General features: G+C 45.7%; 2 protein-coding genes across 11 annotated transcripts; one reads left to right on the plus strand and one right to left on the minus strand.

The window, feature by feature from the left end:
• The first annotated feature begins 43,850 nt into the window (after window positions 1-43,850).
• Window positions 43,851-393,157, plus strand: CCDC88A (coiled-coil domain containing 88A). Of its 10 annotated transcripts, XM_050952002.1 has the most exons (34): window positions 44,007-44,153; window positions 44,679-44,984; window positions 45,083-45,183; window positions 126,972-127,080; window positions 141,114-141,183; window positions 150,517-150,575; window positions 177,242-177,325; window positions 183,178-183,318; window positions 196,499-196,668; window positions 236,528-236,609; window positions 246,939-247,097; window positions 257,995-258,141; window positions 260,142-260,286; window positions 275,507-275,691; window positions 284,719-284,856; window positions 285,507-286,577; window positions 287,307-287,434; window positions 315,209-315,350; window positions 317,066-317,242; window positions 318,295-318,456; window positions 327,501-327,778; window positions 328,032-328,175; window positions 329,576-329,762; window positions 340,195-340,340; window positions 341,027-341,119; window positions 341,351-341,565; window positions 359,803-359,886; window positions 360,846-361,049; window positions 361,370-361,441; window positions 362,594-362,674; window positions 370,363-370,631; window positions 380,369-380,858; window positions 391,456-391,555; window positions 392,128-393,157. In XM_050952002.1, the coding sequence occupies exons 2-33, from the start codon at window positions 44,922-44,924 to the stop codon at window positions 391,518-391,520; spliced, it is 5,661 nt and encodes a 1,886-aa protein (XP_050807959.1). In that variant the 5' UTR covers window positions 44,007-44,153; window positions 44,679-44,921; the 3' UTR covers window positions 391,521-391,555; window positions 392,128-393,157. The 10 variants fall into 10 exon arrangements, with proteins under 10 accessions (XP_050807952.1, XP_050807959.1, XP_050807960.1 ...); XM_050951995.1 differs by lacking the exons at window positions 44,007-44,153; window positions 391,456-391,555; window positions 392,128-393,157 and adding an exon at window positions 43,851-43,987 and having other exon boundaries at window positions 380,369-382,296; XM_050952003.1 differs by lacking the exons at window positions 370,363-370,631; window positions 380,369-380,858.
• Window positions 393,158-403,556: 10,399 nt separating this feature from the next.
• On the minus strand, window positions 403,557-415,648 carry LOC127049571 (prolyl-tRNA synthetase associated domain-containing protein 1-like). Its single transcript, XM_050950487.1, is given in 5 exon segments — window positions 403,557-403,589; window positions 403,591-403,669; window positions 403,671-403,960; window positions 412,972-413,081; window positions 415,630-415,648. Coding segments are annotated over 5 exon segments (531 nt in total).
• Between the last annotated feature and the right edge of the window lie 43,110 nt (window positions 415,649-458,758).

Here is a 458,758-nt window from a genome sequence, read left to right on the forward strand (position 1 = left end):
GGGCGGGTTTGGAATGGCTATGAGCAACTCATCTCGAAGAACAACAGTTACAAAACTGAGTAACCATCTTTTCTTCTTCGAGTGCTTGCTCATATCAATTCCAATTAGGTGACTCCCAAGCCTTATCTAGGTGGTAGGGTCAGAGTGAAGTACCGTGGATTGTACGCTCACCCTACCAAATGCTGCATTGTCTCTGGCCTGTCTAACGATGGCACAGTGTGAGGCAAACGTATGCACTGAAGACCAAGCAGCAGCTCTGCAGATCTCTTGGATTGGCACCTGGGCCAGGAAGTCTGCCGACGAGGCCTGAGGCCTCGTGGAGTGAGCGGTGAGATGAGGGGTTGGGCCCCTGGCCAGATCATAGCAAGCATGAATACATGACGTAATCCAAGAAGAGATCTGCTGGGAGGAGACTGGAAGACCCTTCATCCGGTCTGCTACTGTGATGAAGAGCTGTGTTGTTTTCCGGAATGGCTTTGTACATTTAAAGTAGAACGTAAGAGCCCTACGAACATTGAGGGACTGAAGCCGTTGTTCCTGACTATTGGCGTGAGGTTCTGGGTAGAAAACTGGGAGGAAGGTGTCCTGGTTGATATGAAAAGTCGATACAACCTTGGGAAGAAAGGCACGGTGAGGTCGTAGCTGCACCTTATCTTCATGGAAGATTGTGTAAGGTGGTTCCGATGTAAGAGCCTTGAGCTCAGAGACAAGCCTTGCTGAACTGATAGCCACGAGGAAAGTGGTTTTCCAAGAGAGGTACAAAAGAGAACATGTGGCCAAGGCTCAAATGGAGATGTCATAAGTCTGGAGAGGACCAGGGTAAGGTCCCACGTGGGTACAGACTGTTGTACCTGCACATATAGATGGTCCAGGCCCTTGAGGAACCTATCAACCATGGGGTTGGCAAATGGGCCATTTGCTCCTGCGTGGAAAGCTGAGATGGCCACCAAGTGAACTCTGATGGATGATATCACCAGACCTTGCTGTTTCAGGTTCAGGAGATAGTCCAGAATGAGAGGCACGGACGCTTAGAGGGGAAGCATGTCATGGTGAAAGCACCAGCATGAGAATTGCCTCCATTTAGCTATATTCCAGAGGGGTAGCCATGTTAGTCTGGATCTGTAAAAGCAGCATCTGATGAAGTGGGTATTCACCCACGAAAGCTCATGCTCCAAAACGTCTGTTAGCTATATACGTAGCCTGAAGGTTTCCTGCTGCCCAACAGGACCTGTTGCACCAATCGAGAACAGAGGAGTTCAGAGTGGCTCCGCCATGCAGCATCCATGCTGTGAGGTGGAGGGACCACAGGTCGGGGTAACAAAGGTGGCCACAATCCTGCATGATCAGGTCCAGAAAGAGAGGCAGCGGAATCGGGGCATTCACCGAGATCTCCAACAGAGTGGTGTACCGATGCTATCTAAGCCATGCTGAGACCACCAGAATCAGTCGTGATTTGTCCCTGCACACCTTGAGCAGGACCTTGTGTACAAGGGGAAATGGCAGGAAGGCATAGAACAATCGGCTCGTCCATGAGTGTAGGAAGGCATCTGTGAAAGAGCCTGGGGAGCAACCCTGGAGGGAGAAAAATGCCTGGCACTTCCGATTGGTGCATGAGGCAAACAGGTTGACCTGGGGAAACTCCCACTTTAGGAAGATGGATGGAGCGGCCACTTGTGGGTATGGAAGTATCCTCTAAGGCGGTCCGCCAACGTGTTCTGGACCCCTGGGAGAAAAAGGCGCCACCAGGTGAATGGAGTTGGCTATGCAGAATTCCCACAGTTGAATGGCCTCCTGACAGAGGGGGGAGGAATGAGCCCCCCCCTTGCTTGTTGATGTAGAACATGGTGTATGTGAGGACCGTCACACAACAACCGTGCAGCCGCTCTTGAAAGGCTTGACAAGCTAGATGTACTGCCCTCGGTTCCCGTACGTTGATGTGGAGAGAGAGTTCGAATGGGGCCCACAGACCCTGTGTCTGAGTGTCCCAGATATGGGTGCCCCATCCCAGGGCTGATGCATCCGTAACAAAGGACAAGGAGGGCTGAGGGATGTGGAAGGGAACTCCTTCGCATACCGCCCCTGGGTCTAGCCACCAGTGGAGTGTGGTCAGAACCCTCTCCAGGACGGTGACCACCAGGTTCAGGCTGTCTCAACCTGGGCAATAGACTGATGCCAGCCAGGCTTGAAGTGGAAAGAGCCTTAGTCTGGCATGCCTGGTGACAGATGTGCAGGAAGCCATGTGTCCTAGAAGACTCAAGCATGTTCTTGCCATCGAGCTTGGGAAGCTCTGAAGGGTCTGGATGAGGCCCGACAAAGCTTGGAAACAAGCCTCCGGCAGGAGGGCTTGAGCACGCATGGAGTCCAGGACCACCCCAATGAATTCAATCGTCTGGGTCAGTTCTAGCATCGACTTTGCCATGTTGAGAAGGAGGCCTAATTGACCAAACGCGTCTGTGACCAACTGAATGTGGGACTGCACCTGCTCTTTGGTGCGCCCTTGGATGAGCCAGTCATCGAGATATGGGTATACCTGAATTCGTCAACGACAGAGAAAGTCTGCCACTACTGCCATACATTTGATGAACACCCAGGGGGACGTAGAAAGGACCGTAAACTGCATGGATCGCTATGTGGAAATACACCTCCTTCATGTTGAGGGTGGCATACCAGTCTCCAGGATCCAGGGAAGGTATAATGGTGCCCAAGGAGACCATGCGGAACTTCGACTTTACCATGAATTTGTTGAGTCCCCGCAGGTCCAGGATAGGCCAAAGCCCGCCTTTTGCCTTGGGGATTAGGAAGTAACAGGAGTAAACCTCCCTGCCCCTTAGTTCCCTTGGAACCTCCTTGATCACCCCCATGGCAAGGAGGGACTGCACCTCCCGGATAAAGAGTTGCTCGTGAGTGGGGTTCCTGAAGAGGGACGGGAAGGGAGGGTGGGAGGATGAAAATTAGAGAGAATATCCCCTTTCCACCATGCGAAGAACTTAACAGTTTGTGGTTATGAGGGATCAGGCACGGTGGAAATGGGATAAATGATTCAAGAATGGGGTAGGATCCTGAGTGAGGTCCGTCTTCAGGTGTCCCTTCAAAAGTTTTGTTTGGGACTCGCTGAGGACTTGAAAGGACCTTGGGCCTTGCTAGATCGCTGATTGGAGGGTTTTCTCTTGCCACTGCACCCCCATCTCCTGTAGAAGTCCTGTCTCAGCTGAGGAGGAGGGTTGGAGCATTGAGGCTGCAGTTTAAATGATTTCCGCGGGATAGATGGTGTGTGCATATCCAGCGAACACATTATAGCCATAGAGTCTTTGAGGCTTTGAAGCCTCAAGTCTGTCTTGTTTGAGAACAGGCCGACTCCATCAAAGGGGAGATCCTGCAAAGTTTGCTGAAGCTCTGGTAGTAGACTAGAAGCTTGCAGCCAAGAAATGCACCTCATTGCTATCCCTGAGGAGAGGGTCCGAGTGGCAGAGTCCGTGGTGTCCAATGAGGCCTGTAAAGTGGTTCGTGCGACCATTTTGCCCTCTTGAACAGACTCCCAAACTCTTCTCTGGACTCTGGAGGAACCAGTTCCTTGAACTTCATCATGGACTTCCAAGAGTTAAAATTGTGTTGGCTCAGGAGAGCCTGCTGGTTCGCAATCCGGAGTTGGAGCTCCCCTGAGGAGTAGACTTTGCACCCAAATAAATCGAGGCACTTGGCCTCTTTCGATTTGGGTGCCGAGACTTGCTGACCATGACGCTTCTTCTCATTCACTGAGGCCACCACCTGTGAACAGGGCTGTGGGTGAGTGTACAGATAGCCATATCCCTTGGAGGGGACGAAATACTTCTGCTCCACCCCCTTAGCAGTTGGGGGAATAGAAGTGGGTGTTTGCCAGATTGTACTAGCCATGGTTTGAATGGTCCGGATAAGTGGTAAGGCCACCCTGGAAGGAGCCTCTGTGGACAAAATATCAACCACAGGGTCCTCCACCTCGACTACCTCCTCTGCTTGCAGGTTCATATTCTGCGCCACTCTTCGCAAGAGTTCCTGGTGGGCATGGAGGTTTACTGTTGGGGGGACCCAATATAGCGGTCCCTGCCTCAGCCTCATTGGGCGAAGATGAGGAGGATGCCACAGAAAGTAAAGAATCATACTGGGCCGCTTGCTGAGCTGTGTCCCTCTGCCCTGGTCCTATGACCTCAGTGTCCTGGCCAGGAGCTGGCGCCTGTGAGGACAATACCACCATCTCCATGCCTCTGGGAGCAGGACAGCTGGCAGAGGCCTCAGGCACTCGTGGCTCAAATGGGGCCGAGCGAGAAGCCCCAGAGGGAGCACCTTGGGCCTGGAGGTATGCCCAGGGTGTCCAAAAGGGCCACTGGGTGGACCCTTGAGCGGGGCCTTGTTCTTGCGCCTGCCAGTGATCCGCCCCTGAGCCCAGGTGACCATGATCCAAGTGGTGGCAGTCTGAGAAGCATGACCCTGCTTCAGACCCTGATGAGTGAGAGGTGGAACGTGATGGCCACGGTGGTGCCGAGTGGGTCTGTGCCAAGTCGCGTCGACGAGACAAAGTTGATTGGTACCATGAAGCTGGAAATTGGTGCCGAGATGGAGAAGAACGGTCCCACAACACTGGGGAACAGGGTCTGGACCTAGATTGGTGTCAGGACCTGGACCAGCATTTGGATCTGGACCTGGGTCTCGAAGACAATGACCGGTGTCGGGACTGGGATCTACTCCTGGATGGCGACCCACAGACAGAGCAGTGTCAAGACTGGTGCCAGGAGTCAGAGCAGTGCCATGAGTACGACTGGTGCCACGATGGAGAGCGGTGCAGGGACTGCGAACGCCATCGGGAGCGGGAACAGTGCCAAAAGTGTGAATGGTGCCGAGAGCGGGAACAATGCCGCAGCTCAACCGACAGTGTCAGCGGGTGAATAAGAGCTGGTTTCCCCCTGGATGGTGCCACATGGATAGGTGGCGGTGCCTTGGTCTGTTGGGGGGATGACAATACAGTCATGGCAATCAGATCCCTTGCCGCTGCAAACGTATCTGGTGTAGATGGCAACTGGACCTCAACCACGCTGTGAGACAGGGAGACCAGTCTCACCGGACTCAACGGCTCCATCCTTGGTGCTGGAGTCAACAGTGCTGAAGCCATTACCTGTGTCCCCAGGCTTTCTGCTAGGGGACAAGTTTCTACAGGCGGATCCAGAAGGGGTGGAGGTGGGCTAGCTTTTTCCAGCTTCTGGTGCCGCTTCGGGCCAGGCGAGTGAGAGCGGTGCGAGACTGCAGAAATTGGTTGCGTTGCTAGGGAACGTCGGTGCCACGGCTCTCTATCAGAGTCCAAACACGGTACCGTTCCTGTACCTGAAGCCAGGGTGCTGCGTACCGAAGTGCTCGGCACCAGGTCTTGCCAGGCCGCTGGAGGCTGAGGACTAAGAGCCACTTCCATAAGGAGCTGTCTCAAACGTAGTCCGGGGGTGAAAGCTCTTGCAAATCCTGCACTTCTCTGCCTGGTGAGAATCCCTCAGGCAAGAGTTGTGGAGGCTGCTTGTTGGCATGGGTTTGGAACAGGATCCACAGGATTTAAAGCCCGGAGTTTTGGGCATGAGCCCAATCAAATACGGGAAGGAGGGAAAGCCCCTTCTCCCCCACTAATACAAACTACTATACTATAACTAGAACTACACTATTAAAATCTATAACAATACTATAACAACAAACTATTAATAAACTGTAGGGAAAATGCTAGGGAGAGTGGAAAGTAGCAAAGCCAAGCTCCACAGTTCCAACGACCATCACAGGCAGTAAGAAGGAACTGAGGGGCCGCTAGGTCAGCCAGGGTATATGTCCAGAGCCATGAAAATGCCACTCCAGGGGGCTCCACAGTCGTCCACCTGGTGTTGCTAGGGTAAAAATTATCCGACAACATGCACAAGGTGCTCGCACACCTAATTGGAATCGATATGAGCAAGCACTCAAAGAAGAATAACTGTTACTGGAACTTAAATAGTATAACCAGCTGCAAGTCAGCAACAAACCCTTAATTATTAAGGTTGTTCTTTCCAAGAACACAAGAATGACCATACTGTGTCAGACCAATGGTCCATCCCTTGTTGTACAGTCCCAGAATCTGGCAGTCAGACGTTTAGGGACACCCAGAGCATGGGGTTGCATCTCTAACCATTTTGGCTAAAAGCCATTGATGTACCTATCTTCCATGAACTTATCTTAATTATTTTTTTAATCAAATTATACTTTTGGCCTTCACAACATCCCCAGGCAACAAACTCCACAGGTTGACTGTGCGTTGTGTGAAGTACTTCCTTATGTTTGTTTTAAATTTGCTGTCTATTAGTTTCATTGGGTGACCCCTGGTTTGTGTGTTGTGTGAAAGGATAAATAACACTTCCCTATTCACTTTCTTTACATCATTTGTGATTAAATAGACTTCTATCATGTCCCCCTTAGTCGTTTCCTTTCTAAACTGAAGAATCCTAGTCTTTTTAATTTCTCCTCATATGGAAGCCATTCTATACCCCCGTCATATTTGTTGCCTACCTCAGTACCTTTTCCAATTCTAATATATCTTCTTTGTGGTTGGGCAACCAGAACTTCACACAGTATTCAAAGAAGCCTTATTGAGAGTGCAGGAACAAACCATCCTGATGTGCAGAAAGAATAGCAAATATGGCAGGCAACCAGCTTGGCTTAACAGTGAAATCTTCAGCGAGCTTAAACTCAAATAGGAAGCTTACAAGAAGTGGAAATTCAGACAGATGACTAAGGAAGAGTATAAAAATATTGCTCAAGCATGCAGGGGTGTAATCAGGGAGGACAGGGCACAACTGGAGTTGCAGCTAGCAAGGGAAGTGAAGGGTAACAAGAAGGGTTTCTACAGGTATGATAGCAAGAAGAAGGTCAGGGAAAGTGTGGGACCCTGACTGGGGGCAGCAAGCTAGTGTCACGTGATGTGGAAAAAGCTGAGGTACTCAATGCTTTTTTTTGCCTCGGTCTTCACAGACAAAGTCAGCTCCCAGACTGCTGCACTGGACAACACAGTATGGGGAGGAGGTGAGCAGCCCTCAAGTGGTGAAACAGGTTAAGGACTATTTAGAAAAGCTAGACATGCACAAGTCCCTGGGTCCGGATCTAATGCATCCAAGGGTGCTGAGGGAGTTGGCTGATGTGATTGCAGAGCCATTGGCCATTATCTTTGAAAATTCATGGTGATTGAGTGAGGTCCCGGATGATCGGAAAAAGGCAAATATAGTGCCCATATTTTAAAAAGGGAAGAAAGAAAACCTAGGAAACTACAGACTGGTCAACCTCACTTCAGTCCCTGGTAAAATCATGGAGCAGGTCCTCAAGGAATCCATTTTGAAGCACTTAGAGGAGCGAAAGGTGATCAGGAACAGTCAACATGGATTCACCAAGGACAAGTCATGCCTGGCCAACCTGATTGCCTTCTATGATGAGATACCTGGCTCTGTGGATATGGGGAAAGCAGTGGATGTGATATATCTTGACTTTAGCAAAGCTTTTGATATGGTCTCCCACAGTATTCTTGTCAGAAAGTTAAAGAAGTATGGATTGGATGAACGGACTATAAGGTAGATAGAAAGCTGGCTAAATTGTCGGGCTCAACAGGTAGTGATCAACAGCTTGATGTCTAGTTGGCAGCCGGTATCATTTGGAGTGCCCGAGTGGTCAGTACTAGGGCTGGTTTTGTTCAACATCTTTATTAATGGTCTTAGAATTTCAGATTTTACATAGAGATATTTTTCTACTAAGAAGTTTCATATTTAAAATGATGATTTAGTTGGTGTTGGTCGTGCTTTGAGCAGGGGATTGGACTGGATTACCACCTGAGGTCTGTGACAGGTCAGGCCAGATGGCTACAGGAGAGTGATCCAATTGGGATCCAGGAAGTGGGCAGGCAGAAGTTCACTCACTGCTAAAGGACCTCGCCACAGCCTAAGGGGAGGATCCACAGGACCTGGAAGCCAAGTGATTCCGGGGGTACAGGAGAGTGGTAGAAGGCAGATATATTAGTCCCAGATTAAGCAGGTCCCTTTTCCCTGGGTAAGATAGCAAGGCAGTTCCAGAACAAGCAGGAACTTGCTGGAACCAATTAAGGTAGGCAGGCTAATTAGAACATCTGGAGCAAATTAAGAAGCTCCTAGAATCCATTAGGACAGACTGGCTAATCAGGGCACCTGGGTTTAAAAAGGACCTCACCTCAGTCAGTGAGGTGTGCGTGTGAGGAGTTGGGAGCAAGAGACACAAGAAGCTGAGAGTGGTAAGGTGTACTGCTGGAGGACTATGAAGTACAAGCATTACAGACATCAGGAGGAAGGTCCTGTGGTGAGGATAAAGAAGGAGTTGGGAGGAGGCCATGGGGAAGTAGCCCAGGGAATTGTAACTGTCACACAGCTATTACAAGAGACACTGTACACAGTTGCAATCCACAGGGCCCTGGGCTGGAAGGAGTAGAGGCTGGGCCCAGGTTCCCCACATCTGCCTCAACTCCCTATTTGAGACCAGAGGAGGTGACCTGGACTGTGGGTCCCAGCAGAGGGGAAGGTTCCCTGGCCTATTCCTCGACCCACTAGATGGGTCAGCAGAGACTACAGGGATTGTTCTCCTCCCTTTTCCCATGCTGGCTAGTGATGAGGTTAGCTGAGTGAACAGCAGGTTTGAGCCACTAGCAAAAGTGGCCAAACTGAGGGCTGCTGTGAATCTCTGAGGCAAGCAAATCCGCCAATAAGCACAGGATCCACCAAGCCAGAGGAGGAACTTTGTCACAGTTCTCTTCCAGCATTAATGTTCTATGATTCTATGTATGGGGATACCATGGATTTACATAATAGCATTATGATACTTTGTCTTATTATTTATCCCTTTCCTAATGTTTCCTAACATTGTTAGCTTTTTTGTCTGCCACTGCACATTGAGTAGGTGCTTTCAGAGAACTATTCATGATGACTCCAAGATCTCTTTCTTGAATGGTAACAGCTAATTTAATACTCATCATTTTGTATGTATACTTGGAATTGTTTCCAACGTGCATTACTTTGAACTTATCAACACTGAATTTCACCTGCCATTTTGTTACCCAGTCACCCAGTTTTGTGAGATCCCTTTGTAACTCTTAGTTAAGGCCAAAGCTGACTATAATCTTGATTAATTTAGTATTCTCTGCAAATGCTCACTGTTTACCCTCTTTTCCAGATCATTTATGAATATGTTGAACAGCACTGGTCCCAGTACGGATCCTTGGGGTACCCTGACATCTACCTCTTTCCACTATGAAAACTGACCATTTAATTTTCCATTTATTTCCTATCTTTTAACCAATTACTGATTCATGAAAGGACCTTCCCTCTTATCCCATGACTGCCTAATTTGGTTAAGAGTCTTTTTGGTGTGGTCAAAGGCTTTTTGGAAGGCTAAGTACACTACTATTAACTGGCTCACCATTGTCCACATGCTTGTTGACACACTCAGAGAACTCTAATAGATTGGTTAGGCATTATTTCACTTTACAAAAACTAGACTGACTATTCCCCACATATTATGTTTATCTATGTGTCTGATAATTCTGTTCTTTACTATAGTTGCAGCCAATTAGCCTGGTACTGAAGTTAGGCTTACCAGCCTGTAACTGCCAGGATCACCTCTGGAGCCCTTTTTAAAAAATCAGGGTTATATTAGCTATCCTCCAGTCATCTATAGGGCCCTACCAAATCCGTGGTCCATTATGGTCAATTTTATGGTCACAGGATTTTAAAAATAGGCAATTTCACGATTTCAGATATTTACATCTGAAATTTCACAGTGTTGTAACTGTGAGAGTTTCAACCCAAAAGAGGGTCAGAAAGCTGTTGTAGGGGGCTTATGAGATTGCCACACTCATTTCTGTGTTGCCTTCAGAGCTGAGCTTAGAAGGTGGCACCTGTGGGGCTTCCTGAAGCCAGGGGAGGTACCCACAATTGGGTCTGATCTCCCCCCAAAAGCAGCTATGCAGGGAAAGTGGAAGTTCTGTCCCTCCCGAGCCCGGCTGGGACTAGCAGCTGGAGCCTGGTGCACAGTAGGACTCCCTGGCTAAGACACCCCCAGCCCTTCCCCTCCAATAGCTAGATTTCACAGGGGAGGTCTGATTTCACAGTCCACGATACGTTTTTCATGGCCATGAATTTGGTAGGGCCCTAGTCATGTGATATAGAGGTTTATTTAAGTGATCTCTACAGAGATACAGACTTAAAATGGTTGAAGCCATCTCATTTTAAGGTAGACTGTTAAATGTGACTGTTTTATATAAAGCTATGAAGAATATTAATACATTAAGAAATTGACTATGGTTAGTAGCTTCTGCAACCCACAGAACATTAAAATCTGAAGAGCTATTGTATTATTTGAATTCAGCAATGTAACCTTTGCTAAAAAGCCCTGTGAAACATGGTTTTCCCTTAATTTATTTATTTTTTTGGTTAATATTATTGTGCATTTACCACCAGCGTGACCTAACGTACTTTCTTAAAATATAGTTTAAAATTTATAGTTATACAGTATTTAAAATTAATAAAATAAGTAAAAAATAAATAACCCCTTTCGCTGCCAAACATAAGAATTTAAGATTACCAGCCTGGAGTCAGAACCTAACTACATGGAGACAGGAAATCTAATCATGTTTAGAAAAATAATTAAAAAAATAAAAATAAAACCTTTTACCATTTTTTAGAGGACTGCTTGCAAGTTTTATAACAAGAAATAGAAAATTAGTGGCATGTGAAATGGTGTAGAATAGATTCACGGTGCAGGCATCTAACTATAAATCCAAAACTGTGAAGAACCTTAAAATTCTTCCAAAGTCAGTCTTTTTATTCTCAGTCATTTCCATCCTCTTCTATTCCCTGAGGTCATGATGAATCTTTAAGACACGTTTTGGAAGCACTGCAGAACACACACACACACTTACTTCATTGTAGCATGATCTCCTTAGAAGAAAAAGTCATATTTTGTATTTTCTACACAAATATGCGGTAAGGATCGCCTCATGGACAAGATGGAAAAACATTTAGACGATGTGGAAAGGAACATACAGAAAAACAGCTGTTGAAATGACAGTGGTTAAGAAAACTCAGACAAAGTGAACAGTGATATATGACTGTAGGGTTGAAGCCTAAAAAAATCATCTGCGAGGGAAAAATAATTTAATATAGTGGAGGGAATGGAAAACCATGATTCAATAAGTTTTGCTAAATTAATTATCCTATCACTGCTGAATCTGAATAAAAAAGGTGAAAGAAGCATGAGCCTGAAAGCCTAAAAAATGAGATCTACAGGAATTGAGGACCCCTTCATTGCTGGGGAGAAAAACGATTGACTATTTTTGAAATTCTTTTATTGTTGCATAAACAATAAAGTATCATTAATATAGCAAGAGAAAAATAAAATTGTGACTTGAACACAACGTTTACATAATATAATGTAGTCACACTATAGACCAGGGATTGGCAACCTTTGGCATGCGATCTGCCAGGGTAAACACCCTGGCAGGTCAGGCCGGTGTGTTTACCTGCCGCATCCGCAGGTTCAGCTGATTGTGGGTCCCTTTGGCCGAAGTTTGCCACTCTAGGCTAATGGGGGCTGTGGGAAGCTGGGCAGGCTGAGGGATGTGCTGGCCGCCGCTTCCTGCAGCCCCCATTGGCCTGGAGCAGCGAACTGCTTTCTAATATCCTTCTTTCTAATATTATAGGCTTAGCTTGCATTTTTGTTTATTTACTAGGTAATCTGCTTATAACTTAAAAACTATCTTTTGTAATTAATAAACCTGTTATGTTTTAAATTAAACCCAATGTGCCTTTAAGTGAAAGGTGAGGACAAATCTCACCTTGGTTTAACACAGGTTCATTGTATTTCCTCTTCACATTGAGGGAGGGGCAAACTCTATGAGAGCTTATGCCATACTGTTCCCTGTGCACCGGAAGATGCTATAATTTTGGGTTTATGCTCCAGAGGAGGTTCATGCCTGGGGAGCTGAGAGTCACTTTGGCTGTAACCTTTTTACTGTTGGTTCATGCAGTGTCTGGTCAGAAAGCCTACATGTAACTGCAGCTGGGTGTGTCCTTACCTATGGCTAGGGTGGGGTAGAGAGATTATGGGTCTGGGTGCAGTGGGAGAGCTTTGAGCTGAGTGAGGAACAATATGGGGGGGAAAAAGCATGGGACTGGATGTGTGGCAGCAGAAGAGGGTGTGTGGGGCTGGGTGCAGGGCAGGGAAGAAAGAACTCTGAGCCCCCTCCTTTGGAAAATTCTGGTGGCATCTTGTCTGGGACAAACAATTGGACAAATGACTTTGATACAATTAGAAATAAAAACAAAATGGAAGATCCTGAGGCAGAGAAATCAAAGAACTAGGATGGTTTGAACAGTGTTTGAACTCTTATTATTTATGTTCTTATAACTTTATATATATTTTTTATTACTATTGTTGGTATAACCATGTCCATGTATAGGAATAATGCATCAAAGTAATCCAGAAACATATCCTTTCTGATTGTGCTGAGGGTTATTTAATGAACTTTAGTGGATACTAGAAGTCCATATGGAGAGCATCTATTGAAGACAAATTTTGTATGCAGAGACTACAGAATCAGTCTTAGGCTTATCATTATTACTGATATTTATTACACTTCTGAGCTTTAGACAGCTGAAAACAATAAGCTTCATCTAAGCCCTCTGAAGTTGATGGGAGACTTTCTGTTGACTTTTGTGGACATTGGATCAGGGCTTAGGGCACAAAACTTTCTACTTTCTTCTCAGTTCCCCAACTAGCTGGACAGAAAGATGTTATCTGCTCTGAATTGGTTTAGGAAACAAAAAGCTTAACAATTACAAGCCACTCAAGATGAACATAAAGGGATACATCCTGCCCTGTGCGGTAGTGTAAGACAAATATAACGAAAAGTACTCCCTTTAAAGGCAGGCCCAAGGTCCAGTTCAGCCCTGTTCCAAATTCCAACCAATAGCAATAAGACATTCTGAGAGTTATAGTTCCCAAAGGAATATGAGAACTGTAGGCTGGTAACAAAGCAGCAAGCTGGAAAGAGATATAGTAAAAAAGTTGCTTGCTTTCCTCAGTATAGGAAGGAGCCCTGAGTACAAAAGAAGTGAGGGGGATGACTGCTTCTGAGTATAAGGCCCAAGGCTGGAGCTCACAGCAGAGAGGAAAGGGGAAGAGATCTCTCCTACATCTCTGAGGGACCATCAGGAGATATGCCTGACATAGACATGTGAAAGAGGATCTATGATCCAGAAACAAGACTGGGTAACCCTGCAGCCAATAGGAAAATGTTGTATGGAGCCTGGGAAAGCACTGTGCCTGGGGAACATGAAGAACTGTGATGCTTTTTGTTTGGCTGATTAGTTGGTTTGGACTTTTCATTATCCTGCAAGGGTTGAACTTTTATTTTTGGCTGACAGAGAAGTTTGAATGCAGTAGAGATGAAAGCCAGCTCATACAACACCCTCTGTATGTGTCATGTCTCCAGCTGATTGAGGTCTGTGGATCCAAGGATATAAGAACATTAAAATGGCCATACTAGGTCAGACCAATGGTCCATGTAGCTCAGTATCCTGTCATCTGACACTGGCCGATGTCAGATGCTTCAGAGAGAATGAACAGAACAGGGCAATTATTGAGTGATCCACCCCTTGTTGTTAGGGTTTCCAGTTTTGGTTGGATGTATTCCTGGAGGTTTTATCACATGACATAATCTTTAATTCCTAAAGACTCCAGGACAAGCCTGGAGGGTTGGCAACCATACAGAGTCACAGGATCTAGCAGTCAGAAGCTTAGGGAAGTGGTTCTCAACCTATTTAGCATTGTGGGCCACATCCAATACTACCTGTATGGCCCTGAGGATGTCACATGGGCTGCAGCTGTGTGCTGATTGGGCCGCAAGCAGCCCATGGGCCACAGGTTGAGAACCACTGGCTTAGTACACTTTAATTCATCTCCCTGACCCATTACAAGAAAAACTGCCCAAATTGGCAAGAATTCTTTGACAGAAGACATACAAAGGAATGCCTCTTCTCTGCCTCACTCTGCTGGCCAGGGTAGGATTTAGTGCAAAAGCTGTTGTCCTAGAAAACTACTTTTATTAATGTATTGTTTTGATGATTACAATTATTTTTCTATTTATGAGCAAATAATGAATAAAAGGATATTAAGATAAATATTAGCAGCCAGTGTTGTAGTTTAACTAGAATCATAAAAAGGACAGGACTAAAGCAATATTAGATAGTTTGAATTAAAAGACCAAAGTAGTAAGTTTTACTTAAAACTTATTTGTGAGGCATTATTTGTCTTCATAATAACATAGTTGACATTCTTAGTAATCTAAACCTATTTAAACACCTTTTAAAAATAATCTGTAGTTATATTTAACTAGCAAGAGAGAAATCCCACTATTTAATCTTGGTCAGATCAGCAGACTTTCTACAATGACATCACATAGTTTCCTGCCAAGGAAAACTGAAACACTTGTGGCAACAGGCTGACTGAAAAGAAATGGAACAAATTTACTTATGTCTTTTCAGGTTAAATGCAAATTTAGATTTAAAATTTCCACACATTGTTTTACAGGTTAGGTAGCACACACACACACAATTATTATACTTAGTATTAGTTAATACTTAGAATTTATGTAGTGCTTTCATTCACACATTCCAGAGTCTCAAAGTATTTTGAAAAAAGTAGGTAAACATCATTATTCCCATTATTTAGAGACAGGAAAACTCAGAGGTAGATTAACTTGCCTAAGGTCACACAGCAACTCAGTGACAAAGTCAGAACTTGAACCCTGGTCTCTTGCCCCACTCCTGTGTCATATCCTCTAGACTACCCTGCTTCCCCTTGAATTAATTTTAAAATGTCAATTTACACCTTCTCAAAATTCATGTTGTCATAGTTTATTGTAGACAGAGTTCACTGTTACAAAATAAAGAATTAGAGTCAATATTAGAGAATATTGGAGATGTGTTTCATTCTATTATACTTTAGTTCAGAAGCTAAAGGATTCAGTGTCCACATGGACTAAATCAGAGTCATATGGCTTGATGAATACCAGTTAGCAAGCTATGTCTGGAAACAAAAAGTATAGGTTGTTGTTGGAACCAATATTCTATCCTGTATCAAAGTTTAATGCATTTGTTTAGAGACAGTAGTGCAGAAAAACAATTTTGGAGCTGCAGATAGCAACACAGACATCTTTGTGTGTCCCGCGTCTTTCCCTTCTCCTCTCACTGTCCTCAGGTCTCCCTCTGCTCGTTACAGCTTGACATAGGCAGTCAGATGCCAGTAGTAATTAACAACGTTTAGGGGTTGAAAGCTGCCCCTCTGTGCCCAACCCCTCTTGTCCACTAAAAATATTCTCCCCATGCCACTGTCTCATTCATCATTTTTTCCTGAAACTACTCTGATATTAGGATCAAACCTTACAGTTTCTACTCATGCAACACCCCCTTGAAGTCAGTGGACTTTTGCCAAGTTAGAACAGAGGGATATGCAGAGAAGAAATCTCTGAGAATATTTTGTGGAATTTCTCCTAAGTTATTCAGTTGTCATGGAGGTTTTGCGCCATCTACAGGAAGCCAGATCATCCTCAATAACTCTGGACCCCCAGTATATTGCCTCTGGTTGTCCATAGGGTCCTACTGTGAAGGGAAAATTTAACTTGGTTATCTATGCAGGGCCAGTGAGATGACAACAATGTGCATGTTTCCCTGTCCTCACCCTACCCAATGTGGACCAGAATAGTCTACAGGCCACTCTCCTTCCAAGAGTCAGGGCCAGATTAGGCATTCTTCTTTGAGTGCTTAGAATCATAGAATATCAGGGTTGGAAGGGACCTCAGGAGGTCATCTAGTCCAACCCCCTGCTCAAAGCCAATTCCCAACTAAATCATCCCAGCCAGGGCTTTGTCAAGCCTTACCTTAAAAACCTCAAAGGAAGGAGATTCCACCACTTCCCTAGGTAACCCATTCCAGTGCTTCAGCACTCTCCGAATGAAAAAGTTTTTCCTAATATCCAACCTAAGCCTCCCTCACTGCAACTTGAGACTATCACTCCTCATTTTGTCATCAGGTACCACTGAGAACAGTCTAGATCCATGATCACATTGATTCCAATCAGGTGCGCGCACGCTGCGTGCACAGTCGTCAGAACATTTTTCCTTAGCAGCTCCCGTTGGGTCGGCTATGGAGCCCTTTGGAGTGGCACCTTCATGGCGCTCAATATATGACCCTGCTGACCTGACCCCCCCTTCATTTCCTTCTTACTGTCCATGACGGTCATTGGAACAGCACTTTCTCAGCAAGGACTTTCCTTAGCTTTTTTTCCCTAGTTAGTCTAGTTTACGTAGTAGATAGTTTAGGTAGTAAGGTTTGGGAGCGGGATCTCTCCTCAATCCCTAATCCATCCTCGGGCTCCGGGACATGCTGCAAGCCCAGGGTTTTAAGCCCTGCGTTGCTAGCAACAAGCCTGTGCCCATTAGTGACCCCCATGACTCCTGCTTGAAGTGTCTAGGGGAGGCACACCAGACTGAGGGGTACAAAATTTGCAGGGCTTTTCATCCAGGAACCAAAAAGGAGCGAGATTTCCGCCTCAAGCAATTTCTCATGGAATCCGCTCTGCATCCCCAGGCTGCTGCGGACCGCCAGGACCTGGCACCAAGCACATATGAATGGAGTGCTCCGGCATCAGTACGTGACATAGTGCTGAGGAAGGATTCTAGTACAAGAGACCCTTAGTACCGGCATTCCCCTGCACCACAGCCAGGAGCAGTGGCCCGGCACCACTTGACTTTGCCGGTGCCACACAAGCGGCATAGGAAGACTGAAAGGGGGTGCTCACTGGCTCCAAAAGCCATGGGACTGTTAGGGTATGCACAGGCGCACCCCAGAATGGACTCGGCACCAAAACAGCATCAGTCGGTGCTGTTGACTTTGGTGCTCCAGGGGGGACTGTTGAGTCTGGCAAACAGCAACTCTCCACAAAAGCAGTGCCAAGTGGAGGAGTTAGAACCACCCCGGACACTTTTGAAGCCATCAGAGACTTAACCAAAATGACAGCCTCACAGCCCCTGGTTGTGAGGGACAAGCCTCTGGTACCGTCTAAAGGCAAGCTGGCTATGATGCGGTGCTTTCCATCCCCAGCTTGGAACCACTCCCAGTCATGCTTGCCATGGCACCACTCCCAGGCATTGAGCTCCATAAGAGCATCTCTGGCACTGGCATGATGCTCCCCCTCTCTGGCACTGAGGGCGGACCGGCACCAATCCCCAGCTCTGAGAGAGATAAGACACCAACACATGGCACCGGTCCCTCATCCTCAATTGCCAGCACCGGATACTTGGCACCGGTCTCCAACGCTGGATTCCTGCACCAGTCTCCAGCAAGGTCGACTTGGCACCAGTTCCCCACCTCATTGGCTTGACGCGGGTCTCCCGCGCATGGCCCTTTGGTGCTGCCTTGGCCATTGTGATCAGGATCCACTTCCTCAAACTCTGGCAGTGACTCATTCTTTCTGGCACAGTTGGCACAGGTCTGAGAGGCAGCGAAGAGAAGTGCAGTTGACCTGGCAGCTGCAGTGGCAGCCCACAGTGAAGTGGCTCTTTTGGATTCCCTGGACTTACCATCGGGCCCAGGGCTCCCTTTCACGGGGTTCACAGTTGGTTACCTCAGAACACTGACCACCTGATGCTACCAGGGTCAGGCCTACACCTCAGGAATCCGAGACCACCCTTACCCTGCCACCCCCTCAGGCTCAGGCCACTGCCGAGGTGACTCTGGCACAGGACCAGCTATAGGGGCAGGCTATAGCCACCTCGGCTATAGCTGCCACAGAGGCAGGCATTGACCAAGAGCAGGTCAGGGAGCCGGAGGGACAGGATGACCTGGTACCTCCTCTGACCACCTTGTCTTCATCCCCTGATGAGGGTGTTGCACGGGCTTCAGCTTCGGGCCCTCCTCTGGCTGACCTTCTGAGGCGGATTGCTCACAACAGGGGGTTGCAAGCAGAGGAAGTTGTTGAGGCTAAGGACCCCATGGTGGACATTCTTACTCCTGAAGGTCCATCGCAGGTAGCTCTGCCATTAATCAAGACAATTCAGATCAGCATCAAGACTCTGTGGCAGACCCTGGCCTCAATTCCACCAACCGCCAGGGGTGTGGAACACAAATACTTTGTCCCTTCCAAGGGCTACAAATATCTGTTCTTCTTCGAGTGGTTGTTCACATCAATTCCAACAGGTATGTGTGCGCCACGTGCATGATCATCAGAAACTTTTTCCCTTAGCCCTTTCGTCTAGGGAACCCCTTGGAGTGGCGCCCTCATGGCACTCAATATATGACTATGCCAACCCAACCCCCCATTCAGTTCCTTCTTACCATCCATGGTGACGTTGGAACTGCATTTTGCTTGCTTGCAAGTGTTCCCTTAGCCTATTACCTAGTCCTACCCAGTTTCTTGTTTAAGTAGTTAGTGTATTGCTGTTTATAGTTAGTATAGAAATTGGTGAGTGGAATCATTCCTATCCCCTTACCCTGCCTTGGACTTCGTGGCATGCCTCAAGCCCAAGGGTTTAAGTCTTGCGGTGTATGCTGAAAGCCTATGCCTAATAGAAATCCCATGACTCGTGCCTGAGGTGTCTAGGGTAGGTGCATCAGTCTGAGCGCTGCAAGATTTGTAAGGCTTTCAAGCCTAGAACTAGAAAGGAGCATGACTTCTGTTTAAAACAATTACTGATGGAGGCCGCACTCTGTCCAGCGGCACCTGACTGCCAAGGCCCGGTCCACAAATTGATGCCAAGGAAGGACTCTGGTGTGAGACACCCTTGGCACTGAAAATCCCTGGCACTGCACCGTGTCTCTGGTGCACAAGTGCCATAAGAAGCTGAACAGAGGGCACTCTCCTCAGAGAGCTGCGAGACCATCAGTGGAGGCATTGCTGCTTCAGAGGAAAGACTCAGCTCCCAAGCAGCAAGAGCTTGTGCCGTTGACTCTGGTACCCCAGACAGCACCGTTGAGCCTGGCACTTAGTGATTCTCCAGCAGGGCAGTGCCTGGTGGAGGCGTTGGAGCCTCCCTAGACCCCAGACACTTTTGAGGCTGCTAAGGAGCTCATTGAAATAACTGCACCTCAGCCCCCAGCCGTTAGATAGAAACTTCCGTCACTGCCTAGATGGGTGCTGTCTAGAAGCAAGCCCACAATTATGAGGCTGTCCTTGTTGTTGGACTGGCACAATTCCCAGCACCATTCCAGGTCTCCATCGCCACGACACTCCCCGGCACCGGCCTCGGTACAAGATCGCACGGCACTGGGAGCATGACGATCTATGTCTCCTCCACCGAGGGGTTGGCACCGATTTAGAATACCCTCACAGGGCCAGCACCAACACCGGGCACTGGAGCACAGCAGCCGTTCCCCAGCACCAGACACTGGTCTCAGTCAGGGAACAGCCGGCACCGATCCTTGACGTGATCATTGTAGCACCAATTCCCTGACCTCCTCTTCACAGCACTGACTGCCGGAGCAGAGGTTCAGTACCACTGTGGTCATCGCCCTTGCGATCTTCAGACTCGGAAGCCAACTCACATTACTCAAGGTGCAGTAGACATAGGTCTGGTAAGCACCAAAGAGAAGTACAAGCGGCCTGGCAGCCTCAGCAGCCACCCTTCTGGACCCCACGGGGCTTACCATAAGGTCCAGGGTACCCATTCAAGGGCTTCTAGGTCGGTAGCCTCGAGATGTCACCCTTCCCAGTCACAGATGGATAGACCTGTCCCTTGGGTTATGGAAGTGGCCCTCTCTAGATTGCCCCCTCATACTACAGAAGAGTCAGTGGAACTGGCTCCAGAATCACCCATAGCCCAGGGCACATCCGACCGGGACGGATCAATGGAGAAGTCCAGTGCAACTCAGGCATAAAGACCCCTGTACCCTCACTTGCTTTTTCATCATCCTCACCTGATGAGGTGGTGGCAGGAGTGTCAGCTTCAGGTCCTTTGCCCATTGACCACAGGGCACATCAGGACCTGCTCCGACACATTGCCCGTAACATGGGTCTACAGACAGAGGAAGTATCCAAGTTGGAGGACCCAGCGGTGGACATTATCACCCCAGAAGGTCCTTCCAGAATGGTGTTTCCTATAATAAAGACTATTCAAAATAACAAACAACCCTGTGGCAGACTCCAGCTGCTATTCTACCCACTGCCAGAAGAGTGGAAAGGAAATACTTTGTCCTCTCTAAGGGATGAGAGTTTTTATTCTACCACCCACACTGTTGCTCCTTGGTGGTCTCGGCAGTCAATGAAAAGGAGAGCTGGGGCAACAGGTGCCAGCACCCAAGGCTAAGGAGGCCAAACATATGGACCTCTTTGGCAGGAAAGCATATGCCGCGGGGGGGCCTATAGTTGAGGATAGACAACCAGCAGGCCAACAGACCAGTCAGCTTAACTTCTGTACCTAGAAAGATAATGGAGCAACTAATTAAGAAATCAATTTGCAAACACCTAAAAGATAATGAGGTGATAAGTAACAGTCAGCATGGATTTGTCAAGAACAAATTGTGTCAAACCAACCTGATAGCTTTCTTTGACAGGGTAACAAGCTTTGTGGATGCGGGGAAGTGGTAGATGTGGTATATTGAAGGGCCAAAATCCATTAATGTGTCTACAGTTTCTGTTAAGAACTTTTCATATACAGGGGCGGCTCTAGACATTTTGCCGCCCCAAGCATGGAGGGTCCGCTGAAGCCGCGGGACCAGTGGACCCTCCACAGGCAAGCCACCAAAGGCACCCTGCCTGCCACCCTAGCGACAACTGGCAGAGCGCCCTCCCTGGCTTGCCGCCCCAGGCACGCACTTGGAGCACTGGTGCCTGGAGCCACCCCTGTTCATATAGGCCCGGAGTCCACAGCTTGGTCTGAGGCATGAGGGCTAGCTAACAAAGAACAATACTTGGCTAAGAGAAAGCTGGGGTAGACAGACAACCTTGTGTGTTTCAATTCAATGAGCAGAGTCAGCATAACTCCAGATGGTGAGCTGTAATTGGGTGTCTTTATTGTGAGTTACAGACACACGAAGTGCTGAGAAGGGCCTCAAAGTTAACTCCCTGGTGCAGGGAGAAAATACAATACCCCTCAGATGCCAGACAGAGTTCAGGGAGAGGCCTAACATGATTGACATGAATTATGACATCCTCCCCTCACAGATGTATGCCAATCCCAATTCACAGAAATGCCAGGGTAAAACTATAAACTGTTGTTGTTGTTGTTAAACACGAATTACTGCTTTTTTGCTTTAAATCTCCAGGAATGTACCTGTTGGTCAACCAGGAGAGCTGCTACCTCATTCCCCTGGATCCCAAAATTGGGATTTAACCTACATACTTTAATAGAAATAGTTTGAGGGTAATTACCTGCATATTAGCAATATGTTAATCTGAGCCATGGGTGGATCCATTATGTAATCTTTTAGGCCAGTGGCTTATTGTGCTTATCGTGTCTTGCTGCTAGAACCTATCCAGGGTCTTGGGACCTCCCATCCTGTCACTTCTCTCTGCTCAATAAGCACCCTATATAATCTATTGTAATCAATTGTTTTGCAGTGTCTCTGAGCCTAATAAGCAAAGTGACACTCCACCAGTGCTGTGCGTAATAAACCCTTGTGCTTGACTCTACACAGTGTCCATTTCTGTTCCTTCACATATCTAGACTTTAAGGCTTTTGATACTGTCTCGCATGACCTTCTCATAAACAAACTAGGGAAATACAATCTAGCTACTAAAAAGATGGATGCATAACTGGTTGGAAAATCGTTCCCAGAGAGTAGTTATCAGTGGTTCACAGTCATGCTGGAAGGGCATAATGAGTGGGGTCCTGCAGGGATCAGTTCTGGTTCTGTTCAATATCTTCATCAAAGATTTAGATAATGGCATAGAGAGTACATTTATAAAGTTTATGGATGATACCAAGCTGGGAGGGGTTGCAAGTGCTTTGGAAGATAGGATTAAAATTCAAAATGATCTTGAGAAATGGTATGAAGTAAATAGTATGAAAGTCAATAAGGACAAATGCAAAGTACTCCACTTAGGAAGGAACAATCAGTTGCACACATACAAAATGGGAAATGACTGCTTAGGAAGGAGTACTGTGGAAAGGGATCTGGGGGTGGATCATAAGGTAAATATGAGTCAACAGCGTAACGCTGTTGCAAAAAAAAGCTAACATCATTCTGGGATGTATTAGCAAGAGTATTGTAAGCAAGACACGGGAAGTAGTTATTCTGCTCCACTCTGCGCTGATTAGGCTTCAACTGGAGTATTGTGTCCACTTCTGGGCATCACATTTCAGGAAAGATGTGGACAAATTGGAGAAAGTCCAGAGAAGAGCAACAAAAATGATTAAAGGTCTAGAAAACATGACCTATGAAGGAAGATTGAAAAAATTTGGGTTTGTTTAGTCTGGAGAAGAGAAGACTGAAAGGGGACATGATAAAAGTTTTCAAGTACATAAAAGGTTGTTACAAGGAAGAGAGAGAAAAATTGTTCTTCTTAACCTCTGAGGATAGGACAAGAAGCAATGGGCTTAAATTGCAGCAAGAGAGGTTTAGGTTGGATATTAGGAAAAACTGTCGAAGTGGTTAAGCACTGGAATAAATTGCTTAGCGAGGTTGTGGAACCTCCATCATTACAGATTTTTAAGAGCAGGTTGAACAAACACCTGTCTAGTGTGGCAGAGCTCTGACCTTGCTCCCATGGGTCCTGCGCTTCTAGGCGGTTTATGCTAGCCTCAGTGGCTCACTGTGACCCTCCACGTAGCCCTTCTCTCTCTAGGGCCAGGGTTACAGTCTACTGAGCCCTTTTCTTTATAGGCCTGCAAGGAGGTTGGTGAGAGAACTCCCATAGTCTCTGTTCAGCCTCCTGTCCTGACAGGGGCCTGACTTCCCCTCCCAGGAGATGTTCTTGTAGTGGTGGGTTGGGCAGAACCCGGGCCCGCCCTCTACTCCGGGTTCTGGCCCAGGGACCCTAATGGTAGCAGTTGTTGGCAGCCAACCTTTCACTGCCAGAGTTGCTACATTTCCAAGGCCACTTCCCCCCAGCTCTCCTGCTTCTCCCTTCTTCACCTTAGGGCTCCTTTAACAATGGTCTGAGGGCATCTTCAGTAACCAGTCCTTCAGCCACACTTCCTCGCCCCAGCTCCTCTCTGTCTGACTGAAGTGAACCCTTTTTATAGTATCAGCAGGGCCTTAATTAGAGTCAGGTGGTCACATTAACTGAATGGCCTCACCTGACTCTTTGCAGGTTAATTAGAGTCAGATGTTCTCATTAGCCTGGAGCAGCCCCTGCTCTGGTCAGTCAGGGAACAGAAAACTGTTAACCCAGTGGCCAGTATATCTGCCTTCTGCTATACCCAACTGGCCTTGGTCTATCACACTAGATAATACTTAGTCCTGCCTTGAGTGCAGGGGACTGGACTAGATGACCTCTCAAGGTGCCTTCTAGTTCTCTGATTTTAACCCACCCTCAGGCGAAGGGTAGAGCCCGACCAAGCCATAATTGGGATCCAAACAAGGGTTTTGAAGGGATGCCTGAGGACCAGATCCTTCCCCCTGGTTTCTGAACCATCTATCCCACTTCTACTCTGCGTGGTCCCATATAACATCGGACCACTGGGTTCTTCGCACAGTAGAAGTGGGATATTCACTCCAACTCTGCTCCTCCTCACCCCCCTTCCCCATCTCTCTTCAGGGACCCTTCTCACGAGCAACTCCTTATCCAAGAGGTGCAATCGCTTCTCGCCATAGGGGCAATGGAGGAAGTTCCTCAGGAGTTAAGGGGCAAGGGAGTCTATTCCTGTTATTTCCTAATCCCCAAGGCAAAGGGGGGGTCTCGGACCCATTTTAGACCTGCGAGGACTCAATCAGCTCATGGTAAAGTTGGAGTTCCGCATGGTCTCCTTGAGCACGATTATCCCTTTCCTGGATCCGGGGGATTGGTACACCATCCTTGAAATGAAAGACATGTACTTTCATATAGCCATTTGGCCAGCCCACAGATGTTTCCTGAGGCTTGTTGTCAATCGCAAAACACTATCAGTTCATGGTGCTCCCATTCAGTTTATCAATGGCCCCCCGTGTGTTCATCAAGTGCATGTCAGTGGTTGCGTTTTTTCTCCATAAGAGCAAGGTACAGGTGTATCCTTCCCTCAAAAACTGACTGCTGTGGGGGGGCTCCAGGGAGCAGGAGGAGTCCCACGTCTGGTTAGTCAGAGATACCTTCCAGAGACTGGCTTCAGAGTAGCAGCCATGTTAGTCTGTATCCGCAAAAAGAACAGGAGTACTTGTGACACCTTAGAGACTAACAAATTTATTTCCGCATAAGCTTTCGTGGGCTACAGCTCGCTTCTTCGGATGCATAGAATGGACCAGACAGACAGGAGATATTTATACATACAGAGTACATGAAAAGGTGAAAGAATGCATACCAACAGGATAGCTCATCTCAATTGATTAGACTCTTCCTGTTGGTACGCATACTTCCACCTTTTCATGTACTCTATATGTATAAATATCTCCTGTCTGTCTGGTCCATTCTATGCATCCGAAGAAGCGAGCTGTAGCCCACGAAAGCTTATGCGGAAATAAATTTGTTAGTCTCTAAGGTGCCACAAGTACTCCTGCTCTTCTTCCAGAGACTAGCACTCCTCCTCAATGTGGACAAGTCGACGCTGTCACCGACCCAACGAATGTAATTCATTGGGGTGGTGCTGGACTCGGTTCAGGCAAGCACGATACTACCAAAGTCCAGATTTCAAGCACTGACAGGCATCAGACTCTCAGGCGATACCTCATCATAACCACAGGGATAGGCCTCAGTCTCGGTGGACACATGGTGGCATGCACCTAAGTGGTCAGGCATGCCAGGCTAAGGCTCGGACCACTCCAGGCATGGCTCACCTCAACTTATCACCCAGGTCAAGACACTTTTGACTCGGTAGTAACAGTGCCGAGGCGAGTCATAGATACCCTATATGCTGGTGGCTGAACCCTCACATGGTTCACAAATAAGTCCCATTCAGCACTCCTCAACTGTCCATGACCTTAGTAATGGACGCATTAGACCTGAGTTGGGGGGCCCACTTAGGAGACCTACAGACACAGGGCCAGTGGTCGCAGTCTGAGATCTCACTCCACATCAATATGAAGGTGCTTAGAGCAGTGAGACTAGCCTTCCATCCCTCCAGACCAGAATACAAGCTCTGCGCGTGGCGGTGCTGACCGACAACACCACTGCCATGTTTTACATAAAGAAACAGGGCAGAGCCTGCTCCTCCCCTCTCTTTCAGGAAGCTCTCCGGCTGTGGGATTTTTGTATAGCCCACTCCATTCACCTGGAGGTGTCTTACCTCCCTGGAGTACGGAACAAACTTGCAGAACACCTCAGCAGGTAGTTTTGCAATCATGAGTGGCCCATCCATCCGGACGTCATACATTTCATCTTCCAAATGTGGGTGTTTCCCCGGGTAGACCTATTTGCCACCAGGAGCAACAGGAAGTTTCCAACGTTTTGCTCCTTCCAAAAGCACAGTCTGGGCTCTATCTTGGATATGTTCATGCTACCCTGGAGAGACTGTCTACTGTATGCCTTCCCTCAGATACCACTCGTCCAAAAGGTGCTGCTCAAGATCTGCAGGGACAAGGTGGAGGTAATTCTGCTGGCCCCTACGTGGCCGTGCCAACATTGGTACACCATACTTCTAGAGCTGTCAATGGACACCCCAATCCCACTGCCGCTCTACCCCGATCTGCTCACACAGGACCATGGTCACCTCCTTCACCCAGACCTCCAGTCCCTCCATCTCATGTCTTGGAAGCTTCATGGTTAATCCCAACAGAGCTCCAACACACACAATCAGTGATGGAGGTGCTGTCTGATAGCAGGAACCCTTCCACCTGAGCCACTTACCTAGCTAAGTGGAAAAGGTTCTCATGCTAGCGTGAGCAGAGTCACGTACCTCCACTTCAGGCATCTATACTGTTCATCCTTGTGTATCTACTGCATCTGAAGCAGAAAGGTTTGGCGGGATCATCCATCAGAGTATACCTCGTGGTCATCTCAGGCCTTGGCTACACTGGAGAGTTGCAGCGCTGGTGGTGGCTTTACAGCGCTGCAACTTACTCACCGTCCACACTTGCAAGGCACATACAGCGATGTATCTCCCTGGATACAGCGCTGGCTGTACACCTCCTCTGCCTAGGGAATAACGACTGCAGCACTGGTGATGCAGCGCTGCTCCACCAGTGTGGCCACCAAAAGCGCTGTTATTGGCCTCTAGACGTATTCGGAGGTATCCCAGAATGCCTGCTCAGCCACTCCGCTCATCAGTTCAAACTCTACTGCCTTGGCCTCAGGTGACCCGCCCTTTAAATGCCACGGGAATTTTAAAAATCCCCTTCCTGTTTGCTCAGCCAGGTGTGGAGTGCAATCAGTGAATCTTTCCAGGTGATCATGCCTCCACGCGCCAAACGAGCCCCAGCATGGAGCAATGGTGAGTTGCTGGACCTCATCAGTGTTTGGGGGGAGGAAGCTGTGCAGAAACAGCTGCGCTCCAGCCGTAGGAATTACGATACCTATGGGCAGATATCAAGGGCCATGCTGGAAAGGGGCCATGACCGGGACGCGGTGCAGTGCAGGATTAAAGTGAAGGAGCTGTGGAGTGCCTATTGCAAAGCCCGCGAGGGAAACTGCCACTCTGGTGCTGCCCCCACGACCTGCCGTTTTTACAAAGAGCTGGACGCGATACTTGGGGGTGACCCCACCGCCAATCAGAGGACCACGATGGACACTTCAGAGCGGGGGGGGAGTAGGTGGAGGCGGAGAAGGGGGGGGGAGGAGGAAACCGAGAGTGAGGGTACTGGGGTGGGGGGAGACACCCCGGAGTCCCAGGAGGCATGCGGCCAGGAGCTCTTCTCAAGCCAGGAGGAAGGCAGCCAGTCGCAGCAGCCGATACTTGGTGAAGGACAAGCAGAGGAGCGGATTCCCAATAAGCGGCTTTTATTTTCAGGATGGAAATGTTTTGGGAGAGGAGGGAGGGTTAGGCTGCATGCATGCATGCCTAGATGTGGAATAGCCCATTGATATGGTCTATCATGTCACGGTAATCGGCCTTGGTAAGCTCTTCAAAAGTTTCAGCAAGAGCGTGGGCAATGCACTTCCGCAAGTTTATAGGGAGAGCCACTGTGGTCCTTGTCCCAGTCAGGCTAACGCATCTGCGCCACTGTGCCGTGAGGGGTGGGGGGACCATTGCTGCACACAGGGAAGCTGCATAGGGGCCAGGATGGAATCCGCATTGCTGTAGAAGACCCTCCCGCTCACCCCAGGTAACCTGCAGCAGCGAGATATCTTTCAGGATTAACTCCTGTGGAAAATGTTGGGAGAGTGTTCACTGTAGGGGCTCCCTGCAGCAGTTCGCTTTCCTCAACGCACAGAAACCCCTGCACAGCCCTGAAGCAATCAGTCCCCCTTACTCATCATTTCGGGGCTCCTGTGGGTTATGTGCACTCTCTTTGGTATGGGAAAATTATGCTAAAGTGAAGACTGTAAACTCCTTCACTGTCTAGGAATAACTGTCTGAGATATAAACAATGCTGTCTCTGTTAACTGGTGCCTTTTTTTCCTTTCCAGAAGCGACCTTGAGTTCTCAGCTGCCCGTGTTATCAGCAGCTCAAAGACTGCAAAACCTGCGGAAGAAGCCGCGAAAAAGCAAAGACGACCTGCTGCAAACAGTTATGGATCACTCTGCCAGAGAGAATAAAAAACTGCAGGACTGGAGGGAAAGGGAAAGCAGGATCCACCAGAGAAACGCAGCGACCAGGAAGAAAAGCACAAAGCAGCTGATAAGCATCCTGGCGTGCCAAGCGGACTCTATCCAGGCACTCGTAGTCATGCAGGCAGAGCACTACCACACCACTACCCCCCGTCCCAAAGCTCTTTCCCTTGTGCCCCAATGTCAGCTCCAAACCCCCTTCCCCAGTATCCAGGTTCTTACCTCCACCAGCTGCCTCCAACACCTTTACGTTCACCAACCAGCCCTGAGAACTACGACCCTTACCCTCTGCACTCAACCCCCATCATCATGCAGTATAGGCATCCTGAAGTGCAGCAGTCATTGCACAGCACTCCAGACAGGACATATTCAAACCTGTGACTGTACAGTTCCCCACCCCACCCCCCTGCCCTTTTAGGTTCCCAAAATGTTGTGTGTCTGTCAAGAAAGTTATTTTCTTTTCAATAAATGAATTCCTGGCTTTGAAAACAGTCTTTAGTAATGCAGAAAGTCAAAGATACCTTAGCCCAAGAAAGAAACAGGCTCTGCAAATCAGCTTAGGAAAAACAGATTCCTACTAACATTGTAACCACTGCACTTCACTCCTATGCAAGGCACCAAACATTACTGTTGGTTTTCAGCCTCAAATTCCTCCCTCAAGGCATCCCTGATCCTTGAATCCCTGTGCTGGGCCTCTCTAGTAGCCCTGCTCTCTGGCTGTGCAAATTCAGCCTCAGAAGTCCATGCCTGACTGAATGTTTCACCCTTGCCTTCACAAATATTATGGAGAGTACAGCACGCGGATATAACCGCAGGGATGCTGCTTTCCCCCAAGTCTAGCTTCCCATACAGAGATCGCCAGCGCCTTTTTAAATGGCCAAAAGCACACTCCACAGTCATTTGCCACTGGCTCAGCCTGTAGTTTAACCGGTCCTGGCTCCTGTCAAGTTACCCTGTATACGGTTTCAGGAGCCAAGGCAGTAAGGGGTAAGCGGGGTCTCCAAGGATCACAATGGGCATTTTGACATCCCCTACTGTGATCTTCCGGTCTGGGAAAAAAGTCCCTGCCTGCAGCTTCCTGAACAGGCCAGCATTCCGAAAGATGCATGCATCATGCACCTTTCCAGGCCAGCCTGTGTTAATGTCAATGAAACGCCCACGGTGATCCACAAGCGCCTGGAGAACCATAGAGAAATACTCCTTGCGCTTAACATACTCGGATGCTAGGTGGGATGGTGCCAAAATAGGAATATGCGTCCCATCTATCGCCCCTCTACAGTTAGGGAAACCCATTTGTGCAAAGCCATCCACAATGTTCTGCACGTTCCCCAGAGTCATGGTTCTTCTTAGGAGGATGCGATTAATGGCCCTGCAAACTTGCATCAAAACGACTCCAACGGTCGACTTTCTCACTCCAAACTGGTTCCCAACCGATCGGTTGTCAGCTTCCAGATTGCAATAGCCACCCGCTTCTCCACCATCAGGGCAGCTCTCAATCGTGTGTTCTTGTGCCGCAGGGTGGGGGCGAGCTCAGCACACAGTCCCATGAAAGTGGTTTTTCTCATCTGAAAGTTCTGCAGCCACTGCTCGTCATCCCAGACTTCCATGACGATGTGATCCCACTACTCAGTGCTTGTTTCCCAAGCCCAAAAGCAGCGTTCTACGGTGCTGAGCATTTCCGTGAAAGCCACAAGCAATGTCATGTCGTACATGTCAGGCGACTCGCAATCATCGTCGGACTCCTCATCACTTTGGAGCTTAAGGAATAGTTCAACTGCCAAACGTGATGTGCTGGCGACACTCATCAGCAAAGTCCTCAGCAGTTCGGGCTCCATTTCCCACAGAAATCACGCTGCACAGAAACTGTTGGGAGAGTCACAATGGCGCCAAACGTGGACTGAAAAACAGGGACTGCTAGGATGCAAAGCGATGCATCCCAGGGCGTTGGGACAGGAAGCAGAATGATCCGCACCCTTCCGTCCCCTTCCCACAACCCACGGCATCAAAATGGGACGAGGTGCTCTGTGGGATAGCTGCCCATAATGCACCACTCCCAACAGCACTGCAAATGCTGCAAATGTGGCCACACTGGAGCACTGGTAGCTGTCAGTGTGGCCACACTCCAGCACTGTCCCTGCACAGCTGTACGAAGACAGCTGTAACTCCCAGCGCTGCAGACCTCCAAGTGTAGCCAAGGCCTCAGTGTCCCACCTGGGAGAGTTGGGGCGCTTGGTATTCGCCAGCCCTATGGTGGGCCATTTCCTGAAAGGCATGGAAAGGCTATACCCACAGTCCTGACCGCTGGTACCTGCTTGGGAACTCAATCTGGTCCTCTCTAGGCTAATGGGGACCCTGTTCAAACTCTGGCTACATGCTCCCTTAGGTATTTCTCATGGAAGGTGGCATTCCTGGTTGCCATCACATCAGCCAGGAGGGTGTCAGAGTTAAAAGTGTTAACCTCTGACCCCCCTGCCCCAGTCTTCCATAAGGACAAAGTACAACTCAGGCTGCACCTAACCTTCCTGCCCAAGATGGTATCCCAATTCCACACTGGACAGGACATTTTTCTACCAGTCTTCTATCTCAAGCTACATGCTAATGCACAGGAGCAGAGGCTTCACTCACTAGATGTACAGGGAGTGCTGGCATTCTACACTGAGCCCACAAAGCCTTTCAGGAAGTTGAACCAACTGTTTGTAGCAGTGGCAGACCAGATGAAGGGCTTCTGATCTCTTCACAACGCATTTCTTCCTGGGTCACAGACTGCATCAGTACCTGCTACGACCCAGCCCCAGCTATTACAGTCCACTTGACACGAGCTCAAGCCTTGTCTGCCACTTTCCTGGCCCAGGTGCCCATCCAAGAGATCTGCAAAGTGGCAACCTGGTCTTCAGTGCACGTTTACCACCCACTATGCCATCACCCAGCATGCTAGAGTGTACGCAGCTTTTGGCATGGCGGTTCTCCAATCAGTGATTCCTTAACTCCGACCCAACCCCTGGGGGAGAGCTTAGGAGTCACCTGATTGAAATCAATATGAACAAGCGCTCAAAGAAGAAAAGAAGGTTACTCACCTTCTTGTAACTGTTGTCCTTCAAGATGTGTTGTTCACATCCATTCCAATACCCACCCTCCTTCCCCTTGGTCGGAGTAGCTGGCAAGAAGGAACTTAAGGGCGGTCAGGTTGGCAGGGTCATATACTGAGCGCCATGAGGGTGCCACTCCAGGGGGCTCCCTAGCTGACCCGACGGGAGTAACTAAGGGAAAAATTTCTGATGACTGTGCATGCAGTGCGTGCACATCTGATTGGAATGGACGTGAACAACATATATTGAAGAACAACAGTTACAAGAAGGTGAGTAACCATCTTTTCTCATACCCGCAGCCATGCTCTCTGGTCGTGTCGGTGGTTAACAAGAAAGAGCAACAGGGACAACAAGAGCTGACCCCCAAATCTAAGGAGACAAAAAGGATGGACCTTTTTGGTAGGAAAATCTTTGCCGTTGGGGGCCTTCAGCTGAGGATAGCTAACCAGCAAACTATCCTCAGTAGATATAACTTCAACTCATGGGCCTCCTTGATGAAGTTTAGAGCTGATCCCTGCGGACTGTAGGGCTGAATTCTCTGATGTTGTTGAGGAAGTGAAGACGGTGGCGCAGACCTCGCTGAAGGCATCCCTAGAGTCTGCAGACTCGGCCACCCGTACCCTCTCCTCAGGCATAGCCATGAGGAGGACATCATGGCTTCAGGCATCTGGACTACCACTGGAACTGCAGCAAACCCTGCAAGACCTTCCCTTTGAGGGCTTGGGGCTGTTCTCTGAGCAGACAAACTCCAGGCTGCACAGCTTGAAAGACTCCAGGGCTACCATGAAGTCATTGGGAATGCACATGCCAGCAACCCAATGTAAGCACTTCAAGCCCCAACCATAACAACAGCGCCCATATCCTCTTCGACCGAGGCAGGATTTCTATAGACGAAGGGGCAGGAATGGCAGGCGCAAACTTTCCAACACCTCTTTTGGGCAAGGCCAAGGCCAGTCCAAATCTTCATCAGGCTCTGAACAGGACTTTTGAAGGAGCGCCTGAGGATGGTGCACCTGTCTCTCCACCATATCCCTACCCATGTTTTCTGAACTGTCTGTCCCACTTCTACCGTTCTTGGTCCCAAATAACATTGGACCACTAGGTTCTTTGCACGGTAGAAGGGGGATATCCTCTCCAATTCTGCTCCTCCCCTTCCTCTCACCCCTCTTCCACATCCATCTTCAGGGACCCTTCTTAGGAGCAACTCCTTATCCAGGAAGTGCAGTCGCTCCTTGCCATAGCCATTCAGTGTATGCAGAAGATGCCTGCAGTTTGCAGTCAACCACAAACACGATCAGTTTATGGTCCTCCTCTTTGGTCTGTCAAGAGCCCCCTAAGTGTTCACCAAGTGCATGTTGGTCGTAGAAGCCTTCCTCCTCCGGAGGTAGGTGCACTTATATCCATAGTTAGATAACTGGCTACTCAGGGGGTGTACCAGGGAGCAGGTGGAATCTCAGTTCTGCTTAGTCAGATCCACTTTTGAGAGATTGGGACTCCTCCTCAACATGAACAAGTCAACCTTATCACTGATCCAAAGAATATAATTCATTGGAGCACTGCTCAACTCGCTACAGGCAAGGGTGTTCCTGCCAGAGACCCAATTCCAAGCCATGATAGGCATTATCCAAAGCCTCAGGTGGTACCTGACCACTACTGCAAGGGAATGCCTGAGTCTCTTTGGCCACATGGCAGCCTGGACTTCCGTGGTTCAGCATGCCAGACTGAGGCTCAGGCCCCTTTGAGCATGGCTTGCGTTGGTATACCGCTTGGGACGCATGGGGCGGGGAGTTATATGGGTCCTTGGTGCCCAGGCTCCAGCAGTATTCAGGGCCTGGGGGTCAGCCTTCACCAATGTTTGAGGCCGGGTCTCTTCCCTGGCCCTGCTTGCTGCCTCCATGCACCTCCCCCATGTGTCCCCTCGCCCCCACATGCTGCCCCTGCACACCTCTCCCAGGTCCTGGAGCATCCTGCCTCAAGCTGATGGCTGCCCCCTGCAGCTCTGCTCCACTTTGCTGGCTCCTGGCATCAACTGCCGCCACTGGGTCCTAGTGCCCCCCATCTACTAGTGCCAGAGCAGACTGCCCTTCTGCCTCAGACCCTTCCCTTTTCTGGCAGGACCCTCCACCAGCACAGGAGGCCCTCCACCTGCAGTCACCACTTCTGCCCCATGCTGGGCAAGGGGCAGCCCCACCCCCCAGTGAGGCTACAATGAGGGGCACCAGCAGGGGAGGAGGCAGATATGTGATGGCAACCACCCCAGCACCCACCACAGAGGAGGCGAGGGGGCTTCCTGGACCTGAGAGGGGCCCTAGGAGCATGTCCAGTGACAGTGGTGCGAGCTCGCTGCTGCTGGTGGGGAGAGGGCTGGGGGGAGTCCTCCTCTCTGGCTCCAGCCCTGGTTCAACCTTCCTGCACCCCAAATTCCTCATCCGGAACTCCACCCCACCCCAGAGCTCACACTCCCAGCCACAGCCCTCATCTCCCCTCACCCTAACCCTCTGCCCCAGCCCTGAGCCCCCTCCTACATTGTGAACCCCAAGCCCCACCCCTGCACCCCAACCCTCTGCCTGAGCCCCACCCACAGCTCATCACCAGTCCCACCCCAGAGCCCTCACATTTTTACATTATTTTAAATATATATATCAGCTTACAAGGCAGGTGTGGGAGGGGAGGGACTTGGACTTGTTTTAGGCACCACCAAAAATTATACAAACCTGCCACCCCGGGGGATGCAACAGCCTGGATTCGGTAGTGATGATGTCAGGACACATACTCAAGTCCCTACATTGGTGGGTCAACCCTCAGATGTTATGCAAAGGTAGTTTCTTCAATAGCCCACAGCCGTCCTTGTCCCTAGTAACGGATGCGTCAGCTCTGGGCTGGGGGGTGCATCTGGGAGATCTCCGAACAAAGGGCATGTGGTCATAGGATGCGCCTTCCCTCCATATTAATATCAGGGATCTCAGAGCAGTATGACTAGCATGCCAAACTTTCCGGTCCCGGCTGCAAGGCCAGTGCATGATAGTGATGATGGACAACACCACTGCTATGTTTTACATCAACAAGCAGGGTGGAGCCCGTTCCTCCCTGCTATGTTGGGAGGCCCTCCAGCTATGGGAGTTCTGCATAGCCCACTCCATTTACCTGGAGATGTCCTATCTCCCAGGAGTGCAGAACAAAATAGTGGATCACCTCAGCAGATTGTTCTGCTACCATGAGTGGTCCATCCGTCCGATGTCCTTCACTCTATCTTTCAGAGGTGGGGGTTTCCCCAGGTCAATCTCTTTCCCACCCAGAGCAACAGAATGTGCCCAATGTTCTGCTCTTTACAGAAACACAGCCCAGGTTCAATAAAAAACGCATTCCTGCTACCCTGTGGAGACTGACTCATGTATGCCTTGTCACCGGTTCCATTCATGCACAAGATGCTGCTCAAGATCCGCAGAGATAAAGCAGAGGTAATTTTGCTGGCCCCAGCATGGCCCTGTCAACACTGGTACAGCACACTTCTGGAGCTGTCAGTAGACACCCTGATTGTGTTATCACTCATCCCCAATCTCATCACTCATGACCACGGTCGCCTTCACCACCTAGACCTTCAGTCCCTCCATCTCATGGCCTGGAAGCTTCATGGTTAAACACCATGGAGCTCCTGTGCTCAGAACCAGTAAGGGAGATTCTACTCGGCAGCAGGAAACCATCCATCAGGGCCACTTACCTAGCCCAGTGGAAGAGGTTCACTTGCTGGTATGCCCAGCGACACACACGCCTCCACTCCAGGCATTTATACTACCCATCCTGGAGTACCTTTTGCACCTCAACCAACAAGGCCTGGCAGCGTCATGCATCAAGGTACACCTCGCAGTCATCTTGGCCTTCCATCCAGGAGCGTCTGGGCATTCTCTGTTTGCTAATCCTATGGTAGGACCTTTCCTTAAGGGCTTGGAACAGCTACATCCACAGGTTAGACAGCCTATTTCTGCACAGGACCTTAACCTGGTCTTCTCCAGACTAATGGGGCCCCATTCAAACCATTGACAACTTGCTCCCTTATCTGTCGTGGAAGGTAGCCCTCTTGGTTGCCATCATATCGGCTAGGAGGGTATCGGAGTTAAAGGCCCTTACCTCCAATCCTCCATATACAATCTACCACATAGACAAGGTGCAATTAAGACCTCACCCAGTCTTTCTTCCTAAGGTAGTGTCACAATTCCATACTAGCCAAGACATTTTTCTACCGTCTTTTATCATAAGCTTCACAACAATACCCAAGAGCACAGGCTACACTCATTGGGTGTTCAGTGGGTGCTAGCATTCTACATTGAGCGCACACAGCTGTTCAGGAAGTTGAAGCAACTATTCGTGGCGGTGGCTGACTGGATGAAAGTGCTCCTGGTTTCATCTCAAAGAATATCTTCCTGGATTACAGCCTGCATCCGCACTCATTACGAGCTGGCCAAGGTCCCAGCTCTGGCTATTAAGGCAATTTCTACAAGGGCATAAGCCTCATCAGTAGCATTTCTGGTCCAAGTACTGATACAAGAGATCTGCAGGGCAGCAACATGGTCATTAGTGCATACATTTACCTCTTACTGAGCTATCATTCAACATGCCAGAGATGATACAGCGTTCGGTAGAGCGGAGCTCCAATCAGCTATTCCTTAACTCCGATACCACCTCCAGGGTGGAGCTTGGGAGTCAGCTGATTGGAATCGACGTGAACAAGCATTCAAAGAAGAAACGGTTACTCACCTTCTCATAACTGATTTCAGAGTAGCAGCCGTGTTAGTCTGTATCTGCAAAAAGAACAGGAGTACTTGTGGCACCTTAGAAACTAACAAATTTATTTCTTCGAGATGTGTAGTTTGCGTCCATTCCAATACCACCCTACTTCCCCTCTGTTGCACTAGCCAGCAAGAAGGAACTGAAGGAAGGTCGGGTCGGCAGGGTCATATATTGAGCACCATGAAGGTACCACTCCAGGGGGCTCCACAGCTGACCCAACGGGAGCTGCTAAGGGAAAAATTTCTGATGACCATGCATGCAGTGCGTGCACACCTGATTGGAATGGACATGAACGACACATCTGTAAGAACAACAGTTACGAGAAGGTGAGTAACCATTTCATCTGGAGCCTTGGGCACATCACAATATGGTCATACCCCTGTAGCCCTGCCTCTCACTTCAAGTACTAGTGGCATAAAAGACCCCCTCCACTTCTTCCAGAGAAGCCAGAACAGTGGCACTGGGGGCCATCTCCTGAACAGGAGAGGCAAGGAGAGCAGCAACAGGAGTTTCCTTTGCCCCTCTTCCCCCAAAAGACAGTGGATGTAGCAGAGAGGCCCCTGTGGTGCTTTCTGCATCAGTCAGGGTGTATCTGCTTGGGTGGGTGGAGTGGAATTCTCCTTCTCGTAACACCCCCCGCCCCCAGTTGGGGTGATATTGGCAGGGATTCCCAAACCAGTGCATTTTGACATTAAAATGATGAATGGGGCTGTTCACACATCTCATAGCTATTGTTTCAGGCTCTCTGCAGACTCAAGCAGACATCACCACATTAATTATGCCCAGGTCACATTTTCAACCTTTTCTTTGCAACTATGAGAGCTAGATTTTTTTTAAATGAAAGATCAGATTCCAATTAAACTGTATTATCTGAGGAGCTGGGGTCTTTGTTGCAGACTGATCATGTCTATACCTTCATTCTCCCCTCCCAAGGGTCCTCCATACAGTTCTAAGGAGGATGACACAGAGGTGGTTTATACTTGGCTCATTACAGGGAGGGGGCAATTCACATGCATAGTCTCCATTGTGAGATCACAATTCAGCCCTGAGTAAAAATAGAAGGATTTGGAACTTTGCACACATAGACTGGTAAAGGCAATATGCTATACCAGGGGTCGACAACCTTTCAGAAGTGGTGTGCCGAGTCTTCATTTATTCACTCTAAATTTAAGGTTTCGCATGCCAGTAATACATTTTAATACATTTTAATGTTTTTTTAAGGTGGTCTGTCTCTACAAGTCTATATATTATATAACTAAACTAGTGTTTTATTGTAAAATAAGCAAGGTTCTCAAAATATTTAAGAAGCTTCATTTAAAATTAAATTAAAATATTGATCTTAAGCCGCTGGCCTGCTCAGCCCGCTGCTGGTCTGGGGTTCTGTTCACCTAGGCTGGCAGCGGGCTGAGCGGGGCCTGTGGCCAGGACCCCAGCTGGGAAGGGTCCGGCAGCCAGAACCCCAGACCAGCAGCAGGCTGTAAGGGGCCGACAGCCAGGACCCCAGACTGACAGTGGGCTGAGCCGCTCAGTCCACTGCCACTCAGGGGTTCCATCCGCCGGCTCCTGCTAGCCGGGATCCTGGCTGCCGGACCCGCTCACCCCGCTGTCAGTCTGGGGTCCCGGCCCTGCCCACATACAGTGGGTACCTACCTTCTCCCTGGTTCTGACCCATTCTCTTCCTCTCTCTGCACTGAGCTGAGGGTGGGAGTGCACTGAAGTCAGGGCTGGGGGTGAAGTGTCTCGCCAGGAGCTAGAATGAAGGAGGGGACTCAGGGTTGGGGCAGGAGGTTTGGGTGTGAGGGCTGTTACCTGGGAAGCTCCCATTTGGTGTGAGGGGTGCACGTGGGAATGAGTGGGGGTGTGTGCAGGAGCTCCCGTTTGGTGCTCAGGGTGGGGGTGGGGATGTGTGAGGTGCACGGGATGTGGGGGAGCTGGGGATGTGGGCAGTGCAAGAGTCAGGGCAGAGGGCTAAGGGCATGTGAGGGAGTGCAGGTGTCAGGGTGGGGGGGGGCTGGGTATGTGTGGGGGTGCCAGAGTCAGGGCTGGGGTCGTGGGGGGGGGTGAAGGAGTCAACAGAGGGCTGGGTGCATATGGGGAAGGTACAGGGCTCAGGGCAGGGGCCTGGGGTGTGTGTGGGTGCAAGGCTCACGGCAGAGGGCTGGGTATGTGTGTGTGTGTGGTGGTGTCAAGGCTCAGGACAGAGGGCTGGGTGACTGCCCCCCTTAGAACCCCCAACCCCCCCACTCCTTGTCCCCTGACTACCCCCCTAGGACCCTACCCCCTACCTGTCCTCTGACTGCCCCGACCCTTAACCACACCCCCGCACCCAGGCAGACCCCCCGCCCGACTTCCATATATATCCAACCGCTCCCCGCCCCCTGATAGGACCCCCAGAACTCTGGACCCATACAACCCCCACCAGCTCCTTGTCCCCTGGCTGCCCCCCCCAGGACCCTCCTTGCTCCCTGTCCCCTGACTCCTATCCACCCCCCATGCCCTAACAGACCCCGGGACTCCCATGGCCCATTCACCCCCCCTGCTCCCTGACTGCCCCCTCCAGAGACCCCCCCCCGGGATCCCATGCCCCTATCCAACCCTGCTTCCTGTCCCCTGACCGCCCCTACCCCTTGTCCAACCCCCCTCCCGCCCCTTACCCCTTACCTCGCTCATCCGGAGCCCTGCCGCTGTGTGCACAGCATTCTGATGGGTGGGCCTGCACGCGCGGTGGCGGGGCTCCGGATGAGCGAGGAGTGTCTTTCCCTCCCTGCAAAGCCAAACATTGCCCCGCGGGAGCGCGCAGCCCCGGCCCCCAGAGCGCTGCGCGCGCGGCGGCAGGACTCCAGGGGAAGGGAGGGAAGTCAGGGAAGGGGCCGGCGGCTTGCTGCGCTTGGCCGGACGCTCCAGCCCGGGAGTGCGGACCCTGCGGCTTGCCGCACTAGCAGGATTTTTAATGGCTCACTGGAGTCCCGGCAGGACCCAGCATGCCATTAAAAATCGGCTTGTGTGCCGTCTTTGGCACCTGTGCCATAGGTTGCTGACCCTGGTGCTATACTGTCCCTAGGGGCTAGCTGAACCAGGGCAGAAATTTACTCTGAAGTGCCAGTCCTGGTTCTAATGAATGTATTCTTTATAAGAGGGCAGACTGGGGTCCCGCTGAGATGATGGGTGCCTATGTTTATATAATGCTCTCTCTAGAAGCTTCCTAATATGTGCCTCAAACTCACTAATGTTCTTATGGCTCAGAAATTCTCTTCTATAACAAATGTATTTACACAACAACACTACATTTTAAATAAAAAGGTTAATCCTTAAAGCTGTTCTTTCAGCAATAGTAGGTCACATACTGTATTAAGTACTAACAGATCTGTTTTAGACAATATAAATCTGAAAGAACAGGATTTTTCCTTCCTCTGTCTGCATATAGATAGATTATTGAATGAACTATTTCATACAAATACAAAATACTCTTGATAATGTTTGGCTCTGGAATATTTAAAAGAGTTAATATCAATAATCCTTAAAGCTATTTTAAAATATCCAAATGTCTCTATATTTTACAAGTAAAATAATGCTTTAAACGTTTTCCTACTTAGTTTAACTGAAAAACAACCCCCCCACCACCAATGAAATTTCCTATTCCATGGAGAAGACGGGAAAATAAACTAAATCCTACCCTGTAGGAGACCAGTAGGAACTAATGTAATTAAGGCAGATTTTGAAATTCTGAGTAGAATGGATCTTTGCTGGTAAGTATAATTTTGTTCATTTTTTTTTTAAGTGATGTCTACGATTTCATCCAAAGTAGCAGACCACGCTGCAGGAGGACTTTAGAGTGTTGCTGACAGCCACTTGCCATGTATGTAGAATGTTTGCATATGTCCTCAGCTTTTCTTTTTAATTTAAAATTTTTAGAAGGTTGTGGAAGGTTTTTTAGAACCGGAGAGGAGTGGGAGGAATGTTAGTTTAAAAAGGAAAAAATAGTACGAAACTGATCCTGCACACTCTCACTTACATAAGTAGCAATCTGCAGAATTTATGCCCCTTGATAAAAGTTTTTAACAACTGATTTTTGTATAAATTAAACCTAACAAATGATAAAAACTGAAATTGCAAAGATCTCAAAAAGTTAAATTAAAAAAATAAAGCCAAGAACAGTTCAATCAAAAAGAGATTGAATTCCAAACCGATGTCTCAGAACTTTCAGAGTTCTAACTACCTGATCCTGTGCCAAGTGAAATCACTGGCAAAACTTCCATTTACTTCAAGAGTGCAGGATGAAGCCCTTAATATCTGGCCCCATAAATCTAACTTGTACATCCATGAAGCTGGTACCAACACTTTTCACCATAAGGTAACATGGTGAAAATAAGGTACGTATGAAGAGGCAGGTTGTTAATTCTACTTTATGTGAATGGAGGGTCCCTGAACTGGTATATGGTGGAGGGGAAAGATTGCAGAAGAATGGTGGAAAAGTGTCAGCTCCACAACTCTACTCTGCCCCTAACCAGACAGAAGCCTCTCCCACTGCATGTTACCTGAGACTGGGCTCCATGAATAAGTAGATACCAAATTAAGAAGAACAGTAGATAAGCTAAAAAATAATTATAAGAGATACAAGTAAGTGGGCTTCGTATGCCTTATAATTATTTTTCCCCTACCTAATGTAACAGTGGATATACTCATCCGTAAAAACATACACTCCTGGTATGAATTCTGCTAACTCTTTGACCCACTGATATTGTGTGGCAACAAGTTCAAAAGGCCGTGTTATGTTTTTTTTAAAAATTCCTTCTAGCAGTTTTAAATTTATTGCCTTTTAATTTCGTTAAATGTCCTTTTTTTTACTGTTTTGAGGGTAAATAGGAGCATCTAACCGAACTTGATACTATTTACTATTTTATATACCCCTCACATGTCCCTTCTTCATCTTTTCTCTAAATTAAACAGTTCCTACTATTTTGTCCTCACATGGAAATATTGCCATATCTGAAATTATTTTAATCAGCTTTCTTTGCACCCTCTCTAATTCTGCTATATAGCTTTGAAATGGGGTGATCAGATTGGAGCACAAATTATTTATACAGAACCATAGGTATAAAACTATGAAGTAAATAAAGTTTTGACTCTTGTCCAAAAGGATGCCAGAGTATACTTAGGCAAACAGTGAGAAGAGCATCCCATGGATCCTGGGCAGAGAAAGTACCTTCCATCATTCCTACATCATGTATAGAGGTGAACAGCAATTCCAACCACATTACGTCTGATGCAGCAGGATGTAGAGCACAAAACAGTTCCTAAAGTAAACCATAGATTTCATGGCTTGAAATGCTAAGACTTAGAATTGCATTCACTCAATAGGCAGTGAATACAGATTGCCAAACTCCTCAGATATTACTGAAGCCTATTAGCAAAGGTCATGGGGCAATTCTATAGCTTATTTATACAATAACCAGTCATGTAGCCCCAGATAAAAAGCAGTATTGAAATCCATCCTATAGGTTGCAAGACATGGATTTCAGTGATGTGGTTCTGTGCCATAAAAGAAAAGTCACAACTTCTAAATGTTTCAGAGGTGAACAAAGCCCTCTTGAAACTGCTAAAAATTGGATTTCCATATTTCAGTATGTGGTCAAAAAACCTCCACATTTTGTGTCTTTACAAACCCTGGGCAGGGCAAACCCTGTTAGTAGATAGATTTGCCATCACGCACAATTCCCCATCCCATCACCAATACCTTTCCTATAGAGTGGTTTAGTTTCAACTAACTGTTTTATGTCACTCTTCAATCTTGAATGAAAGAGTGCCAAGACGGAGTGGCCATGATTGGCTGAGACAGAAGTACATATCTGGGTATCATCAGTGTATTTGTACCTAGCACCATGCTGTCTTATCAGTTATCCTATACATACTGAGCAACACTTTCAATAAAAACAACCCTCAATAGTCCCTATTTTTGCAGCCACTTCTGCAACGATAAATGACCAACCTCTCAGTAATTCTGAAGCTAATCTGAGGATGTATAACAGAAATCAAGGTAAATTTTCTTGAATTTGCAGTTTCACAACTACAGCAATTATAACAGCTTGGCAATTTTACTGTGTGGTTATTCTAAAAAAAATACATTACTATTTTCCCATTTTGTTTATGTGTTGGTTTTCCCTTGCCTACACCTCCAGCCTTTGTAATTAACTCTGAATCATTTGCTGAGATGCACCAATTTGCAATGGACTTCTTAAATAAATTATAAAATGGATACCATAAATTCAGTGGCCTGACTGCTGGTATACTGAGAAACAATGTGGATGAGGTAATATCTTTTATTGGATCAACTTCTGATGATGAAAGAGACAAACTTTTGAGCTTCACAGAGCTTTTTTTCATGTTTGTGTAGCTCAAAAGCTTGTCTCTTTCATTAATAGAAGTTGGTCCAATAAAAGATATTACCTCACCCACCTTGTCTCTCTAATATCCTGGGACCAAAAGGGCTACAACAACACTGCAAACTATACTCATCATCTAGAAATGCCCAGAACATGCATAAAGTGAGAGCTCCTGCTGTCAGTGAAGGCATACAACACACAGGCTGGAAAAAACCCAAACAAAACATACTTTTAAAACTGTTTCATCAAATGTTCATCTCATAACAACAACAACACAGATGTCAGCACAAAGCATTTTCCAGGAATTGAAGACCAAGTGGTGTTACTAACCTCTAGCTGAGCCTTAGATCAGCAATTCCTCCTAGCCAGTCTTTAATTCGCAGGAAATGCTTTATAGTTCACAGAGAGCTTACTGGTTAGCTATTCAGGCTTTTACAAAAATGCTTTTGTAGTGGTCTTTAAGGGCTAGTAGTTTATTGGCTGTTATTTCACTCATGTATAACCAGACCTTTACTCTGGTCCAAGATTTCACAACATTTTTTTTCTGCCTATTCCCATTTCATGGCAAAACTAATAATGAAACCTCCCTACTCATCTGGTTTTGGGAGGGAAGAGGAGAAAGAAGACCTTGCTTTATATACATCCATGACTGATCTGCAGAGAGATGAAATCTCATCATTGCAAAGCAAAGCTACCCAAATCTACAACTTTTGTTGTGTGTCAATAATTTACCAGTAAATCTCTTTTATTTGAAATCTGATTTAAAGACTATTTTCCCCACAACCAATAATTTATTCTTCTATTCTTTTACAGAGTGATCCTCTCTAGTATAGAAGAGGTCATTAAGGGAGATTTCCTTCCTAATCTTAGAGAATTAGGACAGATACAGCATCCAGACATTTGGGTTAAAAACCACAATCTGTTTCCCTATTTGGAATTTTTTCAAACATTTAATTTCAACCATATTAGGGAATTGATTTTTTTAAATGAAAGTGTACACACACACGTTGGAGTGCTGGAAAAACAAGATAAAGTTATCTGGAAAATATGCAGCTACAATTTCTCTCCTGTCACGGGAGCGGTTGGATTTAGTCTGAGATTTTGCATACTGCTCTGTCAGTACAGTACAGTCTGAGTATATTAAGTACATAAAATCCCCTATATTAATATAATGCTTGAGGTGAGAATTGAATGCGCAAGAAAGAGGAGACAGCACAAGGACAATAGCGTTGGTGAACAAATTGCTTGTCATCATTAACAAGATCGTCCTCCTTCCCCTCTTTGTCCCAAGTTCAAGCAGACTGGTTTCGTCTATATCTCAATTCCACCTTTATATTAAAAGCAAAAAGAGGACCCTCTCCCTCAGAAACCCCCTATGATCCACGTTTATGAGCGTGGCTGAACCACCTCATCCGCAAGGGGCAGAAATGGGAGAATTCAGCGCCTCTCTTTCGCCTCAAGGGGAGTTGGAGAAAATCGACTCCATCTTTGCCCCACCCCAGGGGGATTTCACCCCACTCTTCCCTCGCACAGCTTTTCCCCACAGAGTCAAATTGAATCAGTCTCCTTTTGCGCGGGGACAGGCAGAGCAGTCCACCCTCTGAAGAGCCGGAGGGCAAAGCACCCTCCGCCCACCCTCAGTCCATTGAAGCTTCTCCGCGCTCGCGCGTTCCGTCCCGCCCCTCCGCTGGCTCAGCTGCACTGCGCGAGCTGAAAGCGTGTGCGCGGGCGCGAGTCACGCAGTGGCCTCCCATCCCCCTCCTCAAGTCCCTCACCATCCAGAGGCAGAGGCGGAGGGTTACTCTTCGCTTTTGCAGAGAGGCGCTCGCGATCCATGCGCTCTTGCTTTCCTTGGAGCAGTGCGCATAGAGAGTGTGATGCGGCTGTGCTGGGGCTGACCGGGGCTTGGTGGCCGTTACTTGGAGAAGGGAAGAGTGGCGGTTCCTGCAAAGGAAATTAGTTCTCAGGGTCAGCGGGACGTTGAGGAGCCAGGGAAGCAGGGGGGATCGAGGAGTCTGTTGGGAGGTAGGGGGGCTCAGGAGCAGCAAAGCGCCAAGGAGGGGTGTGGGGCGCTGAGGAGCCGCGGGAAGGAGGGAGACTGCGAGAGCAGCGGGCGTGGGGGAGGGCGAGATCGCGGGGCGAGGCAGGGTGCGTGTAGGGAGGGGTCTTGTCCCTTCTCTGTCGTAGTTCAGCTGGTGACAGCGGGGGCTGAAAAGGGGAACTGATTAGCAATAGGTTCCCTTCGCTGCTGAGGGGCTGGTTCCCTATCCCTGGGCTGCCTGTGACACTGGTGGGGGTGGAGCGGGGTCAGAGGCTGTGCCTCTCGTCGGCAAAACCTTTAATCTGAGGCGGAGGCTGGTGAGTGGTATTTGCCCCTCACTTCCTCCTTTCCTTGCTCTGGGGGCCGATTAGCCTGGAGAGTTTAACTGGGGCTTCCCCTCGCTGAATGAGGAGTTGCTGTGGTAGCCTGGAGGGTTTTTTTTTTTTGGTCTGATGTAGACTCCAACAGCCTTCCTCCTTTCTCTCCTTCCTTCTTCCCCTTCACTGTAGAACGGGAGAGACCCATGAATGGGAAGGCTGAAATGAATTTAGATGGGCTTTCGATTGCTTTTTTTTTTAAAAGAAGAGGATAAATCCCAGTTGCCAATGCGCTGTTTTTTATATTGCTTTGAAGAAATGGGGGTCATTTGCTGCTGCTAAATCCTTGGAGTATTTTAGAGAGTTGCTACAAAGAAGGCAAATCTGTATTTTTTGAAGCAAAGGAGCCACATTGATTTTAGCCTTTTTTATAAAATGGAGAATGAGATATTCACACCCCTGTTGGAGCAGTTTATATCTAGCCCTCTTGTCACCTGGGTAAGCATTAATTTTCACAAATGGCATTTCTTTAAGGGTAAATATCTAGCTGCAGAGATTGAAGTGGAGTTAGTGTCATTGTGATGATTATATTTTAGGTTAAGACATTTGGACCCTTAGCTGGAGGAAATGGGAGCAACCTGGAGGAATATGTGGCTCTAGTGGATGGCATATTCTTGAACGAAGTCATGCTCCAAATGTAAGTGCCCATGTATGTGTTTTTTCTTGTCATTGTATATTTTATTTTTTGTCAAGTCCTTTGTTTCTTCAACATGTCATTTGACTTCCAGGCATCGCATTGTAAATATGTCTGATCATAAAATTGTGTTTTGGCTAAAAGTATTCACGTGGTCAGCTATGAGGAGAATCTAACTTATACTATATTTAGTTTAATTTATTTCTGCTGGAATTTTTTTTCTAATATAGAAAACATATTTCTAAAATTTACTATTCAAAATCTGGAACTGTATTGTTAATTATATGATACTGCCACTAGAATTTGCAAGTCTGAGACGCTATGGCAAAAATGACATAATTGCAAAGTATGTGGTGCAAGACCCACAGGATCATGAAATGTAAGATTTAATAGAAATTGTATTTTTATAAATATCTGTTAATACAGTTTCATTTTGACATAAATGGTTTAAAATAAGATATAAATTAAATTAAAATTAACGACCAGAATGACTAATAATTTGCCTGTTGATGAGGGTCTAATGTTTGTTTTAGTTCTTGTGGTATAGGATTTTTTGAAATTGTGTGATGCACTGTTATATATCGGATGCATGCTAAGAGGGACAGACTTGTTTTTGACTTTGTTTTTACAGGATCAGAAACTTTAGTAAGCGCTGGTTGTGCATTGTTGTATGGCTACATTTTTATTCATGCTATAGAAGCTAAAATGATCAGTGAAGTGTTTTGTTTATTGCCACAAACCAAACACAACACAGTTTTTTCTGCTTGGTATCAGAAACTAATTATTGAAAATTTTGATTGTTTGAAAGGTGTGTATAATTATATAAGAGCTACAGAAAGTGACATGAATGAATGAATTAGATTAATATATTAGTCATAATCTAGAAAATATGTATGTTGAAGAAAATAAGTGCTCCTGTCAAGATATTATTCCCACTTTGAACTTTAGCGTCCAGAAAATGGGGACCTGCATGTACCCTTCTAAACTTAATTCCTAGCTTAGATCTGATAGCGCTGCCACCAACCAGAAATTCCAGTGTCTGGTACACTCCCTATCTCCCCAAAATCTTCCCTGGGGGACCCAGGACCCAAACCCCTTGGGTCTTAAAACAAAGGGAAATAAACCATTCCCCTTCCTTCCCCCCCCCCCCAAGACTTCCCCTCATAGACTAATAGACTTTAGGGTAGGGACCAATATGATCATCTAGTCTGACCACCTGCACAAAGCAGGCCACAGAACCCTACCCATCCTCTTATATAACAAACCCCTAACCTATGTCCAAGTTATTGAAGTCTTCGAATTGTGGTTTGAAGACCTCAGGCTGCAGAGAATCCACCAGCAAGTGACCCATGCCCCACGCTGCAGAGGAAGGCGAGAAACCTCCAGGGCCTCTGCCAATCTGCCCCGGATGAAAATTCCTTCTCGACCCCAAATATGGAAATCAGCTAAACCCTGAGCATGTGGGCAAGACTCACCAGCCAGGGCTCAGGAAAGAATTCTCTGCAGTAACTCAGATCCCATCCCATCCAACATCCCATCACAGACCACTGGGAATACTTATCTGCTGATAATCAAAGATCAATTGCCAGAATTAAGCTATCCCATCATACCATCCCTTCCATAAACTTACCAAGCTTAGTCTTAAAGCCAGATATGTCTTTTGCCCCCACTACTCCCCTTGGAAGGCTGTTCCAGAACTTCACTCCTCTAATGGTTAGAAACCTTCATCTAATTTCAAGTCTAAACTTCCTAGTGTCCAGTTTATACCCATTTGTTCTTGTGCCTACATTGGTACTAAGCTTAAATAATTCCTCTCCCTCCCTGGTATTTATCCCTCTGATATATTTATAAAGAGCAAGCATATCCCCCCTCAGCCTTCTTTTGGCTAGGCTAAACAAGCCAAGCTCTTTGAGTCTCCTTTCATAAGGCAGGTTTTCCATTCCTCGGATCATCCTAGTAGCCCGTCTCTGAACCTGTTCCAGTTTGAATTCATCCTTCTTAAACATGAGAGACCAGAACTGCACACAGTATTCCAGATGAGGTCTCACCAGTGCCTTATATAATGGTACTAACACCTCCTTATCTTTGCTGGAAATACCTCGCCTGATGCATCCTAAAAACTGCATTAGCTTTTTTAACGGCCATATCACATTGGCGGGTCATAGTCATCCTGTGATCAACCAATACTCCAAGGTCCTTCTCCTCCTCTGTTGCTTCCAACTGATGTGTCCCCAATGTATAACTAAAATTCTTATTAATCCCTAAATGCATGACCTTGCACTTTTCACTATTAAATTTCATCCTATTACTATTACTCCAGTTTACAAGGTCATCCAGATCTTCCTGTAGGATATCCCGATCCTTCTCTGTGTTAATAATACCTCCCAACTTTGTGTCATCCGCAAACTTTATTAGCACATTCCCGCTTTTTGTGCCAAGGTCAGTAATAAAAAGGTTAAATAAGATTGGTCCCAAAACTGATCCTTGAGGAACTCCACTAGTAACCTCCTTCCAGCCTGACAGTTCACCCTTCAGTATGATCCGTTGGAGTCTCCCCTTTAACCAGTTCCTTATCCACCTTTCAATTTTCATATTGAATCCATCCCTCTCTGGTTTACCCTGAGAGAGACACTGATCCAAACTCCTTTGATCCCAAACCAGAGAGGAATTAATCTTCCCCCCCCCACCTTCTCTCCCCCCACTACTCCCTGGTGAGTCCAGACCCAATCCCCTTGAGTCTTACACAAGGAAAAAAATCAATCAGTCTCTTAAAAAAAAAAAAGAGAGAGCTTTTAATTAAAGAAAGAAAAAATAAAAATTATCTCTGTAAAATCAAGATGGAAAATGTTTACAGAGTCTAAGCTTATACATAGACTGGAGGGACTTCATCCCCCCTAGCCTAAGCTACAAGTTACAGCAAACAGAGGTAAAATATCCTTCCAGCAAAATACACATTTGCAAATTAAGAAAACAAACATAAAACTGAGTCGCCTTTTCTAGCCAGTACTTACTATTCTGAACATGAGAGACTGTTTGAAAGAATGGAGACAGATCTGGTTGCACGTCTGGTCGCTCTTAGTCCCAAGAGAGAACAAAGAACAAAAAAACAAACAAACAGCACAAAACGAAAACTTCCCTCCACCAAGATTTGAAAGTATTTTGTCCCCTGATTGGTCCTTTGGTCAGGTGTCAGCCAGGTTCACTGAGCTTGTTAACCTTTTACAGGTAAGAGAGACATTAACCCTTAACTATCTGTTTATGACAGCTTCACTTATTGAAGTGTCAGTAAAAACAGAACTGCAGTATACATCAGTTTATTAAGAAGTATTGTGATTTCTACCACAATTGTGACTATGGAACGTTGCTTACTAGTATATTGCCCAGATAGTGACATCTTTCTGTTAGTCCAGTGGTCCCCAACCTTTTTGTCTGGCGGGTGCCAGATGAAGGACCACTGCGGCAGTGGAGCACTTGCCGAAATGCCTCCGAATTTTGGCGGCATTTTGGCGGCGACTCCTCTTGATGACGCCACTTGCCGTTGACAAGCGACGTCATCGAGAGGCATCCCCGACGAAATTCGGGAGTGATGCCTCTCGATGATGTCACTTGTCAATGGCAAGCGGCGTCATTGAGAGGCGTCCCTGCCAAAATTTGGGAGCGACGCCTCTCAATGATGTCACTTGTTGATGACGAGTGTCGTCATCGAAAGGCGTCCCCGCCGAAATGCTGCTGAAATTCGGCGGCATTTCGGCGGGTGCTCTCCCGGGGGCCAGGATGCGGGTGCATTGGAAACCACTGTATTAGTCTTTCAGGTGCCACTGGACTCCCTGTTATCTGTCACGTACATTTCTGTAGTACTGTACTTCACTAATAAGAAGCAAAATGGTACTGGTTGAAAGAACTTCTCATTTAAAGCAGCCCCTTGATTTTTTCTCCCCACGATATTTTAAAGTCTTCCTATATAAATTTAACCTATGCTTGGATATCTAGATAGGAATAACTGTACACATAAGTAGATATATACCAGTGTGTAAGCAGCTTGCAATGACAGCTGTTCACCAAGAACACTGCCCAGTGATGGCCAGGCACATTCGTGTACTCTATTTGTACTGTTTTCACTTGTGGTAAAAATATTGTAAAATTACTAATTTTATGAACACTGTATACTGGATGTACTGAGCAACTTTAAATCCAAGTTTTGGGCCTACTGAAGTCAAGCCTCACTTTTGCCATTAACTTCAGTAGAACCAATATTTAAAATTTATTTTTGTAATACAGATTCTGCAGAGAAATGTGAAAAGTATGGTGAAGTCTTTTTAAAAATGTGTATCTTCTTCTAGAAAGCTATTATTGTTGCATAAATGTGTAGGTGATTGAAAAGTACGGTGTCTTCTACTGATGAATTTATTGAAACATGTTGTTACTGCATAATTGAATTTGACATAATCCAGATCAGAAAAGTTAAAGTAATTTGGCAGCTACTTGAATGTATATTCTGGCAACAGAACTTTTATTCATTATAAAAATGTTTAATTTTAAATTGGAGGCTGATCACTAACTTTGGTCAAAAACTTAATAGTTTAATCTTGAAAATATCAGGAATGAAATTCTGAACACTTTCTCAAGTCTTTGGAATTTTTTCTGAGAAAAGATACTGGTAGAAATATGCTGGTAGCCTTCCTCCGAATTATTAAAAATAATACAAACTCGACAGGTACAGTTGTCATGAGGATCTCTGCCCAAGCTTCAGGCCCTGGTGCTTTTTTGTCTTGTCTTTGTGTATAAATCTTGGACCACATCCTGAAGAATGTCATCCACTTAGAAAAGTGGTCATTGTATGTATAGATAAAATGCAAAAATATACACATTTTTTTTTAAATTTTAAAATCCATTAGAGATAATTTAAAAAAAAAAGAAGATTTGATAGTCTGGCCAATAAATTGTGCATCACATTAGAAATAGAGATGAGGGAGTTGGTGGTGTCCAATATTACTATATTTGTAAAAATAATTTCATTTATAACCTTTTGTTTTCATGTTTGTAACTTGTTTCCATAATATTAATTTTTTGGGTTGAAATTTGCTGTGCTTGCACTCTGTCCAAATTTGAAGTTTCTTGGACGTTTGAGCAAAATCTCTCCAACAGCTCTTTTTAAAAATTTATATTTGGCAAGGGTGAAAAAAAATGTTTCCTGTTTGAGGCTTGACTGTATTCCAACTGAAAGGCTCATTTTTAGCCTTTGTGTTGACTTTTAGGACCCAATCCAAGTTCCAGATAGTCTTGTCTGTAAGTAGGTAAAGTATGGCTGTCATGGTATAATTCCCCACTCTGAACCTTAGCGTCCAAAAGATGGGGTACCAGCATGAATTCCTCTAAGCTCAATTACCAGCTTAGTACTTGTAGCGCTGCCACCAACCAGGAATTCCAGTGCCTGGTACACTCTGGTCCCCCCAAAACCTTGCCTGGGGACCCCCAAGACCCAGACCCTCTGGATCTTTACACAAGGAAAGTAAATCCTTTCCCTCACCGTTGCCTCTCCCAGGCTTCCCCTCCCTGGGTTACCCTGGAAGATCACTGTGATTCAAACTCCTTGAATCTTGAAACAGAGAGGAAAATCCACCTTCCCCCCTCCTTCTCTCTCCCCCTCCCAGAGTCTCCCTGAGAGAGAAAGTAATCCTAACGCAGAGAGAAAATAACCTTTCTCTCCCGCTTCCCTCCTTTCTCCCCACCAATTCCCTGGTGGATCCAGACCCAGTCCCCTGGGGTCTCACCAGAATAAAAAAATCAGGTTCTTAAACAAGAAAAGCTTTTAATTAAAGAGGGAAAAACAGTAAAAATTATCTTCGTAAACTTAAGATGGAATATGTTACAGAGTCTTTCAGCTATAGACACTGGGAATATTCTCCCAGCCTAAGTATACAAGTACAAATAAAAATCCTTTCAGCAAAATACAAATTTGAACTTCTTCCAGCCAAATACACATTTGCAAATAAAGAAACAAACATAAGCCTAACTCGCCTTATCTACCTAGTACTTACTATTCTGAGTACATAAGAGCCTGTATCAGAGAGATTGGAGAGAAACCTGGTTGCACATCTGGTCACTCTCAGAACCCAGAGAGAACAACCACCAAAATCTAATAGCACACACAAAAACTTCCCTCCCTCAAGATTTGAAAGTATCCTGTCCCCTGATTGGTCCTCTGGTCAGGTGACAGCCTGGCTCATTGAACTTGTTAACCCTTTACAGGCAAAGAGACATGAAGTACTCCTGTTCTATTAACCCTTAACTATCTGTTTATGACAATGGCAAAAATGTCAGTTTTGGAATTTTGCAGTTTTTCATCGAAGGCTTACTTTTCTTCCTTTGAAAAGGATATGCGAGTTTGAAAAACTGTATGCTGAGCATACATTGTAGATAATCCATACATGTTCTTTTCACTATAGCAAGAATTACACTCATAATGTTGAATCTCCACTCATCTTCCCAAACACCCACTGAAACAAACAAACAGCTCAAGAAACAAAGCTGTGCCTCCGGCAGAAATGTTACTTCAAAAATGGAGGAGATCCAAAAGCTCCTAGAAGTCTACTGAGCACTTTGCTGTTGCTACTGATTTTACCTGGAAAGTGCTCAGATATTACAGCAACGGTCAGCAGTTTAAAACCCTTACAGAGATATGCACTTAAAGATAGATGCAGTTTTAAAATGAACCTTAACATTCATTGGTATTATTACCTATACTCTTTCTTTAAAGCTTTGGTTACCATGTACAAGAGAAGTATGACAGAAAAACTAGTGCTAATGCATTTTGAGACATTCCAGCTTTTGAAAAGTTTTCTAAAAATCACAATGTGATAATTGTCTAGATATCTCGTGATAGGGTTAGAAAGAAACATTATTTACACCTCCATACTTTTGTACTCCAATGGAGAGCATGAACTGTTGTTCCAGTGAGAATCATTAGGAGTGATAGTTGCGTTAGATGTGAGAAGTGCTAGGGAAAGTAGGTGTCTAATACATTAAGTGCATCAGCTTCTTAACATTCTACACTAGTTTGCTTCAATTGTCAAATGCTATTAATGTTAGTATTTTACTGCCAGAGTACAGCTAGCAATATGTATTGGCTGAAACCTTTTTATAGGATGACATTACTTGTTTCTGCTGTCAGTATTGGAGGTGGGTGTGAGGTGGTTAATATGTGAGTAGAGAAACCATGACGGTAAGCAATTTACGTAGGTTCGGAACATGAACAATTGGACACTGTTTCAACTGTTGAAGCCCTGCTGCTTTTCTGCTTTGGTACATATTTCATTTTTGCCAAATGTTTTAAAACAAATGTTACATGAATTTATGAAGGAGAGTATTAATCTCAGATTAGAGATGGTTTATGTTAAAACAAGTCTAAGTTATGCAGTCTAAAAGGAGGTTTTGTTTGTTAGAGAAAACATTTGTGTGATTTTAAAGTAGGGACATTGGTTCTGTCCTGGATTAGCCAGCCATCAGGAATTTTAGTCTGGCATTTACAATGCCCTACTCCTAGCTGGACAAACTTTACTTCCAAGAGTTAAGATGTTTCATGACTATGGAAGCGGATGTCAGTCAGAATAATTTGTTTCCAGAAGGAATATAGTGGGTACTGAGACTTTTATTTGTATCTAGATTGATTTCACCAGTTCTCAATCGAAAAGAGAAATTTCTATGCTTTGTAATTTTGCATGTATCTTTGGTTCCTTTTGAATGCAGATGAAACTAAAACAGGTACTAAACAGCAGGGGTTCCCAGATTGTGGGCCTGGGTGGTCTGCTGGTGCAATTTAAAATGAAAAGGAAACATGTACATTGTTTATTTACAGTATTTTAGTTAATATGTGTGTAAAAATTAAAATGAATAACTTTCCTCAAGAAGTGTTAATAGTGGGCTGCAGTGCCTGTCGCAGCTACACAGATGGGGACTCAGGGAAAAAAGTTTGAGAGCCCCTGCCATATGGCAGAAGCTCTCAAACTGGAGAGAAGGCAGGCCACCCTGGGGGCCATGTAATGTATTCTCTGTGTGTGTGTGACTGCACACATTTTACCCACAACAATGAATTAGCAAAGCTTTTTATTTGAGACATATCAGGCCCTCGGATGGTGTTATGCATTTGACTCTAGATGGCGCTGTGCATGTTGATGGATTTCTGGTAAGATTACATATCATTATACAAAGTCATTGCCAACTGTAGGTTAATCTGTTTGCTTACGATTAATTGTGTACACCGTGTCATAGCATCGACCACAATTACAGTTTTGCTTTTGCTCTTATTACAGTTCATCATTGGTTCTGTTTTGAATCCATGCCTTACTATTTTTAATATTTAATGAGTTGCATTTTTTTTAATTGGTATATGTACCTGTGTGGTGGGGGGGGATGTAAACTACTACAGACACATAGAAGGGGAGCGCAATTAAATAAATTTGAGAACTACTGCCATATGGTACACAAACTTCAGAGGATCTCTTCCTTTACTGGGAACTTCAGAGACAGCTTCCAAACTAATACTCTTTAAGGGAGAAAGGATAGTCCAGTGATTAGAAAGGTAGCTTGAGACTTGGGAGTTATGGATGTGATTTCCTGCTTCCACACAGACTTCCTGTATGACTCAAGTCAAGTCTTTCTCTGCCTCAGTTCCCCACCTGTAAAATAAAGTTAATAGTATTCCCTGTGAAGGTAAATGGATTGAAGATTGTGAAGTGCTCAGATACTACTATAAGTGTCACCATATAAGTACCTAAAATAGATTAAACGGTATTTAAAACTGTATTTTAGTTATTTTTTTTTCAATGTATATAGTGCTCCTATTAGAATCCTGTGGCACCTTATAGACTAACAGACGTTTTGGAGCATGAGCTTTCGTGGGTACATCCGATGAAGTGGGTATTCACCCACGAAAGCTCATGCTCCAAAACGTCTGTTAGTCTATAAGGTGCCACAGGATTCTTTGCTGCTTTTACAGATCCAGACTAACACAGCTACCCCTCTGATATAGTGCTCCTATTGCACATCTGCATGCACTTACACAGTAACACATTGTTAGCGCTTAGATATTTTCATCCATAGATCACAAAGGCCCTGACTATTAATCTTCTATTTTTTAATCTTAAAATATTTCTTGCTATATAAATATGTTACGATTATGATGTATAGAAGGCTTGTAACTTAAATATTTACATATTTAAAGTACCATTTACTAAAAGAAATACAAAGTAAAGAGAAATTATATTTTGAATTGAAAAAAGTTGTCTAAAGTTACATTGATAAATTTCTCAGATTAGTACTGTTTTATCAAAATAAACTAAACTATTTAAAAACTTGTACAAATGGAAAATTTCTTTGACTCAGTAGTGACTACTGCATTTTTTGTGTTATGAGTACCAACTCTTATGTGAGAATTAATAAATTTTCACCTTTGCCTATATTTAAGAAAATAAATTTATCTTTTTGCAGTAGATAGGAACATATCACATAATACAATTTCAGCAGCACATTAGATCATTCAAATATTTTATTGTATGCGGGAATGTCAAGACCGCAGGACTTTGTACAAAAGGAGAAACTCGAACGTTTGTTAGTTCTCATGTGGAAACAGCTAACATCAAATGCTATTTATATAACACTGTCAGTGGAATAACCTGCATACTCAGTAAATCCTTAAACCTGTTGATTAACAAAGATAATTGTACTCGATGCATAAATTGTTACGTTCACATACTATTAAAGTATGAAAGTGACAAGACAGTCGTAACCAGTCTCTTATGGAAAGCTTGTTTTTGTTTTAGCTTTAATAGTTGGCATTCTATATTATGTAGGCATCTTTTGTGTTTTATGGAAATCTAACAGTAGTATAGTTTGTGGCCTGGATCTTTCAAAGTTTAGTCCCATTAAATAAAGTTCAGCATGTAAATGTTTGCAGGATTTGGGACTATCATTACATTTACACCATCCATGAGCTTTCAGCCGTATAACAGTGTCCTGCAGCTATATTATGGTCTTATGGAAGAGTTCCTTTGATTGTGCTTTATGTCTATTATGGAAATAGTGCCACTATTGGGATATAAACCTTTTGGTAATGATGGGGGGAAAAAGAGCATGCAGCACAGACAAATTGCAAGTATCACTTTCAAAGAGCTGAATTTAGATCTTGAAAACTAATGGTAGCTAAATCAAGCATATTTAAAAATAAATTAGAAATTCACCATTTAGAGTTAAAATTTTCAGCTTTAGCAATACTAAGTATGAGTAGGTACCATTCTCATCCTTCTCTAAAACAGTCCATACACTGTGTGGAGTCAATACTCTCTTCCTTCCTGGAGTTTGGCTTTTTAATTGGAGAAAATAAACAAATAACAATGTTCAGCTAAAGTTCAAGTTTGGCTACTGCTCTTTGGGTTCCTTTTTCAGGACTGTACAGTCACTACCGTGGGTGGTCTTGCTCTTGATCAGCATGGAGTAACACAATGGTGCATCAGGAGGAGCTACTTAGCATCTCCCAGCAGGTTCATCTCCACCTATTAATGAAGTATTTTTACATGAGAACACTGACTGTTCTGTTACATTAAGGAATCCAACTAATTCCCCATTGGTGTATAATCTTTATCAGTCACTAGCCCCATGTGTGACTTACACTGCCTTCAGCTGAAGTTTGCAAAACTATATACAAAACTCAAATTAAAAAGTAACTAGATTATTAGTGGGGTCTGGTGAACTCTGATGCACAAGACCAAATTCTGTAGCACCAGACCCTACATTACTTTATTGTATTGCACTCTCATTCCTGCTACCCATGCCCAAACTGTCTTTTGGTTGAAAATATGAATATTACATCAATTAGTAAGTTATAATTCTCAACAATATTTTTACAGGTATTATTTTAGAAGGTAAGTGTTTATTTTCACTCTGCTTTTTCTATTGGCTGACTGCCCTCAGGGGTCCCTCAATTCCCATGATATTGTGCAGGCGGCCTACTCAACAGCCTCCTCCTCATTTCTGTGCCATGTATGCAAAACGTGCACTGTAATCCAACTAACTCCTCCTTGTGAAGAAAGCTGGAGGCAAGAGGCAGCTGCAGGCAAGTCCTGCCAGGGTAGGGAGATGGAAAACAAAATGTTAGGTGAATTTAGAAGCAGAATGCTGAATTCTGTAGCACCTTGGAAAAATGTCAAATTTTGCAGCTGCAGAGTCCATGCCCTCTTCCCTCAATTAAGATGAATGGGGCAGGTTCACACTTTTCAGACCTAGTGTTACAGACACAGGCAAGTGTCACTGTTTGTTTTATTTGTCCACATTTTTAACTCTTTGCTATCAGAAGTGCTAGAATTTTTTAAAACGAAATTTAAGATCGTGGAGTGCAATTGTGCAACGAGGAGAAAGTTCCACAACAAATTCCATTGCTGCCGTGTACACAGGGCCCTAAATATTATTTTCGGAGAAGGATCCTGTCAATAAGAAATGAGATTTTATAAATGCCTAATGATTTACTTTATCTAAAGTAGGGCGTCCATCTTGCATGTTAGCAAGTCCATAGGAGGTGTATGGTGGTAGGATCTGTACTTGCGTCATATATTGGGGTAGTGGATGGATGAAAGGAATAGAAGACATGGAGAGACATATCCACATGGAAATTTTCCAACAATTGGTCTTTCCCTGTCCTTCTTTTCTCCCCGAGGTCCCCTTCGCATGCATACGCACACACCCCTATATGTCCTCCCCCAGTTCCATGCCCCCTTTCCTTTGTCCTTATTCCATGTCCTCTCTGTGGCACCCCTCACCTCTCTCTATTGGCGGTTAAGTAAACTGTCCTTCATTCCCCCTCATACTTCCTTAATACCCTGGTCCTCTCCTGCCAATGACCTCTGCTCTAAGATATTTCTGAGATTGGGGAGCACAACTCCATGACACCTGTGCATATGTATCTTTATTTTCCTGCCTCCATCTCTAGGCATTCACCTTCATATCTTTCCTGGGACTCCTGCTCCACCAAATTTCCTTTTGGCCTCCTACTTCCCCAACTCTGGTTCAGTCTAGCAGCTGGAGCCAGAAGGTCTGTGTTTGTTTATAACATTTATACTATAAATGTTTTATAAGTGTTGCCCCTTATACATTTTTTATAGAGGCCCTCTTTATATATTAAATGCCCTATTGAAAAATACTAAAAGGCACTTCTCAGCAAAGCCAACTAAACTAAACAAATTTGGAGTTTCTAGGCCAATCCATTTTGGAAATATGTTGAAGCAAAAAAATACACCTCTACCTTGATATAACGCTGTCCTTGGGAGCCAAAAAATCTTACCGTGTTATAGGTGAAACCACGTTAGATCGAACTTGATTTGATCCACCGGAGCACGCAGCCCTGCCCTCCCGGAGCGCTGCTTTACCGCTTTATATCTGAATTCATGTTATATTAGGCAGCGTTATATCAGGATAGAGGTGTATAAGAATAAGTTTCAAAAAGGTAAACTTCAGTTAAAATTTCAAAATACGGTAATTTAGAAGGTTGACAATTTTCCAGTAAAAAATGGGCCTCAGATGAGATGTGTGCAAAACTTAAGGAAGACTGAAGAATTTTGTGTGGTAGTTGAGAAAAGTTTTAAAAATTGGATTTAAAATAGGGTGCTATCTTAATTCCTAACCTGAAAAGCAACTACTGCCATAACACAGTTGATGTCTGGCAATGAAATTATCAGTTTGTTCATAAACAGTAGTTACAACTGGCTCTTAAATACTTCATCATGCATAAAACCCACATATTTAATGTTCTAATAACTCCCTTTGGCGTACCCAGTGTTGAGCGAAAAGTCGAGTGGAAGTGAAACACTCCTCTGATTCAGAAGGGTTACTTAAGGGGGAGAACTGACTTTTATTGATATAAATAAGCCCAGATCTACATTGTGAAATTTTGCTGCTATGTCTGTCAGAGGTGTGAATAATTACCAAATTGGACTGACATAGCTGTGCAGACAAAAATTTGTAGTGTAGGTGGAGTTTTACTGCCAAAACTATGCTTTTGCCAGTGTAGTTTATTTTGCTTCAGGGGTACTGGTGGGGACTGTAATGGAATAAGGTATACTTGCAAAATGGCAGTTTTGCAGACAAACTCTACACTAAGATTGCTTAGCTGGGCTAGTGTACTGGTATAGTTGTACCGGCTAAGTACTCCTATCGTAGATCTAGCATAAGTGTCAGAAGTCAATTTCCTATCTTGCTAGCTTTGTCCTTATCACCAATTTATACCACAGATGGGAGGGGATTTAGTTACCAAAACTGATTGAAGATTAGTTTAAAAAAAAAAAAAACTTGCCATCTTAATATGTGTCTGTATGCACACTTAGTTAGCGGTAAGCTGGAGTATAAATCTATGGTGTACTAAGTCTTCCTCTTCACTCAAGAGCTGAGGGTGTGAGTATAAGCTTGAGCAGATGTATTCACACTGTCTCTCATCGAGCTAAAAATAGTAGTGTAACTGCAATAGCATGGACTGTGGTGAACAGTGGCATGGAATAGCCACCCTAAGTATGTTTCCGTGGGTTCTAAGCCGGTTTGTACTTGAGGTGGCTAGCCTGTGCCATGGCAACCACACCACTGTTTTTAATGCGCTAGGTTGATGAGAGCTAGTGTGAGTGTAGGTGCTCGAGTTGGTCATCACACTCCAAGTATAGATGTAGCCATAGTGTCAGTGTAGCCTGTGTATGTGTATATATATCTCCTCAATATATGTTCCATTCTGTGCATCTGAAGAAGTGAGCTGTAGCCCACAAAAGCTTATGTTCAAATAAATTTGTTAGTCTCTGAGGTACCACAAGTACTCCTGTTCTTTTTGTGGATACAGACAAACTCGGCTGCTACTCCGAAAAGTGTAGCCATAGGATACTACTGCTGTTGCACTAAAAGTTTCCTAGTGTGCTTTAATCAACTTGTGTTTTAAAGTAGAGTAGATTGCAACAGCCTGTGAAGTGTGTATTTTATCTCAGTTTTACTGCTAGAAAGAAAAACTGAGTAAGAGTGCAGTAATATATTGTTCCAGGTCACACAGCTTGTGCTTTAGTTGGGGTGGGGATGCTTGGTTTTTATTTTTTTCTGCTAGAATTCAGTTAATTGATAGTTAAGTGGGTTGGTAGCCAAATAACAGATATAATCCCCCATTTTGAAATTAAAAGATTTGTTTCTATATTTTTTCTCTGTTTCTCACTCCCAATTTGGGATTATGTTCTGTGTATGTGTATATATATATCTCCTTACTATATGTTTCATTCCATGCATCCGATGAAGTGGGCTGTAGCCCACGAGAGCTTATGCTCAAATAAATTTGTTAGTCTCTAAGGTGCCATAAGTACTCCTGTTCCTCTTTGAGCGGAGACAGTGTCAAAGGCTACTGCTTAGCCAGACCCTACTGATTCAGTTTCCCTCATTAGATTTTCCCCCTTTCATGTAAATGCTAGACTTTAGAGGGAGAATTTGGAAAGGGGGGGGGTCTTGTAAAAGCTGTATGATGATTCAGTAAATTTAAAACTAAATATGCTATATTTTTGGGATGGGGGAGCGGCAGAAACAAGTTGATAAATAATATATATTTATTGAATTTATACTGTTGAATGTGCACAAAAATATATCTTAGGGGACCTAGTTATTAGGACTCTGTTTACAATTAAATTTTTATTACTGTTTCTTTGGTGTAAAACACTTTGGGCTATGACCTTTCTAAAATTTGGTTCCATGTTTCTTATTCGTATTTTACATTATGTGTAAAAATTCTAAAATAAATCCCGCTGGCAGCTATAGGGAGACATTTGCTGCTCGATGTTTTTTTTTTTTTTTTCTTCTTTTTTTTCCTTTCCCCTTTTAAACAAGGCCTGTAGTGGAGTGATCACCTGCTCCTGCCTTAAAAGGGATTAAAACAGCCCTGGGAGTGGGCTGTGGCAGGGGAAAGGTTAGGCTGATTGGAAAGCAGCCACATCTGTGGCTGGCTTAATGGGGGCCCAGCTGGCCCTTATAAGAGGACTGGGGCCAGAAGCCAGACATAGACTCTCTCTAGCTTTGAGAGGGAGGGACCTGGCTGCAGGGAGCTGAGAGAAGGTACCTGGAATGGAGCAGGGCTGGGGGAAGGCCAAGGGAACTGGAGGAGCTCTGGCCTGGAAACCCTCCAGGCTGCGGCCTGGTGGAAGGCCAATTAGGTACCTGAGTTACAGGGGGCAGCCCATGGGTAGGCGGAGGCAGCAGGTCCAAACCTCCCTTACTTATGATGAGTGGCTTTTACACTGCAGTCTGCCCCAGTGAGGAGGGGCTAGATGGTGACTGGCAGTAGATCATGACTGAGGCAACGTAGGGATAGAGCAGTGATCCCCAACCTTTTCCATGGGGCGGGCACCAGACGACTAGCCGCTGAGGACTGTGGCTGCCAGACAAGCAGCCGTTGAAATGCCTCGTGAAGCAGCAACATCAAGAGGCATCGCTGCTGTGAAGGAGCGTCATCAAGAGGCATCGCAGCGGGATTTTGGCAGTACTGCTTCTTGACCTTGCCACTTGTTGGCGGCATTTCAGTGGCTGCTTGTCTGGCAGCTAGTAGGTGGGTGCCCATGGATGCCCTAGGGGGCGCCATGGCACCCAGAGGCACCATGTCGGGGACCCCTGGGATAGAGGGTTAGGGGTTCCCCTGGGTGGGGAGACCCTGAGGCTGCGGGGGTTTTGCCAGGGGGCAGCACCCCAAAGACAAGGGGCATTGGGTCCTGGGAGGGACATGAGAGCCAGTGGCAGCGGGACACTGGCCTGCAGAGGGCACTCTGGAGGCTGGAAACACGAATTCCCTGAGATGACCAGCAGGCGGCGCCGCAGCGGCGAGTCACGCACCGGGACAAGGCCCTTCAGGAAAAAATATATGAAGTAATGTTGCGGTGGCTTTGGAAGATTGTGGCTGTATATTTATGATACTGTGTGTACCAAAATGGTACAGAAATGTTTATCCTAGTCTAAAACATGACCAGTTAACATGGCTTAAAATGTTAGTCTGTGTATTAACAAGCATTAAGAAGGCTTTTTGTTCATTATTCAGGTAACTTTATTGAGCTACCAAGTGAAAAAACACACCTCTCTTGCATGTCAAGACAGGGCCTTCAGTATGTGCTTAATTCTATCCATGTGAGTAGTTCCATTTTACCAGGATCAGGCCCTTAATGTTTTGCTCTACATGTGTCTAAATTGTAGGGCTGTCGATTAATTGCAGTTAACTTATGTGATTAACTCAAAAATTAATCACACTGTTAAACAATAGAATACCAATTGAAATGTATTAAATATTTTTGGATTTTTTCTTCATTTTCAAATATATTGATTTCATTTACAACACAGAAAACAAATTGTACAGTACACTCTTTATATTATTTTTGGTTACAAATATTTGCATTGTAAAAATGATAAACAAAAGAAATAGTATTTTTTAATTCACCTCATACAAGTATTGCAGTGCAGTCTCTTTGATTAAAGTGTAACTTACAAATGTAGATTTTTTTTGTTGTTTTTGCCGAACTGCACTCAAAAACAAAACAGTGTAAAACTTTAGAGCCTACAAGTCCACTCAGTCCTACTGCTGCCCGCTTCTTGTTTACAGTGTTACCTGAAAGTGAGAACAGGCATTCACATGGCACTTTTGTAGCCAATGTTGCAAGATGTTTACATGCCAGATACTACACTTGGTTATGCTTCAGCCACCATTCCAGAGGACATGCTTCCATGCTGATGATGCTCATTAAAAAAGTGATGTGTTAATTACAATTCTCTCTGTAACAAATTTGTCTCCTGCTCTGTTTTATGTGCATTCTGCCATATATTTCATGTTATAGCTGTCTCGAATGATGACCCAGCACATGTTCATTTTAAGAATACTTTCACTGCAGATTTGTTAAAATGCAAAGAAGGTACCATTGTGAGATTTCTAAAAATATCTACAGCACTCAACCCCAGGTTTAAGAATCTGAAGTGCCATCCAAAATCTGAGAGGGACAAGATATGGAGCATGCTTTCAGAGTCTTAAAACAGCAACACTCTGATGCAGAAACTACAGAACCTGAACCACCAAAAAATAATAATAAAAAAAATCAACCTGCTGGTGGCATCTGACTCAGATGATGTAAATGAACATGCGTCGGTCCACTCTGCTTTGGATCGTTATCAAGCAGAACCCATCATCATCATGGACGCATGTCCTCTGGAATGGTTATTAAAGCTCAAAGGGACATATGAATCTTTAGTGCATTTGGCACGTAAATATCTTGTGACGGTGGCTACAACAGTGCCATGCGAATGCCTGTTCTCACTTTCAGGTAAAATTGTATACAAGAAGCAGACAGCATTATCTCCTGCAAATTGTAACCAAACTTCTTTGTCTGAGTGATTGGCTGAAGTAGGACATAGTGGACTTGTAGACTCTGAAGTTGTACATTGTTTTATTTTTGAATGCAGTTTCTTTTGTACATAATTCTACATTTGTCAGTTCAACTTTTATGATTTGAGATTGCACTACAGTACTTGTATTAGGTAAATTGAAAAATACTTTCTTGTTTTTTATAGAGCAAATATTTGATAAATATAAAGTGAGCACTGTACACTTTATTCTGTGTTGTAATTGAAATCAATATATTTGAAAATGTGGAAACATCCAAAAATATTTAAATAAATGGTATTCTATTGTTTAACAGTGCAATTAACTTTTTTAATTGCTTGACAGTGACCCTGCCAGCAGGTAGGGGATCTTGGGGGACAAATACTGCACTGGTGGGGTGCAAAATAAACTTTATTAAGAAAATGCAAAAACAGGGAAAATTCAGTAGTGAGGGGTATGGGGTTTAAGGTAGACAATTGAGGAGGGGTTTCTTTTATAGGGGGTTTCAATAGTGGGGTACAATACAGTGGGGTACAATACTGTTAACCAATTAACACTGAAGTATAAATGTAACAGGTAGCTAACAATTTCTGTGTAAAGGGTGTGTCACAGCAGCATATAACCAACTAACAGTTATGGGTAAAATGTGTTAAATAACCAACAACTCTAGGTAAAAATGTGTCACAGTGGTGTAAATGTAAAATGTGAGGTGTGTCAGAGAGAAAAAGGGTAACCAATGGGGTTTGATGCTAGACTTCAGTAATACAATTGAGGTTTGGCAGCAGTAGGAGCGGGGTGAACACGTGGGGGAAGGGATTAAAAAAGAGAGAGAGAGAGAGGCAGTGGTAGAGGAATGAGATTGGGGGATGGGGAAAGAGGAGCACATGGTGGAGCAGAGACCAGAGGCAGAGGCGGTGCGGAGGGAGATTTAAACTCAGGGAGACACAGAGAGCAGACAGGCTGCAAGTTTAAACAGCAGAGGGACTGCAACGAGTGACTGGGGAGCTCGGGGGGAGACACGGGCAAGCTTCGGGTGGGGGGTGGTTAGGGCAGTGGGATGACAAACTTGACACGGGCAAGCTTCGGGGGGGGGTGGTTAGGGCAGTGGGAAGACAAACTTAACCACAATTATACAGAACACAGCAAAATCTTATTTATAATCTAACTTAACCAAGACTACACAAATTAGCAAGTAACAGAACACAATGCAACAATTCTTTTTTAAACCTAACTTACAGAGCACAATACAAACAATTCTTTAAACCTAACTTAACCACAGCTATGCAAAATGAAATTACAACTTATCTAAACTAAGAACCTGATTCTAATAGGTGCACCTTACACTATGCCGATTCTTTGATCAGGACGGGGAGCAGTTCCAGAGGGCAGAGTGGTGTGTGCCCAGGGTACAGCCCCCGGGGGGTGGGGGGTGGTGGTAGCTGCAGCAGTGGGGTGGCTGCAAGGCGGCAGCCCAGGATACAGTCCAGGAAGGCACAGCTTAGCAGCGTCACAGGCTTATTTTTAGCAGCAAAGGCGATGTGGAGCAAGAAACAGATTACAGATACAGACCAAGGAGTTAGCTTGGGTCTGTCTGCTGGGGAAACAAGGCCAGCAGCTAGGACTGGGGGAGTCTGCAAGAGGGAGTTCTTACCAATCCCCAGGACTGCAGCAAGCATAGAGGCAGGAACAGCAGTAACATCGGAGGATGGAGAAAGGACTCGATTTGCTTACAATAACCAGGAGATCTCCAGGCACAAATTTGTTGTTCGTGGGAGAGGAGTTTAAAAAACGAGGTACGCTCAAAAAGCAAACAAGAGCGGGGAGAGGGCCCCCAGAGACCCCTAGCTGATCAGACCAGATGGCAAAGCAAGGACTTTCTCCGAGGTCTGATCAGAAAATGTCCGGCTTTAAAGGCAAACTCAGGCAGTTTCCCACCAGTACTTTTGATTGGCTCCTCTTGATACAGGGAAGGAGAGAAGGCAGGGAAAGGCTGCAGGTAAGCATAGGCATGCCTGGGCATGTTCTGAGCCACAGGTATGATTCATATGCTTAATTAGTTGGCCACTTCAGGTCTTGCATTTCTGGGCAGCACCCCCCCCACACCGAGCCCAGGTCTGAACAAAGGAGCCAAACAAAGCAAGAAGCCCCCTCCCTAGGCAGAGCAATGGCTTTAGTTAGTCTGTACAAGCCATTCCTATGAATAGGGCTGTGACTTTAGTTAGCACAATTGCTGGGAGGGGCGGCCACACAGGACAAACAGAAAGGAGAGGGGAAAAAGGAATGCAGCAGGGGGACAGCTGTAACAGACAGACAGCCATTCTAAATTGGTTGGGAATTTACCTCTTAAGCATATGTTGTAAGATGTAAACATGCAAATGCTTAACTTTATGCTTTTGAGTAGTCCCATTCACTTATATTGAACTATTCAAGTATGTAAAGTTAAACATGCAAAATACATGTTGATTTCCATTGATCCTCTTTGCACCAATAACTTTTTTCCCTAAAACCCCCTGTAGAGAAGCGGACTCACCCCTGCAGCGCCTCCTGCTAGTTTCTCAGGGAATTAGCTCAATTTTCAGCCTGGAGCACCCTCTGCAGGGCGGTGATCCACTAATGCTTGGCCCCCATGTCCTGCTCTGGACTCTGGTGCCCTGTTAGCTGGGGTGCTGCCCCCTGGCAGTAGCCCTTTCTTTCAGGATCTCTCCTCCCCAGGAAACCCCTACCCACTATCCCCACCTCACCTCAGTATAAGGCTACTGCCAGTCATCATCTAGCCCCCACGCCCTGGGGCAGACTGCAGTATCAGCCTACTCATCACTGGCAAGGTGGGTTTGGACCTGCTGCCTTTGCCTACCCCTGGGCTGCCCTCTGCAACCCCCAGTACCTGTTGGCCTTGTGCTAGGCCACAGCCTGGGGCTTTCCAGGCTGGAGCTCCCCAGCTTCTCTGCCTTTCCGCAGCCCTGCTCCACTCAGCTCCCTGCAGCCAAGCCCTTCTCCTGCTGCAGGCAGAGGGAGAATCTTTGGGCTCCTGGCTCACAGCCTTTTTATACAGGCCTGACTGGGGCGTGGGGAAGCAGCCGCAGCTGGGCCAGTCAGCCCAGCTTTTAGAGCTGCAGCCCTCTCTGGGGCTGCTTTTTAAACTCCTCAGGGCACGAGCGGGTAGCCAACGTGCTATACCCCCTATTTCTGATTTGCAGTGGAAATTCTCTGTAATGTGAACCAAAGTGAAAAGTTCTCATGTTGGTCTTTGGAACAAGTTTTATGAAAAGTTCTGATCCTGTCAACTTGGAGTTAAAAAAAAAAATTGATCTGGAGGAAGATAGTGTAGTTGGGAAAGTACTCTGCAAATCTCTGCAGTTTTTCTTTTTTTTTTTTCTTTGACTAGAGGAATTGAAATTCCAAATTCTGATTTGTGTGGTAGAATATAGTAGAACAAAATACTTTTGCTCTTTTTGATAGGTTATAAATTTAAAAAGTGATTAATTTAATACAAGATGCATATATTTGGTTAATCTTTTCCCAAGTAAAGTTAAAGGTAGTTTTACCATTGACTTCAGAGGAGCCAGGTAATTTTATCTGGACCCAGTATTAGAAAGTTAATTCATCTGAGACCTACCTCCCTTACAACTTATATTTTCTAGTTTTAAAAATCTGTTTACAAAAGATGCATTACATTTTTGCACAGCATAGTCATTGGAGGGTGCTACGGAATATGCACATCCCGTCCCTCTGTTGGGGCAGGGCAGGGTTGTGATACCGCCGCTGTTATTGTCTCCCCAACAGTCTTTAGGCTGAAAGCAGTGTGGCCCAGAGGCCAGAGATGGTATAACGTCCCTTGGGGTCAGGACAGCACAGCTTAGTGGCCAGTCAATCACAGTGACCTTTGCGCTCAGGGCAGCGCAGCCTAGCAGCCAGAGCCAGTATAACCACCCTCAGTTGCAGGGCAATATGGCTTAGTGGCCAGTGTCCATATAACGGCCTCTGGGTACAGGGCAGTGCAACCCAATGGCTAGAATCAATATTGCAGCCCCTAAATGCAGGGCAGTGTGGCCCAATGGCTGGTACCCAGGGGCGAGAGGAAGGAGCTGCCACCAGGGGGATGGAGGCCTGGGCCCACCCGACTCTACTGGGCCTCAACCCAGGGCCCTGACAGTAGTGGAGTGGTCTGCCTCTGGGTCAGCGTGGAATCCCACTGAAACACATTGACCTCACTTGGGTGGGAGAGACCACTTGCTCACTCTCCCTGGGTCACTTCCTACCGCGCTTCCAGAAGCTGCAATCCATTGAGCATTGGCGTTTCTGGGCTCCCCAGCGCGGGTGATTCCCTGTGGCTCTGTTGGCTGCAGACCTCTCGTCTGGCTCTGAGTCCCTGGTTCCTGCAGGCAGAGGCTGGGATGGCTCTTCAGCTGGAGCCTCCGCCAAAGGTCCTTCCCCTCTAGTGTTCAGCCTAGAATGAGCTGGGCTGCTCCCTTTTATGGTGAAGTAGTAGTTAGAGCATGTCTAGCATGGTCTGAAGGGTGGGACTTCCGCCGCCCATAGTGTGGGATTATTCCTCTCTTGTCTAGTGCGGGGTATGCACACCTCATCACACGCACCCTCCCCTTAAGAGGGACCCCGGCAAGTGGTCCATCTCTCTTTCCTCCCCTCCCAGCCTGGAGAAGAAGTCCGCATTGGCTTTCCTGCGTGAGCCTTACCTGGTCAATAACAGACACGGAAATCATATGGTTGGAGGGAGAGGTACCAACGCATCGTCCTGGGATTGGTGTCTTTCATGCTGTGCAGCTATTGGAGGGGTGCATGATTGGTAATCAGTGTGAAGAAGCTTTTGAGCAGATAGTAGCGTAGGGCATTGATAGCCCACTTTACTGCTAAGGCCTCCTTTTTGATTGTCAAATAATGTTTCCCTGGGGAACATCTTACGGCTTAGATATAAAATGAGGCATTCTTCCCCGTTGATTTCCCGTGATAGGATGGCTCCTAATCCCACTTCCGAGGCATCTATTTGCAATATGAAGTCCTTTGAGAAGTCTGGGTGTACGAGGACTGGTTCTTGTTCTAGCTGTTTCTTCAGGGTCTGGAATGCTTCCTCACGCTACTCAACCACCACATCTGCCGGGGTTGGGAACTTTTGGTTAGGTCAGAGATGGGAGCTGGTATTGTTGGAAAGCCCAGTACAAAACGCCGATAGTATCCGGCCAATCCCAGTAATTGGCACACTTGCTTTTTCATTATCAGCATATCAGCTAAAGCTTGCACTTTATCAATCAGATGCCGTAACTTGCTTCCTCCCAGGTATGGTCACCTCTTCCTGCCTGAGACAGCATTTTGTGGGGTTGACTGTGAGGCCCATCTCCTGAAGGGCCTTGAAAACACTGCTTAGATGTCGAAGGTGGTCCTCCCAACTTCTGCTATAAATCACGATGTTGTCTATGTACGCCTCTGCATACTGGTAGTGAGGCTGCAGTACCACTGGAAAGTGGCGGCTGCCCCATGTGCTCCAGAAAGCATAGTTATGGACTGAAAGAGACCGTTTGGTATGGAAAAAGCTGTCTTTGCACTGGAATTTGGCATACCCCTTTGTTGGATCTAGTATTGACAAATATTTGGATCCCTCTAGTTGCTCCAGGAGTTCTTCAGTGTGAGGCATTGGATAAGCATTGAACCGGGGGATAGTGTTGACCTTTCGGAAATCAGTGCAAAAGTGAATGGCGCTGTAGGGTTTCAGGACCAGTATGATCGGGCTCCGCCATTCACTCCTAGATTCCTCTGCAACTCTCATCTCAAACATTGTCTCCAATTCCTGGCAGACCGCGTCCCATATTCTCCTGGGGAGGGGCCGATGGTTGTCCCTCACCCTCTGTCCCGGGGTTGATGCGATGTGGCTGCTTATGTTATCAGTCCACCCTGGGAGCATTGACATAATGTCTGGGAAGTCCTGTATAAGACGCTGTAGCTGTTCTTGTTGTGCAGGGCTAAGGCCTTCTTCCATTACCACTGGCTTTGGGTCTAGGGGCTCTCCTAATAGTGGTCCCAATTCTGGTTCAGGTGTTGAAGGTGCAATGAATAAGGCTTCTGTCCTCCCAGGCTTTCAACACGTTCACATGGTACATGTGTACTCACCATCGCCTCAGTAGCCTGATTTAATAATCTACTGGTCCAAGCTGGTGAGACACCTCAAAGGGACCTTGACACTTGGATAATAGCTTCGATTCTGTGGAGGGCAATAATAGTAGAACCTGCTCTCTGGGCTCAAAACTGCATACCTTGGTCCCTTTGTTATATTGTTGCTCCTGGGTCTGCTGGGCTTGTAGCAAGTTCTCTCAAGTGAAGGCAACAAAGGCCTGGAGGTGCTTCTGGAGCTGCAACATGTAGTGGATAGTTCAGAGGATCAGTGTCTCTTGTGCCCCCCAGTCTTCTTTCAGAAGATCCAAAATGCCCCGAGGTCATGTCCCACAGAGGAGCTAAAGGGAGAGAACATGTTTGAGGCTTGTGGGACTTCCTGCACAGCGAACAGTAGAGCAGACAGTAATGAGTCTCAATGTCGGGGGTCATTTTCTATAAACTTGGTGAGCATTGACTTGAGGGTTCCATTAAAGTGTTCGACTTACTCATTGGTTTGTGGGTGGTACACTGAAGTCCTGAGGCGAATGTTCATGAGGCGACAACTCTGTTATCGTTTTGGAGGACACACTGGTGCCTTGATTGGTTAGAATCTCCTTGGGTATCCTGACCCAACCAAAAATCTTCACTAGTTCTGTTGCGATGTTAGGGGCTGTAGCCATGCGTACAGGGATGGCCTCAGGATAGCGTGTTGCATAATTGAGGATGAACTGGTTCCCTATCATAGAATAGAATCATAGAATATCAGGGTTGGATGGGACCTCAGGAGGTAATCAAGTTTAACCCCGTGCTCAAAGCAGGACCACTCTCCAACTAAATCATCCCAGCCAGGGCTTTGTCAAGCCTTACCTTAAAAAACTCTAAGGAAGGAGATTCCACCTCCTCCCTAGGTAACCCATTCCAGTTCTTCATTCCCCTTCTAGTGAAAAAGTTTTTTCTAATATCCAGCCTAAACCTCCCCCACTGCAACTTGGGACCATTACTCCTTATTCTGTCATCTGGTACCACTGAGAACAGTCTGGATCCATCCTTTTTGGAACCCCTTTTCAGGTAATTGAAAGCAGCTATCAAATCCCCCCTCATTCTTCTCTTCTGCGACTAAATAATCCCAGTTCCCTCAGCGTCTCCTCATAAGTCATGTGCTCGAGCTCCGTAATCATTTTTGTTGCCCTCCAGTGGACTCTTTCCAGTTTTCCACATCCTTCTTGTAGTGTGGGGCCCAAAACTGGACACAGTACTCCAGATGAGGCCTCACCAATGTCAAATAGAGGGGAATGATCATGCCTCTCGATCTGCTGGCAATGCCCCTACTTATACAGTCCAAAATGGTGTTAGCCTTCTTGGCAACAAAGGCACACTGTTAATGTCCTTTTCTGCAGAACTGCTTCCTAGCCATTCGGTCCCTAGTCTGTAACAGTGAATGGGATTCTTCCATCCTAAGTGCAGGACTCTGCACTTGTCCCTGTTGAACCCCATCAGGTTTCTCTTGGCCCAGTCCTCTAACTTGTCCAGGTCCCTCTGTATCCTATCCCTACCCTCCAGTGTATCTACCACTCCTCCAAGTTTACTGTCATCTGCAAACTTGCTGAGGGTGCAATTTACACCATCCTCCAGATCATTAATGAAGCTATTGAACAAAACCGGCCCCAGGACTGACCCTTGGGGCATTCCGCTGCCAACTAGACATGGAGCTATTGATCACTACTCATTGAGCCTGATGATCTGGCCAACTTTCTATCCACTTTATAGTCCATTCATCCAGCCCATATTCTTTAACTTGCTGGCAAGAATACTGTGGGAGACTGCATCAAAAGCCTTGCTAAAGTCAAGGAATGACACATCCAGTACTTTTCCCCTCATCCTGTCTGACTCTTCTAGCAGTCCCACCAGATCCATGTTCATTTGTTCAAATGGTATGCCAATCATAGAGAGGCGCACAAGGGAGCCTGGGGTACCTCTTTCGGTCCAGCCTGCTGGCGTTCAGGGCAGGAAGCACAGTAATCCCTCACCTCCTGGTGTATGCCAGGCCAGAAAAAACGGTGTGCTATCCTTTGGAAGGTCTCTCTCTACCAAGGTGTCCCGCCCAGGGTTCTGTAGGAGATTCTGGCCTTGTCTCTGCGGCACCAAGAGCTGTTGGGTGACTTTCTGTGTTTGGGGTTCCTGCACCACTCAGAGGTGGTCTCCTCGAATCTCAAACCACGATCTTTGTGGATACGTGTGGTGTATTGTCTCCTTCTTAGTCTGGGGTTACTGCCCGCTCCCAGGCTCGACTTAAACATGGGTCTTCCTTCTGCTCTTCTCTGAAGTCCTTGTCTTGCTCTAACTCTACCTGGGCATCTTCAACAGGGTGCTCTGTACCTGGAGGGGACTCGGTGGGTGGCTTAGGGGGTTTAGATGGTCCTTCACTGTGGTCAGGTTCTATGGGGTGGCCAGAGGGTTCCCCCCAGCAGCCACAGTCAATTATAGCGGCCTTCATGTTCAGAGCAGGGCAGCGCAGCCTAGCAGCTACAGTCAGTAACAGAAGTCCTCGCGTTCAGGGCTGCGCGGGCCTAGCGGCCAGAGTCAATGACTGCCCTTGCGTTCAGGGCAACACAGCCCAATGGCTCAAGTCAATATAGCAGCCTCTAAATGCAGGGCAGTGTGGCCCAATGGCCAGTACCCAGGGGTAGGAGGAAGGGGCCGCCACCCGGGTAGGGAGGGCCAGGCCCTCTGACTCCAACTCGGCCTTGACCGAGGGCCCTGACAATGGTGGTGTGGTCTGTCACAGAAGCTGCAGTCCATTGAGCATTGGGGTTTCCAGGCTTCTCAGCATAGGAGGATCCCCTGTGGTTCTATTGGCCGCAGACCTCCCGTCCGGGTCCCTGGTTTCTGTAGGCTCTTCAGCTGGAGCCTCCGCGAAAGGTCCTTCCCCTCCAGTGTTCAGCCTAGAATGAGCTGGGCTGCCCCCTTTTATAGTGAGGTAGTAGTTGGAGCATGTCCAGCATGGTCTGAGGGGTGGAATTTCTGCTACCTGTAGTGTGGGATTGACCCTCTCTTGTCCAGTGTGGGGTATGCACACCCCACGACACAGGGTCTTTAAGTATTTTAATACAAGATTAAGAGTATTTTGAATGAAATCTGTATTTTGTGTAAACATTGTTTCTACATTTGAGATCTCCTTAGCGCAGGGGTAGGCAACCTATGGCTCGGGTGCCAAAGGCGGCACGCGAGCTGAGTTTCAGTGGCACTCACACTGCCTGGGTCCTGGCCACCGATCCAGGGGGCTCTGCATTTTAATTTAATTTTAAATGAAGCTTCTTAAACATTTTAAAAATCTTATTTACTTTACATACAACAATAGATTAGTTATATATTATAGATTTATAGAAAGAGACCTTCTAAGAACATTAACATGTATTACTGGCACGCAAAACCTTAAATTAGCGTGAATAAATGAAGACTCGGCACACCGCTTCTGAAAGGTTGCTGACTCCTGCCTTAGCAGTTCATTTGGAACATATGTGACAATATTCTGGTACGCTTTTTAATTAGTTTTTGTAATTGCTACATTTGGATAAGTGTGTTCAGAGAAAAGGATGTAAAAGGTGTAATAATTTTTCTGAATCTTCACAATTACTTTTCTCTTGGAAAATTAAAGATATTTAAATAACGGAGGGCAGCTGTTTATTTGGTGATGTTTGGGGAGGGAAAAAGTGGAAGAGAGAAAAGTGGGTATACAAATGTAATAAAAGACAAGTCTCTTATTTTCCCCCTTATAAACTTGAAATTAGTATCTAATAAATACTGACCACAGCATTAGAATGTAAATGCTTTTAAGTATTGTAGAAATCACTTTTCTTTTAAAAGGATTTAATATTTTCATATGCAAGAAAGCATATTAACTACATAAATTGTGCTGTGCTTTTATATAATAAATGTTTCCTCTGGCATCCAACATCCACATTGCATCTCCTGTTCAGTCCATACAAAATGCTGCAGCAAAGATTTTTGCCTGCCTGTCAATCTGACCATGCCACCTCATTTTTCAGTCCCTCAACAGTGACCCATTATCTGGTATAGCTGAACTGGCATTAACACCAAGTAAGCCTACCCATGATAGGGTCTTTCGTGGTTTATTCATGGAATTTTCACTAGTGTAGCTACACAGGTTGCTGGCTACTAATTAATGAATGCTGAATTGTAGACAAGAGCTAACACTGAGGAAATAGTGCTCCTGTTACTCTGCAGACAGCCCCACAACTTTTCATTAGAGCTGGTTGAAAAATGCAAATTCTTTTTATGGGAAACATTAAAGAACTTTTTAAAATTTCTCATTAAAACAATTGGAACGGACTTTGCTGAATCTCCAAGCCAGTTGTCCCTGGCTATTTGGTGCTTCATGCTGAGGTGAAACATGGCAGCAATGTAACAGTTAAGCATGAAGTTACTTGAGGTGAAAATTCAGGAGTGGGATCTGACATTTGGGAATGAACAACCTAGAGATTCTTGGCTGGTTTTTTTTTTTTGTTTGTTTTTGTTTTGACAATATGGTGAAATATGGTGTCCACGAGTGTCTCCAAGAAGCTGGCAATCCAGAGAGGCAGGAAAAAAGCTGTCCAGGAGGACCCCACCCTCCTTAACCACCACTCCTTTCAGATTACCACAATAACCCAGATATATTTTCCCAACTTGTTTCAGGAAGGGCCTTAATCAGCCCTGGCCGTGGTCAGTATCTTGAACCCCTTCCCCTCTATGGTTTTATGAGCCCTCCTTCCTCTGAGGATAGCTCTGGTTCCCACAGGCTCTGAGATGGAAACCACAGCTTTAAAACAGATGATAAATCTATGCAAATAGATTCAAATCTCTACTCCTCTGTATTTAGTACCAGTTACTGTTGCAGTCTGAGGGTTCTGTGCACTGATCCTCCTCTTCTTGCAACTTCCTCATATATGTGTTTGTGCAGCATGATCTGTTCTGTTTTTTTCTCACTTCTTCCACTGGCTTCTCCTCAGTGAGTCAGCAGAGTGGTGTGAGGAAGTCTTCTGTTCTGCATGCTCCCTCAAGCTTGTTCTAAACCAGTGTTCTATTCTACAACTGCCTTGTCTGTTTTCTTTTTTTGCAGGATGCAGCAGACTAAACTAGCCCATACTGCTATCAGTACCAGTAAACCCTCTCTTTGGTCAGCCTGGTCTAACACAGACTGCCTTTTTGCCACACCTACTGGTTGTTTTGTTACAAGTGCAACAGACCAGCCTAGTCCATATTTCTAGCCTGCATGTTTCAATAGGCCATTGAAATAGCTGGAAACTGCAGGTAGAGGTGCAGTTAAGCTTTTATGTTTCCAGGTGCCCTTCACGTATGTCAGTTGGCCTACCTGCTAATTTTATTGAGTTTGACAGCCGGTCGCTTTCATCCAAGTGACATTCCTGAGAGCTTCTAGTTGCTAGTTCCAATGGATGATCTGAACAGCTGTGATGCTACACTGAAAGTCAGCATTAAGTAGATGAATACACCATTTTGTTGCATAAGTATAAAACCACTTTAACCCGGTTTTAAAGACTCGAAGAGCATTACTGCATAAACCAGGGGTTTTAAGTGTGAGTGCTTGTGCCAAGTTTTCCTCTCTTCCCTCCCCCATTCCTTATCATCCTCTGCTCCTAAAAATGTGTTTTAAAAATAAAATATAATAAAATAAAAAATTAAAAAGGCATTATCATGCCCGTTCAAGGGGCAGGCTGTAGACTGGGGCATCAGCAAAGTGCTAGTTGCAAAAGGAGCAGTCTTTATACCTATGAGACTGGGTAGCCTAATAGATTGGGAGTTGCTCTATTCTTCTGACATAATTACTTCAAGCCTTCAGTAAGATGCTTTTCTGTACCATGACCAAAAAAAGGTGGGGGAAGAGAGAATTAGACATTAATTGTTCATAGACCATCACCCTCCTTCAGTGGGAACTCACTCTGTTAGGCGTATGACCATTTTCTGTGCGGAGAAGTTCAGTGTTTTGGCATATGACTACTTGGTCTTTAATATATTGTGTTATCCATCATTGTAAAATAGATGGGTTGTCTTTGTCTGATATGGCTCTTAGATGAAAGGTTCTGCAGTCTCTTGGTTTTCCTTCATTAAAACTCTTTATATGGTGGAGGAAGGCAGAAGAAGAAATGCAAAAAAATAGACAAAAAAGGGCTGTTTTTCCTCTTGGTTCAGTTTTCTTGATGTTTTAAGTTTCCAGTTTGTGGACATTAGTTTTACTGTTGGCTGTTTCTCATTTGTATTGGTTAGTGGTGCAGCAAGTATCTGTGAGGGGGAGAGGTAAAATTTACATATCCACGTGTAATTTGTCTTTCTCTGAAGTGGTGCTTGGTGATCCATGAGGCCCCCCCTTTACAATTTCACCAAATTTTACATTACATTTCAGTTGGAGATGAAATATCTCAATTCTTCCTTTGTCTCTTATGGAGCTTTTCAGTAGAGAGAGGGAGAAATTTTAGAATTACCTTATATTGAGATCTTGCTTTGCCATACATCTTCATTTCCATTTCCATTTTTTGTATAATAAATGAATAAGTAGATAGAGTATCCTACCTGTATGTCCTTTGTAATGTTTATTAATCAGAAATTATAGTTTGTCTTCTCAGCTTTGGGAGTTGGGAGTTAAAGAGGCACGAAGTTCTCTGAACAACTCCACCTGCTGGCAGTACATTGTAGGGAGAGAGAGAGAGAGAGAGGTTTATATAAGAGCAGCCTCCGTGCTTGGAAGATGAGGAGGAATAACTTAGTCACAATGGATCATGGAGAACTAGGTATCCATTTCAGCAAAGAAAAAATTATGGGTGGTTAAGTATATTTTATCTTTCTAGTGGCAAGTACTGTTAAAAACTATTATCCAGTACAATAACCGTTTTAAAGTTTTATATTTTATCTTATAGACTTTAAGGTCAGAAGGGACCATTATGATCATCTAGTCCGACCCACTGCACAGCGCAGGCCACAGAATCTCACCCACCCATTCCTGTAACAAATCCCTAACCTATGTCTGAGTTATTAAAGTCCTCAAATTGTGGTTTGAAGACCTCAAGCTGCAGAGAATCCTCCAGCAAATTGGGGAAATTAAGTTTAGGTTTTGTAATGACCCAACCACTCCCAGTCTTTATTCAGGTCTAATCTGATGGGCCCTCTGCCATGTGCATTGGCCAGACCGGACAGTCTCTACGCAAAAGAATAAACAGACACAAATCTGACATCAGGAATCATAACATTCAGGAACCAGTGGGAGAACACTTCAGTCTCTCTGGTCACTCAATAACAGACCTCAAAGTGGCAATTCTTCAAAAAAAAAAATAAATAAAAAAAAACCCTTCAAAAACAGACTCCAACGTGAAGCTGCAGAACTGGAATTAATTTGCAAACTAGATACCATCAGATTAGGCCTGAATAAAGACTGGGAGTGGTTGGGTCATTACAAAACCTAAATTTAATTTCCCCGTTACTAATTTCTCCCTACTGTTACACCTTTTTGTCAACTGTCTGTAATGGGCCACTCTCTTACCACTTCAGAAGTTATTTTTCCTCCCTTGGTATCCTGCTGTTAATTGATTTACCTCATTAGACTGACCTAACACTTAGTAAAGCACCCTCATCGTTTCATGTACACCTCTACCCCGATATAATGTGACCCAATATAACACAAATTCGGATATAATGAGGTAAAGCAGAGCTCCGGGGAGGCAGGGCTGTGCGCTTCGGCAGATCAAAGCAAGTACAATATGACACGGTTTCATCTATTACACAGTAAGATTTTTTGGCTCCCGAGGACAGCGTTATATCGGGGTAGAGGTGTATTTATACCTGCTCCTGTATTTTTTACTTTATACGTCTGATGAAGTGGGTTCTAGCCCACAAAAACTTATGCCCAAATAAATTCATTAGTCTCTAAGGTGCCACACTGACTTCTTGTTTTTTTAGCTTATAGTTGATTGATGTTGCCTGATAATATGTTATGTGAGAGCGTATTGTGGAGAATTGATAGTGATTATCTAGTATCATTGACAGAACATGTTTGTTTTGTTTTAACATAGTTAATAATACGTGTTTGTGTATTACAGAAAGGAGCACATGTGGCAGTCAGATTGAAACAGAACAATAGGAAAGTTGTTTTCATGTTCTGTGCTGGTCATGGCTGGGAGACAGCTGTTTAAGTTATATGAAATTAAATTCCTGCAAGCAATTTTTTTGTCTGTCTCTCTCTCAAAGAAGGATTTTCAAATAGAAGAGAATTCCAAAATGGTAAAAGGAGGTTTTATTTTGTATTTTGAGATTTTGGTTTCTAGTTTATCCTTCGATTGTATTTGAGTTTCTTTTGAATACCACTAAAATTAAGGAATTATTTTATTCCCCCCCTTCCTCTTTTTACTTTTAAATTTTTTTCTCTCTCACTTTTAGATTTTATGGCTTTCTCCTTCCCCACTATCTTCATTTCTATCAGTATCCCTTCATTTATTTTCTGCAGGTCTTTCCTTACCCTTCTAAGTTTGTCTGTTCCCCTCTCTTGGTTGGAGAAGGGGATTTGCAGGATACCTGTTTTACCTTACCATTTTTGTGTAGATATTTTTCTCTTTACAAAGGATCATGTATTTGTTGCTTTTGGATATATTACTTCCTTAATGGCATTTGCAGTAACAGAATGAAAATATATAAGGAAGATACTAGTTTCACTCTGCTCCTTCTGAGTGTTATGTACAATAATAGCAGCACCATAAGAACATTCCTCTGTGGTTCGTCAGGAGGTGTATTTGTTATGGGGAAATAAATTCCTTTGTTATTGATTAAATTTTAAACTCCTGTGGCCAGATTGTGGTCTGTTATGATAGTATTACTGTAACTATCTATAGTTATTTGTACAAAGAATAGATGAATAAATGCATGGAAAATTTGAATATGTAGTATACAAATGAGCATGTCTGAATGATAGTCATCCTGGAATATTAAGCAAATTAGCCAACAAACCTATTGTAGTAGGACAGTTATTTTTGAAAAATCATGGATAACTGGGGAGAGAATCAGAAAATTGAAGAAAAGCAATTGTAATATTTGTAGTAAGTTTTTTCAAAAAACAGAGTGAGTGGTCTTAGCAGCTGATTTCTATCACTAGTAAATCGGTCAGTGTTTGAAAAAATCTGCTTCACATTTGTTAACTCCACAGACTGTACTAGCCAGGTTAAAGTATACTGATCCAGTCATATTCTCCTGTAATTTTAAGGCATGAAATTGTTGTATGCAGCTGTTGTAACTGAAACATTGTCAGTCTTTTACCAATTTCATGTATATAATTTACCATTTTTTTTGTTGTTTTTCTTATACAAGCTCCCTGGGTTCACTCCACTTTTTCTTCCATATCAAAGATCATTGTATATCTTTTCCTATGCTATTTTCTGTGTCTGTTGTTTCCTTTTCCCCTCTCTCCTTTTCTGCCTTCCTCTTTACTTTCCCCACCAAAATTTCTCTCCTTTTTTTCATTAACACTTGCTAACCTACACACATGCTCCTTATTTGTTCCTTTCTCTTCCCTTTAGGAAAAAAGAGCATTAATTTAGACTGCATTGTTCATTGTCCTAGTCTCTCTGCACACTTAGAAGGAGCTGCTCCGCAGATGGTCAGCAGTCATATCTATTTAACTTCTCCACTCTCCGTGGATGAGTGGGATTTTCAAGTGCTGAAAACAGTGGAACACATATTAAAAGGGTAATGGAATCATGGTCAATAAGCAATATGGGTTTATGTAATAAAAATATTTCCAGACAAGCTTGACTTTTATCATAGATTTAGAAAGTGGGTAGATGAGGGGGGAACACGTTAAGTTTATTAAAATATTTGGTAATGTCTCATGAATTCTTATTGGAAAATTATTTCAAATTATCTTGAACAGAAATATTGTCATGTTGATTGAAAACAGCTGAAGAACTGTAAGTCAAGAAAATTTACTGTACTTAGTTGTGCTGTGTGTTGGGTCCTGTTTTATTTAACATCTTATTAATGATCTGGAAATAGGTTACTGATCATATTATGAAAATGCTTATTGCAGCACCACAGTTAAAATTTGAGATGAGGTTTTTACTTTTAAAGCAGAGGTTCTCTCTTTCTTGTGTATTAATTATACATCATATCATCCTCAGAATTGCAGGTTGAACTTTGAAGGAAACCAAACATATAAGATATAGAAAAGCATAGTTGAGGCACCCAGACAACATTAACTCTGCCTTGAAGTGATACTATGGGTGGTGGAAGGAACCCTAATATTTCTTTAAAAATCAGTTTAATCAAATGTGGTACCACAAACACTGAAATGCATTAGTTATAACTTTTATGGTTATTACATCGTGACACTGGAGTTGGGTTCTCTAACTTTCTACTTCATCAATCTCAGGCCCCAGTCCAGAAGTATTATATGCATAAGTAGACCCCTGTATCTGAGTGAAGCTACGTTGATGTGGTGAAGTGGTCTTCATTAAGCATCACATTGCAGGTTCATGCCTAAGATTTTTTTAAAAAATAGTTACAAATTTGCAGTTGGAATTGTGACACTGTCACTTTGATTAAATGTAGGGATGATACTGTATTTGGAGAGTTTGCAAATTTTCCCAAAGAAAATTGAAAAATATTACAGTAATTCCTACCTCTGTTAGAAAAAATAATCAAATGATTTTCATTTAGATAAGTGTAAACTGTTTTTCATAGAAACATAGAATATCAGGGTTGGAAGGGACCTCAGGAAGTCATCTAGACCAATCCCCTGCTCAAAGCAGGAGCAATCTCCAGACAGATTTTTGCTCCAGATCCCTAAATGGCCCCCTCAAGGATTGAACTCGCAACCCTGGGTTTAGCAGGCCAATGCTCAAACCACGGAGCTATTCCTCCTCCTGCCTATCACATATTCATGTGATACATTAATCTGAAATGTGGTCAATCAAGAAGAAACCTGGAAAGCAGTAATGCTGAAAGAAATCTACCATCAAGGGTCTTTGAGTTCTTTTGCATGCTGGTGACGTTCCCCTCTGGTGTTGTCTGGACCGGTGATCTGCTAGGCCTCTCCAATCCTTGACAGTCTTACCCTGCTCTGCTGTGAGAACCCCCACTCCTGGGCTGTTCACGCACAGCCTCTGACATGTAAGCTGCTCCCAGCTACTTGCAAGCGAATGACTCTAGCCTTGCAGTCTTGCAGTGTCCAGTTATGCCTGCTGGACCCTGCAAGCTTATATGAGTTTGTCAGTTTAACAAAGAAATTGATATGTACCAGGCTTAGGCTTATTATACCAAGGGGAGCCTGACACACTGCTTCAGGTAGAATAAACAAACACATTTATTAACTATAAAGATACATTTTAAGTGATTTATAAGTCAAAGCATAACAAGTCAGAGTGTTTATCAAAAGAAAAAATATAAACACGCAGTCTAAACCCTCAACACTATTAGACTGAGCAGCAACTAGATTAAGTATTTTTTCTCACCCCACTCGATATTGCAGTTCTTAATATACAGGCTTGTTCCTTAAACCGGGCCAGTCTCCTGTGTTGGAGACTTGTCTTCTCAGTGTCTTGGTTGCTTGCAGGATAGGTGGGGACAGGAGAAGGGCCTGGGTATGTGTCCACTCTGCCTGTTTTATATTCTCAGTCCTTGTCCTTGTAGAACACAAGTCCAGGCATGTCTGTGTGGGATTGTTGAGTCTCTTCAAGCAAGGTTGAGCAATTCCCCTGACGGGGCCTCATGCAGGTGAGTCATTGCATTGTAGCTCCCTTGCTGGACAGTGGCTGTTGATGAGCTATTTGACACCCCACCCGGGCACTGGTTACTGTCCTTGCTGTTGCCTTCGGGGAGCTAATATCTGTCTGATTCCTCAACTTCCAGCATGCTTTAGTGACCACCATAGAACACAATTCTCATAACTTGATATGCATTAATGATACACATATATGGATAGTGAAACGACTTTCAGCAGATCATAACCTTTCCCCTGGTACCTTACAAGGCATGCTTTATACGTGAAATCACGATTATATGAAAATGAAGAATATGGGGGTTCCAATACACTCCCTCAAGGTACTGGAAGTCACAGTTCTGTACCTGAATTCTGCAGGAAGGGCCTTCCTGGTTTCTGCAGCATTCCAGTGTGGCATACTGGAAATACTGCCAACGTTAAGTACATTAAAATTGGGAGATATTTATTGAATTAAATATTAAAAATGTTATGTCCTTGAGATGGATGAGGCAACCTGTCTCTCTCCTGGAACTGTTAATTCAGGCTACCTGTGTACTCAGGAAGATAGCACTTCAACAGTTTGTTTTGAAGTGTTTGATTTTTTTTAAAGGAATGCTAAGGTTTTGGAATAAAATCCAGTATGTCAAGGAGAGGAGTCTGTAGTAATTGTGCAGCCCCGTACAGAATACGTGGTGAGTGTTTGTGGAGGGAGGCACATAAGGCTGATATGGCAAATTGAACACTAGCTTACCCACTAACAGCAATGTACACACTAATCTAACTCTTTGCATCTTCAAAGCATTATACAAATATGATGAAGGTTGTAGTGAGCAGTACTTCCAACTTCAGAGGTTTAAAAATCATGTCAACCTCCAAAAAATCAAATGGCCATTGCAATTTTAGGCTGCACGGTGCATATGTAGAAGCATTATGCCATGGAGCCAATAGTTTCTCTACAGTCATAGTGAGACGGTAGCTTGAATCTTATTCAAGGTTGGGCACCACATTACCAGGAAGATATTGACAAGTTAGGAGCAGCTCAGAGAAGAGCAACAAACATGAACTGGAGGTTGGAGGAAAGATTTAAAGAACTAAATTTGCTTCTTGAATGTGAGGCAAGTGTCCCTGTGGATGCAGCACTTCAGGTGTTGATGCGTCCCTGCGCTGGAGAGTGGAGACTTTTGGTAGCAGTGCTTGGTTGGGCGTGTGCACAGTAGTTATCTTGCAGTGCCATTGGTGCCTCGTCGAGAGCATGCATGATCCAATGCTTTCAGTTTCTTCTCAACTGTCTTCGGCTGCAGACAGAGCTCAGTGGCAGTGCTACCTTTTTGTTAAATCTAGAAATAAACAAGCTAGTAGTAATTAAATAAGTCTTGTTTATTTAGTTAGATACCCTTTTCCAAAAAAACCCCAACCAACTTTTTTATTTCCCTCTTCCTTGTTGGAAAACGCTCAACGGTCATGATGCCTTGTTCTCCTGGCTTTAAAATATGTGACTCCTTCCATGAGGTGATGCAGATCTCTGATGGACACTCTGTGTGTCTGATGTTTGGGGGAGACACGGGCGGCTCCAGGCTCCAGCACGCCAAGTGCGTGCCTGGGGCAGCAAGCCACTGGGGGCGCTCTGCCGGTCGCTGCGAGGGCGGCAGGCAGGTTGCCTTTGGTGGCATGCCTGCGGAGTGTCCGCTGGTCCCACGGCTTCAGCGAACCTCCCTCAGGCATGCCACCTAATCTGCGGGACGGGGCCCTCCCGCAGGTAAGCCGCCAAAGGCAGCCTGCCTACCATGCTTGGGGTGGCAAAATACCTAAAGGAGACACGTATCCCTCAAAAATGTTCCCACTTCAGTAAACTGAAAGCCAGGGTATGGCACAACAGAGACCTTCACCTCAAATGATCCTAATGGAAAAGTCACTTCAGCCTACTGATACAGGACCAAAACCAATGTCAGCAGGTGGCTTCCTGGAGAAAACCTTTGCTAAAGAAAGAGCTCAGTCTTCCAAAGTTTCTAGGAAGTGAGCTGTGACCTCCCCTCACAGGAACACTCAGAAAAAGAGGAGGTCCTCAGCGAGTGGGTTGTCCTCGCTGCTGAGCTTGCCTAGAGTTAATACCTTTTGAGGCTCTGGGCACCTCTGGCACCATCCCTTCGCAGACCTCTGCTGAGCCCCATCGCACCAATAAGGAGTCAAGGCACAGTGCCTTCCCCTCTATGGCACTGATCACTCCCATGTGCAGAGACCTGTACCATTGGCAATGCTGGCAGCACTGGCACCGACAGAGTCATCACCACCAACTGATGGACCGAGAATGGCGCTGACCGTCCCGGCAAAGGCTACACGCAAATTAGTCCATGGCACCAACCAAATCTACAACAGCACCATTGGCACAGAAACAGGCAGCTGCGCAACAGTTTCTGTAACACAGAGACATTGCAGTCTCTTCGATGCCACAATCACCCCTGCTTGGCACCTTTGGATCTCCAGGCCAAATATTGAAGCAGATACCCACTTCGCCTGCTCCTCCACACATCTCCAGTGAATGCAGAGGAGGATTTACATGAGAGCTGCTTTTTCTCCCAACATTCTTCTCCCACGGAACGTAGACCTCCATGGGAAGCAATGAAAATGAAGACCTGTCAGAGTCGTGAGATGGAGCAATAGTATGAGCAACCCTGGATCTGTCCACCGATGCCCTTTACTCAGCAGTGGCCCCACTGGGACCCGTGTGGGGTGTGTAGGGCTCACTACATGAGACCCCCAACTCCAACAAGGGGTGAAATCTGATCCCCTCCACCACCCCCAAGCTGGGAGACATAGGAGGCACCGGAGTGGCATTTCACCAGCCTACAACTCATCCTCTTGCCCTGATGAAGCAGTAATGCCACTGCCACAGTGAATGGCCTAAAACAATTCCAGGAAATCTTTAAAAGAGTAGCTGCCAGCCAACACATCCCACTGAATGAGATGCAAGAAAATCACCACAAGCTGCTGCAAATCCTACGTGCATCAACATCATTTAATATAGCACTACCCATAAATTATGCAATAATGGAACCGGTGGAGGACATTTGGCAGATGCGTGTGACAATACCGCATATCACGAAAAGAGTAGACAGAAAATACTTCGTCCAAGCTAGAGTAATGCACCTCCTTTTTTAACACCTGTAACCTAATTCCCTAGTTGTGGAGGCCGCCAACCACCACGGCAAACAAACCCAGTATTGGTCCACTCTCCAGGACAAAGAACATAAACATTTAGACCTTTTTGGCCAAAAAGTGAACATCAGCTGCACTACAATTCTGGGTTGCAAATTACTCAACCTTCCTAGCTAAATACAACTTTGACAATCATGGTAAGCTGCAAGAATTTGAGGAGTTATCGGAAGAAAAGCGACCACAGTTCAGAGCCATAATGACAGAGGGGCAATTAATTGCCTGAACAGCAGTACGGGCCTCTATGGATGTAGCTGATACAGCTGTGAGAATGATGGCCATGGTAATAGTAATGTGCATAGCCTTCTGGTTGTAGTTGTCTAGTATTCCAAAAGAGCTCCAACTCAAGGTTGAGATCTCTCCTTCAGTAGGGAGAAACTCTTTTCCACAAAAATGGAAGATGTCCTTCACTCAATGAAGGACTCAGGGGCCACTTTGCACAGTTTAAGTATATACACGCCACCTATCAGAAGGCATCAGTACCAACTGTGCTAAAAGGGCAGGGATACCTCATTCCACTGCCTACAATGACAATTCGAACCTAACAGGAACAAAGAACACCCGCAAAGATGCAGGACCCCTCAAAATCAGTCCTTGACTTCGCAACCAACCACGACCAAACAACAGTTTTTTGAAGTTTTGGTTGAGGGCCTGAATGACCTCCCCTGGAATACGGCACTATCAGCAACTTCCAGCCACCTTTTTGGCCATGTCCTGTGTCCATTCTGAGATGCCTGGACAGCAATAACAATGGACTGATGGGTACTGGAGATCATAAGATCAGGCTACGCCATTCCCTTTCTCTCCCACCCTTCTACCATACCCCTTTCCCTGTCCCTCTTCAGGGACTCTTCTTACTAACACTTAGTTCACTTCTTGTTGTAAGATCTTCCACAATTGGGTGCCGTGGAGCCAGTTCCTACTCAATACAGAGGGAAGGGTTTTTACTTCCATTATTTTCTCACCAAAACGAAAAATGGTGGTTGGAGACCCATCTTGGACCTTTAGAAGATCAACAAATGTGTGAGAATCCACAGATTCAGAATGGTCACACTGGCCACAATTATCCAACACTAGACAGCGGGGACTGGTTTTCAGCCCTCGATCTCCAAGATGCTTATTTTCATATTACCATATACTCTGTGCACAGATTATTTCTGTGGTTCACGGTGGGGACCAGTCATTATCAGTACAAAATACTACTCTTTGGCCTCTCCACTGCCCCACAAGTTTTTTCGAAAACCCTCACAGTAGTGGCAACCCACTTGTGAAAACGGGGCATAATGATCTTCCTGTACCTGGACGACTATCTACTGAAAGGTATGACTCAGGAAGAAATGACTGCTGTGGTGCAGAACACCACTGCTTTGTTCCAGACCCTGGGGTTGCAAATAAAAGTATAAAAATCAACCATGATCCCAGTGCAACAACTGGAATTCATTGGGACCTACCTTGATTCCACACAGGCCAGAGCATCATTACTCAGATTCGTAACACTAAACAGTCTCATTTCAACAGTCACCAGCAATCCTCAAACATCTGCCAGAACCTGCTTACAACTATTAGGTCACATGGTGACCACAACATTTGTGGTAACACACGTAAGACTGCATATGTGTTACCTACAGTGTTGGCTGCGCTCAGTATACATCCCCATCAAACACAGTCTAAACGAAAGAGTAGCGGTACCATCAAAGATTGTATCCCTGAAGTGGTGGACAAAACCAGAAAATGTCTGCACAGAGATCCCTTTCCCACAAGATCTGCCATCACTAATAATTACGAAGGATGCATCATCGGTAGGTTGGGATGCTCACTTGGACCAGCACATGGTACAAGGTAGGGGGTCAGTAATGGAAACTCAACTTCACATCAGTCTCCTAGAGCTCCAGACGGTATACAGTGTGTGTGCAGACACTTCCTTCCCATCATACGGAATGAGTCAGTCTGGATACTGATTGAAAAGATAGCATGCTTGTTCTATATCAATCACCAAGGAGGAGCTCGCTCCCATTCGCTATGCACTGAAGCCATGAAACTATGGAATTGATGCATACACCACAATATAATCATCTCAGCATCTTAACTCCTGGGTTGCCAAAACACAGTGGCGGATGCACAAAGAAGACATTTCTCCCAGGAACACGAATGGAAAATACACAACTGTGTCCTCCAATCGATATTCCAGAAATAGGGCTTTCCATCTGTACACTTGTTTCAGCAACGAACCACAAGTGCCCAGTTTTCTGCTTGAGGATGGAACTAGCACCCCAGTCAATAGGGGATGCCTTCCTCATCAAATGGGACTCAGCACTCATGTACGTATTCCCATCGATACCTTTTATATCACGAGTCATTTGGATGATATGGACCGACAGGGCCCATGTCATATTGATTGTTCCAACATGGCCCAGACATACCTGGTTCCCTTACTGCGCTTGGCAGTGTGCGCTCCATGAACTCCTCCATTGTGGGCGGATCTCCTCTCGTAAAACAAAGGCCAGACTCTCCCCCTAAAACCAGAGAAACTTCACCTCAGAGCATGGCTCCTACATGGTTCCAATACGACAGATTAGCCTACACGGAAAGAGTAAAATGTGTTATTAAATAGTAGGAGATCCACCATTCACACTATTTCACTCAAGAAATGGAAAAGATTTTCTCTATGGTGCCAACAAAAACACTTAACTGCAGTCACAGTGCCTCTCCCAATCATACTAGACTACATATTGGAACTGAAAGAAGCAGGTTTATCCTTAAGCTCAATCAGAGTATACTTAGCGGCTATCACAGCATTTCACCATAAGTTGGATGGAACTTCAGTCTTTGCACACCCAATCATTAAACGCTTCGTCAGTGGTATACAGAACATTTACCTGGAAGTCTGACAACCTACACCCCCAAGGGAATTGAACTTTATACCTAAATGCCTCACCAGGGTCCCTTTTGAATCTTTAGCGACCTGCTCACTTCATCTGTCTATGAAAGTTGTGTTTTTAGTCACGATCATTTCAGCCAGATGAGTCAGCGAGATGGAGGCACTGATGGTTGAGCCCCCTTACACAGTGTTTGCTAAAGACAAGGTCACGTTGTGATCGCACCCACATTTTTTGCCTAAAATATTGACATTCTTTCATATAAACCAACCCATATACCTTCCCACATTTTAAGGCCACCCTACATATGCTCGATGTCAGGCGAGCCATAGTGTTTTACTTAGAACCAAACCCTTCTGGAAATCTCCAAGATTGTTTATTTCCACAACAGAATGCTCCAGAGGATGCACAATATCAACCCAGAGCCTATCTAAATGGATTTCTATGTGTGTCCAACTTTGCTATCGACAGCGTAACAAGAAACTCCCACAAGGGATCTGATCCCACTCCACACATTCCATAGCTATGTCTATTGCCTTCCTGAATAACATTCCTCTGATAGAAATATGCAGGGCTGCCACCTGAGCCTCTGAGCATATCTTTGCAAAACACTATGACATCGTTCAGTGTTCTATGTCAGACACTATATTAGGCCTTATTGTGCTCTCTACAACAACAAATGTGAATCCAAAGCTCTTTCCATCCGCAGTGGGGCATTGCCCTACATTCACCTGAAGTGGAACACCCATCTGAAGAAGAAGTAGTTCTTCGAGTGATTGTTTGCCACCTGCTGGAAAAGTATAACAAGTGGGGTTCCGCAGGGGTCTGTTTTGGGACCGGCTCTGTTCAATATCTTCATCAACGATTTAGATGTTGGCATAGAAAGTACGATTATTAAGTTTGCGGACGATACCAAACTGGGAGGGATTGCAACTGCTTTGAAGGACAGGGTCAAAATTCAAAATGATCTGGACAAATTGGAGAAATGGTCTGAGGTAAACAGGATGAAGTTCAATAAAGATAAATGCAAAGTGCTCCACTTAGGAAGGAACAATCAGTTTCACACATACAGAATGGGAAGAGACTCTTCTAGGAAGGAGTATGGCAGAAAGAGATCTAGGGGTCATAGTGGACCACAAGCTTAATATGAGTCAACAGTGTGATACTGTTGCAAAAAAAGCAAACGTGATTCTGGGATGCATTAACAGGTGAGTTGTAAACAAGACACGAGAAGTCATTCTTTTGCTTTACTCTGCGCTGGTTAGGCCTCAGCTGGAGTATTGTGTCCAGTTCTGGGCACCGCATTTCAAGAAAGATGTGGAGAAATTGGAGAGAGTCCAGAGAAGAGCAACAAGAATGATTAAAGGTCTTGAGAACATGACCTATGAAGGAAGGCTGAAGGAATTGGGTTTGTTTAGTTTGGAAAAGAGAAGACTGAGAGGGGACATGATAGCAGTTTTCAGGTATCTAAAAGGGTGTCATCAGGAGGAGGGAGAAAACTTGTTCACCTTAGCCTCCAATGATAGAACAAGAAGCAATGGGCTTAAACTGCAGCAAGGGAGATTTAGGTTGGACATTAGGAAAAAGTTCCTAACTGTCAGGGTAGTTAAACACTGGAATAGATTGCCTAGGGAAGTTGAGGAATCTCCATCTCTGGAGATATTTAAGAGTAGGTTAGATAAATGTCTGTTAGGGATGGTCTAGACAGTATTTGGTCCTGCCATGAGGGCAGGGGACTGGACTCGATGACCTCTCGAGGTCCCTTCCAGTCCTAGAGTCTATGAGTCTATGATTCTGATCAGGCGTGTATGTGCTATGTGTGCGGTTGTAGGAAACTTTTTCCTTTAGCAGCTCCCGTTGGTTCGGCCAGGGAGTCCCCTGGAGTGGCACCCTCATGGCGCTCAATATATGACCCTGCTCTCCTGACCTCCCTCAGTTCATTCTTAACTGTCCGTGGCTGGGTTGGAACTGTGTTTCGCTTGCTTGCAAGTGTTCCCTTAGCTATTACTTAGTTCTACAGAGTTTTTTGTTTTGTAGTTAGTTTATTGTTCAATAGTTAGGATAGTCTTGGTGAGTGGGTTGTTCTCCTCTCACCCCAGCTTGGGCTCTGGGGCATGCCTCAAGCCTAAGGATTTAAGTTTTGCAGTGTATGCAAGAAGTCTATGCCCAGTAGTGACCCTCTGATAATATGGGAGACCCAGGCTCAATTACCCCTCTACCTGAAGAGGAGGAAAGAATTTGAACAGGAGTCTCCCTCACCTCTCAGGAGAGGGCTCTAACAACAGGGCTGCGAGATAGTTGGATGTGGGTCTCTCTCACTCTCTCCTGTTGAAGCTGTTCTATTATGTATGTATAATTATTCATTGGAACAGGGAGATTGGACCCTGGATCTCTCACCTCCCAGGTGGCTACCCTAATCAATGGACTATAGAGTCATTCTCAGTCTCTGTGGCCCAATGACTCTCTAAGAATTTATCAATAGTGAAACAGCTTCAACAGGAGATAGCAAGACCCACATCAAAGAATATCTGTTAGCCCAGTGGTTAGAGCATTCTACTGAGAGGTGTAAAAGACCCTTGTTCAAATCCTTTTCCCCCCTTAGGCAGAAGTGGAAATTAAACCTGGGTCTCCCACATCCTGGATGAGTGTTTTAACTACTGGCTAAAAGCTACAAGATGGGCACCATCTCAGTCCATTCTGTGTGGCGTGTGACAGGTATCTAACTCATTCTCATCAGAAATGACTTAGGTGCTTAAACTGCTAGACTCCAAGAGAGGTGTTCCCGTCTGTTGATTGCTAGCAGAGCTAGGTGCTTCAAGAAGGTGGAAATGGATGATGGGGGATATATCACTTGATGATTACATGTTCTGTTCTTCCCTCTGAGGCACCTGGCATTGGCCACTGTCAGAAGGCAGGATACTGGGCTAGATGGACCATTGGTCTGACACAGTTTGGCCGTTCTTATGTGCGGCCTGGACTTAAGTGCCTAACTCTATGATAAACCTTTCTTGTCAGGATCTCCCATTAGGCAGTGAGTCATCTGAACTAGCCAAAGTCCTGGCTTTTGTGGATCCCATTCTTAGGTACCTATTTCACCATTCATTGTATAGCAGTGGTGGGCAACCTGCGGCCCATCAGGGTAATCTGATTGTGGGCTGCGAGACAGATGTGCTGGCCGCTATTTCCCACAGCTTCCATTGGCCGGGAATGGCAAACCGTGGCCACTGGGGGCTGTGGGGGGCCGTGCCTGCAGAGGGTCAACGTCAGCAAAATGTCTCGTGGTCCACAATCAGATTACCCTGATGGGCCGCAGGTTGCCCACCACTGTTGTATAGGGAGATTAGGCACCTAAACCAGATGTTGTGGTTCTCTATATTGTTTCAGTGATTTTCTAGGTGCCAAAAAGTTAGGCATTGCAATGCTTAAGTCCCCTTGGGTCTTGGATCGTTACATGATTGCATAATTGATCATGCTTTCCAAGGCACTAAAGTGCACAAACTTGAGGTTACCTGGCTTTTATGGCGACTTATTGCATATTTCTTTAATGTATTTTTCACTATTCTAGGAAGGGGGTCTAGTTCCCTGCTGCCAGTGAAGATGTTCATAAATTGTTCATGGTCTATGCCAATAGATGTGTAAGGGGAGGTGGAAACACTAAGGATTTGCAGACTTTACCTGTATAAGATCTTCTAAGTCAGGCACTCACAAACACATTTTTTGATGGCCTTAGAGTGTGGCCACCAACTTTTGCCACTTTGCCACTTTTTCCTAAAATACTTAATTCTTAATTAACATTTACAAATAAATAAATATACCCATATACATGTCCAAATCAAAGTAATTTATTTATATAGGTTTTTTTTGTTTTTTGTGTGTGCAGAGTCAAGAATAAAAATGTACAATTGTCTCTATTCTTTACTGGACCTAAACAAAATAGAAGCACAAATAAAGTGCTTTGCACATTCTTCTCTTTGTTGTTTCTTTTGCTTTTTTGGTGGCTTTTTTTAATACTTGCTAGCTAGTTAGGCTACTGATGTGAAAAGTGATTCTTGTATGTTTATGACTTTTTCATAGCCTCCTAGCTAGCTACTAAGTCTGTTGTGAAAAGTGATTGATATTAACAATCATACAAATATAATTTTTCACAGTAGACTTGCAAGCAGGCAGTGGGGGCTGTGGCAATGGGGGGAATGGATAGGGATTGGGGGATGCACTTGGGTCAGAGTGAGGGGTTGAGGGAGGCACTTGCCAATGCATGGCCAAGGGTGGGGGCCAGGGCCCGAGCCTGAAGCCCTGTGGCCAGATCTTGGGGCCCAAGCCCAAAGCCCCACAGCCAGGGGATGGAGCCTGCTTTTGGCATGGTTCCATTCCCTTTTAGGACTGGAGAAAACATCGGGGGTTGGGTGGGGTGAGCCTTGGGTTGGAGCCGAAGCCTGCCATCACATTGCTGAAGCCTGGGACCGGAAGAGGCGGGGGTGGGTCAGGGATGATGGGGAAGGGTGGTGAGCCCACTGCTACACTGCTAGGGAACGGAGCCCAAAGTCCCAGGCCCAGGGGACAGGGTCTGGAGACAGAGCCTAAAGTCTTGTGGTCAGAGCCCGAAGCCTTGCAGTCACGAAGCCCGCTGGCATGTGGCCAGAGCCTGAAGCCCCACAGCTGTAGACTGCCACCCACCATCCCAGGGCTAAAGCCTGACCCTACTATCTTCCCCCGAATCACTGTCCAGGAGGCTGTGGCCACAAGAAAAGATCCTGGTGGCTGTATGCAGTCATGGTGGCCACATTTGGGAAACTGTTCCAAGTAATTTGTATGGGTACAAGTTGGCAAAAAGATGTCATTGAATCCACCTCCAAATAAGCCCCATTTTGCAGGCTCGGATCATTAATATTTAGTGCAGATAAGGACTGGCCAAACAGTTGATTGGTAATGACAGAGTAGAAGTTATTATACCGTAGTTCCTTATGCAGAGGTGCTTCCAGTAACTCATTTCAATGCTTCAACAATGCTTCATTTTCTATGCTGTTACTTGAGGTGCTTAAGCACTTGCAGAATAAAGTAGGGAAGGAGTTGATTGGTATTGCTCTACTCCAGTGAAGGCACCTGTCTTACTGTGAATGTTACAATAAATTGGAGGGTGTATTACTTTACTTGCTTAGTTTGTAAGCCATGTTTAGTATTTTTTGTCATTTATAAACAGTAGAAATATTGAAGCAATATGCAAAATCTATCCTTTTATTTCAGAAGTGTTAAAAGTATTTGATGCACAGACAATAGTCTCGTTAGCAGCTTTTGACTTAATATATTTAGCCAACAGCATTTCTCTCTAAAAGTAAATGTTGAGATATTTAATTCTAAAATTCAAATACAGGAACAACCAGTTTTTGCTTTGAAGAGCTTAGAAAACTGATGCAGATTGTTTATATCTTAATTTTGTTTGAATTTATTTGGTAAAATAAATTGAATGCTGAAACCGGTATTTGTAATCTTGTCTTTAAAATTAGGGTGCAGTGCAGTACAGGATTTAGTCATAAAGCACCATCAAATAACAGATGGCAAGAGAGGACACGAGAGGACACAACTGCTTTGTAGTCTGTTTAGACTTAAGTATGAAGCCATTAAGCTATCAGATTCCTATTTCTGATAGATTTTGGTCAGTGAATAAGTAAAGATATATAATCCCTGATTAAATGAGGTCTCAAACTGTAGTTCATTGTACTGATAGAATTTTAAAATAACCGAGTTCGCCCCATTTTGTATGGTTTTTAAATGAACGTATTACAGTTGTAGATGCTCTTGTCTGTACTTATCTCAGTTGAAATTAATGTAACTTGTCATAAGTAGGTTGCTCCTATATGTAAAATTGCTCAAGGCTATTGTTTACTACTGTGGTGCCTATTGACTTCTACACGGATTTGCCCTATTTTGCTAGGCTATTTGCCAGTGAAGCATTTTAATATTCCATTTTATAAAAGGAGCTATTCAGAGTTGTAGTGTGACTAGTGAGGTTGCCTCTAGCGTCTTTTGTTTATTCATGCAGAGTTCTTTTTTAATAATGCATTATCTATTGTTGATGAACCAAAAACGGTTTTTAGAACTGAAAAATGTATTTTTTCAGAAGTTATTTCTCTGCATCTTCGGTTTTGAGAAAGGTATTTCTAATTTTCAGTAATGTAATAGTTAGCTATTTTAGTGCCTTCAGACCAAATACATTCTAGTACGTAGAATTTTCTATTTTGAATAGAAACGTAAAATTGTTAATAATTCAGATTTGTCTACCATACACACACTGTTTGAAAGGAAATAAGTAAAAAATTAGCTACAATTAAAAGAAAATAGTAAACATCCCTGCATAAACAAACATTCAAAGAACCATTTTACGTTTTCCAAATCTTTTGTATTGGAACTGTTATAAAATCAAGCTCATAAACATAAACATGTCAAATAAATGTTTCTTTTTGTATAGAAACCTATTTCTTTACAATTTCAAAAGTACTTTGTTGCCCTTTTTCCTGATTTAGCTGTTTAAAACTTAATTTATAATTATAAATTATAAAAGATTTTCATGTTTGCTTACTGTGATTAAACATGTACAACTATGCCTATTCCAGGTTCTAGACACCCTGGCAAACTGTTAAACATGAAGCCATAAGAATAAGGAAAAACAAAACCAGCATGATGCTTCAAAGCTTAATTCTTCTGCAAAAAAAAAAAGCAACAACATCCCCAATCCCAGAAACACCCAAAATTCCGTATCCTAGAAATCTCAGCCCTTCCCGACTGTCTGAAAATATAGACCTTGTGGAGTACCTGAAGTTCTCCAGATTCACGCAATTTCAGAGCCGTGTATGTGTATGGGGGGAAGGGAGTGAGTTTTGAAGTCAGAAGGCTCTCATTGAAAATGTCCTGCCAGCAGCTCCTTTTCATAAACTAGGGACGTTCAAGCTCTAGCATCTCCAGCGATTACCATTGTGGCAGCAGCATGTGGGGAGGTAGGTGGTCTGTCTCTCTAGCAGATTTCAAGGTATTTAATAAGGTTTTGTAGTTCAATCACCATCTAGAGTTCAGAAGGCAGCCAATGCAGATTTTGAGGCACTGGTGTCATGTACTCGCAAAAAGATTCTTCACTTACTAAGTGGGCTGTTGCTTTCTGTGTAAGCTTCAGCTTCCAAAAGATGTTAAGGTGTAGCCTCAATTAGAGCACATTACATTAATTCATTCTTGAGGTACATAAGAATGGCTGTACTGGGTCAGACCAAAGGTCCATCCAGCCCAGTATCCTGTCTGCTGATGGGTGGCCCAGAAGGAGTGAACCTAACAGGTAATGATCAAGTTATCTCTCTCTTGCCATCCATCTCCACCCTCTGACAAACAGAAACTAGGGACAGCATTCCTTTCCAATTCTGGCTAATTTAGTTGGGGGATTGCTGCTGCTTTGAGCGGGGGTTGGACTAGATGACCTCCTGAGGTCCCTTCCAACCCTGATATTCTATGATTCTATGATAATAGCTGTTAATGGACTTAACCTCCACAAATTTATCTAGTTCTCTTTTAAATCCTGTTATAGTCCTAGCCTTCACAACCTCCTCAGGCAAGGAGTTCCACAGATTGACTGTGTGCTATGTGAAGAAGAACTTCCTTTTATTTGTTTTAAACCTGCTGCCTATTAATTTCATTTGGTGGCCGCTAGTTCTTATATATGGGAACAAGTATATAATACTTCCTTATTCACTTCCTCCACACCACTCATTATTTTATATACTTCTATCATATCCACCCTTAGTCTCTTCTTTTCCAAGCTGAAAAGTCCGAGCCTCCTTAATCTCTACTCATATGGGACCCGTTCTAAACCTTAATCATTTTACTTGCCCTTCTCTGAACCTTTTCTAATGCCAGTATATCTTTTTTGAGATGAGGAGACCACATCTGTATGCAGTATTCAAGATGTGAGCGTACTGTCGATTTATATAAGGGGAATAAGGTATTCTCGGTCTTATTCTCTATCCCTTTTTAATGATTCCTAACATCTTATTTGCTTTTTTGACTGCGGCTGCACACTGCGTGGACGTCTTCAGAGAACAATCCACGATGACTCCAAGATCTCTCTCCTGATTAGTTGTAGCTAAATTAGTCCCCATCATATTGTATGTGTACTTGGGATTTTTTTTCCCAATGTAAATTTCTTTACATTCTTCCACATTAAATTTCATTTGCCATTTTGTTGCCCAATCACTTAGTTTTGTGAGATCTTTTTGAAGTTCTTCACAGTCTGCTTTGTTCTTAACTGTCTTGAGCAATTTAGTATCATCTGCAAACTTTGCCACCTCACTGTTTACCCCTTTCTCCAGATCATTTTGTGAATAAGTTGAATAGGATTGGTCCTAGGACTGACCCTTGTGGAACACCCAAGTTACCCTTTCCATTCTGAAAATTTACCTTTTATTCCTACCCTTTGTTCCCTGTCTTTTAACCAGTTCTCAATCCATGAAAGGACCTTCCCTCTTATCCCATGACAACTTAATTTTCTTAAGAGCTTTTGGTGAGGGACCTTATCAGAGGCTTTCTGGAAATCTAAGTACACTATGTCCACTGGATCTCCCTTGTCCACATGTTTGTTGTCCACTTCAAAGAACTCTACTAGATTAGTAAGACATGATTTCCCTTTACAGAAACCATGTTGACTTTTGCCCAACAATTTATGTTCTTCTGTGTGTCTGACAATTATAGTCTTTAGTATTGTTTCAGCTAATTTGCCCAGTACTGACGTTAGACTTACCAATCTGTATTTGCCAGGATCACCTCTAGAGCTGTTTTTAATTATTGGTGTTGCGTTAGCCATCTTCCAATCATTGGGTACAGAGGCTGATTTAAAGGACAGGTTACGTAAACATAGACTACAGTGATATGTTCCACACCAGAGGTAAACTGCTATCCCCACTGAAGTTAAAGAGGGAGGATTTCATCCCATGAAAGACTTCTCAACCTTCTGTCCAATGCAGATTGTAAAAAGCATTCATTCAAAGCCACTATATGTCTAACCAGACCCCAAGTGATGGACAGATATCCTCTATCAAAGGAGGAAATATCATGTTTGCTATATCCTACAGTTCTTCTTTGAATGATTGTTTATATTGATTCCAGTTAGGCGTGTGCGCGCCATGTGCGCTGTTGTTGGAAAGTTTTTCCTCTAACAGCACCCGTCAGGTCGTCTGTGGAGCTCCCTGCAGTGACACCTTTATGGTGCTCAGTATATGACCCTGCCAACCTGGCTGCTCTTCGGTTCCTTCTTACAGCCAGTAATGGTTGTTGGAACTGTGGTGGCTTGCTTCGCAAGCTCTCCATGTTTCCCTAGTATTTTTACTGTATTTTGTAGTTCTTAGTTATTATAGTTATCAGTTAGTTAGCTGTTGAGCTGGGGGATTTATTCTGCACTGCATTGTCCTTGGGAGGCTTACATGCCCAAGTCCCAGGGGTTCAAGTCCTGCAACAAGCCCATGCCAGTGGGAGACTCACATGATGCTTGTTTAAAGTGTCTGAGGGAAGCACACCAGACAGACAAGTGCAGGATTTGTAAAGGGTTTTGCCCCAGAACAGAAAAGGAGTGAGACTTTGGCCTCAAGCAGCTTCTTATGGAGGTGGCACTCCGACCACAACCTACATTGGCACGGCAAGACATGACACCAAGCTCATCGGTGCGCAATGCCCTGGCGGCAGTGGTAGAAGCAGCACAGCAGAAAGACTCAGAGAGACCCATGGCACTACCAGTCCCTGGCACTGAAACCAGCGGGATTGAGCCGGCACCGGTCTGACTTCCTGGTGCAGAAGCGGCACCAGAAGCAAGGGAGGAGTGGATCTCTGGCTCAGAGACCCATCCCTTTGGAGCTGGCCAATGGGGTGCATCCCAGAGAGGAGCACCCGGTGCAGAAGTCTTTGGAGATGGCACCGTCGACTTCAGCCCCCCCAACTCCTCAGCCTCGTGGCACAGCTCCCCAGTGTGGTGCTGCTCACTGATCCAGCTCTGCTTGGCACTGCCCTAGCCATCACAGTGCTGGTCACTGTCTTCAGGCTTGAAGACGGGGATCTAGAACTTGGAGCCGGGCCGGCACCGGTCAGGCTGTGGAAGGCCTGAGGTGAGGGCAGGATTATGACCTGTGCAGGGGCAGGATTCAATGCGGTGGCCATTTTGGACCTCGTGGGCATACCACCAGGCCCAGGACACCCAATCTAAAAGTTCCTGGTCTGCGACTTCTGAACCATGGGTGCCTGAGGCTTCTGCCAGTCCTCCCACTCCAGGGGTGCTGAAACAGCTAACTAACTTTCCTTTCCCTCCCCTGGAACCAATGCTTGAGCCTGATCCAGGTGTGGCTGGCCCAGTCAGTGTGGCAAGACAGGAGGCCCCTGGAGACCAAGAAGGTCAGGATGACCTGGTTCCCCCATTAGCCTCCTCATCTTCCTCCCCGGACGAGGTGGTTGCAGGCACCTCGTCTTGGGACCGCCCCTCATAGATAGCTGCACTTATCAGGACCACCTTCGCAGGGTGGTGCGAAATATGGACTTTCAGGCCGAGGAGGTGGTGGAGTTGGAGGACCCGATGGTCGACATCCTGGCTCTGGAAGGTCCATTGAGAGTGGTTCTAACTCATCAAGACCATACAGGCCAATGCTAAGACCACTTGGCAGACTCCATCCCTTCCACTGTCAAGGGCGTAGAGAGGAAGTATATCCTCCCATCTACGATGTATGAATACCTCTTCACACAACCGCAGTCTTGCTTGTTGGTGGGGGCTGCAGTAAACGAGAAGGAGAGGCAGGGACAACAAGCAGTGCCTAAGTCCAAGGACGCCAAGCACCTGGATTTATTTGAATGCAAAGTATATTCTCTGGGGGGCGCGGGGGGTTTGCAACTCAGGATTGCCAACCAGCAACTCCTGGAACTTGATGCTCAAGTTTAAGGAGCTGGTTGCAACTGAGTCCAGGGAAGAGTTAGGAGCTATAGTGGAGGAGGGCAAAGTGGTGGTATGGACCTCTTTTCAGGCCTCACTGAACGGTTTGAACTCGGCGCTGCACATCTTGTTCTCTGGTATTGCCATGAGGCGTAGCTCATGACTGCAGGCCTTGGGACTCTCACCTGAGGTTCAACAGACCATGCAGGACCTGCCTTTGGATGGGGCAGGCCTGTTTGCGGGGCAGACTGATTCTAGGCTGCATATCCTAAAGGATTCAAGGGCTACCATGAAATCCTCGGGTATGCAACCCCAGCAACCCAATGTAAACATTTCAAGCCTCAGCAGCAGCACTCCTGTCTTCCTTGGCCGAGGCAGGACTTTATAGGAGAAGGGGCAGGAATGGCAGATGAACACCTTCAAACCCCCCGTCCGACTAAACCATCATCTGGTTCTAAGCAGGCCTTTTGAAGGGGCACCCAAGGGCGGTGTACCAGTGTCATTCCTGGATCCTTCCCTGTCTTTTTTGAATGGTACTTCCCACTTCAAAAAATAACAAGAAATAACTTCGGACTGCTGGGTCCTCTGTACGGCAGAAGTGGGATATTCTCTCCAGTTCTGCTCCTGCCCTCCCTCCCACCTCCCTTCCCCATCCTTATTTAGGGATCCTTCTCATGAGCATGACCCTTCTTATCCAGGAGGTGTAGGTGCTTCTTGCCCTGGAAGTGGTGGAGTAGGTTCCTCAGGAACTCGGGCAAAGAATTCTACTCCCGATACTTCCTAATGCCCAAAGCCAAGGGGGGGCCTCAGACCCATTCTAGATCTGTGAGGACTCAACAAGTTCATGGTAAAGTTGAAGTTTCACATGTTCTCTGTGGGCACCATTGTTCCCTCACTGGATCCGGGAGACTGGTACGCCGCCCTCAATATGAAAGACACACACTTCCATATAGCGATTCGATCTGCGCACCAGTGATTCCTATGCTTTGTGGTCAACCATTATCAAGAATTATCAATTCATAGTCTTTCCATTCAGCCTCTCAAACAGCCCCCTGAGTGTTCACTAAGTGCATGTCAGTCGTGGCTGTTTCCCTTGTCGTGGCACTGCAGGTATACCCCTACCTCAATGACTGGCTGTGCAGGGGCTGCACCAGGGGACAGGTAGGGTCTCAAATCTGATTAATCATATTCACATTCAAGTGACTGAGTCTCCTCCTCAACTTGAGGAAATCAGCTCGGTTCAGGCAGGAGCACTTTTGCCAGTGCCCTGCTTCCAAGCCATCACGGACATCATTCAAGGCCTCCGGCAATACCCAATCACTACAGCAAGGGGATGCCTGAGTCTGCTTGGCCACATGGCTGCCTGCACTTTTGTAACCCAGTACGCCAGACTGAGGCTCAGGCCTCTGCAGGCATGGCTTTCTTCGGCCTGCTCCCTTGCTGCAGCAGCTTGAATTCAGTGGTCATGGTGCTGGGGCAGGTGCTCGAGTCCTTTCAGAGGTGGCTTGACCCTCAGGCAATCTGTGAAGGAGTCCCCTTCAACAGCCCTCAGTCTTCTGTGTCTCTGGTTATGGAAGCATCAGCTCTGGGATGGGGGGCGCATTTGGGAGACCAAACGTAGGGCCTGTCCTCACAGGACGAGCTCTCCCGCTGTATCAACATCAAGGAACTGAGGGCCACGCAACTAGCATGCCACACCTTTCAGGCCTGACTACGTGGTCAGTGTGTAGTAGTTCTAAAGGACAACACCACTGTCATGTTTTATATCAACAAGCAAAGTGGAACCCGTTCCTCTCCCCTATGTCAGGAAGCCCTCTTGCTGTAGAAGTTCTGCATAGCCCATTCCGTTCACCTGGAAGTATTCTTTCTAGCAGGAGTTCTGAATGCACTGGCGGACCACCTCAGCAGGTCCTTCCACATGCACAAGTGGTCCATCCGGCTGCATGTCATACACCTCGTCTTCCAAAAGTGAGAGTTTCCCCAGGTCAACCTGTTTGCCACCCGGAGCAATGGGGAGTGCCCAATGTTCTGCTCCTTCCAGAGAGACAGCCCATGATCAAACATGGATGCATTCCTGCTATCCCCACTACAAAAAAAGGATGTGGACAAATTGGAGAGAGTCCAGCGGAGGACAGCGAAAATGATCAGGGGGCTGGGGCACATGTCTTACAAGGAGACGCTGAGGAAACGGGGCTTGTTTAGTCTGCAGAAGAGAAGAGTGAGGGGGGGATTGGATAGCAGCCTTCAACTACCTGAAGCAGGGTTCCAAAGAGGATGGAGCTCGGCTGTTCTCAGTGGTGGCAGATGACAGAACAAGGAGTAATGGGGGGAGGGATAGCTCAGTGGTTTGAGCATTGGCGTGCTAAACCCAGGATTGTGAGTTCAGTCCTTGAGAGGGGGCCATTTAGGGATCTGGGGCAAAAATCTGTCTGGGGATTGGTCCTGCTTTGAGAAGGGGGTTGGGCTAGTTGACCCCTGAGGTCCCTTCTGACCCTGATATTCTATGGTTCAAGTTGCACTGGGGGAGGTATAAGTTGGATATTAGGAAACACTATTTCACTAGGAGGTTGGTGAAGCACTGGAATGGGTTACCTAGGGAGGTGGTGGAATCTCCATCCTTAGAGGTTTTTAAGGCCTGGGTTGACAAATCCCTGACTGGGATGATAGCGTGGGTCTGCCTTGAGCAGGGGGTTGGACTCTTCCAACCCTAGTCTTCTGTGATTCTGTGAGTCTACCCTGAGGGAGATGCCTGCTCTTCGCCTTTTCCCCCATTCCCTCTCATGCACACAGTCCTACTCAAGGTCCGTAGGGACAGGGCAGAAATAATTCTTGTAGCACCAGCGTGGCCTGGCCAACGTTGGTACACCACACTCCTAGAACTCTCTCTGGATACCCCAGTCACATTGCCTCTCCCCTCCAACCTAATCACTCAGGACCACAATCACCTTCATCACCCTGACCTGCAGTTCCTCCACCTCACGGCTTGACAGCTTCATGGCTGAACCCCCTGGAGCTTCTGTGCTCAGAACAAATAAGAGAGGTCCTCATTGGCAGCAGGAAACCCTCCACTATAGCTACGTATCTGGCAAAGTAGAAGAGATTTATTTGTCGGTGTTACTGACATCTTACACCCCTTCTCCAGGCACATGTACCTCTCATCTTAGAGTAACTTCTGCACCTGAAACAACAGGGCTTGGCCGCATCCTCCATAAAGGTACACCTTGCTGCTATCTCGGCCTTCTGCCCGGGAGCGTCTGGTCGCTCCATTTTCGCCAACCTTATGGTTGGTCGCTTCCTCAAGGGTCTGGAGCGCCTACGTCCCCAGATCAGACAGCCTGTCCCAGCGTGGGACCTTAACATGGTATTCTCCAGGCTAATGGGGACCCCCTTTTAAACTGCTGATGACTTGTTCACTTCTGTATCTGTCGTGGAGGGTAGCCTTTCTGGTCGCCATGACATCTGCAAGGAGGATGTCTGAGTTGAAGGCCCTTGCCTCGCACCCCCGATACAGTTTTCCACAGGGATAAGGTGCAACTCAGACCTCACCCGACCTTTCTTCCCAGCCTAGTCAAGAGCTTTTCCTGCCTGTTTTTTGCCCTAAGCCTCATGCCAGTAGCTGTGAGCAGAGGCTGCACTCCCTTGATGTTCAGCAAGCACTAGTTTTCTACATGGAGCGCACTAAGCCATTCAAAAAGTCAAATTAGTTGTTCATAAAAAGAACAGGAGTACTTGTGGCACCTTAGAGACTAACAAATTTATTTGACCATAAGCTTTCGTAGGCTACAGCCCACTTCTTCGGATGCATAGAATGGAACATATATTGAGGAGATATATATACACATACAGAGAGCATGAAAAGGTGGGAGTTGTCTTACCAACTCTGAGAGGCCAATTAAGTAAGAGAAAAAAACTTTTGAAGTGATAATCAAGATAGCCCAGTACAGACAGTTTGATAAGAAGTGTGAGAATACTTACAAGGGGAGATTGTCAATGTTTGTAATGGCTCAGCCATTCCCAGTCCCTGTTCAAGCCTAAGTTGATTGCATCTAGTTTGCATATCAATTCCAGCTCAGCAGTTTCTCCTTGGAGTCTGTTTTTGAAGCTTTTCTGTTGCAAAATTGGCACCCACATGTCTGTCATTGAATGACCAGACAGGTTCTCCTACTGGTTTTTGAGTGTTTCATAATTCCTGATGTCAGATTTGTGTCCATTAGTTCTTCTTCGAGTGATTGCTCATATCCATTCCAGTTAGGTGTGTGCGCCGCGCGTGCACATTCGTCGGAAAACTTTTACCCTAGCAACTCGGTGGGCCGGCAGGTCGCCCCCTAGAGTGGCGCCACCATGGCGCTTGATATATATCCCTGCCGGCCCACCCGCTCCTCAGTTCCTTCTTACCGCCCGTGTCGGTCGTTGGAACAGTGGAGCGCGGCTTAGCTGACCTCCACTTCCCTAGCTACTCGTAGTTCTCGTATATAGTTATACAGTTATAATTCCTTTATATATATATTTGTATAGTTATACGTTTTTTCTCTGCTAACATAGTTAGATTGATAATTGTTAGCGGGGTTCAGGAAGTAGCCCCTTCCATGAACCCGGTGCCGGAGCCCATGCACGGCTCACCGGGTTTTAAAATGGGCTCGGCCTGCCAGAAGCCGATGCCGAAGGGAGATCCACACGACTCCTGTTTGAAGTGCCTCAGGGAATCTCTTGACAGCTAAGTACCCCATTTGCAAGGCTTTTAAGCCGAGAACAAAAAGGAGCGGGACTTTCACTTACCCCTCCACCTTGGGCGCCGAGCGACGATCAAGCGGCTGGCAGAAGCGCCTCCTCGGCACCGGACTCCGCCGGTACTGCCAAGGCCTTTCGGCACCGGCCGTCGCCGGCACCGAAGTCGACTCGGCACCGCTCCCTTCCTCCGAGGTTGAGAGAGCCTACAATTCCTGCTGGTGCCTGACGGCTCCCCGGCACACGCCGTGGTAGAGCCCCCTGCTCCTGCTGCTTCCGTGCCACCTGCATCGCAGCCAGAGAGCTCGCCTAAGTCGGATGGCCCGGCACCGACACCTGCAGAGGCACCGATGGCATCGGCACCGTCGATTCCAGTCCCCCAGGGCCATTGAATCCGGTGCCTAACAGCTCCCCGGCACGCGCCGTGGTAGAGCTTACTGCTCCTGCTGCTTCCGTGCCGACTGCACCGCAGCCAGAGAGCTCGTCTAAGTCGGATCGCCCGGCACCGACACCTGCTGAGGCACCAACGACGTCGGCACCGTCGATCCCGGTCGCACAAGGGCCGTAGAATCCGGTGCCTGACGGCTCCCCGGCACGCGCCGTGGTTGAGCTACTGCTCCTGCTGCTTCCGTGCCATCGGCACCGCAGCCAGAGAGCTCGTCTAAGTCGGATCGCCTGGCACCAACACCTGCTGCGGCACCGACGACGTCGGCACCGTCGATCCCGGTCCCACAAGGGCCGTAGAATCCGGTGCCTGACGGCTCCCCGGCACGCGCCGTGGTTGAGCTTCTGCTCCTGCTGCTTCCGTGCCAACGGCACCGCAGCCAGAGAGCTCGTCTAGTCGGATCGCCTGGCACCAGCACCTGCTGCGGCACCGACGACGTCGGCACCGTCGATCCCGGTCCCACAAGGGCCGTAGAATCCGGTGCCTGACGGCTCCCCGGCACGCGCCGTGGTTGAGCTATTGCTCCTGCTGCTTCCGTGCCAACGGCACCGCAGCCAGAGAGCTCGTCTAGTCGGATCGCCCCGCACCGACACTTGCTGCGACACCGACGACGTCGGCACCGTCGATCCCGGTCCCATAAAGGCCGTAGAATCCGGTGCCTGACGGCTCCCCGACACGCGCCGTGGTTGAGCTACTGCTCCTGCTGCTTCCGTGCCAACGGCGCCGCAGCCAGCTCGTCTAGTCGGATTGCCCGGCACCGACACCTCTGAGGCACCGACAACGTCGGCACCGTCGATTCCAGTCCCACAAGGGCCGTGGAATCCGGTGCCTGACGGCTCCCCGGCGCGCGCCGTGGTTGAGCTTATTGCTCCTGCTGCTTCCGTGCCGACGGCACCGCAGCCACACAGCTCATCTAACTCGGATCGCCCGGCACCGACGCCCACCGAAGCTCTGACGACCTCGGTACCGTCGATCCCGGTCCCATGAGGGCCTTCGAATCCGGTGCCTGACAGCTCCCAGTATGCACTGTGGTTGAGCCTGCTGTTCCCTCCATGCTGGAGGCATTACCAACGGCGAGGGATCTCATTGCCATGACAGAGTCGATGCTGCCTGACCCCGGCACCGCCGGTGCGGGTAATACAGTCTCTTCATGTGACCATCCTCTGTCAGCACAGCAGAGCGGCACCGTTCATGATCACGGTCCCGCAGACACTCCAAATCCTGTCGGCACGCCCGACACCACTTGCAGTCCCGGTGCTGTTTTCCTCATCGGTACTAGTCGCACTCCCTGCACCGGTCGGTATCCCATTCGCCGACCCGATATCGGCACCGTTCCGACTCCCGGCACCGCGACAGGTACCTTGACTCCTGTAGCCTCTCCCCGAGCCTCGAGATCTCGGTCGACCTCCAGGCACCATTCTGGTTGCGGGTCTGGATCTCGTTCCAGGTACCGGTACGCATCCCGGTGCCGGCTCCCGGTGCCGAGTTGGGCAAGGTCCGATAGAGTCAGAGACTCTGCCTGTGCCTTCTTTTAGTACCTCCATGGCTATTCGGACACGCATGCGTGTCATCCCACATGCGCAGATCTTATGCTCAGGACCACGATTCTGATATGATGGCCAGCGGGCGCCAGCCCCGAAACCGGCCAAGAGTTCGCTGCCGTCTTGGAGGACGGGGGAAAAGAAAAAGGTACCCAGAGCATCCCTCCAGGCCTCGTTCGATGCAGCAGACTCTCCAGCCAGGACTCTGGCCTTTGGTGTCGCCATGAGGTGCATCTCATGGCTCCAGGTTTTAAACCTCCGGCCGGAGCTGCAGTATGCCATTCCGGATTTACCCTTTGTGGTAAAGGCCTTTCGCGGCAAAGACAGCCCCAGGCTGCCAAGCCTAATGGACGATAGGGTCCTAATGCGCTCTCTCAGCATGCATTTGCCAGCGACCAAACGCAGGCCTTTCTGCCCCCACCCGCCATACTCTGTGCCTAGCCAGAGACAGGACTTTGGCAAACGGCGAGGCCAAGGCGGTCGCAGACGAACCTTCCAAGGTGCGCCTGAGGGCGGTGTACCAGTCACAGACCGGGATCCCAATCCCGCTTTCTCCTGGCGTGGCCCTAGTTAATTTCAGATCGCTAGATCCTGCGCACGGTGGAGCATAGATACCACCTCTAATTTATTCCAGCCCTGTCCCCGTTCAGGGACCCCTCTCACGAGCAATTCCTCGTACAAGAGGTGCAGACGCCGATGGACGAAAGGGGCAAGGGGTTTTACTCCCGTTATGCCCTAGTTCCCCACTCGAACGCAGGTCTCAGACCTTCCTAGTCCTGCACGGACTCAACCGGTTTAGGATAAGGTTGAAGTTCTGCACGGTATCCCTGGGAACCATTATTCCATCTTTGCCTCCTGGGGGCTACTATGCCGCCCTGGATATGAAGGACGCGTACTTTCGCTACGCCATCGTCCCTCCGCACAGGAGATACCTCCGCCTTCTAGCTGACTGTCAGTACTTCTGGTTTACGGCCATAGTCGCCGCCTACCTTCGCTGATGTCGGATATGCGTTTTTCCGTATCTGGACGATTCGCTTATCCGAGGAGACTCTGAGACACAAACCACTCAGCGCGTGGGCATCGTCACGGTCTTATTCACAGGTCGAGGCCTGATGATCACTATAGAGCAATCCACTCTGGTTCCCACGCAGAGGTTGGACTTCCTAGGAGCTATCCTGGTCTCCTACCTAGCCGGAGCCTGCTTATCACAACTGCGGTTTTAGGCGATGGCAACAATCATCTGAGGTCTGCAGGCTTTCCCAACGACCTCGGCTCGTACTTGTCTCAGTCTCCTGGGTCCATGGTTGCCCGCAAGTTGGTAACCAAACATGCCAAGCTCCGCCTCCGTCCTTTCCAAGTCCGACTCACCTCGGCGTACCACCCGGACAGGGAGCCAATGGTCATGGTAGTCACCGTTCCCTCGAGCACCTTAGGCTCCCTAGAGTGGTGGCTAACTCCCTCCCTGGTGTGGGCAGGGAGGCGGTTTCCTCCGCCCCAGCCCTCACTGCCCCTGATGACGGACGCATCATCTCTCTGCTCAAGTGCTCACGGTCACCTCCGAGCTTAAGGCCTTTGGTCTTCTCGGGAGCTGGCATTCCACTTCAATGCCCCAAAAATGAGAGTAGTCCGCCTGGCGTACCAGGGGTTCCAGCGGCAGCTGCGAGGCCGTTGTATCTCGGTGTTTACAGCCAACACAGCGGCCATGTGCTTCATAAGTATCCAGGGAGGGACATGGTCCTCCCCCCCACTTTTTTGTCAGGAGGCCATCCATTTCCGGGACTTTTGCATGGCCTACTCGATGGAGCTGGTGACGTCCCTTCTCCCAGGCGTTCGGAACGTCTTGGCGCTTGGACTCAGCAGGTCTTTCCTGTCTTACGAGTGATCACTCTGCCCCATGTGAGGCGTTCTGCTGTCCAGAAGCGGAGATGTTTCCTCACATAGACCTGTTCACTCACCGAGAGAGCAGAAAATGCCAGATGTTCTGCTCCTTCCAAAGTCTCTCCTCAGGATCGGTCTTGGGCGCATTCCTGATGCCGTGGAAAGGCCAACTCCATTATGCCTTCCCACTGTTCCCACTGGTTCATTAGGTCCTGCTCAAACTCCGCAGGGGCAGAGCGCGCATCATCATGATCACTCCAGAGTGGTCCAGGCAGCACTGATATACCACGTTGCTCGGCCTGTCAATAACAGACCCAATTACCCTGCCACCCCACCCAGACCTCATCACTCAGGGCAACAACAGGCTTCGTCACTCGGACCTGCAGCCTCTTCGCCTCACGGTGTGGCCGCTGCGTAACTGAGCCGGGGTGACAGGAAGCCTTCCACCTGGTCAACGTACCGGGCCAGGTGGAAGCATTTCTTCTACAGCTGCAATACGCTCGATCTTGCTCCTGCTGAGGTCTCGACCCCCTCTATTTGGCCTACCTCTGGCCTTCAGCGGCAGGTCCTGGCAGTATCATCGCTGAGGATACACTCAGCAACCATCTCTACCTTCCAGCCAGGCTAAGGTGGACGTTCCGTGTTCTCATGCTCTATGGGTTCGAGATCCCTCAAGGGCTTGGAGAGCTTGCACCCTCGGGTGCGCCGCCAGCCCCAACCTGGGACCTCAACCTAGTTTTAATCAGACTTATGTCTCCCCCAGTCGAGCCGTTCACGACTGGCCCTCTGATATACCCGTCTTGGACGACAAACTTTCCTCGTAGCTGTTACATCGGCCAGACGGGTCTCCGAGCTCAGAGCTCTTACGAGGGTTCCGCCGTACACTAGGTTTCACAAAGACAAGGTGCAGTTATGACCGCACCCGGCTTTCCTCCCTAAGGTGGTTTCGGCCTTTCATGTTACCCACAGCTCAACGCAATGGGCACAACCATTGCACTCCTTGGACATCTGTGGAGTGCTCGCATTTATATTGCGCTGCCAGAACCATTTCGTAAGGTGCCCCAGCTCTGTCACGGTAGCGGGCCAAAGGGAGGGCTTGCTTGTTTTCCTCTCAGAGGATCACATCTCGGGTGATGGCAGACTTCCGAACTTGTTATGATTTGGCTCATATTTTCCCCAAGCCACATCATCGTGCAGTTTACCAGGGCTCAGGCTTCATCTGCCGCCTTGCTGGCTCGTGTTCCTACCCACGAGATCTGTCGCGCAGCTCCATTGGTCCTCGGTCCATACCTTTGCTTCGCAGTATGCCCTGGTTCAACAGTCAGGAGATGCTGTAGCCTCTGGCTCAGCAGTTTTCATTCTGCCACATTTCACTCCGACCCCACCGCCTACATAAGGCTTGGGATTCACCTAACTGGAATGGATATGAGCAATCACTCGAAGAAGAAAAGACGGTTACTTACCTTTGTAACTGTTGTTCTTCGAGATGTGTTGCTCATATCCATTCCACACCCGCCCTCCTTCCCCACTGTCGGAGTAGCCGGCAAGAAGGAACTGAGGAGCGGGTGGGCCGGCAGGGATATATATCAAGCGCCATGGTGGCGCCACTCTAGGGGGCGACCTGCCGGCCCACCGAGTTGCTAGGGTAAAAGTTTTCCGACGAATGTGCACGCGCGGCGCACACACCTAACTGGAATGGATATGAGCAACACATCTCGAAGAACAACAGTTACAAAGGTAAGTAACCGTCTTTTCTTTTGCATAGAGACTGTCCGGTTTGGCAGAGGGGCATTACTGGCACATGATGGCATATATCACACTGGTAGATGTGCAGGTGAATGAGCCCCTGATGATATGGCTGATGTGATTAAGTCCTATGATGATGTCAGTTGAATAGATATGTGGACAGAGTTGGCATCGGGCATTGTTGCAAGGATAGGTTCATGGGTTAGTGTTTTCGTTCAGTGATGTGTGGTTGCTGGTGAGTATTTGCTTCAGGTTGGGGGGTTATCTGTAAGCCAGGACAGGTCTGTCTCCCAAGATCTGTGAAAGTGAGGGATCATCTTGCTTACAGACAACCCCGATACAAGAAACCTGCAGGGCAGCAACTTGGTCCTCGGTACATACGTTCACCTCTCATTACGCCATTGTCCGGCATGCCAGGGATGATGCAGGTTTCGGCAGAGTGGTGCTCCTTATCAGCGATTCCGTAACTCCGACCCCACCACCTAAGTAAGGCTAGGGAGTCACTTAATTGGAATCAGTATAATCAATCACTCAAAGAAGAAAAAATGGTTACTCACCTTCTCGTAACTGTTGTTCTTTGAGATGCGTTGCTCATATCCATTCCAAACCCGCCTGCCTTTCCCTCTGTCAGAGTAACTGGCAAGAAGGAACTGAGAAGGCACCGGGTTGGCAGGGTCATATATTGAACATCATGAAGGCGCCACTCCAGGGGGCTCCATAACCAACCCGAAGGGTGCTGCTAGGGGAAAACGTTTCTTACGACTGTGCACGCGACGTACGCACACCTAATTGGAATAGATATGAGCAACATCTCCAAGAATAACAGTTTTATGAGAAGATGAATAATCGTTTTTTCCTTCCTCTAACCTGTCGTCAGAACCTTGCTCTTATTTTGATTGAGCTTCAATGAGCTTGCTCTCATCCTTGCCCTAAACTCAGATTTACTAGGAGAGATAAAACCATGCTGTTAGGGCTGGATGAAATAAAGATATAGAACTAGGTGTTATAATCATACTGAAAACACTTCAGCCCATATCTTTTCATAACTGTCCTAAAGGCCGAATGTATGCATCAAATAGAAGAGATAAGTGGAATTCTCCACCACCCTTGGTAGGGGCTTGTGAGGCTGAAAAGGAATTATCCAATATCATATTTTGGATTCTCTCTGAAAGAAAGGAATAGTGCCACCAAAGAAGAACTCTGTTGATTCCTGCTAGGGCCACTGTTGAATTACTGACACCACATGATCAATGATATCAAAGGCAGCTGATAGATTGAATTAATCCATCTATGATATTTGTACTGGGATTAGACAATGAAAGAGAGAAAGAAAGTGTAAAATCAAATGAAGTAAAAATCTTAAATGAACCAAACTGTACTATAAAAAGAACAGGAGTACTTGTGGCACCTTCGAGACTAACAAATTTATTTCAGCATAAGCTTTTGTGAGCTACACCTCCCTTCTTTGGATGCATAGAAGAAGTGAGCTGTAGCTCACGAAAGCTTATGCTAAAATAAATTTGTTAGTCTCTAAGGTGCCACAGGTACTCCTGTTCTTTTTGCGGATACAGACTAACATGGCTGCTACTCTGAAAACTGTACTATAGAATCTCTATGGATAGTAATTCCATGCTCTAATAACAAGACTATAGCAGCAGGGATATATTACCAACCACCTGACTAAGATGGTGGTAGTCACTATGAAATGCTCAGGGAGATCAGACAGGCTATAAAAATAAAATAACCTCAATAATAATAGAGATTTCAACTATCCCCATATTGACTGGGTACATGCCACCTCAAGACAGGAGTGCAAAGATCAAGTTTCTTAACACCTTAAATGACTGCTTCGTGGAGCAGCTAATCCTGGAACCCATTGGAGGAGAGGTAAATCCTGTTTTAGTCCTAATGGAGCAGAGGATTTGATCCAAGCTGTGAATATAGCTGGACTGCTTGGTAATAGTGTCCATAATATAATTAAATTTAACATCCCTGTGGCGGGGAAAAGACCACAGCACCCAACACTGTAGCATTTCATTTCAGAAAGGGGGACTACACAAAATGAGGAGGTTAGTTAAATAAATTAAAAGGTACAGCGCAAAAAGTGAAATTCCTGCAAGCTGCATGGAAACTTTTTAAAGACATCATAATAGAGGCTCAACTTTAGTGTATACCCCAAATTAAAGAACACAGTAAGAGAACCAAAAAAGTGCCACTGGGGCTAAACAACAATGTAAAAGAAGCCATGGGAGACATAAAGTCATCTTTTAAAAAGTGGAAGTTAAATCCTAGTGAGAAAAATAGAAAGAAGCATAAACTCTAGAAAATGAAGTGTAAAAATACAATTAGGAAGGCCAAAAAAGAAATTGAAGAACAGCTAGACAAAGACTTAAAAAGTAATAGCAATTTTTTTTTAAGTACATCAGAAGGAGGAAGCCTTCTCAAGAACTAGCTGGGCCACTGGATGATCGAGATGCTGAAGGAGCATTCAAGGATGATAAGGCCATTGCGGAGAAACTAAATGAATCACAGCTGAGGATGTTAGGGAGATTCCCTAACCGAAGCCATTCTCTTTGGTTGACAGATATGAAGAACTGTCATTAGAGGAGGTTTTGGACAGATATGAGGAACTGCCATTAGAGGAGGTTTTGGAACAGATTGATAAACTAAACAGTAATAAGTCACCAGGACCAGATGATATTCACCCAAGAGTTCTGAAGGAACTCAAATGTGAAATTGCAGAATTACTAACCGTAGTTTGTAACCTATCATTTAAATCAGCTTCTGTACCAAATGATTGGAGAATAGCTAATGTGATGGCAATTTTTAAAAAAGGTCATCCCCCACAATTACAGGTTGGTAAACTTGACTTCAGTATCAGGCAGACTGGTTGAAACTATAGTAAAGAACAAAACTGTCAGACATAGATGAACATATTTTGTTGGGGAAGAGTCAAGATGGTTTTAGTAAAGGGAAATCATGCCTCGCCAACCTACTAGAATTCTTTGAGTGATTCAACAAGTATGTGGACAAGGGAGATGCAATAGGTACAAGTATCAGAGGGGTAGCCGTGTTAATCTGGATCTGTAAAAGCAGCAAAGAGTCCTGTGGCACCTTGTAGACTAACAGACGTATTGGAGCATGAGCTTTCGTGGGTGAATACCCATTTCGTCGGATGCATGTAGTGGAAACCACTACATGCATCTGACGAAGTGGGTATTCACCCACGAAAGCTCATGCTCCAATACATCTGTTAGTCTATAAGGTGCCACAAAACACAGTAGATACAGTGTTCTTAGATTTTAAGAAAGCCTTTGACAAGCTCCCTCACCAAGGGCTCTTAAGCAAAGTAAGCTGTCATGGGATAAGAGGGAAGGTCCCATCAATGACTTTTAACTGGTTAAAAGATAGGAAACAAAGAATGAGAATAAATTTTCAGTTTTCAGAATTGAGAGAGGTAAATAGTGGTGTCCCCCCGTAGTCTGTACTGGGCCCAGGTCCATTCAACATATTCATAAATGATCTGGAAAAAGGAGTAAACAGTGAGGTGGCAACATTTGCAGATGATACAAAACTACTCAAGACAGTTAAGTCCCAGGCAGATTGTGAAGAACTACAAAAGAATCACAAAACTGGGTGACTGGGCAACAAAATGGCAGATGAAATTCAATGTTGATAAATGCAAAGTAATGTAGATTGGAAAACATAGTCCCAATTATACATATACAATGATGGGGTCTAAATTAGCTGTTACTACTTAAGAAAGAGATCTTGGAGTCATTGTGGATAGTTCTCTGAAAATATCCACTTAATGTGCAGCGACAGTCAAAAAAGCGAACAGAATGTTGGGAGTCATTAAGGAAGGGATAGCTAATAAGACAGAAAATATCATATTGCCTCTATATAAATCTGTGGTATGCCCACATCTTGAGAACTGTGTGCAGATGTGGTCACCCCATCACAAAAAAAGATATATTGGAATTGGAAAAGGTTTAAAAAAGGGCAACAAAAATGATTAGGAGTATGGAATGGATGCCATATGAGGAGAGATTAAGACTAGGACTTTTCAGCTTGGAAAAGAGAAGACTAAAGAGCATATGATAGAGGTCTACAATGTCATGACTTGTGTGGAGAGGGTAAGTATTATTTACTGCTCATAACACAAATATTAGGGGTCACCATATGAAATTAATAGGCAGCAGGTTTAAAACAAACAGAAGTATTTTTTCACACTATGCACAGTCAACCTGAGGAACTCCTTTCCAGAGGATGTTGTGAAGGTCAAGACTATAACAGGGTTAAAAAAAAAGAACTAGATAAGTTCATGGAGGATAGGTCCATGAATGACTATTAGCCAGGATGGGCAGGGCTGGTATCCCTAGCCTCTCTTTGTCAGAAGCTGGGAATGGGCAACCGGATGGATCATTGGTGATTACCTGTTCTGTTCATTCCCCTGGTACATCTGTCATTGGCCACTGTCGGAAGACAGGATACTGGGCTCGATGAACTTTTGGTCTGACCCGCTATGGCTGTTCTTATGTTTTTATTAAGAAATGATCACTAATTCCTGCAATTTGAGTTACAATTTCTCCTGTGAGGGCAAGGAACCTGTTTTGATGGTGTATTCTCAGAGATTAATGGAACCTGAGCATTTCCAGAGGACTCTGAGTACACTGTTTTCTTAATAGACCACTTTGTTATAGTCCTACTGGGTTACTGAGTCTTTCATCCTCAGCTATCAGTAGTGTGGCCCCAAGCGTCATCTTCCCCAGCTTCATCCTTACGAATCATACTGGTTTACAGAGACTGGTTAAAGATTAGGTATAAGGTACAATGGTTGGAGTGTTTGTAGCGCAAGTCCTATGTTTGACTGCATCAAAAGTAATGGTTTTTTTGTCTGTTTAAATTCTTACACTGTTGCATTGTGGAAGAAAAGGAGTGGTTTTTTCCTCCACCACAGCACCCACAAAGTCTCAATCAGCAGATTTATTTTGGGTGGTGGGAGGCTTGATTCATCCAGGCCATCTCAGTATTTGATGAAAGCTTTACATTTTAAAACTTACCATTTGTGATAGAGAAGACCTTGTGCAACAGTTCAGGGATAGAAGGCTGTGGAGAAATTATGGGTGAGGAGAACAAGATACATTAGAAAGAACTTCCTTAAGAAGTGGGTTTTAAGGAGAAATATTGAGGAAGCACACACAGCATGGATTTGATTTAAATCAAATATATTTAAATCATGATTTAAATCACTAGTCAGAAAGTCTCAATTTCTACGTAAGAGAGCATTCTTGTTGTTTGTTATAACCTTAATACATATTCTTCACAACTCAGAGATAGATGGAAGTTTCACTTTTAGAAGGTACACACTATACATTTTTAAAGTGATTTATTTTTGAAACTTTTCAGATTAATTTTACAGCTACATCAGAAGATGGTTATTTTGATTATTTCATTTACCAAAGGTAATTAAAGCAGATATTTATCAAGTCACTGGGAGGTGAACTATCTCCAGTTCAACAGGTTAATCATTTGTATTTTGAGGATTTTCTTGCCATGCTGTATTAGGAGGGGAGAATATCACCAGTAACACGCTTAAATTGTTTTATTTAACTAAAACAATATTTATGTATTCTGGATTTTTTTCTTGAATAGCAAACATATAATTTTTTAACGAAACAAGCATATACATTTTTGAATTTAGTTAAACATTCAAGTATTTTTTTAAATCAGGTCTGTTTTTGTTAAAATTGTTTTTAACTAAAATAGTTAATTTTTTTTTTAAAAAATTTAAATCAATTATGTTAGCCAGGTCAACATGAGAAATTTAAAATATTGGCTTCTGCTGCTAGCTCAGTCGTCTTCATGTTCATTTTCCTGTTTGTTCATAATCTGGAAAAGTTTTCTTGCCTTTTCAGGTCCCAAACGATTTCTCAATTTGGAATGAATTAGTCCAAAGGAAGAAAATATTCTTTCTACACAAGCAGAAGAAGCTACTGCTGTTCAAAGTGAGATTATCACTTCAACAGTCTCTGAATCCAAGTGCTTAAGTGACTTCCACCAGTTCACTGTTGTGACTTTCTTTAAAACATCATCAGGAAACATATTTCTTGAATAGTTCACCCTTTGCGCTGAAATTTATTATAGTTGGCATTATGGAGGGATGATTGCTGGATGTCCATATAATAGCCAACTCCTCTTCTTCAGCTGTTAAGGTCTGACCCTGATACCAAGTATTGACCATCTTTGCCAGAAAATGAGCTATAGATAGTGCTTGTCCGATTCTTTTTTTAATGGTTGTAATTTAACTCTGTCATTGCCTCTTTTTTTAAGATCTTTTTAAGATCTCACTCAGTACCTTCCGGATTTCAACAACGTCAGCAATAAAATAGCTATTTCCCTGCATTTTGTTCAAGGCTACAGAAATAGGCTGCAGTGTACTCAGCATGTGTTCAACATTTCTCTTTAGCCCAATGTTGAGAATTTTGGCTGTGACAGTGCCATCTATTTTTTCATGATTTTGTTCACAAACTGTGATCAGATTAGGCCAATTCTTGATATAGTGCTAAAATAGTACACTACTGAGTTCCATCACACATCTTGTGGGAGAGTTAGCTTGGTTCCTTTCACCTTTTTCAGAGCAGCTGCTGCAAAGTGTTTGTTACGAAGTATTTTGCAATTTCAATAATATCCGCCTTTATTTCTGGAATGCTGAAGTCTTTGGCTAAGAGGTGAATTAAATGAGTACTGCAGCCATATGTTGTTAGCTTGGGATTCTCTTCTAAATTATTTCTTCTAATTTTGGATACATTTGCAGCATTGTCCGTGACCAAGCTGCATACTAGACATTTGAATTTTTTTTCACAGTTTGTTATAGCTTTTACTGCTGCTTCTTGTAAGTATTCTGCTGTGTGTGCATTTCCTGATATATCAGTTGTTTCTGTAAGACAGATATTCCCTTCTTTTGTTGTCACACAAGCACATAGAATGGAATCATTGTGGACACTGCTCCACCATCAGGACTCAGGTTAACAATTTTACCCTCTAGACCTTTGGCACACTGCTCAATATCTCTTTCATACACTTTATCCAGTAGTTTGCCTGCAACATCTGCACTTTTGGGTGGATTGTATCCTGGTTTTAATGACTGAACCATGTTAATGAAGTGTGGGTTCTCAATCATACGGAAAGGAGAGTTTGTTGCATAAACAAACAGGGCAATTTTTTCATCAGTTATCTCTTTCTGTAATCTGCTGGTTCTTTTCACAAATTTATCTGTGGTTGTTTCTGGATGATGGAATTTTTTTTCTTTTTGCTACAGGTGATATACTGTGGCTTTGTGACATACATGGTGTGACTGAAACACTATTATTGACAGATCACTCTGAAACTATCGAAAACAATGGTGATCTTGAAGGTGGATAGTCTTTAGAATCATGTATATTGAGGATGGATTCTCCTAAACAGAATTAAGTCAATGCAGTTATTTAATTATTACCACCATACTGCTCATTAAGTAGAAGGAATGCTGTTCCAAGCATATGATGTAAAGCAGAGTGAACGAGACTATGTGAGAGCAATTAGCAGACCTGCCTGAGAGGGAAGAAGGTATAAAAAAAGACAGGGAGAAAAGGTGTTGCATAGTGGTGTGTGTTTGTGTTGTTTTTTTTTTAAATGTCAAGATCCTGAGCAAAACAAGATGTGGAGAAGGGGTGGGTGGAAAAGGATTATGGAGAGTTGAAGGTAGGAGAGTTCACTCAGGAATTGGCAGCATGACAAGTAAGTGAGGTAGGAGAAGCTTGGAAGAGAAGAAACTACAGTTGAGAAAAGAGAATAGATTTAAAGAGGAAGATGTCTGTATAGACTGGATTTCAGTGAGCAGCAGGAGAGGCAAAGTTGTAGATTAGAGATAGTCATAGCAGTGTGAGCAAGGAGGAAGGGAATGGGCTAGTTAGTTTAGAGTAAAACGTAAAGAACATAGTATTGACAAAAGCATCAAGAACAAGAAGGGAAGAAGGTAGCTAAGATTAGCAGAGAGTGTCTGATAGATTGGAGATCACAGTCTTTATCCAAAAAAATAAATGGACATAAATCAGACATCAAGAATTATAACATTCAAAACCAGTCAGAGAACACTTCAACCTCCCTGGACACTCAATAACAGACTTTAAGTGGCAATTCTTCAACAGAAGAACTTCAAAAACAGACCGCAATCAGAAACTGCAGAACTGGAATTAATTTGCAAACTGGACACCATCAAATTAGGTCTGAATAAAGACTGGGAGTGGATGGGTTCACTACAAGAACTAAAAATACCTAATTTCCCCATTCTAGTTTCCCCTACTGATACACCTACGCGCTAGGATTAAAGTAAGAGGAATAAAGAGAGCTATGTGTCAAAGTCTAAGGAAGATAAAGAGTTGTGGAAGTAAGTTATGGGTATTTGTCTGAGGAGTTGAAAGAAGAACTGGATGATACCTTGAAGAAGGCAAAGAGGTTGGAAGAATAGGGAGCTCTTGACACACTCATTAAATTTGTTAATGGAGAATGGGGGGAACATAGAGCTGGAGGCAGATGACAGGTTACTATGAGAGGGAAAGGAGTCCAAGAGAACTGACTGTATTTTGAAGAAACCTTATTGAGGGCGCAGGAACAAACCATCCTGATGTGCAGAAAGAAGAGTAAATATGGCAGGCAACCAGCTTGGCTTAATAGTGAAATCTTCGGTGAGCTTAAACTGAAACAGGAAACTTACAAGAAGTGGAAATTTGGACAGATTACTAGGGAGGAGTATAAAAATATTGCTTGAGCGTGCAGGAAGGCCAAGGCATAATTGGGAGTGCAGCTATCAAGGGATGTGAAGGGTAACAAGAAGGGTTTCTACAGGAATATTAGCAAGAAGAAGGTCAGGGAAAGTGTGGGACCCTTATTGAATGGGGGTGGTAACCTAGTGTCACATGATGTGGAAGAAACTGAGGTACTCAATGCTTATTTTTGCCTCGGTCTTCACAGACAAGGTCAGCTCCCAGACTGCTGCACTGGACAACACAGTATGGGGAGAAGGTGAGCAGCCCTCAAGTGGTGAAACAACAGGTTAAGGACTATTTAGAGAAGCTGGACATGCACAAGTCCATGGGTCCAGATCTAATACATCCAAGGGTGGTGAGGGAGTTGGCTGATGTGATTGCAGAGCCATTGGCCATTATCTTTGAAAATTCATGGTGATTGGGTGAGGTCCTGGATGATTGGAAAAAGGCAAATATAGTGCCCATATTTAAAAAAGGGAAGAAAGAGAACCTGGGGAACTACAGACCGGTCGGCCTCACTTCAGTCCCTGGTAAAATCATGGAGCAGGTCCTCAAGGAATCCATTTTGAAGCACTTAGAGGAGCGGAAGGTGATCAGGAACAGTCAACATGGGTTCACCAAGGACAAGTCATGCCTGACCAACCTGATTGCCTTCTGTGATGAGATACCTGGCTCTGTGGATATGGGGAAAGCAGTGGATGTGATATATCTTGACTTTAGCAAAGCTTTTGATATGGTCTCCCACAGTATTCTTGTCAGAAAGTTAAAGAAGTATGGATTGGATGAATGAACTATAAAGTAGGTAGAAAGCTGGCTAGATTGTCAGGGTCAACGGGTTGTGATCAACGGCTTGATATCTAGTTGGCAGCCGGTATCATTCGGAGTGCCCCAGGGGTCAGTCCTGGGGACAGTTTTGTTCAACATCTTTATTAATGGCCTGGATGATGGAAAGACTTGCACCCTCAGCAAGTTTGTGGATGACACTGAGCTGTGGGGAGAGGTAGATATGCTGGAGAGTAGGGATAGGGTCCAGAGTGACCTAGACAAATTGGAGGATTGGGCCAAAAGAAATCTGATGAGGTTCAACAAGGACAAGTGCAGAGTCCTGCACATAGGAAGGAAGAATCTCATGCACTGCTACAGGCTGGGGACCGATTGGCTAAGCAGCAGTTCTGCAGATAAGCACATGGGGATTACAGTGGTTGAGAAGCTGGATATGAGTCAACAGTGTGCCCTAGGCTAACGGCATATTGGGCTGTATTAATAGGAGCATTGCCAGCAGATCGAGTGCCTGTATTCGGCACTGGGGAGGCCACACCTGGAGTATTGCGTCCAGTTTTGGTTCCCTCCACTACCGAAAGGATGCGGACAAATTGGAGAGAGTCCAGCGGAGGGCAGCAAAGGTGATTAGAGGGCTTGTGCACATGATTTATGAGGAGAGGGTGAGGGAACTGGGCTTATTTAGTCTGCAGAAGAGAAGAGTGAGGGAGGATTTGATAGCAGTCTTAAATTACTTGAAGGGGGGTTCCAAAGAGGATGGAGCTCAGCGGTTCTCAGTGATGGCAGATGACGGAAGAAGCAGCAATGGTCTCAAGTTGCAGTGGGGGAGGTCTAGGTTGGATATTAGGAAACACTATTTCACTAGGAGGATGGTGAAGCACTGGAATGGGTTACCTAGGGAGGTGGTGGAATCTCCATCCTTAGAGGTTTTTAAGGCTCGGGTTGACAAAGCCCTTGCTGGGGTGATTTAGTTGGTGTTGATCCGGCTTTGAGCTGGGGATTGGACTAAATGACCTCTTGAGATCTCTTCCAACCCTAATATTCTGTAATTCTATGACAGAAGAGAGATGTCATTTTTCATAGAGCATGTTGGCAGGTTTCACAGGATAGTATTACATTTCATGAACATATTTTATAATGGTATATATCAACCAAACAATAAGCTTAAAATGTTTCAGTAGAAACCTGAAGGAAAAAAACAGAATTTTCACTCTTTATCTTGTAAAATCAAGGGTAACTTGCAATTTAGAATCTACTTTTTTTGACTGCTCTGTGTAGGGCCTTTGTTTCTGTGTGGTATAACATCAAGCATAGTTTGTACTTAACTTCACTACTTATTATTATTAGTTTTTTGGACAGGTAACATAATGATTTTATATCCCAAAATACATACGTGGTCAGTACAACAGATTTAATAGTCCTTTTGGAACTGCATTTTTTCCCTGACTTCTTACATTTTTTAAACTTCATGTTCTTATTTTATATAGGTGTTATTTTTTGCATTTAATTTTTTAGGTATTGTCTTAAAGGGACAAGAGTGGTCAGGGAGAAACACAAATTTTATCAGTGTGCACTTCCTGGTTGCAGGGTATGTTTCTTGTAAGTAGTGCACTAGTGCCTGCTTTAATTGTGCAGTTACATGAGCATTACTCCTAGGGAAATTCTGCACCAAAAATTAAAAACTTCTGTGCACAATATTTTAAAATTCAGCATGTTTTATTTGTTAAAATAGCACAATGTAATCATACTGGTTTCCATTATTTTGATAATATATTCAGCCATATACTCAATGTTATATCATAGGCAACTGAAGAGCAAGTGAGGGCTGGGGACTCAAACTCACAATTTATATTGGATGCTGACCGTCTCCAGGAAGGTCAGTAACAAACAGTTCATAGAGCACATTTTGCTAGGAAAACGTTTTTTCACTCCAAGAATTTAGACAACTTCTAATCACTAAAGCACCATAAACATTTATAAGGCCATACTGTACATTCTGCTCTACCTGAGGGGACAGAGCCTGCGCCACACTTACCTCCTCAAAACCACCCCAAAGTCTTGCCCCTCTACACCAAATGTGCTGCAATAGTGAGCGAGAGGGACAGAGTGTGTCTCCCTCACACCCATGATTGCCCAGCCCCCCTGCCTTGGTGATGATTTACATCTCTAGTGATTGGTCCAGGAGCCCAAACTGACCTCCCTGCACTGCTGAGGAGGGGTGCGTGACTGCCCTTGCGGCTTCCCTTTGCTTCCCCATCAGAAGTCATTTTTCTGCGGGGAAGCAAAGAAATCTGCGGGGGCCATGAATTCTGCGCATGCGCAGTGATACATAATTTTCCCAGGAGAAGAGCATGCATGTAATATAGCATCGATTAGTGGATATGGCATGGGACCAAGAGCTTGTGTTTCAAGAACTCCTGGGTTCTAATTCCATCTCTGGCACTGACTATGCAGTTCTAGTGCAAATATTCAGTACTTAACCTCTCTGAATCTGTTTCCCCATCTGCAAGATTGAGATAATAATACTTTGTTTTAGAAGTGTTGTGAAGATTCAGGTTTGTGGAACACTATGAGGATATTAAGTGTTATATAAAGCTAAATATTATTTTGTTTGTTCATTATTTGCAGGTGTTCTTGTAGAGTTTGCACTAACTTTCAAGTTAAAGAAACTTGGAGCAGAAGTCTAATTTCAAGAGTCTGAGCTGTTGTAATATCTGTTTTTAAAATTCTTGCAGTTTGTAGAGTTTTATTATGTTTTGGCTGATGACATTAAATAAGAGTGCAATTTTAGGTATAGATCCAGGAAGCCATAGTACACTTTGATGGAATGATAGGAGCAGGAGACTCATAGCAAAAACTTACGACTGCAAAAATTCTGCTAAAAATCATGAATAAGCCTAGAAATAATCAGAGAGTAATAAAGATTAAAGGTGAATAGTAATGGCCCAAAGCTCTATTTTTGGAGATATGCATGCTGAAGTAGAAAACTTTAGATGACATGCAGAGATCTGTTAATCAGAAGAATTTATCCTGCATTCTGCCCTTCCAAGTTTCAAAAATCTCTGTATGAATTTGGCTCTGTAAGGGGTTATCAAATCTTAATATTTGCCAAAATTTGTTCAGATTGAACCTATATATTGGTCTGTACTTAGTCACTTTTGTGATTACTATATCCACCTTGTGAATAACTAATCCAAAATGGTCACCCTAGTTATTTTTACAGAATATAATAACCATCACAGTACTGCAGTTATGATCAGTAAGAATCGGTTTATATTCCAGTTTTCCCAGATACAATTGTTCTTGCTTAGATTTATAAGATTACGTATACATATTGGATTCTTAAAATAACTGCGTCTGAGTGGGTGAATAGGCCTGATTCTGTGTTGCCCTGCACATTGTATAATGATTTTACACTGTAGCAGAGTGAGTACAAAACATTCCAATTTTGATTTGAAAGTGTTTTTTTGCTCTTAAATGGCTACAAAACATGATTTAAACATGGTTTTAAAATTTAAATAGTTATTTAAAATTCATATATATTGCTGATTCTTTAATTTCTTCCCATTTTATAGTCTTAAATTGATAAATTTGTTGGTTTTTTTTCCTTGTGTCTTTTGTTTCCTAATCAGTCTTAGAATTTCAGATTTTGCATAGAGATATTTTCTGCGAAGAAGTTTCATGTTTAAAATGCTCAGCTATGCTGAAAAAGATAAATCCGTGGCCTCATTAATATCCTTATTGTGAAGGAAACACAAACTCAAAATACAAAATTGATAGCCTGTGCTCTATTTACAACCACTTATCTTTCTTGACTCGTGGAAGCTCAACGTACAGGAAGCTCGAATGCTTCAGCGAAGCTATACCCTGACAGCAAAGTTTGCAGTTTGCAATCAGTTGGACTTGTGCTTCTGTTCAGTTAGATCAAGGATAGGCAACCTTTGGCACGGGTGCCAAAGGCGGCACGTGAGCTGATTTTCAGTGGCACTCACACTGCCTGGGTCCTGGCCACTGGTCGGGAGAGGCTCTGTATTTTAATTTAGTTTTAAATGAAGCTTCTTTAAGCATTTTTAAAACCTTATTTACTTTACATACAACAATAGTTTAGTTATATATTATAGACTTACAGAAAGACCTAAAAATGTTAAAATGTATTACTGGCACGCAAACCTTAAATCAGAGTGAATAAATGAAGACTCGGCACACCACTTCTGAAAGGTTGCTGACCCCTGAGTTAGATGCTTTTTAAAATGCCACTGTGAAATGGCTAAGTATAAGCTTTAGGAGCCTAATTTTAGGCTTATATTTTTGACGTACACGTGGTGTGTGTGTGTGTGTGTGTGTGTGTGTGTGTGTGTGTAAGGCTGCAGAGTTAACATGAATGTAGATAACTTGAGTTAACTCTTCTTGAGGTAATCTTGTTTCAGTGACAATGGCCACACTGCAAAATAACATTGGAACATCACACAGTGATTGGATTACTCCAAGAGTAATTGTGTTAGCACAACTTGTCAGCTACTAACTCAAGCTGTAGCCTCTACTCTCTGACAGGTCAGCCAATGCAAGCTAACAGCACCACCAGGGCTGTCCTTCAAAAGACCACCCTTATCTAAACTACACATTTTAATTTTAATTACAATAATTAAAAGAAAACTTGCTTCCAAAGTCTGCCTGCCCTTTTTGTCCATCCCTTCCTACCTTCACCCCCCGCCACCTCCTGTTGAAGAGAGCCCTTAAAGGGACAACACCCCTTTCCTTCCAGTTAGCTGAACAAAGAGTTTCCCTTTCTTTACTTCTGACTATCTGATGAACTAGTTTTAAGAGAATCCTCCAGCAAAATCAGTACCTAGTAAGATATAAAATCCTTTGTTATGCCTGAAATCTTGGGAAACGTTTTTTAAAGTTTGTGAAATTTCATAGACATGTCTATTGTTATGGAGATCACACAAAGTAAATTAGTGTTCTCTTTTTCTAAAAGCAATGAACATTGTTATGAATACACTAGACACAGAACATCAGGGTTGGAAGGGACCTCAGGAGGTCATTTAGTCCAAGGCTCTGCTCAAAGCAGGACCAATCCCCAACTTTTTTTTTTTTGCTTGCTGCATATCTCTAAATGGTCCCTTCAAGGATTGAATTCAGAACCTTGGGTTTAACAGGCCAATAATCAAACCACTGAGCTCTCTCTCCTTCCTTCTGTGACTGATTAATTTAAAATAATGTCTTTGTTTCAGTGAGTTAACTATGTAGTAATCTGGAATGATTCCTTTATGAACATTTTAAGAGTGCATTTAAAATATAAAATCAGCATAGAAATACTGATTAAGAAAATGTAAACAGAGACGAGTTGTATCATGTGTTCCATAATATTTAATGTTTTATTAAGCAGGACAGCTGACACCCTTACTACAAAGTTTTTGCAAATAAATGTCTGACAAACTTCAGGCCATATCAAAAGACCTGTGACTGACATTTTTTATTCATAAGTTTAGTGCTTTTAATTAGGTACCTTCTGCATGTCGGGTCTTCACCATCTGGTATGCAGTGGAAAACATGCTTCATTTTCTTTAGAAAGAAATTGTGGAAGGGTGTTTTTTTCAAATGTCATTTACTTCATTTGGGTTCAGGGATTTGGCTGGAAGGGAGTTAGCAGGGGGCAGGGGGAAAAGAGGAGGGGGAGACAGTGGGCAGACTACTTGAAAGGGGGTTCCAAAGAGGATGAATCTAGACTGTTCTCAGTGGTACCCGATGACAGAACAAGGAGTAATGGTCTCAAGTTGCAGTGGGGGAGGTTTAGGTTGGATATTGGGAAAAACTTTTTCACTCAGAGAGTGGTGAAGCACTGGAATGGGTTACCTACGGAGGTGGTGGAATCTCCTTCCTTAGAGGTTTTTAAGGTCAGGGTTGACAAAGCCCTGGCTGGGATGATTTAGTTGGGAAATGGTCCTGCTTTGAGCAGGGGGTTGGACTAGGTGACCTCCTGAGGTCCCTTCTAACCCTGATATTCTGTGATTCTGAGAGGGCAAGACCTGGGCGAAGTGGGGCGGGGCCTGGGGTGGGACAGGAGTGGAGTATGGGTGGGGCCACAGGGAGAAGAGGTGGGCTGGGGAGCTTGTCTCCCCAAGCAGCAGCTTCACCTACAGCAGTAAGAGCGGGTTGGCTCCCACACATCTAGTGCATACTGCAGTCTCCTTAGGCAGGGGCCTTATTCACAGAGCCGAATGCACCAGTGTCATGCATTCTGCGTGAGGGAGAGGGTATGGAGGTCTCTGTGGGGAACTATGACTCTGCTGCTGTGAGGTGGGCCGGGCATCTCAGTATCCTTTGCTGCCTCATCCCTCCCCTCCTTGGGCTGCGAGCCTGGGCTGTGTCGGGCATAGGGGCACCAGTTTAATAATAATGCATAGGGCCCCACAAATCCTAAGGAAGGCCATGAGCACCACTGTGCTTGAGTTAAGGATTTTTGTATGTGGATAGGAATGAAATTAGGGGTAACACTTGAGTAAATTATGCTGTGAAGACAAACCCTAAAAATAATTCATAGCAATTTTGTTGATGTTTTGAAAGTCTAAACTTTTAGTTGTTGACCCTGAAGCAGTTGGATTTTCAAGTGACAAAAGTTTTGTGCCACTGACAGGAAACGTTTTTATTAAAAATTCAATTTTAGCACTTTCTTAGCTTTAACCATATGAATCATCTTGGTGAACTGAATAAAATCAATGGTGAACTCATGCGAGCAAAGTTGTATTCCCACTTAAATGTTTACAAAATTAGGTCCTTAATTTTCAATATTTTGTTTTTTGGCATAGCAGTCTTGTAAAATTCAAAGATATCCTACCAGTAGTGACATTAAAATATATAATATTTTAGCTTATTATAAATTCTGACTAGAGGATCACACACTTTGTTGCTTCATGGCACACACCAAGGGTTCCCTGCATGCCTCAGTTCCTCCCCACATGCTCCCTCTTCCCTGTCCTCCTTTCACCACATATCAGGGACTCTGTGTTTCTCTGTGTGCCCTGCATTACCTCCATATCAGGGGCATTGTGTGCTTCCCATTTCCACCCATCCAGCATGCCAGGGGATCAGTGTGGCCTCCATTCCTCACTTCCCCCCAGTGTCAGGCTCTGTGCCTCCCCATTTTCCCCTCCCCCATGTCAGGAACTCTGTGTGCCTTCTCATTTATCTCCATCAAATGCCAGTGCTCTTTGTCCCCCCATTTTCCCTTGTGGCTTCTCCCGTCAAGATGTATGCAATGTTATTGTAGCCCTGTTGGTCTCATGATATAAGAGAGACAAGGTGGGTGAGGTCGTATCTTTTATTGGGCCAAATTCTGTTGGTGAGAGAGATGAGTTCTTCTTTAGGTTTGGGAAATATACTCAGAGCATGGCTACACTTGCAGATGTAGAGCGCTGTGAGTTAAACCCACCTTCGGAGAGCTCAGTAGGGAAAGTGCTGCAGTCTGTCCACACTGACAGCTGCTTGCACACTGGCATGCCCACATTTGTGGCACTTGCAGCGGCATTGGGAGTGGTGCATTATGGACAGCTATCCCAGCATTCAAGTGTCTGCAGTGTGCTTTTCAAATGGGGGAGGTGGGGTGGAGTGTGAAAGGGAATGTGTTGTGTGTATGTGGGGGGAGAGAGAGTGGGTTTTTGGGGGGATGAGAGCATGTCAGCATGCTGTCTTGTAAGTTCAGACAGCAGCAGACCCCCTGTCCCGTCCCCCCCCAGCATTCCACACTAATCTGTCTTGGAGCACACTTATCTGTCTCAGAGCAGAAAAGCAGCTGGCTGTCAGAAACGGAGCTTTCAAACGGCATATCCACATTCCTACAGTGAGTTCAAAACAATGAGAACAGTGGCCACTTGACTTAAGGGGATTATGGGACGTTTCTGGAGGCTGATCAGAGCGCAGTAAAGCAACACTTCGTCCACACTGGCGCTGTGGTGCGCCAGCGGGGTCGCAGCAAACGTTATTCCACTCGCCAAGATGGAGTACTAGCAGCACTATAGCCGCGGAGTCAAGAGTGCTGTATGTGTCTTGCCAGTGTGGACGGGGAGTGAGCTAATGTACCTGGGGCTATTTTAATGCGGTGTTACTTGCAAGTGTAGCCAAGCCCTCAGTGTCAAAACTAAATGCAAAGTGGAACAGATTGTTTAGCATAAGTAGTTAATGCATATTTCACGGGACCATTCAAAGTGAAGTGACCTGTTAACACCTCTACAATCATAGGAGGAAAAGAAGAAGGAAAAAAAAAGGCTTAGTGGTGGAGGCTTCAGTGGATACAGATAATTGTAATAAACCATAAATCATTGGTTTTTAGGTGCGTTTGTCCAGTAATTCTTCCTCGGGGTGGCCTATGAAGAGATTGGGATGTTGGGGTGCCATCCTAGTACCCCTGACTGTTCTCATGGTTTGGACAAAGTGTTTGTTTTGTTGCTGAATGTAATATTGTTAGAGGTGAGGATGAAATGGATGAGTTCGTCAATGTCTTTGGGATAGATATCTGAGTGTTATCCAATATCTTGTGGATATTTAAGGCAGGCAACGATGATGTCATTGTGAGGGATATTGGTGTACAGAGAGGTGACGTACAAGTTGGCAAACTTTATGTTCTGAGGGAAGTTGTTAATATTGTGGAGTTTCTGAAGGAAGTTGGTTGTATTCTGGAGAAAGCCGGCCCTTTGTGTGGTGAGTGGTTTGAGGATGGTTTCTTTGGGGCCTAATATTCTTTCAATAAGAGTTCATTGGCCAGATATGATGGGTCTGCCTGGGTTCCCTTGTTTGTGTGTCTTGGGAAACGTCTGTAGAGAGTCACACACTTTGTTACTTTTGTAGGCTGAGTTCATTGCACATGCTAGGGGCTCCTTGCGTCCCTTCATTTCCATCCTGCAATTTGTAATTTATTAAATTCTTTCTTTTCTTTCTATCTGGGAGATAAGTAATTCAGGATGTCAACATTTTAAACTATTTGGACAATAGGCAAAACTGAGAGGAGAAGGGGGTGTTAAGGTATTAATGGCTGTTATCAATGGTTCTTTGATTTGTAGATAATCACAGACCTAATTAAAGCTAATGAGTGTGTAACCAGATGCTTGGGTCTCTATATCTCCTGTTTTTCCCCTTCCAGTTCTCACCAAAAAATAAAGATAAATAAGTCTAAAGGCATTTGTGTGCTTCAGAATACACTGTTAATATTTTCCAGCTGGAATATTTTATCAGCTTAGATAACACAAGATCCTTAGTTTTTGTAAATTGACTTCAGTGGAGTTGTCACAATTTATATCAGCTGAGGATCTGTTCTTATAATCTTTAGCAGCAGAGTACTGTAAATTGATATACAGTAGAACCCTGTTCATTTGAGCCTCCATTATCTGGCTCTCTGTATTAATCATACCATGGCTTGGGGTGTCAGCCCCAAGTAGTCACAGTAATTAGTAATTGTGCTGGATGTTTCAGATGATTGGATTTGTCAGTCATTTTCTATTTCTATTAGTATAGAGAAAGATCTAAAAAATATGAATCTTTCAGTGTAATACTTGTTGGTAATTAATTTTATTTTTCTTTTTTCTTGCAGCAATCCTAAATCCACTACTCAGAGAGTAAATAAGAAAGTCAACAATGATGCGTCACTTAGGATTCAAAATTTGTCTATTTTGGTGAGACAAATAAAATCTTATTATCAGGTAATTTTTCCTCTTGGCTGCCTTTTATGTTCTTACTAAATTTTCAGAGTTGAGTCCAACAAAAGCAAGATGAGCAATTAAAACCACTACTGTAAGAGTTAATTTTTTTCACAGTATCTTTTGGTCAACATTTACCACTGTTCAGTGTACACCTGGTTCTGGTGATCATATTCCAAAGTAGGAAGGGGATCTGAAAACAACTAACGTGAATTATTGATCTGTCCATATAGCTACTCACTGTTCAGAGTTGCTCTCGTATTAAATCATTTAATCAGTTAGCAGCCTCTGAATCCACATACCTTTTGTGCAAATAAGGGATAAGTATATCACATATGAAATCAGTGTCTGCCAATTGCCCCTCCCCCCCGTTTATAAGGACTGTCATTAAATTTTTATTACTGTTGTAGGAGCTACTTAAATTTTTTGTTTGATTTTTGTTTGTTTTTATCATCTGGTTGAGTTTCCCTTGTTTATCAAGTACTTGATAAACCCAGTGATGAGCTGCTTCCTACAGCTATAGCTTAGCTATTTTATTTTATTTTATTTTAATGTGATAGAAGGCATAGTATTGTGTGTGCAGACCGTGCCCCCCCACATAGCCCTGCTGAAGTCATTGCGGTTCTGTAGGATGTGGGAGTCTGCTTATAATCTATACAATGCACAATACAGGATTGGGATTTAGTGAGGCACCATGTTACTGTTAATTGATTTTAATAACAACATTTTGTTCCTGGATCGTTTGTATCATCTTGGGCTACCGTGTTAAATAATCTGTCAATCGAATGTTGAAATCAATTGAATATTAAGCTGTGTCATGTATGATTATTGTAAGTATGTTCCTGCCTGATGACGCTGACATATTTTGCAACTGTAAAATGATCATTATAGTGAAGGTAAAGTTCTTTGAGTCCTCACACTTGTCCATTACATTGTAAGTGTGTGCACATCTCATGCGTGAACATTGGAGAGTTTTCCTTACTGGTATCTGTAGGGAAGCTGCCCCTCCTTCAATTCCTTCTTACCCTCTGTAGTCAGTAGTTGGAGCCTCTGGGTTCACAGTTTGTTCCTTGAGAGATAAGTTGTGGGTACTTATCTTACCTTTCCTAGTGGTTTGCTGGCTGAGATAACCATGGTATTCCAAGCTCTGTTGGTTTCCCACCAGGTAGTCTCTGCTTCTGTCAGTAATCAAGAACCACCATGCATGTGCTGCATCTGAATCTTCAAGTGCTCCACTTCAGAGTGTGGTTCATCAGTGGTTAGATGCAGAAGAGGTGCATTACTCAGTGGTAGTTCAGGATGTTCTTCTTAATAGCAGGAAGCCTTCTACAAGGGCTACTTACCTGAGTAAATGGAATGTTTGTCTTTCTGGGCAGCTTCCTGGAAACTGTCAATGTCGCACACATGTAGCTTCAACTGTATCCATTAATCCCATCATAACGAGATTCTTTAAGATTATGCCCTCTTGTTTGTGACCCGGTGCCGACTTGGGACTTAAATTTAGTATTGTCTGCTCTTATGAGTCCCCCATTCAAGCCCCTAGCATCTTATTCGTTTCTGTATCTCTCAGCCATCACCTCAGCCAGCAGAGTGGGAGAACTGCAGACACTTGTCACAGATCTGCAGTACTGTTTTTTATAAGGACAAGTCCAGCGCAGACCTCATCTGAAGTTTCTATGTGAAGTGGTTTCTCATTTCCATCTTAATCAACCTATATTCTTATTTGTTTTTTCCCCAAAAGTTATGTGTTCACAAGGCTGAACAAAAGCTGCACTCCTAGATGTACATTGAGTTTTGGCTTTTGACCTAGACAGAAGAAAACCTTTCAGGATCTCTACTCAGTTATTAGTTTCCTACATGGAACACACGAAGGGTCACCTGATTTCAACTCACTTGCAAAATGGATTACCCGTTGCATCTTTATCTTATGCTGCAATGGGCAGGAAACTACCTGAACAGTTGACAGCACACTCTACCAGAGCTCTTGTAGCTTTGGTAACATCTGTAGCACACATCATTATTGTATGTTTGTAGAGTAGTGACGTAGTCTACTGTCCACGTTTACTGTGTTTTCACCACTGTGTTAAGAGATGAAGAGGCGATGCAAAGTTAGAGAAACCTGTCTTGCAGTCCCTCTTCCGCTCAGCCTCTGATCCCCAACACCTTTGATAACAACTTGGAAGTCACCTACTAGTGTAATGGACTACAAAAACAGGTGTGACACACTTATCTCAAAATAACACCCTGTAATCCCCATTTTCATCATTCATATTCAGTTGTAATATTTCTTACAAACTTGCCATGTAAAATACAATATGAAAGTTTCCTACAATGCGGGAAGGAACAAAGCAGCTCTGCCAAGGAACCTTCAGCAAAGTTTCCTAGAGATATCTCTGGAGGATTCCCATGAGATCTTGGCATGCATTAACCCCTGTTCTGCCGTACTAATTAGGTGCACAGAGAAATGTCTGGCACACAAAAACAGAGCCACCCCCGTACATTTCTATACCCTGAACCTAGCTCTGCACTACACAAACCACAGCCACTTACCAGGCGTCTCCTCTCCTGCTTCTTGCTTGCCGGAGAGCAACTACTGAGACTGGCTAGACACTTCCGGAGTGATGAACAGTTCCCGCCGAGCGACCTTGCTGGGGACTCCGCATAGTCATCTAACTCCACCTCTTCATCAATGACTTCGTCCTCCAGGATAGGTCCTCTTTCCGCCACCTCCAGGCATGCCAAAGTATCCACGGGGCTCTTGGTGGTGGCAGTGACCGCACCTCCACCACCAAGGATAGTGTCCAGTTCCTTATAGAACTGGCAGGTCTTGGGTGAAGCACCAGAGTGACGGTTTGGCTCCCTTGCCTTATGGTATGCCTACCTTAGCTTCTTTTTCTTCACTCTTCACTGCATTGTGTCCCAGTCATACCCCTTTTTGCACAAGCCTTGAGAAGTTTGCCTGTAGGTATCAAAATTCCTACAGCTGAAGTGCAGCTGGGACTGCATAGCCTCCTCTCCCCAAATACTTAGCAGATCCAACAGATCCACAGTGATCCAAGAGGGAGAGTGTTTGCTTCATGGAGTCAGCATAGTGACCTGGAGAGATGTGATGAAACCTCTTACGCAGAGCAAACAAGAATGGAATTTCAAAAATTCCTGGGGCTTTAAAGGGGCAGGGACGGATGGTAGTTTACCTGTCTGCAGGGCAGTGGAGTTCAAACTGCTCACCAGAGTGGTCAGGATTGGCATTGTAGGACACCATCTGGAAGCCAATTAAAGCAGAAAAATCAAATGTGATGTCTACACTGGCGCTTTGTCGACAAAACTTTTGTGCAAAAAGCCTTATGTCTCTTGTTGGGGTGGTTTTATTTTGTCACCACAATAGGGCATTTTTGCCACCAAAAGTCACATCATAGTTTGTATGCATCCACTGTTTTGTTGACAAAAGCGGCCTTTTGTCAACAAAACTCTGTAGTGTAGACAAGGCCCTAGGCGCATGGACTAAGGACATAAAATAGGGGACAGTGACACCATGCTTTGGAACTTTCTCCTCCCCCACCTATGGAAGCAACAAGAATGCTGGAAAGACAGAAGACTTCATCTGAGGAGACTTGTCCCAGGCTTGAGAGAGAGGCTTATGTATTATGAACTGTAACATTCAGTTGGGTGGGAAAACTGCTTGATCTGAATACTGCCTAGTGTCAGGGCTGGCTCCAGGGTTTGTGCCACCCCAAGCTGCGGCGGGGGGAGCCACGATTGGGATCGGTGGCACTTCGGCGGCAGCTCCACCGTGTCGCTTTCTTCTTCGGCGGCAACTCGGTGACAGGTCCTTCCCTCCGAGAGGGACTGAGGGACTTGCCGCCGAAGACCCGGATGTGCCGCCCCTTCCACTTGGCCGCCCCAAGCACCTGCTTGGTGTGCTGATACCTGGAGCTGGTCCTACCTCGTGTAATAAAGTTTAAGATTTATATTGTGCACTTATCTTTCATTTTCTTTGGTAACTATTTCTGATCTTTTATGTCTACCACTTATAATCACTTAAAATCTATCTTTGTTTCTGTGTGTTTTGCCTTCCCACATCCACACACAATATGCTCAGCAAAACCCCTCTGTCCACTCAGTCTAGACTCCTGGGTGGTTTTCACAACCACTTTAGTCTTATGTGGGAATGGGTTGGGGAGCTTCTGGTTAACTCATCCTGAAAGTTATATTAATTGAAGGGTATGTTCAAATGCATTCTCAAAAAGGTTTGTGATTCAAGCAGTCACCAGTATCTCTCAGCATAACAACAGTAAAACTTTCCATTTGGTTTCGGTGGCGACAATTTCACAAAGACTGCACAATTCAAGTTGGTTTTATATTTCCAGTTTTCCTATTAAAGAACTACTTGCAATTATTACAAGATAATAGGGGTTGTACCTAGTCAGTTTTTTAGTTGGCATGAAGTGATACTGATAACTCTGTATATAGCACTTTTCACTTTGAGTTAGCACGGTGCGGTGGAAGTAACTTGGGTACTATCTTTTGGGTGAAAAGTGAACTTAGCTCTTTCCCACTTGTTGTTGCAGATTCCCTGGCACTTTTTACAAGAACAGGGTTAATCATGATATCCTGGCAAAATTCCAGTTTAGGAAATTATCTTTGTATCCGTATCTGGATCTCCATATACATGAATTACCATTTCCAACTAAAACTGTTTGGAATTCTTTCTTCCTATCCTAAATTGCTTAGTATTTCACTCCAGCATTCAGGGCCTTGGTTCTATGTGTCAGACATTCTTTTCCAGTGCATTCAGCATGGACAATGCTGGAAAAAGTTCTGGACCTGGTCCCAGGCAGGGACATGTTCATGCTGTCACACCCACCTGCAGCCGAGCATGGTAGGGGAGCATCAGAGTCAGATGACTCTCCTCACCTAGGAAAAGTGAGGGAAGTAGGGATTTCCAGAGAAAGACATACTAAAACGCACACGCACACACACACACGAGAGTGCAAATAGAAAACCACTGTTCAATGTAGCTAAGTAATCTAGAAATATTATAGTTATTTCAAGAAAAATGGTATGCTTGGTATCAACACTATCTGAAACTGTTTTACATCACAAAGAACTGTCAACTTTAATTGAACCTATTGAGAATTTGTTTTTGTTCAGTTGGAAGAATAACTAGCCTTACAAACATGAAATTGTTGATAATTAGAATATTTGCATATTCATTTAAGACTGTGTTTTTAGAATATGATGTCATTAACATAGAAATTTCACTCATCTAATTCTGCTTAGCACCCTTGCCACTGAAAAAAAGAAAAAAACAACTGTATAACATCTGTTAAATAATTTTAGATGGTTTTACCAGCTCAAGATCAAACTGCATAGTTACAATCATTAAAAAGTAATTTTCCTTTACATTATTCACTCTTAAAAAATGTTCTCTTGTCCTCTGAATCTTTCTGGTTTCTAATTTCCTTAATTCATGAAAAGGAAAATTTTCTATATTCTTACCCTAATGCAAAAGTTTAACTTCTGTTGATGTTAATGACAGCTAAGCATTGAAAGGAGAATGAAGATATCTATTAAAGCATTGGAGAGACAAAGTGGGTGAGGTAATATCTTTTATTGGATCAGCTTCTGTTGGTGAGAGAGACAAGCTTACACAGAGCTCTTCATCAGATCTGGGAAACTTACTCAGGCCTGGTCTGCACTACAGAGTTAGGTCGTTGCCATATAGCTTACGTCGACCTAACTGTTTAAGCATGTAAACTAAAAAGTCATCCTGCCAATGTAACATGCCAAATATATCGACTTCGCTCCACTTCTGTGAGCGGTGTAGTGTGTAGGTCAATGCAGTGTCAGTGTAGACACTGCATTAGTTGTGTTAACTTTAGTGGCCTCCAGAAGGTGTCCCACAATGTCTCATCGTGACAGCTCTGGTCATCTTTTTGAACTCTGCTGCTTGGCAGCCAGGTAAATGGCCCTCCCCTTTTAAAGCCCTGCAAATTTTTGAAATTCCATTTCCTATTTGGTCAGTGTAGTGGGGTGGTCACCCGCTCCAGCCCTGAAGGGGTTAAAATAGCCCTGGGAAAGAGCTGCCCCAGGGAGCCAGAAGATGAGGCTGATTGAGGAAGCTACCACAGCTGGGGCTGCACCCCAATCAGGCCACAGCTGGCCCTATAAAAGGATGTGGGCCAGGAGCTCAGGCAGTCTCTCTCTGGCTGTGGAGAGAGATGGGCCTTGCTGCTTGGGAGCTTGACAGGGTATCTAGAGTGGAGCAGGGCTGGTGAAAGGCCAGAGGAGCTGGGGAACTCTAGGCTGGAAAACCCCCAGGCAGCAGGCCTTGGTAAAGGCAGGGAAGGGTACTGGGGTTGCAGAGGTACAGCCTAGGGTTGTCAAAGGCAGCAGGTCAAACCTCCTCTTGCCAATGATGAGTGATGTAGACTGCAGTCTGCCCCAGTGAGCGGGGGCTACATGGTGACTGCCAGTAGCCACTGAGGCAAGGTGGGAGTAGAGGGTTGGAGGTTCCCCTGGGTGGGGAGACCCAGAGAGTGGAGGTACTGCCAGGGGCCAGAACCCAAGGTAAAGGGGCACTGGGGTCCGGGAGGGACACGGGCCAGCGGCAGACGAGACATCAATCTGCAGAGGGCGCTCCAGGCTGGAAGAACTAATTCCCAGGACAACCAGAAGAAGGTGTTGCGTCGCTACAGTCAGCACGGAGAGCTCACGTAGCAAGTGCCCAGATTACCATGTTGACTCCATGCTGCAGACGCACTTCTGCCTGGAGTACACAGGAGATGATGGATCTCCTGGGTCTGTGGGAAGAAGAGGCTGTGTAGGCACAACTCCGAACCAGCAATAGAAATGTCGACATATATGAGCATATCGCTCAGGGAATGGGGAAGAAGGGCTACAACAGGGACACACAGCAATGCCAGATGAAAATTAAGTTTCTGCAGCAGGTGTACCAGAAGGCAGGGGAGGCAAATAGTTAATCTGGTGTGGAGTCACAGACATGCTGCTTCTACAAGAAGCTGCATGCCATCTTTGGGGGAGACCCTACCACAACTGCCAAAAGCCCAGTGGATACTTTGCGGGAGTACTTCAGCGGAGCTGGAGTCACAGGCCTCCACAGTGCACAATGAGGAGGTGGTGTTGGATGAAGAAGAAGAGGAGGAGGAGTTTGGGGGACAGGCAACCAGGGGATACAGTGGCATGGTGAACCAGGACCTCTTTCTGACGCCGGAGCAGTTGTACCACACCCAGCAGTCCAACACCGGCGAGCCTGATGCAGGAGAAGGAACCTCTCTTAAGTATGCAGTTTGCTTTGATATTTCAGGGACAAATCTGTTCATTTACTATTTTTTAATTGGGTTAACAATAAGCATTAAAGGTAGAGTTGCTCTCTGCTTCTCATTCTCCTGTACAGATAGGCAGAGAGGGCCCCGTGGAACAGGTTTTTTTATGTGCACTGGGATGTCCCATGAATCCTCAGTAGAGATAGTGAGGTAGTCTGGAGGTAGTCTGCAATCCTCTGCTGAAGGTTTTTCGGGAGGGCTCCCTTATTTCTTCCACTATGGTAGGACACTTCCCCATGTCAGTCAGCAATTATTTCAGCAGGCACCTTTGCAGCTCACAGCCTAGCAGCATATGTACCTACTCTGCAGCCAGACACATGCAGGAGCTCTTCCCCTTCAGCCTCCATTACCCACAGGAGTGAGATATTAGCTAAAATCATCATCATCTGTGGAAAATGGTGCTAGTATTCAGCTGAGTTGCCCTAACCGCATATACTTGTGCTCGTTTGCTTTCCCTTCCTCCCTTTATTGTCCCAAATCGCCCCCTTGTCCCTGGGCCATACTCACTGAGGCTGGGATTGTTGCTATGCTCTCTGAGACCCAAGGGAATGAAAATGTAGTGCTTGTAACTTGCATTGATCAAGGGGACACCAGCAGAGCAGTTCAACCAGATGAAGAGAAGAGAGAGGATGCAACACAACATATTCCAAGAGATCCTGCAAGCCTCTGGTGCTGTGGATACCGAGCAGAGGCCTCAGAGGAGTACTCTTTCAGACAGAATGGAAAGGGAGAGTGTGGAGAGGAGAAACACGCAACAAAAGGACAGAGACGTGCAGCAGGACATGATACCATTTCTCAAGCACCGGATGGACATGCTGAAGACTCTTGCATACCTTCGGGTCCAAGTCACCCATGCTTGCTTCCCATTGCAGCCTATCAAGAACTGCATTCTGGGACACTCCCCCCACATTCCACATATGTTCCCAGGCTGCTGTAGTACCCCTACCATTCCACCTTGAGGGAGAGTACATACAATCACAGCCACACATACACTTATCTAATATCTGGAAGTTTATTCTTAGCCAGATCCCTTCAATTGAGAATGCTTTGTCTCCAGCTCTCACATTCTTTGTTCTGGGTTTTGTGATCTTCATTGTTCCAGAGGAACATGTCTTTCTCGGCAGTTCATGTAGATTTGAAGTTTTCAGAAACACCTCATTCCCATTTTCAAATGTGACTCAGGGCTTATCTACATGTTCAGTTCTGCAGTGGTTCAGCTGCACGTAGTGCTTTAGTAAAGATGCTACTATTCGGATGGGAGAACTTCTCCTGTCAGTGTAGTTAATCCACCTCTGGGAGAGGTGGTAGCTCAGTCAACTGTGGGTTAGGTCGGTATAATGGTGTTGCTCAAGGTTGTGGCTTTTTCACATCCCTGAGCAACAAAGTTATGCCGATATAAGTTTGTAGGGTAGATCTGACCTTAGACACTTAGGAGGAGCCTGTGTCTCACTGAAAGTCATTCATATTTATGCACCTAAATACTTAAGTCACTTTTTTGAAAATGGGATTTAAGCTTCTTATTCATTAGGAATTTTTTAAAATATTACCCATTTTTCCAATGTAGCTGTGACTTCATCTGTTAAGCGCCTTGAAGATTTTAATTAGCAGCAGAACTGTATAGGGTTCCATTGAAGGGATTGGAGCACAGACATGATGAATTTAGCCTAAATTGTGGAAAAAGGGGGCAGCTCTATTTTGCATTAGCTGGTGCCTTTGCATTATTTGCACATTCAGCTTTACATACAATGAATTACAGTACTTAAGTCTAGAGGTGAAAAATGCCTGTACCACTGTGACCAGGTCCTAATCCATGTGCTAGAGTTGGAGTTTCCTAGCAAGAAAACGAAAAAGATACTTTGTTTTTGATTCTATGTGATCATCCAAGTTCAGTGATAAGTCACACAGGACCCTTAGGCTTTGCATCACTTTGATTAGTGGGAACAGGTTGATTTCACTGGAAAAATGGAGGAGGATAGTGTCCTAACTAGTTTCCCTTTGTCCAGCCATCGTCACTTTGGTCTTGCCTGAGTTGAGTTTGAGCCAGCTCTTTTCCATCCAGGAGCTAGCTTGTGGAAAATGTTAGCTATAGTTGTATCAGTGGGAAATGAAATATAGTTGTCATCAGTGTATAGATGACAACAAAGCCTCATTATTTGTTCAAGTGTTCTCATATTGAAGAGAACAGAGAAGAGTATGGAACCCCAAGGGACTCAACAGGTGACAGTTTTTGAGAAACAGGAGCAGTTATCCATTACCATTCTGGAGAGTAATGAGGGAGTCACTGTAGTGCTGTGCAGCTTCTCAAGTTTTGTCGTGTAGGCTAGTCCCAGATCTAGTAGCTCCTTACTCCTCTTTTAAAGAAAAAAAAGAAAAAGAAAAAGAAAATCCTTCCAGCAACCTGCTCAAGCAGCTCTGAGCAACCAACATTGCTCAGCTTACAAGTAAAAGGGTGATTTAAAAAAAAAAATAGACAATATATCAAATTGAACTGAGCTGCTGAAAATCAGTGTGTTTTTCTGCCTTTTACATCACCATGAATAAAAATTCTGAAATTAGAATTTAATTGACAATTTTATTGATGAGCGAGGCACAATAGAACCCAGCTTTCTTCCATAGCCCTATTGGTTGTGCAGTGTTAACAGTAGTACAGTTTTGTTAATAAAGTAAGCCAATAGGGCCCAAGACACAACACAAGCAGATAAGTTGTGTGAGAAAACACATTTTTATGTATACATATCTCTGGCCAAAACAACACCTTAAATAAGGCCACAGCTAAACTGGATAATAAAATGCTAAATCTGTCCTTGAGACAGAAGATGGTGCATAACTTAGGTTACATTTAGTGAGTTTCAGACTTTAGGTGGTGATGACTACTTACTATTCTTGAAAGAAAAGATTCTTATCATGTATCTATCTTTTTTTATATTCATATAGTATCTGTAGTCTAATAAAAACATTTAATTGGATACCTTGTTTTTGTGAAAGCATGTGTACTTTGTAGTGAAATATTTAAAATTCTATTCTTACCATTAATGCTGCAGTGCGTCCTATAACTTTTATACTCCATAATTTTATAGCCCAAACCAGTAGACATCTTTCAGAGAATGAAAATTATCCCATAGAACATTTCTTTCCAAATTGTCTTAGTTTTGTCGGTCAGTAGCTGAGTAGTTCCATAGATACACAATCTTTTCTGTGGAATTATGTGGAAGTATATTCTCTATATTTAAAAGAATATTAGTGCTTAGTAATTCATCTCTCATGACTTCAGCAAGTAGGAAATAACAAAATTAGTGTGTATGTACAATAAATGAAAATAATTTAATCAGGAAATTGATTTTAATGTCCAAGTTCAAAGGGATTTTAAACACAGTTTAAAAAAGTTAACAGTTCTGTAAAATATCTTTCTGGGGTTACTTTGGTTGATTTTAATTTCTAATTTTTAAAGCCAGGAGCTGTTCTCTAATATAGTGTCTTTTCTATAACAATAGCATAGTCAACATTTTTTTTATTTGGCCTTTTCTGCTCAAAGTTACCAGGTGTGTGTGTTGGATGGGAAGGATTAAGAGGATATATATATTTGACAACAGGTAGTGTTTCCTCTTATTGTTGATCTTCCTGTTACCATTTCAGAGTATTTGTAGGAAAGAAGTAGCAACAGAGTCAACCTCTGGTCAAGATTTGATTACAGTTCAAAGTTGAGGTGATTAGGCCCCCATGATTCATTGAACACTACTCAGTAGGACTTGTAATGGCATTCATATTGTCAGATTTTAGAGGGGCAGAAATAGACAGCTTTAGCAGCTGCTTAGTAGTAATATAACAAAAATTTTGGCCAAAAAAATCAAAGGATCTTTAAGGAGTCACATTACCCTTGTCCTACAATTGTACAAAGAGTTGATGTATAGTAGTTACTTATAGTTGTATTACAGCCACTTTATAGTTCTCTATGCAACAGAGTTGCAGACTAGTTAAAACCTATTTAGTTGACTGTATAATCAAGAAAGAAAAGTTTATGCAAATGGTTGGCAATGTTTCCAAAAAAGGTAGTTAATTTTTCATTTCAGGCTGCTCTAATTCATTCTAAGGGGTCTAGCCAAGCAAGACAGACAAAGCAGTATTGTAAGAGTACAAAGGTGAGCATTACACCACCTTTACATCTGTCTGCACTAATGTAAACTGAGTGCTGCTCAGCTGTGGCCAAAAGATCCAGCCCGGTATTTTTAAAATGTTTTCTGATTGACTAATTTAAGATGTTAGCAATATAAAAAAGAAATGTTGTTTTTTAAAATACATAATTTTAGCCTGGTAGTCTCTTTTCAACAGGTAATAATTGTAACACGTATCATTATCTTTGTCATCTTTTGTCCTTGTTTCATTTAATTAAATCTTCTGCGTTTCCTTTAGTTTTTTAGCCTTTTTTAATGGGAAAAGAGCAAAATTGTTGAATGTAGTCTTTTTGTCAGGATCGCAGATATACAGAAATCATGATTATTTATCAGAAATTTTTGATATTTAAGTAGGCCAAAACTACCACCTAAATATTTTCTGTAACATTTACTAGGCCATGTAGTTCAGGATCTTAAAAAACTTAAACAGCTGTTACTATCAATAAAACTCTGCATCAAGTGGTTGGTCCTTTACTAAGGGAACTTAAGAGGTTTACACCTTGCTTTTTCTGCTGTCTGCTGTATAAGTCACTTAAGGCATATGCAACACAGGTCTAATTTAGTTTTACTCTAATCTTAATCAGTTGAGCTATAAATTTGCTCATCCCTATACCACGTGTTGAAAGCTGTTACCCAAAAGTGTTTAGCTATAGCTAAGAATACTTGCAAGGAATCCCACTTTCAAGTGTAAAACTCTCCTACAGTACTTAACTGTAAAACAAGGCCCATCCCCAGAAACATCATTTTTAGATTGGCTGCATCAAGTAAATTAGCATTTCTGATTTTAATTCTTAAATTTGCTCTCTTGCATGCAGTTAATCACTAAAGTAGAGGTTCTCAAACTGTGGTCCGTGAGCTACATTCGAGAAAATGAAGGGCCACCCACCTAATTAGTGGAGCCACGCATGCGTGGCTCCACTAATTAGGTGCCTGGACCCTGGAGAAGATGCACATGTAAGGTGAGGTGGTGGCCTTGGGTGGAGTAGGGGGTAGGTGGGAGGGGGCATTGGGGTCAGAAGAGAGGGTGGAGGGAATTTGGAATGTGCAGGGCTGCGGCAGCCAGGGAAAGAGGCGATTGTCCCCAGCTCCAGGGCTGGAGCTGCCGGGGAGAGATGGCCCTCCTTTCCAGCCTCAGCTCGGGCTGCTGTAGTAGGGGAGAGAGAGAGAGACCCCCTCCTTCCCAACCACAGCTCGGGGGCTGCCGCGGCGGGGAAGAGAGGGCACAGCCATCGCATTAGAAAGATAAGACTACTGATATTAAAATATGAGTTGTGTTCTTTTATTTGTAGAACAAAAAACATTTGTTTTTTAATAATAATTTTATAATAGTTAGCTAATGGTACAAACAACATTTGAAAGATCATTAAGTGATCTGCAAAGACCCTCAGCAATTTTCAAGTGGTCCGCATAAAGAAAAGAACTTTGAGAACCACTGCACTAGAGTGTACTTGCATATTGTGTGTATGTTGTATTATTTTTTTTGTTGGGTATTGGTATTGTACGTGTTGTTGAATCTGTGCCATAATGAGAAATAAACAAATGTTACTTCAAAGCTTCACATGGGGTGGCGTCTGCTGTGGTATGAACATCTGGGCTCTGAAAGGAAACTACTCTGCCTCAAAAGAATTAGCTTCTGTTTAGACTGGGGATTTGCCTTGTTATACAGCTTTCAGTGACCCACTGTCTCTGTAGTTCTGCCATAGCACTCCCTAGTGTAGACTGTCTTACCCCTGCATGAAACCAGGCTAAAATCTCGTGGTGCAAATAGTGACTTCGCCTCTCTGCACTCAGAATCATACCAGCACAGCTACACAGATGGTTGGCTGTTAATAGTGTTAATTGTCTCAAATACATGTCCAGGTAAGCCTCCAAAAGTATGTACTTGGAAATCAAGGAAAATGAATCTTTCATAGTAGTTTGCTTCACTTACAGTTTTAAGCATTTTAAGAATACCTGTGTATTTTGTTTTAGATTCACTTAATACCTACATAACTCTCTCTTAAAACATATAAGCGAAAGAACAGCTAGTAGAAAGTGGAATGATCAATATTTGTAATTTTCATTTTCTTACAGTATAAATAAAGTATAAAATAAATAAATACATTTATCAATAGTCTATTAATAGGACTGTAAATATCAGCTAATTTTTAAAGGCTTTTTTTTTTTTTACTGCATTCTTCCTTTGATTCAGGATCTGTAGTTGGCCTAGGATCTGTATGCTGGCTCTGTGCCACTAGGGGATTTCACTATACTGGGATGATCCTTCAGTGCCCAGTTACACCAGTTCTGCAGCCACCAGAAAGAGAACAAAGCTTTTGTAGAATTGAGGCAAAGCTTTAAGGTTTTTACAAAGCCCAAACAGTTAAATCTAGAATATGTGTGAATGAGTTTGAATTAAGATATATATTATTTTGAAGCTACTCCTATTTCACTGACTTCAGTTTCAGTGTGATTAGCATTTGATGTTTGACTTGGTTCAGTACAAATGAATTAAAAATATTAATTTTATCAATTTCCACAGGAGACTTTGCAGCAGTTGATCATGATGTCTTTGCCAAATGTCTTGATAATTGGCAGAAATCCTTTTTCTGGTAAGTTTTTGTATTTTTTTTAATTTCATTTTTTAAAATTTGTAGTTAGCTCATTGAAAATGTAGCTCAGGTAGGAATGAGCCGCACCAGATGTCTTGATGAAAATTTTAGCAAACACTTGACTACAGAATGATGAATTTCATTGCTTCTGCTCAGATCTGACGGTCAACCATGAACAAACACAAAATATTAAACAACTAAAACCTCGAGATAGACATGCTCCCATTGGGATTTATATTAAACTATAACTGTCTTTTTAATCTTTTCCATGCCATGCTTCAGTGCATGGAAGGAGGAATCATTTCTGTTGGGCAAGAGGAATCATCTCAAACAAAACTGCCTATCTGTTATCTTCCTTGTCAAATTCATTGTTTGTAACCTTGACGTTATCCTTGACCCTGAACTTTTCTTTCTCCTCCCATATCTGTAAATCTGTCTCTATAGCCATGTCTGTAACATTTCCAATTTTCCTGGGTACTGTGCCTCCACTCATTTGTGACTTTATCTTTTCTAATCTTGACTGTTGCTGCTATCTTCTCCTAGGCCTCTCAGGGTATGTCCACATAGCCCATGGAAGCAAGTCTCTCAGCCATGGCTGACAGCCTTGAGGTAGAGAGGCTCTCACTAACATTCTGAAAATAGCTGTGTAGGTAGTGCTTTGAAGTTGCAGCTCAGGTTCTAAAACCAAGGGGTGCGGCAGGTTTTAGAACCTGAGCTCCAGCTGCAACTTCAAGCTGTTGTCTATGCAGCTATTTTTAGAGCACTGACGCAAACATGCTAGCAAACATCTGTTGACCCAGCTGGGAGGCTCACTTCTGGGAGCTGTGTACACATACAGCCAGGGTCTCAGCTCCCTAGGTTCTAGTATATGTAGAATACTTCTGCCTCCTTTCTCATGTGTAGTAAGAAGACTGAACATGTTCCCGCCATTCTCAAACACCACAGACTGTACAGTTATTGCATGTGATAGTTCAAAACATTCCATGGATTTGCTTTGAACTGCTTCAGAGACCTCATCTCTTTGTATTAGTTTTTTCTTTTGTTGCCAGTGATCATTTAACAATTGCTTCTGACTTGTTTGACTGAATCCTTCATTTTTTTAAATGTTAGCAAAATCAGATGTGAGAGGCCAGTTACTGTCATGTATCAAAAACTGGCTAAGAGAGAGAAAACAAAGATAGGAGTAAATGGTTAATATTTGTAATAGGAAAAGGCTAACAGTATGGTATCACAAAGTTAAATACCAGATTCATTGTACTTTAATATATTTATTATCTGGAAAAGGGATGAGCAGTGAGGTAGCAGAATTTGAAGATGGCAAAAAATTATTTAGGTTACTCAAGATGGGAGAAAACTGAGAGGAACTTCAGACACACCTAATTAGGCTAAGTGTATGGACAACCTGATGGGAGATGAAATTCAATGTTCACAAATACCGTGAGAAATGTACATTACAGTGAGTAATTTGAGCTACTCATATACCTTACGTGGTCCTAATTTAACTATCAACTCAGATAAAAGGCTTGGCCATTGCTGGGAAAATTCCATGAAGAGCTCTTCTCTGTGTGCAGCAGTGATTAAAAAAAAGCAAAAACAATGTTAGGATACATAAAAGGCTGGAAAATAATTTGGAAAGTAGTACAATGCTATAATATAAATCAGTGGTATGCCCTCACTTGGAGGCCTGTGTTCAGTTCTCAAAAATTATATAGCAGAAATAGAGGTGGTTCAGAGACAGGCAGTGAGAATAAGAGGATGGAAAAATTCTCATGAACAGTGATTGAAAAGATTGAGATTGTTTGTTTATCTCAGTGAGGAAAGGAATAAGATGAGCATTATAAAATAATGGATGATATAGAAGAGGTGAAGCAGGGTCTTCTGTTCATCCTATTTCAGAATGAAAGAACAAAGGGACAGTGAATGAAATTTGGAAGTGACAAAATCAGAATTGATAAATAGAAATTTTTTTTTTCACCTAATTCACTGCCTGTGTAACTTGTTGCCACCATCACTGATGCCAGGAACTTATCAGATGTCAAAAAAGAACTAGGTGCTTATTTGGATTCAAAGATTAAACAAGAGTTTTGGAAGAGTATTAACCCTCATTCTTCAGGCCATACTAGTCCCTAACTTTTGAGTTTTAAGCGGAAACTCACTGGGGGAGAAGTTCTCCAATAACAGTGTATTGAATTGTTTTATACACCTTTCTTTGAAGCATCTTGTACAGACTGCTGTTGGAAGATAGGATATTAGACTAGAGGAACCACTCGCATGATCCAGCATGGCAATATTGTGTTCTTCTGTTACTCCGTCATTATAATGCCATATTTCTAATGGTAGAACACTAAAATCCTGTCTTGAGTTGGATCCATTGAAAATTATGTGCACTCAGTGGGGTATTTTAGGGAAAACCTGAAATCTCTTCCTGCAAGATATGCATGAGGGAATAGTAGCCAGCATTCATATTAAACATATTGTGAAAAAACATGTTTGCACATGACAGCCTAGCATTTCAGAATACAAAGTATGAAAGCCAAAGCATCCCAATATACCCATGAAAATGTTGCCTTAATATAGATGGGGAAAATGTAATAGAATGAGATTACTGTATGATTATTTGCAGATTAACTGTCCTTCTGGCAGGATTAATTAAATAGAAAAAACGTGGGACTCCACAGGAATGAGGCACGTTCCTGCCAACTGCAATTTTTAACTGAAATATGGTCCCACAGTAAAATACATATTTTTAATTTATGGGAGATCCTAGTTGTTTTTGTGATTTTTTTAATTACATTGACTTACGTTGACCTCTTGAACATACAGTAGATATCAAACTTGCGTACCTAAATAAGTGGTCTGATTTTCAGAGGTGTGGGTCTGAAAATCCAGTTTCAATTTACTGTAGTGTGAAATATGCTTGAGTAGCACACTTCAAAATGAGACCACTCATTTAAGTGTGTAAATAGAGACTTAAGGTGTCTAGATTTAGACACCCAAATTTGAAAACTTTGGCTAGAATGCTTACAAGTAGTAACTGTAAATGTAAATAGGATGGGAGTGCATATGTTGCCCTTGTCTGGACAATTTGTGGATTGAGGACAGCAGCCAGGAATAGATCCAAGTGTCCGTCAGTGCCACCAGTGTACATAGTTTTACCTTTAATGGAAAAGTACCTCTTCTGAACACAGCGGGGAGGTATATTTCACCCTTTCACCTCACTCCACCCTTATGGGCCTTACTAGTCTGACAGGGACTCCAGGAGTTGCATTTACATATGCTGACTCCCCCTGGTTCCATGGATGCCTTAGGCTTAAATCTCTGGCAAATGAACCTCTCCTACTCCTCCGTGAGCAGTGCCCTGCACTATCTCGCTATGCACCAACAGCATAGCCAGTACCGATGGCCCTGCTTCTGCTGGACCTGTCCTCAGAGTCTGAGAGGACTTCTGAGCCAGACCCCTCATTCTCACCTACAGCCTGGATCCTTGGCAACAGCCCCCCTTTCTGCTCACATATGGATCTTCTGCCAGTGTGTTTTTCTGCTATCCCTGGGGGCCACTGATGCCCAGCAGCACATATGCCTGAGCCTATTGGTCTGCTTCAGCCTCTAACGGGACTGCGGGGTGCTGCTGCTACCACCACACTGCATCCTCCTCCATTTATGAAGAATTGCAGGAGTTTCCCATTCCACTGGCACTGGCAGTCCCCATTGGGGCCTCATTGTCCCCAGACAATGTGCTTATTTCTCCTTTCCTCTACCCTTCAGGCAACCATAGCCAATACCAGGACCTGCTTTGGTGAGTGGTTGTGGCTCTCAACCTCCTGGTGGAGGTCCAGGATGCACAAAACCAGTTCCAGAATGTTCTGCAACTGCTGCGACCCTCCCGGACTGTCCTCCCTATCCACACGGCCATCCTCCAACTGGCCCAAGCAGTTTGCACACCCCAGCTTCCAGTGCCCCTATTACGAAGTGTGCTGAACGCTGCTACTTCATTTGATTTAAGGGTACAGACTTCCTGTTTACCCCATCCACCACTCAATTCACTTGTGATCCATGCAGCGAATGAATGCTCTCGCCAGCATCACCTCAAGGCCACCCCCCCTCAGGGGCGCCGGAACGGGGGGCCAAAGCCAGCAGCTGGAGCCCAGGCAGCTGTGGGGAGCCGCGGACCCTCCATCTGCCCAGATAGGGAGGCCCAAGAGCAGCCCCCAGATTGTGTCCCCTCCCTCAGGACCCCCAGCCAGGGCAGGTGGCAGGTCTGTGGCTCCCCACTGCTGCCTGGGCTGCTCTTACCATAGCCCGGCTTCGAAGCCTCGCCCCCTCCTCCCCCCAGCCGGAGCTGGGTTGGCAGCTATGGGGAGCCATGGGCCCTTCACCTGTCCTGGGTGGGGAAAGGGTCAAGGGCTGCTCTCGGGGCCCCCCTACCCCAGGCAGGTAGAGGAACCCGAGCTACCCGGTCCCACTCCAGCTTCCGGCTTGGCCAGGAGCAGGCTTTCAGAGGAGTGGGGAGGGCAGGGTGGCGAAGAAATTGGACCTTCTAGGGTGCAAAGTTTATTCCTCTGTGGGCCTCCAGTTCTGCATTGCCACTTACTAGGCCTTTTAGCAAAATACAGTTTCCTTTCCTACCTAAAGCTGGTGGAGTTTCAGGCTTTCCTCCTGGTGGAGAAACAGCAAGATTTCCAGATGCTGCTGGATGAGGGCAAGCTGGTTGCCAAGGTGGCTCTCTAAGCTGCAGTCGACGCCGCTAACACTGCAACCCACACTCTAGTGACCGGAGTCATTCTCTGCCAGGATTCCTAGCTCCAATTCTCTAGCTTCCCTACGTAGGTCCAGACCACTCTTGAGGGTCTTCCCTCTTTAGTGACAAGACAAATTCCTCCACTCTTTCAAGGATTCCCATGCCACTTTGCAGTTGCTTGGTATTTACCCCGGCCACGACCCGCAGGCAACGATGATTGTTTCCATGCCACCTACCAGCCCTACTTTCAATGTCTCTGGGAGCCATCTCACTCTGGTCTGCACATTCAACAACCCTGTTATTTTGCCTCTGCCACTTCCGCTGCCTCGGCTACCTCACACCGTCTGTTCAAACAGCTGTTTTGACTCATCCCTTGAGACCTAAGAACCTCTTCCTACCTCTCCCACAGTGACTCAGATCATCTTTGTGGGCCATCTTGCCTGGCTCGCCTACAATTGGGGCAAGATTACCACCTATTGATGGTGATGGACATCATCCACTGGGGTACTTGATAGAGTTCCTCTGGTTTTCCCTTGTCGTCCACCCCTTGGTGGCCTTGGGGATCCTTCCCACCGCAACTTCTTCTGAGATGAAGCAGACACCCTCCTCCAGAAGGGCACTATAGAATTAATTCCTTGCCATTACTGTGGCTGTGGGTTCTCTTCCCCTTATTTCCTTGTGCTGAAGAAGCGGGGTAACCGTTGTCCACTTCTGGACCTCCGGTTGCTGAACATGGTCACACTTCGTCTCATTCGCCCATCCCTCTCTCTTCAAGCCTGGTTCACGACTCTCAATATGAAGGATGCTTATTTCCATGTTGACATCCACCCAGCTCATCTGAATTTCCTCCGTTTCACAGTGGCACATTCTTATGACCAGGTTCGGGTCCTTCCCTTTGGTATTACCACTGCTCCCTAGGTGTTTGAAAAAGTCTTTGCTGTCATCGCAGCACATGCTTTGTCTTGGCCACTCCGTGTTTCCTGGACGATTGGCTCCTTGTTGTGCCGTTGTGCATCCATTTCCTCTCCTCTATCCAGACCCTCTGTGCTCTCCTTGCCGGCCTGGGCATCTGTATCAACAAGGACAAGTCAGTTTTCATCCCCACTCGTATGCTCATGTTTATCAGAGCATGTCTGTATTTTCTTGAGGGCCAAGCCTTTTGGGGGGGAGAGGGATAGCTCAGTGGTTTGAGCATTGGCATGCTAAACCCAGGATTGTGTGTTCAGTCCTTGAGGGGGCCATTTAGGGATTTGGGGATTGGTCCTGCTTTGAGCAGGGGGTTGGACCAGATGATCTCCTGAGGTCCCTTCCAACCCTAATAATCTATGATTCCTCCTAACAGACCATTTTGCTACTCACCTTTTTCATTGCGCAGCAACGCCACAAACAGCATATGCATATCTGCCAGTGCCTTTCTCTCCTGGGTCACATGGCGGCCTGCATCTCCATAACACCTGCATATGCACTGCCTACAACTGTGGCTCCAGTCAATCTGCAGGCTGCAACTGGACCACTTGGGCAAGCTGGCTTCCCTCACATGAGGGACCACTTGGCCAGCACTCTGTTCGCTCCTCCCACTGCCCACACCAATCTTACCGTGGCTGCCTCCCTCGCTGGGTGAGATGTCATCTGGAGGGTCATATGGCACAGGGCCACTGGATTCTGCAAGAGTTGTGGATGTATATCAACATGCTGGAATTATGGGCTGCCCGGCTTTCCTGCTGGATGTTCCTGCCCCTCATCAGATCCCTGCACATTCAGCTGCCGTCCGACAACATGACAGCAGTTGTGTATATCAACAAGCAGGGCAGTGCCTAGTCCTCCTCCCTCTGTGCAGAGGCCATTCTCCTCTAGAACTGGTGCCTCAGGCATGGGTTCACCCTCCACGCCATGCATCTCCCAGGCACCAACAACTCCCTGGTGGACACACTCAGCAGGTCCTTCTGTGTGAATCACTTGTGGGAGCTCCATGGCCTCACACTTTGCTCAGTCTCTTTCCAGTGGGGCATGCTGCACTGAGACGTCTTTGTGACTGCCGCAAACCACAAACTTCCCCTCTTCTGCTCCAGAGGAAGCCTTGGGCTGGGCTCTCAGGGCGATGCCCTTCTCCTGCCCTGAACCACCAAACTACGCTATGCCTTCCTGCCCATTCTCCTGCTCCCGCAAGTCCTGAGCACAGTGTGGCAGGACCGCACGATGGTCATTCTGATAGCCCCCTCCTGGCCTCGTCAGTATTGTTTCACTGATCTCTTCCACCTTTCTGCTCACACCCGGATCTGCCTTCCCCTCCTCCTGGATCTCTTCACACAGGTGTAAAGTTGCCTGTGGCACTCCAACCCCAAAGCTGCTCCTTCTTATGGCTTGGTATTTGTATGGGGTTTGTGTGTAGGCAGAGCATGTTACATACTCATGTATCAGAGGGGTAGCCGTGTTAGTCTGGATCTGTAAAAGCAGCAAACAATCCTGTGGCACCTTATAGACTAACAGACGTTTTGGAGCATGAGCTTTCGTGGGTGAATACCCACTTCGTCAGATGCATGTAGTGGAAATTTCCAGGGGCAGGTATATATATGTGTGCAAGCTAGAGATAATGAGATTAGTTCAATCAGGGAGGATGAGGCCCTGTTCTAGCAGTTGAGGTGAGGAGAGGAGGAGAAGGGAGGAGAAACTGGTTTTGTAGTTGGCAAGCCATTCACAGTCTTTATTTAATCCTGAACCAATTTCTCCTCCCTTGGTTTTCACACCTCAACTGCTAGAACAGGGCCTCATCCTCCCTGATTGAACTAACCTCATTATCTCTAGCTTGCCTGCATATACATACCTGCCCCTGGAAATTTCCACTACATGCATCTGACGAAGTGGGTATTCACCCACGAAAGCTCATGCTCCAAAACTTCTGTTAGTCTATAAGGTGCCACAGGATTCTTTGCTGCTCTTCCATACTCATGCACATCATCCTCACACACAGCAGACAGCAGTCTTCCAGAGCCTGCTACCAATCAAAATGGCGACATTTCACTGCCTGGGTGCACCGCCACCACTACCCTCTGAACTACATCTCCATTTCCATCCTCCTGGAGAACCTTCTCCATCTTAAGATGTCGGGCCTTGTCCCCTCCTACGTCTGTGTCCACTTGGTGGTGCTGAGTGCCTCCCTCCCACACCTCGTTGACAGCTCCTTGGTCTTCACTCACCCGACCACTGCCCTCCTCCTGCATGGCATACTCAATGCCTTCCCATCGGTGTGGAATCCTCCCCACACTTTGGATCTGAATCTCATCCTATTTTCCCTCCCTAAGCTGCCATTTGAACCTCTCACAACTTGCTCTCTTGCTCACCTCTCCATGAAGGTGATCGTCTTAGTGGCCATCACCTCAGCAGACAGGTTAGCAAGCTGGAGGCCATGATGGCCAACCCACCCTTTACTGTCTTCCACAAAGACAAAGTCTCCCTGTACCTGCACCCCAAATTTCTCTGCAAAGTGGCCTCTCCGTTCTACGTCAAGCAATGCATCCACCTTCCGATCTTCTACCCCAAACTGCACATCTCTCCCAGAGCGAAAACGCTGCATTCTCTCAATGTCCGCCAGGCACTGGCCTTTTATCTCCAGTGGACCCACATCTTCTGTGTCTCACCCAGGCTCTTCCTCACCATCACAGAACACTGCTGGGGCCATGCCCTCTCCTCCAAGTACCCTCTCTCACGTTTCTTCGCCTCCAGGTGTCAATGGTCCACTCCACGGCGGCACATTCTGCCACGTCTGCCTTCCTCGTGGACATTTCATGGCAGGAAATTTGTAAAGCGGACAAATTTGTAAAGCGGACCTCTGTCCACCCCTTTACCACTCGCTATGCCATCACTGCAGCAGTGGTGGTGGATGCAGCAGTTGGCTGTGCCATCCTACAGACTAACTTCTTGTGAGTCCTTCCACCCATCTCCATGCTGAACACTGTTCGCTAATCACTCATGTCTGGAATCCATATAGGGACCATCACTCAAAGAAGAAGAGGAGATTACTTATTGTAATTGAAGGTTCTTCAAGATGTGTGGGCTGTTCCTATTTGGATTCCAATATCCGCCTTCCATCCCCTCTTCTGTGGGCTCTATTGCATGCTGGTAAGAGGGACCTATAATAGCGTTGACTTGGACAGCCTCTTAAAGCCTCGGACAGAGCACGTGGCCGATGCATATGCGTATCAACGGACACTACTACAAACAGCTCTGGCGTGTGGTGCGTGTTCGCAGACATGTCTGGAATCCAAATAGGGACCACACATCTTAAAAGACCTCACATCTGAAAGGACTTCCAGTTACAGTAAGTAACCTCCTCTTACTTTATTACTCACAAGTAGTTTAAAAAAATGTGTGTGCTGAAAGTTACTTTTTTAAAAGACAAAGGAACAAGGAGCTGAAAACTTTGACATACATTCCCTCATCATTATTATTCTGAACTAAGCCAAAATGTTCAATTGTATAAAAATAATGGTGATAAATAAAATGTGCAATTCAGTAAAAGAGCTTTTCATAAAGAAAGCTCAGATTTGAAATCATATCTGAACAGTTACTTGCACCCACAATAATTTATTTTATTTTAGAGCCGGGAACTGAAGAAATTAAAAAACTACTTTTACTCTTACTTGGCTGCGCAGTTCAGGTAAGTTTTTAAATATGTTTCTTTACATGTTTTTTTACTATATTACACAATTTGTTTTTTAATACAGCATTAACTGAAATTAGGACATTCCAACAGTGTTAATGTTGCTTTAACAGTATTAAGGTGGTAACATTGCAAATTCTGTATATTTTATGGTATAAATAAATAACAAATTATCTTTGTCTTAATGTATTATGGTTTACATTTAGTAAGACAAATTGGACTGCTTAATATGACAAACAGCATAAATGAGTTAATATTGTTGGAGCATCCTTAATTTTTAGCATTTCTTGTTGTTTTATTAACATTAATTAGTTTTATTTAGTTTTCTTGGTGTTCTAAAGTTAAAAAGTGCATTATTTCCCTCTTTCATAAAATTTGTTTAACTACTAACCAATAATTTTACTTTAGAAGAAAAAGTGTTATAAAATATTCTTTTAAAAGAAAATATTTGCATCTAAGCTGCCTATTTGTGCGCTTGATTTTAGTTCAATTCAAACTAAATAACTGGACTCCCTTATGCATTCCCTATAATCAAAATTTCTAATGCAAATTATAGAAAGTGTGTATCTTTAAAAATTTTATGGCCAAATTATGAACCCTTTAATCCTATTGATAAATATTTACTTACACAAGTAACCCCATTAGAACGACCGTACTGGGTCAGATCAAAGGTCCATCTGCTTCAGAGGGAATGAACAGAATAGGTAATCATCATTCCCAGCTTCTGGCAAACCGAGGCTAGGGACACCATCCCTTCCCATCCTGGCTAATAACCACTGATAGACCTATTCATCATGAATTTATCTAATTGACTTCAATGGGATTACTTACTTGAGTAATTGCTCACCAGTGGAAATAAAGTGTTCAGAGTGGTGGCCTTAAATAAATAATGGAAATGAAACTGACCTTTAATTTGCGCATTAGAATTACATGCAAGGTCTGGGTTTACCCAGCTGGTGTAGATATGACAGGACATTGACTAGCAAAGTATAAAATAATGAGCAAAATAAAATGTAGGTGAAATTCTGTTGTACATTTAAGATATAATAGTAATGGAATAACACATTTTCATAGGATAACAATCGCTTGATGTTTATTTTGATATCTGTGAAATAAGGCCCAGCTTTTCACCCTGACTCTCACCAGGCCTCCATTTTGGCATTGTAACCTACAAATCAGGATTAGGGCCTTAAAATTGTCAATTATCTTTGCTGCATGTGCTAAATTGTGCTCACACAGTAACTCATTGCTTAATGTTGTAGTTATGTTCCTGAAAAATTCTACTTTAAGTGAAACGATGTTAAGCGAATCCAATTTCCCTGTAAGAATTAATGTTAGGTTAGGTTCCAGGGAATGTTTTTTTTGCCAGATATATATATATATATATACACACATACACATGTACACACACAGTATAAGTTTTAAACAATTTAATACTGTACACAGCAATGATGATTGTGAAGCTTGGTTGAGGTGATGAAGTCAGAAGGTGGGATATTTCCCAGGGAATGCCTTACTGCTAAATGATGAACTAGCACTCGGCTGAGCCCTCAAGAGTTAACGTAGCCTCACACTCTATAAAGCAGCAGGAATGAAGGGAGGGGAGACAGCATGGCAGAGAGAGACAGACACACAGTGTGTGAGAGAGCGAGAGAGATGCGCATTGCCCCTTTAAGTACACTGACCTTACTCTAAATACACTGCCTTTCTAAGCAGATCAGAAAGTTGAGACAGCAGGTGCTGCCTGCAAGGTCCCTCCATTCTGAGCCCTGTCCTGTCCTCTTCCCCCCACTCCCATGGAGATGGGGGAGCAGGGTGAGAGGGACATTCTGACATTAGCTTTCCTCCTCCCCTCCAGCAAGCAGAAGTTTCCCTGGAGCAGCACATGGCAGTAGGGGGAGGGACAGCTGAACTGCCGGGCAATTGATAGCCTGCTGGGCAGCTGCTGCACAGGGAACTCAGGGGAGCCAGGGAGCTGATGGGGGGGCTGCTGGTCCACCCTGGTTCCAAGCCCCCCACCAGCTAGCTCCAATGGGCTGCTCTTTCTGTAAGCAGTGGTCAAAGCAGGCGGTTGCCAAACAGCATTATAAGGGAGCACTGCACAACTTTAAACAAGCATGTTCTCTAATTGATCAGCAACATAACAACGAAACAACATTATGTGACTTTAAGTGAGGAGTTACTGTAATTATTTGTACCTACATAAATAAAGGCTAGGGTTGGAAAGTCTGACATGAACTGTAAAGGTAAAGCTGAACTAAATTAGTATCAGTTAATTATCTGGTACAAATATCGTAGTATCCAGGTGAATCTGAGAGAGTCATTTTCAGATTAGGAGACATGGATCATATGATGATCTGTACCACATTTTTATTAGGGGTATCAATTAAAAAAATTAATTGTGATTAATGGTGTGATTGATCCCGTTGTGAAACAGTAATAGAATACCATTTATTTAAATATTTTTGAATGTTTTCTACATTTTCAAATACATTGTTTTCAATTACAACACAGAATACAAAATGGACAGTGCTCACTTCATATTTATTTTTTATTATAAATATTTGAACTTTAAAAAAACAAAAGAGGGTACTTTTCAATTCCTCCTTTACAAGTACTGTAATGCAATCTCTTTATCATGAAAGTTGAACTTACAAATGTAGAATTATGTACAAAAAAACCTGCATTCAAAAATAAAAAAATATAAATCTTTAAAGCCTACAAATCCACTCAGTCCTACTTCTTTTTCAGCCAATTGCTCAGAGAAACAAGTTTGTTTACATTTGCAGGTGATAATGCCACCTGCTGCTTGTTTACAGTGTCATTTAAAAGTGAGAACAGGCATTCGCATGGCGCTATTGTAGCCGGCGTTGCAAGATATTTACATGACAGATACTAAAGATTCATATGTCCCTTCATGCTTCAACCACCATTCCAGAGGACATATGTCTATGCTGATGACAGGTTCTGCTCAATAATGATTCAAAGCAGTGCAGACCAATGCATGTTCATTTTCATCATCTAAGTCAGATGCCACCAGCAGAAGATTGATTTTCTTTTTTGGTGGTTCGAGTTGTAATTTCTGCATTGGATTGTTGCTCTTTTAAAATGTCTGAAAACATGCTCCACGCCTCATCCCTTTCAGATTTTGGAAGGCACTTCAGATTCTTAAAGCTTGAGTTGAGTTGTATCTATCCTTAAAAATCTCACGTTGGTATCTTCTTTGCAATTTGTCATATCTGCAGTGAAAGTGTTCTTAAAATGAACAACATAGAAGATTAGGATTGGAAAAGATCTAAGGAGGTCATCTAGTCCAACCCCCTGCTCAAAGCAGGAACAACCCCAACTAAATCATCCCAACCAGGGCTTTGTCAATCTGGGCCTTAAAAACCTCTCCCTCGGTAACCCATTCCAGTGCTTCACCACCTTCCTATTGAAATAATTTTTCCTAATATCCAACCTAGACCTCCCCCACTACATCTTGAGACCATTGCTCCTTGTTCTGTCATCTGCCACCGCTGAGAACAGCCTAGCTCCACCCTCTTTGGAACCCCTCTTCAAAGAGTTGAAGGCTACTATCAAATCCCCCCTCACTCTTCTCTTTTGCAGACTGAATAAGCCCAGTTCCTTCAGCCTCTCCTCAAAAGTCATGTGCCCCAGTCCCCTCATCATTTGTATTGCTTTCCGTTGGACTCTCTCCAATTTGTCCACATCCTTTCTGTAGTGGCGGGCCCAAAACTGGATGCAGTACTCCAGATGTGGTCTCACAGTGCCTAATAGAGGGGAATAATCACTTCCCTCAATCTGCTGGCAACGCTCCTACTAAAGCAACCCAATATGCCATTAGCCTTCTTGGCAACAAGGACACACTGTGTTGACTCATATCCTGCTTTTCGTCCACTATAATCCACAGGTCCTTTTCTGCACACAAAATGTGAGTTGAGTCATCATCTGAGACTGCTATAACATGAAATATATGGCAGAATGTGGGTAAAACAGAGCAGAAGACATACAGTTCTCCCCCAAGGAATTCAGTCATGAATTTAGTTAACACATAATTTATTTTAAAGAGCATCATCCGCATGGAAGCATGTCCTCTGGAATGGTGGCTGAAGCATGAAGGAGCATGCAAATGTTTAGTGTATCTGGTATGTAAATACCTTTCAATGCTTGCTACAAAAGTGCCATGCGAACCCCTGTTCTCACTTTCAGGTGACATTGTAACTAAGAAGTGGGCAGCATTATCTGCCGTAAATGTAAAGAAACTTGTTTGTCTCAACGGTTGGCTGAACAAGAAGTAGGACCGAGTGGACTTGTAGGCTCTAAAGTTTTTACACTGTATTCTTTTTGAGTGCAGTTATGTAACAAAAAAATTCTACATTTGTAAGGTGTACTTTCATGATAAACAGATTGCGGTACAGTACTTGTTTGAGGTTAATTGAAAAATACTATGTTAGAGGACTTATTCCTTCACCTTCCCACTTCCCTGGTCCTTCTCACGTGAACAGAGAGCAACAATACCCGAAGTCCGAAGGTGCAAACAATTCAATGTTTGTTGGGCTGAACTTTCAGCAAGCTTAAATCCAAGTTCCTTTTTCCTTATTTTCGAATCCCAGCTTACTTTCTGTTTGCCCCTAATTTATATAGTAATATTCTCAGCTATACCTTAACCAATCATTTTACTGAAATTTACCTAACCAATCCTAACATACTGTATAATATGATTCGCTCACTAATTATATCCCACCACCTTACTTAGTTTACACCCAGCTAAAAGAATTATACAGCAGACAGAAACAATCACAGAACCAGATAGAGACCATGCAAATAAACAAGAGCAAAGTGGGAACTATAATGACAAAACAATACAGAAGTGAGGATTTCACAACTACAGCTATAAAGACATACGGATTTCCCAACTATGTCTGTTGATAAGTGAGTTCTTACCAAACAGAAAACTATCGAACTAAATTTCCTTTTACATCTTCTAGGCTCTTCTCTTTATCTGGAGGCGATAGATCGGATCAGCTTTCTAACATCCCCAGATTGCCATATTTCAGTATGACTGGTTTGAAATGTGTGAGGACGTGACCATACTCTTTCCAGCTTATGGCAGCTCCCACTGCTTAGGCAGAGACCTAAGCTTAAGAACAGGGCCTCAGACAGCATTCCAGTGCTTCACCACTCTGAAAAAGTTTTTCCAAATATCCAGCCTAAACCTCCCCCACTGCAACTTGAGACCATTACTCCTTGTTCTGTCATCAGGTACCACTGAGAACAGTCTATATCCATCCTTTTTGGAACCCTCTTTTAGGTAGTTGAAAGCAGCTATCAAATCCCCCCTAATTCTTCTCTTCTGCAGACTAAACAGACTTTTGGGATTCTCCTGCCCAGGTATCCCTGGAAAAGCATAGAACATATGGCGACACACTTTCTGATAGGGCCAGGCATCAAGGTGGAAGGTGTGGATATTCCATCTGTCCCACTGTCCCTTCTTTAGTACCTTCTTTCATACAGGCATGCCACATACCATAGAATATTAGGGTTGGAAGAGACCTCAAGAGGTCATCTAGTCGAATCCCCTGCTCACAGCAGGACCAATACCAACTAAATCATCCCAGCCAAGGCTTTTGTAAAGCCGGGCCTTAAAAACCTCTAAGGATGGAGATTCCACCACCTCCCTAGGTAACCTATTTCAGGGCTTCACCACCCTCCTAGTGAAATAGTGTTTCTTCTTCGAGTGCTTGTTCACATTGATTCCAATCAGGTGTGTGCACGTGCACATGTACATTGGCCGGAAGATTTTTCCCTTAGCAGCATCTGTCGGATCGGCCGGGACACCCCCTGGAGTCGTGCCCTCATGGCACCTAATATATAGCCCTTCCAACCCACCACCCCTTCAGTTCCTTCTTACCGCTAGTGACGGTGGCTGGAACTTGCTCTTGCTCAGCAAGTTTATTTTGTATGCCGTTCTATATAGTTAATTATTCATAATGTTCGAGTTAATAGTTTAGTATAGTATAGTGTTTTTTGGGGTCCCCCCCTACTGGCCCCGGCGCCGTGGCATGTCATGGTCCCTGGGCTTCAAGAACTACATGGCCTGCGCCAAGCGCATTCTAAAAAGTGACCTGCACTTGTCGTGTCTTCGATGCCTGGGAGAGACCCATCAGAAAGATTGTTGTAAGATCTGTCGCGTGTTCCACCCGAGAACACTTAAAGAAAGGGAATAGCGGCTGAAGGTGATCTTCATGGAGACAGCCCTACACCCCCACTACAACGCAGGCTTGAGAGACCTGACCCCTATGCCGGCGTCCTCAATCCATAGTGCCCTGGCGCTATTGGTGAGTTCGGCGCCAAGGAAGTACTTCTCCAGGGACGCTCGGCACTGCCACGGCTCCTCACGGGGCCTGTCTGACAGTAGGTACCGCTCCCACTCACTGGTGCCTCAAAAGAAGAAAAAGCTGGACAGTTGTTCTCCAGCTAAGCCTCGAGATGTACCACCCCAGGCAGGCCACTCCTCAGCATCTCCTTCCGGGGGCGTGTTGACTCCTGCCCAAGTGCGGCAGTCGAGTCTGGCCCCACCTCGATCACCAGCGCCGACGCAGCAGCTGCAGCGGCCGTCCATGCTGGAAGCGTATCAGGCTGCTCAAGACCTCCTCCACCTGACGGCATCGTTCTGACCTGCCAGGGAGGAACCCTCAGTGTCGACGGAGCTGCATCCTCAGGTGCACTCTAAAGGGAAGCTGGCTATGATGTCGAGGCGCTCCACTTCTCCTTGTCCATTGGAGTGTACCTGCTCCTACAGAGAGCCTTCCCACTCCCCGAGCTCTCGACATTCAAGACATCAAGGATCAGCTCCTCTGTGATCTTCAGTGTCTGAGGCCTTGGAGTCAGACCTCAACTCCTGTCGCTCGAGTAGGAGCAGAAGCCATAGAGTGAGGTCAGGCAGAGACAGACGGGAACATCGAGTGTGACCTCTGCAGTGGCAGAATCCGCCTCAGTGGCCCTTCTGGACCCCCTGGGCTTATCAGCAGGGTCAGGGAGGAACCCAGGGCCCATGCTCAGCGGCATCTTCAGTGGCCTCCACCACTTTCGTACCGCCCTCCGCTGCGCATCTGCCCCTGGCACCTATGGTCCTGACATCTTTGCCTCCGGCACCATTGTCGACTCCGGCACCTTGTTCAGCTCCAATTTCGGCACCGGCCTTCACGGCATCGACGCACCCGTCTCCCATGCCTGCACTGTTGTTGTCAACTTCGATGCAGACACCTATGGCCCCGGTACTTATATCAACACCGGGCCCAACGACCCTGGCAGCTCCTGTGAGCGTGCTGATGCAGTTTCCTCTGGTGAGACTGATGCTGATGTCGACGACTGCTACGAAGCCTATGGCCCCGGCACCGTTATCGGCGCCACTTCCACCAATGCTGTCCCAGGAGTCATGTGACTCTTCTGGGGCAGACGGTAGGGAGCTTCCATTACCAGCACATGCTTCCTCCTCCTCGTCACCGGAAGAAGCGTTGGCAGGGATGGCCATAGCTCCTGCGTTAGAGGATAACAGAATCCTATAATACTTGCTCCGCAGGGCTGCCCAGAGTCTGGACATCAGGGCCGAGGAGGTGGTAGAGGACATAGATCCCATGGTGAACATCCTAGCACCCTTGGGACATTCATGAGTAGTGTTGCCCTTCATAAAGATTGTTGTTGACACCACTAAGACTCTGTGGCAGACACCGGCATCCCTGCCACCCACTGCCAAACGTAATGAGTGGTGGTATTTCCTGCTCTCCAGAGGCTTTGAGCATCTGTACTCCTATCGTCTCCGGATTCGCTAGTGGTCGATGTGGCTAACCAGTGGGAGAGACAGAGTTTCCAAGGTCCATCCCCAAAGAATAGGGACGCTAAACGCCTAGACCTCGTGGGTAGAAAGGTCTATTCCACTGGTGGTTTGCAACTCCATATTGCTAACCAAAAGGCCATTGTGAGCAGGTACTCTAAAAACATCTGTGCAGCAATGGCGAAGTTCATGGAGTTCGTCCCTTCGGACTCTCGGTCAGAGTTCACCGCCTTGGTGGAAAAAGGGAAATTAGTTTCCCAGGCTTCATTGCAGGCAGCTTTAGACACTGCAGACGTTGCCACGAGTGATGGCGACAGGGGTGGCTATTTCGCCAGGAAGTCGGATTTTGGTAAGCTCAGAGAGCTGATAGGTAAGGTTTGTGACAGACCCAGGCCAGTGGGGTACAAGAGTCTGGTAGAGGGCAAATATACTGGTCACTGGATGAGTAGTTTTCTGTTCCCTGAGTGACCAGAGCAGGGACTGCACTAGAGTAATTAGGAACCTGCTAGAACCAGTTAAGGCAGACAGGCTGATTAGATCACCTGCAGCCAATCAAGGCAGGCTAATCAGGGCACCTGGGTTTAAAAAGGAGCTCACTCCAGTCAGGGAGTGGGGAGCCAGAGGAGAGGAAGTGCGTGTGAGGAGCTGGGAGCAAGAGGCACAAGGAGCTGAGAGTGAGAGAGTGTGCTACTGGAGGACTAAGGAGTGCAAGCATTATCAGACACCAGGAGGGAAGATCCTGTGGTGAGGATAAAGAAGGTGTTTGGAGGAGGCCATGGGGAAGTGGCCCAGGGAGTTGTAGCTGTCATGCATCTGTTAAAGGAGGTACTGTAGACAGCTGCAATCCACAGGGCCCTGGGCTGGAACCCAGAGTAGAGGGCTGGCCCGGGTTCCCCCCAAACCTCCCAATTCCTGATCAGACACAGGAGGAGTTGACCCATACTGTGGGGAAGATCACTGAGGTGAGCAAAACTGCCAATAAGCGCAGGACCCACTAAGGTAGAGGAGGAACTTTGTCACCGGTCCCATGGGAATCAAGACTGAGAGGAAAAACAACTGAGAAGAGTTGGCAGTTTTTCAAAGTGACACTATTAAGGGCCCAAAAGCAAGCTATTTTGCTGGGTAGGAAAGAACGAAAATGTGGCAAAAGATCACCTTGGCTTAACCACGAGATCTTGCATGATCTAAAAAATAAAAAAAGAGTCATATAAAAAATGGAAACTAGGACAGATTACAAAGGATGAATATAGGCAAACACAGGAATGCAGGGACAAGATTAGAAAGGCAAAGGCACAAAATGAGCTCAAACTAGCTATGGGAATAAAGAGGAAACAAGAAGACTTTTTATCAATACATTAGAAGCAAGAGGAAGACCAAGGACTAGGTAGGCCCACTGCTCAGTGAAGAGAGAGAAACAGTAACAGGAAACTTTGAAATGGCAGAGATGCTTAATGACTTCTTTGTTTCAGTCTTCACTGAGAAGTCTGAAGGAATGCCTAACATAGTGAATACTAATGGGAAGGGGGTAGATTTAGAAGATAAAATAAAAAAAAAGTTAAAAATCACTTAGAAAAGTTAGATGCCTGCAAGTGACCAGGGCCTGAGGAAAGGCATCCTAGAATACTCAAGGAGCTAATACTGGAGGTATCTGAGCCTCTAGCTATTATCTTCGGAAAATCATGGGAGACGGGAGATATTCCAGAAGACTGGAAAAGGGCAAATATACTGCCCATCTATAAAAAGGGAAATAAAAACAACCCAGGAAACTACAGAACAGTTAGTTTAACTTCTGTGCCAGGGAAGATAATGGAGAAAGTAATTAAGGAAATCATCTGCAAACACTTGGAATGTGGTAAGGTGATAGGGAATAGCCAGCATGGATTTGTAAAGAACAGTCTCATCAAATCAATCTGATAGCTTTCTTTGATAGGATAACGAGTCCTGTGGATAAGGGAGAAGCGGTGGATGTGGTATACCTAGACTTTAGTAAGGCATTTGATACGGTCTCGCATGATATTCTTATCGATTAACTAGGCAAATACAATTTAGATGGGGCTATTATAAGTTGGGTGCATAAATGGCTGGATAACTGTACTCAGAGAGTAGTTTTTAATGGTTCCCAATCCTGCTGGAAAGGTATAACAAGTGGTGTTCCGCAGGGGTCTATTTTGGGACTGGCTCTGTTCAATATCTTCATCAACGACTTAGATACTGGCATAGAAAGTACGCTTATTAAGTTTGCAGATGATACCGAACTGAGAGGGATTGCAACTGCGTTGGAGGACAGGATCATAATTCAAAATGATCTGGACAAATTGGAGATATGGTCTGAGGTAAACAGGATGAAGTTTAACAAAGACAAATGCAGAGTGGTCCACTTAGGAAGGAACAGTCAGTTTCACACACAAAAAATGGGAAGAGACTGTCTAGGAAGGAATACGACAGAAAGGGATCTAGAGGTCATAGTGGATCACAAGCTAAATATGACTCAAAATGTGATGCTGTTGCAAAAAAAGCAAACTTGATTCTGGGATGCATTAACAGGTGTGTTGTGAGCAAGACACGAGAAGTCATTCTTCCGCTCTACTCTGCGCTGGTTAGGCCTCAACTGGAGTATTGTGTCCAGTTCTGGGCACCGCATTTCAAGAAAGATGTGGAGAAATTGGAGAGGGTCCAGAGAAGAGCAACAGGAATGATTGAAGGTCTTGAGAACATGACCTATGAAGGAAGGCTGAAAGAATTGGGTTTGTTTAGTTTGGAAAAGAGAAGACTGAGAGGGGACATGATAGCAGTTTTCAGGTATCTAAAAGGGTGTCATAAGGAGGAGGGAGAAAACTTGTTTACCTTAGCCTCTAAGGATAGAACAAGAAGCAATGGGCTTAAACTGCAGCAAGGGAGGTTTAGGTTGGACATTAGAAAATACTTCCTAATTGTCAGGGTTGTTAAACACTGGAATAGATTGCCTAGGGAGGTTGTGGAATCTCCATCTCTGGAGATATTTAAGAGTAGGTTAGATAAATGTCTATCAGGGATGGTCTAGACAGTATTTGGTCCTGTCATGAGGGCAGGGAACTGGACTTGATGACATCTTGAGGTTCCTTCCAGTCCTAGAATCTATGAATCTATGCAGTAGGGGGCCTGGTTGCAAGTCTCAGGGTTGCCCTACGAGGTCCAACAAACAATTCAGGACCTCCCATTTGAAGGTGAGACTCTGTTTTCAGAGAAGATGGACAAACGGGTCCACAGCGTAAAAGATTCCCGAGCTACCCTCAGATCCTTGGGTTTTCATACTCCCACTACACAGCGTAGACAGTTCTGCCCACAATCTCCTCAAAGGTTTCAGCAGCAGAACTGCCAGGACAATTCTCGGAGGAGGAACTGGAGTGGCAGGCCAAGGCAACACCCCTCCGTAAACCAAGGCCAACCCAAACTGCTCTCTGGCCCTAAACCAGCCTTTTGAAGGTGCGGTTGAGGATGGCGCATGAGATCAGATCAGATCCCTAGTCATCAGTCCAAATTTCCACTTCTTGTAAGCTTCTTTTTTGAGGTTAAGCTCACCAAAGATTTCACTGTTAAGTGAAGCTGGTTGCCTGCCATATTTGCTATTCTTTCTGCACTTTGGGATGGTTTGTTCCTGCACCCTCAATAAGGCTTCTTTAAAATACAGCCAACTCTCCTGACCTCCTTACCCCCTCGGATTAGCCTCCCAGGGAATCCTGCCCATCAGTTCCCTAAGGGAGTCAAAGTCTGCTTTTCTGAAGTTCAAGGTTCATATTTTACTACTCTCCTTTCTTCCTTTTGTCAGGATCCTGAACTCAACCATCTCATGGTCACTGCTGCCTAGGTTGTCACCCACTTCTACTTCCCTTGCCAATTCTTCCTTGTTTGTAATCAGCAGGTCAAGAGGAGCATGGCTCCTAGTCGGTTCCTCCAGCGCTTGTACCAGGAAGTTGTCCCCAACACAATCAAAAAACTTCCTGAATTGTCTGCATTGCTTTATTGCTCTCCCAGCAGATGTCAGGTTGATTGAAGTTCGCCATTAGAACCAGGGCCTGTGATCTGGAAACTTCAGTTAGGTGTCCAAAGAAAGCCTCATCTACCTCATCCTTCCGATCCGGGGGTCTGTAGCACACGCCCACCACGCCTTCACCCTTGTTGCTCTTGCCTCTACATTTAACCCAAAGACTCTTAACAGACTTTTCTCCAGTTTCAAACTGGAGCTCTGAGCAATCATATCGCTCTCTTACATACAGTGCAACTCCTGCACCTTTCTTCCCGTACCTGTCCTTCCTGAACTGTTCCTTGATTGTGCCAGGACTTCCAATTCTTCCTGCTTGTTTCCCAGGCTTCTTGCACTTGTGTACATGCACCTAAGATAACTAGCCGATTGCCTTACTTTCTCAATATGAATCAAGAGGCTTCCCATCTTGTACTCTCCTCCTTGTGTTTCCTCTGGGTATCCTACTCCCCCACTTACCTCTGGGCTTAGGTCACTATTCCAATTAGTGTTCCAGGCTTCCCATTATAGTGGGCCCAAGAAGATTGGAACTGATTTGTCTAGTACACTGGTGGGTGGGCTTACTACATTACTTATGGGTTATAATTAGTGGCTGTTCTCTAGGGGGTTGTGCCTCCTCCTTGATCGTTTCCGTATGCCACGTAACACAAATACAGTTAACAATACGCCAGCTGCTATGATAATCCGTAGCAACACCGAGAGTCCTGACTATTGCATTATGGTCCAATATCCTGGCCACCTCCAAAAACACTGCTTCACTTCCTTTGGTAGGGTTAAAATTTGACAGCGCCATCCTGGTGTGTGTGTGTGTGTGTGTTGTAAGTGTGTCCAACTGTTGGCGCTTGCACGGCTCTTGTCCATATTGTGTGTCCATTGAATATCCACAGTGAAATTTGGTATTGTCCAAAGCAATTCAACTACTTGGTACGGCATAGGGTAGTAGGTGCTGGTTCGATTGTCTACAGCGATTAAGTCCACTGATCCATTGGTGCACCATAGTCCAGGTGACAGTATATAGAAGTTCATAATTTGGTCATATACTGGAAGGATTTTGCCTCCTAGTGTTATATTGCAGGATTGCATACATTCCCAACAGAATGCACTGTACCCCATATACGTTACCCCTAAATGCCATCCCCTTTGCAATAGGCCATTGATCCTGCTCTTCCATAGGCATAGGAGAGGGGCACATCCATATTCCTCCTCTGGATATACAACTTCTTAATGTGATGACAGTCCAAATTACCCCATCCCACCCCACAACCTATTTCCTAGTGGCTCCCAACACACTCGCCCTTCCCTAGTTACTCCCATAGGGTTCAAGGGGACCACCTTATTTGCATTTCCTTCCCATGTATCATAGTAACAATTACACAAGAACTCTCCCCACAGGTCGGGGATGTTATTTTCCAGGTAGAAGGGTATGTTTTTGCAGTTATGGATAAATATGGGCTAGCCTCCCAATTTAATCCTGATGGCCATTGTTCTTACCAAGCACATTTCATAATATCCATTAACATTAACTGAGCATTTTGAATACCTGCACACACTTCTCCCTATGTTAATCTTCTGAAGCCACGCCCCCCCATGTCACCAGGTCTCCTGCCCAATGAGTTAACCGCAAGTTTACTGCTGTCCTCCACCTCTGGTAACTGCTGATAGTTGCTGTGCCATTAATTTGTTGTTGAAATTTCACATTTTGGCTTACTAATTGTTTGGTTACCCACTCGTCCTCCAGATTCCATGTACCCAGCATAGTGTTCCCTGCTGCCCCCAATTCCCTTTTCTGACAACGATTCCAGGTGTGTCCCCTCACCCACCATTTGAATTGTTGTTTCAATCCTTTTATATACATACTACAATTAGGATGAATTTGGTCCACCCACCATTCCTTGGGGTGTACCACCCATGTAATAGAGTTACATGTTAAGAAGTGCTGGCTGCATCCGCTCCCACAATGGCTCCCATACATTTGCTTGTCAGGGAATATTCTTGGCTCCAGGCTGTGGCCACTTTAAATTTGGATTCTTCAACTTGGCATCCATATTACCTGTAAAATGGTTAACTCATCATACATCCAGCGTCCAAAGGGATTTTACACCCAATGTAATATGTACATAACAATCACGCCTTTAGGGATTATCTTCCATGGAAGTATCATTGTGGTTACATATGGTAACATCACACCCTAAATGTGGCACCCTATTTTTCCAAGAGGGTTCATTTGCTCCAGGAGACCAGAGGGTTATATTCTTTGGACCCTCTGTAACAAACTACATAGCTGAGTAACTGTGTTTTCCACCAGTGATTTCCCCAGGAATTGAAATTAGGATGGGTGTTCAAATTTACAGGGAGGATGTCAGGACCAATGAGATATATAAAAGAGATGAATAAAGTAAATTTTTGTTAGCATGATGCAATTTAACATAAGAATAATGGAAGTTACACCAAAACACATAACAGGTCTAGATTTCTAAAAAAATAATATAAATTTTTAAAAAAGTATTTAATTTAAATTGACTTTTGAAAAGTAAACCATCATGGGATAAGAGGGAAGTCCTGTCATGGATCAGTAACTGGTTAAAAGATGGGAAACAAAGGGTAGGAATAAATTATCAGTTTTCAGAATGGAGAGAGGTAAATAGTGGTATCCCTGAGGAGTCGGTACTGGGACCATTACTGTTCAACATACTCATAAATGATCTGGAAAAAGTGAAGTGGCAAAATTTGCAGATGATACAAAACTATTCAAGATAGTTAAGCCCCAGGCAGACTGCAAAGAGTTACAAAGGGATCTCACAAAACTGGGTGACTGGGCAACAAAAATGGCAGATGAAATTCAATGTTGATAAATGCAAAGTAATGCACATTGGAAAACAATCTCAACTATACATACAAAGTGAAGGAGTCTGAATTAGCTGTTAACACTCAAGAAAGAGATCTTGGAGTCATTGTGGATAGTTCTCTGAAAACATCTACTCAATGTGCAGCAGCTGTCAATGATTCCCAACATTTTTTTCTTTTTAAAAAGAACAGGAGTACTTATGGCACCTTAGAGACTAACAAATTTATTTTAACATAAGCTTTTGTGGGCTACAGTCCACTTCATCGGATGTAGCCCACGAAAGCTTATGCTCAAATAAATTTGTTTAGTCTTTAAGGTGCTACAAGTATTGTTCTTTTTGCGAATACAGACTTAACACAGCTGCTACTCTGAAATCTTTACTTTTTTAAGAAAGGGATAGATAATAAGACAGAAAATACTATATTGCCTCTATGTAAATCTGTGGTACGTGTACACCTTGAATACTGTGCAGATCTGGTCACCCCATCCCCAAAAAAAATATACTGGAAATGGAAAAGGTACAGAGATGGGCAACTAAAATGATTAGGGGTATGAAACAGGAGGAGAAATTAAAATGACTTTTAGCTTAGAAAAGAGATGACTAAGGAGGGATATGATAGAAGTCTATAAAATTTTGACTGGTGTGAAGAAAGTGAATAAGGAAGTGTTATTTAATCCTTCACATAACACAAGAACTAGCAGTCACCCAATGAAATTAATAGGCAGCAGGTTTTGGGTTTTTTTTTTTTTTTTTTTTAAAAAGGAAGTACTTCTTCATACAACATAAAGTCAACCCCGTGGAACTCTTTGCCAGGGATGCTGTGAAGACCAAAACTATAACAGGATTAAAAAAAAGAACTAGATAAATTCCTGGAGAATAGGTCCATCAGTGGCTGTTAGCCAGGATAGGGAGGGATGCAACACCAAGCTCTGAGTGTCCCTAGCCTGTTTGCTGGAAGCTGGGAATGAGTAAGAGGGGATAGATCACTTGATGATTACCTGTTCTGTTCATTCCTTCTGGGGCACCTGGCCTTGACCACTGTCGGAAGACAGGATACTGGGCTATGTGCACCATTGGTCTGACCCAGTATGACCATTCTTATGTAAAAATTAATTATAAAAATGTTTAGTACAGAAACTCCCCAACATAATGACCTCTAAAGATAGCAACAGTGTGAGATAACCTTGGCAAATAATGCATTTTAAAAATCTTGGCCTACTAGGAAACAAACATTTATGTAAGTTTCCATTCCCAGTTACAAATTGAGCATTCTGGAGCAAAGTCACTAAAATATAGTCCAAGAAACAAATGTTTCTTTAACGTGTCCCTCACTTTTCTCCACCACACCTGACTCACCAGTGTCGTCTTTGGTCAGTGGAGACTCAGAGTTTAGAGGTGCTTTCTCGTGAGTACACCTCCCAGGTGGGGGGCAAGAAGGCACCTTGCTCATTCCTCCAGCTGCCCACTGTTAGCTCTGGCCGCGGCTGTTCTTTATGCCATTGTTCACTCTACCACTCTGTTGCCAATGGCCCTGTGCAGTCACCTTCTGCTGCCACCTGCCACTGTGACCTCTGTGAGTTGGTCTCTTGAGGTTCCACCAGCTCTGTGTTTTCAGCTGAGCTTTAGTGAGGGAACCTTGCTGTGAGTGCAGTCTGGGCTACCTTTTACACAAAAACACTCTACCCACAGGAACGCTGCTCCCACAGCAGGATTAAACACTTAGACCTGATTATCAGTGATTTTAGCTGCAGTGGTCACTTAATGGAACAGAAGACTATCTATGGAGCCTAATCAGCTCTGTCTTTAAACAGTGGAGAGGGACAGGTCTCCCGCCTCTCTCTTGATGCCCTCAATCAGCACAGGCTAAGTACAGTTCTGCTACCCTTTACTCATACAATAAGAACAACATTTCATTCCCCCACCCCCGCATTCAAATGATTTGTAACCCAACCCCAGCCAAAATCTGTCACTTGGGAAACACAGCTCTGTTTGCTGGATACCTAGGTAGATTAGGTGTGAATGTAAATACAATCTGGTCCTGAAACCTTTCCCCTCAGCCCCCAGCTCATCACTAACTGTTAGGGAGAGCTCATTTAGACGTTACTTACAAATCATCATTTGAAATCATTAAGTTGGCCAACATCACCGAAATGAATGCACTGACATTGTCATAAAAAACAACAGCTGTCTAAGGAAGCTAGTCTATGTTCATACTTTTCAAATCTATTATACTTTCAGATACACATATTTTATCATACACTGTATATGCTTTTAAAGTGTGTATTAATGTTTCAATTTCAATTCAGATTTCCAAACAGTCACTAAATTGGCATGTTTCAGGGTAACAGCCATGTTAGTGTGTATTCACAAAAAGAACAGAAGTATTTGTGGCACCTTAGAAACTAACAGATGTATTTGAGCATAAGCTTTTGTGGGCTACAGCCCACTTCTTCGGATGAATAGAATGGAACATACAGCAAGAAGATATTTATACATACAGAGAACATGAAAAGGTGGGAGTTGCCCAACCGACTCTTAAGAGGCTAATTAATTAAGATGTGCTATTGTCAGCAGGAGAAAAAAAACTTTTATAGTGATAATCAAGACAGCCCATTTAAGACAGTTTAACAAGAAGATGTGAGGATACTTAACATGGGGAAATAGATTCAATGTGTGTAATGGCTCAGCCATTCCCAGTCTCTATTTAAGCCCAAATTGATTGTATCTAGTTTGCATATTAATTCAAGTTCAGCAGTTTCTCCTTGGAGTCTGTTTTTGAAGCTATTCTGTCGCAAGATTGCCACCTTTAAATCTGTTACTGAATAGCCAGAGAGGTTGAAGTGTTCTCCAACTGGTTTTTGAATGTTATGATTCCTGATGTCAGATTAGTGTCCATTTATTCTTTTGCATAGAGACTGTCCGGTTTGGCCAATGTACATGGCAGAGGGACATTCCTGGCACACGAAGGCATATATCACATTGGTAGATGTGCAGGTGAACGAGCCCCTTATGGCGTGGCTGATGTGATTGAGTCCTATTATGGTGTCACTTGAATAGATATGTGGACAGAGTTGGCATCGGGCTTTGTTGCAAGGATAGGTTCCTGGGTCAGTGTTTTTTTTCTGTGGTGTGTGGCTGCTGGTGAGTATTTGCTTCAGGTTGGGAGGCTGTCTTAAGAGAGGACAGGCCTGTCTCCCAAAATCTGGGAGAGTGAGAGGTCGTCTTTCAGGATAGGTTGTAGATCTTTGATGATGCGCTGGAGAGGTTTGTTGAGGGATGAAGGTAACGGCTAGTGGTGGTCTGTTATTTTCTGTGTTAGGCCTGTCCTGTAGTAGGAGACTTCTGGGTACTTTTCTGGCTCTGTCAATCTGTTTTTTCACTTCAGCAGGTGGGTATTATAGTTTTAAGAATGCTTGATAAAGATCTTGTAGGTGTTTGTCTCTGTCTGAGGGATTGGAGCAAATGCAGTTGTATCTTAGAGCTTGGCTGTAGACAATGGATCGTGTGATGTGTCCTGGATGGAAGCTGGAGGCATATAGGTAAGTATAGCAGTCAATAGGTTTCCAGTATAGGGTGGTGTTTGTGACCATCGCTTATTAGCACAGTAGTGTCAAGGAAATGTGTAGATTGATCTAGGCTGATGTTGATGGTGGTGTGGAAATTGTTGAAATAATGGTGGAATTCCTCAAGGGCTTCTTTTCCATGGGTCCAGATGATGATGATGTCATCAGTGTAGAGCAAGTAGAGTAGGGGTGTTAGGAGATGAGAGCTAAGGAAGCGTTGTTTTAAGTCAGCCATAAAAATGTTGGCATATACTGTGGGGCCATGTGAGTGCCCATAGCAGTGCCACTGACTTGAAGGTATATATTGTCCCCAAATGTGAAATAGTTGTGGGTGAAGACAAAGTCGCAGAGTTCAACCATCAGGTTTGACATGTAACTAGTTCACAAAACTGGAGGGTGGTGGTGGTGTGGAAATTCAAGGGGGAGTGTAGGGAAATCACTGTTTTCCACTATCATTAATCATGGCAGCTCCCAGGGAGTACCATGCAATATTTCCTGATAAATTTAATATTCTCCACCAGATTGGGATTCCCCCATCTAATCCATAAACCATGTACTGACAGTGTCAAATTCCTGTTGGAGTATTAGTGGTACATCTTTCTGTGGTGAGATTCTCATAGTCTTCATTAGCTTTATTACCGCAGGCTGCATGTGTTGCCTCCTTTTGACACTTCACATTGTGGGATCTGAACAGAATTTGTAAATGTGACAATTCTGATTAGCAGTAGTAATTGTTCCATCCAGGGCCTGGGTATTTTCATCCTTTTCTCCTTTTTGAATTACCCTTTAATACACACACAACAAAATTTACACATCCCCTTTCCCAGTCTCCTGTTTGTACCTTTTTATTTTTGTGCAGTGAACCCACTCCTTTCCTCCATTCTCTGTACCCAGTAATAGCAGACTGGACCCTAATTGGTCAAGGACAAGATAGGGGCCCTTCCATTTAGGAGCTGGGAATGGATGGTGTTGACTTGAAATCTTGTACATCACTAGATCTCCCACCATGGGTAGATCACGATCCCTGGGTAGGTCATACCATGCTTTGACTCTTGCTGCTCATTGCTTGTCTCACCAGGCCACCACCTGTTGTACCTGTTTTACATGGTCGATTAGAGTTAAAATCCATTCTTGAGTTAAGCCGTGTGTATTGACTTCCCCAGGTACTTCCCATGAGAGCCTCATATGGAGAAAATCCTGTGCACTTCGATTCTCAGGCCCTTATTCTCATTAAGACAAAGAGGAATGACTGTGACCAGTTTTTTCCTCCCATTTCCACTCCCTTTCTTAGCTCACTTTTAATGGTACGGTTCATGCGTTCCACCTGCCCCGCAGCCTGTGGGTCATAAGCAGTATGGAAAAGATTCCAGTGGGAGCTGATAGCTCCCTTAACAGATCTGACCAGAAAGCAGCTCCTTGGTCTGAGTCAATCACCTTTGAGATCCCACAGCGAGTGAATACCTCATTTACCAGTTTTTCAGCAGTTATATAGGCAGTTTAATACTTTGTGGGGAAAGCTTCCACACACCTGCTGAAAGCATCCACTACCACCAACATGAATCAGTTTTTTCTGTGATCTGGTGGTAGGGGTCCTGTGTAGTCAATTTGTATTCTTTCCCAAGGTCCCCTGGGGGCTTGTCTCATTAATTTTCCTCTTAGCACCTTGTGAGGTGGTTTGTGCCTTGCACAGTCCAAACAACATTCCAGATGTGATTTAAAATCAACTGCCATTCTTGGCCACCAGCACAATCTTTTTAAAGTTCCCAGTTCCTCCTCAAACCCGGGGTGTCCCACTGTCAAACTCCCATGCACCCAGCTTAAGAAAGCCATCCGGCTTCCCTGAGGGCACAGCATTACTGGTCCCTCAGCTGTTAAGAGACACCAAATCCCTTCCATTAATTCCACATTTGGCACATGCCTGACCTCAATTTTCATGATGCCTTCCAGTCCTGGTTCGCATTCTTGCAACTCTCAAATTCACCCTCCACAATCTGTATCCACTCCACTTTAGTTATTACTGCTAGAGGCACACTCTCTTATGGCTCCCAGGTCCATGGGGGTGCCTGTGTTGCAGCCCGCTTGGCTTCTGCATAGGCTAAATTATTCCCTTTGCTTAGGGGTTCTGTTTTTTTGTGTACCTTTACCACATTGATCCATGTAAAACAGTGACTGAGCTCCTTCACTCGCTTCCACCAGTTAGCATGCTTGATTGTGGAACCATCTGTTGCCCTGAAATGATTATCCACCCACCAACTCAGCATTAATGTGACCTCACGAAATACATAACCTGAATCTACCACCACCCAACATTCTGGCTCAAATTTGGGATCCACTTCATTTAAAGATATTAGCAAGGCTGCCAGTTTTGCCTCCTGAGCTGACCTTGCTTCTAGTGAGAAACCAATGGTGCTGACTATCACATTTCCTGATTCCCACAACAGCTAAGCCTGCAGTTTTTCATCCCCCCAATACTTACAACTTCTATCCAAAAACCATACCAGTGTCCCCTCCTTTACTTGATTGGGGTTAGCTGCCCAAAACACCTGATGTTGGGTTTTGCCTGGGCTGGCTTCACATTGGTGTGGAGTGCCAGTCAGATATAGTCCGGCTACCCAGACTATGTTTTCCTTGTAGAGCCAGCAACCATTTGGCAATACGCTACCCACTCACTTGTCCCTGTAAGATAGTATGCATGTTTAACAGCCGCAGGGGGTCATGATGAGATTGGACTATTACTTCCTCCATAACTGTGAGATATTTGAATTTCCCTATCCGTTAGTAGGTGCACAGCAACACCTTTTCATCCATACTTCAGTTCCACTGCACTCAAACGTCAAGAGGCAAAGGCCACAGGTCAGTACTTTGCTCCATATTCCTGTATTAATGCACAACCAATGGTAGTATCAGATACCAAAGGGTACAGATAAGAGTTATCCCCATCCAGGGAGGCCAGCACTGGTCAAGTTTTTGTTTAGTACTCTCACTTCCTCAGTACACTTTTCTGACCGCTCCCAAGTAGAGGCTTTGGTTAGGTCAGATATTTCTGCATAATTGGCCACAAAATTCCTGCAAAATCCAGTTAGACCAAGAAAACTTTGCAAGCTTCTAACATCCGTAGGCAGTGGCAGGGACTGAATCAATTGCATCGGTCTCTTATCAATTTCCTTTCCCATCTGGGACACTTCCACTCCTAAGTAGGTCACACTTGTCTGTCCCATCTGAGCCTTTTTCCCATTGACCTTCAACCTGCTCTTGCCAAAGCTTGCAGGACCTGCTCGGTTAGTTTCCTGTTTTCCTCCTCTGTCTCTGACATTAGCAAAAAGATCTCACAAAACCAAGTGGTTGGGCAACAAAATGGCAAATTAAATGTAAAGTAATGTACGTTGGAAAAAAATAACCCCAACTACACATACAATATGATGGGGGCGAATTTAGCTACAACTAATCAGGAAGGAGATCTTGGAGTCATCGTGGATAGTTCTCTGAAGACATCCATGCAGTATGCAGCAGCAGTCAAAAAAGCAACCAGGATGTTAGGAATCATTAAAAAAGGGATAGAGAATAAGAATATTGCCCTTATATAAATTCATGGTATGCCCACATCTTGAATACTGTGTACAGATGTGGTCTCCTCACCACAAAAAAGATATACTGGTATTAGAAAAGGTTCAGAGAAGGGCAGCTAAAATGATTAGGGGTTTGGAGAGGGTCACATCTAAGGAGAGATTAAAGAGGCTAGGATTTTCATCTTGGGAAAGAGGAGACTAAGGGGGGATATGATAAAGGTGTATAAAATCATGAGTGGTGTGGAAAAAGTGAATAAGGAAAAGTTATTTACTTGTTCCCATAATACAAGAACTAGGGGTCACCAAATGAAATTAATGGGCAGCAGGTTTAAAACAAATAAAGGAAGTTCTTCACACAGCGCACAGTCAACCTGTGGAACTCCATACCTGAGGAGGTTGTGAAGGCTAGGACTATATCAGGGTTTAAAAGAGTACTAGCTAAATTCATGGAGGTTAAGTCCATTAATGACTTGTAAGGAATGGTGTCCTTAGCCCCTGTTTGTCAGAGGGTGGAGATGGATGGCAGGAGAGAGATCACTTGATCATTATCTGTTAGGTTCACTCCCTGTGGAACAGCTGGCATTGGTCACTGTCGGTAGACAGGATACTGGGCTGGATGGACCTTTGGTCTGACCCAGAATGGCCATTCTTACGTTTTTAACAGATCTCCATATTGTATGCACCTTGCTGAATCCACCTCCTCCAGAGCTTGTCTCATGTATCTGTGAAAAATTGCAGGGGAATCCTGATATCCCTGGGCTTGGACTGTTCAGCAGAATTGTCTGCCCTTCTATGTGAATGCAGTTTTATACTGACACGAGCTAGCTAGTGGCAGAGACCAAAACACATTAGCTATGTCCAAAGCAGTGAAAATTCAGAATTGGAGTCCAATACGGGTTGGCATTTCAGGATACGTTGCCACTACTGAGGCTGGTGAGTTGACCAGAGCATTTAGTGCCCTGTAATTCACAGTGGGGCACCAGGTACCGTTTGGCTTTGTCACTGGCCACACAGCAATATTAAAAGGGGATGCAACCGCTCTAATCAATCCCCTCTGTTCCAATTCCCCAATAGTTGCCCCCACCTCTGCCAATGTCTCTCGAGGAATAGAATATTGTTTCTGTATGGGAGGGTCCCCTCCCGCTAGCAGTACCTCCATGCTGCCCCTACCACAATCCAGGTTATCCTTAACCCACACAGGAATGTGTTCCCCACCCCATCACGGGTGGTGTGAGGGCATGTGCCGCTTTAAAGAGGCTATCCCCATAGGAATGGTATAGCCCTGTCAGTCCTTCATCTGCTCCACTAAACACACCCAATTGGTTAAGCCCAGTACAAATCCTAGTTTGTGTAAATCTCCTGCCCCCAACAGATTAAATATATAATTACAACCCCACAGAATCTCCCCTCCCCCCAGATTTCTTTGATCTGTCCCCGCCTCAGGGTTCACTGTCTCTCCTCTCCTGTTGCCCCTACAATTGTCTCAGTTCCTTCTGAGGCCCTCCCTTGCCCCCATGTGGTTAAGCTGATGGCTGCCCAGTGTCTTATTAAAAAATCCCTCATGGGACTCTCTTTGATTGCCCCCTGGAGCATGGGGCGACCAGATGTGTCCCATCCTAAACCGAAAACATGGATAGGACGCCTCCCAGGGTGCCCTTAAGTCACAGCACCCACTTCTGTCCCTCCCACTGGTTCGCAGAGGGGCCAGGTGTCCTGGCACCAAACACATTCCTGTCTCTAAGCAAAATTGTGTGCCTGACATTTCAGGGAATCCCAGTCCCCTGTCCTCCGGGGTCACTTTTCCTCTGATCTGGTAAGATCCTGGGTAATCAGTTTAGCTTGCAGTCTCTGGTTCTGTTGCTCTATAGCTGCCCACTTGTCCCTGACTACCCTCCCAAAGCCACAGCTTTTCCCTCTACATCCTCCCCTCTGGGCTGACCCACCCCTTTCCACCTTGTACTGATCCTCTGCAGTAATAACATGGACTGGCTCTCCCCACGATGCATCTCCCTCCACACATCTGCATGTCCCTGAAACTGTAATAGCTGATTGGGAGCAAGTTCAGGGTGCTGGAACCTTAAATGCCCCACAAACTGTGGATTGCTCAGCTCCAACCATTTCTCCAGCAAATCCACACTCCCACCAGGTCCTGGTGCCCCTGTCTGGGGTATCACCCATGGACCCTCCAAGGAATGCACCCAGCACCGTGCCTATGCCTGTATGCAATTAAGTGTATCCTGTCCTGTTTCTCCAGGGATTCACTTCATCTTATTCATCCCTGCAGTATGAGAGTACACCCCAAACAATTGTTTTGCCACCTGTCCGGGGATTAGAAATGAGTGTGCCAGTCCTGCCTCATTGATTCCCAAGGTGCCCCATCCCAAAAGACTACGCCATATGATCACCTGGTCCTCGCGAGTTAGACCCTCCCATCTCCCTGCCCACCTCCACTAGCCACAGCACAAACTGATCCCAGTCATCTCGAGGTACCTTTCCCAAATGGCCCCATACTGCCTCCTGGTCCTTCAGGTACAAGGGGCGGATTTCTGCCTGTTCTACTGCTTGTGGGGCATGGTTCCCCCACCCCGCAACTGGGGCCATTATACCTGCCTCCTGCAGTTCCTCTAGGGTAGCCTCTCTCGCAGGGGCTGTAACTGTGGATCGCCGGCTTACAATGTCAACTGGCAGTGGTGGGTACAGTGTATTTTCAAGGTAGGGTAGTGGAGGTGTCTCCTTCAGTTCCATTAGTGGGGTGGATGGTTTGGGGTCCCCAAGATCATTGCCCTCATGTTTACATTGATACAATTCCTCCTCTAAGTCTCTTACTCTCCCCAGCGTTCATCCCTCTCTTGCCGGATTGCCTCACTAGACTCCTCTGTCTGTACAGCATCCCATGCCTTCAAATCCACTACCTCTACTGCTAACGTGGATTTTTCAGTTAAAATCTGTTGCTGATCCACAGTCTCCTACAAATCCTTAATGTGTTGGAGGAGATTGGCTTCCCTTTTTACCCAGTATGCCATCCCAGTGCACAAACCTTGTAATACCATTCCCTTTTTCCTACACTCCTTTCCCTTGGGGTCTCCCAAAACCTCCCCCATCTCCTTCTCAGTCTTATCCCAGGTGGACCCCTGCACCTGGTATGGGCCCTGATTCTTCCTTATCCATTTGTTCAAAAAATCAGTTATCCCAGCTTGCCAGAACCCGCAACTACCATCACGAGTTTACACCATACCCCCTCCAAGCAGCTGCGTGGACTGTTAGGGAGGGGGACTTACAGGTTGCCACTCACCTATTTGATGTGATGTATCTGAGTCACAGCACCAAGATGTTAGAGGGCTTATTCTTTCACCCTCCCACTTCCCTGGTCCTTCTCGCGTGAACAGAGAGCAACAATACCCAAAGTCCGAAGGTGCAAACAATTCAGTGTTTATTGGGGTGAACTTGCCGCAAGCTTTCGTATGCTTTCCAGCTTATGGCTGCTCCCACTGCTTAGCCAAAGGCCTTAGCGTAGGAACAGGACCTCAGACTGTCACAGTGAGAGAAGGCCCTTACACAGGCAGACAGTGATTTTGATCCTTTCTTTTATACCTCTATAACTAGTGAAATGATAAACATATACCTAAATTCCTAAAGTGTAGGCCTTTACAGACAGGCCTGAATATCTATATCCTAACATACTATATCTTTTGTTTATCGTTTTTATGATGCAAATATTTGTGATAAAAAGAATATTACGTGAGCACTGTACACTTTGTATTCTGTGTTGTAGTTGAAGTCAATATATTTGAAAATGTAGAAAAACATCGAAAATATTTAATACATTTCAGTTGGGATTCTATTGTTTAACAATGCGATTAAATGTGCGATTAATTGTGATTAATTTTTTATATTAATTGCATGAGTTAACTGCGATTAATCGACAGCCCTAAATTTTATGTTTGTTATACAAAAAGGCTAGTGTAGATTGAATTTAGTCTGAGAGGGCTCAGTTGAGTAACATTTATTCACTGTGGCCCCGATCCAGCAATGACTTGTGCACCTGCTGATCTATATGTATATGGTTAGTTACACTATTCATGTGCATATAAATCTTTTTTTGACTTTGCTGATCCCCCCCCAATCAGATTAAATTAAATCTACGCTGACCTAGTGAAAGTAAAATTATTAGAAAACATCACATAATCCATGCCTCCTGATCTGAAAATAACTTAACTTCAATGGGACTACTTGTCTATGTAAAGCTAAAATGGTATCTACGTCTTTTTGCAGGATCAGGGCTAATAACATGATTAGCTTGCAACAGTGTTATTTGATTAAAGATCAGACCTATGATAGCTCATTAAATTAGTGACCAGTTTATCCATGAAAGTTGTGTGGTTTTTTTTTGTTTTTTTTAAATATGCTATACTTTTCTAAATACGCTATTTTTGATTGGTTGAAAGTTAGGTAGAAAAGTAGAGTATACTGTACAGCTGGTTTCAATTGAATAGTGTAAAAAGCAGTTCAGAGAAATTTGCTCAGTATATGATTGTCTGTTTGAATACTAAAAAATGGTATTTAGGAAATATTTATGAAGTAAACATCATCATAGAATCTGAGCAAGAAATACACAAATTTTAAGAAGCCCCCTTCAACAGCTTTTTTCAAAATGAATATTGTCTCAGTTCACTCATATTAAAAATCAAATACAAACTACAGTGTTTTGCTATAATTACATTCAATCTGACTAGCCAGTTAGGGGATTGGACAACTGATAATTATTTTATCATCAGCTTTCAGAATATACTAAGGAGGTATGATAAATAATTGTGGTTAATGTATTTCTTTTAGTGTCAGAAAAAAGAAGAATTCATTGAAAGAATCCAAGGTTTAGATTTTGATACAAGAGCAGCTGTTGCTGCCCACATTCAAGAGGTATTTGTTACTTTTGTGCTACCTAATGTCCAAGTGATTTTCATTTTTGCTGTTCTGGAATATTAAGGAAAGAAGAATAATTTTATTTAGACAAAAACAAGAGCAATCAATTTGACATGCACGTTAATGGATTGCATTAGAGAACGTTAGTTGAGAAGGCTTCATTTTATACAAATGAGAGCAAATCACATTTCTTATTAAAGGTGGTACTTTAATCAAAACATTTTTTTTCATACTGAATAGTTTTTTCCATCACAGAATCATAGTAGTGTAGATCTTGATGGGATCTTGACAGATCATATACTCCAGTTCCCTGCACTGAGGCAGGAGTAAGTATTATCTAGACCATTCCTGAGAGGTATTTGTCTAACCCAGGTGTGGCCAAACTGCAGCAAACTCTTTTACAGCTAAAGTACAGCTCACAGAGCCCCCCATGTCTTCCCCGTTCTCTGTCTACCAGACTGGGGGGAGGAGGGAGCTTGGGGCTTCTGCCAGAGATGACTAGTGCCTGATGAGAGTGAGGGGGCATAATTTAAAGGTTTGGCACCCCCAACAGCTTGAATTATGCCCCACCTCTTATCGTCAGTGGCCTCTCCCTGCAGCTCCTGGGTGTTAGCTTTGTGTGGAGAGGCAGCAGCAAACACCTGGGAGCTGCAGAGAGAAGCTGCTGCTTTAGCTTTGCGGGGAAAGGCAGCAGCTCTTCCTGCAGCTCCCAGCTGTTTGCTGCTGCCTCTCCCCACGGCCACAGCTCCCAACTTGCCGGATCCAGCAGCTGCTGTGCAGGGATGGGGCCGGCAGCACCATGTGACCTAGCCAGAAAACCCTGGCAAAAATCTGGGAGGAGGGGCATGTGATAGCACATGCCTCCCCCTATGCATTGCCTCTGGCAGAATGAAGTGTGTGTGTGTGTGTGGGGGGGTGTCTTGGGGCTTAGCCCCAGCTCTCGAACTTCTGAAGATTGTGATATGTTGCTCAGAGGGTTGGTACATTTGGCCATTCCTGCTGTTCTTAAAAACCTCCAATGGCTGAGATACCATAAGTAATTTGTTCCAGTGTTTAACTATCCTTACAGTTAGGAAGCTTTTCCTGATGTCTAACCTTTAATAGGCTTAAATTGCAGCAAAGGAGATTACTTTTTGTGCTGTCCTCAGTGGATATGGAGAATAATTTATCACCCTCCTCTTTATGACAACCTTTTATGTAGTAGAAGACTGTTATCATGTACCCCCAAGACTTCTTTTCCCAAACTAAACAAACCCAATTTTTAATTCAAGTAGTGTCCCTATGGGTACTCCATGGTAGGTGTGTTTGCGTCCCTGCACTGCTGATCATAGAACTTCAATAGTAGTGTCCATTAGGCCCACACATGTGCTGTCTGTCTCTCCTCGTGCTGAGCCATGAGGCTAGCCAGCACACGCTGGTTAAGCCTCCTCAGTTACTTCTTAACTGCCTCTTGCTAGAGACTGATTTTGCTTTATTCACTTTTATATAAGCATTTATATTGCATTCAACAAAGTGGGTATTCACCCATGAAAGCTCATGCTCCAAAACGTCTGTTAGTCTAAAAGGTGCCACAGGACTCTTTGCAAAAAAAAATGCTTTTACAGATCAGATGAACACGGCTACCCCTCTGATACTTGACACTTCTTTGTAGTTATTTTGTTAGTATACTATAGTTTATTGTTCTTTACCCTCTGATTTTATCCCCCCCAAAATAAAAACAAAACAAAACAGAACTCTCCCCAAAATTTCATTTTCCTGCCTTTTTTCCCCTTCGAAGGGATCCTCACCCCCTACCCCACCCCCACGCCTCCAGTGGGTATACCCAGTTCACCAGGTTTCAAGAAGCGCCTCACTTGCAAGGAGGCAATTCCGATTGCAGACAAGCACTCTTAAGTGCATTTGTTGCCTTGGGGAGGGCCACATCCAGAAAAAGTGTAGTCTCTGCCAGCAACTCTGACCACATTCCCCTAAGGACAGACTGCTCAGGCAGAAGATTATTTTAATGGAGGTGGCTCTCAGACCCATGCAGAACTTGCGCTGCAAGTCCCTGGATAGACATGAATCTTCTCCACAGCCATCTAAGGGCTATGGATCGAAGAAACAGACTGCTGACCCCTCTCAGAAGTCATCTTAGAGGAGAGTGGGAAGTCCCCAGAGTGCACCCTGAGATCTCCATAGACTATCTCCATCTCACTCGGTATCTTCGGCACCAAGACCATCTCAGTCCAGCACTCCTGGCTCTCGGAGACCAACAGCAGTCAGTACTGTTGACATGCACACGGACCTGATGGGCACAGGCTCTGAGTCATCGGCACTGAGAGACAGGAGTAAGCACTCAACTAAAAAGGCACCCTCAATACGTTAAATAATCATTGGTACTATTATCGATGCCTCACCCACCCCAGAGCATCTGACACCTGACGCTGGGGCAATCAGTACCAATGGAATTCTGCCAGTCCAGCAACCTCCGTATATCTGATGTACCGGGATTTCCACTTCTTGGTACTGCGACCTTCGCACTGAGCCTCCACTTGGCATGGGAATCGTCACCGCTGCCAGGCCTCACTCCTCCACTCTCTAACGAAAGTTCAGACAGCGAGTTGGAGGAAAGAACATCCCAGTACTCTTCTCAGGCTCCATATGGTGCTCAGTACCAGCAATGTCCATACCCGCAGGTGTCCCCACCACTGACATCATGGTACAGCCACCCATGGGCACTACCACCACGCTGTATGCCACCATCACCCCCATGGTCTTATTGGGACTGACGGGAAGCATACTGCCAACATGTCTCTCAAGCGCCAAGCTTCACCCGAGAACCCTCAAGGCATACCCTTCAGCCACGGCTTCCAGTGCTTTGGAACCTCCACAAGACATCATGGAGAAACAGGAGGGTGATGCCGAAGAAGAGGTGACCCTGAGGTCTTCCTCCTTTCCAGACCATTAGGCCTTCATCACCGTATCTGGCAGATGACTTTCATCTCCTCCAGCCTCTGGCAAAGAGGTCAGTGGACACCCTCAAGATACCATTGAAGGAAGTCAAGGACACCCACCATCAGCTCTTTGACATCCCCCACTCCTCGTCCTCCTCCAAAATTGCCCTCCTGATTAATGATACTACCTTAGACCCAGCAAGAACTATGTGGCATATCCCAGTGACAGTATGTGCAACCTACGAGTGGACATAAAGTACTATGTCCCTACGAAGGAATCGTAATTCCTTTTCTCCCACCTACCCCCCAACTCCATTGTGATAGATGCCGTCAAATCATGCAGCTGACTACATGAGTCGAGGGCTACTCCGCAAAACTGGGATTGAAAGCGTCTGGACCTTTTTTGTAGGAAGATGTACTCCTTGGCTATATTCCAGTTTCGTATCACCAACTATCAGGCCCTCATGGTGAAATATGATTATATTAACTATTCAAAGTTGAATGACTTTATTGAGTCAATCCCAATCTCAGCATAGACCATATACGTCCCAATATCAACCTCAATGACAATATGAACTGCCAAGGAATAAAGCAAAATTCCCCAAACAGGAACCATCTGTCTTGCAATCTTCGTTGTCCCAGCCCTCTATGTCCAAACACCAGTTTTGACAGGTGAGTCGAGGCGCCGTTGGACCACTCTCACCATACAGCCGACCAATGCTTCACACCCATTTGACCACCGCGTGGCAGTATTCCACAGTGCCTGGAAACACACAACATTGGACTGATCAGTCCCTGAGATAGTTTGGTCTGAGTACTCCATCCATTTTACCTCCCTTCCCCCTCCACAACACCCTTCCCTGTCTCTCTTCAGGGACCCTTCACATGAGTTTAGAATGACAGGTCAATAATCTCCTCCAGTTAGGAGCCATAGAACTAGTACCTCAACATCTACAAGGAAGAGGATTGTACTCTCTTTATTTCCTAATACTGAAGAGGAAGGGAGTTTAGAGACCCATACCAGACCTCAGAGCTCTCAACAAGTTTGTCCAGGCTCAAAAATTCAAAATGGTCACTTTATTGGAACAGGGAGACTGGTTTTCTGTCGTCGACCTTCAGGGCACATACTTTCACATCTCCATCCTACCAGCTCACAGATGATTTCTCAGATTTATCCTGGAACAAGACCACAGAGTGCTCCCCTTCGGGCTATTGTTGGCCTTGAGTGTATTGACCAAGGTTCTCTGGGTGATAGCCACTCACTCTCTGAAGAGATAAAGATTTAACTTTACCCTGATGATTGCCTCCTCAGAGCCCAATTTCTCCAGGAGTCACACTGAGTCACCAAAGCACTTATTTACAGAGGTGAGCCCTACAGATCAAAATCCAGGACTCAGCTCTCACTCTGGTGCAATGTCTGAATTCATAGGGACTGACTTTGACTCGTTGCAGGCCATAGCACTCTTTTTTCTCAGCACAGATTTCTTTCATTAGCTACACTTTTAGACGCTGTTCAAAGCAGCCTGCAAATATCAGCCAGAGTCTTCCTCCAACTCCTGGAGCACATGGCAATGAGCACAGCAGTGATACCACATGCCAGGTTTCACATGCAGTGCCTCTAAATGTGGTTCAGCTTGGTCTACAACAGGGACAAGCTGGACAAATCTCTGTCACCACCCACCAGGGTCAAAAACTCCCTAAACTGGTGGATGAGCCCAACCAACATTTGCAAAGGGATCCCCTTCTCCCAGACCTCACCGTCATTGCTTCTCACCATCAATACATCACTGATCTGGTGGGTTGCAAATCTTAACGGCCTCGCAACACAAGTGGTCACCCATGGAGATGTTCCTTCACATCAGTCTCCTCAAGCTAAGAACAGTAAGGAACGCCTGCACCCATTTCCTCCAGCTGATCACAGGATCACACATGAAGATCCTAACAGACAACATAGCCTACGTACAATAGTCAGGGAGGAGCCAGATCACCCTTCATATGCAGCGAGGTGATCAGGCTATGGAACAGGTGCATCTCCCACAACATTACATTGTCTGCACACAAAACTTGATAGTGGACAATCTCAGTTGCAAATTCCCACACATCATAGAATCTCAGAGTTGGAAGGGACCTCAGGAGGTCATCTAGTCCAAACCCCTGCTCAAAGCAGGACCAATTCCCAACTAAATCATCCCAGCCAGGGCTTTGTCAACCCTGACCTTAAAAACCTCTAAGGAGATTCCACCACTTCCCTAGGTAACCCATTCCAGTGCTTCACCACTCTCGGAGTGAAAGAGTTTTTCCTAATATCCAACCTAAACCTCCCCCACTGCAACTTGAGACCATTACTCCTTGTTCTGTCATCAGGTACCACTGAGAACAGTCAAGATCCATCCTCTTTGGAACTCCCTTTCAGGTAGTTGAAAGCAGCTATCAAATCCCCCCTCATTCTTCTCTTCTGCAGACTAAACAATCCCAGTTCCCTCAGCCTCTCCTCATAAGTCATGTGCTTCAGCCCCCTAATCATTTTTGTTGCCCTCCACTGGACTCTTTCCAATTTGTCCACATCCTTCTTGTAGTGTGGGGCCCAAAACTGGACACAGTACTCTAGATGAGGCCTCACCAATGTCGAATAGAGGGGAATGATCACATCCTTCGATCTGCTGGCAATGCCCCTACTTATACAGCCCAAAATGCCATTAGCCTTCTTGGCAACAAGGACACACTGTTGACTCGTATCCAGCTTCTCGTCCACTGTAACCCCTAGGTCCTTTTCTGCAGAACTGCTTCCTAGCCATTCGGTCCCTAGTCTGTAACAGTGAATGGGATTCTTCCGTCACTCTTGTTATACTTCTTTTGCATTCTTATAATTAAATAGCTCATGAAGGTTGTTTTCACAATTATTTCTTTCTCTTATAGGTAACTCATAATCAGGAAAATGTGTTTGATCTGCAGTGGATGGATGTCAGCATTCTGTCACAAGAATATATCGAGCCTCTCTTGAAAAATATGGCATTACATTTAAAAAGACTCATTGATGAAAGGGATGAACATTCTGAGGTATGTATGGGCTTAATTATTTAAAAAGAAAAAGTATAAGAAAGCACCTTTTTAAAATTATACAGTTTGGAATTTTTGAAAATAGATAATATATGTTCTTTGAACTTTATCAGTTGGCAGCATGGCTTGAAATAAGACTTCTTCATTTTGTTCCTTATGTCGATTCCATGTTAGGTGTGTGTGTGCCCATGTGCATGGTCAATGGAAATTTTTCCTCTAGTGGTATCTGTAGAGCCAGCTCTGGAGTCCCATGCTTATGTGCCAATATGTTGGGTGCCATTGGCCCTGCCCCATCTCAGCTCCTTCTTTCTGTTAGTGATGGTGTTGAAATGCTCCTTGCTTTCACAAGCCCCATAGTGATTTCTTTCGCTTGGACTCTTGAGTTTTTCTTGTACATAGTTATTGTAGTTTTAGTATTATAATTAGTAATCATTAGTAGTGGAGTCCTGTTGGGGACATGGCCTCAGGGATGGGGGGCTATGCCAAGCCACTTAGTGTGCAGAAACTGCGCAGATGCAGCACTCTTAAAAAAAAAAAAAAAAAAAAAAAAAAAAAAAAAAGCACCTCGATGAGAGGCGTACACTGCACCGTGGCTATAGTGCTGCGGTGCCAGTGTAGACACTGTGGTGATTACAGCGCTGCGATTGGCCTCTGAGAAGTATTCCACAATGCCTGTTCTCCCCTCTCTGGCCATTGGTTTGAACTCTATTGCCCTGCCCTCAGGTGACCATCAGCCCCACCCCATACATTCCTTTGCAAATTTGAAAGTCCCCTTCGTGTTTGCTTGGTGATTTGTGCAGTGGTCTCAGCGCATCTTTTCAGCTGGCCATGTCTGCTCTACGCAACAGGCCATCCCCCACTTGGAGCAATGCCGAGCTGCTGGACCTCATCAGTATTTGGGGAGAGGAGGCAGTGCAGTCACAGCTGCTATCCAGCCATTGGAATTTTAATACTTACAGACAGATTTCTAGATGCATAATAGAAAGGGGCCATGACCAGGACACATTGCAGTGCAGGGTCAAAGTGAAGGAGCTGTGGAACGCCTACTACAAAGCACGGGAGGCAAACCACTGCTCTGATGCTGCGCCCACGAGCTGCTGGCTCTACAAAGAGCTGGACGCGATACTCAGTGGTGACCTGACATCCACTGGAAAGTCCCCTGTGGATACTTCATGGTAAGTTGAGAGTGCACTGAACCAGGAGGAAACAATCTTGGATGAAGAGGGGGAAGGGGACCCAGAGGCAGAGGATAACGCGGAGGCCAGAGATGCATGCAGTCAGGAGCTCTTTTCTACCCCGGAGGAGCCTAACCAGTCACAGCAGTCGGATATTGGTGAAGTGCAAACAGAAGATGAGGCCTCTGGTAAATGGATCTGATTTTGGGTATTGCTGAAGCGAGTTGTTGGGGGCAGAAAGGTTACAGAAAGCAGGCTTGTCTCCCACCTCATGTCTAGTTTGAGCGGCAGAGCAGGCTAGTGATAGACTCCCTCACTTCGTGGGAATCTTCCTCGGAGATCACCAGGAAACTCTCATGGAGATACTGTCACAGGTTCCACTGTCACAGGTTCCTTGGCAGAGCTACTTTGTTTCTTGCCCCATTAACAGTAACTTTCCCGCGCCACTGTGCCATCACCATAGCTGCTCACAAGCTAGCTGCATAGGGGCCAGGGCAGAAACCGCAGTCTTGGAGAAGACCGTCCCTTGATGCCCTGCTCACCCTCAGCAGTGAGATATCTTCCTTAATGATCATCTGCTGTGGAAAGTGTGGGGACAGGAATGATTATCAGGCCCCCCCTACAGTGCTAGTTCTCCCCAGCTGCCCAAGAGCCAAGTGCCTAGTGTACAGCAGGGTCTGGGAACAGTGATTTACCCTTCCCCTGCAGCTGCTCACCATTTTGGGGGTCTTGTGGCTTATGTGCGCTTGCCTGGGGTCAGCCAATTAGTGTCAGGTATGTCAGTACTGGCTATGTTTCAAACCACTGAAACAGTGTTGTCTGTGTTGCAGACAATACTGCTTCTCTAGAATGTTGCATTTAAACTTCACAGAGATGACCTTGGGAGGACAGCCTCCCTTATTGGCAGCAGAACGGTTGCGAAGAATTCAAAAGCGGCCAGGAAGAACTAAGGAGGACTTTATGCGTGAGGTTATGATGCACTCTGCTGCCGAGAAAAAGGAATTGAAGGAGTGGTAGGACAGTGAGAAGAAGGACCAAAAGGAGATCACGGCACACTGGAAAGAAGCCATGGAGCGACTCTTAACAGTTATGGAACACCAAGCGGACATGCTCCAGGTGATACTAGCTCTTCAAACCAAAATGCTCCGTGCCTGCCTTCCCCTGCAGCCACTGTTGCAAAACTCTTTCCCATGCACACCCTTCATACCGCCAACACACTCTTAACCTCCTGGCTCCACTCTCTACCCTCAGAATTCCACACCTCCCTCCTCACAGTCCAGCAGTGTGAACTCCCAATACCCACTGCACTCAACACCCATCCATCTGCAGTTTGACCCTGCTGAAGTACAGCACCCACTGCATCGTACTCTAAAAGAGAAGATTGGTTATGATCCCTGGACATACACAAATCTGTAGCCGGGCCAGGACCTCTCCTCCTCTTGACACCTTCCATTCCCACATTCCTTTCGTTCCTCCATCCCTGCCGATGAATTTTTTTATTTGACTCTCTCCTCTGGTTGTTGTCTTTCAATAAAATAATTGTTTGTTTGAAAGCAATCTTTATTCTATTAAGCGAAAGCTAAAAGAGCACTTCAAAGCAACATATATAGAGCTATGTTAAGGCCCCTTCTTGCCTCATGTGCACCAATCACATCCTAGCATTACAAGCACGGCAATCCCGATCATAGCAACAAATATTAGTGGCTTTCAGCTTCAAATTGCTGCCTCAAAGCATCTCTGATCCTTATGGCCCCACACTGTGCCCCTCTAATAGCCCTGGTCTCTGGCTGTTCAAACTCAGCCTCCAGGTGCTGAGCCTCTGTGATCCAGCCCTGAGTGAAGCTTTCACCCTTCCCTTCACAAATATTATGGAGCGTACAGCATGCGGCTATAAGCATAGGAATATTATCATCAGCCATGTCCAGCTTCCCATACAGGCATCGCCAGTGGGCTTTTAAACAGCTGAATGCACACTCCACAGTCATTCTGCACTTGCTCAGCCTGTTGTTGAACTGTTATTGCTGCTCTCAAGTTGTCCCATGGATGGCTTCATGAGCCACAGCATTAAGAGGTAGGCCGGGTCTCCCAGGATCACAGTGGGCATTTCTAGTTCCCTTACGGTGATCTTCTGGTCTGGGAAGAAAATCCCTGCCTGCAGCTTCTTGAACAGGCCAGTATTCCAAAAGATGCATACGTCATGCACCTTTCCAGACCAGCCAGAGTTAATGTCTGTGAAACACTCACTGTGAACCAAAAGCGCCAGGAGAACCATTGAGAAATACCCCTTGTGATTAATGTATTGGGTGGCTAGGTGGTCTGTTGCCAGAATTGGAATGTGCGTACCATTGATCACCCCTCCGCAGTTAGGGAAGCCAATTTGTGCAAAGCCATCCACAATGTCACGCACATTGCCCAGAGTCATGGTCTTTCGGAGCAGGATACGATTAATGGACCTGCACACTTGTATCAACACAGTGGTCGAAATTCCCACTCTGAACTGGTTAGCAACCGATCAGTAGCAGTCTGAAGTAGCCAGCTTCCACAGTGCGATCACCATGTGCTTCTCCAACAGCAGGGCAGCTCTCATTTTTGTGTCCTTGCGCCTCAGAGGTGGTGGGAGCTCATCACACAGTCCCATGAATGTGGCTTTCCTTTCAGTGGAATTGATCACTCATTCAGTGAAGCACATGTGTAGGGCTTTGCAGGTTTGGAACTCTAGATAGTAAACTCTTTAAGATAGGGGCCATATCTTATTTTGATAGAGAGCCTTGAGTAATGGGGCTCCAGTCTTGTTTGGGAACCTCAGACGCTAGCACAATACTATTAACAAAAACAACAAAAAATAAAGCTTTTGCAATCATAGCACCTTTCATCTGAAAATCTTAAATTGTTTTACAATATTAATCAATTTTGCCCCAAATATCCTGGAGAGATAGGTAAGTATTAATACCCCATTTTACAGTTGAGGAAGAAGACAAAAGAGAGATTAGGCTCCTACTTACAAAAATCTTGCATTTAAAGTTAGGTGGTTTTTCAACTGCTTGTGTACATATATTTTCCACTTTAATTCCTTCACCTTAGGTGTGTGCGTGCCCCATACACTTGAGCTGGGGACTTGATTAGCCGCACCTCTGGAGGTGACACATGCACCCTGTGTCCTGATGCCTCCATCAGAGGGCTGAAAGGGCATGGCTGCTTCAGCCCTCTCACAGTTCCTTCTTACTGCCTATGACTACAAAGTCAAGCCTCACAGCTCACTGTTGTCAGCACTTATCAGCACTTCTTTTGTACATAGTTACACAGAGAGTTAATGCATGACAAGACAGGATGTAATTCTACAGTGCAGTAGCCTGCCACACGCTAAGGACATGTCTACACTACAAAGTTAAGTCAACTTAATTTCACAGAATCATAGAAGATTAGGGTTGGAAGAGACATCAGGAGGTCATCTAGTCTAAACCCCTGCTCAAGGTAGGACCAACATGAACTAAATCATCCGAGCCAGGGCTTTGTCAGCTGGGCCTTAAAAACCTCTAAGGATGGAGATTGGAATGGGTTACCTGGGGAGGAGGTACAGTGCTCCACCAGCCTCCTAGTCAAATAGTGTTTCCTAATATCCAACGTAGACCTTTCCCACTGCAACTTGAGAACACTGCTTCTTGTTCTGTCATCTGCCGCCATTGAGAACAGCTGTGCTCCATCCCCTTTGGAACCCCCCTTCAGGTAGTTGAAGGCTGCTATCAAATCCCCCCTCACTCTTCTCTTCTGCAGACTAAACAAGTTCAGTTCCCTCAGCTTCTCCTCGTAAGTCATGTGCCCCAGCCCCCTTATCATTTTTGTTGCCCTCCGCTGGACTCTCTCCAATTTGTCCACATCCTTTCTGTAGTGGGGGACCCAAAACTGGACGCGGTACTCCAGATGTGGCCTCACCAGTGCCGAATAGAGGGGAATAATCACTTCCCTCAATCTGCTGGCAGTGCTCCTACTAATGCAGCCCAATATGCCGTTAGCCTTCTTGGCAACAAGGGCACACTGCTGACTCATATCCAGCTTCTCATCCACTGTAATCCCCAGGTCCTTTTCTGCAGAACTGCTCCTTAGCCAGTTGGTCCCCATCCTATAGCAGTGCATGAGATTCTTCCTTCCTAAGTGCAGGACTCGGTACTTGTCGATGTTGAACCTCATCAGATTTCTTTTAGCCCAATCCTCCAATTTGTCTAGGTCACTCTGGACCCTATCCCTATCCTCCAGTGTATCTACCTCTTACCCCAGCTTAATTTAAGTCGACATGTAACCGCTGGAGTAATTAAGTTGATTGGGTTTGCCCAAACCACGCTCTTTGTCTTGGTGGAGTGCATCCTCTCTAGCAGCGCTTGCATCAATGCAGAGAGCAGTGCACCATGGGTAGCTATCCCTCAGTGCAACTAGCCTTAGGGTTTTTTGGGAGAGGCTTTCAATGCCTTGTGGGACCAAAACATTGTCTCAGGTTAGAATGGGAACATGGCTTTAACCTCCTATGATGCAGTGTCCTCTTTCCCTGTCTCCCTACCCTGATATCAGTGGCAAACAACCCATACTTTTTCATGCCTGTTTTCGAAAGCCTGGCTTAGCCACATGTACATCATAGCCCAAGAAGTATAAACCCTGCTCAGCTGTGCTCTCTTGTTGTGAGCATGCAAATGCCTTATACCGTATCCTACAGTATTTCCGGAGCTGAGACATGAGCTGCTGCATAGAACGTTGCGATTTCCTTCAAGCAGTCCTGTTGCAAGCCATAGAATGAAACAATTCCCAGTTGCCTCTAGCAGTCGCACAGCAGCTGAACACGGTGGAACTCCATTTCTGGTCCTGGGAAAAAAGCACTGACTGGTGGGATTGCATCATTATGTAGTTATGGGATGATGAACAATGGCTGCAGAACTTTCAAATGTGGAAGGCCACTTTGCAGGAACTTTGTGCAGAGCTTTCCCGAGCCCTGAAGCGTAGCAATACTAAAACTGCTCTGAGAGCGGAGAAGTGAGTGATGATTGCTTTGTGGAAGCTAGCAATGCCGGACTGCTACTGGTCAGTGTGGAATCCATTTGGAGTTGGTAAATCCACTGTGGGAGCTGTTGTGATCCAAGTTTGCAGGGCCATTAATTGACTTCTGCTAAGTAGAGTAGTGACTCTGGGAAATGTGCAAGATATAGTGGATGGTTTTGCTGCAATGGGGTTCCCTAACTGCGGTGGGCAATATATGACATGCATATCCCTATCTTGGGACCAGACCACCTAGCCAAAAAGAACATAAACTGAAAAGGATACCTCTCAATGGTGTTGCAAGTGCTGGTGGATCACAGGGAGCATTTCATGTGCATCAACGTGGGATGGCCAGGAAAGGTGCATGATGTGTGCATCTTTAGGATCACAGGTCTGATCATGAAGCTGCAATCAGGGACTTTCTTTCTAGATTGCAAAATAACCATTGATGATGTAGAAATGCCAATGTGATCCTTGGAGACTCAGCATCATCCTTGCTCCCATGGCTCATGAAACCATACACTGACCACCTGGAGTAGTTCAACAGTAGGCTGAGCAATTGCAGAATGGTGGTGGAATGTGCCTTTAGACATTTAAAGAGTCACTGGCGCAGTTGGCTTACTAGGTTAGACCTCAGTGAAAGCAATATCCCCATTGTTTTCGCTGCCTGCTGTGGGATCCATAATATCTGTGCTGTGAAGGGAGAGAAGTTCCCACAGGGGTGGGGTATGAAGATGATACGCTGGCAGCTAATTTTGAGCAGCCAGATACCAGGGCAATAAGAAGAGCCCAGCAAAGAGCTCTGCCTTTCCAGGAGACTTTGAAAACCTGTTTCAGTAATGAGCCACAGTAATGTGTGCCACTTCCCTCTGCTGTGCCTTCCCATAGCATCCCCTCCATTGCATCAGTTTCCCTGTACCTCCCCTTTCACCCACCAAATCCCTATGCTTAGAATAGAGTATTTCATTATTGAAACATTGACTTTAATTGCACGAACAAAGGAACTGAAAGACCTGGAAAATAGTTTAATCTTGAGCAAACTGTTTGATAAAATTGGGAGAGGAGAAACCAAGTCAGCTTGTCTGTGTAAGCACAGAAGTCTTGCCTATCAAAGGTCTTCGAAGGACTGCCATTTGCTCTTAGTACCCTCCCCAGGTGTTGAATAGAAGGGATACTACACCTCTCCCCCCCACCCTTCCTGGAAGTTTCGGGGAGGGAGATTTTGGAATAAGGTGATGTTTGCAGGCTGTTCTGCAGGGGCTGCAGAGGGAGTCTAGCCTCAAGCTGTTTTTCTTAAAGCTCAGTCAGATGCCTCAACATATCTGATTGATCCTTCATAATCCTCAGCATCTCACCTTGTATGGAACGTTCGTGCTCCAAGGATACTCTTGCTCTCCATGTCCATGTTCAGTTTTTCAGACAATGAAATCTTCCAGGCTCTTAGCTCTGAATCAGCTGTCCCAGAGATATTAATTATCCCGTTGAACATGTTATCACCAGTGTTCCCTCTAATTTTTTACGTCTATGTGTGGAATAAATTTTGTTATTTGCACCAATATTGAGGTGATGTGTGACACATCACCTTCATCTTGGTGCACATAACAAAATTAATGTGGTGGGGTGGGGCCGAGGGGTTCAGAGTGTGGGAGGGAACTTGGCTGTGGCAAAGGTTGGGATGTGGGAGGATGAGGGCTCTGGCTGAGGATGTGGGCTCTGAGGTGGGGCTGGGGATGAGGGGTTTAGCGTGCGGGAGGTGGCTCAGGGTTGGAGCAGAGGGTGGTGGTGCAGAGGCTGCAGTCTCTGGGGTGGGGCCAAGGATGAGAGGTTTGGGGTGCGGAACAGGGCTCAGGGCTGGGGCAGAGGGTTGGGGTGCAGTGAGGGGGTGGGTTCTGGGGTGGGATCAGGGATGAGAGGTTTATGATGCAGGCTGCTCCAGGGCTGCTGTGGGAAGAGATGACACATCCCAGCCCTCTCTCACCACAGCAGCTTGGGGCTGGGGGAGAGGCACCTCTCCCCAACTGTGGCAGCTCTGGCAGGGCTGCGTTGGGCCAAGGGAGGGGTTCTTCTCCCCGGTAGCTCCAGCAGGCCTGGGCCGGGCCAAGGGAAGGGCTTTTCTCCTCTGGCCGAGGCAGGTCCGCGCTGGAGCCGGCGGGGAAGGACGCCTCTCCCCCAGCTGTGGCAGGTTATGCAAGGTTTAATAGGCAGCTGCGCAGCCATGCAACTTAGAGGGAATTTAGGTCATCACACATTCTTTTTCTGTCTTCTAATCTGTGAAAGTCTCTCCAACAGTGTGGAGGAAATGCTAAAGGCCAAGCTTTCTACTGTAAGGCATGCAAAGCACAAGGCAACCATTGTCAGTGCATACCCAAGTACAAAGTTGCTGTTTTAAAATCACACTCCTTATTACACTGAATTGGAAGCCAGAACATAATCAGTATCCCTAGCTATTCAATAAACTAGTTTGCTGCTCCAGCCATGATGATTATGGCCCAGTGGTATGGGTAATGGGCCTTGTGCTGCAACTTGTGGGCAACCTGTGTCAGGCGCACAAGTGGGCAGATGAGGAATGCCCCCTCCCCTTCACAGTGTGGATGGTGCTTGGAGACTGGGGATCAGTGTTAAGCTTCCCAAACTGTGGTCTTTGTCCATGGTGGCTCCGCGGGGGAGGGGGTTGTGGCCACGAGAGAACCTAGGAACCCACTCCCCCACCCCCTTTAACACTGCTGATAGTGGTTGACCTGGGCTTGCAGATTCCAAGGTCAAGCAGATCCCTGCCATCCAAATCACAGTCATGTTAGGGAAAACGGGGTTGAGGTACCTGGAAATCACCATGGGTGGGGGATCACATGCTCTGTTTGCAGTACAGGCACTTAGAATATCAGGGTTGGAAGGGACCTCAGGAGGTCACTTAGTCCAACCCCCTGCTCAAAGCAGGACCAATCCCCAACTAAATCAAAATGTAATGAAATGTAATGAAAACTTCCACAATCTCCCCTAGGTGACCCTATGGGTTATCAGTCTCCTGAGGGTAACAGAGGTAGCAAGGGAGCAGATGCTGCAAGCATTTGGGTAAAGACCTGGTCCTTATGCTGCTATGCTGTGTACTGGAATGATACCAGCAGAATTAATACTGGAATGGCATGGGAAAGTGTCCTACTGAGGTGGAAGAAATAAGACAATTCTCCCCAGAAACCTTCTGCAAATGATAGCAAAGATGAAAGTTTCCTGGAGATCTCCATGGAAGGCATAGACAGTCTTTTCTGAGGGCACCCTCTGTGAAGTTGGAGCGGACACTGGGAAGCAGATACCTACTGCCTCTCACTTTTTCTTCACATTAAACATAAAATGTAAGAGCATATAACCCCTAGAATTTGATTGGAATTGCATACTCACCAGAAATGCCTTCCCCGGCATCACACTCAGCCGTTATGCTATCTTGCGACGAGCTGGACTGCTCTGGGGTTAAAAATAGCTCCTGACTCTCAGGGAGAATGGATCCCCAGCTTGCCTGTCTCCCATTCTCCTCCTCCTCCTCTGCCTCATCCACAATGCCCTCCTTGTTGTTGCCTGAGGAGACCCGGGACTCAGACTCCTGTGAGGTAACCACGCTGCATTGGGGGTAGTGGTGGGGTCGCCTACGAGAACTGCATGCAGCTCATTGTAGACATGACATGTCTGTGGTGTAGAACCAGAATGAATGTTTGTGTCCCTTGTTTTCTGGTACACTTGCCGAAGTTCTTTGATTTTCACACAGCACTGCTGTATGTCCCTGGAGTAGCTCTTTTCCACCATACCCCGCAAAATCTTTAGTAGATGTCGACATTTCTATGGCTGGATTGGAGCTGTGCCTGCACAAACTATTCTCTCCACAGACCAATAAGGTCCACCACCTTATTGTACTGTCCACCACCTGTGTACTTCAGACTGGAGAGCATTTGGGGCATTGAGTCGCCATGATAAGCTGGGCTTCCGAGCTTTCCATGTTGATCAAACAGGAAATGGGAATTCAAAAATTCCGAGGGCTTTAAAGGGGAGGGGCTGTTTCCTGTGTACCCGACTGCTGTGCAGCGAAGTTGAAAATTATCACCAGAGTGGTCACAGCGGAGCATTGTGGGACACCTGCTGGTGGCTGATACATTCGATTTACATAGTGCTGCATCTATACTGCCTCTCTGTCGACCCATCAACATCGAATTAAGCGCTATGCCTCTTGCGGAGGTGGAGTAATTAAGTTGACAAAACAGTCGAGTTAGGTTGGCAGAAGGGACCTGGTAGTGTAAACACATACATTACTAGGTTGACGTGAGGCTGCTTCCATCGACCTACGTTTGTAGTGTAGACCAGGTCTAAGTCAGTGGCACTCAACCTTTCCAGGCTATTGTACCCTTTCAGGAGTCTGATTTGTCTTGCATAGCCTCAAGTTACATGTCACTTAAAAACTACTTGTTTACAAAATCAGACATAAAAATTCAAAATGTCACAGCACAGTATTATTGAAAAATTGCGTACTTTCTCATACCATAAAACTATAAAATAGATCAATTGGAATATAAATTATATTTAGAGCAGTATAAACAAGTCATGTCTATCTGAAATTTTAGTTTATACTGACTTTGCTAGTGTTTTTTATGTAGCCTGCTGTAAAACTAGACATATATCTAGATGAGTTGATGTACCCCCGGAAGACCTCAGTGTACCCCCAAAGGTACCCTTACCTCTGGTTCAGAACCATTGGTCCAAGTCACCATGTGGGGCCTGCTACCTCACTAAAAGTTTTGTAGTGCACTTTGACATACTGCTACTTAGTGCACATACAGCAACATAAAGTTTGTGTTTATGAACAATTAGACCATGGCAAACTGGGGTGTGACTCTACCCTTCAGTAACCTGCTGCAGTCTCACTGTCCATATGCACCCTGCTGACACATGTTAACAGACCATTAATGCGCTCTGAACTAGTCCCATTTCAAAGAGGACTGTTAACACACATCAACAGGGTGCACACAGACTGTTATACCATGGCAGACTACTGCAGTTTAGTTTCACACCCTGTCTTGCCATGGTCTAATTGTTCCTCAAAGTACCCAGTACCATTATCTTCTGCACCGTCTCTAGCGGTTTAGTTTCCATTAGTACTAATGACTCTGGTACTGGTAATTTTGATCAACAAGATCAACCCCACTGACTTTCTTTGCAAGACCAGCACTAACAGGGTCATTACTGATGAAGCTTCCCACCTCACAGTCAGTACCATCCTACCCAGTACCATATTGGTATTGTCTACACCTCCTATATAATAGCTAGAGACTTAGTGGTTTTGTCCCTCCCTGACTCTCTACTGTTCTCTCATCTGAGTCAGGGAGCATCAGGGAAGATCTTACCCAAATACACACTTACAGACAATTCTTATTAACTAAATTAAAATTTATTAAAAAAGAAAAGAGAGAGTGAGTATTGGTTAAAAGATTATTATACCTACAGACTTGAATAAATTGTCAGTTTCATAGTAGAGGTGGTGAGCTTTATCGTTGCAAAGAGTTCTTTCAGACTTAGTCCGCAAGTTCAGTCCAATTAAACTTGGGTGTAATAGTGTCATTGTCTATATTTCTCTTTGAAGGTTGCAGTAAACTGTTTATGACCTGCTTAATGGATAATTACTTTATGTTAATTGATGCAGCCAGTTACCTGTGTATACATAGGAAATAGGTAATTCTACTTCAAAGCAACTATACTTCACCCAGCAGATCAACCTGTTGAGATATATATAATATCAGGTTGATCTGCTGGGTGAAGAATAGTTGCTTTGAAGTAGAATTACCTATTTCCTATGTATACACAGGTAACTGGTTGCATTAATTAGCATAAGGTAATTATCCATTAAGCAGGTCATAAACAGTTTACTGCAACCTTCAAAGAGAAATATAGACAATGACACTATTACAGCTAAGTTTAATCTAAATGTTAATATTCCCTTTTGACCTCTGAATCAATAGCTATAGTAATAGAGAGGAACTATATGTTTACATCAGTGGTGGGCAACCTGTGGGACACAGGTTGCCCACCATTGATTTACATGGTTAAAAACTAACAAGACATGAAAACACATACCATTAGTATTACCTCTAATTCTCTAACAATACAGGTTTGCATTTCAAAACTCTAGTCTATTTAACATAGCTATGATACCTATTTGTAAGGAATAGCCTTAATTAGCATTTACATACTTCTCTAACATGACTTTAACGGTTGAATTTGGGTCATTTAGGCCACGTCCAGACTAGGGTATTAAAATCGATTTTAGATACGCAACTTCAGCTACGTGAATAACGTAGCTGAAGTCGAATTTCTAAAATCGAGGTACTCACCCGTCCAGACGGCGCGGCATCGATGTCCGCGGCTCTCCATGTCGATTCCGGAACTCCGTTCAGGTTGATGGAGTTCCGGAATCGATGTAAGCGCGCTCGGGGATCGATACATCGCGTCCAGACTAGACGCGATATATCGATCCCCGAGCAATCGATTTTAACCCGCCAATGCCGCTGGTTAGTCTGGACGTGGGCTTAGCCTGCAAGTTGCTTAAGCCTTTTTGGCCCAGTGTCACAGCTCCCAAATAAATAAACTGATTTTCAAAAGTGCTGAGAACTTGCTGTTCTCAGTAAAGTCAATAGAAACTGTTGGGTAGTGAACATTTTTGAGAATCAGGCCTCTTGGTACTTAAATATGAGACTAGAAGTCTACATTTAAGTTTCTGTTTTTGAAAATCTTATTATTTGACTTGCCAGAAGTCACAAAGGAGGTCTGGGGCAGAACTAGGAATTGAACCTAGTGTTCCTGATTCCAACTTGTTCGTTTACAAGACCATATTAGTTTAGTTCTTGTATCATTTCAATTTTTGACTTACTGTGCCTATAAAAGTTAATTGTTACTTTTTGACATATAAACAGCCATCTGAAGTGCTTATATGCTTGTTGTGTTTTATTTCTTAGACTATCATAGAGCTTTCTGAAGAACGGGACTGTCTTCATTTTCTACCTCATGCATCAGCAGCACAATCACCTTGTGGATCTCCAGGCATTAAACGCACTGAAAGCAGACAGCACTTGTCAGTGGAGCTGGCAGATGCTAAAGCAAAGATAAGAAGACTTAGGCAGGAGCTGTAAGTACATATTGATTGGGAATGAATCTCAATATGGGAATTGGGTTCTTGGGTCTTACAATATTGCTGACCTCACACAATACAGTACTCTCTAGGCCAATTGTCCAGTTTTCAATATGAAACTGTAGTTTCAAATGCATTTTGGAGCTATTACTGTTACAAAGAGAAGAACATTTCTAGAGTGTGAGAATTTTACTCTAACAGCCATAGGCGCCAATTCTGTGGGTGCTCCAGGGCTGGAGCACCCATGGGGAAAAGTTGGGTGCGGTACACCAATTGGCAGGTCTCCGACCCGGCCTCACCCCCCTCCCCTAGCTCACCTCTGCCTCTGCTCCACCTCGGCCTCCTCCCCGAGCAGGTGCTGTGTCCTGCTTCTTCCTGCTCTCTCCCAGCATTTGCATCGTCGTGAACAGCAAGCCTCGGAGGGAGGGGGGAGGAGGAGGAACGCAGCATGCTTGGGGAAGAGGCAAGGCTGGGGTGGGGATTTGGGGTGGGGTCCAATAGGGGCAGGGTGGCGGAATTTGGCTGAGACTGGGGAGGCCCGCTGTAGTTTCAGACGTGTGTTAGTGTGTATGCTCTTTCTCTTACTGTATGTTGATAATTCCTTTGATGTTTTAGCTATGAACATATCGACAGAACAATGGGTTGAACGTTTGAGTATGTTGTGGTTAGTTTGTGTCATTATGATGATGTAAAATGATTGTGAAGTGCTCATAAAAGTATACTATGGAACTTCCTCAGGATTCGCGTACTTGGGAACTCCTTGCGGGTTTGAGATATACTTGACCAGTCCTCAGTTGCCATGCAGTTCAGTGACTTACGTTGAACCTGTGGTGCCTAGTTGGTGTAATTGAGCCAATTCACACTCTCAATCGTCAGATAATGTAAATGCTTGTCTGTATGAGAAGTTAGTATACAGCAAGCTAGGAGGTGAATTTACAGCACAGTAGCTGCAACCTCACTAACTCCCTATGCGTAAATTCTTACAGCATCTTTGTGTGCTTTACCTTAGGCTTGGTAAGCCAGTCAATTGACCAGTCAAATAATGTTGTTCATCCGTTATTTGACCCCTCCCTTGTATCCTAAGCCAACAACTTGCTGATAATATAAAAAGTTCTGGACGATTGACAGTGTTGTGACATCACATCTCTATAGAAGTCCCTCTCTCCCTGCTCTGTTTCTGCTCCTTTTGCTGCTTATGAGTTGATGATTTTTGCTGCAGGGTGGAATGGCCACCTGCCCCCCTTATGTAATCTGGGAGCCTATAAGGGTCCTGGGGAGGAGAGGGCAGCATGCCCAAAAGCATTTAGATTGACTGGAATCATCTGGAACAGCAGCAGTTAGAAAAGAAGGCGGACGGGGCCCTGCCCCGCCCTCCCGCCCTCCCCCATTAAGAAGCTGCAAGGGAATTCCAGTGGGATGCATCTTGTGGCAGGACACCCACAGCCTGGCTCTCAAGACATGACTCCATTGACTCCTGCCCCAACTGAAGGTCTGTCGAGTCCAGTATTGGTGGACTCCCTGACTCGGGAGGATTTGGAGGATGAGCTTGACCCTGCCTCTATGCCGGGTAACTACAAGGCAGCATGGGACCTTATTGCCATCATGGCACAGTCCTTGGTCCTGGAGATGTGAGCTCCAGCACCGATGTAGACGCAGGCTCAAGTTCAAGCATTGTCAGCGGTACCTACAACAGCATCTATGATGACGACGCATGTGGCACCATTTCCAGCACCCTTCATGGCACCAATGGCAGCACTGCCCCCCCCATTCATTATCAGGGCAAGCCCATGATGTTTCGGCACCACTCTCCATCACCCCAGTACAGCTCCCTGGCACTGTCGGGCTCCGCCTTCCCCGTGGTTGAGCTCAGAGTACTCTTCCGAGTCAAAGGCTGAGTCTTTCTTTTGTCTCCCGACGCAGCCAGTACCGCTCGCAGTCCCGGCACAGCAGAGTAGTGGACTCGTCGGTACCAGCGGTATCCTGACCACAGCAGTGTCAGGGCCCAGTACAATGGCCCTTTTGGATTCCTTGGGCCTATCGTCAGGGCTTCAGGGCCATATCTGTGGCATTCACACCCTGTGCTCCCCCCTCGGCAACGTCAGTGTGACGTCACACCTCCCAGGGCTCCAGAGGGCCCGGCTCAGGATGAGGATTCTGGGCCTCCATACTCAGGCGCAGCACCCAAATCAGCGCCACAAGTTGTACTGGAGCCACCTCCAGCCATGAGGGGGACCGATGCACCCGACCCAGGCTCTAGGGAGCCAGAAGAGCAGGAAGACCCAGTCCCGTGGGCCTCCTCGGGAACAAAGGGTAGGAATTAATGGTAAATTCTCAGAACGGAGAGAGGTAACTAGTGGTGTTCCCCAAGGATCAGTCCTAGGACCAATCCTGTTCAATTTATTTATAAATGATCTGGAGAAAGGGGTTAACAGTGAGGTGGCAAAGTTTGCAGATGATATTAAACCGCTCAAGATAGTTAAGAAGAAAGCAGACTGTGAAGAACTTCAAAAAGATCTCACAAAACTAAGTGATTGTGCAACAAAATGGCAAATGAAATTTAATGTGGATAAATGTAAAATAATGCATATTTGGAAAAAATAACCCCAATTATACATGCAATATGATGGGGCTAATTTAGCTACAACGAGTCAGGAAAAAGATCTTGGAGTCATCGTGGACAGTTCTCTGAAGATGTCCACGCAGTGTGCAGAGGGGTCAAAAAAGCAAACAAGATGTTAGGAATCAATAAAAAGGGAATAGAGAATAAGACGGAGAATATATTATTGCCCTTATATAAATCCATGGTACGCCCACATCTCAAATACTGTGTACGGATGTGGTTCCCCCCATCTCAAAAAAGATATACTGGGACTAGAAAAGGTTCAGAAAAGGGCAACTAAAATGATTAGGGATTTGGAGAGGGTCCCATATGAGGAAAGGTTAAAGAGGCTAGGACTCTTCAGCTTGAAAAAGAAGAGACTAAGCGGGGATATGATAGAGGTATATAAAATCATGAGTGGTGTGGAGAAAGTGGATAAGGAAAAATTATTTACTTTTTCCCATAATACAAGAACTAGGGGTCATCATATGAAATTAATAGGCAGCAGATTTGAAACAAATAAAAGGAAGTTCTTCACGCAGCGCACAGTCAACTTGTGGAACTCCATACCTGAGGAGGTTGTGAAGGCTAGGACTATAACAGGGTTTAAAAGAGAACTGGACAAAGTCATGGTGGTAAAGTCCATAAATAGCTATTAGCCAGGATGGGTAAGGAATGGTGTCCCTAGCCTCTGTTCATCAGAGGATAGAGATGGATGGCAGGAGAGAGATCACTGGATCATTACCTATTAGGTACTCCCTCTGGGGCACCTGGCATTGGCCACTGTTGGTAGACAGATACTGGGCTAGATGGACCTTTGGTCTGACCTGGTATGGCCGTTCTTGTGTTCTTATGTTCCTCCTTGCTGGACGAGGCACTGGCGGACACCACCACCACCCTACCAATGATGGACACCCGGGAACACCCAGACCTTCTTACTAGTGTGGTCCTAAACCTCCAGGCGGATGATGTCACAGCGGAGTCAGACCCGATGGTGGACATCCTTGCCCCAGAGGGTCCATCTAGAGTGTCCTTGCCCCTGATGAGCGTGATCCAGTACACTACTGTGGTGTTCTGGCAGATTCCAATCTTGGTAACACCCACCGCTAAAATGGTGTAGAGATGTTACTTTGTGCTGCATAAAGAGTATGAACACCTTTTCACCCACCCACAACTGGGAACTTAGCTGGGTCGATGTGGCAAATCACAAGGAGTGGCAGGGGCAGCCAGGTCCCGCTCCAAAGTTACAGGACGCTAAGAAGCTGGATCTTTTTGGCTGAAAGGTCTACTTGACCAGTGGGCTCCAGCTTCGAGTGGACACAAGAACAAATGGAGATAAACTGAACACGAGGAAGTTTAGACTTGAAATTAGACGAAGGTTTCTAACCATGAGACGAGTGAAGTTCTGGAACATCCTTCCAAGGGGAGTAGTGGGGGCAAAAGACATATCTGGTTTTAAGACTAAGCTTGATAAGTTTATGGAGGGGATGGTATGGTGGGATAGCCTAATTTGGGCAATTAATTTGGCAATTAATCTTTGATTATCAGCAGGTAAGTATGCCCAGTGGTCTGTGATGGGATGTTAGATGGGTTGGGATCTGAGTTACTGCAGAGAATTCTTTCCTGGGTGCTGGCTGATGAGTCTTGCCCACATGCTTAGGGTTTAACTGACTGCCATATTTGGGTTTGGGAAGGAATTTTCCTTCAGGGCAGATTGGCAGAGGCCCTGGAGGTTTTTCGCCTTCCTGTGCAGCATGTGGCACAGGTCACTTACTGGAGGATTCTCTGCAGCTTGAGGTCTTCAAACCACAGTTTGAGGATTTCAATAACTCAGACATAGGTTAGGGGTTTGTTACAGGAGTGGGTGGGTGATATTCTGTGGCCTGCATTGTGCAGGAGGTCAGATTAGATGATCATAATGGTCCCTTCTGACCTTAAAGTCTATGAGACTGTGAGTGGCCAACCAGCAACCAACTAGCAGTACTCAGCCAGTATACTTTCAATGCCTGGAGCACATTAGCAAAGTTTCAGGAATTGCTCCCAACTGACTTGTGCAAGGAGTTTAATGTGCTTCTAGAGGAGGGCAGGGTGGTCTCAAGAACCTCCCTCCAGGCTGTGTTAGACTTGGCAGCTTGGACTATGGCCACTACCCTTATATGAGATGCAATGTGTGGCTGCAAGTGTCGGGTATACCACTGGAGGTCCAGAACACAATCCAGGACCTGCCCTTTGACAGAGCAGGCTTGTTTGCCCAAAATACGCACTCTCGCTTGCACAGTCTTAAGGACTCGTGGGCGACTCTAAAGTCTTTGGGGCTCCACACACTGCACCCCAAAGAAAACCATTTAAGCCTCAGGTCCCATCCCACTTCTATTCTGGGCCCCCGAGGTGAGACTCGTCCAGGAGATGGAGCAGGAATAATAGGAGACGCCTGTCATAGTCCTCCTCAGGCCAAGGCCAGGGTTCTTCAAAACAGCCCCTGGCCCGAAGCCAAACTTTTGAAGATGCAGCCAAGGATGGAGCACCCGTACCAAGCTTGGAGCCTTACCCACTCTTTGTGAATCGACTGTCCCACTTCTACCATGCTTGGTCCTAGATCACGTCAGATTGCTGAGTCCTCAGCATAGTGGACGTGGGATATTCTTTCCAATTCTGTTCCCTCCCACTCTCCTTCACCATCCTTCTTCAGGGACCCTTCTCATGAACAACTCCTTCTGCAGGAGGTGCAATTGCTTCTCACTATAGGGGCAATAGAGGAGGTTCCTCAGGAGTTCAGAGACAAGGGGTTTTACTCCCGCTATTTCCTCATCCCCAAAGCCAAGGGTGGGCTCTGGCCTATCCTGGATCTGCGAGACCTCAGCACATTCATAAGGAAAGTGAAGTGGTCTCCCTGGCCTCCATCATTCCTTCCCTGGATCTGGGAGACTGGTACACCGCCCTCGACCTGAAAGATGCGTACTTTCATATCTCCATTATCCCGGCCCATAAATGATTTCTTCACTTTGTGGTCAGTGGCCAGCACTACCAGTTCAGGGTGCTCCCATTTGGGCTTTCGGCGGCCCTCCCGGGTATTCATGAAGTGTATGGCGATCATGGCAGCTTTCTTGTGCAAATGTGAGGGCAAGTTTTCCCGTACCTAGATGACTGGCTCATCAAGGCCAAGTTGCGAGCACAGGCTGTGGAGCATGTGTCTCTGGCTCAGGCCACCTTCCTCAGGCTGGGCGTCATATTGAACATGCCCAAATCTACACTAGCCCCGACACAGAGAATAGAATTCATAGGAGCTCTCTTGGACATCATGCAAGCCAGGGTGTTCCCGAGCCGCACTTCCAAGCACTCAGGGACATTATCAAGAACCTTCGCCGATTCCCCATGATGATGGCCAGAAATTGCATGAAACTGTTGGGGGATATGGCGGCCTGGGCATATGATGGCCTGCACATACATGGTCCAGCACACCAGACTGCGCCTTCAGCTTCTCCAGGCGTGGTTGGGGCAGGTGCACAGGCCAATCAGGGACCCACTGGACAGATTAATCACCCTCCCTCCCTTGCATTCGCGAGTCTCTCCGCTGGTGGCTGCAGCCACAAGTGGTCTGTGCGGGAGTACCCTTTCCTAATCCCCAACTTATGCTATCACTGGTTACAGACGCTTTGGCGCTTGGTTGGGGAGCACACCTGGGAAATATCAGAACCCAAGGCCTATGGTCCTACACAGAACTATCGCTGCATTTCAGTGTAAGGGAGATGAGGGTGGTTTGTCTGGCATGCCAAGTGTTCCAAGCCCGTCTTCAGGGCTCATGTGTGTCGGTGCTGATGGACAACACCCCAGCTATGTTATACATAAACAGGATGGTGCTCGCTCCTTTCCCCTGTGCCAGGAAGCCCTCGGGCTGTGGGACTTTTGCATTGCCCACTCAATACACCTAGAGGCGACGTACCTTTCAGGAGCGCAAAACGAGCTAGCCGACCACCTCCACTGCTTGTTTCATGGTCATGAATGATTCGTCATGGTGGACATTCCACTCTCGATTTTCCAGAGGTGGGGCTTTCCTCACATAGACCTGTTTGCGATACGGAGCAACAGGAAGTACCAGTGGTTCTGCTCGCTTCTGAACCAGAGCCCAGACTCCATTGCGGACACCTTTCACCTTTCATGGACGAGTCATCTGCTTTACATTCCCGCCCTTCCCTCTCATACATAAGTCCTCCTTAAGGCTCACTGGGACAGGGCTTCCTTGATCCTCATAGCACCAGCGTGGCCCCGCCAGCACTGGTTTACCATGCTGTTGAACCTCTCAGTGGACCTACCAGTAGCCCTTCTCGTGTGCCCGTCCTTCATCGCACAGGTCTATGGCTGTCTACAACACTCCAACCTGGAGTCCCCCCCCATCTCATGGCATTGAAACTCCATGATTAAACCCACTCAAGCTTTAGTGTTCAGACTCAGTTAGGGAAGTTTTGCTGGGAAGTAGGAAACCCTCCACTCGTGCCACATACTTGGCAGATTGGAAGCGGTTTTCCATCTGGTGTCTGCAGATGGGCAGCCCTCTGCAGCAAGCATCAATTCTCCTTGTTTTGGACTACCTACTGTACCTCAAGCAGCAGGGGTTGACAATATCATCTATCAAAGTATGCCTGGCTACCATTTCGGCCTTCCACCGGGGAGCAGCAGGTAGATCAGTCTTCGGAAATCCCATGGTGAGCCGGTTTCTCATGGGTTTGGGCAGGCTTTGTCCCCAGGTGTGACAGCCCATTCCCCTCAGCCGCTCTTTCCGAGCTCACAAGTGGTCCCTTCGTCGAGACGTAGTGCGCTCAATCTTCCAGCTCTGGGGTCATCCCCAGATAGACCTGTTTGCTTCAAAGGAAAACAGGAAGTGTCGGCGGTTCTACTCCCTCCGGGGCCACAGTCCGGGGTCTCTGTTGGAAGCCTTCCTCCTGTCCTGGAGGGAAGGGCTGCTCTACGCCTTTCCTCTGATTCCCTTGACCCACAGGGTAATTCTCAAGATCTGCAGGGACCAAGCCCATGTAATCCTGGTAGCACCGGCATGGCCGCTCCAACATTGGTATGTGACGCTGCCCTTGCTGCCGGACCTGATCACGCAGGACCAGGGCTGCCTCCGCCACCTGGACATGCAATCACTCCCCCTCACAGCCTGGATGCTCCATGGTTGAACCCGGTGGAGATGCAATGCTCCCAACAGGTCAGAGGGGTGTTGCTCAGTAGTAGAAAATCTTCTACCAGGGCCACCTGCCTGGCGAAATGGAAACGCTTCTTCATCTGGTCTGGTCAGCGAGGGCAGGAGCCGTTGAGGGCCCTGATTCCCGTTATCTTAGACTATTTGCTCCACCTGAGACAGCTGGGCCTTTCCCTCTCCTCAGTTCGAGTTCACTTAGTGGCTATCTCGGCTTTCCACCCGGGGGAGAGGGGCACCTCGGTGTTCGCAAACCCGCTGGTTGGCCATTTCCTCAAGGGCATGGGCAGGCTGTTTCCACATGTCCGTCAACCAGCTCCTACCTGGGACCTCAACCTGGTCCTCTCCGCCCTCATAGGGCCTCCCTTCGAACCCCTGGCTTCATGCTCTCTGCTGTACCTGTCATACAAGGTCACTTTCCTCGTAGTGATCACCTCGGCCAGGAGGGTATCGAAGCTCAGGGCGCTGACATCCGAACCCCCGTACACTGTCTTCTAGAAGGACAAGGTCCAACTTAGACCTCACTTGGCTTTCCTCTCCAAGGATGTCTCCCAATTCCACATGGGACAAGATATCTTCCTACCGATGTTTTATCCAAAGCCACACTCTTCCAGTAAGGAGCGGAGGCTGCATTCCCTGGATGTCTGCAGGGCTCTAGCCTTGAACTGAGAAAGCCGTTTAGACGGTCAACCCAGCTCTTCATCGCAGTGGCAGATAGAATGAAGGGGCTCCTGGTCTCCTCTCAGCAGATCTTTTTGTGGATCGCGGCCTGCATATAGGAATGCTATCGTATAGCAAAAACCCCTATTCCTCCAGTTACGGCCCACTCCACCAGGGCACAGACCTCCTCTGTGGCGTTCCTGGCTCAGATCCCGACTCAGGAGATTTGTAGAGCTGCCACGTGGTCCTCCATCCAAATGTTCACGTCGCACTATGCCATTACGCACCAGGCTACGGATGATGCCGCCTTTGGTCGTACAGTACTCCAGGCGGCAGTGACCTCTGACCCCACCACCTAAGGTTAGGCTTGTGAGTCACCTACTTTGAATGGACATGAACAACCACTCAAAGAAAAAAACAGTTACTCACCTTTTAGTAACTGTTGTTCTTCGAGATGTGTTGTTCATGTCCATTCCAATACCCACCTTCCTGCCCCTCTGTCGGAGTGCTGGCAAGAAGGAACTGAGGGAGTAGAGGGTCGGCGGACCCCTTTATAGGGCACCAGGGCTGACCCTATGGATGCTGCTAGGGGAAAATCTTTCGGCTGGCATGCACGCGGCATGCACACACCTACTTTGAATGGACATGAACAACACATCTCGAAGAACAACAGTTACTAAAAGGTGGGTAACTGTTTTTTCTTCGAGATGTGTTGCTCATGTCCATTCCAAATCCCACCTGCCTCGCCTCTGTCAGCATATTCTGGCAAGAAGGAACTGAGCAGGCGATGGGTCGGTATGGATTTATATACACCACCATGAAGGCACCACTTCTGGGGTCTCCGCAGCCGACCCAACAGGTACTGCTAGGGGAAAAACTTTCCGACAATCATGCACGTGGCATGTGAACACCTATTGGAATGGGCATGAGCAGCACATCTTGAAGAAAAACACTTATGAGAGGTAGGTAACTGTTTTTTTCCTTTTCGCTAGTAGACAATGCTGTCACCAGAGGTCCTCATTTCCAGCACAATCCAACTCCAGTGGTTAAAAGAACAACTTTCTATTGGTTGTGGTGAGACATAAAGTGGGACAGCAATCCAGGTGGGACATAGTAGTCCACAGTATTTTTATTTATCTTTTATTCAGATATACAGTGGGCGGGTGGGTGGAAAAGCTTGCCAGTGTAACCCCTAACTACCCCACTATCCCCCTGTTTTCCTTACAGGTTGAGAACGTAAGAACATAAGAGGGGCCATATTGGGTCAGACCAAAGGTCCATGTAGCCCAGTATCTTGTCTTCCGACAGTGGCCAGTGCCAGGTGCCCTTCTTTGTCCCAGTGCTCATCCTCTTTTTAACCCTCCCCTCCTATCCCAGCTCACAGAGAGCAGTTTTGCTCCAAACTCCACTAAAACACCCCTCCTGCTGTAAGCACAAGCATGAGCCTAGATGTAAGGAATCTGATCTAAGCAGCAGGTGCACTAATTTAGAAGAAGGCTGTTAGGGATTAGCTGGCATGTTTTGGGTATAGATTGGATGGACATATAGGGAGAGCAGTGAGGGAGGTTTACATCAACCAGCTATCTCCCCACACCAGTGAATGATTGCCAAATTTTGCTCCCCCTTCCCCAGTGATGGCCCCATAAGTAAAGGGAAGCTCTTCCCTTCCTTTGCCTAGTCCTAGTACATAGAAAAATCAATCTCCACGACGAACACATGATTTTTCTATGAAAATATTTCTGTCCCTTCCAAATTTCTAAACATAAATGGAGGTGGTGAAGCTCTGGCCAGTGGGGGCTCTGACCTCCACCTGGCATAATGTTTTTATGCCAGAGTAAAATGTGTGCAGATAACACCCAGGATTAGGGATGTGTAATTTAGAGGGATACAGCAACTCCATGCGTACCACGCGATTTGCATATAGCATAGAAACAGTGCACCCAAGGATTTAGCCCAACATGCTTAGTGGAGAGAGAAGACAGAGAAGATTAATTAAGAGTTGAAGGTAGCGTAAATCACATTTATGAGATCACTGATCAGCTTTTACAGGCCTCTCTTGACCAGATTATCTAAACTGGCTGAACTATCTGGCTGATTCATTCAGAAACCCCCTCTCCCACTACATTTTTGTCTTCATGAGGACCGTAGAACAAAAGATGTGGCTCTCATTTTCTGATGTCTGTATTATTATGTGTCTATTGAAATGTGCCCGCCCAAGATATTCTATAAACAGCTGCACCAAGAAAATTAGTGAAAAAATTACTGTTATTAGTTTGATTGGCAGGTAATAGATAGCCTAAACAGTGAACACCAGTATGTTCCATAGAATTTAGTACAATTCTCTCTAGTCTTTAGTTGAAGCATACAATTAGAACGACAATGAAGGCTCTGAACATTTAACATTTTGCACTGTATTTGAATTTAATTTGTAAATACATTTCCTCTAGGCATAGGAGTATACTGAAAGTCTTAGACGACTTTAAATTATTAAACTGTCAGAAATATGTGGTACTATGTATTATATGTTGGGTTGCATTTAAAATTGTGAAAATTCAAATAGATTCATAGCTTGAGTCAAAAAATAAGTAGTCCTCGATGACAGACAGTATAATCTGTTTATTTTAGACTAACTTCAGAGTTTGTTTTAAAATATACCATATACAGTACAATTCCTTAAAAAAGTGTATATTTTTAGCATGCTACACATGGAATTAGGTACAAAATATGATTCAAGAATTCGGTGTGATGAAGACACTGCAAGAAACTGTATTCATGCATGCTTAATTAAATAAGAACATAGGAATGGCCATTCTGGGTCAGACCGAAGGTCCATCCAGCCCAGTATCCTGTCTACCAACACTGACCAATGCCAGGTGTCCCAGAGGGAGTGAACCTAACAGGTAATGATCAAGTGATCTCTCTCCTACCATCCATCTCCACCCTCTGACAAACAGAGGCTAGGGACACCATTTCTTACCCATCTTGGCTAATAGCCATTAATGGACTTAACTTCCATGAATTTATCTAGTTCTCTTTTAAACCCTGATGTAGTCCTAGCCTTCACAAACTCCTCAGGCAGGGAGTTCCACAGGTTGACTGTGTGAAGAAGAACTTCCTTTTATTTGTTTTAAACCTGCTGCCCATTAATTTCATTTGGTGGCCCCTCATTCTTATATTATGGGAACAAGAAATAACTTTCCCTTATTCACTTTCTTGTGCCACACCGCTCATGATTTTATATACCTCTATCATATCCCCCCTTAGTCTCCTCTTTTCCAAGCTGAAAAGTCCTAGCCTCTTTAATCTCTCCTCATATGGGACCCATTCCAAACCCCTAATCATTTTAGTTGCCCTTCTCTGAACTTTTTCTAATGCCAGTATATCTTTTTTGAGATGAGGAGACCACATCTGTACACAGTATTCAAGATGTGGGTGTCCCATGGATTTTGTGACAATGTACCCCATAAAGCCCTCCCCCTGAACTTACTGCCAGAGACTTGGACACTGTCCATGGCAGAGGCAGTACCTGGAAAATTTCTGTTTGTTTTTGGTCACACTTCTTTTCAGTACCTTGAAACCATATGATGTTATTTCTAGGGGTTCTAGCCCATTTTGGGGTTTTTGGTCCCCAGATACCTGAAAAAAGGTTGGGGAGTAGTATTGCTAACAAAATGCAGACAGCAGTATCTGTTAAAATGGAGGTGTCTCGGCATTTAGCCACCAATGCCATGATGTGGTGTGCCTCAGTTTCCCTTTTTGCACAGCAGCATGGGCCTTTTGCTGCTTTTTACAGGTATGGACTGAAAAGTAACATGCTGGTGGGGCTGTCTTGTCATCATCCCTAGCATGTACAACAGCTTTTTCCACAAATCAGGTATGTCCCACATCTTTAAAGGGTTTACCACTAGTATGAACTCCTTCGTTTTATCCCAGAGGTGAATTAGCAAAAGACACAAGGTTAACAGTAAGTCTATGGTGGACAGACTTCGTTCACTCAATTTGACTTGTTTAGCATCTGTTGCATTTTCCCAGTTCTTTGTGCCCTTTGGTAGACACTCTGATGCAGATTCTTCTGCCTCTTTGGGGAAGACTTCTAGTTCAGGCATGTGTTTGGGTCTTTGGCCAGGAAAGGGTGTACTACAACCATGCTTTCCCTTGGCCCCTCCCTCTGGAATTTCTCTGGGCTGGACCCCACTCCCTTGTGAAATTCCACCCATGCACAGATTTCTCTTCCGCCCTCGTCTTGGAGAGAGAGAGTTTTCTCTCTTACAAGCTTAGCAAGAACAACATCTTTCAATGGGGTGCTCTGGACCACTTTGGGCACCCCACTTTCTGTTCCCAACAGGTCAGTTGGGTGGACACCCCCTCCTCCAGGAGACCTGACCCCCAGGTTTCCCTTAAAATCTGATCCACAGGAGAGGGAGCTGGCATTTTAAATGCAGACTTTTCACCCTCCTCTTGGGAAAGTCCCTTCCTACAAAAGGTGGGTGGACTCTCTCCTCCCCCACCTTCCCTCTGGGATTCCCTCTCTGGGCTCCCCTCTGGGCCAGACACTCTTGTGTCCCCTGAAAGGGAAGGTGACCCTGTTCCAGCTGTGCCCTCACAGCTACCAGCTATTGGAGACTCTTCACTGGCCAGCAGAATTCCTCGCTTTTCACTCAGGTTGAGTTTGCTTTCAGCTACAGAGATCTTGAGGTCTGTTTCCACCACAGTGGTCACCAGGACCCCAACTTCCACCTTTGAGACACACGCTTCTGTGCACCCCAGGGCTGGCCCTACCGCCTGCTGATCTGCAACTTCCTGGCAGTCAGCAGCCCGAGTGGCCCGCCTGCTACAAGATGCTACATCCCCCTCCCTCGGGGAGATGATTACGGGACAGGAGCTGGCTTTGTCCAGCCCCTCCCTCTGGAACTTTCCTTGAGCCCTGGGGCTACAGGAACTGGCTACAACCAGCCCTGCCCCTGAACCTTCATTCTTTACTGCTGCAGAGAAGTCTAAGAGACACCCTCCCATTCCCCCAGCAGTCCATGTGACTTCACCCCTCCCCCAGGGCTTTTAGCACAAGATTCCTTCTCATTGCTAACCAACCCTGGGACAGATTCTGCCACATTAAAGAAATCATTCCCCAGTAGAAACGGTGCAAAATTGTGTGCCACCTTTGCAACAGTAAGTTCAGCCTGCAAATCCAGAGTTTGCATGTGTACTTTAGCTAAAGGTGCAAGGACTTTGAAACTCTCTACCAGCTCTAATTCTGTCATTTTACCTGGCAACAAATCCTTGTCCTGGATCAGGTCCCTCCTGATCACAGAAATCTCAGCACCTATGTCCCTTAATCCCAGAAGCACTTCACCATTAATTTTAACAGCATGCATATGCTCACTGCTTAGTTGTGTGGAAGTAAGCTTTACAAATCCTGTGTGGAAAGAGGCAACAGCCTGGCTCTGAGAAGCTGCAGCTTCATGTGTTACTTGTTGCCTGTTTCCACTCAGCAAGGGACACTTATTCCTCAGGTGCTCAGTGGACTTACAATGATAGCACCTTTGAGGCTTCTCTGCCTGCACAGGAAATTTGGGATGAGTACCAGGGGAATGGGGAGGTGACTGCCCAGCCTCTTTTTTTTCCAGGGGTAAAATGGTGATTCTGCTTTCCCCCAACTGTATGCCCCTCTGCCAGTGGTTTATGTTTGATTGCAGCTTGTGCTTGCTCATAAGAGTCTGCATACCCAGCTAATTCACCCACTGTATTACCTTTTTGTTCCACACATACTGTTTTACATCATCACTCTACATACTTAGGAATTGTTCCTGAGTAACCAGATCACACATCCCTTCAAAGCTTGTAATACCTTTCCCCTGCTCCCATTTATCTACCAAATCTCTCATTTCATTGGCATAAATCACATTATTTAATCCAGGTCCCCTCTTAAGACTCCTGAATTTAACCCTGTAGGTTTCAGGTGTAACCTGTCATTGTTTCAAAACCAGTTCCTTAAATTTACCATAGTTTGGAGTACCATCAATAGGCATCTTATTGAATATATCCAGAGCTTTACCAGTCAATTTTGCTATTAACGTGGTCATCTTCTGATCTTCAGGGATGGCATGGAGGGTGCAGAGTCTCTCAAAGGTGATGAAATACTCGGTAGTATCGCTAGACTCATTATACTGTGAACACAGTAGCTCCCATTTGTGGATTTTTGGGGAAGTGAAGCCAGCAGGTGGAGGATTTTGTCTCTTCAACTCCTTAACAGCCAGTTCATATTTCTGGGCCTCCATAGCCCTCCTGTGGGCAGTTTCCTCCTTGGCTTTTTCTGCATTAATTTCTAATTGTCTTAGTTCTGTCCGTCTCTTATGTTCATTTTCTTTCTCTGTTGCTTCTAGTCTAGCGAGCTCTAGTTTGTTAGCTGCTTCACTGGTAGTCATTTTCCTGCTTTCTTCTGCTGGGCCATACCCCCTTGAAGTTCACTGAAATTGGGATGCACTCAGCTCAGGGGATTCTTAGTTAACAGAGACTTTCACAGTGCCCAGTGTTCAGCTTTTCTGGGCAATTTGCACCCTGTGCAGTTTTAGCTTCTTCTGATCTTCCTTCTTACTTATTTTGCTTCCTTTTCTGTCCCTACTTCCCTTACCCAAAATAAGCAAACAGAAAATAACAAACCAGTAACCACTTTGTCTGTTCTTCAGCCACCACACTTAAAACCACTGCCAGAATCTTAAAGCAGTCATCTGTGCACAGATCCTGCCGACTACGCCACTGTGAGGGATTGGATGACAGAAACCCCACTGGGATCTGCTGCCTAATGTGCCAAGACTAGCCCTGTTCCTATTTTCCCTGCCAGCTCAGGACTCCAGCACCCTATCTTGCTGAGCCAGACACTCCTGTCTGCTCCAACACATACCCAAGGTCTGAATTACTTGCCCCAAAGCTGCAGGTTTACCTGAAAACAGTTCACAGAAGTGTGCTTGTCTTTAGCACTCAGATGCCCAACTCCCAATGAAATCTAAACCCAAATAAATCTGTTTTACCCTGTATAAAGTTTATGTAAGGTAAACTCATAAATTGTTCATCCTCTGTAACACTGATAGAGAGATATGCACAGTTGTTTGCTCCCCCAGGTATTAATACATACTCTGAGTTAATAAGTAAAAAGTGATTTTATTTAAATACAGAAAGTAGGATTTAAGTGGTTCCAAGTAGTAACAGGCAGAACAAAGTAAGTTACAAGGCAAAATAAAATAAAATGCGCAAATCTATGTCTAATCAAACTAAATACAGATAAGATCCTCACGAGTTCCAGAATGCTCCCTTTTACAGGCTAATATCCTTTTAGCCTGGGTCCATCAATCACTCACACCCCCTGTAGTTACTGTCCTTTGTTCCAGTTTCCTTCAGGTATCCTTGTGGGAATGGAGAGGCTCCTTCTTTAGCCAGCTGAAGACAAAATGGAAGGGTCTCCCAGGGGTTTAAATAGACTTTCTCTTGTGGGTGGAGACCCCCCTCCTCACTCCTATCCAAAGTCCAGCTCCAAGATGGAGTTCTGGAGTTACCTGGGGAAGTGACATGTCCATGCATGACACAGTCTTTATAGGCAGAAGCCATTGTCCACATAGTATCTTGTATGTCTCCAGGAAGACTTATGTGGATTGGAGCATTCCAAGATGCATTGTTCGCCAAATGCTTCCTGATCGGGTACTTAATCTTGCGAATTCCTTCCTAAAGAAGCTGACCAAAAGCCTCACAAAACTTACTTAGAAATCAAGCAAGTATAGATAACTTTGAACGCATGAATGGTGCCTGCATACAGCTAGGATGAACATAACCTTTACTTAGATATGTTTACATGGCATATGTAGCAAAACCCTGTTCCAGTTATATCATACAGACATTTATAAGCACCTCCCCCATAAAGCCTTATGGGGTACGCTGTCACAGATTTATATAAGGGCAATAAGATATTCTCCGTCTTATTCTCTGTCCCTTTTTGAATGATTCCTACCATCCTGTTTGCTTTTTTGACTGCCACTGCGTGGACATCTTCAGCGAACTATCCACGATGACTCCAACATCTCTTTCCTGATTAGTTGTAGCTAAATTAGCCCCCATTGTATTGTGTATATATAGTTGGGGTTATTTTTTTCCAACGTGCATTATTTTACATTTATCTGCATTAAATTTCATCTGCCATTTTGTTGCCCAGTCACTTAGTTTTGTGAGATCTTTTTGAAGTTCTTCACAATCTGCTTTGGTCTTAACTATCTTGAGCAGTTTAGTATCATCTGCAAACTTTGCCACCTCACTGTTTACCCCTTTCTCAGATCATTTATGAATAAGTTGAATAAGATTGGTCCTAGGACTGACTCTTGGGGGACACGACTTGTTACCCCTCTCCATTCTGAAAATTTATCATTTATTCCTATCCTTTGTTCCCTGTCTTTTAACCAGTTCTCAATCCATGAAAGAATCTTCCCTCTTATCCCATGACAACTTAATTTACGTAAGAGCCTTTGGTGAGGGACCTTGTCAAAGGCTTTCTGGAAATCTAAGTACACTATCTCCACTGGATTTCCCTTCTCCACTTGTTTGTTGTCCCCTTCAAAGAACTCTAATAGATTAGTAAGACATGATTTCCCTTTACAGAAACCATGTTGACTTTTGCCCAACAATTTATGTTCTTCTATGTGTCTGACAATTTTATTCTTTACTATTGTTTCAACTGCTTTGCCCAGTACTGACGTTAGACTTACCAGTCTGTAATTGCCAGGATCACCTCTAGAGCCCTTTTTAAATATTGGCATTACATTAGCTATCTTCTAATCACTGGGTACAGAAGCCGATTTAAAGTACAGGTTACAAGCCATAGTTAATAGTTCCGCAATTTCACATTTGAGTTCTTTCAGAACTCTTGGGTGAATGCCATTTGGTCCTGGTGACTTGTTACTTTTAAGTTTATCAATTAATTCCAAAACCTCCTCTAGTGACACTTCAATCTGTGACAATTCCTCAGATTTATCACCTACAAAGAACGGCTCAGGTTTGGGAATCTCTCTAACATCCTCAGCCATGAAGACTGAAGCAAGAATTCATTTAGTATCTCCACAATGACTTTATCATCTTTAAGTGCTCCTTTTGTATCTCGATTGTTTATTGTATTGAAATCAAACTGCTTGTAGATTTCTATTTAAAAATATGAGTGAGATGTAAGCCAGGAACATAAATGTTAATAGAAAAGTCATAGTGTCCTAATCTAATAATGTGCAATATTATGCAGAATTTGCCTACATCAAAAATATGTGATTTCTGGATATCAGTATAGGGAAATGTCTTTGATTTTTCCTGTGGGCCATGGTCTTGCAATGAGCTTGACATGAGTAGGCCCCTGGGAGAATGAGAGTGCATGTGGAGACTCATTTACTTAATTGAGACTCTGCCTATGTTCAGGGGTCCATCCACCTGGCACTCATTTAAACAAATATTTCTTTTTATGTTTGTTACATTTTCATTCAAATGTTGAATATCTCAGTACAGGTATAAATAGTTCTCTTAGTCCCTCTTATTATGTTTCTTTTCTGTTTCATTACTTAAGTAAAGTCAAAGATCACTCAGTAATGTGATAATATATCTGAATGTGTGATATTTCAAACTGAAACCTTTTCTAACTTTGAAAGGTATTTAATTATAGAGGCACTAGTATAATTAATTGGGTTTGCATTGAGATTGAATTGAGTTTTGCTTGTAAATCAAGGATTCAACCTTTGTAACATATGCACAATAAAGCATATCTTCACCAAACTTATTGCACTTATTCTTTGAGTACGGAATGAATTTTCTGAGAATTCACAAGTAAATGTGTTAGTTTGAATTAGAATAATTTTAAAAACAGACATCTTTAAGAAATTTAGCACTTTTCTGTTTTCTGTCCTGAATTATCTTGATGGAATAATGCCAACACGTCAAATTTTCCATAAAGCTTAGACTTACTGAAATTTGTGCTTAGATTATATTTGAAGAAATTATGTAGCTAAACTGTATCTTATTATCATCAGTAAAGGTACTGAAACAACCTTAATTTACCCCTGCATTGAAGCAATGAGGAAAAAAATGAAAAAAAATCAGAGTGGATTTGATTTAAATCAAATTGATTTAAATGACTAATCAGGAAGACTCGATTGAATAATGGATTTCTGCATAAAAGTGCATTCTTGTTGGTTGCCATACATTTTTAAGTTATTTATTTAAAAATGCCATACATTTTTAAGTTATTTATTTTGAAAACTTTTCAAATTAATTTTACAGCTATATCAGAAAATGAATGATTGTTTGGTTATTTCATATATCAAAGGTAATTGAAGCAGATATTTATGAAGTCATTGGGAAGTGAACTATCTCCAATTCAACAGCTTAATCATTAATATTTGGAGGATTTTCTTGCCATGCTGTGTTAGGAGGAGAACATTACCAGACAGATATGTAAATTGTTTTATTGAATTAAAACAATGTCATGTATTTTGAATTTTTTTCTTCAACAGCAAACATGTAATGTTTTAACAAAACAAGCATATGAATTTTTGAACTTAGTTAAACATTCAGGTTTTCTAAAATCAGGTTGGTTTTTGTTAAAAGTGTTTGACTAAAACAGTTAAATGAAATATTTAAAAAAAATTAAATTGGCTATGTGAGCCAGGTGAACATGAGAAATTTAAAATATTGGCTTCTACACATTACTCATTCATCTTCACCTTCATTTTCCTGTTTGTTCATAATCTGGAAAAGAAAAACAAGCTTTCCTGCTTTTTCAGGTCCCAAACATTTCTCAATTTGGAATGAATTAGTCCAAAGGAAGAAGATATTTTTTCTACATTGGGAGAAGAAGCTACTGCTGTTCAAAGTGAGATTATCACTTCAGCAGTCTCAGAATCCAAGTGCTTAAGTGACTTCCACCAGTTCATTGGTGTGACTTTCTTTAAAACATCATCAGCAAATGTATATTTCTTGAATGGTTCGCCCTTAGCTCTGAAGTTTATTATAGTTGGCATTATGGAGGGATGATTGCTGGATAGCCATGTCCATAGCCATCTCCTCCTCTTCAGCAGTTAAGGTCTAAGCCTGGTACCGAGTATTGAGAATATTTGCAGGAAAATGAGCTGGAGATAGAGCTTGTCCCATTCGTTTTTTTATAATGCTTGTAATTTAACTCTGTCATTGCATGTTTCTCTTTTTAAGATCTCACTCAGATCTTTCCAAATTTCAACAGAGTTAACAATAGAACAGGTATTTCCCTGCATTTTGTTCAAGGCTACAGAAATAGGCTTCAGGGTACTCAGCATGTGTTCAACATTTCTCTTAAGTCTATGTTGAGAACTTCGGCTGTGACAGTGCCATCTGTTTTTTCATGATTTTGTTCACAAACTGTGATCAGATTAGGCCAGTCCTTGATATAGTGCTCAAAACAGTCCACTACTGAGTTCCATCACACATCTTGTGGGAGAGTTAGCTTGATTCCTTCCAGTTTTTTTCAGAGCAGCTGCTGCAAAGTGTTTGTTACAGAAGTATTTTGCAATTTCAACAACATTAACCTTTATTTCCTGAACACTGAAGTCTTTGGCTAAGAAATGCATCAAATGAGCACTGCAACCATATGTTATTAGCTTGGGACTCTCTTCTAAATAATTTCTTCTCATTTTGGATACATTTGCAGCATTGTCTGTGACCAGGCTGCATACTAGACATCTGAATTTTTTTTCATAGCTTTTACTGCTGTTTCTTGTAAGTATTCTGCTGTGTGTGCATTTCCTGATGTATAAATTGTTTCTGTGAGGAAGACATTCCCTTCTTCTGTTGTCACACAAGGACATAGAACGGGATCATTGTGGACATTGCTCCACCCATCAAGACTCAGGTTAACAATTTAGCTTCTAGACCTTTTGCACACTGCTCAATTTCTCTTTCATACACTTTATCCAACAATTTGCCTGCAACATCTGCTCTTTTGGGTGGACAGTATCCTGGTCTTAATGACTGAACCATGTTGGAAATGTGGGTTTTCAATTATTCAGCAAGGAGAGTTTGTTGCATAAAAAAAACGGACAGTTTTTTCATCAATTACCTCTTTTTGTAATCTGCTGGTTCTTTTCACAAACTTATCTGTGTTTGTTTCTGGATGATAGAGATTTTTTTTTCTTTTTGCTGCAGGTGATATACTGTGGCTATGTGACATACATGGTGTGACTGAAACACTATCATTGGCAGATAACTCTAAAATTATAGAAAATGATGGTGATCTTGAAGGTGGATAGACTTCAGAATCGTGTATGTTGAGAATGGATTCTCCTAAACAAAATAGACCAACGCAGTTATTTAATTGTTATTGCCATACTGCTCATTTAGTATTACTTATTGCATTCACTGACACTCAGTACTGCTTTAAAGGTGAAATTGTAAAAGGAAGATCTGCCTATTTCAACTATTTATTTTTTTGTCACAACTGCATCTAAAATGATATTACCAGAGAGTAACAACTATATTTTTTGCTCAGACATGAAAATTGAAGAATAGTCCAGAAGGAAGACAGGCAGTCCTTAAGAAAGAAGTATGAAATAAAAAAGTTTACCAACCTGAAGATCCTGGATGTTCAGACATGTTCCTTTCATCATCTTCAACGCAACTTCCTCCTGAGAAGGAACACTTCTCATGATCTTGTTTCATTCTGGCAACCAGAGCTTGCATTTCTTTGTTGCACTATTTGCGTTTTTCATACATGCCTGTCTTACCCACAGGTAGAGGAACTTCATTAAAATATTTCCAAACTGGGTTTCTTTTACGGCCTGCTGCCATTCTAGGTTTTCCCTTCTAGTGAGAGAATGGGATGGTAGATCTCAAATCAATGAAGGCTACACTCAGAAAGACTTCTGGAATATGCTGTTCAAAAAGTTTCATTTTTGTGTCTACTGCCTGACCCTCCCTTTTCACATTTATCCCCAGACTACTTCTCCTTGTCCAGATCTATTCTGCCCCAACAATCATCTATTCATTGAACTTTTTGAAACTTTTCACTTCTAGAGAGAGGTAAGGGATTGACTCTGTGTACGCAAATTTACAGAGGGACAATAGGGTTGAGGTCTGTTATTTCTCACCTCTATCTATTATTTATTTAAAAATGTACTATTAACAAGCATGTTATCTCTGGAGACACAAATCCACAGTTTGAGAACTGCAAAACTAAGTATCTCTGATGGTATCATCTAGACTTAGCACTGAGTCCCATTGGGTAGATAGAAAGATTAACCTAAATAATCTATACAGGAGCCCTGGAACTCCATAAAATTGGGTCCCTAATCCATGAACTATTGGAACTAATTTACAAAACTTTTCATAAACATTACATGAATATATTGTCTCATATTATAGAATTAGAATTTATAATCCCTATTCCACGATGAGATATCTTTGTGATATAATGTATCTTAATTAAAATTACCTTTAGATAGGTTTTTTTCCTCGAAAAGCAGTTTATCAAAAAAATCCAATTTAAAAAAATGATTTTTTAAAAATAATTGATTTTTATCGACCCAGAAAAAAATCAAGTGGTTTTAAAAATTATTTCCATCTGATTCAGAACCAAAAGCAGTTATCTGCATCAATCATCGTTGTCCAGTTATTTCATGGTAATATTACAGTGCAGAGTTCAAGTTGTTTGAGTGTCTTAATTGTGCATTTCCATATCTTACTGCGTTTGGATTTTTTTGTAAGTTTAACTCTGAATTTCCTGAGCATGTAATGCTTGATTTTGGGACTGTCACAATGTACCTGGAGTATTTTCTACTTCTTTCATTACTGATAGGTACTCTCAGCCTATATTGTAATGTAGGTTCTTCTTTGAGTGATTGCACATGTCCATTCCGCTTCAGGTCTGTGCACAGTCAATGCAGTGCGGTTGGAAAATTTTCCCTCAGTGGTACCCAGGGGGATGGCGTATGCCCCCTCTGCTGCCTTGCATTGCTGAGTGATTATGTAAAGGGCAGAGCTACTCCCAACCCCACTCATTTCGTCTTTACCATCCATGACAGTTGTTGGAACGTTTTACCTTGCTACTACAAATTTCCTCATTTTACATCTTGATATAGTTGGTACTTATTAAGAGTTAAATTTAGTAGTGGCTTTCCTTTATTGGCGTGCGTACTTTTGTATTTTTTGGTTCCCACCATTTGGGTAGCAGTAGATGATGCTTGGGCATACCTCAATCCGCAGACTTCAAGTCATGCAGCGCCTACAAGAAGCCAGTGCCAATTAGTGACCCGCACTACAGGTGTCTGAAGTGCCTAGGGGAGGCTCAGGTGCCAAATCTGCAGGGACTTTAAGCCCAGAACTAAAAGATGACAGAGAGTTCAGACTAAAATACCTGATGGAGGCAGCCCTGTTCCCACCCTCAGAGCCCGCTGCTTTGGAATGTGTACTGAGCATATTTGATTTGGTTAGGAACACTCCTCCTGTTTTGCCAGACTCTCAACACCAGATTCCTTCTCTGGTATGGAGGAAGAGGCATCAGAAGATGGCATCAAAGGACTCAGTATCCAGAAGATTGAGGTCCCTGTCACTGAAGTCCGTCAGACATGCTGGCAAGGAAGGTAGAGTGCACTCGAGGCTGAGGTACCTCCCCAGTGCAGATAACTGCTCAGTCAGGGTCATTGATTGCAGGCCAGGTACTGGCCCAGTTGAGACGAATCCCTAAGGTGGCACCATCTGGCTCAGCAGTGCAGTCTTCATTGGCCTAGCAGCAGCAAGAATCTGTCCTGGTGCCTTCAACACCTGAAGTATATACAGTGACACACAACCTATTGAGTCTCTTGGTACTGGTTTAGCTGGGCATTCAAGAATCATCCCATTTAGAACTAACTGTTGCTTTTAGGATTTGCCATCTACTGCAGTTCAGCATCCAGTACAATGGCAAGTGGTGGACACTCTAGTACTTCCTCGTATGATGTCATATCAGAGGCAAACTGGTGATGATCTCACCCAGTGCCACCTTCTCCAGACTCCCGGCATTGATCCCCAGTTCCTCCTTGGTCAGATGAATCTGGTTCATCCTCTGAGTCGGAAGTCAGCTTGTACATATTGTGACTGCATCATATTTGTTACCATTCCCTTCCATTTGGTTACCCAGCAGAAGTTCCATCTTGGCCAACTGGTAGAGACCTGTGGTCTGGAAGGAATTGGGCTCTGAGACCATACCAATAGCTATTTTAGAACCCTTGGCCTGCAGGTTGTCCCCGTGGCCTCTCTGTTCTATTTCTTCTAGTGGTCATAAAAATCCTCCCCATCAAGAGCAACAGGAAGCTATTCCTTGTGCTGGGATCAGTACCAAACATGAACAGTGTGCTCTGGTGAACCTTCCCCCTCCTTGCAAGAATTGAGAGAAACTCCAGCTCCCCTGGTCCAGGAGTGGTCCTCCAGTGAGGAGGCAGTTGGCCAGTGAGGCAGGTTCTTCAAGTGCTTACTCATGTCGATTCCATTTTAGGTGTGCGCATGCCCACATGCGTGGCTGTCAGATTTTTGCCTTAGCAGTATCCGTAGAGTTGGCTGTGACACCCTTTTAAGTGCCGCGCTCATGTCATTATATTAGGCGCCGACAGCCCTACGCCCTCTCAGTTCCTTCTTACCGCCTGTGGTGGTTAGTCAGAGCACCTTTTCCTTGCCTTGCAAGGGTTAGCAGTTCTTCTACTTCAGTCTTCAAGCCTTAAAGCCTTGTAAATAGTTTGTTTACAGTAGTTAGTAAGTAGTTGTTAAGTAGAGTAGTTAGACATAGAGTCCCAGCGAGGACTTTGCCCCAGGTGAGGCATACCCCGGTTTCTGAATTTTAAGCCCTGCTCTAACTGTAACAGGCCCATGCCTGTTAATAACCCCCATGTCTCAAGTGCTTGGGGGAGTCATATGTGAAGGACAAGTGTAGCATCTGTAAGAACTTTCATCCCAGAACTCAGAAAGAGCGAGACATCTGTTTGAGTGCCCTCCTCATGAAGGCTATTCTCTGCCCAGGATCCAAGCCTTCTCAGCCAGAATCTGCCTGTAGCATCTTGGCCTCAGTGTGTAGCGCACCCCCGGCACCACGCTCCGCCCAGCACTGCTCCCCATCACTGATGCCTAAGAAGAGGTCGAAGAAGAGCGACTCGACTCCCTGGTACCAGGCAAGAAGGGCAACTGATCCAGTTTGGCCCACCGGCCCACACTGGAACCACATGGGGATGCCCTCCAGGGGGCCCACTAGCCCCACAAGGGATCCCCACTGACTCCAGGTAGCGGTAGGGGATCCAGCCTGGTGGCAGGGCCGACATCTTCCCCAACAGCAGAGGCCTCTACCAACACTGCCGGCACCGCGTGTGTCGCAGAACATGGCAAAGGCTTCTGGTGAGGGCAAGCCAGCCGTAAAGACTCCCCCAAAGGGTGGGCTAATGATGCCAGTCTCTGGAGACAAGACAGGGATAGCTCAGTGGCTTGAGCATTGGCCTGCTAAACCAGAGTTGTGAGTTCAATCCTTGAGGGGGCCATTTAGGAATCGGGGCAAAAATCTGTCTGGGGATTGGTCCTGCTTTGAGCAGCGGGTTGGACTAGATGACCTCCTGAGGTCCCTTCCAACTCTGATATTCTATGATCTTCATGCCCCATGTCTCTCTGTCTTCTGCGGGATGTCCTAGATCACCAGCACTGTACTCGCAGTCTCTGCCTTCTCGATATGGGTTACCTAGAGAAAGGCATTGATCACCGTATTGCTGGCACCGATCATCCTTCCACTGGCTGTCTCCTCAGTGCAGATCCCTGTCTTCCAGACAGTGGGAGCGGTTTCTGTCATGGAACCGATCCTCCTACTTGAGGCACCGGTCTCTCGCAGCAACAGTTAGCCGCCAGATGAAAGCTTTGACAGTCCCTTTGTGGTCACCAGAAGGTGATTCCTCTGGTACAGAGAAGGAATTCAGCCCTTCCCAGCGACAGTACTGGTGTGATTGGGCACCCAAGGCTGCGTCAACCTCCGCAATGCCGTCATGGCAGCAAGGCCGGTGCAATGGCCCTACTGGAGCACATGGGGTATGCCTATGATGGTGATACCTCTGTCAGTCCATTCCTTGGCTGCTGCCTCGAAGCAGCAACTAGTAGCACTCAGTTCGGTGCATGGAGGCACACTCAGAGACCAGGGTAAAGGAGTAAGTGCTCAACCTGAAACCCTATTCTCTCCTGGAGGATGATGCCTCAGGGCCTCTCCGGGTGACCCAGTCATTGTCCTCATCCCCATATGAGGCGGTTGCAGGCCCCTCTTGTGCCAGTCTGCTGGACCATTTTAAAGAACATAAGGTCCTGCTTCGTAGGGTGACTACAAACTTGGCCTTGGAAGTGGAGGAGATGGCCGAACAGGCAGACACTGTGTAATGTGCTCTCGGCCTCTACCCCCACCTGTGTGATGCTACCAGTATATGATGGGGTCCTTAAAATAGCATAAGCCCTTTGGCAAATTCCTTCATCCAACCCTCTCACCTCCAAGAGGGCCGAGAAAAAATATTTAGTTCTGACCATTGGTTTTGAATATTTGTATACCCATCCTCCTCTAGGCTCGCTTGTCATCTCAGTGGCTAACGAGAAGAACAGACAGGGCAAACCAGTTCAACCCTCAAAAATAAGGAGGCCAAGAGAATGGACTTTTCTGGAAGAAAGATTTATTCAAGGGCCAGCCTTCAGTTCCAGGTGGCTAACCACCAGGCTCTCTTGGGGTGGTACAACTTCAACTTATGGGACTCCTTCCATAAGTTCAAGGACTCCCTGCCCCAGGACTTGGCCCAGGAATTTGGGTTCCTGATGGATAAAGGTATGATGGCCCAAATGGCATGGGATGCAGCCGATTCAGCAGCTAGGGTGGTTGCGTCGGCAGTGGTCATGGGGGCGCAGCTCCCGGCTTCAGACCACTGGCCTGTCCCAGGAAATGAAGACCTCGATCCAGGATCTTCCCTTTGATGGGAATGGTCTCTTTGCCAAGCAGACTGACACAAGGCTGCACGGACTGAAGGACACACGAGCCACTCTTCACTCGCTGGGTCTGCATACTCCGCAGTCAGTGAGGAAGCAGTTCTAGCTGCCCCCGCCACCAAGGTCTTGGAAGCCGTGACAGGGGCCTGCACGGAGAAGGGAGAGAGACACGAGTGTTAGTTATTGCTGCCCTTCCTTCACCCACTCCCCTGCGCAACCCGGCCCACTGAAAGGTCACGGGGGCCAGAAGCGTTTCTTTTGAGGGTGTGTTCAAGAGCGACGCCCCAGTTAGCTCCCAGCTCACCTCGTTCTTTCTTCAACTATCTTCATCCCTACCGTTTAGCCTGATCACAGGTCACCTCAGAATGTTGGGTGCTAGAGCTAGAGCTTGTATCTTGGGTCTACACTATGCAATTCTACCTGCACGTCAGGGTGCTAGAGATTGTATCTCAGGGCTACACCAACACGTCAGGGATCCTGCCCCTTCCTGGGACCTGGACCTCATGCTGTCATGGCTTTTGGGTCTTCCCTTTGAGCTTCTAGCTTTCTGCTCCCCTCTCCTCCTGTCCTGGAAAGCTTTTCTTTCCTGATTGCAATAATGTCCGCCCATTGGGTCTCTGAGATCAGGGCGCTTACTTTGGAGAGGCCCTATACGGTGTTCTACAAGAACAAGGTCAAGCTGTGACTGCACCCAGCATTCTTGCCCATGGTCATTGATCTGCACGTTTGTCTCATCATGAGCTTACCCAGCAAGCCTTTGGCAGAGCAGTGTTGCAAGCTGCACGACCATGAACTCCGAGCCCGCCTCCGGGGTACTGCTTGTGAGTCACCTAGAATGGAATCGACATGAGCAAGCACTTGAAGAAGAAAAAACAGTTACCTACCTTTTGTGACTGTTCTTCAAGATGTGTTGCTCATGTCCATTCCATTACCTGCCTTCCTGCCCCTCTGTCTGAGTTGCTGGCAAGAAGGAACTGAGAAGGCATAGGGCTGGCAGCGCCTAATATACCCGATGCATAAGCACAGCACTCAAGTCGACTCTCCGGATACCGCTAAGGCAAAAATCTCTGATAACGGCGCTCCTGGGCACGCGCACACCTAGAATGGAATCAACATGAGCAACGCATCTTGAAGAACAACAGTTATGAAAGGTAGGTAACTTTTTTTTCCTCATCTCCCCTAGACAATTACAGGGCCATCAGCACCTAAAGAGAGTGTCTTTCACCTTAGATATTCAGGTGCAGTGGTTCAAGAAAGGTCTCACAGATGGGTCGATATCTTGACATCTGTGGGGCCTTTTCAATTGGCACTCACATTAACAAGGCTATTATGGAGCCTGCTAAAATGCTGTGGCATGCTCCATCTTCCCTACCTCTCACAGCTAAAAGAACTGTCTCTGTGACAGCTGAGACCACCAAAGACCCAGTAGGGGGTTGGGTGTAAAAAATGTTCAACCCCCAGTGAGTTCTTGGTGTCTGAGCCTTCAAAGAGAGACTGCGCCAGGGTCAGCAAGCATCTAACCCAAAAAGATGCAAAGAAGCTCAATCTCTTTATCAGGAAACTTTATTCAACAGCTGGGCTATAGCTCAAGATTGCTTATCAGCAGGCGTTGCTGGCTCTATGTTTTAAATCTCGGGGACAATTAAAAATTATGGACAAGTTGCCAGAGGAAGCAAGACAGGAGTTTCTTGCTATGATGGAAGAGGGAAAGTTAGTAGCTAGGATCTCACTTCAGGCTGGATCTGCTTTGGATGCTGCGGATTCTGCAGCTAGAGCCATGGCATCAGCCATTACAATGCACGATGTTCATGGCTCCAGTCATTGGATCTTTCTCAGAAGGTCCAATAGACTGTCCAGGATCTTCTTTCAAGGGTCCAATACTTTTCTCAGAACAGACCGATGAAAAGCTGCGTAGTCTTATATCAGAGGGGTAGCCATGTTAGTCTGTATCCACAAAAATGAGGTGTCTGGTGACACTTTAAAGACTAACGTATTTATTTGGGCATAAGCTTTCATGGGTAAAAAACCCACTTCTTCAGATGCATAGCCTTAAAGACTCTAGCGCTAAACTCAAGTCTTTGGTCGTTTATATACCTGTCCTAAACAAGAAACAGTTTCATCCCCAGAAGCCACATCAGTGTGCTTCGTTTACTCCTTGCCACCAAGACCAAGCCAGAAAGAAAAGCAAGAGTTATAGGAAGAGTCCACCCTCACCTACTTCTTTAGCAGCAGCCAGCTCGTCCAGACAGCCTGGAAACTCCAAGGAGCCATTTTGATGTGTTTGTCAAGGACGCTGCTAGCTTCTCCTACCCCAGTGTTTTCCAGCAGGCTGTCTCACTTCCTAAATATTTGGATCCACATCACTATCGACTAGTGGGTCTTACATAATGGTGGAATTGCGATACACCCTTCAGTTTATTTTCACACACATCTCTTTCCCACTCCTCTTCCCTATTGCTTTTTCCAAGGGAGCACTCTCACGAGGAAGTTCTTCTTGAGACTTTCATTCTGTCTGCTGGTTGGAAGCCATAGAGCAGGTTCCCTCACTTCACAGAGGGAAGGAGTTTTATTCTTGTTACTTCCTCATACCACAAGCAAAAGGAGGTCTCACACCTATACTACATTTTCAACAGCTCAACAAATATTTAAAGGAAGTAAAGATTTGCTTGGTCACTCTTGTTTCCATTATTCCCTCCCTTGATCCTGACAACTGGTATGCTGCCCTTGACTTAAAGGACACACATTTCCATGTGGCAAAACATCGAAGCCACAGGAAATACCTTAGGTTTTTGGTCAACCACTCCTACTACCAGTTTACAGTCCTCTCTTTTGGCTTGTCTGGAACCTCTCATGTGTTCATAAAGTGCATGGGAGTAGTGGAATCATTCCTGGGAAGCGTGTTCAAGTGTTTCCCTAACTGAACGACGGGGCCAAGGGGCAAGTGCTGTGTAGTGTGCCGAAGGTTGCTCATGGCCACACTAGGATTGCTCATCAACAAGGAAAAGTCAACTCTGTCACTTGTACAAAGGATAGAGTTCATAGGAGCAGTCTTGTATTCTATGGAAGTCAAGGATTTCCTTTTATAGACCACGTTTCAGATGATGCTGACCATTTCTTTAGATCTGAAGGCCAATCGTACCACAACAGTACAAAATTGCCTCAGACTTCTGGGACATGCCTCAGACTTCCATGGGTCAGTGTGCCATCTCAGGAGGCTGTGAGGATGGATGAATTTAGGGTACTCCATGAGTCATCATCCTCTGGACATGGTAGTTTGGGTGCTTACATGAATTTTAGCCTCTCTGGACTGGAGTACTGTCCCAGCCAATGTATGTGTGGAGCTTCCATTTGCCCCTTCTCAACCTACTTTGACCTTAGTTACAAACATTCTGCCCAAAGTTGGGGGACCACTTGGGATTCCTGCAGGCTCAAGGTCTGTGGTCTGCCCAGGATTTAACTCTCCCCATAAATGTAACAGGATTGAGAACTATTTGACTAGCTTGTCCTGATTTCCTTCCCCATATAAACAGGGTAAGAATTTGTTAGTGCTTACAGATAATACAGTTGTCATGTTTTGAGTGAACAGGTATGGAGGGGCCTGGTTGACTCTGCTATGCTGAGAGGCAGTTCTAGTGTGGGACTTTGTATCAACAACTTAATCCACCTCAAGGCCTCCCACTTTCTGAGTGTACAAAACTGTCCGGCAGACCAGTTGAGCAGGTGTTTCAGCAGCCAGTGTGAGTGGTCTCTTTGCCCAGATGTAACCAGGTTTGTTTTCGAACTGTGGGAGATTCCCCACATAACCTATTTGCAATCAAAATCAAAAGGAAGTCTGATCAGTTTTGTTCACAAACAGGTCACAGTCCAGGATCTCCCTCAAATACTTCCCTGTTACCCTGGATGGACAAGCTTCACCTCCAAGCTGAGACCCACTCCACCCCACACCCAAGGCCCTGCCCTCGCTGCTCCTCTTCCCGTCTCCACTCTGCCCCTTCTCACAAGGTCCCACTCTCGCTCTACTCCCTCCTTGAGACCCTCCCCCCCCCCCCCGCTCACTGCTCTTCACCTGCTATTTTTTTTCCTTGGGTGCTCCAGCCCTGGAGCACCCACAGAGTTGGCACCTATGCTCATAGCACCAGCATGGCCTCTCCAATACTGGTTTTCCACTCTGTGGAGCCTCTCAGACACAGTTCTTTGACACTACCACTGGATCTCATGGGACCATGGTATCTTCCTCCATTGCAACCTAGAGCTCCTTCACCTGACAGTGTGGATGCTCTGTGGTTGACACTTCAGAAGGATATCTGTTCAAAGGGAGTGCAAGATGTGCTGTTGTATAGTAGAAAATCCTCTAGGCATACTCACTTGACCAAGTGGAAGAGATTCTCTGTCTGGCGCCAACATAAAGTTTCCCTGGTCTACAGCAATACCCGTGCTATGCTGGTGGTTATAGCAGAAGCAGCAGTGTCTGGCCATTAGTTCCATCAGGGTCCACCTAGCAGCTGTCTCAACAGGGATAGCTCAGTGGTTTGAGCATTGGCCTGCTAAACCCAGGGTTGTGAGTTCAATCCTTGAGGGGGCCACTTAGGGATCTAGGACAAAATTGGTAGTTGGTCCTGCTAGTGAAGGCAGGGGGCTGGCCTCAATGACCTTTCAGGGTCCCCTTCCAGTTCTATGCGATAGGTATATCTCCATATATTAACTTTCTACCTTCCAGTTGGTATTCACTCCCTTTTTTCCAATCCCTTGTCAGTCAGGTTTTTGAAGGATCTGAACTGGATTCTATTCCCCCTTGGGGAACTTAAATGTAGTATTAGCAAAGCTAATAGATCCTCCCTGTTAGCTGCCTGTTCATGACTCCATATCTCAATGAAGGTAGCCTTTTGGTGGTAATCATGTTGGCCAGGAGAGTGGGTGAATTACATGCTCTAGTGTCTGGACCTTTGTATACAGTCTTCTGCAAGGACAAAGTAAACCTACCCCCTCATCCAAAGTGTCTCACCAAAGTGGTGTCTCACTTTCACATCAGTCAGGCAGTATATTTACCAACGTTCTTCCCGAAACCTCTTGCTCATAAGGATGAGGAAAGACTGTATACATGAAATGTTAAGAGAGCATTAGCGTTTTACTTGGTTAGGACTAAAGTGTTTAGATAATTTTCACAGTTATTCATGGTATTTGCAGCCAGGATGAAGGGACTTCTGGTCTCTTCGAGAATCTCATTGTGGATCTCTTCTTGTATACATTTGTGCTACAGCGTGGCCAATGTAGCTCCTCCAAACAGGGTACTAATGCATTCAACCAGATGTTACGCAACTCTTGCAGGCTTAATAGCCCAGAAACTTATTCTTAACATTTGTACAGCTGCAACTTGATTTCCAGTGCATACCTTTGCCTCACATTATGCCATCTCTCAGCAATCTAGAAATTATGCCAGATTTGGATGAGCAGTCCTTCAATCAATCAGGCAGACTCCAATCCCACCTCCAGATCATATAGCTTGTGAGTTCACCTGAAGTGGAATGAACATGTGCGGTCATTCGGAAGAAACTGTTACTAACTTGTACCTGTTGTTGTTCGAGTGCTTGCTTATGTCGATTCCATGCTATGTGTGTGTGCGCCTATACGCACAATTGCCGGAGATTTTTTCCTTAGTGGTATCTGTAGGGCCAGCTCTAACACCCCTGGAGTCCCGTGCTCATGTGCCAGTATATGCGCCACCAGTCCCACACCCTTTCATTTCCTTCTTACCACTCATGATGGTTGGCTTTCTTTCCATAGTGGTTCGGACTTTCTCAGTTGTATATAGTTTTCTCTTGTTAGCTAGTTGAAATAGTTAGTGTTTTAGTGTAGGTAAAAAACAACAGAGTCCTGTGGCACATTATAGACTAACAGACGTATTGGAGCATAAGCTTTCGTGAGTGAATGCCCACTTCATCAGATGCTCGTCTGTTAGTCTATAAGGTGCCACAGGACTCTTCGTTGCTTTTTACAGATCCAAACTAACATAGCTACCCCTCTGATTAGTGTAGGTAGTTGTCCCAGCCTTTGTGGGACTTCGTTCCAGGGACTAGGCATACCCTAGTCTCCAACTTTCCAGTCTCCAGTGCTCCAGCTCCGGCAAACCCATGCTAGTGAGCGATCTGCATTCAGCTTGACTGAAGTGCCTTGCGGAAGCTCACATCAAAGATAAGTACAGAATCTGTAGGGGCTTCAGGCCAAGGATTTAAAAAGACAGAGACATTGACTGAAGGCTCTACTAATGGAGGTCGCTTGTAGACCATCTTCAGAGCCATCCCTCTCCAAATCAGCGCCAAGTACTTCAGCTTCAGTGTGAAGTGTGCCTCCGGCATCATGCACTGCCTGGCACCACTTGCCTTCTCCGGTGCCGAGGAGGAGGCACAAGAAACATGGAAGTGTCTAATTATAGCCTAGTGGACATTTTGGCATCTGCAACCTCCTCCAGGAAGGCCCTTCCCAGTCAACAAAGCAGTGTTGGGTCCAGTTAAGACCTTTAGGCTGGCCCCATCCTCCCTTGTCGAAAACAGTGGAGAAAAAGCATGTCTGGGCATCAGGGTTTGAGTACTTATATTCTCACCCACTTCCTGGCTCCCTGGTGGTTTCGGCTGCAAATGAGAGGGACAGGCAAGGCCAACCCAGTGCCATCACGAAAAATAAGGAGGCTAAACAACTGGACTTAGTCTGCCTCTTGAATAAACTTTCCTCACGAATATCTCTGCATATTAAACCAGTAGGCCTTGTTCAGGAAATACGATTTTATTTGTGGGACTCGGTGGCCAAATTTAAGACTCCGTGCCACAAGAGTCGAGGCAGGAGTTCTGGGCCATCCTGGAGGAGGGTAAAACTGGGTCCAGAGCCTCCCTCCAGGCAGCCCTAGATGTGACTGATTCAGCAGCCAGATCAGTGAAGACAGTGGCAATGAAGTGTTGTTTGTGGTTGCAATCGTTGAGCCTCTCCCAAGAGGTTCAACAGTCTGTTCATGACCACCTCTTTGAGGGAAATGTGTTGTTATCTGAACAGACAGACGTCAGGCTGCATGGCCTCAAGGATTTGAGGGCCACTTCACACTCCCTGGGCCTGTATACATCCCTGGCTTCCAGGAAGCATTTCTGGCTGCAGCCACCTCCTAGATTCTACTTTGAGTGCTTGCTCGTATTGATTCCATGTTTGGTGTGTGCACGCCATGTGTACTGTTGCTGGAGATTTTTCCCTTAGCGATATCTGTAGGGGGGCCGGTCCTAGCACCTCATGGAGTCCCACGCTTATGTGCTAGTATAAAGGGTGCCGCCAGCCCTGTGTCCTCTCAGTTCTTTCTTATCGCTCATGACGGTTGTTGGAACATCTCTTGGATTGCAAGCATCCTTGTTCTTTGTATGTAGTTCAGTGTTAGTAGTTACCTATAGTTACTTAGATAGATGTGTGTTCCATTTCAGGATGTTGCCCTAGGGACAGGGCATGCCCCAGTCCCTGGATTTCAAACAGTGCGCTGTCTGCCATGCCAGCGAATGACCCACATATGAGCTGCTTAAAGTGCATTAGGGAAGCTCACATCAAGGACAGGTGCAAGATCTGAAAGGGCTTCAGGTCACAGTCTTAAGAACAGGACATTGGTTTGAAGGCCCTGTTACTGGAAGTGACACTCAAACCGGCCTTGAAACGGTACCACTCCAATTTGATGCCTAGAATATCGGCCTCAGTGTGGAGGGCTCCCCTGGCACTGTCCTTCCTGACACTGCTCTCCATCCCCTGTGCCAAGGAAGAGGCACAAAAAACTGTGCCAAAAAGGGCGCTCCCCAGTGCCACAGAGGGATAGGCAGGGGACGGTTGATGGGGTGAGAACCATGCTGAGCCATTCGTCATCTCCAGAGCCATGGTTGGCAGCGGCAACACCACCTAGGGCATTGAGCCCAGTCCGAGATACACCACCGAATTCTGGGAGTGATCAGAGCATCCTCCACCTACAAGCCCCATCAACACCAGAGACCTTCCAGGTGGCAAGGGGCTTAATGTCTCTTCCAATGATGCGTATGCCCCAAGAACCTTAGTGACTCCCTTGGAATCATCGAAGATGGCCCCCTCGAGAGGGAAACCCTCCATGGGCCCACCTCAGTGGTCTCTAACCTGACGCAAGTCTCTGGCTTCGCAACATTGATCTCCACCTTCACGGCACCGATCACCAGCTTCCCAGTCACTGACTTAACGGTACTGGTCTCTGACCCACTGTTGTTCCCCGGCTCCCCATCACAGCTGATAGGGGAAAATGGCAATGGCTCCATCATGATGTCCAATAGAGGAATCCTTGTCAGAGTCTGGGGATGAATCCATCCCTCCCACAAGGAGACACTGACATCAGCATTACATGCTGGATTTTGATGCAGGACAATCTGTGGGTGCTTGGCCACTGAAGCAGTGGTCAGCGCACTGGCAATTTTGGAACTCATGATGCCGGGACCTTACTCCTCACTGTTGTTCTCGGTGGTCTCCAAGAGCTGAACCCCGACCCCAATTTGGACTCCGATCCCAGTACCGAGACCCCAGCAGTCCCAGAGGAAGCAGCCTTGGCATTGGAGGAGGAACCAGCCCTTCCTACGGTGATGTCCTCTTCCTTATCATCCCCAGACGAGGCAGTCATGGGGCCTGCCAACCTGCTGCCACTGGATGACTTCAGGGCTAACCAGGAGCTCCTCAAGCAGGCCACCACAAACTTGAAGCTAGAGGTAGAGGAGCTCTGTTTGACTGTTCGACATTTTGACTGCAGTGGCCCCCTACGAGTGGCCCTACCAGTAAAAAAAGGGGTGCTGAAACTGGTTAGGGCACTGTGGCAGATCCAATCTTTCCTGCCCCCAACCTTGAAAAGGGCAGAGAAGAAATCTTATGTCCTGGCCAAGGTGTTTAAATACATGTATTCTCACCCTCCACTAGGTCCCTGATGGTTTTGGCTGCAAATGAGCGGGATAGACAGGGACAAGTGAGTGTGACCCCTAAAAGTAAGGATGCAGAGAGGCTCGATTTGTTTAGTGGAAAGGTGTATTCGACAGCTAGCCTACAACTTCGTTTCTCCAACCAGCAGGCATTGAAGGGGAGATATGATTTTAATATTTGGGACTCGATGGCCAAATTTAAAGACTCCCTGCCTCGGGAGTCAAGCCAGGAATTCTTGGCCATCCTGGAGGAAGGCAAGTCAGTGGCCAGAGCCTCACTTCAGGCTGCCTTAGATGTGGCTGATTCGGCAGCCGGCGTCAATGGCGTGGGCGGTGTCTTATGTGTCGCAATTTGTGGCTGTAATCATCGGGTCTCTTACGAGGTGCAGCAGTCGGTCCAAGACCTCCCCTTGTTTTTGGAGCAGACGTACACTAAGCTGCATAGCTTGAAGTACTTTAAGGCCACTCCACACTTTTTGGGACTGTACACGGCTCTGGCCTCCAGAAGACACTCCGGCTGCAGCTGCCTCCCTGGTTCTCAGGTCATCCTAGGCACGAGCCCTATAAGAAAAAAAGGGAGAGGATATAAGCACTGATATCGCACTTGGTCGTCCTTGGTTCCCCAGTTGGGCTCAGGAAGATACCCCAGTCGCTCAAGGCAGGCCTTTTGAGAGTGTGCCCGAGGACGGCATATCAGACTTGACCCAGGATCCATGCCCTCTTTTGGTTTTGGACCACTTGTTTCCTTTCTGTACTGCATGGTCATAAATAACCTTGGACCATTCAGTGCTTAACACTGTGGCAGTTTTCATCCATCCTCCCCGTCACACCTCTCAGCCCCATCCCTCTTCAGGGACCCTTCTCACAAGCAGCTCCTTGTCCAGGAGGTGGAAGCCCTCCAGCTTGTGGGGGCCATAGAGGAAGTTCCTCAAGGTCTGAGGAGGAAGGGGTTTTTACTCCTGATATTTCCTAATCCCAAAGGGGGCATCAGGCCCATCCTAGACCTGTGTTGACTCAATAAATATCTCAAAAAGTTGAAGGTCTGAATGGTCTCTCTTGCCTCCATCATTCCCGCCCTGGATCTGAGAGACTGGTATGCCACCCTCAATTTAAAAGATGCTTATTTCTACATCTCCATATTTTGTGGGCACAGGAGATTCCTCTGGTTCGTGGTGATACTGCGCCACTATCAATTTACCACACTCCCCTTCGGTCTCTTGTCAGCCCCAGTGGTTTTCACAAAGTGCATGGCAGTGGTGGCAGCTTACCTGAGACGTCAAGGCATGCAGATCTATCCATATCTAGTCAAAGGCAGTTCACAAGCTCATGTGTATTACAGCGTCAGCATAGTACAGGCCGCCCATCGAGAGCTGGATCTTCTTATGAACGAGCAGAAATCAACTCTGATCCTAGTTCAGAAAATAGTTTATAGGAGCGGCGGTCAACTCTACTCAGGCCAGAGCCTACTTGCTGGAGACCTGGTTCCAAGCAATGTCAGAACTCATCACCCACATCAAGGCCCATCTGCTCATGACTGCCTGGATATGCCTCAAGCTGCTGGGCCACATGGCAGCATGTACTTATGTGGTGCAGTATGCATGGCTGCATCTCAGACCTCTGTAGATGTGGCTGGTGTCAGTTTACTCCCCCAGCAGACACCACTTGGACTTGGTTCTCACAATTCCATCAAATGTTGACATCACTGACTTGCTGGACAGAACTGCGGACGATGGTGAACGGAGTTCCCTTCACTGCCTCATACCTGTCAGTGACATTTGTCTCAGATGCTTCAGACCTGAGGTGGGGAGCCCACCTTGGCAGTCTCTGTACTCGGGGCCTCTGGTCCCAGGAGGATCTCTCCCTTCACATAAATGTCAGGGAACTCAGGATGATATGCTTGGCCTGCTAGATGTTCCTTCCCTACCTATCAGGCAGAGTGGTACAGATCTTGACAAACAGTATGGCCACGATGTTCTACATCGACAAACAAAGATGAGCTCGTTCCTCAGCCCTGTATCAGGAGGCTCTTTGATTGTGAGACTTCTGTATGGAACATGCCATTCACCTCAAGGTGTCACACCTCCTGGGGGCCCGGAATGCACTGGTGGATCTCCTCAGCATGTCCTTTTCCTCTCACCATGAGTGGTCCCTGCACCCGTTGGTTGTCAGCTCCATCTTCCAGAGGTGAGGGACTCCGCTGGTGGACCTGTTCACTTCCAGACAGAACAGGAGATGCCTGCAGTTTTTCTTGATGCCAGGGCTCCCTGTCTGATGCCTTCCTGCTCTTGTGGACAGGGAGACTGCTGTATGCATGCCCACCCAACACCCTTGGTCCATAGGGTCCTCTTAAAGATTACAAAAAGGACAAGGCAAGGGTTATCTTGATTGGTTCGCCATGCTTCTGGACCTTTTGGTAGCAGCCCTACTAGAGCTCCCACTACACCCAGACTTGATCTTGCAGAACCAAGGTTGGTTGCTTTACCCAAACCTTGCGTCCCTGCATCTGATGGCTTGGCTGCTGCATGGTTGAACCTTGGGAGCAGGCCTGCTTGGAGTGGGTCCAGCAAGTCTTACTGGGTAGGGGAAAACCCTCTACCAGGGCAACTGTTGTGCCAAGTGGAAGCACTTCACTTGTTGGACCTCTGATAGGGTGTTTCCCCATCTCGGACATCTAGTCCATCTTGGACTATTCACCCCACCTGAAGTACCAGGGTCTGACCCTATCGTCAGTCCATATCCACCTGGTGGCCATCTCGGCCTTCCACCCTCTGGTCCAAGGTAAATCAGTCTTCTTGCACGAGATAACAGTCAGATTCCTTAATGCCTTGGAAAGACTGTACCCTCAGTTTTGCGACCCAGTTCCCCCATAGGACTTGAATCTGGTACTGTCAAGGCTCACAGGACCCGCACTTTGAGCTGTTGGCATCTTGTTTGCTGCTGTTCTTCTCACGGAAGGTAGCCTTCCTAGTGACAATTACCTTGGCCAGAAAGGTCTTGGAAATTAGAGCCCAAACTTCAGAACCCCCTTATACAGTGTTTTTCAAGAAGGTCCTAGAGTTCCCCCCCATACCCTCAGTTCTTCCTGCCAATGGTGGTGTCACAGTTCCATAACAACCAGGACATTTCTCTTCCTGCGCTATTTCTGTAGCCTGACAGATCGGACGAGGAACGTTGGCTGCATACCTTAGATGTTAGGTGGGGACTAGCCTTCTATATTGAATGGACTAAACCCTTCCACAAGACAACACGGCTCTTTATAGCAATGGTGGACAGGATAAAAGATTTGCTGGTATCGTCCCAGAGGATCTCAGCCTGCATCAGGACATGGTACGAGCAGGCGAAAGTTCCGCCTCTGGCCATTGTTACAGCCCATTCTACAAAGGCTCAGGCTTTGTCAGCAGCATTCCTTGTGCAGATTCGAATCCAGGACATCTGCAGGGCCATGACATGGTCATGAATTCATATCTTCATGTCCCATTATGCCATCACCTAGCAGGCCCATGACCTTTGGGAGAGCAGTGTTCCAGTCGACATGTCAATGAACGCTGAGTCCACCACCAGGGATACTGCTTGGAAGTCACCTAGCATGGAATCAATATGAGCAAGCATTTGAAGAAGAAAAAATGATTACTAATGTTCTGTAACTGTTGTTCTTCAAAATGTGTTGCTTATGTCCATTCCATGACCCGCCCTCCTTCCTCTCTGTCAGAGTTACCAGCAAGAAGGAACTGAGAGGGTGCGGGGCCAGCGGCGCCCCTTATACTGGTGCATAAGCGCAGGGTTCCAGGGGCTCTAGGACCAGCCCCTACGGGTACCACTAAGGGAATAATCTGCAGCAATGGTGCACATGGCACGCACAAACCTAACATGGAATGCACATTAGCAACACATTTTGAAGAACAACAGTTATGGAAGGTTAGTAACTGTTTTTCCTTTTGGAGGTGTTCCATATCTCCATTCCAAGACCCGCCCTCCTTTTCCTTTATATTGGAGTCTGTTTGGTAAGAAGGAACTGTGGAGGATTGAGGGCATTTCTCCCCTTTATACCATCGCACAGCAGTCCGAGGCAGCAGTGGGCACATGTAGTGCCCTGACGGGTGCCACTGATGGAAAAATCTCCAACAGTGCACTGGGTACGCATACACCTGAAGTGGAATGGACGTAGGCAACACATCTCGAAGAACAGCCATTATGAAAAAAGTTAGTAACAGTTTATTCCTCAAAAATTGTGTTCTCTATAACATACATTAATTTGCTGTAGCTTTTGATTTGCAATGCACAACTCACACTCCCATGAAATTATGGATTAAATAAAGAAAAGTTTGAGTAATATCAAGAAGTAGTTATTGTTGCCCAGCTATTGTCAGTAATTTAAATATTAGCAAATAAAACAGTGATTCACTGGTATAATGGTATAGTACTATATTATTTTAATTACGTTTTTTGTTTTTTTTCAAGGGAGGAAAAAACTGAGCAGCTGCTAGATTGTAAACAAGAACTTGAACAGATGGAAGCTGAACTAAAGAGACTGCAGCAGGAGGTGTGTATCTTGCACATCTGTTTTACAAAGTCAACATGACTTAAGAATTTGACCATCTCAGTAACAGTATTATTTTCATTTTTTAGGTTACACAGTGTTTTTGTTTTGTTGCATTAATATCACACTTGTTTATGTGAACTTTTATAACTTATTAATTAATTGATTTTATCCAATTTGTCTTAATTGCAAAAATGATCACTTATTATATATTAATGGGTCTTCTATGAGTGGCCTGTGCAAAAAGTCTCACATCTATGAATACCCCACAAATATGAATGTACAGAGCGTATCTTGAAAAGCTCCAGTAACCTTCATTTTTAATTCTCTGTTTTGTATGCCTGTTGATAGACAACGGGTGAAAAGGCATTTTTCAATTGTTCTTCAATATGCCTATATATAAAACCATATTTCAGGTCATTCATAGATATCATCGTAAGTGGAAGAACTTTGGTCCTCCTACTGTGATCAGTAGAGAGATGAAGAAATGTACAAAGAGAGATTCTTCTTTGAGTAAATGCAAACATGTATTTCAAGTAGCTGTGTGCATGCCTCATGCCTAATACCCACAGAGGGACAATGTTCATGCCTCATGGCTGTTTCCCCTCCCTGGCTGTATAAGGCGGTGCCACCCCGACCCCCCCTCAATTCCTTCTTACAGCCCATCAGCTGGAGTTGGAGCTCTGTGTGGTTATTGCTCCACAACCTCGTGAACGTATATTTTCTAGCCTACTTGTTGTGAATATAGTTGATCATTAGTAGTTAGGTAGTTTAGAGTTAGTACAGTGTTATTTTTAGTGGTAGTACCCTCCGGCCCGGTGATGCACTCAGCAAGGTTCAAGCATTGCCCTTTGTTTGGGGCAATGCCCAACACTGACCCCCACATGCAGTGCCTGCTTTGACTTGGTGAAGCCCACCTGAAGGAATGCTGCTTGATCTGTCATTTGTTCAAGAAGAGGACTCAGGTGGCGCGGGACCTTTGCCTGAAGCAGCACCTGCTTGAGCAACCCATGATTCCTGACCTGGTACAAAGGCCTTCCTCAGATTCCGAGTCCTTCCCTAATCTGCATATCACCCTTGGGCTTGGAGAGAAAGCGGCTTCCCTCAGTTCTGGGGCTGGGTCACCTCCAGAGAGGCACAGAAGTAATTCTCTGTTGTCAGTACCAAGAAGGAGGTTGCATAAAAGCAACTGGGGATGTTTCAGGTCCTGAAGTGACTCTTCTGCCTCCCCTAAGAGTGCAGACCAGCTCAGTACCAGCTCTGGCATGCAGGATGGTGTGGGGACTTCTGACCCTCCCTTGATACAGGGTAGGGAGGGCAGATCTACACCCAGTCATCCCTTCAGCTAAGGGTTACAAATCAGCAAGCCCTGCTATTCAAATATGACTTTCTTAATTGGTTAGTTATGGCTAAGTTTGAGGAGCAGTTGCCTGAGACCTCCCAGGATGAATTTCAGGAGTTTGTTGCTGAGGGCTCCTTTGTGGCAAAGATGGCCAAACAATCTGACCTCAATATTGCGGTCACTTTGGCCAGGGGGATGGTCTAAGCTATTTCTATGAGAAGGGTTTCTTGGCTCTAGAACTCAGGGAGTGCGCTGGATGTTCAGCAAACAATTGAGGACTTGCCGTTTTGATGGCTGAACCCTATTCTTGGACAAAACAGATTAAACACATTCCAGTGCTTCAACACCCTCTTAGTGACATTTTTTTCCTTTATCCAATCTAAACCTCCCCCACTGCAACTTGAGAATATTACTCCTCGTTCTATCATCTGGTACCACTGAGAACAGTCTAGATCCATACTCTTTGGAACCCCCTTTCAGGTAGTTGAAAGCAGCTATAAAATCCCCCCTCATTCTTCTCTTCTACAGACTAAATAATCCCAGTTCCCTCAGCCTCTCTCATAAGTCATGTGCTTCAGCCCCCTAATAATTTTTGTTGCCCTCCGCTGGACTTCTTTCAATTTTTCCACATCCTTCTTGTAGTGTGGTGCCCAAAACTGGACACATTACTCCATATGAGGCCTCACCAATGCCAAATAGAAGGGAATGATCATGTCCCTCGATCTGCTCAAAATACTCCTACTTATACAGCCCAAAATGCCTTTAGTCTTCTTGGCAACAAGGGCATACTGTTGACTCGTATCCAGCTTCTTGTCCACTGTAACCCCTAGGTCCTTTTTTGCAGAACTGCTGCCTAGCGACTCAGACCCTAGTCTGTAGCAGTGCATGGGATTCTTCCTTCCTAAGTGCAGGACTCTGCACTTGTCCTTGTTGAACCTCATCAGGTTTCTTTTGGCCCAATTCTCTAATTTGTCTAGGTCCCTCTGTATCCTATCCCTACCCTTCAACGTATCTACCACTCCTCCCAGTTTAGTGTCATCTGCAAACTTGCTACCATGCCATCCTCCAGACCATTAATGAAGATATTGAACAAAACCGGCACCAGGACCAACCCTTGGGGCACTCCGCTTGATACCAGCTGCCAACTAGATATGGAGCCATTGATCACTACCCACTGAGGCCGATGATCTAGCCAGCTTTCTATCCACTTATAGTCCATTCATCCAGCCCATACTTCTTTAACTTGCTGGCAAGAATACTGTGGGAAACCATATCTGAAGTCAAGGAATAACATGTCCACTGCTTTCCCCTCATCCATAGAGCCAGTTATCTCATCATAGAAGGCAGCTAGGTTAGTCAGGCATGACTTGCCCTAGGTGATTCCATGTGGACTGTTCCTGATCACTTTCCTCTCCTCTATGTGCTACAAAATTGATTTCTTGAGGACCTGCTCCATGATTTTTCCAGGGACTGAGGTGAGGCTGGTTGGCCTGTAGTTCTCCGGATCCTTCTGTTGTGGAAAAATTCACCCACATATCATTTTTAGTTCAGAGACTCAGCCTGAGGCCTGTTTATTGATAACACATCAGCGCGTTCGGAGCTGCAGATATTGGAACTGCTCCCCCGAAGCAAAGCATACAGGAGCTTATAAAGCTTAAAACCACAAACAAATTACACACAGTTAATTCCTAATATGGATAATCATTACGTAAGTTGCACATACGTAGGTAATTGTGACCTTATTAGGAATTATAGAATTAGGGTCTCTTGGTACTTTCCAGCATTCTTTTGCAACCTTCACCCTGTATGGATGCAGTCTGAGTTATGGTCTTTTTCAGTACTTTCCACCATGGTTATACCCTTGCCTTTTATAGGGTGTTTCTTACACAATTGTCCTTTACAGGGCACAATTACACAATTGGAATAGAGGAGGACATCTAAAAATTCATTTCAGACAGTTGCTTCACAAAAGTGGTTATTATATTTCATAAGCAGTAGATACATATTGCAAATTGTTCTTGTTTCTGGGGCTTTACACCCCCCTGCTTCCACCTTTGAGCACTGCTGTCAGGGAGCAGGACACTTAGCTTAGCTCAGATTTTGGGCCTGGTAGCTGCAAGGCAGGCCCAGACCAAGTAAGCAAAAGCCTAGATACATCAGGGCTAGCTTAATTTTCCACCACACTCCTCCTTCCCTTTTTTAAAGATGGGCACTACATTAGCCTTTTTCCAGTCATCCGGGACCTCGCCCGATCGCCATGTCTTTCTCTGTCTTGATGACTGGTTGTTGAAGGGCAGCCCCAGAGAGGAAGTTTGTTGCTACGTCAATACCACCATTCACTTGCTTGAACATCTGGGGCGAATTCTAAACACCGTGAAGTCGACTTTTGTCCCCACGCAACAAATAGAATTAATTGGGGCCATTTTAGTTTCACTAAGTCAAGAGCATTTCTGCCAGCCGATTGCTTCCAGGTGATCTGACAGCTGTACTTCAGCTTACAATCATAAACATCTACAGTGGTTTGTGTGTGCCTGAGCCTGTTGGCCACATGTACCCAGGTGGTTTTTGCTTTTGTCCTCTTCACAGATGTGGCTCAGGATGATTTATTGCCCTGCTCTGTACTTTCTTGACAGATTGGTTCAGCTTCCTCGGCCAGTTCTGGTGTCCTTGCATTGGTGAGAGTCCCCACGCAATGTGTACCAACGGGTCCCCTTCGCTTGGCCTTTTCCCACCAAGTCAGTGGTTATTGACACATCCCTTCTGGGTTGGGGGGTGCATCTAGACTCATTGTGAGTTCAGGGCCTGTAGTCAGAGCAGGACCCCTGCTCCGTATCAATGTGTTGGAGGTTCGAGCCATCCACAATGCCTTTTGGGATGGTATCAGACATTCAGTGGTTCACATACTCGTGGACAATACTACCACGATGTACTACGTGAATAAACAAGGGGGAGCTCACTCCAGAGTGCTCTGCTTGGAGGCGATCAACCTGTTGCAGTTCTGTATTGAGGAGGACATTACGCCAATAGTTTTTCATTTGCCGGGGGTCCAAATCACATCTCAAAGAACCACAGTTACAATAAGTAACTGTTTCTTTTTCCTGGTAAGGGGCAACTCTTTCTTGGGATCTTGTTGGGAAAATTCTAGCTTAGTTCAGTCTCAAGAAGTAACCAGAAATGAGTAACACTGCATAAATCCTGAAGAGGGAAAAGGAAGTGCTTCTGAAAGCCTTCTATTTGTGGGTTTATGTTGCCCAATTTGTTGGGACCTACTTATTCAACAAACAATATGAAAGGAACTATTGCGTTTCCCAAGCTCACTCACCCTGAGCTCTGTTCAGGATGGGGAAACACAACATTCTTATGAGAAATCTGCTTTAGGAAACAAAACGCTAAAGTACCTTGACTTTTGAACTATTAGGCTCCTCCAGTGTTCTATCTGCATCCTTGAATTGTTTTCTCTTTTAAATAAGGCTTTTTGCCAAGGCAACAATGGTCAGGACAGCTAGGTTGTCCCTTCACACTCTCTATAATAAGCAGATTGTCTAGTAGTATTGTACAACCCTGGCTTTTTTTTTCTGCACCCTTACCAGTCTCGCTCTGTACTTAGCTACTCCAGTTCCCTTTCAGCCTCAGGTACATAGCCATTTTTCTCCAGGTATGAACCATTCTTCTCACAAAACACTTTCCCCTAAAATGTTACTGGCTAGTGAATTAAGGGCACTGCACTCTTTTTTCTTTTTCTACATATTTCATTCTATTGTGACTTTATTTTGTGCTCCTTGTGACAAAGATAGAGCCAAAGTAATGGCAGGATCATAAAAGTCTTATCGATCAGACTGGAGTGAAAACTCAGTGAGGCCTTCACAGACCAAACTCTTCTTCCATTCATAGATTAAGCATAAAAACTCGTTCTAAAACTTCAAATAACACATTATCACTTCTTATCCTTTTCCTCTTCTAATTAAAAAAAAAAAATCATGCTGGAAGAAGTCCAGAGGACTTTTCTAAGAAAAGAGAGGAGTATTGCATTCCTCAGATGACTCACAGCATTCATAGGAGGTTGTGTTTTGACTCTGTAGATATTAAATACCTATCCAAATTACTGGCCTTACACCTGTCTAATTTGTAATATTGTATTAACATACCAAAAATCTGTTCCATAAGGGCTTGCCTTAAAGCATTCAGGCCTCTCCTTCAATTCTGCAAGAGTGCACCTGGTGGCTATATCTTCCTGGTGGAAGGCTATACCATTTTTTTTCTTCTGATAGTGATTGGATTTCTCAAAAGACTCATTCATGTCTACCCTCCAGTCAGAGAGACTCCAACCTCCTACCAGCTTCTGAGTCGCCATAAGCTCAGCCAGAAGGATAGGAGGGAGTCAAGCCCTCATGGTGGGGTCACCTTATGCAGTATTAGACAAAAATAAAGTGATTTTAAGGCCTCACTGAAGTTCTTACCTAAAGTGGTTTCTGACCTTCATATTAATCAGATGATCAACCTACCCATCTTCTTTCCCAAGCCTTATACCATGCAGGGAAAAGCTAAACTTCACTTTGGACATTGTCAGGTTTCTTTCTTACTATCGGGAGAAGACAAAGCTATTCAGGAATTCTCCTAAATTGATCCTAGTATTTGCTGGCAGAATGAAGGATCAACCAGTCTTCACTCAAAGACTGTCGAAATAAGTCTCTGACTCTATTAAGACATGCTACACAGTGGTCCACTTAGACTCATCTGGGCAAGTTAGGACGCATTCCACCAGAGCTCAAGGAAGTTGATCTCAGAGATTTGCAAAGCAGCTGCCTGGAGTTTAGTTCACACATACTCTCAACACTGCTGCTTGGTAGAAGGCTCCAGTTCATACACCTGTTTCAGGAAGCATGGGTTGAGATCCCTCAGCTGAGCCTGGGACTTAGCCAGTTCAGTGTTCAGGCAGGCTAATAAGCCCAGTTGGGCTGCAGCAGAATCACCTGATTGGGTGGCCTGCCTAACTGCCTGGAAGAAGCCAACAGGTCTGCATTTATGTCGCTGGCTGCTTAATGCTTATGCCCATAGGTGCAGTTGCTCCTCTCCCTGCCATGTGTCAGTCTTGTTCCTGTCCCACTTCAGTCCATCCCAACCCTGCTTCTTTGCTCCAGCTTCTGATTCTGACACTGACCATCTGGCTCTAGCTCTGACTCTGGGCTTGGTTCCTTACTCAGGGTTTGGCTTCTGACTCCTGGCTCCTATGCCTGATTCTAACCACTAAGCAGGGCCCTGGTTCTAATAATAGGCTGGGCCTTGACTCTAACTCTTACCCAGGGTTTTCAGAACCCAAAGCAGTCTTTAAGGTGCCACCGGACCGGACTCCTTATAGTGACTTTACTTTGCGCGCTCTCTCTCTCTCAGACACGCAGCAGCAGCAGAAGAAGGGTTACAGCATTCCAAAAAGTTTATATATCCAAAGTCTGAAGTGGTTTTGAGGAATCAGCAACCAGCCTTTGAAGGGCCCTCCTTCCGCCCAGTTGCTGGGGAGTTTAGGTACCAGATCCTTGCCCAAAGAAAAGCTTCCTTGGACTGCTCCAAAGTATATTCTTTCACCTAATCTTTTATAGCTAACTTAAACAAAGCACATAACTCATAGTGACTCCTAGTGAGTCACCATAAGTAACCCCTGGTGGGTCACCAATTCTCCTAGTTTCAGCAAACTACTCATTATCTCTTATTATTAAAGCATTTCTAGTCATAACAACAATAAAACTTACATGTCAGAGGCTCCTAACCAAGGTTGACTGTCCAAACATTCCTTCCATTTTCATGGTATATTAACTCCCTCCCATTTTGATTAGACAAACGGCAAACATGCAGCTATCTGGCCTTTCCTCTCAGGATCTACAGTTGTTCCTAGCTATGTGTTGTTTGTTGTTTAGCTAGCAGTGGCTGTACACACAAGATGGCTGACTGAGTACTTTCAAGTTCTGAGTTACATGCAGAAATGTCAAATTTGGGGGTTACACTAATCACTGGGTCAGACCACCCATATCCTGATCCTGACTCCTGTTTTGGCAGAGCTATCCTGCAGTCCTTGTTTCAGTAGATTCCAAGTACCCATCTCCAGATCTTTATTTACTGCTCATGGGTTACCATAATACCCATGGACAATCACTCAAAGAAGAAAGAACAGTTTACTTTCCAGTAACTAGTGATTCTTTAACATCTGTTATACACATGTATTCCACAACCTACCCTTCTTCCCTGCTACTGTGGGGTATTTGGCAATCTGCATTCTGTTTTGATGAAGGAACAAGAGAGTGGTTGCAGCCGCTCCACCCTTTGTGCTCTCTAAGCTATTGGTCACTGGAGAGCATGCGGGGCACAGATGCAGCCCCAACAGACGCTGCTATTCAAAAGCTTCCAATCTTGTGTGCGTGGCACACATGAGCATGAGAAGTGGAATACTTGTGGACGACGCATCTCGAAAAATGACAGTTCTAGTAAGGTAAATAAACATTCTGTGTTGTCTTTACTATATGTTACTACAAAAGGGACAAGAAATTCTTTTTTCTTCTGAAGGCAATTGTATTGTACTGTTGTTCTCATTCCTCAGTGACTCCATTTTTTAAAATACTGATTCAGTACTAGTATTGCTAGGCATTATCAGGATTGTAACAAGAGTCCTTGGTTCCTCCCTCAGGGGGTGGGAGAACCTGACCACACCCAGTTGTCTACACTGGGTAGTTGGGACACTGGCCCCACTTCCCTGCTAACTGCTTTTTGTGGGCCTCCTTAAGTCCAGGGGGGGCATTTAAGGGAGGCGGAGGAGGCTCGTCCATCCCCCCCCCCAGTTTTGTACCACTGGCTGGGAGTGACATTGCTCACTCCTCTGCCCCCTTCCCTCACTGGCCTACTCTTTGCTCAGCAAATAAGAATTCAGAGATGTATCTGGCAGGGCTGGGAGCTTCTGCAGCACTTTTTCATTCCTGAAACAAACATGCTCAGGTAATGGTGAGAGGCAGGAAGCTCTCAAGCTCTGTGCTTTGGCAGGAAGATGCTTGCTGTAGATTTCAGCATGATCTGCCCCACACCTTTACATGTCAACATGTTAAAAGGCCTTTTGCTTGTAAGGCAAGCCCTTTGTAACACCAGTAGATAAGAGGCTGCTCAGGTCGGGGAGGGGGCTGCTGCCTCAGGCACATTCAGGGGATAATTATCCTCACAGACATCCCAGCTTTGGACGTTTCAGGCTGCAAGAATAGTACTGCAGAATAGACCACCTGTAATCTTTCCCTGCTGTGAAGAAACAAGCGTGTGCTGCCACCACCACAAATATTGTTTTAATTACACTTAAAATTTTCCCAATTTTTTCCAACTCTCTAATTTTTAGTGAATGGCACCAATGTGGCCATTTATTCTACCATTTAGTCCCACTTGTCTGTGGGAGTCTTTCTTTTGCCTACAGTGGGCTTTAGGTCAGGTCAATAGGCTGTGACACAGAAACACTGCTTCCTCTGTGAATGTCTGGATTTTACCAAATCTCCCCAGTGTGTGGTTGCACTTTTCTAGGAACTTTCCCCAGAATACCTTTTGAGGAGCTGTTGCCCCTCAACTGCTGCTCTCAAGCAGCTATTTTGCAGCTGTCTGCTGTATCTCCTTTTTTCCCAGCTGGTAAGTATTCTTATCTCTTGTTGTACTTACTCTAACATTTCTGAGGGTATGGCAGAGCCTCATAAACTTCAGTACCATCTGTGAATTTCATTGTGGTGATGTTTACTCTCACTAATCCTTACAGCAACACACTAGAAACATCCTTCTAACTTAATCCTTTGTATTTATCATAACTATTTGTATAAACTCTTCAGTTAACATAAACCCAAACCAATCTGAACAATTTGTTAAATTTGGCTGCCAAAATTTGTTCGTTATAGATCCATGCTGCTAGCATCCAAACATACATCATATCTGATATCTGTGTCAAGGCTTCAAAACTGATACCTCGAGGTTTGGGATTGGCAATATCTTGCTGTATTATCTTTTGGTTATTCTGATCTTACATATACACTTAAAATGTGGCTTTCTTTATATAGGAAGTAGATACAGGGCTTCTGTCAGCTAATTTCTAAGTTATTATCTGCAAAAAATTTAGAGTTTTCAGTTGCCTAAGTAGTCCCTTGAATCACAGTTAAAGTTGCGCCCTTCCACCCCCAACACACACACACACCAAAATCTGAAATGGCACCCCTGCTTAAGTCTCTCCAGCTGGGGGATCAAAATGCAAGTCACAAATACCCACATCTTCAGAGATACTCCCTCCCTGAGGTCCCAGCAAAACGGGGTGGGGTGGTGCCAAAAATCCAGCCTTAGTGTAACAGGTTTGGGGAAATTGCTTTGGCTGGATCTCTGTGGCAGGCTCCGCCTATCTATCTTACCCTGGTAGTCCATTGTACTCTCCTCAGGGTTGTGGTGAAGATCTGCTTAGAAGTTCCCTCTGCAGCATCAGAAGTCGCTTCTGCTGTTTAGGGCCATCTTGCTCCCTCCCCCCCCCATTGACTGCAGGGGCCTTCCTTTTAAAGGTCACCTCCCTATCATGCATGATAGACAGGGCCAGATCGGGGGAGGGCCCATCCTATACACCCAATCACAGTTTTGGTTTGAATTGAGAATTAAGACACATGAAGATTCAGGGTTTTCGTACTTGCTTTAAAGCATTTTCAAGTTGCTTATGTAAGAAATGACAAACAATATGAATCTTTTGTGTAGTAATTTAATCACACTGAAGTATTTTTTCTTTGTTCTACTTGAAAGAACAATGTGTTGAAACTCACTGAACTCCCTTTCAAGAGCTTTAGTGTTAGACAGGAAACAAAATCTGGACATGTAATTTATGTAAATATATTATGTCTATATATTCTAACTAGGCAATCCATCTAGGTTTGTGAAAAAACAGAAAAAGAGAACAACAATACATCATCTCACAGATTATCTATCCTATAACTTAATTTTTTATTTTCTAGAATATGAATTTGCTTTCGGATGCTCGCTCTGCCAGAGTGTACCGTGATGAGTTAGACGTACTCCGTGAGAAGGCAATCCGAGTTGACAAGCTTGAAAGTGAAGTCAGCCGATACAAAGAGAGGCTGCATGATATTGTATTCTACAAGGCTAGAGTTGAGGTATATTTAAAACAATTCTTAATCACATACAATTTGTTGTTTTTTAGTTAAAAAAAAAACAAAAAACCTATTGCCCGTTGATATTGCTTTCTCTCTTTTTTTTATTTTTGCAACATGAAAAAAATAAAGACTTGAAAGCAGTTTGATAGATTCTTGCACTGCAATATATTATTCTATCTTGTCTGATAAATTGTCGTTTTCAAGATGAGTATTCAAACCTCCTCCCACATGGAGTTTCATTTGAAGTCAGCAAGACTCTCTGTTAGTGCCTGGGTCCATCTGTGCAGACCCACTTGTGGGATCAGGGTCTACAAGCAGACATAAAGAAGACATGGGAAACATGGAGGAGGGAGTTAGCTTGAAATTTGTTTTAAGTTTTTCATTCACTTCTTCTGGGCATCATGGGGGAAGGAAGTTTTCAGGAATGATATGAATGAGGAAAAGAAGGTGGCCTGGTGAACCAGGATTAGGAGGGTATTTCATGCATAAAACATGGGGACAGACACAGAGATAGAATTGAAGAGACATTTCAAATTCTATTATGGATTAGAAATTAAGAGACAAAAAAGAAACCAAACTAAGAATAAATTACCAATTTTCTACATGGCAAACAGTGGGATGCCCAGTTACCTTTACTACGGCCAGGACCTTTGTCTGCAAATGGCCGGTGAATGAGGATGTCACAAAATTTGCACAGGAAAATTATTAAGGGTAGTCAAAATCAGAAAAGTCTTTTAGGAGCTTCAAAGGAACTTAACAAAACTAGACAAATTGGCAGATCACATTAAATAAGTGCAAGGTAATATTTATTGGAATGAATAATTTGAACTATGTTGCTAAGTTGAAAACTAATTCTGGAAAAAGATTTAGGTGTCATTTTGATATTTCACTAATGTCCTGTTTTCATTATGAAGCAACAATCAAAAAACAAAGTGTTATTCTGTATAACGTACAATATAAAATACTGTAACTTTCCTAATGGCATTATATAACCCGATGGGACATCCTTCCTTTGAAAACTGTGTTAAGTCTAGTCACTCAACTTGAAAAATGATATAACAGAAAATAGAAGGGGTTTTACAGATAAAAGATAAAGATTATTAGAAACATGAAAATAGTTCCATATAAAGAGAAATGGAAAATAAGTAGGAATACTTAGTTTAGAAAGGGATCAAATAAAAAGTCACATGACAGAAATATGTAAAATAATGTATGATATAGAGAAAGTCAGTCTGATACTACTCTTTACTCTTTCCTTTCATAGAGAAATGAGGGAATCAATGAAATTGCAGGGCAACAAATTTGAAACTGATGGAAGAAAATACATTTGTATGCAGTTCATAATTAAGCTATGGAACACATAGTCAGATATCATTGAAGCCAAGACCTTAGAAGGATTCAGAAAAGGACTAGACATTCATATAGACTAGAACATTCACGGTTACATTAGATAGGATAAAACATTTTTTAAGAATATAAAAACCATATTTAAAAGCATAAGATAGCTATGAATTGATGAGAGTAGGAAAAAAGGTCCCAATAAGCAGATTATTGCATAAAAGATTTCTATAGGAAATTGTTACTTCTTCTTCTGAAGCATCTGGGTGGCTACTGTCAAAAACAGGACAAAACTGCTCTGATAAGGTATGGCAGTTCCTGTGTTCTACTGTTTTCAGCTGGCTAGGAGACTTAATATTTGTAGATGATGATTTCACCGTGTTAGTACATGCCTTTTTCACTTCACCTTTTGATTACAGCAACACTGTTTACCTGGATATAAAAGCATGAGCCTGGAAAAAAACAGCATTTGTGCAGAACACAGCAGCTAGCTTCCTCAGCAACACCAGTCACTGAGAGCGTATCATCCCACATTTCACTACCTGCAGAAGACCACATCAAGTTTAAGGTCTCTGACCTTGGTTTCAAGATACTAAATATGCAAGGCCTGGAACATGTGAAGAACCACCTTGCTCTCTGTGACCTCAACTGCCCTGAATAATTCCATTCCTCAGGCACAGTGGGATTGTGCACAGCAAAAAATAATAATTTTTTAAAACATATTATGTACAGGCAATCTTTCCTCCTGAGGAGAGCAGAGTGGAGAAGAACTTAGCATTGCAGGTGATAGTCACATTGTTTATTTGTAGCTCTGGAAGGCATTCAGATTCCACATTAGTAGAATGGTCTTTGGTAAGCACAAGGCTTAGTATTTTGACTTGTTGACAGGAGGGAAGTCTGATCCATGTGTGATAAACTCAGGACCAGCAGCTGCAAATGCAGGGAGGGGGTGGAAAACAGTCCCAGAAGTTTAAAAGGCCCTCCTCCCTATCAACTGAGGAAGGGTAACTACAGGTCAATCAGGTTCAGTTGAGAAGAGGTTACCAGAGACTCAGTTAGGATCAGCCGATAGGGAGTTACCTGAGGTTAATTAGGATCAGCTGATTCCAACTAAGGATTGCCTGAGACCTTTTTAAACCCTCCCCTGATGAGAGAAGAGGAAGAGAGAGAGAGAAGAAGACATGCAGCCAGTAGGTTAGGAGCTGTGAGACAGCGAGCCTCACCAGGAGGGGAGGTGTGGCATTCCTTCCCATAAGGGAGAAAAACAAGCACAAAAGACTGGTGAAGAGAAGGAACGGACTTCCCCTCTGCAACCAAGAGGGACTGTCTTACCCAAGCCTGTCTCGCCAAGGCTAAAAACAGCTGAGGCTGATGAGACCGAGAAGGTGCCTTGCCACACATGGTTGAACATGAAACAAAGAAGTATGGATAAGGAGGTAGAAGGATTTGATGTGTTGTTGATGTGAAACTTGAAATCCTTGGGGAAAGAAATGCATTTATTCATTTAATTGAAAAGTATAAATTAGTTTTAATACTTTATAATGCTTTATAGTATATTTGCAAATCTTCTGTAATATAATTTGTAAATGTAGAGAAATCTTAGTAATATGAGACCTCACTGTTGTACTCTGCTATTAAATCTTTGCTGAAAAGTTGGAATAGACTTCTTGATTTTGTGTGTATGAATTATAGGGTGTACCAAAGTGAAATATAGTTAGGTTAAAATGTAAGAGAACAGTGAAGTATTGTTGTAGCCATGTTGATCCCAACATGTTGTGGAGAAAAGTTGGGTGAGTTAATATCTTTTATTGAACCAACTTCTATTGGTGAGAGAGACAAGCTTTTGAGCTTACGTAGAACTCTTCTTCAGGTCTGGGAAACTAACTCCAAGGTCTGGACTACACTACAGACCTATATTGGTATAATGATGTAATTCGGAGGTGTGGATTTTTCACACTCCTGAGCAACATAGTTATATCGACCTAGCCACCCCTCTCCTGCCCTGGTGGATACAGTGCTGTGTCAGTGAGAGAGCTTCTCCTAACAACGTAGCTACTTCCTGTCAAGGAAGTGGATGAACTATGCTAATGGGAGAACTCTCTTCTGTCGGCATAGAGGGTCTTCATTAAAGCACTACGAATGCAGTGCCAATGCAGTATTTTGACTGGAGGCGTGAGCAAAGTGTCACTGCTAAATACAAGATTTGACCAGTTTGTTTGGCATAAATAGCAAACACACATTTCAAAGAATCATTCAAAGTGAAGTGGCCTGTTAACACCCCTCCAGTTATAGGGAAGAAAGGAAGGGAGGAGTGGAGAAAAAATCAGTTGGGGAAGGTCGTTAGTGGGTTACAGATTGTTGTAATAAGCCATAAATCCTGTGTCTCTATTCAGTCCTTGATTTTTAATGTCTAGCAAAGTTGTGAATTTAAGCTCCCAGGCTTGCCTTCAACAAACAAGGTCACTCCACCAGAGAAGTAGATGGCATCATGGAATGGGCTGCCCAAATACCCTGAGAGAACCTACTTCAATACAGAAATAACGCCCCCTCCGACTGCACATCCATAGTTGTCACCTACCACCCTACACTGAAACCCATATAGAGTATCATTCAAAAACTGCAACCCATACTCAATGGGCACCCCATCTGAAAGAAATCTTTGCTAAACCGTCCCTTCTGACCTTCAAACAACCACCCAACTTCTCCAAGTTCATCATCAGAAGCAGGCTCCCCACAGACCAGGACACACCAACTCAAAGCAGCAGCACCATACACTGCCAAAACAACAGATGCAAAACCTGCAGACATATCTCCACTGCTACAATGATCATAACCCCCAACAACACACCTTTCAAGATCCATCCTACACATGCCTGTCACAATATGTGGTGTACTCCCTCTAGTGCACTATATGCCCCTATAACAATTATGTGGGTGAAACCAGACAATCACTAGGCTCTTGAATGAACTCACACAGGAAAACGATCAAACCCAAAAACACCCTATCACCTGTGGGTGAACACTTTTCCCAGAGAGATCACTCTATATCTGACCTCTCAGTCCTCATCCTGAAAGGAAACTTGCACAACACTTTCAAAAGACGATCCTGGGAGCTTAAATTCATAACTTTGCTAGACGCTAAAAATCATGGACTGACTAGAGACATTGGATTTATGGCTTATTACAACAATATGTAACCCATTAACAACCCCCCTGTGTTTTTTTTTCTCCTCCTTCCCTTCCTTTCTTTATGACTGAAGGGGTGTTAACGGGCCACTTACCTTTGAATGGTCCTTGAAATATGTGTTAACTATTTATGTTAAACATTCTGTTCAACCCGTATTTAGTAGTGATACTTTAAGTTAGGCTTGTTCTACACTACATGTGTACTTTGATATAACTGCGTACTCAGTAGTGTGAAAAATCCACAACCCTAAGCTATGTATTTATACTGACATTAATCCCCTGTGTAGACAGCAATGTGTCTGCAGGAGAGCCTCTTATGGAGGTGGAGTTATTAAGCCAATGGGATAGCTCTCTACCAGATGCTTGAGTGTCTTCACCAGATGTGCAACAGCAGCGTGTAGACCTGCCCTTATTTTCCCAGACTTGAAGAAGAGCACTATGTAAGCTCAAAAGCTTGTCTCCCTCACTAACAGAAGTTGGTCCAATAAAAGTGTGACGTTATTGGTATAAACTGGGACCATATAGAACATGGTTGCAACCAAGGTCCTGTAGTGGCACCAAATGCTATGTAAAGCGGGTCATATAAGGTGTCTAAGACCAGGTTCTGGGTTGCTGGTTATGATTATGCTGTCTGTATGTCTGTATCATTTTGTAGTTGAAGTTTATAAGTATTGGCTCTATACTGTCTGTACTTCAAATTGGTGCTGTAGTTCTGGGTGACACCCCAGACAAGTTGGTGTTAGCTCTGCTTAGCCTGCTTGATGGCCCATTAAGGACCATCAGCTACACAATTGACCCATTGAGAGGAGGTAGATACGCCTTGTAACTCAGCGGGGTGTGCAGGGACTTGCCCTTTGTGCCTCCAGACTCCATGTTGCTGTAATTTTCCACAGTAAGAACAAAGAAGTGTTCTTACACCTGGAAGTGCCTATATAAGGCTGATGCCTCATCTCCATTTTGTCTTCAATCCTGCTTCCTACCTCTGGAGGGACTTTGCTACAAGCTGAAGCTCTACACAAGGGACTGATGACCCATCCCAGCGGGGGATGTTCTCCAGAGACTTGATTTGAACCTGCAGTTTACTCCATCACTGCTACAAGCCTGAACTAAGAACTTTGCCATTACTGTATGTAATTGATTCCATTTAACCAATTCTAGCTCTCATCTCTATCTTTTTCCTTTTATGAATAAACCTTTAGATTTTCGATTCTAAGGGATTGGCAACAGCGTGATTTGTGGGTAAGATCTGATGTGTATATTGACCTGGGTCTGGGGCTTGGTCCTTTTGGATCGAGAGAACCTTTTTCTTTTACTGGGGTGTTGGTTTTCATAACCATTCCTCCCCAGGACGGGTGGCACTGGTGGTGACACTGGGAGACTGGAGTGTCTAAGGAAATTGCTTGTGTGACTTGTGGTTAGCCAGTGGGGTGAAACCGAAGTCATTTTTGTCTGGCTGGTTTGGTTTGCCTTAGAGGTGGAAAAACACCAGCCTTGGGCTGCGACTGCCCTGTTTGAGCAATTAGTCCTGAATTGGCACTCTCAGTTGGGTCCCACCAGAACCGCATTGTCACAAAAAGATATTACCTCACCCTCCTTGTCTTTCTAGAAAAAAATGAAAGCATTTAAAATATAGAGAAACTGATTTGGAGAGCCATAGAAATAAGTGTTGCAGAAGCACATAAATTAAGGGCAAAATAAAATTTAACATTAGATTGCAGAAAATATTTTAAATTAGCAAGAAGGTATTTTCCCCCAAATATGTTCAAATTACACAAAAAGCCTAGAAACTAAAAGTTTCCACAAGAAATGAGAGCATAGAGTTTAAATCATGCAGATAACAATGAAACAAAATTTAAGAAAATTAATCTCAAGGTGAGCATTTGAAAGTCAGATGCTAGAGCACATAGTACATTTTCCAGGGGGTGCCTATAAAGCAGAGGATTCTCATATGTGGGCCATCTGAAAGGGATGAATTTCACCCATAGTATATAAATGATTTTAAGAACCTTATGATGAAAGACTTTGATGAAGGCAGAACTGAAAATAACGAAGTGGCCAAGTAGCTAAACAGATGGAATTTTCATATTCCTAAAATGCTGGTTTCAAACAAACAAACGCCGCCGCTCCCCCCTCGCCCCCACCACCTTTTTGTTTATCTTTTTATAACTTTTATTTATAGGCTACAGACTCTGAAACCATTCCAAGTGTCCATGAATGCCTGAATAGAGACAGTAGTTAATAAACTAGTCATTTATGCACCTAAAATAATATTCAATTTTTTTTAACATTTGTGAAGTAAGGAATATGAAGAGTCAAGATTTTTTTGTTCAGTGATCAGTTTAATATAGAGCAGCTGGTTTGTGCTGACATTTGAAAGAGATATTCTTGGTTTGCATGAATAAAACTGAATTCTTGTACATTCCTTAATATTTTTGTCAGATGCCGTTAAAGGATATGAAAACTGCTTGTACATATGCATCAGTTGAAGCTGTTGGGACCTCATAAGCATGCTATTGCATTTTCAACAGTATTAGACATGTAATTATGGGTCTAGACAAAATGGATATATTTCCGTATACAAGTAATTGTGCTTTATTAGAAAGGACTCTTTAATGCTTTGATCTCTAATTCCTTCAACTCAAATACTTGAGGGATCTATTTGATATTAAAATAATTTATTAAATGGTGGCACAAAGAAGAGAGAGGGGTGTTTTATTGAGCAAAGAGGTGGTTTGCAGTTGAAGTACTTTTTGCCTAATATTTTGAAATATTGGTGGTATTTTGAATGTGCAGCTCAGTTAACAGGAACAATTACTTAGGCTAGAGTGGCTTAATTTCCAATGTTCTACGAGGAAAATCCAGCCTCTGCCACACTGGCAATAGTGGTCCTCCAAGTAGAGCAAAACTAGTATTGTTCCTTTGTGCAAGGGAAGCCAACATTGTTTAAAAAAACAACAACCCTACAACATCTGTTTGTTGCAGCCAGGACACTGACTGGGATTGTGCCTTTACAGATCAAATTTCAAAATCCAGGTATAATTGAGGCCAAATATGATTATTGGCAATGCATTTATCCATATCATTTTACTGAAGATTTCTTTTTCCTAAACTAATAATGGTTGGATAGTAAGTGTTTACAGTAGAGTTACTTAAAATTTCATATAGACATCAGTCTGCTTGAATAATAATAGAGGTCTGGTTTTAATATTTCAGATGTTATTTTTAGCACTGGTACATTTTTTATAAAAATGGGCTCAAGCGATTAAAAAAATTAATCGCGATTAATCACACGATTAGAAAACGTAATCACGCTTAATTGTGTTGTTAAACAATACCATTTATTTAAATATTTTTTGTTTTCTTAATTTTCAAATATATTGATTTCAGTTACAACCCAGTATACAAAGTACATAATGCTCAATTTTATTTTTTATTACAAATATTTGCACTGTAAAAAACAAAATAATATTTTTTCAATTCACCTAATACAAGTGCTACGGTGCAAACTCTTTATCATGAAAGTTGAACTTACAAATGTAGAATTATATACCAAAAAACTGCATTCAAAAATAAAACAATGTACAACTTTAGAGTCTACAAATCATAGACTCATAGACTTTAAGGTCTGAAGGGACCTTTATGATCTTCTAGTCTGACCTCCTGCACAATGCAGGCCACAGAATCTCACCCACCCAATCCTGTAACAAACCCTTGACCTATGTCTGAACTACTGAAGTCCTCAACTTGTGGTTGAAAGACTTCAAGTGCAGAGAATCCTCCAAGAAGTGACCCGTGCCCCACGCTGCAGAGGAAGGCGAAAACCCCCCAGGGCCTCTGCTAATCTTCCCTGGAGGAAAATTCCTTCCCGACCCCAAATATGGCAATCAGCTAAACCCTGAGCATGTGGGCAAGACTCATCAGCCAGACACCCAGGAAAGAATTCTCTGTAGTAACTCAGATCCCACCCTATCTAGTGTCCCATCACAGGCCATTGCGCATATTTACCGCTAATAGTCAAAGATCAATTAATTGCCAAAATTAAGCTATCGCATCATACCATCCCTTCCATAAATATATCTGGCTTCAAGACTAAGCTTGATACGTCTTTTGCCCCCACTGCTCCCCTTGGAGGGCTATTCGAGAACTTCACTCCTCTGATGGTTAGAAACCTGTGGCTAATTTCACGTCTAAACTTCCTGATGACCACTTTGTATCCATTTGTTCTTGTGTCCACATTGGTACTGAGCTTAAATAATTCTTCTCCCTCCCTGGTATTTATCTCTCTGATATTTTATAAAGAGCAATCATATCTCCCCTCAGCCTTCTTTTGGTTAGGCTAACCAAGCCAAGCTCTTTGAGTCTCCTTTCATAAGAATCATCCTAGTAGCCCTTCTCTGTACCTGTTCCAGTTTGAATTCATCCTTAAACATGGGAGACCAGAACTGCACACAATATTCCAGATGAGGTCTCACCAGTGACTTGTATAACAGTACTAACACCTCCTTATCTCTGCTGGAAATACCTCGCCTGATGCATCCCAAGACCGCATTAGCTTTTTTAACGGACATATCACATTGGTGGCTCATAGTCATCCTGTGATCAACCAATACTCCAAGGTCCTTCTCCTCCTCTGTTACTTCCAACTGATGCGCCCCCAGTTTATAACTAAAATTCTTGTTGTTAATCCCTAAATGCATGACCTTGCACTGTTCACTATTAAATTTCATCCTATTACTATTACTCCAGTTTACAAGGTCATCCACATCTTCCTCCCAGCTTTGTCTCCTCTGCAAAATTTATTAGCACATTCCCACTTTTTGTGCCAAGGTCAGTAATAAAAGATTAAATAAGATTGGTCCCAAAACCGATCACTGAGGAACTCCACTAGTAACCTGCTTCCAGCCTGACAGTTCACCTTTCAGTATGATCCATTGTAGTCTCCCATTTAACCAGTTCCTTATCCACCTTTCAATTTTCATATTGATCCCCACCTTTTCTAATTTAGCTAATAATTCACCATGTGGAACTGCCTTTCTGAAATCAAGGTAAATTAGATCCACTGCATTTCCTTTGTCTAAAAAATCTGTTACCTTCTCAAAGAAGGAGATCAGGTTGGTTTGGCATGATCTACCTTTTGTAAAACAATGTTGTATTTTGTCCCAATTACCATTGACCTCAGTGTCCTTATTTACTTTCTCGTTAAAATTTTTTTCCAAGACCTTGTATACTATGGACTTCAAACTAACAGGCCTGTGGTTACCCAGATCATGTTTTTTCCCTTTCTTAAAAATAGGAACTATGTTAGCAATTCTCCAGTCATACGGTACAACCCCTGAGTTTACAGATTCATTAAAAATTCTTGCTAATGGGCTTGCAATTTCATGTGCCAATTCCTTTAATATTCTTGGATAAAGATTATCTGGCCCCCCCACTTTCATCCCATTAAGCTGTTTGAGTTTGGCTTCTACCTCAGATGTGGTAATATCTACCTCCATATCCTCATTGCCATTTGTCATCCTACCATTATCCCTAAGCTCCTCATTAAAGACTGAGGCAAAGTATTTGTTTAGATATTGGGCCGTGCCTAAATTATCCTTAACCTCCATTCCATCCTCAGTGTTTAGTGATCCCACTTCTTATTTATATGGCTATAGAACCTTTTACTATTGGTTTTAATTCCCTTTGCAAGGTCCAACTCTACATGGCTTTCTTGCTTTATCCTTTCATGTTCTGACCTCAATAAGGTAGCTTTCCTTGCTGATCACTCCCATCTTCCACTCCTTGTAGGCTTTCTGCTTTTTCTTAATCGCCTCTCTGAGGTGCTTGCTCATCCATCTTGGTCTACAACTACTGCCTATGAGTTTTTTCCCCTTTCTTGGGATGCAAGTTTCTGACTGTTTCTGCAGCTTTGACTTGAGGTAAATTCAGGCCTCCTCCGCCTTTAGATCCACAAGTTCTTCAATCCAATCCACTTCCCTAATTAATTTCCTTAATTTTTTTAAGTTAGCCCTTTTGAAATCAAAAACCCTAGTCACAGATCTATTTTTGTGCATCCTTCCATTTAGTTTGAAATGAATTAGCTCATGATCACTCAAACCATTACTTCAACCATTTCTTCTGTGAGGTCCTCACTACTCACCAAAACCAAATCTAAAATGGCATCCCCTCTTGTTGGTTCAGCGATTAGTTTTTTTGAGGTAATTGCATGAGTTAACTGAGATTAATTGACAGACCTAGAAAATAGTATAAAACAAGTTTTTTTTAATCATTAAAATCCATTTTGTATTCTTACATTGATGTTTTAAAAGCTAGATATGCTGAAATCAGATTTGGTATGAATGAGAAAACTTTTATTTCTGTTTAATTCTTGAAGGAATTAAAAGAAGACAATCAAGTATTGTTGGAAACAAAGACAATGTTGGAAGATCAACTAGAGGGGACCCGAGCCCGTTCTGATAAATTACACGAACTGGAAAAGGAAAATCTGCAATTAAAAGCCAAACTACATGATATGGAGATGGTAAGTATTTAAATAGAAGATGACACTCATACCTGTGTTTTTAAGAAAAACTTTTGTGCTTTGAATTTGCATTTGAAAGTTTTAATAATGGAAGGACTTCAAGTCTCAGTGGAAGAAAAAAGTACGGCCTGAGCAGCTTACAGTTTTCAGACACACAGACGTTGTTATTTTCTTCTGTAGCTTCATAAAGAGACATTTAATCCAAAGGGGAAGAACCTACCTAAAAGTTACAGTATTTAATTAAGTGGATAGAGTCTGTTGAGCAGGAATATAAAACCAGTGATACCACCCTTATCTCAAAGAAGGTTTTACTTGTTATCTTGTTGAATAGTTATCCAAAAATGAATTGGTTAACATTTGGAAAGTTAAAAACCAGCGAAGTTTTCACAAATATTTTCACAAAAATAGTTTGTGTTTTGACCAGCTGTAATCCAGACAATGCAATATTAAGTTTTAAAAAAGCAAATAATGTTTGTATAACTATTAACATTATTTCTGGTTTTTTTTAATCTTACCAAAATACTGGTATGCCGTACCAAAATAATAAACACCCTCCTTCCCTTTACTTTGGAGCTGGGGGTAGAGGACTGGCACGGGAGTGAGTAGAGCCATCTCCACAAGCTTAATGCTGACAGAGTTCCTGTGTGCAAGGGGAAATTTTCCATCATTTGTTTCCAGGCACTTTCAGGCCATTGTAATTAGTCCAGAAGTGGCCTTAGTAGACTAGAGAATCCACATGTTAGTATTTTGTAAAATAATGGTGTGATAGGTTCGGTCACAGAGACCCTCTTGGGACTGTCACCTGATGTGCTGGAATGACCTCTGAGCTTGTTTTCCACTGCCAACTTGGGACTCCAGAACTCTGCCTTGTTGAGCCAGACATGCTGGTCTGCTGCAACACAGACTCAGGTCTCGTCCATTCCCCCAAAGCGTCAGACTTTAACCAACAACGGTTCAGCAAGTCACTTATCTCCAGCACCAAGACACCCAGTTCCCAATGGGATCCAAACCCCAAATAAATCTGTTTGACTCTGTATAAAGCTTATATAGGGTAAATTCATAAATTGTCTGCCTTCTATAATACTGATAGAAATGCACAGCTGTTTGCTCCCCCAGGTATTAATCACTTACTCGGGGTTAATTAATAAACAAAAGTGATTGTATTAAGTATAAAAAGTAGGATTTAAGTGGTTTAAAGTAATAACAGACAGAACAAAGTAAGTTACCAAGCAAAAGAAAATAAAACATGGAAGTACAAGCCTAATACATTTAAGAAGCTGAATAGAGGTCAATCTCACCCTCAGAAATGTTCCAATAAGCTTCTTTCACAGACTAGACTCCTTTGTAGTCTAGGCCCAATCCTTTCCCCTGGTACAGTTCTTGTTAGTTCCAGCTCAGGTAGTAACTAGGGGATTTCTCATGACTGGCAGCCCCCTTTGTTCTGTTCCACCCCCTTTTATATCTTAGGCACAAGGCAGAAATCCTTTGTCTCTCTCTGGGTTCTCACCCTTCCTTCTAAATGGAAAAGCACCAGGTTTAAGATGGATTACAGTATCGTGACATGTTCACATGTACTGTGAGACTTCATTACCCACTGGCTGACACACATACATATACAGGAAGGCTTATAAGTAAACAGAGCCATTTACAGCCAATTGTCCTAGTTAATAGGAGCCATCAAGATTCCAAGCCACCATTAATGGCCCACACTTTGCATAGTTACAATAGGACTTCAGAGAAATACTTCATTCTTCTAGCTTCAGATAAAAGAATGATACATTTATACAAATAGGATGAACACATTTATTAGATTATAAGCTTTGTAATGATACCTTACAAGAGACCTTTTGCATAAAGCATATTCCAGTTACATTTATTCACATTCCAAGCATATTTACATAAAGCATATGGAGTGCAACGTCACAAATGGCTACTGAATTTTATATTTTTGTGCATTTTGAGGCAGACTATTTTAAAGGTTCATGTTAATAATTTTTAAGGAGCGTGACATGGACAGAAAAAAAATCGAGGAACTCATGGAGGAAAATATGACTCTAGAAATGGCTCAGAAACAAAGCATGGATGAATCATTACATCTTGGGTGGGAACTTGAACAGATGAACAGAACTACTGAGCTTTCTGAAGGTAAATGAATACTTGCTTCTAGTTTAAATAGAAATTTGGAATAGTATAGCGGAACAGGGTATTAGAGTTATACTACGAAATAATTTTGAAAATGATGCTTGAAGTGGCCTATTTGCATGCATAGTTATTTCTACACTCATAAGGTGAAATCATCTTCAGTGGAGCTATACAGATTTACACCAGCTGACAATGTGACCCAATTTGTTTAATTTAGAAAACGGCATGAAAATAACAAAAGACCTTATTTATGTCATGATTTTTGTGACATGCTGAAGAAAAATATGCCGTTTTTCCATCTTCTTTGGAATCAGCTGGCTAAAATGGACATCTGTTAATGATGATAGTTCCACTTTGAATGGCCTCTGCAGGTTCCCACTTTTTTAAAACTGAAGCCCTTGTGCTGTGTGCCTCTTGAATCTCCCTGATCTAGTGCAGGATTCTGAGGCTGTAAAGGGGAATGGCCCAAAGATGGGCATAGTTTGACTTTTGTGTTTGGGGGAGCAGCTCTAATCAGGCCGGTGGGGTTGCACATGGGAGGGCAATTTTTGTGCCTGTCCAAGGCTTGCAGTTTGGAAGGCAATGCCCTCCCCCCCAAAAAAAAAACTACACCCAGAGGCCCAAACCATCCTTCAGTTCTTTGTGAACCCCTGAAGGTGCGATGAACTCTGTGTGTATGAAGTGTCCTAGATACTTCTCTTGTCATTTTTTCTTTTGCCCTGTTAGGGTTATTTTTATTTTAGTTACATTGTAGTTAGTCAACTTTTCTTTATTTAAGAGAGAAGAAAGGGTGCCAGTCCAGCACAGCCATCATCTAGTCCCATACAGAACTGGAGGGTTGGCATAAACCTGTTGATGGTTCTGGACAGATGTGAGGTCTGCTGATCTGTCTCACCCAGAGCCTGCAGGGATCATCTGAAGCTCTAGAACAGGGGTTGGCAACTTTTGGCACATGGCCCATCAGGGTAATTTGCAAACCCCTGTTCTAGAATGTCCTATTGTGGGAATCTCTGCAGGTAAAATATTCAGAAATGTCCAAATTTCCAGGCTGGGATTCCAAGAAGGGTATAGCACAGCCTTCATCGGCTTCAAAATCCTCCAACTCTGGTTTCCCTAAGCTACCTTCAGTATCATTGGCAGTGCTGCTAATTGGACTCATTGAGAAGGGGTCAGATCTGATGGCAGAGGAAGTGAAGTCCCAGCCAGATTGGCATCAGCATTATCCAGCCTCGTTGATGGCCTATCAAAGGCAATCAACTATACAATTAACCCATTGAGAGATGGTAGGGGCTACACCTTATGAATTAGCAAGACATGTAGGGGCATGCTTGTGGACAAGAACTCTAAGGCTTTTCTATGCCATGTGCTGTAAGTTTGTGTTTGGGACAAAGGGAGTACGAGCCACATGGCAAAAGAATATAAAAGGCAGCTACATCTTCCCCAGTTTGGTCTTCAATCCTGCTTCAAACCTCTGGAAACTGAGGTTCTCTACAAACAGTTCTCTACAAACTGAAGCATTAAACAAAGGACTGAATGACCCATCCAAGCTGTGGATGTGCTCCAGAGGGTCTTTCAAGCCAGAAAACTCACCACTACTGCTTAGAACCTGAAATACGGACTTTGAAGTGTTAAGTATGTATCTGACTCCTTTAACAACTCTTTTTGTTCTCTTTTATTCTATAATAAACCTTTAGTTTTAGATACTAAAGGATTGGCTGGTAGTGTGATATTTTGGGTAAAATCCAAACTAATTTTGATCTGGTAAAGTGGCTGGCCCTTTGTGGATCAGAAGACCATTTTGTATAGTGAGCAGAGTTTTTAAATAACTTCTCATTATACTGGACCTATGTGCTGATTGAGAACCAGAGAACTGGAATGCAATGAAGGGGGCTGTGTTATTTCCTTTTTAGCTTCTTGATAACCAATGTGGGGGATCAGGAGCACAATTTCTGACAGGTTGGTGAGTCTAACTTCAGTGTTAACCACCAGGGTTAGGAGAATCTGCTTTCCTTTTTGCAACCTGCATGACCTTGGCATTTTCAGTGAAGGCTACCTAGGCACCCCGAGTCACAGTGAACGCAGCCCAGCAACGTCTGTATTGGAGTTCCTCTCCTACAACCATCGCTGACTATGATCCTAACCACTGATGTCTCCCTAATCAGTTGGGTGGCACATCTACACAAACACACAGTGCAGGGGAGATGGTCATCCCCCAAATCCACCTTACACATCAACCTCCTAGAACTATGAGTGGTCCGCAATCCCTGCTGACATTTCCTACTTCTCAAACGTCATACAATAAGAGTGATGACGAACAATCTCACTGTATTACATCAACAGGCAGGGCGGACTGAGGTCCCACCCTTTGTGCTCAGAGGTGATCAAATGGTGGAACTGGTATATCCAGAACATCTGCATTTCAGCCACGTACCTCCTGGGACACCAGAACACCAGTATGGATGCACTCAGCAGGACATTCTCTCACAATCATGAGTGGGAGCTGGATACATGAGCACTTAGCCCATATTCAGTCAATGGGGCCATCCCACCATAGATCTCTTTGCCACTCAACACGATGCCCGTTGCCCTCAATTCTGTTCCAGAGCAGGACTGGGGTACGGATCTCTGGAAGACGTGTTCTTCATAACCTGTAATGCACCACTCCTTTATGCCCTCCCTCCTATTCTGAGTACTTCACAAAATACAGAAGGACCAAGTTCATGTCATACTAATAGCTCCAACATGGCCACGACAGATCTGATCTACTTACCTTCTACGTTGATAGTATGCTGACCAATCTCTCTCCACCTAATGCAGGGGCTCCTCTCACAGGACACAGGACGCAGTGTCCTTCCCAATCCACAGGTGCTCCACCTCAAAGCCTAGCTCTTCCATGGTTCTGGGGTCTGGAAGTCACCTGCTCATACACGGTCAAACACATACTTTTGAATAGCAGACATGACACTACCAGAGCATTTACATTCATAAGGGGACAAGATTTCACTGCTGATGTACCTCATACCAGGTTGACGCAGCACACACTTCATTGCCACTTATTCTTGACTGCATTCTACACTTTAAACAGTCAGGATTGGCCAATAGCTCTATTAAGGTACACTTAGCGGCAATCACTACTTTTCACTTCCCCATTGACGGCCACTCCATCTTTACGCATCAGCTAACAAATTGCTTCTTGAGAAGTATTCAAAATCTCTATTCCCATATGAGACCTGATCCTGACCTGGGAACCCAGCCTAGTCCTACGTTTTCTGACTAAGTCCCTGTTTGATGCAATGGCAAGCTGTTCTTATGTACATCTATCAATGAAAATGGCCTTTCTTGTCGCCGTCACCTCCGCTAGACAGGTGGGCAAAATCTCGGCCCTCCTGGCATATCCACCATAGACAGTTTTATAAAGACAAATTTACACTACACCCACACCCAAGATTCTTACCTAAGTTCCCAACATCTTTTCATCTCAGTCAATCGATACACCTTCCTTGGTTCTTCCCGAAGCCTCACAGTAATCAACAGGAGGCAGCTCTACACACCATACATGTGAGGAGCACAATTAGCATTCTACTTGGACAGGACTAAATCCTTCTGGAAATTGCCATGATTATTCCTCCCCACCACCAAATAATTTAGAGGCACTGTTATATTTAAACAACGCCTCTGTAAATGGAGCTCACAGTGCATACATTTATCTTACGAACTCCATGATAGACAATCTCCTACCTCAGAACACATTCCACATGATCGTTATCTTCCACGATTGCTTTCTTAATAATGTCTCCATTTATGACATTTGTAAGACTATCACAGACATCGACAGACACTTTAGCCCAGCACTGTGCTATTATGCACAATGCCATAGCAGATACTCTCCTTGGACATGCTGTCCTATCCTCAGGAGTACAGGTCACCCTGAAACCCCAGCCTTCCAACTAGGGGTACTGCTTTATTGTCATCTACAGAGGAGCACCCAAAGGGACATCACTCAAAGAATAGAGGGTTACTCTCCCTGTGCAGTAATTGAGGTTCTTTGAGATGTGTGTCCCTATGGGTGCTCCACTACCTGCCCTCCTCCCCTGTGCTTCGGAGCCAAAAATATAAGCTCTGCAGCAGAGAAGGAACTGTGGGTGTTCGGACTTTACAGCACTTTACATTTCGCACACAGCACAAGAGAGGGGAGGTGTGCATGTACGGTCAGACAGGCCCTGCTGGTGAAAATCTCCGAGCCCAGGTGCAGTTGGTGTTGCCGCACCTACAGTGGAACACCCATAGGGGGACATATCTTGAAGAACCTCAGTTATTGCAAAGGGTGACTAACCCTTTCTTTTCAACCTTTTTGGTACTGACTTCCTTTCTTCCTAAACTGTGCCAGAGAGATCTCAGGGACTGGTGCCAGTCTACAAACCTGTTGTTGAGAACACTGTATCAGAGCATACCCAGCTAGATTGAAGGCAGCATCTATAGGATGTCTTTGCACAATGTTCCTCATACAGTTTTTCAGAGCCACTACTTGAAGTTCTCTGTATGTGCTTCATGCAAATGTTTCCCTAGCTGAGCTCTGATTTGGATAAGTGAAATTGCAATAATTTGTAATGCTTTCTTGAGCTGGCATCCAAAGCTGATAATTATTTTGTTAGTTCTTCGAGTGCTTGCATGTTAGGTCCATGTTCACAGTCAATTTTTCCCTCATAAGAGCATAAGAATGGTTACACTGGGTCAGACTAAAGGTCCATCAAGCCCAGTATTCTGTCCTCTGACAGTGGCCAATGGCAGGTGCCTCAAAGGGAATGAACGGACAGGTTTTCATCAAATGATCTGTGCCCTGTCACCCAATCCTAGCTTCTGACAAACAGAGGCTAAGGACACCATTCCTGCCCATCCTGGCTAATGTACATCATGGCCTGAAGGATTCTAGAGTCACTCTTAGTCTCTGGGTATATATGCACCAGCACCTTCAAGGAAACACTTCAGGCCTCAACAACTGGTCTGCTTCTTGGCTCCAGCACCGCACCAGGACCTGTTTGAGAAGCAAAATGAGTTATAAATGAAGACATCTGTCCCCACCCACTTCGGTCTCACTCCCAGTCTCTCACAGATACTTGGGAGGCTGTAGATGGGCCAGACTCACCCCTGCGGCGCCGCCTGCTGGTGTCTTCTGGGAATTAACTCGATTCAACTCTGGAGTGCCTTCTGCAGGCCGGTGATCCACCTGTCCTCTGGCCCCCGTGTCGCTCCGTGGACCTGGTGCCCTTTTACATGGGGTGCTTCCCCCTGGCAGTAACTCCTTTCTCTCAGGGTCTCCCCTCCCCGGGGAACCCGTACCCTCTATCCCCACCTTGCCTCAGTATATGGCTACTGCCAGTCATTGTCTAGCCCCACGCCCTGGGGCAGACTGCAGTATCAGCCTACTCATCGCTGGCAAGGAGAGTTTGGACCTGCTGCCTTGGCCTACCCCAGGGCTGCCCTCTGCAAACCCCAGTACCTATTAGCCTAATGCTAGGCCGCAGCCTGGGGCTTTCCAGGCTAGAGCTACCCAGCTCCTCTGCCTTTCCCAGCCCTGCTTCACTCAGGTACCTTATGTCCAGCCCCTGCAGCCAGGCCCATCTCACTCTACAGCTAGAGAGAGACTGCTGAGCTCCTGGCTCACAGCCTTTTTGTACAGGCCAGCTGTAGCCTGGTTGGGGCATGGCCCAGCTGCAGCCACTTCTCAATCAGCTCAGCTTAGTAGCTCTTAGCTGCAACATTCCCCCAGGGCTGTTTTAAGCCTTTCAAGGCAGGAGCAGGGGACCACCTTGTTACAGAGGCCCCAAGCAGAACTTTTGAGGGGGTGCCTGAAGACATTATACCAGTTTCTGTACTGTATCCTGCCCCTGTTTTGTTTTCAAACTCTCTCTCCTGCTTCAGCCTGGACCACTGGATACTGAGTACAGTGCAGGAAGGTTACACTTTCCTGCTTATTTCCCTCTCTCTCCCTCCAGCCCCACTTCCTCATCCTTCTTCAGGGACCCTTCTTATGAGCAGCTTTTACCCCAGGAGGTGCAAGCCCTCCTCCAGGTAGGGGCTTTGGAGAAGGTACTTCAGAGCTTGAGAGGGAAAGGGGTTTATTTCCATTATTTCCTAATCCTGAAGGCCAAATGAGGGTCTCAGACCCATCCTTGACCTGCATTTCCTCAGCAGTTATCTCAAGAAATTCTGGAGTGGCGTGCATATGCGCTGGTATAAGGGGCATTGCTAGCTCCCCCCTCACTCAGTTCCTTCTTACTGCCAGTGACCGTGCTGGAACGTCTACTTGCTTCACAAGCTTTTCGTTCTGTCTCTACTGTGCCTAGTAGTGAATTTGTTGTATATAGTAGTTTAAAGTTGTATAATTAATAGTTCCCTTAGTGTTAAGTTAGAAATACTTAGTCGCTGGCAGGACTCATGCCCAAGGCCCCAGACTTCAAACCTTGTGATTGTTGCAAAAAACCCACACCAATCGATCCCCAGAGAAGCTGCCTAAAGTGTTTAGGGGAAACCCACGTGAGTGACAGGAGTCACATTTGGAAGAGCTTCAGGCCATGGACCAAAAAGGACCGGGACGTTCATCTCTGAATGCTCCTTATGGAGCTGGCCCTCGCACCAGCCTTGGAGCTGATGAGATCGGACTCTACTCCAACCACTGTGGCCTCAGGGCGGAGCGCGCCACCAGCACTGACCTCCAACTGGCACTGATCCCCATCCTTGGTACAGGCTAAAAAGCAAAGGAAGGCTGGGAGGGGGCATTCTCCTATGTCCCATAAAGGGAAGGAGGGAGTAGGAAGAGAGCAAAGACCCGAACAGTGCAGCCCTTCCCCTCCAGACAGTGGCCAGGCTTCTGCCAGCCCAGGAAGTGGCAGAGGCACTTGGCAGCTGGCTGCGGCGTCCATGCCGGAGGCCTTTCAGGCTGCTAAGGACATACAGTCCTTTCCGGTGCCACCCACGTTGGCTGCTGAGGTGCTCTGTTCGATAGGTAAATCTCAATCAGTGCGACCCTGCTCCTCGCCGCAGGGGGTGCCCCGTCAGTGCTCACCTGAACAGCACCATCAGCTCTTGGACATGAGTCGGCTTGCCAGCCAAAGTTCCCAGCCTCTAGGTAGCATTCCTCAGGCTCTAGGCATTGATCGCCAGTGGTCTGGCCTGAGATGCTCTCCCAGCTCACGGCACTGTTCTGAAGGGTTGAGACGCCGGTCCCCAGAGCCCCATCACCAGTCGTGGGATCACCAGTACAGTTCACCATGGGCACATCGACAGTCTCCCACACATTAGTCTTCTCATTCCTACTCCCAGACTACAGAGTGGAACCACTCTCTAAGTGTGAGACATCAGTCTCCAGGATACTATCGCTGATCGGCCGAATGACGCTGCCGATCACCGCAGTCGCAGCAACCAGCGCCATTGCCCCCAGACAGGTCCTCAGTGGAGGTTTGCAGCCATAGCCAATGGGATTGGGGTAGACAGGCGGCCTTGGTCTTGTCCTGGTCTTCTAGACATGTCTCTCTCTCCTCAGGCTCAGACAGTCAGGAGGAGACCCTTCCCGCAGGTCAAGGCCACCCACCTGGGGCACTGGTATTTCCCTCTGGGCCACCAGTGGCACTATGGCCCCAGGGTCGGTGTCCGGCTCCCTGGCAACTATGGAACCCCTGGGGATTTCCCTACCCATTCCAGGAGCATAGGTCGGCCTCAGGGGCTTCTGAAATATGTTCAGCAACAGTCTTCCACCCGCCCCCTGACTCAGACGTGGAGTCAGAGCAAGCTCCCCAGGATCTGCCAGCCTTGACTGAGGCTCCTGTGGCAGAAGTGGTGGAGTTGGTAGGACCCACCTGTACCTGACTCATCATTTTTCCCAATGAGGTGATAGCAGGGTCCTCTCACTCGATTCCCCAGGATGATGCAAGGGTCCACCAGGAGCTTTTGAAAAGGATCGCCTCAAACCTGGGGCTGGAAACCGAGGAACTGGCAGAGCCCTCAGACTCCCTGTTCGATGTGCTAAGTGAAGCACCTCCTCCAAGGTGGCATTGCTGGTGCCCAAGGAGATGGTGAAAATTAGTAAGGCCTTGTGCCAGACACGCTCCTCCCTGCCCCTCATCTCCAAGCAGGCAGAAAGAAAATACTGTGTCCCTGGTAAGGGGTATTGAGTGTCTTTTTACCCACCCTGCTCCAAGCTCACTAGTTATGTTGGCAGCCAATGAGCGCAATAGACAGCGCCAACCAGGATCAGCACCTAAGAACAAGGAGACAAAGAAGTTTACAGATTCACTGCCAAAGGAGCCCAAGAAGGAATTCCTGGCTATCCTTGATGAGGGCAGAGTTGTGGGCCAGGGCAGCCCTCCAAGCGGCCTCAGATGCATCAGACTCTGCGGCCTGGGCCATGGCTTCAGCCTTTTTCTTTGAGGCAGATGTCCTGGTTGCAGTCATCGAGCCTATTGATGGAGGTTCAACAATCCATCCAGAGCCTCCCATTTGATGGCCTGGCACTATTTTGGGAGCAAACAGACAGTAAATTATGTGGCCTGAAAGACTTTAGGGCTACCTTGCACACCCTGGGCCTTTACACACCAGGGCCAATGAGGAAGCGTATAAACCACAACAGCCCCACCGGTTTGGGAGCCAACCTCAATCAGACCCCTTCCACAAGAAGGGCAAGGACTATAAGCACCGACAAGGCCATCAGCCAGCACCCTCAATTCACTCGAGCTCCACCTGTAACTAATCGGGTAACAAGCAGGCATTTTGAGGGTGCGCTCAAGAGTGACCTTCTGTTCTGTGTCCTGGATCCTGCTCCCATGTTATTTTCCAACCATTTGTCCCCCTTCCTCCCTGCCTGGGCCTCTATAACATTGGTCCAGTGGGTCCTCAGCACAGTAGCAGGGGGATGTACTCTCCAGTTTATTTCTATCCACCCCTCCCACCCTCCCTTCCTGTCCCTCTTCAGGGACCCTTCTCATGAGCATCTGCTCGCTCAGGAGGTGCAGGGCTTTCTGTGGGTGGCAGCTGTGGAGGCAGTCCCTCCGCACTTGAGGGGGAAAGCGTTTTATTCATGCTATTTTTTTTCCCCAAAAACCAAGGGAGGTCTATTACCCATCCTCGACCTGCGAAACATCAACTTCTTGAGATGCTTGTTGAAGTTCCGCATGGTCTCCTTGGCCTCCATCATTCCTTCCCTGGATCCGGGAGACTGGTATGCTGCCCTCGATCTGAAAGACGCTTACTTTCACATATCAATATTTCACGGACACAGACTGTTCCTACATTTCGTAGTTAGACCACACAGCGCCAATTCGCAGTACTCCCTTTTGGCCTAGCAACACACCAAGAGTGTTTACGAAATACATGTCAGTGGTGGTGGCGGCCTACCTCAGGGATTGAGTATCCAGATTTACCTATACCTTGATGACTGGCTCATCAAGGGCCGCTCCAGGGTCCAGGTCCAGCGCAGCATCGAGATTTGCAAGCCATTTGTTAAGCTCTGGGCCTGTTGATAAACAAAAATCAGTGTTAATCCTAGTCCAACTGATAGTTTATCAGAGCAGTACTTGACTCTCTCCAAGCCAGAGCATTCCTGCCAGAATTCAGGGCAAAGTCAGATCTGATTGCTAGCATCACTGCTCCTCTGCTCACCACTATCTGGGTCTGTCTCAGACTATTGGTGCACATGGCAGCATGCACATATGTACTATGACATGTGAGACTCAGGCTGCATCCCCTCCAGATGTGGCTGGTGTTGGTCTACTCCCTGGCCAGACATCACCCAGACAAGGTCACCATGATCTCTCTGCAAGTGCTTACCTCTTTACAGTGGTGGTCTGACCCAATTCTGGTGTTGGAAGGTGTGTTGCTTGCAAGCCCGCAACCCACAGTCTCCCTGATTTCAAATGCGTCCAACCTCAATTGGGGAGCACATCTCAGTATGCTGCGGACTGAAGGATTGTGGTCTCAAAAGGAACTCACATTGCATATAAACAGGGAGCTCAGAGCCATCCACCTGGCTTGTGGTGTCTTCCTTCTCCAATTCTCAGGCCAGATGGTGAAAGACGAACAACACGGCCTCCATGTTCTATGTCAACAGGCAGGGGGGAGCTCGATCATCAGCTCTGTGCTGGGAGTTCTGCATCCAGCATGCAATCCACCTGGAAGCCTCACACCTCCCCGGTGTCCAGAACATGCTGACGGATCACCTTAGCAAGTCCTTCTTCTCTCACTACAAGTGGTCTTTTCTCTCGGAGGTTGTCAGAATGCTCTTCCAGAAGTTGGGTGCTCCCCAAGTGGACCTGTTCGCCTCCAGACAGAACAGAACTGTCATCAGTTTTGTACTCTCCAAAGCCTCAGTAGAGGCTCATTATCCGATGCCTTTCTCTTGTCTTGCTTGGGCACCTGATGTACGCCTTCCCACCAATTCTGCTCATCAGCAAAGTGCTCTCAAAAATCAAGAGGGAAAAGGCACAGATCATTACGATCGCCCTATCATGGCCTCGCCAGCATTGGTTCGGCATGCTCATGGATCTGGCTGTTGCAGCTCCATGGTCATTTCCCAGCCACCTGGACCTACTTTCACAGGATCACGGTCAACTCCTGCACCCGAACCTCGCCTCTCTCCATCTGACAGCTTGGATGCTGTGTGGCTGAATCCAGAGGAACAATGCTGCTCTAGTCAGGTAAAGCAGGTTCTCTTGGAGAGCAGAAAGCCCTCCACTAGAGCAACTTACCTGGCGAAGTGGAAGCGTTTCTTCTTCTGGGCACCAGAGTGGAATATCTCCCCGGCCCAGTTGTGTCTGCCATTCATTCTGGATTACCTGCTTCACTTAAAGCACCAGGGTCTCTCCTTCTCTTCGATCAAGGTGCACCTGGCTGCCATATCGGCCTTCCCTCCTTGTATCCAGGGTAGATTGGTGTTCTTGCATGAGATGTTGATCAGGTTCCTGAAGGACCTTAAAAGACTCTTTCAACTGGTCTGGGACCCGGTTCCCCAGTGGGACCTCAGCCTGGCCCTCTCCAGGCTCACAAATCCACCTTTTGAGCCTACGGCTTCTTGTTCCCTTTCCCACTTGTTGTGGAAGGTTGCATTCCTTGTACCTATTACCTCAGAGAGATGTGTCTCTGAAATTAAAGCCCTCACTTTGGAGCCCCCATACACAGTATTTTACAAGGACAACCGTGACCGCATTCGGCCTTCCTGCCAAAGGTGGTGTCACATTTCCATGTCAGCCAGGATATCTTATATATGGCAGATAAAGTGTCCATCTTTAAAAAAGGGAAGAAGAATCATCCATGGAACTACAGACCAGTCAGCCTCACCTCAGTCCCCGGGTCCTCAAGAAATCTATTCTGAAACACTTGGAGGAGAAGAAAGTGATCAGAAACAGTCATCATGGATTCACCCAGGGCAAGTCATGCCTGACCATCCTGATTGCCTTCTATGATGAGATAACTGGCTCTGTGGATATCAAGAAAGCGGTGGACGTGATATACCTTGACTTTAGCAACGCTTTTGATACAGCCTTCCACAGTATTCTTCAAGTTAAAGAAATATGGATTGGATGAATGAACTATCAGGTGGATAGAAAGCTGGCTGGATGGTCGGGCTCAATGGGTAATGATCAACTACTCGATTTGTGGTTGGCAGCTGGTATCAAGCAGAATGTCCCGGGGTCAGTCCTGGGCCAGTTTTGTTCAACATCTTCATTAATGATCTGGATTATGGGATGGATTGCACCCTCAGCAAGTTCGCAGGTGACTGTAAGCTGGGGGGAGAGGTAGATGTGCTAGAGGGTTGGGATAAGAGTGACCTAGACAAATTGGAAGATTGGGCCAAAAGAAATGTGATGAGGTTCTGCAAGGACAAGTGCAGAGTCCTGCTCTTAGGACGGAAGAATCCCATGCACTGCTACAGGCTGGGGACCGACTGGCTAAGCAACAGTTCTGCAGAAAAGGACCTGGGGATTACAGTGGATGAGAAGCAGGATATGAGTCAACAGTGTGCCCTTGTTGCCAAGAAGGTTAACAGCATATTGGGCTGCATTAGTAGGAGCATTGCCAGCAGATAGAGGGAAATGATTATTCCCTCATTGACACTGGTGAGGCCACATGAAGTATTTCATCCAATTTTGGGCCCCTCTGCTACAGAAAAGATGTGGACAAATTGGGGAGAGTCCAGCGAAGGGCAGTGAAAATGATTAGGGGGCTGGGGCACATGACTTATGAGGAGAGGCTGAGAGAACTGGGCTTATTTAGTTTGCAAAAAAGATAAGTGACAGGGGATTTGATGGCAGCCTTCAACTACCTGAGGGGAGTTCCAAAGAGGATGGAGCTTAGCTGTTCTCAGTGGTGGCAGATGAGACAGAACAAGGGAAAATGGTCTCATGTTGCAATGGAGGAGGTCTAGGTTGGATATTAGGAAAAACTATTTCACTGGGAGGATGTGAAGCACTGGAATGGGTTACATAGGTAGGTGGTGGAATCTCCATCCTTTAGAGGTTTTTAAGTTCTGGCTTGACAAAGCCCTAGCTGGTATGATTTACTTGGTGTTGGTCCTGCTTTGAGCAGGGGATTGGACTAGGTGACCTTCTGAGGTCTCTTCCAACCCTAATCTTCTGTGATTCTATATCTTCCTCCCGGTGTTCTGTCCAAAGCCCCACATGACCAATGAGGAGAGCTTGCTGCACACTCTATATGTCAGGCGCACCCTGGCATTCTACCTGGAGCACACCAAGCCCTTCCACATATCGACCAAGATCTTTATTGGGATAGCTGACAGGATGAAGGGCTTTCTAGTGTCCTCAAAGGATTTCAAATTGGATCGCAAGCAGCATCCATACTTGTTATGAGTTGGCGCAAGCTGTCTCTCTATCAATAGTGAAGGCTCAGTCGACTAGACTCATTCATCTTTGGCTGCCTTCCTGGTGCACGTCCCTATCCATGACATCTGCAGGGCTGCGACGTGGTCTTCAGTACACATGTTCACAGCGCATTATGCCAACACCCAGCAAGCCAGATATGACACTGGATTTGGCAGAGCTGTGTTGCAGTCAATATGTCCATGAACTCCTACTCGCCTCCGATGGTAATGCTTGGGATTCACCTACAATGGAATGGACATGAGCAAACACTCAAAGAAGAAAAGTTGGTTACCTCTCGTAGCTTTTGTTCTTTGAGATACGTTGCTCATGTCCATTCCAGGATCCACCCTCCTTCCCCTATGTTGGAGTTCCAGCAAGAAGGAACTGAGCGAGGAGGGAGCCAGCAGTGCCCATTACGCTGGTGCATATGCGTGGCATTCCAGAGGCCATCAGAGTTGGTCTCCTATGGCTACCAGTGAGGGAAAAACTTCCAGAATCAGTGCATGTGGCAAGCACACACATCTACAATGGAATGGACAGGAGCAACACATCTCAAAGAACAACACTTACGAAAGGTAACCATCTTTTATTCTTATAGTCCCAGCACTGGTTTGTCACGTTACTGGAGCTATAGTGACCCCGATGCTGCTCCCTCCTCTCTCATACCTGATCTCACAAAATCACCGCTGATTCTCCACCAAAACCTCAAGGCCCTCCACCTGACTGCGTGGAAGCTCCATGGTTAAATGCTGGCCTGTTCAGAGCAAGTCCACCAGGTATTGCTATGTAGTAGGAAATGATCTACTAGAGCGATTTACCTTGCCAAGTAGAAGCGTTTCTCCATATAGCCTCTCACGTGGTAGGTCACCTCTCCAGTCTGTGCTGGAGTATCTGCTTCATCTGAAACAGGAGGGCCTAGACGTTTCGTTGATTAAGGTACACCTAGTGGCCATTTCCACCTTCCATCCTTTGGTGGATGGTAGGTCATTTTTTTTCTCACTAAATGTCCATTCACTTCCTCAAGGGCTTAGAGGGACTATACCCTCGAATTCGTGAATCCATTCCACCATGGGACCTAAACCTGGTCCTGTCAAGACTCACAGGCCCTCCCTTTGAGCCACTGGCATCGTGCCCCTTGTTATACCTCTTCTGGAAGGTTGCCTTCCTGGTAGCAATTACCTTGGCCAGGAGGGTGTCAGAGATCAGGGTCCTTACGTCAGAACCCCCTTATACAGTGTTCTTTAAGGACAAGGTACAACTTCACCCCCACCCTGCATTTCTCCCGAAGGTAGTTTCACAGTATCATAGCCTGATTACTATTTTCTTGCAAGTATTCGTCCCCAAACTGCTCATAAATAGAGAGGAGCAGCATTTCCACATGCCGGATGTTAGGTGGGCCCTGGTTTTCTATATAGAAAGGACCAAACCGTTCTGCAAGTCTATGCAACTCTTTGTGGCAGTAGCAGACAGGATGAAAAGCCTGCCAATTTTTTTCCAAAGAATTTCATCTTGGATCACTTCCTACATTTGCACATTCTGTGAGCAGGTGGGTGCCCCGCCTCCTGCCCTCTTGATCACCCACTTGACAAGAGCTCAAGTTTCCTCAGCAGCGTTTCTGGCCCAGGTCCCAATCTAGGATATTTGTAGAGCAGTGACTTGATCGTGGGTGCATACTTTTTCATACCACTACACCGTCACTCAGAAGGCTAGAGATGATGTCAGGTTTGATAGAGCAGTGCTGTATTCCACATGTCTGTGAACTCCGAGCCCATTTCCTAAGGTACTGCTTGGGCATCACCTAACATGGAATGGACATGAGTAAACACTCAAAGAAAAAACGATTACTAATCTTTCTGTAACTGTTGTTCTTTGAGATGTGTTGTTCATGTTCATTCCACAACTCACCCTTCTGCCCCTTGGTCAGAGTTAAGCCAGCAAGAAAGAACTGAGAGGGTGCAGAGCTGTCCAGGGTCCTTATACTGACACATGAGCATGTGGCATCAGGGAGGCACTAGATCCAGCCTGACATATACCACTGAGAGAAAAATCTTCAGCAACTGTGCATGTTGCACATGCACACCTAAAATGGAATGGACATGAGGAACACATCTTGAAAAACAACAGTTACAGAGAGGTTAGTAATCGTTTTTTTTTCAGTCCTCCTTCATCCACAATTTCATAGTTGTTCTTAGGTGGGAGAGAGAAGTGTGTGAGTTGCCCCAACAACAATGCTGACTAAAAGATTTTGGAGGATCATGGTGCAGGCCTTTTTATCCCACAAGTCTGAAAATGCACAGACTCACCTCAAAGATCTTCAGTTAATGATAAGTAACCTCTGTTTCTTTTAAATCTTACAGTGCCACGAAAGTCACTTGGCCATGAAGTGAATGAATTGACATCAAGTAGATTGCTGAAGCTGGAAATGGAAAACCAAAGTTTGCTGAAGACGGTGGAAGAGCTACAAAATGTAGCGGGTTCTGTAGAAGGCAGTAATTCAAAGATTCTGAAAATGGAAAAAGAAAACCAAAGACTTAGCAAAAAGGTAGCCATCAATATGTGCATGTGTAATATGATCAAATATAAAAAGTATGGTATGTTAGGTTTTATCAGTATGAGCTTGGGATGGATGCATTACTCACATGTGCTAAAGTGGTGTGTGTGTGTGTGTGAGAGAGAGAGAGAGAGAGAGAAAGAGATTAGTCTTTTCATAATTAAGACAAAAGCAGGCTTTCCATTCTGAATCTGATTTTGCCCCCTCTGCTACAATCTCTCTCTCTCAAAAAAGTTGTTTATATTTAAGATTTTGCATCCGTGGTCTTTAGCCAAAATGGAATTTTGATAAGACTGTTGCAGTGAATCTGACAAGTGTGGAACTTAAAATAGATGTTACAATAATTTTCAAAAAGTTAATGACATCTTTGTCACATTATATTTTAAGAATAGGTTGGCCTAGAAACCTGTTTGACTTAAGAGTCCTTGATGTGATCTAGTGCATAGAACTAATTTAGAGAGAACTGGGTGGCTTAGTTTTGGACTTGTTCACTAGTGACTAACTAAAGTCTGGAATAGCCATCATGGCTGTTTCTGCTCAGCTCAGGAACTGTAAAAGTTTCAGCCAGCTCTATTTTCAGCATAAGTACAAACTTTTTTGCTGAATAATGGTTGAACTAAGAGTGGACTGTGTTGAGCTAGGTCAGGGGTAGGCAACCTATGGCACGCGTACCAAAGGCGGCACGGGAGCTGATTTTCAGTGGCACCTTGTAGTGGGGTGGTCACCCGTTCCTGCCTTGAAAGGCTTAAAACAGCCCAGGGAGAGGGCTGTGGCTGAGAGAGAAAACCATAGGCTGATTGGGGAAACAGCTGCAGCTGGGCCATGCCCCAGTCAGACCGCAGCTGGCCCTATGAAGGGACTGCTAGGCTGAAGCTTAGTCAGTTTCTCTCTAGCTGTAGAGGGAGATGGACCTGGCTGCAGGGAACTGAGCAGAGTATCTAAGTGGAACAGGGAAAGGCAGAGGAGCTGGGGAGGCTCCAGCCTGGAAAGCCCCAGCTTGCAGCCTAGCAGAAGGCCAATGGGTACTGGGTGTTGCAGATGGCATCCCGAAGTAGGCAAATGCAGCAAGTCCAAACTCAAACTTGCTAGTGATGAGTGGGCTGATACTGCAGTCTGCCCCAGGGCATGGAGGCTAGACAATGACTGGCAGTAGCCTTATACTGAGGCAAGGTGGGGATAGTGGGCAGGGGCTCCCCGGGGAAGGGAGACCCTGAGACAAAGGGGTTACTGCCAAGGGGCAGCACAGATAATGGGGCAGCGGGTCTGGGAGGGACACAGGGGCCAAGCGGCAGGGGACACTGGCCTGCAGAGGGCGCGCCAGAGGCTGGACAAGCTAATTCCCAGAGACAACCAGCAGGAGGCGCCGCAGGGCTGAGTCACTGCACATTTACACACCCACACTGCCCTGGTCCTGGCCACCGGTCCAGGGGGCTCTGCATTTTAATTTAATTTAATTTTAAATGAAGCTCCTTAAACATTTTAAAAAACTTATTTACTTTACATACAATAATAGTTCAGTTATAAATTATAGACTTATAGAAAGAGGCCTTCTAAAAATGTTAAAATTTATTACTGGCACGTGAAACCTTAAATTAGAGTGAATAAATGAAGACTCAGCACACCACTTCTGAAAGGTTGCCGACCCCTGAGGTAGGTGGTTGAACTGTGTAAGTATGTTTGTGTAGGGGAGCAAGGGGCAACATTAAGGTTATTCATAATACTTTAACTAGGAATTTCCATACTTCACAACATTGGATTTTTTGAAGGTTATTTTGTTTTATATTTAACCTTAACCTAGAATTTCTTGGATTTCTGATGTCTGTGTTTCTAAAACTATAATGTTTTCTTCTTTTCTTTGTTGTACTGTTAATTTTTCAACATTAACTTCAGTTTCCAGTCTTAGAAAAGATACATAAAACACAGCATGTCTCCTGATATTTAGAGATGCTAAGATATTTATCCTGAAGAATTTAACAATAAATATGAAACAGTATAAAGAATCTAGTTTTAAAAAGCTCCCAGTTTCATAGATACTGAAGAAGTAACCAAATATATTCTTAAACTGAATTTTGTTGAGCATCTCACTTTTCTCCCCTCTTGCTGGAAGAACAGAACAGCTGGTGTTAGAACACCAACTACCAGGAAGTATGGAGACAGCATAAATGAAATTGCAAGTGCCTGACTCAAAAGACTTAATAGGCTGAGTCCACCCCCAACCCTTCAGGCTTTTTCTGTGCCTCTTTCCTGGAAGCATGGAGTGTAGCCCTTGACTAGGGCTGCCAACTGATTAAAAACAAAAATCATGATTAAAAAAATTAATTGTGATTATTCACACTGTTAAACAATAATAGAATACCATTTATTTAAATATTTTTGGATGTTTTCCACATTTTCAGGTAGATTGATTTTAATTTCAACACAGAATTCAAAGTACAAAGTGTTCACTTTATATTTTTTATTATAAATACTTGCACTGTAAAAATAAAAGAAATAGTATTTTTCAATTAACTTAATACAAATACTGGAGTACAATCTCCTTATCATGAAAGTTGAACTTACAAATGTAGAATTATGCACAAAAAATACTTGCATTCAAAAATAAAACAATGTCAAACTTTAGAGCCTACAAGTCCACTCAGTCCTACTTCTTGTTCAGCCAATCGCTCAAACAAACCTGTTTGTTTACATGTGCAGGAGATAATGCTGCCCACTTCTTGTGTACAATGTCACCTGAAAGTGAGAACAGGAGTTCACATGGCACTATTGTAGCCAGTGTTGCAAGATATTTACATGCTAGATGCACTAAAGATTCATATGTCCTTTCATGCTTTGATCACCATTCCAGAGGACATGCGTTCATGCTGATGGGTTCTGCTTGATAACAATCCAAAGCAGTGCAGACCGACCCATGTTCATTTTCATCATCTAAGTCAGATGCCTCCAGCAGAAGGTTGATTTTATTTTTTTGGTGGTTCGTGTTCTGTAGTTTCCTCATCGGAGTGTTGCTCTTTTAAGACTTCTGAAAGCATGCTCCACCCCTCGTCCCTCTCAGATTTTGGAAGGCGCTTCACATTCTTAAACCTTGGGTCAAGTGCTGTGGCTATTTTTAGAAATCTCACATTGGTACCTTCTTTGCATTTTGCCAAATAAGCAGTGAAAGTATTCTTAAAACAAACGTGCTGGGTCGTCATCCGAGACTACTGTAACATGAAATATGTGACAGAATGTGGGTAAAACAGAGCAGGAGACATACAATTCTCCCTCAAGGAATTCAGTCACAAGTTTAATTAACACACTAATATTTAATGAACATCATCAGCATGGAAGCATGTCCCCTGGAATGGTGGCTGAAGCATGAAGGGGCATACAAATGTTTAGCATATCTGGCATGTAAATACCTTGCAATGCCAGCTACAGAAGTGCCATGCGAATGCCTTTTCTCTCTTCCAGGTGACTTTGTAAATAAGAAACAGGCAGCATTATCTTCCATAAATGTAAGCAAACTTTTTTGTCTTCGCGATTGGCTGAACAAGAAGTAGGACTAAGTGGACTTGTAGGCTCTAAAGTTTTACATTGTTTTGTTTTTAATGCAATTATTTTTTGTTCATAATTCTATATTTGTAAGTTCAACTTTCATGATAAAGAGATTTTACTCCAGTATTAAACTTAAACCTCCCCCTCCCTGTGGACCCTGCACAAGTTCTTCAGGCTCCAGGTCCTAAGAGGGATAATGGCTCTACAAGTTCAGATTCCTTTTACTCTCTTCTCCCATTGGCTGGTTTCTCTGAACAGTGTCTGTCTGGTGTACCTATGGTGGTTCCCTCCCCCCCACTTCTGTCTCTTGCATCTGTTTTTTAGCCTTTATAGCCTGCTCCTTCATAGGATGCTCTTACAGCTTCCTTCATTCCTTCCTTGCTTTAAACAGTAAGTAATTTAGAAGTTTGAGACTTGGGACTCTCCTTTCTAATTCCCTCACACACAGGGAGCTGGGGAGTGGGCTTTTCAAACTCTCCCCTTCCCTCACTCTTCATTTGCCATCAATTGCTCTTCCCTCAAGCATCCTGTTGAAGTTGGTTGCATTCTCTCTGCAGCCATTGGAAGGTGTTCATATGCGATCTCAAAACACTACAGCAGGCTCAAATTACTGCATTCTGGGGCACTGTGAAGACCTCCTGTACTTTGTGATGGTCATTGCCATCTCTGGTCTGATCTATCAGTCCAACTCATTCAGTTTCTTAACTAGTAAAAGAAAATAGTATATAGTGTCTTTTTATATATACATATATATTATATATATATTTCCTCGTTACATATTTATGAACCTTTCTTCAATCAGCACTGAGTACATTTAGCATTTGTCTTAGGTAACATACAATATGTATGTCCAAGCTACAATTTACACATTTGCTGTTTGTTATTCTATTTCTGTCTCACCCTGCTTCTGGGTTTTTCCAGTAGAGGGGGCTTCTTATCATTACAAGTTTGTGTATGTTTTACCTAACATCTTCCAGCACAACATATTACTTTTGTCCTGTCAGCAATAGCATTATTTTAAGCAAATCTCTACAAGTGGAGAAAAACTGGCAAAACCACACTTATGCCAACATAAGTGTTATCTCATCTAAACTCATTCATTACCCATAACTGTAAATTATTATTGTACAACTAACAAGGGTCTTAATCTTACCATTTAGCAGTTCCTCATGTTTGTTTCATTATCGTAATCCACTATGTTGTATATATTATTCTACCCCTTAAATCTATTGGGGTTTAAAAAGTGCCAAAACCTCAAAATGTCAGTATTTTCTTCATCTTCTTTAAACATGGGTTTTCAAAAGGCTTTCAGTCGAAGTCCAACATTATGTTTGCGAACCATTACCAAAAAATAAAAATAAAAATATTTGTAATAATTTTCCGTGTTGCATTTTGAGGTATACCTCTATTTTAGGGCCTTTTAATCACTGTTCCCCAACAAACTTCTCTTATGATGTCCTGAGGTACCCACCACCCCAGCCTCATAAAAGAAAATTATCAGATTGGAATTTTGAACAGATGGAATAGAATATTGGGTATCAGTGAGAAAGTTATCTGGATGCCAGAGACAGTTGAAATAATTTTAGCAGTTGAGACTTGAGTAAGTTTGGGGAATTGGCCTTTCTAGATTTTTCCCCTGTAGCAGATTTTGAAGAGATTTGCCTTTTCAATTTGCAACACGTCTGTAGCTAAACACTAGTACTTGTTTATCTCATTACTTGTTACAAAAATTATGATCAGATGTAATCTTTAAATGACAAGATCTCGTAGACTCTTGCTCTCATCAATAATACATTCACAGAATCATAGAATATTAGCATTGGAAGAGACCTCAGGAGGTCATCTAGTCCAAGCCCCTGCTCAAAGCAGGACCAACACCAACTAAATCATCCGAGCCAGGGCTTTGTCAAGCCGGGATTTAAAAACCTCTAAGAATGGAGATTCCACCATCTCCTTAGGTAACCCATTCCAGTGCTTCACCAGCCTCCTAGTGAAATAGTATTTCCTAATAGCCAACCTATACCGCCCCCATTGCAGCTTGAAACCACTAGTCTTTGTTCTGTCATCTACTACCACTGAGAACAGTCTTGATCCATCCTCTTTGAAACCCCCTTTCAGGTAATTGAAAGCAACTATCAAATCCCCCTCACTCTTCTCTTCTGCAGACTAAATAAGCCCAATTCCCTCAGCCTTTCCTCATAAGTCATGTGCCTCAACCCCCTAATCATTTTCATTGCCCTCCGATAGACTCTTTCCAATTTGTTCACATCCCTTCTGTAGTGCGGGGACCAAAACTGGACGCAGTACTCCAGGTGTGGCCTCACCAGTCCAAATAGAGGGGAATAATCACTTCCCTCGATCTGCTGGCAGTGCTCCTACTAATACAGCCCAATATGCCATTGGCCTTCTTGGCAATAAGGGCACACTGCTGACTCATATCCAGCCTTCTTGTCCACTGTAATCCCCAGGTCCTTTTCTGCAGAACTGCTGCTTAGCCAGTCAGTCCCCAGCCTGTAGCGGTGCATGGGATTCTTTCTTCTTAAGTGCAGAACTCTGCAGTTGTCCTTTTCGAGCCTCATCAGATTTCTTTTGGCCCAATCCTCCAGTTTGTCTAGGTCACTCTGAACCCTATCCCTGCCCTCCAGCATATCTACCTGTCCCCCCAACTTAGTGTCATCTGTGAACTTGCTGAGGGTGAAATCCATCCCATCATCCAGATAATTAATAAAGATGTTGAACAAAACTGGCTCCAGGTTCGACCCATGGGGCACTTCACTTGATACCGGCTGCCAACTTCTTGATACAGGCAGCCTGCAGAGGGCACTCTGGGCTGTAAGAGCTAATTCCCGAGACGACCAGCAGGAGGTGCCATGCCAGTGAGTTGTCACCCTGTGACACTCCCCTATTCTCTCTCTTCATTGGGCTAGTGACATCCAACCTTCAAATGAAGTTTTAAGATTCATCGTTACCTCACTTAATCTATGGACTCTGACCACAAATCCCATAGTATTCTTGGGCTAAGAGAGGTCTTTACTTCTGCCCTTCCTAGAGGGAAGACAGCATGTGCGGTAGCTGAGAGGGATGAGGTATGGAACATGCTTTCAGAAGTCTTAAAAGAGCAACACTCCAATATGGAAACTACAGAATCCAAAACATCAAAAAAGAAAATCAACCTTCTGCTGGTGGCATCTGACTTAGATGATGAAAATGAACATGCACTGACTGCTCTGCACTGTTTTGGATCACTATTGGGCAAAACCTGTCATCAGCATGGACGCATGTCCTCTGGAATGGTGGTCAAAGCATGAAGGGACATATGAATCTTTAGCGCATCTGGCATGTAAATATCTTGCAACACTGGCTATAACAATGCCATGTGAACGCCTGTTCTCACTTTCAGGTGACATTGTGAATAAAAAGTGGGTAGCATTAACTCTGCAAATGTAAACAATTTTTTTTTGTCTTACCGACTGCCTGAACAAGAAGTAGGACTGAGTGGACTTGTAGGCTCTAAAGTTTTACATTGTTTTGTTTTTGAGTGCTGTTTTTTTTGTACATAATTCTACATTTGTAAATTCAACTTTCATATAAAGAGATTGCACTACAGTACTTGTATTAGATGAACTGAAATACTATTTCTTTATCATTTTTACAGTGCATATATTTGTAATAAAAAATAAATATAAAGTGAACACTGTCCACTTAGTATTCTGTATTGTAATTGAAATCAATATATTTGAAAATGTAGAAAAATCAATAAATGGCATTCTGTTATTGTTTAACAGCACGATTAATCATGATGAATTTTTTTAATCGCTTGACAACCCTAGCTAGTAACATAATTTTATATGGCAATATAAAAGCTTAACTCTATTTTGACATTTGTTGTCTGGTAATGTTGATTCCCAAGGGCAAGTCATGCCTGACCAATCTGATTGCCTTCTATGATGAGATAACTGGCTCTGTGGCTATCCAGAAAGCAGTGGATGTGATATATCTGGATTTTAGCAACGTTTTTGACATGGTCTCCCACAGTATTCTTGCCAGCAAGTTAAAGTAGTATGGATTAGATGAATGGATTATAAGGTGGATAGAAAGCTGGCTAGATTGTCGGGCTCAATGAGTAGTGATCAATGGCTCAATGTCCATAAAGCTGAAGAAAGCAACTTGTAGCAGCAGGCCACCGCAGTACAGCTTTAGGGACTTCATTAAGCCAATTTATAATTGTTTATTTTGTGTATACTGAGTTTATCTCTATTTAAGTTGTAAAACAAGTTTTGTAAGATTTCATAGACTCATAGCACTGTAGGGATGGAAAGGACCTTGAGAAGTCATCAAGCCCAGACTTCTGTGCTGAGGCAGAATAAAGTATTATTATAATTATAATTATATTAGGGGAGGGATAGCTCAGTGGTTTGAGCATTGGCCTGCTAAACCCAGGGTTGTAAGTTCAGTCCTTGAGGGGGCCATTTAGGGATCTGGGGCAAAATCAGTACTTGGTCCTGCTAGTGAAGGCAGGGGGGCTGGACTCAATGACCTTTCAGGGTCCCTTCCAGTTCTATGAGATAGGTATATCTCCATATATTTTTATTTATTTTTATTATTATTATTATCCCTGATGGGTGTTTGTCGAACCTCTTCTTAAAAACCACAGTCTCTCTTGGAAGCGTATTCCAGAGCTTAACTATCTTATAATTAGGAAGTTTTTCCTAATAACTAACCTGAATCTCCCTTACTGCAGATTAAGCCCATTACTTCTTGTCCTACCTCCAGTGGACAAAGAGAACATTTGTTCACAGTCCTCTTTAGCCATAAATATTTGAAGACTGTTATCAGGTCCCCCTTCAGTCTTCTTTTCTCAAGACTAAACATGTCTACTTTTCTTAACCTTTCCTCGTAAGTCAGATTTTCTAAACCTTTTATCATTTTGTTGTTCTCCTCTTGACTGTCTCCAATTTTTCCAATTTCTGTTATAAAAGAATAGATCTGTTAATAAATAAAATAATTGTAAAACAGGATAAAGAAACTCTCTGCGCTTCAGATGAACTAATGTTGTGAAGATTCCAGATGCCTGGAATAATCATGGAAGGTAGGACCTTGGTCATGTAGCAATTGAAAACACAGGTCAAGTGTGCAGTGATTGTGACGTTTCAAAAAATCATCATGAATAATGCATAATTTTCCATATTGAAGGCTATGTTTACAACAAAGGGGGCTAGATTTTTTCATTTTTAAATTAAAGCTTATTTTAGGTGGGATAAAGTTTGTAATATTTGCCAAATCTTAAATACAAATTTATGGACTTGATCCAGCTCCATTGAAGTCAATGATAATCTTTCCATTGACTTTAACTGTGTTAGATCAGGGCATATACAACATATGGAAAACAAAAATAATAATATTTTCACTTCACCTCAGTAGGAATAGTCATTTATGTTCCTAGTCATCTCCGGATGAATTTTAAATATGTTTCCCCTCCGCCAGTTGGAAGGACTTGAGAATGAAATTAAGCAAGAGAAACAAAGTCTTCAGAATAGTCAAAATCTGAGCAAAGATCTGATGAAAGAAAAAGCACAACTTGAAAAGACCATTGAGACACTTCGAGAAAACTCAGAGAGACAGGCAAGTAACATAATCTTTGCAAGAAAAGGGACTAGTCGCTTTTTTAATGAAAGGTTAAAATATCGTTGGCATAAACAGTCACAAAAATCAGTGGAGCTGCAATAATGGACTCTGCACACCTCGAAGATGAACTTTCTATATTTTCAAATAAAATGATGAGGTATTTTTTTTCTTAAACTGCATTTAGAATCTTTCAAAGAGCCTTTTGCCATAGTTTGACTGGATGTTTGGATTTTTGCTGATATGCCTATTTCTAATATATCTCTCAAGATGTTGTTTTGGGAAAAGAATCCATTCTTGGGTTAAATGGCAACCAGAAAGAGAGTGAAGTTAGTAATGTATGTTGGTTTTTGACTGTTTGTATAATCTTAAAATAGACAGACTAATGTACTTGAAAAATTGTCTGTATTTACAGTTTATTGCATAACCATCACCTCTACTCACATGATGTGTGTTATGTTACATGGTATATAATATAGTAGAATAAACCACAGCAGAACTTTAATTTTACCTTATACTGAAGAGGAAGTGATGTATAATGTAATCCATCTCCATCTGTCCTACCTCAGTAGGCTGCTGTTTATATTTAGAAATAAATTATTTTTGGCATGGTACTGACCTAAATTTATATTTTTTTTTCAAATAATTAGATTAAAATATTGGAACAGGAGAATGAGCATATGAATCAAACCGTAGATGCTCTAAGGCAACGATCTCAAATCAGTGCTGAAGCAAGAGTGAAAGACATTGAAAAAGAAAATAAAATCCTCCATGAATCTATCAAAGAGGCCAGCAGTAAGCTAAATAAGATTGAATTTGAGAAAAAGCAAATGAGGAAAGAACTGGAACATTATAAAGAGAAAGGAGAAAGAGCAGAAGAGCTTGAGAATGAGTTGCATCATCTTGAAAAGGAGAATGAGTTATTACAGAAAAAGATTACCAATTTAAAAATTACTTGTGAGAAGATAGAAGCCTTAGAGCAAGAAAACTCAGACCTGGAAGTGGAAAACAGAAAGTTGAAAAAAACTTTAGATAACTTTAAAAACCTTACTTTTCAGTTGGAATCATTGGAGAAAGAGAATTCACAACTTGATGACGAAAATTTAGAGCTAAGAAGAACAGTTGAATCTTTGAAGTGTACAAGCATCAAGATGGCCCAATTACAGTTAGAAAATAAGGAATTGGAAAGTGAAAAGAAGCAACTTAAAAAAGGGTTGGAGCTTATGAAAGCTTCATGTAAAAAAACAGAACGTTTAGAAGTCAGCTACCAAGGTTTAGATACAGAAAACCAAAGGCTACAGAAAGCATTAGAAAATAGTACCAAAAAGATTCAACAATTGGAAAGTGAACTACAAGATTTAGAGTCTGAAAACCAAACTCTGCAAAAGAATCTGGAAGAATTAAAAATCTCTAGTAAACGCCTAGAGCAATTAGAGAAGGAGAATAAGCTATTGGAACAAGAGACTTCTCAGCTGGAAAAGGATAAGAAACAACTAGAAAAAGAGAATAAGAGACTCCGACAACAAGCAGAAATTAAAGACAGTACTTTAGAAGAGAACAATATAAAAATTAGTAATCTGGAAAAGGAAAACAAATCTCTATGTAAAGAAATAAGTATATTTAAAGAGTCTTGTGTACGTCTAAAAGAGCTAGAAAAAGAAAATAAAGAACTTGTGAAAAGAGCTACCATTGATAAGAAAACACTCGTCACATTACGAGAGGTAATTTGAAACTAATTTCCGTTCTTCTATTATCTATTGGACATAAATCTAATACAGCTAAGTGCTGTGTGTCTATAATATCATAATAGCTTTTTAAACAGTTTTAACGTTCAGAAAATATGTCTACTAGTAATTTCTGAAAAAATCATGTTCCTATCTTATTGGTGTGCTTCAATTAATAGTATTTATATATTAAATATTGTAGTTAAATTTTAATAATTATCATGCATATGTTTCACTCTGATACTGCTAAACTAGTTTGGTATTTTTTTATCCTCATGTTCAAATCAAGTTTAGAAGGGAAGTCATGCAAAAAAAAAATCTAAGATGAAATCAGACTTGTATTTAGGATATAAATTCTGATTTAACCAGGTGTTAATACACCTCTACCTCAATATAACGTGACCCAATACACCAGAAATTCAGATATAACGCGATAAAGCAGTGCTCTGGGTGGGGGGAGGGCTATGCACTCCGGTGGATCAAAGCAAGTTCGATATAACATGGTTTCACCTATAATGCGGTAAGATTTTTTGGCTCCCGAGGACAGCGTTCTATCAAGGTAGAGGTATAGTTGGGAGGAAGGAAGAAGTTATTTTAACAGGTTGTACAAGCTACATGTAATCATAGAAATTTAATGCATAGACAGTTTCCAGAAATTAAGTCTGCATTATTAATTTAACATTTTAGATTGATTTTTTGTTTGTTTGTTTGTTTATTTTACATAAGGATTTGGTGAATGAAAAACTGAAGACCCAACAAATGAATAATGATCTTGAAAAACTTACGCATGAACTTGAAAAGATAGGTTTAAATAAAGAGCGCCTCTTGCATGATGAACAGAGCACAGATGACAGGTGAGAGTGCCTAGACCAGTTTGGGATAGTTTGGCAAATGTTTGTTTTTCATTTGCAATAATAAAATGGTTTTCCTTCCTACTGTTTTCTCCATATATCATTATTTTTAAAAAGACATTAAATAGAGTTAGGCCCAAAATGAGTGTGTCATTGAAAGTATTATAATATGGTAATAAATTTCTTTTTCAAGTAGTGTCCCTGTGGGTGCGCCGCTGTAGGTGTGTTTGCATCCCTGCACTGCTGATCAGAGACTTTTGGTAGCATTGGTAGCAGTGTCTGTTTGGCCTGCACGTGTGCTGTCCCCCACCTGATCTCTGCCATGAAGCTAACCAGCATTGCGCAGGCAGACCCTCTTTAGTTCCTTCTTAACCTCCCCAGCTAGAGACGGAGTTTAGCTGTCCATTGAGATCATTAACTCCTAAAGACTTACTACTTGTAAAAAAGGGGAAACTATTTCTTAGAGTTTCCTTTACATTTCTTTATTCTTTTATTTTTTAAAAAAATCTTTAAACTTCATTTTTTCTTCAACCCTAACTGCCCCGTCCCATCTGGGGACTCGGTACCAGAGTGTATGCCTAAGGACCCACTTGCAGAGGCAAGGAAACATTGGTAGTGATAGGGTAAGAGAAAGATAGAGAATCTGCCTTGGGGAAGGATCCTTTGGTATGGACATCAACGTCAGTACTGTATTTGGCACACTGGACACTGGAAAGATCGTTCAGCCTGGACTGCATCTCCAACACCATCAATATAGTCATACTAGTGCTGCCAACCACTATTGGTACTGATGCCTATGGCACTGCCAGACTTCTAATACTCAAGAGACCTTTCTGTGTCTGATGCACCAGACTCACCTCTATTCAGGGCTGGAGCTCTGTACCAAGTCCACTTCAACTTCCAGATTCACCTTCGACATAATGCCATGCACCACCATTCTTGAGTGGGGAGTCACACAGTGAGCAGGAGGATGTAGTCTCTCATTGCTCCTCTCAGGCACCCTGTGGTACTCATCACCAATACGGACCTCAAGCATACTGTCTCTCTGACCCTCAGTCTCCCTAGTTTGGGCAGCCATGGTACCAATAACCGGGACTCTTCCCACCATCCCAGTGGCCTAACAGGGACCCTTGGCAGGCATATAGGCCATGGTAGAGCCTTGAGAAACACAATGCCTATCAGGAGCCAATGAGATGCTCTCCTTCAGCCACTACATCTAGGGTGTTCAAGGCCCCTGAACAGGTAAGGGAGGAACAAGAGGTCGATATTGAGGAAGAGGCTACATCCCAGACTAACTTCTCATCTTCATCACCAGATGAGACAGTAATGCCCCGTCCACCATTGTTGGAAGACAACTTCAAACTTTTTCAAGAGCTAGCTCAAAGAGTGGCAGAGGCATTACAGTTAACACTGCAGGAGGTGACCATGTCACACCATAAACTGTGGACATTTTACACTCGTTTGCCTCATCCACAATAGCCCTTCCTATCAATGAGGCTCTCTTGGATCCTGCTAAACTTATATGGCAGTCCCCTGTGTTCGTCCCGCCAACATGTAAGTGGGCCAATAAGAAATATTATGTATCGCGAAAGACACAGAATTTCTCTCCTCCCATGTACTCTCTAATTTGATCATTATGGACATGGTCAACAACATCACATGAAATCCACCCCCTACAATAGGGATTGGAAGTGCCTATCTCTTTAGGAGAAAGATTTATTCATCAGCCACTTTACAATTCCATATTGCAAATTATCAAGCCTTAATGGAAAAGTATGATTATATCAACTATTAGAAACTCAATTCCTTTATTGAGCAGCTCCCACATTCTCACAGGGACCAGTTCAAACCCATCATTAACGAGGCAATTGATGGCTAAGATGGCTGTCCAGTTGGCATTCGATGCAGCTGACACAGCGGCATGTTCCTTCTCCACTTCCATCATGAAGAGAAGAGCCTCTTGGCTGCACTTGTCGGGCTTCCCCAAAGAGGTTCAAACTAACATGGAAGACTTTCCTTTTGAAGGTACAAAATTGTTTGCAGACAAGATGGACACTTCCCTCCACATACTGAAAGACTCCAGAGACTACTCTTTAGTCGCTTGGAATTTACATACCTGGGCAGAAGAGAAAATATAGTCCTCAGCCCTCATTCAGACCCCGCTCATCACAGTATTCAATCCAACACTTACGAGCCCCAAAGAAAAAAGTGTAGGTTCTCCAAATGGAAAACCTTTGGGCCCTCAGTCTACTTCTTCTCAGCCATACACCTCAAAACAACAGTTTTGATGGGTTGGTCAAGGTGCCATCAGATCACTCCCTCCAATACCATCTAACACTGGACAACCTTTCTCAGCCCTATGTATGCCATCTTGTCCTTTTCCGCAATGTCTAGAAACAGATAACTTTCGACAAATGGGTGCTAGAGATCATTCGAGATGGGTACTCCATTCATTTCATCTCCCTTCCCCCCCCTCAACACCCTTCCCCATCTCTCTTCAGGGACCCTTCTCATGAGAGCCTATTACAACAAGAGATAGAACACTTCCTCAGTGTAGAAGCCATCGAACCAGTACCTCAGTATCTAAGAGGGAAAGGCTTTTACTCTTGTTACATCCTGATACCTAATAAAAAGGGAGATTGGAGACCCATATTAGGCTCACAGCACTCAACGAATTTGTCAAGGTTCAGAAGTTCAAGATGGTCACTTTATCAATAATTATTCTAGTGTTGGAACAGGGAGACTGTTCTCAGCACTCAACATGCTTACTTCTTCTTCAAGTGCTTGCTCATGTCCATTCCATTGTAGGTGTGTGTGCTCGCCACATGCACCAGTGCCGGAAGTTTTTCCCTCAGCAGTATCTGTAGGGGACCAGCTCTGGCAGCCTCTAGAGTGATGCCTGTATGGCATGGTATAAGCGGCATCACCGGCTCCCCCCACTCTCAGTTCCTTCTTACCACCAGTGTGGTGCTAGAACATCTCTTGCTTTGGCAAGCCTTTTTGTTCTTAATCCATTGAGACAAACTTTTTTCTGTAAATAGTTAAAAGTTGTTAGTAGTTTCCCTTAGTGTAGTTGGTTAGTCCCAGACGGGACTCAGGCTAGAGACTGGGCGTGCCTCGATCCCCAGGCTTCAAACCTTGTAATCTCTGCAAAAAACAATGCCCATCAGTGATCCTCATTGTAGCTATCTGAGGTGCCTGGGCGAGACCCATATCAGTGACAAGTGTCGGATCTGCAAGGGGTTCAAACCTTGGACAAAGTAGGAGTGAGACATACGTCTCTGGATGTTCCTTCTGGAATCAGCACTGGCACCAGAGCCATCCAGGTCTGACTCTGCTCCTAGTACTGCACTATCATTGCAGAGCGCTTCACCAGTGCCACCTTTGGACTGATGCCAATTTCCCTCCCCTCGCTCCCTCCTCGCGGCACAGGTCAGGAGGCAAAGAAAGGCCAGGAGGGAACGATCTCTGACATCCTGTAAAGGAAAGGAGAGGGCCTGAGAGGAGCAAGGACCTGTGCAGGACAGCTTCTCACCTCCGTTCAGGAGTTAGGCCCCGGCCCAAGTCAAGCGGGTTAGCCCATCCCGTGATGCGCCTGCCACCCCAGACAGTGACATGGGCCTCCGGCACCTGAACATGTCGTCGACACCCGAGGCATTGCAGGCGGTGCAGGACATCTTACTGTTACTGGTGCCGCCCACACCAGCCACAGTGGTGCCCCATTCTAAGGGCAAACTTGTCATGGGACCTTTCCAGCAGTCCTCATCTGTGCGGCACTGCTCTCCTCCTCAAGGAGTGTCCCATCAGTGCATGCCCGTGTGGAACTGCCAGGCCTTGGACATAGGGAGGCCAGCTCGAAGGACTCAGGGCACCACTCTCCAGGCTCGAGGCACAGATTGCCAGTGACTTGGCGCAGGCCCATGGACGTGTGCCTATTCCTGCAGGCCTGATATCGAGACTGACCTAGCTGCTCCCCAAGTGTGCAACGCCCCTCCACGGGCACAAGCCAATGGTCCCTAGAGCCTCACTACATGTCGCCAGAGCGCCGGTATGGGTCACTGCAATCAGGTTGACGTTCCCCACCTCGACGGCCAACTCAGTCCCACTCAATGAACTGGCACCACTAAAGAAGCATGTAGAGTCAATTGTCAGGCCACCATCGCAGATCTGCCAAATGCCATTAGTCTCCGGGAGCTCGGCGCGGGGACTCATCACCCTCTGACAGCTTCCCATTACTGGACTGGGATCAGCACCGTTGCAACTAGGACAAACAGTCGGCATGGTCCTGGTCTCTCAGACGTGATCCCTTCTCTTCAGACTCTGGTACCAAACAGGGGTCCATACCAGCAGGCCAGGGCCCCGCACCAGGGGTACCCACTCTACAGGTTGCACCACCTGTTGCATCATGGCCCCAGAGCCAGTGGCCTGCCCCTTAGAATCTTTGGGGGTTCCTGCAGCCCTCGCAAGGGCTCAGGTCAGCCTTGGGTGCCTCAGATAAACCATCAGCCATGTACTCCCGACTGCCCCCTGATGCCGAGGGCTCTGTGGAAAAGATCCCTCAGCTCCACCCAACTCCCATGGAGTAACCAGCCAAGCAGCCTTCAAAGGCGGCAGATCCTCCGGTACTGGCTTCCTCCTTGTCGTCACCTGATGAGGCGATTACAGGGCCCCTCATCCAGTCCTGCAGGATGATACTAAGACCCATCAGGAGCTGCTTAGAAGGGTCACCTCGAACTTGGGACTTCATGCTGAGGAGCTGGAGGAACCCTCGGACTCCCTATTGGGTGTCCTTAGCTCAGCGCTCCCAGCCAGGATGGTGTTGCCCTTGCATGAGAGGGTGGCAAAGATCAACAAGTCTCTGTGGCAGACCCCCGCATCACTGCCCCCTATTTCAAAAAAGGCACAACACAAGTACTATGTGCCTGCTAAAGCTCATGAGAACCTTTACATGCACCCTGCCCCAAGCTCCCTAGTTGTCTCCATTCTTAATGATCAGCAAAGGCAAGGCCAGCCAGGCTCCACCCCAAAAAATAAAGACTCCAAGGGGCGTGATATGTTTGGAAGAAGGATTTATTTGTCCTCGAGTGTCCAGCTGTTATAAGTAGCACATAGGATCTTTTTCAGGGAAAAAGGCAATACGCCCTGTTTATTGAAGATACAGCAATTACCATATGCATTCAATCACACCACACACACACACTGTCCTGCCAGTCAATGTTATAGTTATCAGTCCAGAGTCCGGATCAACCTACTGACCAGCTAGGTTGATCACCGATAGAGAGGAGCCAGCTTCCACTGGGTCACGACACGGTGCTCCGGGGAAGTCCTGGCAGGACAAATCCAAAGCTTCGTGGCTAGGCACCCTGTTTATACAGTGATTTTCCTTCATTGGGACCAATGAGTTTTGCACCATCATGGTGTAATCAATTTTTGTTTGATGAGTGCTTGTTTTCTTAAATTGCCCTTCTCATTCTTTACATCAAGTTCCTCAGGGAGTTATCCCATGCTTGTTTTGATCACAGCAATCTTGTCCCCATTGATAGGTTTCTGTCTCATCTTTAGAATCATCAATCTGCCCTCCTCTGACATTTCAATGGGGCGTGTTGCAACCTCCTAGCGCCTTTGTGTCTGTCTCTGGTTTCTCCCTAGAACATCTGGTTCAGTGATGGCCTTCACACTTGTCTCTTAACACACACATTCCTCATTCACACAGAAAACGGAATTTATTTACACAGAATATTTTGAACAGGAACATCAAATTACAATGCAAAAGAAAAACATTTCTTTTAATTCTTTTAATTATTTTAAAATGCTAAACCTACAACAAATTGGTGTCCCTAAAAAGGTCTGTTACTGCCTTGAAATCAGCCCAGACACAGAATCTGGCTGATGCATCTTTACCCAAATGGCCCATTAGGCCATTCCTCTCTGCTCTTCAAAAAGGGTGGCTGGCAGGATATGGTAAAATCATACACCAATACATATAATACATGCTACACTATTATTATTTATCCTTCATTCTAAATTTATATAAAATGCAAACATAAAATACTACTACTAAAGAGGTGTAGGTGGCCAACCACCAGGCTCTGCTTGGCTGCTATGATTTTAATATGTGACAGTCCATGGCCGCATTCGAGGATTCACTGCCTGAGGACCTCAAGAAGGAGTTCCACGCAATCCTCGAAGAGGGAAAATCAGTGGCCAGAGCGGCTCTCCAGGTGGCCTGAGACTTGGCAGATTCTTTGCAGCTATAACCATGGCCTCTGCCATCTCAATGAGGAGGGCATTCTGGCTGCAGTTGTCGGGCCTGTCAATTTAAGTACAACAGTCAATACATGACCTCCCATTCAATGGGCAAGCTCTGTTTGCTGAACAAACAGAAACAAAACTGCACGGGCTCAAGGACTTGCGTGATGCTGAAGACTCTGGGCCTCTAGACCCCAGGCCCGGCCAAAAAGTGGTTCAAGCTGCAACAGGCCCAGGGCTCTGGGAGACAACACAGGTCGGAACCTGCTCATAGAAAGGGTAGGGGTTACAGACCTCAGCCAGGTGACTGGCCACCATCCTCTGCCCAGTCAAGCCTCCATCATTCCCTCCCTGGATCCAGGAGACTGGTACGCTTCCCTCGATTTGAAAGACACGTACTTCAATGTATGAGTATTCCAGGAACAAAGACAATTCCTGTGCTTCACAGTGGGTCCCGCTCACTACCAGTTCGCAGTGCCTCCCATTCAGCCTGGCTACAGCTCCAAGGGTGTTTACCAAATGCATGGCGGTGGTGGTGGCCTTCCTCAGGTGGCAAGGTATCCAGGTTTACCCTTACCTTGACAACTGGATCATCAAGGGTCTTATCTAGGTCTCGGGTCCAACATAACATCTCAGTGCTGCAGCTCATGTGATGTGCTCTGGGCCTGTTGCTAAACAAGGAAGAATCAATGTTGGTCCTGGTGCATAGGCATAGAATTCATCGGAACAGTCCTCAACTCCACTCATGCCAGAGCATTTGAGACAATGGAAGGTCTCATTGCCAGCATCTCTACGTATCCCCTCACCATGGCCCGGGTCTGCACAATCTACACCCCGCCCAGAGACCATCTGGACAAGATCATCATGATTCCACCAAAGGTACTTGCCTCCCTGCAGTGGTGGACCGATCCAAAGGTGGTCCTGGAAGGAGTTCCGTTTGAGAGTCCCAACCCTTGATATCTCTGATATTGGATGCCTCCGACCTCAGCTGGGAAGCGCATCTCAGCACATTGCAGACCCAAGGGACGTGATCCCCAGAGGAGCTGCGGAGTCTTTTTGTCACACCTTTCCAGTCAAAGTGCACATATACTCACAGACAACACAGCCTCAATGTTTTACATCAACAGGCAAGGGGGGCACTCGCTCAATGGCCGTCTGTAAGGAAGCGCTTCATTTGTGGGACTTTTGCATCCAGCATGACATCCATCTGGAGGCATCGCACCTCTGTGACATAGAGTCATAGAATATCAGGGTTGGAAGGGACCTCAGGAGGGCATCTAGTCCAACCCCCTGCTCAAAGCAGGACCAATTCCCAACTAAATCATCCCAGCCAGGGCTTTGTCAAGCCTGACCTTAAAAACCTCTAAGGAGGGAGATTCCACCACCTCCCTAGGTAACCAATTCCAGTGCTTCACCAGCCTCATAGTGAAAAAGTTTTTCCTAATATCTAACCTAAACCTCCCCCACTGCAACTTGAGACCATTACTCCTTGTTCTGACGTCAGGTACCACTGAGAATAGTCTAAATCCATCCTCTTTGGAACCCCCTTTCAGGTAGTTGAAAGCAACTATCAAATTCCCCCTCTTTCTTCTCTTCTGCAGACTAAACAATCCCAGTTCCCTCAGCCTCTCCTCTCCTCATAAGTCATGTGCTCCAGCCCCCTAATCGTTTTTGTTGCCCTCTGCTGGACTCTCTCCAATTTTTCCACATCCTTCTTGTAGTGTGGGACCCAAAACTGAACACAGTACTCCAGATGAGACCTCACCAATGTCGAATAGAAGGGAATGATCACATCCATCTGTCTGTTGGCAGTGCCCCTACTTATACAGCCTAAAATGCCGTTAGCCTTCTTGGCAACAAGGCCACACTGTTGTCTCATATCCAGCTTCTCGTCCACTGTAGCCCCTAGGTCCTTTTCTGCAGAACTGCTTCCTAGCCATTCGGTCCCTAGTCTGTAACAGTGAATAGGATTCTTCCGTCCTAAGTGCAGGACTCTGCACTTGTCTTCGTTGAACCTCATCAGGTTTCTGACCCTGCCAGCAGGTAGGGGATCTTGGGGGACAACTACTTCACTGGTGGGGTGCAAAATAAACTTTATTAAGAAAATGCAAAAACAGGGAAAATTCAATAGTGAGGGGTATGGGGTTTGTTAAGGTAGACAATTGGGGAGGGGTTTCTTTTAGTAAATAGTATAGGGGGTTTCAATAGTGGGGTACAATACAGTGGGGTACAATACAGTTGGTAACCAATTAACACTGAAGTATAAATGTAACAGGTAGCTAACAATTTCTATGTAAAGGGTGTGTCACAGCAGCATATAACCAACTAACAGTTATGGGTAAAATGTGTTAAATAACCAACAACTCTAGGTAAAAATGTGTCACAATGGTGTAAATGTAAAATGTGAGGTGTGTCAGAGAGAAAAAGGGTAACCAATGGGGTTTGATGCTAGACTTCAGTAATACAATTGAGGTTTGGCAGCAGTAGGAGCGGGGTGAACACGTGGGGGAAGGGATTAAAAGAGAGAGAGAGAGAGAAAGGCAGTGGTAGAGAAATGAGGTTGGGTGATGGGAGAAGAGGAGCACGTGGTGGAGCAGAGACCAAAGGCAGACGCGTTGCGGAAGGAGATTTAAACTCAGGGAGACACAGAGAGCAGACAGGCTGCAAGTTTAAACAGCAGAGGGACTGCAACGAGTGACTGGGGAGCTCGGGGGGGAGACATGGGCAAGCTTCGGTGGGGGGTTAGGGCAGCGGGAAGACAAACTTAATCACAATTATACAGAACACAGCAAAATCTTATTTATAATCTAACTTAACCAAGACTACACAAATTAGCAAGTAACAGAACACAATGCAACAATTCTTTTTTAAAACTAACTTACAGAACACAATACAAACAATTCTTTAAACCTAACTTAACCACAGCTATGCAAAATGAAATTACAACTTATCTAGACTAAGAACCTGATTCTAATAGGTGCACCTTACACTATGCCGATTCTTTGATCGGGACGGGGAGCAGTTCCAGAGGGCAGAGTGGTGTGTGCCCAGGGTACAGCCCCCGGGGGAGGGGGAGTGGCTGCAGCAGTGGGGCGGCTGCAAGCCGGCGGCCCAGGATACAGTCCAGGAAGGCACAGTTTAGCAGCGTCACAGGCTTATTTTTAGCAGCAAAGGCGCTGTGGAGCAAGAAACAGATTACAGATACAGACCAAGGAGTTAGCTTGGGTCTGTCTGCTGGGGAAACAAGGCCAGCAGCTAGGACAGGGGGAGTCTGCAAGAGGGAGTTCTTACCAATCCCCAGGACAGCAGCAAGAACAGAGGCAGGAACAGCAGTAGCATCGGAGGATGGAGAGAGGACTCGATTCGCTTACAATAATCAGGAGATCTCCAGGCACAAATTCGTTGTTCGTGGGAGGGGAGTTTAAAAACCGGGGTATGCTCAAAAACAAACGAGAGCGAGGAGAGGGCCCCCCAAAGACCCCTAGCTGATCAGACCAGGTGGCAAAGCAAGGACCTTCTCCGAGGTCTGATCAGAAAATGTCCGGCTTTAAAGGCAAACTCAGGCAGTTTCCCACCAGTACTTTTGATTGGCTCCTCTTGATACAGGGGAGGGGAGAAGGCAGGGAAAGGCTGCAGGTATGCATAGGCATGCCTGGGCATGTTCTGAGCCACAGGTATGACTCATATGCTTAATTAGTTGGCCACTTCAGGTCTTGCATTTCTGGGCAGCGCCCCCCACACCGAGCCCGGGTCTGAATAAAGGAGCCAAGCAAAGAAGCAAGAAGCCCCCTCCCTAGGCAGAGCAATGGCTCCAGTTAGTCTGTACAAGCCATTCCTATGAACAGGGCTGTGACTTTAGTTAGCACAATTGCCGGGAGGGGCGGCCGCACAGGACAAAAAGAAAGGAGAGGGGAAAAAGGAATGCAGCAGGGGGACAGCTGTAACAGTTAGTTTCTTTTGGCCCAATCTTCTAAGTTGTCTAAGTCCCTCTGTATCCTATCCCTACCCTCCAGCATATCTACTACTTCTCCCAGTTTAGTGTCATCTGCAAACTTGCTGAGAGTGCAGTCCACTCCATCCTCCAGATCATTAATGAAGATATTGAACAAAACCCGCCCTAGGACCGACCCTTGGGGCACTCCGCTTGAAACCAGCTGCCAACTAGACATGGAGTCGTTGATCACTGCCCGTTGAGTCCAATGATCTAGCCAGCTTTCTATCCACCTTATAGTCCATTCATCCAAACCATACTTTTTTAACTTGCTGGCAAGAATACTGTGGGAGACCGTATCAAAAGCTTTGCTAAAGTCAAAGAATAACACATCCACTGCTTTCCCCTCATCCACAAAGCCAGTTATCTCCTCACAGAAGGCGATTAGGTTAGTCAGGCATGACTTGCTCTTGATGAATCCATGCTGGCTGTTCCTGATCACTTTCCTCTCCTCTAAGTGCTTCAGAATTGATTCCTTGAGGACCTGCTCTATGATTTTTCCAGGGACTGAGGTGAGGCTGACTGGCCTGTAGTTTCCTGGATCCTCCTCCTTCCCTTTTTTTAAGATGAGCACTACGTTAGCCTTTCTCCAGTCATCCGGGACCTCCCCCGATTGCCATGAGTTTTCAAAGATAATGGACAATGGCTCTGCAATCACATCCACCAACTCCTTTAGCGCTCTCGGATGCAGCGCATCCAACCCCATGGACTTCTGCTTGTCCAGTTTTTCTAAATAGTCCCGAACCACTTCTTTCTCCACAGAGGGCTGGTCACCTTCTCCCCATACTGTGCTGCCCAGTGCAGCAGTCTGGGAGCTGACCTTGTTTGTGAAGACAGAGGCAAAAAAATCATTTAGTACATTAACTTTTTCCACATCCTCTGTCACTAGGTTGCCTCCCTCATTCAGTAAGGGGCCCACATTTTCATTGACTTTCTTCTTGTTGCTAACGTACCTGAAGAAACCCTTCTTGTTACTCTTAACATCTCTTGCTAGCTGCAACTCCAAGTGTGATTTGGCCTTCCTAATTTCACTCCTGCATGCCTGAGCAATATTTTTATACTCCTCCCTGGTCATTTGTCCAATATTCCACTTCTTGTAAGCTTCTTTTTTGCTTGTAAGCAAGGATTTCACTGTTAAGCCAAGCTGGTCACTTGCCATATTTACTGTTCTTTCTACATATCGGGATGTTTTTTTCCTGCAACCTCAATAAGGATTCTTTAAAATACAGCCAGCTCTCCTGGACTCCTTTCCCCTTCAAGTTATTTTCCCAGGGGATCCTGCCCATCAGTTCCCTGAGAGAGTCAAAGTCTGCTTTTCTAAAGTCCAGGGTCTGTATTCTGCTGCTCTCCTTTCTTCCTTGTATCAGGATCCTGAACTCGACCATCTCATGGTCACTGCCTCCCAGCTCCCCGTCCACTTTTGCTTCCCCTACCAACTCTTCTCTGTTTGTGAGCAACAGGTCAAGAAGAGCTCTGCTCCTAGTTGGTTCCTCCAACACTTTCCAGAAACTTCCTGGATTGTCTGTGCCGCTGTATTGCTCTCCCAGCAGATATCAGGGTGATTAATGTCTCCCATGAGAATCAGGGCCTGCGATCTAGTAACTTCTGCTAGTTGCCTGAACAAAGCCTCGTCTACCTCATCCCCCTGGTCTGGTGGTCTATAGCAGACTCCCACTATGACATCATCCTTGTTGCTCACACTTCTAAACTTAATCCAGAGACTCTCAAGTTTTTCTGCAGTTTCATACCGGAGCTCTGAGCAGTCAAACTGCTCTCTTACATACAATGCAACCCCCCCCCCGCCTTTTTCTGCCCTGCCTGTCCTTCCTGAACAGTTTATATCCATCCATGACAGTATTCCAGTCATGTGAGTTATCCCACCAAGTCTCTGTTATTCCAATCACATCCGGAATGCGCTGGTGGATCACCTCAGCATGCTTCTCTCACCATGAGTGATCCTTCCACCTGGAGGTTGTCCAGGTGCTCTTCCAAAGGTGAGGGGCTCCCCGAGTGGACCTGTTTGCTACCAGGCAGAACAGGAAGTGCCAGCACTTCTGCTTTCTCCAGGGCCTAGGCAGGGATTCCCTTTCCGATGCTTTCCTTCTGTCATGGGAGAGTCATAAAGATAGAGACAGATTCTGGGACCTCAGGAGGTAGCCAGATACTTTATCTTCAGACCCTTATTACTGCTAGTGTTCAGTTGCCAGTACCACTTAGGGAAAGTATGCTATTTACTTTTGTTTTCTAATGGTATCTGGCCTTTGCTCCTCTTTCCCCAGTTGGTGATGAATTGCAACTCAAAAACAATTTCTAGGTTCAGCACTCATTTGTTGCTCAGCGCTCAGAGTTTTGAGAGACACTACATCATCTAACTCAGCAGTAAGCTAAAACAATGTAGTTCTTTGTTCTTCTTCGAGTGATTGCTCATATCCATTCCAGTTAGGTGTGCGCGCCGTGCGTGCACATTCGTCGGAAGATTTTTACCCTAGCAACTCCGGTGGGCCGGCAGGTCGCCCCCTAGAGTGGTGCCGGCATGGCGCCTGATATATAACCCTGCCGGCCCGCCCGCTCCTCAGTTCCTTCTTACCGCCGTGTCGGTCGTTGGAACTGTGGAGCACGGCATAGCTGTCCTCCACGTCCCTAGCTCTCCATTGTCTCGTTGTTCTAATAGTTGTATATAGTTATAGTTGTAGTTAGAGTTTATAATATTACTTGTTAGTTGTAATACTTGTTGTATACAGTTATCGGGCTTGGGCTCTAGCCCTCCCCCGCGCCCAGCGCCGGGCTCATGTCCTGTTCGCCAGGGTTTAAACAGTGCTCGGCCTGCAAGAAGCCAATGCCAATGAGCGATCCCCACGACACCTGCTTGAAGTGCCTTGGGGAATCGCATATCTCTGAAAAGTGCCGCATTTGTAAGGCATTTAAGCCAAGAACAAAAAAGGAGAGGGATCAGCACTTAAAGACCCTCTTAATGGAAGCAGCGCTTAACCCTCCAGCCTCGACGCCGAGCGCCGGCTCCGCTCCGGCACCGGGAAAACGCCGCGGCACCGGCCCTCCCTGGCACCGGGCCCCGAAGCAAGGCCTTTGACGTCTGCCACTCCAGCCAAGCTGACATGGACGGAGTGTCCGGCACCATCTACTGCCGCGGCACCGATGCCAGGGATTCCGTCGAGTCTGCGCCCGGGAGGTCCTTCGAGTCCAGTCTCTCACAGCTCCCCCATAAGATCCGGGGTCGAGCTAATGGTTCCCTCGACGCCGGAGACATTTGCTTCGGCTCGGGACCTGATTGCATTGACTGAGCCTACGCTACCTCAACCCCCGGTGCCTCCGGTGCGGGTTCTGCAGTCAAAAGGCAAGCCTGCGGCCATGCGAGCTCCATCTCCAGTTTCACCAAGCCGGCACCGATCCCCATCAAGATCCCGGCACCGTGGACGATCTCGATCGGGACGCCACTCGCAGTCCCGGCACCGCTCTCCGCGGTGGTACCGGTCGTACTCGCGGCGCCGGTCCTCTTCACGGTGGTCCCGATACTCCTGGCACCGCTCTAGCTTGAGCCACTGCTACCGGCACCAAGATTCCAGGAGCCGCTCCCATCGTCGGTGTTCGACATCCCAGTCGACCTCCCGGCACCACGCTGGTGGTAGGTCCCGGTCTCGATCCCGACACCGATATGACTCCCGGCACCGATCCCCGGCACCGAGGAGGTCTCCGTCGTCTAGACCGAGGGACCCATATCAGTCCCGTTCGGCTCCACCCTGGCCATCCCGACAGCCGTCTATCTCCTCTCAAACAGACAGCGCGTACGCTATGGATGCTGACAGGCCTGCTGCACTCTTCCAGGATCCCCCTCCGCAGGTGCATGGACCGTAGCAGTGGCGCTTCTGGACCCCCTGGGCATATCATCAAGCTCAAGGGCCGCAGCAGGTTCCCCCGCGTCCAACAACATCAGAGCACAGGGCTCCGGAGGCCACATTTTCTCGTCCTCCCCCGTCCCCTGCAGAGGAGGGATCTCACCAGCGGGATCCTGATCTCCCTCCAGAGCCGGAAACATTGCTCCAGACGGAGCATCCTGCAGATCCGCTCCTGCCGGGGGTCACCTCATCATCCTCCCCGGATGAGGCAGTGGCTGGAACAACATCCACCAGCCCTCCTCCGCTTGACCTCAGAGCGCATCAGGACCTCCTCCGGCGCATGGCGCAAAACATGAATTTACAGGCTGAGGAGGTCTCAGAAATTGAGGATCCGGTGGTGAGCATATTATCTGCAGATGCTCCCACTCGTGTCGCCCTTCCCTTTATCCGGACCATTCAGACCAATGCCACTACCATCTGGCAGTCGCTGGCATCAGTTCCCCCCGCAGCATGTGGCATGGAACGCAAATACATGGTGCCCTCGAAAGGGTACGAGTATCTCTCTGTTCACCCGCCCCCGTGCTCTCTCGTCGTACAATCTGTGAACGAGAGGGCGCGTCACGGCCAACAGGCCCCGGCACCGAAGTCTAAAGAAGCGAGGCGCATGGACCTGCTTGGCTGAAAGGTCTATTCTGCGGGCACTCTCCAACTTCGGGTGTCCAATCAACAAGCTCTCCTTAGCTGCTACACTTACAACACCTGGGCGGCAGTGGATAAATTTAAGGAGTTGCTTCCACAAGATGCACGTCAGGAATTCGCGGCGATCCTTGACGAGGGCAAGAAAGTGGCACGAACTTCCCTGCAAGCATCTCTCGACGCCGCAGATTCAGCTGCCAGGACCCTGGCTTCTGGCGTGACCATGCGCCAGATTTCCTGGCTACAGGTCTCTGACCTTCCTCCGGAACTCCAGTACACCATACAGGACCTCCTGTTTGAAGGCCAGGGCCTGTTTTCGGACAAGACGGAGCCCAGGCTGCAAAGCCTTAAAGACAATAGGGTCATTATGCGCTCCTTGGGGATGCATACGCCAGTCACCCAGCGCAGACCCTTCCAGCCTCAACAGCAACGCCGGCCCTACCCTCAACCCCGCCAGAGGCAAGACTTCGCCAGACGTCGAAGTAGGAACAGCCGGCGTAGACAATCGGGCAACCAAGGGGGGCAAAACCAGAGCTCCTCACGGCTCGCTCTGGCCCAAAGCCTTCATTTTGAAGGTGCGCCCGAGGGCGCTGCACCAGTTTCCCTCCCGGATCCGTTCCCTCCCTTCTCCAACCATCTTTCGTTTTTCCTCCTGGCGTGGTCCCGACTGACATCAGACCGTTGGGTCTTACGCACATTACAAGCTGGATATCATCTTCAGTTTGTTTCGCGCCCTCCCTCCCGCCCCCCTCCTTCATCCCTCTTCAGGGACCCCTCTCACGAGCAACTCCTCCTTCAGGAGGTGCGGACGCTCCTCGACAAAGGAGCCGTAGAGGAGGTTCCAGAAGCCGAGCGGGGCAAGGGGTTTTACTCCCATTACTTTCTGATCCCCAAAGCCAAGGGAGGCCTCAGGCCTATCCTCGACCTGCGCGAACTCAACAGATACGTCATGAAGTTGAAGTTCCGTATGGTATCCTTGGGGACCATTATCCCATCCTTGGATCCTGGAGACTGGTACATCGCCCTCGACATGCAAGACGCATACTTTCATAGCCATCTTCCTGCCGCACAGACGGTTCCTTCGGTTCGTGATCAACCGCTGCCACTATCAATTCGCGGTCCTCCCGTTCGGCCTTTCCATGACCCCGGGGTGTTCACCAAATGTATGGCTGTAGTCATCGCCCACCTCTGTCGCAGCCGCATACATGTATTTCCGTACCACGATGACTGGCTGATTCGGGGGACATCAGAGGCACAAGTCCTCAGCCAAGTCCACATGGTCAGCAGTCTCTTCGAGAACTTAGGCCTCATCCTCAATATAGAAAAGTCAACGCTAATCCTCACTCAGAGGACAGAGTTTATCGGAGCCCTTCTGGACTTGACTCTGGCCAGAGCCGTTCTTCCTCTATCAAGGTTCCAGACCTTGACGGCCATTTTACGATGACTGCAGACAGCGCCTTTGACCTCCATACGCACATGCCTAACTCTATTGGGCCACATGGCGGCTTGCACGTTTGTCACCCGGTATGCGCGGCTTCGCGTGAGGCCCCTCCAGTCCTGGCTCATCAGTCAGTACCGTCCAGCCCGGCACCTTCTGGACGCGGTTTTTACCATTCCCCAGGACATATTAGGTTCCCTGAGGTGGTGGCTGGACCAGTCCGTGGTGTGTGCGGGGCTGCCGTTCCATCTGCCCCAGCCTTCGGTGTCCCTGACAACAGATGCCTCAGATCTAGGTTGAGGGGCCCATCTCGGAACCCTGTGGACATAAGGTCGGTGGTCACCTCACGAACTAGCCCTCCACATCAACGTATGGGAACTGAGGGCAGTCCGCCTTGCTTGCCAAACATTCCATCATCAACTTCAAGGTCACTGTGTCTCGGTATTCACTGACAACACAACGACCATGTATTATATCAACAAGCAGGGTGGCACGAGGTCTTCTGTCCTGTGTCAGGACACCGTGAGGCTCGGGGACTTCTGCATAGCCCACTCCATTCACCTCATCGCATTCTTCCTTCCCGGGGTTCGGAACACGCTGGCGGATCATCTGAGCAGATCCTTCCTTTCCCATGAGTGGTCCCTTCGCCCGGACGTTGCCCTTTCGCTCTTCCAGAGGTGGGGATGTCCCCGGATGTACCTCTTCGCGTCCCGAGGGAACAGGAAATGCCAGATGTTCTGCTCCTTTCAAGGCCAGGAACCCAGTTCGGTAGCAGATGCCTTCCTTATCCCCTGGACGACGCATCTGTTCTACGCATTCCCTCCGTTCCCGCTCGTCCACAAGGTCCTTCTGAAGGTGCGCAGGGACAGGGCCCGCTTGATCATGATAGCTCCAGCGTGGCCCAGGCAACATTGGTACTCCATGTTGCTGGACCTGTCTCTAACCGACCCTGTCCCCCTGCCCCTTCACCTGGACCTGATCACCCAGGACCACGGCAGGGTACGTCACTCAGACCAGCAATCACTGCACCTCACAGCGTGGCTCCTGAGTGGCTGACCCGGTCCGAACTCCGTTGCTCTACCCCAGTGCGGCAGGTGCTCCTGGGCAGCAGGAAGCCTTCCACTAGAGCGACTTATTCAGCAAAATGGAAGCACTTCACCTGCTGGTGTGCGGAACGCAGTTTCCTTCCCACTGAGGTCTCCATTGCCATTATCTTAGACTACATCTGGTCCCTTAAGGAGCAGGGCCTGGCGATATCATCTTTTCGGGTTCACCTGGCGGCCATCTCCACCTTTCACCCAGGGGAGGATGGCCGCTCGGTGTTTTCTCACCCTATGTTGACAAGATTCCTTAAAGGCTTGGAGCTTCTCTACCCCCAGGTTCGACACCCTACCCCTACCTGGGACCTGAACCTAGTTCTCACCCGGTTCATGTCCCCTCCGTTTGAGCCATTAACGACTTGCTCCCTGCTCTATCTCTCCTGGAAGACTGCCTTCCTGGTGGCCATCACCTCAGCCAGATGGGTGTCGGAGCTCCGGGCTCTCACCGTAGATCCCCCCTATACGGTGTTCCACAGGGACAAGGTCCAGCTGAGGCCGCACCTAGCCTTTCATGTCAACCAGGACATCTTTCTCCCTGTCTTTTTCCCAAAACCCCACTCGTCCCGCAGGGAGCAGCAGCTTCACTCGCTGGGCGTCCGTCGAGCGCTTGCCTTTTATATAGAGAGAACCAAGCCGTTCCGCAAGTCCCCCCAACTCTTTGTGGCGGTAGTGGAACGTGCCAAGGGGTTACCTGTTTCCTCTCAAAGAATCTCCTCATGGGTAACATCCTGTATCCGAGCCTGTTATGACTTGGCTCGTACTCCTCCGGGTCACGTGACTGCGCACTCTACCAGGGCTCAAGCATCATCGACAGCTTTCCTCGCCCACGTGCCCATCCAGGAGATCTGTAGGGCTGTAACCCGTTCATATCTTCGCTTCCCATTATGCCCTGGTCCAGCAGTCCAGAGATGATGCGGCCTTCGGCTCCGCAGTGCTACACGTCACGACTTCTCACTCCGACCCCACCGCCTAGGTAAGGCTTGGGATTCACCTAACTGGAATGGATATGAGCAATCACTCGAAGAAGAAAAGACGGTTACTCACCTTTGTAATTGTTGTTCTTCGAGATGTGTTGCTCATTTCCATTCCACCCTCACCCTCCTTCCCCACTGTCGGAGTAGCCGGCAAGAAGGAACTGAGGAGCGGGCGAGCCGGCAGGGGTATATATCAGGCGCCATGCCGGCGCCACTCTAGGGGGCGACCTGCCAGCCCACTGGAGTTGCTCGGGTAAAAATCTTCTGACGAACGTGCACGCGCGGCGCGCACACCTAACTGGAATGGATATGAGCAACACATCTCGAAGAACAACAGTTACAGAGGTGAGTAACCGTCTTTTCCCCTCCACTGGCTATACCACATAAAGAGGTTTATGCTGCCACCTTAAGCTAATCAACCTGGTCTTTAGCTCCACCAGTAGAGGCTCATTCCTTTAGATGTGAAAGTCCTGGTTTCAATCCCCACAGATAACTCTTCCACTGACATTGTTACAAGTAATGCCCTGTGTGGACTTCTGAAACTTAGAATGAGCTTCCCCAACTAAATGGGAGTGTGGTGTCCATACTAACACATTTTGGCTCTTTGTTCCCTTTTAAGGTGTGTATAGACGAGTCTGCTTCTGTGCTTAGCTCAAGCATTAAATGTTTATGCCTTTAGATCCAGGTATCATAGGTTCAGTCCCAGCAGGTGACCTGGCCAATCCTTATCACTACATAAGGATTTCTCCCTTCTGCCTGGATCATCTAGTTTAGATGTCAAGTATCGGAGGGGTAGCCGTGTTAGTCTGGATCTGTAAAAAGCGAGAAGAGTCCTGTGTTACCTTATAGACTAACAGAAGTATTGGAGCATAAGCTTTTGTGAGTGTCTGACAAAGTGGGTATTCACCCACGAAAGCTTATGCTCCAATACTTCTGTTAGTCTGTAAGGTGCCACAGGACTCTTCGTTGCTAGTTTAGATGATATCCCTCCCATTTTAAGAGATTTTTTTGGAGCTATAGACATGAGCCCAGGAGGAAAATGAGAAATTACTTGTGTCCTTAGGGAGTAACTAATAGCTTTTTTCCCATGTTTTGTCAATTCCTGAGTCAACAATCCATTGATGACCCTGAGTATATCTAGCCTGTCTCCTTTCTTGGGGTGGAGGGTGGGATTGGCATTTTTTGTCCTGAGCATTGTTAGCGATATCTTAAGATCTTTCCTCTGTCTGGGCCTAATGTCACATAGCCTGATAATGACATTAAAGATTTTTCAGTTTGTTTCTTTGCACCTTCAAGAACTTAGGGTTGGCTTTTTATCTTTAGACAAAGTGGGTTCATGGTTCTTCCACCCCAATCTGGCATCGAAGTCTCAAATCAGGTTAGAAGATGTCTTCGCATCTGCAGCCTCCTAATCCATGGAGATTGTATGTGAGGTCTCTGCTAGTCTTTTTCCTTTTCACTGCTCTGTATAGACTAGTCTAGTTCTCAGTTACAGATGCAAGATTTTATTATTTGCAAGTTGGTGTTTATGTGGGTTCTCAAATAGGTACATTCTAGGGTCTTTTCCCTCTCATATGATGGTGACTCTTTAAGGCCACTGCATCCTCTTTTTAATCCTTTTACTCTTGGTGCTCTGCTTCAATTCCTGTCAGGGTGTAGCTGTTGTGGCTTCAAGAGTCACAGACAATGTGTTCCATTTAATAAGCCCAATATGGTTTATTTTAAAAATCAAGTGTCTAACGTGTTCGATTTTGCCTTACTCTTGGAGAAAGTGTAAATGGCTAACATTAAAAAAAATGTTGCTTTCTAAGTTCTGAGAGCATATACAAATGAAGGAATAAGTAAAATGATTAAGCTATTTTTTTTAAAAAAATTAATGACTGTGACTTTTAAGTTTTTCTGAAAGAGACAATAGTTAAGATTGTCCGTCACTGACAATCCCAAGAGATATTGTTCCAAACCTAAATATTTTAAATATAACCACTTACCCCTAAATATATGGTGGGGGGTGTGTTGTTTTCACACTGCATAATACAGTAAAATCCTCCCAAACAAGGGCTCTAATTACCAGGAGCTGAGCTGGGTGAGCAATTCATACGTGAGCATGTACATGAAATAAGCATGCACATGCACAATATTCTATTCCTCCTCCTCCTTTGTGCCTCTGGTTTGTGAGCAAGCAGGAAATAGAAACTGATGAGAACTTTCTTTTCCAAATACTTCAGAGCACAGGAGTCTAATCAAGTTTAGTTCCATGCTTGGCTGATTGAAATGGAGCCAAAAGAAAGAGTGCCAAATAAAACCAGCATCTTAGTTTGTTGCTGTTGATTTTGTAGATATGATAGCTTTTTCTGCATAAACGAAGATATTTTAAAAGGGAGATGGAGTGTAAAATTTTATAAGATGTGACAACTTTGACGACTATCCCTTTAAAAATATCTAGAGAGTGTATTGGAGGACTTGAGTCTTGGTAATATGATAATGAGACTTTCATCATTAATGCTGCGTAAATCCAATCCATGCCAAATGGTACTGTACTTTTCTCTGTAATTTCATCAGAGATTCCTAGGATTGAATGGGCATGGATACTGAACTACATTCACTCCTACATGTGGTCCCTCCAAGACACCAGTGAAGCATGTTGGCAGGGAGTCAGAGAAGCTTACATTGCCCCTGCTAGCAATCAGTCCAACACCTTCTTCAAGTGCTTTCACATGTTTATTCCAATGACTCTGGTGCCAGAGGGTCCATCTTCAGGCAGGCGGTACCAGTATGTTTACGGTGCTGTCAACCCTGGAGGCATTCACAGCAGCCGGGGACCTGCTTTTGTTGCCAGTGCCTATATCTCCTGCAGTGCAGGAATTGGCACCACTGGTACAGTCAGACAGGGAGCTATCTTCTCTCAGCCTCTTCCCAGTATCAGGACCCTCACTATGGTTTTCCCTTTGTCAACCAGCAAGAAGAACACCTGGCTAGCTTCCTAAGGGAGCAGATCTTTAAACTTGTGTATGACATCCCACCTATTAAAGTCACAGTGACCCAGCAGTGCCCGCTGGTTTGCTGTTTAAAGTTGCATCCCTCAAGTAAAGTAGTTCTTTCTGACAAATAAGTCCAACGGTTTGGAGTCTTTTGCCTTAGATAGTGTCACCCATTTGCCCCGGGTGATCTCTTTAATTGGTGGGCGATACTACTGGGGAGCCCAGAGGCAGATACAAGTATAAGAACTCATAACCTTGGACTGGCTAATAATACTTCTGCTTCGTATGTTTTGATATGGGGGAAGGGAAGCAGTGGATCTGCCACAGAACCTTAACAAGGTCCATGGTACCCTCATTGAGTGGCAGGGCCACCCTTGAGGGGCCCTCTGCTGTCAAAATGTCCAGCAGGCTAAGAGAGGACTCTGTGACCACCTCTGCCTGGTTGTCCAAATTCAAGGCCACCCATTTTAACAAATCCTGGAGATCCCTGTGGTCATCTTGGAAAGACGACATGTCAGCTGTCTCATTCGGGGACGAGGAGGCGGAAGCTAGCATTGGTTGAGGGCCCTCCACCCCTCCTTCCATTTTGGCCAAGACCCACGGGCCCTCTTCTAGAAGATCGGTACTGGAGTCCGGATTGGGAGTCTCCCATTGAGGCACTGGTAGTGCTCTAGTCTTGGAAGCCACCAAAGTTCTGTATGATCTCTCTGGCCTCCATCATTCCCTCTCTGGATCTTAGGGATTGGTGTGCTATCCTCAATTTAAAGGATGCATATTTCCACATATTGATTTTCCAAGGCCACAGAAGGTTCCTCAGATTTGTCGTGAACCAAGCACACTGTCAGTTTGTGGTGCTTCCATTCAGCCTGTCAGCTGCTGCACATGTCTTCATCAAAGTCATGGTGATGGTAGCGACCCTCCTGAGGAGACAGGGCATGCACAGGGGCTCAGGTGGAATCCAGAATCCAGCTCATCCAGTCAAACTTCCAGGCCTTAGACCTGCAAATAAACATGCAAAAGTTTACCCTCGTCCCAGTGCAGAAGATAGAGTTCATTGGAGCGGTACTCAGTTCCACGCAGTCCAGAGCTTTCCTCCCGGGAGATTCATTTCAGGCGATCACAGTCCTGATAAGGTCCTTCAAGGCCCAATCAGTAACCACAGTGTGGAACTGTCTGAGACTCCTGGGCCACATGCAACGTGTGAGGCTATGCCTCAGACCTCTTCAGGTATGGCTGGCCACAGTGTTCTCACCTGTCACCATCTGGACTCGGTTCTCACCATACCTCCTCAGGTCATCATTTCCCAGAATTGGTGGCTGAACCATCATGTGATTTGTGTGAGAGTATCCTTTTTGCAGCCCTAATCTTCGATGTCCCTGGTTTCAGACATGGTGGTGCTGGGTTGGGGAGCCCACTTGGGCCCCTCAGGACTCAAGGCCTTTAGTTTCCAGAAGAACACTCTCTCGTTATCCTTCTGTCTCACATTGTGAACAAAGATGTATTGGCTGTCCGGGACAATATGACAGCCATGTTTTACATCAAGAGGCAGGGTGGGGCATGTTCTTTCTCACTGTCCCAGGAAGCAATTTATCTGTGAGAATTCTGCATAACACATTCAATCCACTTCAAGGCTTCTCCCTTCTGGGAGTGCAGAACCAACTGGCAGGTCGCATTAGTAGGTCTTTCTCCATTCACCACAAGTAGTCACTTTGGCCGGACATCACAAGGGACATTTTCCTATAGTGGGGGACACCCCAGATAGATCTGTTTGCTACCCGAATCAACAGGAAATGCCACCAGTTCTTTTCCCTGTGAGGCCACAGCCCGGAGTCTCTCATGGATGCTTTGCTGCTGCTGTGGACAGATAACCTGTATTAGGCCTTTCCTTCTATCCCACTAGTGCACAAGGTTCTGATGAAGATCAAGCAGGACTAGGTCATTCTCATAGCCCCAGCATGGCCCAGGCAGCGTTGGTTTGCCACCCTGTTAGGCCTCTCAGTGGAGGGCCCTGCTCCCGTTTCCTTTATATCCAGACCTGATCTCCCAGGAGATCAGTTGCTCCATTCGAACCTCAGCTCTCTTCATCTGATAGCCTTGGAAGCTCCCTAACTGAATCCTGAAGAGCAGGTCTGCTTGGAGCCGGTTCATCACGTCCTGCTAGGTAGTAGGAAGCTCTCCATCAGGGCTACTTACTTGGTAAAATGGAAGCAGTTCTCCATCTGGTCTTCCCAGCATGTAATTCCACCCTTGAGTTCTTCATTGCAAGTTATATTGAAGTACCTGTTGCATCTGAAACAGCAAGACTTGGTTATTTCTTCTGTCAAGGTCCACCTTGCAGGGATATCAGCCTTCCATCCCCTATTCGACAGGCAGTCTGTCTTCTCTCAAGTGGTAGTTATCCATTTCCTTAAAGATGTAGAGAAGTTATACCCTCAGGTTAGAGATCCCATTCCTCCCTGAGACCTCAATCGTCTTATCAAAGCTTATGGGTCTTGGGTCACCTGCTGGCAACATGCTCATTAACTCACCTCTACTGGAAGGTGGCCTTTTTAGTGGCCATCACTTCAGCCAGAAAGGTTTCAGAGATGTGTGGCTCACGTCAGAGCCCCTGTACACGGTTTTCTTCAAGAATAAGGTACAGTTGTGTTCACTCCCTGCTTTTCTCCCAAAAGTGTTTTTGCACTTCCATTGCAGTCAAGCAATGTTTCTTCCAGTTTTCTTCCCAAAACCACCTGAGAATAGGGAGGAGCAATGGCTACACTCTCTAGATGTTAGAAGGGTCCTAATGTTCTATATAGAAAGAACTAAGCTGTTTCATAGATCTACCCAGCTGTTCATAACAGTAGCAGAGAGGATCAAGGGATTCCCTATCTCCATTCAGAGAATCTCGTCCTGGATCACATCATGCATTCGCATGTGTTATAAGTAGGCAAGTGTTCCGTCTCCAGCTAACCTGACTGCACATTCCACAAGATCACAGGCCTCCTGAGCCCCTTTTCTAGTGCAAATCCCTATTCAGGTCATCTGCAGAGTGGCAACCTGGTCATCAGGGCACATGTTCTCGACACACCATGCCATCACTAAGGTTAAGATTTTGTCACAGGTATTTTCAGTAAAAGTCATGGACTGCAAAACCAGCAATGAACACAAATAAATATAAGCCCATGACCTGTCTGTGACTTTTACTAAAAATAGTCAAGGAGGGAGACTAATAGACAGCCCCATTGGGGGCTGACCACCAGCCGTTGCTCTGGCCTTGCAGCTGCTCCTGCGGTGGGAGCTGACAAAGCCCTGGTTGTGTTTCCAGCCCCAGGGGCCGCTGCTCTTGTAGCAAGGGCTGGCCTCCAGGCCCCGGGGGCCGCTGCTATGGCCCAGGGGCTGACCCGGTCCCAGCTGCTGCTCCTGCGGCAAGGGCTGACTGCCAGCCCTGGGAGCTGCTGCTCCTGCTTCACCCCTGGCAGTCGCTGTTCCAGCCTGGGGGCTGACCCAGCTCTGGCTGCTGCTCCAGCAGCCCCAGGGCACAGTTCTGGCAGCCCTGGAAACTGACCTGGCCCTGGCCACTGCTCATGCTGTGGGGGCTGATCACCAGCTACTACTCAGGCCCCACCACTGCTCTTTTGTGGGGGCTGACAGCTGCTCTAGTCCCACTACTGTGGCAGGCTGAGTCAGCCGAAGAAGTCACGGAGGTCCATTAAAGTCAAGTAATCTGTGATCTCTGGCCTGGTCTACACTATGCCTTTAAACCGAATTTAGCAGCATTAAACCGATTTAACCTGCACCCGTCCACATAACGAGGCTCTTTATATCGATATAAAGGGCTCTTTAAACCAGTTTCTATACTCCTCCCCGACGAGAGGAGTAGCGCTGAAATCAGTATTGCCATGTCGGGTTAGGGTTAGTGTGGCTGCAAATCGATGGTATTGGCCTCCGGGCGGTATCCCACAGTGCACCATTGTGACCACTCTGGAAAGCAATCTGAACTCGGATGCACTGGCCAGGTATACAGGAAAAGCCCCGCGAACTTTTGAATTGCATTTCCTGTTTGCCCAGCGTGGAGCTCTGATCAGCACGGGTGGCAATGCAATCCCAAATCCTAAAAGAGCTCCAGCATGGACCGTACGGGAGATTCTGGATCTGATCACTGTATGGGGAAATAAATCTGTTCTATCAGAGCTCCGTTACAGAAGACGAAATGATAAAGCATTTGAAAAAATCTCCAGACTATGATACGAAAGAGGCCACAGCGGGGACTCAGCACAGTGCTGTGTGACAAGCGTAACGGAAAGCCAAAGAATCAAATGGACGCTCATGGAGGGAGGAAGGGAGGGGGTACTGAGGACTCCAGCTATCCCACAGTCCCCGCAGTCTCCGAAAAGCATTTGCATTCTTGGCTGAGCTCCCAGTGCCTGAAGGGTCAAAAACATTTTCCCGGGTGTTTCAGGGTGTATGTCGTCAATTTACGCCCCCTCTTCCCCATGAAAGAAAAGGGAAAAAAATCGTTTCTTGCCATTTTTCAGTGTCGCCGTATGTCTACTGCATGCTGTTGATAGACACGGCACTGAACAGCAGCATCCCCTCCCCTTCTTTTCCTGATGGCAGACGGTACAAAATAATGGAAAACTGTCATCATCCCGTGAGTGCTCCTGGCTGGCCTCTGTGAGGTCGGCTGGGGGCGCCTGGGTAAAAATGGGAATGACTCCTGGTCATTCCCGGCAGATGGTACAGAACGGCTGGTAACCGTCCTCATCATAGCAACTGGAGGCTGAGCTCTATCAACCCCCACTTTCATGTCTAAAGAAAAGATTCTGTACTGCCTGGACTATCATAGCAGCGGGAGGCTTTCTCCCCCTCATTTTATCTCACTAAAAAGTCAGTGTTTCTTATTCCTGCATTCTTTATTACTTCATCACACAAATGAGGGGACACTGCCACGGTAGCCCAGGAGGGTTGTGAGAGGAGGGAAGCAACGGGTGGGGTTGTTGCAGGAGAACCCCCTAGAATGGCATGCAGCTCATCATTTCTGCGGGATCTCGGGCTCTGACCCAGAGTGGCTGTGCTCTCTGGCTCTCTAGTAGACTTGCCCCATATTCTAGGCAGGACTGACTCTATTTTTAGACAAAACATAAAGAAGGGAATGACCTCTGGAGTCATTCCCATTTTTGTCCATGCGCCCCCGGCCGACCTCAGCGAGGCCAGCCAGGAGCACCCATGACAGCAGCAGACGGTACAAAATGATTGATAACTGTCATCGCCAATTTCCAATTGCAAACAGTACAAAATGATTGATAACCGTCATCTCATCACCAGTTTACAATGGCAGATGGTGCAATAGGGATGGTAACCGTCTGTGCTACCTTGCAAAGGCAAATGAATGCTGCTATGTAGCACTGCAGTACCGCCTCTGTCAGCAGCATCCAGTACACATACGGTGACAGCGACAAAAGGCAAAACAGGCTCCATGGTTGCCATGCTATGGCGTCTGCCAGGGCAATCCAGGGAAAAAGGGCGCGAAATGATTGTCTGCCATTGCTTTCACGGAGGAAGGATTGAGTGACAACATTTACCCAGAATCACCCGCGACCCTGTTTTTGCACCATCATGCATTGGGATCTCAACCCAGAATTCCAATGGGCGGGGGAGACTGCGGGAACTATGGGATAGCTACAGGATAGCTACCTTGGTACATGGATGCACACCGCCGAATTAATGTGCTTAGTGTGGCCGCGTGCACTTTACTTTATACAATTTGTTTTACAAAACCGGTTTCTGTAAAATCGGAATAATCCCATAGTGTAGACATACCCTCTGTGACAGAATCAGATCCTTAGCCATCACCCAACAGGCTGTCAGCATGTCCATGAATTCCAAGCCTATCTCCTATACAACTGCTTGTGAGTTACTTACATTGGAATGGACTAAGGTGACCAGATGTGCCAATTTTATAGGAACCATCCTGATTTTTGGGTCTTTTTCTTATATAGGCTCCTATTACCCCCCACACACTATCCTGATTTTTCACACTTGCTGTCTGGTCACCCTAGAATGGACATGTGCAAGCACTTGAAGAAGAAAAAACAGTTACTAACCTTCCGTAACTGTTGTTCAAGATGTGTTTCACATGTCCATTCCAAGAACCACCCTCCTTCCTCTCTTAATAGAGTTAGCTGGAAAGAAGGAACTGAGGGGGTGCAGAGTTGGCAAGCCCTTTATACTGATTCTATAAGTGTGTGACACCAGAGGGTGCCAGGCTGACCCGGCAGTTACACTAGGGGAAAAATTTCCAGTGACTGGGCTTGGGGCACACACACACCTACATTGGAATGGACATGTGCAACCCATCTCAAAGAACAAGTTACAGAAGGTTAATAACCATTTTTTCAAGAGCACTGTATTCACCTAGAATTTTAAAATATGTATGTCATTTTAAAAAAAAGTCTTAAAGAATTTTTTATCTTTCTTGAAATAATAAAAATATATATTTTTTTAATTTCATTGAGTAGCAGGTACAAGCTTTTGGAGTCAAAATTAGAGTCTACACTAAAGAAGTCTCTAGAAATAAAAGAAGAAAAAATTGCGGCTTTGGAAGCTCGTTTAGAAGAGTCAACAAATTTAAACCAGCAGCTGCGCCAGGAACTTAAAACAGTAAGGAAAAAATGACATGACCATTTTTTCCCTCCAGTTATAACATTCTTGAATATCATTCTTATTTTCCAATTTTATTTGCAGTTTGTAATGATATTCTTGCAACATTAAGTACACTTGACAAAATAATTCACTTATCTCTCAAAATACTTAAGCTTCAGAAGTAATGCATTCTATATTACAAGACACAGGAAAGCTTGTCTGTAATTTTCTGAGCACTAAGTTTTCAAAAACTCACATTACATAAGAATTCAGATCTTTGTTCAATAAAAATATTAGAGTGGTGATTCATGATTGTGGTCTTGAATTTTTCTACAAGATTTGGTGTGTGTGAGGAACAGTGTTTTCAAATAAATTATTTACTGAATTTAGACCTTAAGACAAGAGTGTTGTGTCTTCAACATTGCTAACTCTTGTGAATTTATCTCAAGAGCTACAGTTTTTGCAGTATTTGCTGTTCATTGTCATGTACAATGGTTTTTAGTTGAAGAATTATGAGTGAATAATTGTTGCAATTGAAACTAGAGGCTTCATTTTCTTGGCTTACTGATCATTCCAATATCTCAGCTGCATGCTCTGCACTGCTGTGCATGTACAGAATCCTAGTGCAGAGACTCCAGCCAGTGGCAACTCCAAGACCCTACCAATTCCCACAGGAAAGGTGGTGATTAAAGAGGGTCACTTTGAGGAGAGGTATCCCTGTTCCCAGCCATCTTCAGCTTGCATTTTTCTCCACACTGCTGCTGAAATAGTGTATGTAGGTGATAGTGGGGAAGAGAACAGGAAGCAGCGTTCATTAAGGTAGGAGAAAATGCCAGAGAAGGGAGCCAAAAACAATACAGTGCCCAGTGGAGAGGCAGAGAATGATATTTGGGGAAGGCCAGGAGTACTCAATGGAGAGGTGGTGGGAAACGGAGTAGGGACCTGACAGCAGTACTGAGAAACTGTCTGAAAGAGGAAGAGCATGTATTGAGGAGAGTTCAGAGAACCTTTGCCTTCCATCAGTCAGGGAAAAGAAGAGGGGAGGACCCCCTCAATTTCTGTAGGTGCATTTTGTCTGTGTTTTCATCAAAAAATCCACACATAAGGGATAGCAAAGGGTGATCTCTAAGGCTTTTTATAAAAGAAATTCCAAAAGCAAACCAAAAAGGAATATTGATATTTTTACAGAAAGCACAATTTTCAAGCCAATCTCCTGACTTCTTTTGGCCTGGATCATAATTTTTGAACTCACAGAGTTGGCAGGACTGTATCTTGCAGATAAGAGTTACATCATGGGCCAAGTCACAGAACTTTGATGGTGGGTAAAAGAGAAAAATGCTGTTGAACTCAGGGCTTGATTTGGGGTACAAAGGATTCTCACTTCCAAGAAATCTAGAATTTAGTGATACAACTTTAAACACTGGAATGGGATGGTCATCTATGAAATTTACTCATCTAGATTTTTACACTTGTATAATTAATTTGAGGTACAATTGAATTCACAAAAGATACATGTATCCAACACATAGTAGATAGGGGTGTAGTTGTTCTGCTGGCAGTTTCATGTTTTATATTTATATAATATGTGTAAACTCCTACAGTTAAATTGACAATTATAAGAATTAAAAATATTCATTAAGTTTCTTGTCCTGTGCAAATTACATTCACACACAGTTAAAAAAGAGTTTGGGGGTTATATTTTCAATTTTTGTAATTGTCTTAATTGATTTTAGGTGAAAAAAAACTATGAAGCTCTCAAGCAAAGACAAGAGGAGGAAAGGATGGTACAGAATTCTCCTCCAAGAACTGGTGAAGAAACCCAGTCTGTCAATAAATGGGAAAAGGAAAATCAGGAAACTACTAGAGAACTATTGAAGGTTAAAGATAGATTAATAGAAGTAGAAAGGAATGTAAGTTGTTTCAATTTTAATTGTTTAATGTGACGTAAGAGTGAGGTGGCCAGAGTAAAAATGTGAGTTAACAGACATGGGTTTTCTAGCTCAGCCAGTAGAGGCTCATGCTTTTACTCCCAGGAGTGTCACCTTACAAGTGATGGCCTCTGTGGGGATTTAATCAGGATAGGCCCCTGACACTTAGGGCATATCTAGATTTACCTCCGGAACAATCGATCCAGCAGGGGTCGATTTATCACGTCTAGTGAAGACACGATAAGTTGACCGCCGAGCGCTCTCCCATCAACTCCGGTCCTCCACTGGAGCGCGATGCGCAGGCAGAGTTGACGGGGGAGCGTCAGCAACCGACCTACCGCAGTGAAGACACTGGGATAAGTAGTTCTAAGCACATTGACTTCAGCTACGCTATTTTCATAGCTGAAGTTGCGTAACTTAGACTGACTTAGCTTGCCACCCTCTCCCCCTTAGTGTAGACCAGGCCTCAGGATGAACTTCCATTCCCAGGAGGAACGTGTAATCCACACTTACACAGAATGACGCTGTCCTTCTCTAGAGGCTGAACCACATAGTGCTTTATGGGTCTCCTACAGTCTTTGCACTGTCAGACCTGGGTCTTTTAGCTCAAATAGTAGAGGCTTATAGTTTTTGAACCAGAGGTCCCAGGTTCAATCTCTGCTGCCAGTGACACATCCATGGGTGTCACATACAAACAGGGATCTGAGTGTAAGACAGTAATTGTATTAGTGCCATTTGAATGTCTAGTTTGGGGCCAGTTTTGAAAATGTGTCCTCCCTCCATTCCTGTTTGAATATCTCAGGTTAGTGTGGCCACTAGATTCCTAACCGAAAAACAGATAAAGTAATAACAATGTGGAAGCTTTATCTCTCAGTTGCTTCTCTCTTGTGATTTTAATGGAAACCCATAACTTCATCTTATTTGTATTTAAAATAAATAATTTTCTTTGTAGGTAAAGTAAACTAAAATATAAACAATGTCCTGTTGATATGCATGATTCTTCTATCTTTAACCTTTTTTTTTTTTTTTTAAAGAATGCTACCCTGCAGGCAGAGAAACAAGCACTGAAAACTCAACTAAAGCAACTTGAGACCCAGAACAATAATCTACAAGCTCAGATTCTGTCACTTCAGAGACAGACTGTTTCTTTACAGGAGCAAAATACAACCTTACAAACTCAGAATGCCAAACTTCAGGTTATATTTTTATATTTTACTTTATTGTCTGATTCAAAATAAATGTAGATGTTTTTCAAGTCAGAGGTTTGCTATTAACTGTTTGGCACTAGCAATCACAATTTCAGTTGATATGGAAATCAAAGCACCTCGCACCATTTGTAGTTTGCACTAATAACAGTCAGTAATAAATTGTTACAACAGGGCATTAACATCATACATTTATCATGTTTAAAACCCTTGGAATTTATGCACAGGAACTAAATGTACTTTTTCAGCCTCCTTCCACACCTTTTTTTTTACCTTCTTGACTTCTGGTGATGTAAGCAGTTAAAACACCCTAAGCACTAATATTAGGTGAGATACTCTTTAATATTTTCTTAAATGAGTTAGAAGTAATGAAGTGTAAATTGACACATAATACTAAAAGAAAGATTGTGAGCACACTGAATGGCCATGAAAATGTGGAGAAGTGGGCCAAAATTAATAGGAGATTTACTTCAGATAATTGCAATATAATTTGCTCAGAAAAAAATGAAGCCATATACTTTGATCCTGGGAGCTCTGAAAACAAAATTAACAGTCACAAGGATACGTTAAGGAAATCAAAGCTAAATTGCTGTCCCTCCCAGGCTATCTATATTTTCAAATACAGTTTCTGCAATAAATGAATTCCTCTAGCAAATGGATCTTGTGTTTTTTAGGGCTCCAAGAATCAAACAGCTTTAGGGAGTACATACAAAGCTCTCAATTAATAAGATATTGTGAACAAATTGCTACCATGCTTAGAAAGGCCACTCTAGTTCTAGTATCCCTCCAGACCCCCAGAAAGAAAAGGAATATGAACAGAAGGGAAAAGGAATTGAAATAACTAGGAAGTAGTTCCTATTTGGTTTCAAATTGGAACCATGTATCCTTTTCCATATGGTCTTACAGGATATCATAAGAGATGACTGGGAGTTCACAGCTACATTGAAGAGTCTAGGAAAATAGGCCCAAAAGGACTAAAACATACATCGTTGAAATCTGATGTGGTTTCATTGCAATGGCAGATTTGGCTTTATCCTCCTTGGTGAAGGACACTCCCAGTGAATTAGATTTCTTTCATAAAGTCACCTGGACATAAGAATTAGACTTCTCCCTTTACAGGAATTATTAAGCTACATCAGCCACCTTGAAAGCATCAGCAGTTTCTGTTTGTTTTGCCTGGCCAATGCTAGTATAGATAGATTCTCTTGTAGACATTGTACTCAGAACTAAGAAAGGATACAGCCTAAGGGCCTCTCTCAGGAAAATCTCCTGTGTGGCTGCTTTTGTTTTAGGTCATCACTTGAAACCTTCATTCCTTGTTCTTAGGTAGAGCAGTGGGATACAATGCAGTTTCTTACAGGCACATGAAGTTCCATGGATCTCAACTAAACAACTAATAGAGGCTTCAAAATACTAAGTACCCAGAAGCAAGCTCTTTAGAGAATCTATGGGAAAATAGATGAATCATCAGAAATGACCAAAAGAGCCTTGACCCCTGCTATTATACATTACAGAAAGTAGAAGTCTTATTTTAAGTCTAACCAATCATTTCTGGTATTTCACGCTAACAAAGCACAGAGAGACAGCAGTTACACAAGAAGATATAATTAAACCAGATAAGTCTGAAACAGAGATGAATTCTCAGATCAGCTCTCAGCCTCCTCAAAACACAATGAATGACTCCCTTCCTAGCCCAAAGTGAACACCAAATTGGTATCAGATGCCTTTAATTTGTGAACTGATGACTGCTGATGACTTTGAACAAATAAGTTCTGGGTGTAGTCCAGAGAAGATATACAATAGTAGTATTAGAAGCAGCATTACCCCTTCTTGGATGACCTGATCAAGGTTCTAGCCAGAGAGAAAGCAGAATCAAATCACCTGAAATCCATGCATCTTCTGGAATGTTATAGTTTTGTAATAAAGAGAAGAAAAAATGTGCTATCCCCAGTACATTTTCATCATTCTTTTGGTTATGAAGATAGACCCAATGAGTCACAAGGAGATCATCTCCAGAGAATACCAGGAAAAGATGAAGCAGTCTATAAAGGAAGTAAAAGTTGCTGAAGAAACATAATTTCCTGACCTACTAAACATGTTGGGATTGTTAGTATCTTCCAGAGACAATCTGCAGTGGGCCAGGATACATAAGAGAGCTCTTCAGCTCTGTTGTTTTTTCCACATCCCATCCTACTCCAGCCTGTCGTGAAAATCAAAGTCTTATGGATTATATCTATCTCCTTCAGTTGGTTGATCAAAAAAGGATTTCACCTCAAAGAGGCAGTCAGCAAGTGAGATGGAACAATAATCACAACTGACATCAGTCTAAGACAGGGATCGGCAACCTTTGGCACGCGGCTCGCAAGGGTAAGCACCCTGGCAGGCCAGTTTGTTTACCTGCCATGTCAGCAGGTTTGGCCGATCGCAGCTCCCACTGGCCACGATTCGCCCCTGCAGCCCAATGGGGGCAGTGGGAAGTGGCAGCCAGCACATCCCTCGGCCCGTGCCACTTCCCGCAGACCCCATTGACCTGGAGTGGCGCACCACGGCCAGTGGGAGCCACGATCGGTCAAACCTGCGGACGCAGCAGGTAAACAAACCAGCCTGCCAGGGTGCTTACCCTGACGAGCCGCGTGCCAAAGGTTGCCGATCCCTGGTCTAGGAGGTTGAAACTAGAAGGGTGCTTTGAGACACTGTGACAATTCAGGGATCATATCCACAGAAGAGAGAAAGCATAGCATTGACTGGCTAGAGCTCATAGTAGTCAGTTCTGGCCTCAAAGCATTGACCCTCTCTGTAGGCGGTAGACATATGTTGGTTGTGAAGGACAACACAATTGACATGGCTTCACTAAGCAAACATAATCCTTACCATTTAAGAAAAAACCTCTGCTCGTGTTGGCTTGAGAAGAACAACACTTCTTGTTGCTGTGCATCCTGCACCTCAAGGGAAATTGAAAAAGATAGATTGGCTCTTCAAACAAACATTAACTCAAGTGTAATAGAGTCCACACTCAGAAATATTCTCATCCCTTGTCCGTTTATGTGACCGACCAGTGATGGACCTGTTTTCTTCCGGAAACAAGAAGGCATCTTGCTATTTCTGTAGGTGACTGAATCCAGAGGCTGAACCAACATAAAGATTCAGAACTGGCGAAGGTGTCGTCTGTTTGTCTTATCCTTTTCTGCAGCTCAGCGTCTCCAATAATTCTGATACAGGCTTTTGCCCTCCTGTGTGCAGTTTCTGGTTCAAAGTTGCAGCACAGCCTATGCTAGCCATGCCTCCTTCTCATGTTTGCTGCCAGATCTTCTGTCTCCACAGCAGCAGTCAAATGGTGGTTTGCTTCACTTTCATGCTTTAAAAAAAAGAATAGCCATTTTTCAGGCAGTTAAAGCCTTTTTATTTGCTTTCAAACCTTCTCACCACTTCCTGGTTCAAGTTCTGAGCACCGTGGTGGCAACAGCCATATAAAACCTCCGCTGCAGTGCCTCCCTGCCAAGCTGCTGTGCCCCCTTTCAGGCCTGGCAGAACAACCGTGCAAGCACTGGGCAAAATCCAAAAGGTGCTCTGTATATGAGATAAGTTTCTCAGGCTCAGCAGAAGGTAAAAAATGCCCAGCCTGCATGCAGCTGACTGTATAACTGTTAGGAACAGGGCTCTGAGTCAGACAAGTTGGGGCATCTCTATGCCACCCCCAGAAGTAGCTGAAACTACACAGAAAAACCCAACCATCAGACATAGAGTAGGCTCTGAGGACTAGGAGATCTTCATCCAAATGAAATGACTCAGGGTAGGTCTAGGGCAACAAAGGACCATAAAGATTAGAGCCTTTCTGGGCTAGTGGTTCCCCCCACAAGTCCTAAAGTGGGCCTTAGAATCCCTGTGGAGAGAAGCAGGACAACTACACAATTCTCTTTCCTCGCACTGTGAATCAGGCAATTCTCATGATATTCTGGGGTAAATCCTCCCAAAACAGCAAAAGCAAATGTGTCCTTTGCGAGGCAGAGATGATTATTGTTAGTGAACGAGTGGGGTGAAAATCAGGAGTTAAACCTCTTCTCCTTTGCCTTCTCCCCCTTAGGGAGTGTTTGCTGGGGTTTATCTTCACAGAGTCTCTCTCTCAGTGCTCTGTACCACCCCTTCCCCAACTTACAGCATGTCTGAGCATGATGAGAAGCCTGTGCCTCCTGTGCAGCCCTGTCTCAGGCTGCAACCTAATGGAAATTGTGCCCGTGTTGATTTCAGCCCAAGGACTGTTGATGTGCCAAGGAAAGGGGCTAAGATTTGAGACAGCAGCTGAGGGTCTGTCTCTCTATCGCCCCCCTGCTCCACAGGCTGGCTCCACATTAAAGCCTAGAGTACTTCAGGCAATCTGTAACCAGAACAGAGGCTCTTGAGAAATCCACTCCCCATGAAGTTGCACCTTCGTGGGATTACAGAGGGGTAAGTGAGAAATCCTTTCCCATGTTCAATCCTGAGTAAAGCTCCAAATGGTTCTAAGTTCCTTGTACAGCACTTACTTGGGTTCTCACCATCCAAGGGGAGCAGGCAGGGCACCTTTTAGGCTCCTGAGGACAGTTAAGAAGCTGTTTGCACATTTGAAGTATGTGTATCCCTCCTCTGTTGCCTGGATCCCCAGACCAAGATGAATAGTATACTACCCTCTCCCCATCGTAAACATCTGTGGAAAAAGTACTACACCTACCAGACAAACAAACAAACCCCACACCAACAATTTACATAGCTTTTTAAGACAGGATGTCAGTGAATGGGCAGTAAGGAATGTATAAATATTAATAACACATCTTTCCTTCCAAACATAATTATGATACATTTTCCCATTGATGCCTCCTTTGAGGGCATCACTACATCCAAATAAGGTCACCTAATTAAACCAAATGTTAAACTAAAATGTTTATATCTATTTAGTCTATTTAATCTATCTATAAAACAAAGAAAATTCATAAATGTTAGGAGCCTGAGGTTGGTGCAGCCAGAATTCTACCAGGGAAAGATAGTCACACCTTCAGAAGGAGACTTAGTTCTGAGACCCCATAGACCACAAGAGTGATGATACACTACTTAGTAATTTCAAAGCCTCATCTATAGCTGTTCAGACCAAAAGCTTTTCATGTCTTTAGTAGAAAAGCCTACTTTTTTGTAAACAAATGGTTCATCTTCTAGGGATGTGATCCCTGCTTCAAATGAGATGTCTTGGGTCCTGTCTTGGTAAAGCCCCTGATGTGATTTGTGCTGATCAATGGATTCTAACTTGGTGGCTACAAGGATGTCATGTTACATCCATGAATAGTCATTTTTCATCCTAAACTGATATTTTATGTATCAAACTTACAGATGAAGAGTTAGTGGGAGAAACATTACAGAAATTAGTAACTGAGACTGCAGAGAGGCCTCAGCCCTCACTGTCAAAGCCTACAGCAATCCAGGTTGCTACCAATACAGGATATCCAAGAAAGGACCCTGACAAGGGGAAAAAATCTGGAGCAGAAACTTCCAAGGAAACTTAGATTCATTTTCCTCCAAACCAACAAAATTCTGAGCATAACAAAGACTCTTCCTTTCGATCCATCTTCTGCACCTACAGTCTTAGGTGGTTGTTAGTGGTCACAGTAAGGCACAGCTCACAGGCTGCAGCACGCAGTGGACTTTGGATTGCTTCCAAGTGCCTGACCTCGCAATAACACCAAGAAAAGCTCCTTGATTCCCTCAACAAACATCGTTCACTGGGAGTGGAGACAGACATTTCAGTGACGTAGATCTGCCCACTGCTAGATGGATTCCAGAAGATCGAGGATCTGATATCCATGCTGAACAAATGCTTGAGGCAGGGTGTCTAGCCACTGTGCCTTTTCATCTCGCGCATATGGGTCTCCCCACAGGTGAAGTCACATACCAGGTGTCTCCAGGTCTTTCTTCTGAGAGAACGGGACCATTGCCTGGAGCGAATGCAAGACTAGATACTGGTTCCCAGTCAGGTACTAGCTCTCCTAAGATAATGGCTGGCCATAGAGAATGTCTATAGGGGTCTTCCCATATGCCTTTCCGGCTTGCAGATTCTCTCAACAGACACTTTTCTGAGGGATGGGCAGCACTTCTGGGACCCAGAATGACACAGGGAATCTGAAGTTGTGGGGAAAGGAACCACAGCATCAAGCTCTTGAAGCTCACAACTCTCAAATTAGCACTACTCAGATTCCAGAGCTACCTAGAGGGCAAGAACGTCTTGGTCCAACCAGACAACATGGCCACAGCTGCATACATAAACAATCAAGGGGGAACAAGGAATGTAGTGCTACATGCAGAAGTGATGAAGAGACTGTGAATGGGCAGAGAAAACTCTCCGTTCTCTAAAGACAATACACATCAAAGGAGAGCTGAACCAAAAGGCAGACTGAGAGCACTAAAGACTTATATCAGGTATACAGAATCCACAAGGAGATTGGGCTTCCTATTCATTTCCTTTATTCCTGAGCTGTTTAGGGCTTAGAGTTTCCAAACTATCTCTTACTAGATGGATTAGATTTACATCATTGAGGCATACAAGCCATCTGGCCCACCTTTTCCAGAAGGAATCAAGGCACGTTTACAAGACCCATTGCAATCCCATGGGCCCAAAAAGCATGCACTCCACCGCAGATATCTCTAGGACAGCCACATGGCCATTGGCCAACACCTCTATCAAATAGTATAAAGTGGACTTTCAGTCTCTACCAAGCACTCCTTGGACAAGAACATGCTGCAGGTGGTGGTCCAGACATAACCTTGCCATTTGAGCAGTTCAAAAAAGCATGTCTTTCCTATTTTTAATGTTCACTTTGTATCTCTCCCTTCTCCTGTTCACTGCTCACTACTTCCCATATGAATCAGAATTGTAGGAGATGCTGGGCTGCAGAATGGAAAATTTCTAATCTGATAATTTCCTTTCTGATAGCAGCGTCTCCCACAGTTCTACCCAACCTGTATAGCTTCACCACTACAGGTCAGCATTTTATTTGGATAGTTGCTTCTTATGTAGTGACCTACTGTACATAGTTAATTGGTTGGTGCTGAAATTATTGTTACTAATCATTGTCTACGTTTTTTTCACAGCTTGGAATGAATCATCTGGCAGCAAGCAGGCGAAGGGGGTGTGACGACTTTAAACGACCTCCAGAAACTGCACACAGGAGGGGAATAGCCCATACATATCAGAATTGTGGGGATGCTGCTAGAAGAATGAAAATTATTGCATACGAAATTTTCCATCCTGCTAATCCCAAGGACTGTACAGAAAAAGAGGAGGCAGGGAACAATCGTAATATTGATAGCCCCGGATAGATGGAGGCGTACGTGATGGTTCTCTGACCTATTCAATCTAGCATGTGAGCCACTAATATGCTTACTCTGCAGACAAGTTATTGTCTCTGGGATCAATCCTGTATCCAGATCCGGACAGACAGAACCTAGCTGCTCGGATTTTGAAGGAAAGTTTCTAGGAAAAAGGGCAACACAGGCAACAAATAAGACATACTCCAAAACTTGACCAAGATTCAAGTATTGCTGCAGATGTCAAGTTGTGTCCCTGCATCAGCAGAAGTTAAACATATCTTAGAATTTCTCCAAGAAAGCCTCAATATGGGCTTCAAGGCCACCACCCTTTAAGGCCAAATATCCATATTAGCAAATGTTCAATATTTGAAAGAAGAAAAATGTCTGTATATCTTGAACATTAGATGCTTTTATTGGAAAGCCTTTCTGATACATTCTTCACACTGTCACCATCTAGCCCTTGCTGTACTAACTGCACCCTTTGGAACTTAGGAAGGAATTGTTAAATTTCATTTAAAACATGGGTGGCTGATACATCTACCACAGAAGTCCTCTCAAAAGGATCTCAGTACTGTGTATTCCTTTTGGACAGAGCAGGCCTTTGAATGCTAGGTTGCTTCTTCCTCAAATTAATTTCCATCGTCAATACATATCAAGAAATAGTCCTTCTGTGCTTCTCCCCAAGCCATCCCACTCACTGGAGAAGTTCTAATTCATACTTGATGTTTGCCATTACTTCAGGATATATACTAAGTGTACTAAACCCCTTATGAAGTCCAGGGATTAAACTGAATATTTCAGAGGCATACAAAATAAAGACTCTTACATCTCTGTCAAACCTCAGGGCCCATGCATTAAGGGCAATGATGTAATGTTGACTTTATGGATAGAAAAATTGTATGCCTCCATGGGAAGATCTTCAAGGCAGCCACTTGTTTATCAGTGCACCCTGTCTCCAAATTTTATAAATTGGGCATCCATTCATCAGCTGCCATTATTTTGGGTAGAAAGGCGCTCTGCAGTGTGGTTCCTCAGTAAAAGAGAATGAACACAGTTTCACTTAGGTGCTATTGATTTAACATTATTTCCATTTCCCCATTCTAGATGGACACTGTTGATTGAAATCCCATTGTAATGGATCTCTGAAATGCAATAAAGAATAGAAAAAAAACATGCATGCTTACCTGAACATTTCCTTTCTTTAAGTAATAGTCACAGTTCTGGCTCACCTGTTCTAGTGATCAGATAGCGATAAACATTGGTATCCAGAACATTTTTAATACACCCGTCAACCTCACTGCTTCAAAATAGGAAAGCATTTAAGAGGAGGTGTGAAGTTAAGCACATGGTTAAATGCTTTCCTGAATTGTGGCCGTAATAACTTACCTAAGGATGTACCGACTGAAACTAGAATATACCATTTAAATTAAGTATCAGGAAAAATTATTACCATTAAGGTGCGTTAGATAATAGGATAACTTGGCTAATGAAGTTGTTGAAGTCACTGAAGTATTTATATTAAATTAAAAAAAAAATTAAATTTGAGGCCAGTCCTTCACTAGGGTGATTTAGACTAGCTTAAGGGACCTGAAAGTCCTTTGTAACCTTACTAACTATGATAGTATGCTAATCCCCACTTTCATTGGTGATAATATTAAATTAAATGGACTTTCCTTTATTTCTGATAACACTGTTTACAACTGCAGGTTGAAAATTCTACCCTTAATTCTCAAAGTACATCTCTTATGAATCAGAATGCACAACTGCTGATCCAACAGTCTGCCTTGGAAAATGAAAATGAATCTATACTCAAGGAACGAGAGGATCTGAAATCATTGTATGATTCACTGGTCAAAGATCATGAAAAACTGGAACATCTTCATGAACGTCAAGCTTCCGAATATGAATCTCTAATTGCCAAACATGGAAGCCTCAAGTCTGCACACAAAAATCTTGAGGTGGAACATAAGGACTTAGAAGATAGGTAATCATTAATAAGTAAGATGGATCTTGTGAGTAAAATTAAAAATCTGCATTTCATAATAATGCAAGAACATTGTTGTATAAATTAGGTTGAATAAATTAGGTTGAATAAAATGAATGTTTCATTTCTTTAATATGTCATTTAGACCTTAACTCTTTGAATAAATTTCTCCTTGTTCAAAATTGAAATTACATCCTATTTTTATGAGTTCTAGAGGATATAACCAAAGTTTTTATATTAATCTTGTTTACAGGTACAATCAGTTGCTGAAACAAAAAGTGCAGTTAGAGGAGTTGGAAAAAGTGCTCAAAGTAGAACAAGAGAAGATGTTGCTGCAAAGCAAAAACCACAAAACTGTAGCAGCAGAATACAAAAAACTTTGTGATGAAAATGATAGGTAAAGAAAAAATCTGATACTTTATTTAGATTTAAATATATTATTAAATGAAAAAGCCTTTTGTACAGTATTAAGGCTGAGGTTTTAAACCTGATAATAAAAGTCAAGAAATTCAAACTTGCATTTCCCACAGCAGCCATAACTAAGTTAATTTGCTCATGTGCAATATTTTGTATCATTGCATATAGGATATGCCTTTGTATATAAAGTGTATTATTGCATATGGTATGTCTCCTCTGCATGGGCATGTAGTCCAAGTCATAATCTAACCCTGTGAAATGAGAGGATTTTTAATGATTTCCTCCCCAACTTGCAAAATGTAGTTGTCGTACAACCCTGGTAAAGCTCCCCCTAGCTGGATGCACATCAAGCTGCTGTGTTTTGAGCTGTACAAACTGGGTCTGTTTACCCTGAAGTTTCCCTTGATCTGAGTAGGTTTTAGGGCTACACCTCCTGTGCACAGACTGACTTTTATTTCTTCATGGAAATGAGGCCCCACTACCCAGTTGTCATAGGCTCCCTGGACCAGTACTGACCCACTCAGCCTCCCCAGTAACTTAAGCACACCCTTTCCAGAGCTACAACTTTATAGGTGCTCTGAATTTACAATTCACCTCTTTGAGGACATGTGATAGTTAAAAGCAAATAGACAGAATTTATAGGGTTCCTAAACACAATTGTTCTTTACTTTAGCTAGTACAAGAAATCTACAGATCTGTCCAAAACAATAAAAATACATACACGTTTCCCTGCCTCATTTTCTCACCACTCTTGAACTTCTTTGGGCTTAGGTCAGACTCCTCTAAAGAGTGAAGGATCCCACCTACTACACATGGCTTCTACTCCAAATAATGGAATGTCTTGCTCTCCTGTGCAGCCAGTTTCCTTCTTTTTTTGGTCTGGTTCCACAGTTAAACAGGATCTAGTGTACTACTGTAAACCTCTGCTTTGCTTTTATTGTCCTTTACTTGAGTAACTATGGTTACTTTGTCTAAAAAAAAGTTTCACTTAAATCTTTTCCTTTTTTAAATGTATGGAAACTTTCAGCAGTCTTGTGTTTTTCCCAAGCATTGAGTTAAAATATAAAAGGTATTTCATTTTTAGAAGAAAATTATTTGCCCACAATTTGAATTCTGTAATAATTTTATTTCCCAGAAGTCAATCACTCTTCCTATCTCTTAATGAGAATAGAATTTTCATAGAGTAGAATATCTTGATCTAAACAAACTGGTGACTAGAGGCTATTAATTAGTATATATGTATCCTTCCAAAGCATGCGTGTCACTCATGTTACAAACACCATGGAATTATGGAAGTTACATGCTTGAAACAAAATTCTGGTTAAAATATGTATTATCTTTTTATCTATAATATTCTTATATGACATCTTTTAATTACAGGCTAAATCATACATACAATCAACTTTTAAGAGAGAATGAAGTTCTTCAAACTGACCATAAGAATTTGAAAAGCTTATTGAACAATTCCAAACTAGAACAAACACGATTAGAAGCTGAATTTTCTAAACTGAAGGAACAGTACCAACAACTGGATATTACATCTACAAAACTGAATAATCAGTGTGAGGTAAGTTAGCTTTTTAATCTCTTCTGTTAATACTTCAATTACTATAGCATTGTAAATGCAGATAATATTATGCAATGTGCTAAACTTTTTATTAATGTATCTGCTTTTGTAGGTAATCGGACAGCTGATATAACTGTCAAGAAGAAAAATGAACCTCTCCATTTTTTGAGTGCTTGCTCATGTCCATTCCACGTTAGGTGTGTGCATGCTGCGTGCACCGTTGCTGGAGTTTTTTTCCCTTAGTGGTATCCATCAGGCAAGCTCTAGTGCCCTCCGTTGCTGTGTGCTTATGCCACCAGCCCTGCATGCTCTCAGTTCCTTCTTACCACTAGTGAAGGGTGCTGGAAGAACTCCTCTTGCTTCAGCAAGGCATTTCTCAGTGTTTTTTTTCCTCTGTACCTTAGTTTTTTAGTCTTACTGTAGTTGTAGTGGAAGGGTTGTGTCTTTTGCCATCTCCTTAAAAGATCTGCCCAAATTTGACCAAGCCATAAGCTTCTGAAAAATCATTGCTCTCCTAGGTCTCACCCCCACTCTGAACTTTAGGGTACACATGTGGGGACCTGCGTGAATACCTCTAAGCTTAACTACCAGCTTATATCTGGTCTCACTGCCACCATCCAGATTTTTGAGTTATCTGGAGAACTCTGTTTTCCCCCCAAAACCTTCCCCTTGCTGGGTAGCCTTGAGAGTCTCCTCCACCAAGTCACTGGTGAACACTGATCCAGATCCCTTGGATCTTAAAACAATGAGAATTTAACCATCCCCCCTCCTTTCCCCCACCAATTCCTGGTGAGTCCAGATCCAATCCTCTTGGATCTTAAAAAATAGGGAAAAATCAATCAGGTTCTTAAAAAGAAGGCTTTTAATTAAAGAAAAGAAAAGTAAAAGAAAAAAAAACAACCTCTGGGAGACAGCATACAAGCTGATCTCACAGACAACAAATTTAAAACACAGGATGTTCCCCTAGGCAAAAACCTTAATACACACAAGAATACCCAATTTGATAATTCCCCTAATTGCACAAAGACAAGTTACAAAAGAAAATAAACATAAACCTATGTATTGCTTTCTTAAAACTTACTACTTTGGTAAGAGGCTGGTTCCTTGATCTTTTTCACTCTGGCTGAAACTGAAACTGACTCTAAACAAAGGAAACTTCCCTCTTTCCTTTAGAAACATCTTGTTCCCCCATTGGTTCCTCTGGTCAGGTGTCAGCTAGGCTAGGTGAATTTCTTAACCCTTTACAGGTAAAAGAGGCATTAACCCTTAACTATCTGTTTATGACAATTGCTATGAAGAATTTACAGTCTAATGCAATTAATGTAATAAAAACTGATTCATGAACCATAAAGCAGTGAACAAGATCCTTCTCAAGTGGGATGCTAAGAACTTTATCACAAATTTTACAGAAAGCTGTCTGTGATCTTTCTTAGAAGGAAAACAAAACGTATTTGTTTATCTAACACCAAAGGCGTGCATGCCCTCCTCAGCTTCTAATTTAAATGCCTGAAAGCAATCCGTGTAAGTGGACAAGTTCTTGTTTCAACAGAAATAAAATAACCATACATTTGCTTCCTGCTACTGTAATAGAAACTTTTGGGTAAATTAGGAAGGACGAAGTTAGGCTTTGTCTACAGTACAGAGTTTTGTCGACTCAAGTTACATTGACAATTGAAAACCAGTATAATTACATCTCTTGTCTATCTTCACACAACATTCCTTCTGTTGGCAGAGCACATCCACACTTGGTTCTCTAGCACTGACAGAGGGAGCAGTGCACTGTGGGTAGCTATCACACTGTGCTACTCTCTGCCTTCTGCAGCTAGGAGTTTTGGGAAGGCAGCATGGATTGCAGTGCATCATGAGTGCGGGCTCAACATCCCATGATGCCGTTTTTTCCACCCCATCATTCCCTGGGCTTTCAACTGAGTTTCATACCATTTTTCAATGGGCCCTGCTTATTGTACACCCTCCTTCTCTGTCTGAAAGGATGGATCCTGCACTACTGCCTACTGTAAAAAGGTGCCTGACTTCCTTTGTACCATGGAAAGAATCAACACCAGATTACTTTTGGCATTCATGGAGCAGCTGCACCTGGTGGACCATCGCTTTTGGGCTCAGGAAACAAGCACTGAGTGGTGGGATTGCATCATTATGCAGATCTAGGATGATGAGCAGTGGCTCCAAAACTTTTGGATGCAGAAACCCACCATCCTGGAGCTGTGTGTGAGCTCACCCTAGCAATGCAGCACAAGGTCCTCAAAATAAGAGCTGCCTTCTCGGTGGAGAAGTACGTGGCGATCACTGTGTGGAAACTGGCAATTCCAGACTGCTACTGGTCGGTCACAGTCACGAATCAGTTTGGAGTTGGGAAGTCCACCTTGGGGCTGCATTAATGCAAGCTTGCAGAGCCATTAATGGTATCCAGCTGTGAAGGGCTGTGAATCCTGGCAATGTGTATGAAATAGTGGATGGCTTTGCACATCCCAATTTTTTCTCCGGACCATCTTGCGACAGAATACATCAATAGAAAGGGATATTTCTCTGTGGAATTTCAGGCGCTTGTGGATCACCGTGGGAATTTCACTGACATGAACACACACATCTTCAGGAGCACTGGCCTGTACAGAAAGCTGCAAGCAGTGACTTTCTTTCCAGACCAGAAGATTCAAGTGGGGAATGTTGAAATATGCATAATGATCCTGGAGAGACCCAGCGTACCCCTTACTCTCGTGGCTCATGTAGCCTTACACAGGAAACCTATATGTCAGCAAGGAGCGCTTCAATAATAGGCGGAACAGATGTGCCTTTGGCAGATTAAAAGTACGCTGGGACTGCCTTTATGGCATGTTAGATCTAAATAAGGAAAATATTCCCATGGTCATAGCATGGAGCTGTGCACTCCAAAATATTTGTGAGGCTAAGGGTGAAACGTTTCCCCTAGGATGGTGTCAAGAGATTGTTGTAGTATGTTCTTGCACTGCTGTGACTTTTCTTGGTCCGCTACAGCACTGAGGTTAATACAAGAACATCTTTTTACTTTAGATCTATGTATTTTCTTTAGTTTAAGTCTGACCTTGCTATATACCAGAGAGTGATCTATGTTGCAGTCAACACTTCGATAACTCTGGGTAATGAAGACGATGTTCAGGTTGGCAAGCCTTGTGATGATAAGATCCAGTTGGTGCTAATGGCCAGATCTGGGATGTTTTCAAGACACTTTGTTGCAACTTTGTCTGGAAGAATAGAGTTTTTTACACAGAGGTCATAATAGGAACAAAATTCTAGCAGTCTCTGACTGTTTCCATTCATCGTACCGGTTCCGTGTTGACCAAGACAGTTGCTTCATGATCTGCTACCATCTTTGCATTAAACTCCCCTAGCAAGAAATAATACCCGTGTTTTGGAATCTTGCTGATGGTGCTTTTCAACTGGTCGTAGAACTGGTCCTTGATGTCAGAAGACAAGGAGAGTGTTGGGGCATACACACTCACAAGGTTGACTGGGCCTTCAGATGCGAACAAGCGTAGTGCCAAAATTCTCTCTGATCCATTTGTAGGTGGCTCACATACCCCCAGAAGTGAGTTCTTGATGGCAAATCCCACTCTGTGGTCTCGTGTTTCTTCTGAGTTTTTCCCCTGCCAGAAAAATGTGTAGTCATTTTCTCTGAGAGATCTGCTTGATGCTAGGCTTGTTTCTTAGAGGGATGCGATTTCCACATTGAGTCATTTCAGCTTGTCATTGATCATGGCAGTTTTACATGCATTGTTGATCTGTTGAAGGTCCTCAGATAGTCCATTTGTCATGGTGTGAACGTTCCAGCACCCTATCTTTAAGGATGTTTTCTTTCTTTTACTTGACTTGCCTGATGCATTGGTTACAGTCCACTTGTCAAGTTATAAAACGCTAAGCTCCAAGCACCCAGTGAAGCAGGCAGACTGTGATGAGACAACACCCTATTGTCTGGGGGCTGCCCAGTTTTATGGTGCACGGTGGTTGTCTAGTGAGATACAATGATCTCTCCCACCATTGGAGACAGCCCCTGGCACTCAATTCTATGCCAATCAAGTAAGATCTTAGAACTGGTGACTGCTGCCTCCCACGTTGTGTCAGCGCTCAAAGCGAAGCTGGAGTACCTCTCCAGGGCACATGCCTGGGCGGATGATATGGAAACCCTGAGTTTCCCATGCATTAGGACCTCCCTCTCAGCATCACCAGTAAAATCCAGAGGAGAGGAAGAACCAATATATCTGGTACCCGATCCACTGCAGGAGTTGCCGAAAAGATACTAAAATATTAGTACCTGATCACCTTTAGGGCTCCACTCCAGATTTTCTGTCTGAGTTTATTATCATAGCCCTAAGTACTCTTGAATTCACCCAAAGGCAGTGGAGCTTTTCTGTCAGGGGTTGCTCGCTTAGCCTTACATCCACCCAGGCTACCCACAAGGCAGTGGGTTTGATTCGCAGGTAGTACCATCTACTTTCATTCCGGTATCAGGTATAGCCTGACCTGACTCCTTAAACCACAGAGTACAAATTGAAATGTATTAAATATTTTTGGATGTTTTTCTACATTTTCAAATATATTGATTTCAATTACAACACAGAATGCAAAGTGTACAGTGCTCACTTCATATTATTTTATTACAAATATTTGCACTGTAAAAATGATAAAAGAAATAGTATTTTTCAGTTCACCTCAGACAAGTACTGTACTACAATCTCTATTGTGAAAGTGCAAATTACAAACAAAAAAATGTAAAACTTTAGCGCCTGCAGGTCCACTCAGGCCTCACTTCTTGTTCAGCCAATCGCTAAGACAAACAAGTTTGTTTACATTTACGGGGGGATAGTGCTGCCCGCTTCTTATGTACAATATCACCAGAAAGTGAGAACAGGCATTCACATGGCACTTTTGTAGCCAGCATTGCGAAGTATTTATGTGCCAGATATGCTAAACATTCATATGCCCCTTCATGCTTTGGCCATCATTCCAGAGGACGTTTCACTGCTGCTGACACTCTTTAAAAAAATAATGCCTTAATTAAATTTGTGACTGAACTCCTTGGGGGAGAATTGTATGTCTTCTGCTCTGTTTTACCCGGATTCTGCCATATATTTCATGTTATAGCAGTCTCAGATATTGACCTAGCACACATTGTTCATTTTAAGAACAGTTTCTCTACAGATTTGACAAAACACAAAGATACCAATGTGAGATTTCTAAAGATAGCTATACCACTCGACCCAAGGTTTAAGAATCTGAAGTGCCTTCCAAAATTTGAGAGGGACATGCTTTCAGAAGTCTTAAAAGAGCAACACTCCAATGTGGAAACTACAGAACCCAAACCACCATAAAAGAAAATCAACCTTCTGCTGGTAGCATCTGATTCAGATGATGAAAATGAACATGCTTATATTGACCTGCTTTGTATTGTTGTTGAGCAGAATGGAGGAATGCATGTCCTCTGGAATGGTGCTTGAAGCACAAAGGTACATATGACTCTCTAGCGCATCTGGCATGTAATTATCTTGCAACGCTGGCTACAACAGTGTCATATGAACGCCTGTTCTCACTTTCACGTGACATTGTAAATAAGAAGTGGTCAGCATTATCTCCTGCAAATGTAAACAGACTTGTTTGTCTGCACAATTGCCTGAACAAGAATTAGGACTAAGTGGACTTGTAGACTCTAAAGTTTGACATTGTTTTATTTTTGAATCCCGTTTTTTTTGTACTTAATGCAGGTTTTTTCTGTGCATAATTCTACACCTGCAAGTTCATCTTTCATGATAAAGAGATTGCAGTATAGTACTTGTATTAGGTGAATTGAAAAATACCGTTTCTTTTGTTTTTTACAGTGCAAATATTTGTAATAAAAAATAAATATAAAGTGAGCACTGTACACTTCGTAAACTGTGTTGTAATTGAAATCAACATATTTGAAAATATCCAAAAATATGTAAATAAATGGTCTTTTATTATTGTTTAACATTGCAGTTAGTTTTTTTAATTGCTTGACAGCCCCAATAATAATCCCTGGTTTTTTTGTGAGGAAAAGAATGAAAGTTAGTTGAGCTGGACTGGAGGAGCTGTCATTGTTGCTGTTGTAAAATTCTGAACCTGTTTCCGAGAAAACAAAATGAGACAAATACACAAAAAGGGAGAGAAAAGAACAGCAACTAGAGAAAATGCAAATTCTATCTTTCATGTTGAGTCACTTGTAACCTCGCTGCTGGAAAACACAGGCATGGCATTTGGTCTTAATAGCCACGCCGAGACCTGGCAAACTTGTACCAGCATAGGGCTGTTTAGGGCACGGGTGGGCAAACTTTTTGGACTGAGGGTCACATTGGGGTATGGAAACTGTATGTTGGGGCCATGAATGTTCACAAAATTGGGGGGTAGGGGTGGGAGAGGGGGTGAGGGTTCCGGCTGGGGTTGGGGCCAGAAATGAGGAGCTCAGGGTGTGGGAGGGGGCTCCAGGTTGGGGTGCAGGGGGGAAGGGTGGGGGGCTGGGGATGAGGGGTTTGGAGTGCGGGAGGGGGCTCCAGGCTGGGACCGAGGGGTTGAGAGGGAGGGAGAGGGATCAGGGCTGGAGCAGAGGGTTGTGGTATGGGGGAGGGGTGTGAGGGCTCCACCTGGGGGTGCAGGTTCTGGGGTGGGGCTGCGGATGAGGGATTTGGGATGTAGGAGGGGGCTTCAGACTGGTATGGAAGGGTTCGGAGGGTGGGAGTGAGATCAGGGGTGGGGCAGGCTGTTGGGGCACTGGGGGAGATGAGGGCTCGGGGGTGGGGCTGGGGATGAGGGGCTTGGGGTACAAGAGGGGGATCTGGGCTGGGATCGAGAGATTCAGAGGGTGGGAATGGGATCAAGTCTGTGGCTGGGGATTGGGGCACGGGGAGTGGGTGTCTCGGGTGCAAGCTCCAGGCAGTGCTTACTGCATGCTGTTCCCAGAAGCATGTCCTCCCTCTGGCTCCGAGGCGCGGCCAGGTGGCTCTGCGAGGGCAGCACCTGTGGATAGGGCAGCATGCAGAGGCGCCTGGCCATGCCTCCGCATACTACGTAGGAGCTGGAGGGGGTCATACCAGCTGCTTCCTGGGAGCTGCAGAGAGCTGAGGGCCAGATTAAATGGTCTGACAGGCCAAATGTGGCCCTCCGGCCATAGTTTGCCCACCCCTTGTTTAAGGCATTGCCTTTAGTTGCCTCTCTTGTCACAGGAATACATCAGTGTTGTGGCCAGATAAAATGGGTTGTTATTAGACAGAAGGCAAAAGGTGAGGGATAGGAAAGAGAAGAAATAAAGTGGAGGAGAAAAAGGACATATTGGGGGAGATAGGGGATAAGACATGTCACATCCCAGGGTAGTGATTGGGATTTAGCCAGAGCCAGTAAAGATGGAGATGGCAATGTCATCTGGATCCCCGTCTCTCTCTCTCTGACCCACTCTGGTCAGGACATCACTTGTGTTTAGGATGACAAAGGCCCAACAATGACACAATGGATCCTGGGGTCCCAGGAGATGGTAGGGTGGCAGCCATGATGGTGAAGATTGCTCCTTTCCTGTCCATTCATCTCCCAGCCAGCAGTTACTTTCTGCTAATTTTTCCCCCTCAAGTCTTTTCTTTTCAAAAACCTCAAAAGGGAGTGATGAATGGAATAAACTCATCCCCTTGTTATTTTGTTCATCAATTAAGCTAATTTCTGACACATCAGTTTTGGTCCATTGATTTCTGGTTCCACGTTTCTCTTGTTTACTAGGCATGTTTTTAACCCGGTCTTGAAAGTATGCCTTTTTTTGTTTGGACTAATTTAGACTTTTTTGTCTCCCTTTTTACCTTTTCCCATCAACATTTCTAATTAAAGGTTATTGTGATATTTTATAAACTTTAATTCGCTTCTCACAGTTGAGCTCATCATAATTAAGGTACATTTGGAGGCCCAAATATTACAACACTCTGTTACTCCCTCGTACTGGCACACAGGATAGGCCACAGTTTAGCTTTTTATAACTAAAAGCAAGATGTGATTGGACAGAAATAAACTATCATTGGATATAGTTCCTCCTCAGTATCATTACATCATATTCGTTATGGAGACAAAATTCCACTTCATCTTAGCAGGTATTCTGGAATTATTTTAAAGGGTTTATTGATGATAGTGAGCGTGGGATGTATAAAGAAATAAATAGATAGTAATTCAGTTTAATGCGTAATAGAAATTAAGAAATCACCAGGAGATCAGAACACTGAAAACTGCAGGTTTCTGAGAGTCACTGTAAATGTTGGTACTGCAAACTTTTAAATGTAGCTGCATGAACTTTTTTGGCTGGGTTAACATTGCAAGGTGCTAGACAATTTTCCTGACTAAATATAGGTGGTATGTTAGAAAAATCAAACTGTAGTACAAATTTTAAGATTATAAAATATTTTTCGAATATTTTTTTTCCTGGATTTTGAATTCTCTTTCAGTCCAAGATATTTGGGTTTGTCCTTCTTTTCCTGCAAATATCAGAGGCCATTCAGACTTATCCATGGGCTCTGAAGATGAGTCCTGTCCCCTTCTAGGCATGCAGCTAGATTCTCTGTGTGCGTAGTATAAATAGAGTGGCAGTTCAGTGTTTTTACTTTGTTTATTAGCATCTTGGCTTTTAAAGCTTATTTAGAGACATCAGTGAGCAAAATCTTTTCCTACCCTATCCTAGTGTCTTGGGAATCAAAATTTCCTGAGGCTTTGTTTACTGGTGCTCTCAGGAGCTACAGAAGAGCTATGCCATAGCTGTTCAAAATCTGTGGACCCTTTCTTACCAGGAGAAGAGGGTTCAAAAGTCTAAATGGCCATGTTGGTGCCTTTCACTCCCTATGCACAGGCCAAGATTCCTCCAAAGAAACCTCAGCAAAGAAAGGTCAATCTTCTTCAATACCACTGGACCCTCCTCACCAGCGATTCTTCAATGCTGAATCCGAATTCCCCCAATCTCCAGCCCAATCCATTTTAAAAAAAAAGAAGCTCCCTGCATAAGTAGGCAATTGAATCACTAGGCAAGGAGTCTGGCCTGCTTATCTGAATCTCCTTCACAAAAGGAGGATTTGCACTCTTAACATTACCTCTTTAATTACATATTGGAGGATAATGAGTACGGGGGCAACAAGCTGCCTTCTCCCCTCATCTGCTCCATTTCCCCCATCGCCCTATGAACCTTAAGTCACAGGGAAGGTGTGGGGAGACAGGTCTGTAAGAAAAGGAACAGATCCTCTGATGATGAAAATCCATCTTCTAAAAGCAAAAATAAAGTAAAAGACAAAAAAGCCATGCATTTTCATAGTAGGGGAACTCTCAGCTTCATAGCATAATTTCTAACTAGAGAAATCGGAAAGGTTCTCGGTCTTAGGCCTGGTCTACACTGGGGGAGATCTAAATTACACAATCAATGTACTAAGATCTACTTACCGCAGTGTCTTCACTGTGGTAAGTCAACGGCTGACACTCCCCCGTCGACTCTGCCTGTGCCTCTCACCCTGGTGGAGTACTGGAGTCGACAGGAGAGCTCTTGGCGGTCAATTTATCATGTCGAGACTAGATGTGATAAATCGACCCCTGCTGGATCAATCACTGCCTGTCGAAGCCGGTAATGTAGACAAGCCCATAGATATGTTTGACACTATGAGGAGGAAAGAAGTGGCTGCCAGAGAAAGAAGACAAGCAAGCTAAATCTTCTATCCAAAATCAAGTTGTCTCCCTGCAATTCCTCATTCAAGGGCATCATTAGGGAAGAATGGAAAACACCCAGCAATAGGAAAGGCTTACTCAGCAAGTCCAGAAATTCTGCATTATAGTACAACCCAGAGATTTCTTCTTCATCTTCTCTATAGTTAATGCAAAAGTGGCATCCCTGGAAAAGACACCATTTCCTGCTGTGAGTGGGTTTTTTCCCAAAAAAGATCCTTCAGAAAGGATAATTGAAACTATCCACTGAAGGAACTTCAAAGCTTCTTCAGCTTCTCTTAGTGTTTGCTTGGCAATAAGCTATTTCAGGGCCACAGTGTTCTGCTGCAACACTTAACAATACCCTTAAAACTCATCTCAAAAACAAAGGAAATGGTTTTTGGGTTTTTTGGGTTTTTTTGTAATGTATGTCCTGGTATTCACTGTCAAGAGTTTAGGTCAAAAATAATTTCTTGACTCCTATATTAATAAGATACTTTTCTATTACAATTATGATTGCTGTGCAAGGTAAAGTGAATCCAGCCAATTAACAAAATATTAAAATGTTAAAAGAAACATTTCTGAGTTTATTTTTGATATTGCTATGTCTCTTGCCTGATTTACTGAAGCCTTTGTGTGTCCTGCTTGTATTTTCTAGATAAGCCTGTAAATCAGACAGTGTGCTCAGTTTTATATTAAGTCCTGTTCTGTACATTTTTAACAGTTGCTTAGCCAGCTTAAAGGAAATCTGGAGGAAGAAAACAGACATCTACTTGATCAAATTCAGACATTAATGCTACAGAATAGAACATTACTGGAGCAGAATATGGAAAGCAAGGATCTTTTCCACGTTGAACAGAGACAGTACATGTAGGTATACCCAAAATCATGAAACCGCTGTTCAGAAATATGGCAAGGCAAGCTTACAAATGTAAAAAAACACCTTCTACTGCCTGATACATTACATAATACACTCATACTCTATTCTCTCATATTTTTTCTTCAAACATAACTAAAGTAATTGCATTATATATGAATTGCTGATACTCATAACCAGAAATGTTGATTTTTCAAACTAAATAATTAAAAATACATGTTTTTTATGGAATGTGGGTTTAATGAAAAAAATAATTTATTCCTCCTTCCACTTCAAACAAGCATCCCAGAAGTCTTTGAAAATTCTGTTGCTTTTTCCAGTAGAGAACTTTTGCTTCTTTTAGCAGTAAAAAGAAAGTGTTTTTAAATACTACTTTCTTGTATCCTATATGTGCATGCTGTGTTCATAAAGTTCAGCATTACATCATATTAAAGACTGTAAATGGCCCATGAAAGTCTTTAATATGTCTTCATTTAGATATCTCTTTACATCATATTTTCTGTATTTCTCTTTCTTCTTTATTACTTAGAGACCTCTGTTTCTTGGCAATATCTATGCGGCTCCCGCTTATTCTTAGGTGAAAAAGTCTGCACTCAGATACCTAAAAATGCAAAGAAACATGTAATACTATGTAAACATAACTGCCAAAATAGCAATTTTGATTAATTTCTGTTTACAGTGACAAGTTAAATGAATTGAGACGACAAAAGGAGAAATTAGAGGAGAAGATTATGGATCAGTATAAATTTTATGAGCCATCTCCTCCCAGAAGGTACTGCTTGAATATATTTTGTGGAAATGAGTATAACCAGATATTTAAACAAGCTAAGGACCCAGTTGTGCCCCTATTGAAGTTGATCGTAAGATTCCCATTGACTTCCATGGGAGCAGAGTATGCCCACTTATTGTAGTTAAACATGCATACAAATTATTTTTTAAATTATGCATTTTATAAAAGTAATTAATTTTAAATGCAATAATGGATTTAATTTTATTATAACAGAAGGGGCAATTGGATTACTCTAAAAATGAGGAAATTGATAAAATCTAAGAAAGATGTTAACCGTGAACGTCTGAAGTCTCTGACTCTTACACCTACCCGTTCGGAGTCCAGTGAAGGATTTCTTCAGCTACCCCATCAGGACAGTCAAGATAGTTCCTCTGTGGGCTCAAACTCTCTTGAAGATGGCCAGACACTGGGAACCAAAAAGAGCAGTAGTGAGTAATTACAAAACGATTTTAAAAGCAGCAAAGATTCCTGTGGCACCTTATAGACTAACAGAAGTTTTGGAGCATGAGCTTTCGTGGGTGAATACCACTTCCTCAGATGCATGTAGTGGAAATTTCCAGGGGCAGGTATATATATGCTGGCAAGCAAGCTAGAGATAACGTGGTCAGTTCAATCAGGGAGGATGAGGCCCTGTTCTAGCAGTTGAGGTGTGAAAAACCAAGAGAGGAGAAACTGGTTCTGTAGTTGGCAAGCCAGTCACAGTCTTATTTCACCTACTTTTATGGAAATTAAAAGTAGTTCACTTTGGGTAGGGTGCCAATGCATGTAGGGACAATCCTGCTGAAAAGAAGTGCTTGAAATTCCTAGTTTCTTAAAAGGAGTTGGCTATAAAAGGTTATGTGACCCTTTAAAAAGAAGCAATTTGAAACCTGATGCAGATTAAAATAATTACAACCCTTCCTTTGCCTATATAAATACTGGATTTTTTTTAATTTTCGGAGGGCGGGAAAGGGATCAGGCTGTTGCAGAGGATTGGGGTGCGGGAGAAGGGGGTGCGCTCAGGGGTGCAGGCTTCAGGCGGCAATTCCTGAAAGTAGCTCCTGGAAGCATGTCCCCCCTCCAGCTCCAAGGCGCGGCCAAGCGGCTCTGCGCACTGCCCTGTCCGCAGGTGCCACCCCTGCAGCTCCCATTGCCCGGGGTGAGCGCCTCTGGACAGGGCAGTATGCAGAGCCACCTGGCCATGCCTCTGCGTACTGCCTAGGATCTGGAGAGGGGTCATGCCAGCTGCCTCCTGGGAACCATGCAGAGCCGGGCAAGCCCCCAACCCCACTCCCCGGCTGGAGCTGAGGGCCAGATTAAATGGTCTGATGGGCCAGATCTGGCCTGCAGGCATTAGTTTGCCCACCCCAGTCTATTGGATTCTAAGTGAATAGGAGAAATTCAGCTTGTAGGCAAGTCAAGCTTTGTCATCTTTTTCTTTTGTAACTCTAGCAAGGAATTTTCTTTTGCAATATAATCAATCCCATTTCATGTTTCATCAGTACAGTATCCTGGAAAAGTAGGTTCTATGGCTGAGAGTCAACCTCAATGTCATAATATATGGAACCTCAGGTTCACCTAGGATCCCTTGCCTTCTGGAGCTTTCCACTCCTCTTAAATTGTTTTATTCTGTAAACAAATCTGTAGGTTATTCTGTAAACCTATCCTCAAATCCACTTTTATCCGTATGAAGTGGAGATCCTAGCTTTATTGAGTGATGTTGGCTCAACTAACTTTCTGGTGTCCAAAAGATTCATAAGTTTTTTCCCTGAAAAAGAGCTAAAGAGAAACTATCTCCTGTTGGATCTTCTTCTCCAAAATAAATATCTGTCCTCTCAGCTGCTGTCTTTTCCTAGGCCCTTGTTGGCTTCAGATGATTGTGAAGATGAGGCTTCAGGTAGATAACCCGTCTCAAGAAGGAGAATCACCATCTTCCTAATTTCTGGATTATTCTTAAACTTTAATGTCAGTCTCTCCACCTTTCCTGGTGAGACTTGCTGAAGCCCTAAATCTAGAGACAGAGAACTCTCCTATTCTTTATTATGGAAGCACTGGTCATGGTTTCATGGCTAAGATTGAGTTCTGTTTTGCGCTTAAAGCGGTGATTCATCCATTTTGTTATATATGAAAAATAGAGAATATCTTGACGGAATAAAGAGTAATGGTCTCAAGTTGCAGTGGGGGAGGTTTAGGTTGGATATTAGGAAAAACTTTTTCACTAGGAGGGTGGTGAAGGACTGGAATGGGTTACCTAGGGAGGTGGTGGAATCTCCTTCTTTAGAAGTTTTTAAGATCAGGCTTGACAAAGCCCTGGCTGGGATGATTAAATCGAGGATTGGTCCTGCTTTTAGCAGAGAGTTGGACTAGATGACCTCCTGAGGTCCCTTCCAACCCTGATATTCTATGATCTTCCACAAACTTTTGGCACTTACTCTTTAAATATAGATTTTTTTTAAGTTTTTTTTAGAATTTACAAGTAAATCTGTTGTTTTATGAGTTAAAATTAATTTTAAATTGAGTCCTTTAAGAAAGTTAGCATTGTTGTCAATCTTTTCTTTGTCCAAAATTATCTTAATAATGGAATAACACAGATTCTTCAACATTTCCTCTATATACACTAGTTAAAATTAATTGAAATCTTGTGCATAGGCTATATTTGGAAAAAAAGATGTTGTACTTAAGCTAAATGATTAACAACCGTTGTATTTAATTGGTATGATTATATAAGCTAAAGAATGGCCAGGTCAACAGCTCAAGTAGCTCTTAACGTGGCTATTTTGATTTCAGAGATAATTCAATTAGGGTGACCAGGTATCCTGACGGCTCCAGTCAGGACCGCTGACCAGACCATTAAAAATCCGGTCAGTGGTGCTGCAGCACTAAGGCAGGTTAGTTCCTACCTGTCCTGGGGCACCAAGCTGCATGCTAGAAGTGGCCAGCAGGTCCGGCTCCTAGGCAGGGGGGCCATGGGGCTCCACATGCTGCCCCCGCTCTGAGCACCGGCTCTGCACTTGACCGATGGGAATTGGGGGGGGCAGTGCCTGTGGGTGAGAGCTGTGCCTCCTACCCCTCCTCCTAGCCCCAGACCTGCTGGCTGCTTCCAGCATGCAAGTAACATTAAGTCAAGACAGGCAGGCAGGCAGCCTGCCTTAGCCCCCATCTGCCCCCGTGCTGCTGCCCAGGAGTCGTGCGAGGTAAGCCTGCACCCCAACCCCCTGCCTCAACTCACAGCCCCGTCCCTCACTCCAAATCCTTTGGCCCCACCCCAGCCTGGAGCCCCCTCCTACACCCCAAATTCCTCATTCCCGACCCCACCTCAGAGCCCTTACCCCCCTGCACCCCTACCCCAGCCCAGAGCCCCTTCCTACACCTTGAACTTCTCATCCCCGGCCACAGCCCAGAGCCCTCACCGCCTCCCACACCCCAACCCCCTGCCTCAACCTGCAGCCCCCTCCCACACTCCGAATCCCTCAGCTCCACCCACTAGTCTGGAGCTCCATCCGTGGCCCTAGCTCAGAGCTCGCACCCCCTCTCGCACCCAAAGTACTTGCCCTAGCCCAGTGAATATGAGTGAGGGTGGGGGAGAGCGAGCCACTGGGGGAGGGGGAATGTAGTGACTCGGACAGGGCCTGAGGGAAGGGGCAGGGCTAGGATGTTCTATTTTGTATGATTAGAAAGTTGGCAACACTAAATTCAATCAATGACCATCCTTCCTCTACCACTAATTTGCTTACACCTCTTCTGTTCTTTATAATGACTCAGTGGCATGAGCAAGACCGGACATGTGTCGGGAGTTCTCACTGGAAGATTACCTTGCCCAGGTGTTCCCTGGCTGCCTGCTAGCCTTGGTAATCAGTGCCTGAAAGATTTCCTGTGGTTCTGCTTTGTTGGCTCCACTGTGCACTAAGGCAACCTTTCCAGGGAAACTGAGACTGGAACATAGGGGAAGCTCTTGAAGTGCAGACATCAGGACTCAATGTCTAGACCAGGGGTCAGCAACTTTTCAGAAGTGGTGTGCCGAGTCTTCATTTATTCACTTTAATTTAAGGTTTCGTGTGCCAGTAATATATTTTAACATTTTTTAGAAGGTCTCTTTCTATAAATCTATATACTATATAACTAAACTGTTGTCATATGTAAAGTAAAGCTTCATTTAAAAATAAATTAAAATGCTGATCTTACGCCTCTGGCCCACTCAGCCCGCTACCGGCCTGAGGTTCCATTCACCTAGGCCGGCAGCGGGCTGAGCAGGGCCTGCGGCCAGGACCCCGTCTGGCAAGGGGCCGACAGCCAGAACCCCAGATCGGCAGCAGTCTGAGTGGGACCAGTGGCCGGGACCCCAGACTGGCAGTGGGCTGAGCGGTTCAGCCCACTGCCACTCAGCCCGCTGCCAGTCTGGGATTCTGTCCACCGGCTCCTGCCAGCCAGGGTCCCGGCTGCTGGCCCTGCTCAGCCTGCTTCCGGTCTAGGGTCCCAGCCCTGCCCACATAGAGTGGGTACCTACCTTCTCCCTGGTTTTAGCCCAGTCTCTTCCTCTCTCTCTGCACTGAGCTAAGGGTGGGGGTGCACTGAGCACAGGGCTGGGAGTGAAGGAACAGGCTGGGAGTTGGAGTGTAGGATCTGGCCAGGAGCTAGAATGAGGGAGGGGACTCAGGGTTGGGGCAGGAGGTTTGAGTGTGGAGGCACTTACCTGGACAGCTCCCATTGGGTGTGAGGGGTGCAGGTGGGAATGTGGGGGGAGGGGTGCAGGAGCTTCCGTTTGGTGCTCGAGGTGGGGATGTGGGGGGGTGTAAGAGTTGGGGTGTGGGGGGTGTAAGGAGGGTACAGGAGTCAGGGCAGAGGGCTGGGGAGCATGTGCGTGAGGTGCAGGAGTCAGGGCATGGAGTGCAGGGGAGCTGGGTATGTGATGAGGGGGGTGCCGGATTCAGGGCTGGGGTCATGCGGGGGTGCAGGGGTCAGGGCAGGGGGCTGGGTGTGTGTGAGGGGGATGCAGGGGTCAGGGCAGAGGGCTGGGGGTGTGGGGGAAGGTCAGGAGTCAGGGCTGGGGGTGTGGGCTGGAGTCATGGAGATGTTCCCAGCCCCCTGCCCTGAGCAGCTCACAGTAGGAGTCTGGAGGGGATATGCCCTGATTCCACCCTCCTTCCCCAAAGCCCCATCCCCACCTCTTCTCTGGAGCAGCGAGCATGCTGCGCCTGCGGTTCTGGCTCCGCTTCTCCCCCTCCCTCTTCAGGGACCAGGGCCATCAGCTGTTCGGTCACAGGGAGGAAGAGGATGAGGGGCAGGAACCCAGGATACTGGGAAAAGAGGCGAGGGAAGAGGGAGCGTGGCTGCTGGTTGAGGCTGCCCTGCAGCAGCAGCTGGCAGGGCCAAACTTCTGCCCCCTGCCCCCCCAGGAGAGAGCGGTGGGCAGGGGGCAGAGAAGAGCAGGCTGGGCAGGATTTTTAATGGCATGCTGCTGCCTTCCGGGGTCCTGGCCACTGGCCCTGCCCAGCCTGCCTGCTGGGCTGGGACCCGGCAGGCGACAGCATGCCATTAAAAATCGGCTCACATGGCACTTGGTCTAGACCTACCCCTCCTTTCACTCCTAATTTTACCAATGATGAGCATGCGTCCTCGGCTGGAGAATAATGTATCGTGGCTGTTGCAAACTTCTCAGAAGTATTTGCCTCTACGAAACAGCATGACTTCCGTCTTTCTCAGGTTCAGCATCAACTTCAAGGTGCTCTTCATCTGAGTTTCTCACCCAAGCACTGGACTAGCTTGGTGACTGTGTTGTCATAAATTGTGAAAAATAGATATAGTTCATCGTCTTTTTGACAATTTTCTAATAGAACAGCCTGGAAAAGTAGTTCTTTGAGTGCTGTCCCTGTGGGTGCTCCACTCCCAGGTGATGGTGCATCCTGGCACCATTGATTGGAGATCTTCGGTAGCAGTGCCTGGTCGGGATGCACACACTCAGCTGCTGTCTTGCAGTCTCGTTAGAGTCTGCCAGAGCACGCACATCCCGTGCCACCCTCAATTCCTTCTCAACTGTCCTCAGCTGAAGACAGGACTCAGGGCAGTGCTAACACTCTTCCCTAGTCTCTGAAGAAAACAATCACAAAAATATAGAAATAGTTAGTAACATCCTTTAGAATCATTACTTAGTTAAAAAAACAAACAAACAAAAAACAAAACTTTTTTTCCTCAAGCTCGTCTCCTGCAGAGACGCTCTCCCCCGGCACTCCAAGTTCAATAATGCCAGGAGCTTCAGGATTTAAGAAATGTGTCTCCTGTCAGGACTCTATGCCAGAGTCCAGTGGACATTCATACTGCGTGAAATGTCTAGGCAAGACCACACATCACTGCTAAGTGCCTCTATTGCACAAGCCTCAGAACCAGGGCTTGTTGTGACAGGGACCTGCAGCTGAAAATTATTCTTATGCAGAAATCCCTGCAGCCGCCTCCAGAGAAGGGCACTGTTAAACCCTCTCTCTCACACTCCTTGGCCAGGTCCGAACCTATTGGGAGCACACCTTCACCCTCTTAGGCAGAGAGGCAAGAAGCCAAACTGTCTCCAAGCGGAGACTTTCATAAGGATAAAATGTTTCCTGTGAGATCCTTACCCTCAGTGCTGTTAGTGCCAAAGGCAGGAGCCTCCAACCATCCCAGCACTTCAGCAGCTTTTGCAGAGCACAGAGGCAGGGACCCAACTTCCTGTGCAGGGAAGATCTCCTTGGCACCGGTCCCTTCGGCACCAAAAATAGACCCATTACAAACAGCGTGCTCTACCCTGGTGCCAACAAGAACGTCGGCACCAAGCCTTCCCACCACTCATGCAGCAGCAGCAGACCTCCTGCAGGGTGCACATAAAAGACCTACGGCACTGGGGAAAGCTAAACAAAAGTCTGTGCATGCCTCTGAGCACAGACCGCGCACAGCACACTCAGACCCTAGGGAACAACAACAGTTCCTGAGTCAAGACGACCTTTCACTGGCACCTGAGCCTCACTCCACTCCTGGACACACAGTACGCACTCTTTGACCAGCCACTCTCCCCACCTGACCTGACCACCTTTACTGATAGCGAGCTGGATATGCAACAACAACAGGAGTTCTCCCTACCTGTCTCTCCTCCTGCACCAGAACCTTTTACACTTCGGACCACGGCCAACAACCACCAGCCTGTTTCCCTACTTTGCCCCTCTGTGGGCTGCACCTAACTTCTCTTAACCAATGCCGTGGCCTCATTGGTACCCTTGGCCAGCTCCTACTGCCTCTTGCCCTCATGCTTCTTCCACCAGACCACAAGCTCCTTCTGCACCTTCATCTCTAGCTCCATCTACTTCTAGAGTGCCTGAACCCCACTCTGAAGACGTGGGCCAGGGACCATACCCTGATTCACCAAACTCCAACTCTCTATCAGCTCCAGACAGAGCCATCATGCCTCCACCTCCACAGAATGTGGACAACCTGAAATTGTTCCAGGAACTTTTCAAGAGAGTGGCACTCAGCAAAGACATCCCTTTAGAAGATGTCCAGGAGACACAACACAAAGTCCTCAAAATCCTTCAACCCTCTGCGCCCTCAAAGATAGCGCTTCTCATAAATGATGCACTCGTAGAACCAGCTGACACTGTCTGGCAGACTCCAGCCTCTATCTTACCAACTTGCAAAAAGGCTGAACACAAATATTATGTTCCTGCTAAGGACAGAGACTTTTTATTCTCTCACTCACAACCAATTTCTCTTATAGTAGATGCAGCAAGTAACAGGACAAAACAGCCGCACTACTGGCCCACCCAGCAAGACACCTTGGGCAACAAGGTTTATACCTTCTCCACTCTGCAATTCAGATTTGCAAACTACTCCGCCTTACTTGCAAGCTATCACTTCGATAACTATTATAAACACTTTGACTTTACCTCCCATATTCCGGAGGACAGGAGAGCAGACTTTAAGTCAGTCCTTGTCCAAGGCCAATTTGTTTCCAGAACGGCCCTACAAGCATCTCTAGACATGGTGGATACAGCTGCCTGTAATACCACAATTGCTGTGGTTATGCACAGAGCTTCCTGGCTCTCTGCATCAGGTATCCCCAAAGACCTGCAGACCAAAATGGAGGACCTCCCCTTTGATAAAGATGGACGAAGTCTTTCACACCATGAAAGACTCTGGAACAACCCTACTCACCCTGGGCATCTATCCATCAATTCCCTGGAGACAACAGTATCAACCTTACCAGAGGCCATGTACATACCAGTATCACCGGTCTCAGAACAGACCCTATGACGTGCCTAGGAATCATCCTAGACCTCCTAGGCTCAGATAAAACGAAGTGCAAACAGCTACTTCCCACCCACTGGGAAATAAACAACAAATTTGAAATGTTGGTCGAGGGGTCTGCAGGACCACTCTTGGACTCCACCGCCTACTTGCCCATTTGGCCACTGTCTCCAGGCTTTCCACCATGCGTTGGGTCCTAGAAATAGTTCAGTCCGGCTACATCATCCCTTTTATAGCCCACCCTCCTACCCTTCCCTGTCCCTCTTCAGGGACCCCTCTCACGAGCACCTACTTCGCATAGAAGTGGATCGCCTTCTACGGATAGAATCATAGAATATCAGGGTTGGAGGGGACCTCAGGAGGGCATCTAGTCCAACCGCCCAACCCCCTGCTCAAAGCAGGATCAATTCCCAACTAAATCATCCCAGACAGGGCTTTGTCAAGCCTGACCTTAAAAACCTCTAAGGAAGGAGATTCCACCACCTCCCTAGGTAACCCATTCCAGTGCTTCACCACTCTCCTAGTGAGAAAGTTTTTCCTAATATCTAACCTAAACCTCGGCCACTGCAACTTGAGACCATTACTCGTTGTTCTGTCATCTGCTACCACTGAGAACAGTCAAGATCCATCCTCCTTTCAGGTAGTTGAAAGCAGCTATCAAATCCTCCTTCATTCTTCTCTTCTGCAGACCAAACAATCTCAGTTCCCTTAGCCTCTCCTCTCCCTATAAGTCATGTCTCCAGCCCCCTAATCATTTTTGTTGCCCTCCATTGGACTCTTTCCAATTTTTCCACATCCTTCTGGTAGTATCGGTCCCAAAACTGGACACAGTACTCTAGATGAGGCCCCCCCAATGTCGAATAGAGGGGAATGATCACGTCCCTCGATCTGCTGGCAATGCCCCTACTTATACAGCCCAAAATGCCATTAGCCTTCTTGGCAACAAGGGCACACTGTTGACTCATATCCAGCTTCTCGTCCACTGTAACGCCTAGGTCCTTTTCTGCAGAACTGCTTCCTAGCCATTCGGTCCCTAGTCTGTAACAGTGAATGGGATTCTTCCGTCCTAAGTGAAGGACTCTGGACTTGTCCTTGTTGAATCTCATCAGGTTTCTTTTGGCCCAATTCTCTAATTTGTCTAGGTCCCTCTGTATCCTATCCCTACCCTCCAGCATATCTACCACTCCTCCCAGTTTAGTGTCGTCTGCAAAGTTGCTGAGAGTGCAGTCTATGCCATCCTCCAGATGATTAATGAAGATATTGAACAAAACCGGCTCCAGGACCGACCCTTGGGGCACTCCGCCTGCCAACTAGACGTGGAGCCATTGATCCCTACCAATTGAGCCCGATGATCTAGCCAGCTTTCTATCCATCTTGTAGTCCATTCATCCAGCCCATACTTCTTTAACTTGCTGGCAAGAATACTGTGGTAGATCGTATCAAAAGCTTTGCTAAAGTCAAGGAATAACACATCCACTGCTTTCCCCTCATCCACAGACCCAGTTATCTCCTCATAGAAAGCAATTAGGTTAGTCAGGCATGACTTGCCCTTGGTTAACTGGAACCCGTGCCAATGCAACATCAAGGAAAAGGTTTCTACTCCCACTACTTTCTGACCCAGAAAAAGACAGGGGGATGGAGGCCTATACTAGACCTATGCCAACTGAACAAATTCGTAAGAGTACAAAAATTCAAGATGGTCACACTGGGCGCAATAATACTTGTGCTGGAACAAAGGGACTGGTTCACAGCCCTCGACCTACAGGATGCCTATTTTCACATATCCATTCATCCGGCCCATGGATACGTAGAGAAAAGGATAAGTGGACACAAATCAGATATTAGGAATGGCAATATACAAAAACCTGTAGGAGAACACTTCAGTCTCACTGGACACACAATAGCAGATTTAAAGGTAGCCATCATGCAGCAAAAAAACTTCAGGACCAGACTTCAAAGAGAAACTGCTGAGCTTCAGTTCATCTGCAAATTTGACACCATCAGCTCAAGATTAAACAAAGACTGTGAATGGCTTGCCAACTAGAAAAGCAGTTTCTCCTCCCTTGGTTTTCACACCTCACCTGCTAGAAGAGGGCCTCATCCTCCCTGATTGAACTAACCTCGTTATCTCTAGCCTGATTCTTGCTTGCATGTATATACCTGCCTCTGGAAATTTCCACTACATGCATCCGACGAAGTGGGTATTCCCCCACGAAAGCTCATGCTCCAATATGTCTGTTAGTCTATAAGGTGCCACAGGACTCTTTACTGCTTTTACAGATCCAGACTAACACAGCTACCCCTCTGATACTTAACCACTGTAATGTTGTTCTTGTATTTGTAGCTAAAATCTTCTGCCTTACTAATGGGGGGTACAAAAGGCAATAGAAGATGATCTCTGAGGACCCCGAATTGTTCAGTGTCAAAACAGTTACACTACATTAAAGATGCCAGGGCATGTTTAAAACCTTTTGGCCATTACTTTGTGTCTGCCAAGAAAAGCACTTCCACATGCACATACCAGTCACAAGTATTTTTCAGGCAATGTTTCAGCCTTAGGCCACACATATGTGATTCCAGCAATAAGAAGAGCAGATTCTCCCAAAGGACAGATTTAATATCTGCTTTAGTGAGATAGGCACCATCAATATCTGCAGCACCATCTCACATTTTGTAGGTATGCTGAGGGCCACAAGCCAACCCTTTTTGTGGATCTGTTTCTTAGAGACCAAGAATCACCATGAAGTACTGATAATTGTTGTCTTAACTGTATTATTTACTTTACTTTTTGTAGTATGAACACAGGTTTTATAAAACACATAATCAAAGGTAATTTCTTGTTAGTTTGGATGAAAAATAAAATGCAGTTAGAAACAACCCCCCACAATAAAATTAACTCCTTAATAAGAAAAAAGAGGAAGTGTGTGTTGTGGCATTCAAGTGTCAGTCGAGGCCAGTAAAGGAGTTTGTCACCATTTGCCCTGTAACCCTGGGTGCCCCACAGCTCTTTGGTGCTGTGGCTCCCAACCTGGGCTGCTCACAAGCAGCCTGCCACTATGAGTATCTGTATATAGCAGGAGTCCGGGTTCCAGCAGTCTGATGCCAGCAGCCTGCCAGCAACGCACCAGTCACACTCTGTCTTCAGCCTGGGTTACAACCATCAAGATGACCACAACACACTCCCCATCTCAAATTTCCCCCAAACTGTGTGCCCTGATATGTTCAGCCCTTTCCTGTACAGCTCAGAGAAATAATAATGTTCATTACTCCATAATGTAAAGAAATAAAACTACATCACGGCTTATTAACTTAGCTGGAGTAAATGCACCCTTCCTTTTAAACACAGCGTTGAATTGGTTTATAGCGGGGGTCTGCAATCTACGGCACACATGCCAAACACAGCACGCGAGCCTGTTTTGAGTGGCACGCTGCCGCGGTCCCGGCCCCCAGCCCCACTCAGCCCCCACCGCTCTCCCCTGCGGTGGCAGGAGGAGAAGCTTGGTTCTGCGGCAGCCAAGCTTCCCCCTCCCCCACTTCTTCCTCCAGCGTGGTGCTTTCCTGCCCCGCCCCCTTTCCTTCCCTGCGCCAAACAGCTGATGGCCCTTGCAATGGAGAGGAGGAAGAGCGGCAGCGTGCACACAGCTCCGTAGAGGATGCAGAGAGAGGTAGGGTTGGAGCCTTGGGGAAGGGGGTGGAATCAGGGCATATCCCTTCCAGCTCCCTGCCATGAACCGCTCAGGCAGGGGGCTGGGAGCATCCCCACAAGCCGAGCACCCCAGCCTTCTGCCCTGACCTTCCTTACACACCCAGCCTTCTGCCCTGCACCCCCCACGTCACCCAGCCCTCTGCCCTGACCCTTGAACCCCCCCCCACAGCCTTCTATCCTGCACCCCCCCCACAGCCCCAGTCCTCTGCCCTGATCCTTGAACCCCCCCACACACCCAGCCTTCTGCCGCGCACCCCCCACACGCCCAGCCCTCTGCCCTGACCCCACACACACACACTCAGCCTTCTGCCCTTCACCCCCACATACCCCCAGCCCTCTGCCCTGACCCTTTAACTCCCACACACACCCAGTCTTCTGCCCTGCACCCCCCACATCCCCTAGCCCTCTGCCCTGACCCTTGAACCCCCCCCCCACACACAGCCTTCTGCCCTACATCCCCCATACACCCCAGCCCTCTGCCCTGACCCCTGAACCCTGCCCCCAGGTCTGGGGTCCTGGCCGCAGGCCCTGCTCAGCCCACTGCCAGCCTAGGTGAACAGAACCCCAGGCTGGCAGCATAAGATTTAATTTTAAATGACGCTTCTTAAACATTTTGAAAACGTTTTTTACTTTACATACAATAGTTTAGTTATATAATATAGACTTATAGAAAGAGAGCTTCTAAAAACGTTAAAATGTATTACTAGCACGCGAAACCTTAAATTAGAGTGACTAAATGAAGACTCAGCACACCATTTCTGAAAGGTTGCCGACCTCTGGTTTATAGTGAAATAAAACAGATTTATTAACAATAGGACATAGATTAAGTGATGCCAAGTAAAAGCAATAAAGTTAGAAAGGGCTACAAGCAAATAAAAGTGAAAATGCATCTGCAAGTCTAAAACCTAATCTAGCAAGATACAGTCTTTGTTCAAGCTGGTTTCTCTACCTAGCCATTCTTTTTCCCTTGTCATCTTAGGTGAAAGATCTTTGCCTAAACAGATTTCTAACCTATATTCTGTTCCAGAGACTTCAGCCCCCCTTGGTTGAAGGACATATTTTTCTCAGCTTGGGGCCCCAATGAGAGTTTTTCAAGGCCCTGGAGCTGGGTCCTTCACTCGCTCCGGGGGCCCCGGAAAACTCTCGCGGGGCCCAGGCCCCCGGAGCTTCTTCCACTCCGGGTCTTCGGCAGCAATTCGGCGGCGGGGGGTCCTTCCACTCCGGGACCCACTGCTGAAGTGCCCCGAAGACCCGTGGCGGGGGGTCCTTCTTCCCTGGGTCCCGCCACCGAAGTGCTGGGTCTTTGGCGGCAATTCTGACCTCAGGCCCCCTGAATCCTCTGGGCGGCCCTGCTTGTATCTGTCTACTGATTGATGCCCAAGATGGCGTCTCTCCTTGCTTATGTCTTCCAAAATTAAAGTAACTTTTTTCAAGAGGCAGAATGATCTTGTGGCGTCTTTCTCTTCCTGTGGGGTTTTCATCCCCCTGTATGATTTCTAAGTAAATTGGGTTTCCATTGTTTCTGATTCCACCCCGCTTAATTTATATAGGAAACAAGTAGATAGCTGTGGCATTCCCTCCTGTCTGGAGAGACTGTACAGCCCAATATCAATGAGTATCCATAATTCCTTATATAGTGATAATGCATACAATTCACAATGATATCCATCACCACTGTGCCATAGGCTTTTAGAAAAGACCTCACTCTGTACTGGGGATACTCAGACCTCAGTGGTTTAGGAGCCAAATTAGCAATCAACGTTACCCAAAAGAGCCACAGTAGTATAAATTCATTGTTTCTTTTACTCTGTGTGTCTGTCTGTGTGTATATATATAATTCACAGCAAAACAACTGACCAAGTATTCTACAATTGGTTAATAACATAGTAGAAGCATCCTGACTGGTTAATAACTTAGACTGGTTAATAATTAAATCACACCATGTTTTAATATGCGCTGCAAAGAGCCGCAAGGAGACACATTAAAGATCCACCTGTGGCTGCCAAGCCTCAGTCTGAGTGTCACTGCTCTATACACTTTTCTAATACAGTACAGTAATATTTTATACAATCAGTTGATTCAGTTGCTTATCACTTGAGATTCACCTGCTCTATCTTATAGACCTGTAAACCTTTGCCATGTATTCTTTGAAAAGTAAAACCCAGACCAAGCTTCTCTCTCTCCCAACAGCATGGTGTAGATACCATGCTGTCTTCTGCTCCACTTGTTAATGTGAGATTTGCTACCACCCCTTGTTAGCTAGATGAATCTGTTTACATGATATGTAAATACATTGTGTGCCGTGGTGTTGTAACCCTGTCAGTCTCAGGATATGAGAGACACAAGGTGGATACAATAATATCTTTTATTGGACCAACATATGTTATATATCTCTCAGCAACAGAAGTCGGTCCAGTAAAAGATTAATGTTTCCCATCTTGTCTCTCTAATGTAAATACATTCTCATTGTCTTTCAAAGTACTTTGAAAGTAACTCCCAGGTGCAGTCCTGTTTACCAACTCTTCATGACATACCTGGTTTATACACACTTTAGTCATAATTTCAGCATATATTAATCACTCTTAATACCCACCCTGTACATACATCACACAAGAATATCAATGATCAGTGAGTTACTAGATTTCAAATGATACTTCACAAAGCATATTTCGTTCAAAGATTATTACAGTAGTGTGTATGATGTGAATGCAAGGGGTACTTATTGTCACAGTGTGTTCCTCACTTTACTGTCACTAATGCTGAAAATAGTTATTTATACTTTATTTCTTGCTTTTATTACAAATAAGCTTCATACCAGTGCGTGCATTCTTTTGGCATACAGTGAAATAAAACTGTATCCTTTTACAGAGCTGGGTAGACAACATGTCTTCTTTATGAAGACTTTAATGATCACTCAACTTACTGTGGCCAATCAGTTTCCATTTTCACATTGCTTTCAGCTCATTCCCTTCTGATTATTGAAAGTAGCTGTGTTTATTGAGCTGAAAGAAGGTCAGAAAAGCTTATTTTATGTTTGAGTACCTACCAATATATCTATGCGATCAGCAAGCTAAAGGTTAACATGCATTAAGTGTACTTGTCTCCTATATGAGAAACACGTGTATTGACTGGTGTGTGTTCCCTTTGTGTCTCCCTACTCTTCCCCACCCAAAGACATGAACAGTTGACTTATATTAGGGATTAGCAGCTTCTCTCTGATCTAGATACCATTGTGTCAAAATCGTGTCAAACTAATCTGATAGCGTTCTTTGATAGGATAACGAGCCTTGTGGATAAGGGAGAAGCGGTGGATGTGATATACCTAGACTTTAGTAAGGCATTTGATACAGTCTCTCATGATATTCTTATAGATAAGCTAGGAAAGTACAATTTAGATGGGGCTACTATAAGGTGGGTGCATAACTGGCTGGATAACCGTACTCAGAGAGTAGTTGTTAATGGCTCCCAATCCTGCTGGAAAGGTATAACAAGTGGGGTTCCACAGGGTTCTGTTTTGGGACTGGTTCCGTTCAATATCTTCATCAACGATTTAGATGTTGGCATAGAAAGTACACTTATTAAGTTTGCGGACGATACCAAACTGGGAGGGATTGCAACTGCTTTGGAGGACAGGGTCAAAATTCAAAATGATCTGGACAAGTTGGAGAAATGGTCTGAAGTAAACAGGATGAAGTTCAATAAAGATAAATGCAAAGTGCTCCACTTAGGAAGGAACAATCAGTTTCACACATACAGAATGGGAAGAGACTGTCTAGGAAGGAGTATGGCAGAAAGAGATCTAGGGGTCATAGTGGACCACAAGCTTAATATGAGTCAACAGTGTGATACTGTTGCAAAAAAAGCAAACATGATTCTGGGATGCATTAACAGGTGTGTTGTAAACAAGACACGAGAAGTCATTCTTCCGCTTTACTCTGCGCTGGTTAGGCCTCAACTGGAGTATTGTGTCCAGTTCTGGGCACCACATTTCAAGAAAGATGTGGAGAAATTGGAGAGGGTCCAGAGAAGAGCAACAAGAATGATTAAAGGTCTTGAGAACATGACCTGTGAAGGAAGGCTGAAGGAATTGGGTTTGTTTAGTTTGGAAAAGAGAAGACTGAGAGGGGACATGATAGCAGTTTTCAGGTATCTAAAAGGGTGTCATCAGGAGGAGGGAGAAAACTTGTTCACCTTAGCCTCCAATGATAGAACAAGAAGCAATGGGCTTAAACTGCAGCAAGGGAGATTTAGGTTGGACATTAGGAAAAAGTTCCTAACTGTCAGGGTAGCTAAACACTGGAATAGATTGCCTAGGGAAGTTGTGGAATCTCCATCTCTGGAGATATTTAAGAGTAGGTTAGATAAATGTCTATCAGGGATAGTCTAGACAGTATTTGGTCCTGCCATGAGGGCAGGGGACTGGACTCGATGACCTCTCGAGGTCCCTTCCAGTCCTAGAGTCTATGAGTCTATGAGTACTTTAGAACTGTTAATATTCTCTGTATGTTCATCATTTTGCAGTGTTTCTCAACCTTTTTGATAGCAGGGACCAGCTTGCTGCCTTCCTAAATTGTGTCAGGGAGATCTCAGGGACCAGCGCCGGTCCATGAACTAGTCATTGAGAAACAGTGGGTTAAAGCATACAAGACTATACCAGTTTTAATCAGTGATGGAAGTTGTAGAATATATAGCTTTTGTTTTTACTGTAACATTTTAGTGGTAAATTGATGGAGCCATGTTGCAGCAGGACTCTCTGAGGCAGTCTAGCTGAATCAAACATACATCCTCCTAGGTCTCCTGGGGCGTGCATGCTGCAGCAGGAGCTCCACCACATTTCAAAGTAGTGCACTGTACACGTCCCCCCTGTGCTGAGTGCAAAGGGTGAAGAGGAAGCAGTGTGATAACCCACTTTCAGTCAGGTACTCCTCCTTTTGGAAAGGATACCACTAGCGCTTGCAGTCCTCCACAGTATTATGGTTGGCTGTTGTACATGAGTGCAAGGGGATCCTTACATTTTCTCCCAACTTGCACTCTTGTGCGAGGCCAAAAACAATCTGGCCTTTATTTACAAAAGGTAATAAAAGGAATTTTTATTAGATAAAAATTTACTTATCAATGTCCATTTAAGTAGCTGAAGTTATACTCTTTGTAACATTGTTAATCCAGCTGTGCAATATTCTATTTGCCTGTTCACTTGGGGCCAGTGAATTTTTTTTTGACAGGCTAGTAATTATTTTTATTTTTACACCATAATTATGGCTAAGTAGCATTTTTTTGGTCTGGTACCATTTCATGATGATTTTGCATGGCTGTATTAATTCTAACATGAAATGGTTCTTATAATAGAGCGGTATTAGAAATACTGCATAATGGCGATACTAGAAATTGGACATGTTGACTTTTTTCGTTGAACCAAACTAAAAAGAAATATAACAAAGTATAGGGTATATTTCCCCTTTTGTGCAGAGAAATACAGAAGGTGCAGAAGTGTCTAAAAATATGGAAAAATCTATGTGTATGCATATTAAATTGCTACGTAACATGCCATTGGTTCAACAAATTGAAGCAAATGACAAGGCATGTGTAAAACCTATAGATTGTGATGTCGGGTAGCATGCAAATGAAGCAGCGGCCTGGGCATTTGTAAGAAATCTGTGATTTCTGAGCACCTTTCTCCCAAAGATGAAGCCCTTGCATCTCCATTGTTTGCATGTGGCTCCTGTATGCTTGGCAGTCTGCTGACACATTTATATTATGCCACATGTAGACACAGATGTCCAATTAACAAGTTGCTGCTGCACTGCACTCAAAGAGTAACGTGTGACTTTTTTCTAATTGTAATAATTAATATAATTTTAATGTTCTTTTTGCAGATGTTACATGTATTATTTTAACTTTTCTGACTCCACAAAGTGTCATAACCACACCCCCATTTTTGTTTGTTTTTTTGTTTGCTTTTTTGGGGTAGTCAAGAGGAGGTGGTAATCTTCTGTTTGTTACTTTTTTCCAGTAGCAATTTGGCAGGGTACCATGCCAACCAGGAAATCTGAGCAACCACTGCAGCTTTATAACAAACTTGTACTTCATTATTTCAATTTTCTGCACTCCGTTCACATAGTCCCTTGAACAGATGGTCCATAGAAAGAAAATGTACAGAAACAAAGAGTGAAAGAGAGAGTTATTTAATTATTAATATGCAGAATACATAATAAATCACAACTTTTAAAAATGTAAATCATGAGTGAAAAGTACAAGAGAAAAGCAAATTAGAAAAGACAAATTATAGCAAATAATTAAGATTCAAACTTTTTTTTAAAGAGGAAAAGTGGATGTTTTATTAAAGTCACAAAGTAATCAAATTTTAAGTCTTTTGAATAAATCTATTTTCCACTTTCTTAGAAAAACTCTATCTGTTTATATAAATCTGTGCAAAGAAGTTACTTTTGTTTTTTCAAGAATTTGGCAATTCTGAACTTTCAAAATATATTACGTTTCACACCATTGTCTCCGGTGCTTTTCTGAGTATATTGAAGGTTTCATAGCGTAGTTTTCATATTTCATTATCACTCAGCAGCATGAGAATAATAGTTTTTAGCATAGCATAAACTCAAACATTCATTTCTATCCTTAGTTTCAACATTAACTTCCATCTGTTCTTCTCCCTTTTTTCTTTCATTTCCCTGTTTCCGTTTTTCCTCATGGTATGACATAAAAGTGATTGCATTGAAAAGACTGCCCTTTTTGAGGAACAGACCGAAGGAAAAAGACAAAATGAAGGCCATCTACCGTCGCTCCATGTGTAAGACTTTGACAGTTCAGCTTCTTTTAAATGGCTACACTGGCTTCCATTACTAATTTTTCACTAACCTTTCCCCTGGACTGTGCTGTTTTTTACTATTTTGCAATATGCAAGTCCTGCTATAATACAAGAAGCTGGAAGAATTTTTTTAAAATCTTGGCACTGAATAATATATGTATATATACATGTGCAATTTATTGTGATTACATTTTATATATTTGTATACATATATATTATATATACACATTGTGCATGCATGTGTATATAAATTTACAGTACACTCCAGACATTTGAATAGTTTTTAATTCCACTTTTAGTAAGCATTTTTATAAACAACAATCATCTTACATTTTTGGTTTAAAGAATCTATAGAGAAAATAGTGCAAGGATATAAAGTGGTCCGTTACTCTTTTCAAATGTGTGTCATTTCTTCTTTACTAAAATGTTCTGTTTTTTGAAAAGGGGGTGGATACTTCTATAGTGTTATAAAGCAAAAAAGTGTATCATAGGATGCCATCTCTTTCAGATCCTTTTAACTACTATAATGCAAAATACAGTATTCCCGCAGTAACCTGCACTGAACAAGGACCCCAACCATTGCCAAAGTTCATGTTGAGTTAGCACCTCTACCCATCTTACCCTTATTCATTCCATTTGTCTTTGCAAAACAGCATATCAAAGCTTCTAACATATATATTGCATATCATTGCAGCACAGGCATGGCACTAGTATCTAATAACATTTATTAAAAATCATATCTGAACTGAAAGTATGGCCTGTAATACTTTTCATTCATTGAGCTGATTGCATGTCATAACATGGATGATCTTGTGTTTGTAGCTTTCAATATTCAGTATGCATTGATGCTTAGAAAAATGTCAAACTTTTTACAATACAAAATAGGAATTAAAAAAATAAATTGAACCGTGCTGATTCGTTTGCTTTCATTTTCATCCCAGCCATGAATGACCTGGTGCAGTCCATGGTCCTAGGAGGAGGACAATGGACAGGTAGTTCTGAGCATCTGGAGGGCCCTGATGATGTATCTACGGGTAAAAGGAAAAAAGAATTGGGAGCTATGGCCTTCTCTACTACAGCTATCAACTTTGCAACTGTCAACTCTTCTTCAGTCTTCAGATCCAAGCAATTGCTAAATAATAAAGGTATAGGTAGAAGCTTTTTGCTCTGTCGTGATTATATTGGTAACAGTTTTATATAAATCTGTTTTTACGCCTTCATATTTCATATTCTTCTGTAGCAAACAACCTGAATAATTGAATTACAGCACTAAGAAGTAATTGATTGGGTTTAATAGCTTTAATTGTAAAATACCTTAGAGATTTTTCCTACAGAAAGGCTACATAAGCAAAGATGGATTGTATTTCAAATAATTATTTCATTGCATTTTACGGATGACAAATGTTTAAATTACATTTTTGCTGTGAAATTTAATTTACATATTGTTTTATGTCTTTATGTATAGATACTACATCCTTTGAAGATGTAAGTCCACAAGGCATTAGTGATGATTCTAGTACAGGATCAAGAGTTCATGGTAACTTTAATGTGAACTTTAATTGAATAATAAATTAAGAATATATGATGTGAATGCTAATGATGCTTGCCCACGCAGTGAATTACAGCATTGAAAGTGAGCATGTTTTCTATAATTTGCGTACGACTTGACTATATGGTGCCATTTCTTCAAACCTAATACTTTTTCTTTTATTATAGAATAATCCTTCGACTAACTGTTCTGTATATTTAGTCGAAGATATCTATGAAATGCACTTAAACAGAATACAAATTCTTTTTGCCCACTTTCAAATATATATTGGGTTAAATTGTGAAAGAAGGAAAATTTTGACTTGCATTAAATTGGATTTCAGTGATTCATTTCTTGATTTTAAAGTTTTATATATTTCATAGTACAAAATAAGTCTTTTCATCAAGTAAAAATACACAGTGAAAAAGCTAAAATAGAAGCACTTACAAGAAATAAAACAAACTATTTTTCTTTACTAAAACATTTTAAAATGAATATAAACAAAATTGAAATAAAATATTGTTATTTAGTATTTTGGAAAAGATTAACAGTGCAATTATTTCCCTTGTATTAATAGGTGCTAGAACTAGGGATATGAGGGGTGCTGCAGCAGCCTCTGACTTGAAGTAGATTCCACTATATACAGCGTTTAGTTTTAGTTCAGTGGCTCTCAGCACCCCCATTATACAAATTGTTCTAGCACCCCTGCTTATATTGGGGAGGAGCACAGGATATTAACTATGCAGATGTCCTTGCTTTTCCTGTTTGTGGAATTTCTACAGTGTGCAGGGTTACTTGTCAAATCTGTTGTAAGTGACCAAATCACAAGCAGATTTCTGCACGCCAGTGTATTCTTCTATAAAATCCTGGTTTCCCACTAACAAATCTGTTTCAGTTCTAAACATGCACTCTGTTTTCTATTTTTCTTCCCCTTGTATCTTACTGTTCCTGTAGCATCCTTTACTAAAGTGTCCTCTTGGACTGCCTGGTAATCCCTTTGCTTTCTGATCTGTAAGAAACAACACTTTGTTGACAGTGGGCATACTCAGCCTGTGAAATAGCGCATGATTCCTACCTCAGAGCATTCTGTGATCAAAATAGTGTCATAGTGTCATCTGCTAAAATTTTGTTTATCATTCTGTCTCCTTACTTTTCATTTAGCTTCCAGACCAGCCAGCCTTGATAGTGGCAGAACATCCACTAGTAATAGCAATAACAACGCTTCACTTCATGAAGTCAAAGGTACGGTGCAGGTGAATTGCCATCTGTGCTTCTTTTCCATGACTGTGTTTGTAAGATGGTCTGGTAAAAAAAATAAAATACAAAATTCATGGCATGTTTTTCTTTTAACACTTTATGCCAGTGGTGGGCAACCTGCGGCCCATGGATGGCACGTAGCCTATCAGGATAATCCGCTGGCAAGCCATCAGACAGTTGGTTTACATTTGCATGGCCACCTGCAGTTCCGAGTGGCAGCAGTTTGCCGTTCCCGGCCAATGGGAGCTGCAGAAAGCGACAGCCAGCACATCCCTGTGGCCCACACCACTTCCCACAGCTCCATCTGGCTGGGAAACCGTGGCCACTAGAAGCTGCGGGAAGCCATGCAAATGTAAACAAATTGTCTGTCAGCCTGCCACTGGAATACCCTGATAGGCTGCGTGCAGCCCACAGGTTGCCCACCACTGCTTTATGCCCTTCATTTTCCAAATTAGGGAAGAATATTAATAAAATAGACCTTCAAATGCTTTTAGTAAATATTAAAATAGGAGCAATTACAATATATGAAATTGAAACTATTTTAAAATAAATCTAAGATAGAACATACATAAGAACTGCCGTACTGGGTCAGATCAGTGGTCCATCTAGCCCAGTATCCTGTCATCCAACAGTGGCCAACGCCAGGTGCTTCAGAGGGAATGAACAAAACAGGTAATAATCAAGTGATCCATCCCCTGTTGCCCATTCCCAGCTTCTGGCAGACAGAGGCTAGGGACACCATCCCTGCCTATCCGGCTAATAGCCATTTGTGGACCTATCCTGCATGAATTTATCTAGTTCTTTTTTGAATCCTGTTACTGTCTTGGCCTTCACAACGTTCTCTGCCAAAGAGTTCTACAGGTTGTGTGTTGTGTGAAGAAATACTTCCTTTTGTTTGTTTTAAATCTGATGCCTATTCATTTCATTTGGTGACACCTAGTTCTTGCGTTATGAGAAGGAATAAATAACACTTCCTTATTTACTTTCTCCACACCAGTCATGATTTTATAGAACTTCATCATATCCCTCCTTTGTCATCTCTTTTCCAAGCTGAAAAGTCCCAGTCTTATTAATCTCTCCTCATATGGAAGCTGCTCCATACCCCTAAATCATTTTTATTGCCCTTTTCTGTATCTTTTCCAATTCCAATATATCTTGTTTGAGACAGAGTGACCAGATCTGCATGTAGTATTCAAGATGTGGGCATACCATGGATTTATATAGAGGCAATATAATATTTTCTATCTTTTATTATCTATTAATTTCCTAATGATTCCCAACATTCTGTTAGGTTTTATTGATTACCACTGTACGTTGAGTGGATGTTTTCAGAGAACTGTCCATAATGGCTCCAAGATCTCTTTCTTTAATGATAACAGCTGATTTATACCCAATCATTTATATAATAGAATCATAGACTTTAAGGTCAGAAGGGACCATTATGATCATCTAGTCTGACTTCCTGCACAACGCAGGCCACAGAATCTCACCCACTCACTCCTGTAGCAAACCTCTAACCTATATCTGAGCCATTGAAGTCCTCAAATCATGGTTTAAAGACTTCAGGGTGCAGAGAATCTTCCAGCAAGTGACCCGTGCCCCACACTGCAGAGGAATCTTCCCTGGAGGAAAATTCCTTCCCAACCCCAAATATGGTGATCAGCTAAACCCTGAGCATGTGGGCAAGACTCACCAGCCAGACACCCAGGAAATAATTCTCTTTAGTAACTCAGATCCCACCCCATCTAACATCCCATCACACGCCATTGGGCATATTTACTATTAATAGTCAAAGACCGATTAATTGCCAAAATTAGGCTATCCCATTATACCATCCTCTCCATAAACTTATCAAGCTTAGTCTTGAAGCCAGATATGTCTTTTGCCCCCACTGCTCCCTTTGGAAGGCTGTTCCAGAACTTCACTCCACTGGTTAGAAACCTTCATCTAATTTCAAGGCTAAACTTCCTGATGGCCAGTTTATATCCATTTGTTCTTGTGTCCACATTAGTACTGAATTTAAATAATTCCTCTCCCTCCCTGGTATTTATCCCTCTGATATATTTATAAAGAGCAATCATATCTCCCCTCAGCCTTCTTTTGGTTAGGCTAAACAAGCCAAGCTCTTTGAGTCTCCTTTCATAAAACAGATTTTTCATTCCTTGGTTCATCCTAGTAGCCCTTCTCTGTACCTCTTCCAGTTTGAATTCATCCTTCTTAAACATGAGAGACCAGAACTGCACACAGTATTCCAGATGAGGTCTCACAAGTGCCTTGTATAACGGTACTAACACCTTCTTATCTTTGCTGGAAATACCTCGCCTGATGCATCCCAAGACCACATTAGCTTTTTTCACTTCTATATCACGTTGGCTGCTCATAGTCATCCTGTGATCAACCAGTACTCCAAGGTCCTTCTCCTCCTCCGTTACTTCCAGCTGCATGCCCCCAGCTTATAACAATAATTCTTGTTATTAATCTCTAAATGCATGACCTTGCACTTTTCACTATAAAATTTCATCGTATTACTATTACTCCAGTTTACAAGGTCATCCAGATCTTCCTGTATGAGATCCGGTCCTTCTCTGTATTGGCAATACCTCCCAGCTTTGTGTCATCTGCAAAATTTATTAGCATATTCCCACTTTTTGTGCCAAGGGCAGTAATAAAAAGATTAAATAAGATTGGTCCAAAACCGATCCCTGACGAAATCCACTAGGAACCTTCTTCCAGCCTGACAGTTTACCTTTCAGTACAACCCATTGTAGTCTCCCCTTTAACCAGTTCCTTATCCACCTTTCAATTTTCATATTGATCCCCATCTTTTCCAATTTAACTAATAATTCACTTTGAGGAACTGTATCAAATGCCTTTCTGAAATCAAGGTAGATTAGATCCACTGCATTTCCTTTGTCTAAATAATCTGTTACCTTCTCAAAGGAGGAGATCAGGTTGGTTTGGCACAATCTACCTTTTGTAAAACCATGTTGTATTTTGTCCCAATTACCACTGACCTCAATGTCCTTAGCTACATTCTCCTTCAAAATTTTTTCCAAGACCTTGCATACCACAGATGTCAAACTAACAGGCCTGTAGTTGCCCGGGTCACGTTTTTTCATTTCTTAAAGATAGGAACTATGTTAGCAATTCTCCAGTCATACAGTACAACCCCTGAGTGTACAGATTCATTAAAAATTCTTGCTAATGGGCTTGCAATTTCATGTGCCAGTTCCTTTAACATTCTTGGATGAAGATTATCTGGGTCCCCCAATTTAGTCCCATTAAGCTGTTCGAGTTTGGCTTCTACCTCGGATGTGGCAATATCTACCTCCATATCTTCATTCCCATTTGTCATTCTAACCATTTTCCCTAAGCTCCTCATTAGCCTCATTAAAGACTGAGGCAAAGTATTTGTTTAGATATTGGGCCATGTCTAGATTATCCTTAACCTCCACTCCATCCTCAGTGTTTAGCGGTCCCACTTCTTCTTTCTTTGTTTTCTTCTTATTTATATGGCTATAGAGCCTTTTACTACTGGTTTTAATTCCCTTTGCATGGTTCAACTCTACATGGCTTTTGGCCTTCCTCACTTTATCCCTACATGATCTGACCTCAATAAGGTAGCTTTCCTTGCTGATCACTCCTATCTTCCATTCCTTGTAGACTTTCTGCTTTTTCTTAATCACCTCTCTGAAATGCTTGCTCATCCAGCTTGATCTACAACTCCTGCCTATGAATTTTTTCCCCTTTCTTGGGATGCAGGCTTCTGATTGTTTCTGCAACCTTGACTTGAAAAAATTCCAGGCCTCCTCCACCTTTAGATTCACAAGTTCTTCAGTCCAATCCACTCCTAACTAATTTCCTTAATTTTTTTAAGTTAGCCCTTTTGAAATCAAAAACCCTAGTCACTGATCTATTTTTGTTTATCCTTCCATTTAGTTTAAACTGAATTAGGTCATGATCGCACGAACAAAGGTTGTCCCCTACAACCATTTCTTCTATGAGGTCCTTACTACTCACCAAAACCAAATCTAAAATGGCTTCCCCTCTTGTTGGTTCAGCAACCACTTGGTGAAGGAATCCATCAGCTATTGCCTCTAGGAAAATCTGAGCCCTATTATTATTATTAGCACTTGTCCTCCAGTCTATATCTGGGAAGTTAAAGTCTCCCATGATCACACAATTCCCATTAGTATTTAGTTCATTAAAAACATGTATAGTCAGGATTTTTATGTTGTCCAATGTGCATTAGTTTGCATTTATCAACATTGAATTTGATCTACCATTTTGTTGCCCAGTCACTCAGTATTATGAGATCCCTTTGTAACTCTTTGCTATCTCCTTTGAACTTAACTATAGAAAAAGAAATATTCTAAAAAAAAAAAAAAAATTAGCCACAAAATACATTTCAATTCAATTACATTTTTAAACAGGGAAATAATACCCCTTAATTTTTTGTATCGTATCTGTGTGTTTCTGGCATCTTATCTCTGAAATAAAATCTGTAAAAATTTACAATATAAACTAACCAAAATAATATAAGGTATATAGACGTGTATATAATAAAATGCAGTCACCTTTATAATCTTTTAAATTTTGCCTTTTAAAACTAGATGATGTTATCACACTATTAGCAGTATTCCCTATATTTCATGTATTAATATAGATTTTTTTAAACCATTTTAATCCTGTATGTGATGGGCATTCCACAAGATTTTATATTTATGGTTGGCTGAAGAATGCTGAACATGTTAGAGTAGCATCCATTCATAAGATTTCATAGAATGTATTTGACTAATACAGTAACTCCTTGCTTAACGTTGTAGTTATGTTCCTGAAAAATGCTTCTTTAAGCGAAACGATATTTAGTTAATCCAATTTCCCCATAAGAATTAATGTAAATGTGGGGGTTAGGTTCCAGGGAATTTTTTTCGCCGGACAGAAGACTATATATATATATACACACACACACACACATACACACACACATTGTATACGTTTTAAACAAACAATTTAATACTGTACAAGCAATGATGATTGTGCAGCTTGATTGAGGTGGTGAAGTCAGAGGGTGGGAAATTTCGCAGGAAATACCTTACTGCTAGCTGATGAATTAGCACTTGGCTGAGTCCTCAAGGGTTAGCATATTGTTGTTGATGTAGCCTCACACTCTACAAGTCAGCAAGAATGGAAGGAAGGGAGACAGCATGGCAGAGAGAGACAGAGACACACACCATGTGTGAGAGAGATGCACATTGCCCCTTTAAATATGCTGACCCCACTCTAAATACACTGTCTTTTCAAGTAGATCAGCAAGTTGAGACCTCAGTTGCTGCCAGCAAACTCCCTCTGTCCTGAGCCCTATCATGTCCCTACCCAGCTCTGTGGAGATAAGGTACAGGGGTGGTGGGAGGTGGACACCCTGTCATTGGCACCTTTCTTCCTCCCTCCTCTGCACAGGAAGCAGGAGGCTCCCAAGAGCAGCTCCAAGGCAGAGGACAGTAGCAGCATGTGGCAGTGGGGGGAAGGACAGCTAAACTTCCTGGCAATTGCTAGCCTACTGGGCAGCTGCCGCACAGGGAACTTAGGGGAGCAGGGAGCTGATAGGGGGACTGCCCCCACCAGCTAGCTCCACCAGGCTGCTCTTTCTGCAAGCAGTGAACAAAGCAGGCTGCTGCCAAACAACATTATAAGGGAGCACCACACAACTTTGAACGAGCATGTTCTCTAACTGATTAGCAACATAACAACGAAACAACCTTAACTGGGACAACTTTAAGTTAGGAATTATTGTACTTTCTTGATAATACCTGTTTGTTGGTAATTTAGAATTAAGTACTAGAACAGCGGTTTTTTGCCTTGTTCATTTTGTTCCTCTCTACTGTGACAGATTCCCTGAGGTAACTTGTGCCCCAGATTGTATATAGTGCATCAACAGTTTCTACTGTAGACAATTTTCCTTTCTTCAAATATAATTATATTATTCAGAAATAACAAAAAGGGTAGAGAGCAGTTTACTATTCACCAGTATCTTTTACTCTGATCCTATAAAAAAGATTGAAAATCAAATAAAATTGTTATAGCAGCAATTTGATTTGCACTTACTGCTGTGTTCCTCCTTCAGGTCACAATTGTAATAAACTACCATTGACAATATAAGGAAAACCTTTCTAGAGGAGCCTTTCTAGAAAATTCTCTTGAAGAAGTGGCAGTCATTTTCTTCAAGTTTATGGACAATACCAGGCTGTGAGGGATCACAAATGTTTTGGAGGACAAGATTAAAATTCAGAATGATGTGGGCAAACCAGAGAAATGGACTGACGAAAACAGGATGAAATTCAATAAGGACAAATGCAAAGTACTCCACTTAGGAAGGAACAATCAGTTGCACACATATAAAATGGGAAATGACTACCTAGGAAGGAGTCCTGCAGAAAGGGATCTGGGGGTCATAGTGGATCACAAGTTAAATATGAGTCAACATTGAAAAAAAAAGCAAACATCATTCTGGGGTTAACTGCAGTGTTGTAATCAAGACATGAGAAGTAATTCTTCCGCTCTACTCCGTGCTGATTAGGCCTCAGCTGGAATATTGTGTCCAGTTCTGGGTACCACATTTCAGGGAAGATGTGGACAAATTGGAGATAGTTCAGAGAAGAGCAACAAGGATGATTAAAAGATGACCTGTGAGGGAAGATTGAAAAATCTGGGTTTGTTTAGTCTTGAGAAGAGAAGACTGAAAGGGGATGTGATAGAAGTTTCCAAGTACATAAAAGGTTGTTACAAGGAGGAAGGAGAAACAATTTTCTCCGTAACCTCTCAGGTTAGAACAAGATGCAGTGGGCTGAAATTGCAGCAAAGGTGGTTTGGTTGGACATTAGGAAAAAATTCCTAACTATCAGGGTGGTTAAGCACTAGAATAAATTGCCAGGAGAGGCTATGGAATCTCCATCATTGGAGATTTTTAAGAGCAGGTTAGACAAACACCTGTCAGGGGTAGTCTACATAATACTTAGTTCTGCCATGAGTGCAGAGGACTAGACTTGATGACCTCTCAAGGTCCCTTCCAGTCCTATGATTCTATGATATCATTCATGGTCTACCTTTTCTGTGTCATTTATGTAAGATATCACATGAGTAGCAGATGACAATATCTGCTTTACAGAGTTGCTGAACATGAACTGAATCATAAAGTCTTCTGTATACATTTAACCTCTTAGAATTAAATTTCAAGTGAAGGGTGCTTTTTTTTTTTCATTGAAAAGCTGAAAAAATCAGGTTGAAAAGTTGTAACAGATAAGCCAAGGGAATGAAGTGGAATTTATAACATGATTTCAGAATAGGATATTTGATCTGAGTAATACAGGACAATTAGAGTCTTCAACATTTTACAAAAATTATATAAACAGGCATTATTAAATGCAGAGCCAGCTCTTGGCTTTTGGCTGCCCCAAGCGAAAAAAAAAAAAAAAAAAACCTCCGAGAGCACAACTGCTGAAGTGCAAAAAAAAAATTGTGTTGCCCAAAGCATGTGCTTGGTTTGCTGGTGCCTAGATCCAGCCCTGATTAAATGACATCTAATAATCCTCCAGATATTGTTCAGAATGTGCTGTTCAAAAATTATTTTCATGTAATTATTATTATAGAACATTGAATGTTGTTTACCCCAAAAGCAGGTGGAATTAACAACCAAAGTAGGCCACAAAGTCACAGCAGTGGAGAATTTAGTCTGCTTCATGAACATGAGGCTTGGTCTAGCAGCAGCAGCAGTCCCATCCAGTATTTGAAAAGTCACACCAAGTTGAGTCCCATGATCCAGGAAAAAATGCCTGAAACAGTGGATAATCAAGGAAAGCAGAAGATCAAAACTGGTTCTCCTGGAAGTGAGGTTGTTACTCTGCAGCAGTTTTTAGAAGAAAGCAACAAGGTTACTTCTACAGAGGTTAGTTGAAAAAAAAATTTTAATTTTAGGGCTATACAATACCCTATATTTATGCACAGATTTAATATGGTATTTATAGTGTGTGCCATTGCAGGACTCCCTTAAATTCTTTTAAAGAGACACTGTCAAATAGTAGTTTGTCTACACAAACAATTAGTTCGTGGCCAGCTGCGTGTGTGACTATATCCTGTACTAGCCTGTGTCTAACCATGTGAACCCTGCTGACATGCATTAATAGTTTGTTTATACACTTTGATATAGTCTTTTTTGAATCAGGACTATATTGAAGTGCATTAATGAACTAATAATGAGTGTCAGGAGTTTGATACAGACAGTTAGTCAGTGGCAAGCTAATGTGGGGTAGATTCACAATACAACTTGTTGCAAACTAAAGGTTCCTATAGAAAAGCCTTTCATTTTCAGATCCAAAATTTAATTTTTGTTAAGAAATATAGAAAAAGGAGGGTGATGGCTACAAAATGTAATATGAGATGGTATGCTAAGTAGGAGCAAAGTGGCATTCTGGTTCAGTGTGCAGTGGGGAAAAACAGCTGCTGCCCACCTGGGATTAGTAGAGCTGGTCAGATGGCAGGGAGTGTATTTAACTCTGACTGTGCATCCCCAGTAAAAGGAGATCGATCCACTCCTGGTGTAATTTTAAAAGAAAGAAATACAGAGCGTAACAATTTCTAAAATGGTTGCTGCTTCCCTGATGACCACATTAGGAAAGAAAAGTTGAGGGCTCCTGTCCTAAGTGCTGCAGCTGGGCATACTCATCAGTAGTTGCTGGGTGGGCAGCCATTTGTCCCAGAGTGGTTTTCTTTCCTCTTACTGCCTCTTAATTGTCTTCAATGAGAACTGCTGTCACAGCCCTCCTCATGAAGGTGGAGAAAGTGGTAGGATTGTCTTCAGAGGTTTCCCTCCTCTAACTCATCATCTGAGGAGGCCGTCTTGCCTATTTCAACATCTCCAGTTGATGCTAGGATCTGTCTAGTTTGGGTGGGATGAATGTCTGTAACTCCTGATATTGTTTCCCAGGGTTCTTTCAGTCCAAAGTTCTAGGTAACTTTACTCTGTGCAAGATGGTGTCAGGAAATAAATCAAGGGAGATACAGCCATGAGACCGATAGATGGTTGGTACAAATAGGACAATACGAGTGCTTTCATTTAAAGCTATACTTTACTTAGTTTCAAGCACTTACACATGTCCACAACAGATTAGTAAAACACCCCAAGGTCTTGGGGTCTTGGGGAGGTCTCAAGTGCATAACTGCAAGTGTCCAGTGGACGGCTGCAAGGAAACTTGAGAGGTGTCCAAATGTTCAAGTGTCCACTGAGTTCAGATTTCTTTCTGATTTTATATCCAACTTGTTAGTATTCCATAGCTTGTTCATTAACAAAATTGCTGAGAAGTTAAATTAAGGGTGGAGATTTCCAGCCTGTCAGGTGGGCAATTTTCCATCAGTCGGGTAGAGGAACTTTCCACCAGTTAACCAGCTGTATAGCAATAGTTAACTATTGCCAGACTTTCCATCTTGCAAAACCACATGCTGTGGAAATACAGCTCATGTCAGGAGGACAGAGGGTCATGTTTTCTTCTTGAAGTCACTCACTTCACCCTCCCCTCCTGATCTGTTAGCTGTGCTGAGGTGTCAGAAAGGCCTCCTTCTTCTTCGCGTGCATGCTCATATCGATTCCAGTTAGGTGTGCACGCACCGCGTGCACGTTCTTCGGAAGATTTTTACCCTAGCAACACTCGGTGGGTCGGCTGGGTCGGCCCTTAGAGTGGCGCTGCCATGGTGCCGAATATATACCCCTGCCGACCCAACGGCCCTTCAGTTCCTTCTTACCACTCGTGTCGGTCGTTGGAACAGTGGAGCGCGGCTTAGCTGATCTCCACCTCCCTAGCTACTCATAGTTCTTTTATTAATTCTCGTGTATATAGTTATAAATTCTATAGTTATAGTTAGTTTTATTCATTCTTTGTTATAGTTAGTGTATAAAGTTGAGAAGGGTTCGGGGATTAGCCCCTTCCCCGCACCCAGTACCGGGGCCCATGCCCAGTTCACCGGGCTTCAAACTATGCTTGACCTGCCACAGGCCGATGCCAATGGGAGATCCCCACGACTCTTGCCTTAAGTGCCTTGGGGAATCCCACCTCGTGGATAAGTGCCAGATCTGTAAGGCCTTTAAGCCCAGGACGAAGAAGGAGCGAGACTTCCATCTGAAACAGCTCCTGATGGAGGCAGCTCTTACTCCTCCGCCCTCGGCATCGAGCACTGGACAGTCTGCATCAGGCAGAAGCGTCTCTTCGGCACCGGATCGAGCCGGTACCGATAAGGCCCCTCGGCACCGACCGTCGCTGGCACCGTCGTCTGCTCGGCACCATTCCCTCTCTCCTTGGGTTAAGAAGCATAAGACTCCTGCAGCTTCCGTGCCACCTGCACCACAGTTGGAGCACCCGCCTAAGCCAGAGCGCCCGGCACCGACACCTGCCGTGGCACCGACAGCTTCGGCACTGTTGATTCCGGTCCCTCAAGGGTCGTCGAGTCCAGTGCCTGAAAGCTCCCCGGCGCACGCCGTGGTTGAGCTCACAATTCCCTCCACGCCGGAGACCTTTTTTACGGCGAGGGAGCTGATCGTGCTGATGAAGTCTGCACTGCATCAACCCCTGGCACCGCCAGTGCGGGTCATTCAATCAATAGGCAAGCCTGCCCTCCTGAGACCACCCTCTGTCAGCACCGTCGAGAGGCACTGATCACGATCATGGTCCTACCAGCGCTCTCGGTCCCGTCGCCGATCCCAGTCCCGACGCCGCTTGCACTCCCGGCACCGCTCTCCTTGTCAGTACTGGACGCAGTCGCGGCACCGCTCAGCGTTCTGTTCGCTGGCCTGATACTCTCGGCACCGATCCAGCTCCTGGTATCATTCCTGGCACCGTGCCTCTCGCAACCGCTCCAGACGTCAAGCCTCCAGGTCCCGGTCGACCTCTCGGCACCGCTCCAGTCGCAGGTCCCGGTCTCATTCCTGGTACCGGTATGGCAACCGGTACCGCTCTCCGGTGCCACACAGGGAGAGGTCGTTTAGAGATGGAGACCCTTTCCAGGGTTTTTCAGCCTTGGCCATCTTGTCACACATCTATGTCATCTCACGCGGACAGTGCTTCCTATGCACAGGACCGTGAGTCAGATGTGCCCGGCCGTGTCGCCCAGGAACAGGGACCCCATCAGTGGTCATTCTGGACACCTTGGGCATACCATCAAGCCCAAGATGCGCCTCCAGTGTCATCCCACTCTGTGCCATCGGAACACCAGGTGCCGGAGGCAATGATCAGCTGCCTCCCTCCCCCCGATACAGAGGAGGCTCTCATTCAGCCGGCAGTGTCTCAAGTTCCACCTGAGCCTGATGTTACTCAATAACAGGAGCCCACGCAGGACCCTCTTGTCTCTGGCCTTTCCTCTTCCTCCTCTCCAGATGAAGCGGTGGCGGGGACATCCTCCTCGGGCCCTCCTCCAATTGACCTGCAGGCACATCAGGACCTCCTGAGGCAGGTGACCCTGAATATGAATCTTCAGGTGGAGGAGGTCCCGGAAATAGAGGACCCGGTGGTGGATATCCTGTCAGCTGACACCCCCACAAGAGTGGCCTTGCCGTTTATCCGTACGATACAAGCAAACTCCGATACCATCTGGCAGTCTCCAGCATCTATTACGCCCACGGCCAAAGGAGTTGAGCAGAAGTATATGGTACCCTCCAAGGGGTATGAGTACCTGTATGTGCACCCACCTCCCTCCTCCCTTGTCGTGCAATCAGTCAATGAAAGAGAACGCCATGGCCAGCAAGCTCCTGCTCCAAAACCAAAGGAGGCTAGGCGCATGGACTTATTGGGCCGCAAGGTATACTCTACTGGGGGCCTCCAACTCAGGGTGGCAAACCAGCAAGCCCTGCTCAGCCAGTACAATTATAACACCGGGACGGCAGTTGAGAAATTCGAAGAGTTCATTCCCCAGGACTCCCGCCCAGAGTTTGCTGCCCTTTTGGAGGAAGGGAAGAAGGTGGCGAGAACTTCTCTCCAGGCCTCCCTGGACGCAGCTGACTCCGCAGCCAGGACCCTGACTTCAGGGGTCGCCATGAGACGAATATCATGGCTTAAGGTGTCAGGCCTTCCACCTGAGTAACAAACCACCATACAGGACCTGCCCTTTGACGATCAAGACCTATTCTCTGAAAAGACTGACTCCAGGCTGCAGAGCCTTAAGGACAACAGCGTCATCATGCACTCTCTCGGGATGCACACCCCGGTGACTCAGCGCAGGTCCTTCCGTCCCCAGCCTCACCGCCCTTATCCCCCACCTAGACCAAGACAGGTCTTCGGCAGAGGGCACGGCCGAGGCAATCGTAGATGGCGGTCTGGACCCCAAGGGGGCCAGAATCAGGGTCCCTCCAAACCGCCTGCGGGGCCAAAGCCAAACTTTTGAAGGTGCGCCCAAGGACGGCGTACCAGTTACTTTCCAGGATCCTTTCCCTCCTTTTTCCAACCGCCTCTCCTTTTTCCTCCCTGCGTGGTCCCAGCTAACTTCAGATCATTGGGTCCTACGCACGGTGGAACTTGTGTACCACCTCCAGTTTATTTCGCCCCCCCCTCCACCCCGAACCCTTGTCCCTCTTCAGGGACCCCTCTCACGAGCAATTCCTCTTACAAGAGGTGCGGATGCTCCTTGCTATGGGAGCCATAGAGGAAGTACCAGAAGACGAAAGGGGGAAGGGACTCTACTCCTGCTATTTCCTAAGCCCCAAGGCGAAGGGAGATCTCAGACCTATCCTAGACCTGCGAGAACTCAACAAATTCATGATAAAGTTCAAGTTCCGCATGGTATCCCTAGGGACCATCATCCCATCCTTGGATCCCGGAGACTGGTATGCCGCCCTCGATATAAAGGACGCGTATTTTCACATCGCCATTTATCTTCCACGCAGGCGGTACCTCCAGTTTGTAGCCAACCGTCAGCATTTCCAGTTTACTGTCCTACTGTTTGGCCTCTCTGCAGCACCGAGGGTATTCACAAAGTGCATGGCTGTAGTCGCTGCCTCCCTCCTCCGCCGCCGGATACACGTCTTTTCGTATCTGGACGATTGGCTCATTTGAGGGACCTCCAAGACACAAGTCACCCATCATGTAGGCGTCGTCAAGGACCTATTCATACGTCTAGGCCTGATGATCAATACAGAGAAATCCACTCTGGTTCCCACACAGAGGATAGACTTCATTGGGGCCATCCTGGACTCCAATCTCACCAGAGCCTGCTTACCACCGACTCGGTTTCAGGCAATGGTATCAATTATCCAAAGCCTACAGAACTTCCCAACTACTTCGGCTCGCACTTGTCTCGGTCTCCTGGGTCACATGGCTGCCTGCATGTTCGTGACCAAACACGTTCGTGACCGTCCCCTCCAATCTTGGCTCAACTCGGTATACCACCCGGGCAGAGACGCCATAGACATGATAGTCACCATTCCCCCGAGCATCCTAGGCTCCCTCGACTGGTGGCTGACGCCTTCCCTGGTGTGTGCAGGGATGCTGTTCCATCCGCCCCAGCCTTCTATGTTCCTGACGATGGACGCATCATCTCTCGGCTGGGATGCTCACCTCGGACATCTTCGCACTCAAGGCCTTTGGTCCTCTCAGGAGCTGGCCTTGCACATCAATGTCCGAGAGCTGAGAGCAGTCCGCCTTGCATGCCAGGCGTTTCAACAGCACTTACAAGGCCATTGTGTCTCAGTGTTCACAGACAACAGAATGGCCATGTATTACGTAAACAAGCAGGGAGGGGCACGGTCCTCCCCCCTTTGTCAGGAAGCCATCCAACTTTGGGACTTTTGTATAGCCCACTCGACAGACCTGGTAGTGTCCTTTCTCCCAGGGATTCGGAACACTCTGGCGGATCGACTCAGCAGATCCTTCCTGTCTCAGGAGTGGTCGATTCGTCCGGACATTATTCTGTTTTCCAGAAGTGGGGATTTCCCCACATAGACCTCTTCGCTTCCCGTGAGAATAGGAAATGCCAGATGTTCTGCTCCTTCCAGGGCCTCTCCCAGGGCTCAGTCTTGGATGCTTTCCTGATGCTGTGAACGAACCAACTGCTTTATGTCTTTCTTCCGTTCCCGTTGGCTCACAGGGCCCTGTGAAAGCTCCGCAGGGACGGAGCTCGCTTGATCATGATCGCTCCAGCGTGGCCCAGGCAGCACTGGTACACCATGTTGCTCGACCTCTCGATAGACAGCCCAATTACCCTGCCTCTTCACTCAGACCTCATAACTCAGGACCACGGCAGACTTCACCTCACAGCATGGCCGCTGCGTGTCAGTCAGAGCTACGTTGCTCTGCCTCAGTACAACAAGTACTCCTGGGTAGCGGGAAACCTTCCACTCGGTCAATATATTTGGCCAAGTGGAAGCGTTTCTCCTGCTATGGCGAAAAGCAGAATGTCACTCCCACCGAGGTCTCGATCCCCACTAACTTGGACTACCTCTGTTCTCTCAAACAGCAGGGCCTAGTGGTATCATCATTGAGGATACACTTGACGGCCATATCTACCTTCCACCCAGGGGAGAGTGGCAGCTCCGTGTTCTCGCACCCTATGGTTTCTAGGTTCCTCAAGGGCTTGGAGCGCCTATAACCCCAAGTACGACGCCCCGCCCCAACCTGGGACCTCAACCTGGTTCTAACCAGACTCATGTCTGCTCCATTCAAGCCATTAGCAACCTGCTCGCTACTATACCTGTCCTGGAAGACAGCTTTCCTCATAGCCATTACATCAGCCAGACGAGTCTCCGAGCTTTGGGCTCTCACGGTGGACCCACCGTGTACTATGGTTCACAAGGACAAGGTGCAGTTGCGACCACACCCAGCATTCCTTCCTAAAGTGGTTTCAGCCTTTCGTGTCAACCAGGATATCTTCCTTCCGGTCTTCTTCCCGAAGCCACACTCATCACGATGGGAGTAACAATTGCATTCCGTAGACGTCCATAGAGCACTCGCATTTTATATCGAGTGCGCAAAACCCTTTCGTAAAACGCCCCAACTCTTCTTCGCGGTGGCAGACCAAATGAAGGGCCTACCTGTCTCCTCCCAGAGGATCTCATCTTGGGTGACTGCATGCATCCGTACTTGTTATGACTTGGCTCATGTCCCCTCGAGCCACCTCACTGCACATTCTACCAGGGCTCAGGCTTCATCTGCCGCCTTCCTGGCTCATGTTCCCATCCAGGAGATATGTCGCACAGCTACCTGGTCCTCGGTCCACACTTTTGCCTCTCATTATGCTCTGGTTCAACAGTCCAGAGATGACGCAGCCTTTGGCTCAGCAGTTTTGCATTCTGCAATATCTCACTCCAACCCCACCGCCTAGGTAAGGCTTGGGAATCACGTGATTGGAATCGATCTGAGCAAGCACTCGAAGAAGAAAAGACAGTTACTCACCTTTGTAACTGTTCTTCGAGATGTGTTGCTCATATCCATTCCAAACCTGCCCTCCTTCCCCTCTGTCGGAGAAGCCGGCAAGAAGGAACTGAAGGGCCGTTGGGTCGGCAGGGGTATATATTCGGCGCCACTCTAAGGGGTGACCCAGCCGACCCACCGAGTGTTGCTAGGGTAAAAATCTTCCGACGAACGTGCACACAGGGCGCGCACACCTAATTGGAATGGATATGAGCAACACATCTCGAAGAACAACAGTTAAAAAGGTGAGTAGCCGTCTTTTTTAGCTGCTTTCAGCAATAAGCATAACAGTAGGTACTCCAGCTGCTGGCAATGGTTTAAACATGTTACTGGGCTCTGGGCTATCGAAAATCTGTTTCTACAATATCCTTTTAGTACTTTTGCCCAGGAAGCCACCACTTAAACTTTTGGACTTCCTGAAAGTCCAAGAGAAAGGACAAATAGCCCTCCCAGTCAATGAAGGTTTGCTGAAGCTAGGTAAAGAGGTGTCGAACCACTCCTGCCTATGGTATTTCTGTCTCAAGGAAACCTGAATCCTTCATATCAAATTCTCAAGGAGGGGTTTGATATATTTTACCAGCGTCCTATAATGTACTCACTTGTGATCTCTGTTGCAAGTGAGAAAACTAGAAATGGGAAGATGTCATTGAGTCCAAATGATTGGACATATTTGGAATAAAAGTTTATTCTTCAACTTCCCTGACATTATGAATGGTGGCAGTTATAGCCAGATATAATTTTTTTTTCTGGTCCAGAGCCACCTTTTGGGACCAGTACATTCCTGAGTTAAGAAACAGGAATTTCCGGAGTTGTTTAAAAAAGGCCAGACTTTTTCCAGTAGTTTCTGTGCTCTCTCAGACAAAACTGATGGGACTTTGGTTAGGACTCCCTTCCTTAGGAAACTCTACTCACTCAGGAATTCTGGTCTCTAAGTTGAGGCCCAGGCAAAAGTTGTGGACTTCACTTTTAAAGACACAGATGACTTGAGCTTTGATTTAGCAAGGTATGTAAGCACATGCTTAGGTGCATCCCTATTCCCCATGATTGTCTCATTTCATATGCTTAATGTGAAACCTTTTCTTAAGTGCTTTGCTGAATATGGATGGATTTATGTGTGTTTAAGTGCTTTGCTGAATATTGGAATTTTGGAAAAAAAGAAAAGCACAAAGTCAATGGCTAGGACTCTAGGCTTGAATTAGCCTGTTTTCCAGAGGAAATCTTCAGTTAGATTGCATAACAGACACTTTCAGAAGTTCTCTTCAAGAGCTTGCAGCCAGCAAAGACCCACACAATTGGAGAAGTCATTCTGTCCCTGCCACAGGAGACAACACTCTTCCTTCTAGACCTTTGTAGACTGACCTGCTGGTGGGGGCCATATTTAGTGAATTTGCGGATGCTCCAGAGAACACTGAACTAGTCCTGGAGTATCCAAATCCTTGTCTTTCTTCCCCTTTTACTCCATCCTTTGAGGACTTTTTTTCCTTTTTGATTTCAAGAATGGCAAGCATTGCTTCAGACCACTGGGTCCTAGAGATCATTGAACTGGTGAATTCCCTGATGCTTAAGAGCTATTACCAAGCCACCTCTTTACTTTTTCATGAGAAAATGAGGTCATAATTTAATTTAAGATTCCTCCTGGTCAAGATTTTGAGTACTATTAGACAGCCTATGAATTGCAGATGGATGGAGTTGTTTGAACAGAAAAGGAAACTTTCTTCCAACTTTGCATATTGGATTTCTTCCAGCTGCTTGAACCTGGTTCGAAGTCCAGAACTCCACACACTAGTCTTAGGTTCAAAACACTGGTACATATTGTTCAAATTGTTAAGGAAATTATCAATTAGTTAGTGAAAAGGAGAGCAGGAGAGAAGATGTGTGTTTGAAGTTCTAATCCGTTGATTGGTTGAGCTACTTGATATCAGAGGAGAAGTAATATCTCATGAACTCTAGATAGTTGCAGCCTTTCACAGACATCTAGTTTCCAAGGTAGGAATGTTTCCTTATTGCCAGTCTATATGATAGCTCAACGTTATATATAATTCAAATTTAAGAGGTAAAATATCATTTGCACTTTTGCCACTAATAAGTAGTCTTAAGCAATTCAAATAAATGTAGTATTTAAATAAAATAATAATCTAATTGTTTTTCACTTTCATGCAATAAAGATGACTAAAATATCTTGTAAATTTAAAAATTAAATCAGAACTATACAATAAGCTGTTGGGATATGTTTTGACAGATAAAGTGTGCAAGCCAAGAGAATCTTTTAGATGAAGTAATGAAAAGTTTGTCTGAGTCTGCTGAGTTGGCAGGAAAAGAAAAGCTAAGGAAACAGTCGTCTGTCAACAGTGGTATCATCAAGTCATTAAGTGGGAAAAACACAGTTGACTTCTCAGATGGAAGGTCAGCTAAACCTGAACAGCTTGTAAGGCCCAGCCCTCGTAAAACTGAAGATACCTACTTTACCAGCTCTCCAATAAAATTGATGTCAGGTACTCAAGGAAAGGTCAAGTCAATCAAAGAAAAAGTACAGACAGATCCATCACAACGACAATCAAAAGATTGCAGCCCTTATGCTACCTTACCTCGTGCAAGCAATGTGATTTCTACAGCAGAAGGAACTACTCGAAGGACAAGCATTCATGATTTTTTATCTAAGGACAGTAGGCAGCCTGTATCAATTGATCCAGCACCATCTACAGCTGATAAAAGCATTCCATCAGCATCTAGTGAGTACCGTGCACACCAGCAGTCCTCTAGTTTTTTTCATTATACATCTTACAATGTAGATTCTATTCCACAAAATGATTTAGATAATACAATTAAACCAGATCACTCGGGATATAAATCTGCGAAGCCTAGGAATTCAAGGATGGGAAAATCAAATGTTGTTGACAAAACTTCGAGCACTAATGTGTTCAGTGATAAAGTTGGTATATCAACTAATGATAGCACAGGGACATTTGCTGTTGCCCATGTGTCACAGCCATTTTTATCCCTTAACACTGAATTAGTTAGTAATATAAGTGGATTACCTCAAAGGTCTTCAGCTAAGGTAACTGATCAGACATTTGTCTCATCAGTTAAATCTTTACAAAAAGATCATGAACAGTCTTCTGATGACCATAAGTCTGATAACAGTAACCCACAGTCAGTTCTAAATAGTGAATTTACTGCTGCTTCTGCATGTGTAAATACTAGCAAGATTGAATCCCCTTTACTGGTTTCTGAAGATAACCAAACTGTTTGGTATGAGTATGGTTGTGTATGATACGAGAGATGTCATATTAAATACAAATGACGCAGATGTTCTTCTCAAAGTGATTTAGGGAATGTTCCACTAAAAATAAAAAATAGTTTCTGGCAGGTTTGTAGGGGGGGTGTTTTCCTCTGAATGGTGATATAAACATCAGCTGTGTATTACAGCATGCGTATAAATGTAAAATTGTAATCACACCAAAGCTTGCACGAAACATTAATTGCACTGTATATTTTCTGCATGCCTCTAAAAGCCTTAATAATACAAACTAATGTTCTGTATTTTTATTTATCACATTAGAAATATTTTGTTTTTCTACATTATTGAATGCATGTTAAAGCAGTTGCATGCTGCATTGCCAAAAATGGCACAAAGAACCAGGTAATTTTTACCAACAGGAAGGTATTTTCCTCACTTGTACTTTTGTTTTCGGATGCATCACCCATACAAAAATGCCTATTTTTTCCTCTTGCACATATACAATACTAGCAAAAAAAACCCCAACCTGTTAGGCAGATTTTAGTATCTTTTGCTTTTTATTTATGCTATGTTTTGTGTGTCGTTTTGCTCAAGGAATAAGTTGTACCCCAAATAATTCAGTGCCTGTAGTTTGCTGCACAATAAATATGAACTGCAGTTCACATTTATTAAAATATTTGAACTTTAATAAATAAAACAATGTTAATATTCATAAATGGTAATTTTTTAAAATATAACAATCAAATTAAGTGTAGCAGTTGCATAGAAAAAATGATCCTCCTCTACCTCTTTTTCCTTTTCCTATGGTTTATCTTCCCATGTCTAACATACAGAGGCTGTCCAATGTGCTGTTTTATTTGGAGTCAAGTAACACTATAGTTTTATGAGAATTTTTACAATGTATAATAATAATAAAAATCTTTACTAATTATGGTGGAAATTCTTTTTTTTTCCTATGCAGATAGAACATTGCTTAGTTAGAAAATGAGGCATATGAGATTTGACAATAAGACTATATTAAATATGAATGCAGCTGAAATAATATATTTTAAATATTTGAAATATAAAATGTTGAAAAAAAGCTATTTAAAATTCTAGCATCTCTGCAACTGCTTGAAATCGTACTTTAAGTCTGGTAACAATTTAAACTTAAAACGATTTTAAAAAAACTTTAAAATTATACCATACTTCAGCTATAAATTGCATGTGCATGTAGAGCTAGACCCTTAAGTAGACGTCAGCATTTTTTAATAAATTGAAACACAATTAAATATTTAGGTTTGAAAAATCAAAAGTAGCTGTGCTATTTAAAAACCTGCATGAGAGAAGAAAATATATCTTGTTGAAAATAATGAATTTCATATTCTAACTTTTACAATTGTGCTGCTTTGGCCAGAAATTGCGTGGCAGTGCATAGCGCTGCTACATGGGGACCCAAATTTGATACCTTTGGTCCCAGGTCAGCAAGGACCAGAAGTGCTGCAAGAATAGTTCACTTAACTATTCATGAAGGAAGCAGTAATTCCTTTGTATCACACTCTAGAAATATCTTCAGCTGATACAGGAGCATCATTGATGAACTTTGGAGAATCTATTGCCAGGTCTCCTCTGCATGAAGGTGTGAGGAGGAAGTAAGTGCAGAACATAAAGTGTCTTAGAGAGACTCCATGAAGGAACAAATTATGCTTCTTCCAAAACATAAAATAGCTTTCCTTTACCATATTTGCACACCTACACAGTTTATGGGCTGATAAATCTCTCACTTATCCTTTGGTTATATCCAGCCTTGTGCTTCTTAATGTCATTGCTGTATCTCCTTTAAAGATAGTTTCTAGCCTATATACAATAAAAGAAATGCTGTCAACATAATTCTTCTTATTCTCACACACACAGAGTACATCAGTCTTGGGTCATTTCATTCTGATTCACTTCTTGTTGTTCCATATTTTTTAACTCATTTTTTAACATATATGGTGCTGCCAGATTAACAGAAATATGCACAATAAATTTTTAAAGTTATCTATGGAATTATATAGGAAATCTATAACATCTTGAAGTATCCTACAGGATCTCAGAAAGCACACTACAAGCATCGGTACTTTTGGGGTGGTTGGGTAACTGACAGCAAACTTATTTCTTGGAAAAACTGATAGCTTATAATGAGGTACATTGAGTTTATTAAGAATGAAGTAACAGCACCTTTGCGACCTATATTGATGCTCAGCAGTGAAGCCAATGATTGAAGGGACACAGAATTTCAACCTACCTTTTCAACCCTAGATGTGATCCTTATAGATTGATATTGAGAAAGTAAAGGAAACTTTTCCAGCCAATGTGCACTTCCATCTCTGAATCATTTTCGTTCTTTTCACAAACACTAAATTCTCACACACCAATCTTCTTCTTCCATATGGCTCTGGTGTAGAGCAGCAACGATCGAGCCAAATGGCTACATCAGGAGTACCAGAATTTACTGCAGTAATGCCTGCTTCATATTTATAAATTGGGCAGTAAGTAATGATATGTTTGATGGTCTGTCGTGAGCAGCCACACTCGCCAGTTCTTCGAGTGATTGCTCATATCCATTCCAGTCAGGTGTGCATGCCCCGCGTGCACATTCGTCGGAAGACTTTTTTACCCTAGCAACACTCGGCGGGTCGGCTGGGTGCCCCCTGGAATGGTGTCGCTATGACACCATATATATACCCCAGCCGACCCGGCCACCCTTCAGTTCCTTCTTACCGCCCGCGTCGGTTGTTGGAACAGTGGAGTGTGGCTTAGCTGACCTCCACCTTCCCTAGCTACTCGTAGTTTCTCGTTGTTATCGTATACATAGTTGTTATTCTTGTAGATATAGATAGATAGATTTAGTTGTGAGTTCTTACATTAATAGTATAGTTAGTTTAGTACTACTTAGCAAGGTTCGGGGAGTAGCCCCTTCCCCACACCCGGTGCCGGAGCTCATGCCCGGCTCCCCGGTTTTCAAACCATGCTCGGCCTGTCACAGGCCGATGCCAACAGGAGACCCACACAACTCCTGTTTGAGGTGCCTCGGGGAATCACACTTAACAGCTAAGTGCCCTAGTTGCAAGGCTTTCAAGCTGCGAACTAAAAAGGAGCAGGACATCAGACTGAAACAGCTCCTCATGGAGGCGGCCTTGACACCGCCACCTTCGGCACCGAGCGCCGGTCATTCGGTGAGCAGAGGCACCCCTGCGGCACCGGATCGCACCGGTATGCCTAAAGAGTCTCGGCACCAGCCGGCACCGAAGTGGACTCCACGTCGCTCCCTCTCCCCGAGGTCGAAGAAGGCCGAGACTCCTGCTGCTTTGGCACCGCCCACGCTGCAGCCAGCAATTGCATCCAGATCGGACTGCCTGGCGCCGATACCTGCCGTGGCACCAACTAAATCGGCACCATTGATTCCGGTCCCACAAGGGCCATCGAGTCCAGCGCCTGATGGCTCCCTAGCGCGTGCTGCAGTAGAGCTCACCATGTCATCCATGCCAGAGGCGTTTTCGGCGGCAAGAGACTTAATCGCCTTAATGGACTCGGCACTGCCTCTACCCCCAGCACCGCCGGTGCGGGTAATCCAATCTCGGGGCAAGCCGACCCTGACTAGACCACCGTGTGTCGGCACAGCGGACCAGCACGGCTCAAGTTCGCGGTCCCGCAGACGCTCCAGGTCAAGACGACGCTCTCGCTCTCTACGCCGCTCGCAGTCCAGGCACCGTTCTCCTACACGGCACCGGTCAGACTCGCTGCACCGATCGGACTCCCGCTCTCTACCTCACTATCCGCGGCACCGCTCCAGTTCTAGGCGCCAATCCAGGCATCGTACCTCTCGGAGCCGTTCACACTGCAGGGACTCGAGATCTCGGTCGACCTCCCAGCACCGGTCTGGTTGCAGGTCCCAATCTCGATCCCGGTACCTCTACGAATACCGGCACCTGTCCCCGTTAAAGAAGGGAGCGAGGTCCGTCGGAACCTCAGCCCAAGGTTTCTCTGCTCCTCCGGGGCCATCCAGGCAGACGTCGGTGTCCTCTCACGCGGACAGTTATTATGACCAGGAACGAGATACGGAGGTGCCTACCGAGGTCTTCCAGGATGTCCGGTCTCAGGACCCAGGACCTCACCAGTGGTCCTTTTGGACACCCTGGGTGTACCATCAGGCCCAAGGTGCTCTATTGCTCCAGACCCGCTCCGCTTCCTCAGAGCATCCAGCTCCAGAGGCCACCATTAGCCGTCCCCCTCCAGCTGGGACAGAGGAGCAGATAACTGATCCACCAGGTTCTCTGGTACTGCTGGACCAGGAACTGACCCATGAGCAAGAGGCCATTCAGGACCCCCTCACCCCCGGCGTATCATCCTCTTCCTCCCCAGACGATGCGGTGGCAGGGACCTCATCATCAGGGCCCCCACCGATAGACCTCAGAGCCCATCAGGACCTCCTTAGGAGGGTAGCGCTCAACATCAGTCTTCCCGTAGAGGAAGTCCTGGAGGTCGAGGACCCAGTTGTCAGCATCCTGTCGGCAGATACCCCCACTAGGGTGGCTTTGCCTTTCATCAAGACCATCCAGGCCACTGCTGACACCTTATGGCAGTCCCCAGCCTCCATTCCCCCTACGGCAAAGGGAATTGAGAGGAAATACATGGTACCCTCTCGGGGGTACAAATACCTATATGTCCATCCTCCTCATTAGTTGTCCAATCGGTCAACGAGAGGGAACGCCACAGCCAACAGGCGCCAGCCCCCAAATCAAAGGAGGCTAGGTGGATGGACCTACTGGGCCGCACGTTATATTCGGCAGGTGCCCTTCAGCTCCTGGTGGCCAACCAGCAGGCTCTCTGAGCCATTATAACTACAACACCTGGGCAGAGGTGGGTAGATTCACAGAACTTCTACCCCCGGACTCTCGCAGGAATTTGCCACATTCCTTAAAGAAGGGAAGAAGGTGGCTAGAACCTCCCTCAAGGCTTCTCTCGATGCGGCTGACTCGGCAGCCAGAACTCTGGCCTCAGGTATCACCATGAGGCGTATCTCATGGCTACACGTCTCCAACCTGCCACCCGAGCTCCAATACACCATCCAGGACTTACCCTTTGATGGCAAGGGTCTGTTCTCTGAAAAGACCGACCCCAGGTTGCAGAGTTTAAAGGACAACAGGGTCATCATCACTCGTTGGCCATGCATATGCCTGTGACCCAACGCAGAACCTTCCAGCCCCAACCCCACCGGCCGTACTTTGTGTCCCGGCACAGACAAGACTTCAATAGAAGGCGCGGGCGGGGTGGCCTTAGATGCCAGTCCGGACCCCAAGGGGGTCAAAACAATGGCCCCCCAAAAGCACCTCCGGAGCCTAAGTCTACCTTTTGAAGGTACGCACGAGGACGGCGTACCAGTTTCAGGACAGGATCCTTCTCCTCCCTTCTCCAACCGCCTCTCCTACTTCCTCCCGGCGTGGTCCCAATTGACCTCAGACATCTGGGTCTTACGGACGGTGGAACAAGGATACCACCTCCAATTTGTTTCAACCCCGCCTACCCACCCCCCAACCCAGTCCCTCTTCAGGGACCTCTCTCACGCGCAAGTCCTCTTACAAGAGGTGCAGTCTCTCTTCGCTGCAGGAGCAATAGAGGAGGTACCACCAGACGAGAAGGGAAAAGGGTTTTACTCCCGCTACTTTCTGATCCTCAAGTCCAAGGGAGGCCTCAGGCCCATCCTAGACCTGCAAGGCCTCAACAAGTTTATGGTCAAGTTGAAGTTCCGCATGGTCTCCCTGGGGACTATTATCCCATCCTTGGATCCTGGAGACTGGTATGCCTCCCTCAATATGAAGGATGCATTCTTCCATATCACCATCTTCCCTCCACACAGAAGGTATCTTCGCTTTGTAGCCAATCACTGGCACTTCCAATTCACGGTCCTCCCCTTCCGCCTCTCTATGGCCCCAAGGGTGTTTACGAAGTGTATGGCCGTCGTCGCCGCCCAGCTCCGCTGGCAGCAGATACATGTATTCCCATATCTGGACGACTGGCTCATCAAGGGAACCTCCCGGACTCAGGTCAGACAGCACGTGTACATAATCATGGACCTATTCTCCCAGTTGGGGCTGCTCGTCAATGCGGAAAAGTCCACACTGGTTCCCACACAAAGGCTGGACTTCATAGAGGCAACCCTGGACTCCACCCGAGCCAGGGCCTACCTACCTCAGCCACGTTTCCAGACGATCATGGCAATCATTCGAGGTCTGCAGAACTCCCCGACCACCTCGGCTCGCATGTGTCTCGGCCTACTAGGCCACATGACCGCCTGCACTTATGTGACCAAATATGCCAGGCTCTGCCTCCGGCCCCTTCAAACGTGGCTCAACTCGGTCTACCGCCCGGGCAGGACCCAGTAGACATTCTGGTGACCATTCCCCTGAGCACCTTACGCTCCCTCGACTGGTGGCTGACTCCCTCCCTTGTGTGTGCAGGGCTACCGTTCCATCCACCATAGCCCTCGCTGTCCCTAATGACAGATGTGTCATCTCTCGGTTGGGGGGGCTCACCTCGGTCACTTTCGTATCCAGGGCCTTTGGGCATCACAGGAGCTGACGCTCCACATAAACGTCCGGGAGCTGAGAGCAGTCCGCCTCGTGTGCCAGGCGTTCCAGCAATATCTTCACTGCCGTTGTGTCTCAGTGTTTACAGACAATACAACGGCCATGTATTATATCAACAAACAGGGAGGGACTCGCTCTTCTCCCATGTCAAGAGGCCATTCGACTCTGGGACTTCTGCATAGCCCACTCAATAGACCTGCTAGCGTCCTTTCTCCCAGGGGTTCGGAACACTCTGGCGGATCAGCTGAGCAGATCCTTCCTCTGTCACGAATGGTCGATAAGACCAGACGTTATTCATTCAATCTTCCAGACGTGGGGTTTTCCCCTCATAGATCTGTTCGCCTCTCGCATGAACAGGAAATGCTAAGCGTTCTGCTCCTTCCAGGGTCTTTCACCGGGATCGATCACGGACGCATTCCTCCTGTCGTGGGGGCACCACCTGCTCTATGCCTTCCCACCATTTCATCTGGTTCACAAGGTCCTAATAAAACTCTGCAGGGACAGAGCGCATCTAATCCTGATCGCGCCAGCGTGGCCCAGACAGCACTGGTACACCACACTGCTCAGCCTGTCCATGGCCAGCCCAGTTACCCTACCACTCCTTCCAGACCTCATAACGCAGGACCGCGGCAGTCTTCGCCCCCCAGACCTGCAGGCCCTTCACCTCACGGCATGACTCCTGCATGGCTGAACAGATCAGAGTTACGCTGTTCCGCTCCGGTACAGCACGTTCTCCTAAGTAGCAGAAAGCCTTCCACTCGGTCAACGTACCTGGCCAAGTGGAAACGTTTCTCCTGCTGGTGTACGACGCAGAATGTTACTCCTTCTGAGGTCTCGATCCCTGCTGTTTTGGACTGCCTCTGGTCTCTTAAACAACAGGGCCTGGTGATATCTTCTCTGAGGGTGCACTTGGTGGCTATCTTCACATTCCATCCCGGAGAAAGTGGCCACTCCATGTTTTCCCACCTCTTAGTTACTAGATTTCTTAAGGGCCTGGAGCGCCTCTACCCCCCAGTACACTGCCCTGCCCCCATCTGGGACCTCAACTTAGTCCTAAGCAGACTTATGCATCTGCCTTTTGAGCCATTGGCGACTTGCTCACTCCTGTACCTATCGTGGAAGACAGTCTTCCTGGTGGCCATTACATCGGCCAGAAGGGTCTCCGAACTTCGAGTGCTTATGGTGGACCCACCGTATACTGTCTTCCACAAGGACAAGGTACAGTTGCGACCTCATCCGGCGTTCTTCCCTAAGGTAGTGTCGGCTTTCCATACCAACCAGGACATTTTCCTCCCGGTCTTCTTTCCAAAGCTTCACTCTTCTCAACGGGAGCAGCAGTTGCACTCCTTAGATGTCCGTAGGGCGCTCACTTTTTATATCGAGTGGACCAAGCCCTTCCGGAAATCCCCCTAGCTGTTCATGGCAGTCGCTGAACGGATGAAAGGTCTACCAATCTCCTCCCAGACAATCTCCTCTTGGGTAACGGCGTGCATACGCACGTGCTATCACCTGGCTCGTGTTCCTTCGGGCCATCTCACGGCGCATTCTACCAGAGCTCAGGCTTCATCAGCCGCCTTCCTGGCCCACGTGCCTGTCCAGGAGATATGTCGCCCAGCAACCTGGTCATCGGTCCACACCTTTGCTTCGCACTATGCTCTGGTCCAACAGTCTAGAGATGATGCAGCCTTTGGCTCAGCGGTTCTGCATGCTGCCACATCTCACTCAGACCCCTCCACCTAGGTAAGGCTTGGGAATCACCTGACTGGAATGGATATGAGCAATCACTCGAGGAAGAAAAGACGGTTACTCACCTTTGTAACTGTTGTTCTTCAAGATGTGTTGCTCATATCCATTCCAAACCCACCCTCCTTCCCCACTGTCGGAGTAGCCGGCAAGAAGGAACTGAAGGGTGGCTGGGTCGGCTGGGGTATATATCCGGTGCCATAGCGGCGCCACTCCAAGGGGCGCCCAGCCAAACCGCCAAGTGTTGCTAGGGTAAAAAAGTCTTCTGACGAACGTGCACGCAGCGCTCGCACACCTGACTGGAATGGATATGAGCAATACATCTCGAAGAACAACAGTTACAAAGGTGAGTAACCATCTTTTACATTTGATAACTAATAAAATGATAAATCTGGCAAAAGAAAGAGGCCTTAATGTGGATGCAATTTTTATTTTATATTCATTTTCACTACCGGCACCTTACACTACCAGAGGGAAATTAAGAGGCTTTGTATAAATGAAAATCAGCCCTTTTAAATTTCATATCTTCACGTTGGGGTTCTGGAGTGAACTTTTTCAGCTTGGGCCATTATAACTATTTCCCCTTATTTTTCAAATTTCTGATGTGCTATTGATCGTAGGACTTTTAAAAGTAACCCTGTGTTCCTGGTTTTCTGTTGGGCCTGATCCTGCCCCATCAATTCCAATGGGAGTGGGAGCAGACCCATTATTAGGGAATATTTTAATGGCCTTGAAAAATCAACCATGTTCAACTGCTGCTCATCAGCTCTAATATTTGGGGGGAAAAACAGATGTGCTCATGCATAGAGAGATTTTCTCCTCTGTACTCCTCTGGACTGTACTCCCTAACAAATACTTACACATCATGGCTGAATCTTTTCATTTTTGTTTCAGCTGTGGAGGATTTGTGGGATTCCCTTCAGATCCCATCAGTGTTGCTCCTAGATCAATCAGAGGGCTTCCTACGAAGCAATTCAGTGCACTCATTTCTTGATCCATGTCTCTGCGATTCCTGGTCCCTGCTGGCCTTAGAAATGGAAATCCAGGCCTAAAAATCAATTTTTGCATAATAATTCAGAGTATTTGGTCATCAGCCAAAAATGAACATTAGACATTTAATTAATTGTTCTGCCGTGAACAGGAATAATTTTTTGTTTGCAACGAAAAGTTTGCCTGAAGCTTTGCTTTTCTAAGTGAACACTTAGTTAAGATACTATATTGTGCATGTTATATCTGTTGCATGCAAAGGTTATTTTCCACTTTACAGACTTGAATTTAGCCATTTTAGTAAATAGTTATTTATGTGTTACTGGCAGTCAGGTTTAAACAAACAAAAAAAAGTTGAGCCAATTTCTCTGCTGGTGTAAGTGGGCACAGTTCCATTGATTTCAGTGGTGTTTTGCCCTTTCATACTGGCACAGATTTAGGGCTATTAAATTTAAATGTTGAATTTATCCTCTTGTGGATTTGAAAAGTAATATTTGATTATTTTATATTTGATTATTTTAAAAATGCAGATATGAACTCTTATAACAGGTTTACCTTTAATATATGTCTGTAGATTATTCTAGTGAATTCCTTCCTTCCCTCTCCCTCAACAACCCTGTCCCTCAAAAAAGTCTTCTTATACCTTTGAGCAGGTATATCCTACTATTACGTAACTGCATATTGTTAAGTGAGGGCTTTTTCTTATCCTGCTAAACAAATTGAATAACATGAAATGCTTTTCTCCTGCAGATGTGGAAGCTATACCAGAAAGCAGAAATTCAAAAAGCAGGTCTAGGGAGCAACAAAGCTCCTAATGCTATTACCCACTACATGAGGTGTGGGCCAAGTGGTGAGTTTCCTGCCCAAAATGTAAATGAGATTAATTTCATTTACAACAAACTAACAGCATTACCTATAAGAATAAGTGCACATTGCATTAACAGATTTAAATATTACTTGCTTAACTGGCTTTCTATCTTGCTTATTAGTAAAGCCAGACCAGACAGCTGTAGTTGGAGTATTTTGCCTGTCTGGGCAGGCAACGAGAAATCTTTAAACACTTTTTTCCTTGTAAAATGACATATTTTTTATATATAAGATTTCCAGGATGTCTTTTAAAAACTGTTAAAACTTTATAAGAGGAAGCTTCAAGAAAATGAGCTTATGTCACTTATTTAGAAAGGGACAGATAAATTCAAAAGAATAGTTTTAGAAAGCAAAAAATGTTAATTTTATAAACTATTTTATATTGCAGGGAAACTGCCTTTATGTAAAGTTTATCTTTGGCATTCTGTCCCTTTCTTGTTCTCACTAAATCTCTGATGCATGCTGTTAAGTTCTTTACTCTGAATTTTGTGTCTCTTCTACACTTCAAGCTTTTCTTATGTTCTCTTCTTTTTTCTACCTTTCAATTGAACACAGAGAGAAAAGTGTCCTTCAGTGTCTCAGTATGAAGCCTTTATTTCTGAAGTAACAAGACAGTCAACTATAGGAATCAATAATAATAATTTTTAAAACATTAAGGGAACTTTTTACAATTCTTCGTGAATAGAGCAGGCAAGAAATACAAACCTTCCTTCCTTGAATCAAGGAGCTCTACTGGAGTCTACTGATGAAACTTTTTAGACGGTTTTAGGAATTGTTGCACATTGCACTGTTAAGATCTACTGAATAAAGGACAGTTCTCATCTGCTTAAGGACCAACCATTTAAGAGCTCAAGAATTACTCCAGGAATAAAATGCTACTTCTTTCATCTTTTGTTTATGAATTTAGCCACTGATTGCTTACAGCTTCTGCTAATAATTAGCAAAAATCTAGCAGTTTATATTTAGTTCTGTAAATCTGAAATAAATGCAATAGTATTTTGTGGAAATTTACTGTATATACAGATACAAAAAACCCACAAGCTTACTGGCACTTCACTGGCTTATTTGATTAGCATAATCTGCATGCTGTTGTTCTTTCAAAGAAAAATCTGTGCTGATTATTATTTTGGTGCATACTGCAAAAGAAAATTCTGTTTACTTACATGAAAACATTTGAACAACTTCAGAATAAAGATGGAGTGATGGAATATTCACACTATGTAGAAATTCTTGGTTTTCCAGATGCACAAGTTATACTGCACAGATATGTTCAGAAGTTCTTGACAGGAGAGTGACAAGAATAATTTTACTAAGACTTTTTTTCCCTAATGTAGTTTTTCAACAAATGGCATTCCCAGGATAAAACTGTCTTATACTTAATGTTTGTGTTTTAACTATTTTTTTTTAATTTGTGTTTTGATGTGTGCTGACTGTGGCTTAAAAGGTTTCCTTATGGGAAAAAACAATGTAAATAATGTAATCTGCATTTTACAATCAATTCACTCGTTAAGATTCTCCTTTATTAATACGACATTCTCTTTTGTTAATTATAATTCTACATTAAAATCGATAAATGTTATTAGTACTTTTAAAATATTTGTATGCATTTGTTGTCTTGAAGACATTTGCAAGAGCATAGAAAACAGATTTAGTTAATCTAGGGAAAAGTACATGGACTTATCACTCGAGCCCAATTTATATTAAATATTAACATTTTATTTTCTTATATATGAATAAATGCATTAATATGTCTATGAAAAAATCAAATTAACTGTGTAACCTCATAGGGTTTAATCCAGCAAAGGCTTATGCACATGAGTAATTTTACATGATTAGTCCCACTGATATTAATGGAACTATTCCCATAAGTAAAGTTAAGCATGACCATAAGCGTTTGCAGAATCAGGACCATGGAGTACATTTACACCAAGTTCACGACATTCCTTAGCTTGTTTGGCAGAGCAGCTGTATATAGTTTTAAGTAGTAATAATTTATTTTTTAGGCTTTCACTATCATCTATAATGACTAAAGCTGGTTGGAAAATCTTTGACACAAACAGTTTCCATCCGAGAATGCAGTTCTGTCGAAATTGAAACACTTTGTAAATCATATTGATTTTGCCAAAACTTGGGGGGGCGTTGGCAGGGGGGTGATTCTGACAATGTCAAAAAATCCTGTTTCAATACAATCAGAATGAAACATTTTTTATTTTTTTCCTTTCTAAACAACTTCATTTTGAAATTTGTGGTGCATCATATATAATATAAAATTAAAAAATCTAAATCTAAACAAGTTTTAGTTTTGTCAAAATGAAACATTTTGATCTGAAACCATTTTTAATTTTCTTTTGGAGAGAATTTTGAAATTGTCAGATGTCATTCTAACTGGAATTAAAACAAATTTCTTAATCCTCCACGGAACAGAATTTCCATTCTCCACACAAAAAACATTCTGGTAGCTTGTCAGAATGATAGATTATTTTATCACTGACGTAATGCTCTCATATAGAGGGCCCAATCCTGCTACCATTATTTTCAGTGTCAAATTCTCATTGATTTTAATGGAGGCAGGATTGGGCTCATAAGGCTTGAACAACAAAGGAGTTTAGGCACCTAAGACCAAAATCTAGATCCTCAAAATCCCTGTTCAGCTGTCCCATTACCTCCATAGGTACCTAAGTTTCCACCAGTAAAGCCCTCTATGTGCCTAAATTTCTGCTGGTGATGAAATGCTCAGCACCTAAACCCTGGGAGATACTTATGCTAGCTGTTACTCTGCCTGCCTCACCTGCGGGGCCTGATCCTGTGGGCATTTTCATAAGCAACCTAAGAGCATGCCTACCAGATCAAGTTCTGACCAAAATACTGTGGAGATGGTTATGGTGTTCTGCACTAATGAATATTTAAGTAGATTATACAAAGTGGAATAACTTGGACATTTGACACTGTGAGAGCCCCAGCCCAAAATGCCCTGTAGCTCAATAGTTCGAGCACTTCCTCAGAAGACCCAAGTTCAAATCCCCACTCTGCCTGATTCAGAGCAGGGACTTGAACTCAGGTTTCCCACCTCCCAAGTGAGTGCCCTAATGACCAGGCTGTAGGATATTCTGCAGTGGGTCTCCGTCTTTCTCTAGGTGTCGAACTCCAGAAGAGAGTTCATACCTGTAAATCACAACTAGAGGGAGGCACCTCCCTCCAGCCTCAACATAGTTGTTGAATTCCCTTTGTGTAATGAGGTTTAAGGCACACCTACCTCTCTTCCCGGCATTTAGCTACACAGCATGCTAGTTTAGCTACACAGCATGCTGGCTTCTCTGAATCCCATTCTTAGATGCCTAACTCAGGGCTGTGAATTTACTGGGCAGCAGGGTGCCTAGACATTAGGCATTGCAGTGCCTGAGCCTAAGTCCCCATTGTGGATCTAGCCCATAGAGACAACAGTTCCCTTTACATTGTTTGGCAGACAGAAAGTACAGTGCCGGTGTGCTAAATACATTCATAAGGACTTGAAGGTATCTATAGTGGGAGACACCAGAAACATAAAATATTTTAAAAGCATCTCTCTGTTCGTTCTGATCACACTTCTGAATTTTTGTTAAGGGTCTGCCCCTATGAGTTGCTGCATGGCCTCAACATCCATAGGTTAGAGTGGGGATTGACAGCACCTCATGCCATTAGGTTCTGAATTATTAGCAACCTCAGTAGTATAAGTAAGCATTCCTATCTTGATTTAACAAGCATACATGCTAATGGCTAAATCCTAGTTATATGCTGCAAAGGCTAGGCAACAATATGTACCGAGGGATACCAGAAAATGTATTCACCCAGGAAAAATCCTGCCATTGTAGGTCAGGGTGGTATATTGGCATGACCAACATGCTTCATGGTGCTTGTGTTATTGCTTTTCCATGAAGCATGTTATGCACAGCTATTGTGGCCATCTTGTGCTTCTGATGTATAAGCTGCATATGGGCTTTCCAGGTTTCTGCTTGGCCATGTCTTTTTTCTCAGATTTGCATCTTTCTTGGCTTTGCATTTATTTAGCTCTTTTATACACTCATAAGTTTGGCTAATATTACATTTTAGATCCTCCTACACATGCTGCCTTTTGCATCCTATTATGTCTGTCTTTACATCTTTGTGTCTCCTAATGCACTTTTATGGCACCAGGCAGGCTTTAGCCTGAAATGTACATTTATTATATATAATTTAAATTATAAAAATGAATGTGTTAAAGGTGAAATTCACTCTTCCCCTTCCCAATACCTAGGCATTCAGTCTTTGTATGGAAAAAATAAGGCGGGAGTTGGGAGAATTCATCCTTCAAACTGCAGCAGGCCATGGGGCTGCACCACAGCTCTTACTAAGGTGCTGTTCCTGACTTGTGGGTTGAAATGCTAACTACTGCCCTACCCTACCATATCCCTCTGAGCAGGTTTGGAGCCACTTGATCTACCTAAGCAAAGATCCAGAAGCTGCTCCTTAGTCTGGCCTAGACATGCAGTAGATTATCAGCAAATAGTGCTCAATTCTCAGAGGTGCTGAGGGTCCTCAAGTACTATGGATTTTATTGAGAGTTGAGAACACTAGTCAACTCAACACAGGCACTTGACAGCTCCCAATATTGTCTCCTCCTCAGAGGTTCTCAACCTTTTCCTTTCTGAGTTCATAGCCATGCTATAAAAACTCCACGGCCCACCTGTGCCACAACAACTGTTTTTTCTGCATATCAAGAAGATTAAAAGCCAAGGCTGGCATTAGGGAGTAGCAAGGAAGGCTATTGCCCAGGGTCCCACACCGCAGGGGGCCCCATGAAGCTAAGTTGCTTGGGCTTTGGCTTCAGCCCCAGGCAGTAGTGCTCGGGCTTCAGCTTCCTGTGGCACCTGGCATTGGCCACTGTCAGAAGACGGGATACTGACCCAGCATGGTTGTTCTTAATAGCACAGAAAGAGTGCAGAAGTTCCTCTTTGTCACTGCTTTCCCAGTACTTCCCTCTGCAGATCGCATCCCAGGGCAAAGGGACATGAGCAGATCTTCTATTGCTCCTATGATTTTTACCCTCTGAATAAGTAAAAAAAAAAAAATTATATAACTGCTTTCACTACAAACGTCCCTTACAATCTCTATACCCTTTAAACCAGTGGTTCTCAACCAGGGGTATGCATAACCCTGAGGGTATGCAGAGGTCTTCTGGGATACATCAACTCATCTAGATATTCACCTAGTTTTGTAACAGGCTACATAAAAAGTACTAGCGAAGTGAGTACAAACTAAAATTTCATACAATTATTTGTTTATACTGCTCTATTATGTACTGAAATGTAAGTACAATACTTATATTCCAATTGATTTATTTTATAATTATATGATAAAAATGAGAAAATAAGCAATTTTTCAGTAATAGAGTGCTATGACATTTTTATATGTTTGTCTGATTTTGTAAGCAAGTAGTTTTTTAGTGAGGTGAAACTTGAGGTACCCAAGACAAAACAGACTCCTGAAAGGAGTACAGTAATCTAGAAAGGTTGAGAGCCACTGCTTTAAACAGTCTATATATGTGTAATATGAGAGCTCCTTCACCCCTGCTGAAGTTCAGGCACCTCTGGAGTGAAACACAACTGCTGTTCAACAGAGTGCAACAACACTACATCAGTTTAGAACATGAAGTGGAAAATCTGTTGCTCCTAATTTTAAGATTACAGTAAATGATATAATATCATGTGATGTATAATTTCCACTTCATTTTCTTCAGAGTTCTCATGGCAGAGGCTACTATAGCATTCCCTCAATGTATTATTTCTTTAAAGCTTTCTCTGTCTGAGATAGCATGCAACTCCAACAAAAGAACTCATATAATTTTTAGTATAGACTATGCTGCTATGTGCGTAATATTACATTGATAAGAGAATTGTCTTAAATGAATATGGGTGTGACACAGAATTTAAACACCGTTTTACAAAAATGCGTATTTAAAACGGTGTTTTCCTTTACATACCTGTTAAGGACTTTTAAAAAAATGTTTGCCATTGTATACACTTAAGAACATTATTAAAATGCCAAACCAAATAACTTTTATTCACATTGTGTATACACACACTTTTTTTTTCTGTCAACTGGGTGTTGGAGGGAACTGGTGTTAAATAAGAGATGAATCTGTCATCACTTAATTTCCATAACCTCTTAATATGATCTGTGGATCTTTGTTCAGAAAGGGAGTCATACTAATGTAGCAGAGCTCCTCTGGTTTGCTTTGTTATATTATTTCACATTGCTGTTTATTTGTGAAGGAATATCTCTTAACTATAGTTTGCTACAGTATTATAAAACACTAACAACACATTTTACTGAAATTCAGAAGTACAAAAATTATCACAAACTTTCAAAAAGTTGTAGCTATGCAGTATTTGAAATTGATTAATCTTGGCTGTTACTGTTGTTGAGAACAAGTGTCAGATGCTGGACTTTTTGAGGAGAAGGTGAGAATATGCTTAACTTGAAAATTTAGGCTGCTTTGTGAACATCAAGATCTGTAGAATTACCAGATTAGTTTCACAAATGCAGCTCAGCACCTCAGAAACACCTAGACAGTAACTAGACCCTTATTTGAAATTTAAGTAATTTCTGTTTATTAACTTCCTTAGCTTCAAAACACTTAACAGATGTCAAATTAAAATGCTGGCCTACATTTTCAAAAGTGATCAATGATTTTGGGTGCCCAACTGAGAGTACTTTTAAGGGTAGTTTTCAGAGAAGGGTGATTTCACTTTTGCAAATTTGTTATCCTGTATTTTAACATCTTACTGTATTTATTTGTGGCTCCAGAGTTCTCTAAGTGCACTGAACCCATCCACCATTACTAAGTGTAAGATGTTGCATTTGGATCTTTTCTTTAACTGAAATGTGTAAACTCATGTATAGTTGGACTCATGTATAGTTGGACAACTTCCTATTGACTCATCCATGTAGTTTTTTGTTAATTCAGTCTGGTCAAACTATATCCCTTTTGAGACATCTGCCAGTTTACATATGGAAAACATGGTGACTATGCACCTTTATGTGGTGGACAAAAACCCAGGAGTTGCCATATCAGGTCAGGTCACCAGTCCCACCTTGTCTAATATCCTGTCTCTGAAAGTAGCAAGTGCCAGATGCTTCAGAGGTAGGTGCAAAAAAACGTGTAAAGCACAAATATGAGAAACCTGTCCCAGCAAAGTTTTGCTTATAGCCTAAAGAATGATGGTTTATATTCCTTATAAAAATAAAGAAAGTTCCTGTGAATGTTTTCATTATCTATACAAATGTCTCCTTTTTGGAATCCTACTAACTTCTTGGCTCCATTGATGTACTGTAATAGTGAGTCCCACAGATTGATTCTGCATTGTGTTTTTAAAGTTTCTTTTTATAACTTTTAAACATTTTGCCTTTCAGTATAATGCAACATTCCATTGTCATATTATATAAAAATAAATAGGGGTAAATAGAAATTCAGGATTTAGGATTCAATAATTTCTGTACTTCTATCAGATCCTCTCTCTTTTTGTCTTATTTCTAAATTAAACAATCTCAGTCTTTTTTATTTCTATCCAGAAGTCTCTCCATTCCTTTGATCATTTTCAGTATCTTTTTCTGGACCTCTTCTTTCTCTTTTTCTGAGAAAGCATGACCAGAATTGAACACAGTTCTCCCTGTGCAGATATACCATTGATGTATATAATGGCAAAAAACATTAATTATTATTTCTATTCCATTCTATGTATATCATTTTTTAGTTTTATTGTACATGGCTGTACACTGAGTAAAAGTTTCCACTGAACTGTCTTCAGTGATGCTCAGGTCTTTTTTCTAACTGGTTATAGATAATTTAAAACCCAGCCATAGGCATGAATAGTTTGGATTATTCTTTTCTGTGTGGATTACTTTGCATTTGTTAATAATTAATTTCATGTATTTATCGTTCTGTCCATTCACCTAACTTTATTTGGTTTCTCTAGAGTTCCTCTTAGTTTTCTCTAATCTTGACTATACTGAGGTTATCTGCAAATTGTGTCACCTCACTATTCAATACTCAACTTCTATTTAGCTTAGAGTTTTATATTATCTCTCATAGTAGCTGAGCCCCTTCCATGTAAAAGAGATTGGTGGACTTCCTGGAATCTCTGGCTTCTCTCTCTTTGGTGGGAACAGAAAATCTGATTGCAATAGAGGTGGGTTTTTTGAGAGGAAGGGAGGGAGGGGGAGCGATGGGTAGAGCAGGAGTTATTCATGTTGTGAATACATCATTCTTGTTGGTGGATAATAGTAAAATAATAAATAAATACTAAGGCCTAGATCAACTAGGGTTTAAAAAATAGCAACCGTGTAACCTATTAAAATTCTGTTGGTTAAATGGTTAACCATTAAGGTGGAGAACTTGGGGTCCAGGGGGTATTGCCACCCATGCCTGGGATCCCTACTGCTGGCCTAGGTCCAGGATCCTGGCTGCTGACCCCGGGCCTGAGGCAGCAGCAGAGTCCTGGGTGGGGCCGGCAGAAGAGTTTAATCATTAATAGAAACTGATAAGACTGATGCGTATCGGTTAACTGGTTAAACTTTTACATCCCTAAAATAACCCCCACCTCTTCCTCCAAGATCCACACATGGAGGGTTTCTCCACGTGCAGCTCCCACCTCCTCAGTGGAGAAATGAGAGATTCAGGTGCCTTTGCTTCTGCACTGTTCTCCCCAAGTCTGCAGTGGTCCCTCCCAGGGTGGCTGGGTGGGGGTAGGAAATATGCATGTTGTCTCCACAGCTTAGTAGAAGTTAGAAACAAAAGTTAATACAGCCCCAGGCTACATTAGACTTTCTGACTGGTGCTGCAGATGGGAGGAGTCTCTAGTAGCACTGCTCCGCTGGAGCCATGTTGCCAAAGAGTAGGATTCTTCCAATTGTCAGAGCCTCCTTGCAGATGGGTCTGGCCTCAATGGATCCTTCAGGATCTGCTAAGTTTGGAGTAGTGTTTCTTTAGATGGATGGAACAAATACTGCTTCTCTGATGGGGCAATCTGGAGTAATCTCAGCAAGGAATTACTTTCAGGAATTTCCTTGTAAAAAGACCTCTCTGGCATTTCACAAGAGAGGAGATAATCTGACCCTGAAATTTGAATATAGTTTCTCTCTCTCTCTCATATTACCCAATTTATCATCTATCCAAAGAAGCTGTCATAAACATACAACTAAGGGTAACATAAAATCCCTCTTTACCCTGGAAAGGTTTAATTCCTCTTTTACCTGTAAAGGGTTAAGAAGCTCAGATAACCTGGGAGCACCTGACCAAAAGGACCAATAAGGGGAGAAGATACTTTCAAATCTGCGAGGGAAGGTTTTGTGCCTGTGTCTCTCACAGCCAGCCAGGAAACAGGGCAGGGGAAAATACATCTCCCTAGCTATATCGGAACTAAACATCTACTCTTGCAGAAATAGTATGTAATAGCAAAAAAGAAATGCATTAGATTACCTTTTGTTTTAGCTTGTGAATTTTCTCTATGCTAAGAGGGAGGTTTATCCCTGTTTTCGTAACTTTAAAGTTTTGCCTAGAGGGGAAATCCTCTGTGTTTTTGAGTCTTTTGTTGTTCTGTAAAGTACTTACCATCCTGATTTTACAGAGGTGATTCTTTTACCTTTTCTTTAATTAAAATTCTTCTTTTAAAAACCCAATTGATTTTTCATTGTTCATAAGAGCCAAAGGTTTGGATCTGTGTTCACCTGTACCAATTGGTGAGGGGATTATTCTCAAGGCTCCTCAGGAAAGGAGGTGTAGGGCTTGGCGGGATATTTGGGGAAGGTAGGGCCAGGACTGGCGCTAGGGGTTTGAGCGCCCTAGGCGGCCGGCAATTTCGGCGCCCTGCGCACTGGTCCCGCGGCTCCGGTGGTGCCTGCGGAGGGTCCGGTGCTCCTCGGCTCCGGTGGAGCTGCCGTAGTTGTGCCTGCTGGAGGTCCACTGGAGCTGCGCGAGTAGCCGACCGTCCGCAGGCAGGACTGCGGCGGCTCCACCAGAGCTGCGGACCAGCAGACCCTCCGCAGGCACCACTGCGGCAGCTCCACCAGAGCTGGCTGCCGCCCCCTCCGGCAAAATGACGCCCACCAATTATTCTGGCGCCCTAGGCGATTGCCTACGCTGCCTAAATGGTAGCGCCGACCCTGGGTAGGGCTCCAAGTAACCCTCCCTGAATGTTTAGTTAAATCACTTGGTGGCAGCGATACTAAGGCAAGGAAGGAATTTGTACCTTGGGGAATTTTTAACTTAAGCTGTGTTAGGGACTTTAACCCAGACGGCAAAGTTTGTTTGACCGCGAGAGAGACAGGCAACACCAGCAAAGTTTGATTAAAAGCTTTTTATTGACAAGTGCACGCATTAATAGAGAGCAGCTTGTTTTTAGAGAGAACCAGCCTGCTTTTTACATTTTAGTATAAGCCTATATAGACAGTTTTGTTGCATTATAAATTGTTTACTGGAGCAACCCACCCCCTTTTTTTAACAACTAGAAACTAGACACCTTTAGTATACATGCATGCCTAAAGTTAGAAATATAGGGGCGTTAAAAACAAACAAACAACAAAACCAGGGAGTGAAAACAAGGAGGCTGGGAAACTAGGACTTTTATTAGTTTTTTGAAGGAGCTGCCCGAACACAGCACATTTGGTACTATGCCAGGAATGCAGCTTTTTTTTTATTTTTTTTTTAGCGCTTGTGAGACATGCTGCTGCTTTTTAGTGTTTTTTTACTTAGGGATTACCCACAAACCTTTGTTAGCCTGACTTTGGTTAGGTTGGCATACCTGGTTTTGTTTGCTATATTTTTATTTAGGCCTAACAGCTGGTAAAAATAAGTTTAGGGGGTCTTTAATGCAGGTCCTCACATCTGTACCCCAGAGTTCAGAGTGGGGAAGAAATCCTGACAGAAGTTGTTACAAAAAACCTAGTGGCTTCAATACAGGACTGACGCCTAGCAAGGACCATGTTTCCACTGAGACTGTAAAATGATACTAATTGTGGGAGAGAGGGGAGAGAAAAAATATAGCAAAGATAATAGACCATCAAATATGTTTTATTTTAATGTAGCCAAGTTTGTTTTCTAGGTAAAAAACACTAAAGTGGAAACAGTGGTCGGGGGTGGACATGGGGAGATGCACGGGGAAATAGACAATTCTTCTCACGAAGTTAGTTACTCTATTATTTTAGAACACTGTCTCAAATGTAGTGCAAATACTAGAACTTGGTTGATTCAGTTTTTCCCAACAGTGACAGTATTTCAAGTCTCAACATTCAAGCACAGTTTGAATTAATAGAAATTTCCGTTGTAGCCAATTTTTTAAGAAAAAAGAGTCTGTAAAGTTATTTCAGAGAAAGATTATTCCTCTACACCAGTAATACTCAGACCGCAGTGGTTCAGGAGCCAAATTAGTGATTACCATTACCCAAAAGAGCTACAGTAGTGTAAATTCATGGTTTCATTTACTATTTTTTATATTTTCTCACAGCAAAATGGCAAACTTTGTATTGTCATTTTATCAACTACAGTTGGTTATTAACATAGTAAAAATGTCCTGATTGGTTAATAACTTAGATTGGTTAATAATTAAATCACACAATGTTTTAATATCATGCTGCAAAAGGCAGTAAGAGACATACTAAGGAGCCACTTGCGGCTTGCGAACCCCAGTCTGAGTATCACGGCTCTACACACTGTGTACATACAGGTAGGCTGCAAAAGAATCTTAAATCTTATCTTTATCATAAGCTGAAATTAATATTTTATTAAGCCTTGAGTAATTTAAAGACAATGTATTTTTCACCAAATAATAAAATACAAATGTAGCTAATGGGAAAAAATAGTCAAGTGGATGCCTATAACTTCAAAAATTTGTATTTCTAATTAAACTTTCATCAGTTTTTCTTTATAATAAGTGATGCCCAATGTGAAATAATTAATTTTTTGTGAGATTCAACTACTTCATATTTCCATCAAAACGCATGATGATGAGGATCATGTCCTGTTGATTTCACAAACTTTAGAAAGTCTTCAGGGTTTAAGCCCATGGTTGCTGAGTTTGTCATTGAACAATACAAATTTCACATCTCTGTGGTCACAGAACAGGGCCATTTTTGTTGCAAAGCCTTGGCCTACTTTTAGTTTTTCCAGCATGGCATTTTCATCTGCAAGCCTCAGATTTCCATTCCCAACACCCAGTTTCTTAGCGAGGTCATATAAATTAATTTGCCTGTCATACAGAACTGTTACCAGCCAGAACCCTTTCTTGTTTTTGTCTTTTAAAAAAAAAAAAAAAAGGTTTTTACTGTGACCTTGTTTCTTATGCTGAACATGAGGCATCATTTCTTCAACAGTGAACACCTGGAAAATATAACTAATACAGTATGAATCAATATGCCCTGTTATTTTTTGGTTGCTTAGTGGCAGGTATCTTTATTAGACTGTACTAAACTTTACACTCAATCTAAAAAATGTTCTTTTTCATAAAGAAATTTTAAGAGAAAAATAAAATCTGTCTATAGTTACAGTATTCTTACAACCACTTCTGTAATTCTATTTGATGAGTACATCATTTTTTTCCAACAGTGGTGGCACCAATTTTTATTTTTACTGAAGGCTAAACACCAATAATTCTCAATATATGGAGCATTATTACACTTACCTATTGAGCTGCCCGCCCACTGCTAAAGGATCCCTCCTCCAGCCTAAGGGGAGGATCTACAGGACCTCAGAACCCAACTGATTTCGAGGGACAACTAATAAAAGAACAGGGACAGGAGTGCAATCAAAGGGTCATAAGAAGGGAGCCTGACGGGGACACCGAGCAGAAAACCCCGGACAGTGCCCACTGCTCCTCAAAGGCATCAAGGGAGCCAGTGGATGCCGCCCAGAGGAACTCTGCCCGGATGCGTGAATGGACAGAGGATCGGAAACAAGCCCCACAGTCACAGGAGTCTCCATTGGCCAACCTCCTCTCCCTGGTTGCATAGATGACCTCTTTAGCCAGGGCAAGGAGGAGGTTGACCAGGAGGTCCCGTGACTTTGTAGGGCCACGGGTAGGGAGTGCATAGAGAAGGAGATGAGGGGGAAAGTGCAACCAGTAATGCAACAATATATTGCTGAGGAGCCAGTATAGAGGCTGCAACCTGGCGCACTCTAAGTAAACGTGCGCCAGGATCTCCCTCATGCCGCAGAAGGGGCAGGGGTAAACCACGCCAAATACACACCCATGCTCAGGGACCCATGAAGGAGCCGCCAGTTGATATCCCCGGCGGGCCTCGGGACCAGGGTAGAGTATAGGCTGGCCCACCAGGGCTCCTCACCCTCCAGAGGTGGCAGGAGCTCCTGCCACTTTGTGTTGGGGCGGGACACAAGGGTGAGGAAGTGAAGGATGTGGAGCACAAGCATAAAGAGATGTGTCCTTGGCGCGGTTTGGAAGCGGACCGGTTCCAGATCATGCAGCTGGCTTGCGGAGAAGGGGCTGGGGCCCGATGAAAAGGTCCGGAGGGCCCAGGGTGGAGGGTGGGTGGGGTGTGCCTTCTCGCAGGACCCGGTCAAGGTAGACCCAAGCAGCGGGCGGCAAAGCGGCCTTCACCTCCTGTAGTACGCACCGGGAAATACAAGGTCTGGAGAGTCCCATATGCCGAGTGAGTGTTGGGATCCAGCCAGTCTCCCTGGTCGTAGTCCAGGAGGTCTCCGACCCTGGTGACTTCCGCCAAGACCAGCCTCTGGCGCACCTTGGGGGACTCCGCCACCTACATACGGAGCTGGGGATTGTGTAGCAGGGGCTCTGCGAGGAGATCTGCCCCTCTCGGTGGCCACCACGGTCCTGGTCGCAGAGAACAGCTTCCAGGTCTGGAAGAGGTGCTGGTAGAAGACCGGCAGCCTGGAGAGGTCTCGTGGAAGACCCCTCAGATCAAGAGAAAGGAGCTGCCGGTCATGTCAGAGCCCTCAGAAGCAGCGCAGGAAGGCGTGCACCAGTACTCTCCACGCCAGACTACCCGCACCATGAAGAAGCCGCTGCAGGGCCTGGAGGCAGAAGACGTATACCTGAGTGTGCAGGCACTTCAGGCCCTGCCCTCCCTCCTCCAGGGGCAGGTGGAGGACCCATGCAGAGACCCAGTGCAGTCCTGGCCAAAATTACTCCAGAACCACCTTCCGGAGGTCGGCCAGGAAAACCGGGGCTGGGACCAGAGCATGGACAGGACTAGTTGATTGAGCACCAGTACCCTCCCTCAAAGGGAAAGGCACTGGAGGAGTCCTGTCCATTTCTGGAGCCGCTCGGTTGCCCTGCCCTGCGAACCTTGCCAGTTCTCTTGCAGAGACAGATACGTGGCAGAAAGGTAAACGCCGAGATAGAGCAGCAAACCCGCGCTCCACCGGATGTCCTGAAGCGCGGATGGGAGGGAGCTCGCTCACCTGCCACCTGTCCCCAACCACCAGGCCAGAGCTCTTGACCCAGTTGACCGAGGCGGAGGAGGCCACCGAGTATACAGCCTGGCAAGCCTCCACCCATGCCAGGTTGCCCGGGTCCTGGACCACGAGAAGCACATCGTCGGCATATGCCAACAGGACCAGCCGCAGCTCTGGATCCCGAAGCACCAACTCTGTCAACCTCCTGCAGAGGGGACAGAGGAAGGGCTCGATCGCCAGAGCATACAGCTGGCCGGAGAGGGGGCACCCCACCGCACTCTCCGCCCGAAGCTGACCAGCTCGGTCAGAGTCCAGTTGAGCCTGACCAGACACTCTGCGGCAGCGTACAGTACCTGGAGAAAACCCACAAACTGGGATCCGAAGCCTAACGCTCGCATAGTGCCCAGGAGATACCCGTGGTCCACCGTGTCAAACACCTTCTCCTGATCCAGGGACAGGAGGGTGAACGACAGACCATCCCTGCACCCAAGCTCCAAGAGATCCCGGACCAGATACAGGTTGTCAAAGATGCTACAACCCGGGACAGTGTAGGTCTGGTCTGGGTGGATCATGTCCCCCAGCACGGCCCCCAGCCACAGCAAGATGGCCTTGGCTACAATTTTGTAGTCCGTGCTGAGGAGCGAGACGGGATGCCAATTCCGTAAGTCTGGAGGTCCCCCTTCTTCGGCAATAAGGCAAGCACAGCTCGCCTGCATGAGAGAGGGAGGACCCCGCTCTGCAAGGACTTGGCCCAGACGGTGTCCAGGTCTGGGCCGAGCACGTTCCAGAACACGCGGTAGAACTCTATGGTCAGTCCAGAGATTTATTGGTGGGCATGCGACGGAGGGCTTCTGAGAATTCAACCAGAGAGAGAGGCAGCTCTAGCTGGTCCCAGTCGCCCATGCTGACCGTTGGGAGCCCATCCCAGAGCACTCTGCAAGCAGCAGGATCGGTCGGAACCAGGGAGAAAAGGTGTGCGTAGAAGGTCCCGGCCCTCTCGCTCATCTCCGCCGGATCCGTGAGGGGGGTGCCGTCCTCTGCCAGAAGGCAGATGATGTGCTTCTTGGCCCCCCTCTTTTTCTCCAGGGCGTAGAGGGTACACTTAAGAGGGTAGTCTGCCCATTTTTAAGTTGGACGGGGGAAAGGGGCCTGAGTAGGGGAAGAGTTTTGGAAAGGGTCACAATCCTATTGCATTTTCCAGGCTCAGGTCTTGCACTGAGGTAACTTGCCATCAGTGATACTTGGATGTCAACAATGCCCTCCCATAAAGAACTGTGCCAGTTCCCATGGTATCTCCTTGAAGCAACATGGGAACAGGACAAAGGCTTCCAGGGGAGTATGATGGGATATGCCATGGGATATTCCACTGACAGGCAAACGGGCATTGCTGCATGCAGGCAGTGCCAGGTGTACCTGCAGAATATGCCCCACCTGGAGAAGGGGAGCTTAAAAAAGTGAATCTTATTACTGTGGGAGAGATGGGAGTTTGCCTGGGAGATGAGGCTGCTGGAGACTGCCAGTGAGCTCTAATAGCAAAGGGAGCCCAGCCTGAGATAGCAGTTGGCCTTTCCTGCCTTCCCTCCACCTTTGTTTAGGAGTAGACTGACACTGCTGCAAACTTAGTACAGCTAAAGAGCAGAGGCAGGGGGGACCTGAGGAACACCACAAAGTCATAAAGGTAACTGGATTCAAAGCAGACCCTTGGGAGTGAACTGAACTCCTGCTGGGAACAGAGAGATTATCCAGGGGCAAGAAACTATGGCTGAGGGTTGGCGATCTACAGGGAGGTCAGGTTCTAAGTCATGGTATGTCAGAGGGAGAACCCGATAAACCCAACAGATGTTCCCAAAGCCTCTATACGAAACTTCCTGCTAGTCTTTAACTTCATATCCTGATTTAAAATAGAATGTTTAAAACCAAAATGATTAACTCTCTGAAAAGCATCATACTCAGTCATGTTATATTGCAAGGTTTGAAACTTCCGATTTTCCTTTTATAACATAGCTCCAAATTTCAAACCATACATACACTACCTAACTCCGTCCTGCACTCTCAATTTTACACTGTTCTTGAGGCAGAAGAATTTTGTTTCTATTATTTTATATATAAAAACTAGGGCTGTCAAGCGATTAAAAAATTAATTGTGATTAATCGTGTTGTTAAACAATAATGGAATACCATTAATATTTTTAGATATCTTCTACATTTTCAAATATATTGATTTCAATTACAACACAGAATACAAAGTTTATAGTGCTCACTATTTTTTATTAAAAATACTTGCACTGTAAAAAACAAAAAAGTGTTTTTTCAGTTCACTTCATACAAATACTGTAGTGCAATCTCTTTATCATGAAAGTTGAACTTACAAATGTAGAATTAAGTACAAAAAATAATTGCATTGAAAAATAAATGTAAAACTTTAAAGCCTACAAGTTCTCTCAGTCTTAACTTCAGCCAATCGCTCAGACAAACAAACTTGGTTACAATTTGCAGGAGAATCTGCCCGCCTCTTGTTTACAATGTCACCTGAAAGTGAGAACAGGTGTTTGCATGGCACTGTTGTAGCCAGCATTGCAAGATATTTACGTGTCAGATGCTCTAAAGTTTCATATGTCCCTTCATCTTCAACCACCATTCCATAGGGAATGAGAGGTAGGGATAGCTCAGTGGTTTGAGCATTGGCCTGCTAAACCCAGGGTTGTGAGTTCAATCCCTTGAGGTGGGCCATTTGGGGATTTAGTTGGGGATTGGTCCTGCTTTGAGCAGGGGATTGGACTAGATGACCTCCTGAGGTCCCTAATAATCTATGATTCTATGCAACATGTCCATGCTGATGATGGGTTCTCCTGCTTGATAATGATCCAGAGCAGACCAACAGATGTTCATTTTCATCATCTGAGTCAGACGCCACTAGCAGAAGGTTGATTTTCTTTTTTGGTGCTTCAAGTTCTAGTAGTTTTCGCATTTGAGTGTTGCTCTTTTAAGACTTCTGAAAGACATCTCATCCCTCTCAGATTTTGGACAGCACTTCAGATTCTTTAACTTTGGGTCAAGTGTTGTAGCTATTTTTAGAAATCTCACATTGGTATCTTCTTTGCGTTTTGTCAAATCTGCTGTGAAAGTGTTCTTAAAACAAACGTGCTGGGTCATCATCCGAGATGGCTATAACATGAAATATATGACAGAGTGCAGGTAAAACAGAGCCAAAGACACAGTTCCCCCCAAGGAGTTCCGTGACAAATTTAATTAACGCATTATTTTTTTTAACAAGCATCATCAGCATGGTAGCATATCCTCTGGAATGGTGGCCGAAGCATGAAGGGGCATATGAATGTTTAGCATATCCGGCACATAAATACCTTGCAGTGCTGGCTACAAAAGTGCCATGCAAATGCCTGTTCTCACTTTCAGGTGACATAAATAAGAAGCAGGCAGCAGCATCTCCTGTAAATATAAACAAACTTGTTTGTCTGAACAAGAAGTAGGACTGAGTGGACTTGTAGGCTCTAAAGTTTTACATTGTTTCCTCTTGAGTACAGTTATGTAAGAAAAAAAATCTACATTTGTAAATTGCACTTTTATGATAGATTGCACTACAGTACTTGTATGAGGTGAACTGAAAAACACTGTTTCTTCTGTTTATCATTTATACAGTGCAAATATTTGTAATAAAAATAGTAATATAAATTGAGCACTGTACACTTTGTAAACTTGTGTTGTAATAGAAATCAATATATTTTAAAAGGTAGAAAAACAACTAAAAATATTTAATACATTTCAATTGGTATTCTATTGCTTAACAGTGCGATTAATTTTTTTTTAGTTAATCGCTGGAGTTAACTGTGATTAATCGACAGCCCTACTATAAACTCCAGAGTGTGATGGGGAAGCTCCCAAGAACAATGCAGGGCAGATACCAACACTGTTTTCATGTTCAAAATTATACTCCTACTCAGAAACAACTTCAGGCAGAGCAACTAATTAAGCACAAACTATTTGTGTCAAACCCTTCACCCCCAAGAATTTTACAAACTATATACATTAATGGCACCTAATGACATCAGCATGTTTCCTCCATTCCCAACTCTGCTCACCCAGTATGGGGCAGAGCTAATAATAACAGACCTAGCCTAAATCCTTGTCTGGGCATAGTTGCTCTTACCCCACCATGCTACAGGAAACAGAAGAGACCCATGGGTGTGGTTAGGATCCCCATAAGTGATGAGGGTAAAACATGTTATTGAGCAAGTACAATGAAAACAAATCAGCAGTTTTACCTCTACAACCTATATTTTTGCCCCTGGCTTTTCACCTTACTCTTTTAGTACACTGAGGTAAAGGGATAACCTCAACCTGTACATATTTCTAGTAGTGAATTTTGGAAATATTGTAGAAGTAAAACCAGTAGGATCATGACCATACTTGCTCAGTAAAAGCCACATAAGGTATGTCTACACTGCCAAAGACCCCTCCAGCACCACCCACATAAAGTAACTTCTTAAATCTGGTTAGCTAATTTGGATTAAAATAACAATGAAGATATGACAACTCTGCTTTTAACTCACATTAACAGCTCAAGTAAAGCCTATAAAGGGAAGCTGAGATTTAATTGGAGTTATTAACCTGAATTAAAATCTGGAATGTCCAGTTTCCACTGCTACTTTTGGCAACACAAAAACAAATAAAACCTGTGAGTCCTAACTTCCAGACCCCTCCTCCAATCACAAGATAGCCCAGCTTCCCTTGGTTATTGTATTTCTTGTTCTAAAAACCCATAATGAATCAATGTGCAGTGATATTCAACATGGAGCTGGCTGGGCAGATTATGGAGCAACTGGGATTCTCCTGTCCATATTTTACCTCATCAAAGGAGATGATGGAACAATATTGTGGTATCACCAGCACACAGGCGTCTGCTGCCTAGCAACCCCATAAATATTTTGATTTCAGAGAGCAGAGGCACTAGGTAAGCTGGGAAAAATTGGAGTAAATTCATACAAGCACTGGAAAGAGATCTGCATAGGAAGTGATAGAGTTGTTCTTTGTTCCTCAGCCCTGGGAGTTACCTTGGAGTGGTAGCTGGTCTTCTCTGCTGTTTTGCAAAACAAGCAGCAATAAAGACTCCCACATGTATCACAATGCCATATGCAACAATCCCAGTCATGGGGAGGGGGAGGGTCACATGTGTGATTAGATTCTGAATGTCATCGTAAATCCATACTTGGGGGCAGGATCTGAAACAGGATCTAAAATCAGCACATATCTTTGTGCCTGGAAGGCATCTGGAACATGTAGGATCTCAGTACACCAGCTATCATGCCCAATACTGATACTGACTTATTACAGGTGCAAGAAACTCTGTTGCCCACTAACCAAAACTATTGTCATAGATGCCTCCTTAACAGGTTGGGGAGCACATCTGAGGTCACTGAAAGTTCAAACTTGTGGTCAAAACGGGAAGCTTCTCTGCACATTGATATTCTGGTGCTTTGGGCCATCTGATTGTCAGATTTTTCAAAATCACATCAGGGACTCAGTGGTTCTCATAATCAACAACACCACTGTGATGTATTATGTAAATGGACAGGGAGAAGCACACTCCAACGTGCTGTGTCAGGAGGTGATCAGGGCCTGGTAGTTTTGCATCAGGGAAAACATTACACCGATGGTCAATCATTTACCTGAAGTCCAGAATCACCTGGCAGATCACCTCAGCAGAAATTTCTCTGATTAACAAGTGGTCTCTGAAGCCCAGCATCCTGTGGTCCATTTTTGTAGTTTGGGGCATCACCATGATCCACCTCTTCACCATGAGACAAAACAAGAAATGCTGACTCCTGTACTCCCAAGGGGGTCTCTGGTTCCTTGACTGATGCTTTTCACCTGAGTTGAGAATAAACACTCCTGTATGCTTTTCCACTAATTTGAATAATCTCACAGGTCATTTTCAAGATGAAATTGGACCATGCCATTCTCACTGGCATTGCTTCACCATGGCTGAGACAATATTGGTTCTCTAACCTCCTTGCTTTATTGGTTTGGCCTCCCATATCCCTTCCTCTTCATCCCAACCTCCTAACCCAGCAATATGGTCAGGTTTTGAATCCAGTGTTCAGCTGCCTACGTCTCACAAGGTGGATGCTGCATGGTTAGACAAAGAGGAGGAATGATGTCCAGAAACAGTCCGGTAACTCTTGTTCAATAATAGGAAGCCCTCCACCAGAGTATCCTATTTGGACAAGTGGAAGTGGTTCTTGTTGTGGTCATTAGTCCAAGGAGGTCAACAAAGCTGCTGGCTTGTTTCCAGTTACTGCTTGGCATAGGTCAGCCCTGAAGGACATATAGAGCTGTTTATTATAGAAGTTTATATTATCTTTTTAAATCTAAGATTGCAACTGATTTGTGTGTGTTTCCTGTTTTAACCTTTTAAATAACCTTTTATTTTTCCTAGTTAATAAACCTTCAGTTAGTTTATTACAGGATTGGCTATAAGTGTTGTCTTTGGTTTGAGATCTGAATACAACTGCCCTGAAATAAGTGACTGGTCCTTTGGGACTGGGAGTAACCTGAATACTGTTGTGCGCTTTGGTGTAAGGGACCATCTATCACTAAGTCTAGCTTGCCTGAATGGCAAGATAGACTCAAATGCCCAAGTATAGTATTGAAAGACATAGTATTGAAAGACTTATTAAAATCCATTGTCCATCTTTTTAAACAAAATTATCCAGGGGACAGAATGCTGCTTAAAAAACTGTGGCACAATATGTCCCCAGTTATATTACAATCTACTGCCCTCCTGCCATCTGCAATTTTTTTAATTCTATCAAATGTAGGAATTGCCAACAGGAATTCAAAAAGGTACACCCTTCCTGCTCCCTAACAGACACATGGCACCTCCCTCCCTGCTGCACTGACCCAGCATCGTAGGTGGCTGCATAGCTACTCCTGACACTCACTTTGGGGTGCTCCACGCTGACCACTGGGATGTTCAGGGCTTGCAGATGCTCCTCTAACACCTCCCGAAGCCCACATGATGACAGTGGCTGTTGCTGCTGGACGGCCACAGCTGACAGCTCAATCTCAGATTTGTCAGCTGACTAGCTTGTGCTGGGAGGTGCCGGGGTTTCCGCAGCAGCTGGCATCACCCAAATCAAAACTGCAAAGACAGGCAGGTTTACAGGAGAGGAGGTCTGAATCTTTCCCCTACCCTGAGATCTATTGGGAGCAGGGCCGGCTCCAGGTTTTTTTAAAAGGGCTGCCACAAGCACATGCTTGGAACACTGGTGCCTAGAGCCAGCCCTGATTGGGAGGATTAACTGCTGTGTGAGTTCAGAATCGGAATGAGGGTTAATCTCAAATTTTATGAACTGTATGGCTGCAAATAAGGGTTATAGATCACAGGTTCCCTTTAATTTATGGGTGGAGGGCAGTATTTTCTACTATATCTAAACCAGCTTTGCCAAATCTGCAGGAATGTTTGGTTTGTTTTTTAAGTGAATGGAAAAAGACTGGTAGCTGATTTACATGATGATTTCCCAAGGCTGAAGTACACTCAACAGTGGTAGCTCCCAATGTGGAACAGAATTCCCTAAAAATCTAACTAAATATAATTTTGTCATCAATTAATTACAAAATATTTTGATTTTTAAAAAGCAGTTTGGTCTTGCAACACCCACCCCACCTACAAATTGCTTTGCATTCCTTTGCCTGGCTTTTACCTGAATTAAAAGAAGAAAGAATACTGCCATTCTTTTTTTAATATAATCAAGGATCTCTATATTTTTGGCACACTGAGCCTAAATACCATGCTGCAGCTCCTTTATTTCTGGGAATTCAGCCTTTGTCTCCCTCGGGGTGTGATGCAGAGTTATTACCACTAGGCCACTTGAGAGAACTGATTTTACATGTTAAAAAGTCTCAATTTTTATATCTTTTATGATAAGTAACTTGTGCAGGGCTTTTCTTATAAGCAGGCTAGAACCAAATCTGTGTGACATATTTCCCTTTGTGTCTTACCATTTCAGAATGATTTGTCAGTCTGGATTAAGTATTTACAAGCTATTTTGGAATTCTGTGATATGTTCTTTATCAGTATGTAGGCTGTATATGCTTATATAAAAGGCTTGTGAACAATTTATGAGCAGGAAGCTAGCTGCAAATGGAATAAATTTGCATTAATTCTAATAAAAATTGACGCTTCAGACATTAAGTCAATATTAACCCTGGGTTCACTCTGATTTGGTAGTAGCTGTTTTGCAAAAAAAAAAATTGATTTGAATAAATGTGTTAACATACTGTATGAAATATGTCGCATTTTAACTGTAAGGTAAGAGGAGTTGCCATTAATGGACAAAACATTTTATTCCACATAATCTTCCTTTAAGAAGAATTAAAAATTGACATAACACTAATCCCACTAACCATTTAACATGTCTGTATGTGCATTCATATAGGTGTGGGGGGATGTCTTATTTAGATTGCAGTTATATAATCTGACACATTACTTCAGAACTTTGCTCTGTAACTAACCTTTAAACAAATACTTAATGAAACTCATTTTTGGTATTTATTTTTTTCACAAAAATCAATTTGAGATTATACATGTTAATACAATTCCAACACTAGATTGGCAATTGTGATGATTATGTCTTACGATAGCACTCAGAGGCCAAAATGAGGATTGGACTTCTATTATGATGGTTTCTGTACAAACATATAATAAAAGACAAACCCTTGTTCAAGGAGTTTATAATCTACATAGAGCCAAAGTATAACAGATGGGTGCAGCACACATAGAAAGGGCTAGAGAAAAGGCAGAAGATGAGGATAACAGTAATAACAGCACCAATGTAAACTTTTTTCACTTAACTATTTAGGTCAAGATTTTAAAATTAAGTGCCTAATATTAGGCTCCTAAAAACATATATAGATGCCTAAATAAGTGCCCTGCTATTTAAAACTGTTGAGTACTGTGAAGTTCCAGCAAAAAAGCACCTTTGTGAACCTCTGGATATATGGGTTGCATCATGATGTCCCTTTAACAATAAATTGGAAAGACTTTAAAATGGCTTGTAGGATATTATGCTAACTGATGCTCCAAACATCTTTAAACTAATAGATTAAAAGAGGCAAGTCCCGGAAGCGGTTAACAGCAGCATGAACTGGCTCTTCTTATTTAAAGACAGAGACAGGCATGACAAGAAAAACAGTTTTATCTGTTCAGGATGTGCTCGATAATGCAAACAATTTTGTTAGTAAAACTGGATGCACAGCAGATTTGACCAGAAGAATGTAAGAGATCTGGGTTGGTTTAAATGTTTAGGCCACATCAGAGAAGCCAGGACATCATTTACAAGATACACATGAGGCTGGGCAGGTCACTAGGCACTGCTGTAAGTGGGGAAGCTAATAAGGATGGGATCGTGCCACCCACTCAGGGAGAGTAAGATTGGGGGCAAGAGGGAGATGTTGAAAGCCTATTCCTGCCACCTATAAAGCAGTTCCCTGCTTCACTTGGAGACATTTAAACTTCCTTGTTTCAGGCTTGTAGCACTCCTCCTGCCCACTTTCAAATACCATGGCCCATGCCAGCACTAAGAGCAGCTGGCCCTTACCTGTGCCCCACACCTCCATTACTCATCCACCTCCCTCCTATTCTAATTTAGGTGGTAAAGAACCAAGGAGCTCTCGTTGGGATCTTCCTCTGTAAGACAGACTTTTCCTCCTCTCTACTAGAAGGTGGAGCCTCCTTTGGAAATGAAATAATTCGTTTAAGAAAAAATTTATATAGTGTTATTAAGAAAAAGATTTTGCCTCAGTTTCCTGATTACAACACTTAGACAAAAATAAGGTAATGCAGTACCTAAGCATGTATTAATTTTTTTTAAAGACAGACTACTTTTCTTGAGCAGATACCACATTTGAAAGAACTATGCAGATTCATAATATATAAATAGCTGTTACCAAAAGCATAAAGACTACTGCGCTCCTTCTATCACAGCACACAGCCAGTAATTATGGACTACTTTCTAGCTAAAGCAGGGATGTTGTGCAATGTTGTCAAGGTTCCTCCCCCACTCTGAACTTTAGGGTACAGATGTGGGGACCTGCATGGACACTTCTAAGCCTAATTACTAGCTTAGATCTGGTAACACTGCCACCATCCAGAAATTTCAGTGTCTGGAACACTTCCCCCCAAAACCTTCCCCTCCCTGGGCAGCCTGGAGAGGCTTTTCCACCAAGTTCCTGGTGAACACCGATCCAACCCCTTGGATCTTAACACAAGGAGAATTTAACCATCCCCACCCGTCTTTCCCCCACCAATTCCTGGGGAGTCCAGTTCCAATCCCCTTGGATCTTAAAACAAGGAAAAATCAATCAGGTTCTTAAAAAGAAAGCTTTTAATTAAAGAAAGAAAGGTAAAAATCATCTCTGTAAAATCAGGTTGGAAAATACTTTACAGGGTAATCAGATTCATATAGCCCAGAGGAACCCCCTCTAGCCTTAGGTTCAAAATTACAGCAAACAGAGGTAAAATCCTCTCAGCAAAAAGGAACATTTACAAGTTGAGAAAACAAAAATAAGACTAACACGCCTTGCCTGGCTGTTACTTACAAGTTTGAAACATGAGAAACTGATTCAGAAAGATTTGGAGAGCCTGGATTGATGTCTGGTGCCTCTTAGTCCCAAGAGCGAACAACACCCAAAACAAAGAGCACAAACAAAGACTTCCCTCCACCAAGATTTGAAAGTATCTTGTCCCCTTATTGGTCGTCTGGTCAGGTGTTAGTCAGGTTTACTGAGCTTCTTAACCCTTTACAGGTAAAAGAGGCATTAACCCTTAACTATCTGTTTATGACAAACGTCCTGCAAAATGGACTCTCAAATGCAGTAAAGGTAGTGTAATTGTGCACTGTATTTTGCCTAAAATCAGTTAAATACACAGCCTTTCACGGATTCTTTTTCTCAAATAGCAGAAATAATTCATACAGGGAGGTTAATGCTTAAGCTCCACTGTTTGGTCAGAGAGGACATGTATGTAAAAGCATAAACATGAGACTACACCCATTTTTCCTATGGCCACACCCTTTTACAGTTCTTTGCTTTGACAGTTGTGGGAAAACTGGAGCAATCTCTCTGAGTCTTAGTGGAGGATACAGAAATAGGCCAGACAACTTTTGCTGTATGCAGCTTCCCCTAGGTTTCCTGTCACCAGTGTGTGAGCAATGTCAGATAGAATTAGACAAAACTCAATGAAAGCTTGGGGACTGGACTCGATGACCTCTCGAGGTCCCTTCCAGTCCTAGAGTCTATGAGTCTATGAGCTTAATTTAAAAAATATTATTTTACATATATTCTTGATTAAATATGAATTTGTATACAATTAACAAAACCAGATTTTTAAAAAGAAACCTAATTATATGACCAATTACCACAACTGTGTATATATTGTAAATGGATAGTTAAACATATGTGCAGCTACTGTAATTTCACATGCTAATGTGGGCACACAATTGTACACACAATTCTGTTCAGTGCTTTGACCCACTGAAAATGTGGTCATTAGCTAATGAAGAATTAAGAGAAATTCAAAGCAAAAAATAATTAGAAGAAGTAAAATAGCATGCAATTAGATTGTGTACCTGCCTAATAAACAATAATAAGAAATATATAAATATATTACTAAAGATGCAACCAATAATAATTAGCACTTTTGATTAAATAACAAAACAAAGAATTAACTAGCACATAATTGAAGGGAAAGGGTTTATAAATGTCAATCCACTATACAGACTTACAACATCTGAAATAATTCACCAGTTTTTCCCACTTTGTTCTAGAATAGGGAAACTATAATAAAGCCTTAATTTGAAACAGTATGTACCTGTGGTTACAAGACATGGACAGAGTATGATCCAATGCTAGTTAGAAGAACATTATGACAGTACGTGGAACTGTTTCCAGAAATCATCAAAAGGAAGCCTAGTCAGATTTGTAGGAAACTCTAGTGACTGTCTGATATTTTAATTTTAAAAGTCCTTCAAAAAGAACATTATTCTGGTCAATCCAAAATTCACTGAATTATATCACAGACACCATCTCCACACCCTGGGCATCTAACATGGCAGTCAAGTGATCTGATTTGGTATCCTGCAGTTGCAACATACATTGTAATTGTACATATCCCTTTCTATTATAGGAACACAACTTGAGTGTCACCTTCATGTATCTTCTTGTAATACTTTGCATTATAGAGTGCCTTTTTATAAGGTTTTGTCCAGAATTGCTTAAGTGTCACAACAATTATGTGAGATAGTTAAGTAGTATTATTTCCCCATTTTACAGATGGAGAAACTAGGGATGAAGAAGTTTAACTGGTTAACGGATAAGCATCAGTCTTATTAGTTTTGGTTAATGATTAAACTCTGCTGCTGGCCCCACCCGGAGTCCCGGCTAACAGTCCCATGCCCGGGCTGCTGGCCACCGGCACAGGGTCCTGGCTGCTGACCTCATCCATGGATCCACTGCCTGCCCAGGTACTGGGCCAGTAGCAGGGATCCCAGTGCTGGCAGTAGCTGGGATGTTTGGCATGGGCAGAAGTGGGGATCCTGGTGTAGGTGGCAGCCAGGATGCTGGGAACAGGTGGCAGTGGAGCCCCATGTAACAAGTGAGGGTGCTGCAGCACCCCCCACACTCCTAGTTCATTGCCTTAATGGTTAACTGTTTAACCGATAGAATTTTAATAGATTACATGGTTACTATTTTTAAACCCTATTTACATCCCTAGAAGAAACGGGGCACAAAGAAGTTAAATACTTGATGCACAGCAGTTCCAGTGTTACAAACTATTTTCAATTGGACTAAGAGGGGCAAACTCTCAGATGGCATAAATTATCATAGCTCTATTGACTTCAATTCAGTGCTTAATTTGTAATGAAAGAGGTGTGGGGGCTCAAGCAATTATTTTACATTCATAACTGATTCAGCAAGCCTAGAGGTGCCGGAGGTAACCCCTGGCACAAATTAAACACTACTTCAGTTAAACCATTGACTTCAATGGTGCTATGATAATTTAATCCACCTGAGGATCTGCCTGAATGTAGAGAATTATGATCTGACATATTTTAAATTCCCTTTGAGAGTCTTCAGAGACACATGTGCCAAAAAGGGCATTATGCATTATAAATGTTCAAAAGGCACCTAGGAAATTCATCAGCAGATGGTGACTGCTAACATGTGAATGTGTTTCTAGTCATTACATAATGCAATGAAGGATGGCTGTACCATGTAATCAAAACAGGCAGTTGCTTAGAACACAAAGGTATTAGGGACAGCGAAACATGCAGTACAGCTATTTTACTTTCCACATCACAGCTACAATTTGAATCACCCTCCCAAGAAATTGCAAATTGCAATAACCTGCTGCAGGTCACTGTGAGTCAAGTATTCTCCCAAGAACACCTCAAGGCTAAAGGATGCATTACATTATGTCATTTGGGATTATCTCTGGGTTTTTAGTCTGTATTAATGGAAAGAAAGATTAAGGATTTTTCAAAGGCTATTAAAAGGTGGTAGCTTCCTCCTACAATTTCTTCTAATCTATTATACTGATGTCATGTGTGTCCCAAATTTAGAAAGCATTTGTTTTTAAAAAATCTGTCCAACCATTTTAAGGCTTTGGTTTATGGCTTAAGTATTTTGGCTTAAAAAAATACTAAAACCAAAAACAGAATAAACTATTTCCTGGTATGCAAGAGAGACCAACATTTAAGTATTGAAATTACAGACATGAAGTTCAGGCTGCTGAGAAATTAAGCAATTTGTACTTTTGACAAATATCCTGATACTTATGCATTTTAAGCAAAAAGCTCTCTACAAATATATCATATGTAGTTTCAGACTGATTTGGATCTCTTCTTGAAAAAAGCAAGGTGGCTGTGTTGAAATTTCCTACCCCTCTTTAAATGGAAGAGAGACTGCACTTACATGGCAGATAACTGAGGAGCATATTGAAATGATTTTCCCTTTTGAGATAACTGATCCATCAGTATTGGCTCAGTTTTGGCAGTATGGACATATTATTAGAATGGAAGACCAACAAATTCCGAGTGTATTTAGCAAGAAATGCTGTACATGGACAGTGATCACATGGACACCAAAAGCTTCTGTGACAGGGGGGATCTTCATTGGGAGCAGCAAGATTTGGTACTTTGCCGTATTCCCCAGGGATCAGAATGGTTATACACTGCTGATACTTGCAGAGCTGCCAGCCCTAAGTGTCATGAGATTGCCTTAAAATACTGAGATTTAAAAATAAGAAGTGTAGGGTTCTTTGTATTTGATTTCCGGTTTTGTCACCTCTCTTAGGGTCTCTCTGCAAGCAGGAGTCCAGACATCTACTGATTGTAAAAGCCCAGCAGAGAGTCTCACCAGTCTCTGGGCTCCAGGCGCTAAGAACAATACCAAGCACCAGGAGACTCTCAACAAAACAACCAGAGCGGTTGGCTCAGGCCCTGCGCAGTGTCCGATGTGATGAGACATTTAGCAACCCTCCCATTTTGAAACTAGCTGCAGTTTCCGCCATGCAACGTGACCATCTGGGCTACTGCTCAGGACTTGCTGCCGCCTGGTCCAGGGATGGTTGTGAATCAGGAGGGATGGGGTTTGTGGTCAAAAACACTCACAATCTGCTTCCTCCTGGCTAATGTGCCAAATCAATCTATTGAATGATTGAGGTGTGCTCTTTCACTTTTTTGCGGGTGAATACGTGAAAAGGGAGGTAAGGTTTGGGGGTACGGAGCACGCCCCTGAACCCAAGGTGATACCAGAGTGGCCCCTTTCATTTTTTCCACTGGAATCCTCTTTGCTTATTTCCAATGACTTGGCTGCCTATGCACCTATCACTGGTCCAGGGATGGTTGTGCACCTGTCACTGGTCCAGGGATGGTTGTGCACCTATCACTGGTCCGTGGATGATTGCAAATCAGGAGGTCTGTGGTTGAAAACACTCACGATCTGCTTCCTCCTGGCTAATGTGCCAAATTGATCTATTGGATGATTGAGGCACGCTCTTTCACTCTTTTGTGTGTAAATACGTGTGTGGGTACAGAAGGGTTTCATTGCATCTTCTTTCTTGGCCCCAGCTACTGTTCTCCCTTTTTGTTGCATTGATAGTTGGTAGGTGTGTCTCGCCTTTTTTTTAATCATATATGCTAGGGACAGTCTTGTCTTCTTCTCTTCTCTTAATGTCAGTGTAGATGCAAACAGTGCAAAATGTACTACACTCATATAGTATCTCAAATGCACAGCTGCATTTCAGTGATCTGAGGTTTGAAGAACAATGTGGAACTAACTATTCTTCTTTGAGTGATTGCTCCTGTGTATTCCACAGTAGGTGTGTGTGCTTGCCACGTGCACCAGTGCTGGAAGTTTTTCCCTTAGCAGTACCCGTAGTGGGGGAGCACCACTGCGACCCCTGGAGTGGCGCCTCTATAGCACGCTATAAGGGGAACTGCACACACTCCCCCCACTCTCAGTTCCTTCTTGCCGCCAGTGAAGGTAGTCAGAACTTTGTGCTCCAGCCTTGCTGTAGCCCTTCTAGTAGCCTTAGTAGTACTCATCTTCTCCTTAGTTGGATAACTTCTTTAGTTTGTTGCCTGGTGCGGGGCATGCCCTGTACCCCAGGTTTCAAGTTGTGCGACTCCTGTTGCAGTTCTATGCCAAGAAGCGACCCACACACTCAGTGTCTTTGCTGCTTGGGTGAGACTCACGTAACTGTTCGCTGTAAGATCTGTTGGTCGTTCAAGCCTTTAAGGAAATGTGAGAGAGATATCCAGCTCTGGGCCCTGCTGATGGAATCTGCATTGGCTCCGGCACTGGTGCATTGATCGGACTCAGCACCAGGTGCCTCATCCTCGGTGCAGAGCGAGGCGCCCTCCACCAGTCGGCACTGCTCACCTGCTAAGAAGCAAGGGAAGATTCAGCGGCACCAACAAAAGGACGGGGTGAGGCCGGACCTGAGTTGGGCAGCCCACGATCTCCCGCCCAGGACCCAGACCTCCGACTCACACCAAGCAGAGTAGTCCAGTTCTGTCCGTGCGTGCCTCTCCCGCAGTGAGAATGCCGTCGAGGCCAGAGGCTGCACAGGCCGTGCGTGACATCCCTTCTCTCCGAGTGCTGGGTGCACAGCCGGAGATGGGCCCCCGGTCCCGAGGGAAGCCGCCATTGGGAGCACACCAGCCCTCCCTGGCAAGAGACAGACCACTCTCTGAGGACCGTGTGCCCCATTTGCCGAGGTCCTCACATAGCTCACGTCAGTCCTCCACTCCGATCAGACTGGCTGACTTGCCTGTGCGGGAGCCTCGAAAGTCCTCCACTCCCCATTGGGAGCACAGGCACTGAGACAAGCAGCGTCGACACTCCTCTTCAGATAGAAGCAACAGGAGTAGATCCCGACGCCATTGTAATGGACACTTGGGCTTGAGTACCAGCTAAGCTAGACACCATAGACGGAGCTCTCCTCGGACGTTACCGGCACCGAAGCTATGATCGCCGGGACGACTCTGAGAGCAGCACTTCAGTTGAATACCGCTCCTCATTGTTGTCGAAGTCCAGATCTCGAGGTCGGCACCGGCACAACCGTAGACGCTCCTGTCACTCCTACAGCACCATGAGGTCAACGACGACCTTGGTCTCGGCACCCAGCCACCTGTCCCTGAGCCGCTCCAGGCCCCAAGAGCAGCCTGCACTGCTCAGCATCCAATCCAGTCAGTGGCAAGGGGCGCTGTGGCAGGGCCAATGATGTCAGTGGGCACCGTGGCTGCAAATGACTGCCCAGGCGAGACCCTGCTAGGTAGCTGAGGTATCCCAGACCCATTCGGTGTCCCCCCCTCGACAGAGTCAGAAGTCGACGGGCACCGAACCTGCGACACTGGGCCCAGATTCGGTCTTGGGAGTCGAACCAGCAGCACCTCCAGATGCACTGGTAGCCGGATCGGCCCCCTCACCGGCACTGGCGGAGACTGTAGCGGCACCTCCATCCATTGTACAAGAGGACTTTAAAGCTCACCAGGAGCTCCACAAAAGGGTAGCCTCGAATCTCTAACTCCAGACTGAGAAGATGGAGGAGCCATCGGACACCCTTTTCAATGTTCTGTCTTCCTTGGCACCAGGCCATGTGGCCTTACCCCTTCACCAAGGTGTGGCCAACATATTGACTGCCCTGTGGCAGACCCTAGCTTCCTTGGTGCCCATCTCCAAGAAAGCAGAAAAAAAGTATTTTGTTCTGGCTAAGGGACATGAGTACCTGTACTCCCACCTGGCACCTAACTCCCTGGTGGTGGAGTCAGTCAACCATCAGGAACGCCACGACCAGCCTGCACCCACCCCCAAGGACAAAGATGCCAAGAGATTTGATTCTTTTGGCAGGAAAGTTTATTCTTCTGCGAGCTTTCAGCTTCGGGTGGCCAATCACCAAGCCAATTGCCACGGACGCTCCACAGTTAATAAAGTTTGTGTTCTGCAACCGTTTATCTGCCTTCCAAGTGCAGTGGTCCCATATAACGTTGGACCAGTGGGTCCTCAGAATGATTTCCAGGGACTACACGTTGCAGTTCACCTCACCCCCCATCCACTACCCCCTGCCCCGGGAGGACCGCGGGGACCAGGAACATGCTGCTCTCCTAAACCAAGAGGTGGCGTGCTTTCTCAACCTGGGTGCGGTGGAGAGGGTACCAGCGGAATTTCAGGGCAAGGGATTTTACTCCCAGTACTTCCTGATCCCAAAGGTAAAAGGCGGGCTCTGGCCCATCCTCGATCTGCGGAACCTCAACAGGTTTATGGTCCGCTACAAGTTCTGCATGGTATTCCTGACCTCCATCATCCCCTCCTTAGACCCAGGGGATTGGTTTGCATCCCTGGACCTCCACGATGCATATTTCCACATCCATATTTTTGAGGGTCACAGGCGCTTCCTCTGCCTCCTGGTAGGGCGGGACCATTACCAGTTTCCGGTCCTCCCCTTCAGCCTTTCCACGGCCCCCAGGGTTTTTACCAAATGCATGGCAGTGGTGGCAGCCCACCTCCTGAGGAATGGGCTGCAAATTTTCCCTTACCTGATGATTGGCTCCTCAAGAGCAGCTCTCAGTCCCAGGTGCAGGCCCAGATGCAATTCCTGCTGTCCACGTGCGCGGGTCTAGGCCTTGTGGTGAACGAGACCAAGTCCACATTGGTACCGGCCCAGCACATACTCTTCATAGGGGTTCTGTTAGACTCCATAGAGGCCACAGCCTCTCTTCCCTGGGACAGATTAGAGACACTCAAAGGTCTCGTAGCCTCAGTCATGACCTTCCCCGTGATGACGGCAAGGGTGTACCTTCAACTCCTGGGTCACATGGCAGCATGCATGTCCATGGTGCAACATGCCAGACTCAGAATGAGACCCCTCCAACTCTGGTTGGCCTCCCGGTATTCCCAGTCCAGGGACAGCCTGGACAAGGTAGTCACGATGTCACCCAACGTGGTGGCCACACTGCAATGATGGTCCCTCCCGAACAATACGCTAAACGGGATCCCCATCCGGGACACTCCTCCCCCACTAGACTTGGTGTTGGATGCCTCGGACCTGGGCTGGGGAGCCCATAAAGGGGACATTCAAACCGAAGGCAGGTGGTAGACCTTGGAATTGTCTCTGCACATAAACGTCAGGGAGCTCAGGGCAGTACGCCTAGCATGCATAGTGTTCAGTTTGCACCTTCGCAGGAAGGAGGTCAGAGTCCTCACGGACAACACGTCCGCGATGTATTACATCAACAGGCAGAGGGACACATAAGAACATAACATAAGAACATAAGAGCGGCCTTACCGGGTCAGGCCAAAGATCCATCTAGCCCAGTATCTGTCTACCAACAGTGGCCAATGCTAGGTGACCCCGAGGGAGTGAACCTAACAGGCAATGATCAAGTGATCTCTCTCCTGCCATCCAGCTCCATCCTCTGACAAACAGAGGCTAGGGACACCATTCCTTACCCATCCTGGCTAATAGCCATTTATGGACTTCACCACCATGAATTTATCCAGTTCTCTTTTAAACCCTGTTATAGTCCTAGCCTTCACAACCTCCTCAGGTAAGAAGTTCCACAAATTGACTGTGTGCTAAATGAAGAAGAACTTCCTTTTATTTGTTTTAAACCTGCTGCCTATTAATTTCATTTGGTGACCCCTAGTTCTTGTAAAGGGAATAAGTAAATAACTTTTCCTTATCCACTTTCTCCACATCACTCATGATTTTATATACCTCTATCATATCCCCCCTTAGTCTCTTCTTTTCCAAGCTGAAGATTCCTAGCCTCTTTAATCTCTCCTCATATGGGACCCTCTCCAAAACCCTAATCATTTTAGTTGCCCTTTTCTGAACCTTTTTGAGTGCCAGTATATCTTTTTTGAGGTGAGGAGACCACATCTGTACACAGTATTCGAGATATGGGAGTACCATGGATTTATATAAGGGCAATAATATATTCTCTGTCTTATTCTCTATCCCCTTTTTAATGATTCCTAACATCCTGTTTGTTTTTTTGACTGCCCCTGCACACTGCGTTGGACATCTTCAGAGAACTGTCCACGATGACTTCAAGATCTTTTTCCTGACTCGTTGTAGCTAAATTAGCCCCCATCATATTGTATATATAGTTGGGTTTATTTTTTCCAATATGCATTACTTTACATTTATCCACATTAAATTTCATTTACCTTTTTGTTGCTCAATCACTTAGTTTTGTTGCCCAGTCACTTAGTTTTGAGATCTTTTTGAAGTTCTTCACAGTCTGCTTTGGTCTTAGCTATCTTGAGCAGTTTAGTATCATCTGCAAACTTTGCCACCTCACTGTTTACCCCTTTCTCCAGATCATTTATGAATAAATTGAATAGGATTGGTCCTAGGACTGACCCTTGGGGAACACCACTAGTTACCCCTCTCCATTCTGAAAATTTACCATTAATTCCTACCCTTTGTTCCTTGTCTTTTAACTAGTTCTTAATCCATGAAAGGACCTTCCCTTTTATCCCATGACAGCTTAATTTATGTAAGAGCCTTTGGTGAGGGATCTTGTCAAAGGCTTAGATTCTGGAAATCTAAGTACACTATGTCCACTGGATCCCCCTTGTCCACAGGTTTGTTGACCCCTTCAAAGAACTCTAATAAATTAGTAAGACATGATTTCCCTTTACAGAAACCATGTTGACTATTGCTCAACAATTTATGTTTTTCTATGTGTCTGACAGCTTTATTCTTAACTATTGTTTCGACTAATTTGCCTGGTACCGACGTAAGACTTACCGGTCTGTAATTGCCGGGGTCACCTCTAGAGCCCTTTTTAAATATTGGTGTTACATTAGCTAACTTCCAGTCATTGGGTACAGAAGCTGATTTAAAGGACAGGTTACAAACCATAGTTAATAGTTTGCAACTTCACATTTGACTTCTTTCAGAACTCTTGGGTGAATGCCATCTGGTCCCGGTGACTTGTTAATGTTGAGTTTATCAATCAATTCCAAAACTTCCTCTAGTAACACTTCAGTCTGTGACAGTTCCTCAGATTTGTCACCTATAAAAGCCAGCTCAGGTTTGGGAATCTCCCTAACATCCTCAGCCGTGAAGACTGAAGCAAAGAATCCGTTTAGTTTCTCCGCAATGACTTTATCTTTGTTAAGCGCTCCTTTTGTATCTTGATCATCAAGGGGCCCCATTGGTTGTTGTTCCCGTTTCTGATGTACTTAAAAAAACATTTTGTTATTACCTTTGGAGTTTTTGGCTGGCTGTTCTTCAACTCCTCTTTGGCTTTTCTTATTACACTCTTGCACTTAATTTGGCAGTGTTTATGCTCCTTTCTATTTGCCTCACTAGGATTTGACTTCCACTTTTTAAAGGAAGTCTTTTTATCTCTCGCTGCTTCTTTTACATGACTGTTGAGCCACGGTGGCTCTCTTTTAGTTCTTTAATTGTGTTGCTTAATTTGGGGTATACATTGAAGTTGGGCCTCTATTATGGTGTCTTTGAAAAGCGCCCATGCAGCTTGGAGGGATTTCACTTTAGTCACTGTACCTTTTAACTTCTGTTTAACTAACCCCCTTGTTTTTGCATAGCTCCCCTTTTTGAAATGAAATGCCACAGTGTTGGGCTGTTGAGATGTTCTTCCCACCACAGGGATGTTGAATGCTATTGTATTATGGTCACTATTTCCAAGCGATCCTGCTATAGTTACCTCTTGGACCAGCTCCTGCGCTCCACTCAGGATTAAATCTAGAGTTGCCTCTTCCCTTGTGGGTTCCCGTACCAGCTGCTCAGTGATGAGCTGCCAAAAAATTAACAACCGGTTCCCTCCTGCTCACTCCACGAGGGGGTCGTGCCCCCCCTGGGACTCCTGCCCCATCCAACCCCCCACATTCTTTGACGCCCACCCCGCCAGATCCCTACCCCCCTTCCCTGTCCCCTGACTGCCCCCTGCCACCCCATCCAACCCCTCCTCTTATTCCTGATGGCCCCCCGGAACCCCTGCCCTATCCAACCACCCCTTCTCTCTGTCACCGACTGCCCCTGGAAGTGGAACCCCTGCCTCTGACTGGCCCCCACCGCCCCATCCACCGCCCCATCCTTCCTGACTTCCCCTTGGGACCCTTGCCCTCATTCAATCTCCCTGTTCCCTGCCCTCTGACCTCCCTGAGCCCTATCCACCCCCCCCAAACTCCCCTGCCCTCTTCCAACACCCCCTCCCTTCTCCCTTACCACGCTGGAGGCCGGGCCAGGGGCGCTGGACCAGGCTGGGCCTGACCCAGAGCCCTTGGCAGGGACCAGGCCCGGGGGGGAGCTGCTTGGCCAGAGCCAGACTTGGCAAGGTAAACTGGGGCAGGGCAGCAAGGAGGGCTCCAGGGAGGCACGGCCCAGCCCAGTCCTGCTCTGGCTGAGTGCCCTGGACCTGGCCTGGCCTGGGCCTGGTTGAGCAGCCCCAGCCCTGGCTGAGTTGCTCTGGCCCCAGCCAGAGGCTGGAGTAGCTCGGCCAGAGCCTCTTGGCTGCTGCCAGGGCCGCTCGGCCGGAGCCAGGGTCAGAGCCTCTCGGCCGGGGCCGGGGCCGGGCCTGACGCTGCTCAACCAGGCCCAGGCCAGGCCAGGCCTGGGGCACTTGGCCGGGCCCGGGTCGGAGTTGGGGCGCTCAGCCGGGCCGGGCTGAAGCCGCTCGGCCGGAGCCGGGGCCGGAGCTGGGGCACTTGTGGCCAGAGCAGAACTGGGCTAGGCCGCGCCACCCCTACCTGGAGCCCTCCTCGCTTCCCCACTCCAGCTTACCTTGCCAAGCTGCTTCTTGCTTCTGAGCCCTCCCAAGTCCCAGACTTCCCGCGTGAACATCTGATTTGCAGGAAGCAGGGGAGGGGGAGGAGAAGGGAGGGGCAGAGCCTTCAGGGGAGGAGCCCAGGAAGCAGAGGAGAGCTGGGGCCGGGGGCGGGCCACCCTTTTAGAACCGGTTGTCCTGGAACAACTGGTTCTAAAAGGGTTTCTAAATTTAACAACCGGTTCCTGCGAACTGGTGAGAACCGGCTCCAGCTCACCACTGCAGCTGCTCCATGAAGCAGTCATTTAAAGTATCAATAAATTTTATCTCTGTATTTCATCCTGAAGTGAAATGTTCCCATTCAATATGGGGATAATTGAAATCCCCCACTATTATTGGGTTCTTAATTTTGATAGCCTCTCTAATTTCCCTTAGCATTTCATCATCACTATCACTGTCCTGGTCAGGTGGTCAGTAATAGATCCCTAATGTTATATTCTTATTAGAGCATGAAATTTCTATCTATAGAGATTCTATGGAACATGTGGATTTGCTTAAGCTTTTTACTTCATTTGATTCTACATTTTCTTTCACATATAGTGCCACTTCCCCCTACCCCCACACGACCTGTTCTGTCCTTCTGATATATTTTGTACCCCAGAATGATTGTGTCCCATTGATTGCTCTCAGTCCAGGTTTCTGTGATGCCTATTATATCAATATCCTCCTTTATCATAAGGCACTCTAGTTCACCCATCTTATTATTTAGACTTCTAGCATTTGTTTACAAGCACTTTAAAAACTTGTCCCTATTTATTTGTCTGCCCTTTTCTGATGTGCCAGATTCTTTTTTATGTGACTGTTTATCATCTGATCTGGCCCTTACATTATCCTCCTCCATCCTCTGCTCCTGACTATAACCTGGAGATTCCCTATCATCAGACTCTCCCCTAACAGAAGTCTGTGTCTGATCCACATGCTCCTCTGCAGCAGTCAGCTTTCCCCCATCTCCTAGTTTAAAAACTGCTCTACAACCTTTTTAATGTTTAGTGCCAGCAGTCTGGTTCCACTTTGGTTTATGTGGAGCCCATCGCTCCTACATAGGCTCCCCCCCCCTTCCCAAAAGTTTCCCCAGTTCCTAATGAATGTAAACCCCTCCTCTCTACACCATCATCTCATCCCATGCATTGAGACTCTGAAGCTCTGTCTGCCTACCTGGCCCTGCGCGTGAAACTGGGAGCATTTCTGAGAATGCCACCATAGAGATCCTGGATTTCAGTCTCTTCCCTAGCAGCCTAAATTTGGCTTCCAGGACATCTCTCCTACCCTTCCCTATGTCATTGGTACCTACATGTACCACGACCACCGGCTCCTCCCCAGCACTACACATAAGTCTGGTTAGATGCCTCGAGATATCCACAACCTTCACACCAGGCAGGCAAGTCACCATACGGTTCTCCTGGTCATCACAAACCCAGTTATCTACATTTCTAATGATCGAATCTCCCATTACCAACATCTGCCTTTTCCTAGCAACTGGAGTTCCCTCCTCCGGAGAGGTAACCGCAATGCGAGAGGCAACCCCAGCACCATCTGGAAGGAGGGTCCCAACTATGGGAAGGTTTCCCTCTGCTCCTATTGACTGCTCTGCTTCCCTGGGCCTTTCATCCTCCTCAACAGCGCAGGGGCTGTCTGACCAGAGGTGGGACAATTCTACAGTGTCCCGGAAAGCCTCATCAACATACCTCTCTGCCTCTCAGCTCCTCCAGTTCCGCCACCCTGGCCTCCAAAGTCTATACGTGGTCTCTGAGGGCCAGGAGCTCCTTGCACCGACTGCACACATACGCCACCCGCCCACAGGGCAGGTAATCATACATGCTACACTCAGTGCAATAAACTGGATAGGTCCCACTCTGCAGCTGAGTTTCTGCCTGCATTGTCTCCTACTTAATGAAAGGGTGGTTTAAAGCAAGAGGTTTTGAATGTAGTTTGGTTTATAGGTTTTAAGGGGACTAAAGGGTCACGTATAGAACCTGCACGGGACCCCACTTCATTCCCACTTCCCTTCCAAACTCCTTTGCAAAACTCCCTGTTAGCAGCCCCTGGTCGCTGTGCGTGACTTCATAAAGCCCTGGCCTTTGTGAATGCCCTTCCCACTGATTAAGGCTCAGCCAATTACCAGAGGCTATTAGCTTTCAAACCTTCCTTTGAAGCTCATAGCCTCCAACTGCCAGTCACAACACATAGTCCTTCAAACAAGCAACCAAACAAACAGACTGACAAACACAAGCTCAGCACACAGCAAGTAACCCCCAAACACAAACAAACACACACTACAGACAGTCACTTACCCCAAGGATCCTGTATTTGCTCCTCCTTCACCAGGAGAACTCCCTTGCGAAACTCCCTGTTAGCGGCCCCTGTTCGCACTCCTCGTCCCTGTGCCAGAAAGCCCTGGACCCCTGGGAGTTTTGTATAGCCCATGATATCTCCCTACGGGCCTTCCACCTACCTGGTGCACGCAATGTGCGAGCCTATCACCTCAGCAGGGCATTTTCCCACCAATACGAGTGGTCACTCCACTGGGAGGTCACCCATCAGCTCTTCCAGGAGTGGAGAGCTCCCCCGGTCAACCTCTTCACTACCATCCAGAACAGGCGCTGCCCCCAGTTTTGCTCCAGGGCAGGGGCAGAAAGGGAGGCAATCTCAGACACATTCTTCTGGTGGTCAGGACAACTGTTCTATGCCTTTCCACCCTTCTCCCAAATAGGCACGGTTCTGCAGAAATTAAGGGCAGACAGGTCGAGGGTTATCCTCATAGCCCCAGATTGGGCCCATCAACATTGGTACAGGACCCTTCTGTAGCTTTTAACGCCCCACCCTCCACCCTCGCGAAGGCTGCCGCTTCGTCTGGACCTCCTCTCCCAGGAGAGGGGATGCCTTCTTCATCCCAACCTGGCTGCACTCCACCTGACAGCGTGACTGCTCCATGGTTAAACCAGGAGGACGGAAGGTGTTCGGAGGATGTGCAACGAATCCTGCTGGAGAGCAGAAAGCCATCCAAATGGCGGACCTACCCTGCCAAATGATCTAGGTTCTCTAGGTGGGTGGGGGAGCGGGGCACCTCCCCATCATCTGCATCCCTCCAGCTTATTCTCAATTACCTCCTGTCCCTTAGGACCCAAGGGCTAGCTCCTGCCTCCGTCAGAGTTCATTTAACAGCTATTTCGGCCTTCCACCCTCCGATGCAAGGTCAATCGGTGTTCTCCCACCAGATGACCTCCCGTTTTTTAAAGGGCCTAGATCGTGCATTCCCGTATGCTAGGGCCCCGGTCCCACAATGGGATCTGAACCTAGTGTTACCCTGCCTCATGGGTCCTCCCTTTGAACATTTGGCCATGTGTTCCTGGTCCCACCTATCCTGGAAAGTGGCATTCTTGGTGGCTATCACCTCAGCCAGTTGGGTCTTGGAGCTTAGGGCCTTGACCTCGGAACCCTCGTATACGGTTTTCCACAAAGATAAGGTCCAGCTTCGCCCACACCCTGCTTTTCTCCCTAAGGTGGTCTCCGCCTTTCATATGGATCAAGACATTTTCCTACCGGTACTCTGTCCTAAGCCCCATTCCTCCAATGAGGAATGCCGCCTACAGAAGCTAGACGTACGTAGACGGCAGGCCTTCTGCCTGGACCAAACCAGGCTGTTCAGGAAGTCCTCGCAACTATTCGTTGCATCTGCCAAGCGGATGAGGGGGCAACCAGTTTCCACCCAGCGCATTTCCCACTGGATTACCTCGTGCATACGCATGTGTTACGACTTGGCAGGGGTTCCCCCGCCACCTATAGTGAAGGCGCATTCTACGAGAGCACAAGCCTCATCGGCCGCCTGTGTAGCCCACGTCCCTATCCAGGACATATGTAGGGCTGCTACATGGTCATCTGTCCACACTTTTTCCTCGCACTATGCGATTGTCTCCCAAGCACAGGATGACTCCGGGTTTGATAGGGTGGTACTCCATCCCGATAACCCTTAAACTCCTACCTACCTCCATCAGATATAGCTTGGAGTCACCTACTGTGGAACACACAGGAGCAATCACTCAAAGAAGAAAGAACAGTTATCTGTTCCATAACTGGCGTTCTTCGAGATGTGTTGTTCTTGTCTATTCCACATCCTGCTCTCCTTCCCCTCTGTGGGAGTTGTCTGGCAAGAAGGAATTCAGGGTGGGGGGGAGTGCGCAGCTCCCCTTATAGTGCGCTATAGAGGTGCCTCTCCAGGGGTCACAGCAGTGCTCCAGAAATTTCCGGCACCGATGCATGTGGCAAGCACGCACACCTACTGTGAAATAAACAGGAGCAACACATCTCGAAGAACACCAGTTACAGAACAGGTAACTGTCCTTTTTAATGGATGTCTAGATTTCATTCCTGTAGTAACAGAATTGGTGATAGGAAAGCAGGAAGAGAGAGAGAGGTGTGTGTGTGTCTGTCTGTCTTAAATTGGTTAAATAGCCTAACTTTCAGTACTCCGTGTTTCAAAAATGTTAGACTGCCAACCTGTGTTGTAGAGATGTCTTCTGTTTTTTAAAAAACCCATGAACTTTAAGGGAAAACTTTAAGGGAAATTACTGCTTTGTTCAACCCCGAAGAGCTATGAGATCTTTGCTCACCAATTCTCATAAAACTTGTATTTGTTATGCCTTTTTGGTGACTTTAGTATTACGATCTATTATAAATAAAGTGCATTTCATTGATTGATTTTAAAATAAAATTAGTAACTGGAAAAAATGGCCAGTATTTTTTTAAACCTGTGACTACTGTATTCTGTCATTTACTTTCTAGAATCGAAAGTATATCTAAATATAATCTAAAGTTCTCCTGCAAAATGCCGGCTGTGCAAACCCTTCTGGGGCTGGATCATTCTTGCATTTGTAAGCAAAGTCAGGATGAGCTCTACCCTGACATCTGGTGGTGAATTATGGGAAGTGTGAAAAGAATTTCAGGATGTGTGAAATCTCAGATATTTGCATGGGCACGCCCAGCATAGCCCAAGAGATGGTTATTTTGACAGCTCTGGGATCCCCAATTTCTTTGTTATTGGGGCAAGATAAATAAAGTGTTGCCACCTGATTATGTGAATGAGGAACTACGAGACTGCTTTATGACAGAGATGTCTCAATATAAATTAAGTGACACTTGCTAGACAAGGGACATGGGTTCCAAAACCCAGTGAATTGAGAGAGGTTGGGGGCTGGTGTGTGTACCTGATGGTATGGGCCCCCCTTTGAGGGCCTGGAACACTAATTGCACATCCTTCTCTTTCCACTGTAAAAGAGTAGAGCTAATTTTGATTCCATTAGGAGTCCATCTAGAGACTGCTGAGCTGAATTCATATTGGGCCAACGATGCACCAGCACCAGGGCTCCCCTACTAAGAGCTGAAAGCACTGAAAGAGCTGAGCTGACATCACTGAGTGCTGTGTTAACTAGTGGGGGAGCCTGAAGATCTATTGTTAAGCGGCTGGCAGAGCGGAGCAGTTTGCAGCATGTTGGAGCAGCCCATGGAACAGTGAGCAGAGTGAAGTGGTTTGCAGGGACGGCTGGAGGAGTGGCACAGCTGGTGTAGTGGAGCTGGTCGTGGTGAAGGCTGCAGCAGAACTCCATGGAGAGGCGGAGCAGTTGGCCCTGGCCCACGTAACGTGCCCCTTAACACCTTGTGTGGACCTCCCCCACCCCCCATTTCCACCTAGGCTGAGGGGGTAAAACTCTGCAGATAAATTTTTGAATTCTGGGGTGGCACTGACCAGAGACTTTCAGGTTGTTGGACTTTGGAGTGATTGGGCTTAAGACCCCAAGGGGGAAAGGACATTGCCAAAAGTACTTGGAGGTGGGTTTTTGCTTATGGTTTGTGTTATAATCCTGTTTGTGGTGTTTCTCCAATGGGATGCCGCATTGTTTCCTTCCTTTATTAAAAGGATTTTGCTACACTCAGACTCCGTGCTTGCGAGAGGGGAAGTATTGCTCCTAGAGGCGCCCAGGAGGGTGTGGTATGTGAGTGTCCCAGGTCACTGGGTGGGGGCTTGAGCAGGTTATGCATTGTGTTATTGAAATGGAACCCCTGGATACGGAACCCGGCCCTTGTTGCTGCCAGCTTAGAGGGGCAAAAGGGTTACATTTTTGGGGGCTCGTCCGGGATCCCTGGGTCAGTACCCCTCGCAAGCACCTATTTAGTGTTCCAGTGTATTGGGAAATAATTGTGTTTATATTTTGAGGAAATTACTGTTTGTATAATGGCTAATATGTCGAGTTTGTTGGGCCCCAGTTCTGCAGCCTCTAATTCAGGGGCGGCGGACGCAGCCTATGATTAGGCAAAAGCACTGGGGCATATATTGGAAAAGATTGTGTTGGCCTATGCTATGTCAAACTTTTGTCGTAAGTTAAGGTTATTTGCTCGGGAAGAGGAGTTTGAACCCTGGTTGGAGCATACCACTGAAATGCTGCGGGAGTGGGCCATACCCGATGTAGAAAAGCGAAGATGTCTAATAGAGAGCCTTAGTGGCCCAGCATGAGATGTAATTCGCACCCTAAAGCTCATTGACCCTGGGGTCAGTGTGAAGGACTGCCTAGAGGCCCTTGATAATACCTTTGGGAGTGTAGAGGGCCCTGAGGACAGTTACTGTAAATTCCTTAATTCCCAACAGCAAAGGGGTGAAAAAAATTCAGCCTATATACAGAGGCCGGAGAGACTGCTTCAGAGAGCTGTTATGAGGGGAGCAGTGACTGCTGAGCAGATGGATCAGACCAGACTGGCTCAAGTTGTAAGAGGGACTCAGTATCAGAACCCGATCCTACTTCATCTCCGACTAAGAGAACGGCAGAAACATCCCCCAAGTTACTCCCAGCTGATAAAGGAGGTCAGGGAGGAGGAAGAAAGGCAGGAGGCCAGCGAGTGTTGGGAAGCCCAAACATTGGAACCAGCCAGCACAACACCACTGCTCACCATCAGTGTACTGATGGTGAGCACCACAGAGGAACTTGCCCAACAAATGCAGGTCCTGACGGAATGGATAGCTGAGCTGCAAAGCATCATTGACCGAGCTAAGATTTCCAGGAATAAGAAGCCTCAGACTATGATGATGGAGAAGTCAGTATCTAGAGCCACCATCCCACCCCGGCGAAGGGGGAAAGGACAATTCTTTTGCTACCGGTGTGGTCAGGATGGGCACAGTGCTGCTAACTGCCATAAGGAAGAGAACTCCTCCTTAGTGTATGAAAAGCTGAGGATCAGTTGGGAGATATCCAGTAGCTGCCAGAAGGTCTGGGGACGGAGACCACCTAGGCCTACAGGATTTGAAGATCCCCCCAGAAGAGACCGTCCAGCTGGGATCCCTGCAGGACTGATAGGGCCTTGAGCAGAGGTCATGGTGAGGATTGAAGGGGCAGGGTGTGAAGCCGTGCTTGACACTGGATCTCAAGTGACTATTATATTTCAGTCATTCTACCAGCAGATGCTTAGGCATCTGCCTATACAGCCACTGACTGGCATTGGTCTGTGCGGTTTCAGCATGGATGAATACCCCTATCAAGGGTATGTCATAGTGCACCTGAAATTCCCAGAGGAGGTCGCTGAGGTAAAGGAAGAGGTAAACACAGCTACCTTAATATACCCTGACCCTAAAGGTACCTCTGATGTGTCTGTGCTGATAGGGACCAACTCCAGTCTCTTCAAGGTGCTCGCGGATTACTGCAGAAGACGGGCTGGGGACCAGTACCTGAGTACCCTGATGATCCATACGCTTTGTGCTGAAGCCTATAGGAAGATTGAGAGCGCTAAAAAGGAGACATCTGAGCTACCAATTGGGGCACTGAAGTACATGGGCCCTTAGTAGTGCCTGCAAAGACGGAGCAAGAAGTGCTTGTCATGAGTACCAGGCTGAAAGGCAGTAAAGGGACATTAGCAATGATAGAGTAGCCTGTTGAAGGAGAGCTCCCGGAAGGAGTGTTGGTCCCGTAGAGTCATAACCCTACCTGCTAAAGCCCAGGAAAAGGTGACTATACCGATTGCTAATTAAACAAGTAAAGATGTTGTTGTGAGGCAAGGACAAAAGATAGCAGACCTCTTCGAGCCTGAATCAATTGTAAAACCCCAGTGTAAGACTCAAATTCCGACAATAGACCCAGTAAAGTTTGACTTTGGAGATTCACCAGTGTCCGAGGAGTGAAAAGATCGCCTAAGGAGGAAACTTTGTGAAAAATCCAAGGTGTTCTCATTGCATGAGTGGGATGTGGAATGTGCAAAAGGAGTAGAGCACAACATCAGACTACATGACTCTCAACCTTTCAGAGAGAGATCTAGGAGGCTTGTTCTCTCTAAGATGGAAGATGTGCGACAACATCTTCAAGAGCTGGCTGCAAATGGCATCATTACAGAGTTCCGCAGCTCATACGCCTCACCCATTGTGGTGGTCTGTAAAAAGAATGGGAAAATCCGGATATGTATTGACTACTGCACCCTAAACCACTGTACTGTGGTTGACCAGTACACAATGCCTCGAGTCCAAGATGCCTTAGACTGTTTGCTGGGAAGCCAGTGGTTCTCTGTGTTGGATCTTCGGAGTGGATACTACCAGATCCCTCTGGGTGAAGAAGATAAGGAGAAGACAGCCTTCATCTGCCCATTAGGGTTTTATCAGTTCGAACGCATGCCCCAAGGAATTTCTGGGGCACCTGCCACATTTCAACGTCTTATGGAGAAAGTTGTGGGAGACATGAATTTACTGCAAGTGTTAGTTTATTTGGATGACCTGATTGAGTTTGGAAGAACTTTGGAGGAGCATGAAGAAAGACTCCTTAAAGTGCTTGATAGGTTGGAGGATTATGGTTTGAAGCTTTCAATTGACAAATGCCAGTTCTGCAGGACCTCGGTGAAGTATGTGGGTCGCATCGTGTCCCAAGAAGGTGTCAGTACTGATCCTGATAAAATAAAAGCACTCACTACATGGCCACGTCCAAGCAACTACAGAGAACTCCAGACCTTCCTTGGGTTTAGTGGCTATTACCGCAGATTTGTGAAAAACTATGCTACAATTGTAAAACCCCTCAATGATCTTACCAGGGGATATCAGTCCAGCAAGAACAAATCTAAGACCAAGAATAAAGGGCCTTCCGTGCAGAGACACTATGGCCCCTTCGAACCCTTTGGGCCACGATGGGTCGAAAAATCATTACTTGCCTAACTCATGCCCCAGTCCTAGTCTCTGCTGACCCAAGCAAGCCATTTATCCTGCATACTGATGCCAGTTTGGAAGGTCTGGGGGCAGTACTGTACCAGGAGGTGGAAGACAAGCGTAAACCTGTAGCCTTTGCCAGCTGAGGACTGTCTGATAGTAAAATCCGCTATCCCACCCACAAGCTGGAGTTCTTGACCTTGAAATGGGCCATCACTGAGAAATTTCGAGACTACTTGTATGGGGCTCAGTTCCAGGTGTGGACAGACAACAACCCACTGACTTATGTGTTAACAAGTGCTAAACTGGATGCTACAGGGCAAAGATGGGTGGCCACTTTGGCTAGCTATGACTTCAGCATTCAATACCGATCAGGGAGAAGCAATGTAGATGCAGATGCATTGTCCAGGAGTCCACAGGATGGAGTGAGAGCTATTTGCAGTGTGAGTCGCCGAGAGCCGGAGGCCCATGAGAGCCTTCATGGATGTGTTGCTAAAACTTTGGGCCTACCCCCTGAATGCATGCCTTCTACTTCAGTGAACTATATTGCTTTGGACCAATCTCCCTTGCCCATGCTCAATGCGGCTGACTGGCAGGAAGCCCAGCTGCAAGATATTGACATTCGTGATACACTACTTGCCAAAAGGGAGGGGCGAGGCCCAGCTGCGGTTGTCCCACCTACCTTAGAGGGCAAACTACTATTGAGAGAATGGACCAAACTAAAACTGATTCAGGGAGTGCTAAACCCATGACCATAGACCCTCTACAAAAGCAACGGAATCAATTAGTGCTGCCAAAAGAGTACAGAGCCCTGGCCATGAGGGCCCTGCAAGATGACTTTGGACATTTAGGGATGGAGAGGACCCTGGAACTTATCTGCAGTAGATTCTATTGGCTCCGGATGACTGAAGATGTTCGCAGGAAATGTGAGACCTGTGCTCAATGTGTTCAAAGGAAAACTCTGCCCACGAGGGCTGCATATCTGAAGAACATCACCAGCAACAAACCTCTGGAGCTGGTTTGCATTGATTTCTTGTCTTTAGAAGTGGACAAGAGGAATATTGGGAACATTCTAGTAGTGACCGACCATTATACGCGATATGCGCAGGCATATCCCACACGTGATCAGAGGGCCACCACTGTCGCTTGAGTACTGTGGGAAAAGTATTTCTCAGTTTATGGATTCCCAGCCCGGATACACTTAGCTCAGGGGCAAGACTTTGAGAGTCACCTTCTGAAGGAGGTGCTGAGGATAGCAGGAATTAAAAAGTCGAAGACAACTCTTTATCACCCGCAAGGTGACCCTCAGCCAGAGAGGTTCAACCGAACCCTATTAAATATGTTAGGGACTTTGCGGCCAGAGAAGAAGGCAACCTGGAGACAACATGTTGCATTTCTGATGCACGCCTACAAAGCCACAAAGAACGATGTTACGGGAGTCACCCCATATCTCTTGATGTTTGGGCGAGAACCAAGATTACCCATAAATCTGTGCTTTGGTGTATCAGAGGATGGCGATAGCTATAAAATCCATCAGCAATATGTATTTCAACTACGGGAAAAGCTGCGGGATGCTTATCGCTTAGCTACATCTGCAGCTCGGAAGAACGCAGACTGCAACAAACATCAATATGATGTTAGGGTGCATCTGCAAGAGCTCCAACCAGGGGACAGAGTCCTGCTGCGAAATTTGGGTATTGCTGGCAAACAGAAAATAGCTGACAAATGGAAGGCAATACCCTACTTGGTGATGGAAAAGCTAGGAGACCTGCTGGTCTACCAGATCAAACCTGAAGAGGGTCCAGGGCAGACCAAAACCGTGCATAGAAACTTTTTGCTCCCTGTGGGGGAATTGGTAGACAACTCTTATGAGATGGGCCACAACAGGGCAACTGGGCAGAACGAAGGTACTGTAAAAAAGCCGCCCTCCAACGTGGACAGCCAGCCTCCTGCAGCTAACTTACCCCTACTCAGCACATGTGACAGTGAGTCTGAGGAGGAAGACACAACCATGGTGTATCCTAAGATGAAGAGAAGATTTCAGTCTCGATCAGCTAAATCAAAAGAAAGTACCTCCTCTTCCACCGTAAACCCTATGGCAGAAGTATTTAGGCCCATTAATGACACTCCTGAGCCTTGGGTCCCCTAACCCTACCTCCAGGGGCCCAACCCCTGGGTCCCCTAAACCTAGCTCCAGGGGCCCAACCCCTGGGTCCCCTAACCCTAGCTCCAGGGGCCCAACCCCTTCAGTTCCCTAAACTTAGTTCCAGGGGCCCAAACCCTGGGTCCTCTAACCCAAGCTCCACGGGCCCAACCAGTGGGGGCCCTAACCTTAGCTCCATGGGCCCAAACCCTGGGTCCCCTACCCTAGCTCCAGGGTCTCAACCCGTGGGTCCCCTAATCCTAGCTCCAGGGGCTCAGCCCCTGGGTCCACTAACCCTAGCTCCAGGGGCCTAACACCTGGGTCCCCTAACCCTAGCTCCACGGGCCCAACCCGTAGGGGTCCTAACCCTAGCTCTAGTGGCCCAACCCTTGGGTCCCCTAACCCTAGCTCCAGGGGCCCAACCCCTAGGGGCCCTAACCCTAGCTCCAGGGGCCCAACTCCTGGGTCCCCTGACCCTAGCTCCAGGGGCCCAACCCTTGGAGGCCCTAACCCTAGCTCCAGGGGCCCAACCCCAGGGTCCCCTAACCCTAGCTCCAAGGCCCCAACCCCTGGGGGCCCTAACCCGAGCTCCAGGTGACCAACCCCAGGAGGCCCTAACCCCAGCTCCAGGGGCCCAACCCCTGAATCCCCTAACTCCAGCTTCAGGGACCCAACCACTGGGGGCCCGAACCCTAGCTCCAGGGGCCCAATCCCTGGGGGCCCTAAACCTAGCTCCAGGGGCCCAACCCCTGGGGGCCCTAACCCTAGCTCCAGAGGCAAAACACCCGGGGGCCCAAACCCAAGCTCTAGGGGTCCAACCCCTGGGTCCTCTAACCCTAGCTCTAGGGGCCCAACCAATGAGAGCCCCAATCCTAACTCCAGGGGCCCAACCCCTGATGGCCATAACCCTAGCACCATTGGCCCATCCCCTGGATTCCCTAACTCTAGCTCCAAGGGCTCAATCCCTCGGCACCCTAACCCTAGCTCCAGGGTCCCAAACCCTGGGTACCCAAACCCTAGCTCCAGGGGCCTAACCCCTGGGGGCCCTAGCTCTAGCTCCATGGGTTCAACCCCTGGGTGCCCTAACCCTAGCTCCAGGGACCCAACCCCTGGGTCCCCTAACCGTAGCTGCAGGGGAGCAACCCCTGGGGGCCCTAACCCTAGTTCCAGGGGCCCAACCCCTGTGGGAACTAACCCTAGCTCCAGAGGCCCAACCCCTGGGGGCCCTAACCCTAGCAACACGGGCCCAACCCCTGGATCACCTAACCCTAGGTGCAGGGGCCCAGCCCCTGGGGGCTCTAACCCTAGCTCCAGGGGCCCAAGCCCTGGGTCCCCTAACCCTAGTTCCAGGGGCCGAACCCTTGGAGGACCTACCCCTAGCTCCAGGGGCCCAACCCCTTGGGGCCCTAACCCTAGCTCCATTGGCCCAAGCCCTGGGTCCCCTAACCCTAGTTCCAGGACCCCACCCCTGGGGTCCTAACCCTAGCTCCAGGGACCCAAACCCTGAGTCCCCTAACCCAAGCTCCAGGGGCCCAATCCCTGGGTCCCCTAACCGTAGCTCTAGGGGCTCAAGCCCTGGGGGCCCTATCCCTAGCTCCAGGGGCCCAACCCCTTCAGTTCCCTAAGCTTAGTTCCAAGGGCCCAAACCCTGCGTCCTCTAACCCTAGCTCCACGGGCCCAACCTGTGGGGGCCCTACCCCCAGCTCCAGGGGCCAAACCCCTGGGTCCCCTAGCCCTAGCTCCAGGGGATCAACCCGTGGGTCCCCTAATCCTAGCTCCAGGGGCTCAGCCCCTGGCTCCGCTAACCCTAGCTCCAGGGTCCCAATCCCTGGGGGCCCTAAACCTAGCTCCAGGGGCCCAACCCCTGGGGGCCCTAACCCTAGCTCCAGAGGCACAACCCCGGGGGCCCAAACCCTAGCTCTAGGGGTCCAACCCTGGGGTCCTCTAACCCTAGCTCCGGGGGCCCAAGCCCAGGGGGCCCTAACCCTAGCTACAGGGGCCAAATCCCTGGGTCCCCTAACCCTAGCTACAGGGGCCCAACCAATGAGGGCCCCAATCCTAACTCCAGGGGCCCAACCCCTGATGGCCATAACCCTAGCTCCATTGGCCTAACCCCTGGATCCCCTAACCCTAGCTCCAAGGGCCCAATCCCTCGGCACCCTAACCTTAGCTCCAGGGTCCCAAACCCTGGGTCCCCAAACCCTAGCTCCAGGGCTCTAACCCCTGGGGGCCCTAGCTCTAGCTCCATGGGCTCAACCCCTGGGTGCCCTAACCCTAGCTCCAGGGGCCCAACTCCTGGGGGCCCTCACCCTAGCTCCAGGGACCCAACCCCTGGGTCCCCTAACCCTAGGTACAGGGGCCCAACCCCTGGGGGCCCGAACCCTAGCTTCATTGGCCCAACCCGTGGGTCCCCTAACCCTAGTTCCAGGGCGCAACCCCTGGGGTCCTAACCCTAGCTCCAGGGACCCAAACCCTGAGTCCCCTAACCCTAGCTCCAGGGGCCCAATCCCTGAGTCCCCTAACCCTAGCTCTAGGGGCTCAAGCCCTGGGGGCCCTAACCCTAGCTCCAGGGGCCCAACACATGGGGGCCCTAACCCTAGCTCCAGGGGCCCAACCCCTTCAGTTCCCTAAGCTTAGTTCCAGGGGCCCAAAACCTGGGTCCTCTAAACCTAGCTCCATGGGCCCAACCTGTGGGGGCCCTACCCCTAGTTCCAGGGGCCCAACCCCTGGGTCTCCTAATCCTAGCTCCAGGGGTCAAACCCCTGGTTGCCCTAACCCTAGCTCCAGGCGCCCAACCCCTTCCGTTCCCTAACCCTAGCTCCAGGGGCCCAACCCCTTCAGATCCATAACTCTAGCTCCAGGGGCCCAACCCCTGGGACCCCTAACCATAGCTCCACGGCCCAACCCATGGGGGCCCTACCCCTAGCTCCAGGGGCCCAACCCCTGGGTCCCCTAACCCTAACTTCAGGAGATCAACCCGGGGGTCCCCTAACCCTAGTTCCAGGGGCCCAACCACTGGGGGCCCTAACTCTAGCTCCATTGGCCCAACTCATGGGTCCCCTAACCCTAGCTCCAGGGGCCCAAACCCTGGGGGCCTAACCCTCGCTCCAGGGGCCTGTTCCGTGGGTCCCCTAACCCTAGCTCCAGGGACCCAACCCCTGGGGGCTCTAACCCTAGCTCCAGGGGCCCAACCCCTGTGTCCGCTAATCCTAGCTCCAGGGGCCCAACCACTGCGGACCCTAACCCTAGCTCCAGGGGCTCAACAACTGGAGGCCCTAAAGCTAGCTCCAGGGGCCCAACCCAGGGTCTTCTAACCCTAGCTCTAGGGGCCCAACCCTTGGGTCCCCTAACCCTAGCTCCAGGGGCAAAACCCCTAGGGGCCCTAACCCTAGCTCCAGGTCCCCAATCCCTGGGTCCCCTGACCCTAGCTCCAGGGGCCCAACCCTTGGGGGCCCTAACCCTAGCTCCAGGGGCACAACCCCAGGGTCCCCTAACCCTAGCTCCAGGGCCCCAACCCCTGGGGGCCCTAACCCGAGCTCCAGGTGCCCAACCCCTGGAGGCCCTAACCCCAGCCCAGGGGCCCAACCCCTGGGTTCCCTAACCCCAGCCCCAGGGACCCAACCACTGGGGGCCCAAACCCTAGCTCCAGGGCCCAATCCCTGGAGGCCCTAAACCTAGCTGCAGGGGCCCAACACCTGGGTCCCGGAACCGTAGGTCCAGGGACCGAACCCCTGGGGGCCCTAACCCTAGCTCCAGGGGCCCACCCCTGGGGGCCCTAACCCTAGCTCCATGGGCTCAACCCGTGGGGGCCCTACCCCTAGCTCCAAGGGCCCAACCTCTGGGTCCCCTAACCCTAGCTCCAGGGGATCAACCCGTGGGTCCACTAACCCTAGCGCCAGGGGCTCTACCCCTTGGTCCCATAATCCTAGCTCCAGGGGCCTAACCCCTGGGTCCCCTAACCCTAGCTCCAGGGGCCCAACCCCTGGGGGCCCTAACCCTAGCTCCAGAGGCCCAACCCCGGGGGCCCAAACCCTAGCTCTAGGGGCCCAACCCCTGGGTCCTCTAACCCTAGCTCCAGGGGCCCAAGCCCTGGGGGCCCTAACCCTAGCTTCAGAGGCCAAATCCCTGGGTCCCCTAACCCTAGCTCCAGGGGCCCAACCAATGAGGGCCGCAACCCTAATTCCAGGAGCCCAACCCCTGAGGGGCCTAACCCCTGGGTCCCCTAACCCTAGCTCCAGGGGCCCAACCCCTGGGGGCCCAAACCCTAGCTCCAGGGGCCCAACCCCTGGGTCCTCTAACCCTAGCTCCAGGGGCCCAACCCCTGGGTCCCCTGACCCTAGCTCCAGGGGCCCAACCCCTGGGAGCGCTAACCCTAGCTCCAGCGGCCTAACCCCTGGGTCCCCTAATCCTAGCTCCAGGGGCCCAACCCTTGGGGGCCCTAAACCTAGCTCCAGGGGCCCAACACCAGGGTTCCCTAACCCTAGCTCCAGGGGCCCAACCCCTAGGGGCCCTAACCCTAGCTCCAGGGGCCCAACCCCTGGGTCCCCTGACACTACCTCCAGGGGCCCAAGCCCTGGGAACGCTAACCCTAGCTCGAGGGGCCTAACCCCTGGGTCCCCTAATCCTAGCTCCAGGGGCCCAACCCTTGGGGGCCCTAACCCTAGCTCCAGGGGCCCAACCCCAGCGTCCACTAACCCTAGCTTCAGGGCTCCAACCCCTGGGGGCCCTAACCCGAGCTCCAGGGGCCTAACCCCTGGATCACCTAACCCTAGGTACAGGGGCCCAACCCCTGGGGGCCCGAACCCTAGCTTCATTGGCCCAACCCGTGGGTCCCCTAACCCTAGTTCCAGGGCGCAACCCCTGGGGTCCTAACCCTAGCTCCAGGGACCCAAACCCTGAGTCCCCTAACCCTAGCTCCAGGGGCCCAATCCCTGAGTCCCCTAACCCTAGCTCTAGGGGCTCAAGCCCTGGGGGCCCTAACCCTAGCTCCAGGGGCCCAACACATGGGGGCCCTAACCCTAGCTCCAGGGGCCCAACCCCTTCAGTTCCCTAAGCTTAGTTCCAGGGGCCCAAAACCTGGGTCCTCTAAACCTAGCTCCATGGGCCCAACCTGTGGGGGCACTACCCCTAGTTCCAGGGGCCCAACCCCTGGGTCTCCTAATCCTAGCTCCAGGGGTCAAACCCCTGGTTGCCCTAACCCTAGCTCCAGGGGCCCAACCCCTTCCGTTCCCTAACCCTAGCTCCAGGGGCCCAACCCCTTCAGATCCATAACTCTAGCTCCAGGGGCCCAACCCCTGGGACCCCTAACCATAGCTCCACGGCCCAACCCATGGGGGCCCTACCCCTAGCTCCAGGGGCCCAACCCCTGGGTCCCCTAACCCTAACTTCAGGAGATCAACCCGGGGGTCCCCTAACCCTAGTTCCAGGGGCCCAACCACTGGGGGCCCTAACTCTAGCTCCATTGGCCCAACTCATGGGTCCCCTAACCCTAGCTCCAGGGGCCCAAACCCTGGGGGCCTAACCCTCGCTCCAGGGGCCTGTTCCGTGGGTCCCCTAACCCTAGCTCCAGGGACCCAACCCCTGGGGGCTCTAACCCTAGCTCCAGGGGCCCAACCCCTGTGTCCGCTAATCCTAGCTCCAGGGGCCCAACCACTGCGGACCCTAACCCTAGCTCCAGGGGCTCAACAACTGGAGGCCCTAAAGCTAGCTCCAGGGGCCCAACCCAGGGTCTTCTAACCCTAGCTCTAGGGGCCCAACCCTTGGGTCCCCTAACCCTAGCTCCAGGGGCAAAACCCCTAGGGGCCCTAACCCTAGCTCCAGGTCCCCAATCCCTGGGTCCCCTGACCCTAGCTCCAGGGGCCCAACCCTTGGGGGCCCTAACCCTAGCTCCAGGGGCACAACCCCAGGGTCCCCTAACCCTAGCTCCAGGGCCCCAACCCCTGGGGGCCCTAACCCGAGCTCCAGGTGCCCAACCCCTGGAGGCCCTAACCCCAGCCCAGGGGCCCAACCCCTGGGTCCCCTAACCCCAGCCCCAGGGACCCAACCACTGGGGGCCCGAACCCTAGCTCCAGGGCCCAATCCCTGGAGGCCCTAAACCTAGCTGCAGGGGCTCAACCCGTGGGGGCCCTACCCCTAGCTCCAAGGGCCCAACCTCTGGGTCCCCTAACCCTAGCTCCAGGGGATCAACACGTGGGTCCACTAACCCTAGCGCCAGGGGCTCTACCCCTTGGTCCCATAATCCTAGCTCCAGGGGCCTAACCCCTGGGTCCCCTAACCCTAGCTCCAGGGGCCCAACCCCTAGGGGCCCTAACCCTAGCTCCAGGGGCCCAACCCCTGGGTCCCCTGACACTACCTCCAGGGGCCCAAGCCCTGGGGGCCCTAACCCTAGCTTCAGAGGCCAAATCCCTGGGTCCCCTAACCCTAGCTCCAGGGGCCCAACCAATGAGGGCCGCAACCCTAATTCCAGGAGCCCAACCCCTGAGGGGCCTAACCCCTGGGTCCCCTAACCCTAGCTCCAGGGGATCAACCCGTGGGTCCACTAACCCTAGCGCCAGGGGCTCTACCCCTTGGTCCCATAATCCTAGCTCCAGGGGCCTAACCCCTGGGTCCCCTAACCCTAGCTCCAGGGGCCCAACCCCTGGGGGCCCTAACCCTAGCTCCAGGGGCCCAACCCCGGGGGCCCAAACCCTAGCTCAAGGGGCCCAACCCCTGGGTCCTCTAACCCTAGCTCCAGGGGCCCAAGCCCTGGGGGCCCTAACCCTAGCTTCAGAGGCCAAATCCCTGGGTCCCCTAACCCTAGCTCCAGGGGCCCAACCAATGAGGGCCGCAACCCTAATTCCAGGAGCCCAACCCCTGAGGGGCCTAACCCCTGGGTCCCCTAACCCTAGCTCCAGGGGTCCAACCCCTGGGGGCCCAAACCCTAGCTCTAGGGGCCCAACCCCTGGGTCCTCTAACCCTAGCTGCAGGGGCCCAACCCCTGGGTCCCCTGACCCTAGCTCCAGGGGCCCAACCCCTGGGAGCGCTAACCCTAGCTCCAGCGGCCTAACCCCTGGGTCCCCTAATCCTAGCTCCAGGGGCCCAACCCTTGGGGGCCCTAAACCTAGCTCCAGGGGCCCAACACCAGGGTTCCCTAACCCTAGCTCCAGAGGCCCAACCCCTAGGGGCCCTAACCCTAGCTCCAGGGGCCCAACCCCTGGGTCCCCTGACACTACCTCCAGGGGCCCAAGCCCTGGGAACGCTAACCCTAGCTCGAGGGGCCTAACCCCTGGGTCCCCTAATCCTAGCTCCAGGGGCCCAACCCTTGGGGGCCCTAACCCTAGCTCCAGGGGCCCAACCCCATCGTCCACTAACCCTAGCTTCAGGGCTCCAACCCCTGGGGGCCCTAACCCGAGCTCCAGGGGCCTAACCCCTGGGTCCCCTAACCCTAGCTCCAGGGGCCCAACCCCTGGGGGCCCTAACCCTAGCTCCAGAGGCCCAAACCGGGGGGCCAAAACCCTAGCTCTAGGTGCCCAACCCCTGGGTCCTCTAACCCTAGCTCCAGGGGCCCAACCAATGAGGGCCAAAACCCTAACTCCAGGAGCCCAACCCCTGAGGGCCATAACCCTAGCTCTAGGTTTCCAACCCCTGGATCCCCTAACCCTAGCTCCAGGGGCCCAACCCCTGGGGGCCTAACCCTAGATCCAGGGGCCCTTTCCGTGGGTCCCCTAACCCTAGCTCCAGGGACCCAACCCCTGGGGGCCCTAATTCTAGCTCCAGGGGCCCAACCCCTGTGTCCGTTAATCCTAGCTCCAGGGGCCCAACCCCTGGGGGCCCTAACCCTAGCTCCAGGGGCCCAAGCCCTAGGGGCCCTAACCCTCGCTCCAGGGGCCAAACCCCTGGGTCCCCTAACCCTAGCCCCAGGGGCCCAACCAATGAGGGCCCCAACCTTAACTCCAGGGGCCCAAACCATGAGGGCCATAACCCTACCTCCAGGGGCTCAACCCCTGGATCCCATAACACTAGCTCCAAGGGACCAATCCCTCGGTCCCCAAACCCTAGCTCCATGGGCCCAACCCCTGGGTGCCCTAACCCTAGCTCCAGGGGTCCAACCCCTGGGGGCCCTCACCCTAGATCCAAGGCCCCAACCCCAGGGTCTCCTAACCATAGCTCGAGGGGAGCAACTCCTGGGGCCCTAACTCTAGTTCCAGGGGCCCAACCCCTGTGGGAACTAACCCTAGATCTAGGGGCCCAACCCCTGGGGGCCCTAACCCTAGCACCAGGGGCCCAACCCCTGGATCACCTAACCCTAGGTGCAGGGGCCCAACCCCTGGGGGCTCTAACCCTAGCTCCAGGAGCCCAAACCCTGGGTCCCCTACCCCTAGCTCCAGGGGCCAAACCCTTGGAGGACCTACCCCTAGCTCCAGGGGCCCAACCCCTGGGGGCCCTAACCCTAGCTCTAAGAGCCCTACCCCTAGGTCCCCTAACCCTAGTTCCAGGGACCCAACTCCTGGGTCTCCGAACCCTAGCTCCATGGGTGCAACCCCTGGGGGCCCTAACCCTCGCTGCAGGAGCCCAAGCGCTGGGTCCCCTAACTCTAGCTCCAGGGGCCCAACCCCTGGGGGCCCGAACCCTAGCTCCTGGGGCCCAACCCGTGAGGGTCCGAACCCTAGCTCCAGGGGCCCAACCCTTGGGTCCCCTAACCCTAGCTCCTGGGACCCAACCCGTGGGCGCCCTAACTCTAGTTCCAGGGCAAGACCCCTGGGTCCCCTAACCCTATCTCCAGGGGCCCAACACCAGGGTTCCCTAACCCTAGCTCCAGGGGCCCAACCCCTAGGGGCCCTAACCCTAGCTCCAGGGGCCCAACCCCTGGGTCCCCTGACACTAGCTCCAGGGGCCCAAGCCCTGGGAACGCTAACCCTAGCTCGAGGGGCCTAACCCCTGGGTCCCCTAATCCTAGCTCCAGGGGCCCAACCCTTGGGGGCCCTAACCCTAGCTCCAGGGGCCCAACCCCAGCGTCCACTAACCCTAGCTTCAGGGCCCCAACCCCTGGGGGCCCTAACCCGAGCTCCAGGTGCCCAAACCCTGGAGGCCCTAACCCCAGCTCCAGGGGCCCAACCCTTGGGTCCACTAACCCCAGCTCCAGGGACCCAACCACTAGGGGCCCGAACCCTAGCTCCAGGGGCCCAACCCCTGGGACCCCTAACCATAGCTCCACGGCCCAACCCATGGGGGCCCTACCCCTAGCTCCAGGGGCCCAACCCCTGGGTCCCCTAACCCTAACTTCAGGAGATCAACCCGGGGGTCCCCTAACCCTAGTTCCAGGGGCCCAACCACTGGGGGCCCTAACTCTAGCTCCATTGGCCCAACTCATGGGTCCCCTAACCCTAGCTCCAGGGGCCCAAACCCTGGGGGCCTAACCCTCGCTCCAGGGGCCTGTTCCGTGGGTCCCCTAACCCTAGCTCCAGGGACCCAACCCCTGGGGGCTCTAACCCTAGCTCCAGGGGCCCAACCCCTGTGTCCGCTAATCCTAGCTCCAGGGGCCCAACCACTGCGGACCCTAACCCTAGCTCCAGGGGCTCAACAACTGGAGGCCCTAAAGCTAGCTCCAGGGGCCCAACCCAGGGTCTTCTAACCCTAGCTCTAGGGGCCCAACCCTTGGGTCCCCTAACCCTAGCTCCAGGGGCAAAACCCCTAGGGGCCCTAACCCTAGCTCCAGGTCCCCAATCCCTGGGTCCCCTGACCCTAGCTCCAGGGGCCCAACCCTTGGGGGCCCTAACCCTAGCTCCAGGGGCACAACCCCAGGGTCCCCTAACCCTAGCTCCAGGGCCCCAACCCCTGGGGGCCCTAACCTGAGCTCCAGGTGCCCAACCCCTGGAGGCCCTAACCCCAGCCCAGGGGCCCAACCCCTGGGTCCCCTAACCCCAGCCCCAGGGACCCAACCACTGGGGGCCCGAACCCTAGCTCCAGGGCCCAATCCCTGGAGGCCCTAAACCTAGCTGCAGGGGCTCAACCCGTGGGGGCCCTACCCCTAGCTCCAAGGGCCCAACCTCTGGGTCCCCTAACCCTAGCTCCAGGGGATCAACACGTGGGTCCACTAACCCTAGCGCCAGGGGCTCTACCCCTTGGTCCCATAATCCTAGCTCCAGGGGCCTAACCCCTGGGTCCCCTAACCCTAGCTCCAGGGGCCCAACCCCTAGGGGCCCTAACCCTAGCTCCAGGGGCCCAACCCCTGGGTCCCCTGACACTACCTCCAGGGGCCCAAGCCCTGGGGGCCCTAACCCTAGCTTCAGAGGCCAAATCCCTGGGTCCCCTAACCCTAGCTCCAGGGGCCCAACCAATGAGGGCCGCAACCCTAATTCCAGGAGCCCAACCCCTGAGGGGCCTAACCCCTGGGTCCCCTAACCCTAGCTCCAGGGGATCAACCCGTGGGTCCACTAACCCTAGCGCCAGGGGCTCTACCCCTTGGTCCCATAATCCTAGCTCCAGGGGCCTAACCCCTGGGTCCCCTAACCCTAGCTCCAGGGGCCCAACCCCTGGGGGCCCTAACCCTAGCTCCAGAGGCCCAACCCCGGGGGCCCAAACCCTAGCTCTAGGGGCCCAACCCCTGGGTCCCCTAACCCTAGCTCCAGGGGCCCAAGCCCTGGGGGCCCTAACCCTAGCTTCAGAGGCCAAATCCCTGGGTCCCCTAACCCTAGCTCCAGGGGCCCAACCAATGAGGGCCGCAACCCTAATTCCAGGAGCCCAACCCCTGAGCGGCCTAACCCCTGGGTCCCCTAACCCTAGCTCCAGGGGTCCAACCCCTGGGGGCCCAAACCCTAGCTCTAGGGGCCCAACCCCTGGGTCCTCTAACCCTAGCTCCAGGGGCCCAACCCCTGGGTCCCCTGACCCTAGCTCCAGGGGCCCAACCCCTGGGAGCGCTAACCCTAGCTCCAGCGGCCTAACCCCTGGGTCCCCTAATCCTAGCTCCAGGGGCCCAACCCTTGGGGGCCCTAAACCTAGCTCCAGGGGCCCAACACCTGGGTTCCCTAACCCTAGCTCCAGGGGCCCAACCCCTAGGGGCCCTAACCCTAGCTCCAGGGGCCCAACCCCTGGGTCCCCTGACACTACCTCCAGGGGCCCAAGCCCTGGGAACGCTAACCCTAGCTCGAGGGGCCTAACCCCTGGGTCCCCTAATCCTAGCTCCAGGGGCCCAACCCTTGGGGGCCCTAACCCTAGCTCCAGGGGCCCAACCCCAGCGTCCACTAACCCTAGCTTCAGGGCTCCAACCCCTGGGGGCCCTAACCCGAGCTCCAGGGGCCTAACCCCTGGGTCCCCTAACCCTAGCTCCAGGGGCCCAACCCCTGGGGGCCCTAACCCTAGCTCCAGAGGGCCCAAACCGGGGGGCCAAAACCCTAGCTCTAGGTGCCCAACCCCTGGGTCCTCTAACCCTAGCTCCAGGGGCCCAACCAATGAGGGCCAAAACCCTAACTCCAGGAGCCCAACCCCTGAGGGCCATAACCCTAGCTCTAGGTTTCCAACCCCTGGATCCCCTAACCCTAGCTCCAGGGGCCCAACCCCTGGGGGCCTAACCCTAGATCCAGGGGCCCTTTCCGTGAGTCCCCTAACCCTAGCTCCAGGGACCCAACCCCTGGGGGCCCTAATTCTAGCTCCAGGGGCCCCAACCCCTGTGTCCGTTAATCCTAGCTCCAGGGGCCCAACCCCTGGGGGCCCTAACCCTAGCTCCAGGGGCCCAAGCCCTAGGGGCCCTAACCCTCGCTCCAGGGGCCAAACCCCTGGGTCCCCTAACCCTAGCCCCAGGGGCCCAACCAATGAGGGCCCCAACCTTAACTCCAGGGGCCCAAACCATGAGGGCCATAACCCTACCTCCAGGGGCTCAACCCCTGGATCCCATAACACTAGCTCCAAGGGACCAATCCCTCGGTCCCCAAACCCTAGCTCCATGGGCCCAACCCCTGGGTGCCCTAACCCTAGCTCCAGGGGTCCAACCCCTGGGGGCCCTCACCCTAGATCCAAGGCCCCAACCCCAGGGTCTCCTAACCATAGCTCGAGGGGAGCAACTCCTGGGGCCCTAACTCTAGTTCCAGGGGCCCAACCCCTGTGGGAACTAACCCTAGATCTAGGGGCCCAACCCCTGGGGGCCCTAACCCTAGCACCAGGGGCCCAACCCCTGGATCACCTAACCCTAGGTGCAGGGGCCCAACCCCTGGGGGCTCTAACCCTAGCTCCAGGAGCCCAAACCCTGGGTCCCCTACCCCTAGCTCCAGGGGCCAAACCCTTGGAGGACCTACCCCTAGCTCCAGGGGCCCAACCCCTGGGGGTCCTAACCCTAGCTCTAAGAGCCCTACCCCTAGGTCCCCTAACCCTAGTTCCAGGGACCCAACTCCTGGGTCTCCGAACCCTAGCTCCATGGGTGCAACCCCTGGGGGCCCTAACCCTCGCTGCAGGAGCCCAAGCGCTGGGTCCCCTAACTCTAGCTCCAGGGGCCCAACCCCTGGGGGCCCGAACCCTAGCTCCTGGGGCCCAACCCTTGGGTCCCCTAACCCTAGCTCCTGGGACCCAACCCGTGGGCGCCCTAACTCTAGTTCCAGGGCAAGACCCCTGGGTCCCCTAACCCTATCTCCAGGGGCCCAACACCAGGGTTCCCTAACCCTAGCTCCAGGGGCCCAACCCCTAGGGGCCCTAACCCTAGCTCCAGGGGCCCAACCCCTGGGTCCCCTGACACTAGCTCCAGGGGCCCAAGCCCTGGGAACGCTAACCCTAGCTCGAGGGGCCTAACCCCTGGGTCCCCTAATCCTAGCTCCAGGGGCCCAACCCTTGGGGGCCCTAACCCTAGCTCCAGGGGCCCAACCCCAGCGTCCACTAACCCTAGCTTCAGGGCCCCAACCCCTGGGGGCCCTAACCCGAGCTCCAGGTGCCCAAACCCTGGAGGCCCTAACCCCAGCCCAGGGGCCCAACCCCTGGGTCCCCTAACCCCAGCCCCAGTGACCCAACCACTGGGGGCCCGAACCCTAGCTCCAGGGCCCAATCCCTGGAGGCCCTAAACCTAGCTGCAGGGGCTCAACCCGTGGGGGCCCTACCCCTAGCTCCAAGGGCCCAACCTCTGGGTCCCCTAACCCTAGCTCCAGGGGATCAACCCGTGGGTCCACTAACCCTAGCGCCAGGGGCTCTACCCCTTGGTCCCATAATCCTAGCTCCAGGGGCCTAACCCCCTGGGTCCCCTAACCCTAGCTCCAGGGGCCCAACCCCTAGGGGCCCTAACCCTAGCTCCAGGGGCCCAACCCCTGGGTCCCCTGACACTACCTCCAGGGGCCCAAGCCCTGGGGGCCCTAACCCTAGCTTCAGAGGCCAAATCCCTGGGTCCCCTAACCCTAGCTCCAGGGGCCCAACCAATGAGGGCCGCAACCCTAATTCCAGGAGCCCAACCCCTGAGGGGCCTAACCCCTGGGTCCCCTAACCCTAGCTCCAGGGGATCAACCCGTGGGTCCACTAACCCTAGCGCCAGGGGCTCTACCCCTTGGTCCCATAATCCTAGCTCCAGGGGCCTAACCCCTGGGTCCCCTAACCCTAGCTCCAGGGGCCCAACCCCTGGGGGCCCTAACCCTAGCTCCAGAGGCCCAACCCCGGGGGCCCAAACCCTAGCTCTAGGGGCCCAACCCCTGGGTCCTCTAACCCTAGCTCCAGGGGCCCAAGCCCTGGGGGCCCTAACCCTAGCTTCAGAGGCCAAATCCCTGGGTCCCCTAACCCTAGCTCCAGGGGCCCAACCAATGAGGGCCGCAACCCTAATTCCAGGAGCCCAACCCCTGAGGGGCCTAACCCCTGGGTCCCCTAACCCTAGCTCCAGGGGTCCAACCCCTGGGGGCCCAAACCCTAGCTCCAGGGGCCCAACCCCTGGGTCCTCTAACCCTAGCTCCAGGGGCCCAACCCCTGGGTCCCCTACTCTAGCTCCAGGGGCCCAACCCCTGGGAGCGCTAACCCTAGCTCCAGCGGCCTAACCCCTGGGTCCCCTAACCCTAGCTCCAGGGGCCCAACCCTTGGGGGCCCTAAACCTAGCTCCAGGGGCCCAACACCAGGGTTCCCTAACCCTAGCTCCAGGGGCCCAACCCCTAGGGGCCCTAACCCTAGCTCCAGGGGCCCAACCCCTGGGTCCCCTGACACTACCTCCAGGGGCCCAAGCCCTGGGAACGTTAACCCTAGCTCGAGGGGCCTAACCCCTGGGTCCCCTAATCCTAGCTCCAGGGGCCCAACCCTTGGGGGCCCTAACCCTAGCTCCAGGGGCCCAACCCCAGCGTCCACTAACCCTAGCTTCAGGGCTCCAACCCCTGGGGGCCCTAACCCGAGCTCCAGGGGCCTAACCCCTGGGTCCCCTAACCCTAGCTCCAGGGGCCCAACCCCTGGGGGCCCTAACCCTAGCTCCAGAGGCCCAAACCGGGGGGCCAAAACCCTAGCTCTAGGTGCCCAACCCCTGGGTCCTCTAACCCTAGCTCCAGGGGCCCAACCAATGAGGGCCAAAACCCTAACTCCAGGAGCCCAACCCCTGAGGGCCATAACCCTAGCTCTAGGTTTCCAACCCCTGGATCCCCTAACCCTAGCTCCAGGGGCCCAACCCCTGGGGGCCTAACCCTAGATCCAGGGGCCCTTTCCGTGGGTCCCCTAACCCTAGCTCCAGGGACCCAACCCCTGGGGGCCCTAATTCTAGCTCCAGGGGCCCAACCCCTGTGTCCGTTAATCCTAGCTCCAGGGGCCCAACCCCTGGGGGCCCTAACCGTAGCTCCAGGGGCCCAAGCCCTAGGGGCCCTAACCCTCGCTCCAGGGGCCAAACCCCTGGGTCCCCTAACCCTAGCCCCAGGGGCCCAACCAATGAGGGCCCCAACCTTAACTCCAGGGGCCCAAACCATGAGGGCCATAACCCTACCTCCAGGGGCTCAACCCCTGGATCCCATAACACTAGCTCCAAGGGACCAATCCCTCGGTCCCCAAACCCTAGCTCCATGGGCCCAACCCCTGGGTGCCCTAACCCTAGCTCCAGGGGTCCAACCCCTGGGGGCCCTCACCCTAGATCCAAGGCCCCAACCCCAGGGTCTCCTAACCATAGCTCGAGGGGAGCAACTCCTGGGGCCCTAACTCTAGTTCCAGGGGCCCAACCCCTGTGGGAACTAACCCTAGATCTAGGGGCCCAACCCCTGGGGGCCCTAACCCTAGCACCAGGGGCCCAACCCCTGGATCACCTAACTCTAGGTGCAGGGGCCCAACCCCTGGGGGCTCTAACCCTAGCTCCAGGAGCCCAAACCCTGGGTCCCCTACCCCTAGCTCCAGGGGCCAAACCCTTGGAGGACCTACCCCTAGCTCCAGGGGCCCAACCCCTGGGGGCCCTAACCCTAGCTCTAAGAGCCCTACCCCTAGGTCCCCTAACCCTAGTTCCAGGGACCCAACTCCTGGGTCTCCGAACCCTAGCTCCATGGGTGCAACCCCTGGGGGCCCTAACCCTCGCTGCAGGAGCCCAAGCGCTGGGTCCCCTAACTCTAGCTCCAGGGGCCCAACCCCTGGGGGCCCGAACCCTAGCTCCTGGGGCCCAACCCGTGAGGGTCCGAACCCTAGCTCCAGGGGCCCAACCCTTGGGTCCCCTAACCCTAGCTCCTGGGACCCAACCCGTGGGCGCCCTAACTCTAGTTCCAGGGCAAGACCCCTGGGTCCCCTAACCCTATCTCCAGGGGCCCAACACCAGGGTTCCCTAACCCTAGCTCCAGGGGCCCAACCCCTAGGGGCCCTAACCCTAGCTCCAGGGGCCCAACCCCTGGGTCCCCTGACACTAGCTCCAGGGGCCCAAGCCCTGGGAACGCTAACCCTAGCTCGAGGGGCCTAACCCCTGGGTCCCCTAATCCTAGCTCCAGGGGCCCAACCCTTGGGGGCCCTAACCCTAGCTCCAGGGGCCCAACCCCAGCGTCCACTAACCCTAGCTTCAGGGCCCCAACCCCTGGGGGCCCTAACCCGAGCTCCAGGTGCCCAAACCCTGGAGGCCCTAACCCCAGCTCCAGGGGCCCAACCCTTGGGTCCACTAACCCCAGCTCCAGGGACCCAACCACTAGGGGCCCGAACCCTAGCTCCAGGGGCCCAATCCCTGGAGGCCCTAAACCTAGCTCCAGGGGCCCACCCCTGGGGGCACTAAGACTAGCTGCATGGGCCCAACCACTTCAGTACTCTAACCCTAGCTCCAGGGGCCCAACCCCTGAGTCCCCTAACCCTAGATCCAGGGGCCTAACCCCTGGGTCCCCTAACCCTAGCTCCAGGGTCCCAACCCCTGGGGGCCCTAACCCTAGCTCCAGAGGCCAAATCCCTGGGTCCCCTAACCCTAGCTCCAGGGGTCCAAACCCTGGGGGCCCTAACCCTAGCTCCAGAGGCCAAATCCCTGGGTCCCCTAACCCTAGCTCCAGGGGCCCAACCAATGAGGGCCAAAACCCTAACGCCAGGAGCCCAACCCCTGAGGGCCATAACCCTAGCTCTAGGTTTCCAACCCCTGGATCCTCTAACCCTAGCTCCAGGGGCCCAACCCCTGGGGGCCTAACCCTAGATCCAGGGGCCCTTTCCGTGGGTCCCCTAAGCCTAGCTCCAGGGACCCAACCCCTGGGGGCCCTAATCCTAGCTCCAGGGGCCCAACCCCTGTGTCCGTTAATCCTAGCTCCAGGGGCCCAACCCCTGGGGGCCCTAACCCTAGCTCCAGGGGCCAAACCCCTGGGTCCCCTAACCCTAGCCCCAGGGGCCCAACCAATGAGGGCCCCAACCTTAACTCCAGGGGCCCAACCCCTGAGGGCCATAACCCTACCTCCAGAGGCTCAACCCCTGGATCCCATAACACTAGCTCCAAGGGACCAATCCCTCGGCACCCTAACCCTAGCTCCAGGGTCCCAAACCCTCGGTCCCCAAACCCTAGCTCCATGGGCCCAACCCCTGGGTGCCCTAACCCTAGCTCCAGGGGTCCAACCCCTGGGGGCCCTCACCCTAGATCCAAGGCCCCAACCCCAGGGTCTCCTAACCATAGCTCGAGGGGAGCAACTCCTGGGGCCCTAACTCTAGTTCCAGGGGCCCAACACCTGTGGGAACTAACCCTAGATCTAGGGGCCCAACCCCTGGGGGCCCTAACCCTAGCTCCAGGGGCCCAACCCCTGGATCACCTAACCCTAGGTGCAGGGGCCCAGCCCCTGGGGGCTCTAACCCTAGCTCCAAGGGCCCAAACCCTGGGTCCCCTACCCCTAGCTCCAGGGGCCAAACCCTTGGAGGACCTACCCCTAGCTCCAGGGGCCCAACCCCTGGGGGCCCTAACCCTAGCTCCAAGAGCCCAACCCCTAGGTCCCCTAACCCTAGTTCCAGGGACCCAACTCCTGGGTCTCCAAACCCTAGCTCCATGGGTGCAACCCCTGGGGGCCCTAACCCTCGCTGCAGGAGCCCAAGCGCTGGGTCCCCTAACTCTAGCTCCAGGGGCCCAACCCCTGGGGGCCCGAACCCTAGCTCCTGGGGCCCAACCCGTGAGGGCCCGAACCCTAGCTCCAGGGGCCCAACCCTTGGGTCCCCTAACCCTAGCTCCTGGGACCCAACCCGTGGGCTCCCTAACTCTAGTTCCAGGGCAAGACCCCTGGGTCCCCTAACGCTATCTCCAGGGGCCCAACCCTTGGGTCCCCTAACCCTAGCTCCAGGGACCCAACTCCTGGGGGCCCAACCATAGCTCCAGAGGCCTAACCCCTGGGTCCCTTAACTGTAGCGTCAGGGGCCGAACCCCTGGGGGCTCAAACCCTAGCTCCAGGGATCCAACCCCTGGGTCCACTAACCCTAGGTCCATGGGCTCAACCGCTGGGTCCCCTAGCCCTAGCTCCAGGGGCCCAACCCCTGGGTATTTTAGCCTTAGCTCCAGAGGCCCAACTCCTGGGTCCCCTAACCCTAGCTCCAGGGGCCTAAACCCCTGGGTCCTCTAACCCTAGCTCCAGGGGCCCAACCCCTGGGTCTCCTAACCCTAGCTCCAGGGGCAAAAGCCCTGGTGGTCCTAACCCTAGCTCCTGAGGCCCAACCCCTGGGGGGCCCTAACTCTAGCTCCAGGGGCCCAACCCCTGGGTCCCCTAACCCTAGTTCCAGTGTCCCAACCCCTGGGGGCCCAAATTCAAGGTCCAAGGGCCCAACCCCGGGGTCGCCTAACCATAGCTGTAGGGGCCAATCACCTGGGTCCCCTCACCCTAGCTCCAGGGGCCCAACCCCTGGTTTCCCTAACACTAGCTCCAGGGACCAAACCCCTGGGGGCCCTAACCCTAGGTCCAGGGGCCCAACCCCAGGGTCCCCTAACCCTAGCTCCAGGGGTCCAACCCTGGGGGCCCTAAGCCAAGCTCCAGGGGACCAAGCCCTGGCTCCCCGAACCCTAGCTCCAGGGGCCCAGCTCCTGGGTTCCCTAATCCTAGCTCCAGGGGCCCAAACCCTTGGGGCCTTCACCGTAGCTCCAGGCACCCCACCCCTGGATCACCTTACCCTAGCTCCAGGGGCCCAAACCCTGGGAGCCCTAACCCTAGATCCAGGGGCGCAACCCCTGGGGGAACTAACCCAAGCTCCAGGGCCCAAACCCCTGGGGATGCTAACCCTAGGTCCAGGGCCCCAATCTCTGGGGGCTCTGACCTTAGCTCCCGGGGCCCAAGCTCACGGGAATCGAACCGAAGCTCCAGGGACCCAACCCCTAGGGGCCCTAACCCTAGCTCCAGGGGACTAACCCCTGTTTCCCCTAACCGTAGCTCCAGGGGCCCAACCCCTGGGAGCCCTTACCCTAGCTCCAGGGACCGAAACCCTGGGGGCCCTAACCTTAGCTCCAGTGGCCCAAGCCCTGGATCCCCTAACCCTAGCTCCAGGGGCCCAACCCCTGGGGGCCTAACCCTAGATCCAGGGGCCCTTTCCGTGGGTCCCCTAACCCTAGCTCCAGGGACCCAACCCCTGGGGGCCCTAATTCTAGCTCCAGGGGCCCAACCCCTGTGTCCGTTAATCCTAGCTCCAGGGGCCCAACCCCTGGGGGCCCTAACCGTAGCTCCAGGGGCCCAAGCCCTAGGGGCCCTAACCCT

This window comes from Gopherus flavomarginatus, chromosome 4 (assembly GCF_025201925.1).
Source record: "Gopherus flavomarginatus isolate rGopFla2 chromosome 4, rGopFla2.mat.asm, whole genome shotgun sequence".
NCBI classification, from domain to species: domain Eukaryota; kingdom Metazoa; phylum Chordata; order Testudines; family Testudinidae; genus Gopherus; species Gopherus flavomarginatus.

Coding starts and splice junctions, on each gene's coding strand:
- CCDC88A (XM_050951995.1), top strand. CDS start 44,922: ATGGAGAATGAGATATTCACACCCCTGTTGGAGCAGTTTATATCTAGC. Junction 287,435..315,208: donor GAACAGAGCACAGATGACAG/GTGAGAGTGCCT, acceptor TTCATTGAGTAG/CAGGTACAAGCTTTTGGAGT. Junction 341,566..359,802: donor GGGAACCAAAAAGAGCAGTA/GTGAGTAATTAC, acceptor ATGACATAAAAG/TGATTGCATTGAAAAGACTG.